Raw genomic sequence first — 509,919 nt, forward strand, 5'->3', positions numbered from 1 at the left:
TATGCCAACGCCCTCTATCATGGCATTCCAGCTTACAGTCTGCGTAGACTTCAGTCGATCCAGAACCAGGCGGCCCGGCTGGTTTACGGCCTCCCACGCTACCACCATTCCACCCCCCCTTCTTAGGGAGCTTCACTGGCTTCCCATAAAAGAACGTTCCCTTTTTAAGATTGGCTGCATGGTCTTTCAGGCCCGTCAGGGCACTGCCCCTGCTTTTATCTCTTCCTTAATAAAACCCTATGTTCCCACAAGAGAGCTCCGGTCTTCCTCTAAGTCCCTTCTTCAGACCCCCCGCTTTACACGTAAAAAGTGGGGTGGGGCAAACTTCTCCACTTTGGCCCCAACATTTTGGAACTCCCTCCCTGACCATCTTCATTCTGCTACCCAGTACCTCTCCTTTCGTAAAGATCTAAAAACATTCCTCTTCAATCAGGCTTTCCCCGCTTAGATCCTCATTCCTATCACTCTTGTCTTCTCCCTCAGCTGCCGATCCTGCTCACTAGCGCCAAGAAACCGCATGGTGTACGTTGCGCTTTATAAATGTTTTAAATTAGAAATTAGAAATAAATCAAGGATAACTTGAATTCTGTCCGTAGTGTAGATGGAAAGCTGAACTGAAGTTGTGAACACTGCTGTCCGCAGTGTAGATCGAAGGCAGTAGTCGACACAAACATCGAATAATGCTTTTTTGTCACAGTTAACAAAACCTGAGGTCACAGTACAATTGTCTCTGCCTTAAATAAATAGAGAATTAATTTAATGTTGTCTGTAGTGCTGATGTTATTCTGGTATGTAGTAGGGAACTCTGTTGATCGCAGTGTACATTTGAAGGCAGTACTCAGTACAGACATTGAAGAATATTTTTTGTTGCATCATTTAACAAAATTCTCTCTGCCTTACATAAATCAAGCGGTACAGAAGGGGGTGGTGATGGATGGAGCATCTGAATCAATCAAACACTCACACCCAGTCAAAAGATCTGGGTTTAATCCATCACCGTTCTTTAGCCCACTCTGCCACCCCAGTTCAGACATGGCTATATGCAAATCAGTCTGACCCTGTGCCTCATGGGAACAGTCCAGCCCCAACTGCCAAGCCATGTCGTCCCTGGACCGGAAACAAGCTTCCGAGGACCGGCTTCTGGCATTACAGCCGTCTTCAGCCCGGCTTGCTTGAATCCAGTGGCAAAGTGAGCAAGGGACTCACGTCTGAGCATACCCAGCCACATTTATGGCAGCCAAAAGCAGTACAAAAGGGGGTGGTGATGGACGGAGCATCTGAATCAATCAAACACTCACACCCAGTCAAAAGATCTGGGTTTAATCCATCACCGTTCTTTAGCCAACTCTGCCACCCCAGTTCAGACATGGCTATATGCAAATCAGTCTGACCCTGTGCGTCATGGGAACAGTCCAGCCCGTACTGCCAAGCCATGTCTTCCCTGGACCGGAAATAAGCTTCTGAGGACCGGTTTCTGGCATTCCAGCCGTCTTCAGCCCAGCTTGCTTGAATCCAGTGGCAAAGTGAGCAAGGGACTCACGTCTGAGCATACCCTGCCACACTTATGGCGGCCAAAAGCGGTACAAAAGGGGGTGGTGATGGACGGAGCATCTGAATCAATCAAACACTCACACCCAGTCAAAAGATCTGGGTTTAATCCATCACCGTTCTTTAGCCCACTCTGCCACCCCAGTTCAGACATGGCTATATGCAAATCAGTCTGACCCTGTGCCTCATAAGAACAGTCCAGCCCGAACTGCCAAGCCATGTTTTCCCTGGACCAGAAACAAGGTTCCGAGGACCGGTTTTTGGCATTCCAGCCGTCTTCAGCCCGGCTTGCTTGAATCCGGTGGCAAAGTGAGCAAGGGACTCACGTCTGAGCATACCCTGCCACACTTATGGCGGCCAAAAGCGGTACAAAAGGGGATGGTGATGTACGGAGCATCTGAATCAATCAAACACTAACACCCAGTCAAAAGATCTGGGTTTAATCCATCACTGTTCTTTAGCCCACTCTGCCACCCCAGTTCAGACATGGCTATATGCAAATAAGTCTGACCCTGTGCCTCATGGGAACAGTCCAGCCCGAACTGCCAAGCCATGTCTTACCTGGACCGGAAACAAGGTTCAGAGGACCAGTTTCTGGCATTCCAGCCGTCTTCAGCCCAGCTTGCTTGAATCCAGTGGCAAAGTGAGCAAGGGAATCATGTCTGAGCATACCCTGCCACACTTATGGCGGCCAAAAGCAGTACAAAAGGGGGTGGTGATGGACGGAGCATCTGAATCAATCAAACACTCACACCCAGTCAAAAGATCTGGGTTTAATCCTTCACCGTTCTTTAGCCCACTCTGCCACCCCAGTTCAGACATGGCTATATGCAAATCAGTCTGACCCTGTGCCTCATGGGAACAGTCCAGCCCGAACTGCCAAGCCATGTCTTCCCTGGACCGGAAACAAGCTTTCAAGGACCGGTTTCTGGCATTCCAGCCGTCTTCAGCCCGGCTTGCTTGAATCCAGTGGCAAAGTGAGCAAGGGACTCACGTCTGAGCATACCCTGCCACACCTACATAAATCAAGGCTAACTTCAATGCCGTCCATAGTGTACATGGAAAGCTGAATTCAAGTTGTGAACCCTGCTGTCCGCAGTGTAGATCGAAGGCAGTAGTCGACACAAACATCGATGAATGCTTTTTTGTCACATACTTTACCAAAATCTGACGACATAGTACAATTGTCCCTGCCTTAAATAAATCAAGACTGAATTCAATGTTATCTGTAGTGCTTATACGCAACTGGTATCAAGTTGTAAACTCTACTGACCGCACTATAGATAGAAGCCAGTAGTCAGGACGGGTATTTACGAAGAATTGTTGTCTCTTATTTAAGGAAGTCTGAAGGCATAGAGTAGAATTGTCTCTGCCTTACATAAATCAAAGACAACTTCAATGCTGTCCGTAGTGTAGATCCAAAGCTGAATTCAAGTTGTGAACCCTGCTGTCCACAGTGTAGATCGAAAGCAGTAGTCGATAGAAACACAAGTCTGCGGTTCTGTGACGCTGAGTTCGCAATGGGCCTGTATCGAGGAGGCACGTGGTCATGGCGGCAGCCATGTGGCAAGGTGAGGACCTTCGCTGTGGTAGAGTCTCTTCTCTTTGCAGAAGTGAACCACGCCCAAGGAGTAGCCTAATTATTTATAGTCTTAGGCTGACGTTGCGTACGTTGGGCCAGCCCACTCCGCTTCTGCTTCAAGGGGGGGGAACATGCTGAACACAAGTCATGGTCTGGCAGCTGCACACAGGGTTACTCTTGAATGCACATTGCGATTTATAGCCTGTTCAAAATCTCTACACAGCTATGATGTATTAGGAGCACATACGTTTTATAAACATCCATTAGCTGGACACAGGATGTACAAAGTTGGGTAGAGAAGTCCTACAGTAATTACCTGCCACCATGTAAACTATAAAACAATTTAACGCAGTCATTGGATGATTTCAACAATAACGTCATCAGTGATGTCATCAATGATGTCATTTTAGATGTCATAAGTGATGTCATAAATAATGTCATAGTACATATCAAGAGTAAAGTAGTATGTGACATCATAATCAGTGAATGGTGGGGGTGCAAGTTATAGGTATCAATGCTAACTGTAACTGGTGAATTTCTGTGATTTTTTTAGTTCAATATGTTATCACTGACATATTCACTTTTCTAAAACATTAGTGTAAACTTGGTTTCTTCAGTAAATTTCTAAGTTGTTTTTTTTACAAAAACAAATCTATTTGATCAGACCTAACTATAAAGTTAGTTTAACCTTTGGTTTCTCAGTAAATTTCTAGGACTTTTTTAACGCAAAGTAATATTTTATTACTATACATAAAACCAACTCCCCACAGCGCATGCCCTTCAGCCACACACAGCAGGGGGTTGGCTACAGCACCTGGCCAGGCCCTTTGGCCAAACAACCCATTGGCAGCACACAATGTTTGTATGTGCGCCTTCCGCCAAGCTCCTTCCTACAGGTGAGGTCCCACTGCAGGTCTATTTTCTTGCACCCTCGCATACAAAAAGGGCCAAGGAATGCATTTTCCACAAAAAGAATAGCACTAAATACAACAGACCCTATACAGCAGTAGCCAGCAGATGCTCACACTTGCTACGTTTGCTGTTCCTGTGCTCCTGCAGTAGGATTTCTGTGCCAATTTGCTCAAATTATGCAATCTAGCATAATCACACTTTATGGTATTTTTACAACAATCCTCAGAGACTGAGCGCAAAGATAATGGAGGGCATACATTGGAGCTGCACTGGTAGGCAGCACCTTAAACTCTGGACATGTGGGGAATCCCATAGAAGGAGGGAGCCTCTGTCAAGGTGACGCCCAAGGTTAAAGTATATGCTAAAGGTATGATATGTTTAAAAATATAAATATGTACATATTATTCGATATTAAAAACATGTGAATTTATTTATTATTAAGTAGAATATTTAGAATTTTTAGTATATTAAAACTTTTTTTCTCAAGAGTAAAATGTAAATCTGTGTATTTAATTTTTTTTCTTAAGTTTGTGTTTTAAAAAATAACATTTATGGTTATTAATAAATATTTCATTTTTTAGAAATGATATCTTAGCAATTTAAATAGTACTTCTATCATTTAGAATATAACTATGAATATAAAGGTTTGTAGTTAATTTAGTGCATTTCACTTAATAATTTACTACATTATATCCTACACAAACATTTTGAGAATATGCTTATTGATTGTATTTGTAATATGTTTATTTCGTAAAAGGTTATATAAAATGTCATAAAGTTAAAATTATTAGTGTCCAACATCTTCCACTTTATGGTTTATATTGGAGTGGGAATAGCAAAGGCCCCCCCATTATGGGGCCAATTACGATCTTGATCATAAAGCCTCCGACTAGCAGTTGGAAGATTTCCGATGGCGATCAGAACCTTTATCGATGAGACGGTCGGTATGCGGTCCGACCGCCAAATTAGGATTTCGGCAGTCAGAGTGACAAATGGCTAGTCATTGCAACACTGTTCCGGCCGGCTCTCTGAGTCTTTTGGCTAGTCTGAACAGCACCGTAATCCCCTATGCATGGTGTTTCCGTCATTGGGATTACGATGTTGGTTTCTCACAACCTCTCCTTGCCAGCCTTTCACATATGGAAACGCTGCCGGAAACCAACTTTGGGGCCACCTAGAATGGCCCCCTTGCCTCCGCTGCCTACGGTTAGTAGCTGAGGGGGTACCTAGGTTACACCCCTGTATATGCATGCACTGTGTGCCAGGCACCATGGGGTGCCTGCCACAGGGTCCAGGGTTTTACACACACACACCCATTTCTTCATGGGAGCCAGTATTATGGCCAGATTATGGCCGTTACACAAGCTCCCATGGAGAAATGTAAGTATCTGACTGAACAGTGTTCATTCACATGGTAATCAGGTGTTTGGAACTGCTGAACGGAGGTTGGTTGGTCCCGAGACCGAGATGCTGAAGCAACTCCGACTGACATCGAATAAGCCCTTTAGTATTTCACATCTTCAAGAAAATGGTTTAGTTTGGAGTGGGAATTGTAAATGTAACCCCTTTAGTGCCCAACACCTCCCCAAAGAGTTTAGATTGAAGAGGGAATAGTCAATGAATCAATCTAAATACTCTGTATTTCAGTTTTTGCAATATCATAAAAGAGATACATTGATTTAAAGGAGAAAAACACAAGAAGTTACAATTTATCAAAAAGTAAAACCAATCAATAGAACAGTCAGGTTAAAATCATTTCATAAAAACATAATTTGATACAATAGTGGCCCTAAACAGTTAGCCATATGTGGCAATCATATTGAAATCTATGGAATACCTTATCTAAAAGTGCTGTCTTTCAGATATTCTTGTGGCTTCATTTTGTACAGAGGTAATGCATGCATCTTAATTAAAAACCATGTAATCACCACAAATCTCAATACAGCTAAAACCAAGGTAGGGGCTGGGTTAGTTTGGAGGATCCTAAACACCTCCTCATGATTTCTAGTACCCAAACCCCTGCAAGTAGAGGCCAGCCATTTCGACCTAGGCCTGTTATATAACCTGGGCATGAAAAAACATGAGTGGAGCAAGTTTCTTTTGCATATCCACGCATATGATTTAGATTGGAATGGCGATAGTAATTGTAACCCCGTAGGTGTCCAACACATCCCCAAATAGGTTTAGATTGGAGTGGTAATAGTTATCAGATTTAAAGCCTGATTACGAGTTTGGCAGTCTGACTGACAGAACGCCATATAGGCCAGTAGACCACAACGCTGGCAGTCTTCAGACCGCCGTATAATGAGTTCACCATGGTGCCGGTGGTGTGGCTACTGAGATCTTGTGGTGGTGGTTAGTTTCCATATGTATTGATGCCTATGTGAACATTTTGACTGCATATGTATTGAATGCACACATAGCAGGCCATGGGTATATTGCACAAAAAGGATTCACCTGTATTTCGCCGCAAACAGGGTCGTAATCCTCATGGTGAAGATGGTGCTCTGAAGGGGGGACCTGAAGAAAGGGATCCATGTCAAACTCTGATGAGAAGAACATGAAAGGGGTGAGTAATCACTGCAAGTCCTGCTTTTCTGCCAACTTGAAGCTTGGGATCCCACCGCCATGGTCAGATGGCTGGAAAGGACCCCGAACACGAAGCACCAGCCCGTGCATTCACAATGCCAGGCCTTCTCATCATGCCATGCCGACCACCACCTACAACACTCTCCTTGCTCCCTGCAACCTCTCCAACATGAACAGGTGTCTTCACCAAAAACTTGAATAGGAAAACCTTTAGCGAGATTAATCAAGAATCAAGGGACTGTATCCAACCCATGCTCCATCCTGGTTGGCTTGAACATTTGACTTTCAACCGGTGTAGTGCGTCTAGATAGCCGCGGTTGACGGATCAGCCTTTTAGGCATTATTTTACAGTTTATTCTTTTTTAAAAAATCATAACTCATGTTTTACTGATTGGAATTTTGCCATTTGTATCTTGTTTTATTTATTATATGTTGCTCTATTTTTCTTCCCTGGTGTGGATCTTTTTGGGTGGTGTTGTCATAGGTTTACAGCTTGGATTGCTGCACAAAATTCCTTACACATTGTCTTTAAGTTACGCTTGACTGTTCTTTGCCAAGCTAATGTTCTCTATTGTTCATCAATTCAACACCCAAAGGTGCATTGGGAATAAAAAGGCTAACTCTCAGGAACTTGCAGACAGGCTGTAGGATTTATTGTATGACAAAATTACTACCAGCTTGCAAATACTAAAACCAGTGCCTTGCCAGTGGCAGGCTTTAACAATCTTATTGATCAGAATGCCACCTCCTCTGCCTTTATCCAAATTCACAACTTCTTTCTAAAGGAATGTGTAGTGCAAGAATCATCATGCACCAAAGACAATACACATAACCTAATTATCTAGGAACAGTAGAATTTTTAACCTACAAGGCAGTTACTTGTAAGTTTAAATATTGAGGTTCTACACACAAATATTTCCCAGGTGGGTGACTCTGAGAGCAGCATAATGGACACTGAAGAAAATTAAAAGGCTTTGGATCATATGTAGGTACATTTGGAATTGGCATTCTGAAAATGCGATTTTCTGCGAATCTCATTATCAGAATCGCAAATTGAGATGTAGGTAAAAAATTGCAAAAAAATAGCGATTATCAACAATTTGCAGAATATAATAGCGATTACTCAAATGGTGATTCCTTAATAGTGTAATCACTATTAAGGAATCGCAATTTTGGGAAACAGCAACTCAGGTGCAGAATGATGACATCACAACCAGGAAGTGTGACTGTCCATGCTGCACCTGATTGCCAGCACCTGTGTCAGAGTCAGAAGCTGCCTGAGAGCCTGTGAGGAGGGAGTGTGGTTTTTGCTCAGCAGTTACAGGAAGGAGAAATGGAGTCTAAGGGGAGTGAGAAGCAGCCAGAAGAAAACCCAAGAAAAAGAAAACAAAAATTTTGTGAGATGGAGCTTGAGGTGCTCACAGAGGAAATAGTAAGGCAACATGACCTCCTATTTGGGAAACATTCACTTTGTGTGCCAGAAGTAAGGAAAATGAGAATCTGGAGTGAGATTCAGGAGAAATTGAACGCAATTGGCATAACACACATCACAGTTGAAGACCTACGCAAGCGGTGGTACGACATGCGCCAAAGGTCAAAGGAGAGGGTGGCCACCAGATTGGCTGAGGCGAAACTGACTGGAGGTGGGACATCAACAGCACCAGAGCCTACGCTCCTGAAAGAGTTGGTGGAGGGCACCCTTATGCCTGAAACTGTGACTGGCGTGGCTGACCTGGACAGCTCCGAAAATACAGACACCAGACAAGGTAAGATGCATGCCAATATCCCCAAAACATAACCAGCTCACTAACAGCTCCAAACACCCAGCCTGAGTACAACTCCAGTACATGTCCACAAGCACACCCAGAATTGCATCATGTGATATGCTGTTCCATGCACTGATATCTGGCCCTGTGAAACATAGCAAGGGGACATAGGGATGAATCATACTTGGAATGTGCAAAACAAGACAAGTAGTAGTAATGTGATTAGATATTTGCAAACTTTAATGCATACTAAAATTTAAACATGACACACAATTAATATGTGCATTTCAACTTACAGCACCACCGACAACACAGGAAACAGTGGCAGAAGGGGTGGAGACGCCAGCAAATGTGGACATGACAGGGCAGGAGAAGCAGGGCGCAGCAACACAGACAGACCCTGTGCCAGGCAAACGGCGCAACATAGTCTCACCACTGCCACTGATGGAGGCAGAGTCCACAGATACAGCTGTGGAGGCACAGCCAGTCCCAAGGCAACAAGCAAGGCAGCACACACCACAGTCCACTGTCCAAACTTTAAATGGTAGTGGGTCAAGACGCAGGGCCTGGCCATCCACCAGCAATTCACCTTCCGAAGAGGACAGGGTGTTCTCTGGCCTTGAGGGCAGCATATTAAAAGCACAGCGCTTGCAAGTTAAAGGCATATGATCAATCCAGGTCCAACTTGCAGCACATAACCATAACATGTCTGAGTTGCGGCTCTGTGTCAATTCCATGACAGGTGCATTGGAAGGACTGTGCAGGGAGATCAGGAGAGACAGGGTAGCCAGGTGCAGGGAGAAACACCGTCTACATACCCGGATGGACCTGTACACTAGAGCTGTGAACCGCCAGTCTACCGCCATATCCCTGCTAGCCAGGAGATGTGTGAATATGCAGCATGAAATGGCACACTGCTGCCAGGATGTGGGCAGGGGCCTGGTGCAGGTCACACATGCAGTGGACCAAATGTGTGCTGTAGCCACAGGTGGCATAGGGACACAGGGCAGCTTGGATACAGATGAACAATCCAGCAGGAGCAGTATCACTCCACCATTTCCTGCAGATAGACGCCGGAGTGGGCACCAGGGGAGAGCAGGGGAAGACTCCAGTGAGGCCAATGTGCAGCCTGAACGAGGGGCAACAGGGCGGGCGTGCACGTAGGAGGTGAAGGGGCAGCATGTACTCATGGCAATGTGTGATGCAACACATACCATATGGACTGAGTGACTCATGGCAATAATAGCACTGTGACCTAAACATGTGCAACTATCAACATTTCAGTCACACTGTGTGACAGATTTACTCCTGCAGTTAAGGAAATAAACATCATACTTGAGCATCATTATTTGCCATTGTGTCCTCATTTCTTAACTAGAAGTAGTTCTGTGTGATGTCACCACGTCTCAGGCACCCGGCAGCCACCTCGACATCGCCTGCACGTCTGCGTTGTGGAGCTGGTTCCTCCTCATCTGATGTGTCTGCATCTGTCAGATCCACTAGGGTGGCCTTCTTGGTAGCGATGTTGTGTAGCTTTGCGCAGGCAACGACGATTTTGCAACACGTTTCTGGGCTGTACTGCAGTGCACCTCCACTCTTATGGAGCCACCGGAAACGGCTTTTAAGGATTCCAAAGGTCCTCTCAATGGTGCAGCATGTGGCTCTGTGGGCACTGTTGTACCTCTGCTCTTCTGCTGTGGCTGGATTGAGGTACGGTGTGAGGATGTAGCCACGTACAGCATACGCACTGTCACCTGCAGGGCAAAAGTAGGTTGATGTTAAGTACTGTCCTGCCGGTTTATACCTTCCCTAGTTGTGTGTGTGTGTGTGCTATGCAAATACCTAGCAGGTAGCCCTCTCCAAACTCGCCATTTGTGAGTTTGCGATGTAATCCACAGTGGCGAAAAATGAATGAGTTGTGTGTGCTTCCTCGGAATTTTGCAACAATATCATGTGATGACATGTTTGCATTGCACACTACCTGGATGTTCAGGGATTGATATGATTTTCTGTTACTAAAAACATACTCGTTCTGTGATGGTGGTGACAGTGCGACATGGGTCCCATCTACGCAGCCAATGGCGTGGGGAAATTGGGCTATTTGGTAGAATTCTTGCTTGGTCACATCCAGTGCCTGCTGTGTGCTTGGGAATTGGATATGATGATGCATCCTCTGAACCATAGCATCAAGGGAAGTGAGGAAAAAGTGCAATAGTGCACTCTGAGAGACACCTCCTGCTGTGGCTATCACCCCCTGAAAACTCCCTGATGCTAGGAGGTGTAGTGAGCACAAAACCTGTATGTGAGTAGGGATGGTGTATGCCCTTTATGCGAGGTGTTCAAGTATGGGTGTCAGCTCCTCTATCAACTCCAGGATGCTGTCTGGGTACAGCCTGTAGTGCACATGGATGTCCTCCTGGGTCCGCTGGAAGAGGGTGATGCATGTTCTGTAGATCATTTCCTGGCATCTCCTTCTCTGTGCAGCATCTCGGATACGTAGCCTCCTGGCTATCACATACAGGTCAGGCATGGTGGGAAGCCCCAGTGGCATTGTTGGCCTGTTTAAGTAGGTTGAACTTGGTTACCACCTGTTCAGAGTTGGTGGTAATTGAGAAGTGCAAAATTGCGAATATTGTACCTGAAAATGACACATAGCATATTTTGGTTCTGGTACGGATCCTATTGGTGGTGAGCGGGATAGGCGGAATTTGATTGTACAGAATTCTGCTAAATTACATTAAAATTCAATAAGATTCTGCAAGGGGCAGAGTGGGCATTCAATGCTATTTTCTTAGAGCAAAATGCACCCTCATGTCCAAAAATCAATGCGAGGATGTATTTGATCTAAGAAATAGCGCTGCCAAATACCAAATGCACTTACAGTGCATACGACTCAGCTCCCTTACATACTCTGCAGTGATTACTTCAGAGTATGTAAGTGCACCGAGGGGTTGGCACTCTAAGTGCATTAGGTATTTGGCACTGCTGTGCATACCCCTCTGTGTCCTTACATACTTTGCAGTCATCAGTGCAGAATATGAAAGGGCTCCAAGGGGTTTACACTGTGCATACCCCACAGTGCCCTTAGATACTCTGCAGGGGTTATAGCAGAGTATATAAGGGCACAGAGTGATATGCAGTGCTGTGCATACCCCTCAGTGTCCTTACATACGAGTTTGTATAAATGATGTACTCTAAGTATGTACCGGTGCAGAGGGGTATGCACTGCAGTGCAGCCAGTGGTTTTTAAACAGGGTTAGAAGAGGGAGCTGTACCTCTATGTTTAAAAATCATTGCATATTAAAGTTTAATCTGCAGTGGTTTTTAAACATAGAGGGACTACTCCCTCTTCAAATCCTGTTTAAAAACCTATCAGTGCTGATTATTTATGGGAGCAGAGTGGTGGAATTTAATAGTAATTCTGTGTTACAAGAGCAACACAGAATTACTAAAATTCCTCTAATTCTGCCAGTGGAATTAAAAAATCTACCCATCCCTAGTTCCTATGCCAAACAACAGTTCCTCAACTACCCTAATGCCCAATACCCCCATTTTGATATTCAATTAGGTGATCAGTAATGTAGAAATATTATTCCTGAATTAGTAAGCAAATTGATCGCATCCACACACCAGAATCCAGGAGATAATAGTTCTTTGCTGCTTAACAGTTCCTTTTAACACTGGAACTCTTTGTGACACACTACACTTTTGAGTTTGTATATTAACAAAAAACACATATAACAAACAACACACTGGTCCCTAACAACAATACTTTTGATGCAAAGAACAAAATGCTGACTATCATTTATTCAGAGTAGATTATGAAAAACAATTTCAAGACACATAGCAGCGGAGTGAAAATCTGGGTCTTGGCCCTATTAAGTCTGTAGCCTGAGACCTGGCCAAATTGCAGTGCTTCAAATTCCACCTCTCTAATAGCGAGAGTAGGGTTAGTTGTTAAAATCGCCACATCGTCCACATAAGCCAAGGTTTTGAACTCCTTACCATTCACTCTCAGTGGGGGGATATTAGGGTTAGCCTCCAGACTGCGCAGCAAGGGGTCCATATAGAGTGCAAACAACAGGGGGGAGGAAGGACAGCCCTGCCTAGTCCCCCTACTAATCCGCACCAAGGCTGAATATCCTCTGTTAACCCTAATCCTGGCTGTTGGTTCTCTGTACAGGGTCTGGATGGCCTTTATATAGCCCTCACCTATGCCATACCACCTCATTACTGTCCACAAGTAGTCCCAAGAAACCCTATTGAACGCCTTTTCTGCGTCTAAAAATAAGGCTGCCATACGGTCTCCCGGGACTCCCACAGCATCGACCAGTGTGACTACTTATTTGACATGTTGAGTAGCGCCTTTACCTGGAATGAAACCATGCTGCAATGGGCTAACAAAACTCTCAACTATTCTGGCTAATCTTTTAGCGAGTATTTTAGTAAAGATTTTAGCATCAGAGTTTATTACGGTAATGGGTCTATAGGACCCTGGTGCCAGCGGGGTTTGCCTTTCTTCAGGATTACTATGATATCCGCACCACCCCACGAGTTAGGAATCGACTCCCCTCATTGTGCCTGAAGCACAGTATTGAAGATATCTACGACCAGTACCTCTTGGAAGACTTTATAAAATTCTATGGGGATCTGGTCCGGGCCCGCCGCCTTTCCTGAGGGATGGCTTCCCAGAGCTGCAACAACTTCCTCCAATTTGATTGGTAATTCTAGGGCCATCTTCTCTTCCTCAGGCAGGATCGGGATGGGATGTTACTAAGATATCCTGATATGTCTACATTCTTGTTTTCCTTGTCTAAGCTGTAGAGATACGCATAGAAGTGCCTAAAAACTTCCCTCACACCAAAGGGTTCAGACACACTGTTGCCCTGCTCATCTGAAATCTCCTTTATTTCGGACGCTGAGAGTTTCTGTCTAGTGCGGATGGCTAGTATATGGCCCACCCGCGCGCTCAACTCGTAAGAATTCTATTTCTTCATTAAGTAATTGACTGCAGCTTTCCTGGCGCTGCATTCTACAGTTTCCGCTTTGATCACAACTATTTTAAGTAGCTGCTATTCTAATGGCATTTGCTGCTGAATAGCTAAATTTAACTCTTCCTCTGCCTTGAGCAGGTTTTTAACAATTTCCTCTGCCCTCAACTTCTTCCCCTTCTGTTTATGAAGCGTAAAGCTCAGCGTCTATCCCCTGATTCCCGCTTTAAGAGCGTCCCACACCATGCCTGGAGCTGCAGTCCCTCTGTTCACTTCCCAAAAATTCCTAATCCAGGTATTCATATGTTTTATATATGTCTCATCTTTGAGCAAAGCTCTCTCAAAAGTCCAAAGAATATCTCGTATGTATGCCTGACCTACTTTAACAGTTAAAATCAATGAGTTGTGATCTGAAATGATCCAAGGGTGTTTTTCTATCTGGGATATCCAGAAATAGTCCAGTCTGGCCAGAACCTTGTGGGGAGCGGAAACAAATGTGCTGCCATCTTTATGTGGGTGTAATTTGGCCCAGAGATCTATTAACGAATTCTGCTGTGCCATAGCAGTCAGTGCTCTATGTGTTTTCCTCTTTCTGCCGTTTTAGCGCCCCCCTGCTTGTGTATACGACCCTGATGGTCCATGGATGTTAAGGTCACTGCAGCAGATAATGGGTTTGGGCCACTGAGCCAGCTCTGCATCTAAAAATTGGAAGACGTGAGGATCATCCTCGGTGGAGCCATATACTGAGACCAGCGTAAACTTCTCTCCCTTGTAGGTTATTTCCAACAACACCCATCTGCCCCATTGATCTTCTTTCTTTCTGTTTACGACCAAATTTCTACTTTTGCCCAATACCGCAACCCCTCTGGTCTTTGAGCCCTGCTTAGTATTTGCCAATAACGAAAACCCCAGCTGCTCCAACAGGTATCCCTTTGCCCCCTCTATATGTGTTTCTTGCAGACAGACAAGATCCAAATGCAGTGTTTTTAACAATGCGGCAACTCACAGTCTTTTGTTAACATCGTTAAGCCCACAGATATTTATCGAGGCAATTCTACATGTTATTAAAATACAACACATGTATGCCCTGCCTTCGCAAACGACTCTTTAAGTAAATCGGCAAGAAGAAGAAAAAAAATGGTGCTATGCTGTATGTGCTGTGCATCCAGTGCGTGCTCAACTTCCCCCTCTCCCTCCCCCCACCTCTCCCCTGCCCCCTTCCCCCCCTGTACCTCCCTCCCCCCCTACGGGCAAATAGGTCATGCATGACCTATGTGTGGTCGCTTAAGAATGTAGCTGTCGCCTCCTCCTCCCTCCCTTAGATATTAAGACTGGAATCCTCCCCTTAATATCTAGAATTAGCGAGCCCTGAATTCCCTGTGGTGGGATACCACTTCCCGGCCCTTAATGTGAAGTTATTCTCATTGCCCACCATCCCTATACCCCAGCACCTCCACCATATATTCTTTTGCCTTGATTTCAGAAAAAAACATTTTCATCTGGCCTTTAGTAATCACTTTCAACTTGGCTGGATATAACAAGTAGGCTTCTGACCCAAGGGCCTGTAAAGGGGCAATTAGCTGCCTCAATCTCCACCTATGCTCCACATTAACGTGGCAGAAATCGGGCCTGGCAAAAAAGTAACATTATTAAAGGATCGCTTAGCCTCCGGCTTTGCTTTCTCTAAAATTAGTCTCAGCAGGAAGTTGCCTACATATAAGAGAATAGCTCTGGGCCTACCCTCTTGAGACGCGTGCAGCCCTCTCTTCATTGTCTCTTCATTGTTAGGGGAAAGCGATGTGCCCTCTGGATTTCATTCTCCCATTGCCATGAAGATAACTCAGGAAAGACCCCTTTTAATAAGTTCACCACAAACAACCTGGCATCTTGCCCTTCCAACCCTTCAGCCACGCCCAGTAGTCTAATGTTATTGCTGCGCTGGCGATTTTTGTAATCCTCCAGCTTCCACTGCACGTCCTCATCCACTTTCTGTTGTTCTTGTTTGAAGGTTTGGAGGCTACTGAAGTCGTCCTCCAGCTTCCCCGTCCATTCCTCTACTTGGGTGACCCGTTCTGTGACCTCGTCGAATAGTTTATTCATCTTTCTTAAGGAGTTCTGTATCTTTTTTGCCCCCTGCCTTGCCCTGCGGCTTTCAACTCTTGCCTCGCTTTCCATAGATTTGAGGGTGCTGAATAGCAAGTCCAATGACACAGGCTCGGGTGACTGATGTGGTGCGGCCTGCGCCCCGGGTAACATCGGGATACCACCAATGTCTTGATAAGTCTGTGATGTGGCTGAGTAATCCCACAATAGATTTTTGGAGGGGTCTGAGGGGCTGCCTGAGGGATTAGTTTTCCTCCAAGACCTGCGTTTCTTTTTGGTGCATTTTTGAGCAGTAGAGCTGCTCCCTGAGTCAGTGGTCTGCTTCCCCCGCTTGCGCTCAATGATTCTGAATCCTCATTGACCGAATAGAAGCGATCTGGCAAGGCAGCCCCACCAACGGCACCACTCTCACAGAATCTGACTGGGTTAGCCTCATTAGCTAATTGTTGAGCTGCCAGAGCCGGATTACTCCCCCAGGTGCTCACCCCACATCCTCCAAGTTGTCCCCCATCTGCCCACGCAGAGCCCGCTGACTCACCCTGGCTTTTGCCTGTGGGGATCTTGTGATGTGCAGTCAGGGTGCCCAAGCTGCCTCCGTCTCGGCCTCCACCCCGTACTCCGTCTCCATCACCAGCTATCTCTTTACTCGCAGTGTCTGCTCCTGGGGCTTCTTCCACAAATGTTCTCAAATGAGGCGCCGGTCGCGACTGCGCGCTCCAGCCCTTGCTCCGACGCCTGTTCCAGCGCCTGCTCCGGTTGCCTGGTTACCGGCGTGCTGGCGTCCACGAGGACGTTCAGTGGGTTGAGCTCCTTCTCCCGGCTCCTCGCGCTGATGACTGCCACATCGACGGACTCCGCAGGTTTGGGCGCAAAGCTATCTGCTACTGTAGGCTGCTGCATTGTAGTTTCCTTGAGTTTCGCTTTATTTTGGGCAGATCGCATGGGCAAAGTGTCACGGGCCACGCCAGGGGTAGGTGCTGCATCATTGCCTCGCCCGACTTTTTCCCCAGGGTTTTTTTTTGTAGTGCTGGTGGTGGTACCTCGCTGCGCTACAGAGCCTGCTGGTGGCTTAGGCTCAATCTTATCTTTGTTCGTGGGATCCTTCTGCGATGCTAAATCTTTAGGGTCATTTAGCTTGGTTGTGCATGGTGGCATGATTGAAGCCCCTTTACAGGTCAGCACGATGAGAGCTGTAAACCTTATCTGCGCTCGATGAAGAACTGCTTTTATTAGCTCGCCGGTACACTGCCACCACAGTAGGATGCTAGTATCACTGCTTCTGCGATCCCGGAGACCCAATCTCATTGCCGTGCATTGAGGCAGTTTAGACCATCATTTACTGTGGAAGGGAGGAGGAGTGAGATGCGACTTCTCACTACAGACCACCAGCGGCCATCTTGCCCCTGCGACTTCTCACTTCAGACCACCAGCGGCCATCTTGCCCCGGCTAAATATTATTTTTTTAATGTAATACTATACCAAGAGAATTTCTAGACACAGCATTTAAGGCTGGATTGGTGTTGTACAATTCTTCTTGGACCTCCCGAGTGGTTCTGCCAGTATATGAGGGGCCACAGGCACACTAGGCAATAAATGACAATCTTGGTCACGTAGTTATAGAAATGTTCAAGACCATGTAAAGCCATTCAAGAAAAAGATGTGGCCCTACTAGTGGTATTACAGACAGTGCAGTTACCACACAAGTAATGGGCAAAATTCGGATTCAAACCGAAACTTTCAGCCAGAGTGGGATTAGGGAAATCAATAGGCCCCTACTAATTTTTACACAAGTTCTGTTGCTGTTTGAAAGCAAACATTGATTCATAAAATTTAAATAGGCAATTGTTCACCAAATGCCAATTTTTAAGACCTGTTCTCAGGACAACCCCGCGCCGCACGGCCACCAGCTGTGTGTGTGCCCCTCGCCTCGCTGCTGCCCGCAGCCTCGCTGTGTCTGCCTCTCTGCTCCCTGCCCCTCCGCCGTATTTTGCGTGTGTGTATTTTGCTTCAACTGTATTTTGCTTCAACTGTATTTAACCTTTATTTTTTCCTTTTCTAATTGTTTATTTCCTTTTTGTATCTCGTCTCTGCTGTCCCCTGCACGCTGTTGTGTAGGCTTCGTTGTTGTTCCCGCCCCGCTCCCCGCTCCCCACTTCCCGGCGCCGCCCAAGCGGCCACGCCCCCTTTTCGTTCTGTGCCCTCCCCGCTCCCGCCTCCCAGCTGCTCCTCCCTCCCTCCCACTTCGCCATAAATGGCGACCGCGGGTACACGCAGCGGTCACGCACAGCGGGTGTGCCGATTGTGTGCCGAAGGTGCGCCAAAGGCAAGCCTGTCTGCGCCCGTCCGTGCCAGACCAGCGCCCAGTGCCAGGACCCCTGGTCCTCAGCGATGCAAGACGACCCGACAGACCTACGACGCCGCTGCCCTACACGCACTCAATGCCGGCCGAAACCCCACCTGCTACCGTGCGCCCCAAGACGCACTCACGGACCCTTCACCTGCGCAACCTGCAAGTTCTCCTGCCTTCGAACCTGCACCACGCCCGCCAAGCCAAACTCCTGCAGCGACCTCAAGTGCATCCTGCTCAACACCCGCTCCGTCCACAGACACGCCGTAGAACTCTGGAACCTCCTCGACACAACATCCCCAGACATCGCCTTCCTCGCTGAAACATGGATGAACGCCTCCTCAGCCCCCGACATCGCCATCGCCATCCCGGATGGATACAAGATCATCAGGAGGGACCGCATCAACCAGACCGGAGGAGGCATCGCCATCGCCCACAAGAACACCATCCGCATCACGACCGACGCCGACGACACCCTCGCCACCGCCGAACACCTCCACTTCCAGATTCACACTGACCCAAAGACGACCCTCGGAGGCACCCTCATCTACCGACCCCCGGGACCACGCACGCAATTCAGCGAAGACATCACGGACTTCATCAGCCCACACGCCCTGCCCTCCGCCGACTACATCCTCCTAGGGGACCTAAACTTCCACCTGGAGAACAACAAGGACCGCAACACCACCACCCTGCTGAACAACCTCGCCAACCTCGGACTCAAGCAACTGGTCAACACCCCCACCCACTACGCCGGCCACACGCTTGATCCCGTCTTCTCATCCAGCAAGCACATCAGCTTCAGCCACTCCACCGAACTCCACTGGACCGACCACAGCTGCGTCCACTTCAGATTCAGAAAAACCACAACCCACCACCACCCGCAACAGGTTCCTCACAGAAGCTAGAGCAAGATCACCGCCGACCAGCTCACCACCTCCCTCAGCCAGAACCCACCCACCAGCACATCAGACGTCAACGAAGTAGCCCGTAACTTTACGCAGTGGCTGACCGCCTGCGCCGATGACCTTGCACCTTTGAAGAACCTTCCCAGCAGACCCAAAACCAAGAAAGCCCCCTGGTTCACCGACGAACTCAAAGACTCCAAGAAGACCTGCCGCACCCTTGAGAAAGCCTGGCTCCACGACCGGACCACTGACAACATGACCGCCCTCAAACACGCCACCCGCAAGCACCACCAGCTCATCCGCACCACCAAGAAGAAATCACTGAAGGAGCGACTGGACAACAACACCCACGACAGCAAGGAACTCTTCAGCATCGTCAAGGAGTTCTCCAACCCCAGCACTGGCAACAACGACATCACCCCTTCACAAGATCTCTGCGACTCCCTCGCCTCGTTCTTCCACCGCAAGATTGCCGACATCCACAACAGTTTCGGCGTACCATCCACGCACCCAACCACCGAACCAACGAACCCCACCGCCACCCTCCGCACCTGGACCACGGTGACCACCGAAGACACAGCCCGCACGATGAACACCATCCACTCCGGCTCTCCAACCGACCCCTGCCCCCACCACGTCTTCAACAAGGCTGACTCCACCATCGCACCCCAACTCCGGGACATCATAAACACCTCCTTCAACACCGCCACCTTCCCGGAGAGCTGGAAGCATGCCGAGCTCAGCGCCCTACTGAAGAAACCGACAGCAGACCCCACCGACCTCAAAAACTTCCGACCCATCTCGCTCCTCCCTTTTCCAGCCAAAGTCATCGAGAAGATCGTCAACAAACAGCTTGCCGCCTTCCTCGAGACGAACGGATCCCTCGACCCCTCACAGTCCGGTTTCAGAGCCAACCACACCACCGAGACCGCTCTCATCGCAGCCACCGATGACATCCGAGCCCTGCTCGACAACGGGGAAACAGCGGCACTCATCCTCCTGGACCTCTCCGCAGCATTCGACACCGTCTGCCACCGCACCCTAGTCCAACGCCTCGACAACACCGGCATCCAAGAGAAAGCACTGAAGTGGATCATCTCATTCCTCGCCGGAAGAACACAGAGAGTCCGCCTCCCCCCGTTTTGATCCGAGGCCACCGAAATCATCTGTGGAGTCCCGCAAGGATTATCACTCAGCCCCACCCTCTTCAACATCTACATGAGACCTCTAACCGCCATCGCACGCCAACACAACCTCAACATCATCTCCTACGCCGACGACACCCAGCTGATCCTCTCCCTCACCAGAGACCCCGACACCGCCAGAACCAGCCTACACAAAGGGATGAAAGACGTCGCCGAGTGGATGAAGAACAGTCGCCTGAAACTGAACTCAGACAAGACGGAAGTCCTCATCCTGGGACCATCACCCTCCGCCTGGAATGACTCCTGGTGGCCACCAGCCCTGGGCACCGCCCCCAAGCCAACAGACCACACACGCAAACTGGGCTTCATCCTGGACTCCTCCCTCTCGATGACCAGACAGGTCAACGCCGTATCCTCATCATGCTTTCACACCCTTCGCATGCTTCGCAAGATCTTCCTGTGGATCCCGACCGAAACCAGGAAGACTGTCACCCAGGCCCTCGTCACCAGCCGACTGGACTACGGAAACACCCTCTACGCCGGAACCACAGCCAAGCTACAGAAAAGACTCCAACGCATCCAGAACGCCTCCGCCCGACTCATTCTGGACATCCCCCGACGCAGCCACATCTCCGGCCACCTGAGGGACCTGCACTGGCTCCCCGTTGACAAGAGGATCACGTTCAGGCTCCTCACCCACGCACACAAGTCTCTCCACGACCTGGGCCCCAAGTACCTCAACGACCGCCTGACCTTCTACACACCCACCCGCCAGCTACGGTCTACCAGCCTCGCCCTCGCAACCGTACCACGCATCCGAAGAGCCACCGCCGGAGGCAGATCCTTCTCCTACCTGGCGGCCAAGACATGGAACTCCCTCCCCATCCACCTCCGGCTGACCCAGGACCACCTCGCCTTCAGGAGACAACTCAAGACCTGGCTGTTCGAGCAGTAGCGGACCCCTTCGCCCAAGCGCCTTGAGACCCTTCCAGGTGAGTAGCGCGCTATACAAATGCTGTGATTGATTGATTGATTGATTATTTTATTGGATTCTGTAGGTGGATATACACACTCATTTACAGTCCTTTTTTGGTGGTCTTGTACCTGAAGTAGAGATTGGGGATCATTATACTAAGCACGATTTAATGATCTTTGAACAAATTTGCTCAGGTAACCACATGCCTTGAGTTTGGCAGCTAATATTCCATCTTCTTTGAAATATTACGATTTTTTTGGTACAGTTGCATGCATCTCAAATCCCCAAACAGAGCAAACAGCAAATTGTCTTTTAATTTCTGAGGAAGGTGACTGTTACATTTCAAAATTGTATTACAAGATGTTGGTTTCATATACAGCGAAGTACATATTGGGCTATCATCTTTGTGAATGAACAAGTCTAAAAAAATAATGGATTGATTATTATCATCTATTGTGGTATATTAATTAGTACTTCTCGAATTGATCCAGTCATGAAACGTTTTAAGTTCAACATCACTGCCTCTCCAATTTAAAAATACATTATCTACATAATGACTACTTTTACGAATGTTATATTTGAATAGGCTGCTTTCATGAGAGATTAACTTTTCTGCTGCAACATAGAAATATGCTATATTGGGAGCACCACAAATTACTCCCAAATAAACATTGTTCGTTTGTGCATAAAAAAAACATTTAAAATAAAAAATATCTCTGTTCCTGAGAGCTATGTAGGGACACTTAATAATAAAGGATGTGGGGCCTCTGCAGGGACAAGCTCTAGTCTTAAGTATAGTTTCAAGAAAGGACAAGACCTCTAACTGGGAAATATTAGTGCAGAGTCTCTCTATATCCATTGTGACCAGTAGGTCTGTGCTGATGTCAAATGAGTATCCTTCAACATAGTCCATTACTATCATGAACAAATGATTTGTTTATAGACACAAAAGTTTGAATAAAATAGAGGGCATACTCTGCTAAGGTTTGAAGAACAGATTCAGAACCAGTCACAATCGGCTGACATGGAGTCTTGGAGGTCTTTTATGAACTTTAGGTAGGGTATTAGATTGCAGGAATATTTAGTCTGGCTTCTTCAGTCAAGCAAATTCTTTTTCACAGCCAGTTATTGTCAAGACCAAATTTAATAGTGTCTAATTGAAGCTGTGGCGTTACAGATTGCTGTGTATAACGTTCTTTGATTTCACTACTGGTATCATCTGTATCTTGAAGCAAATTCCAATTTTAGACGTCAGCTAATGTATTTATGTCTTGCGTTCTAGGAGCTAGATGTTTCATATGTGGATTGTAGAGTTTAACAAGTGCACTGCTGAATTTAAAATACACTTCCCGGAAAGGCAGTGCTTTTGACCGCATAAAATTCCAGGCATGCTCCATCGCCTTCAAAAAGCAAGCGTCCAGTCACACCTTGAGAGTAAATATTCCACCAGTGGTCTACAAGGGTTTGAGATCTAATATCGGCCAGAGCCTAGCTTCAGATTTTAGCACATTAATGAAAGGTGGGTGCCACGCTTGTGCGAGATTGTCCTTCTCGTAAGACCAAAGGCACGAAAGATGTACTATGCTTCGTTTTTAGAAGCTACCAGTAAATGTAAATTAATTGTAGCTCTGCCAAGAACACCTTTACATACACTAGCATAGAATATCCTAAATATATCACTTTTACATCCTAGAAGACACAGCATCACGTACGCATTAGCCTTCACTGGTGTGCCTTTGTTTCCTCCTTCGAGCACAGTTTTAAGTAAAATATCTTAACGTTCATTGTAGACTTTTTATAGCATTGGCCTATCTCACTGCTTAAATGTACTATTTATGTAACTTTTGTCACGTCGCATTTTTTTTTCATCAATAAGTCACGTCGGGCATCGAAGGGAAGAATACAATAATCCATTTACTCAACAAACAAATATTTTGTGCACTATCTTGCTGAAAAAGAAAGTCACGATGTTCGAAAGTGACGATTGCTCCAGATAGGTCCTGGCGTAGTCTTGGCTCCTTGGACGTAGAAGCCGCGTCTTGGCACCACTGTGTGAAGTACACAGTTAAATTGTGGTGCGACCGTGTGAAATTCGAGGGCAGGGTATCACCCCTTCTTAATTACAGAAATGCCGAGGAGCACACAAACACAGGTTGGCCGACCCAGACACGCCAGGCCCAGGAAGGCAGAGCATGGCCATTATAGACTATCGCAAGAAAAGACTTTTTAACTGTAAGACTGTGAGAAAGTCGAGGAAATATCTAAGGAAATCCAGGCCCCGTGAGCCCTCGGGGAGCCAGCCAAGACAAAGGCTTCAGGTTGGCATCTGCGTGCTGCTCGTCGAGCTGTGCGAGCGGTTCACCTTCTTCGGGACCGTCTGCAACATGATTCTGTTTTGCACCGTCAGACTGGGCTACGACAACCACCAGGCCGCGACGGTGAACCTCTGCTTCGTGGGCGCGTCCACCATCACGCCCGTGCTGGTGGGCTGGTTTGCTGAAACGTGCATGGGAAGGACATCCGTGGTGTACATCTGTGCTTTTCTGCACTTTGCAGGTAGGTGACCACGTTATAGTGCACTTTGTGATTCATTTATGAGAATGTTATTAGCTACAATGTAGCTTCATAGCGCGAATCCAACAGGTGATACTAATGGCAGCAACTTAAAGTTAGTCGTTTTGATCAAACCTGGCATATTGGGGAAACCCATCCAGATTCAAACTCTGACTCAGATTAGAAATCTCTGTGGCAGAAGTACCCCTACCCTACCTCCCCCCCGGCCCCATCAACCCAACCCCCAATAAGCTACCTTAAAGACAATTTCATGTGAATACATGTAGAGTGCCAGCAAATTGTTCCAGGGTTCGCTGAAAATCTACGCAAGATTTTTGTTTACCAGATCACTTGCCTGGGTTAATACAGAAACTCACGTTCTGTATTCCTCGTATGCAGCAACACACGTTGTTTTTGATAGAACTGACAACTTTACTTCTCTTAACTTCAGCAGGCGAACACGGCAGGTAAAACGCAAATGGGAATACACAAATGGAAATGCAAAGTATTGTACACTCCTATTTCTTTTGTAACTTAAGGCAGTTCATAGACTGGCCAATGGCAGGTCCATCTCCTAACCTCTTAATTGTCACGTAACTATGGTGATCAGCTCACTCAAGTCATAATGAACAGTCCCAAGCTTCCCGTCAAAAATAATTTTGAAAAAAATGTATTGGGAAATGATTTGGATGTCCACCAATAGTACCTGTACAAACACTAATCTAACAGGACGGTTCCTTGATTTTAAAGCTCGCACTCTCTGTGAAGCTTACTGGGATATTACCCGTAAAAGCTTTCAGTTATAAGTGGTCGGCAAATTGGTATGACAAATGCCATAACTGTAAAAACTTGATTGAGAATGTATCCCATATGCTGTTTGTATGTCCCCACTATATATGCCCTCGTAGCAAGTGGCTAAAACCAATATGTTTCAATATGGGCACCCGGAGTTACATTGAGGCGCTACGGATACTGGAGACTGATTGCTCACCTTGCTTAGCGATTGCTGTTGCCAAATTTTTAAGGTGGGCCTGGATTATACGCACACGCACTTTAAATTCCTTGGACACCAGCCAATGATTACTAAAGACTCTGAGCAAGATGGTTGATTATGTTTTTGTATACATTAGTTTTAATCTATTCTTCTAGAATAACTGTTTTTTAACCTGCAAATGACAGTCATAAGATTTAATAACTTTTTAACATTGTTTTTTTACTTGGTTAGTATTTATAATGATTATGTCTAATGATGTAAGAGGGTGTATACTTTTGCTTTTATGACATGCTGTTGAATAAAGCTTTCTGAAAATTGAAATTGATAATGAACAGTCCTCATTCCTGCACTACAGATCTGTTATATTTAGCCTGTCTCTTTTCTGTCTGTGGGTTTTCATTGTCACTCACATGATGTCACCACTAGAATCTTTGGTGACATCATGGAGTGTTAGGGGCTTGCCCTGGTCTGTACTGGCAGTTGGCACCAGGCAGGCTGAGTGACAAGAAGGTCACTCCTGGTGGGTCTTTTATATTATCATCTTAATTACTTCACCTGAAACCCAACCTGAATAAAGTAACCTAAAATATACCTGGCTTGAGGCCTTCTATTTACAACATTTTTGGCGACGTTTGGGCAGCCTGGAGTGGATTAACAGCGTGCAGAAGAAAGGAGTAAAAAAAGAACCTACAATATTAAGGATTCAGCAAGTTTTAAGGTACCTATGGAAAAGAAGAGTCTGTGTTGAAAGAATCTGAAGATCAATTTTGAAACCAAAGGAACTAAGAAAAAAAAGAAAGCACCCTGGTAAGTCCCACCAGTGTCCTATGATATCAGGACGGCCTGCAAACCCAGGGTGTTGATGTGCTTTGCATTAGTGTGGTGGCAAACTTGGCAGAGATCGTCGTTGTTAAAAATATGTAGCAGTCAAGGAAAGGAGGGGTTTTATTGGAGTGTTACTTCTGTTAAAGAACTGCGTGTCAAAAGTGATTGTGAGACTGCTATACCGTTAATTCGGAATCCATTTTGTTTGGCATTCAACACTGTAAGGACACATTATTATCGAGCGCCTGGGGGAGCGTTCAATTGGAAAAGGCGCCGTTACCTCTATTTTGTGGCTGTGCGAGAGTATGCAGAGAGGCAAACATTCGACTATATTTCGGAAGCTGTTGCCAAACAAGAAATGCTTAATTGTCACCTTGTTTTTGTAAAAAAAACCTTTTCAAATGCGCAGTATGTGGTGCGCAAAAGATGCCAAACGTGAGATGCTTAACTGTCAACATGATTTCGTTTTTTTTTAAAAAGAAGCGCGCGAGGAACGTGAAGAGCCTACCTTCGCATTTCACCTCCTTGTGACGTGCCTCCCTGTGCTGCACTTGCACGTTTGAGAGCAGCGGTGTGCCCAGAGCCACCCGGTGCGACGTTGGATGCGTGCCGCCATCTTGAGTTGTTGTTGCACTACAGAGGAGCCTTTGAGGGAGCATCCCCAGAGAAACGTGAATTCGTGGGACGTACAAAACTTTTGGTGGAGTTGCTGCTGAGGGAAGTGGCAGATGGTGCCTCTTAGCGACATAAAAGCAGTATTTTTTTGGGCCATGTCGCGAAGAGTGGAGGCTGTAGGGGGTTCACTAAAAAGGTACTTTTCAACACTAATGCTGCATGGGATAATGCAGCGATCATTTGGAGAGCAGTTTTACATTCAAAGTAGAAGATAGCCTTGAGTGAGAGACCGCTCACCGGAGCACAAGACTTTCTCTTGCATTACTATGCTGGTCATTGTGATGTTTGTATCGTGGTTCATGTGGGGTTGATGGAGAATCTGTAGCGGTTTTAGCTGCCTACTTTGGGATGGTGTGCTTGTGCACTTTGTTTCAAGGTCATGGTTTTGGGGTGGTGAGTGCCCATGCAGTATTTTTCATGTGTGGTGAATGGCAAGTGTGTGGTGAGTGACAAAATTTTGTGTCTTTGAGGAGGCATAGCTGGTTATAATTCAGAGTGTTACCCTGTTGTTTTTTTACTTTATTTTTAGATGTAGGCTATATGCTCAAATTGTTTGGAGTTCACGGGGTGAGGTGCAGGGGACTATATGTGTCCTAGTTATGGAGTTGTGGTTCTTAGGGTGTTGTGTGCCCTGGTATTTGAAAATTAGTTCAGGGGTGGTGAGTACCCCATCATTTGTTTGGAGACGGAGAGTACCCCATTACATATTTGGGGGCAGAGCAATGGCTACTCCAAGGTGTGGGGAGGGTTGTACCCCGTTACGGTGCACAGTGTGCTGCTCCAATTTTTAGTTTTAAGGGTAGTGAGTACCCCATTAGAAAATTGGGGACGGGGCAATGGCTACTCCAAGGTGTGGTTCACGGGGAGAGTTGTACCCCATTAAGGAGCACAGCGGGCTCCATATTTTGTCACAAAATCAATTTGTGTTTGTGTTTCCCAAGGAAAGGGGATGGGACTTGGGACTAGTTGTGTTTGGGATTTGTTAGTTATTACCTTTGGGACTTGTTACTGATTACCTGAAGATGTAAGGTAGTGCGAATGTTATCTTAATGCTCTATCTTTAGAATGTGTTGTGTACTTTTATATCCTTGTGTACGTTATTTTCAATGGTCTATTTTAAGAATGTACTGTGTACTTTTATGTGGATGTGTACACTGAAGCTAATGTTACTTATTCTAATTTCATCTTTTTGATTTCCCTAAAGAAAGGAGATGTGTTATATTTAGCCTGTCTCTTTTCTGTCTGCGGGTTTTCATTGTCAGTCACATGATGTCACCACTAGAATCTTTGGTGACATCATGGAGTGTTGGGGGCTTGCCCTGGTCTCTACTGGCAGTTGGCACCAGGAAGGCTGAGTGGCAAGGAGGTCACTCCTGGTGGGTCTTTTCTTATTACCATCTTGAAGACTTGACTTGCAACTATCTTTAATAAAGAAACCATAATAATACACCCGGCTCTAGACTTCTATTTACAACAAGATCATTGTTTTCAGGTGTGTTAGTGCAATGAAAGTGAAAAAAGACTGCATCTCCCAGAAAGCATTAGGTGCTCACATTCAACTTGAGTACTGAAAGCAATACCCGTAATGACCTGGTAGAAAGCAGTCACCCTTTAGATAACTATGTATGTCTGTTGATGTTTTATGTCTATGGTTTTATGCACGCCAGTCGCCTGCAGGTCCAAAAAGATGTACCTGACAAAAATAGTAATCATACTAGAGCTAGTCTATTTCTGATAATACAAGTAGGTCATCATCAGTGCCATTCCTTTCCTTAAAAGTATTTTCAATTTTTGTACTTTTCCAAGTCAGGTTTGTTCAACATACAAAGATCCAAGGGGCATATGTATGAACTAATGCATTAAATAGCGATTGTTAGAGAATCGCTATTTGAGAATCGCAAAACGATATGTAATTAATAATTAGCAATTTTTGTGGGAATCAATCACATTCCTTAATTAAGGAATTACTTCAAATTCATTCTTATGGCCAAGAGGGCCATAAGAATGAATGGGAATTGCACGCAAAATATGCGCGTACCCAATAGATACTTGCAAATTGTGCACACAATTTCATGGGTGCAAGGGTTCCAAAAAGACACCCTGTTGCACCCCTGAAATGTGCATGTGTGCACATGAGGTGCACATGCATGCCCTATGGCCATGTATGTGTGCCGCATGGCACTTTAAAAAAAGCAAAAAAGTCTTTTTTTTAAGGAAATCGCAAATTGCCACCAAATGGAAGTTGGTGGTAATTTGGGATTCCTTAAGGCAATATCACAATTTGCGATGCCTACTAGCTTAGCTTAAATGCTTGCACAAAATCAGGAATCTCAATTCATGCAATTCCTAATTTTGTGAGTAGATTTAGAGGTACCTACGTAGCACACAGCTAAATTGCTATCACACATGCAGAAATTCTGCAAATTTCAGCGTTTGGGAACGCACTTTATCTTGATACATATGGCCCATAAACTTCAAGAGCATAGCATTAAGCAGAACCATCCAAAATCAATAAAACATAAGACAGGAACAAATAAAAAAGCAGAGTCTGCAAATCTACAAAAAATAAAATAAAAGAGCGATTACAGTGTTATTTGTGGTTGAAGTTTGAAAAATCCTAGCTAAAATGAATCCAAATCTTAACAAATTTTATCTGGGAAGAGAGACCTCTAGCTTTTGCCAGAGCTAAGAGCTAACTTTGGAGTCATGGATCTGTTGGATGAGGGCACACCATTCTACCGCTTTTGGAGGGGCTGTGGAGACCCATGACCTTCCAATACATAGCCGGGCACAGACTAACATTATCGTGGCTAGGCACTGTAAGTCACCCTTATAATCAAGCTTAACACACAGCACTATCTCCTTTGTAAGACACGATGGCCCAAACTGTATGACATAAACGTGATCACCCCATCCGTGAATTCTGGTAAGATAGGACATACCACAACCATTTGTGCAATATCTGCAGCTGGCAGGGTTACATTTGGGACATCCACTGGGGGAAATAAAAAGGCACAATTGACGTTGTGTGAGGCTCTTCATCCAGGGCCGGACTGGGAACCGCAACCGGCCCTGGCAAAGTGCTCAAATGTCAGCTTTTCTATCAAAGTTTTTAAGCATAGGATTAGCACAGTGCTATCCACGCCGATATAGAAATGGGCATAGTCTTTTGCCATTTGTACAGCAAAGTCTTTAAGCATAGGATTAGCAAAGTGCTATCCACGCGGAGCTGTAAAATGACAAAAGCCATTTGCAAGGGAAGAGTCCTGAAATGCGTATGGCAATTATTTACATGTACTGGGAGGATGAATTTTGCACCCTGCTGTCTGCTGAAATAAAAATGCACAATTAACGTTGCGTGAGGCTCCTTCATCTTCATCCTTCATCTTTCGAGCACTTTTCATTTGGAATATGTATATATATATATATATATTCACTGAAAAAACCATAGGTTTCAGGCCCTATATAGTTAGGAATTAACATATAAAAAAACACTGAAATTGCTCCTATAAAGTTAGTCTAACTAACTATATATTTCGCGCATTCGCAATCCACTGCTGATGATGTCACATATTACATCATTCATGACATGGTCAGTGACATCAATGATGACATCACTGATGACATCTCAAATGACATCACTGATGACATCTAATTTGACATCAATGATCACACCACTGATGATATACTTCATGTGATAATACAATGCTCGTCCTTACACTCTAATATAACCTCTGTTACACCTAGTGTTAAATACAGAGTATCATTTTTGAAACCATTGACACACAAATACCAGTTACTACATACGCACTCACTGATTCCTACGTCTACACACACATTCACTCATTCAGCCATACAATCACTCGTACACAGAGTCACTCATTATTACAACACTATCATATGCACTCATAAACCTATGCAGACACTCACACATTGCCACTCATCCATGGAGTTACTCACACACCTAGTCAGTCCTGTAAAGAATCAATCACACTTTGATTTCTTCATCTATACAGTTAAACACAGAACAGCTTACATTTTCACAGATATACTAACACATACTTACTTACTTATACAATCAAATCCTTCATCCATACTCTTATACATCCACTCATTCTTCAATATGTAAAACATATTTAAACTTTACAAAAACACACAGACACTGGATGATGTCATCAGTGATGTCATTTGAGATGTCATCAGTGATGTCATCAGTGATGTCACTGACCATGTCAAGAATGATGTAATATGTGACATCATCAGCAGTGGATTGCGAATGCGCAAAATATATAGTTAGTTCAACTAACTATATAGGAGCAATTTCAGTGGTTTTTTATATGTTAATTCCTAACTATATAGGGCCTGAAACCTATGGTTTTTTCAGTGAATTTTCAAGGTTTTTTAAATGCTAATTCCTAACTATATAAGGCCTAAAACCTATGGTTTTTTCAGTGAATTTCAATGTTTTTTTATATGTTAATTCCTAACTATATAAGGCCTAAAACCTATGTTTTTTTCAGTGAATTTCAAAGGTTTTTTAAATGCCAATTCCTACCTGAATAAGGCCTGAAACCTGTGGTTTTTTCAGTGAATTTGCAAGGTTTTGAAAATGCAAATTCTATTAGCGGATAACGTTTAAATATGTTAATATCCTTGTGGGACCACCTGAGCAGCCCTAGGGATCCGATTTTTGGACCGGAGCAAGATGCTCTCTGATTTGGCCGTATTTCTTGCCTTCTGCCCCCCTGATTGTGCCGTATTTCTTGGCTTCTGCCCCCCTGATTATGCCGTATTTCCTGCCTCATGCACCCTGATTGTGCCATATTTCTTGCCTTCTGCCCCCCTGATTATGCAGTTTTTCCTGCCTCATGCACCCTGATTGTGCCATATTTCTTGCCTTCTGCACCCTAATTGTGCTGTATTTTTTGCCTTCTGTCCCTGATTGTGCCGTATTTGTTGCCTTCTGCCCACTAATTGTGCCGTTTTTTCTTGCCTTCTGCCCACTGATTGTGCCGTTTGTCGGGCCTTCTGTCCCCTGATTGTGCCGTTTTTTGTGCCCCTGCCCCCCTGATTGTATTATCTTTGCCAGTGTTGGTTCGCTGCTGGTATTGCCTTTGTCCGTGTTTTTTTTTGCTGCCGTTATTGTCTTTGCCTTTTTTTTTTCTGCCGTTATTGTCTTTGCCAGTGTTTGTTTGCTACCGTTATTGTCTTTGCCAGTGCTTGTTCTCTGCTGGTATTATCTTTGCCAGAGCTGTGTGGGCTGTGGGAGCTGTGTGGGCTGTGAGAGCTGTGTGGGCTGTGAGAGCTGTTTGGGCTGTGAGAGCTGTGTGGGCTATGAGAGCTGTTTGGGCTGTGAGAGTGTGGGCTGTGTGGGCTGTGAAGGCTGTGAGAGCTGTGTGGGCTGTGAGAGCTGTGTGGGCTGTGAGGGCTGTGTGGGCTGTGAGGCCTGTGAGTGCTGTGTGGGCTGTGAGACCTGTGGGGCTGTGAGAACTGTGTTGGCTGTGAGAGCTGTGTGTGCTGTGAGGGCTGTGAGGGCTGTGTGGGCTGTGTGGGCTGTGAGGGCTGTGTGGGCTGTGAGAGCTGTGTGGGCTGTGAGAGCTGTGTGGGCTGTGAGAGCTGTGTTGGCTGTGAGCTCTGCTTATTTTGTGCCTCGGTCTACCCAGGCGGGCTGTGAGAGCTGTGTGGGCTGTGAGAGCTGTGTGGGATGTGAGAGCTGTGTGGGCTGTGAGGACTGTGTGGGCTGTGAGGTCTCTGTGGGCTGTGAGGACTGTGTGGGCTGTGAGGTCTCTGTGGGCTGTGAGAGCTGTGAGAGCTGTTTGGGCTGTCAGAGTGTGAGCCATGTGGGCTGTAAGAGCTGTGTGGGCTGTGAGAGCTGTGTTGGGCTGTGAGAACTGTATGGGCTGTGTTGGCTGTGAGAGCTGTGTGGGCTGTGAGGGCTGTGTGGGCTGTGTGGGCTGTGAGGGCTGTGTGGGCTGTGAGAGCTGTGTTGGCTGTGAGAGCTGTGTGGGCTGTGAGAGCTGTGTGGGCTGTGAGAGCTGCGTGGGCTGTGAGCTCTGCTTCTTTTGTGCCTCGGTCTATCTAGCACAAGATGGATGCCAACACTTCCTGGTTTGTAGTGTTGACAGCCAATGAGCATGCAACTTTCTCTGGAAGGCATGCTGATTGGCTGCTACTGTCTATCAACACTCCAAAACAGAAACAGTTGGCAGCCATCTTGTGCCTCAGTAGACTAAGGCACAGGAAAGCAGGAAAACAAATGTGTAGAACTCAAAAAGGGGGCAGGGTAGAAGCACCCTGACCCTCTAGGCCTGCTCAGGGGGTGCTCAGGGGGTGCTCGCACGGTGCGCGCACGGTGCTCGCACCGTGCGCGCTTATAGATATATAATTGATTTCAACTTGAATTTTCTGAGCAACTACTGGAGGGATTTACACCATTTAAGCAAAAGCGTGATCTGCGAATCAGACTCTACCATTTTGCCAAATTTCTTGTAATTCCGTTCAGCCGTTTGGGCTGTAGCCGTGTCTAAAGGTCCTATGGAAAATTGCATGGGGAAAACACGTTTTGGGACCCCACTTTTTTCTTGGCCCCCACTTCACGAATCCCCCCGAAACTTTCAGGGAAGGAGCGGAGCGTAACGCGCCATCTTCTTTGAGAAATTCACATAGATTGATCAACCAGCGCCAAAGTTATTCCCAATAGAATGTTGCGGATTTCCTATGGAAACTAGGTCCTAACTATATATACCTACTGGCGACCACCAGTAGATATATATATATATATATATATATATATATATATATATATATTACCTACTGGCGGTCGCCTGTAGGTAGTTATAGTTAGGATTTTTTTCAATGCAAAATCTCAAAATTCTATTGTGAATAACTTTGGCGTCGGTTGACGGATCTGCCTGAAAATTTCCCCAAATTTGCCTCGCGGAGCTCCGGTCTTTCCCTAAAAGTTTTGGGGGGGATTCGTCAAGCGGGGGCCGAGATAAAAGGGGGGTCCCAAAACGTGTTTTCCCCATGTTAATTTCCATAGGGCGGTCAAACTCACTTTTAGCTTGAACGGCTGAATGGATTTGCACCAAACTTGGCAAAATTGTAGGGACTGGTAGCCCAATGTGCCTTTGCTATGTCTCAAGATATGTGCTCCAGTGGTTTTTGAGTAATTTAGGTTAAAAAAATATATATATATCTATGGCAGCGCCCGGTTAAACGCTCCGGGGAGAGCACCGGGCGCGCCGCGCGACTTGCGCACGGAAAGCTAATTATCTCTCGGGTGTCTGTAAACATTCGAAACAGTCCGTATAATAAGGTCGTTTTGATTGACAGCATTATCATTGGCAATAGTCCCATTAGAGCTTGTGACACAACATGATCTTTAGAGCCAGGGGAAAATCCATACAGGACCTTACTGTGCCAAGTTGATTACATTGTGGTGTTTTAACAATATGAGATGTAAATAATGAATTATTCCCGTTTCACAAATAGGGCTCAATTCCTTTGAAATAGGCACTTGCCTTTGTTGAATTAGGAAACATTGTGTTAACGTTTTGTAAATGGAAAAATGCACATGCACTTTGAAAAGTGAAGATTGTTCTTCTGAGAGATACCGTTATATGTTACCTCTTTTAATGTGGAGCAGTTGCAATTATTCCCTCATGAATGGTTTGGCAAGAGGGGATATGAAATGTTGCATTCATTTTTACATCTATGCCAAAGACATCGTAAATATGTTAAAATGGCTGCTGTATTTGCACTAATAGTGTGTCTTGTTTTGAGTCCCTCTACTGTTTTTACCACCGTGTACATGCATGAAAGGGAGGGCTTGGACAACGCAAAATCATTGTGATCAAGGGAGCCTGACTCCCGAAACGCGTTGATGGAATTGCTTAAATAAATAAGCCTATGAAACTATGCTCGTGAGTGCCTGGATGTTTTCAGCGGAAGGTTAATGGGACTGGAATCTCATCTTTAATAGAGAGCGACATGGTCGATTGTCGCAGAACCAGGCACCGCCGGCGTTTTGGAAGCACGCCAGGTTAAATCGCCAATTTCAGAAAGCAAAACGAAGACAGGCGCGCCCCCCGTAACGACCCAGTGGACCGGTGAACGTTACGTGAGTGGTGGAGCTGAAGAAGGCGGCTTTCTGCAGCCCGGCGATCGGAGGGTCTCCGCGGTTCGGTAAGTCAGTCCGACTCGCTTTCACACACACACGCGTTTCTTAAAGGGTCCGATACTGAGTTAACGGGAGCCGGTCTCTGGTTTTTCATTTCCCCCATTTGGGCTTCAACGGAGGAACCCATTTCCTTTTGGGAAACCGAAGGAGTGATTTATTCAGGGAAAACTACCAGACGAGCATTGTATAGGCAAACAAGATGAGCGAAGAAGAATATGCAGCAAGGGAGCTCGAGGCGGTGAAACTGTTCGAAGACTCTGTGCAACCAAGACCGGATAAAGCAGGTGTGGCTGCACCTGCAGGAAACCCGGATTTAACAAAGAACTTACAAACTCTCGAGAAATTGAAAAAGAGAGAAATATCCCGTTGGTGGGAGGTGGCATTATTAAGACGTTATCTAGAGGTGAATCGGATTCCGCGGGGACTCCGTATAATGATTTCCCCCTCTTCTGAAAACCCAGATATCGGAATGCTTGAGGAGTGGGCCGAAAATAGTGCTGGGAGCTCAAAGAACATGATGCAAATACTTCTGAAATATGCAGAAAAAGAACGATTGGAAGTAATAGATAAATTAAAGGATCTGACCGAAATATTGGATAAACATGAAGATAAAACGAGAATTGAAAAATTCAAAACTGAGCTGAAGCCTAAACTTGAAAAATATGAGAAACGCATCAAAGATAGGAAGGCCACGAAATTTATAAGAGATCGCATAGACTATGAAACTGGGCGAATTTATACATTCGCGAAGAAATATGACATAGTGAGGCGTCAAAAGATTTTCAGTGGTCAAAATATTCAACAAACGCCAATGCAGAGTGATGCAAGCTCTGAAACAGGCTCAGAGCAGGAGTCGGATGATGGCAGCCGAAAAGGACCAAGTGATGTACGGCTGCCAGTAGCGGACGAATTCCATTTTATGATCATGGAGCAACAGTCAGACCATCGTATAGGGAAAGGAAGAGGATGGGGAAGGGGCCGCGGAAAAGAAGACAAACACGAGGGGGCGAAGGGTAAAGGAGGAGTACAAGGCTGTCAAACAAAAAGATCTCTACGTTCGAACAGCAAGAAGTAGTAAATGTTGCCAACAAAGACACTACAATTATCAATCTGAGCTCAGTTCAATTGACAAGTGATGATGAGACAATCCTAAAGTTGGGGCTCTCCTACTGTGACACTAATGAATTTAATTACCCAAACAGCAGGATGGATCTCTACCGGTATATTAGGAAACTTAAACTCAGTAAAATGCATGCAACCAAAAATAGTAATTGTGGATTGAGCCCAGCAATAGAATTAGATACCACACATCCATTCCTCACTGTGTACGAATTACCGGCTTTAACAGACATGATAACATTAATGGATGACACATTTGAGGAAGATAATAATGACAATTCTGACCATGGAAATAGTTTGTTAGTTGAAGATCATACGCCATTCAGGGCTACATCTAAATTTCTCCCACAACCATTAAAAGATAACGTAGATCTGTTTGGAGAAAATGTAACCAGAGATCTCAAGAATCTATATTTTCAAGAGAATCAAATGAAATGTAAGATGAATCTAAAGAAAGCCAACTTTCATAAAACAGTAAGAAAACTACAAATGGAGGATGGCCTCCTGGTGAAACCCTCCGATAAAGGAGGGAATGTGGTTCTCTGGGGAAAAGAACAATATAAGAAAGAAGCTATGGGTCAGCTATCTGACCATAGTTGCTATAAACGAATAAGCCCCAGAGAATATGAGATTGTCATTGAAAAATTTCATGGGAGACTGGATTACTGGAAGGAGACTGGTTTACTAAGCTGGGACGAACACAAATACATTAAACAAGACAACCCAGTGATTCCGGTCTTCTATATGTTACCAAAAATTCATAAAAACTCCACTAGTCCACCAGGGAGGCCCATCATTTCATCATGTGGCAGTCTTTTTGAAAACCCATCAAGATATATAGACTATTTTTTTAATCCAATTGTCAGAACACTTCCATCCTACATAAAAAAACTCTACCGATTTTTTTAAATGTATCTTTGATATCTGTTGGGACCCTACAACTATGGTTCTATTGACATTGGACATTTCTACTCTGTATACGAGTATAAGACACATTGATGGTCTGAAAGCCTGTGAGCACTATTTGAATAGAAGACCAATACGCCTTGCATCCCAAAACAGGATGATTCTTGAAATCATGGAATGGTGCTTATCTAAGAACATTTTTCTTTTTGGCAATGATCTCTATATTCAGGAGCGGGGTACCGCAATAGGCACCTGCTTTGCCCCCAGTTATGCCAACTTACACCTCGGCTACTGGGAGGAGCAGGTGCTCAGAGGGGGCCCGCTTGATCATTGGTCGGAACACATCCTTTTGTGGGTACGTTATATCGATGATGTCTTCGTGCTGTGGCAGGGCACGGAGACATCAATCGGTATGTTTATCGAGGAGATTAATCAGAATTCTTTAAATTTGGAATTCGTAGGGAATTTTAGTAAGGTCTCGATTGACTTCCTCGATATTAGAATTACCCCACTGGATAACAAACTAGAAACAACAGTGTTCCGTAAACAAACTGCGGGGAATTCAATATTGCACGCCGAAAGTGCCCACCCGACTGCATTGATAAGGAGTATTCCGTTTGGGAAGTACTATAGGGCTAGGCGTACATGTAGCAGTGATGAACAATTTGACACCATTGAAAAAGGCATGACTCAGAGATTCCTGGAAAGGGGGTATAGCAAGACAATTCTGAAAGGTGCTTCCAGTAAAGCTAGGAAACTAACTAGACACTCTTTACTCTTTGAGCCCTCTAGATCTCGTAAATCGAATAAAACTCAACTAGATCGAGGTAGCTCAAGATTTATCACTACGTACAACACTAAACATAAGGAAGTAAGATCAATACTCATAAAACACTGGTACCTAATCAAAAATGATCCAGTATTGAGTTCCAAGGTGAAGAAGAATCCTGAAATAACCTATAGAAAATCTAAGTCGCTGAAAGATCTAATTGTTCGTAGTGATTTTGTAGATAAACGAAAGAGTAGTGCTGATTGGTTGAAGCCAAAACCCGGTTTTAAAAAGTGTTTTAAATGTAAAGCGTGCCAACATGGAATGAATCGCACGGATTTTAAAACGACTTTTAATAAAACCGTTAAAGTAAAAAGTACCATCACATGTAAAAGTGAATATGTTGTGTATCTATTACAGTGTCCATGCCCTAAGATTTATATCGGTAGTACGATTTTACCTGTACACCAACGGATACTACAGCACAGAAGGGCAATAGTCAATCAGGATAGGTCCTACCCTGTGGCCCGACACTTTTGAACTCCATCATCAAAGTAACCCCGAAGGCCTGCGGTACTCTTGTATTGCAGAAGTTCCAAAAAAGAAGAGAGGGGGGATAGAAAGAGTGAGTTGAGGAGATTGGAGACTTACTTTATATTAGAATGTTATTGTAAAGAGCCACAGGGTTTGAATGTTGATAAAGACCTATATACCTGTCTGAGCTGATTGACCATGAATATAATGAACTGTTTTCTAACCCTCGATTACTCCTGAACTGCATTTGAAGATTTTTTTGTCGATGATTCTTTGATGAAAAGTTCTTTCTGATTTTAGTGGTCTTATTCTGAGCTCCTTCCTTTTATAATTGCGTGTACAGAGGTGGTTTTGCTTTTTTATGAAATTGTCTCTGGGACAGTTTTTATTGCAATAAATAATGCTGCTTTTGTTCTGTGATATGCACTGACACTTTAGAATAATATTTGCTGAGGTGCAATATGAGTGATATGTTTACATCTATGGAGTACTGTATTTGAAGTTGTAGCACTAGCACTTTTTTGAATATAAGATATTTCCCATTGACTTATAGAAATATATTGTGCGGGGAATGTTTACAGTTATGAGGTACTGTGACAAGCATAGAAGCATTAGCACTTTATTTGAAATGATAAGCACTATGTAAGCACTAGCACTTTTTATTCCTTAAGTGCAATATCCAGTCAAATTGTTTACAGTATAGAAATACTTGTTTACCAAAGCACTTGCACTTGCACAGGGGAAAATCCATACAGGACCTTACTGTGCCAAGTTGATTACATTGTGGTGTTTTAACAATATGAGAATGTAAATAATGAATTATTCCCGTTTCACAAATAGGGCTCAATTCCTTTGAAATAGGCACTTGCCTTTGTTGAATGAAGAAACATTGTGTTAATGTTTTGTAAATGGAAAAATGCACATGCACTTTGAAAAGTGAAGATTGTTCTTCTGAGAGATACCGTTATATGTTACCTCTTTTAATGTGGAACAGTTGCAATTATTCCCTCATGAATGGTTTGGCAAGCGGGGATATGAAATGTTGCATTCATTTTTACATCAATGCCAAAGACATCGTAAATATGTTAAAATGGCCGCTGTATTTTCACTAATAGTGTGTCTTGTTTTGAGTCCCTCTACTGTTTTTACCACCGTGTACATGCATGAAAGGGAGGGCTTTGACAACACAAAAACATCGTGATCAAGGGAGCCTGACTCCCGAAACGCGTTGATGGAATTGCTTAAATAAATAAGCCTATGAAACTATGCTCGTGAGTGCCTGGATGTTTTCAGCGGAAGGTTAATGGGACTGGAATCTCATCTTTAATATATATATATATACTTCTGTTTATTCACCCACTACGGGTTATATCTTTTATACAGGGAGGGCTAAAGATTGATGGTTTAGTCCTTTATCTGTTTTAATGTACCCTTTTGAAAACACTTTTTTGAACATGGTGGCCGTTATGTAGTCCTCCTTTTGTGTCAATGAAAATGAAAATAAATTCCCATGTAACTTTGCGATCACATCATGTGATCAAGACAGTGGATACTGTCGAAACGTGTAATGGCGGGCATGCTGGGCGAGATTGAGCAAAAATAAACGCACTTGTTTGGCACCATTTCTGGGTTCCTCTCTTCGTTTGTCCATGGGTGTGTGAAACTTGGCAGCGTTGGAGGTTGGAGACGAGTTTTTCCTTGATATATATATATATATATATATATTACCTACTGGCGATCGCCTATTGGTAGTTATAGTTAGGATTTTTTTTCAATGCAAAATCTCAAAATTCTATTGTGAATAACTTTGGCCTCGGTTGACAAATCTGCCTGAAAATTTTCCCAAATTTGCCTCGCGGAGCTCCGGTCCTTCCCTGAAAGTTTGGGGGGGATTCGTCAAGCGGGGGCTGAGATAAAAGGGGGGTCCCAAAACATGTTTTCCCATGTTAATTTCCATAGGGCGGTCGAACTCACTTTTAGCCCGAACGGCTGAATGGATTTGCACCAAACTTGGAAAAATTGTAGGGACTGGTAGCCCGATGTGCCTTTGCTATGTCTCAAGATATGTGCTCCAGTGGTTTTTGAGTAATTTAGGTTCAAAAAAATATATATATCTATGGCAGCGCCCCGGTACACGCTCCGGGGAGAGCAGCGGGCGCGTCGCGCGACTTACGCACGGAAAGCTGATTGGCTCTCGGGTGTCTGTAAACATTCGAAAAAGTCCGGAGCGGCCGCCATCTTGTGTCTCTGTAAAATCGAGACACAAGAGGTGGCAAAAACAAAAGGGGCAAATGACCATAAGGGGGCAGAGTAGACCCCCTCTGACCCCCAAGGTTTGATGTGGGGGCCATAAAAGGGCCCCACGGGAAATTTTTTTTTTTTCGATTTGCGCGGGGGGAGCGCCCGGTACACGCACCGGCGAGCGCACTGGGGAGCGTACCATGGGGAAAAAAAATGACAGATTTAAAAAAAAAATTAGCATTTTTTAAGAAATTGGAGGTAGTTCTACAAAGAACTGTTTTTTTATTCTTTTTGTTGTTTTATAATTTTTTTATTGGTTTTTTAACATTTTTATTTTTGGCTTTTCTGAATTTTTTTTGTTTTTTTTGTATTTTTTAAGGGGAGAAACAAAAAACAGGGAATTCTAAAGGACTCAACAGGAGCAAAAAAAAAAGCGGAACAAATTAATGTTTCCTTGGGCACTTGTGGTTATCCCAAGCACGATTAATAAGTGTGATGCACTGCTCTCCATAGCATATTGTTTGTCCACAAAAAATACAAACCATATTTAAAATTGGAAAATTTGGTTTGTATGGTGGAGCATATCTCCCTAACTTCTGGTCACGATGGGGTAGAAACATTAGTTTGGGAGGTGCTGGCAGAAGATTGGACAGGGTTTCTGGCCAGTTCCCTGACCTCTGCCCTAGCATAGTTATTTGGATGCTTTCAAAGCATATGTCTGATCATCATGTGGTTGCCGAAGGAGTATTTTTTGTTGGGATTCCCCCTTGACAGCTCCTGATGACAGATTAAGCAGGTTGCCTTAGGTGCATTTACTTTTTTTTTGTCGTTGGGGATTGAAAAAAATTGCCAGATGATGTGCTCTTTAGGTTTGTAGGTAACATTGTCCTCTCGGACGAATCTACTCTCCTCCTCCTCCTCATCCTCCTCCTGTTCTTGATCTCCACCACTGTGAAGTTGTGGAGGTCCTTGTGGTGGTTGTGGTGGTCCAGAAGATCCAGCAGCTGCAGCTAATGTAGCCATTTTCGACTGATATAACTGCAGGTCTACCTCTCTCAAAGCACAAAGGTAGAATAAGGAAAAAAGAGGGGGCTTTCATCATTTGGAAAAAAAAAGATCCTGAACCAATGAAAAGTGTTATTTTCAGGACACATGACCAGGGGTTTCATCATTATGAAGCCAAACCTGTTATGAATCAATGAAAAGTGTTATTTTCAGGTCACATGACCCGACGCGCTTACGCTACGCTCCCCGGGGCGCGTCCCGGGGCGCGCCCAGGGGCGCGTCTCGTAAGCGCGTCGAATGCTTCCGGGTGCGTTTACGCCGTGCGTATCACACGGACGCGGCTACGCGATACGTCACGATCATGTTTTCGTTCGCGACATTGGCGCTAACGGGATGCTTCCCGGATCGCGCACCGGGGCGCTTCAAAATATTACGCTTTCCAGGGCGCTCACCGGGGCGCGCACCGGGAGCGCTCCAAGCCAAAAAAAAAAAATAATATACAAAAAAAAAATGTGGAAAAATTGTAGGGACTGGTAGCCCGATGTGCCTTTCCTATGTCTCAAGATATATGCTCCAGTGGTTTTTAAGAAAATTAACTTTGAAAAAATATATATTGGGCTACATTGGGCTATATATATGTTAGAGCCCAAATGTAGCCCAATGTAGCCCAAAGATGGCCACCAGAGACAAAAAAATACAAATGTAGCCCAAATATCAGCCAGATGTAGCGCAACTATAGCCCAATGACAGAATGTACCAGAGTGTTCTAAAGAACAACTAGAGCGCTAACAGATCTGGGTTTAATCCATCACCGTTCTTTAGCCCACTCTGCCACCCTAGTTCAGACATGGCTATATGCAAATCAGTCTGACCCTGTGCCACATGGGAACAGTCCAGCCCGAACTGCCAAGCCATGTCTTCCCTGGACCGGAAACAAGCTTTCGAGGACCGGTTTCTGGCATTCCAGCCGTCTTCAGCCCAGCTTGCTTGAATCCAGTGGCAAAGTGATCAAGGGACTCACGTCTGAGCATACCCTGCCACACTTATGGCAGCCAAAAGCAGTACAAAAGGGGGTGGTTATGGACGGAGCATCTGAATCAATCAAACACTCACATCTGGATTTAATCCATCACCGTTCTTTAGCCCACTCTGCCACCCCAGTTCAGACATGGCTATATGCAAATCAGTCTGACCCTGTGCCTCATGGGAACAGTCCAGCCCGAACTGCCAAGCCATGTCTTCCCTGGACCAGAAACAAGCTTCGAGGACCGGTTTCTTGCATTCCAGCCGCCTTCAGCCCAGCTTGCTTGAATCCGGTGGTAAAGTGATCAAGGGACTAACGTCTGAGCATACCCTGCCACACTTATGGAGGCCAAAAGCAGTACAAAAGGGGGTGGTGATGGACGCAGGAAAGCAGCATGCTCATTGACTGTCAACACTTCTAACCAGGAAGTGTTGGCATTCATGTTGTGCTAGGTAGACCGAGAGACAAAAGAAGCAGAGCTCACAGCCCACACAGCTCTCACAGCCCACACAGCTCTCACAGTCCACACAGCTCTCACAGCCCACACAGCTATCACAGCCCTCACAGCCCACACAGTCCTCACAGCCCTCACAGCCCACACAGCTCTCACAGCCTACACAGCTCTCACAGCTCGCACAGCCCTCACAGCCCACACACCTCTCACAGCCCACACAGCTCTCACAGCCCACACAGCTCTCACAGCCCACACACCCAACACTCTCACAGCCCGCACAGCTCTCACAGCCCACACAGCTCTCACAGCCCACACAGCTCTCACAGCCCACACAGCTCTAACAGCCCACACAGCTCTCACAACTCTCACAGCCCACATAGCCATCCCTCTCACAGCCCACACAGCTCTCACAGCCCACACAGCTCTCACAGTCCACACAGCTCTCACAGTCCACACAGCTCTCACAGCCCACACAGCTCTCACAGCCCTCACAGCCCTCACAGCCCACACAGCCCTCACAGCCCTCACAGCCCACACAGCTCTCACAGCCTACACAGCTCTCACAGCCCACACAGCTCTCATAGCCCACATAGCTCTCACAGCCCACACACCCAACACTCTCACAGCCCGCACAGCTCTCACAGCCCACACAACTCTCACAGCCCACACAGCTCTCACAGCCCACACAGCCCTCACAGCCCACACAGCTCTCACAGCCCACACAGCTCTCACAGCCTGCACAGCTCTCACAGCTCACACAGCCCTCACAGCCCACACAGCTCACATCCCACACAGCTCTAACAGCTCTCACAGACCATACAGCTCTCACATCCCACGCAGCTCTCACAGCCCATGCAGCTCTCACAGCCCGCACTGCTCTCACAGCCCACACAGCTCTCACAGCCCTCACAGCTCTCACAGCCCACACAGCTCTCACAGCCCACACAGCTCTCACAGCCCACACAGCTCTCACAGCTCTCACAGCCCACACAGCTCTCACAGCCCACACAGCTCTCACAGCCCACACACCCAACACTCTCACAGCCCGCACAGCTCTCACAGCCCACACAGCTCTCACAGCCCACACAGCTCTCACAGCCCACACAGCTCTAACAGCCCACACAGCTCTCACAACTCTCACAGCCCACATAGCCATCCCTCTCACAGCCCACACAGCTCTCACAGCCCACACAGCTCTCACAGTCCACACAGCTCTCACAGTCCACACAGCTCTCACAGCCCACACAGCTCTCACAGCCCTCACAGCCCTCACAGCCCACACAGCCCTCACAGCCCTCACAGCCCACACAGCTCTCACAGCCTACACAGCTCTCACAGCCCACACAGCTCTCATAGCCCACATAGCTCTCACAGCCCACACACCCAACACTCTCACAGCCCGCACAGCTCTCACAGCCCACACAACTCTCACAGCCCACACAGCTCTCACAGCCCACACAGCCCTCACAGCCCACACAGCTCTCACAGCCCACACAGCTCTCACAGCCTGCACAGCTCTCACAGCTCACACAGCCCTCACAGCCCACACAGCTCACATCCCACACAGCTCTAACAGCTCTCACAGACCATACAGCTCTCACAGCCCACGCAGCTCTCACAGCCCATGCAGCTCTCACAGCCCGCACTGCTCTCACAGCCCACACAGCTCTCACAGCCCTCACAGCTCTCACAGCCCACACAGCTCTCACAGCCCACACAGCTCTCACAGCCCACACAGCTCTCACAGCTCTCACAGCCCACACAGCCAACACTCTCACAGCCCACACAGCTCTCACAGCTCTGGCAAAGATAATACCAGCAGCGAACAACCACTGGCAAAGATAATAACGGCAGCAAAGAAACACTGGCAAACACAATAACGGCAGCAAAGAAACACAGGCAAAGGCAAGACCAACAGTGAACAAACACTGGCAAAATAATACAATCAGGGGGGCAGGGGCACAAAAAAAGGCACAATCAGGGGACAGAAGGCCCGACAAACGGCACAATCAGGGGGCAGAAGGCAAGAAAAAACGGCACAATTAGTGGGCAGAAGGCAACAAATATGGCACAATCAGGGAGCAGAAGCCAAGAAATACGGCACAATCAGGGTGCAGAAGGCAAGAAATATGGCACAATCAGGGTGCCGAAGGCAAGAAATAGGGCACAATCAGGGGGGCAGAAGCCAAGAAATATGGCACAATCAGGGGGGCAGAAGCAAGAAATACGGCACAATCAGGGGGGCAGAAGGCAAGAAATACGACACAATCAGAGAGCATCTTTCTCCGGTCCAAAAATCGGATCCCTAGGGCTGCTCAGGTGGTCCCACAAGGATATTAACATATTTAAACGTTATCCGCTAATAGAATTAGCATTTAAAAAACCTTGCAAATTCACTGAAAAAAACATAGGTTTCAGGCCTTATATAGTTAGGAATTAGCATTTTAAAAACCTTTGAAATTCACTGAAAAAAACATAGGTTTCAGGCCTTATATAGTTAGGTATTAGCATTTAAAAAACCTTGCAAATTCACTGAAAAACCATAGGATTCAGGCCTTATATAGTTAGGAATTAGCATTTAAAAAACCTTTGAAATTCACTGAAAAAAACATAGGTTTCAGTCCTTATATAGTTAGGAATTAGCATTTAAAAAACCTTGCAAATTTACGGAAAAAAACATAGGTTTCAGGCCTTATATAGTTAGGAATTAGCATACAAAAACCATTGAAATTGCTCCTATATAGTTAGTTGTACTAACTATATTTCGCGCACCCGCAATCCACTGCTGATGATGTCACGTATTTCATCATTCATGACATGGTCAGTGACATCACTGATGGCATCACTGATGACATCTCATATGACATCAGTGATGTATATATAAATATATATATATATATATATATATATACATAGCGCCAGCTATGGGACCTAAATAAAATTTAGCTGAAGAAGCCACGGTGGTCTGTGCTCTTTTCCTGCTGAGGTAACCGGGCTATTTTGAGAAGAGTTTTCCTGCACATATATATATATATATATATATATATATATATATATATATATATATATATATATATATATATATATATATATATATATATATATGTAGAAGCTCCACAAACGCCACTTCCAGATCTACACAAGAACGGCGAGGCAGGCAGAGAAGGAGACGGACCACGAAATTCACAGGTTCTTGGCTTTATTGCAGTTGGTACAACAGGAGGGCAATACGCGTTTCGGGCTTCAAGAGCCCTTGTTCACATGCAAAGAACTAGTGCAGCATTTTTGTTTTTAAATGTTTTTAGGTGAGTGACATAAGCTCCGCCCTTCCAACGGTCATATGACTATAGACATAGAAAAAATCTTGTATAAATACTCATTCCTCGTGCAAATACGCAAAGTAAGTTTAAACACAAATTTTACACATGCCAGTTAAATACTTAACCATAGCAAATTGACATTTCATCATTGAAAATCTTTTTATGAAAATGTCACTAAAAGCAGTTATCTTGAAAAATATGACTGGATAAATCCATATAGTGCAAAATTTCTAAGTCTGTAGTAAAAATATTTAAATGTTATTGGAATAGGCTGAAGATAAAGTGCAAATAACAGTGCTGAACTAGAACAGTGTCTAACTGTACATAAAGTGCCAACACACGTGCTACAGGGAATAACCACAATATAAAATATTGTAAAAACATGATAAAAAGAACCTGTGTAAAAAAATGCATTAATGCTTAATTTGACAATTAGGAAAAATCACAATTTTGTCTTTTTTAAAAAAAAGCATAATTTAAAACATTTTATGCAGGTATAAAATACTTTATCATGTTAAAAAGAGATAAACAACACCGATAAAAAGTGCTAAAATTCTAAATAGTGAAGAAAGTGGATTAAAAAGTGGAGGTGAAGAGTAATTAACTGCTGTGTCCGAGGCTAACAAGGAACTTGACTAGCCACGGAATACAGGAGATTTAGGACATAGGAATAGTCTGCACAAAATAAGGAACAGTTAGCAAAAACTCAAGGCTCATGGAGCAATCAACTCTAGGTAACAGGGAACCTGACTACCTGAGGAAAAAACAAAGGTGTATATGAGCAGGGGAAGAGATTTTAGAGAAAGTTTCTCAAGTCTTCAGTATTGTTGAGACCGTTGGGCCATTTGCTGTCATATTCAAGAATGAATCGAGATTCAAGTTGCCTCAGTTTGAGTTCTCGATTACCCCCGCGCCTGAGAGGGGGAACTGAGGCTACTACATAATAAGATAGATTGTTGACATCTTTATTATGTGTGCTTTGAAAATGACGAGCCACCGGATAGGATTGGTCACAGTGTAAGATGGCCCTAATATGCTGCAAAATCCTGACGTGCACCTGCTGCTTGGTACTGCCTATATAATTAAGGCCGCAGGTGCACGTCAGGACATATACAGCATACTCGGTCTTGCAAGTATGGTTGCCAACAATAGGAGTCTCCACTGATGTAAATGGAGTACTGTAGTGGGTTTTATTGGTGCCAAATTGGCAAGCCCTACACGAGGAACACTTACGAAACCCCGGCGTTGGTTGTAACCAAACTGCCTTTTGTTTTAATTCAGGACTACTTTGATCTAGTACTGTCCCCATGCTGTGTGCTCTGCGGAACGTTACCAATGGTTTGCTTGGTAACATATTTCCTAGCACTGTGTCAGTCAGAATAGTAGGCCAATTACGGTTGATTATTTGTCTGATCTTTCTCTCCTGACAGCTAAATGCAGTGATGAATCTCGGGCATTCATTGGAGATTTCCGCATTAGAATTGACAATGTCAGAAACATTTTCAGTAGATTGAGGAAATAATGAGGATCTAGGTCTTTTGTTGGCTCTCGCCAGAGCCCGATCAAACACCCTATCAGAATACCCTCGAGCTTTAAGCCGTATCCTCAAATCTTTAACGCATTTGAGAAAGTTTTCATTGGAGCTACAAATTCTTTTGATTCTGAGAATTTCTCCTAAAGGTATATTGTCAATGGTGTGCATGGGATGGAGACTGGAAGCGTGCAGGGTTGTATTACCTGCAGTTGCTTTTCTATGTAGGGTCGTTTGTAGTCGATTGTCTGTATCTACATAGACACTGACATCCAAGAATTCTATTTGTTTAGCACTGATATGGGACGTGAATTTTAAATTGAGAGTGTTATCATTAATTTCATCAATGAATTGTAGGGCTTCTTTTTCGTCTCCCTGCCAAACTATAAAGATGTCATCGATGTAACGTAAAAATTTAACAATTTTTTCCTTGACCCAAGTCCGGTGTGTGACGTTGAGGACCCGCTCCTCCCACCAGCCCACGTGTAAACACGCGTAGCTGGGGGAGAAGCAAGCCCCCATCGCCACACCTCGGAGTTGTCTCCATACATCCTTTCCAAACGAAAAGTAGTTATTAAGTAAACACCATTCAATTAAACTCAAAATCATTTTGTTATGCTGGTGAAATTCAGATGGCCTTTGTCCCAAAAAATGTGCAGTTGCATTTAAACCACAACTGTGGGCAATACTGGTGTAGAGTTGCTCAACGTCTAAAGTTATGAGTAGCATGTCCTCCTGCCACTCCAGGTCCTCTATTTTATCCAAAAAGTCACTTGTATCGCGAACATAGCTGGGCAGTTCGCTTACCAAATTTTGAAGGAAAAAATCTATAAAGCGTCCAACATTTTCCCCACTGCTGTTAATAGCAGAGATGATTGGCCTGCCGGGTATCGGTAATATTCCTTTATGCACTTTGGGTATTAGATAGAAGACCGGTAAGGCAGGACATTCATTGAGCATGAATTTAAGTTCATCACCGGAGATGAGGCCTTCCCTGCGCCATTTGAGTAATAATTTTTTTAAGATCTCATTGGCATTTTTGTATTCTCTCAAGTTGGTTTTTTCATAGCATACACTATCTTGTAGCTGTCTTTGTGCCTCCTGGATGTAGTCGGCTTTAGGCCAGATAACAAGGTTGCCGCCTTTATCAGCAGTTTTCACCACCACATCAGGGTTATCATTGAGTTTTTTGATCAGTTTATGATAGTTGGCTTTATTTTGATTGAACTTTTGTTTTTTCCGGTTGTTGGTGTTCCTGTATAAGTCTTTCATTTCTGAGATGATGCAATCTTGAAAAACATCTACCTCATCTCTAGTCAAGAGTGGTACAAAGTCAGATTTGCCCTTGAAGGGGGTTAAACCAGCTCCTTTCTGTGCCAGGTTGATTTTTTCCAATCGTCTCTGGGTGTTAAGATCTTGTTCCAAACCCATAGGTTGAGAGTCCGTTGCCTGATTAAGATCGTGGCAAACAAGGAGCGTTGGAATATCTGCTGCAACCAACTGGGGATAGTTGGTTGAACTTTTAGCCTTGGCTGGATTGGCAATATCCGTACTTGATTTCAGATGTTGTAACGCAAAGAATTTTTTGAGTTTTAATTTGCGAATATAGCAATAAACATCTATTCTTGTAGAAGCATATTTGAAATTTTGTGCAGGGCAGAAATTAAGGCCTAAAGCTAGAAGTTGTTGTTCTGCTTTGGAGAGGACTATATTAGAGAGGTTAATAACTGATCTTTCATTGATTAATTCCTCTTCTGCCAGTGTTTTTTTGTCTTCTTCTGTTTTTGCACAGCGTTGTTTTTGCTTGCTTCTTCTTTCGCGTCTCTTTTTGTTTCTGCGGACATTGCCTCGTTTATATATACACCTTTCAATATTTCTAAAAGGCAAAGAACTGAAAAGGATAAGGAAAATCAAGAAACAAGGAAGAAGAAGAAAAGGATAATGAAAAATTAACACCAACACTTACAATGTGAAAACCAGAAATATTTACTGAAAGTGAATTACTGTCACCTAAATAATTACACAGAGGGTAAAAAGAAAGGATTCACCAATTCAAAGGGGATACTGCAATCCCAGATGATTTCACAGATTTAGATGGTATACCACAATCACACCGAACGACCAAAAAAATAAAATAAAGAAAAATGTTTTTAAACCAATCCAATATGAAAGTTTAGAGAAAATTATTTTTAAAACAAGGAATAGCAGATGTATCACTTACTTCACGATACAAGATGCAAAGTTGGTACATACACAAATTGTGTTATTGAATTGCATCACGCCAATAGCTAAAAAAGTTAGAACTGGAATATCAGTAAACCAATCCTATCAATAATGTTTAGAAAGTATTTAGGAAATCCAATATGCGCCACACTTACTTTTCAATAAAAAGTTGTGGTGCACATACCTTATGTTGCAAAAAGCATCTCCCAAGTGGCTGAAAAAATGAAACAGTGAAATAAATCGAGGAAGGCTAAGGTATTTGAAGCCAAACTGAACATGTATCACTAATGACAACATCCGCCTGACTGTTAGGCGATCTATTAAGCAACTAGTACTTCCAACAAAAAACTTTTTTGCAAGGATTGTAAATAAAGCTCTCAAGTTATGACATAAACAAGGATAGAAATTAATCAAATCGCCACAACAGTTTAGGGGCTAATAATCAAACTATAGACATCAAAAAATAAAATTAAATGAGAAAGAAGGTGGGACGCCTAACATACATGGACCAATTGGCCATATTTACCTGCACATATTACTTTGGCAAAATTAGCCATGGGTTCGGAGAGCAAATCGTCTGTGTGCTTTAATCAAACATCTGGGCTACAGAACGATTAAAAAAAAAAAGGAAAATATATATATATTCCCAGAGGCCCCGCATAATATATAAATATTCCAAAATAAGTTTAATGTATATTGATGTCATACAATGCTAGTTGGAAATAAGTATTCACAAACGGAAGCCTACGATTACAAATATCAAAAGTAGGTAACTATAGTGGATTGGTTCACCATTAAGAGTCTTACGAGTTCAGAAGATGGAGGGACACCCGGTAACAAAGTAAACGATCATGTCCCCCTATAGTTTTACAAAAAAAATGTAACCTCGGGATACACAACTTTCCGAAATGTCCCTTACGCGGCGTTAAAGTCTGGAAGCTACATTTGAACCAAAGCTGGCTATAAATAGTGTCTGTTAAATGCAGACACCCGGAACCACTAGCTAAATGCTAGAAACCCCTGGTTCAGGTGTACAGGGCTGCCCCTGTTGTGTTCTAAAGACCTACGTCTAGCAACCGAGGGGCTGGAACATCATATGATGCGTGGGACCGAGGAGGGTAGAGTAATGTTGCTTCAGCCACTCACAAATTCTCATGATCCCCTAGCAGATCTTAATGATTTGGATTGACTTCATGAGGCAAAAGTGACACTCATCAGGTTACCCCACCTTTGGGTCAGCACACAGAGGTAGCCGGTGTTTTAGAGGAAATTAGCGCGATTGAGCTTGTGTCAGACCCCACTCTTTGTGAGAACTCTCCATTTGTGAGGACCCCCCATTTGCTCCCTTTTAGCTTATCCCCATGTGTTAGTACTAATTCCAAGCTAGGAAATGAATTGTCTCATCTCTTGGAATGTGGCTGGCATGTCCTCTAAGTTTACTGATGAAAGCTGGCTATTGTATATCAGATCATTTAATATTATCTGTTTACAAGAGACCTGGGAGTTAAAAAACATTTTTATAGAAGGGTATAAGACAAATTGTTTCCCAGTGGTAGAATTGAATATGGGCAGTGCAAGAGGGGGTCTTGTTGTATTTCTAGATCTTGAGCATTGTAACGCCCTTCAGATTATGAAGTGGGATTCCCACATGTTTCAGGGCATAAAATTGTGCAGAAGTAGAGCTTTTCCTCTGGTAATAACTTTTATAATGCTAATAGGGAAAAGGGCTGGCCCTCTAATTTCAATTCTTTACGCAGTTCTATAGACTCCTTAAAGGGGGGGGGGGGTTAGGGCATGCGAATCTTTGTGACAGCCCCCTTGGGTTGATCATCTGCTGCTTTTAATGTAGAACACAGCCCTTTTAGCGATCATAATCCTAAGATATTCTTTATTATAGGGGTGGGGAATCAGAGAGGCCCTCGAAAGCCGCTGGCCCTTTTAAACCTCACGGTCCAGAGAAGGTGTTTACGCTACTCACAGATAGACGTCAAGGCCTTTAATTACAGCCTTTTTTGCCAGCAGGAGATATGTATGTGTTTGGACCCTTTAAAACCTAGTGAGGTAATTTTAAGCACTTTTCCCTCTATTACGCAAGTGGTTACCGGCCTTTTATCTATACAGGCTGTGGGACACGGCCTGGCATCCCTTTCTTGGTTTGATCCCAAGTGCTAACGGGCCCTAAGACAGCTGATGGAAGCTTTAAAACAAGGGCCCCCGGATAACGCCAGGGTGTTGATTTGCCGACATCTTTATAAAGAGTCCTTGAAAGAACATAGGATCCAACTACAGAAACAGGGCTGGGAGGATTTAATTAAAGCAGGCAAATTGAGGGATACAACATTATTTTGGAAAATCATTAATACCCCCTGTTTTGCGGAGCCAGCTTGACCGACCGTGTGCCTTCATATCACCTCACAACAGTGGGTCTTTCATTTCGAAAGTGTTTATAATGTAGGCCTCCCGGATGAACCCTGTTTAGATTTAATCCCTAGTTTTGCTGCTACACCAGTCTGTTTTTCGCTTTAGGAGGTTTACATGAGTATTGAGTTGTTGTTGCAGAATAAGGCACCGGGCCCGATAGTATACCACCAATTCTTTTTCTGGATAACATTGAGGTGTGAGCCCCAATTTTGACCCAAATGCTAAATGCGACGCCTTTGAAAGGGACTTTGAACCCCTGGTCCATGGCTATCATTGAATCAATTTTTAAGAAGGGTGATGATGATAATCCGAAATCTTATCATTCGATTTCCCTTATTGATGTTATAGGCAAGGTGTGGGGCTGGATCATTTTATCTAGACTCTCTTCTTGGGCCAATGATAACCAGATTGTATTGGATGTCCAATTTGGCTGTCACCCAGGCAGATCAAAAATGGGCCAATGCTTTAACCTCTATCTTTTAATAACCAAATATACAGTAAAACAACCAGGTACTTTGTTTTTAGCATGTATGGACCTCATGTCTGCATTCGATTGAGTCAATCGAATTAAGCTGTGGGATATTTTGATCTCCTTGGATGTGGACCTTCCTATTGTGTCACTTCTTATGTCTCTTCACGCTCACACTACAGCAGCTGTTAGAATTTCCCAAGAGGGGGCTCGCACCAACCATTTCAATTGCACCCGGGGATTGCCTCAAGGCTGTATCAGCCCCTTTTTTATTCTCGATTTAGTTCTACCTTTCGGCGCTACAGTCAGACTCCCCTGATGTGGGCAGGAGATCTTTGCCAGTTTTACTTTACACTAATGATGGTGTACTTATGGCCCGCACAGCCTAGGGCTTGCAGATCTTAATAGCAGGGTTTGTTGTTTTATGGACAGGTTGGACTTGGCGGTGAATTTGACTAAGTCTTGCATCCAAGTTGCGGGTCCCCGGGGTCTCCGGTCGAAAGTTTTTAAAGTGACAGTCATATTGTAGCAAACGACCCGTTTTTTAAATATCTGGGTGTGATATTTGATGATTAACTGCAGTAAAAATCGCTTTTAGAGGGGAAATTGAGAGAACTGAAAAAATCGATGGGTGCAATTTCCAGTTTTTGCCAGCAGATTGAGATTGGGATCATGGTTGCCTGAGGTCATTTTGAAACTGTATAAGTCCAAAGACATTTCCAAGGTTTTATACGGCAGTGAAATATGAGGGTATGTCACTATGCACAGGCTATAGGTGGTTGAGAATATGTTTTTGAGGCAGATTCTGTGAGTCCCTCAAGGCACACCAGCATGGTGAGTGCACTAAGAGTTAGGGGTTGATTTTATGGTGGATCAAGTGGCAATTAATCACTTATTGTGCTGGATAAAGATATGGACAAGCAAAAATAAGGGTTTAAGTCATCTGATCCTCTTAGACTGCCTTACCCTGGAGCATGGTAACCAAATACCTTGGCTTCATTATGTATAGACATCTTTTTATGCTCCTGGGAGGCCAGACATTTTTCTTGGACATGATACCATAAGTCCCGGACAGGTTTACATAGTAAAAGACCTATATCGCAAATACTCTTCTGCTCATCTTGAAGACATTACATTTAGGAAACCCTCCGTGAGGACTTATGCCATGTTAAGTCTGTAATGGGCATGGAACCTTATTTTATTTCTCTTACTAGTACTCTTGATAGATTTTTAATCACTTGTTTTAGAGTCAACAATCTCCATTTTCTTTTAGCTTCCCTGGCAGGTGTTTCCCCGTTAAATCAAAGAGGACCCTGTGCCTGCGATACTAGATCTCCATAGAATACATTAAATTTTGTACTACTGTGCAAAATGTTCTCCTAGCGAAGAAAGCAATTCCTCTGTCCTTTGTTAAAGAGTATGAAGTTTAGGCACAAAAGAGTGGTTCTTTTGTATTTACAACTTTTACCAAATGCTTATACCCTGCGCGCAGTTGCAAGCTTTTTGGGGGCCGCCTACAGATCTAGGCTCTCTAGACCTTATTAACTATGGATTGGCCTGCATTCATGTGCTACCATCTAGAATTAGGACGTAAATTGTCTGCGAATTTATGATGCATTTTTATCCTTTCAATCATTGGCTTTGCAATAGATTCATATAATGTTTTTTTAACTATGATGTATACTTTTCTCTTTTTCGGTCGAGGACCGGAAATGCTGGCTTGCCAGCTTCCGGGAGGAGTCGTATGCTTCTTAGTAGGGATTTGGAACCCTCCTCCCTCGCCCGTCTCGCCTCCATTGGCTGGCTTCCTAATTGGAGGCCAGCCATTGGAGGAGAGAGCTGCCCCTCCGAATAGGCTCCGTCTTTTTCGGATTCGGGGGCGTGATTTTTTGCATTCTTTAGCCCTGTGACGTCGTCTGTCACTCAGGGCGCAAAACCACGCCCCCAAATCCGAAAAATTTCAGAGCTGCCGGACGCCATTTTGCTGCTCGAGCAGCGTCAACCGAGGACATCAGGTAAGCCTCTGCCCCCCTGTTTGTGCCGTTCTTAGTGCACCCGTCAACACATGGGGCCGCTTGGGGGAGAAAGAGGACTGCTCTTGAGCCTCTCGGGGCTCTGTAATGCACTTTGCCCCCTGAGCCCTCCTGGGCTCTACAGAAATGCGGCCATCTCGGTGGAGTCCCCCATTGGGGACTCGGATCTTGCAATTGCCCCCGGGAGCCTCGGGGCTCCAAATCGCCAAATGCCGCCTTGAGATAGGGGAGCGGCCAGCTGTCTGCTGGGGCCGCTCTACCCTCACACTGCGAGGCCCCCACCCGCGTCGCTGCACTCACCGGTACTTGGTGCGGGGCTTCTCTTCCTCGGGGCCTTGCTGGACGTCTCCTCTGGTGCCGCAGGCGGGGCTCCCCTCCTCTGGGGCCTCGCCGGCGGCCGCGCCTCTGCCACTGCTCTCCGGGGCTCTCCTCCTTTGTCACCCGCAGAAAGTTAAATGTACCCATTGCATTCCCAGATGTTTCTCGACACTTTACAGGATCAGCGATTTTGTACAAAATAAACACCCCAGGAAGCGAAGCGCTGAGCTCAGCAGTTCTGTGAAGGAGAATGGCTTCTCCCAGCTCCGGCGGTGCCCTGGTTAGCATTCCAGGGGTGCAGGGCGTGAAAGACAGACAGCAGGGCAGGCGGGCTGTAGACCCGAGTCACTGGGGTCGGACTGCTCGACGGGACCGGGACAGGAGGATTCGAGAGGCGAGCTACTGAGATTAGAAAATATACGGCTACAGAAACTGGAAGGCGAGGAGGCCGCTGATTGGAAGACTTGAAAGGCACTGGGATCTGATGGTTTGATAACTCACGGTTTTATTTCAGGCCATGGGATAGCTCATTTATTGTCCCGTACGTGCATTATTTAGGCTATTGTGCATCACTAAAATGATGGAGTGACTGTTCTTCATGTCGTATTTACAGTCCACGTCCCCAGTTCTGTTGTGCTTGCTTTCTCCGGGAACAGTACTGTTTTTTTAGCCTGGAAAATGCTTGTACTTTTAAGTGAAGTGCAATAATCTGTCTCTCTCTCATCTGTCCCTCCTCAAAGTACGCCACTTCACTTTTGGTGTTTTGTGCAGAACATCTTGCACGGAGTAAAGAATTCCCTCGAGTACAAAGCGCAGAGTACGGATTAGACTCGAATGAAAAAAAAAAAGTGTGTGCGAGAGCAGGACAACTAGCACCCCCCTCCCCACCCGGCGCTCACACTGTTCCACATAAGGAGAAAGTGGGCCGGGGAGGAGGGAGGTCGACACCAGCCGCACCAGGGGGGGCGGGGGGGGGGCTTGATGCCTCGTGATAAACATGCTTGGCCCCCTCCCGGGGATGAAGGCAGACACCGGGCGGCGGCAGAGTGTGGGTACAGCTGCAGCCGGACTCCTGTAGGCGGCTGTACTCTTGGGTAAAGGGGGTTGCTGAGTTAATAATGACAAAGATTACCTGGAAAAGGGTGGGTAAAGTTTAGATAGCTCTCAACCTACCAGGGATTTTTATCAGAGTTACCTGACATTGGAAGTTCTGGTACAGGGTAAACGTTCCACTGAAGTGATGAGAATTTGGGGAATAGGGCAGAGTCTGTTCCGCTTTTGGAAACGAATTGTCTCACGGGTCCTTCAGCAATTGCACCACCTCCAAAACAAGGAATGTGGATATTATAAATAATGTAAACAGATTATTAGTTTGTGGAGACCTAGCTTCTGCTCTTGAAGGGAGGGCCCGCCTCACCTGTTTACACACGTGCAGATGTGCTGTGCTTTCTGACCAGGTCTGCCAAGCTACCTATTTTCAAACTTCATTTATAAATGGAAACACTTATAATTTGCAAGAACGCGTATAATTTGCAATAACTGTCCCCCCATCACACGTTATCCAAAGTGTAGCTGGTGCATTTGAAGTACATGGCAACATAGACTGGGATGAATAATTTGCTCTCCCACCGCCTGGGGTGCAGCACCTGTGTAATTGGGGTCACTTTGAGGTCAGTCATTGATAACAATTACCAGGGTTCAAGCTGACAGTCTGACAGATAACTGCGAGTCTAGGAGTCTGCTAAAAGTTAACATTTTCACTTTTTCCCTCGAGCCCTCTATGCAGTAATCTCGAGGGCGGTGGTGCGCATGCGCGCAGACTGCAGACTCATCCTCTGGTGCACGTGCACACTTGATGGTGCTGCTGACCGTCCTCACATTGTTTACAATTGACTATGCTTTCAGTCCCCCATATACAGATCTTTTATACTATACGCAACAATTGATCTGACAGTAAGATGCTCAAGAGGTCAGGCTTAAATAGGTTGCCATGTTCCCTCACAACAATTGTGCTAAAAGTTACACATCCTCCTAAAATGCTGAGTTCAGAAACACATTCAGCTTTTTGTTGCAAAAACGTAATTTTACTGTATTTCTCCACACACAGGAACATGTCTCCCATTGTACCTGAGAAGGCACCCGTGTCATTCTTTCACGTTCTCACTTCTACAGTGCTGTGCTGGTTTGTCTAGCCCTACCCCTGGACTTTGTACATGACAGACAGCGTGAGGAGCATAGTGGATTCCAAACTAGTCCACGGCGAGCAGGTGTGCTGCAGAACTTGCGTTTCCTTCGGTTCTGGGGCTTGGCTACCAATAGTGCAGCAGGTGCAGTGGCACCGGAAACCTGAGGTATGAGTCTGACAACAAATCATGATTGCTTTTTTTTACCAAACTGTCTGCAGACAGTCACGGTTTCTTTCCTTGCATAATAGGCCAATGACTCCCTTGCTACGTCACTGTTCGTTTTAACATGTTGTTGGGGTGCACTGCTGTTTGTGCAGTTCAGCGAGGATTGAGGAATAAATTGTGGTATTGCTTTCATGTTGGTATTCCCGCCAATTCTACCTTTCGCTGCACAAAGCTCTGTGAATATGGAAACAGGACAACCACAGTTCACCACTGAGAGGAAGTTGCCCTGTGTGCAGCCGGTTGCACAGCACACATTAAAGGAACCCGAACTACACATATACCAGCTGACGCAGGTTGGGTGATGTTTAATATTAATGTGTGTACATATTTTTGCAGATGTTATTTAGAGAGTATATCTCACCCTACATCCGGAATACTTTTTGTTTTCTAAAATACAGGGATGACTTCAAACGAAGGGCAAATTATGCCTTTTGAAAGTTAAATAGACTTCAGCACGGTAACGTTTGTGGAAGGCAATCAACGTCTGTTCTTAAATATGTTATGCTCCATGCATTTGTATAGCCCATTATACCCATCTGTATAGTGCAGCACCTCCTTTGGAATCTGGGCACACTTTACGGTGCTTAGGTGCTCGCTCAGAGGCACACTGTTCTGTGCATTTTGCATTTCCTTGTTCTCTGTTGATTCAATTATGATTCTATTGGATATTGGCCGGCCTGGTTAGAATGGGGTATGCATTGTTTACTGAAAGGACGGTCTTGAATTGGGCCGGCTAGATCCTGTTATGTATTTCTGCAGGATACTGTGTGCATGGTTATGCTTGTAGAAGGAGTTTGCCGATTGTTTTCTTCTTTTGGGGTGCACGCCTGTGAAGTGTTGGTCATCATTGGCATCTGGTGTAAGCTGCAGGTCACGAGTTCGAATCCGACCTACGCCAAATGTCTCATCTTTAACGTGCCGGTAATTTGATCACCATTTTATTGGGAAGAATAAAACTGGCTATTTACAACATTTTGAAACCGAAGTGATTTAAGGAGCATTGTTAAAAACGTATTTTACAACAGATGTTCTATTTCAAATAATTCTTTCCAAAAACCATGTTCTCAAGATATTTCCAGTTATAGTCTGTTTACGTGATCACAGTGCATCGGCCAAGGATCATACTCCCTCATCACTGTCCCCTCACTTTTAAACATCACGTCAAAGTTTTATTTTCTTACCAGTAGATTTTCTGTGAGCAAACATACAAACGCTGCTCAGTTGACATTACCTTTGATACAAGAACGTTTTCAGTTCATTCAGAATTCTTGGTGTATTTACTATGAAAGGAGCACCTAATCTACACTGAATGATTTATTAATAATTTAATTATATTGCATGAGAAATATAGTGCTGGAAAAGGAAAAAAGCAGTGTAGGAGCCAGAACAACGTGGCGGCAGATGGTGGGCGGAGCCCAGCGGGCCAGAGATAGGCACAGTCAGCCTATTCATTATTTTTACAACCTCTCCTCTGCAAAGAAATTGGCTAAAAGGTGAAAAGCTTCAGTAAAAACCGTTCTGGCTTACTTTATAAGTCTCAGTAGAGCAAATTTTCTAACTGTACTGCCTTTTGTCACTTCCCCTAGCAGAATTCAAATTCTGGTGAGAATACACTCCTGTTTCTGGCACGAAAGCATGAGACTTTTCTTTTTTTTTACAAAATGGCCCAAGTAGTACGTTTTTGATCAGCCTCATCTCTGTGTCCATCAACTGTGTTTTTTGGGTCATGTGCTGATGCCAGGATTAGAACCCATTTCTGCAGGTTACAAGGACAAAATTCGTATATTTGAATATGGTAATAAAAACCTGGGTTCTGAAATGAAAAGAAGCCTATGGGTAGGTAACTTACAACTTGTTCCCCCGTCCTACTTTACAACTATATAAATGGGTGCCTTCCAACAATAGGGAGAATGGATTTTTAGGAAGGAAAAATATGTAAAATGCTTACGTAATTGCTATGGGTAGGGTAAAAAGGTAAGGTCGAAAGAATGATCTGAAATGGATGTTAGTAAATGTATCTCCTGCTTACGAATAAAAGAACCATAAAAGAAGGAGGTGTGATGCTAAGCTTGATTTAATGATTTGCCAAATTCTAGAAATTATGCTCCTTTGGAACATCAAATAGTTAATTGCTGTTCTCATTAAAAATACTCATCATGATCGACCAGAGCACAAGTGGCTGCTATACGTCTCTGTTTCTTCCTCCCCGGCCCTCTTCACTGCTTCTCTCCCTCTCCGTGCCTCTCCCTCTCCGAGGCCGCTCCGCCCGAGACACAGAGATCATACCGGCGAGCAGTCACACTGAGGAGAAGAACCCGGAGGAGTGTGCTGGTACGAGCGTGAGTGCAGCAGCATGTGACGGTTGGACAAAGTAATCAGAGCAGAGAAATAGCCTTCTCTGGGGGGGGGGGGGGCAAGAAGTAAATCATGCAGACTGGGCTTTAAGTGGGATGAAAAAAACTGGGGGTCTCTCAAAAGGGCATGGCCAATATAATTAAGGGCGTGGCTTAAAAACATGTAAACTAAAAGTCTGTGCTTAATAGTATAGTGTGTTTCCGGCCTATGTTTTGCTGTTTCTGTCATTACATACAGATATATGATAAAAGTAACATATCTGCAACACGTCAAAACTAATGACTGTGTCAATAGTCGTTAGTTACATAAGATAAATAAGCAGCAACTATGAGTTGCATATAATATTGAATGTTGCTGCTCCTTAGTTTCAAAAAGAGAAAGGAAATCTAGAGAGAAAATGACTCTCTTTAAAGTATTCCCCTTCCCCTACAACTCTCATGCCGTATCTTCTCCACTAGTGAGAAGTGAGCAGTGTGAGCACACACACATCAATGCTCAGCTATTGCCATTGTAAATGACAATGCCATTTATTTATATGTTTTCAAAACCAACACATAAATAAAAAAAATTGTCATTTACAATGCCAATAGCTCTAACTTTTGCAAAGGCGAGACCGTTGCATTGTAAATGTGTGGGGGCCTCTCTGTGTGTGGGGGGGGGCCTCTGTGTGTGTTTGTTGGGGCTCTGTGTGTGTGTGTGTGTGTGCGGGGCTCTCTATGTGTGAGGAGCTCTGTGTGTGTGTGTGTGTGTGTGTGGGGGTCTCTGAGTGTGTGTGCGGCTCTCTCTGTGTGTGGCTCTCTGTTTGTGTGTGTGTGGCTCTGTGTGTGTGTGTGTGTGTGGCTCTCTGTGTGTGTGTGGCTTTCTGTTTGTGTGGCTCTGTGTCCACGAATACTCTCTACTACTCTCTAATGCTCACCTATTGCCATTGTAAATAACAATACCATTTATTTATGTTTAAAAAAGAAAAAATGGAAAAAAATGTCATGAGCAATGCCAATAGCTCTACCTCTAATAATGCCGAGACCATTGCATTGTAAATGCTTGTTAATGTATGTTTGTATCTTTTATGGTCGCATCTGCTTTTGAATAAAGGAATAGATATGAACACTATGTTGAGGAAGGGAAAAGGAAAAGGTTTCCTACCATAGAACCACAAATGGTTCTGGTGTTGGAAACCTTTCATTTGGTGGCCTGTCCGTCACTGGGCCATCAGATCATAATGGCAGTCACTATGTGATCAAACATCGCAAGATTGCTCAACTTCTTGTGCATTGTGGTTGACTTTGGGAATATATGTGTGTCTGAGTGTGGTATTTATGCAGTGCAAACTTCACTAAAAAAGGGAGTGTAGCACTGTTCAAGATCAGTGGCAAGCATACAGTCAGCAAATGGTAGCTGGTTATTGGATTGTTACTGTGTTTGTATTGTATTGCTGTATTTATATAGTGCTTACTACCCCTATGAGTGGTGCTGAAGCTCTTGCATACATGAGTAGCACATTGCACCTTGTAGGTTGTGTGGTTGGAAGTGTGTTGTCTTTATCCTGTGTAGAAAGTGTTTCCATGTATTGCATGAGAACCACTGAGGTAAAGTAGTTCTCACATGTTATGGGATGCACCACTTAGGAGTGTGATGGATGAAGAAGTGTGAGAGACAGATGCACAGTGTATGGCTTACAGAAAAGTAATGTCTTCAACTCTTTCCTAAACTGGCACAGCGTTGGAGCTGTCCTTATGGAAGCAGGGATGTTGTTCCAGATCCTTCCTGCAGAAATGGACAAAAACTGCCTTGTTTTTGTTCTATTTTACATTTCTTAGACTTCACTCTGGTGATGGGCAGGATTCCTGTGTGCTGAAAGACACACGAATTGGTGACCTTGTTTGCAATATAGATTGTGGTGCTGGTCATAATGGCTTTGTAAATGATGTAGTTGTTGGTGTGGGCCTGCAAGGGCAGCCAAAGCAGTTCCATCAGGATAGGGGTGATGTGACCATATTTCTCCCTGCCCTTGGTCAGACATGCTGCAGGGTGTTGTATGTCCAGGTTGTTACCACCATCCAGATGCAAGAGCACAAAGGATTGACATTCAGTGCTAAAGTTTCTTTCTGGAAGAAGCGATTTCCCATTCTTTAGGAGAGAGCTGGTACCAGGCAGTCTTTTTCTTAGAGTGAGGTTGGTGCCTAAGTTGAATCCAAAGTGAACCTAAGTGACCTGGTATTCAATTAAACATTTGGTTGAAAGCCTTCAAGGTTCATGTCATTGAGACCATTTGTACTATTTCTTACGTTGTTCTTGCCAATGAACAGGAAATCTGTTTTGGTTGGGCAGAGCTCCTGGTAGGCTCTGAACATCCAGTTCTGGAATGAGGTTCAGGCAGTGTTTGAGGTATTATTATTCTGGAGCATTGGAGACTCCAAATAGAGTCTTGCTTCGTTGGCTTATGGTGACTCTTGATTCTGGTATTTCTGAGTAAAAGCCAACGCTCCATATCTAAAAGTTGAAGATGACTTGGGATATTATGAAAGCATGGGGTGCTGCGCTGGTGGTAGGGATCTTTTGAGACCTGGCGGTCTCCATGTCGTCAAACTAGTGTTGTTTGGAAAAGCAGAAGTGAAGGACCATGCCAGTGAATCCATTCCAGACTCCAGAGTATGGATGGGTATTGGATGGTCGATTGTGATGAAGGCAGTGTATTCTTTAAAACAACAAAAATGTGCCCACTGGGCTCAACTAAGCTGGTGCCCACTGAGCAAACTGTTAACATTCAAATCAATAGCTGGAGTGGCGGTTGCCCTGCATTCCTACTGACTCAGCAGCACAAGGGTGCAAACCTATTAGCAAGAAAGCAGTAGCTCAGGCTGTCAATAAATGTCCCCGTTCTGTCAGCAGCACCATGGTGCAGCTCTACAAGTCATTACTAGAAGTTGGTGGTAGATGTCCATGTTCAGTAAACAGCATAAAACTGCAGTATCACAGGTTGTTAGATGCTCTGGTACATTTTAAGAAGTTCCCTTGTATATACGGCCCTGTAATGACCATTCCTGTCAAAGACTGCAGGATTGTATTTATTAGTGGGTTATGGAGCCCATTTCCTAAAAGGAAGGACAAACACAAGCAATCAACACTGCATTTTAATAAGTCCTTGTGAAATATTAAAGCTCAGTTCTCGTGCTGATTATTTTAATGAGAGTTATTGCAGAAACAAAAATAATGGTGGGAAGCAAAAATATGATACCTGTAAATATGGGAAGAAATGGCAAGATGTTACATGGTGATTACTTTGTCAAATCATTGATGGAATCAAGCTTTATTGGATTCCCTCTCTTCCTAGCCCACTATCTCTTAACCGCGTTTGCACCAAAAGTGCCAAACAAAGGAATTTCCTAGATGGACAAATACCTTTTGCTCATAGACTTACAATGCTTCTCAACTTGCCAGTAGTGAGAACATTTTCTGTCTTTGTTTATTTTGCTGTGCTTTGTATGAGAAAGTGAGAGATAGCGCCGCCTAGCTCTAGTGGGTGACATTGAAACAGAGCGACTTTATAATTGATGCTCCCTCAGAACTCTTTAAGATCCTCTCTGTTCCTTTGCATCGGACCTATATATCATTTCTCAGCATGTTTATGAGAAAAAGAGGACTTGTGAATTGTGATAAAGGTGGTGAAAAAGAAATGTGATTGTCTTTTGCACGTAGGTGTATTGTGCTTTACATATTATACTATAGAAAATACAGCACATGAGCTATTGATGCTCTATCTCAACCTACATCATGCTATAAAATGAATATAAGCAATGGCATAAGGAGCAAAATCATGCATTTATAATGAATATATAAACGCTACGGGAGGACAGAGAAGCAGACAAAACATAAACCACATGACAGTCCCTATTGAGTCAAAAGCACAAGGTTAAACTTACTTAAGCCTCTAGCAGAAGTGTCAGCAGCAAAAGTGGACAGTAACAGAAGCCATTACTAGATGTCCCAGTTATGGCTGCAATACAAATGAAAGACAAGCACAACTAAAAACATTTTATTTTAAAAGTCAATATATTCAAAGACAGCACAATTAGCGCTGTCAATTCCAGCTTTTAGGGGTATGTTTTATCTGCAGCGCAAAGCCTTTAAGGCTGTTATAGTAGATACATTGGCATTCCCATCAGCTATCTCTCTTTTTTTCAGTATATTGTAAAACAACATAGATGGCTTAGAACAAAACGGTAAAAAAAGAGCTACCTTGCACCTTTAAAATGCATTTTCTCTCTTTGTAAGCCAGCATTCAGAGCATAGTGGGGATATCTCGTGCCATTCGCCTTCCACCCTTTGATCACCCCTCCCCCAGTGAGACGCTGACAATTGACTGGTGTCCACTGCGTAGCTTTATTATTTGACCAAAACACCATTTTATTTATGGGTAAAACCTTCCACATTGACCATTTTATTAAATCCACACATAAATGATGCGCTCCATACATATGCGCCACAGGTTAACATGTATTTCCAATTCTCCATCTCGGGAAGCGTGTTGTACCAGCAGGACACAACATCACCCCCTTTTTCCAAGCACCGGCTACTAGGGTAGGGCCAGAGAGTCCAGGACCACCAGCAGGACGGCCCCCTCTCCCGCCAGCCCAAAGCCGCCCTAACTGCCTCCCTGCTGGAGGGTCATCCATTTACGTTAACATGTATTTCCAATTTCTCCATATCGGGAAGCGTGTTGTACCAGCAGGACACAACACCACCCCCTTTTTCCAAGCACCGGCTACTAAGGAAGGGCCAGAGAGTCCCTGACCACCAGCAGGACGGGCCCATCTCCCGCCAGCCCAAAGCCGCCATACCTGCCTCCCTGCTGGAGGGTCATCCATTTTCCGGCCAAAAAGAGTCCCCCGGCCTTTTCTCTTATCCGGGACCCCGCCACTAAATTATTGAACTTAGGGATGGGTGGGTGGGCAACTGTTATTCCGGCTGCGCCTTCGCCGGCGATCCCCAGAGGCGAGAGACAAAGAGGGCTACTCCCTGGTGTGCCGCATTTTTATCACCTTAGGGGGAGGGATCGCAGACGCCCTTCCCTGGCATCTCACATTACCCACGACCCTCTCCATGACGAAACCTGGGGGAAACGAAACCATCTCTCCAGGCCCGGAATCCCACTAAAGGCCCCCCTCCCCTAGGCGCGGGGGGTGCCTCTCATAGTGGGGATATCTCGTGCCATTCGCCTTCCACCCTTTGATCACCCCTCCCCCAGTGAGACGCTGACAATTGACTGGTGTCCACTGCGTAGCTTTATTATTTGACCAAAACACCATTTTATTTATGGGTAAAACCTTCCACATTGACCATTTTATTAAATCCACACATAAATGATGCGCTCCATACATATGCGCCACAGGTTAACATGTATTTCCAATTCTCCATCTCGGGAAGCGTGTTGTACCAGCAGGACACAACATCACCCCCTTTTTCCAAGCACCGGCTACTAGGGTAGGGCCAGAGAGTCCAGGACCACCAGCAGGACGGCCCCCTCTCCCGCCAGCCCAAAGCCGCCCTAACTGCCTCCCTGCTGGAGGGTCATCCATTTACGTTAACATGTATTTCCAATTTCTCCATATCGGGAAGCGTGTTGTACCAGCAGGACACAACACCACCCCCTTTTTCCAAGCACCGGCTACTAAGGAAGGGCCAGAGAGTCCCTGACCACCAGCAGGACGGGCCCATCTCCCGCCAGCCCAAAGCCGCCATACCTGCCTCCCTGCTGGAGGGTCATCCATTTTCCGGCCAAAAAGAGTCCCCCGGCCTTTTCTCTTATCCGGGACCCCGCCACAGGGCAAGGAGCCCCACCGGCGCTCTTGCCCTCCCCCCTTCCAACCACTGCTTCCTCACTAAGGCCCCGCTCCTCTACCCAGGTGTAAATCAATGGCCCCCAGAATGCTTAGCACAAAACTTCCGACCCTACCCTGGACAGATGCCTCCCCTCTGCCCGGTACTCCTCCTTGTTCACTGCCTGCATCAGGCCATATCTGATAACACGTATCTGTGACCCCTTCAACAATTTTCTACCTCCCTATTCATCTTCCTCACCGAAGTGTTCACTGCGACTGATAGAACGTCACCATCCCAGACTTTCAGAGTGAGCACCTCTGACCAAATTATCATAGTGTCCGGCAATACCCTCCTGATTCATGCAAGTCTTGTCCACCCTGGACTCCTTGAAACACTGCCCTGCTCGGACTATGCCCGGATCTCCACACCAGCATACATGCGTCCTCTGACTTGCCGCCACTGCATGCGATACCAAAAGAGAATAGAGAGAGCAAGAGGTGCATAACTACCAATCTGCTGCAAATACCGACCCTACCTACACCCGCTGCGGTCGCACGTAGCACTCAAAATCGATGAACTTCACCTGCCCACCTTCCTAATTGCGCTCGATGAGAGTAGTTCCGCTGCTGTAGTAGCCACCCCAATACGGAACAAATGTGATGTGAAATGAGCTGTTCCCTCACCCAACAATTCCAGCGCAGACTTAAATAATCGTGTGAACTGTAATCTCGACAAAGGTGTACCATCTGCATGTATCAGCCGCCTATCATCACCACACCCTGGTCTGATCTGCAGGAACGTCTCCATCAACATCACCGGGCAGTAACCCGTCCACTGAACCGCTCTTAATTGCACCCAGACACCTTTCCCCAGCGGGTCTGTTTTCGACCTCTGCACTCTCACCTGCAGTAATTCAGCAGCCCCCACCAAATCCCCCACAGTCATTCCCCCTTGTCTATCCCTCTAGCTGCAGACACCGTTAGTCTGTGAGTTGCGATAAGGGTGCTGGCCGCAGGAGTGACCTCACACTCGCATCCTGAATCCCTTGGAACAGATCCAATTGATAACTCGTACTCATCAGGGTTTACCTACTACCTTTCTTGAGCGCCTCAGCAGCACCCGTCCTCTCCCCCAGAGCCATTTGTCCCACCACTATATCCCTGGTGGTTCCCCTCAGGGCATACCAATGATGTTGACCCCTGCGGAGCGCTGCAAGAAGGAAGCCGGATTCTATTGCTACCCCTTGTATCACTAAGTTAGTACCGCCTTTTCTTTAATAGGCATATTGTGGCCCAGCCTACTTAGTGCTCAATAAAGAGGTGTGGAACCCTCCACCTCCCTGCTCCAACTCAAGGCGCCTCTAACTTCGTACCCAGATGTCCGCAAGATGTAGACTCTAAGACCAGAGCGGGATCCTCATGATGCAACATGCCACTCCCTTACTGTGACCGAGTTCTCACACTGCCTACTGTGAAATGTACGCCAGTACTTGATGCGTAAAGCCAAAACCGGAGCCTGGACACCCTATGCTGTCCTCTGTTTTAGACACCTGATTGCCACGGCAGCTGCCCTGCAGCAACCTCGCTCTGGGGGGAGAGAGGCACCCCGGGCAAGGGGTACTACTTCATTGCACCAACTATTCTTGAGAATTACTGGTTCGACTATGAAAGGGTTAAACACCCCAGTCCCTTCAACGGTGCTTTGGGCCTACCCCGCGATGCTGTATCCCCCATGAAGTCTATTCAATCTCCCGAGCTGCTTAAACTTGTGACTCTGTCATGCACTGGCACTGCTTATGGCCTCGCCTATTACCAGCTGGCCTGGCGCATCTAGCGACACCCGTCCGCCGTAGCACCACCCTGACAGCTAAAAGCTTTACGGGGTCGATCTTAGTGAAGCTGTACCCCTGTCACCTCACTCTTTATTCTTTTGGCACAGCGGCCAAACCTGCCACACCCGTACCTCGCCCCCCATGTCCATTAAGGTTCAGGGGGTTACCATCTCGCTCTCAATGGCACCTTGCTTGGGGCCCGATTAAACCTTTCGCCCTCAAGACTCTCTGGTTTACTTACCACGCACATACCTGCGCACCCCAATTCTTGCACAAACCTAGTAGCAGCTACATGTGCACTGCAATCCCTCTACGCCTTACCGGCGACATCTTAGATATCCGCGGCATCTCCGTGCCTGGCTGCCGGCATTGCTGATGCCAGTCTTAATCCCCACCTTCTTGGCCTCTGCACATGTAGCTGATGGTTGCATATCTGGGACCCGGCCTTCATGCCTATCCACCTCATCACTTGATGCAACTCCGGGAAACATGTGAAAAGAACGAGAATATAAATGATTAGCATATAAAGTTTCAATTTTGCCAATTGGTTCATACTCTGTGTTCGTACTCTCCAAATCATAAAAACATCTTGTCTTTTCGAGTGACCCTTCCTTGACTACTTAAACCTGCCTCTGATATTACAGGGCCACAAGATATATTCCCTCTATCAACCTACAAGCCTTGCTGTATATAAAAACATGCAACATGCTATGTTTACCTTGCACAGTGTTACTAGCTCCTAAGCAGCCCATTCCCCCAGCCCCTCACCTAAACCTTCTCAAAATGGCCAACTCCATGGACTTCAACAGGTAGGGCTGCAGATGTCGTCTATGACGGCCATGTTTACCGACTTGGATAGTGAAGGCACTGACAAGGCCCAGTCCATGCTGTGACTAAAATAAAAAGAGACCTGGCCAAACCCAACCATTGCATATTACTGCCTATCCCCATAGGACATCACTAGTAATACCATTGTAAATTAAATGAGAGTTTGTGCCTATTGCCAGGTCACCCAAATTATTCCTCCTTATTGCGTCTGACCCCTCATCACTGAGTATACCTGTGTTTGGGTCACTTGTCTTATGCGGCCCGCTATCTCACGCCGCCAACTACGATACGACCCAAGGCGTTCCCTTTCCAGACTTCATTTGTTGTTTCAAAACCTAATGCAGCCACGCCGATACCCTCTCGAACTGGCCAGCTCCACGAGGTCACCAGATAGGTCTGCCGATGCTGCCTATGAAGGGCCTGCTCACCCATAAAGAATGTTGAAGGCACTGACAAGGCCCAGGCCAGGCTGCGACTAAAAATTAAAGGTAACTTGTCCAACCAAACAATTGCATACTACCGCCTGTCCCAATAGGCCATCGCTTACAAACCGAATCTTAAAGTAAATGCGAATTAGCGCCTATGGGCAGGTCACCCAAATTATTCCCATTATTGCATTCAGACCCTTCATCACTGATATGCCTGAGTTTCGGTTGATTGTCTTATGCGGCCTGCTATATCACGCCGCCAACTAGATCCGGTCATTTATTGTTTGGGCAAGTACTCATCGGGGAAAAATAACCTGACCATAGCGCAATCCTCCCTCCTGCTAATCACAGGTCATAACGCATCCGCTGCTGTGTCACTTGGAAAGAACACCGCAGCAACTCCTCCAGTTTACATTTATAGCACATGAGACCTCATGCAAGTGTTGTAATGTACTTTCTCCTGCACACATGCTTTGAATGGTTGAACATTTTTTTTTTTTTTTTTTTATATATATCCTAAGAGTGCACCCTTGGCATGCTCTCCTACTTCGATCTATGCCAACATGATTGAAATGGCCCATGGCCGAGCTGAATGTGAACAAAATATAACGTCCACCCGCTTAGACATGTATAAATTGTACTCATTTCTCCGTGCTTAAGTTTTGCCATTGACAGTGTGCTGATTATTGAATGCATGGCATAGACAGTACATATCTTAGTAAATGCATTAGATCGACACCACATAAAGATGCTTAGAAATGAGACACGTTTACTTGTAAATGCATAACATTAGCTGTCATCTCACTACTAAATGTGGAAACCAGTACACACAAGAGCTGAACTGAAGTCCCCCCCCTACTAAGTATGTAGAGGGTTCACACACCCAGGCAGAATTTCCTTTTCATAGTGCCAGTGGCTGAGGAGGCCTTCACCCGACACTGAGCCAGCCCACGTTCTACAACACCTCCCTTTGATTCACATGCATTGCAAACTAAAAAATAATAGTTTTATTTTTTATTTGCTTTCACTATGATGGGCGTTTTTAAAATGTATTAAATGGGTAGTTAAAAAGAATGCCAGACCAACTGAATTTGCCAGCGCTCCGCAAGCGTGCTTTCCCTCCTCTGTAAACTTCCTGCCACTGGCCATCCTACCATACCTGCTCTTGTTTTATTTCCTTGCCACCTCAGATTGTGCTTAAGCGCTCATCTCCAGCTCGTTTTTCTGCCTCTCAGTTTTATGGTCACCAGTCCCTGCGCCTCCAGCACCTCACCTCCTTTCCAGAATGTCTGTTACCCCATTTCTTCCCAAGGTTGGGAATGCGCTGCACTCCTGTTTTATTTATTTATTCATTTAAGTATGTATTTATTCATTGTTTGTGTTAGTTTCTTTTTTGCCTGCTGGCAAGTCTAGCGTTTTCATCTACAAGATCGTTCACTTAATTCTCCGTCATGATTTTTCTAATCATGAGGCCACCTTTGTTTGTTCTACAATTATATAACTCTATATGCAAGGTGTAGGCAGAAATAAATATATAAATGTAATAAGATAAGTGAAAGAATGAGTGCTTTCTACTAGCTTTTCAAATTTCACCGGGATGTATAAAAGAACGGTGCCTGTGTGGCCGAAGACAGCTTGCAGCTGGTCCGACGTCCTGGCATCCAGGGAGAGAACAAAGAGGGAACCGGCCACCATGACCCTCTTCACCTCGCTTGCCTCGCGCTTCTTGACTGACGACATCCTCCAGATCCGTCGGTTAACTTCTCGACTAGCGCTATCGCCGTCTCCGAGGTGGTCCCAACATGCAAAGGAATAAAGCATAAATTATTCTCGGCAATGCTGTTTTTCCCTAACACACAACATAATGATACTAGATATATTAGGCATTGGCTCTCCATCCTTGCCGCTCTCAGCAACTGCGCCAGTGAAAACATCACGCGCCCCCCACCGCCCGTAACCATGCTGCTGCTAGCCATTTTTAAAATTGATTTTACCAGCCCGAGTGACCCGAGGCTGTTACGATCGCTTCACGGGATCCCGTTATACTGCCCCCTTATAAATAAACGTTCTTTGAGTTAGCCCCTCTCTGTATATAGACTTCGAAACCATGCAAAACCAGTATTTCTAAAACGCGAACAATTGACCGAGGGAGTCAAGGCGCTGGGGGCAATAACGAAAATTAAGCGAGCTATCATTGAGCCTGTGCCATGGATCAAACCATGATCGATGCGGAGTCAGACGCCCTTGGCTGCTGCACCACACCTCTTCCACGCTACGCTATAGGGCCTCTCACCTAGCAGATCGCCGTCAGCACCGCCGGGCCTTTCCATCCCCTGCAACTGTTATTCCGGCTGCGCCTTCGCCGGCGATCCCCAGAGGCGAGAGACAAAGAGGGCTACTCCCTGGTGTGCCGCATTTTTATCACCTTAGGGGGAGGGATCGCAGACGCCCTTCCCTGGCATCTCACATTACCCACGACCCTCTCCATGACGAAACCTGGGGGAAACGAAACCATCTCTCCAGGCCCGGAATCCCACTAAAGGCCCCCCTCCCCTAGGCGCGGGGGGTGCCTCTCACACCAGGGAAGTAGAGACTGGAAGAAAACCTCCTCACTCAGATTTAAAATGTGAAGAACTGTTCTTGTCATGCATAGTCCCTCAAACAAACTATTCTCTTATTTATTTATTTTGACAACGCATAAAGCGCGCAAATACCCGTGGGTGTCTCGGCGCTAAGGACTGAAGAGGTGGTAGAGGTAGTTTGCTGCTCATTGGGTGAATAGCCAGGTTTTTAGTAGTTTTCTGAAAGCCAGAAGAGATGGGCAGGACTTAATTTGTGCTGGAAGAGTGTTCCACAGTTTTGCCGTGGCGACAGTGAATCTTGTGTCTCCCCAGGAGACCTTGTATGTGCGAGGGACCATGATGAGATTGGCGGATGCGGAGCATAGTTGTATGCTAGGCACATATGTGCGGAAGGCTTTTGTTAGATAAGTTAGACCTGTGTTGCGGATGGCTTTGTATGCTATGCACAAGGCCTTGAATTTAATGCGGTTGGAGATGGGCAGCCAGTGCAGCTTGCACACCACTGCGGAAATGGGTTTGTGTTTGGGAGTGCCTGTTATAATCCTGGCTGCGGCGTTTTGTATTAGCTGCAGTTTATTGATGACCTTTTTCTGTGCATTCAGGAACAAGCCGTTGCAGTAGTCGACTTTAGACATTATGAGGGTGCTTATTAGAGTTTTTCCTGCACTGGGGGAAGGAATGGAAGGAGTTTTTTGATCATTCTTAGTGTATAGAAGACAGAGGAGGGGATGGCATTGGCTTGTGCTGCGAACGTGAGTTTGTCGTTAAATACGACGCCCAGGTTTCTTACTTTCTGTACTGGGGTGGGTGTGGGGCCCTGAGCGGCGGGCCACCAGGTGGGGGACCAGGTGGGCTGTAACTTGCTGAAAATCATAACCTCCGTTTTATCGGAGTTGAGTTTCAGGCAATATCTAGCCATCCAGGACCTGATGTCAAGCATGCATGTTTGAAAGCTGGTCGCTATTTCCCCTCCATCGTTGTTGATAGCTAACACCAGCTGAGTGTCATTGGCATAGGTGGTTAACTCCATCCCATGGGTTTTGATGATCTTGGCCAGGTCCGACACATAGATATTGAATAGTGTCGGACTTATGGATGATCCATGTGGCACCCCATATGGAAGTGAAGTTGAAGCCTTGTCCAGTCATCTTAAAAAGCATTGTTATGTTATCTACAGTTTAATTTTATTATTGCAACCTAATCAAGTTAATTAAAAAACTTTATTTGTGAATGATAAATTCAGGCAGGCAGCCCGCCACTCAAAAGGTGAGGTTCTGGTTAAGGGATCATAAACATAGAAACATGTAGATTTTCATGTCTACCCTAGTCAAATGACATCATGCAGGGCGAGGCGACTGCCATCTAGTGCTGAATTTGAGTCAGTGGTTAGTGGTGGGGGTCACTGGTGATTATTTTTGGCGACCAGCACTTATTTTTAGATATTCCCTAAGATCAAAAGAAGGAAAAACAATCAAATCAGAAAGACAGAGGAAGACAAAGATGGGCAAATGTCAGAAAGGGACAAAGCAGGAATGGTGCAAAAGTCAGATAAAGATGCAGGGAGCATCTGGTAGTGAATTAAAAAGCTGACATTTAACTGCACCGGCCGCAGACTTCTGGGCTGGAGCTTCGAGCACCGGCACTCTTTTATTTACAAATTAAGCACTGCTGCCATCCAGTGTAGCCACACAGAAGATGTCCTGTGCACACACACAGACTCTACCCACACATTAAGTTAGGCAAGGAACTCCAAATATGGGTTGTTAGGGGTGGCTACAATAATCTTTACATGTCCCAAAAGCAGTAGTGGCCTCTTATCAGGAGGTGAGGGGTGTAGCCCTCGATCCTGTGAAGCACCATATTCCGCCCCTTGCCTCTGCTAAAGAGTTACCTGAGCAACATTCATGACAATAGAATTTTTCTGTTTTCACAAACACTGTTAGTGTGCAGGTCAGTCCTCTTGGCCTCCTCTTCCAAATGCTGATGACAGGTGGAGTGGGTTAATAGGGCTAAAGCATAATCTGGCTACAGAATGCTGTTCGAAATAGAAAACTCTGTAGCAGGATTTAAGGATTGTGCATGTCTGAAGGTCGTAGTTCAACAACGGTCCACTCAAACAGGCACAATCCATTTTATTTTGCAGGTAAACTGCACATACCTCAGGCAGCACTGAAGGACTGGGTTTTTAAGAACCCAGCGGTGCCAGGGCACAACACCTGAAACCTTCGTGGGTAACCTGCTCCGGCGTACGAATCACAGAGACACGGGACACTTCCTTTGGCGTCAAAGATTCAAGGTTTATTTACTGCTGGGAACACAGAAGTCACGACAAGCAACACACGTGCAACTTGGGGAGACTGCTTCAAATTGGTTCTGTGAATCGCTCCTTTTATACACAATTTCCTCATAGAGTTACATTGAACACAAAAATTTACGACCCGGTTCCCACAATCATCCCCCAGAGGGGTCGTTTTGGTCACTTTGAAACACACAAGGCCCGGAACATAAGTGCGGAAACATTTGGCGGTTCCCAACTGAAAAAAACCATCTTCCCAACATTAGTGCATTCCAATCGGTAATAAACAGATCGAAATAGGAACAAGAACAGGTGTAGAGGAAGACGGAGACAGTGGGGAAATCGGAAAGGGTGTAAAAGGGAGGTATCGAAAGACACGAGATACGGGCATCAAAGGGACGTGCCTAATGAGATGCACGACTAAGACAATAAACCGGCACGGCGAGATGAGCCTCGAGCAGGGCCATCTGCCTTACAGTATCATCCCCCTCATCATAAAGACACTTACAAAGGACATGTGTCTTCCGCAAATATCTTGGGAGTCCCAGGGTCGCGAAGCGGACATCGTCCGTTCGCTGGCTACTTGAGGGCAAGAGACAAAATGGATGCCGTATCTAAGATGGAACCCGTGGGTACAGATAGGAATGCCCACGTAACAAACGAACGGTTTAGGTTAGCACAGCGAAACTGCGCACACTTACTAAACTCGTCATTTGCGGTTCATAGATACCAGACTCGACCATATTCGTGCGAGTCGAAAACACCACTTACAATTGTCACGGAACCTCAGACGCTCCTTTTGCCCTCATGTAGGCAAGCACTAGTCGGAATCATATTCAATATTCATCAGACCATCTAGATGTTGTTGTAGCATAGCTCTGTCCAACCGAGTTCCATTGGTAACAGGCGGCTGTCTCATACACGTTGTAGCACAGAGGCCACATAAGGCAGGACCGCACTGCACACAAAGGCAACACGTGAACAGGAACGCCACAACAACTCCGATAATCATCAGAATCTTCCAACCCCAAGTCGACATCAAGCCCCAAAACCACCCAAGTAGCGTCCAATCCCCTACATCCACGTGTATGGATTCGGAGATCTTATGCAACTTCGAGATGGCTTGATAAACGGTCGGAGCGTTATCAGGAATGAAAATGCAGCAGCTCGAATGGATCACCTTACATACCCCACCTCGGTCTGCTAAGATGACATCTAAAACCATACGGTTTTGTAACGTCATAAGTCTATCCGCCTGGAGTTCTGTGGTGATATTACCGAGGGCACTGGCAGTAATATTAGCTGTCGATTCTACCACTCGAGTCAACTGTCTCAGGTTCCTACTATTAACCATAGGTCCCCAAAACGGGAGGAAACCCTTGAAAAAGTCTCCTGCCTCTTGACCGGCAGTATCCTCTTCGCTAATTACGCCTCTCACAACTCTAGTCTTGTGATAATCTGCATCTACGGTAAACGTCGGAGGCAACAAATTTGCAATGAAGCATGAGCCCATGAAGTCAGCGGGCAACCATGCATATGCACGATCATGGCAGATAAAGTATGTACCCTTGGCCGCCAGGAACACAGGGGACGAGACCATCGGCAAAATGTAATTTTCAGTGCAAGCACTCTCTCCAAGTCGGGCTTTCGATCTTCGGCCACGACCCAATAGACAAAAATTGCCAATGTGGGGTACGACCCATATCGGAGGTGAGCTTTTAAGCTGCTTTTCACTAGTGAACACACTATACTCGCCTCTACTCAGGACCCTATAGGCTTGTACCTCTTCTTCAGGAATAAGCGAAGGATCATAGATATCACTATCTAAATCCTCTATTGCTATAGACAAAGGTTTTTGATATGAAGTAGGACCAGAGTAGGGAGAGCGTGGTTCTCGAATGGGGTGGAAACCTAGTGCGCTTCGAAACATTGTTTGAAATGCTCGAGCGGACCCTTGGGAACTGTACGGTAACACCAGATACGGAATTCCCTTATCCGTAGTATGTGGCATCAACCCACACACCCAACAATTAGTAGTGTTAACCACTAACTGATGCTGGTGAAGGAGCTGAATGAAGAAATTATTGCGGAATTCTGCACGTCTAGCCTGCTCGTGTTCGTGTAAGACATGAAAGGAATGAGGAGAAGCAGTGGAGGTGAGTTTAGGATCAGGGGTAGGAGTAGGTACGACAGGAGGTAAGAAGGAAGATATCATGTAATACACTCCACCCGCCAATAATGCAGAAACAGTCAAAAATAATACAAATACTTGAAATATAAAACATTTCGTACGACTAAGTTGTTGCAGCTTGAATCTTCGAGCTTGAGCTTCTTCCAAGTCCATCAGCTTCGAAAATGCCATTCCCTACGACCGTCCGCAACGTTTCTTGACGCACTTCGTTCTGTGTAGCAATAGTCAATCCCTAGGAGTTCCCAGGAACCAACGGTCTTTAACCTAGCGTCGAGACCTACTATCCAGAAGGAAGTACGCGCGCGGCCCTACGGCCTTTAAATGCACAATATATATATATGCAAAAACAATGTCTCTCGGCTGTGGAAGCAAAAAGGTATAAGGAATGAAGCTCAATGTATATACACAGGAATAATCACAATAATATGAATGTTCAAAACTGATCACGGAAAACGGGATAATGCAGTTGTCAATACAGCAAAGCAGGATCGTTTATTAGTCTTTAGTACGAGATCGGAAAAAGTATCGAGTTTTCCCAGGACGTGTCTGCTCGTCAAACAAAGGATCCGTTGAAGATACAGCGTCCTGCTGATCAGCTGAGTGTTCTGGTCTTGAGTCTTTTGATGACAATTGTTCATCAGAGTCTTTCTGCTGCGCTGAGGATTCTCCAACAGGCTGTGCGTCGCTAAAAGGTACAAACGCCGACAATCCTTCGGTTTCAGTTGATGCAATGCCTCTCCTCACCCACGGGTCTGCCGGCAAAGGGATAGGGACCTTCTTGGTATGGGTGGCGTGCACCCAATTCTTACGTCCCTCGAGACGAACAGCAGTCCTCGTGGCAAGGAGAACCTGGTAGGGTCCAGTGAACCTCGGATCCAAATTGTTCTTGCGCGAAAAGTTGCGCGTCACCACCCAATCTCCGGGCTGGAGCTGGTGGCCTGGACCCTCCGTCTGCGTCGGCAGTGCGTCGTGAACCTGTTGGTGAATTAACCTCAGTTTAGCAGTCAAGTCATGAAGGTAATCGATCAGCATTGGATACTCAAGATCACAGAAAATACCTGGCCTAGGAACCCCCCAGACATTCGCAGGACGGCCGAACACTATTTCATAGGGGCTAAGCCCTACTCGGGAGTGTACAGTCGCCCTAGTTGACAGTAATGCTAAAGGTAAAGCGTCAGGCCACGAAAGACCAGTCGTAGCCTGAATCTTTGCTAGTTTCAGTTTAAGGGTGCCGTTATACCCTTCAACCAAACCAGCTGACTGGGGATGATTGGCACTATGGAATTTCTGATTAATTCCAAGGCCCTTGCACACACTCTTCATCACACTTCCCACAAACTCACTTCCGTTATCTGACCACACGACTCTAGGCATTCCGTACCGAGGAAAGTATTCCTTCAGTAGGATTTTCGCAGTAGACAAAGCAGTATTGTCTTTGAGAGGATAGGCCTCGATCCATCGGGAGAATGCGCAAACCACTACTAAAACGTATTTCAGGTTATTGCATCGCTCCATATGGATGAAGTCCAATTGGATCACCTCAAAGGGACATGAAGGGGGAGCAAAACTGCCAGGAGGAGTTGGGGTTCCTTTGCCAGGATTGTACATCATGCACACCATACAATTCTTCACCAGACGTTCAGCACATTTCGTGATACCATCATTCTTCCACACAGGGGACAGCAACTTACAAATACCTTTCGCGCTAATATGTGCCAACCCATGCGCCATTGTCACAACGGCCAGCACATACGCATCGGGCAACAACCACCTTTTCTGATCCGACAAATCAATCCAACAACCATTCACATCCAACCTTCCCGTACTTTCTTTCCACTTCACCTTTTCAGTCTCGGTGGCCTCATTCTGAATTTCTTTCACACTCTCAATAGTGTCTTCACACATGCTCGATTCTGTAGGCCACCTAACCGAACTCGTCACATACATTCGAGTGCTAAGGTTCCGGGCAGTCTCCTTAGCAATCTCATCCGCAAATGCATTACCACGACCAACATCATCCGTCACCTTACGATGCGCACTACATTTAACAATCGCTACTTGTTCAGGTAACGTGAGTGCATCCAAAAGATCATTCACAAGCTGACCATGCTGAATCTTCGTACCGTGCGACGTCAAGAAACCTCTCTCTCTCCACAATCGTCCGAAGCTATGCGCAACACCAAACGCGTATTGGCTATCGGTAAACACATTCACGCGTTTCCCTTTTGCTAATACGCACGCTCTAGTAAGAGCGATCAGCTCTGCAGCTTGGGCAGAATTCTGATTCAACCTTGCAGTCTCAACAACAGTATTCAACGTTACAACAGCATAAGCAGTAGTCACATCGCCATTCGGCAACTTAAAACATGACCCATCCACATACAGTGTACCATCCGGATCTTCCAATGGAGTGTTTTTAAGGTCCACTCGACCTTTTGTTTCTTCTTCTGTCCTCAAGTAACAATCATGTTCTACTACTTCATCTGACTCTGTGCTAATTGGTAACAAAGTTGCCGGGTTTAGAACATTGCAACGTTTTATCTGAATATGACTTGCCAGCAACGTCAGCTCGTACCCAGACAATCTCGCACTCGTTAAGTGCTGGGTTTTCGTACGATTCAAAAGAGTATCGACTGCATGCGGAACCATCACCGTAAGCATATTATCCATGACCAGTCCTGCTGATTGTCGAATGGAGACCGCAGCTGCCGCAGTTGCTCTCAAACAACTCGGCAATGCTCTAGCTACTGGATCCAAGGTCGAGGAAAAATATGCACATGGACGCTGTTTACCGCCAAAAGGTTGCGTTAAGACACTCAAAGCACAACCTTCCCTCTCGTGGACATATAATGTAAACGGCTTGCTATAGTCGGGAGTACCCAACACAGGAGCCGAACACAATGAATCACGCAGTTCAGAAAAACTCTTCTGACATTCTTCCGTCCATGGTAAAGGAGTTGAAACATCCTTGCACGTAAGAGCCACTAATGGTTTCGCTAGCAATGAAAAATTAGGAATCCATTGCCTGCAGTACGACGTGATACCTAGAAAGGCACGCACATCTCTTTGGGTTGTTGGCACAGCCATTCGCGCAATCGCTGCAATTCTCTCTGGGGTCAACCTCCTTCCCTCCTTCGACAATAAGTGACCTAGATAGGTTACTTCTTGACAACAATATTGGAGTTTAGAAGGGGACACCTTATGATTCAACTCACAGAGATGTTGCAGCAACGACACCGTAGCAATTTTGCAAATGTCCTGAGTATCAGCAGCCACCAATAAGTCATCGACATATTGGATTAAGGCCGCACCGACCGGCAACCTAAACGCATCCAGTTGACCCTTCAAGGCTTGACTGTAAATCGATGGACTTTCACAGTAGCCCTGAGGAGCGCGTTTAAACCGGAAGCTGCGTCCACCGAGAGAGAAACCGAAAAGGTCTCTACTCTCCTCGGCAATCGGGATGCTGAAAAACGCATTTTTCAAATCAATCACCGAAAACCACGATGCAGAAGCTGGAATCAGAGTCAGTAGCGCCGTGATGTCAGGCACAACAGGGAATTGAGGAACCACAATTTTATTCACCTCCCGTAAATCAATAACAAAACGATAAACGGGCGGCTTCGAAGGATCAGTACGTTTAAGAATGGGCAGTACAGGGCTGTTGCACACGTTTCCCCGAGTCTCTTCAATAACGTCTTTCTCGATCAGATCATAAATGATCGCTAACAATGCTCGTTCACCATCAAGAGAGATACGATACTGGGAAATACGTGGCAATCGCACATTGGATTTCAACTGAACGACATAAGGGGAGATGTCAAGCAGGCCCACATCATTGGGACCTGTCGCCCACAAAGACACAGGAAGAGAATTCAATTCCGGTGGAAGCTTATCGAGAGACAAATACATGGGAGAGACAACTCTCTCTCCCAACGTAAGCTTTACACCCGCAGGAGAACAATACAAAGTTGCATACAAACGTTTAAGCAAATCCAGGCCCAAAAGATTTTCACCACAACCAGTAGTCAAAATCAACGGAGCTTCTAGCTCACGAGGCCCGATTGTAAGGGGCAAAGGGCACGAAACTGGATTGCTAACGGGGGCGCCAGAGAATCCAACGGAAACATTTGTTAAGCCAGACAAAGGTGCGCCAGGGAGTTTCGAATGCATAATAGAACTTTTCACTGCACCAGTGTCCAACAGAAAAGGCTCAACGACGCCCGATGTAGCAACTGCGACGTAAGGCCCTCTATGATCAACCGGAACTGATACCACTCCCTCTCCTTGTCTTTGGCTGTCCTAGTAATTACTGTCGTCAGTTCCCTGATCGACGTAATAATCATCTACATTGTACTGCGCAGATCGTCCTTGCGATGATCCACGTTGATCGAAACAGTTATTAGAATTAGAAGGGTTATCGGAACGATCATTCTGAGCACCACGACCCCTACCGCGTGATACCTGATGCGAACCACCGCGACCTCCTTTGGACGAATTACCACTATTGCGATCATTCAAAACAGGGCAATTGAATTTAATGTGTCCCTCCTGTCTACAATAAGCACATTGATTGTACCCTAACAATGATCTTTGGGAGGAGGAATCATTACGCGGCTGCGATCGATTCGATTGCGACTGCGATCTATTCTGTTGGGATGCATTCTGATTTGAACGCGGGGGATATGCTTGTTGAAGCAACACTTTAGTCTTAAGCTCTTTCGTCTTTTTATCAGCGCGGTCGTTCTCTTCTTTCTCTCTGTTCTCATAATATTGTGCTGTGGCCAATATCTGAGCTGAAGTAGAAACGGCCCACGCACTCTCTGAATTCTTTAATTTATTGCTCAAATCGGGCAATAAGTTGGAAACAAATTTGTCCACGAACAACCTTTGACCACCCTCAGTGCTCATATCCTGACCACTATGATCAATGAAAGCCTCCTCAAACCTCGTAAAGAAGTCAGAGACACTCTCATCCTTCTTCTGTTTACAAGCTGATAATTTGTCCCAATTTACCCTCATAGCCGGCATAAGAGTCTTCATTAACGTTATTATTCTTTGAGGAAGATCAGCAATCAGCTGCTCGGGTTTAGCACCACCAATTTGTCGGGCATCCGCCGCTACAATGGCAGCCCAAGCACCACCTAATTCATTCGGATGGTTTTCCTGACGAATCTTAGCCCATACCGGTTGCGGTACAACATTGCCAAACAACATATCAATATCGGCAAGATTCATTATCGTAGCATCTACGAGCTGCGATACATCCTTGTAGTACCCTGCAGGATTTTTACGAGGGTCAGGCAAAGATTGCTTCACCTGCAACACCTCGGAGCGTTTCCATGGGAGATGTATCCACACTCTCTGAAAGAATGGCGGAATCGGGGGGTTTGCCCCAGGATTACCAGGCATCCATACTGGTGGAACCTCTCGCATAGGAAACTGACCGGACTCATCCGGTAGTCTTTCAACATCCTCAACAAACAAGGCTTGGGGTATAGGAGTGGGACGGAAAGAAAGCAACCGCTCAACAGCACGTCGAACGTTGGTATCCACTATCAGTCCGTTCGAGAACTGAAGCTGAAGATCAGACAAAGCGGTCAGCACCTCGTCAGGTGCATCGGCCGATATCTGATCGCGTAGGACCTTACACATTTCCTCGAACACAAATCTTTGAGTTGGTATATTGAATTGACAAAATGTGTTGAGCACAACACGTGGTGGATTTCGAAGGGGATGCATCATCCAACCAATCGCCATATTATATAGCGAAGCGCGTTCTCTGTTACCAGGAAGCTGACTACGTCTCTGAGGACCATCGGAACCAGCGGACCCAAAAACAGGTCCGAGCGAATGAAAGAAACTAGCTGCAAGAGGAGAATTACGAGGACGAGTAGAGGGGGAAGTATAGGACACAGGACTAACAAGCGAAGGAGTAGAAACAGTAGCAACAGCAGGAGTTAACAAAACAGGAGCAGTAGCGGGAGCAGGAGTATGTGGAAGCGGAGGAGCAGTAGGGATAGCAGTAGGCAAAGGAGCAGGAACAGTCGGAAGAACAGGGGCAGGTTGAGGAACAGGCACAGGAAAAATAGGCGGAGGAATAGGTACAGCAGGTACCACGGGAGCTGCGGTACCCTGTACATACGGAGGTGGCGACTTCATAAGATAAGACATTAAAGGATCCTCAACTGACTCTTCCTTCTTTTCCGACTCCGTAGGCAAAGCGGGATAACATTTATCTACGGTCATACGCTGTAGTCTATCAAACACTTCCTTATCCTTAACCTCCTTGTCACGCTGAAATTGCTCTGCTTTCTTCACTATAGTAGCAACATTATCTCGCTGATTTCGTTTAGTTTGTCTGATTTCTTTCTGTCGGGCTTCTTTACGCCACAACCGAAAGGCATCAAACATGGCCGGCCTTGACTTCCTTTCGAACAATTTAATCTCTAAATTATCGAAGATCGGGGCCTCGAAGCTACCATGAGGTGGCCAACGAAGGTCACCGTCCCTCTTCGTATATTTGATCCAATAATCATTAAAAGTAATCGGGCCCAGCCCATGTTTACTGTACAGTTCATAAGTCGGAGTTCCAACCGGAGGTATCGGACACGAGTCCTCCAGTCGGGAATACATACCACAAGGTCTGAAACAACTAAACAAAGTACTGCGACCAGGCATCTTGCACACTAGCCGAGTTTCACAAACTTCAAGGGTTACGGGATTTACCAAGTCCCAGCAAAGAACAAAACCCTCGTTTTTTGGCGGCTGCAGTCGTCAAACAACACAACAACAACAAAAATGCTAGAAAAGTGTCATCGACAAAAACACTCTCACAGCGTCAACAACAAAAACACTCGCTAAAGTGTCAACAACCAAGGACTCTGGGAGCGACCCACAAATACTTAACTCAAAGATCAATGGCGTCACCAGGAAGGCCCGTCAATCGTCTCGCTCTACCAAGGTCTACGCCAGGCGTCAAAACAGGTCTACAGTCAGGGCAGCAGTCCGTCACAGCCGTCAGGAGGCGGGAATCTTCGCGGGAAAAGTCTTCGGGCCACTTATTTCGACAACAGGATCGATGAAGCGGGGTGCACCTTCCCTCGGAGATTTCACACGAAGTTCCTCACGATCGTCGGGCTTGGACCGGTACCACTGATGCAGCCCTACGTTGGGCGCCAACTGAAGGACTGGGTTTTTAAGAACCCAGCGGTGCCAGGGCACAACACCTGAAACCTTCGTGGGTAACCTGCTCCGGCGTACGAATCACAGAGACACGGGACACTTCCTTTGGCGTCAAAGATTCAAGGTTTATTTACTGCAGGGAACACAGAAGTCACGACAAGCAACACACGTGCAACTTGGGGAGACTGCTTCAAATTGGTTCTGTGAATCGCTCCTTTTATACACAATTTCCTCATAGAGTTACATTGAACACAAAAATTTACGACCCGGTTCCCACAATCATCCCCCAGAGGGGTCGTTTTGGTCACTTTGAAACACACAAGGCCCGGAACATAAGTGCGGAAACATTTGGCGGTTCCCAACTGAAAAAAACCATCTTCCCAACATTAGTGCATTCCAATCGGTAATAAACAGATCGAAATAGGAAAAAGAACAGGTGTAGAGGAAGACGGAGACAATGGGGAAATCGGAAAGGGTGTAAAAGGGAGGTATCGAAAGACACGAGATACGGGCATCAAAGGGACGTGCCTAATGAGATGCACGACTAAGACAATAAACCGGCACGGCGAGATGAGCCTCGAGCAGGGCCATCTGCCTTACAGTATCATCCCCCTCATCATAAAGACACTTACAAAGGACATGTGTCTTCCGCAAATATCTTGGGAGTCCCAGGGTCGCGAAGCGGACATCGTCCGTTCGCTGGCTACTTGAGGGCAAGAGACAAAATGGATGCCGTATCTAAGATGGAACCCGTGGGTACAGATAGGAATGCCCACGTAACAAACGAACGGTTTAGGTTAGCACAGCGAAACTGCGCACACTTACTAAACTCGTCATTTGCGGTTCATAGATACCAGACTCGACCATATTCGTGCGAGTCGAAAACACCACTTACAATTGTCACGGAACCTCAGCATTATATATCTGGTACAATGTAGCTGCCAGGACGCAAATCAGTGTATCCCTGAGGCCAATGAGGAGCAACACTCTGCAGCAGGGGCATGCAGAATCCCTAGTATTGTTGAGGCTTCTGATAGGACTGTGCTTCCAGTCCTATCAAGAGGCTGGCAGAGGGCCTGGGGAGGGTCTTCCTCTTAAACCTGGCCTTGCTGCTCTGTCTGGCATCTTGCTGGGAACCATGGCTGCCTGGTTATAACGTCCAGCGCCAGATTCCTGCTCTGCTACTGCCATGGAGCCTCAGTGTTACCATCTAAGACAGCAAGGTAAATTTTTAAAAAAGTCTTTCTTCATGCATGTGTGTCTATGTATGAGATATGTGTGAGTGTGTCTGTGAGTGATCGACAGTAACTGCGATTGACCTAGAGTGCGTGTGAGTATGTTTAACCACATGGCTGCTGGGCGTTTTCCCCCCCCTGTGCTGGAAAATGCCATTTTAGTGGCACCATGACGAGCTCAGCTCGTCATCAGCACACAACACCCGTGGGTGATGACGAGCTGAGCTCGTCATCAGCATCGAAAGGGTTAAGAGTGTCAATGAAAGGGAACGTGAGTGGGAATCTGAGTTTGAGGGTGTGTATGAATAATTATAAGTTAGTACGAGGGAGTGCGTGAAGAAGTGTGAGTGCATTATAAGGTGTGAATGATTGGAGATAGTGAGAGGGTGTGCAAGGGTATCAGCTTTGTAGTTATCCATGGTGTAGCATGTGAATTTTCAAAAGAGCCCAGAATCTTTGAGTTTGAAAAGGGTGAGTGTGTCAGTGAGAACTAGCGAGTCTGAGTACTTTTGTGTGCACCCATGGCAAAATGCTTTAGCTGGGATTGTGGAGCTAATCTTGGCAAAAGGGAGGGCACCCAGGGCAAATTGCAGTCTCTTGACATAAAGGGACACGAATGGCAAAATGCCGGTGCTGGCATGCTGGAGAAAATTATTGGCCATGGAGTTGTCAGCCATGCTATGTTGGAGTCAAGTGGGTAGGTTGGGGACGCAAACTGTGATAAAATGCTGTCTCTAAAATGCATCCATGGTATTTAGGCAATACCAGTGGCAAAATGATGGTACTGGAATATTGTATGTAATTTTTGCCATGGGATTACCCATAACAAAATGCTGGCTTTGGTAAAATGAAGGTCATTCTTAATATATGGGTACACTTCAAGCCTAATTTAGAAACATGTGGTGCACTCTTGGCAAGTGTTACGCCACACCACTTTTAAAGATCACTAGCTGCCACTGCCCACATAGAAAAAAAGACCCATGCCCCAGGTCAATTGCCTCATAGCGTATGATGAAGGGGACCCCCAACTTATTTAGATTTGTCTTTTGGTTCACTCCTTGTTAGCTGAGTAAAACTTTGCTAATGAACAAAACTGTGAAAATGTGAACCATCTTGTTAGACCTGGCATCCTTTGGTGTGTTTCCCTGTCTTTTTGATTTCTGACCTCCCTGTTTTGACTCTGTTTTGACTGGTTTAATGTCTCTGCAAACTTTCTCACTGATGTCTATTGGTAAAGTGCAAGTGCTCCTGTTGTAAATTGCATTATGAATTGGTGTTTCCATGATTGGCATATTTGATTTACTAGTAAATCTCTATTAAAGTCCACTGAGGATGCCAGGGCCTGCAAATCAAATGCTGCTAGTGGGCCAGCAGCACTAGTTGTGCCACCCACCCAAGCAGCCATGTAAAGGGTTCTCAGACCTGTCACTGCAGTGTCTCAGCGCAGTTTGTAACTACCATGTCGACCAGGCAAGTGCACCACTTGCCAGGCCCTAATCTTCCCTCTTCTTACATGTAAGTCACCCCTAAGGTAGGCCCAAGGTGGTCCTATGGGCAGGGAGCAGTGTATGGGAAATGTAGGACAGGTACTGGCAGGCCCTGGGTTCCCCTATGGGCAGGGTGCAGTGTATGTGAAAGGTAGGACAGGTACGGGTGTGTGTACCATGTTCTGGAAGTGAATTACAGTGTATTTCGTTTTTCACTATGGAAAGACTATGTTTCCCATAGGATAGCATGGGAGTTTACTTATAAGAGGGGCGTGGCTTGCACGCTGAGGGTGATGGCGGCGTGAGCCCGGAGCTCCGCGCCTATTCCCCGAACTAATCCTGCCTGCTGCTGCGGAGAGCCCGGCGCTGTGCCTGGAACTCATCGGGCCGAGCGTGGGCGTCGCTGGAGCGACAGCGGAGCGATTGAGGGGCCGCTGAGAGGACCGACCTCCGCCGCACTGCAGAGCCGCCGGAGCCAAGCCGAAAGACCGCCCAAAATGGCGACCGCAGCGACGGACCCGAGAAGCCCGGCTGCCTAACCTGTGGGCCGGCACCTGGGGGCACGGCCGGGACCCGCCGCGGACCGAAACCGAGGAGGAGGCGCCCCTTTCCCCCCCCCCCCGGGGGCCCTGAGGAGCTCTCTCCCGAGGAGCAGCGGAGCGGCCGCGAGCGAGCAGCCCGGGAAGGCTGCGGGAAGAGCGCTGCGCGCTGCGGACACCCTGAGGCCTGACGGACGCGGCGGGGGCCCGGCGCACCGGAGGAAACCTGCACGCTCCCCCCCCCCCTCCCCCCCCTGAACTGTGAGGTGAGCCGCAAAGCGGAGCGACACGGAGGGGGGGTTGAGAGAGGAAGCCTAACGCCCAGGGGCGTCCTGTTTGTCCGCGAGGGAGGCAGGCACGCCAGGGAGTGCTTAGAACTGCCTACTGGAGGGCCACGAAAGCTGGTGAACCTTGGGCCCTGAATAGTGGCGGACGGCTGCTGGGAGTGAGCCTACCCTTGGCGGCGCTGCGCAATTGGAGCCGCACCACTCACGGCCTGGTGCCCCACGCACGCACCCCCTAGGGGCTGTCCCCTGCCCGGAGACTCTGGCTGCCAACGCTGAAGGCCTAAACAGGGAGGGTGGCCTGGCTTTGTGAGTCCTAGCGCCACGCTAGCGGAGCAGTGAGACGAGTGGGTGCTGCACCGGGCCCCGAGACCACGCGCGGGCCACTATGGGGAAGACTAAAGGCAAGCAAGAGGAGGCGACGGCTTCGGGAGCGGCGAAGGGGACGTGGGGGAGCCCACGGACCTGAAGAGGCTGCAGGATCGGATCCTGGAGGCCATCACAGCAACGAGAGAGGCGCTGCATGACGACATTGCGCAGGTGGCGTCGGGGCTCGGCCTGCTCCAAGCCGACCACGACAAATTAAAAGACAGAGTGACGGAGACTGAGGGGGCCCTGAAAATCCTAGCTCCGGCCCACAAGACTCTCGAGGGGAAACTCACGGAGGCTCTAGACCGGATTCAGGTATTAGAGCGCCGAGCAGAGGATGCGGAAAACAGAAGCCGTCGCAGCAACGTGCGAATCGTAGGTGTGCCGGAGAGCGAAGGGGGGATGGACCTACTGGCCTACTGCGACAACTGGCTAAGGACTGTGGTGGCACCTGAGGGCTTGTCGCCCTTCTTTACCCTGGAAAGGGCTCATCGGGTCCCGTCCGAACCACCCAAACCAGGCCTCCCACCGAGACCTATCGTGGCTAAACTGCTGCACTACAGGGACAGGGACCTGCTGCTACAAAGGGCCCGAGACGATGGCCCGTTCCAAATCGCGAACAGTAGGGTTACGCTGTTCCCTGACTTCACGTTCGAAACGCAAAAGCAGCGGGCCTCCTTCCTGTCGATCAAGAAAGAGCTGCGCACAGAAGGTATCCAATACTCATTGCTGTTCCCTGCCAGACTCCGAATTGTGGTGGACGACAAAACAATGTTTTTCAACCTGGCCGCAGACGCTTGGGACTGGTGGGAGTCCTACAAAGCGGGTACGGATGGCGCCAAGGTCCGAGAGGAGAAGGAAAGGGAACGGGAAAGAGCACCGGCGGGGCCGCGCCAATCGCAGAGACTGCGCAAGCGACGCCGCGGAGCCGGGAAACCGACCGCTTCACAAACGGAAGCCGAGCGCAAAGCTGCGCTGCAAGCAGTGATTACCATTGGGAATGGGGGTGGTTCTCAATCCACACGAGGCACGGACACAGAGACGATCATATCGGCCTCGGGCTCGGAGTCGGACCTGTCGGGGGTCCATGATGCCAAGGATCCGGTGGTGACGCCGCAAACAGCAGAAGAAATCCTGAACATTTGACTTGGACCTGTTGGGTAAGGGGACTGGGCCTTGTGGGGGGTCCACCCGCTTGGCGGGAAAGTTAGTTCCAGGTACGGGCGCTGGGTGACCGACAATGCGCCGTTCTCCGTAGTGGGGGGATAGCGGCGGGCCTGGGTCATGCAGCCCCCTCTTGGGCGAGGCCTCGCTCCGCACGCCCTTAAGGCGATTGCAGCTCCGGCTGTGAACTAAATACCTGGGGGTTCTGAGTTCAGGGTGTTTGGATGGGGACTGGTATCTTGATATTGGGGCCTGTTCTGGGGGGAGGGGGAGCACCACAGTTGGGGTTTGGTGATGGGGGGATTCTGCAGACGCTGATTTTGATTTTCTTGAGGGTTGACCAGTTGGGGGGTTCTGTTTTGGGACGGGGAGGGACCATCATCCGCGGGAGTGCGAACAGGGAGGGGGAGAAGAACCGTGACTTATGGGACAATGGCTAACTCGAATGTTTTGAAATGCATGACCTGGAATGTGGGGGACTACACACAATGCAGCGCAGGCATAAAGTGCACGCCTACCTACAGAGGAGAGGGATACACATAGCGCTCTTACAGGAGACACACATCACGAAGCAGGAAGGGGTGGCACTACAGAGGAGATGGCGAGGGCAGGTTTTCCACACCTCTTACTCGGCCTACGCAAGGGGCGCTCTGATCTGGGTGAGGGCGGGGACGCCTTTTCAAATGACTAGACAGCTGATAGATCCGGAGGGGAGATTTGTGGTAGTGGAGGGCAAGTTGCGGGGTAAAGCTATAGTCCTATGCAGCGTATATGCCCCGAACATAGACCAATTACCCTTTTATGCGAGCTTGTCGGGGACACTGGCGCACTTCCTGGTGGGTCCGATACTCATGGGAGGGGACTTTAACTCCGTGGCGGATGTGCAACTGGATAGGTCCCACCCTCCCCTGAGAGATTCCCCGGTGTACCGCATAGCTAAGGGTAGACAAGACTGGCAAGAGAGCTGGGGATTAACCGATGCATGGAGGGCGCAGCACCCAACAGACCGAGATTACTCGTTTTACTCCGGGGTACACGAACTCCACGTTAGGCTGGATGCGGTATTGTGCACACGAGACGTGCTGACGCAGGTTGCCTGGTCGGAATACCTGACGAGAACGGTCTCGGACCACAATCCGCTCTTGATCCACTTAGACTGGATGACGGAAAAACCTAGAGTACCAACCTGGAGGCTCCGGCCGGAGACTTTGGAAGACCCGATATTCGGAGCGGCCCTGGAAGAGGGGTTGACACAATACTTCGCCAATAACGAGGGCTCCACGGGCTCTAGAGCAGTGGAATGGGATGCCTTCAAAGTGGTAGTGAGAGGGCAGTGCATCACACAGTTCGTAGGCACGAGGCGGGTGCTACTGACCGACCTAGAGAGGGCAGACGCCAAGCTGAGGGCAGCGGAGAGGGACCGACCAGGCAGGCCGGAGCTGCAGGACACGGTGAGCTCGGCCAGGGAGGCGGTAGCGGCTGAAGTAGAAAGACTACGGGCTTACGATTACCGAGCATACATGCTGAGATCTCATGTAGAAGGCGACCGATCGGGCACTCTGCTGGCATGGCTCTCCAACCCCACGAAACGCTGCTCCCCTATCTTGCAACTTGCCGGGGAGGGGGGTAATTTGTCCTACACCCAGTCGGCCATAGTGGACGGCTTTCAGCGATACTATGAGACGCTGTATAGTAGCACCCCGGGCGACCGGGAAATGGAGGCGGAGGCTTTCCTGGACGACCTTACCCTACCGCGCCTAGAAGACGAGCAGGCGACGGACTTGGGAAAGGACATCGACTTAGGGGAAATCCGAACAGCTATCAAGTCCATGGCCCGTAATAAGACGCCGGGTATAGATGGCCTGCCCATCGAGTTTCATGGCAAATATGTTGACGCCTTAGCGCCGCGGCTTTTGGCTGTGTACAAAGAGGCAAGGACCGCGGGTCGCCTCCCCCCATCGATGCGGGAAGCGATAGTCATCCCACTACTGAAACCTGGCAGAGAAGGTAGTAGTCCGGCCTCCTATAGGCCGCTCTCGATGCTCACGGCCGACTATAAAATCTTGAGCTCTATCCTAGCATCGAGACTCCTACAGCACATGACCGCCCTGGTCCACGAGGACCAGAACGGCTTTATCCCTACCCGGAACACGACACTGAACATTAGACGGCTTATCCGACTCATGGAAGAACTGCGGGAGGGGAATGGAACTCCACTTGCCCTCTCGGTCGACATAGAGAAAGCGTTCGATAGCCTGGAGTGGGATTATCTATATGCAGTTATGGCGCGCTTCGGGCTGGGCGCAGGATATATCCGGTGGACGCAAGTGCTTTACACGGCGGCCGTAGCGAGGGTGCGGGTTGGATCCCTGGTGTCCCACCAATACCCAGTGGAGAGGGGCACCCGGCAGGGTTGCTCTCTGTCCCCGTTGCTGTTCGCTTTAGCGATCGAACCGCTGGCTGTGGAAGCCCGCAGGGGGCGATACTTCGCAGGTGTGCTAACTAACGACGGGCGACAGTTTATCTCGCTGTACGCCGATGATCTCCTGCTGTTCCTGGACAACGACGCGACTGAGCTTGAGGGGGCGGAGGAGCTGCTAGGACGTTTTGGCGACCTCTCGGGCCTCAGAGTTAACTGGGCGAAGACGAGCCTCTTCCCACTGAGGGAGGACGCGGCCCGCCCAGAACACAGACCGCTGCTTCATTGGGAGCCGACCTGTCTCCACTATCTTGGAGTATACGTCTACCACACAGCGACGGCTTTATTCGAGGGCAATGTGGAGAGATGCGTCAGGGGGCTGAAGGGTAGCATGGCGTTCTGGGCCACACTCCCGCTATCCATTGCTGGTAGGATAGCGCTGCTGAAAATGGTGGCCCTCCCGCGGCTGCTATATTTCTTCCGAACGCTTCCGATCTGGATCCCCAGCTCCTTTTTCCGCCGACTTCGCTCCCAGCTCACTTCATTCCTATGGGGGACGGGCAGATGTAGAGTGGCGCTGGCGACACTCACCCGCCCGAAAGATGAGGGCGGCTTGGCGTTCCCAGACTACGAGCTCTATTATCTCGCTGCCCAATTGCAGATCTTCACGCAAGAGGTGGCTCGAGTTTACCGCGGCCCGGAGGATAAACGACAGCGGGGTACGCCACGACACGTACTAGCCTATATTGCGCTAGGACAGAAACTCGCCACCCGGGATCTGTCCCTTGAACAGGATACATTCCGGCGGTGCTGGAACAGGGCACAGAAGCGGGCGGGGATTCAGCACCCCTATGCCCCGGAGATGCCACTGGGCATGCTGACAGCATTGCCCCATGGAGGCGACTGGTCCCGCCTGCAGCAGTGGGAGGAGATAGGCATACAGGTGGTAGGGGACCTCTTCGAAAACGGGGAGCTCCTCCCGTACTCGGCCCTCCGGGAACGCTTTGACCTCCCACGTGGGGGCTTTCTCCTTCATGCTGCTGTGACGCGAGCAATGCAGAAGCACTGGGGACTGGGACTGGCGGAGCCGGAGACGGCCATGGCGTGCCAATACACCATGATGGCGGCGGGAATGGTAAAAGCGGTATCTTGCTTATACAACAGAATGCTCCACGAGCACCTGCCGCCTCTCGATGCACTAAAACTCAAATGGGAAACTGACCTGGGTAAACCCATCCCAGACACGACGTGGGCGCAGCTGGTGAGGAGGGCGCGCAATAGCACGAGGAATGCTCGTTTTCAAGTTATCCATTATTACATACTGCACAGGGCGTACATGACCCCTGGGAGAATCCTGAGATATTTTGGCGCGACTGAAGCGAGGTGCCCCCGCTGCGCGGCAGATGGAGCCGAGCTGGTGCATATGCTCTGGTCATGCCCGGCCCTATCAGACTATTGGCGAGCCGTGGGGGAATCCATGAACGAGGTGACGGACCGGACTGTTGACTTTGATGCAGCGGCGTGCATCCTGCATTGGTTTCCACACACCCCCAAAAACAAGCTCTCGAGCAAGTTCATAGATATGGGTTTGATGGTTGCCAAGCGGGAGATAACCAGAAACTGGAAGGCTAGGGCGAGCCCGACGTATAGGAGGTGGTACAATGAATTCCTGAAGTGGGCGGCCTGTGATAGCACGCATAGGTATCAGATGGCGCGCAGAACAGCCAATGAAAGAGCGCTGGAACAAGCAACGGCCTGGGAGGTAATGGTACAAGGCCTCAGGGATAGTGAGATGGAGGATGACGGGGAGGACCTAGACGTGGCAGGGGTCAGCATAGTACAATAATCTGGTGTTAAAAGGACCGATGGAGGTGAAAGCCTGGAACCCGAGGTTAGAGTTACACAACGGGAGATTCCCGAGCGGATGATGGGAGGGGAGGAGGGAACAGGGGGGGGAGGGATAAGGGGTTTGGGGACTGAGGGGCGAGTTGGGGGGGGAGTTCGGGGTTTCATTAAGGCGAGGACGGAAAAGTAGGCACACACACGAATCCGAGTCCATACTCCTGAGGAAGAACAACCAGGCATGGGGGTGCGAATTTACTGCCGCCGCCCGGCCCCCGGGATGTGGGCCTGCAGGCTGTGTACACGAGAAATGGATGAACCTGACTATAGCACTGTGAATGATGCTGAATATGTGCAACTATTGGCCTGTGTAAAGTGTGTCTACAATAAAAATTACTTTAAAAAAAAAAAAAAAAAATGGGAGTTTACTTATAACATCATATAAGCATACCTTCCCATTGGGACAAGATGGGGAAATGGGGTTTAGGATGCCTGAACTCAGAATATAAAATTGAATCTTTTAGTAAAGATGATTTTTGTGCTCTGGGTTGGAAAATACAACTTTTAGAAAGTCATTATTGTCTTGCTTAGCCATCCTGTGTGCTTCTGCTGGGTTTGTGGATTGACTGTCTGGCTTTGGATTGACAGTGACTGGGAATGTGCATTCTCTTCCGACAGTCACTTCCTGGATTAGTCAGAGCTGGGCTGAATAGACCTACACTGGATTTAAGATTTTCTTACACTTGAATGGGCCTCGTCTGCCTTGGACAAAGCTGTCTCCGCCTGCTGCTAGAAAGCCACACCTGAGAGGACAGAATGGTTTGGACTGGGCACAGACACTCTCTTCCCCAGAAAACAAAAAGAAATGCAGTATAAATATTTGGGCCCAAACCACAGAACTTTAGAACTCGCTGGAATCAAGGAACCTGCCAAGAAGAAGAGTTGGAAGAACTGCTAGGCGGAGTACTGCCCCTTTGCTGTGTGGTTGCTTTGCTAGGTTGGTCTGCAGTTTCTGCTTCTGCCTTGGGCAGTGAAAGGACTGGACTGAACTTACTGAACTTGTGCTGAGTATCTCCAAGTGCTTGAAATAGAGCTTGCCTCCTGTTCTGATTTCTCTGGGACTGAAATACTTCACCGACCTCCGGGTGCCGCCTCTGGAACCGTGGTTTCATTTGCCACAGAGGGGGAAAAGCTGCTGACTACATCACTGAGTCCGTCGCTGGCTCCGTATCCTGAAGGCACTGTAGAGGGCACTGTTCACATCTCGCACCGCAACACTGGTATCACCAATGATGACAACTGACACCATCAAGCCGCTGCTTGCACCGTGACCTGTGGGCACTGCATTTCGCACCACCTCGCTTCACTTTGCCACCCTGATCTCACCAACGCCATTGCTGCACACGACTTCTGTAACCGCATCGTGGCTTGAGGGCACCGCTCGTATGTCTCACGACGCGACGCCCCATCCCTCACCACAGCCTGGACAGACGGATGCCAGCTCCCCACAACGGGCTCTGTCCCCTGCACCATGATCTGTCAGCAACACATTGAGCACCGCCTTCACTCTGCACAGCAACCCTGGTCTCACCAATGCCGCTCGACAACAGTCACCGAGCTGCTGCCTGCACCGTGACTTGAGGGCATCGCACGCCGCACCACTCCGCTTCACACCGCAACCACAACGGTTGCAACCACCGGCCTGCACCATGTCAGCCGCTACACAAAAGGTACAGTTTATTAGTCTGCCGACACCCCCGACCAACATGGTCAGATGGAACTTTTGGATTCTGCTGTTAACAGTACTGCGGTAGCACCCGATGGAGCTACTGACTTCAAGGAACTTCATTTTTAAAGTATACCTGCAAAGTGCATATTTTATCAAGTACTGTATGTTGGATCTGTATCTTTTTGGTCTTGTTTAACTATAAGAAATATTGGATATTTTTCTAAACTGGTGTGGTGTCAGTTTGTAGTGTTTTCACTTTATTACTGTTGGTTACGTGCAAATGCTTCACACACTGCCTCTGAGATAAGCCTTGCTGCTCATGCCAAGCTACCAAGGGTGGAAGCAGAGGGTATTTTAGAAGTATACCTCCCTTACCCTGACAAGTAAGAAGGGTTCCTACTTGGACAAAGGTATCTACATTTGCCAACTAGAGTCCCCTATTACTAACACATCTCCAGTGCACTTTCTGGTTGTCAATGGAGGAAAAACGAAAAACATGGAGAGCAAACATGCACAGATGCACGGCGGCATAACTTTACCAAATCAAGCTGAGGAGTTTTGTACCAGAAGGCAATGTATTATTAAAGAAAGGAGCTAGTTGGAATCTCATTTTCAAGCAAAGTGAATCTTGATGATACATGTAGTGTGTAGGGTAATTTTACACAAGTACAGTGTCCCAATCATCTACTGAATTTAATATTAAAATGTTACCACGAGAAATTTGAGTCAGAAAATTCAGATGGTTACTTCTTAAGCTTGTGATTAAAACCTCTAGTAAAAACACATTTTAGAATCTTTCATTTCATTTGTGTTTGCTGTATCATTTCACCATATGTATAATGATATTTCTGCATAATCATAACTTACTAGGCAGAGTTATTAAAAAAATAAATGTACAATTGCTTTCAATTTCACCAGTGTTCAACCACACATTCATAGGTTGCTCACAACGACACAAACAATGTTAACAGGCACAGCGCATTAATGAAATATGCTGCAAGGCATACTTTTTCAGTTAGTAATCTACTTTAACAGAAGTTTGTGGAAGGACTGAGAGTGAGATTCTACACCTGTAGGTCCACCAGAGACCCCATGTCAACAAAACATCTTGGGACATATTTACAAAAAAAATGTTGGGGCGCCAAGCTGTGGCAAATTTGGCAGCCCCATGCTCCACATTTTGAAAACACAGGGATAAACTGTATTCACATTGATGCTGCACACTTCTGTGTTTCCCCTAGTGCTAGCACAGGAAAAGCTGCCTAGCTCCAGCACAGCCACCCTGCTGCCATGTCGCAAGGATGCCTGCGTTGCAGGTAGGATTGTTTATGTGCAGGAGGGGACACTTTCCTGCACATAAACAGTGAATAATTGCGATGAGCTCTTTCTCTGCTTGCTGCAGAATGCACCACACATGGAAAGAGCAAAAAACGAGGAGAAATTAATCATTTTGTTACTCGTTAGTGACTTTGTGAGCATTGACAAAGCAAAGACGCCATGGGCTATGATGAAAGCAAGGAACGTGGTGACCTTCATGGTTGGGTAGTCAGGTGTAATTGGCTTGTAGTGAGTCCTCTTGCAGCTGAGCCCCTTTGTCCATTAATGCACGAATTGTACTTCTATACCAGCTTGTAAGCCACCAATGATCACCACTTACAATAGTGAAGCACCTGATGAGCTATGAAAAGAGGTTTTGCTGCTACCTTGATACACAAGGCTTCGATTACCTACTGCCAACCCTTCTTCCACTTCTGCCTCATATGGATAAAGCATTAATAAGACCTGTCTATCAAAGTGGCTCACATCATAAGTCTCAGAGTTGGACATGGAAGCGGAACAATGTCTTCAATTCTACTGTTTTTAACTATTAATCAAATGCCCCCTATGTATGCTGCATATCGCAAACCCCTAGATTCGTTCTCAGATGTGTTTTGTGTGTTATTACAACTTTCATGTATTTTGTGCTCTTTTCAATTGCAGGCACTGCCATGTTACCGGTTGTTGCATTCCCTTTTGAAGACTTCTACATTGATACGCAACACATTGCTCACACCATTGCTAAGAGGGAGCAGACACTACTTTTTTACTTCGGATTGCTTGCAGCCTCCCTTGGTTCAGGAGGAATAAGAGCTATTGTGTGTCCACTCAGTGCCTACAGTCTTCAGGATTATGGACAAAGGGAGCTCTTGTCCTTTTTTAACAGGTCTGTAGTCTTGCAATATATGTTGATGTTGACTGCGAGATGCTCCTTGTTGAGGAATGGAGGCTTATCTTGAAAGGTCAAGTGCATACATGGCATTGCAAAGCTTAGCAACCACAGGCCCACACTAAGAGACCACGGTGTCCGAGAGAGAATGCTGTACAAGTCCTCACTCACTTCGTCCCTCACTCACTCACCCACATAAAGCAAAAAGAGATCATTTTCATTGGATATTTTGATAATTTCCCATAGTCAGCACTGGTATCAATGAATGTATAAAATGAGATCTACCCATCAGGATATATTTTAACTGCGCAAATAATGCACTTGTAACTGCATATATTCATGATGTTTAAATGCATTAACATTAGTATCAAAATAAAAAGACTCATTTTATTCATTTCCGAGCATCAAAGCATACTGGGCAGCTCATACCGTTTATGTATAGCGGTTAACCAACTATGGTTTGAGAGCCTTGGAAAGGCTATGAATGAGTTTCTTGGTCTGAAGTCGGAAAAAGTTTGCGGAATTTTATTCCATGGGAAATCTTTTGACATTTCTCTACTTTTACATTAAGTTTGGTTGAGGACTGAGCGGTCCTGGCCCGAATACACGTGGAGTGTTAGCTTAACATTTAGGAATATAGAGAAATTCTAAAAACCCTATAAACCAAGAAGTTATATTATTGGTGGTAGAGTGAGGGTAACAGATGAGGTGAAGTGGAGTCTGCATCATTACAAAAGGCAGATGAATGCACAGATTAGTTAAATAGGGGAAACATCCTTTACAACAAAACTTTTACAACGTAGTGCTTTTACAACGCAGGTTTTACAATGAAAACCATTACAACGCATTGCACTGTGGGGCGCTCTAGGATAGGGAATAGTTTTAATTTACTATCCAACACCTTCCCTACTATCCACGTGGACTGGAGTTGGAATAGTAAATTAAACTATTCACTATCCAGCACCCCAAAGCGCTATGCGTTGTAACAGCATGCGTTGTAAAAACTGTGTTGTAACAGCATGCGTGGTAAAAGCATGCGTTGTAATGTCATACATCCGTTAAATATATTTGATCAAATGTGTCAACATTTAACCACTCATGCCCCTTAAATTATAGACAAATCCTACTTTTGGGATAATGCACGTTGACGACCGACTTTTATCTTCCCAATCTCCTTTCTAATTCGAATAAAGGATGGGAGTTTACTAATTCAATGTGTACCTTGTCAAGCACCAGAGACTTTGGAACCTGGCATACATTTCCATATAATCGTTAGGGACCCATGAGCATGGACCAAGGACAATGGTAATAAGGAACGCGGCACAAAATAATAGTGCTGTGGCTCATACAGTCCATGTTCACTAATCAACAGAGAGCTATAAAATAAGGTCAGTGGCTATATGTAATACTCCTTGGAAATTGAAGTATGGTCCTCTCACTTATGCTTTGAAGTAAGTTGTTTATTGAGCGAGAAAAACAGTGTAACTGGTACAAAGGGAGTATAATCTAGTGTTATTAATAAATCGGCAATTGACATGGAACACCCCTTAGGGAACCCTTGTGTATTCTGATATGGAAAGGGGAAAAGAATACAAGCTTAAATATATTTTTTCTAGTACGGAAACAATGTAATTTAAATCTGAAATCAAGCGATAGGCTGCGATAATGATCATTAGCATGTGAAAACCAGCGATGATTTCACAGCGCTAATGAAAAGCTCGGTAATAGGGGAGAGTGTACTTAACTATACAATCCACCACCCATAGGCAATAATGCTAAGTCAGGTTTCATTCAGGCGTTAGAATCATGCGATAATGGGGGCTTAGTGCGCCTTTTGTCATCGCTTCGCTGTTCAGGGACAGCGTTGGTAACATCGCAATGTTGGTTTTGCAATCATTTCACATGTTGTCCTAGGAGAGAATGCCTACTTTGCATCTCATTAGCGATATCTATCGCTGTCATGAGATGCGTTGCAGATTCGGCTGCTAACATGTGCTAATGCATGTTAGCGACGTCTTGCTAATATTGAGATAATGAAATTGCTGCTTTTTTGGCGCTATGTGCAATATATCTCTTGATAATATGGCCCCTTGTGTTTTGTTAACACTGAAAAAGATAAGAACATACGTTTTTGCCACTGCAAAAGAGTGTCTTTTACCAGTTACCAAAATAGTTGCTATATGCAGCATTGCCCATAATATGTGTTCTTCTTTTTAGTTGCAACGTCAATGGTTTGTAGAGCACCGTTTCAGTTAAAGTTTCTAGCAAGTAGCTTTGACGCAAGTGCAAAAAGCTGAATTGTTATAGAATGAGAAGCAAGAAAATGGTATTGCAATTCTACAGCAAATGCTGCAAGATGATGATCAACATGAGTGACTGATGGGTGGGATTGCGGGGCAGACATCACAAGTTTTTTATCATGCAAATACGTGATAGAATGCCCGGAAATAAAACTGTGACTTTGCTGGTTTTTGAGTTCTACACTGATTCAAATAGATGATAATTTTTTTGACTTGTGGCCTGGAAAAGAATGAGGGAATATCTGATGTTTGCAAGTGTATTCAGACAAGTCAACTAGTAAAAGAGAAAAAAATCTTATAATTTGTAAGTATGGGCTGTAGGCATGAGGGAATTAAACAGCAGTCCTGGAGACTTCTGCATGCTCTCCATGTCATTCACAAGATGTCATTTTTTTCTAAATTTCACTCCCTGTCCCTTTAAACTAAAGCAGCATTTCGCAAATTCAGATGCAGTGATGGAGGTCTGCCTGTTGCAAGTCTCTGTCACTGTATTTGCAGCACTTCCAGTAGTATTTGCAAAGAGAATCGTATCTCATGAATATGAATGTGGTATGATTTTTGCAAATCCCATCTAAAGTCTATTTTGTACGGTAATGCATAAGTGCATCAGTTGTGGTGCAAAAAATATGCCCTGGTGGCAAACCAGTCGCTTTCCAGAATCAGTGACTGCTCTGCTAACCGGAGACCTAGTGCATTTGGTCAAAAATATTGTCTGAGTTAACAATCCGGGCTGCAAGCAATTGTCGTTAATGCTTTTACTCAATTCCCAGATAAACAAGCCAGGTACAATATAGAGCATTGTATATTCTCACTCAAAAAATATGTTTATATATAAACTGGGAAATTCAAAGGACACTCAGTGAGTCGGCCGTCAATCTTAGGGCAAAAAGTAAATACTAGCATTAATTAATTTTGAAGGTTTTTGTGTAGCGCGAACAAGACCCTTCGGTTATCAGAACGCTTTACAACAAATATAGGTAATAGATATATACATAAAAAATACTATAAGTTATATTAGTCCCACAGTGGTAACCATTACTGCATCTAATAGTTCAAGTGAATTTGGCCAGGAGAATCGATTTCACTTCTTTTTTGAAAGATGCCATGTGAGGGTTCTGTCTCGTTCATGGGGGCAAGGCATTCCAAATCCTGGGGGCTTTTCCTGAGAAGGAACGATTATATGTTATCTTCTTGGTAAATTGTTGTGGTTTCAGTAGAAGATTATAGGAACTCCTGGTGGTTCTGTCACCACCAGATAGTACTAATTTCTCGGCAAGGTATCTTGGGTTTGTGATGCAATGCCTTGTGTGTCATAGCATCAAATGGTAGAAAGTTAAGGGCACGCAGATCTGGGGAGATGTGAAAGTTTTTTTTGGAGCCTGTGATTAGTCTAGCGGCTGCGTTGATTGACGCTCCTAGAGAGGCTGTCGTTGATCTGGGTAGGCCTCAGAGAGCGACACTCCCATACTCCACTCTGGGTATTACTAGACATTGAACTGCCTGTTTAAAGTCATTTCCTGATATGAAGGGTTTCAGTCTTCTCAAGGTCTTCATCTGAAGGTTTGCTCCTTCAGTGGCCGCGGTGATGTGATTCTGCTTATTTGCTTATTATCCAGCGTTATTCCTTGCGATTCGGCAGAGTCGATAATGAGCAGTTGACTGTTGTGTGCTGTTAGGTGCTTCATCCACTCACGGATGATGGTTGTTTGGCTGGGGGGAGCTATAAGGAGGAATTCTGGTTTTAGGGTGTTTAGTTTTGAGTGTTTTTTTGCCAGCCAGGTCTCATTTTTGGAGCCTTGAGTTGAGAGACTTGATGTCCTCAAGTGAGTGGACCTTAATGTAGAGTTGTGTGTCGTCTGGGTTCATGTGGTATTGGACATTTGGTGAGTTGCGAAGCTCAGTGAGTGGTTCCATAAAAAGATTGAAGAGTGTCAGGGAGAGGGAAGATCCTTGGGGTATTCCTAAAGTGACTAGAGTGGCCTTGGATAAAGATTGATTGGTCTTGAATCTTTGTGTTCTGTTTTGAAGGAAGGAAGTGAACCAGTTGAGAACCGCTCCAGATAGTCCTATTTTATGTTTCAAGAGGTCTCGTAAGTTATTTATTTTGAAGGTTTTATATAGTGCTAGCTCCACCCGAGGGTATCAGAGCGCTTTACATTTTCATGTAATAAACAGGGAAGAGCAACAGTTGTTATGAGAGAAAAGAATTATACAAGGTGGTCTAAAAGAGTGAAATGAAAAATTTAGAGTATGTAGTGAGAGAGGGATGGAGAGGATAGTCAAAACCGTTTAAAATAACAAATATGTCATTACATAATAACAATTTTACAGTATACAAAGGGAGGGCTCGGAGGACATAGTAGAGCGAGGGCAATTGGTTAGGTGAAGAGGGGTGGCCTGAGAAAAATGGGCTGGTAAGGGAGGGGGGAGGGGTGTGGAGGGGGTCAGGAGGAGGGTGTGTAGGTGCGAGAGGGAGGAGGAGTTGTGTAAGGAAGGAGGAAGAAAGTAGTTAGTACGGAGAGCAAGGGATTAAGTCCCCTAATATTTAGTGAGAAGGTGTATTTTAAGGTCTCTTTTGAAGCTGACATAGGAGGGGTTACATCAAAGGTCTTTGGGAAGGGCGTTCCAGATGTTGGGGGCCTTGCCAGAGAAGGAGCGGGATTTTGAGGTGTTTTTTTTTAGTAGTGGGGGTATGAGTAGAAGAGAGTTGGTGCTTCTCAATGTTCGGGCGCAGCCAGCTTTATTGAGTGTGGTTGAGAGGTAGAGTGGAGTCTTTTGATAGAGGGCTTTGTGCGTATTGCAGGCACTTTTATAGGAGGATCTGACTTCGATGGGGAGACATTTGAGGTCCTTGAGGGCAGGTGAGATATGGTCAAAACATTTACAGTTAGTTGTTAGTCTGGGTGCAAGGTTGAGGACAGATTTGATGCGGGCAAGGTGGATTTTGGGAGTTCCAGAGAGAAGAGCATTTCCATAGTCAATTTTTTATAGGACAAGAAATTGGATGACTAATTTGAAGTCTTCAGCTGGGATAAAAGGTTTGATTTTTTTGAGATTCCGGCGTGTGAAGAGTGCACCTTTTGCCGAGTTGTTTATATGGGAATTCAGCATAAGCTTATTGTTGATGGTGATGCCGAGACATTTGACAGATACGGCGAGGGAGAGAGAACAGTTAAGGGCATTAAGGTCAGCAATCCAAGTTTGAATGGGAAGAGGGTTGTTTTTGGGAGAGAAGAGAATGATCTCAGTTTTGTTACGGTTGAGTTTGAGATGGTTGGTGTGGAACCAGGTTTGGATCTTGGTTAGTGCAGTGTTAAGGTGTAGGATATCAGAATGGGATTTTATTTTATAGTACAGTTGGGTGTCGTCAGCATACAGGTGATAGTTAATTCTGGCTTGTTTAAGTATGAGAAGTGGAGAAGCGTGGCTCAATGGTTAGAGCGGCAGACCCTGATGCAGAGGTCTGACCCGGGTTCAATTCCCGCCTCGGCGGCTCTTGGACTCAATCTCCCCGGACCTGATAATTCTTGCCTCAGTTCCTAGTCTAAACATGGGTCCCACTATGTGCAATAGCTTCCTTAATCTCCACAACGGCCCCAGCTGCGTTTGGATGCCTGGCTTCACCTTGGGGGTGCCCAGGAGTGGACATCTCACAGGAAAGCCAGGAAGGGCTCCACAGCGGTATTAATACAGCGCTACGAGACCTCAGGGTAGAAGTGCGCTATATAAATACAAACACATTTACATTTATGAGGGTAAGGGGTTCCATGAAGAGGTTGAAAAGAGCAGGAGAGAGAATAGATCCTTAGGGGAAACCTAGGGAGAAAGATGTTGGGCTAGAGAGGCAGTTTTGAATGTTGATTTGTTGGGATCTATGTTGGAAGTAGGAGGTGAACCAGTTTAGGACAGTGCCATTAAGGCCGAAGCGATATTTGAGTGCATTGAGTAATATTGGGTGGTTAACTATATCAAAGGCAAAGGTGAGGTCGAGAAGGATGAGTAGGCAGGGCTCGCCCTTGTCCAGGGCAAAGTGGATGTCGTCGACTATGTTGAGCAGTGCAGTTTCAGTGCTGCAACCTTTGCAGAAGCCGGATTGTAGGGAGTCTAGTAGGTTGAATGTGTACCTATCACCTGGACAGACCATGTCTTCATCAAAGTCAGTAATCCCATCCCATCACAGACCAACCTCCACCAGACCTGCCTGCCGAAAACTTCAAAAACATCACAGAAGATGTCCAGATTACTGCTTTCAATGCACAACAGCCAAACCACAAGAGAAGCTTACCCTAATCTATCAACAACTTCAACAAATGAATCACTTTCTGTGACAATACCTTAGCAGCCGTAAACCACAGCAAAGCTGTAAGATTAAGAAGCCAAGCCAACTGTTAAATGGATGAACTCAGGATGATGAAAGACTACTGCAAACTGGAGTGCACATGGAGAATGGGACAAGACATTGTAGAAAACAATACCTTCAAATACGCCCTTAGACACTAACACCAACCAATCAGGAACACCAAGTGCACTGCACTTGCAGACGCAATCAATGCCATCAGTTCTCATTCCTCACATTTAGGCAATAACAAACTATCCATTCTGGATATGAGTGTAAAACATTTCTAATTAACTTTTAAAACTCTGTATAAAAATATAAACAGGCAACTGTGAGAAGTATCTAATGTTAATGACTCTCATTGACCCTTTCAAGAGATTCATAAATTGTAGATAAAATTGGTAAGTAAATTTGACAATCCTGTCAGTTTAATTCTCAGTATCCTAAATAATCATGTTTGGGTTTAATTCTAATTCAATATCTTGTTGAATAAAAATATGGAACCTCCAATGCATTGTCAATGCATTCCTATATGAATCAAAATATAAATATTGGTTACTTCTATGTGAAAGTCCCCTGAAAGACCATCAGTTTTATTCCACTGAGCACTAAAAATGAACATATTATGTTGCTGACTTACCTGTGTATCTGAATGTATTCTTTCCCCGAGTCACAGCTCTCTTATCCACGATCCCTTGCAGTAAATGTGAATACTTTCTTAGCCACAAGAGACATCCTTTTGAGTCCATTGACCTCTCACTTTCTCTCATTCCTAGTATACATTTCCAGTTACAGCTAGGAAATGAATTATGTATGCTAGTGTTACAAAGATGTGAATCCCAATGGTTTATGTGGGTGCTAGTTACCAGACCTGCCACAACTAAATCAGGAGTGCTCAAACTTAGGGAAGGAGTCTCGCTCACTGAATTGCATTTATGGATGCATGGGCCTGTGACACTTCTCAGGTTAAGCCTAAGGGCCTTATTATGAGTTTGGCGGTATGGGAGCGGGACTGCCCGGCTCCCGCACTGCCCAACCCATGTACAAACTGCCCCCAAATCAGTCGTTTTATCTGTCTGGCGGGCTGTTCTTTCATGTTCCCAGAGAAGTACCTATTAAATTGGCACCCCAATAGAAACGTCAAAAGCAGTATCTGCAGAACATGGAATGCTGCAGCCCATGCCGTGGAGGTTCTGGCGTGCATGCACACAGGGTGGGCACATGTTTTGAGCCCCCATGTGCATCCTCATGGCATGAGTCACAAGGGGGCCCTGTAGGACCACCTTTGTTTTCTCACTGCCACACATTGCATGGTGGCCGCCCTGCCATGAAAAGTGTAGTGGTGAGGATACTCATCATTTTGCGGCCTCAATACCGTCCCATGGTGGCCTGACTGCCCTGGTCATACTGGGGCAGTCAGAAGACTACCACCATGAGTCTGGCAGTCGATGGCCCACCAGACTTATACAAAAGCTCTATGATAGGCCTTGCATAGCATTCACAAAAGAAGTGCAACTGCATGGGCCACTTGTAATAAGGCTTCTTTGGGGACACTGAAAAGGAAACAGCTCCTAAAACTAAGCATTTCGTGCTGGGGAACACATCTTTGCTTCACTGTCTCTCTCAATTCTCAGGTTCAGGAAAACTGACCTTCAACTCCTTATTCACATTCCCCTTCACCACAGCACCAGCCTCACCATTCCAATGTTGACATCACTGGGCGCTTCAGCTCTGGCTCCCAGTGGCACTAAATTGGATAAAAACAAACAAGTGTCTGCATGCTGTAAAAATCCTTCAAAATATAATTTAAAAATGTAATCTTTTGGAATTTGGAAAACATTTTACACATGATAGGGATTCACAGCAGTGTATTAAACGATGCCTTCTAATTGAAGGATAATGCCCCAAAAACCTGTTTCTGAGTCCAGACTGTTAGAGCCTCTCCAGTGCCATGCTAAAAGAAGATAACATACAAAACCAAAACCTATTCTTAAAAAGAAGTGTGCAATCCCCTTATGTGATTGTGGGTGATGGCATTTATGTAGGTACTGGGGCATTTGAGGGCCGGGAAAGCTCATAAGTTTCTTTGGTCCCCTCAAATGATGAGGCATATATACAATATAGAGGTGCTGACGTTTAGAAGGTGAATGAGTGATAACAATGCATTTAAATTTTGGTTTCCTCTTGTTACATTTGCTGCATGTTTTAAGACAGTTAAATAAATGTCAGACTGTCTTCTGACAAGTGGATGCTTATCCTTGTATTGTAGAGATGTGGTTTACTTTTCTAACTTTGACTTCAAAGTGAGAGGATTTTGTATAGTGAATTATGTCACCACGCAACTACAGCTGTGGTTTATTCTATTCTTCTGGTGATTGCAATTACCAGAAGGGAGTTTGTTTGTTGCAAGATTTTGTTGGAGGTAAACCGATGACATGTTGGTTTGGTTTTCACTAGCGTTTGACGTTCTGGAGGGACAAGAAGATTTATGTTTTTTCTTTTCATTCTTGGCAGCATTTTGTTCCTAGTGCTGGTGTGGTTCTGGCGATGTGTATTCACACATCCGCCTTCAGGTATTCATTCATATGATTTTGTGGTTGCTCTCGTTTTCTTTGGGCATCAGATGCACCATGCACTTTTGGTGTTTTGTTTGTGGTGGTGGCTTTTTTCTATCGGGTTTACAATGTTTCAGGAATTCCCTATCACTGTCACTTATGGACTGAAGCTGTGCTCCATTATTCCTTACCATTCATCTTTACATCTTTGAGCCTTATGTCAGTTAAAAAGCTACTATGGTGGTCATTGATGATTTATATGTTCATTATTAATTAACTTGTTCCAGATTCCCCTGATTACGAGCCTAATTCAAAAGCCCGAAATTCATTGGGAACTTTCAAAGCTTGTCTTTGCATGCTGAATTTAAGCTGTATCATTCTTTTACCTTTGGATTTAATCTGCGAGGACTTTACAATGAAGCAGATTTCAAATCGCTCCAGATTTTGAAGAATTTGTTTGGAACCTTTGGATTCATTGAACATTGTCTTTGGATTACATTTGATTCAATTGTATTATTTGGAGTATAATGTGTATTAAACATTTGTGATTCAGTATGATGTGTTAAACATTCGTGATTCAGTTTGGACACTAGAATGTGACCTTTCAGTAGTGCACTAGGTCAACTTGGATACACTTCCAGGTACACTCTTTTCACTTTTATAAAGTGGACATTTCTCTGCTCTTGCTGCTCTATGTGCCTTCCATCCTGTCTCGGCCTGGACTTTGGATTTACCCCGGTCTAGCGCAACCTCAAGTAACCTTTTAGTGCTATTTACTTCTAAGCATTATTTTTTACTCGCTATTTTTGGATTATTCATGACTTTTGGATTTTTGTTGCTTTGGTCTTGATTTTCTCATAAACATACTCTCATTTTTTATACCTGTGTGAGGTCTTTTGTGGTCTTTTCATTATGTTATTGTGTGTGTTGCACAAATACTTTACACATTGCCTCTTTATATAAGCCTGACTGCTCTGTGGCAAGCTACAAGAGGGTGAGGACAAGTTATCTTTCAGTGTGTATCAAGCTTACCCTGACTAGAGGTGTGGTTCCTGCTTGGACAAGGTACATACCTCTGCCAAACAGAAACCCCAGTTCTAACACCTGCCCTGTCTTTACTGAATCTTTTAATCACTACCCACAGATGACTGTCTTGATTTGTCTTTCTGCTTCGGATCTTCAGCCGATAGGATGCTGGTGTGGGTCACAGTTTCAGGTAGCTGAGGACAGCATACCAAGATGGGTAGAGCTTCTTTAGCAGCTAGAGTCATGTCCTAACTGCCCAATATTACAGTGATCATTGGTCCCACTCTCAGTCACCTGTGGGCATGTGGTCACCTGCTGGAGTGGATCAGCCAGTGGGAAGGTGATTCAGGTACTATTTAACTTACATAGATTGACTATTTTGTGGTCTCAAGCAGAATGCCTGGGGTTTGGAGGCATAGACTTGAAGTCTTTTTTTATCTCACAGAAATTGCTATTTAAAAAGAATGGAGTTTTGAACTTCCACAAAAATGTATCCAGGTGTAACTTTACTAAATGAAATCCTTCCTAATTACTATTAGGAAGCAAAATCACCAAAGTCGTCAACAACCATTGTACTGTATTGAAGAAATCAGATGTATGAAAATACAGCACAAGAATTTTAAAAAGGCGAGTGTCTTGTTATGCATATGTGAGCATGCTGAGGGACTAGACCCCTAAATATATATTTCATCCCTTCAATGCAGGAACCCTCTTTGAATTCTAAAACTAGAAATGCGTGGCTTCAAAGAGACTGTCTATAAGGCTCTCTGCAGCAGGCTGCAGCACTGCTATAAGGCAGTGTGATCAGTGCCACTGCACTGGGCGCTGACTTCTGGGGCGCTGTGTTGTCACATATATAGTGGATTTAAAAGCATTTGCTGCAGCATTTCTTGCCTCCAGCAAGTTTTAGGCAACAATAAATATGTCACAAAAATGCTACTTTTTTTTTAATTAAAACTCTTTATAATCATTCAGATTTAAATCACAAGAAATTCTGTGAAAAGAACATGGGAACAAATACAAACATACATCTCTAAACCTTCAGGGATGTCTCCAAACCTTTCAGGACTCCCCTCCAAGCCTCCAAAACCTTTAGTTTCCTGTAACAGGCAGAAGAGAGAGTTTGTAGGAGTGTTTTTGGAGAGGGCAACTACACCACGGCATGGTTCTGAAACTGTCTGAGCTAGAGGAGATTCAGAAACTTCCTCTGCCTTGGTTTTTATTTCATGAGCTTCAAGCATAATTTCAGCTCTCTCCGACCTCCTGTTCCTCTGGGCTTTGATGGTCACTATTCTTCATTTCTACCATATGATGATGTGAATCTGTTGGCTGATTTCCAAGGGAAGCAACTCTCTGTTTGTCGATTTCATTCTGTTTGCCCCCCTGCTCTTTATATTCAATGCGTTCACACTTTTGTGATGTAGAATCGCCCTTTACTGGGTCAGAGCGATCTCCTTCATCCAGCCGTTTCTCAGTCTCCTCTCCTTCCCCCATCTTCTCTTGTCTTGAAGTTGTTCTGTGTTTCTTCTTTATTGCCTTCATCTTATTCTGCTTTTCCGCTCTTCTGTAATGCGTCCTAAGACATGAGATTTCATCTGCGTGTCCACCTCTGTGGCATTCTCTGTCACATCCTTGTGGGTTTTATAACGGCAAATCTTTTTTAGTGTGGCCACCAAATCTGTGTTCATGTGGAGAATGTGGGAAGTGACTTGTAGGGTCCCCGACTCTTCCAACGCATATAGGCACTTCTTGATGTCTGGGTTGTCTACTTTTAATGCAAACTTGATTTCACTATGGAGCTTCTGTAGTTTGTCTTCCACAGAGGGCTCTTTTTTCTTTTCTGCTCTCCCCTCTGAAATGGGTTTGGGCTCTTTCTTAGGTTTATCCACTTTGGAAAATCTGCCTCCAGCCTTTTGTCTCTGATCAGGTTTTCCTGGAGACTCAGGCAGACTTTTTTTACTGGTTTCCGTACCTCTCTTTCAGAGTCTGATCCAAAGGAGGACGATCGCTGAGTTTGTGCCTTTTTTGCCCCTTTTGTTGACCTAATCGGTCGCCGTCCATGCATGTCTGTTGCTGAAGGTTTGTTTTTCTTGGCCTTTTATGGTTTTGCTTCTTTCTCCAGGTCAGAGTCTGAGGATAATGCTGGCCAGGCTTTGTTTTTTTTTGCCTTCTTGGGAGAGCCTTCTTCCTTGCACCGCCACTCTGGCTGCTGTCACTGTCACCTCCTTTCTCTGCCTTTTCTTACTTCCTTGCTTTTTCCTCTTCTTCTTCTTGCTCTCGCAACCTTCGCAGCTCCTCCTCCTGCTCCTTCCGTCTGCACTCCTCCAGTTCTTTCCATCGACCCTCATCCGGCTACTTCCAGTTGCTAATGCGGTCCACATCACTGTCGCTGCTGTCGCTGGTGGAGCTGGAAGATGCCCTCGGAGGTGATGGTTCGAAAAAACTCTGGTGATTAATTGACCTAATGGGGATCATCGAGTTTTGTCTACTGGAAGTTTTGACTCATAAAGTAGCACAGAGGGATAATATGCCTGCTGCAAAGCATGTGCACCATGCAGATCACAGAAGTGCAAGTAATGTAAATAGATCAGTGGGATACTAATTTTGTCGGAGAGATCTTTATATTACCTGAAATTTATTAATTAAAATTCTAATATAGAACAGTGAGCTATTAACTGTCATCAATGAGCAGCTTGGAAACTAAGAAGTATTGGTTAAAGCGTTGATTTCTTCTGACAGTCTTTCATTATCCTAATGTTGCAAAAAGGGTTCATTTGGATAGAAATCAATTCTTATTAGTAAAGGTAACGCCCAAGCACGGTGGTACATTTCAAATTCTGAGTTTATTCTTCTCCAGATCAAGCACTTTTAATCTATACCCAGTATGAGTGGCATGTGAGTCCTATGCCTTTAAGTCCTCTTTCTTATGTAACATTTCCTATACACCGATTTACAAACATGCGATTCATTGTCTCAGTGTGAGGTAAAGTGCTAGGACATCCTAAACTGTTATTAATAGCTCTATGAAAACAAAAGAAAATCATGTGAGAGAGGGGCTATGAAGACTTGAGGGAAATTGTTGAAGGTTGGTAAGTGAGGGAATTCGCGGAGAAAGAGGTCATGGGGGGGCAACAAACATACTTGTACTAAGCGCCACGAGCGCAATAGCCGGCCCTGATCTGCAGCATGCTATGCAAGAGTCCGTCCGCGTGATTATCAGGACTTTCGCAATACTTTTCATCAAGAGAACCCACATACATGCTTTATTTGTAAGAGTAAATGGTCTTGCATAACCTTCCATTGCGTCTGGTCACTGCCGTGGCGTGAGACATTTCAGCTCGAACCACCTTCGCCATGAGGACAAATTGTGCAGTTGGCATAAGCAGAAGGAAAACATGAATACGTGAGCTACGTGTAGTCTAATAAACAGAGACTGAACGAGATCATGCTCGCAGAACAATAATTAGGCTCGAGCGTACTAATCATATTCAGGAGCAGGGAACGCTATACGCATGCATTACATCACATGCCATACCGTAAAATCCAGCCAGGAGAAACTCGAGGAGGGTCTGGATACTTCAAATCACTGTATTTACCTTTGACGTGTTTTAGGACAGAACATTGCTTGAGGGAGAGGCCTGCTTTATACCCCAGGCCTACCTGTGACTGGGTGCATTTATTTTCAAAGATGTCTGGTGTCGTTTCTCACTCTGTTCTCAGCAGATAGGGTTACCCTGTAGGCAGATCGCAGGTGTTACGCTGCCAAGCTGTTCGTGTTCTGGTGCCAAGTGGGGTTTGGGTTTATTTACTCTTTTGGGTATGCTGAAATTATACCATGGTGATACCGCGTCCTTCCTTCCCTCCATCTGCTTCCCTGGCCGGCCCACAGGAGCCAGCAATCCTTTTCTTTTTTTTTTTTCAATTCCACTCTGAATCCTAGTCATTAATTAGCAGCGTTACTTTGATTAAATAAGACTCACGAGGATGAAGATTTGAAGAGCAATCATTCGTTCCAAAAGATAGCTCTGGAGAATGTACTTCTCTGCTGCCGGAGCCATTCACGGGTGCATTTAATCAAAATGGTGTTTCATCAAAGTGACATATCCGGTGTTGATTAAAGAGCAGGCGGGAACATGGCGGGTCCGGCACGAGCACAGCTGGTGTGCTTGGTGACGACAAACAATACCTAGCGAGGGTCCTGTCAAGTAGGTAGTTTAGTGTCGGCAGTAGTTGTGTTTGTCAGTGGTATTCGTTGTACCACTAATTCAGATTGAAGCTGGCGGTAATTGAATTAATTAGTGGTAAAAGATGTGAGTGTGGGTTTAATTTGTTGTGCAACATTTTTATTTTTGCAAAATACTCTGGCAACAGCGACAAATTACATTATAAGATGTACTGTAGTCTTAGCTTTAAGCTGTCAATTTACTGCTACAAATTAAAATGCCCTCACCGCTTTAACCAGCTGACAAATTAAAAAAATGGTGACCCGATTCTGTTTATATCATATGATGAATGCCACACAAATTCCAATACAACGTAGATAAAACTACTGGTTAGGGCTCATAGTCCACAGTAAGAATTTATTGGTAAGAGTAGAGGTCTTAGGAGGTTGACAAAGAAGGGTAATGCAGTTCCATACACAATCTCTTTGATAAGTGCCATATTTGTCAGTACGAAAGGCACAGAGAATATGCATAACCATGGAGCTCTTCAAAAGTTTATTCTGGGTCACGGTCCTGCCAAAGTGTTTCTTAGTAAAAAAAACATTTCAATTATGTTAATAACGACCAGGTATACAGTGGACAACACAGAGTGCATAGGGGCTTATTTCTGAACCCTTGCTTCACTTTTGCGCTGCTGCGTCACTTTTGGTAATGCACCAGCGGCGTAAAAAATTAGCCTTGTTACACCATATTTACAACGTGATGCATCTAGGTAGATGCATCACTTTGTAAACCCCTGCGCCACATTAAACCCGTGCCAGGTATAATGTATGCAAGGGGGGCATACCAACGCAAGATAGGGTCGTAGAAGTGACACAGTGAAATCTATATGACTTCACTGTGCCACTTCTAGGACGCAAATGCGTCAATATCTTACGCCTGCCTCATGGCAGGCGTAAGACTCACACAGGCACATTTCAAATGGGACTTGCCCGTGTGTAATGACCCATTGCTGGAGTTGCACCACTTTTGTGACACAGTCCAGTAATGCGTCATTTTTGCGTCTACAGATACTTCAGAAATACTGATGTATCTGTAACTCCTTGCGACATGGTGCGTCATAATGTAGATATGACGCATCATTGGTGGCTCAAGGAGGGCGCAATGAAAAGTGATTTATTGCTGTTTTCTCACAGCGATGCGTCACTTTTCATAAATGAGGTCCATAGTCTCCTCTCATTTGGAAACCATCTGTTAATATTACTCAAATGATCAGGGTTTTTATTTCTGAACGCATGAAGGGCTAAGTGCATTGCTGCGGCCAGGGAATTAGTAAGATTTGACCCAATGTCTTGGGTGAGATCTTGAGATATCCCTGGCTTTTTAACATGCTATACTTTGTAGCTCATAAATTGTATGGTCAGCCAGTCCCAACTTGCAACATGCTGACCTGATACACTAGATGACTAATGAAAGGCAGCAATTCGTTTTATTCTGATTCTCACACTCTAAGGATCTATCTTCACTTGGGTCTGATATTCTAATCCCAGTAAATTACTCAAGAAGCCTGACTGAAATAATTTTTTGCATTTTTTAGCATGAAATTTGATTTCAATAATGTATGGTTCTACATCCATCCCTCGGGATTTTGATGAAAGGGCATATTTACTATGATGTGGATATTTGTGTAGCAAGCCACACTTTGTGAAGTCGGAGCTAGGCGCCGAGCTACAAACACCAAACGGGGGCTTATTCAAGTTGAGCAGTTAAGCAGCTAAAATTGGAAGTTTTCGAAATAAGGAACGTTAAATTTAATACAATTGTTTACGCTTAAGAAGGTAACGGCAAGGTCTTGTATCGCTGGAGAGTCTGTCCTATAGCAGAAGGCTCTGAACAGAAAATCTTGTGACCACAAGAAATGCTGTAGGATGGATGCTTATCAAGAAGGCATTGTCATTGAGTTCAGCTGTAAAGGGAACATTATGCTCAATCTTTTTATCAAGGGTGATCAGGGCATACCCAGTTTAAATCACATTGTTCTGGTTATCCAGCACTTGAAATCAGTAATACCGGGCGTGGGATTACCAGGATAGTCGATCACAGTTCTAGTATGTGGACCGTGCAGACACACAGAGAAGCTTAATTTCTGTTCTCTTATGCAGAGAACGACATTAGAGACAGTGGGCATGATTACCGATAAAAGTAGTAAATCTGCTCTCACATATACATGTCTTTGTGCAAGTACAGCTATACTGATTATCAGAATTTTCAATCATTCCCAGAGGTATGCCTGGAATGCTGTGCTGTAATATAAACAAACAATGGTCCGCGACCCAATATTTTAGAAAATGAAAAATCAAGATTTGAGTCGTTCAAGGTGTATACTGAATTCACAACCTTAACACAATTAATGAAAAGCAAAAGAAATAGGCAACAGCAACAGCCTCAGACTCTTTCATAGCATTTAATCCATTATTAGAAACAAGATTCAATGTACAAATAATTTTACATTTTATATACAGTGCCCCGTATCTAGAGCGTGCAGTAAAGAAAAGGAAGGTGTTGAAAGGGCGTGATCGTGAAAAAGGTGAAAAGGAGAGGTTTCACACAGTGTATACGAACAGTTATTCTATATTTATTCAAGCAAACACCAGTCTAAAAAAGAACTGGGACCGTGGATACCTGGCCACTTAAACAAATCAGTATGTAGTCCTTCTAATTATTCAAGGGACATTAGATGAGTCAATGTCTGCACAAGAGGGGGGGGGAGATAACATTAGTGGTCCAGGTATTATTGGATGTCGACGTTTCGACTCGTCTTGCGGCCTTCCGGTTAGTTATGCCTGGGCCATGCGAGTCTTCCTCAGGACAGGTGCAACGGGGCAAGGGATCTGGTAGATGACCCTATAGGGAATACAAATAACCATGAGGGTTGGGGCTGTTGCCTATTGAAATTTAAAATTGGAAGGGGCAGATATGCTTACCCTTCACAAGATGGAGTGGGCGTAATGTCTTCAAAAAATAACTCGGTCCAAATAATTCAAATGAGGGTTTTGAAAAGATCCTCTGAAAAATTCAAAAGAGGAACCTAAGTAATACAGTCATGTATACTTAGTAGAGTAAATATCATGATAAATACTGTAAACATATTACCTTGTTCTATGCGTTGGGGGGTCCTATCAAATTAATGAGGCCATATGACACTATATGTCACATTCAAGCACAATCCATAGTCAATTATGCGGTATAGAGAATTCTTCTTGTTCCTGATTAAGCCTAAAAAATAATAAGGACCGAGCTGTGATAAGTATCAGCAAAGTAGAGTACCACAGAGGCTTAGTGAATTGGCCAAAAAAGGGGAAGAAACATTTACCTGAATTTGAGCTGATAGTTACAGTTTCATACTGAAGGAAAAATCCCTCGCCGATCAACAAACTTAAACCGGCAGCTAAAAGTAACAAAGGAAACAAGGATGAGTACCCCCTATTCAATAGATCCGAGTGAGTAGACCTGGGGTCGTCCGGTGTTGTACTCACTATTTAGTAAGAATCCGGATCCTTCCAAATAAGCGCGCGTCGGTGCCCCCTGGACCGGGTGAACAGACACCGAAAGTGATGCCTCAATTGTAGCGCGTTTACCGGGTAAACAGCGACAACGGACTATCCGATTCCTACCCACTTCCTGGTAGGAGAGGGCGAAAAAGGACTTTATGTCCAGGACATAATCAAAATAAAACCTCTGGAGGACGTATTAAGAGGAGGGGGACCGTCGAGGTCTGTTCATTGATAAGCGCTGTGATTTATAATGCACCCAAATCTGCAATTTATATCAAACCGACCACCGTTCGGAATCGTAATTAAAGTCCAAAATTTACATGTAGAATACAGATATAGTCGGTCTGGAGGACGTAGACCACTTATCAGTACAGTGGTCCTAGGGAAATAAAAGTTGAAGGAACCATGGCGGCCATTTTGGGTTGGGGATACTGAGATCGAGCCCCAATCGTCATCCTCATACACAGAGTTAAAACACATATTTACACAAGAAACAGGCAATATTTACAATTTACACACTAACAAACCATAGTAAACATATAGAAAATCAGACACATATTTGCACATGAAGAAGACAATATTTACAATTTCACAACCAAAACATAGTAGACATATAGAAAGTCAGTAACACTGAATGTACAAGATATGGATATCATAACTAATGAACACATGAGGGTAAAGCAATGATGTTTAGAGGATTCCCACCTGTCTATTAATCTCCTCCAATTCATTCAGCCCTTTGTGTGCTGTGTCAAGGAGATGTATCCAACGGCATTCCCTCCTACTTAGGATACTCTGCACATCCCCTCCCCGTGGGTTAGCCTGTATTTTTTCCACGACCCACCATTTGATACTCTCCGGGGGATGTGAGAAGCTAGTAAAATGCTGCACCAGTGGAGCCCCTGCTGTTTTGCATCGTATCCGGCTCACATGCTGGAGGATCCTGCACTTGACTCTTTGAATGGTTTGGCCCACATACATAAAACCACAGGGGCAAAGGATGGCATAAATCACCCCTGTGGTATTGCAATTGCTGTGAGCTTTTAGTGAATGTGTTTGGTCATTATGTGTAAAGGTGGTGCATTCCACAGTCATGGGGCAGGCTTTACAGTTCCCACATTTCTTGTGCCCGATTACTGGTGGTATACCCCAAAGTGTGGTTTGAGAAGGTGCAGTTGGTGTTGGGAGGAGGGATTTTACGAGATGGTCTCTGATGCTTTTCCCTTTTCTAAAAGCATGTAAAGGGGTCGACAGTCCCCCTATCTCATCCTGTACCAAATGCCAATGTCGGTTAATTACTTTTTTAATCTGGTTACTTTTTGTGTTATACGTAGTGACACAGACTAGTCTTTCTTCCTTCTTATCCTTCTCTTGTGTAATGAGCAATTGGTCCCTGTGATTGTGCCAGGCTCGTTTGCGTGCCCTCTTGAGTAAACGGATGGGGTAGCCTCTCTCACTGAGTCTAGCAATCAAGAGAGAAGATTCATCGAAGAAATCTTCCTTCTTGGTACAATTCCTACGGAGCCTCAGGAACTGCCCAAAGGGAAGGTTGTCCCTGAGGTTCCGGGGGTGGTGACTTGAGTACCTGAGTAATGTGTTACGTTCACTGCTTTTCCTGAAGAGAGTCGTGTACAGATGTCCTTGTTCAGATTTGATTTGTATGTCCAGAAAATTAATCATATACTTGTCACACTCTAGGGTGAATTGAATGTCTACCAGTTGTAGATTAAGCCAATTATGGAAATCATTCAACGATGATTTACAACCGTTCCATATTAGGAGGACATCGTCGATATACCTAGCCCATAGTTGGATTCGGTCTCGAAAGGGGTTTCTTTGGTTTAAAACAAACATCTGTTCATACTCATTCATAAAAATGATAGCTAGATTGGGGGCAAAGCTTGCCCCCATAGCCACGCCCTTCGTTTGTATATAAAAATTGCCCTGAAATGTGAAGAAATTTTGGGTCATAGCTATATTCAGAAGTTTGAGGATAAACTCCGTCGGAACCCTGTGTGGGGCTGGTCTGCGGTTCAAAACCGCTTCGATGCATTCTAGAGCTGCCTGTTGCGGGATGTTAGTGTAAAGGGCAGTAATGTCCATAGTTGCAAGCAGGCTGACCTCCGGGTCATATTGGAGACCATCCACCAGCTGTATGGTTGCTGTGGTGTCCCTCAGATAAGTGGGGGTAGAGATTGCTATAGGTTTTAAGAATATATCTATGTATTTACACAGTGGCTCCAAAACTGAGCCACACCCTGAAATGATGGGTCTCCCCGGGGGATCTTCCAGGCGTTTATGCACTTTGGGGAGAGTGTAAATAGTAGGCATACGTGGATGTTTATTATTAAGGAATTCAAATTCATGTTTGGTAATAATCCCTCCCTGAAGTGCGAGGCTGGTCACGGTGTTTATTGTTTGACAAATAGTCTTGGTTGGGTCTTTTTTCAGAAGTTTGTAATTGCCCTCAACCTGTAGTTGGGATAGAATTTCAGATTTGTATTTTTCGACACTTTGAATAACAATAGCCCCCCCTTATCGGCGGGCTTCACTACAATGGTTGTATTGTCTTTCAAACCATGGAGGGCTAATTTCTCTTGTTTGCTCATATTATATGGCACATACTGTCTGGTGTTCAGGATATGCTCCACGTCTCGCGTAACTACCTGCTCATATGCCAAGATCTTACTATTGACCATGTGAGATGACGGGTTGAATCTTGAGGGAGGTCTCAATCCGCTAGCTGAAAAGGTAGGGTTGGGGGGGACTTTCTGGAAGTAGTGTCTCAAACGCACTTTCCTAAAAAATTGCTGAAGTTCAATTTTTAAATTGAAGTCGTTGGGCATGGATGTAGGGACAAAGGAAAGCCCTTTTGACAACACATTCTGTTCCTCTTGAGTTAGTAAATGATCGGACAAATTTATGACAGGATTTTCAGGTCTGTGGGCTACCATCTGTAATGCTGGCGTCTCGTCCTGATCTCGCCGTGGGAGTCCGGCTGGAATGGTTTCTTGCCCCTGCCTGTCCCTCTGTTCCAAGTTCCACCCCGTGTTCCCCTGGGTCGTCCCCAGGGACGGCCTCTGCCACGTGGTCCCCACCATTGATCCTCGCCTAAAAAAGGCTGTTGATCTTGGAAGTTCTGAGCCGAAGCCCCTGTACTTGTACTGGGGCGTTCTTGATCGTTGTCTGAGCCACTACTTGCCGATGAGCCTGAAAAGGTATTGTAGCGTCTATATCCTCCACGGCCTCTGCTCGAGAAACCGCCTCTGTGATCCTGTGTATAGTAACCCTCCTCTAGGTAGGGGTATGTCACTTTTTTATCGTAGGCCTTAATATCCTTGGCTACTTTCTCTAGTTTGGTTCCTTGTGTATATATATCGAACTCCCTAATGGTCTTTTCCAGCCTCTCTAGTGCTTCCTTAGCATTAACCAAAGCCTTGTCATCAATGATCTCTTTTCTGAGTGTTGCTATCTCCCTAGTCAGCCTCTCTACCTCAGCTACTGCTGTTTCAATGCCCAAGACCATCCAGTGTCTTGAGCACGTATTAGATATAAAACTGAAGCCTTCCTTGAACTTCGGGTTTTCTAGGAAGATGGCAGGTTCATTCCGGACTTGTAGTCCGATTGGGATGACATTAGATCTAAGATATTTGGCTAGTGTATGCCCATGCAACCTCGTGCGTATTAGCTTCTTCTCCAAACGTTCTAATTTGGTGATCTTCTCATTTAATGTCAAATCATTGGTGGTCGAGGGATCAGTGAGGAAAGTCCCGCTGCCCTCTTCTAATAAGAGTTTATCAATATAGTCCTCACTATAAGATAAAGTCTCTTTTTCAGACATTCTATGAACTATATATTCCTGTACAAATCAATTTCAGTGACTATGAAAAGAACATCATCAACACAATAGTATACAATTAAACACAACATACAACCCTCGCAGACGAACTGCACAAGGTAACCATTATAATAATGGGGTAACCCTAGAGGTACTGGACCTGGGTAATCAGTAATATAAACAAACAATGGTCCGCGACCCAATATTTTAGAAAATGAAAAATCAAGATTTGAGTCGTTCAAGGTGTATACTGAATTCACAACCTTAACACAATTAATGAAAAGCAAAAGAAATAGGCAACAGCCTCAGACTCTTTCATAGCATTTAATCCATTATTAGAAACAAGATTCAATGTACAAATAATTTTACATTTTATATACAGTGCCCCGTATCTAGAGCGTGCAGTAAAGAAAAGGAAGGTGTTGAAAGGGCGTGATCGTGAAAAAGGTGAAAAGGAGAGGTTTCACACAGTGTATACGAACAGTTATTCTATATTTATTCAAGCAAACACCAGTCTAAAAAAGAACTGGGACCGTGGATACCTGGCCACTTAAACAAATCAGTATGTAGTCCTTCTAATTATTCAAGGGACATTAGATGAGTCAATGTCTGCACAAGAGGGGGGGGAGATAACATTAGTGGTCCAGGTATTATTGGATGTCGACGTTTCGACTCGTCTTGCGGCCTTCCGGTTAGTTATGCCTGGGCCATGCGAGTCTTCCTCAGGACAGGTGCAACGGGGCAAGGGATCTGGTAGATGACCCTATAGGGAATACAAATAACCATGAGGGTTGGGGCTGTTGCCTATTGAAATTTAAAATTGGAAGGGGCAGATATGCTTACCCTTCACAAGATGGAGTGGGCGTAATGTCTTCAAAAAATAACTCGGTCCAAATAATTCAAATGAGGGTTTTGAAAAGATCCTCTGAAAAATTCAAAAGAGGAACCTAAGTAATACAGTCATGTATACTTAGTAGAGTAAATATCATGATAAATACTGTAAACATATTACCTTGTTCTATGCGTTGGGGGGTCCTATCAAATTAATGAGGCCATATGACACTATATGTCACATTCAAGCACAATCCATAGTCAATTATGCGGTATAGAGAATTCTTCTTGTTCCTGATTAAGCCTAAAAAATAATAAGGACCGAGCTGTGATAAGTATCAGCAAAGTAGAGTACCACAGAGGCTTAGTGAATTGGCCAAAAAAGGGGAAGAAACATTTACCTGAATTTGAGCTGATAGTTACAGTTTCATACTGAAGGAAAAATCCCTCGCCGATCGACAAACTTAAACCGGCAGCTAAAAGTAACAAAGGAAACAAGGATGAGTACCCCCTATTCAATAGATCCGAGTGAGTAGACCTGGGGTCGTCCGGTGTTGTACTCACTATTTAGTAAGAATCCGGATCCTTCCAAATAAGCGCGCGTCGGTGCCCCCTGGACCGGGTGAACAGACACCGAAAGTGATGCCTCAATTGTAGCGCGTTTACCGGGTAAACAGCGACGACGGACTATCCGATTCCTACCCACTTCCTGGTAGGAGAGGGCGAAAAAGGACTTTATGTCCAGGACATAATCAAAATAAAACCTCTGGAGGACGTATTAAGAGGAGGGGGACCGTCGAGGTCTGTTCATTGATAAGCGCTGTGATTTATAATGCACCCAAATCTGCAATTTATATCAAACCGACCACCGTTCGGAATCGTAATTAAAGTCCAAAATTTACATGTAGAATACAGATATAGTCGGTCTGGAGGACGTAGACCACTTATCAGTACAGTGGTCCTAGGGAAATAAAAGTTGAAGGAACCATGGCGGCCATTTTGGGTTGGGGATACTGAGATCGAGCCCCAATCGTCATCCTCATACACAGAGTTAAAACACATATTTACACAAGAAACAGGCAATATTTACAATTTACACACTAACAAACCATAGTAAACATATAGAAAATCAGACACATATTTGCACATGAAGAAGACAATATTTACAATTTCACAACCAAAACATAGTAGACATATAGAAAGTCAGTAACACTGAATGTACAAGATATGGATATCATAACTAATGAACACATGAGGGTAAAGCAATGATGTTTAGAGGATTCCCACCTGTCTATTAATCTCCTCCAATTCATTCAGCCCTTTGTGTGCTGTGTCAAGGAGATGTATCCAACGGCATTCCCTCCTACTTAGGATACTCTGCACATCCCCTCCCCGTGGGTTAGCCTGTATTTTTTCCACGACCCACCATTTGATACTCTCCGGGGGATGTGAGAAGCTAGTAAAATGCTGCACCAGTGGAGCCCCTGCTGTTTTGCATCGTATCCGGCTCACATGCTGGAGGATCCTGCACTTGACTCTTTGAATGGTTTGGCCCACATACATAAAACCACAGGGGCAAAGGATGGCATAAATCACCCCTGTGGTATTGCAATTGCTGTGAGCTTTTAGTGAATGTGTTTGGTCATTATGTGTAAAGGTGGTGCATTCCACAGTCATGGGGCAGGCTTTACAGTTCCCACATTTCTTGTGCCCGATTACTGGTGGTATACCCCAAAGTGTGGTTTGAGAAGGTGCAGTTGGTGTTGGGAGGAGGGATTTTACGAGATGGTCTCTGATGCTTTTCCCTTTTCTAAAAGCATGTAAAGGGGTCGACAGTCCCCCTATCTCGTCCTGTACCAAATGCCAATGTCGGTTAATTACTTTTTTAATCTGGTTACTTTTTGTGTTATACGTAGTGACACAGACTAGTCTTTCTTCCTTCTTATCCTTCTCTTGTGTAATGAGCAATTGGTCCCTGTGATTGTGCCAGGCTCGTTTGCGTGCCCTCTTGAGTAAACGGATGGGGTAGCCTCTCTCACTGAGTCTAGCAATCAAGAGAGAAGATTCATCGAAGAAATCTTCCTTCTTGGTACAATTCCTACGGAGCCTCAGGAACTGCCCAAAGGGAAGGTTGTCCCTGAGGTTCCGGGGGTGGTGACTTGAGTACCTGAGTAATGTGTTACGTTCACTGCTTTTCCTGAAGAGAGTCGTGTACAGATGTCCTTGTTCAGATTTGATTTGTATGTCCAGAAAATTAATCGTATACTTGTCACACTCTAGGGTGAATTGAATGTCTACCAGTTGTAGATTAAGCCAATTATGGAAATCATTCAACGATGATTTACAACCGTTCCATATTAGGAGGACATCGTCGATATACCTAGCCCATAGTTGGATTCGGTCTCGAAAGGGGTTTCTTTGGTTTAAAACAAACATCTGTTCATACTCATTCATAAAAATGATAGCTAGATTGGGGGCAAAGCTTGCCCCCATAGCCACGCCCTTCGTTTGTATATAAAAATTGCCCTGAAATGTGAAGAAATTTTGGGTCATAGCTATATTCAGAAGTTTGAGGATAAACTCCGTCGGAACCCTGTGTGGGGCTGGTCTGCGGTTCAAAACCGCTTCGATGCATTCTAGAGCTGCCTGTTGCGGGATGTTAGTGTAAAGGGCAGTAATGTCCATAGTTGCAAGCAGGCTGACCTCCGGGTTATATTGGAGACCATCCACCAGCTGTATGGTTGCTGTGGTGTCCCTCAGATAAGTGGGGGTAGAGATTGCTATAGGTTTTAAGAATATATCTATGTATTTACACAGTGGCTCCAAAACTGAGCCACACCCTGAAATGATGGGTCTCCCCGGGGGATCTTCCAGGCGTTTATGCACTTTGGGGAGAGTGTAAATAGTAGGCATACGTGGATGTTTATTATTAAGGAATTCAAATTCATGTTTGGTAATAATCCCTCCCTGAAGTGCGAGGCTGGTCACGGTGTTTATTGTTTGACAAATAGTCTTGGTTGGGTCTTTTTTCAGAAGTTTGTAATTGCCCTCAACCTGTAGTTGGGATAGAATTTCAGATTTGTATTTTTCGACACTTTGAATAACAATAGCCCCCCCCTTATCGGCGGGCTTCACTACAATGGTTGTATTGTCTTTCAAACCATGGAGGGCTAATTTCTCTTGTTTGCTCATATTATATGGCACATACTGTCTGGTGTTCAGGATATGCTCCACGTCTCGCGTAACTACCTGCTCATATGCCAAGATCTTACTATTGACCATGTGAGATGACGGGTTGAATCTTGAGGGAGGTCTCAATCCGCTAGCTGAAAAGGTAGGGTTGGAGGGGACTTTCTGGAAGTAGTGTCTCAAACGCACTTTCCTAAAAAATTGCTGAAGTTCAATTTTTAAATTGAAGTCATTGGGCATGGATGTAGGGACAAAGGAAAGCCCTTTTGACAACACATTCTGTTCCTCTTGAGTTAGTAAATGATCGGACAAATTTATGACAGGATTTTCAGGTCTGTGGGCTACCATCTGTAATGCTGGCGTCTCGTCCTGATCTCGCCGTGGGAGTCCGGCTGGAATGGTTTCTTGCCCCTGCCTGTCCCTCTGTTCCAAGTTCCACCCCGTGTTCCCCTGGGTCGTCCCCAGGGACGGCCTCTGCCACGTGGTCCCCACCATTGATCCTCGCCTAAAAAAGGCTGTTGATCTTGGAAGTTCTGAGCCGAAGCCCCTGTACTTGTACTGGGGCGTTCTTGATCGTTGTCTGAGCCACTACTTGCCGATGAGCCTGAAAAGGTATTGTAGCGTCTATATCCTCCACGGCCTCTGCTCGAGAAACCGCCTCTGTGATCCTGTGTATAGTAACCCTCCTCTAGGTAGGGGTATGTCACTTTTTTATCGTAGGCCTTAATATCCTTGGCTACTTTCTCTAGTTTGGTTCCTTGTGTATATATATCGAACTCCCTAATGGTCTTTTCCAGCCTCTCTAGTGCTTCCTTAGCATTAACCAAAGCCTTGTCATCAATGATCTCTTTTCTGAGTGTTGCTATCTCCCTAGTCAGCCTCTCTACCTCAGCTACTGCTGTTTCAATGCCCAAGACCATCCAGTGTCTTGAGCACGTATTAGATATAAAACTGAAGCCTTCCTTGAACTTCGGGTTTTCTAGGAAGATGGCAGGTTCATTCCGGACTTGTAGTCCGATTGGGATGACATTAGATCTAAGATATTTGGCTAGTGTATGCCCATGCAACCTCGTGCGTATTAGCTTCTTCTCCAAACGTTCTAATTTGGTGATCTTCTCATTTAATGTCAAATCATTGGTGGTCGAGGGATCCTAAGTAGGAGGGAATGCCGTTGGATACATCTCCTTGACACAGCACACAAAGGGCTGAATGAATTGGAGGAGATTAATAGACAGGTGGGAATCCTCTAAACATCATTGCTTTACCCTCATGTGTTCATTAGTTATGATATCCATATCTTGTACATTCAGTGTTACTGACTTTCTATATGTCTACTATGTTTTGGTTGTGAAATTGTAAATATTGTCTTCTTCATGTGCAAATATGTGTCTGATTTTCTATATGTTTACTATGGTTTGTTAGTGTGTAAATTGTAAATATTGCCTGTTTCTTGTGTAAATATGTGTTTTAACTCTGTGTATGAGGATGACGATTGGGGCTCGATCTCAGTATCCCCAACCCAAAATGGCCGCCATGGTTCCTTCAACTTTTATTTCCCTAGGACCACTGTACTGATAAGTGGTCTACGTCCTCCAGACCGACTATATCTGTATTCTACATGTAAATTTTGGACTTTAATTACGATTCCGAACGGTGGTCGGTTTGATATAAATTGCAGATTTGGGTGCATTATAAATCACAGCGCTTATCAATGAACAGACCTCGACGGTCCCCCTCCTCTTAATACGTCCTCCAGAGGTTTTATTTTGATTATGTCCTGGACATAAAGTCCTTTTTCGCCCTCTCCTACCAGGAAGTGGGTAGGAATCGGATAGTCCGTCGTCGCTGTTTACCCGGTAAACGCGCTACAATTGAGGCATCACTTTCGGTGTCTGTTCACCCGGTCCAGGGGGCACCGACGCGCGCTTATTTGGAAGGATCCGGATTCTTACTAAATAGTGAGTACACCACCGGACGACCCCAGGTCTACTCACTCGGATCTATTGAATAGGGGGTACTCATCCTTGTTTCCTTTGTTACTTTTAGCTGCCGGTTTAAGTTTGTTGATCGGCGAGGGATTTTTCCTTCAGTATGAAACTGTAACTATCAGCTCAAATTCAGGTAAATGTTTCTTCCCCTTTTTTGGCCAATTCACTAAGCCTCTGTGGTACTCTACTTTGCTGATACTTATCACAGCTCGGTCCTTATTATTTTTTAGGCTTAATCAGGAACAAGAAGAATTCTCTATACCGCATAATTGACTATGGATTGTGCTTGAATGTGACATATAGTGTCATATGGCCTCATTAATTTGATAGGACCCCCCAACGCATAGAACAAGGTAATATGTTTACAGTATTTATCATGATATTTACTCTACTAAGTATACATGACTGTATTACTTAGGTTCCTCTTTTGAATTTTTCAGAGGATCTTTTCAAAACCCTCATTTGAATTATTTGGACCGAGTTATTTTTTGAAGACATTACGCCCACTCCATCTTGTGAAGGGTAAGCATATCTGCCCCTTCCAATTTTAAATTTCAATAGGCAACAGCCCCAACCCTCATGGTTATTTGTATTCCCTATAGGGTCATCTACCAGATCCCTTGCCCCGTTGCACCTGTCCTGAGGAAGACTCGCATGGCCCAGGCATAACTAACCGGAAGGCCGCAAGACGAGTCGAAACGTCGACATCCAATAATACCTGGACCACTAATGTTATCTCCCCCCCCCCTCTTGTGCAGACATTGACTCATCTAATGTCCCTTGAATAATTAGAAGGACTACATACTGATTTGTTTAAGTGGCCAGGTATCCACGGTCCCAGTTCTTTTTTAGACTGGTGTTTGCTTGAATAAATATAGAATAACTGTTCGTATACACTGTGTGAAACCTCTCCTTTTCACCTTTTTCACGATCACGCCCTTTCAACACCTTCCTTTTCTTTACTGCACGCTCTAGATACGGGGCACTGTATATAAAATGTAAAATTATTTGTACATTGAATCTTGTTTCTAATAATGGATTAAATGCTATGAAAGAGTCTGAGGCTGTTGCTGTTGCCTATTTCTTTTGCTTTTCATTAATTGTGTTAAGGTTGTGAATTCAGTATACACCTTGAACGACTCAAATCTTGATTTTTCATTTTCTAAAATATTGGGTCGCGGACCATTGTTTGTTTATATTACTGATTGTACAGGAATATATAGTTCATAGAATGTCTGAAAAAGAGACTTTATCTTATAGTGAGGACTATATTGATAAACTCTTATTAGAAGAGGGCAGCGGGACTTTCCTCACTGATCCCTCGACCACCAATGATTTGACATTAAATGAGAAGATCACCAAATTAGAACGTTTGGAGAAGAAGCTAATACGCACGAGGTTGCATGGGCATACACTAGCCAAATATCTTAGATCTAATGTCATCCCAATCGGACTACAAGTCCGGAATGAACCTGCCATCTTCCTAGAAAACCCGAAGTTCAAGGAAGGCTTCAGTTTTATATCTAATACGTGCTCAAGACACTGGATGGTCTTGGGCATTGAAACAGCAGTAGCTGAGGTAGAGAGGCTGACTAGGGAGATAGCAACACTCAGAAAAGAGATCATTGATGACAAGGCTTTGGTTAATGCTAAGGAAGCACTAGAGAGGCTGGAAAAGACCATTAGGGAGTTCGATATATATACACAAGGAACCAAACTAGAGAAAGTAGCCAAGGATATTAAGGCCTACGATAAAAAAGTGACATACCCCTACCTAGAGGAGGGTTACTATACACAGGATCACAGAGGCGGTTTCTCGAGCAGAGGCCGTGGAGGATATAGACGCTATAATACCTTTTCAGGCTCATCGGCAAGTAGTGGCTCAGACAACGATCAAGAACGCCCCAGTACAAGTACAGGGGCTTCGGCTCAGAACTTCCAAGATCAACAGCCTTTTTTAGGCGAGGATCAATGGTGGGGACCACGTGGCAGAGGCCGTCCCTGGGGACGACCCAGGGGAACACGGGGTGGAACTTGGAACAGAGGGACAGGCAGGGGCAAGAAACCATTCCAGCCGGACTCCCACGGCGAGATCAGGACGAGACGCCAGCATTACAGATGGTAGCCCACAGACCTGAAAATCCTGTCATAAATTTGTCCGATCATTTACTAACTCAAGAGGAACAGAATGTGTTGTCAAAAGGGCTTTCCTTTGTCCCTACATCCATGCCCAACGACTTCAATTTAAAAATTGAACTTCAGCAATTTTTTAGGAAAGTGCGTTTGAGACACTACTTCCAGAAAGTCCCCCCCAACCCTACCTTTTCAGCTAGCGGATTGAGACCTCCCTCAAGATTCAACCCGTCATCTCACATGGTCAATAGTAAGATCTTGGCATATGAGCAGGTAGTTACGCGAGACGTGGAGCATATCCTGAACACCAGACAGTATGTGCCATATAATATGAGCAAACAAGAGAAATTAGCCCTCCATGGTTTGAAAGACAATACAACCATTGTAGTGAAGCCCGCCGATAAGGGGGGGGCTATTGTTATTCAAAGTGTCGAAAAATACAAATCTGAAATTCTATCCCAACTACAGGTTGAGGGCAATTACAAACTTCTGAAAAAAGACCCAACCAAGACTATTTGTCAAACAATAAACACCGTGACCAGCCTCGCACTTCAGGGAGGGATTATTACCAAACATGAATTTGAATTCCTTAATAATAAACATCCACGTATGCCTACTATTTACACTCTCCCCAAAGTGCATAAACGCCTGGAAGATCCCCCGGGGAGACCCATCATTTCAGGGTGTGGCTCAGTTTTGGAGCCACTGTGTAAATACATAGATATATTCTTAAAACCTATAGCAATCTCTACCCCCACTTATATGAGGGACACCACAGCAACCATACAGCTGGTGGATGGTCTCCAATATGACCCGGAGGTCAGCCTGCTTGCAACTATGGACATTACTGCCCTTTACACTAACATCCCGCAACAGGCAGCTCTAGAATGCATCGAAGCGGTTTTGAACCGCAGACCAGCCCCACACAGGGTTCCGACGGAGTTTATCCTCAAACTTCTGAATATAGCTATGACCCAAAATTTCTTCACATTTCAGGGCAATTTTTATATACAAACGAAGGGCGTGGCTATGGGGGCAAGCTTTGCCCCCAATCTAGCTATCATTTTTATGAATGAGTATGAACAGATGTTTGTTTTAAACCAAAGAAACCCCTTTCGAGACCGAATCCAACTATGGGCTAGGTATATCGACGATGTCCTCCTAATATGGAACGGTTGTAAATCATCGTTGAATGATTTCCATAATTGGCTTAATCTACAACTGGTAGACATTCAATTCACCCTAGAGTGTGACAAGTATACGATTAATTTTCTGGACATACAAATCAAATCTGAACAAGGACATCTGTACACGACTCTCTTCAGGAAAAGCAGTGAACGTAACACATTACTCAGGTACTCAAGTCACCACCCCCGGAACCTCAGGGACAACCTTCCCTTTGGGCAGTTCCTGAGGCTCCGTAGGAATTGTACCAAGAAGGAAGATTTCTTCGATGAATCTTCTCTCTTGATTGCTAGACTCAGTGAGAGAGGCTACCCCATCCGTTTACTCAAGAGGGCACGCAAACGAGCCTGGCACAATCACAGGGACCAATTGCTCATTACACAAGAGAAGGATAAGAAGGAAGAAAGACTAGTCTGTGTCACTACGTATAACACAAAAAGTAACCAGATTAAAAAAGTAATTAACCGACATTGGCATTTGGTACAGGATGAGATAGGGGGACTGTCGACCCCTTTACATGCTTTTAGAAAAGGGAAAAGCATCAGAGACCATCTCGTAAAATCCCTCCTCCCAACACCAACTGCACCTTCTCAAACCACACTTTGGGGTATACCACCAGTAATCGGGCACAAGAAATGTGGGAACTGTAAAGCCTGCCCCATGACTGTGGAATGCACCACCTTTACACATAATGACCAAACACATTCACTAAAAGCTCACAGCAATTGCAATACCACAGGGGTGATTTATGCCATCCTTTGCCCCTGTGGTTTTATGTATGTGGGCCAAACCATTCAAAGAGTCAAGTGCAGGATCCTCCAGCATGTGAGCCGGATACGATGCAAAACAGCAGGGGCTCCACTGGTGCAGCATTTTACTAGCTTCTCACATCCCCCGGAGAGTATCAAATGGTGGGTCGTGGAAAAAATACAGGCTAACCCACGGGGAGGGGATGTGCAGAGTATCCTAAGTAGGAGGGAATGCCGTTGGATACATCTCCTTGACACAGCACACAAAGGGCTGAATGAATTGGAGGAGATTAATAGACAGGTGGGAATCCTCTAAACATCATTGCTTTACCCTCATGTGTTCATTAGTTATGATATCCATATCTTGTACATTCAGTGTTACTGACTTTCTATATGTCTACTATGTTTTGGTTGTGAAATTGTAAATATTGTCTTCTTCATGTGCAAATATGTGTCTGATTTTCTATATGTTTACTATGGTTTGTTAGTGTGTAAATTGTAAATATTGCCTGTTTCTTGTGTAAATATGTGTTTTAACTCTGTGTATGAGGATGACGATTGGGGCTCGATCTCAGTATCCCCAACCCAAAATGGCCGCCATGGTTCCTTCAACTTTTATTTCCCTAGGACCACTGTACTGATAAGTGGTCTACGTCCTCCAGACCGACTATATCTGTATTCTACATGTACATTTTGGACTTTAATTACGATTCCGAACGGTGGTCGGTTTGATATAAATTGCAGATTTGGGTGCATTATAAATCACAGCGCTTATCAATGAACAGACCTCGACGGTCCCCCTCCTCTTAATACGTCCTCCAGAGGTTTTATTTTGATTATGTCCTGGACATAAAGTCCTTTTTCGCCCTCTCCTACCAGGAAGTGGGTAGGAATCGGATAGTCCGTCGTCGCTGTTTACCCGGTAAACGCGCTACAATTGAGGCATCACTTTCGGTGTCTGTTCACCCGGTCCAGGGGGCACCGACGCGCGCTTATTTGGAAGGATCCGGATTCTTACTAAATAGTGAGTACAACACCGGACGACCCCAGGTCTACTCACTCGGATCTATTGAATAGGGGGTACTCATCCTTGTTTCCTTTGTTACTTTTAGCTGCCGGTTTAAGTTTGTTGATCGGCGAGGGATTTTTCCTTCAGTATGAAACTGTAACTATCAGCTCAAATTCAGGTAAATGTTTCTTCCCCTTTTTTGGCCAATTCACTAAGCCTCTGTGGTACTCTACTTTGCTGATACTTATCACAGCTCGGTCCTTATTATTTTTTAGGCTTAATCAGGAACAAGAAGAATTCTCTATACCGCATAATTGACTATGGATTGTGCTTGAATGTGACATATAGTGTCATATGGCCTCATTAATTTGATAGGACCCCCCAACGCATAGAACAAGGTAATATGTTTACAGTATTTATCATGATATTTACTCTACTAAGTATACATGACTGTATTACTTAGGTTCCTCTTTTGAATTTTTCAGAGGATCTTTTCAAAACCCTCATTTGAATTATTTGGACCGAGTTATTTTTTGAAGACATTACGCCCACTCCATCTTGTGAAGGGTAAGCATATCTGCCCCTTCCAATTTTAAATTTCAATAGGCAACAGCCCCAACCCTCATGGTTATTTGTATTCCCTATAGGGTCATCTACCAGATCCCTTGCCCCGTTGCACCTGTCCTGAGGAAGACTCGCATGGCCCAGGCATAACTAACCGGAAGGCCGCAAGACGAGTCGAAACGTCGACATCCAATAATACCTGGACCACTAATGTTATCTCCCCCCCCCTCTTGTGCAGACATTGACTCATCTAATGTCCCTTGAATAATTAGAAGGACTACATACTGATTTGTTTAAGTGGCCAGGTATCCACGGTCCCAGTTCTTTTTTAGACTGGTGTTTGCTTGAATAAATATAGAATAACTGTTCGTATACACTGTGTGAAACCTCTCCTTTTCACCTTTTTCACGATCACGCCCTTTCAACACCTTCCTTTTCTTTACTGCACGCTCTAGATACGGGGCACTGTATATAAAATGTAAAATTATTTGTACATTGAATCTTGTTTCTAATAATGGATTAAATGCTATGAAAGAGTCTGAGGCTGTTGCTGTTGCCTATTTCTTTTGCTTTTCATTAATTGTGTTAAGGTTGTGAATTCAGTATACACCTTGAACGACTCAAATCTTGATTTTTCATTTTCTAAAATATTGGGTCGCGGACCATTGTTTGTTTATATTACTGATTACCCAGGTCCAGTACCTCTAGGGTTACCCCATTATTATAATGGAATGCTGTGCTGGGCAGAGGTTAACAGGCAAATTTCTGGAACTGTCATGTGACTTTCTCAAGCGCTCATATTCCCCCTATACAGATTTCTTCATAGTAGAGAAATCTGCACAAGGGAAATAGAACCCCATTTCCTTTTTTAGGTCTCGCCTAGGCAGCACATGTGTATGAACCAACAAACAATGGGTTTGGCTCTAATCAGTAAGGCTGAGCCCATTAAACAGCAAAACAATTAAATGCCAATACTGATTCTTTTTAGGAAAGGTGGTTTTTAAATTCTGTGTTTGAGAACAGCACTTTTATAAAAGTGGCTGTTCTCTTGTCTGACCTTTCTGTGTGCCTTGACCTGTTTGTAAATTGACTGTCTAGTTTGTGAGTGACAGGGCTGGGGGATTCCAGGAGACAGAATGAGTCCGCCCAGTGGTGAATAGAGAGATCTGCATCCAGATGGGAGGGAGGAGTTGCACCTGGGACCTGAATAGGATTGTGCCTGCCCCCCACAGTGCTGGCTCGACCCCCTGCAGTGCCTCTGATGTCTCTGCCCTACACTGTAAAAGGCGAGAAGGAATCATGTCAACAAAGTGCTCCAGGGGTGTGTTCTCCCTCCCCAATGCTGGTGTTTTCAATGTGTTACTGTGAGTTTTGGGTCAAATACTTAGCACATTGCCTTTGATAAGCCTGACTGCTCATGCCAAGCTACCAAGGGGGTGAGCAGGAGTTATCTACAGAGTGTATCCTCCTTACCCTGATTACAAGCAAGGGTCCCTATTTGGACAGTGGTACCTGCCTCTGCCAACTAGAGACCCCCAGTTCTAAAACATTGACATTGAATAGAATGTTTATTTGGGAATGAACAATGCCAGGTCTACGCGTTTCGAACCCTCTACGTAGTTTGTCTTGAATCCTCTCATTTACTTTAGAGAATTCTTGTGTTTTTGTTCTGAATCATGCTTCATGTCAGGGAAATCAATGGGGTCCAAATCACTATGTGGGTTCATCTTTTGAAAAATCTGAAGTTCTTACTCAACTTTTCCACCTTAAAACAGCCTCGCCCCATTGATTTCCCTGACACGAAGAATGATTCAGGAAAAAAGCACGAGAATTCTCTCAAATAAATGAGAGGATTCAAGACAAACTACCTTATTCATCCACACTTTGGATTTGGAAACATTGCCACCTAGCCCCGCTGACCGTTGTGATTTGAGACACGACCCAGCTGTGTTCTATAAAAAAAAAACCTGCATCAGTTGATTATTGGAGATTAGAAGATCTCGAGTTATAAAGAAATGTATTGTTTGGTCCTGAGGAGAACCCAACATTGAAGAGGGTTTGAAATGCGTAGACCGGGCGATGTGCATTCCCAAACAAACATTCTATTTCTTCAATGTCAATGTTATTGTGCATTTTGTAAAGTTGTGTTGAAATTGAAAGTTTTTCAATTGGGTTAAATGCACAAAGTGTATGTTGTTTGTTGCGTTACTTTGGTCCACGAAGTGACAAATGTGAAAGGAGACCAAAGGTGTTTTGTATGAGTTGCATGTATGTGTGGTATGTCACCAGTGTGGTAGGAAGTCTGTGGGTGAGTGAAGTGGTGCAAATGTGATTGATGAGATAAGTCCAGATTGTCACATTTTTGTTTTTTCGTTTTCATCAAGAAATATGGTTATGTTGTCCTTTTTTGTACATAATTGTGTAAAGATAATTTTTTTTAAAAGACTATTGATAAAGAAAAAGTATTTAAAATAAAGACTATTTAATAGTTCCGTCTGTCAGTGATAAATGATCATACGCTGTGTTAAAACTGCTTGAAAAAAACAATTAGTATTGGCATTTGAATTGTTTTGCTGTCTCTGGATATGGGCTTTAAGGACCACTTATCTTCCTAATTGGCTCTTTTTACTGTTTTTTGTAAATAGCTGCTTTTCTTTGGTTAATATGCTCAGCAGTCTCTCCTTTTCTATTTTTGTAACCTCCCATGTGGGCTGCCCCATGTTAAATGTGCTTGTGCTCATCTTGTTTTTTATTACTTTCTGAGAATGCTTTTTTTTCTTTTTTAACAGCTGCTTTTCACATATGCAATGCTCACTCCCTTTCCTCGCAAAAAACACAGTTGATGGACAGAATGCAGAACAATGTCTTACATTCACCCCAGTACAAAGATCTGGGCCTAAATCCTTTGTTTTTTTGTACTCCACACCACCCTAGGTCAGACAATGGCTATATGCAAATCAGCCTTGACCCTGTGCCTCATGGGAACAGTCCGGCCCGAACTACCAAGCCATGTCTTTCCTAGACCGGAATCAAGCATCCAAGGACCGGTTTCTGGCTATCAGCCTTCTTCAGCCTGGATAGCTTGACTCCAGTGATGTGGAGAGCCTGGGACTCACGTCTGAGCATACCCAGCCCACTCGGGGTGAAAATTGCACTCCCTTTCCTCGGCTGCAGCTGCCTCCTCCGTCGTCCTTCTGCAAAAAAAATCCCAGACCCTGTAATCCTTTTCCTGCCCACAGCCTGATATGTCTGTGCGCTGGAGGAGACTTGCATGCAAGAATATTTGTTTCTCTGTGGAAAACCGTCTGTTACACGGTCATTCTTATGGAGATCCTCCTACTTAAGGCTCATTTCTTCAGTGGTTTGTTGTACGGGGAGTCACAGTTCCTATGGAAAAAGTGTGATAGACGGAGGGGGAGAGACAGTTGTTCTCTTTATATAATGCATGGGGACAGTGTGTCCTTGTCTTGATGTCCTCACTTATCATTGGGCTGTGTTCCTCGTTGGGACGGTGCTACCACGCCCTACGGGTCCCCAGATGGGTCACTTTTTTGTAGATCTTTTGAATAAAAAAGCCGTAAGGGCGTGTGCGAGTCTGAATAGGAGTGGTGTCCTGTGCAGTGTTAAAAGATGGCTGGAGGGGAACGTAGTAGGTTTATTAAGAAATAACCTCTCTATCATCGATAAAAAACCAGAAGGTTGTGCTGCTTCAGGGTGATAATGACCCCCGGTAGCTAGACAAGTGTCATGTCCATTGTGGACATGTTGAAGGTCGACATGTTTTGCACAGATCATGGTCTCACAAGGAGATCCTATGCTCTTCTTCAGGGCCAAGGTAGAAAGTGAGGTGAGTGCTAGTGCAGTGTGGTGGCCTGTCAAATAGTCATAATGCCACTTGGTAGAATTATATAATCTATCCAAACAAGGGTCAATGACCCATGAGGTTCGGCTGAGTTTTTTGCCTTTGTAATAGTTACATAGAATCCAATAGGTTTATTAACCTACCGATCTCTGGCAGCCACCTTTTGTCACTGCGAATCACAAAATGAAAAATATACTCATTTTAATTAGTAAAATCTGAATATGTTTTACTCTTTTCATTATAAACTACATAGTTTGTATTAATTAAAAAATATTCTAAACAATGTATTGCCTTTTTCATCACGGAAACGGCAATTATCTGATGTTTTTCCATTGTGCATTGACCGTCACCACCCATTTAAATATAACTGCCACCTTCCATTTCTTTTCCCACAAGCCTGCAGGAGAAATTGCTTCAGTCATTTTAGAGGAGACAGTCTAATAATCTCTATGGTTAAACTTTAAGTAACTCTTGCAATATCGCAGCATTCTTTTTGTTGTAAGCAGCTGTACACACTCCATATACAACATTTCTAAAGGAACAAGCACTGGCGTTGCCAATAGGTCTCGCAGTAGGAAAGTTGGAGCTATTACAATTGCAAATAACAATGGCTTTTATTTTTGTTTTCACTTTAAATACATAAAGGGCTTTGTCATTTACAAAACCAATAGCTCCAACTTTCCTACTGCGAGACCTATTGGCGGTGGTGGGTGCGGTGGATGTGGATGTGGATGTGGTGGATGTGGTGGTGGATGTCATGGTGGATGTGGAGGTGATGGTGGATGTGGTGGTGGATGTGGTGGTGATGGTGGATGTGGTGGTGGATGCGGTGGTGGTGGTGGATGCGGTGGTGGTGGTGGTTGCAGTGGTGATGGTGGATGGGGTGGTGGTGGTGGATGGGGTGGTGGTGGTGGTGGTGGATGGGGTGATGGATGTAGTGGTGGTGGGTGTGGTCACACACACACACAAACACGCACACACACATATAGATGTGGTGGTGGTGGATCTGGGGGATGTGGTGGTGGATGTGGTGGTGGTGGTGATGGTGGATGTGGTGGTGATGGTGGTGGGTGTGGTGGTGGTGGGTGTGGTGGATGTGGTGGTGGTGGGTGTGGTGGATGTGGTGGTGGATGTGGCTGTGGATGTGGCTGTGGATGTGGCGGTGGATGTGGCAGTGGATGTGGCGGTGGATGTGGCGGTGCATGTGGAGGTGAATTTGGAGGTGGTGGTGGATGTGGTGGTGTTGGTAGATGTGGTGGTGGATGCGGTGGATGTGGTGGTGGTGGATGCGGTGGCTGTGGTGATGGTGGATGTGGTGGTGGTGGTGGATGCAGTGGTGGTGGTGCAGGGGGCGCCTCTGGCCCAGGGCGGCTGATGAGGCAGGCGCTGGCCAAGTGCCTGGGGACCCTCATCCTTGGGGTGAGTGTGCAGGGGGCGCCTCTGGCCCAGGGCGGCTGATGAGGCAGATGCTGGCCGAGTGCCTGGGGACCCTCATCCTCGTAGCGAGGGTGCAGGGGGCACTTCTGATCCAGGGTCGGGACAGGAGCTGAGGCAGCAAAGGTGCCGAGCCCCCGCTGGATCTCCAACAATCAGCACGCACCAAGTCAGTTACTTAGTATAGCTCCTTAGGTTCAGCGCCTGTTGCAAAACGCTAACTGTAACAGCAGGTGGTTCATCTATGGCGAATCGACTCGACCCTGCCTCACTCGCTGCCTTTCAAAAAACTGAATAATCTTAATAGTATCTGCTCTTCAGTATACAGTGCTTCTTCCTGTTGTATTAGTTCTAGCGCATCGAAGTAGTGTTCAAACCGCGATCGGCGCTATGCTGAATGAGATGCGTTATGTGCCAGTGGCGTAACCGAAATGTAACACGCATCACTCTGCTAAACCTAAACAAGGATGGACTCTGAAGCGGCTCTGTTGTCTAACCGCAGTCTAACGCTGTTTAGAAGAACTGGAAATGTTCGGCAACTGCGTAGTCAGGATCTTCACATGACGCTCGCTAAACATGAAAGCAGAGTCACCAACTAGCCGAGCATATAGGCATTGCTGTGGGTGATTGGGGAGGGGGTGGAAACTGCAGGTCATTGGGAGAAGGCAGTGATTAGCATGGCCTCCTGTTAATCAAGTTTGCGGAGGAGGAAAGGTGGGAGGGAACACGGCCTGGGGGTGTTGTTAATTTTGAAAGCGGGCGCCCGTGTTTTTAATCTGAAAGCGGCACCGCTGTTGTTAATCTGAAAGCAGGCACCGTGCTCAAGTGTAAAGCGTGGAGCTCGGGGGTGGGATAGGGATGAGGGGCTGCAACCAACGGGCTCCATTGTTCACATGCTTTGATAGATTTCAGTGAACCAGGCATTACAAAAGAAATGCGCATCCGCCATACTCTATCTTGAAGCATGCCTCAAGTTTTAACAAGAAGTCAGCGGCAGAGAAAGCGTTTGCTTTTACAAAGGGTCACTAGGAAGACAGTGGGTGAGGGGGGCGGCAGGAGCGTTGCAGGGGGCGAGAGGAGTCTGCGTGTGAAAGAAAATGCATAGGGGAGGAGAAGCCGCAGAGCGCACGCTGGGCGAAGCCCTTTGATGTGCTGTGAGCGGCCGGGAAACTGAAAGTACGGCCGGCCTGCGGCCGGCCATGAATAATTAGGGGAGGAGAAGCCCTTGCTGGGAAACTGAAAGTAGGCCGTGAATGCACGTGCTTGTTTGCTCACGTGATTCACGTGAACTTCAAGAAAACCACAGCAGAAAGCCCTTGGTTTGACGAGGATTTTGGCTACTTGAATTCTCGCTCCCTCAATGCGCTTGCGCGCATTGTAGGTCACAAGACCTAAAAATTACTGGGAGGCAGTACAATGACAAACGCTGTACATCGCTTAATGGAGTTGTAACCAATGCGTAATTGGAATGCAGAGTTGCCACTTTTCTTGTGGTAGGGTGTTCTGTGCGTAAGGAACTTAACCCCTTCCCTGCGGGAGTATTTCCCCCGTCGGTGCAGGGGGGGGGGAGGAGAGCGCGACGCTGTGACCAGCTCGTCATGAGCACAGCTCCATTGTGACTCATGACGAGCTGGGCTCGTCATGAACACCGGAGAGGTTAAGAATCGGAAGTCACATAGTGCCTCATGGTTATGTTTCTCTAATGTTTCAAGTATTCTTGATGTTTCCTGGTATGTGTTCAAGGTCTGTTTGTGTTCCTGGTGTGTACATGTGTGGTTTCAGCTGCCCTCTGTGCCACATTCTATCTACTTGTGTTTAAAGTTTCTGTTTGCACAGGCTTATGTAGCGTCATTTCACACCTTTAAGAAAGGTTGATTCAAGGGAGGCGTAGCTTAGGTGTGGTCTCTTGGAACGTAGTATTTATTGTAGTAAGGGCTTCAATTTTGTTAAATACATTTTCTGCTTTGCAAAACCAGTTTACATTTTGTATAATCAGTCTCGATGGTGTAAAAAAAACACAGCTAAAAGAAAAGGTAGTTTTAAAGAAACGTATTAACTAGTCCAGTTTGTTTTACTGCAGTTGCATCAGTTTAACTTTTCCTAGTTTATTTAAACGTTTATTTGAAGTACAGGAATATAAATAAAACATGACAGAAACAGATAATCTCCTCAAAAGAGACTGTGAACTGGATTACCAGCAGTGCTTGCATAGGCGTAAGAGAGACTGATAAAAATACCTGTAAAACAACATCATCTTAAAAAACTCTACCTGCCACCAGTGGTCTGTTTTGAGCATTGATGGGAGATGAATTCCCACCTCCCGCCTCCTTCTCTTCCTCTCCCCATTTTCAAACCTGCCTGTTCTGTTTTTAAGCATTACTCAAACCTGTGTAGGGTGTTGGTCATATATTTCTCAGCAATACTGTACAACATGATGTACTGCTGTAGACAGACAACAAGCATTCAACTCCACATAATTTAACACAATTCAGCACCACGCAATTCCACCCCACACAACAAAATTACACTCTACATATTACCACTCAACACCACATAAGTCAATTCCATCTAATTACACACTACTCAATGTCACATAAATACACCCCATGTACATTCACCCTATGTCACATAGGAATCAACATAAATACATTCCACACTATGTCACATAATTCCACTCAACATAATTTCACTCAACGCCACACTGTTCCATGCCCCACTAATCAACTCCACACAAATCCATTACATGCCACATAATTTCACACCAAACCTCATAATTCCACTCCACAATACAATTCCACTCCACACCACATATATCCAATTCACAACACATAATTCAACATCGTATCACAAAATTCTGAAACACACCACATAATTAACCTCCACTACCTAGCAATCCACAACACAAAATACAATTCCACATAATTACACTCCATAACACACACTCCCACTGCAGATAACTCCGGTTTACTCAAAAACACATAATTACTAGCCACATAATACCACTGCACAAACTGGCACATAAATAAACTGAACAAGTCCACTCCACCCCACACAATTCTACATTCAAACAATACCACAACTAACAATTCCAATCCAACTCACATAATTCCACTACACACCACATACACCCACTCCACTAGATAGCACATAGGTAAGAGAAATTTACCTTTAATACGCCAATAGCTCTGACTCTTTTTTCAAACTCACAGATCTGGAGCTTAACTCTAATGTATTTCTTTTTTTGTCACCATCAAAGACAAAGCTATCCACAAGGGTCCATGCCACACAATTCAACTCCACACATTTCAAATCCTAACACATATTTCAACACCAAACCACATAATGCAACTCAATACAATCACAGAACACACCACATGCATCCAAGCCACACCACACAATTACACATCATGCCACTATATTCAACAGTACACCACATCATTAAACTCACCTACACCTCATGCCACTGCACAACACAAAATACCATTCCACATAACTACACTCCATAACACACAGTCCCACTCCACATTATTCCAGTACACTCAATACCACATAATTACTAGCCACATAATTCCACAGCACACAAAACCACAGAATACCAATCCACAAATCCACTCCACATCACACAATTCCACGCCACACAATTCCACTACTAAATAATCCAATCCAGCCCACATAATTCTATTACACACCACATACAAACACTCCATAACTCATATTTAAAAAACATTGCCATTACAATGCCAATTGCTCTAACTCAAACAAACGCGAGACCAATTGCATTTCTAATGCTTGTTCTTTGTTTGTGAGGATACATTATATCCCATGGAGAAAGGCTTCCTCCATATCCCAACGTTACCTTCCAGTTGTGAAAGGTAAATTACTCACCCCTTTGCTTTAGTAAATCTCCAGCCATTACTGGGGTGGAAAATGGTCAGACCACAGCTTGGAAATGCTCCCAACTGTACATGTTTATGGATTATGAGTGTGAATTAATTTGTATTCATGGAGGATAAATCTTCACTTGTAAGTGCATTAATGCCTGCTGTCCATCACAACATAAATTAGAAAAGTCTGTTGTAAACTTTGGTTTACAATTGATTCTATTTTTATGAATCAGACCCAGTATGTAATTCTCAGTTCTCTCATCCCCTGTTACAACAAGTCATTATCACTAAGTGTTCAGAGGCAGTGATGCATGCCTGGCCTGCTGAACAACCAAAAGCATGAGCCTTTGTGGGTAATCACAAATTCTTGATAGGCACATTTGTACACTGGATATGGTCAGAGATGTTCTCCTGTCAAGGACAGAATAATTTCTATATCAGGATTGGGATTAGGGAGGAACCCCAATCATGTGGGTAGAAAACAAGTTTATTTAGACAATTGTCCATTAAATATTATAAAAACACAATAAAAAATTGATTTGAACCCATCTGGCCAACCTGTCACCCCCCTTCCCACTATAATTAATTGTTAAAACTCTGTTTGACAGAACGTAAAACCATGCAATTCCTACTGCCACATCGTAATAAACATTTCTGGCAGCAACTCTACATCCTTTATCTTTTGAACAATTCTATATTTAAAAAACAAAGGGCCAGAGTCACAAAGGTAAAGTTAGACGAAAGTTTAACTTCACAAATTTCGGTATTCACAAAGGAAAAGAATACTGTTTGATCCCTACATCATGGTGGTTTTCTCCAACAGTTTGGAGGTCATTCGAAGTGTGTTTCCTGTCCCTCACTGCCAAGTTTTTCCTGGCAGTGATAGACTGGAAAAACATACATTACACCACCCACCTTAAATAGGGCAGGTGGTATAATTTATTTTCTCTGACGGCCTTGCGTCTGCTGATCCATCGTGGAAGTATTCTGTTGATCATCCAATGGGAGATCCATTGATAGAATACTTAAGGCCAGGGGCGGCTCCTTCCCAGTAGTGGAGGAGCGTCGCCCCACTGCTTGGCTCAGAGCCAACAGATGAAAAATAAACCGATGTTCTGGCATTATTTTATTTTCAATTTGCTGGCTCTGAGCCAGCTTGTGCAGGGAGGTGGAGAGCACAGGAGGAGGAGTGCTATGTGCACTTCCTAAGTGTGCATATGTGTTTGGCCGGCAATCTCAGGCATTGACAGCTGCAGAAACCCCCACAGACTCCCTGGCCTGAGTGGAGTGTCTCTTCAGCCTCTCAGGCCAATCCCCACGCTGCTACCTAGTAGGAGAGCAGCGCGGAGATTGGATTGGAGCCTGTGATGTGGTGGTCCCAGTGTCTGCTGGGTCAAGGAAGATAAGAGGAAATGTGATAAGTTTAAAAATATATATATTCTAACACCCCTGTGTGTCCACCTGCACTCCCGCTCCTGCGTGCCCTACAAATGCCCGCCGTCCTTTGTTTGTGTCGGCCACCTCTGCTTAAGGTCCTCCAGTCTCTAATGAGGTGGGCTGACAAACAATTTGGCAGGCATGGTACTTAGTCTTGTTCGAGACAGAAGTACCCTCTCCACCAAACACTAAGTGGCATATTTACAATTACTGGTGCATCCCTGCAAATTAGCAGGGATGCGCCATGCCTCCTCCACCCATGATGCGCCGCATTACCGGAAATCATTCGGCGTTTGCCTACATTCGGGAAGGAGAGCGGGTCGGCTGACAGTCGTCTGGAATTGAAATACAGAGGAACACTGTTCCAGCAAATGCAACTGGAAGTGTTTGGAGTCAAAAACGTACAAGCACGGGTAAACCACCCCGCCTGCTTCCATCTCTCTCCACAGGAGCGACCCATACGTTTTTTTCAAAGCTCACACTTTATTTAAAGGCACGAGCCAGTCACGAAAGAAAACATATTCTGTGAAAACAAGCACCGGAGAGGTACGTGGTCCTGAAGAGAATTCCCTTGAAGAAAGGGTTTTCGAAACGCGTAGACCGTTTTTCACAACACTAGGACGTTCTAAAAACATCAAAGTCTTAAAAATAATTGATTTGATTACCTGTGTTGTTTTTGGAATTTAATTGTTGTAAATAGCTTATGTTGTAAATTGATGTCAATTGATTCTATGTCTGTTATGTGTATGCATGGTTGAATGTTTGTATTGAGTGCTAAAAATGTTGGTGTGAATAAATGTGGAGTGAAATAAGCAATGTACATAAACATGTGAATTTTGTATGATATATGTTTTTACTCAAATAATTAAAATTAAAATAATTGATTTATTCTGGACGAAATAGTTGGTCTTAAAATCTACTGTTTAATTGAGTAGGTCGCGTGGTCACTTTCAGGCCCCCATACTAAGTCATTGGCAATATTGGTGCTTGTTTTGGTTGTTGCATTTACAATGCGGCGCACCATGGGGCAAAAAAGGCACAGATGTGTCACGCATCTGTGCCGTAAAGGTGTCGCATTGCAGGAGTTGCGTCGCATGCGCAGCGCAGCTCCAGCAATGCTCTGGGGGGCCCATTCTACTAATGCGTCACTTTGTAACGCATCTGGGAGATGCGTTACAACGTGACGCACCTCCCAGATGCGTCACGTTGTAAATAGCCCGCACCATGGCGCATCTTTTGCGGCGCCGCTGCATCACAAAAGTAACGCTACGGCAGCGCAAAAGAGGCGCAAGGGGCTTGTAAATGTGCCCCCATATTGTGCTTCTAGTCTGAGTGTGAACTTGCTATATGGTTTTGGATGGCGTGTAATTTTTGTGTCTTTTATCTGGAAGTCAGAAGCAGAGGTTCTTAGAGAAGTTGAGGCTGGACACACTGGCCACTTTAACAGGAATTCTGTGTGTTGTGATTAGAGTAAAATACGTGTTTATTTCAACTTTATTAATGTGGTTACTGATGTGATGGCAAGTGATGTGCAAAAATATGTTTAGTTCATCTGCCCTAGTTTAATTTGAAGGACACAGATCAGAGGAGCAGTGAAATAACTTGTTGAATATGGAATAGACTCTACTTGCGGTTTGTCTATTCAGGACACGCCCAGCATACATATGGTAAATGTTGTCTTCAGTGTCTAAGAGATTACCATCTGAAAGTCACTAAGGGTATCTCATTCTCAAAATGTAAAGTAATTTATCGGGCACTGGAACTGCATTACCCACTCGCCGCTTAGTACATGCCTAAAGGGCAGAATAATGGTGCAAAGCCATTCTCTGGCAACACACATATTGTATTTTAGCTGCATAGAAATAGAGCATTTTACCGACGAGCGATGTGAATCTGGCACCTTTCTATAGCAAATTTATTCCCATTTTCTTTTATGAACCTTTCTTGAAAATGGATTACAAGTGCCTTTTCAACTCAAGTGAAAACAATGGTTTCCATTTGTTTGGCATCTAAATAGGTTGCAGAAAATGTTTTCCCCCCACTCCTTCACTAAGTGGTTTGTAATTCCTTTGTTCGGTTACAGTACAATCAGCCATGATACTCGAGCAGAAAATTACAGTTTTCAAAGAAGCATTTAATTGATCGAAGAGTGATGGCAGTTCTTACATTCAGCTTTAAATGGGTATTGTCCTGAATTGCAGCTACAGTTTGGTTTATGTTCCGAGTTGCAGGAACAAAAGGTTCCCTGTTGGATTAAAAACTCGTATGTGAAGAGTAATTGCCAATCCTGTACGAGGTCTGCTTTACATGTGTACCATTCCTTTGTAGTAGTTTATGCTTCACTTGCGTTTCGTTTTTTGCAAAACCCTGGTATCTGCTGTGCCTGAGCCTCTTGGTAATGTTTGTAAGCCTTTATGGGCCCGATTATCTGAGCGTTTGCTTCTGCATCTGACAATAACAATGGAAACTTGTCACAACAATCAAAAGTTGCTCCCGAATGGGTTAACGCCTACAATAGATGAATCATTTACTCATCAGTGAAGCATGTCTTAGTTACAAAAGAACATAGAAGTGTACGAATATGAATAGCTAATTTCGGGGAAGTACCCCATAAAACGATACTTCAAGCACAATACATTTCAGAACAGTTAAACACGTTATATATCCACTAATAAAACCTATATACACAAAGACCAAACACAGGTTTGTTTCATAAGCTGTCATAAAAATGATAGGGCAGATCTACAAGAAACTAACGCAGCCCGGTGCCGCAAGTCAGTTCAGTTCAGTTCATGAAGCTTTTATTCGGTACAAGTGAATGACCATGAAAGCACAAGGTAAAACAGTAAATATATCATAAATAAAAGAGATTAAAATACAGAAGTTTAAAAAATCCATAAATATGGTACATTAAAAAATCATATTTTTCCTGGAATAAATGCACTTATTTAAAAACGTTGCAGTATAAAAACAAATATCTGCTGATTGTAAATTTAAAATCAGGCCCATGGCTTCCTTAACTATGCGTACACCATATTTGTTAAGAATAGGTTTCAAAAACATATTACGCTGGTCCCTGTACAGTTCACAGAACAAAAGAAAGTGCTGAGTGCTTTGGGTAGATGTAGAGTCACACATACATGGTCCTGTCGGATGTTTCTTAATCTGGGGATGAGCCACTAAATAATGTGCCATCCCGAAGCGCATCCTTGTGAGTACAAACTTGTGTGACTGTCTGGTTACCATCAGGAGAAACAACGGAAACACTTCACCTGTAACAAATGAGTTATAAAACAGTACAGTAGATAATGATCCAGAGGCTAATTTACACTTTCTACCTGCAAATCCATGAAAGGTATTTTTCATTTCAGTCTTAGTAATATTGGATACTGCAGATGGGTCATTAACAATATTAACACCATAGATTTCCGAAAAACAGACAACAACATATTTAATCCATGGGATCGCTAAAAATTTGTCCATTAAAAGGCAATCCTCAATGACTGATCTGTTAAAGGCCTTCTCTTCCTTGAGCCAGATGGAGCGCCAGACCATCAAAGGCCTAAGGGATAACAAATCACTTAAAAAGTGAATATTAAGCTCTTGATGGGTTAATTCATTTGAGGCTGAAACAGGTAGGCACAAAAGCTTTTAAAAAAAATAATTTTCTTCAATTTGTAAGCTGTCATGCCGGCTATATCCCCATATGCCTGCGCCATATAGTGCAATAGACACACACCTAGCCTGATAAATTTTGAGCATGTCTGAGGTGCGCCTCTCCCCTACTTTTGAGGCAAATCTATAAACACCATAGGCGTTCTTGGCCATTTTGTTCTGGATATTAGTGAATTCGCTGGACCATTTCCTGTCATTTGCAAAGGTAATTCCCAGATTACAAAATTTGTCCACATGTTGGACTTTTTCCTCATCAATAAAAAAGGCATTTGGGCACTTCCTTTTTTCTCCACAGGTCATTATTACAGTTTTCCCTTTGTTAATCACCAGTTTTCTTGCCTTAATAAAGGCTGAGAAACTATCCATTAGGCGCTGTAATCCTATTGGCGTTCTTGATAGTAAAACAGCGTCATCGGCATATAATAACACTGGGATAGGATCGCCATGGATCTGGGGGGCATCGGCCACAACCTTCTTTAAAACATTATCAAACCCGTTAATAAATAAAATGAAAAGAAGTGGGGCCAAGACACAGCCCTGTCTAATGCCCCGCTTGACGTCAAAGTTCGGGGTACATTCCCCCCCTTTACCAAAACGAACGCAGGTCTGCAGTTTATCGTATAATCTAGCCAAGAAGAATACTATACCCTCTGGGGCACCTAGATTGAGCAGGGTGGTCCACAGGGTGGGATGGTCCACTAGATCGAAAGCGCTGCTCAGATCTGCAAAGCAGAGGTATAGGGAGCCCTGTTTAGCCTCGGTGTACTTCCCGATCAGCAGGTCCAAATTGATACACTGATCGAGAGTACCCCTACCCCTTCTAAACCCATTTTGGCTATAAGCCAGAATACCCTCCTGCTCAGCCCATTCCTCCAATCTTACTAACATGACCCGACTCATAATTTTGACCGACGAATCAAGGAGGGATATAGGCCGATAGTTTTTGGCCTCTGACCTGCTGCCTTTTTTATAAATGGGTACAATAATTGATTGTCCCCAGGTAACAGGTGCATCACTACAGACAGCAGCATTAAAAACAGATGCTAACAGGGGTCCCCACAATTTAGGTTCAGTTTTCCATACATCGATGGGTACCCCATCGGGGTCCTGAGCCTAGCCTCCTTTACTAAGTGTAATACAATGTTCTACTTCCTTGGGAGTGATATCAAGTGGCACCACATCCCACCCCTTGGACTCCACCGCCACTGTTCTATTTGTGTTAAAAATGTTGGAAAAAGGAGTTATCCACCCCTCACTCGACACGGTGGAGGTTAGTTCTGGGGTATCGTCCGCTTTAAGCTATGGGGAATTAATTGTTGCCCAGAACAAGGTGGTATTCGATGTTTCAGCAGCTAAATTTAGTGAATCCCATGCCTGCAATTGGAGTTCCCTCTTCCTCTCTGTAAGGGCGCGTTTATATTCCAGTCTTGATTTAGCAATTAAAACAGGATCCCTAGGTTTAACCGATAATGCCAACTTCAGGGAAGTTAAAGAAACTGTACAGTGATGATTAAACCATCCTGGGTTCTTCCTCGATAGAGTGTTGGCTTTCCCGGTAAATTTCTTACTAATAGCTAGGTTAATACTTTTAAAACACAACAGTACCCTCTCATGATCATTAACATTTGCTAAAATTGAATCGATTTCTGCAAAGCTCCCCTTAATAATACTACTAGATAAATGCCCGGCTTTATCCCCTGCCCACCTGAGTCTGACACCATTAGTCCTATGGGGTTCCAGGTTAGAAACAGTAGGTCCCACAATAACTGACTTATCCGCCCAGAAAGTAGTTTCCATTGTAATACAATTATGATCACTGGTATTACAGACAACTATTCTTGGGGTGGCGCAACTAGAAATTACATTGGAGGATATAATCACATGGTCAATGACCGAGCCTCCTAGACCGTTCTTAAATGTAGGGACAGTTAGACCATGTTCATCTTTGCAGGGTTCTAGGATTTCCAAATCATAACAGCTCATTAGTTTATGCAATTAATCTCTATAGCTGCCATGGCTAAAATGCGGAGCATCCCAGCCATCATTAGTTGTAACCCCGCAAATCCCCAATGTTGAATGTTCACATAACTTGATATTGAAGTCACCAACCCAAATAAAGTCGAATACAACCTTAGAATCTGCGCATAGATTTTCAAGGGCGTCAGCTAAATCGTGTACCACTTTGGACCTAGTATTGTCAAAAATATTTATAATAATTGATCAATATAATGTTTCGAACCCCAGTCTCGACAAGCCAAAGGATCTGCCCATAAACACCCATTTGCGGGTGTTTTCTCACCCCAATAGGGGTTAAAAAAGATATTAAAACCACAAGGCCCCCTTTAGCTTGCCCTGGGCCTGAGCCATAAGCAGGTAGGTTGTAGGACTCAAAGCCCTCATAACTAATCTCCTCCCTGCTCCATGTTTCCTGGAGGCACAGGATATCATAAATGTTAACAAAATCAATCCAGGCTGGATCCCTCTCCATGGACCTAATCCCTGCCACATTCCAACTAGCAAGTGTAATTCCCTTCAAGCTGTGACCACCGTGGTTTATCTCTCTTCTCCTACAATCAGCCAGGCCACAGACTTCAACAGTGTTATTAACACCCCTATTGTCCTGGACTACATTTGTACAATCTACAGCCTCGTACCCTTGGCGGATTACTGACTCTGGGTAAATAGGAACAGAGTTATCGCTTTTTCCTATGTCTTCACCATTATCATATTCACCCGGGACAAGCGACAAATGAGGCACAGGGAGTCAATCATTACAATCTAATGAACTAAATGCATTGAATCGATTATGCATTGGTGTCACAAATGCAGGCCCATGTGCCGGTGTAAACAAACCATTCCTAATACTAGTGCTAGCCTGAAGGGAAGTATTAAGGTGACAATAAAAGAATGCGAGAGAACGTACACCCACATTATGGTCAGATACAGGCAAAAAGGCCGCCCTTAGGAGAACAGTGGCTGCATGTTGAGGGTGCTTAAAATTAATTATGTTACAATCACCTTTACTGCTCTTCCTTGAACTTCCAATCCAATTAACCCTCCTGGTAGTTAGAATTTGGTCAGAATATTCAATAGGAAAACCACACTGCCTGTTTAACCAAGACACTGCTACCTCAGGTACATTGGTTAATACAACCACATAGGGCGTGCACTCTGGTGGTAAGTTAATGAAACGCTTGCGTCTTACCTCAGTCCAACCCTCCTCTCTCTCCTTACCCTTGGTTGCCTCAGCTGCGGTCCCCTGGGTAACGTGGCCTACCGCTTGCTTTGGGTCAGTAGACGGGCCCTCTCCGGATGGTAAACCCCTCCCTGGCCGAGCTACCAAGTTAGAGCCAGCGGCTTGTAAGGTCACAAGGCTGCCGCTGCTACCTTGCGTACTCGTGGGGTGAGAGCCAGCTACCTGGGTTAACGACAATGCTGTGCCTGGGCACGACATCTTGGTTACAAGGTCTCCCAGTCTCTTGACCTCTAAGGCCATTATATTAATTTTGTCTACCAAGGGTTTAATGATCCCATCTATTTTAGTTTCTAAGAAACTTGCTAAAAAGTTGAGCTGGGCAGTGTCTAATAGCACGCTAGCCTCACTGTCCCTATCTTCACCTATTTTAATGTGGTCACTTGAGGGAACGACTGCCTTTTTACGGGATATCCTAGCACCCCCCCGCTTAGGTAGGATTTTTCTGTATGCCCTGACCGCTCTAACAACAGGGGTAGTAGGGGTAACTGGAGTGGTAGGAAGCTGGACACTAATGTCTTGTAAATCAGCAGGGATATCTTGTTGCACCACCAAACCATCCGGAGTTTTATCCAGGTTAATCGGATGATTAAATACCTCCCTATCAGTGGTAACAATGGTTGTACATGGGGATGAGGGTGGCAGGGAATTGTTAAGACCCAGGGACATCCTCCTTTTGCTATTTATTTTACTAACAACTTTCACGAGGTAATTGTCCATAGTTACTGTTGCAGGGGCCGGGAGAGCCATGTTTTTGGACATGCTGATGAATATAATTTATAAAAAATATCTAGAGGGGGAGCAAAATATAAAAATAGAATTATAAACAACCGATATTATCACATGAACTGTCCACATATAAAATAGACTTTTTCCTAAATGCGAGATCTTCTATATCATGGAGTCTCACTATACCGTGATGTAGTCCCGGTAGTCCGTTGAAATAGGAATTAGTTCAGGGGTCGTGGCCCAGCCCTGCCTCCTCCTGCCCCGGACGGCCACGGACGGCCCGGGCTTAGCCCGGCGCTGTCCGCGCGCGTCCCGCGGGGCGGAAGGCGTTCCTCCGCTATGTAGCGCCTCCGGGCGCAGCCAGGCGTGTCAGCGGTGCGCCGGTAGTCCCAGGGGCACCTAGGGTAATGAAGTTTTTAGCCGTTGCCCTCACGGCGCTTGTTGATCAGCAGAGAGCCCCACAGCCGTTTCCCTCATGGCAGGAGCGTTCGTAGTGCAGGTCCGGTGAAAGAAGCACCCCCGCTTGAGCGCTCGGCGCTCCTCCGCTATGTAGCGCCTCCGGGCGCAGCCAGGCATGTCAGCGGTGCGCCGGTAGTCCCAGGGGCACCTGGGTAATGAAGTTTTTAGCCGTTGCCCTCACAGCGCTTGTTGATCAGCAGAGAGCCCCACAGCCGTTTCCCTCACGCCAGGAGCGTTCGTAGTGCAGGTCCGGTGAAAGAAGCACCCCCCGCAAGTCATTTTGCTGCACCGTGCTGCGTTAGTTTCAAAGCACAGGGATGCAACATATTTACAACAATATGTTGCATCTCAGTGCTTCCCACTGCGCTGGCGCTCAAAGGGCTGCCATGCACCGGAGCAAGCACCCTTGCACATTGGTGCAAGAATGCCTGCGTCATGGGGAGATTGTGTTTGTGCTGTAAGGGTCCACTTCCTGCACAAAAACAATACATTCAGGTGATTTCCTCTTCCAGTGTGTGCTGTAGACTGCAGCACACATTGAAAGTGGAAAAATAACAAGGAGAAAATAAAACATTTCTCCTCGTTGCACCTCGCTATGCCATCCCTAGTGTGGCATAGCATCCTGACGCATTTCCAGATGTACAATTTCTCGTAAATCTTGAAATGCATCAGTGGACATGGGTGTTGCGTGGGATCACCACAGCAACATCCATGTCACGCCCCTAAAACGTAAAGTGTTGCAAGAACAGGGGCAATATTTACAAGCACTGGTTAAGTCACGCAGGGTGATTTTACCAGTGCTTGTAAATATCACTCTGCAGGCTGCATCACAGTTGCGTCACGCAACGTGATGCACCGGCTGCGCAAGGGGCTTGTAAATCTGCCCCGATATCTACAATAAAATAGGTGTACAAGAGCCAACAAGAATGACTACCTAAGTATAATAAAATGTAGCAAAAAAAAACAGACAAGACCAGGTACAACGAAATATTAGAAAGTAAATTATATTTTCGAGCAGACTCTCTTAGGACTATTAAGGCTCAAGATACATAGACATGCAGATCTCCCTGTTTCAAAACATTCAAGGAGCTAGTGTCTGCACCGAAGAGTCTGGAGGCCACAAGATGTTGCCCTTAGCCGAAGTTAATGCAGGGCGGTCTAATCCGTACTCATATAGCCCGTTGATATCATGGGCAAAAGATAAGTAGGCGATCAATATCTTCAATGCCTTCTAAGCAATGTGGGCAAAAAGCTTAGACATTCTATTGAAGTGTAATTTATACGCACAGGAGGGAGCTGCCTTTGCAGAATATATTCTAGTAAATTATAATGACTCTTACAAAGTTTGGGTACTTAGTAGTGTACCCAATAAGTACATAAGTTATTATGGCCATTCTCATCTCCAAATCCAATCTCCTGTCTCCCAGTGCAAGAGTACATGCTGCCTGTTTCTCATCATCAGCTAAGACTGCAGTAACCTTCTCCTCCTCAAGATTTAAGCTTCACCTTCTAGTGGGCAACTGGTGTTTTTTTCTCCTAGTTTTATGCCTACTTCCGCTCCTAGGCAGCATCTCTGGGGGTGGGCAGCCTAAGCGGGCAGACTGCAGATACAGCAGACCCCAGAATGTGTGGGACTAGTTGTGCCAGCACAGAGAGAGGGACCCAGCTTTGCTGCTGGCTCCCTCCATGTAAAGTCTGTGCACTCCTCCAGTAAAGGGGTCATATTCCTCTGTCCTGTCTCCTACATATGTGTGCATGTGTGTGTGTTTTCTTTGTCCTCATCTCACCTTTAAGCATTTCGCAGAATGTTGCAGCCATTGTAATGGACCTTGGCTCCCTTCGTCCGACTGCGGATGCTTAGGTCCCCAGACCAACTCCTTATACTGGAGTTTAAGGTGTAATCATAGGACTGGGAGCCTTCGCACTTCAGTATCTACACAGTCTCAGATCTCTGCCCATGATGATAAGGGGTTGCCAGAGGCTATTTGAGATGTTACCAACGCTAACTAAATCAAGGCGAGCCATCGCAAATGCATAATTCAGCCATTCCTCTGTTCTTGGGGGGTTGGGGTCTATCCATTTCTGGCAGATTTCCCTGAGTACTAATAGGATTAGACACAATAAGAGTCCTCTTTACCTTGTTGCCAGGTTTTTTGTTGATAGGCGGTCGTCAGCAAAATAGACTAGAGCCCCATTAACCGTGATGTTTATACCAAAAATCCTGCGCAGGTAGCCTCCAATCCCTTCCCAAAATGTTGCCAATTTTGCACATTCAAAAAAACATGGATGTTGTTTGCTTTAGGGGCCATGCATCTATAACATTTCGGCTCGGGGGTTGGGGCAAACTTTACTATTTTAGCTGGAGTATAATAGATACGATTAGTTACAAAGAAATGTTTTTTCTTTAGGCTGGCGGATTTAGTATGTTTGTATAGAAGATTTAAGGAAGGTTCTGATAATTTCTCTATTATGGGTTCAAAGGGAGATTGTCTCAACACCAAAGCCTGCGATGGAATGTCTTTGTCGTCTGCTTCAACCAATTTCTTGTACCAAATTGATACCTCTCTCTTCATCTGTTGGTCTGACATAAAGAGATTCTCAATTTCCCAATCTCCCATTATACCCCCGCTCTCTGCCTCAAACCATGATTTCAGTTGTAAAAACTTACATTTGGAGAACCCAGGGCCTATCTTAGCTTTCAGTATTTCCCACGAATACACCCCATTGGTATCCCCCAGATCTGACCAGATGGAGACTCCAGCCTCCCTAATAGGGGCAACCAAACCGTCTTTAAGACAAAGAGGAGTCCCCAGGGAATCCCAAATGGGGTCGTAGTCTGAATAATACCCTATCTTGCACCTAGTCCTTACTTTGCACCAGATTTATAGCGCATTTTTCAGGACCTTCAGGCGCACCTTCTTGAAAAAAAATGTTGCTCCAAATTTATAAAGAAACCCTTCTTTTTCTACCTCCTTCAACATTGCTTGTCAGTTCACTGAGAAGACACCCCCAAGATGAGATTAAGGGTTTCGTTAGAAGCATCCTGATGGCTTTAAATTGAAATGCCACCAGGTACCAACTAATATCCGGAAGGGCTAACCCACCTTTAAGCAACCTCCGCCTCAACCTTTTCCAGGATAACTTCACTCCCTTATCTCCCCAGATAAAGCTCCCAATCTTGCCCTGTATTTTAGAGATGTCATGTTAAGAAAACCTCAGGGGGATAGCATTCAAAATATACGTTAACTTGGGGAGGACAGTCATTTTAACTAAATTCACCTTGCCAAAAATAGTCAAAGGGAGGCTTTTCCACCTAACAAATAGACGATCCAATTCATTAGTAACTCTTTTCAAATTCAAGGGGGCAATTCTATCCAGATCGCTGACTATAGCAATACCAAGGTATTTAAACTCTGTGCTGGTCTGCCCCGTCCAGTGCGTTATATTCCAGCACATTACCTCCGTCTTGGAGGAGTTGGCTAGGTATCCAGAAATTGAGCCAAACTCACCCAAGAGGGCCTCCACCCTTGGCATTGTTGCTTATGGATCACTGGTGTATAGGATGATGTTGTCTGCATATGATGCTATTTAGATGTGTACTGTTGAGTTTTAAAGGGCTGAATCTGGTCATCGAGCTTTATTGCCTGAGCCAACGGCTCTGTATATATGTCGAACAACAGGGGAGAGATGGGGCAACCCTGCCTGGTTCCCCTCTGAATCTGAAAGCTAGGAGTAAGTGTCCCATTTACCAAACTTTTTGCAGAGGCTCCTTGGTAACATTGTCTGAGCATATGAATAAACACAGGGCCTATGCCCATAGCCTCCAGAACCTCCCAAAGATAGGACCAACAGACCCTATCGAACACCTTGGCGGCATCTAAAGTGATTACCGCCAAGGTTTCAGATCTTACTGTGGCAAGATCGATATTGCCAATAAGGAGCTGTGTCAGCTCTTGAATAAAATGCCCACCAATAAACCCCTTTTGATCAGAGCTAACTAACCCAGCTGCCAATTTGGCCAATCTCCCTGCCAAAATACCCATAAAGATTTTATAGTCGGAATTAAGCAGGGAGATGGGCCGATAAGAGTCAGCCCTCAATGGATCCTTCCCAGGCTTAGGTATTAATACGATGGTCGGCTCTCGCCATGAACTTCGTATTTGCCCCGATAGGCTGTAAGTTGATTGAAATAGGGAACCCAATGTTGGTGTAATCTCCTCCTCAAGAAGTTTGTAATTCTCGCTCGGGATGGCATCCAGACCTGCTGCTTTTTTATTTTTAGATAGCTTTATTTGCATTTTAATTTCCTCCAACGAGATCGGGGAGTCCAAGAGGTCCCTACCCTCCTGCGTTAGGTATGATAATGATTTAGTACTCAGCCAGGTCTGGATTTGATTTTTTGAGGGTTTCAAATCCTCCTTATAGAGATCTGTAAAAAGAGATAGAAGGCAGTTCTTTATGTCCTCAATATCCGTGGATTTATCTCCGCTATCTCTAATAACTAGCTCATTCATATTGGTTTTTGTGCGGTCCGTTCTGGCCTTCCATGCCAGCAAGGCGCCAGCCTTCTCACCATATTCGAAGTTGTCCATATTTTTATTTAACCAATGAGCGCTACATTTCTCATCTAATTTACCCCTATAGTCCAACCTAGCTGTTTCAAGATCCTCCTGTACTTTACCAACCCTTTCAGGCGGACCATTCCCCAACAGGAGAAAATCCGCTTCTAACTTCCCAATCTTATCTACTCTCAGTTTTAATTCACGGCCTTCAATTTTGTTTTTGGAAGATATAAGACCATGTAGCCTACCTCTAAGATTGGCCTTAAAGGCGTCCCAAACAACTCCTATGGATGTGAGCCGATGTTAATCTAAAAAAACTCCAAAGAGGAGGCTTTGATAGCCGAGATAATTTCAGGGTCAGATAACATTCTCCTGTTTAGAGTCCATCTCATCTGGGCTGCCTTCATTATTCTTTTACAAGAAAATAAAACAGGGGCATGATCGGAATGGTGACTGGGGAGAATAGAGATAGCAGTTGTTTTAGACAAAAGATCTCTGATCATAAGTATGTAATCAATCCTTGAGAAGTGGTGATGTCTTTTACTATAAAACGTAACCCGGCATCATCTCCCCTCAACTCTCTCCAGACATCTACCAACCCAATATCATGCATTAAATTTTTCATTGTACGCCGAATGTGAGGTGTCCCTATATGATGGCACTGATTTGACCTATCTTTATTAGGGTCTAGAAGGACATTAAAGTGCCCCCCAATAATTATAGGGAGATTCTCCAGGATTAACTTTGAATACATTTTGGAAATAAATGTTGGATCATCCACACATTAGGGCCATAAAAAGACGCACAAACCAAATCCCTACCCTCCAGATCCAAATGTGCGATGACCCATCTCCCAGTTTGGTATGTCTAAAAAGATTTTATCGGACATGCTGACCCCCGTTTTATTAAAATTGCAACTCCGCAAGTATTTGTAGTTTGACCGGAGGCGCAGAAGCTTTCGACCCAAAAGGTGTTTGTAAACAGTTTTTTGGCTTCCTCAGCAGTCAGATGTGTCTCTTGCAAAATGCATATCTGTGTCTCAGAGAGTTCTAAATACTTCATTACCAGTCTGTCTCCTGGGGGACCTCATTCCATTAACATTCCAAGAGACAAAGTTTTCTTCCTGCCCTGAGTCGTTACTCCCGCCATATCTTCTGAATTCTTTGAGCTAGAACCAACGGCCCATAAACCCGAATCCTAAAGGGAGTATTTTTCCATTTCCCCCCTTGTCCCCCTAGTGCCCCCAACCCCACCATCCCTTCCACCTGTGCCCCTTCACACCCTTGAGGAATCCCCCTTCCAAATAGGCAGAGCCTATTAAGTCCCGCCCACCTCAACCTAAAAAACGTACTAAAACAGAAAGAGAGATGAATAGACGATCTTAACTGCACTTATAAGCGGCTATTCCTGTTATTATTTTATCTTCATATCCTTCTTGAAAGTACACTCCCTCAATCAATTTCCAGGCTTCCCACCTCTAATTTCTGCTATAAAGTCATCGACCTCTTCTGTGGTACGAAACTGAAGCATCTTATTATTAAACATAGCCCGTAATTGAGCTGGAAACTTTAGTTGGGCCTTAATCCCTAATCCTTTTGACTCTTCTAGTCTGCTCCCAAGCTCCCATTGCCTGGTTGCTGTTGTATGGGATATATCCAATCTTATTTGAAAATTAATTGGTTTTTGCCCAGTAAGAGAAAAGGAGACAGAGCCTTCCTTGAAACCTGCAGATAGAATTTGTTCTTTGACAGCATAAGACAGAAAGTTGACCAAAATCTTCCGGGCTTGAGTTGGACTTGCTTCCTCCTAAATGGATCCCAATGGGCTCTTTGAATTTCTTGGGATAAATTTATATCTGAAGAGCCTTTGAGTACTGTCCCCTGTAACAGTAAGTTGATAAATCCCTTCAGATCGATCCCTTCAATAGTCGCTGGGGCATTCGGAAGTCTCAAATTGTTCTTCCAGGAGTGATTCTCCAATCTTTCCAGATCTTATCTCAACGTCTTAATCTGGGCTGCCAGTTTTGCCATTCTTGATGCGGCAGAGCCTATTGCCTTCTTAATGATTGGGATCTCTGCCTCGATTTTATTTGTTCTTACTACTGCTTCCTCCAGTTTCTGGACCAACACCTCACAGGAGGATTTTATCGCTGCTTGATTGGCTTCAGAGACAGAGAATTTACTTGCGAGTTCAGCTTGATTCATCTCAAGATCTTGAAGCCCGTTATCATTTCCCCTTACATTGCCATTAAGATATCTGAAAGGGAGTGCGTCGCCAGTATATTATCCCCAGAGGCTCCGGATTTTTCCAATTCTACCTCCCCAGGCTCAAAGTCCGGCACAAGCTCAGGCTCAGGCTCAGGCCCAGGCTCAGTAATATTATTCTTATCCGTCATACCCTGGGAGGAAGGAATACATTGATCCTGAACTTCCAGAGCCTTAAATATATTTGACAACAGTACTTCAGGGTGAGGCTGGGATTCAGACAGAGTTGGAGAGGGATCTGTATGGCTCGTTACATTAGGCTGTTTAACCCCCCTCTGTTTACATTTCTGAAACGGGGTCAGCAGAGGTGTTGAATCTTTATCGGCATCTAGTATTTTGGTTTTGACTTTAGTTTTAGTTTTAACAGTCCCACTTTCCTGCTCTCCTTGACTACTTGTTTCAGTCACCTTGCTCAGACTTGTTGCAGAGGACATTATTCATTGAAAGGTTTTCAGCGAGGGTGTTATTCTAGTTTTTAAAGCAACCACCTTCTTACCCCTACTCTTCCCACTATTTTTCGGGACCTCCCTTGACCTTATTTCTCCTTCTTTTGCAGCGTTCTGTCTCTTCTGCTGTCCCTTTATGTTGGTCTCAACAATAGGGGGAGATCTCCTTCGGGTCACTATGGGTTGAGTTATATCTAAATTGGGGGCTAAAAGTGCTGCCTGTGTTCTAAGTGTGTAACGCCCTGTTTTCAAACGGAAAATACCCCCTTTACCCTCCTCAACTGATGTTAGTTCCTTGTGGCACCTTCTCTTCTCCTCCATATACTGCAAGGGGCTGCAAAAAAAGAAACCAACCTCACAATGCCCATACAGCGGGACAATCGTTTCACCAAGCCTCCCCCTACAAAGAAAGCCAAGAGTTACTACTGATCGCCTTGCCCCCTCTGCATTCAGCACATTGCTTGCCCTTTGACTTAGAGAAGCGTCTCCCACCTTGAGTTTCAGCGGTAATGGCGACCTCGTGGGAGCAGACAAAGCGCTTCCAGCTCCGGCGTTCCCTGTACCAAGCAGAAGCAGGCAGCGTCCCGGCGTTTCCGCAGCCATGCTGCCTCCTCCCACCTCCAATCGTTCACCGCGTCTGCACGACCCACTGAGCCCGCTTGACCCGCCGCGTCTACACGTCCTGCCGAGTCCGGTGAACCCGCCACACTCACCAAACAGCATCAAGAAAACCTCCCCGTGGTGACAGAGGGATTACTAAAACATCAGAAAAAATTCCAGATACAATCTGCTACATCGTCATCCAGATCTCCGTACGTTGAGGCATTTGAGGTGAGTGCGACCGCGGCTGTTTAGCTGGCGGCAGCCATGTTCCTCCCTGTGCATGTGTGTGTGTGTGTTTGTTTTTGTTTCACATGTGTGCCTCAATGAGTGGTTGGTGGACTCAACAGGACTCCGCAAGTGTGTTTAGCTTATAATGGTAGTTAGCTTTGTATGAGGCAGTTAGGGTCCATCTCAGCCCTAGAACCTTCACATACACACTCTTCTATCCCTTATCCCCAAACCAATTGTCTCAGTGGATGGATGGAAGTAGCCCACCATCTCCTCTAAAGTACACACAGATCCCCTGTCAGAGTCACACCTACCCCTCCAACATTTTCTGCGGGCTTTACATTCCTACTGGAAGTTGCCTCCTATGTGGAGATTTAGGAAGGTGGTTTAGGATGTGGTGCACACTTCTTTAGGTGAAGCACGTTGCACTAATTCAGACAACCTTTATGGGGATTTTAGTGGTCTTAGACAACCATAGAAAGTTCTCTAAGTGGTAGCTGTGGAGAGCTTAGTCCAGAAATACTGTTAAGCAGCTTGTTTTACTATATCTAATCATGAAGTGTAGGCTAAACGAGAAAGAAGCACATAGTGTAGTTATAAAATATGTCTATTTATCACAGAACACTCACTAACACATTGGTATATCTCCTACCTGCAGATATCAACACAAATACACTCAATACTTCAATTGTAAACAGGTAAGTAAGCACAAAACACAGAGGTCTCCAGGATAAGACCAAACCATATACTAAGAAAGTGAAATGCGAACTGCAATTGTTGCCCGTCTGCGACCAGGATACTCAGAAGAGCTTCGGACACAAGAAACCTCAGGAACCCCATGGAGGCTGTGTGCAGAGTGGAAACACAGCCGCACATTCAATATAAGTCAATGGGAAAGTCGCTGCTGCAGTTTTGATGAAGAAGGGCCGTTCCCAGTGGACCCTGAAGAAACCCAGTGGAAGACAGAAGGTTGGAGAGTCACTCCACCCGTGGATACCTCAGGAACCAGGATACTTACACCAGGGATGCCGGGTGCATAGGTGCGCAGGTTTGTAGCCCACACTGGAGGACTTCAGAAAAGATGCCGCTGGCGAAGACTATGCAAGAGTCTAGTGGAATCCAAGGGTGGATTCATGAAGAGAAGTACCTGCAAGCAGAGGGGAGAAGAGAAGTACCTGCAATCAGAGTCTATGCCACTCGGAGTTTACCAGGAGGCAAGGAAGAGCAATGACGGAAGATGCAGGAGTGATGACGGTGATCTTGTCGCTGTAGCTGTGGGAACCAGGTGACACTGAGGAAGACCAGGAGCTTTCACGAGTTGTCCCACATTGGAAGTCGAGAACCAGGGGGTCGGTGGCACCAACAAGCCTTGGCAGCTGCAACAGACATGGAAAAACGATGAAGGAGTAACGTTGGGACCAACATGGTCCAAGTGACTCACCAGGTGCAGTAGTCAGAGCAGGTCCCAAGCAAGCAGGGGAGCACACTAAAACAAGAGAAGACCCTTGAGAGGACAGGCCAAAGGCCAAGGAGTTGCTAGAGGACCTCAAGCAGCTCACCAAAGATGAAGGCCCACAGTACAGAGGATGCTGTGAGGACAAAGATCTTTGTAGGAAGAGATGCTAGAGGCTTCTAGTAGACCAAAGATCTATGGAGTGCAGAGCCAATAAGCTTTGGTAGCGGCAAGTCGGTGAAGTGCACAAGGGTTTGGTCCCAACGGTTCTGACGAGGGATACTGGTCTACAAATTGCAGAAAGGACAGGGCAGGCCTCGAGGGAGTTGCAAAAGCACCACTTGTGTTGCTGAGCCTTTCAAAGTCTGTGGGATATCAGGATCAGCAGACTGGTCAGCTTTGTTGTGGTGCCAGCAGATGCTAGGGAGTAACTCCTTCACTTCAAGGGAGATTACTTTGGATGTCCTTGATGCCCACAGGCTGGAGAAGAACTTATATGGAGCACAGGCACATACAAAGCAGAAGACTGGCAGGACGGCAAGACCAGGAGCAGCAGGAGTCTTCCAGATGCAGTGTCGGTTCCAGGCCAAGTCCAGCAAAGACCAAGGTGCCCAGACTGTCTAAGTTGAAGTGGTTTCAGTTTGAATCTTGTCCCATGTACTTAAGAGCCACCCTCAGGTAATCCCTTAAGTACCCTAGAGAAAGGGTTTGGTTGATTCAAGTACCCTCCCAGAAAAGGGGCTGGACAGAGAGAAGGATACTCCCATTTCCTTTTCCCTGTTCCACACCAGAGCAGGATCCAGGGACTCCCAGAACTGGTTCTAACTATATAATGCAAGGAGGGCACCAAATGTGCCCTTCAAAGCAGTCTGGTGGTGCTGGCAAGCACCCCCACCCCAGCCCAATACACTAAGTCTTGTCTTCCCTGTGACAGGAAACCTATCGTTCTACCTTCCTCTGCTCAAGCTCAGCTCAGCAGAAAGAGGGCTGAATTATGTCTGAGGTCGGCAACAGCACTAGTTTGCTGGCAGACCGTGGAAGGCTGTTGCCTGGAGTTCAGGGGGCTTCCAGAAGGAGTCCCCTAATTTATGGAATCATACCTCTAACACCGGTAATGTGTTTCAGTGGTCTCTCATAGGTGGGATAATACATGCTGCAGCTCATATGAGACCCCTGATGTACCTATGTCCTCGGTACCTTAGTACCATATAATAGGGACTTACATGGGTACACCAGTTGCCAATTGTGGAGGTACCAAAGTACTTACCATGACAAATTTAGGGAGGAAGCACAATAGCTGGGTTTGTGATTAACAGGATCCCAGCAACACTAGTCAAAGAAACGTACTGACACCAGCAAAAAGTGGGGATAATCATGCTATAAGGATCCTACCTTCCCACAGGAGACATTCCACAAAACTACCTGAGCCAGACTGAACTGGACTCAGGATAGGTGCCGAACTATGGGGCATATTAGTAAGAACCTCTTTAAAATATTCGCTGTTTTAGCGGCAGGAAACTGCAGATAAAACAGCGATAATGGGCTTGCTAATATGTGTTATAGAATTCCAATACAAGCCCAGCTTAGATGTGCAGGACATCTAACCTGGGCTTCTATTGGAATTCTATTACGCATATTAACAAGCCCATTATCACCGTTTTAGCGGCAGTTTCCTGCAGCTAAAACAGCGATAATTTTAACAAGGTTCTTGCTAATATGCCCCTATATGATTTGCGCTTGAGCTAATAATGCTAGGGAATGCCTCTGAGGAACGGAGGGGCCTTTGAAGATTTGAAAGGTGCAACTCATTCACTTAGTCAGTGTTAGACCTGTCAGCCTTAGGATGGCATTTCCCCAAACCTTTTGCCTGCTTGTCTCCACTTTTGATGAATTAATTTTGTTGGCCTCTGGACTCTGAGCACTTTACCACTGCCAACCAGTGCTAAAGTGCATGTGCTTCTCCCTTAAAACATGGTTTGATTGACTTATCCGCAATTGACATATTTAATTTATCAAGTCCCTAGTAGAGTTCACTACAGGACCTGTACATTAAATGCTAGTAGTGGGCCTGCAGCCCTGATTGTGCTGCCCACACAAGTAGCACTTTAAACATGTCTCAGGTCTGCCACTCCAGAGCCTGTATGTGCATTTTGCCATGCCACGTCCACATTTAAAACACCTGGACAAGCTTTAAAATCCTTTTTATTACATATCAGTCACTCCTAAGGTAGGCAGTAGATAACACACAGGGCTGCGTACTGTGTAATGAAAAGTTAATACGTGTACTTTTAAGCTTGGCAGATCCTGGTGTTGAAAAACACTCAAATTCATTATTCACTAACATGAGGCCTACCCCTCTTATAGTTAACATTTGGAATTCATTATTACACTTATAAGCTGTAATTCCTGATTGAGAAGTAGTAGATCTATCGTGTTCCATATCATTGGAATGGTGATGATAAATTCTCTTTACTGGTAAAGGTGACTTTACCATTACCCTTTTAGAAATTCCATTTTTAGAAAGATGCAAAAAGAACAGATGATGGCCGGAATGCTGAACAATGTATGGTGGCCCGTGCTCACGGTGCCAGTGGATTAAAACTAGGCTGGCTGATGGAGGGGGGGTGATACCCTACAACTAGGGAGGACCTGGCTTGGCAATTCAGACTGGAGTGTTCCCATAGTGAGCAGGGTCAGCACTTATTTACATATAGCTAGGTCCAAACTGGGGTGGTGTGGTGAGCAAAAAAACAATGGATTAAACTCAAACCTGTGACTCGGGGTGAACATTTGATTTGTTCAGCATTTCATCCATCATTTGTTCTTTTTATTCCACTTTTAGAAAGATGACACTTTTCTGCTCTTAGCCCTGTGTGCCTGCCACCTGTCTCCAACATACATTTGGAGTGGGTGACAGCTGGATTTTGTGCATTCCCTCTAGACAGCCAAACACAAAGGGAGCTTAGGTGTGACTGAGTGGCCATTTACATCCTGATGGATCATCCTGGGCAAGGTGGGAGGGATAACGTGACACTTAAATATATAGGCAGAGTCCTGTCCCCATACAAAGGGTTGCAGACCCCCACTGGAGTGAGTCTGGAGCTAGAGCTGTACATCAAAGCCTCTCTTTGAAGTCACCCCCACTTCAAAGGCACAACTGGGTATAATTACTGGGTCTCTGACTGCACGAGACAGTACATTAATGGACCTGTGAAGAGCGCTGTCAGGAGGAAGGACTGCTGTGCAGCTACAAGGCCTGCCACTCTGCTGGACTGCTGCTCTGGAAGAATTGTCTTCTGCTGTGATGTGCTGCCCTGCTGCCCAGCTACCCTCTACCCTGCTGAGAAAGGACAGGACACATCTCACTTTAACCCAGAGTGACTCCAAGGGCATTCTGGCTTGACTATAAGAAACAACTAAGGAGTGACTTAATGGTGCTGTGGACAAAGAATTAGAGTCAAACACTCCATAGGGTAAAAAAAATGTTCCACCTCCAGTGAAAAGGCGATATTGGAACTAACAAAGGAAAACGGGTGAATACACATACAAAAGAAAAAAGGCAATAATTTGTATTTATTTAAGAAGAACCCTCACTCTTGACATGCTTCATCTTGGGGTTCCCACTGGAGGAACCGAATGTCCCTCCAGTGTGCTTCAACATTCTGGCTTGACCCCTATTCCAAATCTCAGGGAAATCAAAGACTTTTCATCAACCTGCAACAGCACTTGTACTTTGCTTTCTGCAAGCCTTCCCTTACAATTAGTGCCAGTTCAGTCCTGAGCACTTGGAAGTGGGTATAAAGTACTATAACTGCTAGAATCAATGCATCAATGACGTTTTCCCAATCAGAATCAGTACATCTCCCTCAACGCCAGCGCATCACTGCTCCTGCACGGACCTGGCATCTCCAACTGCGAGATACATCAAATCCAATTTCCAAAGCATTTTCGACTTTTAGCAGCTCAACACTGATGCATCACCTACAATCCAGCGGATTGACGATGACACATCACTTTATTATTATTATTATTATGTAATATGTTAAGCGCACGGCTACCCCCGCCGAGGGTGTCCCGGCGCTGTGAACAGCAGTGGTAGTGACCATAGAGGTTAGTAGCTGGAGAACAGCCATGTTTTCAATTTGGACCTGAATTGAGATTCTGAATCAATCAGTCTGAGGTTTAGCGGGAGGGAATCCCATGGCTTAGACGTGACCACCGCAAAAGCTCTGCCTCCTCTTCCTGAGCGATGGAAACGAGGGGGGAGCAGGAGATGGAGGTGGTTGGATCTGTGTGCACGAGCTGAATGGACTTGCTACAATCTGTTTCTGAGATAGCCTGGTCCCTTCCCATTCAGTGCCCTGAAAGTCAGAACCAGGGCTTTGAACTGAATAAGGTGGGAAAATTGAAGGCAGTGCAGGTTCTTTAAGCAAGGGAATATAGAGTGGCGATAGGGGACGTGGCATATCAATCTTGCAGCCGTGTTCTGGACAATCTGCAATCGGTGGCGTAGATATGCAGTAGCCCCCACATAGAGGCTATTAGAGTAGTCCAGGTGGGAAGTGATGAGGGCATGCACGACAGTCCTCATCGAATCCCTGGACAGGTAGTGGGAGATCTTTTTAATCATTTGTAATTTGCCAAAGCAGGCAGAGGTAACTTTTTGGACTTGGGTTTTGCATGACAGTTCGTTGTCAATTTGAAAACCAAGATTCCGGGCAGATTTGACAGGGCAAGGGGGAGGGTTCAGCTCAGACAGCCACCACATGAAAGACGGCAGTGGGAATTTCTGATTAAAGAATAACACCTCGGTTGTATCGGTGTTTAATTTTAGAGTATTCAACGTCATCCATGAGACAATGTCATTGAGGCACGATTTAAAATTGGCGAGTCCGTTGTCAGAGTGGTCTCTAAAAGAGAATATCAGCTGAGTGTCATCAGCATATGAGACCACTCTGACTCCATAGGCCTCAACAACCCTCGCCAAAGGTGACAGGTAAACATTAAAAAAGAGGGGGCTGAGAGCCGACCCGTGAGGGACTCTGCATCCAAGGGGTTTCTTATCTTTGGACAGGTATGGTCGGCACCACACCTGTTGTGTTTTTTCAGATAGGAATGATTTTATCCAAGCCAGTGGAGTGTCTCGTATCCCCATGTAGTGGAGTCTATCCAATAATATGGAGTGAGAGACGGTGTCGAAGGCCGCAGACAGATCGAGGAGCACTAACATGGCTACCTCGTCTCTGTCCACACTCTCCCTTATAGTCTCAGTTACTTCCAAAAGGGCTTTCTCTGTGCTATATCCGGATCTAAATCCAGACTGTGTGTCATGCAAGAGATTGTTGGATTCCAGGTGTTTGGCTAGCTGTTCTTGTACAACTTTTTCCAAGATTTTGGCTGGTTTGGGAAGGAGCGATATGGGCCGGTAGTTGCTGTATACAGAAGGATCAGCGTCTGCTTTCTTAAGAATAGGGATCAACATGGCCTGTTTCCATCCCAAAGGGAATAAGCCAGAGGAAAGAGATGCATTCCAAATTGAAATTAGAGGGGCGGCGATGACAGGCGCCAGGGTCGAGAAAACTTGAGCGGGAACCAGATCAAGGGGATAGCCTGATTTACATCGTAGAATTTTTTGTAGAGCAGAATCCCGTGGGATAGGTTTAAACGCATCGAAAATTTTTACGCTAGCCGGGAGGGAGGGCTGGGATAAAAAACCCTCACCAGTCCCCCTGGTCAGTGTGAAGGAGGAAAAAAAATCAATGATTTTATAGTGAAAGAAATGCGAGAGGCCATCACAGAGTTCTTGACTGGGTATGAAGGGGCGAATAAGAGCTGTCGGTTTTGTAAAATCCTTCACAATTAGATAGAGAGTTTTGGCCGAGTTGTCTGCAGAGTTGATTTTATTGGCAAAATATTCTTTCATAGTGGCCTGTTTTAATTTATGGAACTTTTTTAATGCAGTTCTATATATATTTTTGGCAAGAGGGTCATAGGTGCGTCGCCAAAGGCGCTCGAGTTTCTTACATTTACTTCTTTCTGTATGTATAATTGGGGAGAACCAAGGGGCTGAGGGTTTCATGCGGGTAGAGGAAACAGGCAGTAGGGGGGCAATAGCATCTATAGCTGTGGAGAGATTAGTATTAAACTTCTTCACGTCTGCGTCTAAATCATCTGAAGGTTGCCAATCCAGGTTGGATAGTGCTGGTACAAGTACGTCACATGTAACTTTGTACCATTTTCTACCCAAATTCGGTACCCCACTATTCATGGTCATTTGGGGGGAATAGTCAGATTGAAATGGATGAGGGAATGGTCGGACCAGGTCAGGGGAAGTGGTGGCAGGGTAGAGAGGGCCGACAAATTCGAAAAAACAAGGTCTAAAGTGTGACCTGCAGTGTGGGTGGGGCCATGAACTCTCTGGTCAAGGTTTATGCCAGCTAGCGTTTCTACCGGGGACCTCCCTTTTTGGCAAGAAGTATCATCCACATGCAGGTTAAAGTCACCAAAGATGGTAAAATGTGGGTGTTTTAGGTACTTTGCTGCTTGTTGCATCTCCGACTTAGTGGGACTCAACTCTGATGAATCGCTTTGCTTCTTTTCGCATCTTGACTCCATGTAGACAAATCTAAGATACTTTGTTGCTGGCCAAAGCTGGTCCCAGCATTCAGCCAGTGCTCCACTGCGGTTGGCCTGAACCTTTGGATTTACCCTAGTGTAGTGTGACCAGAATGTTGTCGCTTCAAGCTTTTAAACACTACGTTTTCATTTAATCTTTACAAATTCATAACATTGGTTCTATTCATTGAATTTTTATCATTTTGGTCTTTTTTTCATAAAAATATAAGTAATTATGTATTATGGAGTCTTTTGTGGTATTTTCACAGTATTATTGTTTGAATCGTTGTACAAATACTTTACACATTGCTTCTTAAGTTAAGCCTGTCTGCTCTTTGCCAAGCTATCAGGGGGTGAGCCCATTTAATTTATGGATTAATATATCATACTTACCCTGACTAATATTGTGGGTGCAACTATTTGACAACCAGAAACCCAATTTCTAACAGTCAGGTCAGCCATCAGGGGGAAATAAGTGCTGACTCTGTTTCTAGTACATTATTCATGTTCCATCTTGACATTCTAGGACAATCTGAATACCAGTGTTGGAGAGAGACACCATTAATCTAGGAATATATCCTCTGCAGGCTACTACTCTCCATTTTAGATAGGTTCGGCAGGGGGGTTTCCCAGCAGCCGACCTTTAAAGAAAAGGTGACCTACTTACCTACATGAGCATCTGAACTGAAATGACCATCTGCATGCAACAGGTAAGCCCAGCTGACTGGAAGGAATTTTGGAAGAGATCCCAATGGCATCAAGACTGTATGGAGCTACAATATTCCCCAGCCACCTGCTCAGTCAAGTGCCAAGCACTGTGTTAGGCACTTCTGGTTTACATTGTTATCCTAGTCTTATATGTGTATCATTGTTCCTATATGTAATTAGAGTGCATATATTTTTAAAGTAAAGAACTGAATGGATATTGATCTTATTAACGTCTGCCACCTGTTGTACTGTATTCTGAGTGTCTAACCCTACACCCAGTGGAAAAGCGCAAAATGAATCGGACCTTCATTCAAAATGTGATGAAGAGCTCCTGAGACTCCCATATCTCACAGATATTCATTGACCTTGAGCTGAATGAGACTCCCTTGAATCAGCGATTCAGGAGCTGAGGGGACTGCATTATATCCCTGCCTCCACCATCTCCTTGACAGAGCCTTGGTGACCCACCTCACTACCATGTGAGAGTTCAGTGAAAAATGACAGAACTTCGCCATCTAGTTGGAGTGCAAAACAATTGACGCCCGGGACACAAGAGTTACAATTGATGGTCAGTAACCTCTGACTGACCTATGACCCAAAGGAAAGAACTCACATTCAGTTAAAAAAATAATGACACAGATACTCCAGATAGAAACCAACGAATATGTTTTATTATCTGGCGACAGATGCATGAGGGTACTGTTGGCGAGTTCCAAATAAAGGCATCACTAAGTTTTGTTTGTCACACTACACTGTCAGCACCAATTGTATTTCTTCACTTGCAACCCCAATGTGTATGCATATATAAATAATGATAAATAATAGTGTAGAATTATAAATGTCCCGATGATTATAGGTGATTTCTCTCCTTACATGTTTTAAAAAAGACATCAGATTGAATGAAGTCACTAAACAACCATGAATATGGTCTGCCATAGGGCAAAATTAAATTCATATAAAGTGAATCTCAAGGAATGCTTTGAGGAGCATTGAAGACTGCTTGAGCAACAGTCACTACCCACTAGTTGTACTAGTGGTAAAGAGTTGTTCAGGTTAAGATGTTTGCAAGTTCTGTGGAAGGTAGTTGCACTCAGCTTCTCTTATATCAGGCACTCAGTTTCAAAGAGAAAGTCTTTGCCTGTCCTGGAAAGACATTCAATTGGGTTCACAATATTAAAAACATTAAGGTAGAACATTTGTTACTGCATCTCAAATTGTACATAAAGTATTATCTTTACCCCCAACTTAATAGTACTCATGTATTATTCCTCTAAATATTGGAACACTGAGTGAACTCATATTCACAGGTGTGTCAAAGTCCACTTACATAGTTCTTGGCATGTTCTAAGCATCTAATCCAGTTTTCATATTCAAAGTTTCATTGTTGGTGGTAAAACCTAGGGCCTTAGTTGAGTATTTACATCATCATGGTGACGGACTAAAGTACTTCATCATCCTGATGGAGTACTCGCCCTCCAAATTGTGGGATATCTGCTGGCCCAGCGTCCTGGTGGTTTCTGTAATTGCCCTGAAATTTTGAGGGAAAGCTCCATCAACATGAAAGAGTCGTGCGGCAAATTTCCAGTCAATGTATTTTTTTTTTTTTAAATCTAAACGGGGAATGTTCTTTTTGAAAAAAATAAAAAAACAATGACCCCCTTCATCCATGGCGTGGGGGTCATTATACAAGTTTCCCTGTCTCTATCTGGTGAAGACAGACAATGAAAGCTGTGTGTTTGTATGCACAATCTAAATAGGGTTGGCGGACAAATGGGCAAATTTCCGGCTGCCCTTACTCAATCAGGCTGCTGCAGGTGTAAGTTGGCGACGGAAACAGAGTAGCCTCTACTGTCGAAATACTGAAGGTCTGCCCGACTCTTAATAAGGCAGGTGGACCTTCAGTTTGGCAGAGAGTGTTATCCGTTGCTTTGGGATGGAGTACTCTTTCCAAAAATGTATAAGTCGGACTTCTTCAAAATGGGAACCCTGAGTTCAGAAACACAAATCTTTATTCTACAACTTACCACTGATTTATTCCGTAGTATGTGCATCACTTCATTTTGCTCATTTACTCATGTATTAATTGGCCTTACCATCCTAATGGAGAGGATAAATTAGAAAAGATAAAATAGGATACATGTGAGAGTTTTAACTAAAACGGAAAGCACCAAAGAAATATTCAGAAAATAAAAGTGGACCTATGGAGAAAGAGTCTGTTTGAGGAGAAGCAGCTTTGGGTCATACGGTGCTTTGTCAAATTCAAGACACGGTGCAGTTATGTAAGAAGAAATAATAGGAATATTCCTCTTCGAATTCCCTATTGGCTTCCCAGAGAAGCCATCTTAACCACCAAAGAGGATGGCATTGGCTTTCCTCGCAGTGAGTGCAGTGATTCATGAGAACGTTGTGTACTTGGGAACCCATATATTTGAGAGATGTATCAGCAAAAAGCATGATCTCTCTGCCCTTGTCAGATTCATTTCAAGATAATTATGTTGTAGCCTTGAAAGCTATAGAACGGCCAATCTGGCATTGGGTGGAACATGGAGAGAGCATGCGTTTGTACACTCCAGCATGCTCTACCTTCGAATTAAATGCAAACAAACCCCGTGAACCCCTGCTCCTGTCTGACAAATTAACTATTACATCTCGAATAAAGGACCTCCTTAAAGAACTTCCTCTTCATAAGCAAAATTGTTTGAAAAGTTTATTTCTTGTGGCATTCATGTTCTCATGCACACTTTATTTGGCACTGGTATGGTGCTCTACATGGCAAAGTATAATAATGACATAGGCAATGATTAATTTAATATGGTGAATGCAGAAGGGGACCACTAGCGTTAATCTATGGGGACAGCAACTTATTTTTCATCAACAGATTTTGACTTAGAGCAAGAGATAGAAAGGCAGAAAACAGGTAAAGAACAAGGTTAAGATTATGGGAATTATGGCAATACAGTGACAAAAGGGTAAGCAGGGGTAAAAAAGACCCTACAAGAATGAGATAACGAGACAAGGAGTGCCTGGTGGTGGATTAAAGATTCAACAGGTGGAATCAAGACTACACAGTCTCTGTATTTGGTACCCGTGTGTTTACTAGTACTTGCTGCAGGCTTCTGGGCTAAACATTGCTTCTGGGCTAAATGTTGGGCCCCTGCATGTATTCTCTTACAAATTAAGCAATGGACATAGGATGGCATCAGAATAAGCGCCCAGCAGGAATCGTCTTCCTGATACAAACCTGATACAAAAATGAACATGTAATAGAAGAAGTAAGAAATATTAATAACAAGTAAAATCATTCCAAACTAAACTAAAAAATTGATACATCTTTGGCAGTCGCATGTAACAAATCACCTTGATACATGAAGCAATCTCCTATACATCATTGATGAAACCTCACTTACAATACACAACCGTTCTAATTAACAAGCATTGACAAAGCCAATAGTTCTGGTGTTTGCTACCATCCTTATTTGGCTTTGTTAATACTTGTTTCATTTTAACAGATGCAGGAAATTGGGGCATTGGTTGGGGTTGAGTGAAACTCCACTCAAGCTGCAACCACAATCCTTGTCAGGGTGAAGTCACGAGCAAACACTAAATTAACCTGTGCTCAACCTTAGGGCAACTTAACACAGAACAGTCAGGCTTAACTTTGAGACAATGTCTAAAGTATTTGTGCCAACACTACCAACAGTAATAAGGTGAAGGAACAACACAAAGTTAATAAAATAGAGTATATTTTAATAAATAAAACAAGATTACAGTAAAAACCGATATAGACAAATCTAAAGTTTCTAGTGTAATCAGTGCCAAAAAGCAGAAAACACCAACTGAGGATTACTGTCTTGCCGGACCTGGACAAAGTCACAAGTCCAGGCTGACTGTGAATGCATGCAGGCCAGCTATAGGGACACAGTTAGGCTCGCTAAACAAGAGATCTTTAATCCTGGTTGCAGTGCATTGAAAGGTACAGCGCCAAGAATGTCTCACACAGCTGAGGCGATGCAAGTTCCGGGTCAAAAATGCATCCCTCAGGATCAAGTCTGGGGAGCTGTGATGCTGTGGTGAGAGGTCCTGCATCATCGTCGAGGAGGTTGTGGAGAAGGAGGCTTGCGGATTCCTGCAGGTGGATGCGTCGCCCACCGTCGCATCGATGACCAGACAAGTCAACGCCGTCTCCTCATTGTGCTTCAACACCCTACGCATGCTCCGCAAGATCTTCCGATGGATCCCGACCGAGACCAGGAAGACGGTCACCCAGGCACTCGTCACCAGCCGACTGGACTACGGAAACGCCCTCTACGCCGGAACCACAGCCAAGATACAGAAAAGACTCCAACGCATCCAGAACGCCTCCGCCCGTCTCATCCTGAAAATCCCCCGATGCAGCCACATCTCCGGCCACCTGAAGGACCTGCACTGGCTCCCCGTCAGCAAGAGGATCACGTTCAGGCTCCTCACCCACGCACACAAATCTCTCCACAACCTGGGACCCAAGTACCTCAACGACCGCCTGACCTTCTACACGCCCACCCGCCAGCTACGTTCGACAAGCCCCGACCTCGCCACCGTACCACGCATGCGAAGAGCCACCGCTGGTGGCAGATCCTTCTCCTACCTGGCGGCCAAGACATGGAACTCCCTCCCCATCCATCTTCGGCTGACCCAGGACCATCTCCCCTTCAGGAGACAACTCAAGACCTGGCTGTTCGAGCAATAGCAGACCCCTTCCCCCAAGCGCCTTGAGACCCTGCCGGGTGAGTAGCGCGCTATACAAGTGTTATGATTGATTGATTGATTGACCGGCTGGTTCCGAAGAGGTTGCGAGCTGCGACGGCAATTTGAAGTTCTTGCGACTGGAAAGTCCAAGCACCAGAGATGATGCATAGGATCTGCTAAGGATTGCGCCACCCAGCACAGAGGGGCATTGTTTCTCCTGGGTCCACAGATGGACTTATATCACAAAAAGAAGAGAGATCGGATCACAAAAAGAAGATGGATCAGAAATGATTCATAAAAAGAAAAGAGACGTTTTTAAGAGTGAGTAAAGGGAAAAGGCACCTTGCTTTTAAAACTGCCCTCATACACAGCAAGTTGTGTCATGCTTCATAATAGGGCTGCTAACACACCTCTGTATTTACCCAACGCTGGAGGTGGAGCAATAGGGAGGGGAAGACAATACAACATACAGTGAAGAGTTAGAGAAACTCAAAGGTGAAAAAATAGTGCAGGATCAATGGTACTAAAAGCTGGTCCCAGTTGATCCTTATTACTATTTTATTATTAGGTACCCTGTCCAGGATTTAAAAAGAAATTGTGGATGCTAGGTAGAGGAACTTATTATGAGACTCCACCTACTCCACACTGCAAGTGTCGACAAGTTTCAGCCGGCATTTGACAGTGCCCCGGCTTTCTTCAGGACTCTCACCTCTATGAACCTGGTTGACCCCCCTTGACCTTCTACCAATTCCGAAGGTGAACCGAGTTTATATTAGTAAAGAACTCGAAATGGCGGGGGAGGCTAACAGGTTCCTATTAGCACTCTTGCTTGCGAGGTAAGCTGTTGGTATACTAAATCGTCTCTCCAGCCCTTTTGAAGCCATTTTGAGTTTTTTACTAATATAAACTTGGTTCCCCTACACAAAGAGAAGGGCTCTTTTGAAAGTTGATATTTCCCGTTTTGCACTTCGGAATTAGTATACTCAGATAATCAAACTTGGAGACTCTGTGAATTGGTGTCAAATTGATTGTGATTAGTCAATTGAACTTCTTTGATGGATTGATAATAATGCATTCACTCTTTGTCTAGTTAATTTGCAACTGTTCTTAAAAGCCGCCGTAGGTAGGAAAGGCATCAGACAAAGATTTTAAACATTGTGGAGAAATATAAATTGAAACACTGCCATCAACAAAAAATGACACCAGAGTGGGAAATCCATTGATCCTATGAAACCTTTTTAGGTCGAGCCTGGGCGGGCCATGGACTGCTCTGCGAGGCATTATGCATTGAAATATGGAATAGAAGCTCCACCCTTTTATTGCCCATCTTTTCAATTGGCTCCTGTTACTGTCCTTTCTAAATCGATGCTTTTGATTGGTAAATAGGCTTAGAAGTCCCTCTCTGGTACAGCCTTGTCTGCATTTGCTACCTCCCATAAGGACTGGACTTTTTACTTGTGTTGTAACATGGTCTGCTTTATCTACTCTGTGAGCCTTATTTTCTTTAATGATTTTAAAGTATTACACCCACGACATGCTTTCCAAAAAAGCAGCATGCTGCCCGATTTTATAATTTTGATAGGAATATCTGGGGGTCCTCTTTAACAATAGCAGCCGCAGTTATTTAATTCCCAGCACTGTCCTCTTTTACTATAGCAGCTACATTTATTTATTTATTTATTTCACTTGCAGTGTGGTCCGCTTTAAGTATAGCGGACGCGATTTTAATGTGTTTAATTTTCCAGCGTTTTACCCTTTATCTTTAGTGGCCACGCTACAGAACCTTTATGTATTTATTTTTTTTTGGGGGGGGGGGGGGAGCGCCCCATACTGTACTTTTACTTTAATGTTGGCTGCACCCCTTTCTTTAGACACTGCTCACTGTAACCTGAATACAGCGAGAAAAGGGAGCAGCCACCATTAAAGTGGTCATGCATTTGCGAGAGTTTGAGCTATTGGCATTATAAACAGAAATGCATTTTATATGTGTGTTGGATTTAAAAACACATAAATAAAAGACATTGTCATTTACAATCCTTTAACTCCCGCAAATGTGAGACCTATTGCATTGTAAATGCTTGTAAAATATTGGCCTCAAATCTCTTTCTCACTACAGTACAGGTCAATAGGTATCATATCTAGACCAGAACCTTCACCTTCTTTTGGAAATGGAATGGGACAAAGACGGATGGGAAACACCTATGAACATGAATGAGCAAAGGGGCAGAAGGTGTGCAGGCAGCCACTTTTTGAGAACAGACAAGCCAGGGGAAGGGCAGCCATACTTTGTATGAATGATCAGAGGCTCTTTTAAACATATCCACAAAATGCTGTCAACTCCTCTTATATTGCTGAATTATATTTTTGTTGTCTTTAGGACTCTGTGCACTTTGCCACTGCTAAACAGTGCTAAAGTGCTTGTGCTTTCTCCTTCAAACATGACAAAATTAGCTTACACCAAATTGGCACATGTTCTTGTAAGTCCGTAGTAAACAGTTTTACATGTACCCAGAATCTGAAAGTTAAATGCTACTAGTAGGCATGCAGCACTCATTGTGCCACACACCAAAGTAGTCTTTTAAAACATGTCTCATGGTTGCCACTGTAGCCTGTAGTGCAATTTAAACTGCCATTTTGACTTGGCAAACTAAACCTTCCTTTTCAATACATACAAGTCAACTTTATAGTGAGCCTTAAGGCCTCATAAGGCAGAGTGCATGTAAAGATGAGGCGGAGGCAGGAATTTGTAGATGGGGATTTATTCAGGAGAAAAGAGCCGTCCAGCTTGAGGGGAAGACACAGCAGCTGCAACTGCCAAAACAGGGAACACTGGGGAGGAATCTTCAGTACATGGGAATCCAATGGGTGACATCACAAGGTGATGAAATGATAGCAATACAGATCAGCACACACCTCCCCCCTTTTTAAAAAAAAAAAACACAATCTTGAGAACATAGTAAAACAACAAGGAAAAGCAAATCAGATATAATCACGATATTTGTTAGGCCTAACAGTTGCCCTCGAACTTTTCCTTAAACCATTACCAATATTAACATTCGAATCTTCCTCTAAGCCATTACCAACATTGACATTCGATGAGGGAGCAGTTGCACGGGAAGGATCTTTAGCAACCCGAGAAGTGCTCCACCAATTGCCATTAGACAGTTTGACAGCATTCTAGCGAACTTCAACAACCTGTTGAGATTCAAGAAATTTCGAAAAACCTTTCTTAACTATGACAGGATTCTTGATTCTGACCCAATCACCAGCATGAATGTTGTGGGAAGACTTTTTTCCTGACTCCACATAGCAAGGCAGAGAACCAGAAGATTTTTTATTGGCACATTCCCACACTTCTTCTAAATCACAGCCCCGATGGAGACTTTTGACCATCCAAAAGGGGAAAGCTTGGGAGCAAGCTTTTCTTCCTCTCATCCGTTCGAAAGGAGAAAGGCCCGTGGCAACATGGGGAGAAATCCGATAAGACCATATAAGATCTTTTACAGCTTGAAAGATGCAGTTATTTGATCTGAAAGCAGCTTGCACACATTCAACAATAACTCTATTAAATCTCTCGGTTTTGCCATTGCTCTGGGGATGGTACAACGGAGTTCTGGTATGTTTAATACAGCAATTATTCAAGAAAACACCAATTTCCTTAGAAATGAATTGTACCCCGTTGTCAGTGAGAATTTCTTCCGGACAACCCTCCCTGAGAAAGATTCTGCTTAAACAATCAATGACACTCTTAGAGTTGGGAATATTGATGGGTTCAACTTCGACCCACCTGGAAAGATGATCAACAAGGACCAGGAAGTATTTGGAGGTGTTGGGAAGAACATGGAACGGACCTAAAAAGTCCAGACCAATTTTTTGCCAAGCCCTAGCGGGAGGAGGAACAACAGAATCACAAACACCTTCCAAAATAAGAACTTTGTCACTGGTGTTGCAACGTGAACAAAGTTTGATGGCTTCAACAATCTGGTTGTCCATTTTTGGCCACCAAAAATTCGATCTGACGTTTCTCTTGGTAATGGTGGCTCCTAGATGTCCAGAATGTGCATCAGCAATAATTTTCTCTCTGTAAACAGAAGGGGGAATGAATTTATCACCCCTAACAATTTTGCCATTTTCCAAAGAAAGTTCTGGGTTAATTTTCCAATAAATTTGAAGTTCAGGAGAGAGGGATTTTTCTTTGGGCCAACCTTTTTGTATGAAAGAGATCACATCTTTGAGAATGGCATCATTTTCAACTGCCTTGATCCAATCACATTCAGGGAAAGAAATGGAGGTCTGAGAAATATTGGCCACAAAACATTCCTCAATGTCAGTTTCACAATCATTTTCATCAGATTTTTTGTAAGGGTAACCTGGACAAACAGTCTGCCCGTTTGTTTTTGCCACCAGGGATATAGATAGCTTTGAAGTTGAATTCCAATAATTTAGTGGAACGTCTAGCCAATCGTGCAGTTGTGCGATTGATGTTTCTGCCTGACAGAATATCAACAAGGGGACGATGGTCGGTTTGAAGAATGAACGGTCTACCCCATAAGTAAGACTTGAATTTCTCAACACTCCAAGCACAAGCAAGCAGTTCCTTCTCTATGACTGAATATTTCCTTTCGACAGGACGGAGAGTCCTGGAGGCAAATCCGACGGTAAATTCTTTACCATAGGCCACTTGAGAAAGAACAGCTCCTAAGCCATATTCGCAAGCATCAACAGTGACAACAGTTTCTCTATTGCCGTTAAAAGGTTGAAGGGCAGGAGCGTTAGTAATGTGCTCTTTAATGAGCTGAAAACCCTTTTCGCACTCATCAGACCAGCTGAAGGTGGCACCCTTTTTTAGTAAAAGCCTACAACATTCAGTGGTCTTGGCATAGTCTCTCATGAATTTTGAATAAAACTCACAAAGACCAAGAAAGGACAAAAGCTGTTCTTTGTTGGAAGGAGCAGGAGCTTCAATGATGCTTTTGACTAGACCTGATCTTGGCTTGATGCCACTTTCAGAAATAGTATGACCAAGGTATTCTACTTCTCTGGTTTTGAAAACACACTTACTCTTCTGTAAAGTCACACCTCTTTGTTCTAGAATGTGAAAGACTTGGTCAATGACTTTGTCATGTTCGCTCTCAGTTTGAGTGAAAATAAGAATATCATCTTGGAAGACGACTACATTGGAGAGTTCCTCCAACATTTCGGACATGATATGCTGGAAAACAGCGGCGGCAGAAGCCAACCCGAAAGGAAGGCGACGAAATTGGATTACACCATCAGGTGTTACAAAGGCAGTGAGGTGTCGCGAGAGAGGATGCAACTCAATCTGGTGGTAAGCCGCCTTTAAATCAAGTTTGGAAAACCAAGTGGATGATCCTACTCTTGCTATTAAATCCTCAATGCGAGGAAGGGGAAAGCCATCAACCCAGATAGCCTGATTGAGACTGCGTAAATCCACACACATCCTAAGGTCACCAGACCTTTTCCTAGCAAGGACAATGGGAGAAAGCCATAATGTTGATTCTACTTTTTCAATAATCTCTTGTTCGCATAATGATTTTAAATGTTTGGACAAATCTTCTCTGATACTGAGTGAGACATTTCTAAGTTTGTGTTTGACTGGGGTAATGCCATCTTTGACTTTGATAAAATGTTGAAAATTAGTGATCTTACCAAGACGATCTTCAAAAACTTTTTTATATTTGTGTTCCCACAATTTATCATTCAAAATATTGCAAACAGGGGCAGAAGATGAAGACATAGAACAGGGAAGATTGCACTCTTCAATAAATACAGGATTGGGTAAACCAGGTTTAATGGTAACACCGAATTCTGCCTGATGAATGAGACCTAGAACATTGATGCCTCGCTTGGCAACATAAACTTTCCCTTTAATAAATTTGCCAAAGATGGAAATTTCAGCCCAGAAATAACCTAAAAGGTTAATTCTACTTCCTTCAAAGGCTACAGAAAGAACATCAGGAGGAAGTAAATATTTGTCTTGCCAGAAGTGAGAATATTTTTACTGGGAAACAATAGTGATGCGAGCACCGGTATCTACAAGTAGTTGGACATGATGTTTTTCAATAATAGCATCAACTTCAGGATCAGGAACAAGAAAGGTACGACTAACAATGTCATTGTCTTTTACAACAACTACATACTCCTGATTGGTTACATCACATTCCGAATATTCAGTTGAATGCTCAAGGGAATTTAAATCAGGGGAAGAATCATTCTCATTCATAACACAACGCACACTACCTCTTCTACCTCTCATACAGACCTTAGAAAAATGACCATTTTTGCCACACTGACTGCATTGTTGGTTGGCGGCAGGACAATTTTTGAAGTTGGAAACATGGTAAGAAGAACCACATCTAAAACAAAAAGTACTTTGACTGAATTGTCTATTGGGCATAAAAGGTCTTCTAGTAATGGTATTTCCCATTCTTCTAAAATAACCACGTGAATCACGAGGAACAAAATTAGAAGTCTTAATAGGAGTAGGCGTTTTAGTGGAAACTGCGCTAGAAATGGAAGTATTAGAGAGAGAAACTTCTAATTGTTTAGAATCCTTCAAGGATGTCTCAATACTTTTGGCTATGTCAATAGCTTTATCAAGAGAAGGATCTTTGCAGGAAAATAGTTTCCCTTGAATTTGTTTACAAGAACAACGAGCAACAAGTTGATCCCTAATAAGTTGAAAGGTGAAGTTGTCAAATTCACATTTAGAAGCAAGTATTTTCAAAGCAGTAACGAACGTGTCAATGCTTTCTTCAGGTTTTTGAGCCCTGGTGAAGAATTTGTAACGATGTACAACCATATTTTTAGTTTTGACAAAGTACTTGTCCAATTTAGCTATAGCTATGTCGAATTCATCAGGAGCCTCACCAGGGGGTGGAACATAAGGAGGTAGATGATCGAAAACGTTCTGGCCTACTACACCAAGATGATAATACATTAAATTCTTTTTTCTTTCTGCACGATATCTAAGACCGTCAATTGCACCTAAGTAGGCCATGAAAGATCTTAACCAAAGCTTCCATTCGAGAGGAGGATCTCCGGGAGTCTGAAGAAATGGAGCTGGAGGAGAGACGCTTTGCATTATGATGTCTTCTATTTTCCCTTAGAATTGAAAAGTTTTAATTCAAAGAAACAACCTAAAACAAGAATGTAAATATGGAAAAAAAAATATTGTAATTAGAACTTCAGAATAAAGCTTGCAATTAACAATAACGTGAGTAAATGTTGTACACAATAGTGTGCAAAAACTGTGCACATCAGTGTGCAAATGCTGTGCACTTCAGCGTGTAGACGAAGACGTTGTGCACATTAGTATGCAAATGCTGTGTGCACCAAGGATGCTGTGCACGTCGGCGTGCAGATGCTGTGCACGTCAGCGTGCAGATGCTGTGCACGTCAGCGTGCAGATGCTGTGCACGTCAGCGTGCAAACGTTGATAAAAAGAGTAAAGGCTGTGCGCGTCAGCGCGAAACTGTAGTTTATTGTAATATGTATGCAAAAGCTGAGCACATCAGCGTGAAGAAAAGTAAATGATTTGAAATGTGCTTAATCCGCTGTGTGCTGTTTAATCTGCTGTGTGCTTGAGCTGTGCACATCAGCGTAATGAGTAAAGCAAAATACAGAAGGCTGCATCAGCGAAGGAAAAGGCTCAATGACTAATCAGCTGTGCACGGCAAGGGGAAGCCTTTGTGACGTATCGAGGTTGAAAAACCCAGCAAAGACAATGGAAGCTGGAATGCAGCAATTGACGACTTTGTGACGTGTAGACGTTGGGCGTCGAAGACAAGTAGTGACTGACAAGCAGGGAGAGTGTCTAAGTTGCCATGGTGACCAGTATGCGTGATGCGTGAAGACGCTCGATTGCTTGACGACGCTTGATTGTGGAAATTCTACTACGTCATCATTCTGAGGCGCAGCCCGAGGGAGGAAGAACAAACGGAGGAAATACATACAGCGTTGAAAAGGCTAAGATAAAGGTAGGAAAGTCTTGGGAACGTGGCAGAAAAGTCTTGCGAGAGTCAGTTGGAGGAAGCGGTGCGGGCTGGCACAGAGAGCAAAGCAGATTACACAAAGCTGGGTGACGCGCAGTTAGGAAGCGCGCAAATAAGTTTAATTGGCAGAAATTGTAGCAGGGCCAATTAAAATGAAAGGAGTTCAGTGGCTGCGACGGCTCTCGATGAGTACAGCAGAAAGAATAATTTGTAAACGTACTCACATGACGATGAAGATCGTAGGAAGAATAAAAAAATGTCCTGAATTTTAAAACGCTTTCCGTGATGGAGTTGTTTTGAAGATTGAAACAGCAGCTGAAGAACCGCTGACCATCCTCTGTCGCCAATGTAAAGATGAGGCGGAGGCAGGAATTTGTGGATTGGGGATTTATTCAGGAGAAAAGAGCCATCCAGCTTGAGGGGAAGACACAGCAGCTGCAACTGCCAAAACAGGGAACACTGGGGAGGAATCTTCAGTACATGGGAATCCAATGGGTGACATCACAAGGTGATGAAATGATAGCAATACAGATCACCACAGTGCATTATGTGTAAAAAGTAGGACATGTGTCCTTTGTTGTACATGTACTGGCAGTGACAAACTCCTAAAGTCTTATCTCTCACATTGACTGAGTTCTCATTTTATATTTAATAAGTAATAACTTTGGATTGGAAGTAAACAGGGATATGCTGCTTATACTAAATTAATTGTAATTTAAAATCCTCTTTAATGTTAAAGGCAAAGGAATCTGACACCTGGCCTGCCCTGTCTTTTGGCATTCCAGACAATTTGGAGTATTGACAGAGGAAGAAGAAGAACTTTCCGTAACCAGATGACAGGGTAGGACAGGAAATCCCCAAGCACAAAGACTGACACCAGGAATAAATACTGGACCTCTGGAGTCAAACTTCAGAACACTCCTGTACCTGTGGACATTACAGAATAAGGACTGCTCCTTGTAGTCTGAGAAGGAAGACTGGAAATGCTTACCTTCATCCCAAGCTAACGATAGTGACTTCAACGGTCAGTTAGATGACTTCCTATGTGTGCTAAAGGAACATAAGCTCCGGAGTCCCCCTGCAACTGCCCAGATAACCTACTGCACAGGACTTGCCTGGAATTGCAGTCGGATCTGCCTAAGCCCTGCTGGCCTCTTCTAAAGTAAATTCCTGTCTCCAAGAGGACCTCCCCCATGGTCCTGGAAACTTGGCTGGAATCAGTCTGAGCTTCTCCAAAGACAAAAAGGTGAAATCCTGAAGTGCCAAGACTCTGCTGCCCTCAACAACTACCAGTGCGAACCTCCATTGAGACTTTCTCATTGTGCTACAGTGACCACCAGGAACAACCGGCAATACAAGATCCGCACTCCACACTACAGCAACGACAGCCTGAAGTGACTGCCAACATGAAGCCCCAGCAGTGACCATCTTTGACACCCAACTGGTTCTTCATGCTACAGTGATGACAGTCACAATGCCCGGTCTGTTCTCCATGCTACAGTGACAACCATCCACAATGCTTTACCTGCTCTTCACGGCCTCCTCCACTGCAAATGGAATTCTTTGTGCCTCACTATGAGAAGGTAACTTTTTCAGTGGGACTAACCTGGTCCCTCTCTCTGACCTGTGCTCCATCGTGGTCAGCCTGAGCTCATGACTTTCCCGCAGTCTAGTAAAACCAGATGACCCAGAGTGGCGCTTTGTTAATTTTGGTGCTATAATCAATTAAAATCTTTCAAATTGCATATCTCTGATTCTACTTATTGGACTTTTGTTGTTTGATGTAATGTTAATCTTTAAAAGGCAATCTATTTTTCCAAATTGGTTTGGGGTTTCTCTTGTGTTGTGTTTTCACAGTTTGTGTACTACATACATACTTTATACGTTTCCTCCAAGTAAAGTCTGACTGTTTTTGTGCAAAGCTACAAGAGGGTTAAGCACAGGTTAATTTAGTGACTTTTGTGGTTCTCCCTGACAAGGAATGTAGGGGCATATTATCAAGCCTGTGCGCTAAAATTATCGCCGCTTTATCGGCCGAAAACGGCCGATAAAGCGGCGATAATGGGCTTGATAATATGCTCTATGGAATTCCAATCGAAGCACATGTTAGATGTGAAGACATCTAAAATGGGCTTCGATTGGAATTCTACAGAGCATATTATCAAGCCCATTATCGCCGCTTTATCGGCCGTTTTCGGCCGATAAAGCGGCGATAATTTTAGCGCACAGGCTTGATAATATGCCCCGTAGTTGTTGCCTGAGTGAGGCTTCCACATCCCTCAACCAATTACCCAATGTCACACATTGGTGTTCAATGGTGGGATCCAGTACTTGTGTATGTGCAGTGCTACTCAGAGATTTTGTGCAAAACTATAAATCCCATATAATTAATCTGACTTTAGATTCAACTTCTTTTTATCTCCTCCTTGACTGTCTATTTGTTCTTCTTCCAAATGGGATCCCATTCTTGCCTGTCTTGTGCACCTGCAATGCAAACCTGTAAGCATGGAGATGGATCTCAACAACCTGGGGAGTTACAGTATGGCTGATCTGAAATTATTTTGCAAGGACAGGGGACTGCCAGTAAACCGGAGCTCAAAAGTCAGGGGCTCCAGAAAGCCCTCATGGTCTAGGAGGAGGCCCACCAGTTGCTAACTACAGCACATGAGCAAGAAGAGGATGAGGATATGGAGGAGCAGGAGGAAGAAATAATAGAGGAGACATATAGAAAGCCTCTGACCGTGGCCTCTGAGGACAACTTGCCCTCAGGAGTGAGGTTCCTTCAAGATGAGTGCCTCCTCCCACAACGTGTCCCCTGAGGAACTGGAGGACAGAAGGGCTGGAAGGAAAGGGAGATCAGGCTACAGTCGGCTCAGCTCAAAGTGGAGGCTACTAAAAAGGAGGCAGCTGTCAAGCGGGCTTGGAGGAGAGGAGGACTGAGGCACCAATTGCCTTAGCTAAGGAGAAGACTGAGACTGAGAGAGCTCTAGCCAAGGAGAAAGCTGAGGCCAAAAGGGCCTTAGCAGACAGGTAACTGTTGGTGGCTCATGAAGCAAGCCTCAAAGATCTGGACAAAAAGGCCAAGCAGCACACGTAGTCTATCAGTAAATGTGGTAGCGACAATCTAGCATCACATGGAGACAGGAGGACCCAAATCTGCAAGGATCTTGTGGCTAACTTTGTTCTGGAGAACAACATTGGCTAGTGGTTTGAGGCATATGAAGTAGCTCTGGAGACTCATAGGGTCCCTGAGGAGGATTGAAGAGCCAGAATCTGGTGGCATATACCTAATGGGGAGAAGGAGGCATATACCTAATGAGGAGATGCATTCTCTGCTAGCCCTAAGGATGGGTGGCAGGATGAAGTACCCTCTCATGTAGGAAGCCCTTGCCAGGAGGTATGGCCTCACCTATGAAGAGTAGAGGTTGAAGTTTAGGGACAACCATTCGCTGCCCCATTAGTCTTGGGTAGATTGTGCAGATTAAGTTTGCAAGGCACTGGATGGTTGGGTGAATAGGAGCTTCATGAGTGAGTACAATGAGCTGTACAATTTGATCGCAAAAGAGCACATGTTTGTTTTTCAGAGCTCCGCTAACACCTAATAAACAGCAAGCTCACACAGGAAGCTTCCCAAGGAGGCAGACCTTTAGCTTGGCATCAGGATTCACAAGAAGGAATCTCAGGGCAGGGGATCACTAAAAGGGTGGACTGTCTCCCGCCACAAGAAAGAGGGAGAGACAAAAATATAAAAAAATACTTTTCCAAAGTTCCCCAAAACAGTTCTGTGGGGAATGTACCCCAGTCCCAACCTGGCCAGAAGAAAGGTAAATATCCTAAGAAGAAATCCTCCTGACGGAGAATTGTGGCTCAATGATTAGAGCGGCAGACCCTGATACAGAGGTCTAGCCCGGGACCAGGGTTCAATTCCCCGCCTTGGCGGGTCTTGGGCTCAAAAATTCCACGGACCTGAAAATTCTCGCCTTGGTGCCTATTCCAATCATGGAGTCCCACTCTGCCACTCTGGGCAATAGCTTGCTTAATCTCGACAATGGCCCCCACAACGCTAAGGATGCCTGGCCTCCACCTTGGGGGTGCCCAGGAGTGGACGCCTCACATGGAAAGCCAGGATGGGTTCCACAGCGGTATTCGTACAAGCGCCTTGAGACCCTTGCAGGTGAGTAGTGCGCTATACAAGTATCAATTTACATTTTACATTTACGATGTTCCCATAAGTGCCTCGAGTGCTACAAGTACAGGAACGTCAAGGGGGATCCGCACTGCCCTAAAAGGCTGTAGCCCCCACTGATGGCAGACAATGGGCATGACTAGTGTAGTGCTTGGGAAGTATAATGCCCCATTTAGTATGGGGGACATACAGAGGTTACCCTAATGTCCCTTGGTGACAGAGAGATGGTGCCAAAGGCACACATGATAAACAATACTACCAAGTAAAAGCAGTGGGGCATTATCAATGTGGAGGTCACGGAGGGAACCCTCTTCGGGCTATATGGGCTCATGGGGAGCAGCGTTGTAGGGCCAGCTCTTCCAGTCCCTATGGTTCCTGTGCTTCGGCATGCACAGTGCTAAGGGGCAGTCCTTATAGTTGCAGTTCTTGTGACCCCTCAGTATCCAGGGAGGCAGTCAAAGAGGAAAGATACTGGTTGAGACACTCTGGCGAGGGAATTTCCCGTCTCCTTGGCAGGGCAGGATCACCAGGCAGTAGGGCAGATCAGTAGGTAGGGGCAGCAGTTCCTTGGAGCAGTCAGCCTCCTTCAGAATGGCAATCCTTCCTGGTGCAGCAGTCCTCACTCCCGCAGAGATTCTTCGTAGTCCAGCAATGTAACAAGAATGTGAGGCCAGCACCCTCCCTTATATATGCTACAGTCCAGTTACTGGAAAGTAGTTGAAGTCTATGGAAGGGTCTGGGGCAGGGGCTTCTGGAAGAGTCCAGGGAGTTCTGGGATGTTCCCTGCCTTCCCTGACCTGGCTGTCACAGTGACGAGAGACATTGCTGTTAAGGCTACAGTGGGCAGCCCATCCAAGGGGAGAAGGTGTGAATCACTACTCCCACCTACCAACCCAGGCAGGCTACCAGTATACAGAGGGGAGGGGGAGTTTATAGTGCCCAGACTATGTGTAGGCAAGAAAAGGTCCACTTTCTAAAAGTGGGATTTCAAAAGTAGTAGGGCCCAAACCCCATATATCATTGGAAAGGGTTCCCCGCCCCAAGTCCAACAAGACCAAACATGATAGACTTATTCGGTCCCAGTCAGAAGTTATCCCATAAGGGGGGTTCCCAATGTTAGCCTATGGAGGGTTAAGCCTTACTGCGGTAGCAGGGGCTTGTGGCAGGTATACCACTGTCACATTGTTTTAGGGGAGAGCACCTGCACCTCAGCACTGTTTGGCAGTGGTGAGGCGCCCAGAGTCCTAAGTTCAACAAAATGTAAAGTAAAATTTGTGGCAAAAGGGCAAACATGTAGGGGAAGACCACCCTAAGGCTGACAGGTCCAACACCAGGCTTTTGGATTGTCTGCTTGGAAATGAGATGGAGCACACTGATAGACCTGGACATTTGTGCAGGTTCATCCCCAAACACTTTCCCTTTTGCCTCTAGTTTCTCATCCTGTTTTGTTGGCTATAGGGCTCTTGGCACTTTACCACTGTTGATCAGTGCTAAAGTGCATATGCTATCTGTGTAAATTGTGATTATGATTGGTTATTCATGACTGGCATATTTAATGACTCACATATGGGATTTAGTATCCATCCTTGATGAAAAAAAAACATCCCTGAGCTCCTTCATAACAGCAAAGAAGTCGCAGTTCCCAGTAGCGACTAGGTTTTCCCTACTGGTAAGGAGGACGCACATGATGAAGCATGTCACCTTCGGGTGAGTGAGGGTTCTAGTCCTTAAGGGATGAATTCCCCTTATTGGTTGTTAAGGTCATTTTGTTTTGTATCTGCGTGATCTCAGTTCAGAGGAATAATAGGCTGGACACTTAGCATAATAGCTGAGAGTGTCTTGACAAGACCCGAGGTGATTGTATGTGGCTAATGTAATTATAAAGGGCAGATTTTACCTCGCTGGTCGTAAAATATTTTCCATTGGACCCTAAATCCACGGTTGTTGTTATGAAACATCAGCAGTACCTGCAGAGTTAGTGTTGGAGCAGGAGAGGTTGGTGTATCAGCTTAAAAACTTCTTCAGGGGTGCCAGGTGTTCTTTAAAGACCTCACTGGAATGGAGGAGCTGCAAAAGGGCCCAGGGGCCTGGTTGATAACCGGAGAGGCTGGTAGGCACACATAGGATGGGAGTGATGCTGGGGAGGAACAAAGTCTGCACCTGGAATGGTTGGAGGAACTAGCATTGCCTGTGCGACTGCGGGCCAGCCAGACAGGTGGAAGAGTTCCCTCCTGAGTTGGCAGCAGTATTCCCACTCCATGCCTGTCTAAAGAGGGGCTGGAGCATAGGTAAAGATCCAGTTAAAACAGGAGGAGTGAGAAATGATTTATGCTCATTAGATGAGAATGAGAGAGTTGGAGCTAAAGCGGATCCCAGCTCAGATGGTGGCAGCAGAAATGTAATGTCTAGTGCTGAGGTAGAAGGACACCCCCTCCCCCCCCCCCCAGAGATTTGGCGCCTGACTTTAAAGAGGGGGTTGACATTCACCAGGGGGTTCAGATTTATGAGCTAGCTCCAGTGGAGCATAGGGTCCCTGAGGTGGATTGGAGAACTGGCTCAGGAGATAATATTCCTAGTGATGGGAGGCCTCAGATTTAGGAGGGCCAGACTATACTATGGGTTGGCCTGCTCCCCCCGCCCCATTGCTATGGCCCTGCTATGCTTAATTTTCTAGCTGTTTTCCATTATTGGTGCTATATATAAATCATTGTCTCAGTAACAAGAACATTCTTATACGCTAAAAGCTGCACTCTGGAAGCCATGTTCCAGAGATAGAGCTAGGACTACATTATAAATGAAGCATGCGGTTTGTGGCACAAATTGTCTTTAGCACTGCAGAACAGACCTTAACATGGAGCACAACATAAGGAAACTACAGCTCTCCTTGCACCATATATAAGGAATTGATGCATTATTTGGAAGTGTAAAGAGAAGGCAGCTGAAGACAGAACTGTACTGGCTGTAATTTAACCCCAGACTCTGTTTTGTATGTCTATCTTCTTCTGGAGTTAAGGGCCTGCTGAACATGCCTCATTCTCATATGTGTTGTAGATAGACATTCAGTATTGCTTTAGTGTATTGCCTATTAAATTGAACTTGCAAGACCACTATTCCATCAGTTTGAGTTATGAATAGAATATTAAAACGTGGAATTTAAGTGAATATTCATTTATAGACTCATTATGTTCAGCAAAAATGGAACACATCTCTTACTTAAGATATTTGATGTATTTTCCATGACCTTGTTTTATTGTTGTCCAAAGTATAATTGATTTTGAAAACACAAGGTGTTTTTAAAAGAACCCTCACTGACCTACCTAGTAGGTGAGTGAAATGCTTGATCATTGGGTTCCCACCCAGGTTGCAGAGTGTTTCCAGGGTGTGCTATGAATCCTGATTTCATTGTAGCTGTGACATAGTGAACTTGTGGCAGTGTGTGTGTCAGCGTGAGGTGAAAATAAAGAGAAAATTTGTGAAATTGTGACGGATAGTTGTGGGACATTAAATTTGCTTCCACTTATCCTTGATGTGGTTTATAGGCTCGCCCTCCTAGCACCTGCATGCTTGCAATGTGAGAATGGTGAATAAGTAACAGTTTCACCCTATTGCATAAAATCATTGCGCGTTTCTAACCCAAACACAACTTGCTTCATACAATCTAAACAGCATTACATCTTTAACAGGCATGTATTAGTCAGGTTTACTGTATATTAAAAGTCTGAATTGTCACGCGTGTAGGAGTTGGTGCTATCATTGGCAGTGCTGGCTATGGCACTGGTTGGTGCAAGCTGCAATGGCCTCCAGGCAAGCAACCTGACATTTTTTTTTTTTTAAATAAGTTGAGCTCTGACAAATACCTTAATTTACAAGTGCACATTTATGGTTGTTATTCTCAAAATGCAAATGTAGACACATATGTATTTACTGACAAACTACGGCCTAAGTTTCTGCTCACAGGAGAATGATGTGGAATGGAATGCTTACCTAAGTAGTTGAATGACCAGAAACATGCAGGTGTTTGGCAGACCCATTGTAGGAATCCAACTTCTTTTTGCATAGTCTTCCCTGGGTATTAATGGCTCTAGATTGCAAGCATTCTTTGACCTCTGTTTGACCTCGATTTGTACCTTGTGGCATGTACATTCAATGGTTCACACGTTTGGACATTTAGTTAATACAATTGCAGTGTAAGAAAGCAGAAGGGTTTGGTTGGGGGCAGGCTGCTGGGAGGTCCTGCTCCAGGTAGGGGAGGAGTGGCTTGCCCACTGTTGTGGGCGCTGACTATTTGGTCGGCCCCAGGGATGAACAAACCAGTCCAGGCACTCTTCCGTTTTCTCTATGTAGGCTGCATGCAGCCTGCATGGAGAAAACGGCCTCCCCATAGACGCCTGTGCGGTCAGCGTCCCTACCAATTACAACGCTGCCATTGCAGCGCTGTGATAGGCTTAGGGGAGGAGAGGGAGGCTGCCTGCTTTCTGTAAGGAGCAAAGAGAGGAGATACGACGCGGGACCGGAGGCAAAGGTAAGTTTAATTGTTTTTTTTGTATTACCCTCCCTCCCCTTGGGACCCCTCACTCCCGAGTCATGCTTGCTGCAACTGACAAAAGACAATGTAAAGAGCAACCCGGGTGAACATTCCTGTTGCACAAATGCAAATGGTATCCATTGGATGCAGTCGTAGGCATCCGGGTGTTTGAACTACAGAGAAAATCCTAGTTAATTGCAGTTGCCTCTTGAAATTGGTTACTGTATTTACTGAACAAAAGTTAATTTCACTTTCGTTCTAAACTCGTGCTTTTATATTTCTGTTTTGGTTACATCAATTCAAAGGACTCAACATAAAAAACATAAAACATAAAAAATTTGAAAATTTAAAAAGCCAACTCCTGGTCATTATACCACGGCATATCTGATCAGGAGTCGACTAATTGTTAGAGTGCAGCTTGCTCCTCCCAAATCACGGCTATACTTGGAGACCATATGCTATCAGTTCATGAATTAAGTATGTATTTTCTGAAGAAGGTGGTGTGAACCGATCTAGGTTCCACAGAACCGCTGCAACGACAGACTTTTCTCTTTCCAAAGAGCAGTGGAATTAAATGATTTATGAATTATGAATATGATTCTTGATTAATATGTTTTTAATATGAGTATGTTTTTTTACAAATACTTTTTAATAAATGTTGTTCCCTGGATAGGATTGTGAGACAGAGACTGTGGTTTTGAATTACAGCTTGCTTTTAACATTTTTAAAGTTCTAATGCTAATACATACTATCCCTAATGTGCACTCCTTTGAATTTGTAATTGATGTACCTAAAAGGAAGTATAAAAACACAAGTATAGCATGAAAAGGAAATTAACTTTTTTTTGTTTGTTTTTAAACTACCCTGACCCTTTTGCCCAATAAGGGTGACTCTCCTTTTGTTTGGACATTTAGATTTAACCACTAGGAGAGTTATGCAGAGCAGAGTCCAAAAGCAAATATGTACCAAACAGATCTATCATAAATCATTTCTAAGTTGTCAACCAGCATTTTCAGTTGAGAATTCAGTACATCAGCTTCACAGAGAAAAGTTAACACTAGAGACATATATGTAACACATTCCCACGGCCTCCATATATCTATTGCTCTTGCCATCATGTAGGAAATTGAATCTGCACCAGAATTTTGAAGATGGAAGTTTAAGTATATTCAAAATTATTTTTAAGGGCATCTATTGAATTCCGTTTTCTGCCTGTTTGTTTGTTTTAGGTTTAACTGGTTGGTGAATCTCAACTCTGCAGTAGTCTTTGTGGGAATTGCCTATATTCAGCAATCAGTGGCAAAAAACCTCGGCTTTCTCATTCCATTCATGTCGGTAGTCATGTCCCTGATTACCATTCACATGGTGCGAAATGACTTGATATATCAACCTAAGAAAGGTAAGACACTGATTATTTGAAAAGTATTGTGGGGTGTATTTGTATCTATCAATTTCCAGAAGATTATCACACAACTGATCCTATGATCTTCTGGAAAATATAACCAAAATCAAAACCAATGATCTTTCAGTTCCTCTTGGGTTGAGATGGGCAACAACTGTCTCATGTACGCAGAGGTTCAGAAAGAAGTCAAGAAAGTTGAGAAAGGCAGAAGTAGGTAATTAAGTTTAACTCCACTCTAGATGTGTCCCCCCACTGTGGACCTTCATCCCTATCTTGGCCATACAATTTGAGTATGTTTGAAAGATTGTACAATTAGTGATTGTGACTAGAGTGACACCTTATGAACCGTCATTTTATATTGCATTTGTATACTTCTCTTTATTTTTGTATTTCTTTTGGAAAACATATAACTAAAATTCAAGTATGTTTATTCATGAAAATCTTAAAAAAGGTTCTACTGTAATGCCATGTCAGATATGTTTTGCACACGGTGCATAATGCGTAACAAATATTAATACCAAACGCCACCGGACCTCCGGACTGTCGGTAACGAGGCTGTGTCAATCCATTCCATACCTTGGTGTCGCCACTAATGACATGCTACCGGCCCCCGGGTTATAGGTGCAAAAGCGGTGTACCGTATGAAAAATGCAATAAACAGTTGAACACCAAAAAAAAAAAAAAAAAAGTTTAACTCCACTCTGCAGTGAGAAAGTTGGAATGCAGCAGTAGTGGGTGGTAGAAAATAATGTGTTAACAGTTTAAATGGTCAAATTAACACTTTGACATGTTGACATGATGTATCACTATGCAGTGTGATTCCTACCGGCTGAAAGTGAACAGCAGGGTTGGTAGTGTGTTATTCACTCTTCCTTATAATCCGCTGTAGCCAGACAACTCTCCATCAGTAGCAGCTGCTACCGGACCTGGGTGGTGTTTTGGGTGAAGGATGGAACGAAGAAAACAAAAAAATTGTTTTTAAAAACACTTCCCTGGTATTCCCGGCCCGGCGCCGGGCTGTCCGCCTGTCCTGCGTCCTTTCTCATCTTCCTGCAAACTCCTGGCCAACAGCAGGAAGCACCTGGCTCCCAGGCTCGTCTGTGCAAATTACAACACTGCAATGCAGTGAGGCTTTGCATGTTCCTCACCAGGCTGTGTGATGCAGCCTAGTGAGGAACATGAAAAGTGCGCATGACTATTTGGCTGGCCCAAGAGAGCCGGCCAAGCAGTCCTCTGCGCTTCATGAGTGAAAACCATTTCTCTCCCTGCTCCACCAGTCCCGCCCCACCCCGCCCGAGAGCCACTGACAGCTATAGGCAAAATACAATAATAATAATAACGATAGTATTTTGATTTTATTTATCCTTTTGTTCAGTCGGGCGCCGCTCCTTCGTCTTAGAAGTGGACCACTGGTCTCCATGAATCTCATGGAGTCTGATCCTGGTAACTCCTTCAAAAATGTCCCAGGATCACAATAGCAAAAAATATATTTATTCTTGGTGTTATTTGTGCTCACTCTACTGGTTGTATTCTGTGTGAGGGATCATAACACCAACAGAATCAGCTGGGAAGTGTGTCACATTACCACCCCATCCCTTCCTCGCCCCAGTCTTTATATCATGTGGTGGGTCCAGACTCCGGACTCGGGCTGCATACATTGAAAAAATAATCAAATTCCTCCCCCATAAGGTTTGCTTTAAATGGCGTTCAATAACCAGAAATCCCATATTTGTCTCCTTTGTGTTTGTAGTCTCTGGATGGACGTTCTGACTTAGTTTGTATGCTGTGTTTTAGCCGTTCCTGCTTGCTGCTTGTTTCAGCTGTGAATTAGGTCAGTGTTTTTTCTGGCTTTCAAGGCCCTTACTGGGTTTGTGGTCTATTCCAGCTGGCTGAATGCATTCCCAGGCATCCAAGCTAGGCTAGTTTAGGGCAGTGTGATGGTGTTACTAGAACTGGGCTTGCCCTTTTTTGGCTCTCTACTGAGCTTGGGGCATGGGCTTCTGGCTTCTCTTATGATGCTGATGTCAAACACCGTTGATTGATGTGATTTCACTGATCCTCCTAGAATAGCAGGCTGGATGTGGGCCATTACCATGTGCTCCTCACTGAGCTTAGGGATGGGGTTTCCTTGTGCACTATGTGAATCTGGGAGTCTCAATAATTGGGAGATTGATAGTGCTTCCCCATCTCCTTTTCCTCATGGAATGCAACTGGACTTGAGCTTCCCAGTATGCTACAAACTGAGCTTTGTGAGTTATTTTGAGGTTTCATTGTATTATTACCTCTTGTTTAATATATGTCCTGACCTCTCTTCCTGACTTTTGTGGGCTTTGTCTTACTTTTATGATGTTTTCATCTCTTCTTCACTCTGGACTTTCAATGGTCTAGTGGTTTGTCCTTTACACTGAGACAGAACATGTTCAGGTCGAGACAGCAAATAGGCTGTTTGTTTAAAAACATATTCCTTTAGATGTTGTAAAATGATAGCACATGGTATAGTTGATAATGTGATCTTTAGTTACAGGTAAGCTTCATTACCTAGTGCTCCTCGTCTCGTCATTACAGTGTGAGGTGGCCCCACAACCCAGACAGCCCCATCACAAAAGGTATCAATTTTTTTTTACTTTTAATATAAATAACCCTCTCTCAATGATGGCTGCTTGGCTGGTATCAAGTGAAAGTATATTGTTGGTGCCACCCAGAAGGAAGGCTGGGATGTGCCTGGGACGAGGAGCATCTGAACTCGGGGTAATAAAGTTTACCGTAAGTAATTATATCATTACCACCCCATATGTTACCCTCATCCCAGTCATTACAACGTGAGGATATACCAAAGCAAACGTGGGCTCCACAATGTTGGCATGCCCGAAGCTTATACACATGTGTATGTGTTTGCATACTTAGTTTATTGCTGAACACCAATAGCAAAATTAGTAGATTCATCATTACATAAATCCAAACAATAATGGAAAATGAAAGTGTTCAAAGTGGACCACTTAGCAACGCTGCAAATTTCTTGAATTGATACCCCAGCTGCTTCAACCCGTGAAGCAGCCATTGCTCAAGCGGAACATCCCTGAATTGTGTCAAGGTATCTGTACCTGCTGAAGCAGGGCCACCTACTTAATGTCTTTACAGTAACCTTTTTACCTCTGTTAACCAAGGCATTGGACACAAACAGGGTACTGTTCTCTCTCAAGCCTTTCATAAGGATAATTTTGTGATGCTCTATTCACATCTAAAGACACTGGGAAAGAATTTGTAAAATGTGTATGTCTGATTGGAAAATTAGTTCTTGAGCTAGATGAAATTTCCCTTGGTCTAAACTTTGGATCAGGTCTTAAGACAAATTGATCTGGAAGGCATTTTAGATAGGGTTAATTGATCACTAAGGAGACCATTTTCCCAATCTGGTAGCTTTTAGAGGGAGTAATTTCACAGGTATCCACACAATGTTGGCTGTTTATAGAGATTCAAAGTGTAATTCTTGCATGCTTTTAAGTAGAATTGATAAATCCCACTCTGCTGCTGGAACAGGTGTCACTAGTTTCTTTAATTGAAAACGTTCTAAAGGTTTGCCACCTGTGACGTAATCTGTGAGAGATCTAGTCAACTTTTCTAAAGGCTTGGATCGCTGTCCAAGGTGCTGCTAAGGCAGATGGAACTTCACCCAATAAAACTCCATCTCTTAAAAACGAAAGAATTTGAAATGGATCACATGACTCTGGATTCACATTTCTAGAAAGGCACAATTCCTCAAAGTGAGCCCAATGCTTTGAGTGTGCCTTCAGAGTTGAATCTGTTCTAGAAGTTTGGATTTCATGTGCAACATCTATAGAACATTCCATTTTTTGTAATCCTGCCCTTTCAATGTCCATGCCATGAGGTGCAAACTTGACAGTTTCTTGCGAGACAGGACTGGAAATCAAAAAGGCGAGGGATCCAATGAGAGCTGGCAAAATTGATGTCCTGCAATGCATTTTAACAGAGGTAGCATGGTCTGCATGGATGCAATTCGGTTCCATTCCACAATCTCTGACTGCACTTTTTGAAGGGCCTTGAGTAATAATGGAATTGGGGGGAATGCATAGATAAGGGGCCTCTACCGGCCAAGCCTTTGTATGGCAACTGTCTGCACCCTTTTCAGACTCCATAATGGCTGTCAGATGCCAGGCTGGGCTCTTGCTTGTTTATAAAAGGAAACCATAGGAACAGCTCTCATCTTGTGAAATGAGAACTGTTTCTAAAAAGAAAACCCCTTAGTACTTGTCTAGATAGCACAACACACAGACTAGGTTCACTCAGCACTAATCAGTACTACCCTCCACCGGGTGACCACACGGCATGAAGATGAACACTGAAACCATTCTATGGCGTCGCCTCATACATACACGCAGATTGCATCAGCCTCACTACACCAGTCCTCTATTTGCTTAGTTTGCTTAGTAGCATAAACAGAACTAGCCATACTTTTTTTTCCATATTATACAATTGTATAACATACTAGCAGCCCGTCCCGACGTTGTCCGTTGTATGAAATAGAATGTGTGCAATGTGTGTAATAGGCGGAGGAAATTTATTTTAAAATCTCGTGGTAGACAACATTTTTAGCATGAAGTGTCACAATAGTTAGGCATGTGTGTGCAGATACCATGTGTACCTCGGAGTAAGAAGTATTAGCAGATGTCTCTAGTGTGTATGTACTCCACTTCCATAGGTAAGTGTGTGTGAAAGTGCATTCAGTTGTAAATTTCGTGTCCCCGCAGGCAGGCTGAATCGCGTCATCCCCCGCTTGAGGCCCGGATCCAGTTTTGTTTGATTTTGTGTTTGTGGTGTAAAGTCGTTGATGCAGAGAGTTGAGTGGGTGACAGGGTGTGCTTGAGACGCTGCGCGTGTGGGAAAGTGCAGTCAGTTCAAAGGTTAGTGTCCCAGCAGGCGCCTTAGTCGCGTCATCCGCTGCCTGAGCCCGGCTGCAGCCCTGGTTGATGTTGTGCGCCTGGTGTCAATTCGTTTATGCAGAGAGTTGAGTGTGTGACAGCGCGCAGGATACTGTGCAGTTATTGTCCCCGCAGGCACGATCAGTCGCGTCTGCCCCCACTTAAGCCCCGGCAAATGCTGTGACCATTGGCCACGCCCCTTGCTCCCGCGCAATTGCCGCACCCATTCGCCTTGGCCACGCCCCCGGTCCAACGCACACGTTTGTTTTCCACACACCCTTAAGGCACGCTTTTTTTGGGATGTGCTGCGCGATTGTTTCCGTTTGTCGCGCCCATTGACCACACCCCTTGGTGCCGCTCAATTGCAATTCCGGCGCCCATTGGCCTTGTTCGCGCCCCAAGCACACGCCCCCAGCTTTTTTTTTGTTGTCGTGCCGCACCCCGCTCACACCCACGCCCACAAGGAACTACTTTGCCGGTAAGGTTCTTTTACGTTTCTAATGTATATGGTGGGCAGCTGTATAGCCTATGTCCATCTGCTGCAACTGTCCTTTCCAATGCTGTATTGGGTGTTGTCATTGGTGCTGTGGTTCCAGAGATTACCCGCCTCAAAGGTTTGGGCTCCCTCTTTATTATATTAGTATAGATAGATAGAAGTACATTTTTGACTTCTGTGAAGAAAAGGTTAGGAAATACTCCAACACTCTGACTTAAAGTCATAAACTGCACAAATATTTATACTTCTTGGAGAAATATACAGTATGAAAAATTAAGAGTACTATTTTCATCATTTGGAAAAATCGCATCGAATGTATTGACTGCAAACATCCCTTAACTTATGACCAAACTTACAATGTGTACTTTTTAGAATTAAATTTGTATCTGTCCCAGACTGTTTCCAGTCTATACATTCTTTATGGTTTTGTGTATGGCTAGGAGGATAACTATGCTTTGATATACTGATTATATTACATCTATTACATATTTTAAGAGTTTTTCTTCTACTTTTTTATAAAATTTATTGCAGATTCACAGTGTACACTGCCTTTTGCCTACAACCCTGGGGCCGGCGGCGTAGTGTCTGAATATCAAAACATAGCTTGATTAGCCAACATCCCGAGGGGCAGGCAGCGAGATATTCATAGCGTGTAGTTCACTTTGTACACATTCTACAAAGCAAAGAAAGAAACAAAAACCCCAACAAAATCGCAAATATCTTACAGGTCCCTCCCCTCCACCCGTCCTTTACATCCGAAAAAGCAATTTTAGTAGGCACTTAGTGTGGTCTCTCTCGTCTCGACCATTGCTACGTCTTGGTACATGAATACCACCTCCCCGTCCGCTAATACTACTCGGTATGTCTCTCTTATACTCTACTCTGTTCCTGACTTCTCACAGTGTCCCCAATGTGTCTTGTGGCTATCTTACAGCTGGTAATTACCTCTGATAGTCAGCCCCTCCAGATCACAGCCAGGCAGCCAATAGTTCCCAAATGTCAGACGGTCTAGATCTGCTCGGCATCAGTTCCCAAAAAACAGATAGTTGGTCTTTGCAATACGTCACTGCCCCACCCATGCAGCCACCGTTGGTGGACTTGGCTTCTTCCAATGAATAGCTATTTTCCTTTTCGCCATCAGCAGCAGCATAGCCGTGAGTTTGCGGTGTTCACCATGTACGTCCTGAACATATCCTAATAATGCCTGTAGATGTGTGAGCTGTAATGTAGTGTTGGTTATGTCCTCTATGTGTCTAAAACCTGCCACCCAATATTGTGCTATGGGTCCACAATCCCAGGCCAAATGAGTAAACGTGGCGTTACGGGATCCACATCTCCAACATCTTGCATCTGGAAGCAAGCCCATGCGTGACAATTGTAACGGTGTGCGATATATCCTATGCAGGAAATTAAAATGTAGCAGCCTGAGCCTATAGTTCGGCAAAAGGTGTTCCAGCTGTGTACAGCAGAACTGCCACTGCTTATCAATGATGGCCATCCCTGTTTCTTCTTCCCATTCTGCTTTGGACGTGTTGCATGTGACTGGTGCTATCCTGTCTATTTCTATCGCCACATGTGGCTGAAATGTTGTAGGGTGATACCAGAAATGTTTAAATTGCGCTTGCGTACTATATGCATATAGTTCAAAGTCCGGGGCTCCCAACCCCCCTTGTGTGAAGGGCAGTTTGAGAACGTTCCATGAAATGTAGGGTTGCTTTCCTGCCCATATTAACTCCAGCAGGCTAGTGCGGAGTCTCCTAAAAAAATGGACATTCACTGGCATATGGATATTTACAAAGAGGTATAGGAATTTAGGCAAGACTACCATCTTAGCAATTGCTATGCGTCCTGTTAAGGACAGCGGCAACTTCTTACACCTCGGCAGCTTGCTTTGATATCAACATGCCTCTTGTCGTAAAGCCAATGCTCTTCTGCATATGGAATTGCCAGAGCTTGGCTGCCTGGGGTTCAATTGCCATGGCAAACAGCAGTGGCGACAGTGGGCACCCCTGCCGTGTTCCCCTAGTGATGTTAAAGTGTTCAGATATCTGCCCATTTACCTTTAGCCTGGCTTTCGGGCCTGCATACAGGATCTTAATCTGCTGTATGAACAATGGACTAAGTCCCAATCTCACCAGCACTGCAAAAAGGAATTTCTATTCAAGGGAATCGAAGGCTTTTGTGGCATCCAACAGCGCAGCTGCAGCCGTCACCTGGGGTCCAGGTAGTAGAGCACCCCAAAAAGTGTCCCGCTATGAAACCAGACTGATCCGGCAGAGCTATCTGCGGCAACATGGGCTGCAGCCTGTTGGCCAGTAGCTTGGCATATATTTTAGCATCTAAGTTAATAAGGGACAGCGGACGATATGAATCCGGCGAGGTCGGATCTTTGTCCGGTTTTAAAATAGTTATGATAGTGGCCTCTCGCATCGTCGGGGGAAGTATTCCGGTCTCCCACGCCTCCTGATACACTTGCATTAACCGAGGGGCCAGGATATCCGCATATTCTTTACAGAATGCAGCTGGGAGGCCATCTGCCCCTGGTACCTTGTCAGCTGGCATGCTGCTTATGACTTGTGTGATGTCCTCTACAGTAATTGGAAGCTCCATATATTTTCGAGCTCCGTCATTGAACCAGGCCAGTCCTATATCATCCAAGTATGCAGCTATATCTGTTGGTGACGGGTTCATTTGGGAACAGTACAGTTTTGAGAAGTACCTAGACATCTCGCTCAGAACTTCAGGTGGCGTGCGAGCCACCTCTCCGGTATCTGTTCGTAGTTCCGTGATCTAGGCTGAGCCTCTAGGTATGCGCAACATGCCAGCTGGTGTTTTTCCCGGTCTGTCGCTTTCCCCATGCCGTCTCTCTTTCAGCCTCCTCTTGGAATTCCGTCAATTTAGACCTAATGGTCGCCACAGTGACTGACGACGGATCCTGCATTTGCGATCGTTCTAACTCCCCTAATTCTCTCTCCAGTCTTTTAAGTGTATTGCGAATGTCTCCCAGTACACCGGAGTGTAGCGCTATGCAGTTTCTCCTTGTAACCACCTTAAAGACCTCCCAGATCACTCCCGGTTAGTCGACTGTGCGTCATTTATTGGAAAATATTCTGTAATTTTGCTGCGCAATTCCTCACGGAAAACCAAGTCCAGCAATGCCTTAGACGGGAATTTCCAGGTAAATGGCTGGGCATATGCAGGGGGTAGGCGCAAACTGATCTGAGCTGGAGCGTGGTCAGAGAATGTGCGGGAATGGTGTGTGGCATCCATTAACCAAGTGTGTAGGTCTTTTGATACTAGCCAATAATCTAAACGTGACCATGCGCTACGGTGGTGTGTGATGCATGTGCCGTCTCTTGTCGCTGGGTGTAGTGCTCTCCAGCAATCTACCAGGTGGAGATCTTCAATGATACCGTGCAGCACATCTACTGCTTTTGTGTGATGCCCTCGAGGGGAACACTACCGATCCATCATTAGTGAAAGGACCACATTAAAGTCTCCCCCCATAGGATCGCCTTGTGTCCTAGTGTCCGCACCTTGTGCCGGAGGTCCTGGAAAAATTCCGGGCTGTCTGTGTTTTGGCCATAAACATTGATTAGTGCTATCCGCGTGTGACATAGTTCTCCTTGCTGTATTAGGTATCGTCCCTCCCGATCTACGATAGTGTCATGAGTTTGCCACTGCAGGCCCCTACGCAAAAGGATTGCTACTCCACCACCTCCCAATGATTATTCCCTAATATCCCAGCTGTAGCATTTGTCAGGTGTGTTTCCTGTAAAAAACATACATCTATTCCCTCCTCTACGCTCTTCCGCCCTCCGGATCCATCCAGCGGCCCCCAGGTGCCCCGTACCTTTCCGCTCAGGGCAGCGCACAGGCTCCACGGCACAATCGGGAGCGCTCCTCACCTCCCGGCAGTAGCTGCCGTCTAGCGTCTTAGGAAGCCCGCTACGCAAGCTCCCGGATGCAGGCAGTCACGCAGGCTGCATCCCCAGGCCAAGTCTTCTTCCGTCAAGGCGCCCACTTGCCGGTCAATGCAGGTGTCAGAGTGGCACCGTTGCAGGCATGGTTAGTCCCGGCCCCCTCCGCAGTAGGTTCTGCTCGAAGTTTGGCGAGTGGGCTACGGATGATTTGCAGATGATTGGGCTCGGCAGGTGGAGCCGCGTTAGTGAGCGGCCATTCCGCTGCTCAGTCAAGCCATGCCCCCCCACAGAACTAGCCGTACTTGAGTAAGAAAGGACTTAAAAATATAATGAAGAAGGGTTGACCTAGAATGCCAAACACCATCTGTAGACAGGAAATCAGCAGGAAGCTCTATTGGCGGAAGGGTTTATACTAGAAGTAAAACTAAAAGTTTTGTGAGTGTCCTATTTATGGTAACGGGCCACTTTACTCTGTGAAGACTAGGACAAAGAGCACATACGAGGGGGTAAAGACTGTTCACCATAGCTTTTCCAAGTATATATGTTACAGAGAAGTCAAACTAAGAGACATAAAAAGCTCATCTGGGCTGTCTGGCGTCACAACTAATTTTAGACATGCAGGGTTCCGTGGTCATATCTATAAAGTACTTCATACCAGTTACACAGCGGGTGGTGGTAGAATTTATTTTTAATGATAGCAAAATTAAGTTCACAGTCTGTAAATTCTTTGAAATAAAAGATGCACCGATGTTCAGCAATGCTAATTTAATAAGAGCACTGATAGAACAATTGGAAGCATCATTCTCGATTGTGAAATGGTATGCATGCACAAATAAGTGGCTGCAATATAGGTCCCTGAACATTTATACAAAAAACATATACAGTACATTACTCACTAGATATACTGTTACTTATTAAACAACAGTACACATTAATACATTCAGGAATTCCTATATATTGCATAATTGTTCATTTACTTCATGCATAAGAATGTATTTCACGCTCAAATTAGCAGGTAATATCAACACTGTATGTTTTTCTAAGTTTCGTGGTGTCCTACTAGTATCTGTGGTGCTGGAACTAGGTCCAACTTAGTTCTCTGCACTTATCTAATCTTCAAGTCCTTTTTATGTTTTTTTGTATAAATGTTAAGTCTATTCAAAAAACGTTGAAGACATCTTGTCTATACTAATATAATAAAGAGGGAGCCCAAACCTTTGAGGCGGGTAATCTCTGGAACCACAGCACCAATGACAACACCCAATACAGAATTGGAAAGGACAGTTGCAGCAGATGGACATAGGCTATACAGCTGCCCACCATATACATTAGAAACATAAAAGAACCTTACCGGCAAAGTAGTCCCTTGTGGGCATGGGTGTGAGCGGGGTGCGGCATGACAACAAAAAAAAGCGTTCCTTAAATGTGTGCATTGTGCTGGGGGCGTGTGCTTGGGGCGCGAACAAGGCCAATGGGCGCCGGAATTGCAATTGAGCGGCACCAAGGGGTGTGGCCAAAGGGCGCGACAAACGGAAACAATCGCGCAGCACATCCCAAAAAAAACGTGCCTTAAGGGCGTGTGGAAAACAAACGTGTGCGTTGGACCGGGGGCGTGGCCAAGGCGGATGGGTGCGGCAATTGCGTGGGAGCAAGGGGCGTGGCCAATGGGCACAGCATTTGCCGGGGCTTAGGCGGGGCAGACGCGACTGATCGTGCCTGCGGGGACAATAACTGCACAGTATCCTGCGCGCTTTCATACACTCAACTCTCTGCATAAACGAATTGACACCAGGCGCACAACATCAACCAGGGCTGCAGCCGGGCTCAGGCGGCGGATGACGCAACTAAGGCGCCTGCTGGGACACTAACCTTTGAACTGACTGCACTTTCCCACACGCGCAGCGTCTCCAGCACACCCTGTCACCCACTCAACTCTCTGCATCAACGACTTTACACCACAAACACAAAATCAAACAAAACTGGATCCGGGCCTCAAGCGGGGGGTGACGCGATTCAGCCTGCCTGCGGGGACACGAAATTTACAACTGAATGCACTTTCACACACACTTACCTATGGAAGTGGAGTACATACACACTAGAGACATCTGCTAATACTTCTTACTCCGAGGTACACATGGTATCTGCACACACATGCCTAACTATTGTGACACTTCATGCTAAAAATGTTGTCTACCACAAGATTTTAAAATAAATTTCCCTTGCCTATTACACACATTGCACACATTCTATTTCATACAACGGACAACGTCGGGACGGGCTGCTAGTTATGTATAAGGTGATGGAATACTTAAATGACAAGAAGTTTTTGAAGAAAGAAAAAATAAGAATATAAGCCCAAAGTCAATAAAAGAGACTTCTGTGACAAAAAACTTTATTGTGATTCATGGTGTCAGAGGTATTATGTTTGTTGAAATACTAAATTTTGTAATCAAGCCCCGGTCTCCCTTAACTAAATCATTCCCCTTAGTTAGATATCCAATTTATTAATCTGGCCATCTGAACTTGAACTTTCAGGAACACACACATGGAAGTGGACTGCTAATAAAGTGTCTTAGATAACTAGATAATTGATGTTGTTTTTCTCAGGCAGCAGCACTGATGGGAGGAGGGCAGTCATTAACCTATGGATTTTTAGGTATGGCTTGACAGTGCAACTGGCACCTGTCCTTTTAGCATCCACAAATGATACTGTACAGTCCTTTACTTCCACACAAATCAATCAATCATAGCATTTGTAAAGCGCACTACTTACTCGTGAGGGTCTCAAGGCGCTGGGGGGAGGGGAATGCTGCTACTGCTCGAAGAGCTAGGTCTTGAGGAGTCTTGCAAAGGTCAGCAGGTCTTGGGTCTGCCGTAGGTGGATGGGGAGGGTGTTCCAGGTCTTGGCAGCGAGGTGGGAGAAAGATCTGCTGCCGGAGGTCCCTCTTCGGATATGGGGGACTGCGGCGAGATCGGCGGAGCAGTGCTGGCGGGCGGGGGTGTAGAAGCTGAGTCGTCTGTTGAGGTACGCTGGTCCGGTGTTGTGGAGTTCCTTGTGTGCGATGGTGAGGAGCTTGAAGGTTATCCTCTTGTTGACGGGGAGCCAGTGCAGGTCTTTTAGGTGGGATGTGATGTGACTGCGGCAAGGGATGTCGAGAAGCAGGTGTTCTGGATGTGTTGAAGCCGTTTCAGGAGTTTGGCCGGGGCTCCTGCGTAGAAGCGTTTCCCTAGTCCAACCTGCTGCTGACAAGGGCCTGGGTGACTGTTCTTCTCGTTTCGCTGGGGATCCACTTGTAGATCTTGTGGAGCATGCAGAGGGTGTTGAAGCAGGAGGAAGAGACGGCGTTGACTTGCTTCGTCATGGAGAGGGTGGGGTTGAGGATGACCCATAGGTTGAGTGCGTGGTCGGTGGGTGATGGAGCTGTTCCCAGTGCGGTCGGCCACCCGGAGTCGTCCCAGGCCTAAGGGGTGGATCCTAGATGGGGACCTCCATCTTGTCCAAGTTCAGCTTCAGTCGGCTGTTCCTCATCCATTCTGCGACAGCCTTCCTTCCTTTGTGGAAGTTGGTTTTGCCGGTGTGGGGGTCCTTGGTGAGGGAGAGGATCAGCTGGGTGTCATCGGCGTTAAAGATGATGTTGAGGTCGTGCAGTCGGGTGACGTGGGCGAGCGGTGCCATGTAGATGTTGAACAGCGTTGGGCTGAGGGATGAGCCCTGGGGTACTCCGCAGATGATCTCGGTGGCTTCGGAGCAGAAGGGGGGGAGGCGGACGCTCTGTGTTCTGCCGGAGAGGAAGCAAGTGGGCCTTCTCTTGTATCCCGGTGTCATGGAGGCGTGTTCATAGTGTGTGGTGGCAGACCATGTTGAAGGCGGCTGATAGGTCCAGGAGGATGAGGGCCGCGGGTTCTCTGTTGTCTAGCAGGGTCCTGATGTTGTCGGTGGCGGCGATGAGGGCCATTTCGTGCTGTGGTTGCTGTGAAACCGGGACTGGGACTGGTCCAGGATGCTAGTCTCCTCGAGGTAGCGGGTCAGTTGTTTGTTGAAGGTCTTCTCGATGACCTTCTCCGGGAACAGGAGCAGGGAGAGGGGTCGGAAGTTCTTGAGGTCCTTGGGGTCTCCCTTGGGTTTCTTGAGTAAGGCATTGATCGCTGGGTGCTTCCAGCTCTCCGGGAAGGTTGCTGTCTCAAAGGAGATGTTGACAGCTTTCCGGAGATGGGGTGCAATGGTGGTGCTGGCTCTGTTGAAGATGTGGTGTGGGCAAGGGTCTGACGGAGATCCAGAGTGGATGGTGTTCATCATCTTGATGGTATCGTTGTCATTGATGTTGGTCCAGGAGAGCAGGCTGCTGGTGTGGATGGTGGTCGTGGGGGCGGAGGTCTCCATGGTTGTCGGGCGGTTGTGGCGTTAAAGCTGTCATGCCTGTCAGCGATCTTGCGATTGAAGAATGTGGCAAGCGAGTCGCACAGGTCTTGCGAAGGTGGGATGTTGTTGGTGCTGGAGCTGGGGTTGGAAAGTTCCTTCACAATGTTGAAGCGCTCTTTGCTGTAGTGTATGTTGTTGTCTAGGTGGTCTTTGTAGGAGACCCTTTTGGCAGATCTGATGAGGTGATGGGGTCTGTGGGTGGCATTCTTGTGGGCTGCGTAGCTGTCCGGTGTTCGTTCACAGAGCCAGTTTTTCTCCAGCTTTCAGCAGATTTGCTTGGAGGCCAGGAGGTCTTCAGTGAACCAGCTGGCTTTCTTGCTGGTGTGACTGTTGGAGGGCTTCTTGAATGGGGCGAGGGTGGTGGCGCAGTTGTCAGTCCACTGTCTGAGGTTGCGGGCGGCGATGTCAGGGTCGGTGGGGTCGGCGGGTCGGCTCTGGGCGAGAGTGATGGTTAGCTGGTCATCTGTGACTTTGCTCCAGTAGCGACGAGGTATCTGTTTGGTGCAGTGGTGCGTACAAAAGCATATCTAGCACCTTGTGATTTACCTGTAATGCTTCACATTACCAATCAACATTCTTTTAAAATCAGACCTATTGACATTGCCAATGTTTGCTATTGTTGTAACCATCAAGGAACTCATTCATGAATTGTCGTAAGATTAGTCCGGTCTTTAGATGCATTTGCTTATCCTTTTTCGGTGCAATAGATGTCAGCGACATTTGAGCATATTGCCTTTTCCTCAGCTGAAAGTCTCAGCTTGTCAAGCATACCTGCCTTGATCTAGTGCTCTGCAATACTGCTTGGAGACCTTCAAAGTATAATGTTCATGTTAAGCACAGAATAGAGACTGCATGCTCCCGTTTTAAAGATAGTGACTAACAAAATAATGAACAGCAATGAAACAAACAAAATGCAGCCTTCAAATCAAACAGTGGAGCACATACATTGGGATGCAGAACCACAATGGAAATAATATTAGTGAACCTATATTTTAGGACTATCAGGACTATTTGGATTTTATTTTAGAATACACTGCACGGTGTTTTTTTATGAAAGAACAACAACACAGAAGAGAAATGTGTAACAAATGGACCTAGTAATAGGAGAGGTGTAAAAATCAACCTGCTATATTGGTTGTCAATCTCATTTGACTTCCATAGGAATCTTCCTAGGCCTTTCAGCAAGAGAAGTAACAGGAACAGGAACATTGGAAGTGCAGGTAACTTGAAGGATGGAGAAACGAAAGCGGGTAGAAGAGGAGTGTAGAAGGAGTAGGTTCAGGGTTAAAGGAGAGGAGAGTACATTGTCATTGGGGAAAGGAGATGGAAGAAACTGGAAGAACAGAAGAAGCAACAGGAACAGTCGTACAAGTCGGTGATGGAAGATGGAAAACAGGAATCAAGCAGGGGTAAGGCTATAGACTTATGTTGTGGGAAGAACCAAAGATAGATGCCCAAATTTACTAAGGTCTTGCGTTGCCTTGCGTAATGCAAGATAACACTAGGGAAAAGTAAGCCCTAAAGTGAGATTTACGATGGCACAAAGAGACACCTTGCATGTCTTTGCACTGCAAAGTATATCTGGAGTAACGCAAGGCAGCACAAGTTGCTTACTTGTGTTACTCTGCCCTGGGAAGGTGTTCCATGGGGGCGCATGGGTGTTCCCATGCATCCACCCATGTTTTTGGCACATTCCCAATTCCCAGGTTAACTAACAATAGTAAACTGGGGAATGCATGAAAATTCTACGCCTTCCTAAAGGAAACGTAACTAGGAGAAATATGTTTATTTCTCCTTATTTTTAACTCTTTCTACATGTGCAACATTCTGAAACACACATCGAAAGAGGAAAGGTGTGCCTTCCTGCACAAAAACAATACTGCCTGATTTGGCATTAGGCAGCCACTAGCGCACCAGTGCACAGGGAGCAGGAATGCATCATTTCTTGGTAATTATGGCGCATTCCTACCCTCTCCATGTGATGCAACAGAGCGCAGCGCGTCAAATGTTAATAAAGCAGCCCCAGAGTGTGGGCTGAAAGTAAATTGTTTTCAAACAAGCAGAAAACCTAGAGTATTAGTCAATGAAGATGGCAAAAGGGGATTGGGTAGGTGAGCAGTATATGGGTCAGATTGGGAAGGTGGTCTGTTTCCCCCCGTACTTTTGTCAATGTTTGATGCTGGCTTGCGCTGCTCCTCAAAACTCAGGAGGCTATAGTAGCACCTCTCCAACCTAGCACAGACTGCTGGCCGGCCTGTTCTCATTCTGCATAAATGTGAATGGGCCAGCCCGAGCAGGCGCAGCATGTGGTGTGCCTACTTCCATCCCTGCCCTAGTGATTCTTTTTGGTGTCTGGGCTACTTTTGGTCCCTATGTAGCAGTGAGCAATAAGAGCGGAGAAATTGTGGGAAGGTAGCCAGTGCGCGATTAAACCCTGTGGAGGTTACAAGGCAGTTCGGGGCCCCATAAGCGAATGTTCTCCTAAATACATTTTTCATTTCACCAACCAACAATTTTAATAAACCAATTTTATTGTACAACACTAAACACTAAATCATTTAAAAAAGCTTGATTGTAATTTTCTCTGAAGATCAAATCAATATTATTTTGATTCGTTGTCACGGGGCCTCTAAAAGGAGTGGGGCCAATAGGCCGGTGCTTACTTTACCTGTTTGGCAACTCGGAACAGAAGGCAGCAGAGTTAGGCAGAAGATACATGGGGTTCATTCAGTTTCCCCTGCCTATTGGGCTTCAAGGGCCTCCTCTGAGTGCATGGGAAAAGGATGTAGCAGTGACTTAAGGCAACGAACGAGATTCAATGAAGAAGTCATATGAGATGCGGACCATAAAACAGGCTCCTCATTTTGAGAAAGAGAAACATCAGGTAACATGTAAGACTCTTATAGCCACATGCATCAAAGTCCGGTTTTGCGATTCCTAATTTGCGATTTTTACAGAATCGCAAATAAGGAATCGCAAAACGGGATGCATGATTGAAAGTGCATAAAATTAGCGATTCGGTAAAAATCGCAATTTTTACCGAATCGCAAATATTATGCGTATTCCAATTTGCGATTTCGCTATTCCCATTGATTCCTATGGGCCAAAAGGCCCATAGGAATCAATGGTAATTACGAATTCGCAAATTAGAATTCACAAAATGTTGATGCATTCCATGGATGCAGGGGGGGGGGGGGTCCAAAGGACCCCCCCCTGCACCCCTGAAATGTATTTTGAAGTGCATGTTTCAAACACACATGTCCTAAGGACATGTGTGTCTGCAACATGACAGTGTTTTGAAATGCAAATTAGAGCATTTTAACACATTTTCGCAAATTTTTTTTTGCACCCCCTATTTGCGATTTTGCAATTTTAAAATTAATCATGCATTGCTTTTAAGGAATTGCAAATTTGAGATTCCTTAAAAGCAATCGCATTTTTGGAATTCGCTAAAAATAGCGATTTCACCAAAAATGCTTGATGCATCCCAGAAACCTATTTAGGAATCGCAAATGGCCGAATTTTGCGATTCGCACCGTTTGCACTTCCTAAATAGGTTGATGCATGTGGGCAATACTGTCTCTGACACCTATTTCATGTGGTACCATATTTCGGAGTAATGAAATCAGCAATGGCAGTTCAGAGGATCTCCTCTAAACACATTACAAATGATCTGATAGTTCTCATTTAAGTGCGAAGTAACAGCCCTGGGAGCACATAGCACACAATCTATTCCATTCGGACCATTGCCTAGATGCATAAAGGGTGTTTGCATTCGCAAACGGTGCGAATCGCAAAATTCGGCCGTTTGAGAATGCAAATCCCGTTTTTGGGATGCATCAAGCATTTCGGTATTTTCTCAATTTTAGAAATCGCAATTTTGTTGCGATTTCTTAAATTGCGATTGCATTTAAAAAAATCGCAATTTTGCGATTTCTTAAATGCAATGCATGATTACTTTAGAATTGCGAATTCGCAATTTGGAAGGGATAAATTAGCATGAAGTTGAACTTCATGCTAATTTATAGAACACTTTCAAACATGCACTAGTTGCATATTTGAAAGTTTTAATTTACACACACACATGTCCTTGGGTCATGTGTGTGTGTAAATTGCACTTACAGTTCAGTTTCAGGGGTGCAGGGAGGGGTTCTTTGAACCCCCCCCTGCACCCTTGAAATTGCATTCACATTTTGCAAATCGCAATTTGAAATTCGCAAAATGTGAATGCCTTCCCATTGATTCCTAAGGGCCTTTTGGACCATAGGAATCAATGGGAAGGGTTTTCCTTAATTGCGATTCGCAAATTGTGAATCGCAATTAAGGAAAATTACAGAATCGCAAAATAATTTGCGATTTTTTGATGCATAGCATTTTGCGATTTCTTAATTGCGATTCCTTAATTTTCGCAATTAAGAAATCGCAAAATGTTACAATGATGCATCTAGGGGCATATGTGTTACATCACTTCGCTTACTCGTAAAAACGTGTGCAACGTTGCAGGGGTTCCAATGTCTGGATCTGTGCCAAGTCATCTTTGACACAAAAAAACATATATTTCATATAAAAGTTGTTCAACTAATCAACAATTTGTTTCGACATTTTTGAAAATAATATTGCGCATCATACTGTCAAACATGGAGTAGATTAGATGCTATTTGAATCTGTTCGAAAACATAGATGACTAATTACAGAATGATTTGTTGAAAAAACACAAGTGTAGACTGTGCTGTGGCATCATAATAATTGCTGGCAATGTGAGCTTCCATCTTAAGCCCGGCTCGTAAATGCCTTGTTAGGAGATGATTAGCTTTTCCCTCACAACAGGATTCCATTAATTAAAGGCGCGTAGCTGCAATTTTATCAAGTGAAAAATATTAGAAGGAAATCCTTAATGGTACAGACAACTGAAAAGGATTACCAATACTTATTATACTTTATTAAGCATGTTACGAGTTTTAATTGCGTAGTTCTTCTAAATGCAAAACAGATACTCCTCAGGCTGCAGTGGATGAATGAGTCTGTCGCACTAGTAAATACAAAAAGCTTTACCCATGCTCATTTCTGACAGCTACGTTCTTATTACTGTCACATTTGAAATAATATTCGAGTAGAGTGTGAGTCACCCCTTTTTAGAATTGAGGGCACTCACTGAGGAAGCTTTAAGAGATTAATGTCCAAGATATGGCGTGGGGGGAATATTGTTTGTTTATTTTTAAACTGGCATAATAACCTGAAACATATATGTAAAAGAATGAACATTTTAGGATTAAAAATATCAAGATATAGATATACAAATACAAGGACTCGAAGAGAAGAGATAAATGTAATTGTATTGTTATCATGCGAAAATACCAATAAAATATATATTTTTTAAATGTCCAATATATGTTTGGCAAACCTGAGGGTAGTAAATTCTGAGGTCAGTAAGATCACCATGGTTTTTAATATTTTTGATCTCAATATAAGGAGTACTTCTTTGCAACATTTGCTTATTATTTTTTAGGGCATCTTTTAATTGCATCCCCCTGACCTTGCCAAAGTTTGTGGGCCAATGTGCGCAAGTGATTTCGGGAGCTTCGGCCTGGTGCAAACCCCAAATGCATCTGCTGTGAAACAACCTTTACCACACTGTTTTTATCACGCAATACCTTAACCTTGCATCCTTTACCATGAAATGCCTTTTCCACCCAAGTCTTTGCCACACACATGCCTTTACCATGCATGCATTTACAACGGAAATGTAAGTGCATATCAGGTAAGTGAGTAGGGGTAAAGGTTGGTAAGGATATTTTTAGGGTTTAGGGTGGGCAGGGATATTGGGTGCTAAGGGTGCCTTTAGGGGTAGATAAGGGTATTGGGTGGTACGAACATTTTTAGCGTTTATGGGCGGGTAATTGTATGGGGTGGTAGTGGTATTTGTAGGGTTTAGGCGTGAGTAAAGGTTTTGGGTGGTAATGGTGTTTTTAGGATTTAAGGGTGGGTAGAGAATATTCGGTGGTAAGGGTGTTTTTAGGGTTCAGGAGTGGGTAAGAGTATTGGGTGGTAAGGATGTTTTTAGTGTTTAGGGATGGGTAGGGATATTGGGTGGTACCTGTGTTTTAGGGTAGGGGTCGATAAGGGAATAAATATATTTGTATATCTATATACACTGGCTTTTTTTCTTCAGTAGTCCAGTTCGGGTTTTGTGGCGGATCTGCTGTGCGCGCGAAGGGAGCAGCAGAGGCAGCAGCAGCGGACCGTGGGATATCGGAACTGCAGCCCGCGAACGGAGAGAAACAGAAAGAAACCTGAGGACTCCTCAAAGGCTCGAACTGCTGCGGGGGTTTACCGGAGCCGCACGGAACGGCGGGTGGGGCTGCGGGAGCCGAGAAGAACAGCTGACTTGAGAGCAGCAGAGCAGCAGAGCAGAGAGTCGCAGCTGCAGAAGCGAAGCAGAAGGCGAAGCGCGCAGAAACAAGCAGAACGCAGCTACCAGTCGCCGTATCCATATCCTTACCTGGCTAAAGCTCCACGTCCCTGGTCCCGGTGTGGGACGGCAAGGCGAACAGGATGGGACTGTAAAGAAAAGTTCTGCTTCCTTCTGAGATACTGCTTCACCGGATGACCTCCCGGCTCCCTGTACCCGCCCCCCCCGCTCCCCGTTCCTGCATTGCTTCTGCCTCGGCCTTGGCCCCGAGGAGGCCGTGCGGAGTGTTTCAGGGAGGAGCTGCGAGGTTCGATCCCCATCCCCATCAAGGCTGCGTGCAGCAGCGGCTGCATATAGAGGACCGGATTGGATCGGTGAGAGCCTGTCTGTGAGCCCGCATAGGTTCCGCGTTGGAGCCGCAGCCCGAGCCTGCTTTCCCAGGATTGGCACGACTGACAGCTGCCTGGTCAGGTGGGTGCCGTGTTTGAGACCCCGGGACTGCCGGACTGCAGGTAGTTCTGGGGTATTGAGGGGGCTACTGGCTGCAGGCGCTGGCAGTAGGGAGTGGCTGCCAGCAGTAGGAGAACTGAGGCTAAAAGGTAAGAGGTTGGAGGCAGGTGTCAAGGATCCAGCCAAGCCCATACTTCTCAAACCGCCAGGACAGCCTCCACCACTGCCCATTGTATGTGGATACCACTTGCCAGGAGGGAGGCATAGCGCTTCACAGCGGAACCAAAGGGGGTAATTAACCGCTGTCCAAGGAGCGCCATATCGCTCGCACCAACAGTAATAAACCATTTAAAGCGACGGTACTAGGAAACCGTCCAAACAGCCCTTAAAGGATGAGATCAGGTAGGGTAAGGAGGACACCAAAGCAAAATAAATGGACACCAAAGGCAAAGAAATCCCTACCAATTGACCAGTGCAAAGCAAACCAGGAAAAAACATCACCAGACAAAACGAATATAAAAAAAGGGCTAACAAGAGTGTTACCCACTCAACTTATCTCTCCAATTGCATCAAAGCTCAGGAAAAACCAGGGCGAGAGAGTGAAACCAGAGGCAAACAAAGCTTTCTTCTTTCTGAAAAATCCAGGAGCCACTCTCCTTACGACCCAACAATCTCTTCCGGGCCTACCTACGCCTTTAACTCCGAGAAGGTTTCCGTCAACAAAGGCCTATCATCAATATTCACGAAACTAACTCCCCAGTTACCTTGGGCGAATTCAACTAGCCCTGCTTGCCAAAAGAGGTACCAGGATGAATTTATAGCAATGGCCCACAAGCAGGATGAACTGGGAGAGGGTTTTGACCAGGAAATCTCCCTGCCGCAAAAACGCAGTACAGGAGATATATTCGTCCTGGATCTGAGTAAAACACAGGCAACTGGAATTACAACAGAGGTCACCATGGAGAACAAGATGACGAAGGAAGTATTGACGTGCACAGAAAAATCAGCATCCAATGCAGAACTTAAAGCACCAACAGCAGCACTAACCTTTTTTTCCGCAAGATCTTCCGATGGATCCCCACTGAAACCAGGAAGACCGTCACCCAGGCACTTGTCACCAGCCGACTGGACTACGGGAACGCCCTCTACGCCGGAACCACAGCCAAACTCCAGAGAAGACTCCAACGCATCCAGAACGCCTCCGCACGACTCATCCTGGACATCCCCCGACACAGCCACATCACCGGACACCTGAGAGAACTGCACTGGCTCCCCGTCAGCAATAGAATCACGTTAAGACTCCTCACCCACGCACACAAGGCTCTCCACGATCTGGGCCCCAAGTACCTCAACGACCGCATGACCTTCTACACGCCCACGCGCCAGCTACGATCAACCAGCTACGCACTCGCCACCGTACCACGCATCCGTAGAGCCACCGCCGGAGGAAGATCCTTCTCCTACCTGGCAGCCAAGACTTGGAACTCCCTCCCCATTCACCTTCGGCGAACCCAAGACCATCTCTCCTTCAGGAAGCAACTCAAGACCTGGCTGTTCGAGCAGTAACATACTCCTCTCCCCCAGCACCTTGAGACCCTCCCGGGTGAGTAGCGCGCTATATAAATGCCGTGAATGATTGATTGATTGATTATTTCGTTATTCACAAAACTGCATTTCAATAGTAAGTTTATATGTGCAGAGACTCTGTAGTCGAGCGGAGAACACCACACATAAAAAGATAGGCCTTTCCTATCTTTTTATGTGAGAAGTTCTCCGCCATGACGGCGGAATCGCCACAGTCATAAAATTACTATTAAAATGCAGTTTTGTGAATGCTGATAAAGCGTAAACCTACACACCTTTTTCAATCAGGCCCAAAGTGTGACAAACCATTGCTAAATTAGAACGTCCTTTTAAGTTAGTTTACGCATGGTTAAAATATTACAAATACAGCAGCGTCCGCTGCCGCTGCAGGTAACAGCGGTAGGGCCGGCTGGGAGGGATTTCGAAAGATGACCACGAGGTAAAATAATTATTTATTTAATTTTCCCTTGTGGTCATCTCTAGAAATCCCCCTCCAGCCAGCCCCATCGCTCTTTCCTGCAGCAGCCGCAGCTTCAGTGTTTTATTGTGGTGGTTCACAAATACTATACTACTTGCAAAAACAATAACAATAGTAGCCATAATCACAGCATTCTATTTACAGAGCATTATGTGTTACCTGCTCTTATAACATCAACATTTGGTCTAGCATGAGACACAGGAATCAGAGAAACAGAGGGGCTTTGTAAAGGGCCTAAAGGAAGAGTGACATATTTGGAAAACCAGCAGATGGCTATCATTCAAGATCAAAAACGTCTTTGATATCTACTGTGGGTGTATAAACATTGAAAAACTACAACTGTCACGCAAAATTTACTATAATGCTCTTCAATGTCGAAGAGATTAGAAATGCTAAAATACTTTTTGTGCGAGGGTTATAAAAGTGATTGTGCTTGCTCTGTAGTGCCTATGCGAAATAAACCGAAGTGTCTTAAATTTTCAGGTGGTTCTCTAAAGACAACCTTTGGGGTCCTTACTAATGCACTGAGGATGTGTTGTATCCAATATCGCCATCTAAGCGGACGCGTCACCAGCTGGTTGGATCGCGCAAAGGAAAATTATGGAGGATGGTATAGCGAAGCCAATGTGGAAAACACCAAATCTCTCGTCCGGCTTTTCCCATTTTTTATCTTTCAAATCTTATATCGAACTTGTACTATGCAGGTTAGTAAAATACGTTGTACAGTGTATATTATATTGCTATAAAAACAGCTTTTCTGTGGAATGTTTAACACAGTTGTATTATTCTATTTACCAAAATGGAAGTGAGGTTCGCCCTATGATAGTGTTATTGCCAACAAACCCACATATTGTATTTCAGAGCCCTGTGTACAGACATTAGTTATTTATTTATTTATTTATTATTTATTTATGTAGTTTGTAGAGCGCACAGCTACCCCCGAGGGGGTGTCCCGGCGCTAGAACCTGAACCTCCGGGTGAGATGAAAAGAGCAGGGAGGGAGTCAGCAGGATAAAAATCAGAGTCCAGAAAAGAGCCAAGTTTTGAGTCTGGCCCGGAAGATGGATTCAGAAGGGCAGAATCTAAGATCGATTGGCAGAGCGTTCCACAATTTTGCCGCTATAACACTGAACCCTCTGCCGCCCATTCTAGTGAGTCTAAAACGGGGAGAGATCAGAAGGCGGAGGTCGTTGGATCTCAGGGATCTGATGGAATGGGATATTGAGACTCGTTTTTTCAAGTAATTGGGTCCGAGGTCATTTATAGCTCGGTAGGCGAGGGTAAGGATCTTGAACTGGATACGGCTGGCCACCGGTAGCCAGTGAAGTTCCTTACGATAGGCGGAGACTGACTGACGGTAGGGGATATTACCAATCAATCTGGCCGCCGCGTTCTGGACAATCTGAAGCCGGTCTATCAGATATTGAGGGGCACCAGCATAAAGGCTGTTGGCATAGTCCAGGTGAGACGTAATGAGGGCATGGGTAACTGTACGACGGGAGTCCAGAGGGAGATAGGGAAGTATCTTTTTGATCATGCGCAACTTCAGGAAGCAGGCAGAAGTCACTTTATTAACCTGAGTTTTGCATGAGAGGGAGTCGTCAAACTGAAATCCCAGGTTACGAGCAGAGTGAACGGGAGAGGGAGCAGGATCAAGTGCCGTGGGCCACCACCAAGTGAAAGGGATGGCATTTTTCTGGTTAAAAAACAGCACCTCTGTCTTGTCTGCATTGAGTCTAAGATGGTTATCAGTCATCCAGACACTGATGTTGTTGAGGCACTGGCGGAAGTTGGTGAACGCGGAGTCCGAGTGGTCTCTGAAGGAAAACATCAGCTGGGTATCGTCAGCATAAGAGACCACCCTGACTCCGTAGGACTCCACAACGTCGGCCAGTGGGGCAAGATAGATGTTAAAAAATAGAGGGCTGAGGGCAGAGCCCTGTGGCACACCACATGACAAGGCTTTTTCCAGGACCTTTGCGGGTTTGGGGAGAAGGGAAATGGGGCGGTAGTTGGCGAAGATAGTGGGATCAGCATCAGCCTTTTTCAGGATGGGAATCACCAAAGCCTCCTTCCAAGTGGTAGGGAAAAAGCCATGGTGGAGGGAGGCTTCCAGATGGAAAGGAAAGAGCTGGCTAACGAAGGAGCCAGCTCTCCCATAAGTTTAGCAGGGACCGGGTCCGAGGGGGCGCCAGATTTGCAGTGGGTGAGTAACCTAATAGCATCGTCCAGGGTAAGTTTATTGAAGGAAAGGAAGGACGGAGAAGCTGGGGGGCTTGTGGAGGGAGGCAGGGAGGCTAGCCCTTTAGGGAAGGAGATACAGAGTTTGTTTATTTTTTCAAGGAAGTAGTCAGAGAGTCCCTCGTATAGGGCCTGACTCGCAGAGTTCTGAGTGGCCCTAGCAGGAGGATTAATGAAGTCTTTGACAATGGTGAAAAGGGTTTTTGATGAGTTTTTGGCATTAGCAATTTGAAGAGAGAAATGGTCTTTCATAGTAATTTTTTTTTGTTTGAGGAATTTTTTCAAAGCAGATTTGTAAGTAAGTTTAGCTTCAGGGTCATAGTTTTGTCTCCACTTACGTTCGAGTGCCTTGCATCTGCTTTTTTCCTCACGGAGGGAGGTGGAGAACCAAGGGGCTGAGGGACGAGATCTAGTGGAGGCAATGATTTTCTGGGGAGCAATGGCATCAATAGCTTTGATTAGGGCGGTATTCAGCCTAGAGACATTTCCGTCAATATCAGTGGAGAGGTATTCCGCCTGGAAGTGGAATACTGGGTCCAAGGTGGCACATGTGACCTTATGCCACTTTCTTCCCAACTCTTTCCTGGGGGCCGAGGGGGCAGGTTTCCGGCCTAGAGCGAGAGAAAAAGGGATAAGATAGTGGTCAGACCAAGTAAGGGGGAGGGGGGGAGGACTGTGATAGTCGAGAAGTTGGCGAAGATAAGGTCCAAGGTGTGACCAGCCACATGAGTGGGACCTGTGACTAATTGTGTGAGATTCAGACTATCCATGGTTTCCAACAGATTGTTAGCTTTCACGCAGAGAGGGTTGTCTACGTGGAGGTTAAAGTCACCTAAGACTAGAAAATATTGGTGTTTAAGGGATAGGTCAGCCAGCTGGTGGGTAAGTGCAGTAAGAGAAGGGGAGGCGGCAGTTGGGGGGTTGTAGACTAAGGTACCAGCCAGTATAGCTGCCGCGGAGTCAGATACAGAGAAGTACATGGCTTCAATTATACCGATGTTGGTAAGTTTGGTGGCGGTCAGCTGAAGATGGGATTTAAGGATGACGGCTAGTCCGCCTCCAGATTTTCCTCCAGCCCGATTGATGCACTTTATATCGTAGCCTGGGGGGATGGCAAGATAGATATCCGGAGAGGAGGAATCAGTGATCCAGGACTCAGTGAGAAATAAAATATCCCACTCGTCAGAGGAAATTGACATCCAGATATCGTTGGCATGACGGGGTAGTGACCGGCAGTTAACCAAGCCTGCTTTCAGCGTCCGGTGGTGAGACGAAGAGAGCTGCGATATAGGATAAGAAGGCAAACGAGGTAGATAGGACGGGAGAGTGAAGTTACATTGAGGGCAATGGAAGGGAACATTTTCCAAGTGGTCAGGGTTGCAGAGGATAGTGGCCGAGCAGGGGGAGGGATTTAAGAGATGTAGTTGGGTATTAGTCCAGCACGTGTGGGTAGAATCAGCGGAACTGGCAGGGGGTCTGGCCCTGGGCACGGTCCAGGCGCGGACGGGCGCAGACGGGCTTGCCTTAGGCGCGCCCGCTGCGCCCGTCCGCTGCGCGTACGGAAATGACACATGATTTATGTAGGAGTGGGGTGGGGCGTGGCCACCAAGGGGGCGTGGTTAAGTCGCACGCCGGCAATGGCGCCGAGTTACCTTCCCTGAAATCGGCTGTCAGCGCTGAGGCGGCGCTGAGCCCACAGAGCGGTGGGGATGGCAGTCACAGCTTCATAACACAGGTAAAAGTGCTCATAAAATCGGCATTTAGCAAATATGTGACACAAAAAGATTAAAACAGAGTAGCAAGCGGCTCCCGGCTTTTCGCCTCAGGAGTATCAAGGGTTCTGGCAGGTAAAGCTAGGAGTTCAGCCTACAACAGCCAAGAAACCTCCATATCGATGCTGTTACACCACTTAAATCCTCATTCAAATCTTAACTTGTGGTGCATTGACTAATGTAGTGTCCTATTCACTAGTCTCAAACCATACAATCTGGATCACTTCTAGTTACATGAGTAATTCATCCAAACTCTGCTACTTTACACTTTTGACCTATTCTCCAATCGTACCACTGTCTAGAAGTTATTCCAATGTGATTTAAGATTGGATTGTGTAGGAATTGTTTGCATTTTCGTGGAGCAATGTAGGAATGGTTATTTAAAACTATGTGATGTTTTAACAGCACACAAATATATATGTGTGTATTAATATATTTTACCACACAGTCAAAAATACACAACAATACACAGCAAACAAAAATATTTGTAATATTGTTTTACAAATATAGTTGGGTTTATTTTTATTGTCTCTAAGTGGGGCATATTTACTAAAATATCACACAACACGGGGCATCAAGCAAAGTTGCAGCACTGCGTTGTATGAAACAGAGAGAGCAGAAATGCATAATATATATCTCTAAGATTTGGTGCACTTCTGCTCCCTCCTGGGGCTGGCACACTTCCGACTGTCTAGGACCAACCGAGGACCCCTTGTGCCTTGCTGCAAGGATGTCTATGTTATGAGCAGGATTAAGGTTGTATAGGAAGATTCACCTTCTGCATCACACATAGAAAAAGGAAGTAACATGGAACAATACAGATATTTATCCTCATTATACCTGGGTCTGGGAGGCACACCATTTTGGTGCAATCCCAGGTTCACTGATCTTAGTAAAGGCTGTATCAGATGCATGGGAACATCCATGCCTTACCCTTGGAACGGCTATCTGATGCAAAGTAATGCATGGCAGCTCTGAGTTGCATTACTTTGTATTTAGCTACATACACTATGCACTGTGTTGCATTAATTTGTATTCACTGAACCATGCAAAGTGACTTTGCATGGCTTACTAAATCCAAGAAAAGGACTTGCATTGCCTTGCAATGACTTGTGTCACACAAAGACAGGACAAGTCTTTAGTAAATCTGGGCCTAAGTTTGTCGAAGTCCCCAGTTAGCAAATGGGAAATTAGAAATAATTAAGTCAGTGTCATGGTGATGTCTGGTGCTTTTATATTTAGGACTAATGTATGTATGGGAGTGAGTGAGCACATTCATAAAGTGAACTTTGTAGCTTGACTTCTCTAGTCCATAACTATCTTTGGGCTTTATCTCTATGAATATATAGTGTTTTATCTTATCAAGGCTATATTGTTTGCCATGTTTGAGCTTTTCGAATATTGATTATACAATAATACAACCAATGGCCATACAGTTTACTGGTTCTGTTTGATGTTGAATAAATCTAGATCTTCAGGAGCCTGTGCAGGATATATTGTTGGAGATTAGATTCCAGATTTTTTCCTGGTTAACATGTGAGAAATGCTTAGACAAATATTAGAGGTACCTGTGTACATACCAGCATCCATTTAACTAGAAAAGTCATGCAGGGGAAACACCTTACCTTTGTCAATCCATAAAAAAGTTAAATCAACACATTTCAACTAAATATTGCCCTCATAGTAAACCTTTCACAACTGGGGCACCAGCTTATATAATTTTCAGCATATTGCCCAAAACCAGCACTGACTGGATTTTACTCGAAGATGTGTTGATGATATCTCTCATATCAACCCACATATTTTAGTTCAAAATGTTTTATGCTTCTTATACTGCATTAGCAGTGTTTCTGGTTCCTCGTCATTGGAATCTTAGCGGAGCCAGTTCAAAATATGCTTGGTGGGCCCCTGTTGTCCTTCACCACTGGAATCCAAGTGAAATTTTTTCTGCCAACTAAATGTCCATTGGAATTACATATGTGGAATTGATAAAATTGTTTTCCCATGTTACCTCTGCTATTTGGTGTTGCACAATGCTTACACCAGTAACACAACTGTTTGAGACCATAAAGATTTAGGATATACAATTCATCTATTTTAAGCCAGGTCTCTTTCAATAATCAGTCTGCCAACTGAGCAAAATTACAATTATATACTTGTGGTGCCTTTGAAGATAACTGGTCTAGTGATTGCAGAGGTTTAAATGCCATGGCACGCTTAATACTGATACACAGCTTAAGGGGTAATTACAATGTCTGGCGGAAAACCTCTACCCTACACCATCTCGGAGTCGGGACCGACCGACTTGCAGTCAGCGGCTCCGACAGCCGGATTACGATGCGACCGAACACTGTTCAGTCGGATTCGCATTGTTTCCTATGGGACTCCATGTTACACTAACTGTAGCACAGGCTCCAATGGGGAAAGGTGTGTGTGTGTAAAACCCTCCACCCTGCTGCAGGCACCCCATGGTGCCTGCTACACAGTTCAGGGTTTTACATGGGGGTACAATAGGTACCCCCTCTTCTACCAACCATAAGCCGTGGGGGCTAGGGGCTCTGCCAGGGGACCCCAAAGCCACTTTCTGACAGCCTCTAAATGTTGGAAAGGCCAGCGCAGAGAGGCTGTTGGAAACCCACATCATAATCCTGATGGCAGAAATGACGACCATAGGGGGTTGCGTTGTGGTTCCGACCAACTGGAATACTCTAGGAGTCGGTCGGAACGAAGTCGGAATGACCTACTTGTTCACATTCCGAACAAGGGACATCGTAATCGAGCGGGGGGATTGTAATAAAACGACCGAGTCGGTCGGAAAGGCTCCGACGTGGGTGGGGAAATTCAGACTGTCTGGTGGAGGCTTTCTGTAAGGAGCCCTTTGGTGTTTCATTATTTTTCAGCCTGGGAAACATTCACAGCAGGAATGTTTTGCGTAATTGATTAGAAGCATAATTTTCCAGTGCTTTTTTTTTTACAGTTTATTTATGTGTACGACTGATGTGCATCTGTGCAATGTTGTGTCGAATGTCCCATTACCACTTAGAGATGAAGAACCCTTGATGTCATCATTGGAATTTTAGTGGTGGAGTTGAGTTGAAGAAAAAGTTTGAGTTGAGCATGAGAGACTGAGGGTCAAGTGTTTAATGAAACTTATGTAACTTTCAGGAGCTACAGTTCTACGCAGATAACCCTGATAGATGTCTTCTTACAGGTAACTCCTTGGTAACTCATAATTTGACAGATAACCAGGTATTGTTATAGGCTTGCCCTGAGTAAGGTTAGCTTCTCTGACACCTTTTGCTTCCTCAGCTATCTTTGCCTCTTATTCCTCTGAGAACTTTGTATCTCCAACGAGGTAGTAGATGGGTACAGGGTTGTTCAGCAACATGCGGTGCTGCATTTGTATGAGGCCTTTGTGAGAAAGTGGTTTATTGGTTGGGGTTGATTGGTGTGCACCTCAAGTAACAAAGTCACTATCTTGTCAGAGGTTTCAGTAATTTAAGCCTGAGATCAACTCCTATTAGCTATGGCACAGAGCACAAAGGCTTAACTCAACGAAAATTTGTAAATCATTTGGAAGCACCAAACCAGTTAGGTTCCCTTGTTTTATGGAGTTTCAGGGGACAAGATAAAGATGTTGTCAACAAGCCTGAGCCAACTGTCCTTCTGTGGAATCTGGACCACGCACACTGTGTTCCAGATTAAACCAAAGAACCAAAGAATACCACAAGAATCCATCCAACGTTCTAAGTCCGGGAAGGCAGTGGGCCCTTATGGCCTTCCTGCAGAAATGTATACAATGTTGGGAGAAAAAATCATCCCCGTCTTAACGCAGTTGTTTAATCATGTGCTGGAGGCCGATCTAGGGCTCCCAGCCTCTTGGATTGAGTCTTTAATAATTTTGATATTAAAACCCGGGAAGCCTCGATCAAGTTGTGGGTCATATAGACCAATCTCGCTTCTAAATGTAGATTATAACATTTTCACTTCTATTTTGGCAGCAAGATTGGGTCTTTTTGTGGGAGATGTCCTTCATTTAGATCAGAAAGGTTTTGGAAGGAACCAGCAGCTTTCTTATCTTCCGTATAATCTTATCGGTGCCATTGATCTCACCTCTATGTATTCCCTCCCATTGGCTGCAATGACATTGGATGCTACCAAGGCCTTCGAAAATTGGATCTACCTGTCGGAGGCCTTGAAGAAGTTTAATATAGGGGAAAGATTTTGCCGTATGGTACGGTGGATCTACCAGAATCCCACAGCTAGGCTGAAGGTCAATGGGAATATCACCGACTCGTTTAAGATCACAAGAGGAATCAGACAGGGCTGCCCACTATCCCCCCTCTTATTCAATCTTTACATCGAGCCATTTACCCAACGGCTCAGGGCAGATCCTAATATAGCGCCATTTAAGTATGAAGAGTGGGAGAGGAAGGTAGCCCTGTATGCCGATGATATCCTGTTTTTTTCGGCAGATTTACAATCGGCTTTCCCAGCAGTCATTAGTTTGGCTTGGGAGTTTGGCTCTGTATCTGGATACGAGATCAATGCTACAAAAACCAAAATCATGACCTGGAATTTGTCAGAATCGTAGCAGGGTTACCAGCCTAGCTCCAAAATGAGATATCTGGGAGTCCAGGTGGTTCAGGACATCACAAAGGTAGCCGCGATTAACTTAGCTATGGTGGCAAGGGAGTGTAGAATGCTTATGAAATCTTGGGCTTTTCTTCCATTATCAATCTTGGGAAGAACTAACTTGGTCAAGATGACAATACTCCCAAAGATCTCTTTTCTTTTTAATTGTATCCCCCTTTATTTTGAAAAATCCACGATTGCGAAGCTTCAGAGTGACATCAATTCCTTCATCTGGGCATCCAAGGCATCTAGGATTGCCTGGAAGAAGCTGAGGCGGAAAAGAGAAAAGGGTGGCCTGGCCTTACAAGATCTCCAGTTATATGCTTGGGCCTTCCAACTCTCACATTCACGTATGGTATTGAGAATGCCCATGGATACGGGGGTGGAGGGATGTTTTTGGCCATGCTATGGGGTGTTAATTTGCCAGACAACTGTTTTTTGTTAAAATTTGAGGACCCGAAGTTAAAAAAAAAATTAGGCTGAAAGTTCTTCAAGGGGTAGTTAAAACCTGGGCCCATGTTAGGGGTGCGTGGGGCTCAACTATTTTTCCAGCTTAGCTCCCCTTTGGGATTCTCCTGGAACCCCAGAATGTTTAAGGGACAGTTTGGCAATACCCTTGAGCGATGCAGGGCTTTCGGTTTGGGGGGACCTTCTGGTTGGAGGCACCCTTATCCCTTGGGAACATCTCCAGGACAGGGTTGGAGGAGGACTCTCTAGGTTTAAGCATTATGAACTTGCAAGCTGGGTCCATTCTCACCCGCGGAAACATGTCTTGGGATGCAGCAGTATTTTAGAACATCAGCTCGTGGCCAAACCCCCAGGAAAGAAAGAAGTCTCCCTTTGGTACCAAACCCTGTTGGCGTACGTAGATGGTGAATTTAAGCTTGCTGAGGAATTGTGGGGGGGCTCTTTGTCCACACAAGATAGCAATAAACTTTGGCATAAATCATGTAAGATTTTCACATGAACCAGTGAACCAGCCCGGCTAAAAAGAAATGACTTGTTCACCATCCACAGGGCCTATCTTACTCCAAAAAATTGTCAAAAATCTCAGATGGGCAACCAGTTAGTTGTAAAAAATGTGGCCTGGTTTCCGCCTCAGATATTCACATGTTTATGGAATGTCCTTCTCTCGCTTCTTTCTGGCAGGAGGTTGGAGATTTTTTGATAAGTGTTTTTGGCTGTGCTAATAATGTAGATTTGCCCTTAATAATATTTGGTCTCACAGAAAACATCACTGGGCTTGCGGAAACTCTGCTTTTTTTCTCTGTCTTGCTAGCTAAGAGGCAAATCTGTATAAAGTGGACTGAATCTAGTCCTCCTACATTTGTGGATTGGCAGTCATCAGTTTTAGCAGTTTCTAAATTGGGCCTGGCCAAACAGGGAAGTAGTTAAAAGAAGGCATTCTGGAATCTTTTGCAACTTAGATGGGATTCTCAGATGATGAGGTGAAATCGTGTTTTTTTCCCTAAGTCCTATGATTATGCTGTGTGCTGCCAGATATTGGAGTGGTTTATCAGCAAAAGTCAGCCAGCATTGAGCTTGGGAGAAGGGTATCTCAGTGGCTCCTTCCTTTGATACCCAGTGCAGGTCTGGTACCAGTAGGCCTACTATCCTCAGGTTATGAGAGTGAGTGCAGACACCCAGGGTGGATATTGAAGGGAGATAGACGGCGAATGACGACCAAAAAAAGAAAAAAATTGTTTTAATCATACCACAAATACCTACAAATATTATATTAAATAAAATATAAAAAAATTCAAATAAATATTTTAGTTACAAATTATTTATAAATAAAAACATTATTACATTAATGTATCTTATTACATTCTATCCTTTAACACCATACAATTCACAACCCACACCTAAATTAAAAATAAAATGTACTTCCATAACATAATTAATTATCAATTAAATAATTATTAATTATACAATCCTCATATTTAATTTTCAAATACTTTGATATTACTAATTAACAACTAATTATTAATAGTTAAACAAATTCAATATTTAATTTTCAATTAATGAATTAATAATAATTAACAATGAATTGTTAATTAATTAAAAATAAATTACTTCCCACCTTTTACCCCTATAAACACCCACAGCTTACACATAAAATTAATTAAACTATTTAAATATTTAATTTTAATGAATTAATTCATTTATCATATTTAAATTACTTCCCACCCTATTCCTCTATAAACCCACAAACCAATACTGAACTAAAAAAGACAAAATGTAATTAAAATAAAATTGATTATTACAAAAATTTTGCACATATATTAAAAAACATAAACAAAACATACCAAAATAATACATCACATATATTTAAAATATGTACTAAAATACATAACACTAATTAAAAAATCGATATTTTAAACAACTATATTTCGGCAAACGATATTATTGACATCTATATTTGTAAACACAATATTTCTTACCTTAAATTCAATAATCTTGACCATGATATTCTTGCTGTCGATATTTTCCACTGATGATATTTAGAACTCGAAATTCCTGTAATTCGATAATTCTAACTCAATATTTTGCCAGCACACCAATAGCTACATAGAGTGTCATAGGACCCCGAAGGGCTTATGAATCTTTGTGCTTCCAACTCTCAGTGATTTGGATCCGGACTTGTTCAAGAAATGACAAGTGGATACAATGGAATGCTCAAACAAGCTCATGTAAATGCTAATCACACATTTGGAAAGGAAATAAGTAAAGGCCATAGAAAGTATTAAAGAACTGGAGAAAGCACTAGAAAGTGCACCAGAAATAGAAGAAGTGAAAAGTGTGTCAAAGAACATGGAGCCAAAACTAGAAAAACATGAACAGGAAGTGGAAGATAGGAAGGCAAAGAAATTCAATGATTCAAAAGAGACTACCCCGCAGGAAGAGTATACATGTTTGCCAGGAGTTTCAATTAGCTTTTTATATGGCAAACTGTAGTCAAAAAAATGGAAAGGGTAACCACCGCCTCCAATGTGGAAAGCTCGGAGATAAATTCCGGGGATGGGGAAGCCACCACTGTATTCCCCAGACTGGTCTTTCGTGGCGAAGTAAGACTATACCAAATGAGCGCAAGAAGCGGCGGGAGGGGACTCTCATGGAAATAGGAATCAAACCCTCCGGGACAAGAAGATTAAAAGGGAGAATAAAAAGGAAGCGGATCAAGAGGAAAGAGAACTTAGAAATTATATCGCAAAATAACGAGATTATTAATTTCTGTCCCAAAACCCGAAATGAAAAACACATTAAACTCTTAAACAAGGGATTAACATTCTGGTCCCAACTCGAAATTGAAACTTGTCTATGCCGAGGTTGACCTCTATAAATTCTCAAGAAAAATGAAAGTAAAATAATATTTTCCACAAAAAAGTGGAGAAAGCAAATAACTCATGTCATTGATTACTGCGAGGGACATGAATCTGTTAAGATCACACTAGCCTTGCTTTTTGGACACGGAGCCGTGCCACTTACTTTCTGTCAGTCAAAGAAGGTAAATGGTTGTAGTCTGTAATATAGTGGAAGTTATAACAAGTGATCCCAATATCTTAAACAAAATACTGAAAACCAATGTTTCGAGGTGGTAAGTGCACAGAGGGAGTGTAGAGTTGCCATTTTACTCCACTTCTGTATACCATGAAGATAGACATCATCAATGTTCATATATGTATAGTTAGTTATAGAAAAATACATAGTTACATTTTGAACTTCCATATTCTGCTCATGCTTTGTGACCAGTTGATATTCCCTCTGTGATATTCTGGACCTATACCGGGGTAAATAGTTTTTCATCGCTGCCAAAGTAAGAGACCCCATGCATGATATTTCACTTCATTATTTAAACATATCAGAGGAAGAACAGATATACACCACAAGCACACATACAGCGGTACAAGACTTGCATGTGGAGAGGAGTTTGAAAGCAAATAGGGGTCAGGGTTTGTTCCTTGTAAGCTTTACAATTTCACTGGTTCCAAGTCCAATTTTAATTTACAGAAGACATCTGTTTATCTGTCATTAACATGCCACTGTTATGTGAAGATTAATACCACAACAGATCATTTTTGAATTTCTATAGGTGTATACCTGTGGTTTGCATCCGAGGGGCAGAGGTTGACCAAACCATTGCAAAGGGCAGACATCTTTGCAAATAGCCATCATGCAATTGAAACTTCTTATGCACTTCCCCACAGAATTGTATTCAATTCCTTTTCCTAAGGGAATAAATAAGTTACAGGAACACACATTTGTGGTCTGATTCATATGAGAGGATGGTATGCATTCATGGTGTAGCGGCTCTCTTGCAAAGCCAGTTCTCAGTCCTACCAAAAGAGGGAAATTTTAAAATGCAATGAGAAATTCAGCAAAGGTCCAACGTGATGCAAAAATTTCCAAACCTTTTTTGATGAAGTCCTCTTGTATTGTGTTGCAAATGTAAATTTACTGTCAGAGTAACTTTGACTAAAGAAACAATCAGCACTACAGTCAATCCTGCTACCTGCTCATGCACATTGCTTCAAATCTCAACATGTAATTCCTAGCAGGGAAGGAGGTAGCTGTTCATATAATTTCTTTAAATAAATAAATAAATACATAAAAAAACAATTTAATAAGTAAGATTATTAACAGGACTACGAGACAAAATCAAGTATCTTCAAATACGGAAATGCATTTAATAAGGGCTTGAAATCCAGAAAAAAATTAAAACATAAACTTGGCTAAATTACTATGGGTTCTTTGTTCTAAGGATTGTTTACAATGCAGTCACTCTTTTCGCAGAGGGCTACTATACGACTCGATTCTTTTTTGCACTGCAATAGAGCAAAACAGCCATTCAGAAGGATTCGCGGACAATCTGCATCATGTATATTAATGAGTCAGGATTACACAAGCAAATCCTTCTGAATAGCTGTGAATTAGTGACGGAGGCCTGGAAGGGAAAGCAGACCTCCAACACTAAATGTGCATGTCCACAATAGCAATATTGCACCCCTTACCACTACAGAATGAAAACCCTGACATGATGATGCATATGGACCTCGAATCCCAAAGCCCTATTCACACTGTGGAAGCAGCTGCCCCAGCAGGCAGCCTACCCTTTGCAAATGGATAACATCCCCTTTCGAGTGTTTGGTTCAATGGTCTGGGTTTGCAGTGTTAGTCACACACTAGAAATACTTATCACTGAATGCCACAAGAAAGGGGGTGGGCTCTTAACTCATACTCATTTTTCCCTAGGTGTCGAAATGTGGACACTGTAACTCGCAAATCCATTTGGAACTTGTATGATTATTTTTCTACGTTGTGAGTTTGGCATCTGCACTTACAAAGCCTCACGTTCTGCACACATGAGACTTTGCAAGTTTAAAAAAACTTTATAGTTCAGACCCAAATCATAAAGCATAATCTGTGATCTAATTCACCGTTCTGTCTTCCCTTCCAAAGGCTTATATGATTTGCAAACCAACAAAACGATTAACATACACTAAGGCAGTATTTCAAACCCCCAGGGTTATTTTTCACTTTTTTGCGCATTCATCTGTATTTCAATGGGTATGTGAGATAATCATTTTCTTTCCCTTGTGACTCACGCATAATATTTGCATTTCACCATGTAGGATTTGTGTATGTATGTTACTCATGCATAATGTTGACGAAAGCCCATTTCCTAACCTAGATTTTTCTACTGATGTTGCGTATCCCTATCAACGGCTGATTGCATGTCAAATAAAAAAAGAAATATATATATATATGCATATATATATATATATAGATAGATAGATAGATAGATAGATAGATAGATAGATAGATAGATAGATAGATAGATAGATAGATAGATAGATAGATAGATAGATATGTCCAAAAATCACACAGATCAGCATGCTCTCAGGAAAGAGGAAACAGCAACTCGAATGGTGTCCATCCATGTTATTTAATCCACAATGCATTTTGCCACACAAAATGGCTTGATCATGTGAATGTTACACACACCAATCGCCACATTTGTACGGCATGGGTCACTAAACATAGAAATCAGACTTGTACTATCGTGTTTGAACAGAAGTAATAACGTAAATATATTGTTCCTCCAAATATTCTCATAATTCAAAGATCATCATATGTACTTGAAAGACTTATTGAGTCAAGTAAAAACAGTTGATATACACAATAAATACATATATAATAACCAATTGTCAAAGCAACACAAATCCTAGAATCCGAACCTGTTGTGATGCTCTGAAAATGTGAATGCAGAAGACAGAAACTAGCAAACACAACAATACTTAAATACAAGATGTAATGAATCCTCCCAGAAGATCACATGATCAACGGGTGTGGAGACCCAACAAACCTGGAGGACACTTCGCATCCAGCATAAGTGTCTATGAGGTCCGGCAATAAAGTTATTTGCAAATAGCATGCGAGACTCATGTAATGCCGGGGTAGGATTCACAACAGACTATGCACAATGTGACACAAGTGAAGCCTAAAAGTTTAACGTGGGATCTAATCCCAAAGGAAGGCGGGGAAACATACACTGGACAGAAGTCCAAGTACGACAGTGTCAGCAAGTGCCTGACATGACCGTGTTAGGCCCGAGATAATATAAGAGTCACAGTGAGTGAGGCATGATGACAGGAATAAGTTCAGGGGAGCAGTATACTGTGATGCATATCAGCACACACAAATGTCCAAAAGCACACGTTGTTACCTATGACGATTAAGTGGTTATGGTGGGTGCAGGAACGTCCTGGTGCTCGTGAAGAAGAAAGGATAGGACGCCCGTGACAAGTGAGTGTTGGTGACTTGGGCCCCTCTCTTTCTTCCTGGAAAAAGAAAAGAAAATAGAAAAACATGAATTAAAAAATATAACCTGTCATGATGAACATTAGTGCAAATAGCATATTCATGAAAAACAAGGGCACATAACTGTAAACAAATTACACAAGGAGTGGAGAATCGTGAGGAACATAAGCACATAACAGACACTATTCTTTGAGGTGGACTAATAATTCCTCCTCTTGATTAAGACCCCAGGTGCCTTGGTTTGGAAGTGTATGATCATCCTGGACTCTCTCTGTCTCAATATAAGGACCCTGTTACCACCCCTAGGATTTTTGGCAACTTATTCAAGGAAGATGTAACTGAGATCCTTGGTGTTGGAGAAATGATTCTCCTTAAAATGGCGTGCCACGGGGTATTTGGGGTCAAACTTGGTAATGGACCGGGTATAATCCAAAATTCGCTTCTTTGCCATGCATGTGGTGCTCCCAATGTACCACTTGTTGCACGTGCATATAATGGCATAGACCACGAATGTGGAGCTACATGTGAGAAACTGGGTGATATTTTTGGTAATTCCATTATGGCAAACCTGTTTACAGCTCATACTTTGTGCACAGGCTTTGCAGTGGCCGCAATGGGTAAAAACTTTTAAGACCCTGCATATGGGCTGCAGGGTATGGCGTAATATCGCTGTGTACAAGCATTTCGCTGATGCTTCTATTGCACTGGTAAGTGATACTGGGTCTCTCAGGGATACTGTTGCCAATCACATTATCAGACCTGAGTACCCCCCAGTGTTTAGCAATTATTTTCTTGATGGCCTGGGCATCATAGGTGAGTACAAGCCTAGTGGTATCGTTGTCGTTTTCAGTGTCAATGGGTTTGTCAGCAATGGTCAGTGACCTCTCTACCTTTTCCGCTCTGTTAAGAGCAGTTTTGAGCACCCAATTCGGGTAGCCCCTTTCCCTGAACCTCTCCAAAATCACCTTACTTTCCAGTGAGTATGATTGGTTGGTGTTACAATTCCTTTTTGCACTCAGCAGTTCCCCGTACGGAATACTCCATTTGAGATTGTCCGGATGACTGCTGAGGGCATGCAGAATGCTGTTACCAGCGGTTGCTTTGCGATGTAGGGCTGTATGGACAGTATTGTCCTTAATCTCTAACTTGAAATCAAGTTACTCAATTTCAGTCTTGCTCATGGTCCCGTTGAGAACAATATTGCTATCATTATTGTTCAGTTTCCTGATGAAGTTGTCAACTTCATCAGTGGACCCTTTCCATACAATGAACAAATCGTAGATGTAGCGAAGCCACATCAACACGTTCTTGAAGTCCTGATGGAAGGTTGGATCAGACCGTATGTTCTACTCCCAGCTTCCCATAAACAGCTTCGCGAAACTGGGAGAAAAGCATGATCCCATGGCTGTCATTGACCTGACGAAACAGTGTGCCGTTAAACAAGAATATGTTGTTATTCAAACAATATTCCACCAGACACATCAGGTTCCATGAACATACACGCATGTTACTTGACATGGTGGAATATTGTTTGAATAACAACATATTCTTGTTTAACGGCACACTGTTTCGTCAGGTAAATGGCTCAGCCATGGGATCATGCTTTTTTCCCAGTTTCGCAAATTTGTTTATGGGAAGCTGGGAAGAGAACAGACGGTCTGATCCAACATTCCATCAGGACTTCAAGGACGTGTCAATGTGACTTTGCTACATCGACGATTTGTTCATTGTATGGAAAGGGTCCACTCATGAAGCTGACAACTTCATCAGGAAACTAAACAATAATGATCGCAATATTGTACTCAGCGGGACCATGAGCAAGACTGAAATTGAGTATCTTGACGTCAAGTTAAATATTAAGGACAATAGTGTCCATACATCCCTATATCGCAGAGCAACCGCTGGTAACAGCATTCTGCATTCCCTCAGCAGTCATCCGGACAACCGCAAATGGAGTATTCCGTACAGGGAACTGCTGAGGGCAAAACGAAATTGTAAACCAACCAATCATACTCACTGGAAAGTAAGGTGATTTTGGAGAGGTTCAGGGAAAGTGGTTATCCGAACTGGCTGCTCAAAGCTGCTCTTAACAGAGAGGAAAAGGTAGACAGGTCACAGACCATTGGTGAAACCCATTGATACTGAAAATGACAACGATACCACTAGGCTTGTACTCATGTACTGGTCTGATGCCCAGGCCATCAAGAAAATCATCCCTAAACACTGGGGGGTTCTTAGGTCGGATAATGTGATTGGGAACAGTATCCCTGAAAGACCCAGTATCTCTTACCGGCGCAATAGAAACATCAGGGATCTGCTTGTACACAGCGATATTACACCATACCCTCCAGCCAATATGCAGGGCCTTAACGGTTTTTACCCTTGCGGCCACTGCAAAGCCTGTGCACAAATTAAGAGCTGTAAACAGGTTTGCCATAATGGAATTACCAAATATCAACCGGTTTTTCACATGTAGCTCCACATTCGTGGGCTATGCGATTATATGCAGGTGCAACAAGTGGTACACTTGGAGCACCACGTGCATGGCAAAGAAGGAAATTTGGAGCATACCCGGGCTATTACCAAATTTGACCCCAAATACCCCGTGGCACGCTATTTTAGGGAGAATCATTTCTCCAACACCAAGGATCTCAGTTACATCATCCTTGAACAAGTTAACAAAAATCCCAGGGGTGGTAACAGGGTCCTTATATTGAGACAGAGAGAGTCCAGGATGATCATAGACTTTCAAACCAAGGCACCGGGGGGGTCTTAATCAAGAGGAGGAATGATCAGTCCACCTCAAAGAATAGTGTCTGTTATGTGCTTATGTTCCTCACGATTCTCCATTCCTTGTATAATTTACAAGTTCTGTGCCCTTGTTTTTCATGAATATGCTATTTGCACTAATGTTCTTCGTGACAGGTTATTTTTAGCCTGTTTTTTAATTAATGTTTTTCTATTTTCTGTTCTTTTTCCAGGAGGAAAGAGAGGGGCCCGAGTCACCAACACTCACTTGTCACGGGCATCCTTCCCTTTCTTCTCTTCTTCTTCACGAGCACCAGGACGTTCCTGCACTCACCATAACCACTTAATCGTCACGTGTAACAACGTGTGTTTTGGACTTTTGTGTGTGTTGATATTCATCACAGAATACTGTTCCCCTGGACTTATTTCTGTCATCATACCTCACTCACTGTGACTGTTTTTACTTGACTCAATAAGTCTTTTAAGTACATATGATAATCTTTGAGTTATGAGAATATTTGGAGGAACAATGTATTTACGTTATTACTTCTGTTCAAACACGATAGTACAAGTCTCATTTCTATGTTTAGTAACCCATGCCGTACAAATGTGGTGATTGGTGTGTGTAACATTCACGTGATCAAGGAATTTTGTGTGGCGAAACGCTTTGTGGATTAAACAACATAGACACCATTCGAGTTGCTGTTTACTCTTTCTTGAGAGCGCGCTGATCTGTGTGATTTTTGGACATTAATTTGCCGGTTCACTCCACCCGCTGACGTGCGCGCCACTCTTCTAGGGTCCAGTATGGTCCAGAAGGAGTTTCTTGAGTGTGGATATATATATATAAAATATATATATATATATATATATATATATATATATATATATATATATATATATATATATATATTCACTGAAAAAACCATAGGTTTTAGCCCATATATAGTTAGGGATTAGCATTTACAAAACCTTAATTTACTCGCACAAAACCATAGAAATTCGCATATATAGTTAGATGCAATAACTATATATCGCGCACCCGCAATCCACTGCTGATCATGTCACATATTACATCATTCATGACGTGGTCAGTGACATCACTGATGACATCTCAAATGACATCACTGATGACATCACTGATGACAACATCCAGTGACTGTATGTTTCTGTAAAGTTAAAATATGTCTTACATATTGAAGAATGAGTGGATGTATAAGTGTCTGGATGAAGGATTTAGTAGGTGCATGACTGATTGTATGAGTGAGTGATTAAATGTGTCTCACTGAGTGCATGGGTTAGTGACTAAACAGTCTTAATTTGTGCACCATTATGTCTGTTGTTCTGTAAACTGCTGCATGTGTTGATCAGTAGCTATATGAGTAACTATATGGGTTATTGATTGGTTGCCCAAGTATTTGTATGGGAGACTGAGTGTGTGTGTGGGTGGCTGGGAGGTGTATGACTCTGTGCATAGATGTGTGAGCAGTTGATTCACTAGATGTATGGGTTCAAAAGTGCATGTGGAAACAGCTGTATGGGCGGTTGACTGTGTGCATGAGTGTATTGGTGAGTGAATGGATATCTCAGTGCTACATGTCAAAGTAAGTACATATGTAAAACACAGTAAATGTGAGAGTTGACATAAATAAATAACTGTGCATAAGAGCCAGTGAATGTGTGAGTGGCTGTATGGATCATTGTGAATTTGTATCAGGGATTGTATAAGAGAGTAAATATGTGTTAGTATATGTTTGAATAAGTAAGGTGTGTATAACTGTATAGTTGAGGAAATGGAGGTGTGATTGATTCTTTGCATGACTGACTAGGTGTGTGAGTAACTCCATGGATGAGTGACAGTCTTTGAGTGTCTGTTTACATTGAGTGTATCTAAGGTTATATTAGAGTCTGAAGAGGTTCATCGTATTATCACATGAACGATGTCATCAGTGATGTGATCAGTAATGTCAAATGAGATGTCATCAGTGATGTCATCAGTGATGTCATCAGTGATGTCATTTGAGATGTCATCAGTGATGTCATCAGTGATGTCACTGACCATGTCATGAATGATGTAATATGTGACATGATCAGCAGTGGATTGCGGGTGCGCGATATATAGTTATTGCATCTGACTATATATGCGAATTTCTATGGTTTTGTGCGAGTAAATTAAGGTTTTGTAAATGCTAATCCCTAACTATATATGGGCTAAAACCTATGGTTTTTTCAGTGAATTTCAATGGTTTTTTAATAGCAAATATCAAAAGCTGTCAAATGTCAAGTACGTGATATGTAAAAACATTTTCGTGTTTATGCACGCTGATGTGCTTTGAACGCTGCCCCCTCCCTCTTTTCTCTTAGAAGTACTCTCTCTTTGCAGATAGTGAAGGGTAGTTAACGCAGGCCTTTGCCCCTGTTGTAATCCGTCGTGCCTGCTTGTCTCTCCATTTGATTGATTGTTATCCAAGCATTTACTATTTTAGAATTGATTCTCTTTGGTTCATTCTCTATTTACTAACAAGCACAAAGTCGCAATACTCTGTTTAGTCTTTGCAGATAGTGAAAAATCGTGTAAAAAAAAAAATAATAATCAAGCAAAATCAGTAGGCCACTAATGGGATCTCTTTTTGACCTCGCTAAAATAGAAACATTAGGAACAACCCTTCATGAGAAATACGAAACTAGTGAGATGAACTGATCTCCACACCATGATGGCTGCAAGACAGCTCGGCTCCGCCACCCACCCCGCCCAAAAATAACGATAAACTCTATGCAAATATTATAAATATATACAACACACCAGCAAAGTAACAGGGTAAAACATTTTATTAAATAACTATTTACATAACTATTTTATACTTTTTGTTGCCTGATCCGGCTAGCTCAATTGATCAAGCATGAAACTCATGCACTCTGATAGCAAGCGTTGCTGCTGATGCTATGCAAACAAAAACTGGTTTTCAGTTTGTACATTCTTCAAGATTTTTCATCCAAGGCTGGTTGAGAGTTTGTAGAACGATGGCTTCAGATTTTCAACATACGGTGTGGTGGCGCGGACTGGGAGGGTGCGCTTGACTCCTGCCCCCTCCCCAAGTCGTGTTGCCCTAGCGTGGCCTGAGATTGCCCCCGACATAGGCGGCCGGCTCCCGGAGTCCGGCGGAACTTTTTGCCTTTTGATGACTCTTCCATTCTGGACCTTATCCCACAATCCGTTTGACCTGAAGGCACGCTGTAATGGGGCGCCCCTTTACCGTTTCAGTTACCATTCCGCCCGCTTTTGCTACACTGTGCCTCTTCCGCCGTTCAGCTGTTTACCGCCCGCTCTTGCGACTACAGCGTCTCGCTCACCATGTAGTTGAGTTGCTCCCGCTCTTGCGATGCAGCTATAGGCGGCTGCCACAGGACTCTCAAAATGGCGGCCGGCTCTTCAGATTTGGGCGTGGTCCACTAAAATGGCCATGGGACACCTTGGAACTCGGACGCTTGTCTGCTAGGGCTTGGGCCCCATTCTCGAAAGCGTCCACTGAGCCTTGAAGATTCTACAAAAGTCTTGGGGGCCCCCGACTCCCGCAGGCTTCTGGTGGGGAGCGGCTGCAATGATTGCTCGTGGAATGGCCACGACTGAGATACGAGATGGTGGTGCTCTCATGCTAACGCCAGCTTCAGTCTGAAACATCCAGAAACACTGTAGACTACCAATTAGATCAGTTCCGGTAGCGCTCCAACGTGACCCGGTAGGGAAGAACTTGCCCTCCCCTCTTTGACTGATGGTTCTTGTTGCCTGTCCCTTCTGTTGTCATTTTACAGAACTTTTTGGACTGCTGAAAGGGGTTGTGTTCCGACCGCTGGTTGGTGGAGACATTTTGACTATATTCTGGACCTACGTTGTCGCGTAATGCGTTATATGACACGCCGCGTTAGCGCACCCGGAAGTGCTCCGGTGCGCGAAGCGCAGCTTCCCGGAAGCGATCCGGGGCGCGGCGCGCAGCGCGTAACGTAAGCATAACAGGTCATGTGACTTGTTAATAAAACTTTTCATTGGTTCATTTTACTTTTGTTATTCTAATGATGAAAGGCTTGGTCATATGACCTAAAAATTACGCTTTTTATTGCTTTCAAACATTATTTTTTCTTAAACATATATGTTATAATGTTCCAGGCTAATGTACTTTCCCGGAAAATTTACAACTGTCCTGCAAGTAAAATATATTCCTTTTTCTAGAAAAAGGGCGTTTCTTCGTCCCATGACAGAGCCGTTGAGCAAAAGATGCTCAGCCTGCTGTCTTAGTCGCCGATACGCCTGAATATCAGATTCTTATTGATCACTTTATGTTGCAGGAGTAAAAAACACAACAGCCCATGACCATTTATCTTTACTGCGTTCCTGCGTATTATACCTTTTATCCGTCATGTAATTGGACTGCTTTATTTCACTTGCCTTTTACTGATTCGAAAACAGTGACTAAAATTAAAAACTTTACCAATGTAAATACTACTACCATGTTTTGTTTTAAAAACCTTTATTGTGAAAATGTCAGTATACAAATACGGGCCTATAACCACGTGGGCCGGCCACGGAGCAAACTGGAATCGTATATGATGAGGAGACATTTACACTGTAGAGGAACGCAACGAGCGGGCCATTAGGTTGCAAGAACTAAGGTGTCTAACAGTTGCGGAATCGGTGGACGTACATTTTGTAATTAAAATACGACAGGGCCACTTACAATAAAATTATCTAGATATACATTTACGGGCAAGTACCATGGGCGACGTTAATTCGAACTTTCAATAGTACAGTAATCAATAACACATCAGAACTTAATATCAATAGGGATGTCGAAATATTCAATCAATTCTCGTCCCCGCCCGCCATGTGCTTCAAAACTGCATACGTATCTCGTGATATCAAGGTTGTGCAACCAATACACAACAAGGAGTTAAATGACAACAGAAGAGATAGACAACAAGAACCAACAGTCAAAAGAGGGGAGGGCAAGATCTGAAGCCATTGTTCTACAAACTCTCAACCAGCCTTGGATGGAAAAATCCTGAAGAATGTACAAACTGAAAGCCAGTTTTTGTCTGTATAGCATCAGCAGCAACACTTGAGTCAGCTTTGTGTGAAGCCGCCATTTTGATTCAATCAATAGCGTCCCCCTGCACACATTCAGGGACCTGGTCGTGTCTTCAGGTCAAACGGATTGTGGGACAAGATGCAGAAAGGAAAAGGAAAAAAGTTCCGCAATAGTGAAGCTGCAGCAGGTGCAAATAAGCTTCAGACAGTGTTACAAGCGCTGCTCAGAACTCTCAACTATGACACCACCTCCGTGCCATCCGAATCTTGGCGCCTTGTGCTGGTTCCGACCTATTCACACATTGGTCCGCTACTGACACCACCTCATAGGCCAACGGGACACCCCACGCCGACTTTCGGCGCAGCATTGTAGGATGGCCACACCAGTGCGGCAACTTGCTAGACACCACCTCGGTGCCATCCAGATCTCGGCGCGTTGTGCTTCCTTCGGCCTACTGTAGCCGCAAGTGCGGACGCAACTCAGCTGGATAGCGAGTGAAACACCAAGGGGCGCCCCACTGCAGCCGAGGAGCCTCCATCTTGGGGGCGACGCACAGCATCACATTGCTTTCCAATGCAGTCAGATCCTCAAACAGCCCCCACTGACTGACGCGACCTCACCGGCCAACGGGGCGCCCCACGCCGACTTTCAGCGCAGCATTGTAGGATGGCCACACCAGTGCGGCAACTTGCTGGACACCACCTCGGTGCCATCCGGATCTTGGCGCGTTGTGCTGCCTTCGGCCTATTCGCACATCGGTCCGCTACTGACGCCGCCTCACGTGCCAACGGATTTTCTACGCTTTTTATAGCAGCGCGTAACGTAAGCATAACAGGTCATGTGACTTCTTTATAAAACTTTTCATTGGTTCATTTTACTTTTGGTTTCCTAATGATGGAAGGCTTGATCATATGACCTAAAAATAACACTTTTCATTGGATTAAAACATTTTTTTTCCCAAACGATGAAAGCCCCACCTTGTTTCTAGATGTTTCAGACTGAAGCTGGCGTCAGCCTGAGAGCACCACCATCTCGTGGCTCCGTCGTGGTCATTCCGCGAGCAATCATGGCAGCCGCTCCCCACCGGAAGCCTGCAGGAGTCGGGGCCCCCAAGACTTTTGTAAAATCTTCAAGGCTCAGGGGACGTCCGAGTTCCAAGGTGTCCCAGGGTCATTTTAGTGGACCAGGCCCAAATCCGAAGAGCCGTCCGCAATTTTAAGAGTCCTGTGGCAGCCGCCTATCGCTGCACCGCAAGAGTGGGCGCAACTCAACTACATGGTGAGCGAGACGCTGTAGCAGTAAGAGCGGGCGATAAACAGCTGAATGGAGGATGAGGCACGGTGTAGCAAAAGCGGGCGGAATGGCAACTGAAACGGTAAAGGGGCGCCCCAGTACAGCAGACGAGCCTCCACCTGGGGAGGCCTGTTCACGCCGCCTCTCCCCCCCGCCCCCCCGGGGCGCCCCACGCCGTTTTTCGGAGCAGCATTGTAGGATGCCAAAACCAGTGCAACAACTTACTGGACATCACCTGGGTGCCATCCACATCTCAGCGCGTTCTGCTGCCTTGGGACTATTCGCACAACAGACCGCTACTGATGAGGCCTCCCCGCGCACCCCCCGGGACGACCCACGCCGTTTTTCTGAGCTGCATTGTAGGATACAAAAAACCAGTGCGGCACCCAGGTAACATCACCTGGGTGCCGTCCAGAACTCAGCACATTGTGCTGCCTTGGGACTATTCGCACAAAACACAGCTACTGACCATTGTTGCTTCTTTTTTCAAAAAAATTGTTTAAATGTATTTACTGTTTTTGTTGCGTACTATATATTTATAAGTTATTAAAGTGTTAAAATCCTACTACTTTGTTGGAGTGCTATTTTTTTTTAATGTGACACATAATTGTACAAAGAGGCATCCCTGGAATCTTCCGCTTCAGGCTCAGTCCCACACACCCTCACAGTGAGAATCCCCTCCCCAAGCACAATACAGGATGGTTATCAGATAGTAGGAACGCGTGTGGTGTGACGGATCTCATCGGGTGGGGGCCTTGATCTACTGTAACTCCTTTGAAGAGGACTGATTCTCTACAGCTGGGGCCATAAACTACATCTGCAGGGCTAGGTGATAGCCTGGGCCCGGCCTGGACAATCGGACACAGAGGAAGAGGAGTGTCAGAGGGTGCGGTAGTGAATAGGGTGAAAGGGTGGTGTCGGGCGGGCACAGGGTGTGATTCTCAGGGAAGAGCAGCGCACATGGGAGGATTTCCATCGAATCAAACGTTAACAGACGTCACGCAGCAAAAAAAAAAAACGCTCACGCACAGCCGCTGGAAGACATGTATCAACATATATGAGCCTCCTCAGCCACCCTCAGAAAACATAAGGGGTCAGAATACGTCTCCCGTACCCCCTTATACCTAGAGGAGTGTCAGAGGGTGCGGTAGTGAAGAGGGTGAAAGGGAGGTGTCGGGCGGGCACAGGGTGTGATTCTCAGAGAAGAACAGCGCACATGGGAGGAGGTTTCTGGCCCATGCATGAGAGAGAGAGCGGGGGTGACCAGTGCGTGGGGGAGATGCTTGCGAGGGTGAGGAGCCATGCTGAGGATCGGCAGCGTGCAGAGAGTGGGTCTGGTCAAGGCATCTAAAATGGCTGCCGTGCTCAACAAAAGTGTGGCATTGCAAAAAAGACAAGATGGCGCAGACAATGTTTATCAATAAGGATTAATTTATAACAATTATTTTTTACAAAATATTTACTCGCAGTGACAAAATGGCGGTCAACAGTTCCTGATTTCCATCGAATCAAACGTTAACAGACGTCACGCAGCAAAAAAAAAAAAAACGCTCACGCACAGCCTTTGGAAGACATGTATCAACATACATGAGCCTCCTCAGCCACCCTCAGAAAACATAAGGGGTCAGAATACGTCTCCCGTACCCCCTTACACCTAGAGGAGTGTCAGAGGGTGCGGTAGTGAAGAGGGTGAAAGGGAGGTGTCGGGCGGGCACAGGGTGTGATTCTCAGAAAAGAACAGCGCACATGGGAGGAGGTTTCTGGCCCATGCATGAGAGAGAGAGCGGGGGTGACCAGTGCGTGGGGGAGATGCTTGCGAGGGTGGGGAGCCATACTGAGGATCGGTGGCGTGCAGAGAGTGGGTCTGGTCAAGGCATCTAAAATGGCTGCCGTGCTCAACAAAAGTGTGGCATTGCAAAAAAGGCAAGATGGCGCAGACAATATTTATCAATAAGGATTAATTTATAACAATTATTTTTAATAAAATATTCACTCGCAGTGACAAAATAGCGGTCAACAGTTCCTGATTTCCATCAAATCGAACGTTAACAGACGTGACGCAGCAAAAAAAAAATAAACGCTCACGCACAGCCGCTGGAAGACATGTATCAACATATGAGCCACCCTCAGAAAACATAAGGGGTCAGGATACGTCTCCCGTACCCCCTTATACCTAGTAATTTAATTAAATCGAAACACAAAATGGCGAATTCACGTTTCGCTACCAGTTTGCGACCCGGTTCGCAAACCGAGAAGCGCTTCTACCGCGAAAAATCAAATTTTTTTTATTTGCCCCACGGGACCCTTTATTAACCCCAACATCATTCCTAGGGGGTCAAGAGGGGTCCACCTAGCCCCCTTTCATTAAATTCCCCCTTTGTTTTTCTCCTCCTCTTGTCTCTCGATCCTACCGAGAGACAAGATGGCGGCCGCACTGGACTGTTTAGAATGTTGACAGACACCGGAGAGCCAATCAGCTTCGCTTTGCAAAGCTCCGTTACACGAAAAGTACGCGATCTGGAGCGCTATCTAGGACGCTGTCACAGATATATCTGTTTTTTAAAACGTTAATTTCTCAAAATCCACTGGAGCACATATATTGAGACCCAGCAAAGGCACATCGGGCTAACAGTCCCTACAATTTTGCCAAGTTTTGTGCAAATCCATTCAGCCGTTCGAGCTAAAAGTGAGGCCAAAGGCCCTATGGAAAAATGAATGGGAAAAACGCGTTTAGGGACCCCCCTTTTTTCTCGACCCCCCCTTGACGGAACCCCCCAAATTTTCAGGGGCTGCTCAGAAACAAAATGTGCCATTTTCCTGAAAATTTCAGCCGATTCCGTCCACAAACACCAAAGTTATTAGACATAGAATTTTCAAAAGTTCCATAGAGAAAAAATCCTAACTATATATACCTACTGGCTATCGCCAGTAGGTAATATATATATATATATATATATATGTATTTGTACACAGGAACACACACATACTGTCAAGGCACTAATATGTGAGCTACAAATAGTAAATCTACACTTACCTAGGGCCACTAGAATTATGCAATTTTGCGGCTGCAGTATTTTCAAGATAATTATGGATTTGCCGCATTTGCCACATAATCTATAATCTGCTGCATAACCTGCCCGTTTCAGCAACAGCAAAAAAATTGAGTCTAGCTCCAACGGATCAAAAGTTGCTCGTCGCATATGTTAACTGGTCATCTTTCTGTTGCTGATTTCTGTAGTAGGGCATCAAACTCGTCTAGTGCGGTGAAACCTTTGCCAAGATAATGTTAACGTTTAAAAATGTCAAAATAATGAGTTACTACTAACATTCAGTGTGCCGCATTATACCGTAAAATTTGCCTTTATTAGCTAAATAAATGTACTCAACTCTGCCAGATATTTTGGTCTTCCTTTGCTGCATAATACCTGTGGCTCTGCCTATAATATTTGCTTTCACAATACAGTGATAGTCGATACGTAGGCTGGTCGATATTAAATATTTGATATTCTGCTAAGGAAAAATATGCAAACACTACTGCTTTTTTAGGGATTGCCAAACCTGCATTGCATTTGGCCAGCCACTTCTCTGAAAACCACTTTGAAAATCTAGTAAAAATTTACCTTTGCCTAGTTATGTAAAATGTACACATATGTAACACTTATGTTGTTTATTACCGATGTATTTCTTGCCAATCAAGCATTATGTACACATGCATACATCATAGCTATTTCCAAATGCATGTACAGTTTAAGCTTAGAAAAAACGTAAACAATACACTATGCGTGATTTGATCAAATGAATGAACGTCTCTTTTCTTAAACGCAGATTCCATCTGGCTATTATCTCCAAACCATGAATTCCAATTTGAATTTGAATGGATTTCTTTTGCCGATAGCGGCAATGAATGTCATCAGTATCATACCCCTTCTAATTGTGGCTCCTTTACTGGAAGTAATAAATATGTGCTTATTTTCAAAAGGAAGAAGTGGATTTTCACCATCAACATACATAAGTAAGTATAATTAAGTGTTTTAACTTACATTTCCAAATGACAAACTTGTGTTTATGCTACAGGTTGCAATTTTCAGTTTACTTATTTATGTGTTTTGAGTTTTTATATAGTCCATACAAGGCTCTAGGCTATCAGAGCACTTTGCATAGTATATTGTACACAGCATGGCAATAACATGAACAGTAGGAGAAATGCAAGGTTCAAATACATAAACAATGCCACCCGTTTCAAAGGAATAGCTCCCTCGACTGTAACAAAGGAGGTGAGATATCTTGATTCTTGATGGTAAGTGACAGGCATTTCCAAAGTGGCGACCACTAAAGCACATTCTTAAGTATGCAACATTTCTGAAATATTCAGAAGGGGTTCTCTATCAACCCAAATGTTTAGGTTAACATCATACTAATCCGCACAGAGGCAAATGGAAGTGTTGCTTTTGCATGCTAGCTTTGGCCTTTATATTGGTTCTATTACATCTAACTTATGCAACTCCCTGTGCTAGTCATCTCTCAAGCCAATCAATCAGGTGTTTGTTAAGCGCGACTACTCATCCGTAAGGGTCTCAAGGCGCTGGGGGATGGGAGGGGGTAGCAGGTTCCAGTCCATCCCTGTCGAAGAGCCAGGCTTTGAGGTTTCTTGTGAAGATCGGGAGCGATGTTATCTGTCTGAGGTGGAGCTGAAGGTCGTTCCAGGCTCTGGCCGCTCGCAGGAGAAGGAGTGGCCTCCCAATCTGGTTTTTCTGGTGCAGGGGACCACGGCGTAGAAGAGCTGGGCTGATCATAGGGTCCTTTGGGGTGCTTTGAATTTGAGTCAGATGTTCAGGTATGCTGGTCCTTGTCGTGGAAGCCCTTGTGAGCATGGGTTAGCATCTTGAAGGTGACTCTAGCGGAGATTGAGGCCAGTTTTTGGCCTTTGTACATGTGAAAAGGCAGTTTTGCATTTCTTTATTTTTATATATATTTATTATTGAGCAAAGCAAAAAAGAGACCATTTTACAAGCAATTATCATCATCAGGATATTAAACTAAACATTAAACATTTACTGAGCCAATTTTAAATGATCTATAAGCCAACAAGGATCAAAATGTCCAAACATATTAAAAATAAACATCAGTGAACATGCTGAATCTTAAACTACTTACAACTATATAAGTTTTGCTATTAAAACACTAAAGTGCTTAGTGCTACAGTTCTCCGGGGGGGTCCACCTACACTATTAGAAAAAGTGCAAAAAAGTGCCAAAGTGCTAAAGTGCTTTTTAAATGTGCTTTTTCGGCAAATAAAAAGTGCATCATGCTAAACCATCAAAGTAATATAGTACAAGATCTAAAAAATTTCCAGTCACGCCATTGTTTCTAAATTCTTAAAATACTTCCAAACAGCCTCAAATGTTCTTGAAGCTCCTACCCTCATAGCATATGCTTCTTCATTGTATGTTTCATTTTATTTATCCATTTCAAGTAGGAGGGGACATCCTCCGACCTCCAAATCTGGATGATTAAGGAGCGGGCTACCAAAGAGCTAATCGCAAGAAAAGTCGCCTCTGATTTTGTCTAGTCTCCCCTTACTCTAGAACTGCCAAAGAGGGCTACCACATCTTCAGGCTCTACCGTCTTTTAGATTGCCTGGGTTATAGCCGAGAAAATCTTCACCCAGAAAAGCTCTAATTTTGTCCATGTAAAAAAAGTATGCAGCCAGTCCCCTCCCCCCTCAAATTGTCAGCGGGTGTAATATGCCAGCCAACGGGGCAGGAAGGGCATCCTTTTAAAGTTGGCAGCTCTTACTACCTAGCTGAGATATTAACTGCCCACATGACTAGACAGCGTACAATTAGCTTCACGTTCTGATCTTCCTAATAATTTCTCGACCACGGGGTACACGTTAAGTTTTGTCAGCTGCGAATTCCCATTACCTACCCACTTTAATTTAGCTCGAAATAGGGCGCGTACCTGGCTTGTATTCTGTAGATATAAAACGGATTCTTAGTATCACCATATCTACTTTGCACCTCTTTTCTTGCCAGGTAATTATTTTATTTTATAAAAATGTCTCAACTCCTCTAATCCACAATCTTTCCAGTTTTTCAGGCAACCAGAGGAGCCAGCTTTTTAAAAGAAAAATTTCAATCTAAAAGCAAAATTCTGAAGCGTATTATATCTAGTTGTTTTCGGCAGTTTAGCTATTGTTAAGAATGTTGGTATCTTTGAGCCTGATTCCTGTACCATTTCATCAATTTTTTTTATCTATAAATACCATTGGTTCCAGTAAGCACCCTCCAAGATCTAAAACCGCTGCTTCGTCGTAAGTTTGCATTCTAGGCAATGCTAGTCCACCCTGTTTAATGTCTAACTGGAGTATTGACTGCTTAACCCTAGAGGCCTTTTTACTCCAGACAGATTCTCTAAACATTAATTCATTAATTAATTAATTGCAGGTTTATATAGCGCTAGGATCGACTCCCGGAGGAGTATCTCCGCGCTTCGACCGCTGCAAAACCCTTCCTGGCTTCCCTGTGAGATGGTCCCTTATTGGGTATCTCCAGGGTGAGACCAGGCATCCCCGGCGGTCTGGTGGGGCCGTTAGTGAAGATGAGGCAAGCTAATGCCCAGAGTTGCCGAGTGTGATCGCTGATCAGAGTGGGCACCGAGGCGAGAGAATTATCGAGTCCGCTGACCCTGGTCCAGAAACCTGCCGCATCGGGAATCGAACCCTGGTCCCGGGCCGTCCTCTGCTCTCGGGTCTGCCGCCTCTAACCAGTGAGCCACACTACTTCACATAGATTCAAGCTCTTTAAAACATGTAGCATTAATTTTCAAGGGTACTTTAATTAAAAGAAATATTAATAACTGAGTATGGATATTTTTATAAGGGCTACACAGCCTATTAATGTTAAAGGTCAAATTGACCATTTATTGAGCAATATTTTTATTTTATTCTGCATTGCTAGGTAGTTTAGCCTAAATAGTTGTTCGTACTGACTAGAGACAAATACTGTGTACAAACAAGGGAAAGAGTAAGGGATTTATTTCACATAGTGAGGGTTTTTCTAACAAAGGGTAATACTCCTTTGGTTCTAAACACATCCCATTCAGAATCTTCCTCAGATTCCTATGGTAATACTCCATTCTTGTTATATTTAGAGACAAATACTCCCAGGTAATGTATTAGTTCGTTCTTAACGTCTGGGATTTAAGGTTGGAGAAACTCCAAGTACGTATTGAAAACCAAAATCTCGGTTTTATTTAGATTTTTTTTTAGCCCCCAATCCTTTCAAATTGACTAAATTCTAATAACACCCCGTCCAGATTTGTTCTCTCAGGACTTAAATATAAAAAAATATCATCAGCGAATAGTTTTCGCTTTGTCATTTCAGGTATTGGGGCAGTAATTTTCACATTGTCACGAATGCTCACCGCTAAGGGCTCAATAAAAAAGGTGAACAGCAAGGCATACATTGGGCACCCTTGTCTGGTCCCACGAGTAATGTTCACTGTCCCTATTTGATTTGCAGTGATGACCACGTGGACCTGGGCACCCTGATAGAAGTTTTTAAACATATCTGTCACCTGGCCGGGTACCCCAAATTTGCCCAGACCAAAAAAAAAAGAGCATCCCAATTGACCAGGTCAAACGCCTTTTCGGCATCTACCCTCATAAGTGAGGGGGTTAAATTATTCTTGAAAAAGTCAAGCGCTTTGAATAAAAAATCCGGTATTCGAGGACATTGACCTTCTGGCAAAAAATCATGACTGATCTTTATGAATCAGTTCTTGCGCAAGTGGAATGAAACGTTGGGCCCAAACCTTCATAAGAATTTTATAATCGATGTTTAGGAGACTAATCGGCCATTAAGAATTTACGTCTTTATGGTTTTTGCCATTCTTAACAAAGCTTACAATCACAGATTCCTTAAAGCTAATGGGGACACAGCCCCCTTTCTTAATGTAATTAAACAGCCTTGTTAAGAAGGGGTTCAGTTCCTTAGAGAAGGTCTAATAAAGTTCTGTGGGGAGCCAGTCGTTACCACACGCTTTTGCGCCGGGAATTGATTTTGAAATAATTAAAATTTCCTCTTCTGATATGTCAAGTTGAATTTGTTTCCTAAGGACCTCTGACAAGCTGGGGATACTTATCTTCTCAAAGTATTCCTGGATTAAGTCCTGTAGGCAGTGCGCTACCGCTGGGTGGGCGGTGAGGATCGCCGGCCCGGCGGTGGCGGATCGCCCGCCATCAACCTGAATATTCCCACCACCACATCAGGATGGAGGTGGGAATGGGAATGGTACTGTGGCGGACGGTAAGACTGTCCGCCGTGGTTCCGCAAGGCGGTCCTTTTCCGCCTGCCTTGCGGGACACGGTACAATGGGGCAATGGCAGCAGTGCCGTGTAGGCACCGCTGTGGGGATTACGATGTCTGTCTTTTTCGGTGGAGATACTGGCACAAAAAGACAGCCGGAGAATGCCTTAGGGGGCTCGTTGTGGGCCCCGGTGGTGGGTGGGGGAGTGGGGTGCTGCACATGGGGGTACCCATGGTACCCCTGAATTTGCATGTACAAGGTGGCAGGTACCGCATGTAGGAGAGTAGGGTCTGCAATCCTATGATCACCCAGATTTTTTGCTTTTGTTTCACTGGTTTACGACTTTCTCTGGCTGTGGGCCTGCCAATCAGACCCACAGCCTGGCTGTTCTCTCTCTAAATTACTCATGTACCCTAGGTGCATTTACCAATTGGTACTGGGCCACCTTATCAGACCCTGTAACTCAGGGCATAGGTGTACCCAGGGCTGCCAGGGGCTGCAGCATGTATTATGCCACCCCTGGCTGGCCTCCTAAATTTGACACAACTGGCTGCATGACAGCTGGGGCAAAGTCGTGTAATCACCCTTTGCTGTAGGTGTAGTATACCTATACCTAACCCTAAAATGGACACACAGATTCCTATCAGTCACTCCTATGGCAGGCCTTGACAATCCTAAAGGCAGAGTGCTTGGAATCGTGTGAGATGGTGCTCTGGCATGAGCTGAGCCTGTCTGCAGCTTGCGGAACCAAGTCCTAATAGCTGTTCCATGATATCGCATACCATATACTCTTAAGTGCATTATAATCCTCGCGGTTAAATGCTATCTTTGGTATTGCTTTATCAAAACATGTCGAGTAAGGTGTCATACGAATTGGAATACTAACCCCTCTCCAATTCTGGCGACGGGGTTAGCATTCCACCCTTCTAGAGGGACACGACATGTATGTAACTGTGAACCCCGGTTAAAGTTAACTGAAGCCTCAGCTCCACAAAATGGATGCTGCCACCACAGACACGAGTCTGACCCCCTGCAGCTGGGAGTCCTTCCAGCGAGGGGAGCCTGGACAAAGGGTTTCCTGTCAGGGGCGGTGCTAGCACCGTCCCAGACATGGTTTTGTGTATCCTGGGTAGGCAGGGCTTTTCAGGAAGGTGACTGCTGAGTGGCACCCCGGTGCTCACTACGCATAGGCCAGTCTGAACCAGTTCCAGGGGCACACCAGCCCCTGGCCTGGGGAAGTCCGGCATGGGAAAGGGGTGTAACCACCCCCCACCTAGTCCCACCCATAGGCAGGACCTAGTCACCGGGTCAGCCCCCTTTTTTAGTATAAAGATGGGAGCGGGCCCCCTGTTCAAATTAGATCATCTTTGGAATCAAGACCCGACTTTCTGCGAAATGCATCAAGATTTCCTTCTTCAAGATTCTCCCTTGTGGCTAAGGAGTAGTCACCCTGCATCAAGCGGGCACCATCCTAAGAGCACTGCGGTCTGCTGCAAGTCCTTCTTCACGAATCCGACGACCCAGCTCGACGAGACCCGGCTTCCCTGGCACCTCTGACCTCTACTCACCTCTACAGCAAAGCTGAGAACTGTGAGTGCGACGAGACCTGGAGGGACCGACGATCGCCAAGACTGCACGACTTCTTTGCAACAAGCCCACCGTGTGCTCCACTGGTGAGTGCTTTGGGGTCCGAGAAGCCCCAACCCTGAGCAGCTCCAGCACCGAAGATCAGCCCTCCAGCATCTCCACGATCTGCGTGGGGCCCTTCTGCTTTTGCGTGCTCACCACGCTGTGTGGCTACTAGCCGGCTGGCTTGTGGCCTTCTACACGACGCCCGACGATATCACTGCTGCTGGTCTGGTTGCTCCAGACTGGCCCTTGCTTCCTTCTTCAAGAGAGGCACCCCGGACCCTCCTGGTCCACTCCAGACGCCATTTTGAGTCCACCGCGTGGGCTTGAATTTGCCAAGGCTTTGTTGCCCAATCCTGGGTCCAGCGACGCCAACAGCTTCAATCTTCGTGGGACAGCTCGCTCCTCCATCCTGGTCGCCGACAACGCCTCCTGGTCCGTGAGATCTGCGAGCACAGCGTCACCCACTCACCTAGTCGAGGTGACTACCATCCGGTGCCCTCCTGGTGCCACCTGACTACTGGCTAGTAGTCTCGAACTTGGTCCCCTCTGCTTTCAGGTGTCATCTTCCTTTCGATCCAGGCTTGGATCCATCGAACTTTCTTCACTGGTCGCCTGCCAGCAACTTCTTTCTTCCAGGCTCCTGGTCCGTCTACGAGGATTCCCGACGTCTTTTGAGACCTATGCAGCTGCAGCCCCTGGGCTAGGTAACTTCGGCATTTCGGTGCCCCAGCATAGCCTCACTATCCAAGGGTCAGAATCCACTTTCGTTTTCCTCCTACCAGGTCGGGTTCGCCCGAGAACACTAACTTTGTCATTACTAGCTACCATAGACTTTGTCCCGCATCACGCGTGAGAGTGCACACTCTGCACCCGAGTCCCCTGGGTCTCCTAGAAGTAATCTGAAGATTCTATAGTCATGATCTAGCGATTCCAAAGCCTATTAGTACTGTACTTACCTGCTAGTAATTTCGCATTCCACTTTCAGAGTATATGGTTTTCCGTGCCCCTCGGGCATTTGTATATACTGTGCTAACTTAAGTATTTTCGTAAGAGTTTTGTGTTGTGCTTAGTACCCTGTCCTCATAAAGAGTACAGGGCTGTTGTGATTTATAATAAATATCTTGTTTATTTTCATAACACTTGTGTGGTGTCCTTTCACTGGGTATTCAAGGGGTATATGTGTGGTAAACAGCTGGCTTAACACGCCCTCTCGAGTCTTTAGCCTTAGACTGCTCGTATCCATGCTACTAGGATAGCTGGTCTATAAGGTTGACTTACAACCAATCATCAATAAGGGTTGCTGGACTGATACATAGTGTTCACTAGAATAGTGAGCACTGCATATCAGGCCACCTTCTCACATTGGTGAGCAGCGGTTGGGATTTGAGCTTGCTGTTGTTTTACCACACGTATCCTAAGAATATCTTGTTGAAAGATCACATAAGTACTGTTAGGTACATATAACTTAGCTTAGAATACTCTGAGTTCTACTGAACCAGCTGTTGCAGCTCCTCAAGGCTTAGCACACCTTGGCTGCAACTCTTAGCAAGGGATCAGTAGGCAAACACATAGTGTAGGTAGGTGCATCACTTACACCACACTAGAAACAGTATGTCAGACAAAGGAGGAAACTCTGAGTCTCCCTTGGTGTCAGTGGACCCTCCACAGGTCATCCCTTCCAGATATACTGTGCTTAGCTTCCATGAGTTACGACAGGTGTGTACCTCTAGGAAGATTAAGCAGGGGTCTAACCCCACAACTTCCTTTCTGATTGGTCTCTTAGAGACTTATGATGCCAGAAAAGCTGAGAGACTTCTTAGCTCTTCTAATCCAGATGGGAACATGCCTCCCCTTGAGGGAACCAGAGGAGACCCTGACCTAATCCACCTCTCAGCTGAGACTGAAGAGGGGGAGGAGGATGAGGATCCCTCTGGGGATGAGGCAGATAAGGGACAGGTAGAAGTCAGCAGACTAACCAGGTCCAACTTAAGCAGACATGAGATTGGGACTGGGGGACCCCTGGGGCCACTCTCAGGTCAGCTTAACATTGGGAATGGACGAGCCAGGTCTCTCTCAAGAGGCTCTGGCAGATCTATTCAAACCAATGGCTCTCAAAGCTCTTCTCACAGAGGGATGACTTCCCCTCAGAGGAGAGTGTATGAAGCTAGAGAAAGGGCAGTCAATCTGAGGATTGCCAGGGAAGAACTTGCCCTGGCCAAAGAGAGACTTGCCTTTGCTAGAGAGCAACAGTTAAGTGGGGAAGTCCCCACTGGTGGCAGCATTGTACCTAGCAATAGGGAAAGGAGTTTTGATACAAAACACCTGGGTAAGATAGTGCCCCCCTTTAAACAAGGGGATGACATCCACAAATTGATTACTGCTTTGGAGAGGGCCTGCACTGTGCAAGGTGTTCCCCAAAGTCAGTGGGCAGCTATCTTGTGGCTCTCCTTTGAAGGTAAAGGTAGAGACAAGCTCCTCACTACTAGAGTGGAGGATGCTAACAATTACCAAATCTTGAAAAACACACTGGTTGATGGGTTTGGCCTAACCACTGAGCAGTACAGGGTGCTGTTCAGAGATACCCAGAAAACTCAGTCTCAAGATTGGTCTGACTTTGTAGATTGTGCCACTAAGGCTTTTGAGGGCTGGTTGCTGGGCAGTAAGGTTACTGATTACAAAGGATTGTACAATTTGATGATGAGAGAACAAATTTTAAACAATTGTCAGAACCAGTTGTTGCATCAGCATCTTGTTGACTCAGATCTGACCTCTCCCCAAGAATTGGGAAAGAAGGCAGACAGATGGGTTAGAACAAGAGTTAAACAGAACCAGGGCCAGAATCAAGGTGGTCAGAAGAAAGCAGACCAGAAGGGTAAAGATTCTAAGGGGGAACAAAATGACCAGAAGTCTTCGACAGGTCCCCAACAACCCAAAGAGGGTGGTGGTCAGGCTCCCCAAAAGAAGAAAGAAGGCCAATCTAAAAGGTGGTGCCAATACTGCAAAAGTAAAACTCACTGGTTTAGTGAGTGCACCAAGAAAGGAGGAGGGCAGACTCCTGCCACTGCAGCCCCTAAGGCACCTGTGCCCCCTAGTACATGCAGCAGTGGTAGTGCACCTCCCAAGGGTTTAGTAGGGTTAACCCTGGGTTCTGAGGGGAGTGACAACTTAGTTGGCACCCTCACTCAGGCTGTCCTTGTTTGTACAGGGGATGTGGATATGTCCCCTGATATAAGTCCCAATACTTTGGGCAAATACAGACAGACGCCTTTCATTAATGGAAAAATGGCTCAGGCCTATAGGGACACTTGTGCCAGTGTCACAATGGTGACACCTAACTTTGTGGACCCTGGACAGATCATGCCAGGTACAGAATTCCTGGTGACCAATGCAAGCAATGTCACTACCAATCACAGTATGGCAATTGTAGCTTTCTCCTGGGGAGGGGTAACTGGCCAAAAGAAGGTTGTAGTTAGTTCAGACCTCCCAGTGGATTGTTTGTTGGGCAATGATTTGGAGTCATCACAATGGTCAGAAGTGGAGCAGAGGACTCACATGGAAATGTTAGGCTTGCCAGCACATGTGTTTGCTGTGACCAGGTCACAGGTCAGGAAATGCCCCACTGAACAGGTGCTGGATCCTGGAACAATGGACCAGACACCTTCCAAGAAAAAGAGCAGTAGGGTTAAGGCTGTGCCTTCCCCCTTGCCCCAGGTTGTGGATCAAGTCTCAGAGGAGGCTGACCTACAGGAATTGAGGGAAACTGAGCCTAGAGAGTTTGAACTTGATCAAGTTGAATTCTTGGGTTCAGGGGGACCCTCAAGGGAAGACCTGGGGAAGGACCAGTTAGACTGCCCTTCTCTTGAACCCCTCAGACAGCAGGCTGCTGCTGAGGCTTCTGGGAACGCCACAGGTACCCACAAGGTATACTGGGAAGATGGACTCCTGTACACTGAGTCAAGAGACCCCAAGCCTGGCATGACCAGGAGGCTGGTTGTACCCTTGTCTCAGAGAGGTTTCCTCCTTACCTTGGCCCATGAGATTCCCTTAGCAGGTCACTTAGGCCAGACAAAGACTTGGGACAGACTTGTCTCACACTTTCACTGGCCTCACATGAATGAGGATACCAAGGAGTTTTGTCGCTCCTGTGTCACTTGCCAAGCCAGTGGTAAGTCAGGTGGCACAACAAAGGCCCCCCTTATACCAATGCCTGTGGTGGGGGTGCCCTTTGAAAGAGTGGGGATTGACATTGTTGGTCCAATGGAACCCCAGACAGCATCAGGGCACAAGTTTATACTGGTGGTAGTGGATCATGCCACCAGGTATCCTGAAGCTATTCCACTTAGGACCACTACAGCACCTGTAGTGGCAAGGGCCCTAGTTGGAGTACTCTCCAGAGTGGGCTTCCCTAAGGAGGTTGTCTCTGACAGAGGTGCAAACTTCATGTCAAGCTACTTAACTGCTATGTGGAAGGAATGTGGTGCCAACTACAAGTTCACTACACCCTATCATCCACAATGCAATGGGCTTGTTGAAAGGTTCAACAGGATCCTAAAAGGGATGATTCATGGACTACCTGAAAAGCTCAGGCGTAGATGGGATGTCCTGATTCCCTGCCTTCTGTTTGCTTACAGAGAGGTCCCACAAAAGGGGGTTGGCTACAGCCCTTTTGAACTTTTGTATGGGTATCCTGTGAGAGGCCCCCTGTGTTTGGTGAAGGAAGGATGGGAGAGACCTCTCAAAAAGCCTGCAACCAACATAGTGGACTATGTACTTGGTCTCCGCTCCAGGATGGCTGAGTATATGGAGAAGGCATCTGAAAACCTTAAGGCCAGTCAAGAACTTCAAAAAGCTTGGCATGACCAAAAGGCTGTCCTGACTGTTTATCAGCCTGGACAGAAGGTGTGGGTGTTGGAGCCAGTGGCCCCAGCAGCACTCAAAGACAAATGGTCTGGGCCCCACACAATTCTTGAGCAAAAGGGAGAGGTCACCTACCTGGTGGACCTTGGAACTCCCAGGAGCCCCCACAGGGTACTCCATGTCAACAGGCTCAAAGCATATGTCGACAGGAAGGACATGAGCTTGCTCATGGCCATAGATGAGGGACAGGAGGAAGAGAGTGACCCTCTCCAAGACCTGCTCACTCAGAATCCTGATGATGGGTCAGTAGATGGTGTTGTCTTTTGTGGCAGCCTCTCTGAGCATCAGCAGAAAGATTGTAAACAGGTTCTTCAGTCTTTCAGACATATGTTCTCTCTGACACCCAGTCAGACCAATTGGTGCACCCATGAGGTTGACACTGGTGACAGCCTGCCAGTCAAGAGTAAAATCTACAGGCAGCCTGATCATGTTAGAGACTGCATAAAAACTGAAGTGCAGAAAATGTTGGAGTTGGGAGTCATTGAACCCTCAGATAGCCCTTGGGCTAGTCCAGTAGTTCTAGTGCCAAAACCTCACATCCAGGATGGTAAGAGAGAGATGAGGTTCTGCGTAGACTACAGGGGTCTCAATGCAGTCACTAAGACTGATGCCCACCCAATACCAAGGGCAGATGAACTTATAGATAGATTGGCTTCCGCCAACTACCTAAGTACATTTGACCTGACAGCTGGGTATTGGCAAATCAGGTTAGCTGAGGATGCCAAGCCCAAGACAGCATTTTCAACCCCTGGTGGGCATTATCAATTTGTGGTAATGCCCTTTGGTCTGAAAAATGCACCTGCCACCTTCCAAAGGTTGGTGAATCAAGTCCTCACTGGGCTGGATGACTTCTGTGCAGCATATCTAGATGATATTGCTGTCTTTAGCTCCACCTGGGAGGATCACCTGGTCCACCTGAGGAAAGTGTTAGAGGCTCTGAAAGCAGCAGGCCTCACTATCAAGGCCACCAAGTGCCAGATAGGGCAGACACAGGTTGTATACCTGGGCCACCTTGTAGGTGGAGGCCAGGTTCAGCCACTGGAGAGTAAAATACAGTCAATCAGGGACTGGGCTCCTCCAACCACCCAGACTCAGGTTCGAGCTTTCTTGGGCCTGACTGGTTACTACAGAAAGTTTGTCAGGAAATATGGATCAATTGTGACTCCATTAAATGAACTGACAAGTAAGAAAATGCCAAAAAAGGTTCAGTGGACAGCAGGCTGTCAAAAAGCATTCGATGACCTAAAGCAGGCCATGTGCACAGCACCTATCCTTAAGAGTCCAGACTACTCCAAACCATTCATTGTCCAAACAGATGCTTCTGAGTTGGGTGTGGGAGCTGTTCTATCTCAACTGAATTTTGATGGTCAAGACCAGCCCATTGCTTTTATAAGCAGAAGGCTGACCCCCAGAGAGAAGAATTGGTCAGCTATTGAGAGGGAGGCCTTTGCTGTGGTCTGGGCCCTGAAGAAGCTGAGGCCATACTTGTTTGGCACTCACTTCAATATTCAGACCGACCATAAGCCCCTCTTGTGGCTAAATCAGATGAAGGGTGAAAACCCCAAACTGCTTAGGTGGTCCATTTCCCTACAGGGGATGGACTTTACAGTGGAACATAGACCTGGTACTGATCATGGCAATGCCGATGGGCTCTCCAGATATTTCCACTTAGAACAAGAAGACTCACCTGGTCAAGGTTAGCTTATTGTCCCAAAGTTTGGGGGGGGGTCATGTAGGAGAGTAGGGTCTGCAATCCTATGATCACCCAGATTTTTTGCTTTTGTTTCACTGGTTTACGACTTTCTCTGGCTGTGGGCCTGCCAATCAGACCCACAGCCTGGCTGTTCTCTCTCTAAATTACTCATGTACCCTAGGTGCATTTACCAATTGGTACTGGGCCACCTTATCAGACCCTGTAACTCAGGGCATAGGTGTACCCAGGGCTGCCAGGGGCTGCAGCATGTATTATGCCACCCCTGGCTGGCCTCCTAAATTTGACACAACTGGCTGCATGACAGCTGGGGCAAAGTCGTGTAATCACCCTTTGCTGTAGGTGTAGTATACCTATACCTAACCCTAAAATGGACACACAGATTCCTATCAGTCACTCCTATGGCAGGCCTTGACAATCCTAAAGGCAGAGTGCTTCGAATCGTGTGAGATGGTGCTCTGGCATGAGCTGAGCCTGTCTGCAGCTTGCGGAACCAAGTCCTAATAGCTGTTCCATGATATCGCATACCATATACTCTTAAGTGCATTATAATACTCGCGGTTAAATGCTATCTTTGGTATTGCTTTATCAAAACATGTCGAGTAAGGTGTCATACGAATTGGAATACTAACCCCTCGCCAATTCTGGCGACGGGGTTAGCATTCCACCCTTCTAGAGGGACACGACATGTATGTAACTGTGAACCCCGGTTAAAGTTAACTGAAGCCTCAGCTCCACAAAATGGATGCTGCCACCACAGACACGAGTCTGACCCCCTGCAGCTGGGAGTCCTTCCAGCGAGGGGAGCCTGGACAAAGGGTTTCCTGTCAGGGGCGGTGCTAGCACCGTCCCAGACATGGTTTTGTGTATCCTGGGTAGGCAGGGCTTTTCAGGAAGGTGACTGCTGAGTGGCACCCCGGTGCTCACTACGCATAGGCCAGTCTGAACCAGTTCCAGGGGCACACCAGCCCCTGGCCTGGGGAAGTCCGGCATGGGAAAGGGGTGTAACCACCCCCCACCTAGACCCACCCATAGGCAGGACCTAGTCACCGGGTCAGCCCGTTTTTTTAGTATAAAGATGGGAGCGGGCCCCCTGTTCAAATTAGATCATCTTTGGAATCAAGACCCGACTTTCTGCGAAAGGCATCAAGATTTCCTTCTTCAAGATTCTCCCTTGTGGCTAAGGAGTAGTCACCCTGCATCAAGCGGGCACCATCCTAAGAACACTGCGGTCTGCTGCAAGTCCTTCTTCACGAATCCGACGACCCAGCTCGACGAGACCTGGCTTCCTTGGCTTCCCTGGCACCTCTGACCTCTACTCACCTCTACAGCAAAGCTGAGAACTGTGAGTGCGACGAGACCTCGAAGGACCGACGATCGCCAAGACTGCACGACTTCTTTGCAACAAGCCCACCGTGTGCTCCACTGGTGAGTGCTTTGGGGTCCAAGAAGCCCCAACCCTGAGCAGCTCCAGCACCGAAGATCAGCCCTCCAGCATCTCCACGATCTGCGTGGGGCCCTTCTGCTTTTGCGTGCTCACCGCGCTGTGTGGCTACTAGCCGGCTGGCTTGTGGCCTTCTACACGACGCCCGACGATATCACTGCTGCTGGTCTGGTTGCTCCAGACTGGCCCTTGCTTCCTTCTTCAAGAGAGGCACCCCGGACCCTCCTGGTCCACTCCAGACGCCATTTTGAGTCCACCGCGTGGGCTTGAATTTGCCAAGGCTTTGTTGCCCAATCCTGGGTCCAGCGACGCCGACAGCTTCAATCTTCGTGGGACAGCTCGCTCCTCCATCCTGGTCGCCGACAAAGCCTCCTGGTCCGTGAGATCTGCGAGCACAGCGTCACCCACTCACCTAGTCGAGGTGACTACCATCCGGTGCCCTCCTGGTGCCACCTGACTACTGGCTAGTAGTCTCGAACTTGGTCCCCTCTGCTTTCAGGTGTCATCTTCCTTCGATCCAGGCTTGGATCCATCGAACTTTCTTCACTGGTCGCCTGCCAGCAACTTCTTTCTTCCAGGCTCCTGGTCCGTCTACGAGGATTCCCGACGTCTTTTGAGACCTATGCAGCTGCAGCCCCTGGGCTAGGTAACTTCGGCATTTCGGTGCCCCAGCATAGCCTCACTATCCAAGGGTCAGAATCCACTTTCGTTTTCCTCCTACCAGGTCGGGTTCGCCTGAGAACACTAACTTTGTCATTACTAGCTACCATAGACTTTGTCCCGCATCACGCGTGAGAGTGCACACTCTGCACCCGAGTCCCCTGGGTCTCCTAGAAGTAATCTGAAGATTCTATAGTCAAGATCTAGCGATTCCAAAGCCTGTTAGTACTGTACTTACCTGCTAGTAATTTCGCATTCCACTTTCAGAGTATATGGTTTTCCGTGCCCCTCGGGCATTTGTATATACTGTGCTAACTTAAGTATTTTCGTAAGAGTTTTGTGTTGTGCTTAGTACCCTGTCCTCATAAAGAGTACAGGGCTGTTGTGATTTATAATAAATATCTTGTTTATTTTCATAACACTTGTGTGGTGTCCTTTCACTGGGTATTCAAGGGGTATATGTGTGGTAAACAGCTGGCTTAACACGCCCTCTCGAGTCTTTAGCCTTAGACTGCTCATATCCATGCTACTAGGATAGCTGGTCTATAAGGTTGACTTACAACCAATCATCAATAAGGGTTGCTGGACTGATACATAGTGTTCACTAGAATAGTGAGCACTGCATATCAGGCCACCTTCTCACACCGCACAGTGCCTGTCACGTTGTACATTCAAATGCACATCATGTATTTTTACATTATGGCGGGTGCTGACGCTCGCTGCAATGTAAAAATACAAATGTACCCGCCAGTGTGGCGGGCACATCCTAATTCGTATAGCGGAGCCACTGCATCTATGGCGAGCCGTCCCTTTTGCAGCTGTGATGGCGGGCGGACTTTGTTCTCCTGCCATAGAAATCGGCCCCTATGATCTCAGAAATAAGGGCTGCTTCCTGTTTGTTTTTAGTGGTACCAGCTAGCAGTTTCCCCACCATCTGACTATCCTCGTACACCCGCTGTTGGTAGGTCCTTGAGCTATTTATCTCTCCTAATAAAATAATTCCCTTATTGCCTGTTTTGCCTTTTCAATCTGACCCCCATCTTCCCTCTCCCCCTGTATAGGAGTATTTCGCAGCCTCAGGGCCCTATCCACTGCCTGCTGAAGTTTTGTAATTTTAGCATGTCGTTTTTTGGACTGGGCAGTGGAAAAAGCAATCATCTGCCCTCGTAAAGTTGCCTTGAACCCCCCACACAGAAAATAGTTCTGTCGTCCCTTCATTAATCCTAAAATTCTCCACAATCCATTCCCTTGTCTCCGCTATCCACTGGGCATCCTGAAGGAGGAGACGTTCCATCTGCCACCTAGATTTGTGCTCCTTCCCTCCTCTATTGCCAACTCAAGTTCTACAAAAGAGTGGTCCGAAAATGCATTCGGCCCTATTCCAGTGCCCATATAATTCAGTGATCGAGAAACAAGAAAAAATTCACTACGAGAGGCCGATTTAAATTGACGAGAGTAACATTTATATTTACTGGCTAACTGATTACTTTTACGCCAGGGGTCTAGCAAATGGAACTCCAGTTTTATAGTCTATAGGGCTTTTTTGGTCTTTGGTTTTAATTGTTTTTTAAACTAAATCTTGAATACAATTAAAGTCCTATCCCATAATAATAAGCCCCGGTGTTCCTCTAGGTAATTCAGTGATTTTCACTAATGATAAGGGATCACCTACTACCGGACCATAGTAATTTACAAAATGTAATGTAGGCCCATTTAATTTTACCTCAACCCAGATCCATCTGCCTAATGGGTCTCTCTGAATTTGACCAAATTCCCAAGGCACACCTCTGCCAAGATATATAGCTACACCTCTTTTTGCCAGTCCAGCAGAGACATAAGAAGCATGGGAAAATGCTCTTGGAAGAAAAAGGTTTGGGGAATTTGTTTTTAAGTGAGTTTCCTGTAGAAAATCCTTATTGCTGAGCCTAAGAAGCCAGCCACCTTATAAACCCTCCATACTTTTGTTTATTTAGAATTCCATTTACATTAACTGAAATGGTGTAGCACTTACTGGACAGATCTAAAATGTTTCATATCAGAAAAAAACCTAAATATCCTGCTTACTTTACTCCATTTGCTATTGCTCATTTACTGCTATACCCATCCCCTCAACCCCAAGACCCTTCCTCGAGATAAGTGGACAACCAAACTAGCCACCTTTCACCCTCCCCTAAACCTCTATTGGGTGTCATGGAATTATACCCACGGTGTCCCCATCCCCCACAATGGGAACATCAACAGTATACATGTAGGTCTCTTCAATTTGAAAGTGAAATCTCCTTCAGGAGATCCTGCGCATCTTCTAAATTAGTAAACATATGGAATTTACCCTTGACCAACACACAAAGTTTTGATTGTTGGGCTGTTGAAGCCTGTGCACCCTGCGCTTTAAAAAGGTACAAATGTTTAACAAATTCTGTGCGCCTGCACGCAGCTACCGCAGACATGCCCAAAAATATATGGCAATTCGAGGTTTCATTTACGGTAAACTGTCTCTGTTGTATTGCTTTAGCCAATATTATTGCTTTAATCCGGTAGTCAGCAAAGTTAACCAGGATAGTACGTGGAATATTAGAGTTCGGAAGGGGATGTGAGGGAACTTTGTGTGCCCTTTTTAATGTCAGATCTTCCGTATATTCGGGCAGAACCTTCTGCTTGATAAAGGATTCCACCCATTATAGTGTGTGAGATCCCTCACTTCCCTCAGGGACCCCTACCAATCGAAGATTTGAACGTCGTGAGTGATTTTCAAGTTCTTTCAGCTTATTCTCTAAATTCCTCCTGTCCTTTGTGATTTCATTATCTTTCACCAGCATTAAACTCATTTGGTTCTCCAACTGAGATATCCTGGACTCTGCCTCTTGGATTCTTTCAGGGAAGCAGGCCACTGCTTCTTCAATCTTCTCGAGGCACTGATGGAGAAAGGCAATCTCCTTTGCTTAAGATCTCTTTGTCTCTCTTATCTCTGCAAGGATCAAATTTAACATTGTTTTAATATTTATTTGTTTAATACAGATCCCGTCCACAGGGTCCGATATTTCCTGTCGTGTCCTCTCTTCACATTCCTGCTCTCTCATGAGCTGACCCGAAAGTCCTGGGTGTCCCGTCTCACCCCCTTCGGAGCGCAACAGCTGGCTCTGGAGCAGTTCCTGAATCCCTGAATGCCTTTCCCAGCATTCTGATACTGGAATCTGTTCATACTGGATCTGCCGCCGAGGTGAGATGGCTGCCTGGGTCAAGGGTATAGCCCTGTCTACTGGTTTTTATGAAGGATCTTGGACAACTGCTTCAACTGCTGAGGGAGCCTGTCCAGTGCTCTTGGGCTGTGATTGAGACAAGCAAGAGGGTGTCTGAGGGGGGCCATTCTGGATGGCTTCAGCCCCTAGCTCCACCAGTAGTGGAAGTTCCGCTGTAGCTATGAGGAATATCACCTGAGGGTTTTTTAGAAATAGTGGGCACCTTGCACTTTATCTTTATTAGCTCCTGCAGAGGGCTCCGCTGCCCGTTTGTTCTCTATATTCTGTGCACCATCTATTTGCTTCTGCATCACCACAACTCCATTTTCCAAAAGAGGCTCTGGAAGTTCCGCTTCGGAGCTTTCAAAGCTTGAGTTGAGGCCTGGTTGATTGATTGACTGCTCTGGCCACAGAAGATTGTGTTTTAGCCTGTGCTCGGTTTGTTTTTGCTTTCAGTCCTGTCGCTGAATTAACTTTAGCCACCAGGTTCGTTTGTTTAAGATGTTTCCCGATTTTCTTTTCTCTACTCTTCCCTCTTTACCACCTCTTTCTTCTTTTACCTCAGTTCCTGCTTCCTCCAGCCTCTTGTTTCAGGTTCAGTACCTCTCTGTACCTCTTTGCACTCCTCGGCCTGCAGCCTGCGCTCCATCCACCACTTTATTTATGCTGCTCACCGACTTTTCGAAACTTTTTTTTTTATTCCTTTTTGCATCACCACAGGACATAACAATGAGATTTCTCCCAATTTATAACCAATCCCGAGTTTCTACCATAGGAAACCAGAACATCACAGAGAGCATTCAATGATTTCCTGGGAGAGGTCAGATACAATAAAATATTGTCCGCATATAATGAAATGCGATCTTCAAACTGCGGAGACCATCGAATACCTTTGATCGAAGGCTCCCAGCGAAGCCAAGCTGCTAGAGGTTCAAGGGCCAAAGCAAACAAAAGAGGGGAAAGAGGGCAACCCTGTCGGGTGCCCCTCCCAAGACAAATTGGCGCTGAAACACGACCATTAACCACTACTTGAGCAAGGGGTGCGGTATAGAGAAGACGCACCCAACTGATGAAGTCCGGGCCGAAACCAAACTTGTTCAATACTGCCCATAGATATGGCCATTCAACGGTATCAAAAGCCATTGTGGTGTCTACCGACGCCAAAACGGCTGGCTTCCGTAACGTACACTCCCTCGCAAGAACCCCCCTAAGATTCAACGCAGTATTCCTGTGCGGGATAAAGCCAGATTGATCTGGATGGATAAGTTCACTAATGACCTTAAACAATCTGGTAGCTAACAATTTAGCCAAAATCTTGGCTTCTGCGTTCAACAACAAGATTGGCGGTATGAAGCACATCTATTCCTAGGCTTCCCTTCCTTATGAATCACCACTATCAACGCCAGTCTCTGATCTCGAGAGAGAAGACCACACTCCCGAGATTCTAAAAACCATGTCTCTCAGATAGGGAGCAATCTTGTCTGGCCTAAGCTTGTAGAGTTCAATCGGGAGACAATTGGAGCCCATTGCCATACCCGAATTCAGGGAGCGCACCGCTAAGGCCACTTCCTCCGCGGTAATACTACCATCAATGAAGTCACGATCCTCGACAGATAGACACGGAAGCGCTATGTCTCGTAACAATAAGCGAGAATCCTCCTCTGGTCTATCAGATACAGAAGCGTAAATATAGTGAAAGTGGTCGGCGAAGCAGTCCACTATCCCCTGCGGATCAGTTATACACCACCCTCCACTCAACCTCAGGAACTACGCGACTAGCTCTGTCATTCTTTTCCAGCCAAGAAATTAATTTGCCAGTCTTGTCACCAACGTCATAAAGACGCCCTTGCTGCTCCCGGCTAAGGGCCTTCGCCCCGTCCGTGACCAACATTCTGTATTCTAGCTGCTTCAACTGCAGGACTTGTAGTCTAGTACGGGTCACCTCTTGCTCAAGCTCCCACTCTAAGCTGACGATATCGGTCTCAATTCTAACCACATTCTCCTCCTTCTGCCTTTTGACACCTGTAATAAGGGACAAAGCCTGGCTTCTAAGCACCGTCCTAAAAGCCTCCCATAGAGAGACCGACGAGGAGACTGAGCCTTCATTATCCTGGAAATAATGCTCCAGCGCTTTTACCAAATCATTCCGAATCTTAGGGTTGCGCAGATACCAAGAGTTAATGGGGGCTACCCTCCTCCCCTGAGCCAGGAGCTAGTTCAAATCTAAGCCAAAGCGGGGAATGATCCAAAACACCCCTAGCCATATGACTGACCTCAGCGACATACAACGCCTGGCCGCAGGTACCAAAACATAGTCGTCCTCGAAAGACTGCCATGGGCGCCCGAGAGGAATGTATATTGCTGCTGATTGGAGTGGAGCAACCTCCAGCAATCTGTCAGGCCCATCATCTCAATAAAGTCAGGCAACCACCTATGGGTCCTTCCGACATCCCCAGGGGGATATCGATCCAACACACCGGGAACCACCGCATTAAAGTCACCACCCAGGATCAAGAAACCACCCGGACGATCCAGTATAATCCGTCCTAAGTCAGCAAATGTCGCAGACTGCAAGCCAGGAGGAACATAAATAGACACCAGAGAAAGCGTAGAGCCCTCCCAGGGCCCCGATACAGCAGCATAGCGCCCCCTATCATCCAAAACAATGGATTCTACCTCTAATGGAAGAGAATTTTTGAGAAGGATGCCAACTCTTCGTGAACCATTCGTAAATCCAGCATGAGCTACTAGGCGATACTCATTACTATTCATCGCTTTGCACGTATTCCCTATCAAGTGGGTTTCTTGAAGCAGTACCACATCAGGAGAATGCCTTTTAAGTAGCTGCAATACTACACTGCGTTTAATCTTTTCGCCCAACCTATTTACATTCCAGGTCATCACCCTCAAACCCCTAACCCCCATCATGAAAGAGGAAGAAGACCCAACCCTCCCTTGAGTCCAGCACAATAATGAAAAATTCTCTAGATATGGTGCCTTGCAGGAACATGAACAAAACAAAACAAAAAAACAATACCCCCCACACCCCCCAAACTTCCCGTTACAATACCCTCCTCCCTGCACCCCTGCTTCCGACTATAAAGCCACCCCAACTCGCAGTGTGCCTGTCGACCCCACATCTAAACTAAACTACGAGAAGTAGATCTGAGGAGGAGAAAGACCCACCGATTGCCTGTTAACCCCCCACCTTACTACATGAAGCAATATAATAAGATCTGAACCATCACAATAATCAGCACCCAAGGTGTCCCGAGATACCAGAAACACAGTGTTCATTCCTGCTCCTGCGATCCCCCCTCCGCACCACCACTCTGTCCCTCTGGCTCTTGCTGAGCCGGCAAGGTGTCCAACCAGTCCGAAGTGGTCTCTGACTTTTCAAAGAAGTAGGCTCGCTCCCTGTGTTCGACCCGCAGCCTAGCAGGGAAAAGCATAGCATATTTGAGTCCCATGTCCCGAAGTCTTCTCTTCACTCCCAGAAAACTGAGTCTCTGCTTTTGAACAGTCTGTGTGAAATCCGGGTAGAAACTGATGGACACATTCTCATACTTCGAGGGTCCACCCGCTCGGGAGGCCTGGAGGATGGTGTCTCTGTCCCGAAAATTAAATATCCGAGCTATAATAGGCCTAGGCATGGCGCCCATTTGCGGCCTCCCGCCAAGGACCCTGTGTGCCCGCTCGACAGTGAAGAACTGGCTCAGGCCTTTGGGTGCAAGATGGTTGACAATGAGATCCTCAACAGAGAGGTCTGCCGCCTGGTCCTCCGCCTTTTCTGGTACTCCAATGATACGTACGTTATTCCTCCGGGCCCTCCCCTCGAAATCCTCCAGGCGACGGACGACGAGGTCATTCGAGGCCCTCAGATTCCGGACCTCAGTCTGCAATTCCGTGACGTCATCTGTGAGACTTGATGTTTTAATGTCCAATGATTTGACCTTTTCACTAGTTTTCATGAGGTCTGTACTAATCAAATTCACCTCAATGGACACCATGTCCACCTTATGAGCAAGAGTCTCCATTGTCTTCCCAAGGGAGGAGTTAATCCCATCAACTGGGGCCATTACATCTTGTAACGTTGGCTCCGTTACCGGACCAGAGGAATTCCTCGCCTCATCACGAGTCCCACCTGGTCCACTAAGCGATACCTTAACCTGGGCATAACGGTCCATAACATTCGATTGGGTGTATCCTACCCGTCTAGTGGTCTTCAATTTCTGCTTATCCCCCTCTGGTTTATTTGCCATTTTGGTACAATCCACAGTTCGTCGTACGGTTCAGGGAGGGGGTAAGACTTCCAAGTGCCCCCGACAAGATCGATCTCTCAGCCTCCGATCCGCGGAACACGCTCACACCGCTTCCACGGAGGTCGGGTACAGGAAGGCCTTAAGGCAGAGCACAGATGATGGTCGGCCAGAAACCCAGCTCTCAAGGCAAGAGTTTGTCCCTCATCGGACTGTGCAGTCAACCAGCTCTTTTAACAGCGGTAGAGTCGTCTGCGCTAGTGTAATGCACCCAAATCCGAAGTCGATGTCGATTGATGCCGCCGATATAGCTGACCTCATTCTAACTAATGAATTGTATCATACCTTCAAATTCCTCATTAATCATCTTTATTCCATATGCAAACATTTTTATAATTGAGCTTTTCGTTTTTTTTGGCCTGAGCTTCTCCCGGTGCAATGGCGGGTGAACTTTGTCCACCCGCCATCGTAATATACCACTTAATTACTTCTCACCCTATTCTCCTATAAATGCACAACCCGCTACACATATATATAATAACACAATTAATTGAATTATCAATTAATAAAAAGTAATTACCAATTCATAACTAAATATTAATACATTAATAATCAATACCAATTAATAAAAATGTAAATGTACCTAATTATAATAGATGACTTCCCACCCTATTCCCCAATAACCCCACAATCCACTACACATAAAAAATAACACAATCATTTAAATTATCAATTAATTAATTAATGCAAATTATTAACAATGAATAATTAATTAACAATACATGAATATACAATATCAATTAACACAAATTAAAATGTACTTAATTATAATAAATTACCTCTCTTCCTTTTCCCCTAAAAAACCCACAACCCGTTACACATACAAAAATAACACATTTAGTTTAATTATCAATTAATAGAAAAGTACCTATTATTAATTATTTAACAATAAACTAACAATAAATTAAAAATAATAATACATTAATTATAACTAATATAATTATAAATCAATCAATTAATAAAAAATATTTACCAATGAATAATTAATTACCATTAGATTAATAATCAATGAAAATAAATAAAAAATATTAATTAATTAATTATAATTACATTGATTTCCACACTATTCCCCTATATACCCACAACATGCTCTGATACTAAAATGCAAAATGTACTTTAAAAAAATTACTAATTTCAAACCATTTAATACATTTATTTAAAAATAATTAAAAAACGTTCCAAAAAATTTAAAGACATATATAAAATACAAACTATAATACATAACACTAATATAAATATTGATATTATTAACAACAATATTTTTGCTAACGATATTACTTACTTCGATATTACTTACTTCAATCTAAAAAAAACAATATTACTTACCCTAAGGTCGATATTCTGGTCACTGATATTCTTGATTTTGATATTCTGTCCCTAGGATATTTAAAGCTCGATATTATTGTAGGTCGTTAATAAAAAAATTATATTATGTCTGCATGCCACCTTCACCATATGTGATGGTCACCACAACATCTTTTTCGCCAGCTTTCAGACTATGGGCCATATGTATGAAGCAGTTTCACGATCGCAAACACTGCGAATCGCAAAAAAAGGTGTTTGCGATCACAAAACAGAGGTACCCTATGTATGAGAGCCATAGCGATTGTGAAATTGCTAATCGCAGAATTAGCGATTAGCAATTTTGCAAGAAAATTATTCTGCAAATAAATCTGTGAAATCGCAATCTCAGCCACGCTATTAGCAAAAATCGCTAAAATGAAATCCCAAATTGGGAATTCGCAAAACGAAATGCATCAAAAGATCGCAATTTTAAATTTTCCAAAATTTGCAATTTTGCTAATCGCAATTACCACCAAGTCAGAGCAGGTGGTAACCAGGTGCAACCTATTTAAAGAGGCCCACAATGCCACAGGTCTTTTCCATAATGGCTGGGATGTATGTGATAGCCAGGAGGCTGTGAATCAGAGCTGCTGCACAGAGAAGGAGACCCCCGGAAAGGATCTTCAGATCACACATCACCCTGTTCCAGCGAACTGTGGAGGAGATCCATGTGAACTACCGGCTGGATGAAGACAGCATCCTGGACTTAATAGCGGAGCTGAACCCCATACTTGAACACCCCACATGCAGGACACACACCATCCCAACCCATGTACAGGTTCTGTGCTCACTGCACCTACTGGCATCAGGGAGTTTTCAGGGGGTGATAGCCACAGCAGGAGGGGTCTCCCAGAGTGTGCTGTCACGCTTTTTCTATGTGTTCCTTGATGCAATGGTACAGAGGCTGCATCACCACATTCCCCAGCACACAACAGGCACTAGACCAAACCAAGCAGGAGTTCTATCAGATTGCACAATTTCCCCATGTCATTGCCTGCATAGATGGGACCCATGTCGCTATATCCCCCCCCTCTCAGAACGAGTATGTGTTCAGGAATCGCAAGTCCTACCATTCCCTGAATGTATAGGTAGTGTGCATTGCCAAGCATATTATCACTGACATTGTAGCAAAATACCCAGGCAGAACCCACAACTCATTCATCTTTCGCCACAGTGGGATTCAATGACGACTCACAAATGGTGAATTTGTTGATGGCTACTTACTACGTAAACACATTGGTAACAAGGACACACGAGTGAAGCGCAGCAGCGGCAGGACAGTGTTTAACCTGATTCTTCTCACCCTACAAGTGACAGTGTGTATGCTGTACGTGACTACATACTGACCCGTATCTGAATCCTGCTACCGCTGGGGAGCGGAGGTACAACAGTGCCCACACAGCCACCCGCTGTACCATTGAGAGGACGTTTTGGATACTCAAGAGCCGTTACCGCTGCCTACACAAGAGTGGAGGGGCACTACAGTCCAGCCCCGAGACCTGTTGCAAGATCGTGGTTGCGTGTGCCATGCTGCACAACATCGCCCCCAGGAAAGGCACCCTAGTGGAGCTCACTGATTCTGAATCATCTGATGAGGAGGGGTCAGCTCCAAGATGCAGGCCAGCTGGTGTCATTGGCGCGGATGCCGGGCACCAGAGGCGAGATGAGATCACAAAAAACTATTTCTAGGTGAGAAATGATGACACAATGCTACCGATTGTTGCAAGACTGTGTTTTAATTTCCTTACGTACAGGGAAGTTCACATCTCACAGCCTGTGTGGCGCACTATATAGTTTTAAATGTCCTGCACATGTTGAACACTCAGTGCAAGATAATCATATTGAACATGGGTCTGTGTGCAATGGGTTAACTCACCGATTGCCATGTGTTAGGGCACCTCAACATCATCTTTACCAGCTTGTAGCCCCTCGCTCAGAGTGCACAGTGCCCTCTCCTGAAGCATTGCCAGCCCTACCCTGACGCACACTTCAGCGCCTGTCCTGTGGGAGGGGTGGAGTGATGCTGCTGCAGCTCAATTGCCCATCCTCCTCCAGTGAGCTGAGGGCTCCTGTGTCAGCAGTGGCTGCTGCCCGCAGCTGGTGCACCGCACATGTGACCTGTACTAGTCCCCACCCCACGTGCTTGCTGCAGTGTGCCAACTCATGTTGCATGCTGATGTAGCGATGTGACAGCACTGAGGTAGCAGAGGACAGCCGGTTAACTGCCCTGGTATATAAGTCCAGGCGTGTGTGGAGGCACTGTCTCTCCCTGCGCCTGGCTGCACTGTCTGTTCGCAGCTCAGCACACAGTTTCTCCAGGGCACCCATTAGGCCCATAAAGCCCACCCTCATTTGCCACTGAATTGATTTTATTGTCTTTGCCTGCCGGCGCTGTATCTTCAGCATGTGGCCCTCAAACCCTCTGAAGACTGTGTCCTCTCCTGCGACAGCTGTGCTTGTGGACGGGGGTGCCCAGCGCTTGGTTGTAATAGCTGGAATGGGACGTGCAGGGGACTGTGCTTTGTGTTGTGGGTCAGACTGGCCCTGGACTTGCTTCCCATCCTCATCTGTGTCTAGTGCTTCTGACTCCAGTGGTGGCAATGGTGCTACTGTGATATGCCGTGGGCATTTCTCTGGGATCACGGGGCTGCCTTCCTCATCCTCTTCTTGCCTTGACACTTCCGCCCTATGGGATTCGTCCCCCCCCGTCCTGCCATTGGTCCCTGTGTTTCAGGGTGTGCTGTGGACATAAATGCACACATTAATTTGGTGTCCTGCCTTGCTTTTGTCATGCAATAAATTACACTGTTTGAAGTTAAATGGGTCCTAACTGTCTGTATTTTGCATACACACATACTGATTGACCCTTGCTGGTTGGCACTCCTCTGCTGTTTGGTGTATGTGACTACATTTCCCATAATGCATTGCTGTGTGTGTTTGTGTGCATGCACTGTACTTGCATTTCTGTTGGGTGCCTGGGTCACTCCTGGGTGTGTGGGTGAAGCAGGGAGGTATCAGGGGTGTGATGGCATGCTTTTTACCTTGTCTGGGATCTGGGGGTTCGGAGCTGTCAAGGTCTGCCACGCCATTTACACTCTCCGGCAGCAAGATCCCCTCGACCAATTCCTCCAGTGGTGTTGAATCAGTGGCAGTGGACGTCCCACCACCTGTCTTTCTTGCCTCTTCCAGCCTGGCAGCAACCTTTTCTTTCGACCGCTGGCGCATGTCGTACCAGCGTTTTCGCAGGTCTTCTATGCTTCGGTGGATGACACCAATGGAGTAGACCTTTTCCTGGATGTCAGCCCAGATTCTGCGTTTCCGGGTTTTTTAGCAGCTCATGGCTCACCCCCATCTTCTGGATGAGCACCTACTTCTCCCTTTCAGAAAACCTCTGTTTTCTCTTCCTGGTTGTTTCCCACTGCTGCTTATCCTGTGTGGCCATTTCTCTTGTCTCTGTAGATGTGTACTGGTGCCTCATTCCTCCTTTCGGACTCCATGCTTCTGAAACTCAGGTGCAGCATGGGTAGGCACACTTCCTGGTTGTGATGTCATCAAGCTGCACCTGAATTTCTGATTTGTGATTCCTTAATTGCGATTTCACAATTAAGGAATCGCAAATTTGTTATTCCCATAAAAATCGGCGTTTTTTGGGGCATTGCTAACCTTTAGCGAAGTTTTAATTACATCAGGTTTTGCGATTCTCAAAATGCGATTCGCAAAAAAACTCATTTTGAGAATCACAAACTCTGAGTTTGCTACATATGGCCCCAAATTCCTTCACCTGGGCTACAATGCATCAGTACAGGAAACAAAACACTCTTTCAAAATAACCTTTGCGTCTACATTTGAAACATGTCTTAAGCAGAGAAGGACACATCTAAAGCATGTGGTAGACTTGACAACTTTTCCTTCCGGTTTGCGTTCCGACTGGCTCCACTGGCATTTTTTTGTGTCTTTGTGACCTTCTTTTCTTGACCTTCTTGTTCAAAAGCAGATCCACAGGGCCAGACAAACTATGAAATATGCATCAGAGTTTTCATTGGCCCGAGATATGGTCATAACAGATTCCAAATCAAAATCTTCTGAGGAAAGCATCTCCTCTTGAATTTTCTTGTTGCGTGTTTTCTCATTTTATTGATCAAACATGATTTCGTCTTTGAATTCATGATAATTACAGGTGGCTTATGGCAGTCACAAAATCATCAATAGATTCTCCCTTGCTCAAAGTTTTAATCACTTATACATATTCATTAACTGTATCAACTGATACAACTTCACCTGATACAGCCTCTTGTTGAAAATGTATTTTGACTACTTCCAATAGCCTGACCTCAGAGTAAGCCGCATAAGGCAGGCTCGAGGACAGTCACTACAAGGGAGGAGGAAAGGAAGTGATAAATATGAAGAAAGATTGTTTTTATGTTCTAAAGGGAGATAATGAGATGTTAATGTGGATAGCAAGAGGACTAGCATTCCAGATTTTAGATGCACTGCTACAGAAAGACTAATTCAGGGTATGTGTTAAAGGCTGGGGTTTCAAGTAACAGTGTGGCAGATCTTCTGAGTTTTGACCATGTAACTGTAAAGTGTAAAGGTTTATGTGCTAGGCTGGAGAGTATGGCACTTCCATAGTGTAGTCTCAAAGGTATCTAAGCTTGGACTGAGTGAGGTCCTGTTCTAGTAAAAGTGGGTTGGTCCCCAATATTAGTCCTAGTTTCTGATCGGAATTTCCTGATGTGTTTGTGAAGATGACGTTGATTATGATGAACAATATCAATAGTAATTTGAAGCTTTAAATAACAGTAGTCTAAGATTGAACTAGACTGGAGAAAGTGTGAGGACAAACAGGTAGGAATTCAGTTTTGTTGGAATTGAAATGGAGAACATGAGCAGTCATACAATTATATGTTGTTGAGAGTCTCAACTAATAAGGAGATATTTGCATGAGAGAAAACCTTTTAGTAGAGCTGAATGTCATTAGAATATTAGTGATAGAATATGTTGGATCCTTTAATGATGTCACTGAGTTGTTCAAGATAAAGATGGAAGAATACAGGACCTAGGACTGATTCCTAAGGAGCTGCTTTTGATACATGAGCTGCCTATCTTGCTCCTTTGTAAACGATTAAGCGGATTTGATTTAGACCAATCCTGTATCTTGCCTTCAAAACGCCTACAATCTTTTAGAGTGTGAATAAGAATAAGATGGGATCAAAAGCTGAATGTATACACTATGTAATGGTTGTAAGTTCAGCAACCACTAACAATGTTTATTTAAAATGTACATATTTTTATTGGAGCATTGTCTTTAAATAGGGTGGACAGATATGCCAGATTTCTGCGAACAGTCCCAGTTTTCAGAGGACTATGCTGGTGTCCTAAAGCTTTTTCTAATGTTAAATACACATCCCGGTTTATGAAACAAATATCAAGCCATACTGAAAAGCAGAAATAAAACTTATGCTTGGTGCCTCTAAAGTCCTAAATTACACACAGACTTTATCTTTTTGCGTCAGGCAGCACAGGTGGAGATCAGGCTCTCACACCAGAGGGAAAACAGAGTGGGAAGGAGGTCAGGGGGCCACTGGATGGAGGTCCTGCTATTGTTATGTAAACACAGCCTTGTAATGTGTGCATTTACAAGACTACCTTTACAGCTGACCTTCTTCTATGCTGTTTGAAGAAAAAAGATAAATTGCATAAGTGTAGAGAGTGGTTTCTTAGGTATGTGTTAATATACCTTTAAAAGAATGTTTCTCTTATTTGATGTGCAGTGTTCTAGAATAATTAAATGTGCATCTTTCATTATACAGCCTGTTAAGTGACTGGATAAGTAGTGGGTTCTTTGTATGGAAATAAACCTCCTTGCTTATCTCTACGACTACGAGTTATTTGGAGTTATTTGGAGAAAGAACTTCCTACAATTGATGGCGACGATTTGATCAACACCCACCAACCTTGGAATTTCTTCAACCGTTGAGAATCATTTTATTCTCTTCAAGAAGCAACCCTTTGCCTGAAGAACCGGGTTTTAGAACCCAGCGGCGACAGGGACACGCCCAATGTCTTCAGGTTCACCTGTCTTAGAATACAGAGACACGTGATACTTCTCGGTGACGTCAAAGATCAAAATTATTGGCTGCAACCAGGAACAGAAGTCTACAAAGCACAGCACAGGTGGTTCACTAGAGACTGCACAACTTTCGTATTGCGAGACATCGTCTTTTATGCCAAAAAGCACATTCCTGACTAGCATCAATTATTTACAAACTGTCCAATCACAGATGACATTGCAAAGGGTATCACATAACGACAACCCCACTTTTCAGTTGTCCAGCCCATCATCAATTACACGGGAAGGCCCAACATTCTCGCTCGGACAGGCCGGACAAACCCATAATAAAAGGACCTCAACTCAAACCATAAATAGGCCATAAAAGAAGGAACAGAAACAGATGAGAAGCAAGATAGAAGGGTGTGTGCGTGTACCTTAAACTCAGCAATGTCCTGCTCTTTGATCTCTATCTTGACCAGCTGCCGAACAAGGAACTGGCTCAGCAAGTTTAGTTTCGGACAATGGTGTCAGTTCGCTCGGGTCACACAAAAGTCAGCTAACGGTGTACGTGTCCCAAAGACTCGCTCGGCCGTAGTCATCGGCCTATGTGAGGGCAACCACAAAATGGCTGCCGTACACAAAATGGAACCCGAAGGTTCGGAACGAAATCCCTGAATACATAGTATATCCATCAATCGAACATGACGAAAACACTCGTACATACCGCACTCGTAATTTGCGGTCCGCTGTTACCAAAATCGTCACGATACGACGACCTTTATAGAACGGGTTCAGAATCACAGAACCTCATGCCTACTGTGAGTCTTTCTAAGCTGGAGTCTCCTATGTTTTTGGCACCTGCGCAATATGCATAATGACTTCACCATTTGTTTGATAACGAGATTCACGCTTTGATTGAATTGAAGCAACATACAAAAAGGTACTGTACTTTTATTTCCACCTTTGTCTCACTATTGCTGCACTCTGACGCTTGCTCTGACGCTTGATATCGTTCAAATTTGTTTCGTGAGCTAGAGCCTTGCTAGAGTGTCGCACTGTCATCCGTTATCAAACTTATTTATTTTTAACACTCACCGGTTCTGTACAAGCTCAACCGGCATCACCTCGAGCCTTGTGTTCGTTTCCTCGATCCGTTCTTCAAGCAACTATGTGATGCACCTACTAAGACGTACTACCGAGCGTCATTGGGTTTTGTCATCACGCCAGGACGCTAATCACGTCTTCACGTCGACGCTACTCACGCTCCGGCGGCCATCTTAATTTCTGCACTTCTCATCGTACCGATCGGAAATAAATAATTTCTTGTGTTCATCGACAACGTGTGCTACAGGAACACTTTATTTCGAGTTGATGATGGAAAACGGACATTCATCTTTGATATAACTCGTGCATACGGTGACATTATTAATATTTTATTTATTTTATTTTTCTATTTTCTTAATACCCTAAGGTAAATTGTGCTTTAATCTCAACAGTCACATCCAGTTACCATTCTAATATAATTTTACAAGCTGTAATTTATTCTTCTCACGTTGCATTATGTCTTCATCACCTTCAAACAATGTTATGCAACCCCCTCCTTTCTTCCCGAATCCAGGTAAACCATTAATGCCTTGGCATAGATGGTTTAGAATTTTCGATAATTATTTAGAAGCCATAGATGCTACTAAATATTCTGCTTCTAGTAAAAAAAGCTCTTCTATTTAATCATTTAGGCAATGCTGGGCAAGATGTATTTGATAATTTGCCTTTGGTTACTGCGCCACCTGGTGATGAAACTTGGAATGTATATTCTGAGGCTTTAGCCAGACTTGGGAAAAATTATGTTGATGAACCATCAGTTGTGGTTGAGAGACATGTTTTTTTCAAAAGAAAACAAACCCAAGATGAGTCTATTGAGGATTACTTAGCTAGTTTGCGAGTCCCAGCTGCTAAATGCCAATTTGGTACTTATTTAGATACAGCTTTGCGAGATCAGTTGGTCTTCAATTGCTTTAATAAAAAAATACAAGAACAAATTTTAACATGCAAGAATCCATCACTTGATGAAGTGATGGACATAGTTAGAAGCATTGAAAGATCTGTGATCTCTTCAAAGATTTTGACTCAAGATTCCGCAGGTAAACAATTAAATTCTGAATCCTCTTCTAATATTAACAGTAATGAACCTTTTGTTAACGCAGTATCTATTAAACCAAAAAATTTGCATTTTCAAGTAGAAAACAAGAACGCTTGTTATAGATGTGGTTCAAAGTATCATATGGGTAACAACCCTAGTTGTCCTGCACTTCACAAGAGATGTAACATTTGTAAAAAAAATGGGTCACTTCAACACAGCATGCAGATCAGTTAAACATAAAAAGAAAGTTAATGTCATTGAAGTCGATGAAGATGAACTCTGTAATGCAATGAGCAACACTCTCTCTACTATTGACATTAACATTATGGAAGGTGACATTAACAAATGTAAAGGTCCTTTATGCAATATGTTGATAGGAGTTATTAATATCAATGTCATGGCTGACTCAGTATCTACGATCACTATTTTGGATGTTAAGACCTTCGAAAAGTTTTGCTCAAATGTTTTATTTAAACCCACGGATGTCAACCCTAAGGCTTTCGGAGGTTTTGACATTACTATGTGTGGCTATTTTGCTGATTCCATAAATTTTAAAGGGCGAGAAATTTACACCAAAATCTATGTGGCAATCAATGGTCGCGATCTCTTGGGTTGGCAAGACCAAGCAAAATTAGGAATAATTTTAAAACCAGGACATTTCGAACCTGTTGTATTGGGTGATTTACCTACATTGTCTATGGTAGATGATTCATTCTACTCGAATTATCCAGTTTTATCGAATTTATTCACAAAATATGCTAATGTTTTCTCAGTCAAAGTAGGTCTAGTTAAATGTTTTCAACACAACATTATATTAGAAAAATGCTGTTCCAGTTGTTCAAAAATGTAGACCCATTCCATTGTCTACCAGAAAGGATTTGAAAAACATGCTTAGTGATTTATGTAGTCAAGACATTATAACACCTGTAGAGTCATCAGAGTGGGTTTTGGCCAGCATTGTTGCGCGAAAGAGTTCAGGCGAGATTCGTCTATGTGGAGATTTGAGGGCCTTGAACCGCAATATTCTTGTAGATTGTCATCCCTTGCCCAGAATTCAGGAAATGTTAGCTAATTTGGGTGGTAGTAAGTATTTTGCAATAGATTTGAAATCTGCCTACCACCAGATTCCACTCTCAAGAGTCCCAACCTTTGACTACTTTTATTACTCCTTTTGGAGTATACATGTATAACAGCTTACCTTTTGGACTAGCGTCAGCTGCCAGCGTGTTTCAACGCCTTATGGATCAGTTATTTGCACAAATAGATGGTATTCAGGCATTCCAAGACGACATTTTAATTCATTCTGCTACTTTGGAATCACACCACATTTTACTTGAACTGTCTTACAAAAGTTGGAGGGTGTAGGCATGACTATTAAAAAAAAGAAATGTAAATTCATCACTCAAGACGTAGATTATTTGAGTCATAATATTTCTGCTAATGTTATTAAACCTAAGTTATCTTTGATTAATGCCATCAAAGATGTCCCTAAACCATTAGAAAAAGATGTTTTAAGAGTGTTTTAGGGCTTAGCGAGTACTATGCTCATTTTGTTCAAAGTTATGCCATATTTGTTCAACCTCTTAGAAATTTACTAAAGAAAAATGCCAAATACATATGGTCTGAAGAGACTCAAAAAGCATTTGAATCAGTCAAGAAATTGATTTTAGAAGCACCTGCTATTAGGGCATTTTCTCATGGTCAACCTACCATTATCACAGTAGATGCTAGTTCTAAAGGCTTAGGGGCTGTGTTGAGTCAATTAATCAATGGCCAAGAATACACAATAGCTTTCGCATCCAGAATACTAACTACTGCCGAATCTAACTATAGTACAATTGAAAGGGAAGCTTTGGCGTGTTGCTGGGCCGTTGAAAAATTCAGGATGTACATCTGGGGTTCTAGGTTTCAACTGTTCACTGATCAAAAGCCTTTAATATATATGCTTGGTGATTGTTGTTCCAACAGAGCTTCGTCAAGATTAGTCAGACTTTTGGCTAGACTGCAGGAATTTAATTTTGAAATTAAATACATACCTGGTAGAAAAAACGTCAGAGCGGATTGTTTGTCACGCATTCCTCTAGATAATTCGGATTTGGATTAGGTTGTGTAGGACAATGATTCTGATATAGTTTTCTCTATCTCTGATTTAACACAGTTTAACAAACTATCTGAGGAAGATTGGATTTCTTCTGATAAAGATAATCTTTGTCTTGGTAGAGTTCCAAAAATTTCTTGTCCAAGGTTGTCCTTGTGATAGGAGTTTATCTTTGCAAGATAAATCTTACTCGCAGATAGCAGCTGAATTGTCCATTGTGAATGAAGTTTTAGTCAGGGAAGATAAGATTGTACCACCTTAAGGTACGAGGTCTAAAATTATTGCACTTGCACATGAAGGACACTTAGGAACATCTAGTACTGTAAGGAAAATTAAAGGCATGTAGTTGTGGCCTGGTATCAATGGTCAGGTCAAAAAGTTTGTTGATAAGTGTCCTGAATGTAAATGTTCAGATAAACATTGGCGTTTATCAACTTCTCCATTGTGTCCTACTGAATGACCAAAAGGACCTTGGCAAAGGTTAGGCTTGGATTTTCCAGGTCCTTTCAATCTATTAGGAGAAGACAATAAGTATTTGATTGTGTTAATTGATTACTTTTCTAAATGGTTATATTTTTCGTTTGTTAAAAAAATGATTCTAAGTCTGTGGTTAACGTTTATTTATGATTGAAGGTCTTCCTGCTGAAGTTGTTACTGACAACGGAACTCATTTTTATATCTAATGAGTTTGAGCAGTTTCTGAGTGATATATCTGTAAAGCATGTTTTGGTTCCCCTGTATGCATGTATAAACCACTTTATTAGAATCCCCATTGCCCATATGCTTCCAATGGTCTTGTGGAAAGAGCTAACAGATTGATGAAAAAAGGAATACAAACTGCTGTGGGTAATAATCTAGATGTGTGTAAGTATCTTTGTGATAAGGTCTGGAGTTACAATACTACACCTCATTCAACCACTGATATTTCGCCTCATGTTTTACTAAGAGGTCGAAAACCAATTTTTACGATCAATCCATCATGGTTAAGAAGTAAATTGGAAGATATTGACTCTAACATTGATTTACATAAGGTCAGAGAACACGTTAAACAAAAACAAACAACTTACAAAAAGATATTTTGATTTGAGGAATCATGTAAAAGTGACTTCCTTATCTCCAGGTGACTGGGTTCTTATAAAGAAACCTATTAAGGTTACCAAAGGAGAATCTAGATTTTCTAAACCTGCAAAAATTGTTAGGGTATCGAAAATGGCAGTGATGCTACAAAATCGTGGATGGTGGAACCGTAATGCTGTTGTTAAGATCACACAAGAACAAGCTAAAATAATTTGCAAAAGATTTAAGACGCAATCTGATGCGAGTTGGTTTGAATTTGGTGATATTGTAAATAAACAACATAGTAATTGTCATTCTCCTTCTCATTTTCATGAGAATATGGGCAATGGGGATTCTAATAAAGTGGTTCCCATAATTCAAACTCCAATGGAAAATGTCAGAGATATTGGATCTGGTGATAGTGCTCCCATCAGGTCTAGTTCTCGCATCAGGAATCCTGTTCGTTCTGATGATTTTGTATATTTTTGAATCTTATTTATTTATTTATTTTTCTCTGTATTATAGGATGGGGGGTGTGTAGAGAGTGGTTTCTTAGGTATGTGTTAAGACACCTTTAAAAGAATGTTTCTCTTATTTGATGTTCTGTGTTCTAGAATTATTCAATGTGCATCTTTTCATTATACCACCTGTTAAGTAACTGGATAAGTCGTGGGTTCTTTGTATGGAAATAAACCTCCTTGTTTATCTCTACTACTACGAGTTATTTTGAGTTATTTGGAGTAAGAACTTAATACATTAAGTTATTAATGAAATTTCTGCTTTGCAAGACAAAAAAGATAGATAGATAGATGGGTGTGGATATGATTGCCAGCATAGGTCAAAAGTAGAGGGCTGGTGGATATGACAAACACAAGCCATACATACACTGGGATATGAGTCTGGTTGTGGACACACATAGGTCACAATGTATGATCAACTACATCCATTGTGGTAAATACTCACACTGATGGTTACTCGACAGTTTCAAGTCCCAATGGTGGGGGCACCACAAGGTTTCCATTGGCAAGGCCTCAATTGACTACAATTGCAATCACCCTTAAGGTCGAGGACATATTCTTCTATAAACTCAGAGTTGTATGAATCCCCATCATCAGTGCCGAAATGAGCATTTCTTGCATATGAGTTGCCTTGGACACCTATATCCTTTGTGTCACCAAGAACACTCATACGATTTGAGGTGCAAATACCTCCATCACTCCAAGAGGTGCTATGACCTCCTTTATCCATTGAGGTGCCAAGACCCCCCATGCCCATGTCATTATGATTATTATTACTTACTAATCGGCCAGCAGCACTGATTATGCCACCCACATAAGTAGCCCATTAACCATGGCTCATACCTGCCACTGCAGAGCCTATGTGTGCAGGTTCATACTACAATGTCGACCTGGCAAGTAAACCCTCTTGCCAGGTTTAAACCATCCCATTTCATGCACATTTCGCCCCTAAGGCAGGCCCGGTATACCCCCAGGGGAGGGTGCAGTGTATTTAAAAGGAAGGACTTATGTTTAAAATTTAAATGTCTTGGTAGTGAAAAACTCCCAATTTCGTTTTTCTCTACGGCAAGGCCTATCTCACCTATGGGATAACATTGGGATTAAACGTATTACATCTATTGAGTGTAATTCCCAATTGTGAAGAGATAGACTTTTCGAGCTTGTTGCCATTGAACTCACAAATTAAAAAGACAACTTATTGTGAAGTTGGGTTTAAATTCCAGTTTATCAAATGCCAATTTAAAAAAGTTGGCATTTACTTATGTTAGGCATTTGGTGCCTTCGACCTGTCTCTGGAATATGCTTCTGGGATTGGTAACATTGGCTTCCTGCATTTCCTCTAGAAACAAAGGAAGGATAGTTATGCCTGAGTGGTCATCTGCATGCAGATGGTTTACCTTCAGTAGGATGGGAGGGAGGAGCTGACACTTACACATGAAAGGGCTGTGTCCTGTCCCTGTAGTGTGTCTGGAACCAGGGCTGGAAAGGAGAACTTTCTTTGTAGTCTCCCCAACTTCCAAGGCACCACTGGGTATAAATTCTTATAGGTAGGGATAGTGCACAAAAAGTAGAAGTCCAAGAGAGTTGTAATATTCTTAAAAAAAATCTTTTATTGTTCCAATTCTTTAAACAGCCTCAGCCAACACATTTCGTTCTCTTAGGAACTTCATCAGGGCAGAAAAAACGAATAAAATACACTGAATACAGAAACTAGTCAAATGGATATCTGACACAATACAATGACAACAAAAAAAATATACATGACTGTGTACATATGTTAACAAAGACTAAAACTGGGCAGGACGGGAGAACATAAATATATATCAGCATAAGCTACATAGAAACATATAAATATGACAACCACTAAAAACTGTAATGCAAAGACAGATATGATAACAAAATCTAACATATAAAGCATGGTATGCTTAAAGTAATCATAACTCTTTATGTTAAACAAAAATAGTCACCCTACTCAAGAAAAAGAGGGGGACTGAAGCAAGAGAGAAAATCCAAGGAAGAAGAAGAGGAGAGAAAGAGAAGTGGAAAGTTTTTGTGCACCATCCCTATCTATAAGAATTTGTATCTGTTTCGACAGTGGAGCTTCTCTGTGGCTAGCTCCGGATGTTCTTTGTGCACAGTGTCATACGGACTTGCCGAGATTCGGGATTTAAGTGCAAAGTCCTGGTCAGCTGCAGTTGTGTTTTTTTGAACCACTGGGTATAAATACTGGACCTCTAACAGTACCCAGTCAGTACACTTCTGCCAGGCAGAAGAGCCTCTGTGCTCCTGAATGGACTGATACTCTGCTGGACTGCTACTTTACTGTTCCCTACCCTTGCTGAGCTGCCCTCCTACCCCCTGTTCTGAGTGGCTGAGAAGAACTGGACCTGCATCACTTGAACCCAGAGTGACTGCAAGGGCTTGTTGGCTTGCCTCCTGTTCACAAGTCTCAGGGATATAAAAGACTCGAACCACCTGCTTCGGCACATGGACTATGCAGGCTGTGAGTCTGCCCTGCCAAGTAGTGCCACCCCAGTTCTGACCCCTATGAAGAGACGCCTAAGCATCTTCTTCATCCAGAACCCATGCATCCTCATCAGAACTGGCATATCTTCACATTTGAATGAGTCGAAACCAGCTCATCCTCATCATTTCAGACCCAGTGTATCACCCTTGGAACCAGAGCTTCCTTATTGCATGGAGTGGGCCAGGTGAATCGCCCTTGAAGCCTGCGCATTGCCTTCAGCATCAATGCATCACTTACTGTGGGAGCAGTAGCCACGCATCGCATCCAGAACCAGCACTCGTACTCAGAACAGATGTATCACTGCAGTTGTGTGGAGACAATCGACCAGGCTTGACTACTGTGTGGCTCGACACCAGCACATCGCCTAGGCTCCAACGTGCATCCTCATCGATGATGACACATTCAGTTTGAAGGTACTTTGGTCAGTATGTTCCGGTATCCAGCCCACTCTCCATCATCGTTGGCCTGAACTGTTTACTATGCCCAGGTCTAGCTTCATATACAACATAGCCAGACTCTGAAATACTCTTCCTGTACATCTTCGGTCACTCTCATCATCTCCCTTTTCAAAAGCTCTTCAAAATTTGGCGGTTCCAAAATGCCTCACTTTAAACCACTTAGCTCCTCTCTGTCTTGCTGCTAGCGCTGGGAGGCCTTCGGGTAGCTATGCGCTCAATATATGCTATTAAATAAAATAAATAGCATGACCAGATAACCCATTTAAGCGCGTATTGCTTTTAAATACTATCTTGACATTTATTCCTTTAAAAAGTCATATCTCGACTTCTACACATCAGATTTTTGTCTTTTTGATCTTGTTGTATTCATAAAATCATAATTTATTTTTCTAAACTGGTGTGAAGTCTTTTTGGGGTGTTGTTCACTGTGTTGTTGTATGAAGTGTTGCACAAATACATATTGTCTCTTAAGTTAAGCCTGACGAATCTGTGCCAAGCTACCAGAGGGTAAGCACAGGATAATATAGGTTGTGTTACCTACCCTGACTAGGATTGTGGTTCCTTCTTGGACAGGTTTCATACCTCTGCCAATCAGGAACCCAATTTCTAACACTTACTTAGTATCTAACTTCATTCTGGGTGGGCAAGAACCTAAAGGGTACTGAATAGCTTAATATGGTAGTCTGTTGGTGTCAATCAGTCCTGAATTGGATATTAGTTGCAGTGAATCCAAACATTTAGCCATTAGGACTACTCGCAATAGTTGTATCCATCTTTCAGTGTTGTATTTAAATACTCCCTAAGATTTGTCATTTAGTGACAATCAGTCCTCCTAGTTCTGTTGTCTACATCAGTGGTTCTTAACCTTTTCTCTTCTATGAAACCTCACTTCATCATTACCTGAACCCAGTGGCCCCCACTGCATCATTATTGGATTCCAGTGAACCCCACAGAGTCCTTACTGGAAGCTGGGGACCGCTGCCTAAGTATTTTCACTTATTTGAGTCACAAGACAGTACACCAAAGATAGACAAACAACTTCTCATCACAAAAATGCACAAATGATGAAATAATGTATTTAATTCACACATATAAACAAATCGAAATTTAGTTTTATTGAGAAGGTCAGAGCATTGTCCATACTATATCCTATTGATGCACTTGCACTGCTTCAACGAATCAATCTGAGGATACTAGCTAAACATTTTAGCCTTCAATTTTAAATTTCTTCACATCCACAGAATCTTTTACATTTTTCAATTTTCAATTTTGCTTCTTCAATTATCTCCACTTCATTATTCTGATAATATTATTTAATTTTCTAAGCAGTCACGGGCCCCCTGAGTAGGCTTTCCTGACCCCAGGGTTATCTGGCCCACAGGTGAAAAAACACTGGTCTACATGGTGCATCCTACCCCTTTGAGGGCTTATTCTTGGGTCTTCATCAGGATGAATAACAAGTTCTCCTGTGGTGCTGAGAGTTTCTGAGAATCACTTGAAGTATTTGGGAAATCGCTTGGAATGGAGCATAGCAAAAGACTTAATGTGTCTACTCATCTCCGGTGAACTAGATACCCCACCATGTCCTATGTTCGGATTGATAAGGAACCTCTAAGCTTCAAAGTCTACACTCCCTCACATTTAGAACACAGAGCAGCATCAGAACAAGATTCCTCCACTTGCGTTGAGCTGTTTAGAAACACACAGCTATATGCATAAAATGATATCAACACAGCCCAATATAGCAACTAATGTTAATAATGTCTATCTTCTAAACATAAAACGAGCATTTAATGTAGTCCCCCCACACAAGAGCATTGTATTTGCCAATAAACATTTAATAGACTTTGCAATCAAGGGGCATTGTTTGAAACTGCTTCTTTCCCCCAGTTATTGTTAAGTAAGGAGTGTTACTTGACTTACCAAGTCAAGGATGCAACCAGGCCACCTGCCTGTGAAAAGCGCCCATAATGTGGGCCCAACTTATTGACAGCATAACAAAAGGGCTGCTAACTTGACACCTACTTCACCCTCACTAGCTGCACCAACTGCGTCAACTGACAGAACAAGCATTGGAATAGCCAAAAGGTCTCACCTTTGGGACCTTATAAGTGTTTAGCTAGAGCTATTGGCTTTGGCAATGTTTTTAAGCTATATTATAGGGCATTGTGACTGCTGTGCACCATGTTGAAAAGTTATAATAAAAAAAGTGTCATAGCATTTTTGTTACCTTGTATATAACCAAGAAGACATTATGTACAACTGTGAGAATTTAAGATTTGGTATACGAAATTTATTACCAAAAAACAGCGTGATTGCTGGTAACAATTAATGAATCAACTTGTGCGAATTGACAAGCCCCAAGAGAAGGAAGGGAGGGTAGTGCTCAGGGAGGTGAAAAAGAATATGGAATGTTGACACAGTGTTAAGAAGGATAACATCCAAATTCAATGATAGTACAAATCAATTACAATGCAAATGCCAAAAAATTAAGGCAAAATTCCAAACATAGTCAATAAAACATATTCGACGGTCACAACTAATTGCTTGATGGATCGGGGTGTGCCGGAATCTCAAGAAGGGAAAAGTCGACGTTTCGACCCCTATTGATAGGCTAATTAAAGTCCTTAGGCGGGGTCTTCATCAGGACGTCATATTGGAGAGGGGGGGTGGCAGATCTGTGTGAAGAATAATTAGACTTTAGTACGTTATAAGGACGACAAATGTTCATCCTATATATTGGGGAAAAGAAAAGTTAAGTGAATTACCATGGAGTACGGCCCAGCCGGGCTCTGTACAGGATAGGGACGCCACACCAGAAAGTCGTGGTCGATCCAACGAGGTAGGAACCTCAGCTACAGAGGAGACAAACATAACTGTAAGGTGATAAAATGGCTATTTCTGTTGAAAAGCTTCTGTCATGGAGGGTTGGATACCACTCATACTCATGAGGGACCCAATTCAGGAATATTATTAAATGTCCCATCAGGACATTGGCAGTGTGGGAAATTACCTCTAAATGATGTAATCCTGCCTGACAAACACGTCTTTGTACGATGCAAGTAATTAACTGATAAATAAGGCGCTGCTTCAGTCTCCAAAAATCAACTGGAAGGAGAGACAGAGTGCTAACTGTGATAAACATGCCTAGTAAATTCCAAAAACCAACGAGCGAATCTCGTGTTTTTACATATTCAAATGACTGATACTTACAAGAAATTGAGGCGTGAAGCCTCAGACATTTAACCGATCTCCGTCATGCAAGGGGAGCAGAGTTGTAAAACACGGACTGAATCAGAGCGGGGTAAAAACCACCGGCGCTCGCGTGTTAGTTCTGAAATGGAGGATACAATTGTATCGTTTTAAAATAAAGCAACCAGCGAGTCGCGGGCTTATCCAACGCTGGGATAGACAAATACTCACACAGAATTGAAGCGGGCAGCGCCGTCTCAAAAAGCAGGATTAGACCTCCGGTGCTGGGCCGTACTCCATGGTAATTCACTTAACTTTTCTTTTCCCCAATATATAGGATGAACATTTGTCGTCCTTACAACGTACTAAAGTCTAATTATTCTTCACACAGATCTGCCCCCCCCCCTCTCCAATATGACGTCCTGATGAAGACCCCGCCTAAGGACTTTAATTAGCCTATCAATAGGGGTCGAAACGTCGACTTTTCCCTTCTTGAGATTCCGGCACACCCCCGATCCATCAAGCAATTAGTTGTGACCGTCGAATATGTTTTATTGACTATGTTTGGAATTTTGCCTTAATTTTTTGGCATTTGCATTGTAATTGATTTGTACTATCATTGAATTTGGATGTTATTCTTCTTAACACTGTGTCAACATTCCATATTCTTTTTCACCTCCCTGGGCACTACCCTCCCTTCCTTCTCTTGGGGCTTGTCAATTCGCACAAGTTGATTCATTAATTGTTACCAGCAATCACGCTGTTTTTTGGTAAAAAATTTCGTATACCAAATCTTAAATTCTCACTTACGTTTGTTTAATTGTTCCTTGGTTATTCCACTTCAGTGTATGTCCCTTACAATACACTATCCTTACGGGGACCCCCTTTATATGTACTACATAGCACCCAGGTCCCCGTGACTACATGGGTTCAACCCCCCTTTTGTGTAACATATTATGTACAACTGAACTACGGGCCGCTCAGTTCTATGTCCTTGTTGTGGTCAAGGGAGAGGTACTTATTTGCACATGGTATGGCAAATAACAGGTGTACTGACTAGAAGTAGTTGGACAGATCCGTGGAGTGACAGGGTTAAATCAGGACTCTACCCTAAAGAAGTGTCCATGCTGGTTTTTGTAGGGTGTCCAAAAAAAATGGAAAATGCAACAAATATTCCTCCAACTGGCACTGGGGAAGCAGCAGATCCATCTCAGATGACTGGGTGCACTGGGGCCCATAGAAGAACGATGGGTAAAATACTCTATTGAGTGGTCACTGGCCGAGGAGACACACATTAGGCTCTCAAGTTGAGATGACAAGGTATCTGAAAACGTAGGGTTCTAGGGAGAGATGCTGGAGACCTTTTGGGAGGTGGGGACACAAGAAGAGGACCAGATGATTGTACCGGGTGCATCTCGAGAGGTTCCCCTCTCACCTCAAGATGCTCCTGAACTGGAGCAATAGGGCCTGAATGAACTCAGGGGGATTACAAGGTATTTCTATTGCACCACAATATGGAATATACAGTCCGCGAGCCCAACCAATCCTCATTAATTGGTTTACCCCTGGCTGGTTGGTAAATCAGGGGGTGCAGCAGGCATGCTGGGATTCGCATCTTGTGCCTCCTCGCACCCACCCATTGCATGGGCCTTTTAACCTTCAAATGCGCTTTTTAATTGTGACCGGCTTATGGGAAGTGCGGGGGATAGGCCAGGCTTTTATAGCGTTTAGCAACATGCTTGCTTATATTAGGCACATGCCAGGGTCACCAACAGGCTGAGATCATGCCCACACAATGAGGCGGGGGTTAGGAGGGGCTTAAGGCGCTTTACCAGACAACCGGCCGAGCTGTTGATCACAGAGAGAAGTATCGCTACTCCCAAGATGACACAGTGCACACATAGAGGGCTGAAATGACTAACATCCTGCCGACCATGGGAGAGAATATCACCTCCCATCTCCAAAATTGGAGATAAGCGCTTCAACGCCACATCAGGCTACTACACGCTGTCAACAATGCAAGGGGAGAGGTTGGACAGCAGTAGGACACGTAAGTCCACTTGAATACACAATAACAGGCAGGTTCATTGTTCCTTAATTTCTCTTCTTAAGGTTCCTTTTTATTCAAACAAGATCTTAGCCAGCCAACACGTGTTTCATCAGACAGTGGGAATTCAAGCCTGCAACTTTTCCAAGGGTAAGTAGAGATACAGAAAAAAGCACCAATGTAATTGTGTCTTGACATGTCATGTCACATACACAATTCCTCACTACCACCACCGTGTCCAATTGAAATGATGTACAGCAAATCTTTAATGATATGATATCAACCTGCAGCTTGTGACACACAGCAAAAAAATCAACATAATTAGCCCAGTGTACAAAACACAAGAAGGTTTTGTGCTCCAAAATTCACAAGATTAGTGGATATAACAACAGAAATGTGCAATGTGCGTGTTTTAATTTCTACATGAATCTATATTACCATTACTCCGTATCCAGCATCTGAACATTGGACCAGCCCATGTCGTGACATGCTCTATCGTGACACACTCCCAAACATAAAGTGCCTTAGTGCTTAGCTACACAATAACAGAACATGCTTCCACCCAAAATAATCACCGACCTTACACATTAATCGGTACTATACAACGAGTAATCACTAACCTCTCTTAACAATTTGTATAACAAGACGGAAAATGTATAGTATATTCAATGTGTAGAAAGGCTACTATCCTGAGTAAGCACATCCGAACTACAGAAGGCCATGAATATATCCCTCATGGCCCACCTACTTCATGTGTGGTGATAATTCTAACCTACACAATCCTCTGACGTGGGCAGACGTACTTAAGTAACTTCCAAACAGTTCATAAAATGACCACTAAATATATGGGGTTGTTCTCTGTAAAAAAGTTGAAGAACTCAAAACCATATGAATGTAAAAGGGTGCTGCACTCGGGTTTTTCAACGTTTCTCAAAATATTATTACGGTACGTGTGCTATGTCAGATCAGTGCCTGCCCACTCAAAATGAATGTATATGGCCTAGTGCATAAAATCACTAGGACTCTGACATGCACTACAAACAAAATGTTTTACCTTTTGACCATTAAAATTTATTTAAATCAATATCTCAACCAAACAATTATATCACATTTCTGAATTATGCATTAATACATTTTTTGAGCAAAAATCATTGCCAAAGTACATAACAAAATGATGCCAACTAGTGTCAAAAACAACAGTGTATCATCGACCCATAAGAATAGAAATGAAAAAAACCCAATGCATTTCGGGGCATGTATTGTCCTTCGTCAGGGGTCTATTAAAAGTAAATGGATGTATGACTTGTGAGCAGATTTACTTAACCAATGTTTTCATATTCTGCCTTAATAGAAAAAATCGCATCTGTGCCTTAAATGAATTTCACGAATATAGCGGAGACCTGCGAGCCTAGTCGTGTATACGTCGGTCTCGCCGAGGTGTCCGTTCTCAATACTTGTGCTGATCAGCGTTCTGCGTATAACGAAGCCATCTCCTTCACCAAACGAGGACCGCGGTAATTCTAACCTACACAATCCTCTGACGTGGGCAGACGTACTTAAGTAACTTCCAAACAGTTCATAAAATGACCACTAAATATATGGGGTTGTTCTCTGTAAAAAAGTTGAAGAACTCAAAACCATGCCAATTTCTGGTCTCAAAATACATCATATAATTTCATGATACCTGTAGTTCCACTCCCGGTCACTCCATTATTGTTGGTAAACTTTTCTTAAACAATCAGATTTCCCAGAGCTTCATTTCCATAACTGATATCCCCTGACCTAACTGACAACCACTAATACCAGCACCACTCGAAGTACAAATAACCATACTAGCTTATCAATCATAGCCATTTAAAATTCATTCTCTGCATCTAAGTCCTAACTTAAACTGTTCTGGCATTCAAATACTTCTGCTATTAGTCACGTGTGAGTTACGACTAAAGACGGACTAGCCGTAAATCCGGAATGATCGGGCGCCATCTTGGACAGTGTTCCATCGTTCCAACACTCAAATGCTTTCACTATTAGTCACGTGTGAATTACAACTAACAACCGACTAACCGAAAATCCAGAATGGGCGGGCGCCATCTCGGAATGGTTTCTAATTGTTCAAATTGCATCATGATGGTGTATAGGACATGCCAACACCAGATAGTAGTCCAATTATACTTCACATGGGAAGTCTGTCTTCAGCTTACATGCATATCATCCATCATTCTAGTTTACAAAACATGGAAGAGATTAATCTGTGATCCTCGCACAACACAACTTTAATCGGTACAGTTGTTATAACCCAGTAATCTTCATCATTATATGCAACGGCGCCCATTCAAATCTTACTTCGATATATGTTCAATTGCTGGTACATGAAATATCTATATAACCATGTAAAGCTCCAAATCTTCAGAGTTCCAAGTTTAGAAAATTATCAAACACATAATCCAACCAAACACACTACTCACCCAACATATTGAATATTGATCAGGCCTCCAGTACGAATACTTAGTAAGGGTGAAGGGATATGTGTAATGTCACAATCAACCTCAATATAGGTCAAATCTCAAAGTCAATGACTATAACTGTATTAATATCTTCTGCTGTTAGATAACATATTACATCGGTATCAATCAGTCTATTCAAAATGTTAATCAGAAGAGGAAGGGTAAAATTACAGACATACTATAATTAAATGCATTAAATAATCACTACATTGCTTGCTGATTAATTCGGATATTATTTACCCAAGAAGTAGTGCAGTTCCTGATCTAAAATCAGGCCCATTTCTGTGGACCATAACTTCAGTATCGAGGAAGCCTCACGTCTGCGTAAAGTAAGTTCTCGATTGCCACCCTTAGGGTTTCTCAGGGTCTGATCAATCCCATAGTATATGAAGGCTTTGTTCTTATTCTGTGAGGTGCACTGCACAAAGTGCACTGCAATGGGGTAGCTTACCTTTACCTTTTTGACAGCTCTCATGTGTTCCCCAAATCACTCTCGTTAAGTACTAATCATGCTCCCCAAATAGATATTGCTACATCGGCATTCAATAACATACACAAAATATCGAGTGCTGCAATTTATATTTGACATGATCTTGTATCTGGACCACTGAAGTGTGTTTTCTTCTTGCTTGCCCACTTGCACGCAATGCAGTGTCCACAACAGTAAAAACCTATTGTGTGCAGCGTCAACTGTCTCACAAATGCTACTTATCTCCATATTACTCAACATTAATCATAAATCACTATCTAGGCCCATAAACTAAGGAGACAATTTTGGAGCGACTGAATCATGTGACCTAATTAAAACTCTCTGTTCAAAAACTATTTACAAAATTATATACAACTGCAGTTTAATGAATGTAACTATTGTTTTGATCACACAACATTAATTAAGTCACATAGGCGAATGGATCTAATAATGATAACTAGACCATGAATAAACAAGACCAGCTTGTCATTTTCAAAATCTATTTTATTAACTTTATTTAATTCAAGGAAAGAGTATTCTTTATTCAGAAATAATTATTTTATTAGCAAATTGAAAGCATTCAAGGATGGGCTTATTAGTCTGACATTTCAAAGTAAATCATTTAGCATGAATTAAGGCAAATAAAGTTTCCATTCCCTAAATTCTATTCCCCTCTCTTCACCTAATAAAATGATAAAGGCTGCTATCCCTACGTGCGCCAGGAGTCCGTCAGCACATCATTCCGGAATCGGGAAGCAAGAGCCCACTCCTGTCTGTAGGGCCAGTTTTTATACCTTTCTTATTAGCTAATCTTCTCAAAAAGTACACTTTTCCTTGCCATCAGAGCTCCCATTGGTTGACAGATGTCAGTCCATATTTCATGTCATACTTTCTGACCAAGTCGGGGGCACATCATAAGCCCCTATTGTTCTTAGATTCCATCCTTCTAGCTTCCTCGGAAAAGAAACTTTTCAACGAACACGAAACCTCTCACTTCCTAATCTTGGCAGGCGATTCAGGCTTTTTGTCCTTGGTGATCTTCTCTAAGAACACGTACAACTCAACCAAAACAGTTCCGTTTATTATTCCATTGTTTGGAAAGAAAACTCTTTTTTCTTCTGCATATGAGTGAAGGCTTCACTCTGGTCAAGTTTTGCCTTTTCCAGCACTGTCAGTCAACCATTTTCTTGGGCCCACACGAGAACTAGTATTTAAAGAAACACAAGACAGTAATTAATTAAAGAATTGAAACCCATACTGTTTCCCTCCCCCTTTGCTAAATATTAACCAAGTTAATTATGCTATCTAGCCAAAGCACAACAAGCAGCATAATAAAAACCTTCTTCTTTTAGGCATCCAGGATTCTCCACAAGCTTTTGCCACAGAAAAGACACGACAAAACATATGCACATGAATATAGCACATACTATTAATAAAACAGCCGCATTTAATACTGACAATAATGATAAACAAGGTTAGTTTATTATTTTTCACAAACTTGCAAGTGCAACATGAAAGCATATTAGTCCTGCGTATAATGTGTGCAATTTTAATCTAGATTGATTAATTTTTTCAACACATGCTATTAATACGGTTACATTATAGAAGTTTAACTTTGCGAGTTTTGAACAACATCTCGCTCCATCAACTCCCTCATCTGGTGATTTCATAATCACCAAATCACACCTAAAAATTTTCAGGAACATTTTTATCTATATTGATCATGTTTGGAACATCCTCCGTGTTCGTTTTTCTAAAGCTTAGATTCAGCAATTTGTCTACTACTCTCATATTGAGCTCTACAAAACTCTTCCAGTTATATTTCCTTCTCCTGTTCCTTTCTGAGCTTATAAATTCTCTTCTTTTCCCTCACAAATTTCTTTCTCTAGTGTAACATGCAACTCATCTTTAACAAAAGTATTACTATAGCTATTACTATTATAGGATATAGTATTTTCCCAATGATTGAGCTACCAATCTCTTGGAACCAATGTTTAATTGTTGCGAATCTTTTAGCCAAGCGCTCTGTAAAACTTTCATCTTCAACAGGTTCAATTTCAGAATGTATTTCTGTTAAATTCTTTATATACATTTCTATATGTCTACTTTTATCTGGGATATATGTACAGCAATGTTGGACATGCAATGTACCACAGACTCCTCCCTCTTTTGCTAGCAAAATGTCTAAAGCAATACGGTTCTGCATTACCATGGATCTCATGGCAACAAGTTCAGTATCAACTAATTGAAATCCACTTACTGTGTCTGTTGACAATCTGCCAACAATTGTAGAAACTTTTGTGATTTTGTTTGCATTCAGGGTAATTCATACCATAGGTATTATTGCACCCAATATATCTCCCATAATTTCTGAAAAACGTTCTCTTTTAAATCTGCTCAGGTGATCACCAATTTCAAATGAGCCCTTTGAATTTCTATCTACATGGAATATTTTCGGGAAAACTAAACCAACAAAACAGGTCCCATACCAAAGGCCAGGAAGTCTGTAATAGGCTTTATTCCCACAAATGAGATATATTCCAGGAAAGATCGGATCTTTGCCCCCTTTAAATCCCCAACCCCCTATAATACGATAAGTATCCTCATATTGACTTACTCCCAGAAAATAATTATCATAAAGTGTGTTATCTCTTCTGATGCAAAGCTTTCCTCTATCAGGTTTATCTATGTTAATTGCAACATTTTCATTTCTTCCATTAAGTTTCTCGTCCTCCTTTTGCCAACATTTAGATTTAGTATGTTTCATCATCATGTTTCTCTTATAGATTGCTCTTCTCTCTTCCACCATATTTAACAAAGTTTTTTCTTCAGTTCTCAACTTACATGTTAGATTATTTGTATACGCATACTCATAATTGAGTTCACCAGTCACTAAGAAAAATTCTCTCATCTGTTTCGCAGGCCTTACTTTGTTTAAGCTATTTACAACTTTTAGATTTGCAAAGATTTCATCAAAGTCAGAATAATAGTATTCTAACCAACCTGTTTCATGAAACAAACTTGTTATTACACTACAAGTTATGCCATAGGTAAGGGGAAGCATATTATAAGTAACCCCATCCAAAACTGAAGCAGGAAATTTCACACAAACGAAGCAATCCTTGACTTTCATCACCTTGACATATTCTGACAAGAGTCTAGAGAAAATATTACTAGAAAAATCACCTACAGATCTATCTTGGTGGATCTCTGGTGTATGCACTATAACTCTATTAGTTTTGCGTGCTACATCGTGAACACCTTGTTTAGTCTCAGCTTTACTAGACATGTTAGCTTTTTATATCTCTTTGTCAATTCCAAAAGGGAAAATTACAGCTAGAATTAACCAGACCAAAATTAATAAAATCACACAAATAGAAGACATTTTGCAACACCTTCTTAGGATTGAACATCTCAAATTATTATTATAATTAGGCATTTTTACTTGAGACAAGAGCCTTTCAGAAAAAAAAAAAAAAAGAAAATCAAAAATTAAAAATTCTTAAAAATCACTAAGAATTAAAAATTACACCCCCCTTTTTAATTTTTTTATTTAAGAATCCGCTAACAGGATGGGAAGAGGGGGCGTGGCTACGCAAGCGGAGATGGCGGTCGCAGCTTGCTAGAGCTCCCGCCGGCCCGCCGATTATCCGACGAGTTATCCTGTCCCCAAACCCACAAACCCACTACCGGACCACGACTGATGTTCCTGAAGGCGCCGGGAATCATCCGGTGGGCTCGGGGGTGATCTCGTGCCCCCGGACAGAACCGAGCAGAGAGGGGCGAGGCGCGGCCTGGTGGTCGCGGAGCAGCCGGGACCTCGATTTTAGCGAAGCGGCAGAGTGCGTTGCTTGGCCCGGGAGCGGCCGCGGTGTTGGCTGTCCCTGAGGCCGTGACACTACTGGCGATCCTTCACCTGGGGCCAGGCTGGGCCGGAGAGAGGCACAGGCGCCACGAGCGGACAGTGGCAGCGGAGGCGGCCTGGTGACCTGGCGCAGCCGGGACCTCGATTTTCGCGGCCTCGTGTCGGGCCGGGGCCGGCGGCCTGGAGGAGTGACTGGCATCCCCTGGAGACCCTGGTCGGAGGCAGACGGACGTAGGGCGACCGGTGGCCCGGCGAGCAGCAACTGTGAGTAGTGGCCCTCCCCGCCCCCCCCCCCCCCACCCCCCGGGCCCGCTATTCAGTGACATTATCGGCGCAGCAGTGCAGGACGCTGGGAGTCCTCGCGCCCCCTAAGAGGCAACGTGGGTCACCGGGGGGCCCTGGTCGGCGGCGGCTGGGGGGGCTGTTCCTGGGGGAAGTGGCTGACGCCTGCCCCCTATTTCTCAACTGCCACTAGTCCGTACCGAAGAGACTTCTTTCGGGCCTCCCCGACTGTGGTCCGGCGACCCTAGTGGCCCTCATCCACCCGGACAATCATGACCAGGGGAGGTGGTGGATCCACCAAGCAGGTGACCATCGACAAATTTACTGGCCCCGGTGGGGGCCCTGGATCATCGGGGGGTGGTCCATCAGGAGGAGGGCCGGACAATGCAGCCCTTATGGCGGCTATAACCCAGTCACGAGACATGCTGGACGCAAAGATAGGGGCAGTTGGCGCAGACGTAACCCTGTTGCGCCAGGATCTTAGGAACGCAGTGGCACGAATCACGGAAGCCGAGTCCAGGGTGTCAGTGGTGGAGGAGGATGTAAGTGCCCTTAAGAAGAGAATGGCGGCGGTGGAGGACGCGCAGCGGACCACAGCGCTCCGGGTGGAGGATGCTGAAGGGCGGGCACGGCGTAACAACCTCCGTTTTCTTGGATTTCCGGAGAGCTGTGCCAAGGGCAACATGGAGCACTTTCTCACACAGTGGCTGGAGTCATGGATGCCCCCGGGGTCGCTATCTGCCTGTTTTGTTATCGAAAGAGCACACCGCGCCCTGACGCAAAGGCCGCCCGAGGGCGAGCGGCCTAGGGCAGTGATCGCTAGGCTGTTAAATTACCACGACAGGGACGCTATACTGAGGGAAGCCAGAACCAAGGAAACCCTCCTGTTTGAAAATCAAAAGATCATGATTTTCCCTGACTATACTAGACTCGTGCAGCAACAGCGCCATTCTTTTGTGGCGGCTAAGGCTAAGCTGAGAGGTCTTAAGCTACAATACTCCCTGTTGTACCCGGCGCGCCTGAGGGTGATATTCCAGTCATGGACACTGTTTTTTGATACCCCGGAAGACCTTTTCAAGTGGACGGATGAAACAGTACGGGTCAGACCGAATCCTCAGCCAGGACTTCATCCAGGCACCCCTGAGGGTTCACCGCGGGCGCAGAGGGACCAAACGACAAAGAGTGGGCGGTCCAAACGCTCTAAATCACGCAGGCGTGCGGCCTCGGTGGATGGCTCACTGGACACTGGTAGAACAGAAGACTCGGAGCAGTCGGGAACAGATCACTGAAGTCTCCGGAGCCTCGACTCCAATTTATTGCTAGTAATGCTGTGACTCCGGGCTGGGTGCGCTGAGTCGCTTGAGACCTGTGAACTACTGACCACTCTGCAGCTCTGAGATAGTACTGTTTTGATCTCCTAATTGGGGGGAGAGTTTTTGGTGGGGTTTGGGACTTGGGGACTACGATATAAGGGCTACCACTCCCCTAGTTGTGAGTGGGACGTCAAGGGGAGGGGGGTGTGTTTACGGTTTTTCTGCTTGGGATGTTGGGATCCATTGGTATGGGTGGGCCCGGGCCCTCGGTTTTGGGCTCGAGACTACCCATGCCGCGACAGGTACTTCATTGTTCATTGAGGTATAGGGTGGGGGGAGGCGGGATACGGGCGGTCGGGGATGCGACTGCTGAGTTGGGGGAGGGAACTGTTGCAGATCATGGGACGAAGAGGTTGATAGTTTTTCTTGGGGTAGTTAGTGTACTGCATGTGTGTACCAAGATGATGCTTTGTGTGGTGTGTGGCGGGTGGTGCGGGCCTAGGGGGCTTTTATGGTGGACTCCGATTGACTATGGCTGAATCGACCGATCGACTCCCTGTGGACTTTATGCGGGTGGTTACGTGGAATGTCAGGGGATTGTTAGACAAGATTAAACGGGGGGCGGTGTTGCGATGGGGGAAAAGGGAAGCGGCAGATGTATTACTGCTTCAAGAAACTCACATGATGGGCACGAAGGCACTGGGCCGACAGAGATTTGGATATCAGCAGGTTTTCCACGCGGGGTTCTCCAGAGGATCCAGGGGTGTGGCCATATTGATACACCGCAGGGTGGCGTATGTGCACGAGAAGCAGTGGGTGGATCCTCAGGGTCGCTACCTGTTTGTTAAGGGCATGGTGGGCACGGAGCCCGTGGTGTTTGGGAGTGTATACGCCCCCCCTCCCCTGCAGTGGGCCCTGGCAGAGCGGCTGTTTGCGGTGTGGGAAGATGTCTCTGGATCACTGGCAGTGATTGGGGGTGATTGGAATGACGTGATGGACGTGAGTGTGGATCGCCGGAGACGTCAAGAGGTGACCGACACCACCCCCCCCTCCCTTCCGCCCACCAGATTGCATGCCATGAGTGAGGGGCTAGGCTGGGTGGATGCTTGGCGACATATGCACCCTGTAACCCGAGACTATACGTATGTCTCAGCAGTACATGGCTCGTTCTCGCGGTTGGATTATATGTTTCTACCTGGAGAATACTTGTGTAGGGTGAAGGGTGCAGACATCTTGCCGAGGGGCCTGTCCGACCACTCCCCAGTTTCAGTTAAAATAGATCTCCTTCAGAAACGGCAGCCGTTTAGATGGAGGATGTCCTCGTGGCATCTCCTGAAACCGGAGTACACTAAGCACTTACGAGAAACCATTGACCATTATTGGCGGGAGAACCTGGTGGAGGGTGCCGATGTAGGTGTGGTGTGGGAGGCTATGAAACCTACCATACGGGGAGTCGATATTGCATGGTGCTCGGCGGCCCGTCGGCGGCGACGAGAACATACTGCGGAGGCAGCTGCCCGAGTAGCGACCCTCGAACAAGAACACAGTACCGGTGGTGATGGGGTGGATCTGCGGCTGCTCCTGCAGGCACAGCAATCGTACGCGTCCCTATTGCTAGATGAAGCCAAACAGGCGTGGCTCGCCACCAGAAGTAGGGTGTATCAATGGGGGGACAAGTCGTGTTCCATGCTCCATAGATTGTGCCAGCACAATTTCCAGCCCCTCGTACTACCGGGTCTCACGAACGACAACGGAGACGTTCTAACCGACCCGGGCGAGTTGGCGGCAAGCTTCGCCACGTACTTTACAGACCAGTATGCCCCACGCGACCAATTGCCTGAGGGCGACTTGGCCCGCTTCTTCGTGGAGTTCCCGCCGGTGCCGGTGTCGGACGAGACCAGGGAGGCCCTGGATGCACCCCTCACGGCGGAGGAACTGGGAGACGCATTGGGGCAACTCAACGCCGGTAAGGCCCCTGGACCAAACGGCTACCCGTGTGAGTTTTTTAAAAAATTCCATGTGCAGTTGGGACCGCACTACCGCCGAGCGCTGGAAGCGGCCCGTACTCGGGGTCTGCTGCCACCAGACTGGCGCCATGCAGAAATAGTGGTCTTTCAGAAGCCTGGCAGGCCCCCAGATAGCCATGATTCGTACAGGCCCATCTCCTTAATTAATACTGAGGCTAAGATACTGGCCAAGGCTCTGGCGAACCGTCTGGCTCCACACATTACTGCTTTAGTCCATTCGGACCAGGCAGGCTTTATGCCCCAAAGGGCGACGCGACACAATATCAGGCGCGCACAGGCGGCGATCGACGCTGTTGGAGCCCTGGGGGACCAGGCGGCGTTGTTGCTGGCCGATATCAACAAGGCCTTCGACTCGGTTGGCTGGTCGTACCTATTTACCTTGTTATCTTGGCTCAACTTAGGCCCGGTCTTCCTATCCTATATAAAGCTCCTCTACACTGATGTTACAGCCTTGGTGCGGGTCGCCGGGGCGGTGTCAGAGACATTCCGCATAGGCCGAGGGACCAGGCAGGGCTGCCCGCTCTCCCCCTATCTTTTTGCACTGGCCATGGAGCCCCTGGCGGCAAGAGTGCGCCAGGATGCACAGATACGGGGCTTTGTATGGAATGCTACCCTGTCAGACAAGATCGCGTTGTACGCGGATTATGTCCTCTTTTTCCTCACTGATTTGCAACGCTCGGGTCCACGTGTCTTGGAGATCATGCACCAGTTTGGAGAGGCCTCGGGCTTGTATCTCAACCTCCACAAGTCCACCCTGTGGGTGCTATCAGGAGACCCGGTGACAGACCCCTGGGCTTCAGGATTACGGATGGCCACGACTGGGCTGAAATACCTTGGGGTGTTTCTCTCAGACTCGGCTGACACTGCCTGGGACCGTAACTTGCAGCCCGTCTGGGAACGAGTTCAGACGGACGTCAAAACTTGGTCTCGAATGCCCCTGACAATCTTTGGCCGTTCTGCCATTTTCAAGATGGTTGCGCTCCCGCGCCTACTCTACCAGTTGCAAAACCATCCGTATCCTATCCCACCTCGGTGGTTTAAACAGGTTAACTCAGTGCTGGGCCGCTTTCTCTGGGCGGGAGGCTCTGCCCGGGTGGCACTGCGCACATGCTTTTTGTCCACCTACTGTGGAGGCCTGGCCACCTCGGATCTGCAGTCGTATTACCAGGCCGCTCACCTCCTTATTCTGAACGAATGGTGGTACTGTGACGGTGGGGACCCGGCCTATGCCCTAGAGCGTGCTTTGATGGGCGATAACTCGCTCCATACCATCCTATACTCACCCCGACTGCGTAACTCGCTGCCAAGGGTTACTAAACTCGTGTTTGCTATATGGCGACAGGCCTTGCGTCGCGTGGGCTGGTGGGGCCGACTAACCGCAGAAACACCTTTATGGCGGAACGGCATGCTACCTGAACTCTCTAAATTGCCAGGCTTCGATGGCTGGGATGCAATAGGTATCTCGCAGTTGGGCCAAGTGATGTCTGGTACGTCGCTCAAATCCTTTCAGACCCTCAGTGCCGAATTTGATATGCCCCAATCTCAATTTTTCCGGTACCTACAGTTCCGACATGCACTGACGCCCAGCATTGCCAACCTTGACTCACTCCCTGACTTTAGCCCGATCGAGGCGAAGGTCTTCATGGGAGATCTTGGGGACAAGAAAGTATCGCGCATTTATCAAACCATGGTCACCCACTGCTCCCCTACTCTTCTCTCACTGAAGACGACTTGGGAAGCTGATCTCGGCCCCTTGGACGAGGACGACTGGCGAGAGGCCTTGCAATCCCCGAGGGGGGCGGCTATCGCAATGCGATTCCGACTCATCCAATTCAAGATTCTCCATAGAGCATACTATACCCGAGAGCGTCTGTGGAGGGCGGGCCTGATTGGGTCCCCGGAATGTCTGCGGTGTGGGGCTGAGGTGGGTACGCTACTTCACACAATGTGGTCGTGCTCTAGGCTGGTTGGCTTCTGGAGGGGTGTTTGGGGCTGTCTGTCTGAGGTGCTGGGCTGGACCCTCCCCCGTACTCACCGTCTGGGTCTGTTGCACGTCCTGGAAGGGGTTGGTGGCAATATTTATAAGCGGCACCTGCTCCTACTGGGGCTGGTGGTGGCTAAAAGGGACCTGGCCCGAGCGTGGAAGAATGTGAGGCCCCCCCCCCTGACTGCATGGAAGGCTGGTATGGACTTCTGTATGGGCCTGGAGAGACCTATATTTGAGGCGCGAGGATGCCCCCGCAAACACTTTAAGATTTGGAAGAGGTGGGCAGACTATAGGGGTCTGACACTGGACCCTCCAGTGGAGCAAGAAGAGGACCTTTAGCCCCGTGCTGGCTGGCAAAGCCCATGTCCACACACATTAACCACGTCACAATCTTACGTCGATACGGTTAGTGCACACATGCATGGGGTTCGGGTGGGTTCCAGGGTGGGATCGGGGAGTTGGGTAGGTAGGTAGTGGAATAAGGTGAAGGTGGGGTAACTGTTTTCTGATATCCTTAATTGCATCATCTTCTTGCTTGGACACTTGGTTAACTGCTGTGATTGTATCATAATGTCTGGTGGTATAGTCCTGATTGTGGGCTGCCACTCTATTTCATATGCTCATCTTCATCAATAAACTGGTTGTGAAAAAAAAAAAAAGAATCCGCTAACAGCTTTTCTTCGACCTTACGTCTAACAATGTGATTTTCCAGCTAACACAATTTCTTCGACCTTGTGTCACCTAACATATTTTCTTCGAACTTATGTCAATCACAATTCTAACCTGAAATTTTTAATTCAATCTATATCACTTGTGTCATCTATTTCTTCCTGACTACTACTACTCACTTCCACTACTGGTGGGATAATAATGTAGGTCCATTCAGGTGACTTATATTTCTGGTTTGGCTTTAATGGTCTTTTTCCCCTACTGCTAATCACTTCTATTTTCTTTCCTGCTTGATTTTTCTTATCCAATTCACTTTTCTGACTTGAAATCTTGTTTATTTGTTCTTTTGACTTGTTCACTAATTTGAATTTCAGGCCTTCATTCTCATTTGGCCAATTATCTCCTTTTCTGAGTAGTTTCTTCTTTGGCTCATATTTATTACATTCAGTTCTCCAAGCTCTTTTTCTGAATTCTCTCACTTTAGATTCTTCATCACTTTCATCAGTTTCATCTTCCGTATCTGAAATTTGAAATTTCGTTTCAGGTGCTTCTTTAATCGGCAGCTTCATTCCGTTAGGAACATAATCCTTATAGCTGGTACTTGGTAATTCGTCTTCTTCTTCTTCTTGAATTACTTCCAATCCACCAATTTCAGAATTTTCACTCCTTCTTCCAGAGCTTCCAGTCTGCTTTTCAATACTTTCCTGATCTTGAGATACTTCTTGATCAGACTCCTTTTCTGCTTCTTTGTCTAGCAGATCTTCATCGTTTTCGGAGTCTAGTATCACGATTTCTAGATCTTTTTCATTCGATGCCTGATTCACATCTGCATTTTCCAGATCTCGACTTTCTTGTCGATCTTCAGTATCTGGATTCTCAGGTTCTCCTTCAGAGTCTGAATCAGTTGTTGTATCACCTTCTTCGTCAGAATTCTCAGGTGGTGGCACTCGAATAGTATGGCTGGCGTGTATCCACCTCTTTAGACCTTTGCACTTAACTGCATTTGTTGTAACAAGTATAACTTGTCTCGGTTTCTGCCACCTGGGTACCAGACAATTTCTCCTTCGATTAACTTTTGTCCTCACCCAATCTCCAAGCAAAAGATCATGAGCCTGCTCCTTTTCTCTTGTGAGCACTTCAGTTCCCACCTGATGGAACACAGAAGTCACCACGTCAGACAGAGTTTTACAGTACTCCATAATTGCACTATCATTAATGCTAAGAACCCTTCCAACTGGAACAAATGCTTGTCTCATTACTCTGCCCATGAGAATGTCATGAGGACTTAGACCAGTTTGTCCATCAGGAGTACTTCTCAAAGACATTAAGACAAGTGGAAGTGCATCAGTCCACTTCATTCCTGTAGCCAAGCACATTTTAGCAAGCCTATTTTTGATAGTACCATTGACTTGCTCAACAACACCTGATGCTGCTGGTCTGTAAGCACAATGCAGTTTTTGTTTTATACCAAGTGCTTCACAAATCATCTGTAACAATCTGTTTTCAAAATGTGTTCCGCGATCAGTTTCAACCGTCACTGGAAATCCATACCTAGGTATGATTTCTCTCAAAAGCAATTTTGCCACAGTAACTGAATCATTGTGACGAGTCGGGAAAGCTTCCACCCATCTTGAAAACAGACAAATTATCACAAGGACATATCTTAATCTGTTGTGAGGAGGCATATCAATGAAATCCATCTGTAACCTGGTAAAAGGACCACCCTCCCGTCCTATGGTTCCCAAGCTTACAACTGTTTTTCTGTTCGGATTGATCTGTTGACAGATCAGGCATCTTTGGCAAAAAGATTCTGCAATAATCCTGAATTTTGGATTGTACCATGTCTGTCTAAACAACCTAATCATTGAATCTCTGCCTAAGTGACCTGGACCATGATACATTCGTGCCATGTCAGCAATCATGCAGTTTGGCATTACTGGTCTGTCATCTTTGTAAACCCAAATTCCATCTTCTTCTCGCTGCCTGCAACCTGCTTTTAGCCATGTGTCTTTCTCCTCATCATCTGCCTCATCTTGTAAATCTTTTACTCCTTGCCATGTCTCAACTACAGATATTAGCATGAGTGAGTTCAAAACATGATCATTGTTTTTATCCCGATTAACTGACATATTTTTTTTCGCGCAAAACTTTGCGACTTCATCCGCATATGCATTACCTTTTGTCATGTAATCATTGCCTTTTTTATGAGCTGTGCATTTTACCACAGCAATTTTCTCTGGTAATTGAATGCCATCAATTAATCTTTTAATCAGTTTTGCATTCCTTATTGGAGTTCCCGCAGAAATTAAATAACCTCTTTGAGACCAAAACTGGCCATAGTCATGGACTACGCCATATCCATACTGACTATCAGTCACTATGGTAATTTTCAATCCTTTTGCTTTTTCACATGCACGAATCAAAGCAACCAATTCCGCTATTTGAGCTGAACGAATTCCTTTGAGACAAGAAGCTTCAACCACATCTGCAACTGTACAGAGTATGCTGCACTCAGAACACCTTGATCCGTCCTCAAACATGACCCATCAACAAAATAAACAAAATCTGACTCAGGCAATGGTACATCTTTAATGTCCTGCCTTGGTTTGGTACAATATTCTAAAACATCCAGGCATTCATGGTCAATGTCATTCTCATTTCTGATTTCTGTCACAACACCATCAGGAAATAATGTGGATGGATTTAGATTCACACATCTTGCAATCGAAACGTTATCTGATCCCAGAATAACTTTTTCATATTTTGTCAATCTGTTACTCGTCAAGTGCTGAGTTTTACTTCTGGTAAGAATCTCAACTGAATGGGGAACATATACTTTTACAGAAAACCCCACAATTATTCCTTCACTTTGTTCCAGGCTCACACTTGTTGCAGCCACTGCTTTTAAGCAACCTGGTAATGCTTTTGCAACATGGTCAAGACCTGCTGAGAAGTAAGCTATTGGCTTTCTCAGTTTTCCATGTCTCTGAATCAAAACTGATAATGCATATCCTTCCCTTTCACTGCAGTACAGCTCAAATTCTTTTTCGTAATCAGGCATACCCAATGCTGGTGCTTCACACAAGCTTCTTTTTAATTGTTCAAAATCCTCTAATTCAGTTTTTGTTAGGACAATCGGGTCTTTTATGTCTGCTTTTGTCAGTCTCTGCAATGGTTTTGCAATTACCGAAAATCCACTAATCCATTGACGACAATAACCTACCATTCCAAGAAACATTCTGACTTGTCCCTGTGTTTTTGGAGGTTGCATTGCTTGGATCATTTTTATTCTTTCAATCGTTACCTGTCTAATTCCTTTTGCAATCCTGTGACCAAGATATTTTACTTCTTGTTTACAAAACTGTAATTTTGCAGGAGACACTCTATGTCCCTCATCTGCCAAATGATTTAACAGAGTAATTGTATCTGTCACACAGTTGTCTCTTGTTTTTGCAGCAACAAGAAGATCATCAATGTACTGGACTAATGTTGATTTTTCAGGAAGATCTAGATTTTCCAGGGATTTCTTTAGCAACTGATTAAAAATAGATGGACTTTCTGTATACCCTTGTGGGATACGACACCATGCTAATATGCGCTCTTGCAATCTGAACGCAAACATTTATTGGCTCTCTGGATGCAATGGACCAGTAAAGGACGTGTTACAAAGGTCTATAACTGTGTACCATTCTGTATCATGCAGAATTTGATAAAGAATTACCGCTGGATTTGGTACGACTGGGCAACATGGAACAACTATTTGATTAACCTTTCTCAGGTCCTGAACTATTCTGTAAGTTCCGTTTGGCTTTTTGATCCCCATAATCAGTGAATTACATGGACTGCTCTCAATTTCTTTTAAAACACCTTGTTTTATAAATGTTCTCAATTAAAGGAATTACTCCTTCAATTGTCTCAGCTTTCATTTTATACTGAGGAATATTCGGATAATCTGCTCCTTGTTTTACTGTAATTTGTACTGGGTCTACATGTTTCATTAAACCCATTTCATCACCAGTCAAATCCCAAACTCTTTGTATATTGACGCTTTCTTTTAATTCTTCAGGTAAATCATTTTTGTCAAAAGCAGGAAATAATTTACTTTCTTCTGCTTCAACCATCAACATTGTTAATTTATAAAGGCCATCTTCTTCATCTGGAGTTTGAAGCTCAATACCATCCGGTGAGCAATATATTTTGCAATTCATCTTGCAAAGGATGTCTCTCCCTAACAAGTTTACAGGACTGCTATCACAGACTACAAATCTATGTTTGTCCTTAAATTTACCAATTTTAACTTTAACTGGATCTATTAAATCTGTTTAAATGTTTGATTAGCTACGCCAACTACTTGGATAGTGTCACCAGAGAGAGGCAGGTTTTCTATTTCCACTGATCTAACAGTAGAAAGGGTAGCACCAGTATCCACAAGAAAAGTGATTTCTACATCATTCACTTTACCATTAATAAATGGACCTGACTGAGCTACCTCAAAAGTGGCTCCAAGCACACACTCTTCCTCCTCTCTCAAGCACCGTCATAAGTAATCATCAGACTTGCTTCCATCATTTTCATTCAACCAATATTGTTGAGAAACATTAGACACATTCACTCTTGGTGATCTGTTTACCTGTTCACCTCCGCAGAATCCTGTTTCAGAATTATACCTTTGTACATTAACGCAATTAGGAAGTGGCGGTTGTGGAATCTGACTCTGCTGATTCACTAACTGTCGCTGTAGCTGTTGCTGCTGATTTAACTCGTTTAACTGTCACTGTAGCTGTTGCTGCTGATTTATCTCATTCTGCATCTGTGGATTTAATGATGTATTTTTTAAATTTCTGGGCGGATGTTTACACTCACGCTTCCAGTGTCCAATTTCGCCACAATTAAAACATGGGAGTTTCTGCTTTAATTCTTCAATATTTCCCATTAATTTTGGCTTGTTATAATTTCCCTTAAATTTTCCTTGATTCTGTTGAACATTTTTGTTTTCTAAAGCTGCAATTTGTTGTTCAGCTACTTTTACCTGTGCCCACATTGCTTTTTCCTTCAACTTTTTCTGCTTAGCGTCTATCTCATCACTGCAGTATTTTGCTTTTCTCAGGATGTCACCAACTGAAAGTGATTGCCAAGCAACTATTCCTGATCTGATCATCTCACCAATTTCAGGTCTCAAGCCATATACAAATCTGTAAATAAAATGGCTCATATCCTTCTCACTCAGCTTCTCATAACCACTGTATTGTTTAAATACCAGGAGTAATCTTTCATAGAAGGCTCTTGATTTGTTCTGTCAATTTTTACCCAATCTACTTCTTTTGGGGGAATCTTGTTTTTCAGCCACACAATTACTTTATCATATAGAGTTATAACATCAGCTGAAGGTGCACCTGTTACTTTATCTCGGGTAGGTTCTTCTTTGGGCCAATCTATAGAAATTTTACATTCTGTCCAAAGATCTGACAGAACAACGATGTCAAAGAATCTATCAAGATCAATCCACAGAACTTTTGAGACCTTAACAAATCTTTCTACCTGACGATACCATTCCACAAGTTTTTCTCTCAATTTTGGAAAATCATTTGTAAACAGTAAAATGTCCTGTCTTGACCAAGGAACATGAACATAACCTCCACCAGCTATTTCTCTCATAGGAAACTCAGTTGCAACTTCCCCTCTTTCTCTTTTTTCTTCCTCTCTTTTCTTTTCCATTTAACTCTCCATTTGCTTAATTCACCTATTCTTTTTAGAAACACTATCAATTCTTTTATATGAGTTATCCTTCCTGTAGTGTTCATGCTTTCAATATCTTTTTCAGAGAAGTCTACTCTATAAAGTTTCTGCAAATTTTTCTGTCTCATCAAATGTATATCTAATTCAGCAGCTATTTCTTCTAACAAATCATGTTTATTTTTCGTTTTCCATTGTATGCTTTTACAAATGAACAACAATTCATCATCCTGATATAACTTTAAACTGTCAGGACCAATTGTGCCAATAATTAATTCTTCCAAATCTGCTTTCAATTTTGCGAAATCAAGTTATTTAGATTCTGAGGACCTATTCATACTTCTTTCTCTTTCTGGAGTTCCAGAATCAGATTCTGCAACGATTGGAGATTGACCATTTGAAAGACTTTGATTAAAAGTTAAGTCTGGCATCTTTTTCTCTTGGTGAATTTCTGATAAATCTGAATAAAAATGTTCTGCCATTTTCTGAATTTCTGCATTTAAAGGAACAGTTAAAGTTGAATGTCTAATTTCTTTTTGATCAAAAACTGGATCAACGGGTCCAATTGTTAAAGGTACTGTTACTGCTTCCATGCCTTTAGTTAACTGCTGTATTAATTCTTCTTTTCAGCGAAGATATTCTGAAATATTTTGAGTGTCCTCAAGTCTTTCTGTTCTTATATCGTTTCTTGGGATCTCATTTCTCTGATATGGAGTTTCAGGATAATTTCTACTTTCTCCAGATGTATTAGAATTAGCTCTTGTTTATACTCTCTCAGGAAATTTTGCATTATTCTGATTTAATCTAAATGGAGTTTCACTACTAATTTCTCTAGGAGGAGCACTTGGAGAAGTTCCTTGAGGAATTCTCGGGGTAGACCATGAACAAACTGGTTGATAAGGTGGCGGTTGTTTTGATTTCGTAATGTAAATCTCTTCTAAAACTGGATCTTCTAATTCACTTTCTTCACCGATATTAATCTTTTTTGCAGAACTCTTTTGACCTGTTTCTTCACTAAATCTTGCTGGATATAAACCATTACACATGTATGCCTGTCTCCAACGACGCATTCTATCTTCATGAGTTTCTCTATTAATATTCATTCTAGTACCTCTTGTTACACCTCTATTCTCCCGTTCTAAATCAAACATCTCATCTTCCCATTCAGCTAAAGCCTCAAATTGTGTAGGTCTGGGTTTCGGTATAAGAGACATCATTTTTTCTCTCAAGTTTTTCATGACTTTCATGTTACATGACCCATCTTCTGGCCATGCCAATACGCCATCATCTTTGGTATATTCCATCCAATTCTCCATCCAAAGAACAGTATGATAACCAAATTCACCTTCCATATAGGCTGCAGGTGTTTTATACTTATGAAGTAATTTTCCACCTTGCGTTTCAATTTCTTGTCACTTTTGAAAATATTTTTTAATTTCTGAAACCATGAAGGTTTCTTTTCATCATACATGTAGTAATAAGTTATGTTTTAAAACAAATCCGCTTAATTCAAAAAGATCGTAAATATTTTCTTGTGGTTCCGCTACTGCAGCCAATTCGTGCGCGAAACTCACCAACAAGCCAATCAGGTTAAGCCACGTCACTACTCTGTTCAGCGAATAGAATTGCCGAATTCAGAATAAACCAATCAGGTACAAGCCTACAAAGTCTCATGAGCCAATCAGTGCGCGAATACTGTGACATATGCTAGCCAATCACCGCGCGAACCTAGTGACGTATGCTGCCGCTGCAGCTTCACGGTCTCCGGTTTACTCCTTAAACTAACCCCTCCTTTACAAAATATTTTACAAATTTTTTAATAGAATTCAGTTAGTAACTTTACATAAACAAACCATTTGTCTGTTTCGCTAAAATAAAGAGATAGCTTTTGCAATCAATCAAGTATCCTTTCGCGTGAAATAGACGACGCTATTTTCACAAAATATTTTTCTAGCATACGCATTCATACGGAAAGAATCACTGACCATACATACATGGAATTTATGGTAGGACTTTAACCCGCCAATAAAAATCCTCACTTGCATGTAAGAAACAATGCTTTCTTACCCTTCACTCAAGCTTGGATAAATTCTACTACTCTTTTCACAGTAAGTTTTAAAACAGGACAGTTGTCCCTATACTCGAAAGCTACGATTTCATAGACAATCCTCACTATGCATTCAACTGCCTATCACACCTAAGGTCCCTAAACATGTGCTGTACGTCCACAACACTAGTGATATATGTCAATACCACTATTTTGAAACAGAACAAATGAACTGTGTAACCTCACTTGTCACACTACTCTTGCCGGCACTGTAGGAATTTTTCACTGCTGGAAAAGACCTTTCGACTACATATAACAACTGGACAAACTTAACATGTTTTAGACATGTATCCTATGTAACTACATGTAGCGTGTCAGTTACCATAGTACCCGTAACTCTACTAGCAGATAATTGATCCAGCGCTCCTAATGAAAAACTGTCTCACAAATGCTACTTATCTCCATATTACTCACCATTAATCATAAATCACTACCTAGGCCCATAAACTAAGGCGACAATTTTTGAGCGACTGAATCATGTGACCTAATTAATACTCTCTGTTCAAAAACTATTTACAAAATTATATACAACTGCAGTTTAATTAATTTAACCATGGTTTTGATCACACAACATTAATTAAGTCACATAGGCGAATGGATCTAATAATGATAACTAGACCATGAATAAACAAGACCAGCTTGTCATTTTCAAAATCTATTTTATTAACTTTATTTAATTCAAGGAAAGAGTATTCTTTATTCAGAAATTTCAAAGTAAATCATTTAGCATGAATTAAAGCAAATAAAGTTTCCATTCCCTAAATTCTATTTCCCTGTCTAAAACTCTCTTCACCTAATAAAATGATAAAGGCTGCTATCCTTATGTGCGCCAAGAGTCCGTCAGCATGCCATTCAGGAAAGGGGAAGCAAGAGCCCCCTCCTGACTGTAGGGCCAGTTTTTATACCTTTCTTACTAGCTAGTCTTCTCAAAAAGTACACTTTTCCTTGCCATCAGAGCTCCCCTTGGTTGACATATGTCAGACCATATTTCATGTCATACTTTCTGACCAAGTCCGGGGCACATCATAAGCCCCTATTGTTCTTAGATTCCATCCTTCTAGCTTCCTCGGAAAAGAAACATTTCACCGAACACTAAACCTCTCACTTCCTAATCTTGGCAGGCGATTCAGGCTTTTTGTCCTTGGTGCTCTTCTCTAAGAACACGTACAACTCAACCAAAACAGTTCCGTTTATTATTCCATTGTTTGGAAAGAAAACTCTTTTTTTCTGCATATGAGTTAAGGCTTCACTCTGGTCAAGTTTTGCATTTTCCGGCACTGTCAGTCAACCATTCTCTTGGGCCCACACGAGAACTAGTATTTAAAGAAACACAAGACAGTAATTAATTAAAGAATTGAACCCCATTCTGTTTCTCTCCCCCTTTGCTAAATATTAACCAAGTTAATTATGTTATCTAGCCAAAGCACAAAAAGCAGCATAATAAACACCTTCTTCTTTTAGGCCTCCAGGATTCTCCACGAGCTTTTGCCACAGAAAAGACACAACAAAACATATGCACATGAATATAGCACATGCTATTAATAAAACAGCCGCATTTAATACTGACAATAACGATAGACAAGGTTAGTTTATTATTTTTCACAAACTTGCAAGTGCAACATGAAAGCATATTAGTCCCGCGTATAATGTGTGCAATTTTAATCTAGATTGATTCATTTTTTCAACACATGCTATTAATACGGTTACATTATGGAAGTTTAACTTTGCGAGTTTTGAACAACATCTCGCTTTATCACAACCAATTGGTAGTAATCCTGGCCCCTGAATAACTCGGACTCAACAAACTTTTCAGGCAGACACCCCTCCTGTATGTAATGTCCAGTCTAGTATTGATAGAGCCCCCCAGAGATCTGTCTTCCTTCAGAATATGCCAGTGCCTATTCAGACTCTGTACAAGTACTCTAGATAAGGTGTTATAGTTTGTCACCATTCGTGTTTTGTCATCCCTCCTATTCACTTTGGTCTGTTCTTTCAAGATGTCCTGTCTCTTGACCGCTGCCATCCTCTGTCTGGTTTTCTCTAGTGTGTGACTATCATATCCCCTTCTCCTAAAAAAGTCATCATACTGCTTGCACATTCTTCAAATTCTGGGTCATAGCTGCAATTATGCCTAGCTCTGATGAATTCTCCATAAGGGATTGCCTTGATGTGGTGTGAGGTGTGCGTGCTAGCCGCATGGAGGACCGAATTGCAAGCTTTCGTCTTGCAAAATAATCTCCTATGGATCTGATTTTCTCTGATGTACAGTTCTGCATCCAAAAACGTAGAGTTCTTTTCACTGTATTCAAATGTGAACTTGATATTACAATCATTTTTATTCAAGTATCCAAAGAAGTTAACATGTTTCTCAGTGCTACCTGTCCATACCATAGGGCATTTATCAATGAATCTTCCCCAAAATAAGATCAAATCACTCCATTCCATGCCCTTGGAGCTCCAGATCCACGTCTCCTCGAACCAACCCAAGAAAAGGTTGAAGTAAGAGGGAGAGAATCTGGAGCCCATGGCAATTCCCTGTTTCTGCTGGTATAACTTATCCTTGAATAGGAAGACATTAATGTCTAGAATCAGCTCTATCATGTCAATCAACATTTCTGTATGATCCCATGCACTGGCAGAACTGACACTCACATACTCCTAATCGCACAGGTCCACAATCTCTCTTTGATACTTGTATACAGTGCCGTCACATCTGGTGTCACCAAAATCATGTTTTCTTCGCAAGGGATGTCTGATAAGGTTCCCAGTATATGCTTAGTGTCATAATGTAGGAGATTCTCAGCATGGGCTTTAGAAAAATATCCACGTACTCTGAGATCCTCTCAGTGGGCCCTTCATTGCCCGAAATATTCGATCTCCCTGGTGTAAATGAGAGGTTCTTGTGGATTTTAGGGAGTGTGCAGATGCACGGGTATCCAGGGCCATCAACTTTAAAATACAATACCTCATCAAGTAGGTGCATACCTTGCTATTGTTATAGATATCTGTTGCTATTGTCAGTCGGTATCCATATGGGATTATGAGGAAGCTGTTCATAACATTCACACTCACTCAGTTGGGAAAGAATTTCATGTTCGTAATCTGTACGTTCCATGATTACTATATTTCCCCCTTTGTCTGCTTCACGAATGGTAATACTATCGTCTCTCATTAGGCTTTTCAGAGCTACTTTCTCTCTCCTTATGTCAAGTTATCGTTCATGGTAAGGAGTAGTCTTTTTTATCAGTGTACCTATCCAGGTCTGATAGAAGTAACCTGTGGAAAATATCTATGCTGTTCCCGGTGTAAATTGTGGATGTCCATTTAGATTTTTCTTTCAGACCACTGGAGATAGAAAAATCACTCACCACATTCAAATCCCTCATGACAATATTCACAGTGTTCACGTCATCCTCACAACATGTTAGTGACAGGAGTAACGTGGTGTCTATTATATCCTGAATTGTATGTTCACTGGATCGCTACGGTCTGAGCTCTTGTAGTTGTGGCAGGCCAGCGGAAGGGGGGGAAGGGTGGTCTTGCAAGGTCCCGGGGGTGAGATGGAGCATGGCGGGACACTCTGGGGGACCTGAGGGTGAGAGATGTGCAACGGCTGCGGAATTACATGACACAGAGTGCTAGGGGGCGGTACACAGCACCCCAACATGGCTACAGGAGAAGATCGGCTCTCGGGTATATAACGCGCTGGCGAAAATAGTGCTCACAAAGTATATAACACATACCATACAAAACTCAAAGTAAAGTGGCCAGTAGCCATGGAAGGATACACATGATGACATGGCTGTCATAAGGAGGGACTAACAGCCTATAAACCCACGGAAGGCAGCATTTAGAAAGGACAGAGACACAAGCCAATGACAAATATGAGCGGAGAGTGGGCAGAGCTTAAACTGAGCTTCCACACCATAGTGAATACTGCATGCCTCACAAGGCGAGCAGCGCATGTGCGCTGCCGCTATAGGCTCCACCTAAAAACCTAGCTGGAGAATACACTGACAGTGGTGATAATTAGACTTAGATCAACTTCTCATGAACCAAGCCCATAGAGTACCTTACAGTGCAGCGAGTGAATGAGAGAACAGAACCCTTGTTGCAAGAATGATTTGGAAGTATTAGTGCAGCTACTCAGCAACAACTTGTAGCAACCATCTGTGGTGCGGAAGTGCGGCTGACATGGGCAGGATTTGCCAAGATAAATATAATAGAAGAAGTTTATAAAGCAGAAAAAATATGTTCCTATGCAGAAAATGTTTTGAAAAATTACAAAATACACTTTGCACTCAACCATCGTTTATTTGCTCTCTATTCTCAGACTATTCATGCACATTCATTCAGAAAGCAATATAAGAATCATGGGGCATATTTACAGGCCCCTATTGCCACAGGAACGTTACTTTTTATGCCTTTAACATGGCTTAACAATGGCTTGTAAATAAGGCAGCCTTTCACGCTATATTTAGTGTAAAAGGGGTGGGCAATGGGTGTTGCTGTGGGCGTTTGGCCACACCAACTGGTTTTGATGCTGCCACATGTTTACAAGGGTGGCGTAAATATGGGACAGCAGCAAAATTAAGACCACGGAAAATCTGGTCTTAACATGGCGAAACTTGAAAAAAAAAATATTTCTCCTTGTTTTTGCTGTTTCTATGTGTGCTGCATTGCGCATCACGCATAGAATTAGCAAAAGGTCATAAAAGATTGTTTATGTGCAGGAAGGTGTCTCTTCCTTCACATGAACAATCATTACAAAAATGACGAATTTTAACGAGTTACAAGTCGCCATTTGTGATTGTTTATGTGCAGGAAGGGACACCTTCCTACACATAAACAATCATTCTCCCAACACAGTCACCCTTGCAGTATTGTGCAAGAACGCCTGCGTTGACGCTAGGCAGCTCAATTTACAGCCAGCGCTAGGAAAACGCAGGGGTGCACTGTATTTTTATAAATACGGTGCCACCCTGCATTTTCAAAATGGCAGAGGGTGGCGTTAGCAAATTTTGCTAAAAACCACACTCCGTCATTCTGTTGTACATATGCCCCGAGTGTGACAATGTTGACAAGATCAATACTACCCATGCACTGGCAAATCGGAGCATCCTGTAAAATTTCACAAACTAAGGTAAATATAAGAGAGTAAACACACACGGGATGACATGAATTTCAACACAGTACATTTCAATACAGGTACATTAAGGGCAACAAAGATAGAGGAACAAATCTCATCTGCATTACTCATCGAAACTCAGAACTGAAGAAAGCATCAGCATCAACTGGACAATGAGACCTTAAAAATGGGACCTGGAACAAATAGCATAAATGACGTTAAAAGGAAGAAATGAAGGCATGAGAGAGGAATAAACATACTAATTTGTAATTTTAATCTGCTTTCTCTTTTGGTTTGTTTAGCATAATGTTCAATGTTGTGATGATGAAGACCAGACATGATGCTCTCATAATAAAGTAAAGTAAAATGATCATAGTTTAGCTAATTTACATTGCTCTTCCAGGTTCTGAAATAGACTTTCACCAAAATGCACAGGGAGCAGAAAAGGGTGAGAGGCATCTTTGCAATTTATGCTGCACATTCAACCTGCATTGTATTTAATGAAAAACAATAAACTGGGAAATCTAAGCAGCGAAACCAAGATTGATCAAGGATAGGTGACGCGAATGAGGCAACGTAAATGTGAATGAGGGAAGGTGAATGAGGGAACAATGGAACACCGATGGAAGCAGTCAGTGCTACAGACTATTTAGGATTCATTTAAAAAAAACATGATTTCCGTTTGAGTTTCACGGAAGCAATGTACTCCGAATAGATGGAAATCAGGACATTTACAAGGCAAAATATATAAAGAAACCAATGGTGACTTTTTTTACTATTTCCGAAAAGAACATTCCCAAAATAAATAAATAAACTGGCAGGGTAACATTTACATTTTTTTTTGTATTCGAATGTGTCTCTGTACACGATTCTTGCTCACTAGTTGCAGCAGGGCATGTGACTAAAATGCCCTTTCTGCCAATCACATACATTTACAATACTATCTAACCACATATGCAATTTGCTCATAGTAGAAAATGATGTGTATGCGAATTACTTGAAATGTGTCATTCACACATTATGATACTGCAAACGTTATGTAAATCAGATTTTCCTGCATCCTATGTATTTGGCCGTAATCTTCTCCCACCGCGAGGAGATCATTTATTCACTTCTGCATAGCTAGACATAGTACACTGATTATGTAAGAAGGAGCACTTCTGCTCTCCAGAAGCAGCTATTTGCTACTTCACGCTTGACTCATAAACTGCTCTTAAGTTTTTCCAGTGCCAGTACTCGTCTTCCTAGCGACCTCACTCATTACCTGCCTTCCAGCCCTTCTATTTAAGGTATGTTATGTTATCTTATGTTAAGTTATTTGTAAGTGTATGGCTGCCCTAGCAACGGGGCGTCCCAGCGCTAGTTTCAGAGAAGATGGCCACAAAGATATACCGGGGGTTGGACAGAGAATAGCCATGTCTTCATGGCCCTTCTAAAGGCCCAGTGATTCTGAATACTCCTATTGGACAGAGGTAGCGCATTCCAAAGGGCTGGGGCTTTGGCAGAAAAGGAGAACCCTCCTTCTCTTGCTCTTCTACCACTAGCAACACAGGCTAGATAGAGCTTAGCTGAGCGCAAGGCCCATGGGGGGACATATGGATGGAGTAGATTAGATAAAATGGGAAGCCCCTGAGAGTTAAGAATTTTGTGAGTAATGCATAAAGCCTTGAAAAGAATTGTCTTATCCATAGGGAGCCAATGCAGCCTGGGCATAAATCTGGAAACTGAACTGAACTTGGGGAGGGTAAATAAAAGACGTGCACAGTATTTTGTGCTATTTGAAGTCTTTTGGACACTTCCTTATTGGATCCCAAATACAACACATTGCAGTACCTAGCCTAGAAAGTATAGTGTAGTAATCTTCTGGTGGGCATCAGAGTAAAAAAATCCTAGGATGGGTTTTAAGCCTCGTAGAAGTCCGAAGCAGAAGCCTACCGCCGATTTTGCTAGAACTTCAAAAGTCAAGGCGCTGTTGACCCAGATTTTTAACTGCCATTTTGGGCTGGGGAGGTGGTCCTAAAGTGGGGGGCCACCGGAGTAATCCCTAATTGTGTATATCTCTCCCTAAGAAAAGAATTTCACAGGTATCATTATTTGCATTTATTTTGATGTAGGCTTGACTGGAATGAATTTATTACAATATAAATTTAATTAATTTGATGTACAATATGTGCAATTGATTTGTAATATAATTAGCAGAAAAAAGGAAGTTCCTATATTTTGTTTGTTCAGTTGAATAGAATAAAAATGGGATTATAGTTACATTTAATATTAATTTATTAATGTTAATATTTTAACAAATTATATTAACACATCATTTACATTAATTTAGCTAGATTAATTTAAGCTTGATGTTGGGTTTGGTGTACAAGAAGGTATCCGCTTATCTAAAAAAATTATAAAGTGTAATTTAAATTGAAAGTCGTGTGTTAGTATTGGTGTACTTTAATTAAAGCTAATGTAGGCTTATTTTAAAGTTTAGCATTAGGTGACGAAGTGAAGGTATGACAAAGTAAAGAGAACAAAGAACATGTCTTTTCAATGTTCTGGACATGTAGGCAAAGTAAAAACAAATCAGCGGGAGAAGTAAAGGTATGGGGAAGTAATGTTAACAGAGGTAAATAAATACAATCATCTACAGTCATTGCTCTACGCTAAGACAAATCACTTATCAAAAAAAGAAACCCAAATTCACCATTGCTAATTTGTTTTATGTATTAACTTATTCAAGCAAGAAATGATACATATAGAGATTAGATTTTGTTTGCACAACTGTGGTTTACCTTTCTTATCATTTATTCATATGGAAGCTGTTCATGCGTTGGAAAATATGACAACAAGTGATTTACTGAAAGTAGGCAATGCTACAAGCTATTTGCAGGATCCAGCAAGGCTAACAAATATTAACAATTACTCCCAATACTCGAAGAGACTTGTTCCTCTTTCAAGGTTTATTATTTTCCTCCAGGAAAAACATACAATAAATAATAAATACATCATTCAAAAAGACAACATGATCAGCATGCTTGTTATTTTTTTCCCACTCCTTTGTACACATATAGTGTATATTCATACATGCCCTATAGTTGCATACAATATTCTCCAAAGATGATAGTGTGTAGTACTGAAGGCGCAGAGAAGAGGTAAATGTATCTAAAAATATTTTTTGCGTAGGCAATCCCCAAGCTGAGTCTAGGAACATTATCGAGCCAGAAAGATTATTCTGTAAAAAAAGCTTTTTAGTATATCTTGTTCTATAATAGTCTGCTGGGTTAAAATGACGTTTCTACCAGAGTGGTTTCATTAGGACAGAGCCGTTTCCTAAGCTATATATTAGAATGAGATCCTCCAGTAATGTCTGTGCCAGAAAATCAATAAAAATGTCCATAAACACAAGGATGCTTCCACTTGTTCGTGATGCGGTGTTCAGTATCGTTCTCGTGTTGCTTCGATGTATGGAATGGCGGACATTCCGTCTGCTGTTGCAGCAGACAAAGCCTTGCTGCCAGGGTATCTTGTGGACCTTGTCTTAGATGCAGACCCTGATCTCCTTCTTTGTAGCAGTGTGCTGGTGAAGCCAAAGCTCTTACTCACCCAGGGAGGTCTGCCCTGGAAGCAGGTGAGTTATGAGCATTTTGGCTTTTTGCTGCTGCAAGGTGGAACTTCATGCCTGCACCCTCTGGCCCTTTGTGGGATACAGCCTGCTTCCAGCAACATCATGGGTGTGTGTTAAGCAGAGTCTGCTTATTGCCCTATGTTTAGTCCCCGATTACAAGTGGCTGGGTTTATATGAAGGGATTTCATGAAACAACATTTCCAGCCAGTATCACCACACATGAAGTCAGCTATTCTGAGCATTTACTCCTGGAATGAGAATAACTCCTAGACCCAGAATGACTGGGTTCATATCTGCTTATATTGTTCCAATTCCAGGGACAACCCCAATTCCATTCATTCCTGCTCTGAGCAGGTTATAAATAGAGTTTTGGGGGCATGGGCAGTACGGAGAGCAATCGACGGATATTCAGCTGGCGTCAGAGAACATTGAAAGTTGCGGGTTGGCAATGGGGAGCGTGTTGTGCTCTCCCTTACCATAAGAGGGTTCAGGAAGAGGCCGAGTCGAGGTTGGCTATGCTTGCAGCCTGAGCCACATGTGATATTATTAGCTGGACCTTCCAGCTGGAAAAATCGGGTCCAGTGTTCCTGCACCCATGAAATCCAGACCCTGGCACACCGGGCTGTTTATAAGTGGGTAGGGTGGCATATATCCAGGGAATATCCCTCTGCCAAACTTATAATCGATCCCTTTGTAGGTGTTGGGTTCTGTAGTACAATTTTGTAGTAGGTCTAATGGCAATGGTGATGGAATGTCGAAGTGTTATAGTTTAAATGAGTAAAATGCTTTAGCTGCCTGTTACCAGCCCTGCCTGTTGTGCGGGAGACATCTGGTATAAATCGTGAAATTTTGCCTGAGCCCTGTGGTCATTCAGGACATTTCAGTGGAAACTACGAGATTTTCGAGTCCAGTGTGGCTTGTCTGTTTAGCGGCAAGACATGTGTTTACCTGCTGGTCCCCTTTCCAGTTGCATGAAGCAGCATCAGCAAGATGTATCTTCTCTGGGAAGGGTGTCCCTGGGAGGTGATTTGAACGCCCTTCGCAGGGACGCCGAATTGTAGCCTGGTGGTTTCTACACAAAATGATGCTCTGCGGACGTGGCAGTATTTCAACGACGCCACCGCTAATATTTGAGGCATTTCAAGTGTGCCGATGTGCTAGTCTAGTGTGTGCGTGACTCCTATTTAGTGAACACATCAGCAAGTGGCAGCATGCACGTGACCCTCCTGCTGGTGCTCGTCATCCCCTGGCAATACTCACGGTTGTTGACACAAAGATAGCAGAGAAGTCGGCCTGAGGGGAAGAGTTGAGGAAGCCTGACTTTTGTTTCGCCATTCTTGTTCAGTGTGCCTACTTTCACGGTAAACACATGATGATGGATGGATTGCTGAAACTTTTCAACCACTCACCCCTAGTAACAGATCTGTATTTAATCCATTGTTCTTTTGCTCACAATGCGACTCATTTGGACCCAGCTATATGAAAATCAGTCTTGACCCGGTTCCTCATGGGAACAATCCTAAACCGAACTGCCAAGCCACATCCTTGCTGGACCAGAAACAAGCATCCTTGGGCTGGTATCTGGGTATTACCCCTCATCCACCAGTTTAGCTTGAATCTAGTGGCACAGTGAGCAAGCTACCCACGTCTGGGCATACCCTTGGACATTTATGGCAAAAAGAGCAAACACACAGGATGCTTGTTTCCGGTCCATGGAGGGTCTGGCCTCCTGGTTGTTCAGGCTGAGAAACAAACAAAAAATGGATTCAGGCCCAGATCGTTGAACTTGGGTGAATGTTTGACATTGTGCAGTGTTCTGTCCATCAATTGTTATTTTAGCATGTGTCACACTGAGTGGGATGGGTATGCCCAGACGAGGATCCCTTGCTCTCAAGCCACTAGAGTCCTGCTAGCCTGGCTGATGATGGGTGATGCCTCAAGCCTGGTCCAAGGATGCTTGTTTCCAGTCCAAGAAGGACCTGGTCTGGAAGTTCGGGCTGGACTGTTCCCATAGGAAGCAGGGTCAAGACTGATCTGCATATGGCTGGGTCTAAACTGGAATGGCATGTGAAGCAAAATAACAATGGACTTAGGCCAATATCTCTTTACTGGGGAGAAGGTATGACATCGTGCAGCATTATGGCAGCATTATGGCCATCAATTGTTTTTTTTACATTTTCAAGGTGAGATGGACACCAGTGAGTTGATAAAATTTTCTGGTGCGTTCACCATTGTTACGCACACACCTTTAGATGTGAGTTGATTCTAGGGTGTGTGTTTTAGTGGTGCTATGCTTACCATATATTATATACTTAATGTACAACAGCATCTATGTAGATAAATAGAATTTAGCAGTGATACACACACCATATATTATATACTTTAATGTACAACAGCATCTATGCAAATACATTGATTTATAGCAGGTTGTCTATGCAATTACAGCGGTGGTACTCACATCATATTTTGCACGTGCTTCACGTCAGCAGCAACTGTGACAGCTCCAGCACATTACTTTAGTGTTATGCACCCATGTAGTCATTGAGACAGAGTACAACACACAATTAACGTCCCACATCAATTTACAAAGATAGGAAATATTGCTATCTTTACGATGACACCAAAATAGCAAACATGCAAAATAGGGAACCTGAGAAATACATTTGTAAAGATTAAACATTGTATAGTGCTTAAAACATATAGTGCCAACTTGGGCCATCTGGTTGTGCTTGACTGGGACACATTCAAAGTGTGAGGCCAACCACAATGGAGCCCTGGTTGGATATACTAATTGGGAGGCACTGGCAAATAGTTTCTGGAGGATTTTCTCTTGTCGTTGTGTGGTCCCCTCCAGCAGGCTGATTTAGATGCAACGTTGTTGGATTGGTACTGCACGAGCCCACGGTCAAATCTTGGAAGTCTGGAACACCAGAACCTTCAGAAGGACGCACCTATAATCCAGGCCGGGTCACAGTTGAATTTAACCGGTTTCACTCTTGACGTCCAGTTGGTTCCCTTATAGAGCGTTTTTCTAAAAGTTGCTCCAAACTTAACCTGTTGCTTTCAAGGAGTCCACTCCTTAATCTTTTTTCAAGCAATGCAAAGTAATCAGGAGTGTAGTTCCAAGTGTGCGGAAGGAGCAGTCCTTCATATTGCAATCGTTTGGGGTGCAAACCCAGGCTCCAGCATGACAATCCATCTTCTCCTTGTAGTTTCAGGCAGCAGATCTTTGTTGTTTACATGTCTATTCAGTGATCTGGAGCGACAAGCAGGGGGCAACCCTGTCCAATGAGGTGCAGAGTGACACCCAAAAGCATGACAGCTTCCTTCAAAGTGTGGCATATTCTTTCCACAAAGCACTGCACTTTAAAATTCAAGATGGAGAATTCCTCTCCCGGAGAGTAAGACCTGGTTAACCCAACCTACTGGTGTAGCTCATTTCCATTAACACTCCCCCTCCTGACCTTTTGCAAATTCCATTGCTGGGCCTACCATCTGGTTGCCATCAAAACAGCTTGACTAAGCCTATTAAGGCTGACCAGTCAGGATGGGCTGCTGGAAGGTTGGCTTTTCGCTCACAGAAAAGAAAAATCTATAACTTTTCTTCTGTACTAGTTATGATAAATGCAGGTTGTTCAAGTTATCATTGCCAATCTTTTATGTCCTTGAATGACATTTTCAGCTCATTCCTAGCAACATATATACTTAAATAAAATATTCCAATATTAACCTATGCAGCTAATAATCTACAATGGGTAAAATGAAATTGATAGTTTTTCCCTCACCAGAGCACGTAAAACATCCTTTATAATGTCCCTGTTTGAAGTTACATGGCACATCATCCCTGGAGTGCCTAGGGCACACCTTTGGTGTGACATATATAAAAATAAAATAGATTACGACTTTGGAAGTACCTTTAATTCATAAGTTGAGTTTGTGTATAATTCACTTTTAAAGACAGTCAGGGCTGCCATTACAAATGACAGCAGGCAACACAGCAGTGCACGCTGCAGTGCAGGAAATCTACTGGGACACTAACCGTCCCTGGCCTATTAAATACTAGGGACCTATAGGTAGTTTGCCTCCCCTTTGACTTATAATATACTAGGGACTTACAAGGGTCTGTCATTGCCATTTAATAATCATACCTAATTACCATATACCTATCTCATCGGAGCGCTGTTTCTGGGCCTGGTTAGCAGAGCCTAGGGCACAGTCAGAGTCAGTTATTACCAGTATCAGTCAAATAATGGGGGTGAACAGGGCAAAAAGGATGACTTTCTCACAAGCCTCGAGTAAGTTATGGTGAAGGACAAGTGTGTATCTGTATGGAGGATTGACCAAGGAGGGTGGGAAACTGCCTTCTCCTAAGTGTTTAGTGAAACACTGGGAAGAGTGAAGGGTTCTTAACACCGCATAACTTTAAAATCTGGAAAGACTCATGTTGCCCATGAACCCAAACGGGTACCCATTGCCATGAGAAAGGAATTGGAATAGGAGTTGAAGTTTTTGTGTCAACAAAATGTCATTGAGCCCCTACAGAGTTTGGAATGTTGTTTGCCAATGGTGTTTGCCAGGAAAAGCAATGTGGCTCTAAGAATGCGCATAAATCTGAGGGATTATAATGAAAGAATATGAGTAGCTAGACATCCATTAACCAACATCACGGAAATGTTGAGTTTTTTGAGGAGGATAACGTTTTTACAACACTAGACATGTTGTCTGCATATCAGAAATCACATTACAGAAAGAGAGATATCATTTAACATCTTTTAGTACACATGGAGGTTTTAAAAGACTGGCTTTCGGGTTGGCGTCAGCATCATTGGTTTTTCAGAGGGTGGTGGAGGCTATGGTTAAAGGGGTTCCCAATGTGAAATGCTTTCTAGACAATATTTTGGTGTTTGGAAAGGATCTGGTGACTCATGACAAGAAATTAGAACTAGTTGTGAGTATTTTGAAATGCAGGGGCATTACTCTGAAAGCAGGTAAAAGCAATTTTGCAGTGGAATCAATGAAATATCTTGGTTACAAATTGTCTGCCCAAGGTGTGGAGCCGAAGGAAAGTCTTGTTGGAGCAATACAGGAGTTTCCTGTGCTAGAAAATAAAGATCAGTTACAATCTTTTATAAATATGCTTGAGTTCTAAGCATGATTTTTTCCAAACTGTAGTGGGAAAACTCATAATATAAGGTCTCTTATGAAGAAAAATCAAATGTTTGTATGAAGTGGAGACATGCGTTTGGAGTTTGATGCCATTAAATGTGAACTGGTGAATGCTATTCCTCTCAAGCCATTTGATACATTGGTAGTGGTGACTTATGCTAGTCAGCAAGGTTCGGCCACTGTTTTGTTGCAAATAAAGGATGGCAGGGAAGAGGTGATAACTTTCACATTGAGGGCACTCTGTGGTGCAGAATCGATGTACTAAGGGAATAAGAGTGAAGCTCTGGCTTGTTGGTGGGTTGCAGATTATTTTATAAAGTACTTATGGGGAAGAGAGTTTATCATATGTATGGACCACAAGCTGTTGGTCAAATAGTTTTCCACCACGGGTGCCAGTAAGGCTATGCCTCACATTGCCAAATAGCACTATATGCTACAAGGATTTCAATTTCATTCAGAATATATACCGTTTGAGAACCATGTTTTAGCTGGTTGCCTGTCCAGGTTGCCACTTGAAAATGATGGGAGGGGAAAGATGTCAATGATGATTTCTGTATTGTGGCAGCATTGCTGGACTGTGAATATGGATGTATATTAGAGGTGGATTAGAAGGATGCAGTGCAGCAAGATAAAGTGCTGCAAGAAGTTGCCTAAATGTTGAGCAAAGGTTGGGTGTCTGAAGGCGCCAGTGAGGATGTGGTTATTTTTCAGCATGTGTTCTTACAGTTGAGTGTTAAGGAGGAAGTAGCAAGGAGAATAGATTTGTTGGTTGTTCCATGTGGATTGCAAAGCAAAGGGCACATGAAGGACATGTGGGAATGATGGCCACAAAAAGGCGGATTATAGAAACATTTTGGTGGCCTGGTGTGGACAGATATGTGGAGCAATATGCGAGAGAGTGTGTGGCATGTGCAGTGAGTGATAAAAGCACAATTACTTTTCCCAGTCCAGTGGAAGCCATACCTGTTTCAGAGAAACCTTGGTACAAGCTGGGTTTAGATACCATAGGACCAATGTATGTATTGGATGAGTGGAATAGATATGCCTTGGGGTTGATGTATTATGAATCATGGTGGCCTGAAGTGGAGTTTGTCAGATCAGCTAATACTGAGAAAATGGTGAGGTTCTTACAGTCTTTGTTTTTGAGAGAGGGTGCCCCTCTTAAGCTGTGTATTGATAACGGAGTGCAGTTTGTGTCAAAGGAATTCCAGAAATGCATGTCTCATTAGGGTATAAAACACATAACTGCCTTTTTGTACCATCCCTGCACCAATGGTTTGGTGGAACTGTGCACCAGAGCCATTAAGGACAACATTTTGCTATTTTTTGCCAATGGTCTGTATTGGAGGAAAGAGCCCTTAGATTTAATGTAGGCAAATTTGCACCACACTTAATGCAACAAATGTGTTCCCATTTGCAGTAAAGGGTTGGTTAGCTGCGACCAAGTTAGTGAGGCCTTGTATGTGTGATTTGGATGTATTACGTTAAAACGCATACTTTTACATCGCATACCATTACAACGCGATTTTTACAATGCAGGATCCTTTACAACGAATGCCTTTACAACGCATGTCATTACATAGCAGATGCTATTACAATGCATGCCATTACAACGTAAGTATAGGTAAGTATATCATTTTTATAAAAATTGTAAGTAATAAATATCTAATTAATTTAATTTGTTTAAAGTAGTTTTTTTTTTAAACTGAACCCTTATAATACCCCTGTACCCCTGTACCCCAAACCTATCCCTAATCCCTAAAGCTACCCCAGTACCCCAAAACCCAAACCTAGCCCTGAATCCTAAAAATACCCCTGTACCCCATAACCCAAACCTAGCCCTGAACCCTAAAAATACCTCTGTACCCCATAACCCAAACCTAGCCCTGAATCCTAAAAATACCCCTGTACCCCAAAACCCAAACCTAGCCCTGAACCCTAAAAATACCCCTGTACCCCATAACCCAAACCTAGCCCTGAACCCTAAAAATACCCCTGTACCCCATAACCCAAACCTAGCCCTGAACCCTACAAATACCCCTGTACCCCATAACCCATACCTAGCCCTGAACCCTAAAAATACCCCTGTACCCCATAACCCAAACCTAGCCCTGAACCCTAAAAATACCCCTGTACCCCATAACCCAAACCTAGCCCTGAACCCTAAAAATACCCCTGTACCCGATAACCCAAACCTAGCCCTGAACCCTAAAAATACCCCTGTACCCCATAACCCAAACCTAGCCCTGAACCCTAAAAATATAAAAATACCCTGTACCCCATAACCCAAACCTAGCCCTGAACCCTAAAAATACCCCTGTACCCCATAACCCAAACTGAGCCCTGAACCCTAAAAATACCCCTGTACCCCATAACCCAAACCTAGCCCTGAAACCTTAAAATACCCCTGTACCCCAAAACCCAAATTAAATAAAAATTTAAAAAAAGATAAACTTACCTATACTTACATTGTAATGGCATGCGTTGTAATAGCATCTGCTATGTAATGTCATGCGTTGTAAAGGCATGCATTGTAAAGGATCCTGCGTTGTAGTAGTTGCGTTGTAAAAGTAGTCCGTTGTAATAGTTGCGTTGTAACTGTTGTTTCCCCGGGATTATTGTTACTTTAACAGCCGATTCAGGTTAACCATATACTATTATTAATAAGAAGAAGTGGGAGGATCTATTTTGTCTAATAATAGGTTGTGACCTAGACAAACCTTACATCCACCCAGTGGGTTATACTGGTAAACCCATTGATCTGATAGGGTTTAGGGGACTTGAATTTGAATTCAAAGGGAGATCTGCTTTTTGTAAACTTTATGTCTCAAGAGTAGGACCCTGTGTCTTGGGCTGGTGGGATCAGGGTGACTTAGGAATACTTCTTGATCCTAATAGTCCAGATCCTGTTTTGTGCATTGAACAAGACAATAGTGATGAACTTTATAAGGAATTTCCAAAGGTGTTTTCTGAGGATGTGGGGGAATTAAAAGGATTCTCGCATAAGATCATCTTAAAACATAACGCAATACCATGCATCCATAAGGTGAGGAACATTCCTTTGGGGGTCAAAAATGATGTACATTGTGAAATCCTGAAACTCATGGATAAGAATATAATTGAGTGCATTGAGTCTTCTGACTGGGTCGCACCCTTGGTGGTCGCACGGAAGGCCAATGGCAAGATTTGTCTCTGTGTTGACCTCAGAGAGTTAAATAGGAACATTTTTATTGATATTTTCCCCCTGCCTAACATTACAGAACTTCTCTCATCTACAAGGGACATGGAATGGTTTTCCACTATAGATTTAACGTCTGCCTACCACCAAGCTCCACTCCATATAGAGAGTAGACATTTGACAGCTTTTGTCACGCCGTTTGGGTTATTCCAATTCAAAAGAGTACCATTCGGGTTGGCGTCGGCAGCTGCTATGTTTCAGCTCATAATGTTTACCATGTGTAAATGTATTATTTTTTCAGGATGACATCCTATCTTGTTGAGAAAGGTTTTACATATTCTAGATACGAAAGGCTTGTCTGCTGAGAGGTCTAAGTGCAAGATTGCAAAAAGATATGTGACATATCTTGGTCACAAAATTAGTGGCAATGGCATTAGCCCTAAAACTGAGTTAGTTGATGCCATGCTCAAGGCTCCTGCTCCGCAAAATAAGGATGATTTTAGATCCTTTTGAGGGCTAGCAGAATACTATTCAAAGTTTATTCATAATTTTGCGGAGAAAATGTATAGTATTAGACAGCTATTAAAAAAAGGGAACAATTTTTTGTGGTCAGATGAGTGTCAGGAAGGAATGGAAAGGATTAAGAAAGACATTTGTACAGCACCTGCACTTAAAGGATTTGACTCTAAGCTTAAGAGTTTCATTATAACCGACGCTAGTGGGAAGGGTCTTGGGGCAGTCCTTTCACAACTGCAGAGGGATAGCTCTGAATGTCTAGTGGCTTTTGCTTCTAGGGCCTTGACTGCAACTGAGGAAAATTACTCAGTTATAGAAAGAGAAGCGCTAGGTTGTTTGTGGGGTCTCAAACATTTCAAACAATTCATTTGGGGAACACGTATTACTCTAAGAACAGACCACAAGCCATTAACTAAAGTTCTTACATCTTCTGGTCTTGATAATGTGTCACCTAGGATATCACGTTTTTCTGCACAGTTGTTGGGTTTTGTTTATGATGTCGTGTATGTGCCTGGTGTGCGCAACCGTATTGCAGATTTCTTAAGCAGAAGCCCTCATCCTGTTGTGATAGGGGTGATAAGGAGTGGAATGAATGGTTTCTGTCTAGTATCTTTAATAGTGAAGTTAAAAGCATAACTCACAAAGAGTGGGTGGATAAAATAGCTACGGACTGTGAGATCCAAGAAATGTGTAAATTTGTCAAGAAGGAATAGCCAGAGAAACATAATTTAGACAAAAGTTTAAGACCGTTTTGGGAAGTGAGACATGAATTATCTTTTGAAAATGGGTTATTGCTCAGAGGGGAAAAATTGATTCCACCCTCAATTTTTAGACTGAAGGTTATAAACCTTTGTCATGAGGGACATTTAGGTATTGTAAAATCCAAGAATAGGATTAAACATAACTATTGGTGGCCTGGTATAGATAGAAACATTGAGATGGTTGTGCGGGAGTGTTGTGAATGCATTAACTCTGATAAAACCTTGACCACGTGTAGTCCAATACCTCATCCTATCATTGTTCCTAATATGCCGTGGGAAAGGGTAGGAGTGGACATTTTTGGGCCTATTAAAAGTTATGAGGGTTTACTTACACACATTATTGTAATCGTTGATCATTTTTCAAAATGGCCAGAATATAAAGTGGTGGAAAAAGCAGACTCTGAGAATGTTTTGTTATTCTTAGGTGATGTTTTTAGCAGGGAAGGTCTTCCTAAAGACTTAGTTTCTGACAATGGTGGACAATTTGTAGGTGAACAGTTCAAGAAATGTATAATGGATTCTGGTGTTACTCACAGAACCACTTCAGTTTACCATCCAGAGGGAAATGGTAGCGTGGAACGCTTTAATAACGTTATAAAAAGTATTTTTGTTCTGCAACACAAACAATAAAGATTGGGAGGATGAATTAAGGAAAACCATTTGCGCCTATAGGGTTACAAAGTGTGATTCTTCAGGATATTCTCCTTTCGAATTCATGAGAGGTCGATCCCCCCGCACTAAAGATAGCATGGGTTGGTTATGTAGTACTAAAAAGGTTGATTGGTCAGGTGAAAAGGTAAGACTTTCCCTCAGAAAAAAAGCAGAATAGTGGAAAGGGGATTTGAGCAGGAATAAGAAAGGTTTTGCTCTTAAGGTAGGGGACATTGTTAAAGTAAAGAAAGGCAGATTTGTTCCTAAAGGGGAGAGTAAGTATTCTACAACTCTCAAGGTGATCAAGGTTCTGTGCAATTCTGCCCTGTTAAGCGATGGTAAGGTGGGGAATGCTAATAGAATTGCATTGTACAAAGGGAACTTCATACTTCACCCCGCAAAAAAAATTATGATTGGATTGATGATGTAATTGATACTTCTGGTGTAGCTGGTGCTTCATGTGGTGAAAATGTATTGGGGGATGATAATGGTGAAATTTCACCTTCACAAGACTGTGTTGTAGAAGGAAAGAATATTCAGGCCATGTTACGCTCTAAACGCATTTGCACCAAACCAAGGAAATTGGATGATTACATCACTTATGCACATGCCTAGTTATTATTGGTTTTATGATATGTTGCATGGACATGCTTTATCATATACCTTATATATTTATTTATTTATTATTATTTTTTTTGTTATTATAAGGGGGGGAGAAGTGTTGTGTTGTATCTCGAGGTGTGTCTCGAGCCAGATCTGTTCCTTCATTTAGATCTGGCTCGAGTACATCTCGCACTTCTGTTCCACAGTTGTTTTTAGTTGAACATGTATTATGCGTCCGTTTGGAATGTGGTGGTTGGGAGGACACAGTTGGTGAGTGGAGCGGTCAGGCGGCTGCCCCCGCTGATTATCCTGACCGGGTTACGCTTTTTAATAAAGAAGACATTATCTTTAAGACTACAGATCTTCTTTCCAACACAATGCAGGAGCCAACTTCCTCTTGAGCATGGGGGTGGGAAGAATACCCAGCCTGATCTTCTATATCCTTGGTCCTCAGGGAGATGGGAGCGCATGGGGATTGGTGAGATGAGAAAATGGTGGCGCTCATACCTTGTTCTTTCTCTTTGTTTCTTTTGAAGCAAAGTCACTGTCATTGTTTGCAGTGATCCATGAGAACAATGAACAGGAAAAGGATCGGGCACCATATGCTCCCCCTTGGCCCTTTGCCAGTCTGGGGCCTTGGGTCATCCCAGGGCGTTTGTCAATATCTAGAAGATGAGTCTTTGAACATTTAGTACCTGCCATTCCCCATGGAGAGTAAATTTCCCCCTTGTTGTTCTAAGCCTCAATTGGGCTTATTCACATGATCTTAGGTTAATTCTACTCCTGATGCCAGGTCCTAGGCACCAGGAGAGTTGTTTTTAATGATTTAAGAGTGTGATCTTTCTCCACTTTAGCTTTATGCTCTGGACCTGTACTGTGTCCAGAGCCTGGTGTTCACCTCAGCCTGCGGTCCCTTCCAGGGACATCCAGCAGTCCCCATGGCAGAATAGACAGAATATCCTCTGCTGCCTGTGCCTTTTTGGTCCCAATGCCTCTGTGACCACTTAAAGGGCAACCATGTGATAACCGAAGTCAGAGGGAAACTTTATATGAGGCTACTCTTCTACAGGTTCAGTGCTCAGCAGTTCCCGTGCAATCCTGGGATGACGCAGTATCGCTCCACGTCTCTCCCAGCCCTCCTGTGCAATGCCACATTTCAAGATGGTGACTTGAAATGGTTTGTGGTAAGATCTTCTCTGGGGGACTAAACCCTACCCTTAGGCCTGTAATTGGCTCCATAGGTCTGGCCTTTCTCCTTTGGTTTTTGTGGTGGAACAGGTACCTGTACATATTTGCTGGGGAGGCCTTCGTGGGGATGTGGGGCAACCATTGAGCTTTCATCTGACCAGCATAGGGATTTACGTTTCCCAACAGGGGAAAAAATGCCTGGAATCTAAATAGGAGGAGACATTGATTCTGCACTTGGGATCTATTTTTACAGTATGATCAGTGTGTCACATTGGTCTCTAGGCCAAACTATGGCAAAACTATACTATGGTTCAGATATTGCCAATAATGTACCACAAAGTAAGCACATACTCATTTCAGTTAGCACTACAAACATACACTATGAATGCCCCCTCACATAATAAGGCCTATACTAGGTCATTAACTATCCCTGAAGGTTCCGTTCTGCAACACGCGACCTATGTGCAGATACGGGGTTTAGCTGGGTGGTAGTCCCACTCCCTCAACCTGCTCACATGTGCACATGTGCGCATGTGCAGCCAACCCAGACTCTCTTACCATAATTAGTGCTGCAGCAAACCTTATTTTAAAAGCTGCAGATGAGTGGCTAACACTCTCAATCCATTTTAAGGGAGTTTACAGTGAGTGAGGCTCATTAGTAAGACTCACTCACAGTAAAAGTCCTGCAGACCGGTGGGTCAAAAGCAAAACATCTAGAGTTAGTACTCATTTTCCTACATGCTCAAAATGATGTGAATAAACACTGTTTTCATCAAGGAAAAATTATAGTAGACTGCAGGAGTAGCTTCTCATACACTTGGTATATTGGGAAGTAACCTTCTCCCTATTTTGGAGGTAAATGCACCGATTGATTCAGAATTGTGCTAATATCCTAAACCAAAGACGGCTGCACTGACTATAGGTTTCTTCCTTTTCTTTATCAATGCTCCTGCAACCTAGAGCAAAAGTCTTGTCAAAGCATATTGAGCAACAAGCCAACAATTATGACACTCAAAAATGTTACCAACCACAATTGTCATTTACTACTAATGAAGAAACAAGTTGATCTTAGAGGACCGGGGCAAATGGAAAGGGGCGACCGAATCGGTCCCCCCGAACTTATGGCCGAGTGCCTCGATCCCCCCGGGAAGCCAATTTGGGCGGGAGGCGCGTCTCAGCTGGTATGCCCGAAGCGGCGTAGCTGGGGCGCGCTCGTTCCCGCCCTAGAGTGGGCTGGCCTAGACACCGACGCAGCCAGCCACGCCCTCAGGGGCAGGCAGGGGCGGGTATACGCCCGCCCTGAAGACGGATAAAAAGGGACGCAAGACCAGAAGACATCCTCTTGTTCTTGTGCTCTGAAGCTGCACCTCCTCGCTGCACGTGAGCTCGGGACAGAACGAAGAGCCAATTTTGAGCGTTTTAATCTCTCTCTTTGTTTTTTAGATACTTCGTCGAAAGGATGCCCAAGAAAGGAGCAAAGGGAATGTCGACTGACCAGTTGGTTCGGGCACTCATGAAGGACATGTCCGAAATTAAGAAGCGGTTGGCGGAGCGAGACGGTGAGGAGGGATCGGGGCGTCCACCGGCCGGAGGGAAGCCAAAGAGGCCGAGAAGGGGGCCGGTCGGGGGAGACGTCCCGGTTCCCTGTTCTCCGCTCGAGGCGCCAGCCCCGGTACCGGCCCCGGTACCGGTTGAGGGGAATCCGATTCCCGTGATAGTCACCCCGACGTCTGCCGAAGATATGCCTCCCGAATTGGCGGCACAGTTAGCAGCATGGTTGGGGGACAGTAATGGGGGCGCCATGGCTACCGAAGCGCAAGCACTCATAAAGCAGTTGCGCGAGAAACGTGATGCAGCCAAGGTGCCCGCGCCGGATGCGGCGATAGACAAGCCACGAGGGACGGAAGCAGCGTCCGGTGCAGGTAAGCGGCCATTGCCGATTGCAAGGGATGAGTCAACACCCTCTCGTAGAGAAAGATTGGGGCAACATGTTCCTTTGCCAATAAAGGAAAAGATTTGGGCGGGGGAATACGTTAACATTTTCTCCCTGCTCGTTGATCACTATGAGGTCGAAACTGTTAAGGGTCAAAAGGATCTGATGCATCCGAGTGTTTGGCGCGCAAAAATGGCCGCCTTTAAAGTGAATGAAAATATTGGTAACTGGGGGAATGCTTGGGGAATTTTTACGGCAATTTTGGGGGAACGTAGGCCTGATTTGCTCCCTGAATTTCCAGTATATCAGTCACGAATTATGGGGTACTCGACATCACATCAAGGTAACCAATGGTTCTGTTATGATAACCTTTTCAGGAAAGCGATGGAGCATAACAAAAGTTTAACCTGGGACTGTTACGATTCTTTAACATGGAATAAGATGAAAGAGTCGGGAATGTTGAAAGTGCCATTGGTGGGGAGTGCTGTTAGTGAGTCCTCCCGCCAAAATGGGGGGACACCCTTTCGGTCGGGTACGGGTACAGACGATTACCCGAGACCCGCCGGCAATACAGGGAAGAGGGGGTTCTGTTTCAATTTCAACAGAAGCAAATGTACTAGGCCCCCGGGATCTTGTAAGTTCAAACACGAATGTAGTGGTTGTGGGGCACCCCATCCTGAGTCCTCGTGCAGAGCCAAATCGGGTGAAAATGGGGGTAGAGGAGGCGCTAAACAGGTCTAATATAGTCCGAGGGGCGCCTTTACCAACCCCGATTGATACCCTGGCGATGATTCCCTGGCTCAGCGAATACCCAGATCGTACTTCTGCTGGGGTGCTACGAAACGGTTTTTCATATGGTTTCCGCATCCCGGTGGGTAACTTTCAGGGTGTCGGGACGTGCAAAAATCAACTTTCCGTCTTGCAGCATACTACTGTAGTACAGGATAAGATCCGGAAAGAGGTTACCCGAGGTCGGGTTGCCGGCCCGTTTCCTGTCCCCCCGGTACCGAACTTTGTTTGTTCTCCTTTAGGGGTGGTCCCCAAGAAGGACCCGGGTGAGTTTCGATTGATTCACAATTTATCAGCCCCTCATGGCCTTTCTGTAAACGATGCAATTAATCCAGAAATGTGTTCGGTGCGGTACGCATCATTCGATGAGGCCGTAGCCATTTTGAATCGCCTGGGGCCCGGGACGCTGATGGCGAAATCAGATATCGAGTCAGCGTTCCGTTTGCTCCCGGTATACCCGGATGACCAACGTTTGTTGGGATTCATGTTTCAAGGTTTGTATTACATGGACAGGTGTATGCCAATGGGGTGCTCGATATCTTGTGCTTATTTCGAGAAATTCAGTAGTTTTCTGCAATGGGTTTACACGAAGAAAACAGGTTTTCGGAATGTGATGCATTACCTCGACGACTTTCTGTTCCTTGGGGCCGCTGGGGATGATGAATGTGCCCGGGCCTTGACTGAATTTTGTGTTTTAATGAATCAATTTGGCGTGCCGTTGGCACCAGGTAAAACTGTGGGTCCCACGACTTGCCTCGAGTTCCTCGGGATCGAGTTGGACTCTAGTGAGGGTTGTTTTCGTTTACCAGCTTCCAAAGTATCGAAATTCAAGACAGCCCTGCAAATGTGTATCACTGCATCTAAAGTTACGCTGCATCAATTGCAGCAATTGGTGGGGAAGTTGAATTTTGCCTTAAGGGTGATCCCGATGGCCCGCCCCTTCTCCCGTTCGATTGCACAGGCGATGGTCGGCCTAAAGGAGGGTCACCATCGCACGAGGTTATCGGCCGAGGTCCGCCAAGACATGCGTATTTGGTTAGCATTTTTGGCGGATTTCAATGGTCGAGTCGTCTGGAACAAACCGGCCTTGTCCTCTGAAGAGCTTGGTCTATGGACGGATTCAGCGGGAAGCATGGGTTTCGGCGCCATCTTCGGCACAAAATGGTCGGCACAGAAGTGGCCAACATGGTGGCACGATGAGGGGCTGACGAGTAATATTGCTTTCCTTGAGCTGTTTCCTATTTTGGTGGCCCTCAGATCCTGGCCCGATGGATTCAAAAATCATTCTGTCATATTTTGGTCTGACAATATGACCGTTGTAGAATGCATTAATAGTCAGGCAGCACGTTGTAAAATGATTTTGAGGCTGCTTAAAGAAATTGTCTTACTGTGTATGCAACTGAACGTGGTATTCAGAGCAAAACATGTCCCGGGGGTGATGAATCAGGCTGCTGATGCACTGTCTCGTTTTCAAATGCAGGCTTTCTCGGGTTTCCTTCCCTCAGCGGACCCCGAGCCAGCACCCTTTCCCGAAGCTCTCTGGTCTCTCGGTGCCCCGAACTTCGCTACCTCGTGGGAGAGAGTCTAGCACCAAGGACGAGGAAGGCATACGAAGGGGCGTTTCGGGCTTATTTGGCCTTTTTGGGGACTGAGAGAGGGGGACTTTGGGGGCATGAGGATTGGGTAGTACATTTTCTGATGTCCTTGCGTAAGGCTGGGAAGTCGGTGGCTACAGCCCAGAGGCATCGTGCTGCCATCTCCTTTGTTGCCAGGGCTCATAATATCCAGGACCCGACAGCGTCTTTTGCGGTACAGAAAGCGCTGCGTGGGTGGCAACGCCTTGAGGGTCGCAGAGTAGACGAGAGGCGCCCGATAGGTCTGGATAGGTTGTCCCAGTTGCTGGCCACACTCCCCGACATATGCTCGTCTCAGTTCGAGGCCTGTTTGTTCCGAGCCGCTTTTACGCTTGCATTTCACGGGGCTATGAGGATAAGTGAGTTGGTGGCAAGGAGCAAGCGGGATGTGGCGGGGGGTTTGTGCCGGGAACACGTTCAGATCAGGGGTGAGACTATGACGGTATCCTTTGTCAAGTCAAAAACCGATCAAAGTGGGGTGGGAGACTGCATAGTCATTCGCAGGATTCCAGGGTCCTCCATGTGTCCGGTGAGGTGTTTAGAGGATTACCTAGCACAAAGGGTGGCATCATGGGGGGGACAATGTTGAGACACGCGGACGCCACCCCACTGACAAAGTTTCAGTTTCAGCGGGTGCTCGCGATGTCAATTACCGCAGCAGGCTTGGACCCGGGTGAGTTTGGGACCCATTCCTTTCGGATAGGGGCTGCCACTGAAGCTGCAGCCAGGGGTCTTAATGTGGAACAAGTAAAACGAGTGGGGCGTTGGTCCTCCAATTGTTATAAGAGGTATGTGCGGTTGCACATGTTGTGAAGCTGTAACAATGTACTCACGCTTCTTGTCTTTTGTTTGGTTTTCAGTTACGCAAGCCTTCGAGGCGGGGCGGACTATGCAGTCGACCCAACACCGGGCCAGCGGTCAGACATCACCGGCTGTGAGAAAGGAGGTGTGGGTCGTGGGCCACTCATACGTGAGGCGTGCCGCAGACGTATTCAAAGCAGGTGACATGATTCACGTAGCTGGGGAATACGGGTACAGGATGTCCTTCTACGGAAGGGGCGGTCTCTGTATTGACCAGTTTCAAGCTTACTTTGAGGGTTTGTTAGGGCGGATGAGGTCACCGCCGTCTATAGTCATAGTACATTTAGGGGGCAATGATTTGGTCACCACCGGTAGACGACTTCTCCTGGAGGCAATGCTTTCCACCGTAAGTTGGTTGGCGAGGAGAGTTCCGGGGTGCATAATTGCGTGGTCTCATATGATCCCACGAAAAGTGTGGCGGGGGGCTATTTCGATCCCTGCTTTGAACCATTCTGTTAGGAAACTTAATAACAAAATGAGTAGGTTGTTCCGTTCCAGGACATTGCATTCTATCTCGCACGGTTGTATTAATGATGGCAGTATGTATATGGGGGATGGTGTGCATTTGTCTCGGGTGGGGAATGAGTTACTCATAGGAGACTTCTTAGCATGGTTAAAAACGTTGGAACATGACCTTTAGCTAGGAGTTTTGGTGGGGGGCCCGGATAGCCGGTCAACTATCCGGGCCTGTGGCGGTAAGGTCATGATCGGTGAGCACTAATTAGTAGATCCCTATGAGTGGGCGTCACCCAACACGGATGGGAGCGCTCGGGAGAGGTGGCCATTGGCCCCTCAATGGGGAGGCGGTCCCTTCTAAGGATGGGTCGCCGGAAGTAAAGGAAAGGCGGTCAAGGCCCCTTCCTTTGTAGGAGGGGTTACAGCCCCCTCCTGGGGAATTTCCCGGGGCCAGTGACATCTGCGACGGCAGATGCGGTAAGTTGTGTGGGGTTGGGATAAGGGCCACGATACCTTCTAGATACCTCACACGAGTATTCGAACGACCTTTAACTGGCGTCGAGTTTTAGGTGCCCCCGTCAAGTCAAGGGAAATTGGTAGTAGTTGCACTTGAGGTACGCCTCCGTGCTGTCGCCCATCCCAAGTGGGAGGGGTAAGTCCGGTTAGGGATCTTGACACCGGTTATGACCTTGCCGTTGGCCCTTAAACGTTAGGTTGTACAATTTCAATATGTCAAGAAATGTTTTGTAGGTTGCTAGTTCGGCTAGGAGAACCTCTGTATTAGAGAATCTGTTAAGGTTAGCCAAACATCGCAATATGGTAATGAAATTGTACATAACATGAAACGTTTAATGTTTTAATTTTGTTTTAATAAATACGGCCGGGATGGTCACTCCATCCCACTTCCAAAAACTTCAAGAACTGTTTCCGGTTTCACTCCTTCTGGGGATTGTGTTGAGAGGGGGTGGCGGGTATCTCGGCTATATGGAAAGGGGCGACCGAATCGGTCCCCCCGAACTTATGGCCGAGTGCCTCGATCCCCCCGGGAAGCCATTTTGGGCGGGAGGCGCGTCTCAGCTGGTATGCCCGAAGCGGCGTAGCTGGGGCGCGCTCGTTCCCGCCCTAGAGTGGGCTGGCCTAGACACCGACGCAGCCAGCCACGCCCTCAGGGGCAGGCAGGGGCGGGTATACGCCCGCCCTGAAGACGGATAAAAAGGGACGCAAGACCAGAAGACATCCTCTTGTTCTTGTGCTCTGAAGCTGCACCTCCTCGCTGCACGTGAGCTCGGGACAGAACGAAGAGCCAATTTTGACCCACCCACCAGCCCCTGAAGACAGCCAGTTGTGTATAATAAAGTTGATTAATGTTGTTTTGTTTTCATTTCCAGGTTGTAGTGCCATGTTGATTTTGAGTTAATAAAGAATGTTCGTTTTGAGTATGTTTGCCATTAAAGATATTCAGTGAGTGTCGAATTTTGATGTATGCTCTTTCAGTCATAGTGGCCAATGTATTCTTAGGTTAATTTGCACTGTCGTATTTATTTTGGTAGGCGGTAAGGTCATGATCGGTGAGCACTAATTAGTAGATCCCTATGAGTGGGCGTCACCCAACACGGATGGGAGCGCTCGGGAGAGGTGGCCATTGGCCCCTCAATGGGGAGGCGGTCCCTTCTAAGGATGGGTCGCCGGAAGTAAAGGAAAGGCGGTCAAGGCCCCTTCCTTTGTAGGAGGGGTTACAGCCCCCTCCTGGGGAATTTCCCGGGGCCAGTGACATCTGCGACGGCAGATGCGGTAAGTTGTGTGGGGTTGGGATAAGGGCCACGATACCTTCTAGATACCTCACACGAGTATTCGAACGACCTTTAACTGGCGTCGAGTTTTAGGTGCCCCCGTCAAGTCAAGGGAAATTGGTAGTAGTTGCACTTGAGGTACGCCTCCGTGCTGTCGCCCATCCCAAGTGGGAGGGGTAAGTCCGGTTAGGGATCTTGACACCGGTTATGACCTTGCCGTTGGCCCTTAAACGTTAGGTTGTACAATTTCAATATGTCAAGAAATGTTTTGTAGGTTGCTAGTTCGGCTAGGAGAACCTCTGTATTAGAGAATCTGTTAAGGTTAGCCAAACATCGCAATATGGTAATGAAATTGTACATAACATGAAACGTTTAATGTTTTAATTTTGTTTTAATAAATACGGCCGGGATGGTCACTCCATCCCACTTCCAAAAACTTCAAGAACTGTTTCCGGTTTCACTCCTTCTGGGGATTGTGTTGAGAGGGGGTGGCGGGTATCTCGGCTATATTGCTTAGAGAAGCAGAATAAAGTATAGCTATTTTAAAATCCATCATAAAGGGCATTTTTTCCCTGAGCAATTATTTAAAATGTGTCTTCAACCAGATACTGAACTGAACATGTCAGTTGTCATCAAACAAAATTAACATAATATTACTTACATTTTAATATTGCTTACATCGTTAGAAAGAATATTGACTAATATTCACTGGTTCTAAATCTGCAAAAGAGCCAATGCTTTGCAATTTTCAAGAGTTCTCCAGTATGACATATTACTATTCATAGGAAACTATGGATTTTCACTTATTTAGCTGCAGAAAACATTTGCATGTTTAGTAAACTGAGGTCTTTGCATGCGCCAAATTATGAAGAATGGAGAAAAGAAATGTTGCGAGGGCTATTTTTCGAAACCTCAGGGACTTATTTTTGAGCCCTTGCATCACTTTTACACTTGGTGTACGTCACTTTCTGTGGCGCACTGGTGGCGTAAAAAATGTGCCATGTTGCACTATATATACAAAGTGACACATCTATGCAGATGCGTTACTTTGTAAACCCCTGCGCCACATTATACCTGTTACAGGTATAATGTATGCAGGCTGGGCGTTCCACCGCAAAAAGCCTCATAAAGTGGTGCATTGAAATCTATAAGATTTCAGTGTGCCACTTCTAGGACGCCATTGCGTCAATTTCTTATGCCTGCCTCACAGCAGGCGTAAGGGTGATGCAGGCCTGCCCCATGTGAAAGGACACATTGCTGGAGTTGCGTGTGTTTTCGGACACACCCCAGTACTGCATCACTTTTGCGCCGACCGATACATACAGTAAATATGACGCATCCATCATGTCCCAAGGAGGCGTACTGAGAGGAGACGCATTAATGTTTAAACGCAGCGATGCGTTACTTCTCATAAATAAGGCCCTCTATTTACAAAGTATGAGATCAAATGTATGTTTATGTGAGTATTTGTGGGCAATGGTATCCCATACACAGGAAATTATGTTTTCATTCAATACATCCTGTAGATTAATGATTAATTAATTATTCCAAAATACATTACTTTTCTTCAATTTGTTAAATTGCTTTCATGTACCTCTTCGGTGTACTGACACTCTGGCTAAAATATGGTTACAGTGTATATTGCATTTCTTTATCATCTTTTTCAAGTGTTTTTAAAAATATTTTTCATGTTATACTTAGGATCATTTAGGACTACTCATTTCTTATCTATTGTCATTTAACATTGGAAAACATATCATATCTGAGTTTTCAGTAATAAACATTATGTTTCTTGGTATATGTTTACAAAGGTCATGAGATTACAAAACCCTTTATAAATGCAAGTCTCTAATTTCTTTATAATCAGCGACCTGGGATGCACCACTTAGCTAACAATAAAGAAAAGGTGCCAGAACTCGACTTATATATCTTATGGTGTGGCAATGCCTGCTGCCAGAGTCAACAACTAATGTGTAAGGCAGGTCAGGTCATGGAGAATAATTAAACAGATGGGTAAAGCAAGGAAACTTCTCTATTTTTGTAGCTTACAATGAAAAGCAGAGAGAACATGTTTATTTTATGCACCCCCTACATAGTTAGAGAAAAGCTTGCATCTTTCTGCATGTTTCTACACATTCTGAGCTATTGCATTTTTTTTGTAAACTGACATTGGACTGTTTTGAATATCTGTTTGCAACAAATATCAAATCTGTTTAATTTTGCACCAGAGGTTTTATTTGTATTTTTCATGTTTGCACACATGCTAAATCTTTTATACGAAAGATGCAAACTCCATATTTTAAGTGGTTTTTAACAAAGGTGATGGTGATGGTGTGACCATGTATTATATGGGATTAACAGCCAGATTCATCAAAGACCCGTTTTGCGAGTCTTTAATAGCGATTCATAAGGAATCGCTATTACAGACTCGCAAAACGGGATTCATGTAGGAATCACAAAATGTAATGCGATTCCTACACATTCCTTATTTGCGATTAGCAAATTGCTAATCGCAAATAAGGAATAACTCCCCAAAGGACATGTGTGTGTGTGTGTAACATGCAAAAGAAAAAAATGCACTAAAGTGCTTTTTACTCTTTTTTCGCAATTTACCACGAAGTCAGACTTCGTGGTAAATTGCGACCAATTGCGAATTCGCAATTTCTAATTGGTTGATGAATTGCATTTAAGGAATCTCTATTAGAGATTCCTTAAATCCAATTCCTCGCAAATTTGCGATTTCGCTAATAGCGATTTTTGCATTTGGGATGATGAATCCCAAATGCAAAAATTGCACTAGCAAAGGGCCAGATTCTCAGAATCTGGCCCTTTGCAAGCGCAATTTCGCTAGATGAATCGGGCTAAAATTACCCACGGGTGTACATATTAGTGATATTGCAAGTCGCCTCAGAATTCCATACATTTATAAAGGAACTCAGTCTTTGGAATAAAATAGCCAAACTGGACTTTTAAAAACATTAATTTGCCAGTGCAATTTAAAAAGGATTATAAAACATGTTCGGGAAGTACTCAAACTCAAAAGTAGCCATGAATCAACATATATAGTCACTTTACAAAAATGCTGAAAAAATAAACACTTACTCACTAACAATAAAAGTAACCATTTTCACATTTTGAGAGGAAAAAATGCTTTGACTAGGCAAGGAACAAAATAAGCTAGGTTGTATGGGGATCCAAGTGTTTGCTACCCGTTACAAGCCTTGGGGTGAGGATTGTGGTACAGTACTGTGCAGACATCTGCCTCATTTTCCCCCAGTGGTTGTTAGCAAACCTGCTCATTCAATACTGCTCCATTGTCTTCAGTATGTTGTATGTCACCATCTACAGGGGTGTACGTATCTATGGTACAGCATGTGCAGCAACACCAGGACTAAGGAATCTAACGGGGCCTGCCACCGCAATCATGATGGCCTTTTACTATTAACTGCAGGAGTGTTCATTTGCCTTGCTTAGATTATGGCTCATGAATCCCTTGCTACGCCACTGTTCAGAGCACCAGATTCCTTAGTGGTCCTCCCCAATCTTTGGTTGCACTCAACTGGTTCCAAATTTCTGTCATATCAACATAAACAATGCGCCCCTCCCCCAATACAAGTAAGCAGTTAATATGCAAAGGAAAGGAAATCTTCAGGTTCGTTTAACTAAAAATAGCATTTGCATATGAATTATGCGTTGGAGGTATCAATATAAAAAATTTGGCATGGTGCACTTCTGCGAATTCCATCAGTTCATTTGAGTGTGGAATGATATCATTCAAAACAACACTTTCTTAAATTGGTACCTTTTTAGCATTTTCTTTTATTTTTTCCAGTTTTAGGTCATCTTTGTGCTGCCCTTTCAATGGTGGTAGCTGGGTTCTTCGAAATCCACAGGAAGACGTTCCCACAAGTTGAGCAGACACTCTCTGGCAAGGTGCTGCTAGTCTCCTCAATGCCTTGCTTCCAGCTGGCTCCTCAGTACATCTTGCTTGGTTTGGCTGAAGCATTGGTTACTCCTGCTTGTAAGTATTCTATTTCCTTGTGAATCATTAGCTAAAGTTAAGTACTTTCTTTCTTTTCCACCTCACAAACTCAGAGAACAGATTAAAATAAAGCGCAAAAGTTATCAAAATTACAGCTTTTCTTTCGCGCTAAAGATTTTCTCTCAATTTCTGAAAGCTACTTGAAGTCCTGAAATGTTCTGTGATCATTTACTAATTTCCCAGTTTATGATGTTGGCAATTATTATATGTCAAATCCTACTGATGCAATACAGTTACATTTTCTTCTTCCAATTCGCGATTTACTCACTAAATTTGAACTCTGATCAAAAGGCAGTATTGCTAGGTTGTGTCAGTCATAACTAAATGTATTTTGCTCAAGGATTTGGTGATCTCTATGAAATATGTTTTTGAGTTGTGCAGGTGGACCAACTGAAATTTTATTAAATCTGTGCACATATAATATTGTCTACTTTCAGAATCATAGGGTGGCATTATCACAGTATTTTAATGCCCAGTTAGCAATGCTCCCGCCATCCCATAGCAAACAATGTGCTCTGCTTTGAACAAGCAAGAGCACTCTTTGCTTTTTAAATACAGGGGGCTTCGTGTTAGCAAAAGTCTGCTCCTAGCCTGCAGGAGCTTCGGCGGGAGCATTTTCAAAGCCCCCAACCGCATGGTAAGTTTGGAAAATGCTCCTACTAGTAAGCCCCTATAGTGAGATTGCTGAGAGGTGGTCGCAGGCCATGCCCCTTTCTCCACCCCTCTGAAAAAGTGCCTCTTGGTTCACTGCAAGTGGTGCTGGTGGGGGGATGAGTTCTCCTTGCCTCCTGAGGGCCTCATGAGTAAAGGGGACGTCATCCCCCAAGCAGCAGTGTGCCAGGAGGCGCATTTGTAGAGTGGTGGAGAAAGGGTGTGTGGTCTCTGACCACCTCTCAGCATTCCAGCTGTGTGGGGCTTGCTGGAGTCAACAGGAGGGGTAGTTGGCCCCCAAGGACACTCAAGACCCAAGGGGACTTCATCCCCCAAATAGGAGTTCACCAGGTGACAAGTTTGCATAGTGGAGGATAAAGAGGGTGGGATCACCAAAAACCTCTCAGCAAACCTACTGTGTGGAACTTGATGAAGGTAACAGGAGGGGCAGTTGGCCCTCAAGGAACCTCAATAGTCAAGGGGACTTCATCCCCCTAGTAGTAGTGAGTCAGGAGGTGTGTTTGCAGAGTGGTGGAGAAAGGGGGTGTGGCCTGTTATCCAATCTCGGCAATCCTGTTGTATGGGACTCACTGGAGGTAATAGGAGGGGTAATGGGCCCCCAAGGACGTCCTTAGGGAAATCAGAGGCCACACCCCCTTTCTCTATCACTCTGCAAACGTGCCACTCGGCACACTATTAGTTGGTGTATAAAGTTTCAAGACCTCTCCCTCAGATGACAGGAGTGCATAGCAGGGTGTGTAGATTGACAGCCTCTTCTTCAGATCTCTCTCTCAGTTGAAATATGTGTGCAGTAGGGTGTATGAGAAGTGACAGACCTCTTAAACACAATAAGCCCAACCAGTGCTAGGGCCGAAGGAATGAGAGAAGTTTTTGGGCGCTCCGTTTGATCTCTCCCCTATAAATACAACAACCACCAAAAACAAAGGTGTCCCTGGTACTCAAGCCCTAATTCTGGACTCCTACACCCTATTGTGTATGAATTTCCTCATCAATGGTGTGCTATGCTTCAACTAACGGGCAACCCAACTTATCCAGTTCTATGGAGGTTACAAAGAATATGTAAGAAATTATTGGGATGGCCTCACGCACCCCAAGTTTATCAGGTTTCATCACTGGCAATCTCACGTTTGCCAAAGCATCCTCTAATGGTGAGCGAGCCCCTCATTCAGGGCTTTATCAGTCATTAGAAGGGAACCAAGGGAAAAAGGAGTGTCCAAAGAAAATAAATCCCTACTTCCTACCATCCAAACCTTGCTAGTCTTTATTCTGTGGTGAAAGAGGGATGATTAAAAATAGAAAAGAGGACAATTAAAGCCTTGTTATAGTGCTAGTGTCCACATATGGTCAGGTTGACATGTTTCAGCCCTTTGTTGACCCCAAACTCGGTCCGGGCCAATAAAGGTTGCTGAGAGGTGGTTGAAGGCCATGCTCCTTTTTACACCACTCAGAAAATGTGCCTCTTGGCACAATGCTGGTGGAGTGATACAGTCCACTTAAAAAGTTGACTTCATCCCCAAAGCAGCACTGCACCAGGAGGTGTGTTTGCAGAGTGGAAGAGAAAGGGGGCGTGGCCTGCGACCACCTTTCAGCAATCCCACTAAGCAAGCAAGCCCCTAAGGACCCCCTGCAACACTGGGGACATCATCATCCAAAATAGAGCGCAAGAGGACGCACGTTTGCAGAGTTGTGGACAAAGGGGGCATAGCCTGCTATCAGACGATCCTGCTGTGTGGGGCTTACTGGAGGGAATAGGAGGGGTAGTTGGCCCCCAAGCCAGCGGTTAGGGACCAACTACCCCTCCTGTTGCCTCCAGTAAGTGAAACACAGTGGGATTGATAAGAGGCCTTCGAGGCCCCCTTTGTCCACTACTCTGCAGACGCACCTCCTGGAGCACTGGAGTCCACATTACTCAGAGGGACCTTGGGGCCAAGAAGCCCTCCTGCTTCCTCCTGTATGTCCTACGCCATAGAATTCCTGACAACTGGTTGGAGGCCCAGACCCCTATCTCTACTACTCTGCAAACGTGATTGCTAGTTAAAAAAAAATTAAAAATTCACAGAAAAAAACACATGTTTCAGGGTAGTTAGAAATTATCATTTAAAAAACCTTGGAAATTCACAGATAAAACACAGGTTTCAAGGGCAATATAGTTAGAAATTAGCATCTGAAAAAAACTTAGATATTCACAGAAAAAAACAAAGGTTACTGGCACAGTATAGTTAGGCTGAAATTTTACTCGTACAAAACCAGTAAATCACTTACTTATACAGTCGGTCATGCACCTACTGAAAAATAGAGACAGGCACTCATACATCCACTGATTCATCAATAAAACTTGGTATATATGTTTAACACTCATAAACATTTTAAAAACATGCACAGTCACTGGATGATGTCGTCAGCAATATAATTTGAGATGTCATCAGTGATGTTACTGACCATGTCATGATTGATGTAAAATGTGACGTCATCTGCAGTGCATTGTGGGGGCGCGAGGTAATGATTGCTCAGCTAACTATAAAGGCTGAATTTCTCTGGTTTTGTACAATTGAAATGTCAGCCTAACAATAATGTCCCTGAAACCATTGTTTTTTCCATGAAGGTCTAAGGTTTTTTAAATGCTAATTTCTAACTATAATGTCCCTGAAACCTGTTTTTTTTCAGTGAATATATATATATTCCCAATAGAAGCCAGAGTCTAGGGGCTCAATGAGAGGCAGTCGTCTAGGAGCTCCAGATGTCCAAAATAACACAGTTCACCCTCCACAAATCAAGGATATCACTGACACTCTTGAATATGCATTGTATATTTATTCACAATGTCTGCCTTCACCAACGTGTTTCGGCCGTAGTCTTGATCACGGTAAGGGAGGAGAAACTGACATTGTCATTACATACAATTGATACGTGACATAAATGAACAACAACATTGGGTGAAAAAGTGTAAACAAACAACGAAGGTACCCGCCATATTAACACATACACTGTCAGATCACAGTTAATGATAGAAAATGACCACATTAGTTTCTCTTCCCATACCGTGATCAAGGCTAAGGCCGAAACACGACGTCATCTGCAGTGCATTGTGGAGGCGCGAGGTAATGTTTGCTCAGCTAACTATAAGGGCTGAATTTCTCTGGTTTTAAACAATTAAAATGTCAGCCTAACAATAATGTCCCTGAAACCATTGTTTTTTCCGTGAATAGCTACGGTTTTTTAAATGCTAATTTCTAACTATAACATCCCTGAAACATGTGTTTTTTTCAGTGAATATATATATATAACCACAATAGAAGCCAGAGGCTAGGGGCTCAAAGAGAGGTAGTCCTTGTTGGGCTCCAGATGTCTAAAATAACACAGTACACCCTCCACACATCAAGGATATCACCGACACTCCTGAATTTGCATCGTAGATTTATTCACAATGTCTGTCTTCAACAAGGTGTTTTGGCCGTAGTCTTGATCACGGTAAGGGAAGAGAGATTTGACACCATCATTACATACAATGGATAAGCAACATAAATGATCAACAACATTGGGTGGAAAAGTGTAAACAAGCAACGAAGGCACCAGCCATATTAACACATACCCTGTCAGGTCACAGTGAATGATAAAAAATGACCACATCAGCTCCCCTTCCCATACCGTGATCAAGGCAATGGCCGAAACACGTTGATATAGTTATAATTGTGTTTCAATAGGGAATGCATTTTTTGTGTTGCTAAACTTATGCCCTGTTTGACAGAATGGCCTGCGTGACTGTAGAGCCCTGCGTGCTCCTTTGATTCATTAACTGGCCTCTGGTGTGCCCTCAATAAGATTGTAAGGTTTGAATTGCACGCTGGTATCTGCAGTGTTTGTGCACAAATTAAAACCCTCCGGTGGGTTCAATTGCTCACATTCTGCAGCCCACACGGAGCACGTAGGGTTCTACAGTAACGCACGCCATTCTTCCAATGCTCACTACAGTCTCTAAAGAAGATGAACTGAATTCATTGAAACGCGTCAGGCCAGAAAGGGAAGCTACCTGCTGTAACCAAATCAAGAATGTTTGCTGAGGCAATTTTGGAACATCTATATTTATATATATATATATATATATATATATATATATATATATATATATATATATAGCGCTCAGAAAATCCCTCTCAAATATGGAAGGAAACAGCACTCTGGCAGGTACAGTATCACAGCGATTTATTGTGACAGCAAACAAACGTTTCGGCGATAGCCTTCGTCAGTGTTGTTACCAAAACCAAAACATTCCGATTTTAAATACACACCAGGTGGATTAAGGTAAACACCAACAAGGGACCAGCCCCACAGACGCCAACATGGGCGCCATCTTTAACCATGTTTCCATTAATAGAGGATAATATAGAATGTCAGCGTAAATCCTGATATTTACAAGATAAAAAGGTGGGTCTTTGAACAATAGCGCCGTGGATCGGCTAATGTCCCTATACAGATGTATACCAAACAATCATTGTCTACAAGTGGTGTGTTATTCGGAACTACAAAAGAGAAGAGGAATGTTCAAGTTATTACATGTCAAGCAAATCGTTGTAAATAGTGGCAGAAACTACCAAGTCTCCTGTAATGGGTGGTGAGGTTCAACCCACCTGAGGGGCAGTTCATGATTACACACATATATATTAAATTTCATAAAGATGTCTTTACTTATTTAGCAAATAGATCCTGAAAAGCAGTAACGTATATTCAATATTCAATCGATCGGAACATCAGAAAAAACAAATTGATACTTGTAAAGAACTTTCGAGAAATTAAAGCTATTTGTCACAGATCTCATATACATATCATAATATGAGGGAAAAAGCATGTATTCAAATTCATAACGGTAGTCAGATAATTGCACATGGCAGATAGTGTTAGGAAGAGGCAGGAAGAGGTAATGCTGTTACTCACTTCTACTATACGGGTTATGACCTCATCCCTGTTAATCACCCCTCTATTTTCCAAGGTGTACTGTCATTTCCTCCCCACCATTCATGCCTTTGTGGTGCTTAGTGGACAGACCAATTATGTATCTTGATTCGAGGCGTCGTAGTCTCCTAAGTCTATCTCCTCCTCGTGGATTTTGCGGAACGTGATCTAATCCAAAGAATCTCAGTTTACTTCTATCTTTGTTGTGGTGTTCCGCAAAATGCCGGGCCACTGGGTACGAGGGATCTACTCTATCAATTACCCTTAAGTTCTCCAGCACTCTCAGCTTCAACTTGTTAATAGTTCTGCCGATGTAGCGTAGACCGCACGGACATATTAGACAGTACACTGCATAAACAGTACTACACGTAAGGAACTTATGAATTTTATTGGTTCTGCCAGCATTCGGGATGTCATAATGTAGCACCCGGCGGCTATTGGCACAAGCCTTGCATTTTTCACAAGGAAAGAACCCGCTCATTTCCCTAAGGGTGTTGGGTTGCATAATAGGAGCTTCTAAGTGGCTGTGTACCAACTTGTCTCCCAGGGACCTAGCCTTTCTAAAGGTCACTAAAGGGTATGGTGGTAGATCTTCTTTTAACACCTCATCTGTGAGAAAAATATGCCAGTTCTTGCGCATTAATGATTTAAGTTTGTTAGCGCCTGAGGAGTAAGGAGTTATCATCCTAAAAGTGTCCTTTGTGGTAGTATTCAACCCTTTCTGTTTCTTTTTGAGCAGATCTTCCCTTGAGATCTTTTTGACTTTATTTAGTGCACTTATTAGGAGTGATTCCTCATACCCTCTCATTCGGAAGCGGTCTAGGCAGTCTGAGGCAGCCGCCTCGAATTCCCGGTCTTGAGTACTATTCCTCCTTATTCTCAAGAGTTCCCCCATAGGGTATGCTCTTGATAAGTTTTGGTGGATGTTCACTATTAGCAAAGAGGATAGAATTACCCGCTGTTTCTTTGCGATACAGTGCGGTATGGACATGACCATTTTCAACGTACACCCGAAGGTCCAAATGGTTGGCTGCCACCCCGCTAATTGTCCCCGATAGGTGCACGTTGTAGATGTTATCATTCAGAGAATCAATGTATTTCTCTGCCATGTCCCTGGTACCCTGCCACACAATGAACAAGTCATCAATGTAGCTGTACCAGTGTACCACCTTACCGCTCTCCTGGCCTTCCTTCCAGCTCCTGGGCACCCGCTCCTCCCACCAGCCTATACATATATATATAAACAGTTTTAGCCCACTGTGACGCTGGCGCTCCTGATCTAGCGCGGTGCCTCTTTTCAAATTGACAGGGCCAGTCGATAAATATTCCATCGGGTCAGACACGTAGTCGGTGAATGAAAAAAGCACTCACTCGGGTATAGATTTAGTTAATCCAGCGGCTTTATTTTGCATATATATATATATATATATATATTTTTTTTTTTTTTAAGATTCAATACTGGCAATACATGGCTAGATTGGTAACAAATATCAAATACAAAACTCTAGTATTTGTTAATATATTAAACAGTAAATGATGGAAGACCTTCTATATGAATTTAAAGATCGCCACCATGGAGACTTATGAGAGATGTGTGAAAAGAGATTCACAATACTCCTCTTTCTGTCAAAATGGTAGAATGACACAGAGGAAGTGATGTGTATAATATTGTAAAAACTTTGTTAACTTTGACATTGACGAAGGCCAGCATGGTCGAAAAGCGTTTGTCTACCGAGGGAGCGGAATAAAGCTATTTTCCAAAAAGCATGGAGTAGTGTGCACCACGTCTTTCTTGTCAGAAAAGTGTGTTTGAAGAAATATATATATATATATATATATATATATATATGTGTATATATATATATATATATATATATATATATATATACATATATATATATATATATATCCAAATGAAAGCTGCTCACAAATTGAAGCGCCCACTCAGCGTTAGATTTCATCTCTCCTTTATTCAATCGGCAGCAATGAGTCCAGCACACAGACACAACCAGAGTCTTTTTGGAGCCTTTTAACAACGCGTTTCTGGAGTCATTTCTCCCTTCCTCATGGCAGGCTGTACGGGCGAGTTTCAGCAGTCGTGTATTTTCATGCTTTTAAAGTCATACATAGTCCCGCCCTCAGGGGCATGTTGCTCAGTGGCATTGTGGTTGATGAAGTGTACTCCGTAGTGGAGCTGGCAGCATTACTCAACTTTCCCCAAATTAAAATCTATCAGGTTGCTTGCACCTTGTCACGCCGAACATGTTGCTCTTCTTGTGGGAAAAATTGACAGACAACGCTGTTCCTGTGTGGTGTTTTATCGTTGTTAAACACCAGGACCTGCACCATCAGCAGGGGGGCAGCTTCGTGGCCAGAGCAGGCCACTAAACATCCAAATGAAAGCTGCTCGCAAATTGAAGCGCCCACTCAGCGTTAGATTTCATCTTTCCTTTATTCAATCGGCAGCAACGAGTCCAGCACACAGACACAACCACAGTCTTTTTGGAGTCTTTTGCCAACACGTTTCTGGAGACGTTTCTCCCTTCCTCATGGCAGGCTGTGCGGGCGAGTTTCAGCTGTCGTGTGTTTTCATGCTTTTAAAGTCATACATAGTCCCGCCCTCAGGGGCGTCGTGCTCAGTGGTGCGGGGAATGAGATTTTGGTATCAATTTATAATCAATTTAATAATTTATCTCATTCGTAATTTTTGGACCGCTAATATCTGTCGTTGAGTAAAAGACAACTCCCACATAGGTTTAGTTAACCCCATTAAATGACGCCACTCTGAAGAACCACTTACAACTGATAACGTTTAAGTATTTTTATATAAAGTCAAATTTGAATGCAAATTACAATCCTCTCAGGATAAATCTCAGTGTATACAAAGCATAAAATCAGTTCCAAATCAGCAATTTAAAGTTCCGATGTGAAGTGGTTCCTTTGCGTCATCTACAGAAAGAGAAAATAATCAAGTTATCTGTCCCTACTCTATACTAGGTGACATCCCTACTTCGCAAGTTTCTTCCCTAAAAAGGTGTCAGCAGTTTGACTTCCAAAGAAGTTCAAACTCTCTTAGCCTCTAAAGGTAACTTAAGTTTAAGAAGCAGTACCCTCTCTGCCTACCCATCCGCTCTTCTAAGGGTCCTCGGCCTACTGCTCCCTTGCGCTCTGATCTTTCTCAGCGCATCTGCTCAAGGCATCTACACTTCTAACTTGCCTCTCGCTGCTCTCTCTCTGAGCTCTTCGCTATCTTATCCCCGGGGTGCTGTCCCTAAAATACACAATCACAGTGTGGGTGGAACGCCCCTTGACGCCCACCACGGACTTTCCCCGATGATGTCAGTTTCTGGCTCTTTCCATTGCTTCATCTCTTTGCGTCGTCCGTTAGGTTGACCCTTCTCCTTAGATGTCATCTTCATCTTCTCGTTGGCGACTTTTAGTTGATACTTTCGTCCAAAGTCAGATAACCTTAAACAAGACCTTAACATTACAACTCTTTCTCTGACCTTACTAGATCCTGTGAATGGTCATTCAAAACAAAGCTCAAATTCCAATCGCCTCCTCTCATGTTTAGGCAATAAACTTCGTTCGACATTTGTCACCTTAAATCTAACAAATGCTAGACTCTTCGGCTCGCACCTTCATGTGAAGACTATTCACGACTCCTGTGAGCCCACTAAATTACATACATTGGACTACACTCTTGCGAACCCTTGGTCATTCAGGTTATAATCACAAATGACCTAAACTCTTCTAGCATTCCTACAAACTTCTTCTCCACAGTATAACCTTTAACATACATTTATATGTGAACGCTTTTAGCAAATACGTTTCTTCTAAACGAATACAATTTTACATAGAATAGAAAGTTCACACAGAATATAATCTCATACATAGAATATAAACCCTATACATGGAACATAACTTTATATTCTCATTGGTTACATCGTTATGTATGCTCTCTGCACGTTTCTCCATGTTACATTTCTCGCCGTTTCTGCATTTAAAGTTACACACGTACATGAATTCTATTCTGCACTTTCTACTGTTCGTAGGCATTTCTACATTAGCCCACTACGTATACGACCTTATAAATCTAATGCATGTTTAACGTGTAAATACATTTACGTTTCCTATACCATAATATCATTTTAATTGACTTTATGCTATAGACATCAACTTCACATTACGATATACATTTCATTCCTACGTTTATAACATATACGTCTAAATATGGCTACGATATACTTTATATTCAAATTGCGCTCTCTCAGTTCCCCCCTTTGATGACTTTTAGGAGTCATCACTAAAAGCAATTTGAATACAACCCTTTATACAGAACTAGTTACATCATTTCCTCTTTTCATCATTTCAAGTGCTCTCAAACTTTTATACTGTTGATCTTGTAAAGCAGCTAATCTCCTTTCTTGTTCTTTCATCGATCTTTGTAACCGGTTCGTCTTATACCATTTATATAGTTTCACAAATCCTAACAATGAGATTATGCAAATTAATACTATTAATACAGGTTTTAATATATACCATATAATACCTTTGCCAAGATTAGCAAACCAACTCCCAACTTTTCCTACTCCATTACCTACTTTTTCCCAAACATTTATTTTTGTCAAATCTTCGATTTCTTGGTGAATCTGTGTAATGTTTCTTATAACCTTCTCAAGTGGTTTTGAATTATCAGGAATATAAGTACAACATTCCTGAACCTTCAAAGCCTTGCAAACTCCGCCTTCTTTTGCTAATATTACATCAAGAGCAAGTCGATTCTGAAGAACCATTGCTCTGATCGATTGCATCTCACCTTCTATTAGCATTAATGATCTTGCAGTACTTGCAGATAATCTATCTACGACTGTAGCTAGTCTCCTGATCTTAACATCGTTAAGTATTAAACCTAACATAGGAAACATCGCTCCAAATACGTCTCCTACTACTTCTGCATCTCCTACTTCCCTTTTCATTCTTGTCGAAGCCTTTCTTTCTATGTCCGCTAAATCCTTTGCATGATATATTTTGGGGAAGACAATTGCCAAGTAACACGAACCATACCAATTGTCAGGCAGTTTTACATAGGCATTTCTCCCACATACAAAATATACATTAGGAATAGCCTGCATCCCTTTCATAAAATCTTTCGTATAATACTCTAACTTAAAAGCATGCTCACAATTCACTTCACCTACGAATTCACTCTCATAATATGTCTTGCTTCGAGTTAAACATAACTTTCCTTTCTGCGTTCTATCCAGTGCTATTGGACCATTGCTACCTTTCCTTTTATGTGCCTTCTCTTCTTCGGTCCAATCTGTTTTCCACTGTCCTGACATTTTTAGAATCTTCTGCCTTCTGTATCGGTCATCTACTTGTCCTATAAACTTCTTTTCTACCTCTGACACTTTGCAAGTCAGATTATTTCTGTGTGCATATGATGTATCTAACGTATCCCAAGGAAGAAAGAATTTGGCTAATCTATCCTCCTTTTTGTAATAGTCCCATTTATTCATTTGCTTATAATTCGGAACTTCAGGCAGTACCGAATCATAATTTGAAAAGTAGTACTCAAATCCTTCTCTACCATAAAATATACTAAGCAGTAAGCTACATGTTATCCCATAAGTCAATGGGAGATGATGATATCGAATGCCCTCGTCTACAGAAGCCGGCAATTGCATACAAACGTAGCAATCTTTGGCCTCCATGGCATCGATATATTCGTACAATAGTTTAGCATATGCGTTTGACCTAAAGTTTCCCTGTGACTCGTCTACGTGTAATCTACGAGTTTCATCTGCTAGTAACGCCTTTTCACGTATAACATTGCTCTCCTCCTTTCCATCAGGAGCAGGTTTCAAAGTCGTTACAAATTTTACATCTGCTATTTCTTTATCGTTTTCATGTCCTACTATGTATGATATTGTCACTAAGGTAATTATGAGAAATATTACTATCGCTATAAGTGTACCTATTATACATCTAGCTTTTCTGTTTGGGTTGCCGTTCTCCATGTTGTCAAAACAGCGTGACTCTTTCTTTTGCAAAAAGTTTATCAGTTCAGTCCTTCGTTTGCTTCGTTTTCTTCTCAGTTTGTAAAGTGCTCTTTTATCAACAAAGTCTCTTTTTCGCCACAATGTCTCTTTATTTTTTTTAACAACAGACAACCCTAACCCTTCTCCGTCCTCTAAATGTAATCCCTAATTTTATTCTTCTTTCCACTCGGCGCTAGGTTATCTTCTTCTCTATAACTTATATACAAAAGTCTCTATACATCAACAATTATTCTCGTACCTGCAGCTCTTGCAACAAGTTCCAATAATTCAAAACGAATGATTTTGTCTTCTTCCTCTGATATTTGATGGCCAAATGTTGGAAATTGTAATCTGTTCAACACCAAATCTTTAATCCGACTCAAGTATGGGGGTATGGGAAGTGTGAAAGTCAGTAACCCCTCAGTCTCGAGTCCAGGCGTCAACATCCATATCTCCACTGCCACAAATGGATCGAGATCGATTACTTTCACACTCTTCACTCTCCCAGATTTCTGTCCCCAAGACATCTGCTAGATAAGTCCACTCTGGGGTGGCGTACCTTCTGCAGGGCACACGTACCCTTCTCGACCTTCGTGGACTCTCAGTTCCTGAGTCAGTCGTTTCTTCCTCCTGATCCGATTCTTCAGCGATCGGGACAAGAGTTCTTTCTTGCTTTTCTTCCGAGCTTGGCCTTTTCTTTCTCTCCGGCCAACTGGCTTCTTCACTCCTTGTTCTTCTGCTCCTTGTTCTTGGACCAGTCTCTTGGTCACTCTCAGTTTGTTCGGTATCCGATTCAGTCTCCCAGTTACTTTCTTCTCCTGAGGCGACTTCGGTCTCGCTAGTGTCTTGACCTTCGTCGACTTGTTCCAACACAGGTTCAGCCTCTTCGATCACCTCCACAGCTTGGCTTTCCCCCTCTATGGCTTCTCCGCTTTCCGCCGGATTCTCATCCGAGAGAGGAGCTGTTTCTTCTAGAGGTGTTGGCACTCTTCGAGTGTGTGAGGCATGTATCCAGTTTGGCAGGCCTCCACACTTCACCGCTGTGTTCGTGACAAGTATGACTTGAAACGGTCCTCTCCAGCGCACGTCTAAGCAGTTCTTCCTGACATGCTTTTTCACCAGGACCCAGTCTCCAGGACTCAGGTCATGGCACAAGTCTTGTGCTGATGGAACCTCTGCAGCCTGGACCTGGAGGGACACAGAATTAATGGCATCAGATAGTCCCTTGCAGTAGTCCAAAATCAAGTCGTCTGTGATGTTCACTAGCGCTGCAGTTGGAACCGATGGCAATCTCATAGCTCTCCCCATTAGCACTTCATGTGGAGAGAGTCCTGTTTTCCTATCAGGTGTGCTACGTATGCTCATAAGAACCACTGGAAGTGCGTCTGGCCAACTCAGGGATGTCGATGAACAAACTTTAGCCAGTCTGGACTTGATTGTACTGTTGATTTGTTCTACAATCCCTGAAGCTTCGGGTCGATAGCTGCAGTGTAACTTCTGATCAATATTCAAAGCTGAGCACAACATCTTCACTATTTCGCTGTTGAAATGAGTTCCTCTGTCTGATTCCAAAGAGGATGGCACCCCAAACCTCGGTATTAACTCTCTAAGTAACAGTTTCGCTACTGTAAGTGTATCGCATCTACGTGTGGGGTAAGCCTCAACCCATCTAGAAAATATACAGACAATCACTAAAACGTATCTGAGTCTGTTACATGGAGGCATTTCTATAAAATCAAGCTGCATTCTATTGAAAGGCCCCCCAGACCTTCCTATGTGACTCAATGTAACTGGTGTTCTCTTTCCCACGTTTAGTTGCTGACAGATCGCGCATCGCTGACATACTGCTTCTGCCGCTACTCTAAACTTAGGATTAAACCACGTTTGTCTGAATACTCTCACCATTGCATCTCTTCCTATGTGTGCTGATCCATGCAATTTCCTTGCCATTGGACTAACAAGCTCATTTGGTAAAACTGCTCTCCCATCGGCAGAAACCCAAAAATTCATCTCGCTTTTCTCACAACCCGCTGTTTCCCAGCCCTTTTTCTCATCATCTGGTGCATTCTCCTGAACACTCCTTAATTCATCCCACGTATCTACAGTGTCTAGCAACATTGTCAATTCGGTTCTTTCTTGAATTCCCCCCACTTTCACATCAGTGTGAGAATATCCTTGTTCTGCACAATAACGTGCTACTTCGTCAGCATAACGATTGCCCTGCGACACAAAGTCTACGTTCTTCGTGTGCGCAGCACATTTGACAACGGCTATGACTGACGGACCTTGCAATGCATCTAACAAAAGTCTCACGAATTCTCCATTCCTAATGGGAGAACCCGAGGAGGTCATGTAACCTCTTTGAGACCATAACTGCCCATAATCGTGAACTACCCCGAAACCATACTGGCTATCGGTGTATATGGTGACTCGAAGTTTGTCGCCTGCTAAGCAAGCACGAGTCAAAGCAACAATTTCAGCTACCTGTGCGGAGTGTACTCCTTCCAGGCAAGCGGCTTCTACCACTCTGGTAATCGTGCAAACTGCATAAGCTGCTCTCAGCTGACCGATATCGTCTCTTACGCATGAACCATCAACAAAGAAAATTTCATCAGGGTCAGTCAATGGCTCATCTACGATATCGGGTCTCGGTTTGGTGCATAGTTCAGTCACATCAAGGCAGTCATGATCTGTACAATTTTCATCTTCCACTTCATTCGGAAGTGGCATCAAGGTAGCAGGATTCAAGACGGAGCATCTTTTTAGGGTCACATTCTCGGCAGCCAGTATGACTTGCTCGTAGCGTGTGAGCCTGCTATTCGTCAGATGCTGAGTCTTAGTCCTGGTCATTAACAATTCCACAGAATGCGGTACATACACCACTAACTGATGTCCCATCACCACGCTTTCCGATCTCTCAATGCTGACACCCGTTGCAGCTACGGATTTGAGACATCCGGGCAACGCTGCGGCTACTGGATCTAATGTAGCCGAAAAGTACGCTACTGGCCTACGCGCATCTCCGTGGATCTGAGCTAAAACTGCTAAAGCGCACCCCTCTCTTTCGCAGCAGTAAAGCAAAAATGGTTTCGTATAGTCAGGCATTCCTAAAGCCGGGGCGCGACATAAGTCCTCCCTCAGCTGCAAAAACGCCATCAAGCAGTCTTTGTCCCATGGTACCGGATCACTCACTCCTTTGTGCGTCAGTTGCAATACGGTTTTGCCTTCAGTGAGAAGTTGGCTATCCACTGCCGACAATAACCGACCATGCCTAGAAACATCCTGACCTCTCTTTGTGTTGTAGGCGCGTTCATTTTCATAATCGCCTCTATTCTGTCTGGAGACACCTTCCGTTTCCCCTTTTCAATCCTGTGGCCCAAGTATTGCACTTCAGTCTTACAATATTGCAATTTACTTGGTGACACCTTGTGTCCATTCTCGGCCAAGTGATTTAACAAGGTGATGGTGTCTTCTCTGCAAGCTTCCTCCGTTTCTGACGCAACTAGGAGGTCGTCTATGTACTGGACTAGAACTGAGTTCTTGGGCAGTACTAGACTTTCAAGATTTCTCTTTAAAAGCTGGTTAAAAATCGATGGGCTTTCTGTATACCCCTGAGGGATACGACACCATGTTAAAACGCGATCTTCCAGCTTAAAAGCGAAAAGATACTGGCTATCTTCATCTAAAGGAATCGAAAAGAAAGCCTGACACAAATCTATCACTGTAAACCATTCAGCTTGGAACGGTATCTGAAATAATATCACTGATGGATTCGGTACCACCGGACAACATGAGACAACAATATTATTAATCTTTCGAAGGTCCTGCACTATTCGGTATTTTCCACTAGGTTTCTGCAAACCCATAATCGGTGAATTACATGGACTACCCACGATCTCCTTCAGTATTCCCTGTTTAATCATGGATTCGATCACAGGCTTTATTCCTGCAATCGTCTCTGGTGTCAACTTGTATTGTGGTGTTCTTGGGTACTCAGCATTGAGTCTTACCAAGATCTTTACTGGTTCTACTCCTTTGATCAATCCTATTTCTTCTCCAGTAAAATCCCACACCTCAGCTGACACTTTCTCCCTCAAGTCCTGTGGAAGCTCCTCCACTGTCAGGGTAGGATATAATTCCACACATTCCTGCGAATTTACAACTTTGAAATCGGCATCTTCATCGTTGGTCTGTACTTCTACTCCTTCTGGTGTGCAATGTATTGTGCAATTCAGTTTACACAACAGGTCTCTTCCTAACAAACACACCGGACTAGAATCACAGATCACAAACTGATGTTCGTCACTGTAATTCCCTATCTTTACTGACACTGGTTCTGTCAGAGGATTCGTCATCCTCTTGTTTGCGACTCCTACCACCTGAATCATTTCTCCTGATATCGGCAGACCTGGGACTACCGCTGATCTCAACGTGGATCGAGTGGCTCCCGTATCCACCAAAAAGGTTGTAGGACATCCAGCTACTTCAGCTTCTACGTATGGTCCTCTCTGATCTACTTCCAGGGCTGCTCCTAAAGTGCAGTCTTCTTCCCTATTCACTCGTTGCCCTGTAAGAGGATCAACGTAGTAGCATTCTTCTCCTCCTACGAACAATGGCATTTGTCTGTAGGTTTTCCCTCCATTCGCAATTCGAGGCGGTTGAGGAAACGGGGCTCGAGGAGTCTGAGTCCCCCCTTTGATAAACTTTCCCTTCGGGACTGTTGCTCCCTTAACCACGTTGTTCTGTACCTCTTCCTCCTCCTGTTCTAATTCCCCTGTCTCAATATTGTAAGGACACTCGCGTCTCCAATGTCCCACCTCGTTACACTGATGACACCTGGTTGTCCTTTTCAGTGTTGCGATATCCATTCTCGGTCTCGGTCTTTCTTCCTCTTCTCTGCTCTGATTATTCTGTTTCTTTGCTTGCGCTCCTGTGCCCTGCTGTCGCTGTCCACCCTTTCCAGCTGCTTGCATCTGTACTAACATTAACTTTTCCTTGAGCTTCTTCGCCTTCGAGTCTATCTCATCGCTACAGTATCTTGCATACCTCAGAATTTCATCTAAAGGTTTGTTCTGCCAACAGATCAAGTGCTGTTGAATCATTAGGCTTATGTCTGGTCTCAGTCCGAGAACAAACTTCGACACAAACTGTCCTATGTCTTTAGGATCCATTACGTCCAACCCACTATACTGTTTGAATGCTTTCAGTAACCTCTCATAGAACTCGTGAACTGTCTCTTTAGGCTCCTGAGTTGTTCGATCTATCTTAACCCAGTCTATGTCTTGCACCGGCACTTTCTCTTTCAGCCATGTTATTACCCTTTCGTATTTTTCCATGACTCTGTCTGATGGACCACCTGTCTGGGTATCTCTCTGAGGCTCACAAGTGGGCCATTCAATACTAAGTTTGCATGCCGTCCACAAGTCTCCGGGTACCACGATATCGAACAATGTGTTCAAATCGATCCAGAGAACCTTAGAGATCTTCACGAATCTCTCTACCTGCTTGTACCACTCGACGGGATTTTCTCTAAGTTTCGGGAAGGAATTAGTGAATGCCGCTAAATCCCCCCTACTCCATGGTACATGCACGTAGTTTCCGTTCGCGATTTCTCGCAAAGGAAAAGCTTCCATTCGCATTAGGTCTGTATCCTGAGACTTCACAAGTGTACTCCGTCTGACAGATCCCTTCTTGGACCATCTTTCCTCCCATCTATCCAGATCTCTCCAAATTCTAATACACATGACCAATTCTCTTATGTGTACTCTCAGCCCAATCGTTCTGCGCTCATCTAAGTCTAGATCCGTGCAATTCAGCCTATGATTGGCCTGCAAAGCCTTAGTTCGTGATATGTCTATCATGTACTTGTCAGCCAGTTCAGATAACTTTTCATGAGCTGCTCTTGCCTTTCGAGTAACATCCTTGGATAAAAACAGTATCTCATCTGGAGCGTACAGCTCTAACCTCTCGATTGCCACTGTGCCGTCAATTATTTCATCTAAGTCTGATTTTAAACTCATTACATCTATGCGTCTTGCTTTTATTTCGGCTTTCAGTACGTCAGTCCTAGGTTGTTCTCTTGCATCCCTCTCTCCTCCACTATGCGCCCTACGCCTGAGCACAGGTGAGTTATGAGGAATCTTTCTTCCATCTCTTTGTTCCCACCTCTCTAAATCCCAAGCCTTTCCATCTTCCCTTGGGGTGTGGTGGAACAATGCTCCATCCTTCAACCCTACATTCCGTCTTTTCGATTCGGTTTCTCCAGATACAAGATAAGATCCTCCGTGCTGTTCTAAACCACTGTAACTCGCTTGCTGTCTGGTATCACTTAACAGACGATAAGGTCCTTCATGGCTCTCCATGCTCCCGCGATCTCTTTCGTGATCACCGGATGTATGGCGAGACGTTTCGCGACTCCCTAAATTCTCATGACTTCGTCCACTATCACCGGATGCATGTCGAGACGCTTCGCGACTCTCCATGTTTCCGTGATTCCAATGTTGCACATTTTCGTCCGGAGTATGGTGTGTGCATCTGAAAGCGTTCCGGTATTCCTGCGTCCTTCGTTCTCCTTCACTAAAGGTGACGCGAGGCACTTCGCCACACCCTGCACTCCTATCATCGCACATTTGCCTATTGCCACTAATGGTAGGGCAATTATCTCTTCTGCTTCCTTGACTCCCTCTCTCCCACTCTGGGCTGCTTTCGCCAGCTCCACAATGAGAGAGGACCTTGTTATCCTGGTCTCTCCATTCAGCTCCTGTTTCTAAACTTTTATTCCTAGCCTCCTCAGCAGTGTCCCATTCTTTCAGATATTCCCTTAATTCCTTATAGGATTTCGGTTTTGGTCCCCTCAAATCCATCGATCCTCTTTGACCCCCTTGTTCTATCCAGGGACCCGTTGCGGAATCTAATGGGGTACTCCGACTTACTGGTGCTAATCTCTGTCTTTGAGGATTCATCGTGTTATTCCTATTCTCCATCTCTGCCCTTTCCCTGTCCCATCGTGCCTGTTCCTCCTGCTGGACCCCCTCTGGGTTGTAGATTGACACAATAGGGCCTATGGTAACAGGTACTTGTAATGCGTCTGGCATTTGGTACGACCTTGCACATTGCGTCTCTGGCACCTTCTGGACCACAAATCTTCCCACTACTCTCTGTTCGGAACCAGTTTGGGGTATTTCCTCACTCTTGTTGGAGTCCCACTCTGTTACTGGGATCGATTTATATTCTCCCCATCTAGCTCCTTCCCCTTGCTGTAATATGGGACTTGCGGATTCACCGCTATACGGAGGTGGTCTCTCTGTTAACAGCCTCTCTAACAGTTCTTCTTCCGTTTCGCTATCCTCGTCTTCCTCTTCTAGGGGTTTCTTTTCTCCCGTAGCTTCTATCATGGTGAACAGTTTGTCTGCTTCTATCTTTTGCACTCTCCACCTCTTAGCTTCCTCATCCCATTTAGCATCCTGTAATGCCTTTACTGATCGTCTCACTCTTTCTTGACGCCTCTTTACGCCTTTTGCGTGTGCTGCTCTAAACCATGCACTAAGAGCTTCGAATTGTGTTGGCCTCGGTAGAGGTCTTGTTGCAAGCATTACCGCTTTCAATTGGTTCAACACGTCTAGCTTAAACGTTCCGAATCTCGGAAACATCAGTTCCTTCTCCCCTTCTGTTAGCCTATTCCACTCGGAAATCCATAATATCGAGTGTAAGCCTACATTTACTGCCATATGATAAGCTGGTGTGCCTTCTGGTGGAGCTTCTTCTCCGGTATATAAGTTTCTTCTATTCTTCCTAAAGATCTTTCTTAAACCCTTAAAGCACTTCATTTTTGATGATCTACGATTTTTCTCTTATTAATTCTCTTCCTTGTTTACGTCCCGATGACAACCACCAATCCCCGTGCGACTCTCGCTAATCAGCCTATCTCAACGCTGTTCTACGCCGACTGACCAATCTCAGCGCGACTCTACGCTGACGTCACTTGTTCCCTCTGCAGCAATTTCCTTCGTTTCTCAACTCGTCTCGCGATCTCACATGCGTTTCATTCATACGCCGAAAAATGACTACTTCCGTCCAAGCGATCACTTTTCTCTGACTGTACGGCCACAGTCTAACTGTAATTGCCACCTCAACTGGCGAGACGTCTTTCCTCGTACGGTCAGACGTTCACCTCAACTGATAGGTTACTTTCACACAGTAAACGTACGACCAGCATGCGTTTACTCATACACTCACTCAAACGCTCCCCCTATCATCGATCTGCGGGCGATCAATGGTACCTCATGACCCCCTTTCAATGGTAGACAAATTACTCTGGGTGTTCGATACACCCGAACCACTTAAGCCCTCTGGACATAAGGTTTTATCCGGTTGCGCGCGCTCACAACCTTCCCTCAATCACACTACAGGCATTCAACTCCGCTTGACATTACAACACAGGAACAACATAAAACACCGCAATCTTACAACGCATGACCCTTATACTCACTCTCGACCGATTCTGCTGCTTTTTTCTCGACGCACCGTCAGCACCTTCTTCGACAGGGATTCTTCTTCTGGTCGTTGGTGACTAGGGACCTTGGGGTAAACTAAACCTGGCCTAGGTTGTCTTCCTCAAGAAGATAACCATCCTCTGCTACCAACTGCGGGGAATGAGATTTTGGTATCAATTTATAATCAATTTAATAATTTATCTCATTCGTAATTTTTGGACCGCTAATATCTGTCGTTGAGTAAAAGACAACTCCCACATAGGTTTAGTTAACCCCATTAAATGACGCCACTCTGAAGAACCACTTACAACTGATAACGTTTAAGTATTTTTATATAAAGTCAAATTTGAATGCAAATTACAATCCTCTCAGGATAAATCTCAGTGTATACAAAGCATAAAATCAGTTCCAAATCAGCAATTTAAAGTTCCGATGTGAAGTGGTTCCTTTGCGTCATCTACAGAAAGAGAAAATAATCAAGTTATCTGTCCCTACTCTATACTAGGTGACATCCCTACTTCGCAAGTTTCTTCCCTAAAAAGGTGTCAGCAGTTTGACTTCCAAAGAAGTTCAAACTCTCTTAGCCTCTAAAGGTAACTTAAGTTTAAGAAGCAGTACCCTCTCTGCCTACCCATCCGCTCTTCTAAGGGTCCTCGGCCTACTGCTCCCTTGCGCTCTGATCTTTCTCAGCGCATCTGCTCAAGGCATCTACACTTCTAACTTGCCTCTCGCTGCTCTCTCTCTGAGCTCTTCGCTATCTTATCCCCGGGGTGCTGTCCCTAAAATACACAATCACAGTGTGGGTGGAACGCCCCTTGACGCCCACCACGGACTTTCCCCGATGATGTCAGTTTCTGGCTCTTTCCATTGCTTCATCTCTTTGCGTCGTCCGTTAGGTTGACCCTTCTCCTTAGATGTCATCTTCATCTTCTCGTTGGCGACTTTTAGTTGATACTTTCGTCCAAAGTCAGATAACCTTAAACAAGACCTTAACATTACAACTCTTTCTCTGACCTTACTAGATCCTGTGAATGGTCATTCAAAACAAAGCTCAAATTCCAATCGCCTCCTCTCATGTTTAGGCAATAAACTTCGTTCGACATTTGTCACCTTAAATCTAACAAATGCTAGACTCTTCGGCTCGCACCTTCATGTGAAGACTATTCACGACTCCTGTGAGCCCACTAAATTACATACATTGGACTACACTCTTGCGAACCCTTGGTCATTCAGGTTATAATCACAAATGACCTAAACTCTTCTAGCATTCCTACAAACTTCTTCTCCACAGTATAACCTTTAACATACATTTATATGTGAACGCTTTTAGCAAATACGTTTCTTCTAAACGAATACAATTTTACATAGAATAGAAAGTTCACACAGAATATAATCTCATACATAGAATATAAACCCTATACATGGAACATAACTTTATATTCTCATTGGTTACATCGTTATGTATGCTCTCTGCACGTTTCTCCATGTTACATTTCTCGCCGTTTCTGCATTTAAAGTTACACACGTACATGAATTCTATTCTGCACGTTCTACTGTTCGTAGGCATTTCTACATTAGCCCACTACGTATACGACCTTCTAAATCTAATGCATGTTTAACGTGTAAATACATTTACGTTTCCTATACCATAATATCATTTTAATTGACTTTATGCTATAGACATCAACTTCACATTACGATATACATTTCATTCCTACGTTTATAACATATACGTCTAAATATGGCTACGATATACTTTATATTCAAATTGCGCTCTCTCAGTTGCATTGTGGTTGATGAAGTGTACTCCGTAGTGGAGCTGGCAGCATTACTCAACTTTCCCCAAATTAAAATCTATCAGGTTGCTTGCACCTTGTCACGCCGAACATGTTGCTCTTCTTGTGGGAAAAATTGACAGACAACGCTGTTCCTGTGTGGTGTTTTATCGTTGTTAAACACCAGGACCTGCACCATCAGCTGGGGGGCAGCTTCGTGGCTAGAGCAGGCCACTAAACATCCAAATGAAAGCTGCTCGCAAATTGAAGCGCCCACTCAGCGTTAGATTTCATCTTGCCTTTATTCAATCGGCAGCAACAAGTCCAGCACACAGACACAACCAGAGTCTTTTGTGAGCCTATTACCGACGCGTTTCTGGAGACATTTCTCCCTTCCTTATGGCAGTCTGTACGGGCGAGTTTCAGCTGTCGTGTGTTTTCATGCTATTAAAGTCATACATAATCCCACCCTCAGGGGCGTGTTGCTCAGTGGCATTGTGGTTGATGAAGTGTACTCAGTAGTGGAGCTGGCAGCATTACTTAACTTTCCCCAAATTAAAATCCATCAGGCTGCTTGCAACTTGTCACGCCGCACGCGTTGCTCTTCTTGTGCCAAATTGACAGATGACGCTGTTCCTGTGTGGTGTTTTATCGTTGTTAAACACCAGGACCTGCACCATCAGCAGGGGGGCAGCTTCGTGGCCAGAGCAGGCCACTAAACACCCAAACGAAAGCTGCTCGCAAATTGAAGTGCCAACTCAGCGTTAGATTTCATCTTTCCTTTATTCAATCGGCAGCAACAAGTCCAGCACACAGACACAACCAGAGTCTTTTTGGAGCCTTTTACCGACGCGTTTCTGGAGACATTTCTTCCTTCCTCATGGCAGGCTGTATTGGCGAGTTTCAGCTGTCGTGTGTTTTCATGCTTTTAAAGTCATACATAGTCCCGCCCTCAGGGGCGTGTTGCTCAGTGGCGTGGTTGATGAAGTGTACTCAGTAGTGGAGCTGGCAGCATTACTTAACTTTCCCCAAATTAAAATCCATTAGGCTGCTTGCACCTTGTCACGCCGAACGCGTTGCTCTTCATGTGCCAAATTGACAGATGACGCTGTTCCTGTGTGGTGTTTTATCGTTGTTAAACACCAGGACCTGCACCATCAGCTGGGGGGCAGCTTCGTGGCCAGAGCAGGCCACTAAACATCCAAATGAAAGCTGCTCGCAAATTGAAGCGCCCACTCAGCGTTAGATTTCATCTCTCCTTTATTCCATCGGCAGCAACGAGTCCAGCACACAGACACAACCAGAGTCTTTTTGGAGCCTTTTACCAATGCGTTTCTGGAGACTTTTCTTCCTTCCTCATGGCAGGCTGTGCGGGCGAGTTTCAGCTGTCATGTGTTTTCATGCTTTTAAAGTTATACATAGTCCCGCCCTCAGGGGCGTGTTGCTCAGTGGCGTGGTTGATGAAGTGTACTCCGTAGTGGAGCTGGCAGCATTACTCAACTTTCCCCAAATTAAAATCCATCAGGCTGCTTGCACCTTGTCACGCCGAACGTGTTGCTCTTCTTGTAACAAATTGCCAGATTACACCTTTGCTGTGTGGTGTTTTATCGTTGTTAAACACCTGGACCTGCACCGTCAGGAGGGGGGCATCTTCGTGGCCAGAGCAGGCCACTAAACATCCAAATGAAAGCTGCTCCAAATTGAAGCGCCACTCAGCGTTAGATTTCATCTTTCCTTTCTTCAATCGGCAGCAACCAGTCCAGCACACAGAGACAACCAGAGTCTTTTTGGAGCGTTTTTCCGATGCATTTCTGGAGACACACATCGGTAAAAGGCTCCATGAATATTACTCACTGGCAACCAGTAGGTAATGAAATACGAGTATTTGTAAAGCGCAAAGTTACCTCCAAAGTGGTGTCCCGGCACTGGGGGCCCTCGGGAAGATTAAGCAAGCTGTTTCCCAGAGTCTCCGGGTGCTGGGCTAACCTGCCACTGGTGGCGGGGATCGAATCATGAACCCCGTAGTCCGGAGTCAGTCACCCTGGCCGCTGTCCCACACCTCTTCCATGTCACCCTGGCTGCTGTGCCACACCTCTTCCATGTCACCCTGGCCGCTGCGCCACACCTCTTCCAGGTAGTTATAGTTAGCACCTGCTTTCTTTCAGAAAAACATTTATTGATTTGCTTATAACTTTGCCATTGTTCGAAGAATCTACACAAATGTTTTTAAAAAAGTGTACCCCTTTTTCAAGTTTTGGGGTGATTCATCAAGCAGCGGTCAAAATAAGGGGGTGGGGTTCAAAAATGTGTGTTTCCAATGTTAATTACTATAGAGATGTCAGACACGACTAGTGCCTGAACTGTTGAACACACCAAATTTGACGGGAAGCTAGATCTTGGTCCAAAAAGCATGTTTTTTTGTGATTTGGTGTAAATCCACTCAGTAGTTTTTGTGATATTAAAGGAAAACAAATTTACATATCTAGAGGCACAAATCTTTCATGAATCCACAAGCCAACGGCAATTATTTGTGATTGGCTGGCCGCAACTTGTGTAGAAATTTACAGCCAGCTTTTTAGATATCAGGGAATGTGTATGAAGAGGTCAGGTTAGAGGTACTCTGACATCATGGGTGCAATATAGGGGTCTGTGAGGGATCCTGATGTGCCAGAGTATACCCTAGAATTTTTTTTGGTTTTACGTGCAAAGATTTATGAATCTACAGTGATGCTCAGCAGGGCCCCTTGTGTACCACCGAGGCAGAATCACAAATTTTGTTGACAAACTTAAAAACACTTACACACTCACTCACAGATTAACTCAGATACTGCCATACCCACTCATAGACCCACTCAGGCACTCTCACACCGACTCACAGACCCACTCAGCCAGTCTCACACACACTCACAGACTCACTCACAGACTCACTGAGACACTCATGCACCCACCTGCAGATCCAGTCTGCCACTTATACACCCACTGGCACACCCACCCAGACACTCTCACACCCACACATAGACCTACTCAGACACTCTTGGACCTACTCACAGGCCCACTCTGACCTACTCACAGACCCATAAACTATCACACCCACCCACAGACCCACTCAGACACTCTCATGCCCACTCACCAGACCCACTCACACAATCACACATTCATAGACTCACTCAGACACTGTCACATCCACTATCACACCCACTCAGACACTTATAAACCCCCTCACAGAGCCACTCAGAGGCTCACACACACACTCAGAGACCCACTCAGACACTCTCACACCCGCTTTCAGACCCATTGAGACACTCACACACCCACTGGTAGACTCACTCAGACTCACTCTCCCACACACAGACCCACTCAGACAGAAAATGTAACAAAAATACAGTCACACTCGCTTATACACCCACTCACAGACCCACTTAGACACTCTCACACCCTCTCACCAACCCACTCAGACACTAACACAGCCACTCACAGACCCGTTCAAACAATATACTCACTCACAGACCCACTCAGACACTTTTCACATATACTCACAGACCCACTCAGGCAATCTCACACCCTTTGATAGACCCACTGAGCCAGTCTCACACCACAGACTTACTCCAATCTCATTGGCGAATTTAAATGCACAGAAGGTCACTGGACCCAAGGATAAAATACCTATAATAACTATAACTAGAAGGATAAAATGCACAATGGATGCATGAATATATGGAAGCATGAACTATTTATTCATGTACTAAATTATACTGATGTAAATAATTAATTTACTCTCTTAATTTCTATGCAGGTAAGTACTTAATCAATAATAACTCAATCGGAATGAAGGAAAACAGAGTCCGTGGTGTAAGAGTTTCTAAGGGTTTTATTCCTCATAAAGGAATCAGGATATCATGTTCTGACCACCACACAGGGTGTCAGAAGGGATAGATGAGCGCGCCCTCGTTTATTGACAATACATAGCTTATATACTTGATTTACATCATAATGTTCAATGTAAGAGGCGTAACAGCTGAGAGAAGACAAGATAACAGTATACACGTGGTGCTAGTACATCATCAAGAGGCGTAAACTAGGCGTGTGTGCTAGAAACGTCACTGATAGGTGACGCAAGTGGGTGGCACCAAGGGGTGGTGCTAACAGAATGTTGCAATGTCAGCAGAAATCGGGAGCTTGGATGCGCGCGCAGCTGCATGACGTGTGATGGACGGGGTGCAGGGGACTTGACATTTACACTGGCGGAAAGAGACAGAAGTCTGGCATGTCAGATCAACTTGTGCTTCTATCATATCTGATATCTGATGTTTAGGAACTAAGCTATCTGGGCAGGAAGGTCTCTAGAGCAGAAGCTATTCTATACTTGCTGTGAGTGCGTGTATAAGCGCCTGAATGTCTGAGGAGAAGCGTGGGGCATGGGGCCTTCCATGGAAGCATGGCAACAGAGGCTATGAATTACTTGCATAAAGACAGGTTGGCCCTTTAGCCCTGTAGCTGAGGAAGGGTGTTTACTGAAGCTAGCAGGCTGGAATGTATCTTCGGGGAGGAAAACAGATAACTCGAAGGTTATAGTCAATCTTGGCAGGCAGCAGGCTGAGCTGAGCACGGAGGGCCGCGCTAGAAGTAAGTCAGAGTTCACGGGTACGGGGGCTGCTTGGGCAGAGGCCCTCGCAGTCAGAAGCCAGAAAAAGAGGCTCGATGGCAGAGATTCAGGGCCTACTTTCAGCCAGGCTGCAAAACGTAGGAGTATACTTCAAAAAGACGTTGGCATAGCATACTTAGGAACGGACCATCAAACCCATTCATGGTGGGTCTGAAAGAGGACAAGTTAACGTTGGACGCAAATGTATTTGCGTCTTCATAGCTGGTACAGGAGGGAAGTTACATGCACTTTTAACTCGTACATGGAGTCGGTGGGGTACTCGCTAGGGAACACAACATGACCATAAAATTTATATTACCTCATTCCCTCCTTGTTCCCTACGGACCCTTCATGATATATCGATCCTCATAAATCGATCTGTTTGTTCTTGTAACATTATATGTTCGTCTTTCTTTCTTTGACTGTTTGAGAGGCAACTGGAATGCTCAATGCAGGATGTGGCACACAGTCCACATATCGCTGGCCCACACTGCAGGCACAGGCAACAACTGAATACTATAACAAGGCCAATGCCTAGGAAGGATAAGATCTTCCATCCCCAAGCTGTTAACGTAGTCCAGAACCAACCGGACCAAGTCCAGGTGCCTGGATTCTGATGTATCTGATTTGCAATTTTATGTAAACGGGTGATAGCTTGATAGACAGATGGTGCGTTTTGTGGAATGAAAACACAGCAACTTGACCCGATGACCTTACAAGCTCCACCTCTATCTGCCAAGATGACGTCAATCACAAGACGATTTTGAAGGACAACAGTCCGTATAGCAGACTGCTCCTCTGTTAAGTTACCTAGAGCGGAGGCAGTTTCGTTCACTACTGCTTCAAGAGTTCTCGTTAATCTGCGTATTAATTTACTGTTTTGGACAGGTCCTAGGAAGAAAAAGAATCCTTTATTGAAATCAGTGTACTGTTCCCATGCCGTTTCTGTGTAGTCGACAAGGGGAATATCTCTTTTGGGTCTATTCGGTGCTAGATTCGTATTTCTATGGTAATCAGGAGGAGCTAGGAAAACAGGTGGCAGAAGGAATGCAATGTAACAGGTACCATCCCAATCTGGGGGCAAACGTATGTATGCGGTATGACCACAAACAAAGTAGGAATGACTGATAGCTTTGAAGGACGATTTACCATGGTCACTGAACTCGACCACAGTAGTGCATTTACTATGACCTACGTGTACTGAACCTTTCTTGCTAACACATAATTCACCTGTGACTGGTAATACTAACATATGGGGCAAAACTGGAGCAGTTTCAGATTCAACAGTGAGGATCATAAGGCTAATTGTGTAATTACCTAATCCATATACTTCATTTTCTAGATCAGTTCCTATTCGAGTGGGAAGTCCTTCTTTATCAGGATAACAGACGTTGAGCAGGACTAAGTTCAAGTTTCCCCAAACCCAGCCCCCATCGAAAACAGCAATATCAGGATCTAAAGAATTAATTATTTTAAACCATGCTCCACAGGAGCCATTGTGAGTGAATGGGTACGGAAAGAGAGGCAGAGCTCCCTTGTAATTCTGGTAGGGAGGGAGTCGACCACATATCCAACAGTCTGTAGCATTACTTGTCTGATGGGAATGGTGTAACATACTAATGAATGTATTGTTGCGCAGCGCAAGTCTGTAAGAGAGTTCATGTGCAGGAAGTTCACTAAAAGAGTGTTCAGCAGAGACATTGTAAGCAGATTGTTCACGCCTGAAAATAGGCCAGTACATAGGAAGCAGAATGCTGGCAATAATAATTAGAATACTCAGAATAAACATGATTATTAGTGTCACTATGCAGTGACTACGAAGTGATTTGCAATATGTTCTTCTCTTTTCCTCTCTCTCTCTAACTCGATCTAGGGGATACATGTCAGAAACTATTTAACCGATTCACCTAAGGGAGGACTTAAACAATTAAACTGTCTGACTTGCTAGATCGAAGCTTCATTCGGTAAAGTTCTTGAGGAGTCTTTTCTCTTTTAGGCACAGTAACGTCTTGTGCTTCAACACAGTCTTTGGTGGGGGTGGACGAGTCAGAGTCCTGTTTCAGTCCGTTTTTTAGTTCATTGCATAGCTTGATGTGACTCGTGTGGACCCACCCCTTTCTCCCCTCGATTTTCACGGCGGTCCTAGTGGTAAGCAGAACGGTCTTTGGAGACTTCCAGCGGGGCTCCAGCGGACTTTTCCGGTCGAAATTCCGGACGACTACCAGGTCACCTGGGCGGACCTCATTCGCCTTCACATCGGTGTTGTCAGGGAAGGCTGCGGCAACCTGTGAACGACATGATTGGAGTGCAGACATCAAGGAGGCAAGGTAATCTGTCAACATGTTACAATCAATATCAGTGATCTTTTTCGGAACGGGCGTCCCCCACATATTCGGCGGTCTGCCAAAGACCACTTCGTACGGGGATAGCCCTGATCTCGAGTGGGCGACCATTCTCATGTAGAATAGTGCCACGGGCAGGGCGACTATCCAGTCGACCCCTTTTTCCTGACAGATCTTGGCAAGACGGATCTTTAGTGTCTGATTATGCCTTTCTACAAGGCCAGCTGCTTCGGGATGTCGGACACAGTGGAACCTCCACTGATATCCTAGCAAGAGGGAAACTTGTCTCATCAACTCGGACGAGAACGGCTGTCCGTTATCTGAGTACACGACACGGGGCAAACCGTACCGTGGGAAGAATTCACGAACCAACTGTCTGGCAGTGGTCGGAGCAGTGTAGTCTGGGACTGGGTATGCTTCGGTCCAGCGGGACAGAGCACAAACAATTACAAGGACATACTTAAATCCTCTACAGCTATTCATCTGGATATAATCCATCTGGAGGACTTCAAAAGGGTGATCGGGAGGATGAAATCCACCTTGCTCAACAGGGACGCTTTTACCTGGATTGAACTGACAACAGATCATGCAAGTACGCACTTTCTGTTTTGCTGCTGCTCGTAAGTGTTTGTTGTACCAGAGATTCTGTAAACTGTCTAACATGGCTTTCTCTCCAAGATGGGCAGGACTATGTGCTGTATTTATCATGACTTGAACCATTGAGTCGGGGAGAAACCATATGGATTTTCCCTTCGTCACCCAACCTTGGTCTGTCTGAATCCCTCCTAGTTCAGTCCATTTCTTTATCTCCTCTGGGGTAGCATGTGTCTGGATATCAATTACATCTAGGGCGGGATCTCTAACTGCCATACACTGGGTCTGAACTATTGTCTTTGTCACATCAGTAGTCTGGGTGTGAGTCAGTGCTGTATGTTTTGCTGTCTGGTCTGCCAGGTCGTTACCCTGGGAAACAGAATCTGTGACTTTAGTATGTGCCTTACACTTCATGACTGATATGCCCGAGGGCAAATGTATTGCTTCTAACAGTGCTTGAATGAGGGGGCCATGTTGTATCTTGGCCCCATGAGAAGTCAGAAAACCTCGTTCTTGCCAGAGGACTCCGAAGTCGTGTACAACTCCGAAGGCATAGCGGGAATCTGTGTATATGTTAACATTTCTGCTCTTGGCTAGAATACAAGCTCGAGTCAGAGCGATGAGCTCTGCTGCTTGAGCAGACAGGGTGTCAATACGATGTGTTTCTTTAATTTCAGTTTCAGTGGTCACGGCGTACGCGGCCACTAGTTCTCCTGTACTTGTTCTCATGCATGAACCATCCACATAAAGTGTCAGGTCTGGATTTGTCAATGGGACATCTGTTAAGTCTCGTCTAGGCTTAGTTACTGCATTAATTATTTCTATACAATCATGCGGAGCTGGATCTGTCATAACTGTAGGTAACAGTGTTGCGGGGTTCAGGATGCTGCAACGTCTGATTTCTATGTGTGGCTGGAATAGTGTTAATTCATAACCTGTCAGTCGTGCTATAGTTAAGTGTTGAGTCTGGGTTCTGTTTAACAAAACCTCTACAGAATGTGGTACTTGAACTGTTAACTGATGACCTAAAACAATTGAATCACTTTGTCTTATTGCTAACGCTGTTGCTGCTACTGACTTTAAGCACGCAGGGAGTGCTTGAGCTACTGAATCCAATGTACTAGAAAAATAAGCACAAGGCTTATGTGAACCTGCTTGGTCTTGAGTGAGGACAGACAACGCTGTACCATCACGTTCTGTAACAAAAAGTGTAAACGGTTTGCTGTAACATGGTGTCGCTAAAACTGGTGCTTGGCATAAAACTTTCTTTAATTCTTCAAAAGCTTGTGTGTGTTCCTGAGTCCAAGGGAGGACAGTCGAAGTCACTGCCTCCTGTGTCGTTAACTGGATGAGTGGTTTAGCTAGAAATGCATACTGGGGAATCCATTGTCTGCAGTACGAGGTGAGGCCTATGAAGGCCCGCACTTCCTTTTGTGTCTTGGGTTGCGGCATGTTCACAATTAACTGAATGCGATCGGGAGTGAGCTGTCTCCCCACTTTGGACAGTAAGTGACCCAAGTACACAACTTGCTGAGCACAGAATTGTAGCTTCGAAGGAGACACCTTGTGTCCCTTGTCAGCCAGGAAATGTAAAACTGTCAGTGATGCTTTTTCACATTCGGGCTCACTTCGTGCGGTGATCAGCAGATCATCGACGTATTGTAGTAAAGCGGTGTTAACTGGCATTTGAATACAATCTAGTTGTCTTTTCAGTGCTTGACTATAGATGCTGGGGCTTTCTGTGAATCCTTGAGGTGCGCGCGAAAATTTGAAACTGCGTCCATTTAAACAGAATCCGAAGAGATATTGGCTCTCGGGATCAATAGGCACGCTGAAGAAGGCGTTCTTGAGATCAATTACAGTAAAGAACGTTGCTTCTGAATCAATAGCAGTCAAGAGAGATGATATATCGGGGACCACAGGATACTGTGGGATAATGCATTTATTCAATTCTCGAAGATCAATCACCAGCCGATATACTGGCGGTGCATTGGGATCAGTACCTTTAAGAATCGGAATGATGGGTGAATTACAGATATTGGAGTTGGTCTCGACGACCACTCCTTGGGCAATGAGCTCTTCAATGATTTTCAGTAAAGCCGCTACAGCATCGGGTGGTAACTTATATTGTCTGATTCTGGGTAATACAACACCTGCCTTGAGGGTAACGCGGTATGGTGTAATGTGCATACATCCTACATCAGTTGGGCCTTTTGCCCACAAGTAATCAGGTACATTTTTCAATCTGACGTCAAACTCACGAAGGACGTAATGGCCCTTGAAATCCCGCAGAAAGAGTCTAACCCCCTCCGGGGAACAGCATATTATAGCTCCTAGAGCTTTCAGTGTTTTAATTCCTAACAGATTTTCCGGACATGATTTTGTTAGTAACAGGTCTGTAACACGTGATAATGGACCCACAGCCAGGGGAACTGGTTCTGATACTTCATTTACAATAGGTTGTCCTGAAAAACCAAGGGAAACATTTTGTGAGCCTGAGAGGGGTGCCCCTGGAACTTCGTCATGACTTATTGTAGTGCGACTTGCCCCTGTGTCAATTAAAAACTTTCTATCTTTCCCCAATACTTGACTGTGTACATAAGGACCTTCTTGATCTACAGGAATCTCGATAAGAGGCAAGCCACCTTCCCTCTCTAGGCTGTTTCATGTATATCGGGAATATTCGGGGTAAGCAGACTGGGCATACTGGTACATCTGTTGTGAGACTTGCTGAGTTGCAGCAATGGGCTGTGGCTGTGGTACTGCTACGGTCTGTGTTGTCTGTGCAGATGCATGCATGGGCTGTGTATTCTGTGTAGACTGATGCTGGTTATGGTCTTGTCTAGGCGGATGCGGTCTCTCTTTAGTTTTACCTGTCGCTATGTTATGTTTCAGAACTGCACATTCGTGTACGTAGTGACCTGGCTGCTTGCAATAATTACATGTCCCTTTAACAGGAGCTGCAGCGTGACTTGTCTGGGTCGTACCTTTCCTGTGATTGTCGGATGGGACCGTCTGGGCTACTAACATTTTCATTTTCGTGTCTTTCATACGCTTCTGTTCCTGATCTTGTTCTTCCCTAATTCTATTCTGGTGATATTGTAACATTTGTAACATCTGGGATGGCGTATTTGCTTGCCATGTACTCTCGACTTTATACACTCTATTTTTAACTAACGGTAGGGAATTCTCGACTAACTTTGATACAAAAAGATGTGGGTACGACTCGCTACTTGGCTGGAGGCCACTATTGATAATAAAACATTTCTCGAATCTTGAATAAAAGTCGCTAGTATCTTCATCATGTTTCTGTTTACAGGACGAGATTGCATCCCAATCCTCCTTTCTAGTTGTCAATAATCTGGGCAGGACCTGTACTATTAAACCTGGTAATGCTTTAGTTTTGTCCCCAAGGCCTAACCCTGGAACCCGTTTCTTTTCTTCATCCTCTATTTCTGCCCAGGCAATCTTTGCGTCTCCCACCTCCCAGTCCTTTTCCTTTAATTTCTCGAATATACCCGTAGGCAATAATACTTTCAACATTTTCATGATATCATCATATGTGTAGTCCCCCATCAGTAACATGTCTTTGAGCTCTCTATGAAAACCTGCAGGGTCTTTATCATGGCACGGTACTAATTTCTTCATTTCTAACAGTTCTAATTTAGTTAGAGGCGTGTGCACATACACGCGTTTCAAAATTTTATCCTCACCCATAACAGGGTGCACTTCTCGCAAGGGGTTCTGACTTTCAATACCACCCCCGCACTGCATATGGTACATTTTCCTTTCTGGAGGTGGGGCGGGAACATATTCAGGACTTACAAAGGTGTCATATCTGCGTCGTTGTTCTAGAATTATTTGAACTAATTTAGTGCTTAGGCCTCTCCATCTATCCATCAGTAGTGCTTCTAGTGTCTCATGTAAGGGACCTGGATCGGAATAATGTTTTCTGTACTTAATGAGAAGGTGCTGAATCATATATACACCTGCTAATTTCTGTTCGTCGGGGGAGAGGTTCAGAAATGTCTGTGCTACGGTGTCATCATTATATATCTCTGCATTTTCGGCCCATGATACCGCTGATCGGGCTAATTCTTGTTCATCCATAGAATTGAGTACATGGTACCCAACTCGATCTCGAAGCCGTTTATCAGTTTCCTGGAACTGATGTTCAGCAGAATTCGGATTCGTTAAGGCAGAGAAGAAAACTCTCTTGCTTTCTGGACGGATACCCTTCCTAAGGTAGTTTCCCCTACCTACATATGCTATAGTGCTTGTAGTTGGTTCTGGTTCTTCAGATTCTTCTTCCTCCTCGGAGGGAGCCTTTTCTTTCTCTTTCTCGTGTACTGCTATCACTGCTTTCTTAATCTTTTTATACATGGCCTCTATGCAATTTTGTCTGTCATGTTTTCCATCGGCTATATTTTGACCCCACTTGTTCAATGCATCTAATTCACTCTGCTCTGTTCCGGGCCTGTCTCGTTCTCTTATTAGACAATTTATGAAAAATCGTAGTATCAGTGCTTGCATGGTAACTTTCTGTTTCTCCAGGGCATCCTTAATACTGTCGGGGTCCTTTCCCGTTTGAACGAACTCATATATTCTATCTAGGTGCTCCTTCATTCCTGCATAACATAACAAACTATCAGTAGCAGATCTTAACCGTAAAGACGCTAATACCATTAAGTCGTCCTGTCCAGGTTCTGGATCATATCTACAAACTGACATATTTTCTTTTAGTGCATCAAGACGGGATGAATTAGAAGAACGGGGGGATCTGTGCGTAAGAGGACTCTGCAGACCTCTGAGATTTAATCTGTGAGTCGGTGGCGGGGTCTGGAGACCCGCGGTCGCACCTCCTGAAGCGGAAACTTGGGCATTATCTCTGTGTGTAGTCAGTATCTGAATTTGTCTTTTAGTAGGATCTGATTGAAGTGGTTTCGGCAGATCAGTTTTAGGTGAGGGAAGTGGCGGAGCTGGCGGAACGGAACTAGTCTTTTTCGGTGTCGGCTGAGAGTGATCTTGGGGGGCAGTACCACCCCCGGCCCTGTCAGTAGGCAGGGCACGAACAGGCAGATTGGTGTAAGCTGGCGCTACATCTTCGAGATATGAATTTAGGAATATGTCTTTAGTAGTCTTATGCATTACTTTAGTTGGAACTAATGGTGACGGCAAATTTTTCGGTATTTCTGAAATGGCGTCAGGGGTACCATCGGCCAAAAGATACATGTTGTTCACTTTGCTATTTAGGATACGGTCTATTTGTTCTACTTTTACTCGAATTCCCTCAGTAACTAATTCATTTTCTTGGGCCTTTTCTGATTCTTTAAGCCTGTCTTCTCTACGGAGTGTTCTATCAGCACGCTTACGTGATTCCTTACGCCAAAATTCTATGGCGTCTTTCTGAGATTGTCTAGCTTTCTTTTTCCGTAATATTTCTTCTACTTTTATGATGCACTCGGCATCCCATGTTCCGTTAACTGGCCATCGGTATCTTTCCTCTAAGTGCTTGGTATAATCGGTCCATAACTCTAGATACAGGATGGCGTCTATGCCATGCTTATTATACATGAAATTACCTGGAGTGTCCCTAGGGGGGATCGGAATCTCTTCCTCTAACATCCCTTTCCTAGTTCCTATCTGCTTTAATTTGTTAAAAAACGGCATTGTGCCTACTTGATACTGGAATGCTTGATCCTTGATACTTAATGTCAAACGTAACTATTTATACAAGAACACAATAATGCACAAAAAACAATCACATTCATACCACGACATTAATTACATGAAACATTTAAAGACATAGCTAACTTCCCCTTACTCTGAATGTACCGCTCAACGATACAGATACACTGCTGTAACAGTGCAGAAATTCGGAATACTTTATATACTGCTAAACAGTACAGATACACTGCCTAAAAACAGTGCAGACCGGACTTGCGTACCCAAACCCGTCTAGATACGACCCAGCAATGGTACTCACCGGGAAGCACGGAAAACAGAAGGCCTCGGAAAACTCGACTGGACTCGACTCGGAACTTCGGAAAACTTCGGAAAACTTCGGAAAACTTCGGAAAACTTCGGAAAACTTCGGAAAACTGGTGGGCCTCTTCACACCTCGGACCTTGCTTCCTTCGGCTGGGCTCTGGTCGGGATCCTCCGCACTCCTCACCGCCTCGTCTGGGCACTGATCGCAGTCTTCGTCACCTCCGTGTGTCAGAGGGGGATGCAGGAAATCCTGCCAGTACACGTGTTGTCCGTCTAACTGATGGCAGGGGACACGGATTGCAACGCACCTTCCGGCGCGTGAGGTGGGGGAGGGGTCCCTGTTCGGGCGCCAAAATGATGTAAATAATTAATTTACTCTCTTAATTTCTATGCAGGTAAGTACTTAATCAATAATAACTCAATCGGAATGAAGGAAAACAGAGTCCGTGGTGTAAGAGTTTCTAAGGGTTTTATTCCTCATAAAGGAATCAGGATATCATGTTCTGACCACCACACAGGGTGTCAGAAGGGATAGATGAGCGCGCCCTCGTTTATTGACAATACATAGCTTATATACTTGATTTACATCATAATGTTCAATGTAAGAGGCGTAACAGCTGAGAGAAGACAAGATAACAGTATACACGTGGTGCTAGTACATCATCAAGAGGCGTAAACTAGGCGTGTGTGCTAGAAACGTCACTGATAGGTGACGCAAGTGGGTGGCACCAAGGGGTGGTGCTAACAGAATGTTGCAATGTCAGCAGAAATCGGGAGCTTGGATGCGCGCGCAGCTGCATGACGTGTGATGGACGGGGTGCAGGGGACTTGACATTTACACTGGCGGAAAGAGACAGAAGTCTGGCATGTCAGATCAACTTGTGCTTCTATCATATCTGATATCTGATGTTTAGGAACTAAGCTATCTGGGCAGGAAGGTCTCTAGAGCAGAAGCTATTCTATACTTGCTGTGAGTGCGTGTATAAGCGCCTGAATGTCTGAGGAGAAGCGTGGGGCATGGGGCCTTCCATGGAAGCATGGCAACAGAGGCTATGAATTACTTGCATAAAGACAGGTTGGCCCTTTAGCCCTGTAGCTGAGGAAGGGTGTTTACTGAAGCTAGCAGGCTGGAATGTATCTTCGGGGAGGAAAACAGATAACTCGAAGGTTATAGTCAATCTTGGCAGGCAGCAGGCTGAGCTGAGCACGGAGGGCCGCGCTAGAAGTAAGTCAGAGTTCACGGGTACGGGGGCTGCTTGGGCAGAGGCCCTCGCAGTCAGAAGCCAGAAAAAGAGGCTCGATGGCAGAGATTCAGGGCCTACTTTCAGCCAGGCTGCAAAACGTAGGAGTATACTTCAAAAAGACGTTGGCATAGCATACTTAGGAACGGACCATCAAACCCATTCATGGTGGGTCTGAAAGAGGACAAGTTAACGTTGGACGCAAATGTATTTGCGTCTTCATAGCTGGTACAGGAGGGAAGTTACATGCACTTTTAACTCGTACATGGAGTCGGTGGGGTACTCGCTAGGGAACACAACATGACCATAAAATTTATATTACCTCAATACAATACCTATCTATAAATTCAATATTACTAAGATTTTAATGACAATATGAGCCTTCTAATCCAATAAAAACATCATACAACAATACAGCTACCCTTCAGATTAGCAGTCATTAAACATACCACCAAATAAGTTGACATAAAATACTGTTCACAGTGTCAGCATTAACTAAACTGAACCCGGCTTCCTACCAAATTGTTACACACGATTATTTCTGAACAATTAATAATTTAAGACAACTCATTCATTTAGAACAGGAAAGCTGTGGCTTGTATGCTTGATTATTTCATCCAGAATTATGTCTATGCACATTTTGTCGGGCAAAACACCTTTGCTAGACCTGGCACCATTGGCGTGGGCCTCCTTTCCATTTTTTCGCTGTTGCCCCATATGTTTTTGCTATGTTTTGCTGGTCTAGATGCTTTGGGCACTTTGCCACTGCTGTTCACTGCCAAAGTGCAAGTGCTCTCTGCTGTAAATTGCTGTAATGGATTAGTGACTCCATGATTGGCTAATTTGATTTACTTGTCAGACCCTAGTACAGTGCTCCATGAGTGCCCAGGGCCTGTAAATCAAATGCTGCTGGTGGGCTTGCAGCACTGATTGTGCCACCCACAGAAGCAGCTTCTAAAATATAGTTCAGGTCTGCCATTGCAGAGCCTGTGTGCAGTCTGGGGCTGCCCTGTCGACTTGGCAAGTGCACCCACTTGCCAGTCCCTAAATCATCCCTTTTCTACATGTTAGTCACCCTACGGTAGGCCCAAGGTACACCTATGGACAGTGTGCATTGTATGTGAAAGGTGGGACAAGCCCTGGTGTGTGTGGCATGTCCTGATAGTGAATTACAGCCAATTTCGTTTTTCACTATCGCAAGGCTAACTAACTGTTCTCATAGGCCAGCATGGGCAGTTTGATTATAACATCTAATAATCCTAACTGAGCCAGGGAAAAAGGTAGAAAAGCGAGTTTAGTATGCCTGAACTCAGAATGTTAAAATACATCTTTTAGTGTGGGTGATTTTTACATTCTGTGTTTGAAAATACCATTTTTAGAAAGTAGTTATTTTCTTGCCTAACCATCCAGTTTGCCTCTGCTAGGTTTGTGTATTACATGTCTGGTTTGTGAGTGACAGTGGGCTGGAGAGGGCTTTGGCTCCAGCAGTCTGATGAGTCAGGGCTGGGCTGAATAGGACCTGGGTTGAATACAGAGTAGGGGGAGGAAATTTCCTTTCACTTGGCTGAGCCTACATTGAACAGAGAGCAGGGGGAGTAGATTTATTTTAAGCTACCTGGGCCAGGTCTGCTTTCAACAATGCTGTCTCCACCTCCTGTCAGGAAGCTGCACCAGGGAGGACAGAACTGGTTTGGGCTGGGTACAGACACTCTCTGCCTTCAGAGAACAAATCAATTGTATGTATAAAAAGAGGGGCCCAGACCCCAGAACTTTAGAACAATTCTGGGAATCAAAACAAAATTTTGCCAAGGAGAGAAACCAAGGAAGCTGAAGGAGGAGACTGCCCCTGCGCTGGTTACTGTTAGGGGTTGGCCTGCAGTGGTTACTTATTTCCAAGGAATGGAGAAAAGGAACGTTGTGTGTACTTTATCATCTTGAGGAAGATCTCCAAGGGCTTGAAGCTGGGCTTGCCTCCTGTTCTGAAGTCTCAGGGAGACAAAGACTTCACCACCAGCTCCCCTGAATTTCCTTGCTGTGAATTCTACCTGCAGAGAGGTCCCTGCTGTTGTTTTAGGACCTCTAGAGACTGCGTGTCGCTGGGAGCTGAAAGCACGACGCAACGAGGAAGAAGCATGTTGCCGCCGCAGCTGTTGCCATTGCATTCCTGAAGAAGCGTGCCGCCTCCCAGCTGTTTGCCGTCGCATCACCGAGGAAGCGTGTCGTATCGTCCGAGAAGTGTGTTGACGCCGCAGAGGTTGCCGTTGCATCACCAGAGAAGTGCATCGCAGAGCCTGTCGCTGCTCAAGAAACCCCTAATTTCGCCGCAAGGCTGTCGGGCGTGCACGCATCATATCCAAGTTATCACATCAAAGACGCCATCTTGTCACATCGCATGGATTGTCGCATTGCACTGAGGCGCCATCTTGTTGCATCGCAACTGGAACATAGTAATTAAAAGAACGTATCCCCTCCTTTTTTCTTTTTACAAATTAACCACTGGTTCTAACTTGATTCCCATTTAATCAGTGGGCTCTTGCATTACAATTAGGTTCTGCGTGAAACCCTCATGATCAAATGCAAACTAGAATAGGTTCTTATTAGGTCCTTAATGTACGTTTTTAAGCTGTTAGAGAAAGAAACTTACCGAGATAAAGTTTGCAGGTCAATATAATTCAGTCAGCCCAAATATATTTAGCAAATTCTTTAAACTCGGAGAAGTATTTGGTGCACTAACTGTATTTACACAAGATTCTATTTACAAATACTTTAATTTTTCATTTTTTTTCAAAGGTGCAATGATCACTTTCCGGCGTGTACCAGGCAGAATACGAGGAATTTCAATGCATTTTCTCACTCTCTTTAATGGGGCCGGATGTTTCGTTGGAGCGTTCATTATTCAAACATCTTATGCAGCATCTAAAGGTAAGAGCTTATTTGAGATTAATTCTGATTACCCAACATGACGACCTTTATATTTCAGTTGTTGATAGTGTAATAATTTACCCTCAGATAGCATTTGAAACGAACGATCAAAATTCGGATTTATTGTCACGTCCAAAGGAGTTCTCTTATCACCAAATTCAGAGTGGTTACACACAGTGAAAAAAGAAAGACTGGACTCAGAGGGGTTCTGTGCTTCAAAAAGAACCATTTGCAAGGTTGCATGTGGCGATATGCGAAACACCATGACTAAAGAGCAATAGATTAAAGAAATAAAAATAAAGGTCCACAAACCTTTTAATAAAAAAGAATGGAATTGAATAACCAAAATGCATACAAAAGGGTATGAATAAAATCAAGGGTTCCCCACATATTATTGCAAAAGGTAGATTGATGAAAAATAAGATACAAAATAAGAAATAGAAAAAATTTAACCACCAAGAAAATAACTCCTTTACTCTAAATGGCCATCACACAGCAGCAGAGCAATGGTTCATTGGAGAGGAAACACAGGGTTTTCAAATGCAATGGTTGTACATATGTGGAGTGGTGTGGCTCACTGGTTAGAGGCGGCAGACCCGGAAGCAGAGAACGGCCCGGGACCAGGGTTCAATTCCTGACGCTGCAGGGTCGTGGACTCAATAATTCTCGCCTCTGTGCCTACTCTAACCAGGGATCACACTCGGCAACTCTGGGCATTAGCTTGCCTCATCTCTACAACGGCCCCCGATATTCGCCGGGGATGCCTGGTTTCACCTTGGAGATAGACAATCTCACAGGGATAGCCAGGACGGGTTCCCCAGCGGTCTACAGCGCCATGATGCCTCAGGGCAGCAGTGTGCTTTACAAGACACATACATACATACATATAATGAATGATACATTACAGAAAAATGTTTCCTCACTCACATCCATCTTCTCAACCAGAACCGCCCCCATTCACCCATACTCTCTACTTCCCTTTGCCAATCATATTCATAATAATTATTGGCCTGATTTGTAGCTACACCATCAGAACAAAAAAGTATTTTACTTTGTCACCCTGATGGTGTGACTGTTCTCCAGAATTTAGAGATGCCAACTGCCCCAGCTGACACCTCTTAGATTGGCAGGAACCGCCGTCATTGTGGTTCCTGTCAATGCATTGTAAGTGTGCTGCACGGCTCCGAAAACATGATTAATTTTCTTTCAATTTCTTTCTTCATTTTCAAACAAAAATTCCAAACTAGGATTTTCTTTTTGAAAATTAAAAAGCAATAACCACCCGCACAATGGGAGTTTTCTCCAATGGCGTGGGGTTGTCATTGAAATGTTTTTATTTTCACTTATCACCACGTTTTGTATGGCGATAAGTGAAAGTAAAAATTTGCCATTGGTTCAACCATTCTATATGGGGCAGGTGAAGAAATGGCAAAACTTCTGACCGTTCTTACTCTATCGGGCTGTTGGATGTGAATGTCAACAGTGGAGCCCAAGTCGTCTTCACTACTGACATACTGAAGTCTCTAAATGAGGCAGGTGAACCTTCAGTATGACTCTTGCTGTTGGACAGCGCTCCTTTCCCCCATACTCTAAAGCAGGCCATATATCATTTGTGATAGGAAATTAATAGGGATACAATTAAGAAATTTCCGTTATTACAAGAACATATTGGTTATTTTACCAGTAGTTGTGAGAAGCACTCAGACATGCCATAGTTATTGTACTATTTGAGTACACACATCCAACTACAGATGTAAGTTACTTTCAATTTTGCAAAAACCTTGATGAAAATGTTACTTTCTAAGAGCGTTTAAGCAAGTTGAACTCAGTGGAGGAGGTGTACATCTCCCACCTTTACGTAGCAGACATCCCACTCCAACTCAATCAACCGCACACCACTCTTCCTCTCCTTATAAACTATAAGCCTTCTTCTAATAACCTTAAATTCTAAGGATCCCTCACTGACTCACTAGCAGACAGTGCTGTCCATGCTGTGAGAAACTGGGATGTTGGTTGACTGGAGTGAGCCTTGGTCAAGCTGCAACCTCAATCCTTGTCAAGGTGAACCACAAGCCAACCCTAATTTAACCTGTGCTCAACCCTCTGATAGCTCAGCACAGAGCAGTAAGGCTTAACTGAGAGGCAATATGTAAAAGTATTTGCGCAAACCTTCAAACAGTAATAAAGTGAAAAACACCATACAAAAAGGATCCCACACCAAGGGGCTCATTATGATCGCTGACGGACTCGAATCCGTCCGCGACCATAGAGGAGGAGGGAACCTCCGCATGGCCTGCGGAGTTCCCTCTTGTCAAATTAGGATGTGACCACCACCCTGGCGGTCACATCCTCTATTTTTACCATTGCTGCGGGTGCGGCTTCAAGCTGCACCCGCCGCAATGGTAAAAATGCATATATTGCATTTGTATGCAGAAAGCGGCAGGCACCGTGCGGTGCCTGCCGATTACTGCATACAAATGGAGGGAGATACCATAGGTACCCCCCATGTGCACCCCCCACCACCTCCCTTCACCCAGGGGGCCCGCAAAGGGCCCCCGCAGTGAAGTTACACATGCTTTTCCACGGCGGAAAAGCCGACGTGGAAAGGCATCTCTTTTGCACCATCCTAATGTGGCTGGCGGTGTCTGATAGACACCGCCAGCCACATTACAGATTTTCCGCCGCGGTTGTAAGTCAACCACGGTGGAAAAGCGGCGGACTGAAACCAGGACCCACCAGCCATCCTAATGTGGCGGTAGGTCTTTGGTGGGTCCGCAGGGGATTTTCCACATCCTCCGGGCCGGCGGTGACTTCCGCCGGCCCGGAGGATGCAGAAAATCCTCCATCATAATCAGCCCCCAAGTTAGGAAAATAGACTTATATTTTGTAAATAAAACAAGACCACAATATCCAACATCCAATCAGTAGATCCTGTGATATTCAATTTTAAAGATTTTAGTTAAAATAGCACCAAAAAGCAGAAAGCGCCCACTGTGGATACAGGTTTGCTCCAGACTGGGACAAATTCACAAGTTCAGGCTGATCACAATGGAGTGCAGGCTGGCTACTAGTTGGGGCAGGTGAACAAAGTACCTTCAATCCTGGTTTGTGGAGCTTTGCAAGGATCCTCAGAGACTGTCTGATGGGACTAAAGTGCTTAGGCAAGATGATGCTAACTTTCTGAAAGTGGCATTTTCAGAACTGTTATTTAAAATCCGACTACACCATAGGTTAAAATGTTATATTGCAATTCCAGACACGCCAAAGATGAAGTGGTTAACGGTTCCCATTTGGAAATGAGACATATAAAATGTAATAAGGAAATTCCAATGTTATCCTATCAGAGGGGTACATGTCCAGCTTTTAAGTAATTGCAGAATTAAATGGCTCAGCACTACAATTACTTTATATGCGAATATCGCAGATTGAAATTCAAACCAGTGTATTTGAACACAATTATTTGTCAAAATGCACAGACTCTACTGTATTATTTCAAAAGAATAAATTTCTTTATTAACATTATTCTTCTTTAGTTTAAAAAAACTATTCTTTCTCTATTCACATGTAGCCAAAGTGTTTTTGTCCCAAAGGACTTCTTCAGTGCTTACACGGAAGTTATTCTGAATGAACCAGCAAGGAAGTATTATAATGTGACCTGTACACTAATTTTCTCAACAATGTCCAGATTTCCCTAGTACCTAGTACCTCTTGTGGGAAGGTGCCCACTTCTAGATGTACCACTTTGTGTAATATTTCCTGAGGTCAGAAGGTCTCCATATGACTCTGTGTTTTATAGCATTGTATTAAAAACTGATAAGGAATTTCTTGTATTTGTAGTCCGACAGCTCACATCAAAATATCTGCAGCATGTCCTAAATACTGTTCCACCCGCCCCTCGGGCTTTCCGTGGCCTACCTTAGGGGTGACTTATATGTATTAAAAAGAAAGCCTTGAGCCTGGTAAAATGCTGCCATGTCAAAATGGCAGATTAAAACTGGACACACATAAGCTGCAGTGGCAGGCCTGAGACATGTTCAGAGTCCTACTTAAGTGGCCCACTAGTAGGATTTAATTTACAGGCCCTGGACACAGGTAGTGCCACTCTACTAGGGACCTAGTGTGGCTCTTGAGCTCTTACATTCAAGCTTTTAGGCTCTTCATGACCGTGTAAGGGGCCCGTTTGTACCGGAGCCATGCTGCTCGCACCAAAAATCAGCAAGAGCCACCACAAGGCTATCGCTTCATCCACCAGCATGAGTGAGGGACCACCACCGTAAAGCTCCAACCCATCCGCCTGTGATCCGCAGCCTGCTCTTCACACCACGCCAGCTCAATCATTCAATGAATCAAGTGGGTTTTGTAATGCGCAGCTAATCACCCGTGAGAGTATCCAGGCACTAAGATCCAACCTGTTTAGGTAGCCTCAGTTGAATAGCAAGGGCTTGAATCCTCTTCTTAACTCCTGAAGAGAAGGTGAAGTCCATAGATTGAGTGGGAAGCTGTTCCAGGATTTCTCAGGATGGTGGAAGGACTGTCGTCTGGACTGTCCTGTACTGTTGCTTCAGTGAATGCAGGATTTGTAGGTGAGAGAGGAAGGCAGATTGCAGGAGCCTGGAGGGTTGGTGGAAGCTCAGGCAGTGGTTGAGGTAAGCTAATCTTTGCCTGTGCAGCACTATGATAAGGGACCCCGTCTTCAACCTATTGAAGCCATTTACTTTGTGAGGCCCCATTAAATGGTAACACCATACAGATATCCTCCTGAAATTTGTATAAAGCTCATGTTCGAGGGTGTCTTGGTGGTGAACTTACAGATGTTTATTGTTACTCAACTGTACTCATCTTTTATACCTCAGAAAAGATTAAGTGGACCCTCTGGGATTCAAACCTGTGCCCAGCAGGTCAAACACAGATTCCTAGAGCTGATGTATAAGTCCACTGTGCCACCAGAGCAGATGATTATTTGTAAATGTGTGCATAGTATTTAGTAGTGTGGGTATCAAAGGGTTTTTTTCATTTTATAAGACAAAGGACAGATCAGACTGAGATTTATTAGGTGCTATTTGTTGCATTGCTGAAAGCGAAGTTTCTAGCCCCGTTACTACAACAGGGGTCATGTAACCCTGTCTGCCCTGGGACTCTTTGACACAGATTCCTGTCAGTTATCAAAAACACCTATTTGATTGTCACTGTGTACTGGTGAAGAGTTATGATTGTTTGGCTACCAGGACCCTTACTTATGAGCGGCAGACCCTGATGTAGAGGTCTGGCCCGGGACCAGGGCCCGGGACCTTGGGCTCAAAATTCCACGGACCTGATAATTCTCGCCTCGGTGCCTATTCCAATCATGGAGTCCCACTCTGCAACTCTGGGCAATAGCTTGCTTAATCTCCACAACGGCCCCACAATGCTAAGGATGCCTGGCCTCCACCTTGGGGTGCCCAGGAGTGGACGCCTCACAGGGAAAGCCAGGATGGGTTCCACAGTGGTATTCGTACAAGCGCCTTGAGACCCTTGCGGGTGAGTAGTGCGCTATACAAGTATCAAGTTACATTTTTTTTACATTTACTCCCTTGATTTCAATTGCTGTCCTGCTTTGTCGAACACAAAAATTCAATTAATACAGCTAAGAATGAGGAAATAAAATAGAGTATCATTCTGCTATTGGGCATTTGTGTATCATCTTTTCTGCAATGTTTGATCTTCAAGGGCAACTATGGAATCGGGTTATATTCTTGGTATAGTGTACTGGACGGGGGACACAACTGGATGTTTGTGGTTTTCGGATCCTGACATTGACACAAGCTGATTGGTTTATTCAGAAGGTCAGTGTGCCATCTGTAAAACTCTTTGCATACTAAATATTCCATTGGTTTTATTTCTGGTAAGGCTGACTCCCCGTTCCATCCTTCCAAAGGCAATAAATGTAAAATAAATGTCAAAATGAATAGGAAATACCAGCCAACCCCATTAGCTATTAATGAAATAATGTATGTGATCACTTAAGAGGCTGGAAATCATCAACAAACAACGCAGGTAAATTTGAATTATGGAGTTTCTTGGACTCGGGCTTTTAACCTGATTGCATTTTTCTCCATTAACAGGGAGCTGGTTTCCAGGATTTCTTGCGGATGGTCACTTGGAGAGATTCTTCTTCTTTTTAGCTTCACTAATGATTTTGAACACTTTGGGATTCTGGAGAATATCACACAGGTTGAAATTATTGCAATAATCTTTGATTAATTATGGTTCAGTTAACAATGATACAAAATATTTATTTGACAATGATTGACAAATGATTTTCGAAAGCAAGGGACTCCACATTGCACTGACAACACTGTTTGTTTCGGTGAACAACACTTACAACGCAACTTTTACATCGCAGAGCCTTTACAGCGCAACCATCACAACGCAAACAATTACAACGCATTGCTCTGGGGGGCGCTCTAGGATAGGGAATAGGTTAAATTACTATCCAATAATCTTCCCTAGTGTCCACGGGGACTGGAGTTGGAATAGTAAATTAAACTATTCACTATCCAGCGCCCCAAAGCACTATGCGTTGTAATGGACTGCGTTGTAATAAATGCGTTGTAAAGGCATGCGATGTAAATGCATGCATTATAACATCATACATCCTTTGTTTCTGTTTGTTAACATTTCAATAGACATTTTACTAAGCACCAACAGTAAGGAAACATTGATTGTGTATTGGCGTTGAGTTACTTTGAAGGAAAGTTTGAAGGAAGAGAGAGTGTCACTATTTAAATAAAGCATTTCAAATAGTCAAAATAGTAAGCATTGATACCATATCCACATCATATAAAATTCACATGCATATTTCCATATAAAATCCATACAATAGAATTCCCAACATACTCAGCACTTTGATGTGTAACCCTCAAATCTCAGAACATCTGAAACCCAAGCTTCCCTGAGGCACTAAGGGCCTCACTCGCGGAAGACCGCCAGCTGCTCCCGGCAACAGTCGTTCTTTGGCAGCGGCGTAGGAGCGCCATAATGTAGCATGCTCAGCAGGACTGGCGCAGTCCCGCTGAGCATATTTCAAGTTCCACCAACAACAGCCATTTCATGGCGGAAGCCCTGCCATGGAAAGTCCGGCGGTGGAGGAGCATTGGGGGTCCCATGCACCCCCGCTATGGGAATACATTCAGGGGGGCACAACATGTGCCACCTTGTCTGTATACCCCAAAAACTTCCACCATGGCATGGACGTCACCGTCCTTGCCGTGCTGGAACTTTTTTGCTGTTCCCATTGCGGTGCTTGTTTTCCAGGCAGCGCCATGCGAAATGGAAAGGACTATCTGTTGTATTGCGAGCTGTCCTTGCGCCGGTTTGGCACTGGCCCGAAATCTCTGGTAATGGTTCACTGCTGCTATATCAATATGGCTGTGTCATATTCTGACCACAATCTTTTAGTATAGCCAAGAGAAAAAATAGGACTTTCAATAGAAAATGGAGGTTTTAAAATATTATATTGATGTGCCTTTTAGGTTTAACTCTTTTTATTGGAAAACTGCACCTGGAAGGCAAGTCATACAGGGTAGAACGTACAACATCAGCAGCAATAATATACATGAGAAAGGTACGGATAGTGCACGGGGAAAGCTTTATGAAAGTCCAGTCCTCATTAGATCTGTTGCTGCGTTGATCTGTAAGGAAAGAGTGCAACGTGCCATCCAGGTGAAGACACCCTTACTCCCTCCCCCCAACTTTCCAAACCCCCCCTCGTCGCCCCCCCGTCCAGTGCTCAAGTCTATCTCCCCCTGTGTCGTCCCATCAGGCCTCAATTCGGAGTCCCGTCTTTTCCCTCCAGCATTAGACCTCGCCCTCCGGTGTCATGAGGCGTAACAAGCGGAGGTACCGTAGGCATGTAAGTTCTCTGAATTCTGTGATCAGTAGAGTGCGGAATGGTTGCCATAGCTCCTCAAATTGATCTGTGTCTCCGGCTAGTGTAAGGGACATCTTCTCCATCCCCAACACCCCCCATAGCCGGTGAAGCCAATCTGTAGTGGAAGGGATGGTCGCAGTGCGCCAGTGTATCAGGATGTTTTGGATTGCTGAGCCGAGGGCGATGGCAATTTGGCGTCCTCTTCGAGAGAGTAGGGGGTATTTTAAGCAATTGGGGAGCCTGAGTATGATGTAGGCAGGAAAGCGGGGCAATTCGGTGTGAAAGTGTGTATCTACGTCATCAATCACTTGTGTCCAATATGGTTGTATCAGGGGGCAGTCCCATAGAATGTGCAGTAATGTGCCCAAGTGTCCGCAACCTCTCCAGCAGTTCTTGTCTTTGCTATTGTCCATTTCACTAATGCGTTCTGGCGTATAGTACCAGTATGTGGTCACCTTGGTTAGTGTCTCAATCAGCCCTGAGTGGTATGCCGAGTGTCGTGCTCGGTAGGATATTTGGCTCCATTCTTTGTGGCTCAGGGTCCTGCCCAGTTCTCTCTCCCAACGCTCCCTTACCATATTGTAAAGATGGGTTGATTGTGGTTGGAGGAATTTGTAAATGTCAGATATGAGTTTGGTGTCCGAGGTGCGAGAAAATAGCCATCTCTTGTACGGCCGGAAGAGTCGATCGACCGTCTCCCTCACCTGTGGCTGTAGGGCCCAATGGCAAACCTGAAGGTAACGCATGCGTTCCGTTTCAGGGAAGTTGTATTCTTGTCGGAAGAGGGGGAAGGGGAGCACCCCCTCCGGACCATAAATGTGGCAGAGGCAGCGGCATCCTGCTGACCGCCAGTGGGCGTAATCTCCCTTCGCCATGCCCGGGGTGAAGTCTGGGTTGTCGATTAGAGGTGTGAGCGATGATGGGAAGGTGGTGAGATCGTGTACCACGTTAGTGGCATCCCACGCTTGCAACGGGACCCGTGTGAAGAATGAAGCGTAGAGATTAGCCGGTCGGGCTGCTTTGTGAAGGAATGGGATTTCCTGAAGTGGACGTCCCGCTATCGCTTGATCCTGGAATAACCAGGGTTTCTCAGACTCCCACCTGCTCCATTTTACCAAATAACGCAATTGCGCCGCTTGGAAATACTTGCGTAGGTCCGGTATTCCTAACCCCCCTTCTTCAGGGGAAAGCATGGACAGGGCCCTTCGCATCCTCGGCTTCCGGCCCTGCCAAATGAAGCGGGTGAGATCTGCCTGCGTTTGCCGGAGCCATCACATGGGTGGCTGAAGCAGCAATGCACGGAAGAGGTACAGAATTTGAGGTAGAATTGTCATCTTGACAGCCGCAATTCTGCCCAGCCACGAGAGGGGAAGGCTTCTTCACCGATCCAGCTCCCCGCGAACCTTCTTCTGGAGTGTAGAGGTCAATTGGATCCCTAGGTAGGGCACTGCCTCCGATGCCCACTGGAGGGGAAAGGCGGTCTGCAGGTATTCCCTGGTGGAGGGTGTCAGGGAAAGGTCAAGGGCCAGTGATTTATCAGCCGCGAATTTCTCTAGTTCCACAAGGCTTGTGGGGAGGGCCGTCCGTGGGTTGTCAAGTGTGAGCAAGACGTCATCTGCGTAAAGGCTAATGGTATGTGTGTAGCCACCGAATTTTATCCCTGTCACAGTGGTGTTTTGGCGGATCCTCTGGGGTAGTGGCTCCATATAAAGGGCAAAGAGCAGGGGCGACAGAGGGCAGCCCTGCCTCGTGCCCCTCTCGATGGGAAAGCTCCGGGAGCTGTAGCCGTTAACTCTGACCACTGCTGTAGGAAATGTATAGCAGTTAAAGATAAAGGTTCTAAATTTCGCACAGATGCCAATTTTCTTCAAGACCATCTCTAGGTACGGCCAGTGGATGCGGTCGAATGCCTTTTCGGCGTCAAGCGCCAGTAGCATACGTTCCCCGGGGATTCGGGAGGTCTTCTCAATAAGGTGAGTGACTCGTTTGGTGTGGTCGACCATCTGGCGGTCCGGTATGAATCCCGCCTGGTCTGGGTCTATGAGGCCTGGCAAGTGGGGGTTCAGGCGGGCCGCCAAAATGGTCGTGTACAGTTTGAGGTTGATGTTCAGTAGCGAGATGGGACGGTACGAGCTGCATTTAGATTTGTCTTTCCCTGGTTTGGGGATGACTGAGAGAGATGCCCGGAGGAGGTCTTGGGGGATAGCCCCTGGTTCTGAGAAGGTGTTAAACAGACTGGTGAGGATCGGGGCTAAAATAGTGCAGAAGGACTTATAGAAAAGACCTGTGAAACCGTCAGGTCCCGGGGCTTTCCCCGGTTTGAGTTTAGCTATGGCTGATATCACTTCCTCTATGCGGATGTCTCTGTCGAGGTATTCCGCCTGCGAGGGCTCCAGGGAGGGGAGCGCTACCGAGTCTAGATACTCGGCTGCCGCCCGGCCGTCGAGACAGTCCCCGGCGTAGAGGGAGGTGTAGAAATCTCGAAACTTGTCCGCTATCTCTACATCTTCCGTGACCCTCGCTCCATCGGAGCGGGAAAGCTCTTTCACCGTCTGTTGGTGTCGCAGGACATGGAGTCTGCTTGCCAGCAGCCTACCGCACCTGTCCCCTCCTGTGTAATAGGCATGTCTCAGCCGTAAGGCTGCGTATTCCGCCCGGTCTGTATCCAGTGCGGACAGGAGGTGTCTGGCCGTTTTAAGCTGTTTCCAAATCCGGGGGGCTCCCATCCGCTGGTGGATGCGTTCCAACTCCCGCACCTGTTGGGTAAGTTCGTCTCGCTTGAGCTGTCTATCTTTATTCTCCGCAGCGGAGATGGCTATAAATTCTCCTTGGAGCACTGCCTTCATGGCTGCCCACTGTGTCGCCTGCGTTGTGTCACCGTTAGCATTGTGTGACTGGTAGTCGTGGATTGCGTCCTGAATGTGTTTTACTACCTCTTTTCTATGTAGTAAAGTGTCTCAGAGGTGCCACACCCTGAGTGGATTTGAGGTAGGTGACAGCGTGAGAGTGGTGGATATCCAGCGCATGGTCCGAAAGTGAAAGCACTCCTATCTCTGTCGAGGTGGCTAGTGTGCAGACCGGGCCAGAGGCTAAGAGGTAGTCCAATCTAGCGTAGGTCTTATGTGCGTTCGAGTAATAAGAGTATTCTCTGTCATTGGGGTGAGTGCGGCGCCAAAGGTCATGGAGATCTAGCTCAGTGAGTCGGTCTGTGCAGTTGGTGGAGAAAGTCCCGGTCTGGGGAGAGCGCTGCGCTGACCTATCTAATACTGTGTTAAACACCATATTGAAGTCCCCCCCCAGTATGATGTGTCTGTCTGGGGTGGCGGTGATGTCTGTCAGGGCAGAGTGGAGGAAGCGTTCTTGGCCCTCGTTGGGACTATAAATGGACCCAATGGTGAACAGTAGGCCTCCCAGAGCAAAACAATACGCCAGTAGCCTTCCTTTCTGTTCTGCGCATTTATGTAAGACTTTACCTTTAAATGCCAGTGCTACTAAAATCGCCACTCCACCGGTCTTATTGGGGCCAGAGGAAAAGAGCTGAGTGGGGAATTTTCGGGACCGTAATCGGTGGCAATCACGCATCATCAAACGCGTTTCTTGCAGAAGGCAGATGTCTGCCCGTGAGCTTTCTAGCAGGGACAAGATGGCACACCTTTTGACAGGATTATTGAGACCCCCCACATTTAGGGTTAGAATTTTAAGAGTGGTAGGTGGCATGGTGTCAATGGGATTCGAACTGGCTGGTTAGCACGCCTGATGAGGTGTGAGACGTCAGGGTCCGGTTACGAGCATTGTGTGTAGAACGGAGCACTGGACAACCCACCCCAACCCTCCCTCACCTGGAGCCCACCCTTTCCCCCTTCCCAACCAACCCCACAAAACTTCCCAAACCCCAACAAAGCCCTCCCCCACACCCCTGTTTGCCACCCCAACCTCCCCGGAACAACCCCTGAGAAGAGAACTACTCATAGTCTCGGGCCTAATTGTGCATAGCGCAGGTCCATAGCAAGTTATTATAGAGGGTACCGTGGCAGCGGCCGAATCGGTGGCTCCCTGACCCATCCCCCCAGGCAGAGCTAGAGTGTAAAGTTATACCCCTGGATAATATTGTCTTACAGTTTGGTCGCTGTGTTATCCGCTACTTCTTGCACAGCCTCCTCCTGTTCTTGAGCGGCTGTGGCAGGATCAGGTTTTGGGATGGACCTCGGGGATCGCCTCCGCCGCACTGTCTGCCATCCCTCCCCTGGTCGCCGAAGGGGGCCATCTTCTGATCTGCTCGGGGATGCATCCCTGGATCCTGTTTCCGTCGGCATGTCAATGTTCAATAAAGCACAAGTGTCGCGGAGTGACTTGAGTTGGTGCAGCGATCCTTTCCACCTAAAGATCAGACGAAACGGGTGTCCTCAGGAATAGGGTATTCCGTTGTCTCTCAGAAAGTTCATCGCAATCCGGAAGGATTTACGTTTCTGCAGGGTGATGGTGGAGAGGTCTTGAAAAAGGGCTATGGGCTCATCCCGGAATTGAATTGGTTGCTTTGCTCGGGCCTCTCTCAATATACGCTCTTTCAAGGGGGAAATCCGGGAGGAAGGCCAGTATGTCTGGGGAGGGGCGGCGCTCTTCGTGCCATGCCGACCCTGTGTGCACGGTCGATCCGTATCTCAAACTCCTCAGACTCCCCCAGTATCTCTCGGAAGAGGTCCTGCAGATATTCGACCATGTTGTTCCCCTCAGACTTCAATGGGACTCCCCGGACCCATATGTTGTTCCGCCGAGAGCGGTTCTCAAGATCTTCTGAGTGTGCCTGCAGGTCCACTTGCTGGTATTGAAGACGGAGAATGTCATGTTGCAGCCGCTCTACCTCCATGCTGCGGGATTGGTCTGCCTCATCCACCGACGCCTCGCGCTCGCCCAGGCCGTCTAGGTCTCGACGCAGCTCCCGCTGTTCTCCTGCCAATTCCTGTTTCAAGGCTTGGAAGTCATCCCTCAGGGTGTTAAAGAGGGAGGCTAGGAAGGCTTTGGTGATGGGAGCGGTCTCATCATCCTGTCCCTGGGGGCTAGCTGGAGTCTTCGGGGATGCCGTTGTCTGGGACTTCTCCCCTTTTGGCGCGCTTTTGTGGAGAAGGTCCACGATATTACGGGTCCCCTTGCGTCCTGTGTTTTCCATGTCGCCGGTGTGTGGAGCCTTAGGAGCCCCGACGTGAGGGCCCAGGAGGGCGCAGGTGGCACTACGGTGACGTTTGGGGGTAGCTCCTTGTAGGGCCGGTAAGCCGGCACGTGGTCCTGCGTGATCGGGGTGCTTGGAGGTCGTCCGGTGGTGAGCCGGGTCTGGGCCGACTAGCAGGGCCTGGCGCAATGTCCAATGGGAGGACCAGTGGGGCACCTTGAGTCGGCGTGATGGTGATGAACGCTTTATGTTCGGGTTGATGTCTCCGCTGGGCCGTAAGGGTCTGCTACCTTTCCGCTTGCTTGTATGGGGTATGGGGGCCCCACCTCTAAGTTCGAGTCCCCGGCAGCCGATCTCCGGTAGCGGATTTAGGTTCTGGGGGAGTCCTGCCTTGATAAGATCCCTGCTTGAGGACCCCCGCACGGTCCGTGGGCGCGGTTGTCAGTGCTTCTAAAGTGGCTGGGGAAGTCTGCTCCACAATCTCCCCGGGCCGATAATGGCGCTCCGAGCCCAGCCGTCAGTGTCCTCCCAACGCAGCCCCAGATCGGTGTTCGCCGGCTCCAGCTCCTTGTCCGGGGGCAGGTGGCTCCACCAGGTTCCGGGGGCGTGCAGGGTTGTCCCGCCTCAGTCCTCCCGGGTGCTGCCGCGGCCTACTTGGGTTGTGGCCCGGTCCGGCACCCTCGTCGCTGCACCCCTTGCTCACCTCTGTGTAGGCTCAAACTGTCAGCGGCGGGGGGGGGGGGGCTACTGCTCTCCTCGCCGGGGGTCTGAGGATTCCTCGGGTGGTTCCCTAGAGCCCGAGGTGCGAGAACAGTCCTCCGGCTCCGGTCTCCTTCCGGACTAGGCCCCAAGCCGGGGGCTCGAGTGGTCTAGCTGTCCGTGCTGTCGTTGGCTGGTGCGTCTGCCTTCCGTATCGGCCAGAGATCCGCTTTGTGGTCGCCGGTTTTACACTGGAGGCATCGGCGGATGCCGCGTCTGTCCCCTCCGACCGCTCTGTCCCGGGTCGCAGGGCTCCGGACTCACTCCTGGTGCCGAGCGTCCGCGGCCGCCATTTTCTTCGATGTTTAGCGGCAGGAACTCCTGGCGGGTGTAGTGACGCTCCGGGAGGCAGCGCAGTCTGGATCTTCAGCGGGAAGGTACCGGTAGCAAGCGTGTCGACCCCGGTTATAGAAACAGCGCTTTTGGGTTGTCTCACGCAATTATAAAAGGGCTTTGGGGTTCAGGGCCGGAGAGCCTCGTGGAGACACGTCCGATCAGGCCGCCATCTTGGCCACGCCCCTCCTGATGTGCCTTTTAAATGTTGAATGTACATCTGTGTTGCAGAAATGGTTTCCCTATGGCCTAATCAACTCAGGCCACCACCGAGTTCCTAGTACCCATATAATTTTCAGATCTCGTTAAGCAATAGAACTTCTAATAAAGTAAACAAATACATATATTCATGAATACCAATAATGAGACAATGACTTATCTCCCTTTTCTGGACTTGCTCGTCAGAATTCCTGAACATAGAATATATATATGTATTCAGTTGTTATGCAGAGGCTTGAGCTTATGAACAAAAAAAAAATATATATATATATATAAACTGCATTTACACTGCTATAATGGATTAATAGTACGCACATGTGATGGGGATACTGTCTGTGACCAACGTATGATCTCTGGATATCGCAGACCATACTTTCCCTATATGGACTCCAACTGTCTGTGCATGTTTCATGTACTTGTCAAAATGGAAGTTTTTTTTTTAAATAAACATAAGTTTAAAAAAATATATATATACATATTTATTCAGTGTTTAAACTGGAATTTGTGCATCCACGTCACAAAACCCAGCATTGCCTATAGCAAAGCACACATACCAAGATACATTTGAAGCCATGGGGACATTTAACGAACATGTAAAACTGTAAAACTATTCCAATTGCGTAGCTATGCTTGCGTATCAGACTGCAACAAGTTGCAAAATCGTTGCAGTTACCCAGGAACTCCCTTGTTTCTGGTAGACCATCATCCCTTATCACCTGTCTAGGGATGGCTGAAATACCCTTTTCCTATCCATGATAAGGTGATTCAAAACTGTGGGTAGTTTTGCCATTTCAGTTTCATTTTCTCTGTTCCCAGTAGAGGAAAAGCTGTTCTGAGATCAGGAAAAGGGGTGATTTACAAAATTCCTTTAGATCGACCTATTTGGGGATGTGGAGATTTGAGCATGACCTTTCAAATTTTGTAACTATTCCATTCCATTCCAAAAATCTTTATTTCGATCACAAGATCATAAAAGATATACATAGTAACACAATTTTAAAAAATACAGAATATTTCATTATATAGTTAAAAATGGATTAAACAGTAGTAGTGATCAAAATAAGTAGTAGTGTGCTGAAAATTCATGTCTGACGGGTGTCGCCAAGTCTCTTAATGCAGCGAATACGGGCATACCACATTGCAGTTAAAAATTTAGATACAGCGAATACCGTAGTTGGGGCTAAGTCTGTCCTTAAAACTCTGTAGGCGGGTAAAAATGTTCTGAATCCCAAATTTTTAAGTAAAGGTACAAGCCAATATTTCCTACTTTTCTCATAGGCGCGGCAGAAAAAGACCACATGTACATCGTTCTCCTCTGTGTGGCCGCATGCGGGACAGATTTCTGCAGGAGGGGGGCGAGACCATGATGCAGTGAAGGATGCTAAAGGGAGAGCCCCATATCTCCATTGTAGGAATAATTTCCTCGTTAGTACCGGACTCATGGCATCTAGGACACTTTCCAGTTGATAGGAGTCCTTGGTTTTTATGAAAAGGTTGGGCAATGATCCATCACGGGTGCCTTCAACAGCTCGGGAAAGCATTAGATCGTAATAGGCTCTTGTTAGCACCTTTCTGGGGGTCCTATTGCTTGCATTTGCTGGATCCGACCATAGTTCGGGAAGACCAATAGCCTCAGAAGTGTTCTTAATATAGTTCAGCCAAGGTGTTCTGGTGGCATTGGGCAACAATAGGAATTCCATTAACTACGCTCTGTAAATTGAAAGGTCTGGGCTGCTCCATAGGCATCGCCAGAATGCAAGTGGTTTGAGCCCCAACTACTCCGTTATGGGTCGGAGGCCCATGTCCAGCCTCAGGGGCAGAATTGGAGTGCTCATCGGAAGAGCGGTAATCTGCCTCAAGAATTTGTTCTCGGTGGTCGCTAATTTTGGCGATGGAATATGACCCCACAACTCGCCCCCATATATGACACCCCCCGAGCTTGCGCCTTGTAGATTTCAATAACAGGGGTGAGGGGACGGTAGGGTGATTTACTCGCTAATCTCATGGTACCACCTGCCAGCTGTGCCAATTTAATATTTGCTTTTAGCTGGTGTGCCGACCACGTTAGGTTTTCATTGAGGGTTATCCCCAGGTAATCAATTGTGTGCACCTCTTCCAAACGGACTGTGCCCAGAAGGGGGGGCGGGCAGTTAAATGGCATGGGGTTGAGGATCATAAATTTGGTTTTCTGGGGGTTGATCTCGAGTCCCCTTTCTGTGCAGAACTCTAGAAAACCATCCAAGACTCATTGTATGCCCATCGGGGATTTGGACAGCAGCAGGGTGTCATCCGCAAACATGATTGCGGGCACCCTGCTGCCGGTCAGTTTAGGGGCATCAGTGTTGGGGATCCTGGTGAGGTGCGCGATTACCCTGTTCCCAAAGAGGCAGAACAGGGTTGGTGCAAGCCCACAACCCTGTCTTACCCCTCTGCGGACGGGGAACCTTTCCGTCAGATTGCCACCTCTGCCGCACCTGACGCGCGCAAAGTTGTTATGGTGTAATCTCACCTGGATTGCCAAGATGTCTTTCGGGACATTCATCTCCTCCATGACCTGCCACAGTCTTGCTCTAGGGACCAAATGGAAGGCGGCACGCAAGTCCACGAAAACCGTGTACAAGGTGCCGCCCTCAATCAGCGCTGTCCTCCAATATAATAGGTTCAGCCTAAAAATGTGGTCGATTGTGGATACCCCTCGCCTGAATCCCGCCTGGTAAGGGGTCAAGATGTCAGTCTCCTCCATCCAATCCTGCAACCGGTCCAGGATCAGTCTACCGAAGAGCTTTTGGGATACGTCAATAAGACTGATCGGGCGGTAGTTGGCTGGGAGCAGAAGGGATCCCTTTTTAAAGATAGGAACCACCTCTGCTCCCAGCCAAGTGTCCGGGACCTCCATCTCCCTAAGGACAGCATTAAATAGCAGCATGAGGTAAGGGGCCCATATCCCTGGTTCCTGCTTATACAAGTCACCTGGTACCCCGTCGAGCCCTGGGGCTTCCCTGTTGACAACCCGGCTATAGCCACCCTCAACTCTTTTTCTGTAAAGAGTTGACCCTCATAATCAGTCACTCCCATGTTATGAGGTTCTTTCTGACCCCGTTCCTCTGTGTCGTACAGTGACTGGAAATGATTTTGCCATGTACTGGGTGCAATATTGGGCTCAATTGCAGAGGATGAGTCCTCTGTTCCATTAGACACTATTCGCGAGAATTTACTTGAATCTCTGGTGGCCAGTGTCCTTGTAAGTTCCTCCCAGTAATGTTGGTCCCACTCAACCTTGGCATTCACCAGGAGCTTCTTATTAGCCCTTCTCATTGATTGGATCTCATCCCTGGGTTTGCGCGCCTTTATTGCTGATAGCAATTTACTTTTGGAGTCCCTGCATGTGGCATTATACCACGTTTTCTTGGTTATTAGACCGGTTTTGCCCCTCCCTTTAGAAAAGAGGCCCGCCTCCAAGGTGTTGATTAGATCTACATGAATCTGGCCTAGCAGGTCTCTGTTTTCCCCTTCGCCTAATTTCTCCCCGATGGAAAATGCCCTCTCTAAAAACGGAGTAATTCTAGCGTACAATTTGGGTAACTTATCACCACTAGTAGCTAGTTTCGCCCATCTTACTCTCCTCCGATTATTCTCCAAGAGTAAACCTGGCTTGTCTCTATTTAGACCCGGTCCTGTGTCCCTAATGCCTGGAAGAATGTATTCGAGCTCCAAGGCGTTGTGGTCACTATCTCATCTGTCTATAACCTTGAAGTCAATGATTTGTGACCACAGTGATAATTTGACAAGAATGTAGTCTAATCGTGATTCGCTACCAGCTTTATTGTATGTGCACTTGCTTGGGATGTCTGATTTACAGCGCCCGTTGCAGGCCCTTAAACCCTGATTTAGGGTAAGGGCAGTTATCTGCAGGGCAAGGGGAGTCCATGCTCTTGGTGGGGGTGCCACCGTGACCGGTACCTGCCACCGTGAATCCTCCTCGCAGGAGGGTCCATCATGGAGGCCTGGTAGCGGCTCATAGTGAGAATTTAAATCTCCACCCCCAAGTACTGGCATTCCCCTGGGATGTCGCTTAGGAAAGCAGAGAGTTCCTCTATGGTGTTTGATTCACTTGCCAAGGATACAGGTCTTGAATACACGTTAACTACCACCAATTTCGGGGAGTTTGGCCACTCGAAGAGGACGGCTAATATGTCGTCTGAGTTGGTTGTTAGGGAGCTGGCCTGGCAGCCCAGATCGGATGCTACCCAGGTTGCCAGACCTCCAGACGGTCTACCCCGTCCCCCCCACTTTGCTGGTTTGGAAAATACTGCAAACCCCTGAAATGCTATTTCTTCTCGTGCCCAGGTCTCTTGGAAGAGGCATACACTTTTCGTATTAATAAATGAACCCCACTCCGGACAATCAATTTTGTTTGCCAACCCAGCAACATTTCATGAAGTCAGAGTCAAGGATTTTAAACTAATAGGAGGTGACCCTGTATCTGGGGAATTATGTTCTATAGTCTCATGGTTGGCCATACGATACGGGGGTAACTGTCCCTGCACCGGCCCAGTATTGGTATTAAACACAGCTAGGTCCACTAGGGGATGCTCCAGATCTCGGTGAGGAGTTTGGTTTCTTAGTACCCATGGAACCTGCACTTGTTCACAAGGTGTATTGACTTCAGTCCGATGGAATGGGAAATGATCCCTCCCTTGGGACTCAGACTGTCAATCGACCATTTCGAGGGTGCTATATCTTTTGTAGGTTGGGAGGTAGGCTGGATAATGCATTCTATAAAGCCCCAGGACTCCTCTCATGCCTCCCCCCCTTCCACCCCTTCTCCTGATGTTAGATTCCCATCCTATCTCCTCGCCATACGGTAAGGAGGTTTCCGGGACTCTACTCCTATAATAATATTGTTCCCTTCTCTCCCTACGGCTGCTCTCCCAGTCTTCCATCATTTTCTGATGTTGGCCCCATCTCTGATCCTCTATAGTATATAAGTTTGAAGGATAGAAGAACGAGAGAGGGAGGGCTTGGATGTCGCTACCTTGGTCATCTGGGGCCCAGGTGCAAACGTAGGAGGCTCTCTAAAGGTAACAAAAACACAGTCTCCTCGACTTGATTTTCTTGTAAAACCCACCCAGGTAACCCGTCTGACCATAGTAATGTCACTGGTGATGCCTCGTGGGAGCGGTCTGTGTATAGACAGCCAGCTGATGACTTTATTTTTAAGGGAAGGGATTGATTCTGTGGCGCTAGGTTTTAGTTCAGGTACCCCTGCCAAGATCACCGTGTAGGGGGATGCCTCTGGGGGTAAGTTGACAGGTTTAATTTTAAGGGCAACGTTTTGTTTTTTGCCTGGCGATGTTAATTCTCTATGTGTTACGATCGGGGTTGTAGTGGAGTCTTTGGGTTGTGGGATAGTATTTGAAAGTGGGGTCGGTACAGTCTGAGTTATTGAAGGGGCAATTTTTGTGTCAGGGTTGGCCGGGGGTTGAGGGATCTTATTTTGATTCGATTTCAATTGGGAGTCTTGGGTAGCAGTGGCATTGCCCTTTTTCGTCTGGATTGTGCTAGACTCGGTTCCCCTTTTGCCTTTTGGTATTTGGATCTATACCCCCTTTGACTCCTTTCAATTTGAGCTTCCTAGAGTCTGCTAGTTGGACTGTAGATTTTTCAATATTTCAATATTGGCCAACCTAGCTTCGATCTTGATCAAACGAGCCTCAAGGGGACTTAATAGGGACCTAAAGAGTGTGCCTATATCTGCCAGTGTGATGTCATCGCTAGAATTCTCCGCTGAAATATTATTTGAACCAGATGGTGTGGTCATAAGAATTATAGCTGGTGATGGAATTGTTGCACTGGTCTTATCCGGGTTGATATTAATGGTACCACCTGTAGCACCATTTTCACTAGTTGGATTTAGTTTCGGGGTTTTGCCTTGCTACCTCCCTTGTTGTGGGCCCCTTTCCTCTTTTTTTGGATAGCACCTTCCCTAGCTCCCCTTGTTAAGTCGGGGCTATTCACATTACCATTAGTTACAGCTGTGTTGGGTTCAAGTGTAGGGAGCGGTATTTCAAATGGAATTTGAGGTGTCTGGCCTATGGGCAGAGCCATTAAACTCATGTCCTCAAGGTCGCTAGGGGGCTCTATGGTGGAATCTGGGTTAGTGGGGGAGTGGCCGGGCGGTTGAGTTGACCCTCGGTCGCCTAGTACACAATTCATGGCTTCCACCCTCCGATCGGGAGTTCTGGCTTGGGCCATTGGCCCCATCGAAGATCTCCTAACCCAGTCTATTTCTTGGGAAATTCGTCTCTCCAGAACTTCGATTTCCTCAATCAGGAGTGAGCCAGCTTTAACAAAGTAATTGTCAATTGTACCTTTAGTGGCTCCAGACGCAGCCAAGGAAGATTTACTCCTGGTTTCTCTGGTGCACATTTCAATAGCTGGTTACTCCGTTCTTCGTATGGGGTAATCGGGCCAGGAGGAGGGGCCCGGTCCGGTCTCTGCCGTCCTCGAACGGCCTCAAACGGCCCGCTCTTTGCCCGGTCTTCGCCCGAGCTGCGTCCCGCGCGCGTCCCACGGTCCGCTCGAAAGTGCGGGGTTAAGTAGAGAGTGTTGGGGGCGGGAAGAGACACCAGCTGCTCTGTCGTCGTCCAGGCGCTTGGAATGCTGGGTCTCGCAGTCCCGTCCCGGTCCCCGCAGGCAGAGTCTGTTCTCCGATGTTCCTGTGGAGCCCAGCTCCTCCGATACGCAGGCAAGGCAAGTAGTGCAGGGAAGCAGTGGCAGCAAACGGCTATGCAGGCGGCACCCGTGGAGCGGGGGCCGCAGCCGCTTTTAGCCTGCGGGAGTGCTGGGGGCCGGAAGAGACACCAGCTGCTCTGTCGTCGTCCAGGCGCTTGGAATGCTGGGTCTCGCAGTCCCGTCCCGGTCCCCGCAGGCAGAGTCTGTTCTCCGATGTTCCTGTGAATCCCAGCTCCTCCGATACGCAGGCAAGGCAAGTAGTGCAGTGAAGCAGTGGCAGCAAACGGCTATGCAGGCGACACCCGTGGAGCGGGGGCCGCAGCCGATTTAGCCTGCGGGAGTGCTGGGGGCGGGAAGAGACACCAGCTGCGCTGTCGTCGTCCAGGCGCTTGGAATGCTGGGTCTCGCAGTCCCGTCCCGGTCCCCGCAGGCAGAGTCTGTTCTCCGATGTTTCTGTGGAGCCCAGCTCCTCCGATACGCAGGCAAGGCAAGTAGTGCAGGGAAGCAGTGGCAGCAAACGGCTATGCAGGCGGCACCCGTGGAGCGGGGGCCGCAGCCACTTTTAGCCTGTGGGAGTGCTGGGGGGGGGAAGAGACACCAGCTGCGCTGTCGTCGTCCAGGCGCTTGGAATGCTGGGTATTGCTTCTGGGATGCTATACAGTCAAGTGAAGCAGGAGGTCCTGTAAATGTGGGATGTATGATGGTAGGAATACTGCATGGAGTAGACTTACAAAGCTGCCGAATCACTTACTAGTTCACTGGATTAAAATGGCATCTCACCACCAGCTCATGAGAACATTCCTTGGCTTTGATAGAAACATCACAGGATGGAAGAATCAAGCATGACCATCCTGTGAAAAAGCCTGGAGTGTCTCCTGCTCTCTACTTGAAACCAGAGACTAAATGTGCTCTATCATGGTCAGTGGGCTGTACTACTGCACTGCCAGGAAACTAAAGGTGAAAGAAGGTCTCCATCCTGTGTGTGAGAACTGACCGCAATACGGGGCAAATGCACTGGATCGAATGGCATCCCTGAGTCAAGAGAGACATGGCTCTGAATAGCCTTCCTTGGAATCTTAGGATCAGTAGGAGAGACCTAGTATTCATTTATCCACTGCAACTTTGGCATTTTTTTTAGTTTAGACTCTGGAAATTAGGACAATGCTAAAATCTCCCCAAGAAAGGAGTGACCTAACATGCTAGTACTACTATTTTTGCCTGCACAGAGCTTTTTTTCCAGTGAAGATTGAGCCTATCATGGAAGAGCTGAAAATATATTTTTTTGTCTTTTGGAGTTAAGAGCTAGAGTCTTCTGCGTTGACCCATTAGAGAAATCTGGGAACAGAAAAACAATTAAGAATGAATGCAGAACTTGTTACTGACGTGAGGTGATACATTCAGGTTAGTAGTAAAGAGACCTTTCCGGGTAAAAAATCCAGCTTTGTCGGGATTCAAACATTTGGAGCAAAAACTGAAAGCTTCAGCGGGAGCTCAAGAAACGGGTTTTCACAGCTTCTGCTGGAGGAGCATGACTTCCTGTAAAAAATCTATGTGCCTTATTTAGAGTTTAGTGGATGTGGAACACTCATCTGAGCAGATGTCTTCTCTGCTGCATTAGAAGTGCTCTTATACTGAATATCTAATATAGGTATATAAAATGGTTCCACAATATCTAAAAATATAGTTTGCCAAACTATTAAAAAACATCTGTGCAGAACTTGCATTGCCAAACAGTAAAGATATTTTAACTAGCAGCAAAGCAAAGGAAACAACTGTAGCAAGAGACTAAATGTATGGTTTAACCCTTTAAAACCCACTCAACGTTCTTTTATACTTTTATCTTCAACCTTTCTGGACAGACTTAAACCAAATCGTAAAATGGCCTACTCAGAGTTCTAGCTTTATGAAAGGTTTGGCTGTAGTGATGAGCAAACTTCCCTGTGGTGTGTATGTAAATGTATGTAAATGTATGTAAATGTATAGGCATTTATATAGCGCACTACTTACCCGGAGGGTCCCAAGGCGCTTCGACCGCTGCGAAACCCTTCCTGGCTTCCAAGAGAGATGGTCCCTTAATGGGTATCTCCAGGGTGAGACCAGGCATCCCCGGCGGTCTGGTGGGGCCGTTAGTGAAGATGAGGCAAGCTAATGCCTATAGTTGCCGAGTGTGATCGCTGATCAGAGTGGGCACCGAGGCGAGAGAATTATCGAGTCCGCTGATCCTGGTCCAGAAACCTGCCGCGCCGGGAATCGAACCCTGGTCCCGGGCCGTCCTCTGCTCTCTGGTCTGCCGCCTCTAACCAGTGAGCCACACTACTTCTGGGTTGAAATGAAAGAGCAATTGTAGTTCCCACTCCTATAACTTCTACTACACCAACAGATATGCATAAATGTCACCTTACCATGTTTAGTCAGACATGTTAAAAGCCTAATTTCATGCAGATTGACTTTGTGATGGGCAAAGGGCCTGATTTAGAGTTTGGTAGATGGCCTACTCCATCACAAATGTGATGGATGTCCCAGCCGCCATATTACAAGTAGCGTTGTATATAATGTCTGCCAAACTATAAATTAGGCCCAAACTTAAAAACCAACCAAAATGCCTTTTCAATAGAAATTGAGACTTAACTATAACTGCACAGTCAATATCACCAACTGTATAATAGGCAACAATTCACCTGTTTTGTCAGCAGAATATTTACATAAATACCTAATAATTTTAAATATAAAAATATTATGGTTAAATGAAATTAGTTAAGATAAATGACACACATTTTAATTAATATAAATATGATAATGCAAGTTCCATACTCCTATACACACTTCCCAAAAAGGCATTTTACAAGAAGGTGATTGCAAAAAAGAGAGTCCACAATCTTACAAGTCATTCACAAAAACTTGGGGAGAACCATTTTTGAACCCTTGAATCAGCCAGACAAACATGTTGCCATAGACATCTTTATACATTTACATGCATGCTTTAAATTAAAATAAATAAGTAAATTCTGAAGGCTTACTACTCTCACAGGAATACTAATGGTGTCACATTGAGATTAGTGGTAATGGGGCTGTGAGGCAGTCCCTCCTTTTACTTGGTCCCCCCATTTTGTGCAAACTGGTATTGCTATTTTAGACTCTGCACACTGGGGAACTGCTGACCAGCCCAATGTGTGGCATATTTAGCTGTCCAATAGGTCTATGACATATGGTGTAGAAAATACACCAGTGGCGTGGGCGGTTCAATGTCATCTGTGGACTGAATATTTAACAACAAGGGGTGGTGATGGACAGAGTCTCTGAATTAAGCAGAATACTCTCACCCAGTCAAGAGATCAGGGCTAGATCCAACACCGTTTTTTAGCTCACTGCACCATCCCAGCTCAGAACCTGGCTATATGCAAATTAGTCTGTTCCTGTCCCAGTGCATGTTGGGAACAGGGCAAACCAAACTACCAAGCCCATTCTTACACTGGGAAGGAAACAAGCTTCTGGGGTCCGGTTTCTGGCATTTCAGCCGTCGTTGGCCCGGCTTGCTTGAATCCTGATGGTGCAATGAGCAAGGGACTCACATCTGAGTATACATGTCCTAGGCCTGCCATTGTAGCTTGTGTGTACATATTTAAACTGCCATTTTGAGCTGGGAGAATAAACATGTTGCCAGGCCTAAACCTTACTTTTTAATAGCTGTAATCCACCCCTATGGCCCTAAACAGCCCATAGGGCAGGGTTCATTATATTTAAAAAGTTGGACATGTACTTTTAAGTTTGACATGTCCTTGTAATGAAAATACCTCTATTCATTTTTCATTACTGCAAGGCCTACCTCTCCCATAGGATAACATTGGGTTACCTTAACATATTTAATAAGTGAAAACATTTGTGTGGGAGCAGGTTGGAATGTATTTTTTTGTCTTTGAGGAATTTTAATATAAAGCCCTTTTTAATGGTAAAGTCAGCATTTGTAGATCTCAGGTCTGCTTTTGACCTTGTACCGAGGGCTGGTTTATGGAAGTGCCTTTTAGATATGGGCATGCCAGCCCCTATTGTCAATTTGTTAATTAGCTTACATAGGAATACCTATGCCCAGGTGCGTTGGGGCAAACCTGGGGAGGTGACTGAAAGGTTTTCCGTGGCTAAAGGTGTTAGGCAAGGCTGTGTTTTAGCCCCTACCCTTTTTTCCTTATACATTAATAGGGTTGTCAACTACTTTGCTGATCACCCCACAGATGCCCCTTCATTAGCAGGAATGAAAATACCTCTACTCATGTTCGCTGACGATACCCTTTAAATATCTAAAACCAGACAGGGTCTCCAGCAGGCCCTCTCTAGGTTTGAGCTATTCTGTCACGAACATGAGTTGGAGGTAAACGTTTCTAAGACTAAATTTATGGTCTTAAGATGCCATAATCAGATTTCCGCAAGGGTCACAATGGGGGCTTGCCCTTAGAACAATTGAAGTTGTATACATATTTAGGAGTTACATTTAGCGACTCCCTAAGCTGGACCCCCCAGATTGAGCTTATGGCCTTGAAACATCTGCAGATTGGAGGTGCGCTGATTAAAGAGCACAAACGCTCTTTTACTAGGCCTATCTCGCCCCTTATTAAGATCTATGGATCCAAGGTTCTTCCCTCTGTTCTTTATGGGGCAGAACTTTGGGGGTTTAGCAACTTGGACCCGCTGAGATTAGCCCAAAACAAATTTCTCAGGGTGGCCTCAGGTCTGCCGCAATCAACCCCAAGGATCCCACTTATGTATGATCTAGGGTGTCTTCCGGTTGAGGAGCAGGCTAGATTTCGCCCATTGGCGTTCTGGAGGCGCCTATGGACGACGCCGGAACTTAACCTGTATGCCAGGGCTTGTCTAGATGTTAGAAATACCTCTGGTTCATCGAACATAAGTTGGTTTAGAGATCTTAAATCGTCACTTTATGCCTTGGGGTTAAATAATCTTTGGGTGGCCCCTGATTCGGCAGTCTTCCCCACAAAGAAAATATTAAAAGCACTGTATTGGGACTGGGTGACTTCAAACCGTCATCAGAGATTGCCTGCCAATAACCTTTCTAGTAAGTTCATTGATCTCAAAGATGCCCCCAAGCTTGAAAAATATTGGGACCTAATCACCAAACCAATGGATCGCAAATTGTTCCATCAGCTTAGATGTGGTACGTTGCCTTTAAGGGTATTTACCAACAAATGGTGTTCAAGTGGGTCTGAATGTTGTCCTCATTGTCAAGTTTTGAGCGAAAGTGTTGATCACTTTTTGTTTGTTTGCCCACTGTATGCTGCTCCAAGGTCCAAATGGCTTGGCCCAGTTTGCAGATCCCTGGGTACTCGCTCAGCTATTGAGGCTAGCAGACTCTTAAGAACCGACCTAACCCCTCTTATTGTTACTGGTGTGGCTAAATTCCTTGGATGGGCGTGGGTGATTAGAACTAGGTATTTAAAAAACAGTCAGTGCAAGGCTTGTCTTTGAACATTTTAATGTGACTTTTAATTGTAGACCTAGGTCTTCCAGGTGTTTATATTGTATTACTAATCATTGCTATGTACCCATTATAAGAATGTCTGTTATAATTGATTTAATACTTTTTTAACGCCACAATGAATTAATGTTTTGTACCCATTATAAGAATGTCGGTTACAACTGATTTTATGTGAATTTGTTATTTTATCATGTATATTTTGTATGTACGTCTTTTAAGATGAAATAATCGAATAAAGACTTCTTAAATGGTAATGGTAATGGTAAAGTCAGATTTTAAGTCACAATTCTGAAAATGCTACTTTTAGAAAGTTAGAGAAGAAAGTAGTGGAATGCACTCTAATTAATACTTAATTTGAACAGTCTTAGGGGTTTAGTCAGACGTCGTATGCTGACGACACCCCGATAGTGGTGGCTGCCTACAAAAACCAGGCTCCCTGATTCAACAATTTCAGAACTGTGTGAGTACCATAAACAGGTGGATGAGTACACACTGTCTCAAACTCAACTCTGAAAAAACAGAGGTCCTGATTTTTGGCAATATGCAGCCAAATTGGGGTAATCTGTGGTGGCCGGCAGAGATGGGAGAACCACTAAAACCAGCGATGAAGGCTAAGAACCTTGGAGTTTGGTTTGATAACAAATTATCGCTCTCTCAGCAGATAAATGCAACTGTATCCACCTCCCACTTTCTTATCAAGAAAATACGGAAGATCTTTACTTATATTCCCGTAGACATCCGGAAAACTGGTAACCTCGCTAATCCAGTCTAAATTGGATTACTGCAACAGGCTTTACCTGCATATACAGAAACAGTGTTTAAAAAAGTTCAGATGGTTCAAAACTCAGCTGCACATTTGCTGGTAAACATCCCTAGGGGAGAATCTGTATCTAACGAGATTCATAACCTGCACTGGCTTCCGGTGTCACAATGCATCAAATTTAAGGCTCTTTGTTTGGCGTATAAAGCGCTGACCCACACAGGTCCTTCCTTTCTGCAAAACCTGTTTGTCTGGTATGAACTAGCAGTACACTTCCGTTCCACAGGGGCCAGACTCTTGACAGTGCCCAGAATTCGAACATTGTGCTGGGGCGGCCGCAGCTTTCACTACGGCACCTCCAAACTCTGGGACACTCTTCCGAGAAAGCTCAGAAGTGCGAGCTCCCTTTCCACCTTCAGGAAAGAACAAAAAACCTGTCTGTTCATGAATTAGCGCAGGCGTACTGTGTCCTCAGCCCCAGGACACCTCCGGGTATTCATGCGCATTATAAATCCCATTAACATTAACATTAACAATGTAAACGCTATCTTCAATGATGCATTTTTTTGCGTGCAAGCCAGAAGTGCACTATGTCCCAATAGCACATCAATATGTCTCAACTATCTGGTGCGTCGTCACTTACCAGCTTCATGTTGCACTGCTATTTCATTCCAGTCTCCACAAGAACAAGAAAGTTGAGTCCAATATTCATCCAGGAAATCTTTTTATTCAAAGGTTTTTCCATGATTATTTTTATGGACCCGAAATGCATTGGGTTTTTATGACATCATGGTTGCCCAGGATATAAAGTGATTTCTGTCATGCCATGGGATAAAGACCTGGATGGACATTTCTAAGGCATTTGAAGCTCAGTATCACAAAGCCTCTGTTTTGTAAATGGATACAAATAATTGTGGACATTTTTTGAATAAATAGATTACCTGGATGAATATTGGACTCAACTTTCTTGTTCTTGTGAAGACAGGAATGAAATAGCAGCGCAACATGAAGCTGGTGCATGACGAGGCACCAGATAATTGAGACTTTTAGAAAGTTTACACTTCCTTGCCCTAACCATGTGGTGCTTGCAGCCAGTTCCTAGGTCACATGACTAGATGTACTTGGCAGTTGATCTTTGTATATTCCTCCTAGACAGCATCACAATAGAGGGTCTGGCTATTGGCATCCTGGCTTAATGGATGGGCGGAGCAGTCACCTACCACATGTGCACCTCAAAGATACTGGCTCAGCCCACACACAAAGGACTTCACACTAGCCTATTGTGCCCTCATACAGACTGGGGCCAGGTTAGGGGGACAGGAAATTCCAGACATTATGAAAGGGTTAAACCCTAGAAGCTTCTCCCACTTCAAGGTGGGCATTAGGTATAAAAAGGGGACCCACTCTTCAGTATACTTCTGGACCTTTGGTTACAACAGAAGAAGGAAATCCTGCTGCCCGGTCACTTGAGGCCTTCCCTGCTACCTGACAAGGAAAACCTGAACTGCACACTTCACCCCATGCTGAAGTGCCGTCAAAGGTCAGCTGACTAATATGTTCTGAGCTACAGCCACATAACAAGATCCTGAGGTCTCCCTGTATATGTTTAGCTAACTTGATGCCTGGACCTGCAACTGGTACTGCCTGAGCCCTGCTGAACTCTGCAAAAGTGAGTCCTGGATCTTCAAGAGGTGCTTACCTGAGTCCTGGACCCTTGGCTGGCATCAGAGTGCACTCCTGTGACTGGAAAAGAAGAAAAATTGAAGGTCTGGGCTCTTAGCAACCGGGAACAAGACAGTTTTGGCCAAGATATTCCCACTCGCGCCATACGTCAGTGCAGAGCTCTAGTGAACGTAACTCTTCAAACTACTGCAAGCGTCAGCGACAACGGCAGATCTGCACTTCACGCTAAAACACCGACAGACTTCGTGACCGCCAACTTGAATCTCCAGCAATGACCGTCTGTGATGCCCCACAGGTTCTTCGTGCTACAGTGACGACTATCCGTGATGCCCAGCCTGCTCTTCGCGCTACAGCGATGACCATATGCACACTCTCCCTGCTCCTCGCTTCCTTCTCCAGCATGTATGGAACTCTTTGTGTTGGATTTTGAGAAGGTAACCTTTTCAGCTGGACTAACCTGGTCCCTGCTGCATCCAGCCCACGCTCCATCACGGTGAGTCTGAACTTGGAACTTTCAACCGGTCTTCCACGACTAGATAATCGTAAGTGGCGCTTTTTTTACTTTTAGGCGCTATACTTACTTTAAGGTCCAGATTTGCAAAAGTATCACATAATGCAGTGCTGCAGACAGCAATGCTGCGCTGTATTGTGTTACATGAAGAGAGCAGGAGAGCGCCATATCCAGGGAGATATGGCTCTCTTCTCTCCTTCCCATAGCACCAGTGCAAAGTTTTGCTGCCGAGCCCCACAGACGTACCTTTGCACCATAGTGCAAGGGAGTGTGCCTGAGTCTAGCATAGATTTTATATGGGAAGTGTTACCTTCCAATACAAAATACCATGCATACACAAGTCCCAAGCAAAAGGAACAAATAATTGATGGAATGTTGAACAATACAAACATTCCCCCCAGTCACAAAGATTTGAGTTTAATCCATCGTTCTTTGGCTCACCACACCACCCCAGTTTGGACCCAGCCATATTCAAATCAGTATTGGCCCTGTTCCTCGTGGGAACAGTCCAGCCCAAACTGCCAAGCTAGGCCCTTCCTAAACTGGAAACAAACATCTTAAGACCGAATTCAGGACATCACCCCTCATCAGCCAGGCTAGCTTGAATTCAGTGGCACAGTGAACATGGGACCCGAGTCTAGGCATACCATTTCCACTTAGGGGGACAAAAGCAAAAGGTAAAATCGAAGTACAGAATGCTGAACAATGCTAACATTCACCCCAGTCACAAAGATCTGGGTTTAATCTATTGTTCTTTTGCTCACCACGCAATATCAATTTGGACCCAGCCATATGCAAATCAGTCTGACCCTGTTCCTCAAGGCAACAGTCCAGCCTTGCTTGTTTCAGACCAATGAGGACCTAGCATGGCAGTTCGGGCTGGACTGTTCCAATGTGGAGCAGGGTCAGGACTGATTTGCATATGGCTGTTTTTAAACTGAAATGGCATGGGGAGCAAAACAACGATGGATTTAGGCCCAGATCTTTGTATTGGGGTGAAGGTTAGACAATGTTCAATATTCTGTCCATCAATTGTTCTTTTTGCATTTATCACCCCGAGTGATACTGTGTACCCAGATGTGGGTTCCATGCGCTCCATGCCACTGGAGTCAAGCTACCCTGACTGATGAGGGATGATATCCCGAAACCGGTCCCTGGATGCTTGTGTCCTGTTCAGGGAAGACCTGGCCTGACAGTTCGGACTGGACTGTTCCTATGTGTAGCAGGGTCATAAATGATTTGCATATGCCTTGGTTTAAAGTGAAATTACATGGGGAGTAAAAAAACAATGGATTTAGACCCAGATGGTTGTGCTTGGGTGAATGTTAGACATTGTTCAAAATTCTGTCCATCAATTGTTCTTTTTGCATTTGCCACCCTGCCCAGATATGGGTTCCATGCACTTCATGCCATTGGAGTCAAACTAGCCAGTTGGATGAGGGGTGATAGCTCGAAACCGGTCCCTGGATGCTTGTTTCTGGTCCAGAGAAGACCTGGTCTGGCAGTTCGGGCTGTACTGTTCCCATGTGGAGCAGGGTCAAGACTGATTTGCATATTGCTGAGATTTATCCTGGAACTAGCAGCCCGTCCCGACGTTGTCCGAGTATGAATTGCTGCAGGCCAGTAGTATATTGTTTTGTAGGATTTGGTTTTGATAGCATTTCTTATCTGTGACAGGCCTGTGAAACGCTCCGATTCACAGTGCACTGCTGATGCACTTAAGAGTGCGCGTTCAGTAGTGTGTGAACTCGAGTTTCCCTACTTTATTTTTCCTTGCAATATTATAAAGCGCGAACTCGACAACATGGCATGAGCAAAATTTACATTACAGAAGAACACATTCATTTGTGGTAGGCACGGGGAGACAAAGCAAATTGTCTGGAATCACAGGATGTTGAGCTGATGCCGAGATTCGAAGGTAGCTCCCCAGCTCTAAAGTTCGCAATTCTAGAACTTGTGGTGGGAGGTGTGTCTAAAAGTGTATGTCGTGCTGGCCATCAATGAGAGAGACCTGTGCATTTTTTAAATGGGTGGTGAAAAAAATATGATTATGTTGCTGGAGATGTGGGCCGCCGTGCCACCAATGTACTGGGGAGGGTAAACACCCATTATTCCGCAACTTTCTTTCCGCATACCATCACTCCGCATATTTTCATTAGGAAAGTACCATGACTCCGCAATGCCATTATAACGCATGGCATTACATTTTATATGCTTTTACCACGCATACATTTACAACGAAATTCGTTGTAAATGCATGAATGGTAAAAGCGTGTTTTTTTAAATGTTTGGATAAGGTAAGTATGGGTATAGGGGTATATGTTTTGGGATACTGAGTTATATGTTTTGGGGTGTTTGGGTATTTTAAGGGTTCAGATATAGTTTTGGGTTATGGAGTACAGGGGTAGTTTTCGGGTTTAGGGATAGGTATGGGTTTTGGGGTACAGGGGTATTTTTAGGGTTCAGGGCTAGGTTTGGGTTTTGGGGTATAGGGGTATTTTTAGGGTTTAGGGCTAGGTTTGGGTTTTGGGATACAGGGGTATTTTAAGGGTTCAGGGCTAGGTTTGGGTTTTGGGGCACAGAGGTATTTTTAGAGTTCAGGGCTAGGTTTGGCTGTTGGGGTACAGGGGTTACAGCAAAAGGTAAAATCGAAGTACAGAATGCTGAACAATGCTAACATTCACCCCAGTCACAAAGATCTGGGTTTAATCTATTGTTCTTTTGCTCACCACGCAATATCAATTTGGACCCAGCCATATGCAAATCAGTCTGACCCTGTTCCTCATGGCAACAGTCCAGCCTTGCTTGTTTCAGACCAATGAGGACCTAGCATGGCAGTTCGGGCTGGACTGTTCCAATGTGGAGCAGGGTCAGGACTGATTTGCATATGGCTGTTTTTAAACTGAAATGGCATGGGGAGCAAAACAACGATGGATTTAGGCCCAGATCTTTGTATTGGGGTGAAGGTTAGACAATGTTCAATATTCTGTCCATCAATTGTTCTTTTTGCATTTATCACCCCGAGTGATACTGTGTACCCAGATGTGGGTACCATGCGCTCCATGCCACTGGAGTCAAGCTACCCTGACTGATGAGGGATGATATCCCGAAACCGGTCCCTGGATGCTTGTGTCCTGTTCAGGGAAGACCTGGCCTGACAGTTCGGACTGGACTGTTCCTATGTGTAGCAGGGTCATAAATGATTTGCATATGCCTTGGTTTAAAGTGAAATTGCATGGGGAGTAAAAAAACAATGGATTTAGACCCAGATGGTTGTGCTTGGGTGAATGTTAGACATTGTTCAAAATTCTGTCCATCAATTGTTCTTTTTGCATTTGCCACCCTGCCCAGATATGGGTTCCATGCACTCCATGCCATTGGAGTCAAACTAGCCAGTTGGATGAGGGGTGATAGCTCGAAACCGGTCCCTGGATGCTTGTTTCTGGTCCAGGGAAGACCTGGTCTGGTAGTTCGGGCTGTACTGTTCCCATGTGGAGCAGGGTCAAGACTGATTTGCATATTGCTGAGATTTATCCTGGAACTAGCAGCCCGTCCCGACGTTGTCCGAGTATGAATTGCTGCAGGCCAGTAGTATATTGTTTTGTAGGATTTGGTTTTGATATCATTTCTTATCTGTGACAGGCCTGTGAAACGCTCCGATTCACAGTGCACTGCTGATGCACTTAAGAGTGCGCGTTCAGTAGTGTGTGAACTCGAGTTTCCCTACTTTATTTTTCCTTGCAATATTATAAAGTGCGAACTCGACAACATGGCATGAGCAAAATTTACATTACAGAAGAACACATTCATTTGTGGTAGGCACGGGGAGACAAAGCAAATTGTCTGGAATCACAGGATGTTGAGCTGATGCCGAGATTCGAAGGTAGCTCCCCAGCTCTAAAGTTCGCAATTCTAGAACTTGTGGTGGGAGGTGTGTCTAAAAGTGTATGTCGTGCTGGCCATCAATGAGAGAGACCTGTGCATTTTTTAAATGGGTGGGGAAAAAAATATGATTATGTTGCTGGAGATGTGGGCCGCGGTGCCACCAATGTACTGGGGAGGGTAAACACCCATTATTCCGCAACTTTCTTTCCGCATACCATCACTCCGCATACTTTCATTAGGAAAGTACCATTACTCCGCAATGCCATTATAACGCCATTATAACGCATTATATGCTTTTACCACGCATACATTTACAACGAAATTCGTTGTAAATGCATGAATGGTAAAAGCATGTTTTTTTAAATGTTTGGATAAGGTAAGTATGGGTATAGGGGTATATGTTTTGGGATACTGAGTTATATGTTTTGGGGTGTTTGGGTATTTTAAGGGTTCAGATATAGTGTTGGGTTATGGAGTACAGGGGTAGTTTTCGGGTTTAGGGATAGGTATGGGTTTTGGGGTACAGGGGTATTTTTAGGGTTCAGGGCTAGGTTTGGGTTTTGGGGTACAGGGGTATTTTAAGGGTTCAGGGCTAGGTTTGGGTTTTGGGGCACAGAGGTATTTTTAGAGTTCAGGGCTAGGTTTGGCTTTTGGGGTACAGGGGTATTTTGGGGTTCAGGGGTAGGTTTGAGTTTTGGGGTAAGGGTTATTTTTAGGGTTCAGGGCTAGGTTTGGTTTTGGGGTACAGGGGTATTTTTAGGGTTCAGGGGTAGGTTTGGGTTTTGGGGTACAGGGGCATTTTAAGGGTTCAGGGCTAGGTTTGGGTTTTAGGGTGCAGGGGTTTTTCTAGGGTTCAGGGGTAGGTTTGGGTTTTGGGGTACAGTTGTATTTTTAGGGTTCAGGGCTAGGTTTGGGTTTTGGGGTACAGGGTTATTTTTAGGGTTCAGGGATAGGTTTGGGTTTTGGGGTACAGTTGTATTTTTAGGGTTCAGGGCTAGGTTTGGGTTTTGGGGTACAGGGGTATTTTTAGGGTTCAGGGGTAGGTTTTGGGTTTGGGGTTCAGGGGTATTTTAAGGGTTCAGGGCTAGGTTTGGGTTTTGGGGTACAGAGGTATTTTTAGGGTTCAGGGCTAGGTTTGGCTTTTGGGGTACAGGGGTATTTTAGGGTTCAGGGGTAGGTTTGAGTTTTGGGGTAAGGGTTATTTTTAGGGTTCAGGGCTAGGTTTGGTTTTGGGGTACAGGGGTATTTTTAGGGTTCAGGGCTAGGTTTGGGTTTTGGGGTACAGGGTTATTTTCAGGGTTCAGGGGTAGGTTTGGGTTTTGAGGTACAGGGGTATTTATAGTGTTCAGGGCTAGGTTTGGGTTTTGGGGTAGAGGGGTATTTTTAGGGTTTATGGATAGGTTTGGGTTTTGGGGTACAGGGTATATTTATAGGGTTAAGATGGGTTAGTGTTTAAGGGTGTTGGGGTATTTTAAGGAGTAAGGGTGGGTTATGATTATGGGGTGCAGGGGTAAATAAAGGGAGCTGGGTGGGATTAGCACACAATATGAGACATAGCATGAAGGGCGGAACATACTACACGCCCCCAGCTTTTGTCACGCCCCCAGCACGTGCCCACAGCACAACCCAGACACGCCCACAAGGCACTACTTTGCTGGCACGCTTCTTTTACCTTTTAAATGTATATGGTGGGCGTCTGCATAGCCTATGTCCTTCTGCTGCAACTGCCCTTTCCAACGATGTATTGGGTGTTGTGATTGGTGCTGTGGTTCCTTAGATTACCCGCCTCAAAGGTTTGGGCTCTCTCTTTATTATATTAGTATGGATGACATGAGGAGTAGAAACTATGGATTTAGGCTCAGATGTGTGTACGGGGGTGAATATTTGACATTATTCAACATTCTGTCCATCAATTATTCTTTTTGCATATTACAGGTATTAAAAGATTTCCTTTTTTGAATGTGTGCTGTACAGTGCAGCGCACATGCAAAGTCGGAAAAGAAAGGATAAAATCAAGACATTTCTCCTTTTAATGCCTGCTTTGAAGTGCAATTAATTTTTTCTATAAAACTGTGTCTACTATTGATAGGAGGTAAGGTTTTGCATAAAAAAACATGGATGGTAGCACAGGAATGCACATGTACCACCCAGGGAACGCCCAATTGACAAAAAGTAACTCAAAGCAGCCCTTTGCATTGGTTTGTAAATGGCAATGCCCAAAAATATTTTGCGTCGGGTCTGCATTAAAAAAATGACACACACACACAAAACCCAACCTTTATAAATCTAGCCCTTAATCTTTGAAATTCCATATTTCCGGGCTACTGATTTTATTAAATTTGACACTGAATTGATGTGGGAATTTTCTGGTGTTGTTTTCACTTTATGACTGTTCAAGTACTGCATAAATGCACATGTGGCCTCTAAATTCAGCCTGACTGCCTTTGTGCTAAGCTATCAGAGGTTTAAGCATGGGTTAATTTAGTGACTGTTGTGGTTCACCCTGACAGGTATTAAGAAGGAATAACTTCCCCCTTAATCAACAACCCAATTACTCACAGGTACAATATGATTCTGGGAAATAACATGCAGGAATCTGACTTACTGTGTCAATTTCTACGTTGTTCCGGGTAATGAGAGCAGAGACTTCACCTGATTTTATGAGGTGTCCCTGCATAACTTATATATATATCAGATGGGGCAGGCAACTATTGTTCAATTTACACTATAGCATCCAAATTACACTTGACCGCTGATTACGATTTGCATAGTACTAGACACAAGGAGGCTGGAATTAACAGACCAGAATTATAGATTTTGGATGTTACTTACTTGCCTGTACCATACACATAAGCTAAATTGTTAATAGCTAAGCAGTGGGCAAAAGGGAAGCCACCAGTCAAAGTAATATGATTGCGTAATATATGGAATTATTTGGTAATGAAAAATATTACTATAATAACTGAGAGCCTCATTTATGAGAAGTGGCGCATCGCTGCGTGAAAGCAGTGATGCAACACTTCTCACTGTGCCCTCCTTCCGACACCAGTGATGCTTCATATTTACAGTATGATGCATCATGTCACAAGTATTGACAGAAACGTCAGTGTTACTGACGTATCTGTCAGCGCAAAAGGGGCGTATTGATGAAGTTGCCGCCGGCCACAGACTCCACCCTGTCTTCTCCAGCACCCACGTCGCCTTCAACCACACCACCGAACTCCACTGGACTGACAACCGATGCATTTACTTCACCTTCAAGAAACCAACCGCGCACCACTGCACCCAACAGCTGCCTTGCTGCTTCTGGAGCAAAGTCACGGAAGACCAACTGACCGCCACCCTCACCCAGAACCCACCTGACGGCCTCACTGACACAGACGCCGACGCCCGAAACTTCAGACAGTGGATCGGCGACTGCGCCAACACCCTCGCCCGAACAAGAAACCCTCCACCAACCATCCCAGCAAAAGCAGCCTGGTTCACCGAAGAACTCCAGACCTCCAAACGAACATGCCGGAAGCTGGAGAAGAAATGGCTCAAAGACCGCGCACCAGACAGCCACGCAGCCCACAAGGACGCCATCCGTAGACATCCCCACCTCATCAGAATAGCCAAGAGATCGTTCTTCAAACCCCGACTGGATAACAATGCACACAACAGCAAAGAACGCTTCAACATAGTGTAGGAACTCTCCAACCCCAGCGCCAACACCAACGACATCCCGCCCTCACAAGATCTGTGCGACTCACTGGCCACCTTCTTCCATCGCAAGATCGCCGACATCCACGACAGCTTCAACTCCTCATCCACCCCGACCACAACAGACCACACCCCGAACACCACCTGCACCAACCAGCTGACCTCCTGGTCCCATGTCAACGACGAAGAAACACGCAAGGTTATGAACTCCATCCACTCAGGATCTCCGTCAGACCCCTGCCCACACCACGTTTTCAACAAAGCTGATGCATCCATCGCACCCCAACTGCGAAAGATCATCAACATCTCCTTCAACACAGACATTTTGTGAAAGCTAGAAGTACGTCAAAATCAACGCCCTCCTCAAGAAGCCCAAGGCGTACCCCACAGACCTCAAGAACTACCGGCCCATCTCCCTGCTCCCCTTCCCGGCAAAGGTCATCGAGAAAATCTCCAACATGCAGCTGACCCGCCACCTCGAGGACAACAGCATCCTAGACCCATCCCAGTCCAGATTCAGACGCAACCACAGCACCGAGCATGCCCTTATCGCCGCCAAAGATGACATCAGGCGCCAGCTAGACAACGGCGGAACCTCAGCCCTCATCCTCCTGGACCTATCAGCCGTGTTCGACAAGGTCTGCCACCGCACACTAAGAACACGCCTCCAAGAAACCGGTATCCAGAAGAAAGCCCTTGAATGGACCACGTCCTTTCTCTCCGGCAGAACCCAGAGAGTCCGCCTCCCGCCCTTCCGATCTGAAGCCACAGACATCATCTGCGGCATACCCCAGGGCTCATCCCTCAGCCCGACCCTGTTCAATGTCTACATGGCCCCCCTTGCCAAGTGGCCTGCCAGCACAACCTGAGCATCATCTCCTACGCCGACGACACCCAGCTCATCCTCTCGCTCACCAAGGATCCGCACGCCGCCAAAACCAACCTCCACGAGGGCATGAAGGCTGTCGCCGAATGGATGAGGAGCAGCCGTCTTAAACTGAACTCGGACAAAGCGGAGGTCCTCATCCTCGGGCCCACCCCCTCTGCCTGGGACGACTCCTCGTAGCCAACCGCACTGGGAGCAGCTCCAACCCCCACGGACCATGTACGCAACCTGGGATTCATCCTCGACTCCTCCCTCTCCATGTCGAAGCAGGTCAACGCCATCTCCTCCTCCTGCTACAACACCATCCGCATGCTTAGCAGGCTCTACAAGTGGATCTCGACCGAAACAAGAAGAACAGTGACCCAAGCCCTCGTCAGCAGCAGGCTAGACTACGGCAACGCACTCTATGCAGGTATCCCGGCCAAACACCTGCAACGACTACAATGCATCCAGAACGCCTCCGCCCGACTAATCCTCAACGTCCCCCACCACAGCCACATCTCCTCTCACATAAGAGACCTGCACAGGCTACCCGTCAACAAGAGGATCACCTTCAAACTCCACTCCCACGGACACAAAGCACTCCACAACACCAGACCAGCCTACCTGAACACAATCCCAACTTCTACACCCCGCGCGCCAGCTCCGCTCTGCCAGCCGTGCCCTTGCCGCCGTCCCGCGTATCCAAAGAACGACCTCCGGTGGCAGGTCCTTCTCCTTCCTCGCCGCCAAAACCTGGAACACCCTCCCCACCCATCTACGGCAGACCCAAGACCTGCTCACCTTCAGGAGGCTCCTCAAGACCTGGCTTTTCAAACAGTAGCAGCTCCCCCCCTAACCCCCCCCCAGCGCCTTGCGACCCTCACGGGTAAGTAGCGTGCTTTACAAATTCTCTGATTGATTGATTGAGTGTCAGAAGCATGACTCAACTCCAGCAATGTTCCCTTCACATGGGTCAAGACCCATGTGAAAGGGCTTGCGTCACCCTTACGCCTGCCATGAGGCAGGCGTAAGTTTTTGACACATTGGCGTCCTAGAAGTGGTGCAACGAAATCTCATAGATTTCACCGCGCCACTCCTATGACCCTTTCATGCGGGGGAACGCCCACCCTGCATACATTATACCTGACGCAGGTTTAATGTAGCACAGGGGTTTACAAAGTGATGCATCTGCCTAGATGCGTCACTTCATAAATATGTCGTAACATGGCGTATTATTTATGCCGCCGCTGCGTCACAAAAAGTGATGCAACTGCTGCGCAAAAGTGACGCAGGGGCTCATAAATAAGGCCCTCAGGGCTTACACAGCAAATGAAATCCATACGCGAAATTATGGCAAGCCAAAATAAACTATCTGAAGTGTTCCCAGGAAGCTGAACACGCCTCTACAGTTTGCTCTCAAACCAAGTGCTATTCTGTGTGGGTTTAAGAAGATGGTACAAAATAAGACAATGTTTCTGTAATGGAGAGGCGAGCTTTGGTTCGACATTTGTGTTATTCCCATTCATGACTCGGCCATGAGTTCTAATCCTAAATTGTATCAGTAGTCACAATACCGAATAGGGGAAGCGATGGAATCAGGTAGAGGATGGCGTAACCTGCCGAGTTTATAACCGGAGAATCAGGTTCGAGTCTCGGCGTCTGCTCAACATCATGTGATTCTGGGCAAACCACTTAGGGGCAGATTTATGAGGCCCTTGCGCCACGTTTACGCCGCTGTTGCGTCACGCAAGGCGGCGTAAACGTGGCGCATCCCTACGAACGATTTACAACGTGACGCATCTAGGCAGATGCGTCACGTTGTAAAGCCCTGCGCCATTTGTGGGCGTTCCGGCGCAGGGTGGGCGTTCCGGGGCAGGTGCGCCACGCAAAAGTGGCTGAGTGAAATCTATGAGATTTCACTCAGTCACTTTTAAGCCAATGCTGCGTCAAAAGCCTGCGCCTGCTTGAAGCAGGCGTAGGTCTTGGCGCAGCATTGTTAAAATTGGGCACCCCCGAACCTTGCTGGAGCTGCGTCGCCACTCCAGCAATGCGCCACATTTCCGGCACAGATGCGTCACGCATCTGTGCCGTTTTTGCACCATGGTGCGCCGCATTATAAATGCGGCGCACCATGGCTGGCGGAGCTGTGGCGCACTGTGGCGCATGTTAACTGGCGCATCCCTGGGGATGCGCCAGTTAACATAAATCTGCCCCTTAATCTCCCCAGTGTGTACAAAAATATAATGTGTACTTGGGTAACGTAACTGGTGCTCATGGATGGCACAAAGGGAAAAGGTAAGGAGAGAAAAAGAAAACAATACATCATGCCATGATGCTTGACACCTTTATTCGTTATCTAATTTCGATAAAGGGTTGTATAAAACATATTTAGCTCTTCCATAGGCATTAAACAACTGCATAAAATAAGAGAAAATTGTTTTTTGTTGAAATGGTAGTTAATGCACGACATACATTGACAGCAGATGTAGTGATGTCAAAATGCACAAACAAATAAAAAAAGAGTTCAGATCAAGACAAGGTGGACAGTAAAGGTGAAGGTGAGCGCTTGAAACAATGGATTGCTTGTGAGTTAAGAGTAAGCACAGGAGAGAAAAGCGTGGGCCTAATCTGCTATCAGACCATATTTTTCAGTCATGACCCATGTTTTGAACATAGATTTGTATGAACATTTAAAATTAAACTTAGTTGTCATCATACATGTTTTCTTGAGATGTGTTTTCTTATGTCGTTTCAATAGGTACAATGACTTGGACCAAGAATTCCCCCCAGAAGCAGTGGGAGGCCTTCTCGAAGAGAAACTACTACAACATGAAAAATCCCTCATGTTTTATGAGAGCATTCTGGAATGTTCTCCATCTTTTTCTTCATTTCATACAATCTTGTAATTCCCTTGTTCCCCCTCTCCTCATTCCCAGCCCTTCCCCAGAAAGGTAGTGCTGGCATTACCTTATTTGTTTGAGTTGTATGCATGTGATAGATGGTGTTTGCTTGAGCATTGATTTGAGTATCGGGTTGAACTATTTGTTTTTGCCAGGCTTTAGGGCGGGAAACAAAAATAGATGACAAATATGTTACCTTGAGTTTACAATTTGTATGTATTTAGCAATTTTGATGAACGTATATCATTGATTAAGACAAGTATGCATGTATTTAGTTAACTCTTTAGTCTGAGTGTGTATTTTGAATTGCAATGCTATTTGTGAGTTTTATAGTTGTAGGTTATGGGAGTGAAGGAGAATGCAAACTGAGGAAATTTGGAGCAATATTGATTTATGTAGCAGAATCTCAGGAGCTAGATCTAGTGAGAGAGACTTTAAAAACCTTGGAAAGTGTCTCAAATGTTCTTCACTCTCCGTAGCATAACATATAATGTTATTATATAGCAGAGGAGAACTAAATACGTTGTTTTGTTTAAAAAAAACGACATAGTTGGCATATCTAGCATTCACACTAGATATTGAGATTGCATGAAACGTAAATGAAATGTGTTAAAAATAATATATGTGTTGCACAATTAACAGTATACCACACTCTATTTATTTTATGTATTTAAAATAAGATAATGATATAAGGTTATGAATTAAGTATTTATTATGTGTCGTGAACTGTTTTTTATGAATTAAATAGCCGTGGTTAAGGCTGGTAGCTAATAAATAAATTGAAAAATTAATGTGAATATAAATCAAATTGTGTCAGATTTTAATTAAGATGGTAACTCAAATTATTTGCATTACATTGGATATATATTTATATATTTTGTTTCCGGATAAATGCACAGGTGATCATTGATAACAAATACCAAAGTAAATGCTGCATAATCACTTTTAAGAATTAAAGATATCATTCCTTTGTGATAGACACAGATTGATTTATAAGTTTAAAAAAAACAAAGAACTCAAACCTCATAAATAAAAAAATATCAGTTTGATCTCTGGTGCTCCCAAAGACCTTTTGTTTTCAAAAAATAAGCTGAGTGGACTTTGGGTCAATCCCTTGCAGTTAACCACTTCTCAGCTCCCTTTGGTCATTGCTTCGGGGTAGTGTCAACAACATCACAGATCTGTCTGAAGGAGTATTTCCATGTTACCTTCATAGTCTTGGACACACAATGGCACAGTTACGAGTCTTTCGTGCAACGCAGGACAGCAAGCAAAGTTGCTGTGCTGCATTGCCTGAACGGGAGAGAGCAGAAAGCTCCATATTTACAAAGATATTGAGCATTTCAGCTCCCTTCTTGCACTGGTGCACTGTGTGCTGCCCAGCCCCAACACAGGCACCCTTACACCATACATAGTGCAAGGGGGTCGGACTTACGAGCAGTCTTGTTTTTGGGCAGGACGTTTATTCATCATGCACAAAAAACAATCCTTGGAGGCATTTTCCTCTTTCTATATGTGTTGCAGAATGGAACGAGGAAATAATGAAGAGAAATAAAATATATTTCTCTTTGTTACATCTTTCTGGGCAAGGCTTAGCATTTTGAAGCATTCCCAGCTTACTGGCTTTAGTAAATCTGGGAATGCCCATGCTCCAACCATGGAACGTGTACCAAATTGAAATGTAATGTAACGCAGCATAAGCAGCTACAGTATGTAACAATTCTTTACAAAGCCACACAAATCAGACCTTGCATGTTGCGGAGTCATTTCTTAATGTCAAGTCAAGTCAAGTCAAAGGATTTATATAGCGCACTACATACCCGTAGGGTTTCAAGGCGCTTAGGAAGGGGAGGAGAATTACTTGTCAAAAATCCACGTTTTAAGTAGCTTTCTGAATGCTAGGTGGTTCTGGGTAAGGCGAAGGTAAGCGGGGAGAGAGTTCCATGTTTTAGCAGCCAGGTATGAAAAGGATCTGCCTCCCATGGTGGTCTTGTTGATGCGAGGTACAGTGGCGAGGGCTTGGCTGGAAGAACATAGTTGGCGGGAGGGGGTGTAGAAGGACAGTCGTGAGTTGAGGCATTCTGGACCGATGTCGTAGAGTGATTTGTGTGCGTGGGTAAGCACTCGGAAAGTGATCCTCTTATTGACGGGTAGCCAGTGGAGGTCTTTAAGGTGACCAGAGATGTGATCGTTGCGTGGGATGTCTAATATGAGTCTGGCTGAGGCGTTTTGGATTCGTTGGAGTTTCTTCTGGAGTTTTGCGGTAGTACCTGCGTAGAGGGTGTTTCCGTAGTCCAGTCGGCTCGTGACCAGAGCGTGGGTGACTATTTTCCTTGTTTCGGAGGGGATCCAGCAAAATGTTTTTCTGAGCATGCGAAGAATGTTGAAGCAGGAAGAGGATACGGCGCTGACTTGTCTGTTCATTGAGAGTGAAGAATCCAGGATGACGCCTAGGTTCCGTGCGTGGTCTGTCTGGATGGGTGCTTTTCCGAGGGCTTCCGGCCACCAGGAGTCGTCCCATGCAGAGGGGGATGTACCTAAGATGAGGACTTCTGTTTTGTCCGAGTTCAGTTTCAGACGGCTTTGTTTCATCCATTCGGCAACTTCTTTCATTCCTTCGTGTAGGTTGGTTTTGGCGGTGCTGGGGTCATTGGTGAGGGAAAGGATCAGTTGAGTGTCGTCCGCGTACGAGATGATGTTGAGGTTGTGATGGCGTGCGATGGCCGCGAGGGGGCTCATGCATACGTTGAAGAGGGTGGGACTGAGTGAGGATCCTTGTGGTACGCCGCAGATGACTTCAGAGGCCTTGGATTTGAATGGTGGAAGGCGGACTCTCTGGGTTCTTCCGGTGAGGAACGAGGTGATCCATTCAAGTGCTTTTCCTTGGATTCCGATGTTTCTGAGGCGCTGTAGAAGGGTGCTGTGGCAGACTGTGTCGAAGGTTGCGGAGAGGTCGAGGAGGATGAAGGCGACTGTGTCTCCATTGTCCAGTAGAGTTCGAATGTCGTCTGTTGCTGCGATGAGGGCGGTCTCAGTGCTGTGTTTTGCTCGGAAGCCAGATTGTGAGGGGTCGAGGGATTTGTTGGCTTCGAGGAAGGCGGCGAGCTGGTTGTTGACAGCTTTCTCGATGACTTTGGCCGGGAATGGGAGAAGTGAGATGGGGCGGTAATTTTTGAGTTCGGTGGGGTCCGCTGTGGGTTTTTTCAGAAGGGCGGTGAGTTCAGCGTGTTTCCAGTCTTCCGGGAAGGTGGTGGAGTTGAAGGAGCAGTTGATGACGTCTCGAAGGTGCGGTGCTATGACGGAGTCTGCTTTGTTGAAGATGTGGTGAGGACATGGGTCTGTGGGGGATCCTGAGTGGATGGAATTCATCAGGCGGATGGTGTCCTCAGTGGAGATTGGGTTCCAGTCGTTAAGGGTGTTCACGGGGGGAAGATGATCAGCAAATGGTAGGGTTTAAGCGTTTCTGTTGCCCTACCACTCAAAGACTCAGTAAATCTAGGCTCCATTGTACTGATCCAACTGCTAGAGAGTGTTTCCATAGAAATGCATGTGGTACATTAGTTTCAACATTTGCCAGGTACTTTTGAGTGGATGCAGAAGTCATCTTAAACACAAATGTGTTCACACTAAAATCAATATATTCTCCACCATGAATAAATGCTTACTTGAGATACAAAGTAAATAAGTTTGTAAATGCACTACAATATGTTCCAATGAAATCATATTTATGTATGAAAAAATCCTACATAAAAAATACAAATACCTTTGTTCAAATGTATAGCCTGATAATTGATTTAGCAGTTTTACGTACTAATGACACAAGGTTTTTAAGTGGGGATTCCTTTATATATCTCACAGGGGTGATAACTAGTCCAGAATGTCCATGAAGTGAATTTTATTGGGACTGCTCTGAATATTTTTACATAACCAGCTGCCTCTGTCTCAGAATGATTGTGAGTTTGGTAGTCCAATATGATCATTGGCTGTGGTGTCCCGATGCTTGCACCCAGCACACTTTGAAGAATCTCTGACCCCAAAGAGAAGAGGCTGGGTTCACATTTGTATTGCCTCACCACACTGCAGCAGTTTTGAAAATAAATTGTAATGTAAGTTGAATGAATTGGACATGAAAATATTGCGGTCACCTTTAACATTGAAAAGGAGTCGATCTCCAGCATTACATATATAGGATGCAAATTAAAACAAGCATTTGCAATGCTATCTGTCTCGCCTTTGGGACCTTTTATGTATTTAGCTATGCAGCACATTATCCTGGGTGCTGAAACATATATTGTACTTTAACATGGAGGGAAAGTAAGCACCAAACTGCGTGACACACCAGGTATGAGAAGACATGGACAGAAATATTGCTTTTCAGTGGGAAATGGTATAGTACAAAGCTCTGTTTTTAGTGTAAAATCGGTCATATCACTGAAAATACAAGATTTGAAAAAAATATCATTGTCTACGGGTGCTTGTGGAAGACAATTTCTATGGGCTGGAATCTAGAGAATGCTAAAGTGATTCTGGTATTTTACTGACCTCTGCTGGTCGTTTTAAATCAAGACAGATAAATAGAGGCAGTTGCACAGAAAAAAAGTCCCTAAGTGGAAGCAGACAAGTTCTGGAGCTGATCTCCAGAGCCCACAAATTACACACACATATATGTATATAATAAGTATATACTAAAGTATATACAAGAGGTCTCGAATGCTCGACCTGAATAGGCAGCAATTAAACAGAAAAGTATTTAATACTCCATTCTCAAAACGTTTGAAGCAAAGCTACACTCCTGTGCGTTATTCCTTGTCCTATAAATACTTCATGTAAAGTGAAATAATAATTGAAAGGACGTGTTGACGCTGTATGATACGCACCCAGGACGTCACTGAATGCAAATGAACAATTGCATGGCTTCCTTCCGGAACATGTGCCTTGTGGACTACTCTTAGAAATGAACCAAAGATCTCAGAGATCATGCCAGCGGGAAAATTCAACACAAGCAAAGCTCTCAGAAGCAGTTGGTTGCATTTTAAATATTCCTACTACACTTTATGACCTTCAGTTTTCTTTCATGTTTTTGTCCCTCCTGCTCCTAGGTATACTGTATTGAACCTTCCCACCAAACTGCGACCTCTATATTGTATATCTCATTGTGTTTAGCAATTGTTTATTACTTTTTCATCTAGTTTAATCTTTATCATATGTTGACTGCTCATTTATGAATCAACTTTCTGTACTTATAAACACTGTACCTGTATTTAAACACCTTTCTGTTACAATTGTAGAGCGCTCTGATACCTCTGGGTCCAGCCAGCACTATATAAAACCTCTAAAATAAAAATAAATAAAAGTGTGCTTTTGGTTGTAATATTGACACGATACACATTGCTTCCGAATTGTTACAATGCAGAATCGGGTCACCCTGCATACTCTTATATGAGCAGCACCCACAGCTTAAGGATTCTGCTCCAAATACAGCTGTGACCAAGATAAAACATTCTTTCACGCTCAAAATCCTTTCTCTGTACAATAATTGTGGGTTTTTGTTTATGTTAAAACCTGCACACATGCTGCTGACTCTAGAGGGGCCTCTAGTAATAGCACGAGGACTGATGTCCTTGGTGACCTGTGTATTTATCAAAAGGAGGGAGGGTGATCAATTGATCAGTCGGGCACTGTTTACCACTAAGGGAAGTGGAAGGTCCAGTATCAGCTGGTGCCCTCAACAAGTATAGATCAACAATGTAGGGTGCTGGACTATTCCTTAGAGAAAGGAGTGTGTGTATCTGGCGTGGCCGGAGGTGAAGATGTGGCACCTTTGGGCATACATTTTGTTGGATGTATTTGCCTCACACACCCATATGGGTGTCATGCTTCATCATTGGCGTTGCTCCTTGTCGGGGAGGCGGTGCAATCCCCGACGGGCTCACCTCTGAGAGGGGCTCTTTGGCGGAGATCTTTTAATCCAACTGCCTTATGGTGAAGTGCGGGTGATGCAGTGTGTAGCCTGGGAAGTGATTTAAAATGTAGTAGAGGGTACCGGAAACTACTTTATTCTGGGGGTCCCCTACTGCAATTAAAAACGTGAATATAACTTCCTAGGTGCCAACAGGTTAGGTGTAGTGGCTCTAGATTAGATTAGAGAAGGAATTGGTCAACATGTTTCTCGCCTGGGCAATTGCCCGCGATTCATCAGGACCTATGATGGATAAAGACAAGGTCTACAACCAATCAACAACATGCTAGTATCATGTGTCTAATACCAAAAGTATAGATATTTGTTACCTCTGTGGCTTTTTCCTATGCCTGAATAGGGAATAAGAGTACAGGGTTAATAGCATCAAGTAATCGCCAGAAATTATACATGGTCCGGGACCAAACTTACACACAGTGTCATGCTAGTGATAGTGAATTTCTACTAGCTCCAAGTTAACGTGATCGTGTTGTGGCAACGTGCAGTGTTACCGTCACACCAACACTTTGTAAGTGAAAGGATGGTTTTTAAAAACAACAGCATAAAAATAGCAGCAGTCTTTCTGGAGAACCACTCTCCTTTTCATTTGGTGAAAACGGTGGTGTAATTGTTATCACTAAATGTGCATAGTGACGCTAAGGACGCAAACCCGACTCACCTACTGGTCAGGGATTAAATGCCACAACAAGGCTCGGCGGGTTGGTACATCAGGGTGGAACCATAAGGTGTGACTGAGGGAGGAGATGTATATAAGGTCAGATTGTGGCTTTTGTTAGGATTACTAAAGCCCTCTGCAGGAACGAGTACGGATCCTCCGGTACTGCCTACGGAGAATTGCTTCTAATCAAAAATCCTAATGTGTCAATCGGGAGTTGTCCTCACCTCTCACTGCCCGTGTCCTCACTGCTTCACCTACCCATCGCCGCCAAGCTCGGATAGATGCCGGAGCTTGGCGGCGGTTGCCATTTCTAAGCGTAAGCGTCAGGACTCGGCGCTAAGCATGGGCGAATTTTGCGAATCTCGCGTTCGTGAATTTTGCGGATTTAAGAACTCGCAATCCGCAAAATCCGCGAATTCTTGCGAATTTGCGGATTTTTTTTTTTTTGTGTTCGCAAGGATTTCTGCCAGTTCGCGAGGGTTTCGTACCAGTTCGCAATTGCGAACTTACATTTCGTCGCGCAACGGTCGCGAATTATGTTGTTTCTACGTCTGGTTCATCATCACAGGTTCCCAGCACCCTCTGTTTCACCACTGCAACCCTCTGTTACATCAATGCCACCCTCTGGTTCATCATTACTGTAGATTATGGGGGGGAAAAGCAAGCACACCAGCCCTGCTTCAACTGAGATGAATTAATTTGGGGTTAGTTTATTAATGTGTCACTGTTTTAAAATTCCAGTCTGGCACCTGCTTCCTTATCTGTAATTTTGCTTTCTGTTGCAGTGCATTTTTTTTCCCCAGGACCTTCTTTGTGGCCTACTTGTAGCTATTGTATGAGCCTGCTGTGAGGGTCAGAGCAGGGTCATACAATTGTTGCAACTAGCAACTGAATTCTGGAGGGGCCCCAGTCAGGAAGCACTACCGGGAATTGTTACTAATGATGAGTTTGAACTCTTGCCCCTGCCGAGTGCTTTCAGTTTTGAAAAACTCGTTTTTCTGCAATTTCGCGGGGTTCGCGGGGTGCGAACACGCGCGAGATCGGATTCGGAAGCCGCAAATTCGTGCGAATATGCAATTTGTTTTTTTTGCGGCGTGTTAGTTGGCAAGGTTTTGTGCGTTTTTGCGAGCCGCTCGTAGCGCAAGACGCGAAGTTACCCTCGCGGTCGTTCAAGGGCGCAGCCATCTTGTTTGCCTGACGTATTTCCGTTTCCGGGCGCGAAGTGTAATCTCGCAAAGTCCGCGGCTTGCCAGTACAGTCTCGCGCGTGTTCGCAAGGAAAATCTCGCGCGAACTTACCCGCGCGGTCGTGAACGGGCGCGGCCATCTTGTTTCTCATTCATTGCTATGGTTCTGGGCATGGTCTTTGTATCCTCTGTCAATCTCTGCCATCCTTTGCTTGTTTGAAGTTTTTTTTTATCTATTTTACTTACTATCTATCCCTCTATTTTTCTAGCCCTATATTTTTGTGTTTACTGCTACTTTTGGTTAATTTTAAACTACTTTTGTAAACTCTTTTCTTTTCTTCTCTTCCCTATTCTATTTTCTTTATTCCTTTCCGCCCAGACCATGGTGAAGGGAGCCGGGAAGCATCCCGAGAAGGGGAAGGGTCCCGCACCCCGTGTCCGGCTCCCGTGCGGGCGTTTGAGGGGGGAGCTAGTGATGCCACGGGAGATCTTTACCCCGGAGGAGGTGGCCCAACTCATTTTTTATGTTCAGCGCCGCCTCCCCAGGACCATCATGGGAGGCGGCAAGATCAGTGCCGGGTACGGGGCCCGGGAGCGCCGGAAGCGGTGGGAGAAGGTGTGCCAGGCCATTTACCACCACTCTCGGGTCTGGCGCACCTACAACCAGGCCACCCACCGCTGGACGGATGTCCTGACCCGTGAGCGAGATCTGCTCGACCTCCTTGGCCTTGAGATCCCCGGGCTTGGTGAGTAGTAGTAGCTATGTCTTTACTACTATGTTTTCTCCTGCTGTGTTATTATATTGCAAATTTTTGTTTTTTACCAAGAGCAATAATGCTGCTCATTACATTGTAGGTAAATTTTATTTCAAAATCTTCTGTGCATTTCAGGTACACTGCTCTCCTTCTTCTCAGTAGTGTTGCTACTATGCTTATTTGTTTTAGATTTTGTGTTCATTTCATTGGCCTGTGAAATTATGTTTGAGTGTAGTTGAAAGAACTGCGTAATGCTACACACTAAGGTTCAGATTTTTAATTACCGGCGCATCCCTGCAAAGTTGCAGGGATGCGCCAGTAATTGTGCGTCACGCCACCATCACCCATGGTGCGCCGTATTTACAATGCGGCGCGCCATGGGCCCAAAACGTCACCAAAGCGTTACGCATCTGTGCCGTAAAGGCGGCGCATTGCTGGAGTTGCGTCGCAACGATGGTGCAGCTCCATCAATTCTCTGGGGTGCCCTATCTCCCCAATGCTGCGTCAAGCCGTACGTCTGCTTCAAGCAGGCGCAGGGTTTGAGTCACGCATCATTGTCCTCAAAGTGACTGATTGAAATCTTGTAGATTTCCCTCAGCCACTTTTAGGATGCGTTCCTGCGCAGGAACGCCCTCCCTTGCGCCGGAACACCCCTATTGGCGCAGGGCTTTACAACGTGATGCATCTCCCAGATGCGTCACGTTGTTAATATACGCCGCACCATTGCGCCTCTTTTGTGCTGTCGCTGCGTCACAAAAGTCACGCAACAATGGAGCAAAAGAGCCGCAAGGGCCTTCTAAATCAGCCCCTACAGACTCAAGTCCAGTCCTTCCTTTGTACACATGGCGATAAGAAGAAATAGTGGTGGTGGATTAATAGTTTGAGTATTTTAATGACTGGTGAATGTAGTAGGAAACTTTAGTGTTGTCGCTGATCTTCAATCACAATGGACTTTGGCTGTCACTTTGCGTGCTGCGGACTGCTGCCTGCCAATCCTAGGCAAACCTTTTTAGTACTTTGTTTAGTGAGTTACATAGGGTAGTTTCCAATTCGACGGTCCGCAAATCAAGCAATACTAAAGTAATGACGTAGTCGACCACATGAGATTGGTCAATAATATATCCCGTGGAGTCGTTCCCTATTTGCTATTTCGCAAAAATATTTTGTTACTTTGTTAGTTCTTTTTTAAATGTTTGATTTGGTTGAGAAATATCATCCATGTTTTCTGTTTTTCTTTCTTTCATGTTGTACATCAGTTTCCCCCAGGGGCAAGAGGAGGACACAGGAGGAGGAGGAGTAGGGTGCTGTTGTCGATGCAGGCCAGGACCGGGCAGTCGAGGGCTCCTTTGCTGGCCCCAGTAAGTTTTAATTTTAATATAGAGTACTTATTTTTTCCTAGCGTTCCTCATTCGATTTTTTCTAAATCGTCTTTGATCTTCTTGTAGACAGGATCTAAATTCTTATCCTGCCTCGACTATGACTCCGTGTGGTATTACTAGATTATTCTTATTAGTCTGTCTGTGTAGCTAACTAAGATTGCACATTTGGCATTTCCATTGGACTCCCATTCTAGTCAGCAATAGCTCTATGCACTGAGTGTAGTCCTCTGGGATTGTCCATAATGTCTTTTCAAGTATTCTAAATGTTTATGCTTTGACCATTGCCAACAATAAAAAGGTGAATGACCACCACCAAGAAATAATAAGATACTACTTTACTTTTGGTTTGGATAGGAGGACAATCCATTCTACTACTGTTGCAGGGACAAATCTGCACAAACAGAACTATGGACACTAAATAATGCATCGCTTAGCTTATCAATTATAATAGGTGCTGTAACTGTTAGACTTTCCACATACCTCAGTGATAACAGACTTTGTAGTTGAACCCCCAATCTCCTTACTGACTAGATAGTGTGGCAGAGTCATTTAGCTCCCAAAGTCACCGATGGCAGAGGCACGGACTCATGCTTGCAAAAATTCGAAAACCTTTAGCTCATCCACTCTAGTCTGGAGGACCAAAAACCACAGAGTCTATTTAAGTTTAAAAGCTTTATTAAAAGTAAACACATTTATTAAATTCAAGTTTGTCATAAAAGTGAACGTGTAACTGAAAATGGAAAAGTGCTTAGTGCTGACGATTAATTGGACACATTTCTTGTGGTCGAGCCGAGCTCTCACCTGGTTTGAACTTGATCCTGCTCGTGTTCTTAGAAGTCAAGGTTCTGTCTGTTAGGAGAAAAAGTGGTGCGTGTTAAAAAGTAAAAAGCAAACATTCATCAGTTGTGCCAAAAAGTGCAGCAAGACAACAGCCTTCCCTGGAAAAAGGGACATTTTTACTCTAGAGTACACAGTCAAAAATTATTAAATTGTACACTTTTTTTCACATTTCTTTCTTCCTCCTAGACCAAATATTATATAGTAGTGAGTAGTGTATTCTAACATTATTAAATGTACTTTGTAGGTGGAACATCTGGAGACGGGGCCAGCGCGGAGGTGGTGGTGGCATTGGACGAGGAGGACAACTCTGGGGAGGAGGCGGTGCAAGTGCCGGAAAAGGACATGCCTGTGAGGGTTCACACAGTGGTGGCGGGCAGAGGTAAGCTATACATTCCTTAGTCATTGAGATTGAAGACTGCAGAGTGTGCTTTCTGCACGGGTGTATTATAAAAAAAGCAGGTAGTAGCCTCCTCTAAATGTACTTCGACTTAGCTGTGAAGTTTTTGGCGAGAAGAATCCCAATCAGATCTGAGGTGAACTTGATGGATGGGATGAACGAAAAGCGAAAGAAGGGTGTAAGTAAGTGTGGAAGCACGAGAAATGTAATGATGACTGGCAAAGAAGAATGATATGTGTTTGCTTGGTCCCCGAGGTGGCTGGGAAGGTAAGAAAATGGTATGGAGCATGGCTGGGTGAATGATGAAGCAAGGATGGGTGGAAGGAGAACAGCCTGGGTGGGTGAGACAGAAACTGTATGTGCGCAATATACTTTGAATGGATGGATGCCTGGATCATTCATGGTACTATCTGACTCTTAGATAGCATATGTGTATCTAGAGAGAGTAGACGGTCACTGGATGAACTAAGTGTTACTTTAAAGAGCATGTAACACCGCACCCGCACGTCCGTTCCAGTGTAGGAAAGGCAAGGAAAAGAAGTTGTAACGTTGTCCAAAGACTACCATGAATAGTAGCAGTAGTTTGTATTGCAACTGCAAGCACAGCATATATCCAGTTATTACGGTGGACACTCCCTACCTCCCTTAATAACTTTAGTTTAGTAGTAGTACGTCATTCATGTGTGGGGGTATCACTGTTCACTCAATAATAAGCAAAGCACCTAAAGTCATCCCATATGTCATCAAATACATCCCATGTGAAGTGATAGATAATCAGATAATTTAGCTTCTTCATTTTCCTTTTCTAATACTCATTTGCACTGTAGGGTGAAAGCTAAATTAATTAAGCAGTAGCCCTTTTAACAGAGTATTCTCAGTGCCACCCGTAATAGAAAAGTAAGAGCTTCACCACCTGCATGTACTGGACCGGTACAGTAACGCAAGTCTGTCTCACTCACCATGGTGTGCGTCTGTTTTTCTCGGGTGCAAGTTCACTGCGCTGGCATTATGCCGGCTTGCATAAGATAACGTACCAATTTTCCTAAACAAGAGAGAAGAAGAAGAATAAGAGTGGTGTACTGTCATAGTCGACTGTAATAGAAGTCCATAGTGCTCGTAGAATTTGTTCCTTAAACTCCCACTAATGTTAGAACAAGGATGAAGAAGTCGGAGGTTACATAGATACTGTCCTCAATAGTTATGCACTGTGCTTTCAATTTGCTACTTGTACTGTGACAACTTTCTGCTCAATCATTTTGTGTTAATCTTAAGGAGCATTGGTTACAGACTATGTCTTTCTTTTTTCATATAGTTGCTCCTTCCAAATCCAAGACACCATCAAGGAGGAAGGAGCTGGCTCGAATGGCCCGGCAACGGAGGCTGGATGCCACTGTTGCTGAATATCGGCGGCTGGTGGCCCTGGAGGAGGAGACGCAGTCTGGTACAACAACAACGTCCACTGGGACAGCTGCATCCTCCTCCGTGCGGGCTGCCAGCCAGCGCAGTGCTCCAGCGGTACGGAGCCGGGCTACCAAAGCCAAACTCCACCGCCCAGCAGCAAAGAAAGCAGCTGCCCCTCACAGGATTTGCAAGGCACACCGGCGCCGCTTATCCCTCAGACTGTCCTACCTGGAGCAGGAGGTCCATAATTATAAGAACGTGGTGGAGGGCCTCCGCTTCGAACTTGCCACCCTCCGCAAGGAGCATGATGCCCTGGCTGCTAATTCCAACAGCACCCTGCCATAGTGTCCCTTGCCCCTTTTTTAGAGACTTTTGGGGGGTGGGAATTGGGAGTTTTGATTTTTGGGGACTTTTGAAGGACAATCGTTGGGGTTAGGGAGGGTCTTGCGGGAGATTCTTTTGTTAGGGCTATAAAAATATACTTTTTGAAACTTTATCTGACCATACCTGTTTTTTACTGCTTTTGAGTCTGGTGGGTGGGGGTTTAACATAACAGTAAGTTTGTTTTCCTGAATAGTCCTAGGACTTTAGTAGTACTACCGTCAATCAAATCTCTCGTCTCTCCTAATACTCCATTATACTACCTCCAACCAAATGCCTATCTTACCTGTAATTTCTGTTTGCAAGTAGGGCTAGGCCCAGGGCTGGCTCCACGGGAAACAGCAAATAAGGTTTGCAATCCTGGGCGGATAAAATTTCCTCATAGCGGTGGTACTAGTGGTGTGACACAGTGGCAGTTGCTTGCCTATGAAAAAAAAGAAAATGAAATCTGGTTTGTCCTCCTGAGCAATACAAAGGTACAATACAGAATATAGCAGGTGACAGAAGTACACTAGAACAGTGCCACGTTGTAGCCTAACAAATGTTAAAGTATAACTAATTCGGTTGAAGTTCTTTGACATTAGCCATGGGTCTTTGTCAAGCAGAGTAAGAATATATCCTCAGATTTCTTCACCAGCCTGTTGCTATCACCTTATCCTCCCCAGCAAGTGTGTGGATTTATTGCTGTAATTTAGTCACACATCAATCAAAACCACACAGCCCGGGGGAAGAGGGTTAGGGTTTGAAAAATGGATGGGTACGGGGGTTTTGGGGAAAGGTTTTGGGAGACAAGAAAAAGTAGCACAGCATGGACGAACAATTGTGAACATAAACAAATCTTTGGGTACAAACCTATCCATCAATCTTTGAAAGTGCATACACTACTGCATGCATGTCAGTTAAAAGTAAGTAGTACTTTCGACAACTGTGGAAGAAAGAATGCAATAGTACAGGGCGTGGGTGGAAATATTGATAACTATATTCAACATAAGGTCTCTGTAGCCAGATACCTGAGAGCCTTGCTGGTCACTATAAATCCATTCACAACAACACTCAATGGGGTTGGTCTGGAAGGTATAGTAGATAGAAAAGGAGAAATTGCTTTTTTTCTAGGTGTCCCCTCACTCACCAGGGTTGCCCCTTGGTGACATGCTTCATCATTGGGGCCATCCCAGTCCTCTACGGCCTGGGGCGTGCTGCGACTTGCGAATTACGTAGGAACACTTACAAATGACTATGTGTGGTGCAGATGTGATAGTGGAGTGGACTAAGTGATGTGTTAAGGGATCAATTTAGAAGCAGAGAGAGATCCAAGAAATGCAGTCACAGTCAGAGAAAAAGGCAAGGGATACTGTATCTATGTGGTTGTAGTGGTCCTGTTGGAAGTGGTAAGTAAGTTGCCTGCAGAAAAAAAATCCTCCTTTTAGCGGCACTCCTCCATTGCAGCCGACGCTTCGTCCATCTATGTTGGTCACCAGAAGACACCCTGTAAAAAAAAGCACAGCATAGACAAACAATGGAACATAAACAATTCTTTGGGTACAAACCTATCCATCAATCTTTGAAAGTGCATGCACTACTGCATGCATGTCAGTGAAAAGTAAGTAGTACATTCGACAACTGTGGAAGAAAGAATGCGACAGTACAGGGCCTGTGTGGAATTATTGATAACGATATTCAACATAAGGTCTCTGTACTTAGCCAGATACCCGAGAGCCTTGCTGGTCACTATAAATCCATTCACAACAACACTCAGTGGGGTTGGTCTGGAAGGTATAGTAGATAGAAAAGGAGAAATTGCTTGTTTTCTAGGTGTCCCCTCACTCACCAGGGTTGCCCCTTGGTGACATGCTTCATCATTGGGGCCATCCCAGTCCTCTACGGCCTGGGGCGTGCTGCGACTTGCGAATTACATAGGAGCACTTACAAATGACTATGTGTGGTGCAGATGTGATAGTGGAGTGGACTAAGTGATGTGTTAAGGGATCAATTTAGAAGCAGAGAGAGATCCAAGAAATGCAGTCACAGTCAGAGAAAAAGGCAAGGGATACTGTATCTATGTGGTTGTAGTGGTCCTGTTGGAAGTGGTAAGTAAGTTGCCTGCAGAAAAAAAATCCTCCTTTTAGCGGCACTCCTCCATTGCAGCCGACGCTTCGTCCATCGATGTTGGTCACCAGAAGACACCCTGTAAAAAAAAGCACAGCATAGACAAACAATGGAACATAAACAATTCTTTGGGTACAAACCTATCCATCAATCTTTGAAAGTGCATACACTACTGCATGCATGTCAGTGAAAAGTAAGTAGTACATTCGACAACTGTGGAAGAAAGAATGCGACAGTACAGGGCCTGTGTGGAATTATTGATAACGATATTCAACATAAGGTCTCTGTACTTAGCCAGATACCCGAGAGCCTTGCTGGTCACTATAAATCCATTCACAACAACACTCAGTGGGGTTGGTCTGGAAGGTATAGTAGATAGAAAAGGAGAAATTGCTTGTTTTCTAGGTGTCCCCTCACTCACCAGGGTTGCCCCTTGGTGACATGCTTCATCATTGGGGCCATCCCAGTCCTCTACGGCCTGGGGCGTGCTGCGACTTGCGAATTACGTAGGAGCACTTACAAATGACTATGTGTGGTGCAGATGTGATAGTGGAGTGGACTAAGTGATGTGTTAAGGGATCAATTTAGAAGCAGAGAGAGATCCAAGAAATGCAGTCACAGTCAGAGAAAAAGGCAAGGGATACTGTATCTATGTGGTTGTAGTTGTCCTGTTGGAAGTGGTAAGTAAGTTGCCTGCAGAAAAAAAATCCTCTTATTAGCGGCACTCCTCCATTGCAGCCGACGCTTCGTCCATCGATGTTGGTCACCAGAAGACACCCTGTCCACTGCCTGCCTGATGCTGAATTGTGGCTCGCTACTGTGAAGCCTGACTCCATCCTTTTTTCCCCATTACAGAGACTGAAACCCGGCCTGTAATTATTCAACGAAAAACAGGAAGTGATATAATATTACAACACCACTGATAAATAAATATAAGGTATGTAGGCTGTGGAGTGCAAAAAGTCACAATTTGATTTTCCTAGTAGACAGTACAATATTTCTGAAAGTGCGTACTCTGAGTCACCTTTTGAAGGATAAATAAGTATGGGCAAATTAATGTAGCGGATCTTGCCCCTCAAGCTAGGTGTACTGTAAACTGTGTTTTAGAACAAAATTAGATCTTCCTAGCAGTGCTCCCACCCAGACCCTTACTAAAGCCAGTCGCAAAAATATAGAAGACCCCCAATCAAATCTCAAAAAACGAGGCCTAGCAGAAAACTGGTGACAAAACTTACTTTGAAAGTAAAAGTAGGCCGAAGTACCCCCTTCCTAATTACCCATTACCCACCGTGGATTGCATTGAAACCCCTTGCAAGCAACCAAGCAAAAGTAGCCATAGCCAGCATCGCTCCAAGACTCGAAATCCCCCCCACTCAAACACATGCAATAGAAATACTGCTAACCCTAACGAACCCTAAGTTAAGAATAGTGGCAAAGGCTTTCTTTAACTATGCCAAATCCCCCCTTTCCCACCTTGGATTTTCTTCAAATGACTTGCAACCAAAATTACACATTCTCACGAGTGCTCTAAGACCCCAGAACTCAGTTGGAATAATCTAGAACACCCCGAAACACATGCAATCCTGCTGCTAGGGCTAACCCTAACGAACCCTAAGTTACAAAAAGTGCCAAAAGGCTTTTCCGCGAGGATTTTGTCCCAACCACTTCTACCCGGTATTAGACCTTCCCAGGAATGCCCCAAGACCCGCCAACCCACCCGCCAAGAAGCATAACACCCCCAAACAGGCCAAAAGCAAAATCTCATACTTGCAATATTTCTGGGCCTTCGGTCCAAACGCGCTGCGTAGCTAGGCCATAAGTCGGGGTTGGCACAACGGATTTCCTGAAAAGCAAATGCAATCAAGATTAGAGTGTCCCAGCAATGCTCCCAGACCACGAAACTCACCCACAAACAGACGGAACCCCCCCTAAGAGCACCTCAAAGGCAAGCAAGTCATCAAAAACACAAAAAAAATTCCGCCTGGCATTTGGTCCAAAACACTTTTATCCGGTATTAGAGCTTCCCAGCAATGGCCCCAGAGCCGTCAACCCAGGAGAAAACGAGTAGAAGACCCCCAAACAGCCAAAGAGCAAAAGTACAAAAATGGGGACTTAGTCAATTTTTCACAAATTTCCCAAATCACTCCGCGCGCGCTCTGCAGCTAGGCCCTAACTCCCCTCTGCCACCATGGATTTGCTTCAAACCTCTTGCAAAGTAAAGTATATATAGCCAGCAGTGCTCCCAGACCACGAAACTCACCCACAAACACCAGGAAGCCCCCCAAACAGGCCCCCGAAAACGCTACATAGAGCAAAATGTCAGAAATAGCCAAAAAAACAATCGGCCTGGATTTTGTCCCAACCACTTCTACCCGGTATTAGACCTTCCCAGGAATGCCCCAAGACCCGCCAACCCACCCGCCAAGAAGCATAACACCCCCAAACAGGCCAAAAGCAAAATCTCATACTTGCAATATTTCTGGGCCTTCGGTCCAAACGCGCTGCGTAGCTAGGCCATAAGTCGGGGTTGGCACAACGGATTTCCTGAAAAGCAAATGCAATCAAGATTAGAGTGTCCCAGCAATGCTCCCAGACCACGAAACTCACCCACAAACAGACGTAACCCCCCCTAAGAGCACCTCAAAGGCAAGCAAGTCATCAAAAACACAAAAAAATTTCCGCCTGGGATTTGGTCCAAAACACTTTTATCCGGTATTAGAGCTTCCCAGCATTGGCCCCAGAGCCGTCAACCCAGGAGAAAACGAGTAGAAGACCCCCAAACAGCCAAAGAGCAAAAGTACAAAAATGGGGACTTAGTCAATTTTTCACAAATTTCCCAAATCACTCCGCGCGCGCTCTGCAGCTAGGCCCTAACTCCCCTCTGCCACCATGGATTTGCTTCAAACCTCTTGCAAAGTAAAGTATATATAGCCAGCAGTGCTCCCAGACCACGAAACTCACCCACAAACACCAGGAAGCCCCCCAAACAGGCACCCGAAAACGCTACATAGAGCAAAATGTCAGAAATAGCCAAAAAAAAAATCGGCCTGGATTTTGTCCCAACCACTTCTACCCGGTATTAGACCTTCCCAGGAATGCCCCAAGACCCGCCAACCCACCCGCCAAGAAGCATAACACCCCCACACAGGCCAAAAGCAAAATCTCATACTTGCAATATTTCTGGGCCTTCGGTCCAAACGCACTGCGTAGCTAGGCCATAAGTCGGGGTTGCCACGACGGATTTCCTGAAAAGCAAATGCAATCAAGATTAGAGTGTCCCAGCAGTGCTCCCAGACCACGAAACTCACCCACAAACACCAGGAAGCCCCCCAAACAGGCCCCCGAAAACGCTACATAGAGCAAAATGTCAGAAATAGCCAAAAAAAAAATCGGCCTGGATTTTGTCCCAACCACTTCTACCCGGTATTAGACCTTCCCAGGAATGCCCCAAGACCCGCCAACCCACCCGCCAAGAAGCATAACACCCCCAAACAGGCCAAAAGCAAAATCTCATACTTGCAATATTTCTGGGCCTTCGGTCCAAACGCACTGCGTAGCTAGGCCATAAGTCGGGGTTGCCACGACGGATTTCCTGAAAAGCAAATGCAATCAAGATTAGAGTGTCCCAGCAGTGCTCCCAGACCACGAAACTCACCCACAAACACCAGGAAGCCCCCCAAACAGGCCCCCGAAAACGCTACATAGAGCAAAATGTCAGAAATAGCCAAAAAAAAATCGGCCTGGATTTTGTCCCAACCACTTCTACCCGGTATTAGACCTTCCCAGGAATGCCCCAAGACCCGCCAACCCACCCGCCAAGAAGCATAACACCCCCACACAGGCCAAAAGCAAAATCTCATACTTGCAATATTTCTGGGCCTTCGGTCCAAACGCGCTGCGTAGCTAGGCCATAAGTCGGGGTTGGCACAACGGATTTCCTGAAAAGCAAATGCAATCAAGATTAGAGTGTCCCAGCAATGCTCCCAGACCACGAAACTCACCCACAAACAGACAGAACCCCCCCTAAGAGCACCTCAAAGGCAAGCAAGTCATCAAAAACACACAAAAAATTCCGCCTCGGATTTGGTCCAAACCACTTTTAGTGCTTCCCAGAAATGGCCCCAGAGACCCGTCAACTCACCTGCAAAGAGGTAGAACAACACCCCCACAAGTGCTGAGTCTTTCTTCATTGGGCGTAAACCAGCCCTCTGCTTTGATGGAAATAGGAGTCTGGAGGAGGAGGATAGAGGAGCATGTACTTCGGAACTTCTGAACCTGAGGAATGCAGACTGCGGCACCTTCAAATCAATTCGCAAACAAGTGAAGACAGTTCTGCTGATGGGCTTGTTTTTGTGATTATCTGATTAAAGTTTGAATTATATTAACTGTGCACAACAAAGAAAGACAGACACACAGGAATAAAAGTGAATAAGGATGAAAAAGAAAGTTATTGATTCGTTGTCTCATTTTCAGGGCTCGGTATCACGGTCCAGGAATAAGAATAAGGCTTCGTCATCATACTCTGCGAATTCAGGCAGGGTGAGCTCAGTGTCACCTGACAGAGTAGAAATTCCCTCATCTATGTTGCTGGCCACCTCCTCTTCATCCGGCACGCTCTCTCGTACTCTGAAATCTGGTGGTATGAGGTGCTGATTCATCTTGATCATTGTTAACCTCTCCACATTTTTGGGCGAGAGGCGGCTCCGTTTGGGAGTTACAATCCCACCAGCCGAACTGAAAACCCGTTCAGAAGACACGCTTGCGAGTGGGCAAGACAAGTAGTTTAAAGCCAGGTTGGTGAGCTGTGGCCACAATTCTTTTTTCCCATGCCAATACGCCAATGGGTCAGAATTAACATAGACCTCTGTTGAGTCATTCAGATAGTCCTTCACCATCGACTCAAGGTCCTCATCCAAGGTTCCTCCACTTTGCTTAGCTCTTGCTGTGCCTCTGACCTTTTGAGAACTAAACCCACGCAGAGCTAGCCAATCCTCTTCAGCCTCCAATGTTTCTGTTGTCTTTCGTGCAGATGATCCGGTTGCCGGTGTCTTTAACGGCTGAGAGGTCACTTGTGCCACAGCCACAGGTGCAGAAGTGGATTGTTTTGACTGGGGATGGCCTGCTGATGTACTGCCATTTCCTTCAATTTCCAGCCGTTCTGTTTCAAACTTCTTGGCTGACAAGGCTAGCCAACGTTTGTACTTTGGAACATGTTCATCATCAAAAGGAAAGAATGCTTGGCCTGCCAGCGCCTTTTTGTAGCGTGGATCCAGAATAGTAGCACAAATGTAATGCTGTTCTGAGTGGATCTTTTTAAGACGTTCATCACCTTGTAGGAGCTCTAATAATTGCTCAGCCAGAAGCAAAGAGTCTTGGTTTTTATCTTTTCCAAACACAGAACACACCTCCTTCAGTTGGTCCTCCAGCATGTACAACAATGGGATAGCTTTTCCCAAATTAGAGTCCTCCTTGCTGACTGCACGCGTGAAGAACTCAAAAGGACGAAGCATGCGTGTCAGGCTTTCAACTATGTTCCATTGCGGCCCACCCATCCTCAGCTCCTCTGTACCCTCTTTAAGGAAATATTGATCGAGTTCCGTATACTGCTCATACAGACGCTCAAGCATGTAGAAGGTTGAGTTCCAACGTGTTACCACCTCCTGGATGAGTGCTTTCACTGGCATTTGACGTTGATATAGCAGGCTCCTCAGCTGCTTCCGGGCCTTAAAAGAATGGCTGAAATGCTTGCACATTTTTCGGCAGGTGTCCAATACACTGTACGCTGCACTGCCTTTATTACCCAAGAATTTTTGGACAACCAGGTTTATACAGTGCGCCAAACACGGCACTCTGAAATAGTAACCGTCCCTCATGGCCTTAACTATATTGGCGCCATTGTCCGTGGAAACATAACCAACCTTGCGTTTTAGTGGGGACAGCCAGTTAAGGACCTTTGTGTTAAAGACATCCAAAATGTTTTCTGCTGTGTGACGTTTCTCCAAACCAAACATGGCTAGTATTGCATGTTTCCGAGCACCTTTAAAAACAATGTTCGTGTCAACACCTGCGTTTAGCTTTGATTTAGCCCCTGAAAAAGAGGCCCAGTGTGCAGTGATGCACATGTAATCAGCGCCTGCGCCACTGGTCCACATGTCTGTTGTCAGATGTATAGTGTGAACAGCACTCTTCTGCAAAGCTGCCCCAATCACCTTCAGAACATCTTCATGTAGTGCTGGAACCGCAACTCGGGCAAAATAGAACCGGCTAGGAACCTTCCATTTAGGGCAGAGCGCTGTCACTAATTCTAGAAAACCAACCCCTTCTACAAAAGAAAAAGGGAGAAGGTTCAGAGCTAGCATTTTAGCCAGCTTAGTGTTATACAGACGGGTCATTGGGTGGTTGCGTTCATATTGCACTTCTGTAAACAACATCTTTTTAATGTTGCCCTGGACCAAGGATTTACGGGATGATGATGATCTCTTCGACCCAGTTACGCTCGCTGATGAACTTTTCCGCATTGATGTCTCACTCTCTCCCACACTCTTAGTGTGGCTCCCATGGGGTGTGCTGCTGACAGGGGAACTGGGTGTAAGTGAAGTGTTTGAATCGTCTTCTTCCCCCTCGTCATCATCAGATGAAAAAACAACGTTTTCATTGCGTGCAATTCCGGCTTCCTTGATCGCGTGTAGGTGCGCAAACCATTGGACATCGTGCGTTCTCCTAAGATGACCTCTCTGGCCTCCGGTACCATAGTTGGAACCCAACTTACCACGACTAACTCGAAGCTTACAAATGCTACAAATGGCTACGTTTTCATTTTTTGGGCAAACACTAAAGAAGTCCCAAACTGGAGACTTGAAATGTCTTCGGGGGCCGGAGGAGACGGCGATACTGGTGGTGGTGGTGGTCCTGCTGCTAATGTCAGATGAAGTGGAGGATGTGGATTGCCGAACTTCAGTACGTTTTGCACTTTCACCACCACGAATTGAGGTCGAGGACGAGGTGGGTACCTTCTTGCGAGGAAGAAATATGGAAGCGGTAGGTTTTGGTGTACTACTTAACTCCAAATCTAATGATTCCATTTCCATTGCCTCCTCGCCGACATCATCATCACGCTCAGCAGCTTCTCGGGATAGGGTCAAAATGTCTCTTTGCTGCATGCCCGGTGGGGCTGCAGTGACCTTTGTGATGACTGGCTCGTCGTCATCGTGAGAGGCTTCATCACCAGCAGTATCTGTCACTTCTTGTTGAGCCTCATCACACTCCATAGGTTTGAGTTTTTGGACGACCTTCCTTTTACGCTTAGGTACCGGTGTCAGATCATGGTGTGCCTCACTGTCAGACCGCAGTTGTGGTTCCCAAGACAGATCACTTGCATCAGAACGAGGTGGGCTTGAAGAAGATGTAGACACCCCCCTTGATCTTTTCCTTGCTAGGGATGTGGAAGACAATGAATGATCATCAGGAGGAGTGGCTTCCAATGATACCTCGGGTTCATTGTCGATTTCCTGATGTGCCCCTACTTCGGGAGGAACAACTATTGTGGGCACTTGTGAACCTCCATGCACCTTTGCTTGCGCATCTCCTTTTGCTGCCTCTCCTTCCACATGTACTTGGGCGTGTACTTGCACATGGTGTTGTTGTTGCGGCTGTGGTTGTTCAACACTTGTCAGATGAGTTACAACAACCTGTGTTGATTCAGGGACATTGCTGCTACTTTCTTGCGATGAGCCAACATCACTGGTTGATGGTGATTGGAGAAGTACACTGACTGCCTCTGAAGCACTCAAGGGCTTTGACTTAAGTTGGCGTGGTGGTGGAGGCACTGAACCCAATGGAGCAGGGGTGCTGCTCCCAGCTTGGTCCCCAGCAGATCCTGCTGCTGCAGGCGTACTTTTTTGTTTTCTCCCAAAAAACGTGGCGGGTGGCACACCAGCCTCCTTGGTAACTTGCTTCTTCTGCTCCTTACTAGCAACTTTCTTGCTAGAGGAGCTACGGAGAACTTTCTTTGGGGCCATCTTCTTCAGAGCAGGTCAGACAGCAGGCCGCAGTTGCACGAATTGTAGAGTTGTCTGAGGCCAGACGTGACGTCGCGTGACGTTATGCTGCACACACACACCGCTGCAGGACTTCTTCCTGGCACTGGTGGTTCTCTTGAGTCTTGTGCACCTAAAAAAAATGGAAGACAGAGGAACATCAGTTCAGTTATAGAGCACAAAAAAATCGAAAAACACTGCAAAATCAGCACAATCCCATTCCATCCATGGCCTCCATGATGTTTAAATTCAAGACAACCCACAGAAAGACTAGGCCCATGCAAGACTCACTACCCCTGGGCATAAATAAAGGTTGAAAAGTAGGCAAAATGGTTGGAGGCCTAACAACAAAGCCTGCATTCAAAATGGCCACTTGCCTCCTAGCACATGGCCAGGGCCTGCCTGTACCAGCACTCAAAATGGCCCCCACCCACATGGCCTGTCCCCATGAACACCCCCAAAAATCGAAAAACACTGCAAAATCAGCACAATCCCATTCCATCCATGCCCTCCATGATGTTTAAATTCAAGACACCCCACAGAAAGACTAGGCCCATGCACCACTCACTACCCCTGGTCAAGGCCCCAACAACAGGTCAAAAATCGAAAAACACAGAAAAATCAGCACAATCCCATTCCATCCATGCCCTCCATGATGTTTAAGTTCAAGACAGCCCACAGAAAGACTAGGCCCATGCCAGACTCAAATACCCCTGGTGAAAAGGCCACAAGTACAGGCCCAAAAAACGAAAATCACTGAAAAATCTGCACAATCCCATTCCATCCATGGCCTCCATGATGTTTAAATTCAAGACAACCCACAGAAAGACTAGGCCCATGCAAGACTCACTACCCCTGGGCATAAATAAAGGTTGAAAAGTAGGCAAAATGGTTGGAGGCCTTACAACAAAGCCTGCATTCAAAATGGCCACTTGCCTGCCAGCACATGGCCAGTGCCTGTAGCTGCACTCAAAATGGCCACCAGCCACATGGCATGTCCCTCCCCATGAACACCCCCAAAAATCGAAAAACACTGCAAAATCAGCACAATCCCATTCCATCCATGGCCTCCATGATGTTTAAATTCAAGACAACCCACAGAAAGACTAGGCCCATGCAAGACTCACTACCCCTGGCCATAAATAAAGGTTGAAAAGTAGGCAAAATGGTTGGAGGCCTAACAACAAAGCCTGCATTCAAAATGGCCACTTGCCTGCCAGCACATGGCCAGTGCCTGTAGCTGCACTCAAAATGGCCACCAGCCACATGGCATGTCCCTCCCCATGAACACCCCCAAAAATCGAAAAACACTGCAAAATCAGCACAATCCCATTCCATCCATGGCCTCCATGATGTTTAAATTCAAGACAACCCACAGAAAGACTAGGCCCATGCAAGACTCACTACCCCTGGCCATAAATAAAGGTTGAAAAGTAGGCAAAATGGTTGGAGGCCTAACAACAAAGCCTGCATTCAAAATGGCCACTTGCCTCCTAGCACATGGCCAGGGCCTGCCTGTACCAGCACTCAAAATGGCCCCCACCCACATGGCCTGTCCCCATGAACACCCCCAAAAATCGAAAAACACTGCAAAATCAGCACAATCCCATTCCATCCATGCCCTCCATGATGTTTAAATTCAAGACACCCCACAGAAAGACTAGGCCCATGCACCACTCACTACCCCTGGTCAAGGCCCCAACAACAGGTCAAAAATCGAAAAACACAGAAAAATCAGCACAATCCCATTCCATCCATGCCCTCCATGATGTTTAAGTTCAAGACAGCCCACAGAAAGACTAGGCCCATGCACCACTCACTACCCCTGGTCAAGGCCCCAACAACAGGTCAAAAATCGAAAAACACAGAAAAATCAGCACAATCCCAATTCATCCATGGCCTCCATGATGTTTAAGTTCAAGACAACCCACAGAAAGACACAGTCCACCCACCACTGAGTACCCCTGGGCAAAAGGCCCCAAAACAGCCCAAAAATCGAAAATTCCAAAATTTTAATTGCAGCAACTGTAATGCCCCAAACAAACTTACTTGTAAAATTTCTAATCCAACAGTGATCCAAAGAAAGTCAAAAAGGCCTCAAATCCAAATATCCAGCAGCATCCACAAAAAGTAATCCTTCCAGCTCCAGACCCAAATGAAAAGTGACCAGGAGATGGACAAAGCACTGGGAGGAGCCTGCTGAACAGGAACAGGAAGTTGAAGACTGTGGGGCACTTCCTTCCTCCCACCCCCCTGCCCCCCTCCCCAAAATGGACTCCTCGCTAAAAAAGTGCAGGCAAATGTCAAACTAAGGAGTTATTCAGATAAAAATCATCATTTCTAGAAGGTTTATGCTGCTTGCTGGTGGATTTCTTGTGCAGAATTGCAAATTTATATTTTCGCTCGCCGCACCTCAAATCTCGCAATTGCGAAGTACCGCGAGACGTGATCTCGCCGTACTCGCGTTGACAAACTATCGCTGGCAAGCCGCGATGACGTAATCGCGCTCGCCAATTCCCGTGGGATCACACAGCAAGATCCAAAATGGCGCAGCACTCGCAAACTATCGAAAAAAACAACTCGGCAAACGATGATAAACGCCGCGCGCCGCAAAAATTGTATCACCAACGCCGCGCGCCGCCAAAAAAATCCGCTGCGTGCGAATTTGCGGATTTTGCGGGAAATTCGCAAATCTCGCGGATTGCGAATTTCCCAAAAATCCGCAAAATCCGCGAGCGTAACGGATTTTCCGCCCATGCTTACTCGGCGCCTATCTCCGCCCCCTACGTAAGGTCAGGTGGTTTTCCTGGTTACTGTGGCGGCCATTATGGGATGGGGTTTTGGAGACTTGCTTAACCAGGGATCAGGCCAAGCTTGGTAGGGAAAGCTGGGATGGAATGTGTGTAACCTACTCGTATTAGCCTAAAGGGGTAATATAACGTATGGTATGTAAAGTATCATAATAAACCCCTTTGTGAAAATGGCATATTTAATGCAATGTGGTGATCGCGAGTATAGGTATAAGTTGATAAGTGAGCGGACCGGGAATGGTTTTATACACAGAGTGTAGGTCTCAGCTACTTGTATTCAGTTCAGTATCGGTGCATGTGTATGGGGAAATATAGTACTCAATTTGTAACAATTTTATAATGAGTGCCACGGAATGTCCTCGTTCAGGCCCCGACTATCTGAGGATAATCGGTGGACCCGCCTTTGTTCTTTACGAAACAAGGCTTGTTTTGGTCAATTGGGGCTAGATTCTAGTACAAGCCATTTAAGTGAGTCTGCGGTGTGATTAGACTCAACATACTGTTTGCACATCTTGGTGTGTGTCTTTCTACAGCAAAAGTTACTGCAGTGTTCAGTAATGCGGGTTTTAATCGGACGTGTCGTCATTCCAATGTATTGTAATCTGCATGGGCAGGTCAGCATGTAGATACAGTGTGAGGTATTACAATTAGTGTGTCCCCTGAGTTCCCAGTTGAAGGTGTCAGTAAGTTGTATTGTCTTGTGCATGGATGTGTAAGCACATGCCACACAGGAACCGCATGGATAATGACCCTTCACAGGAGGTAAATGCCAGAGTGTCTGCTGAACCACCTTCTTGGTTACTTTGGGTCTCGTTGGATTAAAAGATCTCCGCCAAAGAGCCCCTCTCAGAGGTGAGCCCGTCGGGGATTGCACCGCCTCCCCGACGAGGAAGCAACGCCAATGATGAAGCATGACACCCATATGGGTGTGTGAGGCAAATACATCCAACAAAATGGATGTCCAAAGGTGTCACATCTTCACCTCCGGCCACGCCAGATACACACACTCCTTTCTCTAAGGAACAGTCCAGCACCCTACATTGTTGATCTATACTTGTTGAGGGCACCAGCTGATACTGGACCTTCCACTTCCCTTAATGGTAAACAGTGCCCGACTGATCAATTGATCACCCTCCCTCCTTTTGATAACTACTTTTGCACGGTTCACACCGTGGGAGTATCTTCTGGCGGGTAAGATCTGTTCTATCCCCCTCCTGTGACTTCTTCATCATACTAGTTAGTCACAACTCGCTTCCCATACTGGGCAGTGTCACTTTTACTACCCCCTCTGTCCTCCTTGTGAGGACTTCCTTCTCTAGGAACACGACCACACTGACCTCCACAAGATGGATGGCCAGGGGTTGAGCTTCGGGGAAGAAGATGCAGCAGCCATTCTGAGAACACCATCACTTCTCGGTATAGATATAGAACCAGCTACAGGGAGCAATACAGCGGAATGGCAATCTTTGTCAGATAGCAAACGAGAGTGGATTAGAATTACCATACATGGGGCAATGATGGCTGAATATTTCAAAGCCAAAATTGCACCAAACGGCCTGATTGTAAAGAACTTCCCTAGAGTTTTCTGGGAGGATGGACAATTTAAGGTTGAATGGTCGCAGATCTCATGGAAGTGCACCCATGATCTCCTCATCCTTATTGTTAATACTGCTAAACGTTTAGCAGATGAACTACTGACCCGCATTCAAGCAGCTGAAAGTGCACTTAAATCAGCGGTTCCTAACCCAGGTTTTAAAACAAAACTGGTGGAACTTAACAAGGAACTTGCCGAGCACAAATTATATCTTATGAACCAGAAAGTGACTAAATTGCAAAAGGATATCAAAAGGTTTTCCAAAGAAAAGGTATACCCCTACTTAAAGGAAGACTATGTCCCCCCGGGAACAAACTACAACGCTGACTCTAGTGCTAGTTCCTCCAGAAGGGGATCCAGTAGTGGATCTGAGAGTAGCGGGGAGTATGGACCGCCACAGATGCAGCAAAAGGGTAGAAGAGGCAGGGGACGAGGACAACAAGTTTACCAGAACTTCCCTCCTCATGGGCCTCCCCATGGACCCCCCACATGGCACTATCCACAATTTCCTCAGTTCCAACCACCTTTTGCCCTGCAATATCCACCTTACTATGGCCCTCAGGGTTCCATACGACCCCCTTTTTTAGACAGAGGCTGGGGCAGAGGGCGAGGGCGAAAGTGAGGCAACGCTCCAGAGAAAAAAGTACAGTGGGAGGACGCACGCCCCCAGGGAATGGACACGAGGAACACAAACAGGTCGGGACAAAGATGAGTCTGGTGGTAAACTTATCAGACCGGTCCTTGTCAGAGAGAGAGGAGCAAGTTCTACAAAAGGGATTGGGCTTTGTACCAACTCCAAAAACTGACCTCTTCCAACAAACTCGGGAAATACAATCATTCTTCCGAAAAATCAGGTTGAAAGCCTTTTTTGAGGGGAGACCAAGTGATCGAACGGAAGATTCTGGCCTCCAAAATCGTTCCACCTTCACTCCCCACAATGGGATGATTCCGAATGAAATCCTCACCTATGAGCAGGCTGTGCTCAAAGACATTAAAACATTAGATCAGCGGGGAAACCATTACAACATCTCCAAAAATGAGATGTGTACACTTAAGTCTCTCGCTGAAGATCCCCTGATTACCATCATACGGCGGATAAGGGTGGCGCTACAGTCCTCATGAACACTGTTGACTATGACCTGGAATGCACAAGGCAACTAAGCGACACACGCTATTACACACCAATCCCTTGTGACCCTACAGCACGCCTAGAGACCATAATAACAGGCCTGGTAGACAGTGCAGAATGTGAACAGTGGATCAGTAAGAAAGAGGCAGACTTCCTGATGAAAAAAGATCCCAGGGTCCCCTACTTTTACATTCTTCCCAAGATCCATAAAGAGGCAAGACCGGTACCTGGGCGACCCATCGTCTCGGGGATTGATTCCGTCCTGAAACCACTTTCACAATTTTGTGATCATTTCCTGCAACCTCTAGTAAGGCGCATTCCCTTGTTCATCCAAGATACCTCTGATGTCCTGCGCATACTGGATACTGTCCAGGATACCGGGCAGATCAATCTCTTAATTACTCTCAACGTGGAGGCCCTCTATACAAATATTCCTCAGAGGGCAACACTAGGAGTAATAGAGGAAAGACTTGGGCTTGAAACCTGGAGCTCAACCACCCCACCTGCATTCATCATGGAGTGTGCCACTCTAGCTCTAACGGAGAATTACTTCGAGTTCAAGGGGAATTACTACCACCAAACCCAAGGTACATCGATGGGCAGTACTTTTGCCCTGTCAGTGGCATGCCTATACATGGCTGAATTTGAAGACAGACACATACAACATCAGTCCAATCCCTTCCTCAATAACATCAAGATGTGGAGGCGATTTATAGATGACATCCTGATCCTGTGGACTGGACCACCGACCTCGCATGAGGCCTTTTTTGAGTGGGTCAACACTCTTAACCCCTACCTACGCTTTACGATGTCTGTATCACCCACGGAAATTGCCTTCCTTGATCTGACAATAAAACTGAAAGAGGGATCACTCAGTACCACGATGTACAGAAAGCCCACCGACCGCAATAGCCTGCTCCATTACACTAGCCATCACCCTAAAGCTTTACGTACCAATCTCCCCTTTGGACAATTTCTCCGCATCCGGCGAAATTGCAGTGATTTAACTGACTACAAAAAAGAATCAGCAATCCTATCCAGGTATTTATTGGACAGAGGATATCCTTCTCCGGTGATACAATGACATGCAGCTACGACGGCGACACGCTTCTCCGACCGATGATGCAACAGCAGCGGATGCGACACGCTTCTTCTTGTTGAGTCACAATTCCAGCTCCCAACAACATGCAGGCTTTTGCAGACAGAATTCCCAGCAAGGAAATTAATGGGGGAACTGGTGGTGAAGTCTTGTATCCCTGAGACTTCAGCAGAAAGCAAACAGAGTTCAAGCCCGTGGAGATTCTTCTTCAAGATGATGAACGTTGCAAATAAAAGTCTTTCTCCTTTCCTTGGCAATAAAGAAACCACTGCAGGCCAACCCCAGAAAGCAACACACTGGCACTGGGGAAGTAAAAAACTCCTGCAGATTCTGTGGTTCTTCTCCTTGGCAAAAGGTCCGTCTTTGATGTCTAGAAGTGATCTAAAGTTCTGGGGTCTGGGTCCCCCTTTTATACACACAAATCCTTTGTCTCTGTAGGCAGAGAGTGTCTGTACCTAGTGCAAACCAGTTCTGGATGCATATTGCCAGTGCACAACTTCTTCCTTTGTCAGTGTGGGCCAGGGTCATCAGACGCACTACAGAAGGTTGGGCCAGCATTGTGGAAGGCAGGCACGGCCCTATTCAGGCCCAGGTACTACTCCTCCCACCACTCCCAATGCAAATAGGTCTATTCAGCCTAGTGCCGACTCACCCTGCCTCCTGGAGCCCCCTCAGCCCCTGTCACTCACAAAACAGACATGCAATACACAGCAGAGGCAGTCTGGGTGGTTTAGGAAAGAAAATGCCTACTTTCTAAAACTGGTATTTTCAAACACAGAATGTTAAATCCAACTTCACTAAAAGATGTATTTTATCATTCTGAGTTCAGGCATTCTAAATTTGTTTTTCTACCACGTTCCGTGGGTCAGTTAGGATTATAAGATGTATAATCAAACTGCCCATTTTGGCCTATGGAGACAGGTAGCCTTGCAGTAGTGAAAAACGAAATTGGCTGTAATTCACTATCAGGACATGCTACACGCATCAGGGCATGTCCTACCTTTCACATACAATGCACCCTGCCCTAAGGCCTACTTTAGGGGTGGCTAACATGTAGAAATGGGAAGGTTTAGGGACTGGTAATTGAGTGCACTTACCAAGTCACATGGCAGTACTAGACTGCACACAGGATCTGCAATAGCAGGCCTGACACATACTTTACAGGCTGCTTCTATGGGTGGCACAATCAGTGCTGCAAGCCCACTAGCAGCATTTGATCTACAGGCCCTCGGCAACCATAATGTACTCTACTAGGGTCTGACAAGTATATCAAATAAGCCACTCATGGAGTCACTAATCCATTACTGTAATTTACAATAGGGAGCACTTGGAATGTGGCACTGAATAGCAGTGGCACAGTGCCCAAAGCAGCTAACCAGCAAAAACATATAAAAAACAGAGGAGACAATAGCAAAAAAATGGAAGGGAGACTCACACCAATGGTACCAGGTCTAACATGTGTAAATTATAGTTGTTAGTAATGCAACGCACGATAAAATTCTTTATAAAGAGTTAATATTTTAATACCGCTAAGATGATGAAAGTTGCAAATAAAAGTCTTTCTCCTTTCCTTGGCAATAAAGAAACCACTGCAGGCCAACCCCAGAAAGCAACGCACTGGCACTGGGGAAGTCAAAAACTCTGGCAGATTCTGTGGTTCTTTTCCTTGGCAAAAGGTCCGTCTTTGATGTCCAGAAGTTATCTAAAATTCTGGGGTCTGGGTCCTTTTTTATACACACAAATCCTTTCTTTGTCTCTGAAGGCAGAGAGTGTCTGTACCTAGTCCAAACCAGTTCTTGGTGCAGTCTGTCAGTGCACAACTTCTTCCTTTGTCAGTGTGGGCCAGGGTCATCAGACGCACTACAGGAGGAGGGGCCGGCATTGTGGAAGGCAGGCACAGCCATATTCAGGCCCAGGTACTACTACTCTCACCACTCCCAATGCAAATAGGTCTATTCAGCCTAGTGCTGACTCGCCCTGCCTTCCTGAGCCCCCTCAGCCCCTGTCACTCACAAAACAGACATGCAATACACAACCTAGCAGAGGCAGTCTGGGTGGTTTAGGCAAGAAAATACCTACTTTCTAAAAGTGGTATTTTCAATCACAGAATGATAAAACCAACTTCACTAAAAGATGTATTTTATCATTCTGAGTTCAGGCATACTAAATTTGTTTTTTCACCACGTTCCCTGGGTCAGTTTGGATTATAAGATGTTATAATCAAACTAGCCATTCTGGCCTATGGGGACAGGTAGCCTTGCAATAGTGAAAAAACGAAATTGGTTGTAATTTACTATCAGGACATGCTACACGCATCAGGGCATGTCCTACCTTTCACATACAATGCACTCTGCCCTAGGGCCTACTTTAGGGGTGGCTAACATGTAGAAAAGGGAAGGCTTAGGGACTGGTAAGTGGGTGCACTTACCAAGTCACATGGCAGTACTAGACTGCACACAGGCTCTGCAATGGCAGGCCTGAGACACACTTTACAGGCTGCTTCTATGGGTGGCACAATCAGTGCTGCAAGCCCACTAGCAGCATTTGATCAACAGGCCCTGGGCAACCATAGTGTACTGTACTAGGGTCTGACAAGTAAATCAAATAAGCCACTCATGGAGTCACTAATCCATTACAGTAATTTACAATACGGAGCACTTGCACTGTGGTACTGAATAGCAGTGGCACAGTGCCCAAAGCAGCTAACCAGCAAAAATATATCCAAAAACAGAGGAGACAACAGCAAAGAATGGAAGGGAGACTCTGCCTATGGTACCAGGTCTAACATGTGTAAATTATAGTTGTTAGTAATACATCACACCATAACATTCTTTATAAAGAGTTAATATTTTAATACCACTAATTACTAAAATGAATATTAGAATAGAATTACAAGGAAGCTTACTATTAATGAAATACAGAATCAGCGTGAAAAGCACATATTTCTGTCATTACCGTACCTTCGTCCCTGTGTATCCCTCCAGCAGCTTGTCATGTCCACCAAGAATTAATAACAGTAATCCAGCACTAAACCACATGTGTGTGATCAAGGCATTTCACAAAAGAGGACTCAGATGAAATAAAAGGGATCTTTAGTTCATCTGTTCGTGTCATCCATTTGCATTTTATGTTATCAAGTAACAAGCAATGTGAGCCTCCTTTTCTCTGAGTTTCCCCTTTCACAATTTAGAGAGCATAACACACGGTCCAAAACCCGATTCTCAATTCGTACAGAAAGATTTTCGCTCTTAAGCCCTGTGGATCATCAGATATCCCCCCTTCTCATGGTGTGATCCCATGGTCAGGCTAGTGAAGAAAAGGTGCAATGTTGATATTCTGGTCTATGGCATTCTCTTCTTAAATCCCCACATAAACACCACAGCAAGAGCGTCCCTATCTAATTACAATATATGTTTAGAATCCTCTTGTTCCGCAAATCCCCACACAGAGTCTCCATGGCTTGTCATAGTTGCCACTCATATGGACTTGTAAACTCTTTACAGCAGAATGCTAAACAGGGTTCTTTGCGAGATCAAGCAAGCGTAGCATCACCACCCACCTCATCTTCGGTGTGAGGCAAAAAGTCAACATTATATCCTCTTAAAAAAAACAGCACTGGATGTGGATCTAAGACAGAACATTGTCCATATTGAATTACACCACTATACTCCTGGAAACCTTTCCAAGGCTTTCTAACCCCATAATTAATATTGGCTTGCCATTCGTCTTTACTTATTCAAATGCTTTGATTGGAGATCACGGCGCCACCATGGTCCTTCTCGCTAATAGCCTACTCCTGCACATCTGAGACTTGTGAGTAACTAAAGACCTTCTTCGTGACTAAGCTTGGGCCCACCATTCTCCTCCTGACTATGTGAACCCTCTCCAGTCATATTCTTGAGAGGAAGGTCAAACATCATTATTCAGCGGCCGCTGGTGGATTTACAGTGGACCCTTCTCTACTACAGACCATCTACTCAGCAGACCAGGTATCATTTTTTTTTAGTTATCTTTAAGTCACGTTCACATATTTGAAGCCTTTCTCCTAAGCACCCTAAAGTGGCACAATCAATGTTGCGTCGGTCTCTGCAAATAAATAAATGAATAATGAGGGGAATAACAGTAACATTTCTGTATTAAGGATTTGAAACATAAGATAAACATGTATGCCCAGTCGCAGCTCAGTGTAGGTTCTGAGGAAAGGAGAACATTGTCCGGTGGCAAAAGTGGAGGTAGCGAAGAAGGACTAAACAAGAAAGATAGAGTTAATCAGAACAGCGCATGGGAATAAAGTATATCATGTACAAGGGCTTTGCCTAACCAAGTGGCATTATACAAATAACGAAAGAGCTACTGGTTGTCCTACAACTGCAGATAGGTATTAACATATAAACGTCCGTTGAAAGAGATCTTGATTCATCTCAGTTATCTCACCGTTTTGCAGAATTGATGCAAACAAAACTGCATTTATTAAAACAGCTAAAAATGTAAACACTCGTGTTTGCCTTCTCACAACAGCACTGACGACCTCAAAAGGAACGGGTGACAAAGTAGCAAAGTTGCCCATTATCTAATCATTTATACACCATGCTGTACAATATGCTGCTAGTTAGCTAATTATTACCAGCTAGGCAGATTATGTAATCTGGACCCATATGTGAGATTACATAATGTGCGGGGAATGAGATTTTGATATCAATTTATGAGTATGATAAATTTAATAAAGAATCCCATTCGTCTGTTTTGGACCGCTCGTATCTGTCATTGAGGAAAGGACCACCCCCGCCTTGGTTTAGACAAACCCCATTAACTGACGCCACTCGGAAGAACCACTTACAACTGATAGAGTTTTAAGAGTTTATATAAAGATTAATTTGGATGCGATACAATCCACTCAGGATAAAATCTCAAAGTATACAAAATACAAAATCAGTTTCAATATCAGCCTCTTAAGCTTCGGAGTGAAGTGGTTCCTTCTGCGTCATCTGCAGTAAGATAAAAACAATCATCAAGTTAATCTGTCCCTACTCTATGCTATGTGTCAACCCTACTTCGCAAGTTTCTTCCCTAAAAAGGTGTCAGCAGTTTGACTTCCAAAGAAGTTCAAACTCTCTTTAGCCTCTAAAGGAAATCTTCAGTTTCAGAAGCAGTACCCTATCTGCCTACCCATCCGTTCTCACTAAGGGTCCTCGGCCTACTGCTCCCTTGCGCTCTGATGTCTTAGCGCATCTGCTCAAGGCATCTACCCTTCGCCCTTGTTATGAGCAATTCGTCTCGCTGTTCCTAATCTCCCAATTGCTACCTCCTTACATTGCTCTTCCTTGATTGCTCTCTCCTCCCCGGGGTGCTGTCCCTAAAATACACAATCACCGTGTGGGTGGAACGCCCCTTGACGCCCACCACGGACTTCCCCCGATGATGTCAACTTCCTGCTTCTTCCATTGGTCCATTCCTTGCGTCGTTCGTTAAGTTGACCCTTCTCCTTTGGATGTCATCTTCATCATCTCATCGTCGACTTTTATTGACTCTTTCAGATCGCATATCATAGAAACTTAGACAAGGTCTTAACTTATCTGTACACTTCTTAACCTTCTAGATCATGTGAATGGTCTTGTCAAAACATAGTCCACCTCAACAAATGCCTCTCCTCACGTTCGAGCAACAAGTTCCGTCCGGCATTGTCACCTTAAATCTAACAAGTGCTAGACTTCTCGGCTCTCACGTCCACATCAAACTATTTACGACTTTTACAAACCCTCTAAATTACATTCTTGTGACTATGCTCCTTCGAACTCTTGGTCAGTCAGGTTACAAACACAAATGACCTAAACTCTTCCAACATTCCTACAGAAACCCTCTATACAGTATAACCTTTGGCATACATTTCTATATTCGTACATTTAGGAAAAGCCCTAGTTATACCTAAATACATTCTACATCAAATATGTAATACATAGAATACGACTACATAGAATATAACTTATGCATTCTCCTTGGTTACATTATCATGTACGTTCCCTACATTTCTCCACGTTACATTTCTCTACGTTTATGCTTTTCCACATTACATTTCTCGCCGCTTCTCCATTTAAAGTTACACACGTACACAAATTCTACTGTGCACGTTCTATATTTCATAAGCATCTCTACATTACCCATCATGTATACAGGCCTTCTAAGTCTAATGCATTTTAACATGTGAATACATTTACATTTCCTATAACATGTTATCACATTCGTTGGCTTTTATGTCATAATTGTCAACTTTATATTACGATATACGCTTCATTCCTACGTTTATAACATATACGTCTAAATATGGTTACGATGTATTTTGCATTCAAATTGCGCTCTCTCAGTTCCCCCCTTTGATGACTTTTAGGAGTCATCACTAAAAGCAATTTGAATACATCATTTATACCGAACTAGTTACATCAGTTCCTCTTTTTATCGATTCAAGTGTTCTCAAACTTTTATACTGTTGATCTTGTAGGACAGCTAGTCTTCTTTCTTGGTCTCTCATCGATCTTTGTAACTGATTCGACCTATACCACTTATACAGTTTTACTAATCCTAATAATGTAATTATGCAAATTAATACTATTAATACAGGCTTTAAAATATACCAAACTATACCTTTGCCTAGATTAGCAAACCAACTTCCAACCTTTCCCACTCCATTTCCTACTTTTTCCCAAACATTTATTTTTGTTAAATCTTCAACTTCTTGATGAATCTGTGTAATGTTCTGTATGACTTTCTCAAGTGGTTTTGAATTATCAGGAATATAAGTACAACATTCCTGAACTTTCAAAGCTTTACAAACTCCGCCTTCTTTTGCTAATATCACATCTAAAGCAAGTCTGTTCTGTAAAACCATTGCTCTAATCGACTGCATCTCACCCTCTACTAACATTAATGATCTCGCAGTACTAGCAGACAATCTATCCACGACTGTCGCTAACCTTCTAATCTTAACATCGTTAAGAATCAAACCTAACAATGGAAACATCGCTCCAAATACATCTCCTACTACTTCTGCATCTCCTACTTCCCTCTTCGTCCTCCTCGAAGCCTTTCCTTCTATAATCTCTAAATCCTTTGCATGATATATTTTGGGGAAGACAATTGCCAAGTAACACGAACCATACCAATTGTCAGGTAGTTTTACATAGGCATTTCTCCCACATACAAAATACACATTCGGAATAGCTTGCATTCCCTTCATAAAATCTTTCGTATAGTACTCTAATTTAAAAGAGTGCTCGCAACTAACCTCACCTACAAATTCACTCTCGTAATACGTTTTGCTTTGAGCTAAACATAACTTTCCTTTCTGCGTTCTATCCAATGCTATTGGACCATTGCTACCTTTCTTTTTATGTGCCTTCTCTTCTTCTGTCCAGTCTATTTTCCATTGTCCTGACATTTTTAGAATCTTCTGTCGTCTGCATCGATCATCTACTTGTGCTATAAATCTTTTCTCCACTTCTGATACTTTACAAGTCAGATTATTTCTACGTGCATATGATGTATCTAATGTGTCCCAAGGAAGAAAGAATTTGGCTAATCTATCCTCCTTTTTGTAGTAGTCCCACTTATTCATTTGTTTATAATTCGGAACTTCAGGCAGTACCGAATCATAATTTGAAAAGTAGTACTCAAATCCTTCTCTACCATAAAATATACTAAGCAGTAAACTACATGTTATCCCATAAGTCAATGGGAGATGGTGATATCTAATGCCTTCGTCTACAGAAGCCGGCAATTGCATACAAACGTAGCAATCTTTGGCCTCCATGGCATCGATATACTCGTACAATAATTTGGCATATGCATTTGACCTAAAATTTCCCTGTGACTCGTCTATATGTAATCTACGAGCTTCATCTGCAAGTAACGCCTTCTCACGTATAACATTGCTCTCCTCCTTCTTTCCCACAAGAGCAGGTTTCAAAGTCGTTATCGCTTTTACATTCGCTATTTCCTTATCATGCTCATGTCCTGTCAGGTAAGATATCGTTACTACTAAAATTATAAGGAATATCACTATTGCTATAAGTGTACCTACTATACATCTAGCTTTTCTGTTTGGGTTGCCGTTCTCCATGTTATCAAAAACAGCGTACCTCGTTCTCTAGCGAAAGGTTTCCTGTTGCAGTCTTTAGTTGCTTATGTACTTTCTCAGTCTTTAAAGTGCTTTTTATCAACAGGTATCTTTTCACAACAATGTCTTTTCTCTTCTTAGCAGCAGACAACCCTAGCCCTTCTCCGTCCTCTAAATGTAATCCCTAATTTTATTCTTCTTTCCACTCGGTGCTAGGTTATCTTCTTCTTTATATCATACGTATAAAAAGTCTTTATGCATCAACAATTATTTTCGGACCTGCAGCTTTCACAACAATTATTAATAGTTCAAAGCGAATAACTTTTTCTTCTTCTTCTGTCATTTGTTGACCAGCTGTTGGAAACTGTAATCTTTTTAGCACTAGATCTTGAATTTTACTCAAACGTGGGGGTATGGGAAGTGTGAAAGTCAGTAACCCCTCAGTCTCGAGTCCAGGTGCCAACATCCATATCTCCACTGCCACAAATGGATCGAGATCGATTACTTTCACGCTCTTCACTCTCCCAGATTTCTGTCCCCAATACATCTGCTAGATAAGTCCACTCTGGGGTGGCGTACCTTCTGCAGGGCACACGTACCCTTCTTGATCTTCGTGGACTCTCAGTTCCTGAATCTGTTGTCTCTTCCTCCTGATCCGATTCTTCAGCGATAGGAGCAAGAGTTCTTTCGTTCTTTCCTTCCGAACTTGGCCTTTTCCTTCTCTCTGGCCAAATGGCTTCGTTGCTTTCTGTCTTTCCGCTCCTTGTTCCAGGACCCGTCTCTTGGTCACCCTCAGTTTGCTCGATATCTGTGTCTGACTCCCAATTACTTTCTTCTCCTGAGGCGACTTCAGTCCCACTCGTGTCCTGACCTTCGTCGTCCTGTTCCAACACAGTTTCAGCTTCTTCTATCACCTCCACAGCTTGGCTTTTCCCCTCTATGGCTTCTCCGCTTCCCGCCGGATTCCCATCCGAGAGAGGAGCTGTGTCTTCTGGAGGTGTTGGCACTCTTCGGGTGTGTGAGGCATGTATCCAGTTCGGCAGACCTCCACACTTCACTGCGGTATTCGTTACAAGTATGACTTGAAACGGTCCTCGCCAACGCACGTCTAAGCAGTTCTTCCTGACATGCTTCTTCACCAGGACCCAGTCTCCTGGACTCAGGTCATGGCACAAGTCTTGTACTGACGGAACCTCTGCAGCCTGGACCTGGAGGGACACAGAATTAACGGCATCAGATAGTCCCTTGCAGTAGTCCAAGATCAAATCGTCTGTGATGTTCACTAGCGCTGCAGTCGGAACCGATGGCAATCTCATGGCTCTCCCCATTAGCACTTCATGTGGAGAGAGGCCTGTTCTTCTATCAGGTGTGCTACGTATGCTCATAAGAACTACTGGAAGTGCGTCTGGCCAACTCAGGGACGTCGATGAACAAACTTTAGCCAGTCTGGACTTGATAGTACTGTTAATTTGCTCTACGATCCCTGAAGCTTCTGGTCGATAGCTGCAGTGTAACTTCTGATCAATATTCAAAGCTGAACACAGCATCTTCACCACTTCGCTATTGAAATGAGTTCCTCTGTCCGATTCCAAAGAGGATGGCACCCCAAACCTCGGTATCAACTCTCTAAGCAACAATTTTGCTACTGTAAGTGTATCGCACCTACGTGTAGGGTAAGCCTCAACCCATCTAGAAAATATGCAGACAATCACTAAAACGTATCTGAGTCTGTTGCATGGAGGCATTTCTATGAAGTCAATCTGCATCCTATTGAAAGGCCCCCCAGACCTTCCTATATGACTCAAGGTAACTGGTGTTCTCTTCCCCACATTTAGTTGCTGACAGATCGTACATCGCTGACACACTGCCTCTGCCGCTATTCTAAACGTCGGATTGAACCACGTTTGTCTGAATACTCTCACCATAGCATCTCTTCCTATGTGTGCTGATCCATGCAATTTTCTTGCCATTGGACTAATGAGTTCATTTGGTAAAACTGCTCTCCCATCGGTAGAAACCCAAAAATTCATCTCGCTTTTCTCACAACCCGCTGTTTCCCAGCCCTTTTTCTCATCATCTGGTGCATTCTCTTGGACACTCCTTAACTCATCCCATGTATCTACAGTGTCTAATAACATCGTCAATTCAGTTCTTTCTTGAATTCCCCCCACTTTCACGTCAGTGTGAGAATATCCCTGCTCTGCGCAGTAACGCGCTACTTCATCTGCGTATCTGTTTCCTAATGATACAAAATCAACATTTTTGGTGTGAGCTACACATTTGACCACAGCTATGGCCATAGGTTTTTGCAAAGCTTCTAACAGAAGTTTCACGAATTCTCCATTCCTAATCGGAGAACCCGAGGAGGTCATGTAACCTCTTTGAGACCATAACTGCCCGTAATCATGAACTACGCCGAAACCATACTGGCTATCGGTGTATATAGTGACTCGAAGTCTGTCGCCTGCTAGGCAAGCACGAGTCAAAGCCACAATTTCAGCTACCTGTGCGGAGTGGACTCCTTCCAGGCAAGCGGCTTCTACAACTCTGGTAATCGTGCATACTGCATAAGCTGCTCTCAGCTGACCGACATCGTTTCTTACGCATGAACCATCAACGAAGAAAATTTCGTCTGGGTCTGTCAATGGCTCATCTACGATATCAGGTCTCGGTTTGGTACATAGTTCAGTCACATCGAGGCAGTCATGTTCTGTACAATTTTCATCGTCCACTTCGTTCGGAAGTGGCATCAAAGTTGCAGGATTCAAGACAGAGCATCTTTTTAGGGTCACATTCTCGGCAGCCAGTATGACCTGCTCGTAGCGTGTGAGCCTGCTATTCGTCAGATGCTGAGTCTTAGTCCTGGTCATTAACAGTTCTACAGAATGTGGTACATACACCTCTAACTGGTGACCCATAACTACGCTTTCAGATCGTTCAATGCTGACACCCGTTGCAGCTACGGATTTGAGACATCCGGGCAACGCTGCGGCTACTGGATCTAATGTAGCCGAAAAGTACGCTACTGGCCTGCGCGCATCTCCGTGGACCTGTGCTAATACCGCTAAAGCGCATCCCTCTCTCTCGCAGCAGTAAAGCAAAAATGGTTTTGTGTAATCAGGCATTCCTAAAGCCGGGGCACGACATAAGTCCTCCCTCAGCTGCAAAAATGCCATCAAACAATCTTTGTCCCATGGTACCGGATCACTTACTCCTTTGTGCGTCAGTTGCAATAACGGTTTGGCCTTCAGTGAAAAGTTTGCTATCCACTGTCGACAATAACCGACCATGCCTAGAAACATCCTGACTTCTCTTTGTGTTGTAGGCGCGTTCATTTTCATAATCGCCTCTATTCTGTCTGGAGACACCTTCCGCTTTCCCTTTTCAATCCTATGGCCCAAGTATTGCACCTCAGTCTTACAATATTGCAATTTACCTGGAGACACTTTGTGTCCGTTCTCGGCCAAGTGATTTAACAAGGTGATGGTGTCTTCTCTGCAAGCTTCCTCAGTCTCTGACGCAACCAGGAGGTCGTCTATGTACTGGACCAGAACTGAATTCTTGGGCAGTACTAGACTCTCAAGATTTCGTTTCAATAACTGGTTAAAGATCGACGGGCTTTCTGTATACCCCTGAGGGATACGACACCATGTTAAGACGCGATCTTCCAGCTTGAAAGCGAAAAGATATTGGCTCTCTTCATCCAACGGTATCGAAAAGAAAGCCTGGCACAAATCTATCACTGTAAACCATTCAGCTTGGAACGGTATCTGAAATAATATCACTGATGGATTCGGTACCACTGGACAACATGAGACAACAATATTATTAATTTTCCGAAGATCCTGTACTATTCTGTATTTTCCACTAGGTTTCTGCAAACCCATGATCGGGGAGTTACATGGACTACCCACGATCTCCTTCAGTATTCCCTGTTTAATCATGGATTCGATCACAGGCTTTATTCCTGCAATCGTCTCTGGTGTCAACTTGTATTGTGGTGTTCTTGGATACTCAGCATTGAGTCTTACCAAGATTTTTACCGGTTCTACTCCTTTAATCAAGCCTATTTCTTCTCCGGTAAAATCCCACACCTCAACTGACACTTTCTCCCTCAAGTCCTGTGGAAGTTCCTCCACTGTTAAGGTAGGATATAGTTCCACGCATTCCTGCGACTTCATGACTTTAAAATCGGCATCCTCATCATTGGTCTGTACTTCTACCCCTTCTGGTGTGCAATGTATCGTGCAATTCAGTTTGCACAGCAAATCTCTCCCTAATAAGCACACAGGACTAGAATCGCAGATCACGAACTGATGTTCGTCACTGTAATTCCCTATTCTTACTGACACTGGTTCGGTCAAGGGATTTGTCATCCTTTTGTTCGCGACTCCTACCACCTGTACCGTTTCTCCTGATATTGGCAGACCCGGGACTACCGCAGATCTTAACGTGGATCGGGTGGCCCCTGTATCCACCAAAAAGGTTGTAGGACATCCCGCTATTTCCGCCTCTACGTATGGTCCTCTCTGATCTACTTCCAAGGCGGCTCCTAGAGTACAGTCTTCTTCCCTACTCGCCCGCTGCCCTGTAAGAGGATCAACGTAGTAGCATTCCTCTCCTCCTACAAACAATGGCATCTGTCTGTAGGTTTTCCCTCCGTTTGAGAAGCGAGGTGGTTGAGGAAACGGGGCTCGAGGAGTCTGAGTCCCCCCTTTGACAAACTTGCCCTTCGGGACTGTGGCTCCCTTAACCACGTTGTGCTGAACCTCCTCCTCCTCCTGTTCTAATTCCCCTGACTCAACATTGTAAGGACACTCGCGTCGCCAGTGTCCCACCTCATTACACTGATGGCATCTCGTCGTCTTTTTCAGTGTCGCGATATCCATTCTCGGTCTTGGTCTTTCTTCCTCATCTCTGCTCTGATTATTCTGTTTCTTTGCCGGCGTTCCTGTTCCCTGCTGCCGCTGTTTATCCTTCCCAGCAGCTTGCATTTGCACTAACATTAACTTTTCCTTAAGCTTCTTTGCCTTAGAGTCTATCTCGTCACTACAATACCTTGCGTATCTCAAAATCTCGTCTAAAGGTTTGTTTTGCCAACAGATCAGATGCTGCTGGATCATTAGGCATATTTCTGGTCTCAATCCGAGGACAAACTTTGAAACAAACTGTCCAATGTCCTTTGGATCCATCACATCTAACCCGCTGTACTGCTTGAATGCTTTCAGCAATCGCTCGTAAAACCCATGAACTGTCTCCTTCGGCTCCTGAGTAGTTCGATCTATCTTTACCCAGTCTATGTCTTGCACCGGCACTTTCTCTTTTAGCCATGTTATTACCCTTTCGTATTTCTCCATGACCCTCAGTGATGGACCATTCGTCCGAGCGTCTCTCGTTGGCTCACAAGTAGGCCATTCAACGCTAAGCTTGCATGCCGTCCACAAATCTCCGGGTACTACGATATCGAACAGTGTGTTCAAATCAATCCACAGTACCTTCGAGATCTTCACGAATCTTTCTACCTGCTTGTACCACTCAACAGGGTTATCCCTAAGCTTTGGGAAGGAATTGGTAAATGCCGCCAAATCCCCCCTACTCCAGGGCACATGAACGTAGCTTCCATTCGCGATTTCTCGCAACGGGAAGGCTTCCATTCTCATCAAGTCTGCGTCCTGGGACTTCTCAAGCACACTCCGTCTAACGGAGCCCTTCTTGGACCATCTTTCCTCCCATCTATCCAGATCTTTCCATATCCTGATACTTATGATCAATTCCCTTATGTGTACCTTCAGCGCGATCGTTCTACGGTCATCCAAATCCTGGTCCGTGCATGTTAGCCTATGGTTGCTCTGTAAAGCCTTAGTTCGTGACAGGTCTACCATGTACCTGTTTGCCAAATTAGATAAGTTCTCATGAGCTGACCTCGCTCTTCGAGTAATATCTTTGGATAGGAACAGTATCTCATCTGGTGTATACGAGGCTAATCTCTCTAATGACACTGTACCATCAATCAATTCATCCAAATCTGCCTTCAAACTCATTACGTCAAGTCGTTTTGCTTTTATTTCCGCTTTCAGCATCTCAGTTCTGTGTTCTTCTCTCATATCTCTCTCACCTCCACTATGCGCCCTACGCCTGAGCACAGGTGAGTTATGAGGAGCTCTGCTTCCTTCTCTTCGTTCCCACCCCTCGAGATCCCAAGCCTTTCCGTCTTTACGTGGGGTATGGTGGAATAATGCTCCATCCTCCAACCCTACATTCCGTCTTCTAGGCTCGGTTTCTCCAGCTATGAGATAGGATTCACCGTTCTGCTCTAACCCATTATAACTTGGTTGTTGCCTGGTGTCGCTTAATAATATGAAAGGCCCTCGCCGGTCTTCCGTGTTCCCGTGATCTCTTCCGTGATCACCGGATGGATGGCGAGACGTTTCGTGACTCCCTATGTTTTCATGACTCCGACCGCTATCACCAGATGCATGTCGAGACGCTTCGCGACTCTCCATGTTTCCGTGACTCCAATGTCTTTCTTCCTCACCCGGGGCATGGTGTGTGCACCTAAAGGTATTCCGGTACTCCTGTGTCCTACGTTCCCCTTCACTGAAGGTGACGCGAGGCACTTCGCCACACCCTGTACTTCTATCTTCGCATATTAGCCTATTGCTGTTATCAGTAGGACAGATGTCTCTTCTGCTTTCTTGGCTTCTTCTCTCCCACTCGGGGCTGCTTTCGCCAGCTCCACAATGAGAGAGAATCTTGTTATCCTGCTCTCTCCACTCGGATCCCGTTTCTAAACTTCTATTCCTAGCTTCTTCGGCAGCGTCCCATTCTCTCAGGTATTCCCTTAATTCCTTATGGGTTTTCGGTTTAGGACCCCTCAAATCCATTGACCCTCTTCGACCTCGCTGTTCTACTCTGGGACCCGTTGCAGAATCTAATGGGGTACTCCGACTTATTGGCGCTCGTATTTGCCTGTGGGTATTCATTGTGGCATTCCTATTCTCTGCTCCTTCACTGTCCCATCTTGCCTGTTCATCCTGCTGGACCCCTTCCGGGTTATAGATTGACACAATAGGGCCTATGGTGACCGGGACCTGCAAAGCGTCCGGCATTTGGTAAGACCTAGCGCATTGCGTCTCTGGAGCCTTCTGGACCACAAATCTTCCCACTACTCTCTGTTCCGAACTAATTTGGGGTATCTCCTCAGCCTTGGCAGCGTCCCACTCTGTTACTGGGATCGACTTATATTCCCCCCACCTAGTTCCGTCTGTCTGCGGTAATATGGGGCTCGCAAGTTCCCCACTGTATGGAGGTGGTCTGTCTGTCAATAGCCTCTCTATCAGATCCTCCTCCGACTCGCTTTCCTCATCTTCCTGTTCTAGAGGTTTCCTTTCTCCCGTCACTTCCAACATCGGGTACAGTTTATCTGCTTCTATCTTCTGCACCCTCCATTTCTTAGCTTCATCGTCCCATTTAGCTTCCTGCACCGCCTTTACCGATCTTCTCACTCTTTCTTGGCGCCTCTTTACGCCCCTTTCGTGTGCTGTTCTAAGCCACACACCAAGAGCTTCAAATTGTGTTGGCCTCGGTAGAGGTCTCGTTGAAAGCATTGTCGCCTTCAGTTGATTCAACACTTCTAATTTAAACGTTCCAAATCTTGGGAACGCCAGTTCTTTTTGCCCTTCAGTTAACCTGTGCCACTCGGAAATCCATAATATCGAGTGTAAGCCTACATTTACTGCCATATGATATGCTGGTGTGCCTTCTGGTGGAGCTTCTTCTCCGGCATATAAATTTCTCCTTTTCTTTTTAAAGATTTTTCCTAAACCCTTAAAACACTTCATTTTGATAATTTACAATATTTCTTACTTATTTGGGTCTTGATAACAACCACCAATCCCTGTACGACTCTCGCTAATCCCTATCTCAGCACAGTTCTATGTTATCCGACCAATCTCAGCGCAGCTTTACGCTGACGTCACTTGTCCCTTCAGCAGCTTCCCTCGTCTCTCAACTCGTTTCACGATCTCACATGCGTTTTCATTCATACATCGAAAAATGACTACTTCCGTCCAAGCGATCACTTTTCTCTGACTGTACGGCCACAGTCTAACTGTAATTGCTACCTCAACTGGCACAGCGTCTTTCCTCTTACGGTCGGACACTTGCCTCAACTGATAGGTTACTTACACACAGTAAACGTACGACCAGCGTGCGTTACTCATTCACTCACACATACGCTCCCCCTATCATCGGTCTGTCGGGAAATCAATGGTACCTCATGACCCCCTTTCAACGGTAGACAAATTACTCTGGGTGTTCGATACACCCGAACCACTTAAGTCCTCTGGACATAAGATTTTATCCGGTTGCGCGCGCTCACAACCTTCCCCCACTCACACTACAGGCATTCAACTCCGCTTGACATTACAACACAGGAACAACATAAAACACCGCAATCTTACAACGCATGACCCTTATACTCACTCTCGACCGATTCTGCTGCTTTTCTCTCGACGCACCGTCAGCACCTTCTTCGGCTGCGATTCTTCTTCTGGTCGACGATGACTAGGGACCTTGGGGTAAACTAACCTGGCCTAGGTCGTCTTCCTCAAGAAGATAACCATCATACTCTGCTACCAACTGCGGGGAATGAGATTTTGATATCAATTTATGAGTATGATAAATTTAATAAAGAATCCCATTCGTCTGTTTTGGACCGCTCGTATCTGTCATTGAGGAAAGGACCACCCCCGCCTTGGTTTAGACAAACCCCATTAACTGACGCCACTCGGAAGAACCACTTACAACTGATAGAGTTTTAAGAGTTTATATAAAGATTAATTTGGATGCGATACAATCCACTCAGGATAAAATCTCAAAGTATACAAAATACAAAATCAGTTTCAATATCAGCCTCTTAAGCTTCGGAGTGAAGTGGTTCCTTCTGCGTCATCTGCAGTAAGATAAAAACAATCATCAAGTTAATCTGTCCCTACTCTATGCTATGTGTCAACCCTACTTCGCAAGTTTCTTCCCTAAAAAGGTGTCAGCAGTTTGACTTCCAAAGAAGTTCAAACTCTCTTTAGCCTCTAAAGGAAATCTTCAGTTTCAGAAGCAGTACCCTATCTGCCTACCCATCCGTTCTCACTAAGGGTCCTCGGCCTACTGCTCCCTTGCGCTCTGATGTCTTAGCGCATCTGCTCAAGGCATCTACCCTTCGCCCTTGTTATGAGCAATTCGTCTCGCTGTTCCTAATCTCCCAATTGCTACCTCCTTACATTGCTCTTCCTTGATTGCTCTCTCCTCCCCGGGGTGCTGTCCCTAAAATACACAATCACCGTGTGGGTGGAACGCCCCTTGACGCCCACCACGGACTTCCCCCGATGATGTCAACTTCCTGCTTCTTCCATTGGTCCATTCCTTGCGTCGTTCGTTAAGTTGACCCTTCTCCTTTGGATGTCATCTTCATCATCTCATCGTCGACTTTTATTGACTCTTTCAGATCGCATATCATAGAAACTTAGACAAGGTCTTAACTTATCTGTACACTTCTTAACCTTCTAGATCATGTGAATGGTCTTGTCAAAACATAGTCCACCTCAACAAATGCCTCTCCTCACGTTCGAGCAACAAGTTCCGTCCGGCATTGTCACCTTAAATCTAACAAGTGCTAGACTTCTCGGCTCTCACGTCCACATCAAACTATTTACGACTTTTACAAACCCTCTAAATTACATTCTTGTGACTATGCTCCTTCGAACTCTTGGTCAGTCAGGTTACAAACACAAATGACCTAAACTCTTCCAACATTCCTACAGAAACCCTCTATACAGTATAACCTTTGGCATACATTTCTATATTCGTACATTTAGGAAAAGCCCTAGTTATACCTAAATACATTCTACATCAAATATGTAATACATAGAATACGACTACATAGAATATAACTTATGCATTCTCCTTGGTTACATTATCATGTACGTTCCCTACATTTCTCCACGTTACATTTCTCTACGTTTATGCTTTTCCACATTACATTTCTCGCCGCTTCTCCATTTAAAGTTACACACGTACACGAATTCTACTGTGCACGTTCTATATTTCATAAGCATCTCTACATTACCCATCATGTATACAGGCCTTCTAAGTCTAATGCATTTTAACATGTGAATACATTTACATTTCCTATAACATGTTATCACATTCGTTGGCTTTTATGTCATAATTGTCAACTTTATATTACGATATACGCTTCATTCCTACGTTTATAACATATACGTCTAAATATGGTTACGATGTATTTTGCATTCAAATTGCGCTCTCTCAATGTTAGTGCCATTAATCATGGATGTGTTGGGTCAATGCGGCTAATTACACATTCACTGTCCATATTTGATTTTCAGTATTGTGTGTCCGTGACTCCTCTCCAAATATCATATCTGCATACCAGGTCACAGTAGAAATGACCTTTTATGCATTTCATCCAATAACAAACAGTGTATATATGCACTGTTTTACCTGAATCACACCCTTTTCTGAGAACTCAAATTACCTTCTTCTTCGGAGTTTATGCTAATCTTCCTCTCAATAGGGCTAGGGCTGGCCTTTTTATTATTGTTTGGTGAGATTGTGTGTGTGATTTTGTGGATGGTAGAGTAAGTTAATACAAGAGTGGCCGAAGGGGATAAGAGCAGATGCTTGAGAAGATAAATATTCCCATCGATGGACTCACTTATCCAACCATCCACCCACTTCATCCCTCATCTTTGCGCTCAAGTACCCCTTCATCAACCGATTCTCTTCTTACTGTAGGGCAACCCGTTCACTCCAGGTCATTATATACTGTCTTCAGTTCAAAACTTTTTAGCTACGAATTACTGATTTCAGGTATGTTTGTTTCCTTATTTTAAGGAATACAATACAAGGCTCTAATACTTGGAATTGATTTGGCTATCACATAAAAGTGCAGTCTGGAAACAATGTATGTATCCTACATCCAATGATATATACAATCTGCATAACCCATGATTGCAAAAAGAAGTCTTTTAAAATGGCCCTCCATTGTGACAAAGTGGGCTGAATATACTTAAAACTTCCCAAGTAAGGTGAAGGGTGACGTGATAGCTTGCAATGAATATGTTAGACCATCTTCTAACCATACAATATGCTACCTCAGTCCTACACAAACGCATTATCGATAAATTAAGTAATTTTAGTGAACGTTTGCAAGTAATGGATGCCAGAGGTGTTGTAAAGTGAAATGTCAGAGAATGGAGTATCATAGAGTGGCATAGATTCGAATCGCATAGAGTCAAGTGGAGTTGAGTGAGGTCGAGTGGAGTTGAGTGACAGAGTAGAGTACAGTGGAGTGTCATAGAGTGACATACAGTATGTGGGTGTAGAGAGTCAGTGACTGGAGTAGCATAGAGTAGAGTGGTATAGAGTAGAGTGTTGTAGAGTAGAGTGTTGTAAAATGGAGTGACATAGTGGAGGGTTGTGGAGTGGCAAAGAGTGTCATAGAGTGGAGTGGCACAGAGTGGAGTAGAGAGGTGTGTAGTGGAGTTGAGTGTAAAATGTTGTAGAGTGGAGTAAAGTGGAGCGGAGTGTCCTAGAGTGGATTGTTGTAGAGCAGACTGTCATAAAGTAGATAGTCATAGAGTTGAGTGTTGTAGAGTGGAGTGTGGTGGAATGATCTGCTGTAGAGTGGAGTGGTGTAGAGTGGAGTGGCATGGAGTAGCTTAGAGTGGAGTAAAGTGATGTAGTGTAGAGCGGAGTGGCGTAGAATGGAGTGAACTGCAGGGGAGTAAAGTGGCATGAAGTGGTTTGGCCTCGAGTGGACTGCCATAGAGTGGAGTGTCATAGAGTGTTGTAGAGAGGGGTGGCGTAGAGTTTAGTTGAGTGGCATAGAGTGGCATAGAGTTGAGTGGTGTACAGTGGAGTAGAGTCTCGTAGAATGGGGGACGTAGAGTGGATCAGAGTAGATTTGCATTGAGTAAAGTAGAACAGAGTGGCATAAAGTGGAATAGAGTGTCATAGAGTTGAGTGGAGTACATTGGAGTTGATTGACGTAAAGTGAAGTGGCGTAGAATAGAGTAGTGTTATAGAATGGAGTAGAGTGTCTTAGAGTGAAGTAAATTGGCATGGAGTTAGGTGGAGTGTCTAAGAGTGGAGTGTCATAGACTGGTGTAGAATGGCATAGGGTAGAGTTGCGTAGAGTGGAGTAAAGTGTCATGGAGTGGAGTGGAGTGCCATAGACTGGAGTGGCACAGAGTGGAGTGGCACAGAGTGAAGTGGAGTAGGGCAGAGTGGGGTGAAGTGAAGTGAAGTGAAGTAAAGTAGAGTGAAGTGGAGCGAAGTAGAGTGGAGTAAAGTAGAGTGGAGTTGTGTAAAGTGGAGTACACCACACAAAGGGAGCAATTAACAGTGCTTCACTCAGCTCCTGAGGAGGAAAAGGCTGGTGCGGGAAGTTCTGCATCAATCAACCAGCTGTCACACTGTGCCAAGGATCGGCCTGCCCAAGCCCACCAGGCAAAGGATGGAACCCAGACATCTGGGGCCAGCAAAGGAGGGGGTTTCCTTTGAAGATTTGCTGTAAAGACCCTGGCAGTAATGTTAGCGAGTGGCAAAGCTGGGGCCCCCAGAGCAGAGTTGGCAAGTGACTCTTGGGTGACGCCATTTTGAAATGTCTGAGCAGGCTGTGCAGAAAGGTTGGGACAGGGGTAGAGAAGTGATGTGGCACCCAGGATAGGCCAGAGGTGCCTCATTGCTGGACCATCACGCCCCCACTCAAAAGGTATTGCGCAGGGGGAGAGCTTTCTCTTGGTTGTGATTTTTTGCTGGACACTGGGACTGGAGACAGCCTTCATGGACAATTGGAAGGAAAAACACAGTGACGACTATCTAGACTAAGGACTCTCACTTCACTTGACCCCAGGAATAGTGAGGCTTTCCCTAGGACCAGGGAAGCTGGTTCCCTTACACCCGCTGAGGACTATTTGGAGGAAGAGAGAGAGGCCCGGAGGAAACCAAGGACAAAGACTGGTGCAGGTAGCCATTGAAACCAGCTCCCTGCAATGCTCATCGCCTTTGATGCCAGTAGGCCTAAAGAAAGTGATCCAGATGGCTAAGGCTCACCACCAGGAGCACAACGAGACTAAGATAAAGCAAAACAGCCCAATGGAGCAGAGATATCAGCATAATAAGGATTTTGACCACTGACCTAGGGCGATTCTGGAGCACATGGAGCTCTGCTGCCCAGCGGATCTACACCCCCTGGAGTAGGCCGGGGCCCAGGGTCACTTCAAGGAGAATACCTGCATTTATACCAGGAGGAGGTATGTGTTAGGCCCCCTCGCCAGCGTACCATCGGCCTGGAGACCCCTTCCCCGAGGCCAACTTCAATCAATCAATCAATCAATGCATTTGTAAAGCGCGCTACATATCCGTGAGGATCTCAAGGCGCTGGGGGAGGGGGGCCGCTACTGATCGAAGAGCCAGGTCTTGAGGAGTTTTCTGAAGGCCAGCAGGTCCTGAGTCTGTCGTAGGCTGGTGGGGAGAGCGTTCCAGGTCTTGGCGGCGAGGTAGGAGAACGATCCACCGCCGCCGGTGGTTTTCCGGATACGAGGAACTGAGGCGAGGGCGAGGTTGGCTGAGCAGAGGCTTTGGGTGGGGGTGTGGAAGCTGAGCCGGCTGTTGAGGTATGTAGGTCTAGTGTTGTGTAGGGCTTTGTGTGCGTGGATGAGGAGTTTGATGGTGATCCTCTTGTTGACGGGGACCCAGTGCAGGCCTCTCAGGTGGGGTGTTATGTGGCTGCGTCGGGGGACGTTGAGGATCAGTTATGCCGAGGCATTCTGGATTTGTTGTAGTCATTTCAGGAGCTTGGTTGTTGTTCCTGAGTAGAGGGCGTTCCCGTAGTCGAGTCTGCTGGTGATGAGGGCCTGGGTGACGGTTTTCCTCGTGTCGGGAGAGATCCATTTGAAGATCCTGCGGAGCATGCGGAGGGTGTTGAAGCAGGACGCGGAGACGGCGTTGACTTGTCTGGTCATGGAGAGGGTGGAGTCGAGGATGACCCCCAGGCTGCGTGCGTGGTCTGTGGGTTCCGGGGCTGTGCCTAGCGATGTGGGCCACCAAGAGTCGTCCCAGGCTAATGGGGTGGGTCCGAGAATGAGGACCTCCGTTTTGTCTGAGTTCAACTTCAGTCTGCTGTCCTTCATTCAGTCGGCTATGGCCTTCATTCCTCTGTGGAGGTTGGCTTTGGCGGTGTCGGGGTCTTCTGTGAGGGATATGATCAGCTGGGTGTCGTCAGCATAGGAGATGATGTTGAGGTTGTGTTGTGGTGCGACGTGGGCGAGCGATGCAATGTAGATATTGAACAGCGTCAGGCTGAGGGAGGATCCCTGTGGGACGCCGCAGATGACCTCGGTGGATTTCAAGCGGAAGGGTGGGAGGCGGACGCTCTGGGTTCTGCCGGAGAGGAAGGATGTGGTCCAGGCCAAGGCCTTCCCTTGAATTCCGGCATCCTGGAGGCGTGCTGATAGGCAGACTGTGTTGAAGGCTTCTGATAGGTCCAGGAGGATGAGGGCGGCCATTTCTCCTTTGTCCATCAGGATCCTGATGTCGTCAGTGGCGGCGATGAGGGCGCTCTCGGTGCTGTGGTTGCTGCGATTACCGGATTGGGAAGGGTCCAGGATGTTGTTGTCTTCGAGGTAGTGGGTTAGCTGTTTGTTGACAATCTTCTCTGTCACTTCTGCCAGGAACGGGAGCAGGGAGATGGGCCGGAAGTTCTTGATGTCCTTGGGGTCCGCCTTGGGCTTCTTCAGAAGGGCGTTGATTTTTCAGTGCTTCCAGCTTTCCAGGAAGGTTGCTGTCTCGAAGGAACTGTTGATTGTTTTTCGGAGGTGGGGAGCGATGGTTGTGCTGGCTTTGTTGAAGACGTGGTGAGGGCAGGGGTCCGATGTGGATCCGGAGTGGATGGAGTTCATGGTTTTGATGGTGTCTTCGTCGCTGATGTTGGACCAGGCGGTCAGGTGGCTGGTGCGGGTGGTGGTCGCAGGGGTGGTGGACTCGGTGGTGGGTGCGGGGTGTCGGAGTTGAAGCTGTCGTGGATGCCGGTGATCTTGGGGTGAAAGAAGGTGGCCAGGGAGTCGCACAGGTCTTGTGATGGTGCGATGTCGTTGGTGTTGGAGCTGGGGTTGGAGAGTTCTTTCACAATGCTGAAGAGCTCTTTGGTGTTGTGTGCGTTGTTGTCTAAGCAGTCCTTGAAGGCGGTCTTCTTGGTGGTCCTGATGAGTTGGTGGTGTCTGTGAGTGGTGCTCTTGTGGGCTGTGTGGCTGTCAGTTGTTCAGTCGTTGAGACATTTCTTCTCCAGCTTCCGACAAGTGTGCTTGGAGGTCCAGAGGTCTTCGGTGAACCAGGCGGCTTTCTTGTTGGTGTGGTTGGTTGTGGAGGTCTTAAGAGGGGTGAGGGTGTTGGCGCAGTCGTTGATCCACTGTTTGAGGTTGGTCACGGCGGTGTCTGGGTCGGTGGGGTCGGCGGGTGGCCTCAGGGCGAGGGTGGTAGTCAGTTGGTCCATGGTGACCTTGCCCCAGCAGCGGCGTGGCAGCTGTTGGGTGCGGTGGTGTGTGGTGGGTTTCTTGAAGGTGAAGTGGACGCATCTGTGGTCGGTCCAGTGGGGTTCTGTAGTGTGGTTGAAGGAGACGTGGGGGCTCGTGGGGAAGATGGGGTCCAGCGGGTGTCCAGTGGCGTGGGTGGGTGTTGTCACGAGCTGTTTGAGTCCGAGGTTGGCGAGGTTGTCGATCAGGGCGGTGGAGTTGGCGTTGTTGTTCTCGAGGTGAAAGTTCAGGTCCCCGAGGAGGATGTAGTCCGTGGAGGCGAGGGCGTGGGTGCTGACGAGGTCGGCGATAGGGTCGCTGAACTGTGGTCGTGGTCCGGGAGGTCTGTAGACGAGTGTTCCTCTGAGGGTGGTGTTGGGGTCGGTGTGGATCTGGAAGTGCATGTGCTCGGCGGTGGAGAGGGTGTCGTCGGTGTTGGTCGAGATTCTGAAGGTGTCTTTGTGGATGATGGCGATTCCCCCTCCCACTCCGTTGGTGCGCTCTCAGCGGGAGATCTTGTAGCCCTGTGGGATGGCTATGGCGATGTCTGGTGCTGAGGTGGTGTTCAGCCAGGTCTCCGTCAGGAAGGCGACGTCAGGCGGTGGAGTCAAGGAGGTCCCAGAGTTCGATGGCGTGTTTGCTAGCAGAGCGAGTGTTGAGGAGGATGCAGCGGAGGTGGTTGGGTTCTCTGGTTGGTGGTTTGGTGGGCTGGATGCTGGTGAATCTGCAGTTCCGGCAGGTGAAGGGGCCTTGGGTGCGCTTCGGGGTTGCCCGGTAGCAAGGGTGGTCTCGTCCGGTGTTGAGTGCGTGGAGGGTGCTGGTGTCGTAGTGCAGTCTGGCATTGCAGGAGGCGCGGGGTCCAGGGGTTCTGGCGCTGGGCGTGGTACAAGCACGGACGGGCGCAGACGGGCACAGATGGGTTTGCCTTTGGCACGCCCGCTGAGCGCGGCCTCCATAAGAGGCGAAGTGGGAGGGAGGGGCAGCTGGGAGGCGGGAGCGGGGCGGCCAATGGGCGAGGGCAGGGGAACAGAAGGAAAAAGGGGGCTGGCCGTGGAGGAGCGCCTGAAAATACTATACAAAAAACAAGATACAAAATACAGATATAGTCCACAGCAAGTTGAGCACAGCAAGTAGAGCACAGTTACCGGTTACCAGGGGCGAACCCTCGGCAGCGGCAGAGCAGAGGGGCAGAGACTCGGGCAGCCAGGAGGAGCCGTGCGGCGTGGAGGGTGACCTGGGGTCAGGTCACACTCACCTTTGCTGCGCGGCCTCCATAAGAGGCCAAGTGGGAGGGAGGGGCAACTGGGAGGTGGGAGCGGGGCGGCCAATGGGCGAGGGCAGGGGAACAGAAGGAAAAAGGGGGCGGGCCCCGGGGAGCAGCGGCGGGAAGCCTGGAGAGGGGGGCACAGAGGGCAGGGGCGCAGAGGAGCGCCTGAAAATACTATACAAAAAACAAGATACAAAATACAGATACAGTCCACAGTAAGTAGAGCACAGCAAGTAGAGCACAGTTACCGGTTACCAGGGGCAGACCCTCGGCAGCGGCAGAGCAGAGGGGCAGAGACTTGGGCAGCCAGGAGGAGCCGTGCGGCGTGGGGGTGACCTTTGTCATAGGGGCCCAGGACCCCCAATTGCAGTGAAGGCAGGGAAGCACTGTTGTCCTTCCTCTGCCAGATGAGAGAGAAAGGAGGGGCCCGGGACCCCATCCCTGGGCCCCAAGATGAGAAGGATGTAGGGCAAGTGCCACTGTGTTCCCACCCAGATGTGGCTGGCCCGCCTACTTCCCATGACCATGTCCGGGAGAGGAGGAGATCACCACAAGCCACAGCGCCTTGCCCGAGCAGGCAGAGCAAAAGACACCTGCCGGCCGCTGTGGCAGCACAAAGGAGTGCTGCATGGGCAGGGAGCTGGTGGGGGCAGCCAGTGGTGAGCTCCCTGGGCTGCCCCCCTACAAAAGCAGAGCACGGGGTACCTCGGTGGGAACAGGCACCCCTAAACAAGGAAAAGGGTCGCATAGCACGAGGCAGCATAGCAGAAAACAGAAGGCAGTGGCTAACCCCAAAGCAGCGGGAGAGCTGCTCACCAATTAATCACTGCTCCCAGAGGAGTGCCCCATAATGCCCTGCAGGGTCCTTAAATGACCAAGCCATTTCTGTTGCTTGTGGTGCCCCCAGAATGGCTGGGCCTCCACCAAGAACATAAAAGAAGATAATGGGAAAGCTGCAGAGTTTGAAGGGTCACAGAAAGGATAACTACCTCAGGATTTCTTTCAAATTCAACCATTTCTAAGGCTGGACCATGTGTGCTAAAGCTAAGGGTGCAGTGCCTTCTATGGGCTAAGGTTGGGACTGCAGTTACTGCGGCCTGAAGATGGTTAAAGAAAGAGTACTTGTCGTACAGCACTCTCTAGGGGCGGAGTTTATGGTTACATGCGGTCTGTGGTCAGAATGTGATGCTCTTTCTGGACTAATTTTACACTTGTGTTTTCAACGCTGTCAGTATTTAACAAGAACAGAGACCCATGAGAAATGCTAATTTAATTTCTGCCAATGCTTTATTGAAATAATGAGGCTAATAGCCATTTGTAATCCAAGTACAGATGCTTTATTATAGTTGGTTGTTTGGTTCCCAGTGGACGACAAATGTGGCCCTATTACTTGTTAGGCCACACAACTAATAGCATATTTTTATGGTATTCAGCGGTGGGAAATATAGTATCCCATTCCAGTACGCATTGATAGCATTTTTTAAGTCCAGTTTTGCCACATATTACCTATGCATAAATAAGCAAATTAGATTGTGAGGCTCTGAGAGGGGTTCAAAGGTTTGGTTATGTGAACTAAAGTTATGGTAAAGGAAAGCCCAGGCACACATATATGTCATGTGAAGATATTGAGGTTTAATGTCTACACTGTGTTGTTATGACTGGTTTGCATTTACAAATGATGTGATGGCGGTGTGGGGATTTCAAAGAATATTTCCATTAGATTGTTCAAAACCATATTGTCTCTTTAAACCCCAACACTACAAACACTAGGCTTATAGGAGGAGGGCTATTCTCTAGAGGTTTAGGGAAAGCAACTGATACCCACACCAAAGATTTGGGGTGTAGTGGTGGGCCTTGCTTCTTGGGTTTTGGGAGGTGATTAGGGGGCTCTGGGAAATTCCAGCGTTTGGCAAGGGCAGGTTATTTAGAGAGTGAGCCCAAAGCTAGTCATTTTCATCAAAGAGATTTTCCTGTCATTTCCACAAGCTAAACCCACTGTAAGGGTGGGGTGGAAGGATTTCCCAGAAGGAGTGACACCCCTAGGGGTTCCCACTAGGAGGGTGGAGTAGATCCAGAGAAATCTTCTCACAGAGGGAGTCTGAGAAACGTGTGGTTACTATGGTCTCCATAGGTTATCTGATGGGAGGGTGAGCTAACCAAGGGTGGCTCATAGTGGTAGGTGGCCCTAGAGAAAGGTAGTTCCTGAGATAGGAGGTTTAATGGTAGCCCTTAGGTTCCCTACGTGGGCCCAGTGACTGACTCTGTGGAAATCTATATGGGGTCGTGGGATCCCTAGATTCCAGTATGAGGGTTGGTAGTGGACCCTTAGATGTCGGGGTAGGGTAGGTAACTGTTCAAGGAGAGTAAAGAATGACATCCTAGAGTGTTGTTATTTTGAACCTGAGGTGGGTGCTATGGCAGTGACTAGCCAAGTGACCACTCAGGCAGGTCTTTTGGGTTCAGATCCCAGGACAAAGCAGGGGCAGGAAGCCACATTGGTAAGGGATTACACTTTGAGCAGTCATAGTGGGATAGACTGCAGAGGCTTTGCCTTTGCGTACTCCTGCCTGGTACACACTAGGCGTATCAGCCTTGGGGTGAATCCCTGGGGCCCCTTGCTTTTCAGCACAAAACAAATACAGAGTCACATTGACAATAAAATCACTGAAATCTCAGTTTCAAACAAGCTATGATTGAACCTCTCAGTATGAATTGGGACCACACTAAAGATAGCAGTGTAGGACTCTTTTTCATTTTTTTCTCTCAAAAGAAAAAGGAATTCATTGTAATTCCTTTTGGACTTAGCCCTTTTTTCAGGGTCATCCCAGAACTTGTTGCCTTCCCCCTGTATTATTTCTGACCTGTTTCTGGTGGTTTCTTGATTCTGGGCACTTTATCACTACTGATCAGTGCTAAAGTGCATGTACTCTCTAAGGTAAACTTGGTACTATTGGTCTACATCTGTTTGGCATATTTAATTTTCCTGTAAGTCCCTTATACAGTGGTATCTCATATACTCAGGGCCTGTAAATTAAATGCTACTAGGTGGGCTTGCTGCGCTGCTTGCACCACCCACCAAACTAGCCTTCAAACCTGTCTCAGGCCTCTGCCACTGCCGGGTCTGCGTGCACAGTGTACTGCTGCTGTGATGTGGCACATAAAGTGGTTGCCACGTCTGCAACTCCCCTTTTACTACATATAAGTCACTCCTAAGGTAGGCCCTAGCTAGCCTCATGGGCAGGGTGCGATGTAGGTAAAAGCAAGGACATGTGCCTTAACTGTGTGGCATGTCCTGGTAGTGACAAAGAGCCTATTTGGTTTCTCACTGCTGTGTGGCTGCCCTCTCATGGGCAGCCACACAGCAATGTGATCAAAGTTGGTAAGTTTGGAATAGCAGTGATAAATCTTGCTTATTGGTGAAAGCAGATTTATTATTACTATATTAGAAATGCCACTTTTAGAAGAGGGCATTTCTGTGTGCTATGTGTCTTTGTGCTAGCCTGCTATGTATTGACCGTCTGTTTCTGACTGACAGGAGAGAGGGGAGGTGCATTCACTCCAGCCAGTCCCTGGGGGGGTTGAGGTGTGTCCTGTCCTGACTGGGTGACTCAGTGCTAGGCTGAATAGGCTTTAGAGTAGCAGGAGGGGTTTCCTCTGGTACCTCAATATGCCTGGCCTGCATTTGGAGTGGTGGGAGGAGTAGCACCTGCACCTGATTAGGGCTGTGCCTGCTTTCCACAATGATGGTTACACCCCCCTGTGGTGTGTCTGGAGCCAGGGCTTACACTTTTAATTGGGGAGTATAGTGCACTGTTAATTACATTTTGTGAGTGCCCCCGGAACTGAATTAAAATGGGTTCAGGGCCCTGTGCTAGTGCAGAACAAAGCCTGTTAGTACTATCAGTACTGGCTGTGACCCCATGTCTGGGGAATTTCTTGATCTTCTTGAACTGGGAGAACAGAGGAGAGCACACTGCATGGACTGCAGTGTGCCAGGAGGAACCACCACTGGGGACCGACCTGCTGCCCGCTGGGCAGCTGAAGGGACTGCTGCTCTGCTGAAGAGACCCGGTGTGCTGGCCTGCCTGAGCCCAGTATTCGGGGATTTACCAGGGCTGTGTGGCTGGCATTGGAAAAAATTGAAGCAGCGCTGTGCTTTTACCCCCCTGTGAGGAGGTGTTCGTCAGCCCAGTGCATGGAGCGCTTCCTCTATACTGAGCTGTAAAAGTGCGGTGTCCACACACCAGAAGCACGTGGTGGGCGCTTCCAACTTTATCTTCCTGAGCCCGAGGAGTGGGCTAACTCCTCCACCTATGGTGGGCACAGAGGGTGTTTGCGTGGTGAGGAGAACCGAGGATTGAAGAACCGATGGAGAAGTCGCTCCGTATTCTGTGGCCGCGAGAAACCGCCGGAAGTTAGGCAGAGGAAGCTTGGTTGTGGCCAGGGACGCATTCCAAAGAGTAGCCGGAAACAGCGGTGCCCTATTTTTGTCTTCAACCGGAAGCCAGGCTGAGGCTGGGCCTAGTGGTGGGTGGGGCTCACACAGGGGAGAGCCCCATGTGTTGCCAGAGCCGGGAGAGGCAGTAAACCATTGCCTGGGGAGGCCAGACAGTGTAGTGTAGTCCCGCCCGGACTCGCTCCTGACCGGTTGCTCCCTTGCTCCTCTCCCAGCTCTGCTGCTGTCCTGCTGGTGATCTTCACACCGCTAATTTTGCCACGGTATCGCCTGCATTGTGCTGGTCACTGGTGTCGCCTGCATATAACCAATTTGCGCTGTGTTTTAGATATTGTCATTGCTCAGAGCGCTTGTGTGTTTGTAGCGCCGCCCGCCCTGCACTGCATGTAACTTTATTTGGCCACCTGGCAGCATTGTATATTTTAGTTTTAATTTTAGCTGTCCCAGGCGACCTACTGCCCCTGCCTCGCCTCCCCTCACCTCCATCTTGTGTGCTGTTGTTGTTTTCCCTGCCCCTCCTCCCCGCTACCGCCTCCCAGCTGCTGACCCTCCCACGCTCCGCCCCCTCCACCATCCATTAATGTCAGATGGTCCCACGCGCAGCGTCCACGCGCTTCGGACACGCCGAAGGTGCGCCAAAGGTAAGCCCGTCTACGCCCGTCCGCGCCTGGACCGCGCCCAGCGCCAGACCCCCTGCCCCTCGCGCACCCCAGCCCCCCCGCATTACCTACGATGCCGCCACCCTCCTAGCCCTTAACCCCGGTCGCGCCCCCAACTGCGTACAAGCCGCTCCTGGACGCACCCATGGACCTTTCTCTTGCTACTCCTGCAAATTCAGCGACACCATCAACAGCTCCGCCACAACCACATCACAAACCCCCGACCCCAACCACCTACAATGCATCCTTCTCAACACCCGCTCGGTCCACAGACACGCCATTGACCTATGGAATCTACTAGACACCATCTCTCCGGACATCGCCTTCCTTACGGAAACATGGATGAACGCTTCCTCTGCACCAGACATCACCATTGCCATCCCTGAAGACTATAAGATCACTCGCAAAGACCGTACCAGCCACACAGGAGGAGGGATCGCTATCGTCCATAAGAAATCCATCCGCATCTCAACCAGATCTGACACCAACCTCGCCAACTCCGAACACCTTCACTTCCAAATACACATCGACCCCAAGACCACACTCAGAGGCACCCTCCTCTACAGACCACCAGGGCCCCGAGCTAAATTCAGTGAAGACATCACGGACTTCATCACTCCACACGCGCTCCCCTCCAAAGACTACATCCTTCTGGGAGACCTCAACTTTCACCTTGAAAAGATCAACGACCGCAACACCACCACCCTCCTGGACAACCTCGCCAACCTCGGACTTAAACAACTAGTCACTTCACCCACCCACATCGCAGGTCACACACTCGACCCCATCTTCACATCCAGCAACCATGTCTCCTTCAGCCACACCACAGACCTCCTCTGGACCGACCACAGCTGCGTTCACTTCACCTACAACAAACCAAAACCCAACATCCACCTCCAACCTACCCTGCAAAGAAACTGGAACAAAATCACCACGGACCAAATCTCCGCATCGCTCCTTCGAAACTCCCCAGCCCTCTCTTCTAACACCAACGAAGCCGCCGCCAACCTCACCCTATGGTTATCCAACACCGCTGACACCTTAGCACCACTGAAAAATCGTCAAAGCAAACCTGGCAGCAAGAAGGCCTCATGGTTCAACGATGATCTCAAGAAGTCCAAGAAACTCTGCCGCTCCCTTGAAAAGGCCTGGAAAAAAGACCCAACCACCAGCACCAAGGACGCCTTCAAATGCGCCACCCGCACTCACCACCAATTGATCCGAAAAGCCAAGAAAACAGCATTCAAGGATCGACTTGACAACAACGCCCATAACAGCAAGGAACTTTTCAACATAGTTAAGGAATTCTCCAATCCCTCGGCCAACTCCAACGACATCACCCCCTCTCAAATCCTCTGCGACTCCCTAGCCTCATTTTTCCACAACAAGATTGCAGACATCCACAACAGCTTTGACAACCAACCCGGAAACCAACCCACCCCGCCATCTGCTGATCATCTCCCCCCCGTGAACACCCTTAACGACTGGAACCCAATCTCCACTGAGGACACCATCCGCCTGATGAATTCCATCCACTCTGGATCCCCCACAGACCCATGTCCTCACCACATCTTCAACAAAGCAGACTCCGTCATAGCTCCGCACCTCCGAGACGTCATCAACTGCTCCTTCAACTCCGCTACCTTCCCAGAAGACTGGAAACATGCTGAACTCACCGCCCTTCTGAAAAAACCAACAGCAGACCCCACCGAACTCAAAAATTACCGCCCCATCTCGCTTCTCCCATTCCCGGCCAAAGTCATCGAGAAAGCCGTCAACAACCAGCTCGCCGCCTTCCTCGAAGCCAACAAATCCCTCGACTCCTCTCAATCTGGCTTCCGAGCAAAACACAGCACTGAGACCGCCCTCATCGCAGCAACAGACGACATTCGAACTCTACTGGACAATGGAGACACAGTCGCCCTCATTCTCCTTGACCTCTCTGCAGCTTTCGACACAGTCTGCCACAGCACCCTTTTACAACGCCTCAATAACATCGGAATACAAGGAAAAGCACTTGAATGGATCACCTCGTTCCTCACTGGAAGAACCCAGAGAGTCCGCCTTCCTCCATTCAAGTCCGAGGCCTCTGAAGTAATCTGCGGCGTACCACAAGGATCCTCGCTCAGTCCCACCCTCTTCAACGTATACATGAGCCCCCTCGCGGCCATCGCACGCCAACACAACCTCAACATCATCTCTTACGCGGACGACACTCAACTGATCCTTTCCCTCACCAATGACCCCAGCACCGCCAAAACCAACCTACACGAAGGAATGAAAGAAGTTGCCGAATGGATGAAACAAAGCCGTCTGAAACTGAACTCGGACAAAACAGAAGTCCTCATCTTAGGTACATCCCCCTCTGCATGGGACGACTCCTGGTGGCCAGAAGCCCTCGGAAAAGCACCCATCCCGACAGACCATGCACGGAACCTAGGTGTCATCCTGGACTCTTCACTCTCAATGAACAGACAAGTCAACGCCGTATCCTCTTCCTGCTTCAACATTCTTCGCATGCTCAGAAAAACATTTCGCTGGATCCCCTCCGAAACAAGGAAAACAGTCACCCACGCTCTGGTCACGAGCCGACTGGACTACGGAAACACCCTCTACGCAGGCACCACCGCAAAACTCCAGAAGAAACTCCAACGAATCCAAAACGCCTCAGCCAGGCTCATATTAGACATCCCACGCAACGAACACATCTCTGGCCACCTTAAAGACCTCCACTGGCTACCCGTCGATAAGAGGATCACTTTCCGTCTGCTTACCCACGCACACAAATCACTCTACGACATCGGGCCAGATTGCCTCAACTCACGACTGTCCTTCTACACCCCCCCCCGCCAACTACGTTCGTCCAGCCAAGCCCTCGCCACTGTACCTCGCATCAACAAGACCACCATGGGAGGCAGATCCTTTTCATACCTGGCTGCTAAAACATGGAACTCACTCCCCGCTCACCTCCGCCTTACCCAGAACCACCTAGCATTCAGAAAGCAACTTAAAACATGGATATTTGACAAGTAATCCTCCTCCCCTTCCTAAGCGCCTTGAAACCCTATGGGTATGTAGTGCGCTATACAAATTCCTTGACTTGACTTGACTTGACTAGTTTCCCACTAGGCCCTGCGCATTGGAATAACATAAACAGTAGTATCGACGTGGAACTGGCTATATTCCAGGCCTCCACTGACTATGCTAAACTTAATTGGGTTGTGTTACCAACTAGCTCAGAGGTCACTGGAAACTTTCTTCTCTGCATAGGAAGTGATCAGCTTCCCTGGCACAGACAAGAAGGGATTCAGTTTTCCAACAACCGTGCAACATGACAACTTTGCTCCTCAGATCAAGAGTCGATCTCTAGGGTCGTGTGAAACAATAGACATAGATTTCACTCAGTCAGTCTAGTGCAGTTTACTTTCACAGTATGTAGAGAATAGAGAGACGGGCGTGTATCAATAAAGGGTAACATTTATTGAACAGTCTTTCTTCTCGTACAAGAGAAAATGTATTGCCACAATTGCAATAACTGTTATTATAAAAAGTACGTACAGTAAGATAAGAATTGCGAAATAGAACTGTAAAAGCATTGATATGGTTTCTTAGCCATACAATGGTTTAAAAGTAATAAAACATTTATACAGTCATATATACATTAGGCTAACATACTCAACTGGTGCTTCTAACTAAGCCTACCCCGGTGTGCCTGACCTAGGCCTAACACGTGAGAAGGGGGAGTAAGTAAGTAGCTTAAGTTAAGTTGGTTTTGCCAAGGTTTGTTTCAAGAATTCTCGTCTAAGGGTTTAGTCAACACCATACCTCTGAATAGAATGATGGAGGATTGGTATCTCCTTCAGGGGTCTCTCTCGATATCCCAGTCACCTGCGAGGGTAAACCGGAAGCGCCGGGACTGGATTTCTCTGCACGAGAAAGGCAGCGGCTTCTCTCAGCGCGTCGGGAGGAAGGAGGGGTGACAGCGTCCGCGGGCAATCTGGGCTGGATGTCTTCGCAGAGGACGGCTGCACGGCTCCTCAAGCGTACTGAACCACAGTTCGCGCTGTAGCGGCGATAATGGTAATCAGTAGCTTCACCACCACAGGATAGCAGGCTGCAGCGACAGAGTGCTAGTTTTTACCAACACGGGGTCATGCAGGCAGCTGGCATCAGCAACAGGCAACACACATTGCTTAAGGCAACGTTGGTAATATTTATACCTGACAGGTGCCGGGTTTGACGCAAGTTTGCTGGACATAAGACGTCAATTAAAGATGTCACTAGGAAGTGATAGTTATCAGTTGCTCATTAGAGTTCCATTACTAATCAAAACATAGCAAGCGGGGATTTCCAGGTTTGCTAAGTTTTTATCTTGTTGAAGAACTCGGAGTGTTATCTAGGAATATCAGATAGTGACTGCTGCTCTGTCATTGCACTAATTGGTCGCAAAGGAAGTAGCAGAGAGTCATGCTGGAATGTGGCTCTGTGGCTCTGCTCGTGTGAGGCCAGAGATGACTTTTCAGAAAATCGCACTTGAACGGTTATGCCAATATAGGGAATAAAGGGCTTTATAGCCGAATAGGGGCATAAGGTCACAGTATCGATCAGGAACCTAGATAAGCACATGACACCCACTCCACGAATTCATGTCCATCAAAATTACTAAAACTAAGCAATTAGATGCATGTGTAACATTGTGTAACATAGCCCACCCCAAAATACATAAATGCATTCGAAATAGGTGTACTTGTAATACATGGAATTTAGGTACTGTACGTAGTTTTAAAGCATAGTAATCATTCAAAAGGTATTGCATATAAAATCAATGAACGATTATGCAAAAAGAATTACACATGAAGTATCTCTGACAGAATAAATGCGAGATAAATCATCACATAAAAATGCATTGTAATAACATGTGTGCTAGAGGCTGGTGTAATGTTGTTATGTCTCTAGATGTGTTTAGAAATAGAAGTGTGAAGCTTCTGTTCTCTAAGAATAGTTTTTACGTTAAGCAAAGAATTGTTCGTGCCAAAAAGAAGAAAAAGGTCAATATTTTAAAAATTGTCCAATTCAAAGAAAATAGATTTCCAAAGCTCCTGGCAGTTTTTTGTTGATCAAAACTGAAGGCCGAATTCAGAGTTCATGGGAACGCTGTGTGTCGGAAAGCTTTTCAAAAAGTTATTGTTTCTCTGTGGGTGAGAACATCGTATCAGACAGGCTCGCAAAGAATTGGTCTACAAAATCAGGTGATAGTTCAACCAAATTAGATAGCGCTGTAACTTGGCAGGTGTGAGAATGATTGCTGTCATCGAAGACAGGACCAGCCCTGCTCACAGAACGTTGTACCTGGATGATGTTGCTTTTGTCACTCGCTCCACTGTTACCACTTGGCTGTAGTACAGGAGTCTCCACGAATGCCGTCATCAGGATTGGTAGCCGCTGGGGACAACACAATGCGTGAGCCGTTATTGGACTTAGCAAAGTATCGACGTCCATTGGTACTGCTGATGGAAGTGAAAGACAGATGTCCAACACGCATTCATCGCCGCAAAGCATACACCGTAGCACAGGTAAAATGCAATTTTGCCATATCGGTCTGAATGAAAGGAACCAGGTCATGTTTAGATCTCTCAGCCTGGCCAATCCGAGGACGTTAGTTATCCTGTCCCTGTAGCGCATTGCTAAGATTGTCTCTTCCATTCCCATGGGAGCTATGTCTGAGCCGAGGCTTGCCATATCGAAGCAGGAGGGTCAAAAATAGAATCCCTGCGATGAGTCCCAAAAATAGTGGAATACCACCAAAGATGGAGTGCACAAAATTTGGAAATATTCCCAAAATTGCCTGGAAGGGTGTTAGCAGTCCCGTAAAGACTGTCTTAAATATGCCTGGGATGCTTGTAGCACTAGACATGTTAAGGAGTTGGTCGAGCATTTGTACGAAATGCACGGGGCAATTTGTTGATAAAAGGTCATGAACCTCAGTAGCCGTCCTTGCGACTAGAAGATCATACGTCTCTTTAGATGACGTTATAGGCACTGTTGTCTGTAAAAGCACAGATTTCATTTTGCTTAATGTATCAATTCGTATAGAATAGAGATTCAGACGAGGCCAGATGGGAGTCACTATGTCTGGAGGCCCGCTCGGGAACAATGCTTGCATACAGCATTTGACCATGGACGTTACTTCTACTAGATAACTTAGTCCGGGCGCAAGGCCACAGCACCTGTGATCCGTTCTTAGAATGTAACTCCCGTTTGCGAGTTGCATAAAGAAGGGCTCTATCTGAGTTGCAGGTGTGACTAGCTGGTGGCATGAAAGGTTGTTTGAATTTCCATCACATGCTCCGTGTAAATTAATACCCTGACACAAAAGTATACCGCTTAGTGAGTGTTTACAGTTCTCACCACTAAGAAATACATTTTTGTCGCTGTCACTATAGCAAGAATGAGTGTATGGTAATTTCCATTCGGATTTTAAGTATCCTTTACCCAATTGTTCATATTGGCCAGCAGGTATGTACTCAAGGCACTTATGAAATCGGAAAGTTGTTATCGGAATTGTTATTATTCCGTGTATTATCCATTCAATGACAGGACTCTCTGACATTGTCAATGGTAATCGCTCGAGTTTCTCGATGCTCAAGATTGTATAGTCTGCTCCTTTCTGTGCCAAACTGATCTGTTTATCAGTAAGGTTAAAAATGGAAAACAATGACGTTGTGTTGATTAAACGCCAAGGCACATAGCCTGAACGAAGATTTTGCAGCGTCCAGCCTAATTCTATAATAGAGCGTAATTGAGACTGGCCATGTTGTAACATAAGCAAATCTCTGTCTATCACATCAAAGGCAGATGATACAATATTGTCCAACGAATATATTCTGGAAGACAGAGTCATTAACCCATTGTCTACTACAGAAAGTGATTTCTCCAAATTAATACGATCAATTTCTCGTATCTTTTCAGCAGTTTCAATTTGCTTTACTTTCCAAGCCTCGTTGTATGAAGCATAGATGCTGGTCGCTATGAAACGCTTTTGACGCTGTTTGCGTGGTCCAAGAATGAAATCGCGCAAATCAGCACCATCTTTTAATAAAGACAAGTGTTGCTTAATTTCAGCCAGTGTGGATGTAGTTAGCCATTCTAGGCAGAGTTTCCCTACACTGTATGTTGTTATTATTCCTGGATGTTGTCTCTGGGAATATCTTGAGTCTAATCTGGTCATTATTAATCCCTGTGTTTTATTCAGGAACCTATCTTGACAGCTATTTGTGTCTGTAGGCCAGATTAACCATTTTTTCCAATCAGGATGTGTTCTGTTGAAATGTAAAATGTGTGACACGTCTAACTCATTATCTGCAGTTGCATTCTCAGCTATTGGCTTTGGTATAGACGGTGTTTTCATTTCTTTGATCTTAGCTAGGCCAAGACAAGAAGTTTGGTGTACAGTTTCATTTAAAAATAACATTTGCTCAGGTATCATGCAGGTTCTAAACAGTGCTTCTAAGCCTTGCACCTGCCAATCTTTTGTACCCCAAATTGTTTTCGTTTCAATATTATTTTTCCAATAATCAAAACCAAATGTCATCATTTTGTCATAAAATGCTTCTGAATATATCAATTTAGAATTTGTCAGCATTGTTTTCATTCCTGTTTTATCTAACAGTTTATAATAAAACGTTTCTGCATCACTGGTGTTAAAACCTGAAAAGTATTTGAATTTCTCAAAAAATGCTTTAGAACTGCTTTTAGGTGGTGTAGAACAATGTTCCCATTGATTATACATAAAAACATTTCTAGGCTGTGCAGATTTATGCAAGTAATGATCCCCATAGTGGGTGTAACAGAATAACTGCTCATAACTAGATGAACCTTGTAAATAATCATGATCTGTGAATCTAGCTGACATAACTAAATCAGACATCATGTCATTAATACTGTTAAAGTCCCAATCATCAGAGAATGTACTAGGTGTAACAAAGTCACTTAAGGAAACCTTTAGTTGATGAGGATACTTCAGGATTTCGACCGGACCATAGATCTCATAGTCTGTTTTCTCCCATACTACCCCAACAGGTATTGGAATTGCTGTGACATTTACTGTTGACAGTTCTCTTTTCTTCACGTGGGATGATCTGTGTGGTTTCAGGACTAGGTTGATGTTCTGACTTGCTGTGTCCATTCAATTGTAATGAACTTTCCTAAAATTAAAACTAAAATTAGGCAGAGTAGGAGTATGAATACCCCTGAAATAATCCAATGCTCAATCAACGGTGAATCCAGATATAGTTCTTTGATTTGTTGAAGGAGTCCTGTTGTATTTTCTTTAGAATACTTTTTTGTTTCTGGCATCACTTCGGGGTCGTTAAAATCTTCAGAGAAGTTGTCGAAGTTGATGAAATAACCAGAGGCAGTTCTGTCAATTCTTTCAATCTGTCTTTCGGTAGCACTTTCTGATGCCACATCATTGTAGACTGGTGTTGTTTCTTGACGAACTGTTTCAATTTGTGTTTCAAGAGGCACGAGTTCCATGGCTGTATTGCATAGTCCTTCATTGTGCACTGCAGGCTGATCGAATGTGATTAGTCTTTCAGTTTGAACCTCTTGGATTGTTGCAAGTTTGGGTATTCTGTTGTTTCTTGGGAGTCCACTGGGCCTACTGTTGATTATAGGCCACATGCTTGTGGTTTTACCAGATCGATGGACACGATTCTGTTCTCCTTTTTACCAGCAAGGGGCGGTAGCACAACTGATCTTGTTCCGGTGACTGCCAAGACAGGTACTGCTTTTCTGTAAGAAGGCCCAAATTCCTTCTTAACCGCGATCTTTTCTCTGACTAGATCCCCAATCTTTGGAATCCAGACAGGCCTTGCTGGGGCTGTTGCGGGTGGTGCCTCGTCAGTGGTACTTGGCTGTTGCTTTAACTTTATGTTGCTTAATGATTTTCTTGTTTCATTCAGTTCCTGTAAAACAGCCAAACGGTCTTTTACATCAAAGTGCTTTGTTTCTTCTTGTACCACTGACATCTGACTATCGAGGTCCCGAACGTTCATTCTTATCCCGAACAATAGTTCGTATGGGCTGAAACCTTTTAGAGAATTTCTTGGCATGTTGTTAAGACTAGTCTGGACACTTATTAAATGTTTGACCCACCCAGCGCCTGAACCTAATACCTTCGCTGTTATAGATTGCTTTGTGCCCCGGTTTTTTCTTTCTATCACACTTTTGTATGACTGACAAGAATACCACAACCCAATTCCCATGCTAGCCATGGCCTCCCCATAAGCTCGAGAGCTAAAAGCAGGACCCTGGTCAGAATGGAACGTGGTAATTGCGTATATGCCGATATGGACTCGCTAATCTTTTATAACAGTTCTAGGCGTCAGCCGAGTGCTGGTGGCCTCATTTTTTAAGTGTATTTCGTCTTAACTATTAATAGGACTCAGGATGGGGTGTAGGCAGCGTTACGCTCTTTTTGATTGGTAGCCGGTAGCAAGGTTCGCTACTGCGATCCCTATTGCAGTTTTCACAGTTGTTTGCATATAATTGGTGTTCTACACTCATTCCCGGCCACCAGAATACTGATTGTAATTCAGTCAGTGATTCCTTGATCTCTCTGTGCCGTAGACCCAAACCCATGTGTGCGTCTGCTATTAAAAATATTCTCCTGTTCGTGTTTGGAATTACTCTATCCCCCACTCCAGGGATTCGAGCAAAAGGAACGGAGTTTGCATCGATTATGTATGCATAATTGAGTGGATAGTTTACGGGTAGTGCTGCACAGTCGCCTTTTACGGTCGTTCTTACTGCCAGCATGGTTTCCCCGTCTATATACTTATCTGTACGCTTTTTTGTGGCTACGGAAGCCGGGTTAGTTGCTTCCGCGGTGGCTGTATTAGCCAATGAATTCCCTGCAACGTGAACGCCATCACGCTGAAGACTCTGTGCGTGAATCACGTGAGTCTTTTGTAGTTCTTTGTGTAAAAGAGCTACCTCGTTCCAGAGCTTTTTATGCTTTATTGTGGCACCTGTGTCATCTTTGTAGTCGTTTTCGATCCAACTCTGCAGTTTGTTATTGTAAGAATTGACGCAAAAATGAGAATCGCACACGATAAGTGTGGGGAATTCGCGTTCTACATTTTCGAGCGCCATCTTTAAAGATCTGATTTCAGTTCTTTGAACCGAACAGTTTCTTACAGATTCAGTTTTTGTTACTTTCGGTCTGAATTTACCGCACAGCCAACGACCTTTAATGATCGCACATGCTGCATCGTAGGATTTTCTCTCTACGTTGAAATGCTGTACAAAGCTATCTGTATAGATTATACAGGCGTATTGTGGGAGGGGCAGGATTTCGATTGGCAGAGGATATTCTTCTTCATATTCTAAATCATTCAGTTCTTCGTATTGCGGGGCGAAATAGTATTTCACGTCTTCCGCTCCAAGAGAATCTATACACTGTATCCATTTTGGATCCAGTGACACTGTAGGCAGGTTTACTGGGCTGAATAGCGCCTCGAAGGCGGATTCCGCTGTGAGGATATTAATCCGTTTGCCGTGTGCTAGTTCTCGTTCATTTGCTAGTGCGATTTGCACTGCGTTCACAGTTCTTTCTGTGCGACTGAATGTTTTTTCTGCTTGTGTGTACAAGTGAGACTTAATTGAAATTGGTACCTTTTCTCCCTCATTAGAGGTTAGGTACGTGAATCCGCATCTTCCTGGGATGACTCGGATTACAAGATCGATCGAGTTGTCACGTGTATCTAATTTTGTTTTTGCTAACATGTCTGTTTGCAGTGATCTCAAAATTTCTGTGTGTTTTTGAGTCCAATTGATTTGTTTTAAATCAGGTTTAATTAGTTCGTAGAGAGGTTTAACCCTCTCTGCGTAATTTAGGATGTAAGTTCTTCCGAAATTCAGAAAACCTAGAATCGATTGTAAATTCTTCAGCGTTTTTGGAGCTTGGAGTACAGCGCACTTCTCTAAGAAGTTGTCCGCTAGGCTTTTCCCTTCACTTGATAATTCGTACCCTAAAAACAGTACTGTCAGATGGGCAATTCGGGACTTTTTAAAGTTGAATTTGTAACCCTCTGCTGCGAACCCAAGTATAATGGTGTTCACTCTTTTCAAGTGAGTATCCAAGTCGTCATCTGTGAGATAAATATCATCTACGTAAGATAATGCTTCATCATCATAGATTTGTAGTAACTCTGTTACCCTAGCTGAGAATAGTCCTGGGCTGTTCTTGAACCCCTGTGGGAGTCGACAGAATTTTTTCTGCGACCCAAATGCGGAGAAAGCGGTCAAGTATCTGCTTTCTGGTGCAATGTTTTGACAAAAGAAACCATTAGAAATGTCTAATGTCGTTTTGTATTTTTTCCTAACTATGTTATTCATTAGGGCTGCACTATGCGAGTTTTGTACTGCAAAAGTTTTGCAACATGTATTAAGGTGTCTGTAGTCCAAAACTAGACGATATGAATTGTCTGGCTTGGAGACAGGAAACAAAGGATTGTTCATTTGAGAGGTGCATGTTTCAATCACCCCCTGGTATTCAAGTTGATCTAAGATCTCCCTGACCTGTTTTTTAGCTTCTTGCTTTATGGGATACTGCCGTTGGGCAGTTGGTTCACTTTTTAGTTGGATTTTGTGAGGAGGAGAGTCCTCATCCCATCCTACATGATTTTTATATAATGCAGGTGCCTGGGCTACTGCCCATTTCCGTGCATATGTATATTTTTTATGAATCGGTATGTGATTCGAGAAGGCAGGCATAATTACTTCTTCGCCACGAGGGCACTCCCTGACAAACTCTGGCGGCCAATCTTTTTCAGCTAACAGAATATCATAGCCTTTTGAGAGCTTATCCCAAAATAGACCCTTAATTTTCCTAGTCTTATCACCCTCCATACGCAATGTTATTTCGTATATTTTATGGGGCTCGCTAAGTCTGGCGTCGGCAGTTTCAACCTGAATGTATTCATTCGTGTCCACTGTCTCCAGATGACTCATCAAGATCTTGCGCGCTATACTGATTTCTGCTGCACTGTCCAACATTGTCAATGCCCACTCCCCGTTTTTCAACTGTGTCCTCAGTATTCTCGGCATGGTTGATTACTCTAATACTGGCTACCTTCTTTTTCTGAAATTGAGATTTCTTATTTTGAGCAGGTTCCTTGTCTTTGGACTTGGTGTGCTCTCCTGGGTCTGACCGTCCTCTTCTTTCCGAATTCTGTGGAAGAGATCGAGAGGGACGTGTATCAATACTTTGATATCTATCAGGTCTTTTTATATTATCCCTATTTCTAAGGTTATATCTTTTCTCAGAGGGCTCCCGTTGGGGAGACTGGCGTTCTCGAGTCGGAGTTCTCTCCCTCCGTCGAGGAGACCTTCCTCTGGACTGGAAAACTTTTTCCTTGGGAGTGGATTGTTTATTTCCATCCCAGCTCTTTTTAGGAGTGTTTAAATTATTTTTAATAAATAATTTTTCAGGATTTTCGAGCAGTTGGGGCTTAACTGGTTTCCCACCCAAGCTGTCTCTACCTAATTCTTCATAGCATTTTTCTATGATTTTTGCTAGCTCAACAGGATCTTTTATATCTGTTTCCTTCAACTTCTGGCGGATCGCCACAGATGCTGCTTCTCCCTTTACGTTGGCTAATAATATAGCCGTGACCTGCTTGAAATCTTTCAGTAATTTCATACCTAGATTTAAAGCGGGCTCTGGACCGAATTCATTTTGAATCTGTTTTAGCACGTCTGGTATTACCGCCATAGACGGAACACCGTGTGTTTTTGTGTAAATGGAAGCAAAGACTGTACCCCAAGTGTCGCAGTCCTCCACGTGTGGTGCGATTCCCATAGGAAGGCAGATGGTCAAGATTCTGTGTTTCTCAATAGGGGTAGTATCAGGAAATACTGCCTCTATTTGAGTGATTTTCTGGGCTAACCAGAAAGGAATTTGTTCCCGTTTTACGGGTGTTTTACCAAGACATGACTGTATGTTCTGTGGTGTAATTTTATTTGTGTTCCCCTGATGCGGGGTCAGCTGTGGTGTATTAACAGCTGGCTGGACTGTTGCAGTCCGTATTACATATTGGACTAATTGCCTATGTATTTTTATTAATGTGTTTAGCTGTGCTAACAGCTCTTCCTTAGACATTTTTGCAATGTCAGGATGTGGTGTGTAGCTGGCTAGAACCGGCCACGTGGCTCCTGGTCTACCTAGTGGACCGAGCCTGGTAATGTGATCATTGTGTTTTAGGGCGCCATTAAACCAGAGCAGGTGCTCTTGAAATTTAAGTGGAATTTCAACCTCCTCGAAAGGGGCGTACTCATCCGGAGGTTCCTCTATTTTGTAATAGTGAAACTCTTGTGTTATAGCGTTTACCGCTGGAAAGTTTATCCATGAATAGAATACCTCTGTCTGCCGATACTCGTGAGCCTCTATCACGAAAATTACTGTACCACCTTGAGGTGTCAGTCCGTTTTCTATAAGTTTTAAAGTTATAGATCTTCTTAACTGGACCGGGATGATAATAGCATCCGGGTCTGCCTGTAGGAGACTCGTGTCTTCCTCCATTAGCTGGGATGCCAGTCTAACTGCTTCCCTTTCTTCTTCACTGTCTGTCATTTAAAAAATGCAGGTTTTGCAGAGTAGGTCTCCAAGGAGACAAAGATTAGATGCACAATATTTTGGAACACTGTATCCTTCAACGTTGAATAAACCGGAGCTTTACATAGGAATCTCTTCCTACTAAGGTCGGGCGGATTTTAACCTTTCACCCACTCCAGACGTCTATTGGAGTATTTACGGGAGAAAGGGGTGTGAAATATGCACGACTGAGTTACTCTATAAGTCTTGCGTTAGTTTATCGCCTTACCAAACGTTGGGCGCCATGTAGTGTAGTTCCTAGTTTCCCACTAGGCCCTGCGCATTGGAATAACATAAACAGTAGTATCGACGTGGAACTGGCTATATTCCAGGCCTCCACTGACTATGCTAAACTTAATTGGGTTGTGTTACCAACTAGCTCAGAGGTCACTGGAAACTTTCTTCTCTGCATAGGAAGTGATCAGCTTCCCTGGCACAGACAAGAAGGGATTCAGTTTTCCAACAACCGTGCAACATGACAACTTTGCTCCTCAGATCAAGAGTCGATCTCTAGGGTCGTGTGAAACAATAGACATAGATTTCACTCAGTCAGTCTAGTGCAGTTTACTTTCACAGTATGTAGAGAATAGAGAGACGGGCGTGTATCAATAAAGGGTAACATTTATTGAACAGTCTTTCTTCTCGTACAAGAGAAAATGTATTGCCACAATTGCAATAACTGTTATTATAAAAAGTACGTACAGTAAGATAAGAATTGCGAAATAGAACTGTAAAAGCATTGATATGGTTTCTTAGCCATACAATGGTTTAAAAGTAATAAAACATTTATACAGTCATATATACATTAGGCTAACATACTCAACTGGTGCTTCTAACTAAGCCTACCCCGGTGTGCCTGACCTAGGCCTAACACGTGAGAAGGGGGAGTAAGTAAGTAGCTTAAGTTAAGTTGGTTTTGCCAAGGTTTGTTTCAAGAATTCTCGTCTAAGGGTTTAGTCAACACCATACCTCTGAATAGAATGATGGAGGATTGGTATCTCCTTCAGGGGTCTCTCTCGATATCCCAGTCACCTGCGAGGGTAAACCGGAAGCGCCGGGACTGGATTTCTCTGCACGAGAAAGGCAGCGGCTTCTCTCAGCGCATCGGGAGGAAGGAGGGGTGACAGCGTCCGCGGGCAGCTGGGCTGGATGTCTTCGCAGAGGACGGCTGCACGGCTCCTCAAGCGTACTGAACCACAGTTCGCGCTGTAGCGGCGATAATGGTAATCAGTAGCTTCACCACCACAGGATAGCAGGCTGCAGCGACAGAGTGCTAATTTTTACCAACACGGGGTCATGCAGGCAGCTGGCATCAGCAACAGGCAACGCACATTGCTTAAGGCAACGTTGGTAATATTTATACCTGACAGGTGCCGGGTTTGACGCAAGTTTGCTGGACATAAGACGTCAATTAAAGATGTCACTAGGAAGTGATAGTTATCAGTTGCTCATTAGAGTTCCATTACTAATCAAAACATAGCAAGCGGGGATTTCCAGGTTTGCTAAGTTTTTATCTTGTTGAAGAACTCGGAGTGTTATCTAGGAATATCAGATAGTGACTGCTGCTCTGTCATTGCACTAATTGGTCGCAAAGGAAGTAGCAGAGAGTCATGCTGGAATGTGGCTCTGTGGCTCTGCTCGTGTGAGGCCAGAGATGACTTTTCAGAAAATCGCACTTGAACGGTTATGCCAATATAGGGAATAAAGGGCTTTATAGCCGAATAGGGGCATAAGGTCACAGTATCGATCAGGAACCTAGATAAGCACATGACAACAGGAGTCTTCCCATGCAGGGGGTAGGTGAAAAGCAACGATGTGCTTTCGCAGCACCAAAACGATCTCCGCATTCCCGACATTGATACAGCTGTGCCACATGCAGCTACACTTTTATTGGATGATGGGGGCATTTCCTATTTAGTGGCATCACCGGGCGAGCCCAGTAGGGGCCCCAGATTCGGAAATTTCCACGACGTTTCATCATTTTCCTAAGGGGCGAGCGGAAACTCCTGTACTCCACGCTGAGTGGCGACTTACTGCCTCACCAGATAATGTGGACACTGGTAATGATGGTTATGCCTAATGCCTGATGCATTTACTAGGAGGGCACTCCGCCACTGTTATGTGCAATATTGGTGATCTGCATATGTCTAAGGTGGGCATGAGGTGCTCATGATATATGTACTGTAACAAGTGTTTACTATGGTGCGCTGCTGCTGATGTTTAGGCATGATGTGCTATGCTGAGTGTGATCCCACCAGTAGGTTCTAGTCATCCTAACTGTAATGTTTATGACAATATCCCGATTGGCAAAGTGGTTTATATAATACCTGTAAAGTCATGACGAGTTCCTGGTGGCACAGTGGAATGTTTATGACTATGTTCTAATGTGTTTTTATGGACAATATAAAGGCTATTTTGATATAAACTTTTGTGGAGTTTCTTTTATGGTGCGCCTAGTGTGTCGCTGCTGTTTGAGTGTGTTGCGCAAACACTTTACACATTGTCTCTGGGATAAGCCTACCGCTCTTCCAAGTTACCAAGGGGGGAAGCAGGGGTTATCTTCAGCATGTCACTCCCTTCCCCTGACTAGAGTGGTGGGTTCTGCCAACCAGAAACCCCATTACTAACAATTCCACGTTGCTTTTTGCTCAATTTGAAAAACCAATGGTTTTGCAGAGCTGTTTCACCCAAAATAACTGTAGAAATAAAGCATCTATTGTGAGAGCATGTCTCTTTTTGCATTATCACCGTCATTTTATGCTGAATTTTATTGCTGGTTTTTAGACTCTGCACACTAAGGTACTACTGTCCAGTGCCCAGTGTATGTGTTCTGACCCTTAAAACATGCAAAATTGGCAATTTCCTTACTAGCATATCTATGGGGCCTTAGTATATGGTGCAGAAACTACATTCTAACTAGTGTGACAAGTGAAACAATAGCTTCAGATCTACCATGTGCAACTGACAGTGGCAGCTTTAACCCTCCTGCACAGACCTGTCAAAATCACACTTTTGACAGTTGCACAAGCCTGATTGTAAAATATTAAAAAAATCACCCCGAGCACACATAGCGGACCCAAAGATAGGGTGCATAATATTTAAGAAATGGCATGTTCCCCCATATGACTAGGCCCAAAACGACATTGTCACTTGTCAGGTTATAACATGAACATAGGAAAAGTCAATGTATAGATTAAACACTTTAATCACTAACGTTTGACCTGTTCCAGCTCCATACTCGATTCAAAGGCTTATATTTGTATATTAAATAAAAATCTAATATAATGGTGAAATAAATAATTTGTAATTAAATATATGGGAAATGTAACTTTTATGGTTTAAATCTCTTTATTACATTTTACATATATTAAGCAAATAGTGGCATAAGGCCCAGTAGCTGTGGCATTCTTCAAACTTAACAAACATGGAACCCCCCCTACACCCTCGCCCTCCCACTCCAGGAACCATGTATGTGTATAGAGTGAGTGTCTGTTTGCATAGGACAAGTGAACAATATTTTACCTCCCTCAAGTAGAACCCCTGGAGTCTCTGTAAGATATAAGTGACAAAGGTATTTAGGGCAAGTGAGTTCACGAAACTTCAAAGTCAAGAGCGAAAGGAATAGGCGCCAGAGATCTGGGAAGGAAGACCCCTGATTCAATAAGGAGAGGGAGATGTGCTCCATACCAAAAACATACAGCATTCTATGCAGCCATCCCCGATGAGTGGGGAATGCTCGGTGCCCCATTGAGATAAAATGGTTGCAGAGCAGCGCCCAGTGCGAGAATAATCTGCCTGCCTCTGAGAGACATGAGTGGAAAGGTGAGAGAATTGGCTAGTCCTATAACAATGTCAATGGGGAAGCGGGTTAGTTCTGTGTTGAAGTGAGTGTCTACATGAGTATCTGCGACCAGTAGGAGGGCTGCAGATAGGTTTATTACATATCTATCTTTTCCGAACTAGACATCAGTGATACTAGGGTTGTTGTGGACTCTATAGGCCATAGGCTCGATGTACAGAGCGAGCAAAAGGGGGGAGGAGACACTCCTGTCTCATACCCCTGCAGATCGAGAATGGGGCAGAAAATGCCCAATATCATGGACCGCAGCCTCCGGGCATGCACATCTGCTGATAATCCATCCGCGAATACAGTCTCCAAAACCAAAATGCTGCAGTGTGACTTCTAGATATGGCCAGTGGACCCTATCAAACTTTTTCTCAGCATCTATCACCAACATCAGCCGATCCGTTTCAAAGTATTGTTCTTTGTCAATTAGATGGAGCAGCCCCTTCGTATTGTCACTGCATTGACGACTCAGAACGAAGCCTGAGGAGGGAATCATGGAGGCATCATCAAAACTGTTAAACAAATGAGTAAGGATGGGAGCGATGAAGGGGCAGAATGTTTATTAAAATATTGCCGGGAACTCATCCAGGCTGGGGGATTTCAGCAATTTCAGGCGGGCAATCGCGGATATAACCTCTTCAATGCAAATTGGGTGATCCATGCAGTAGCCAGCTCTGAGGTATGCTTGGTAGTGGACTCTTCTTGGATATAGCCGGACGTGCCTCGACAGATAGCTGTTGAGCCATGTCAAGATTTTGTTAAAAGGTGCAGAATGCTCCAACTATATGGGAGTCATCTCTGCACTCTTCCCCAGCCGAGCTTAGAACTACCTGGACACCCACCGCCTGTTGTTTTGCACGCAACCTATTGGCTAGGAGGTGCCCACACCTGTCGCTCCTGACCTAATAAGTCTGGCGTAATCGAAGGGCCGCCTATTCTGACCTGTCTAAGTCGATGTTCGCCAATTGCAAACATGCTGCTTCGAGTTGTCCCCACACCCGGTTAGCCATGGTGCGCTTATGCACGCGCGTTACTGCATTGGCAGCTTTTAAATACTTTTAATCCTTTTGCACTGTCCATGCTTGCGCTGTAACACGCGCACTCGCGTTTCATTTATTTTAGTGGTTTATAAGTTGTGAGGACTTACCCGCACTATAATTGTGACCGCACCCGCACTTTGTGGGATCTAGATTGCAGGGCTGCTCGTGATACTCGCATTGCGGCGTTAGCCGCCATATTGGGTGAGTGTCAGTGCGAACGGGCCGATGACTAGGCGCCATTTTGGTTGGCGGTCTAGAGGCTCGCATCGGTGGACTCCCGTGCTTACGGTGATAAATAGTAATGGCGGACCCTACGCGCAGCATTGGCGCGCAGCGGGCGCGTCGTAGGCGCGCCGGAGGTGCGCCAGAGGTAAGCCCGTTCGCGCACAGGGCGCGCTGGCGGCTGGAAATGCTGCCCCTGTGGCCTCCCCCCCCTTTAATCTATACTAAAGAGCAGCTTCTTAGCTGGAAATCTCTTGATATAGTTGCTACTCATTGAACAGCATGAGTTTGACGCTCTCTTCATGACGGAAACTTGGACCAGGACAGATAGTGTAGTGGAGCTGGGTCAAGCCTGTCCCCCAGGCTATAAGATCATACATTCTCCTCGGGTGGGGGCTAGAGGAGGAGGTCTAGGACTGATCTATAGGGAATCGTTGGATTTTTCCCACCTGGAAATCAAGGAGATCCCTGACTGTGAGCTGATGGGTTTTTCTTAGAAGGAGCGGAGTGGGGTCCTCTACACCGGCTTACTGTGTTATCGCCCTCCAGCCTGTGCCCTATCTGCCGTGACCGAGCTCACGGTCATAATCTATGACCTTTCAAATTCCCACGCTAGACTGGTGGTGTTAGGGGATTTTAATCTGTGGCTCGATGGGCCAACAGATTCAGCCTTTAAATATCTGATTCAGGCCTGCTGTAACATTCAACTGGAGCAGTTAGTTCTTTCCCAAACCCACCAAAAGGGTCATGCTTTGGACCTGATTTTCGCTAACCCTAGTCAGGTGTCTGTTGGAGATATTTTACCACAATGTTGGACAGACCTTGCTTTGGTCCTCTTCTCTTTAGCTCTCCCAGAGGGCTGCTCAAAGATCAGTAGCTCTGGAGTGGCTAGGCTGGGCAGACAGTGGTCGAGGCTTCTGAAACATACTAGTTTGCCTAAGCTACTCCCAGGAATCTTCATGCTGGGCGATAATGTGGATGAAAGTTATAACTCTCTTACCTGGCAATTAACCGCCTCATTGGACAAACTAGCTCCGCTAAGGAAAACGCAAAATAAAACTAAAACCGCTATGCCCTGGTTCTCGAGGGAGCTTTTTCAGCAAAAACTCCAGTGCAAGCGCGCTGAGCGGGCATGGAGAAAACAGTACCGTGAGTCTGACAAATTCCTTTTTAAACAGGAACTGGCGACTTATAAGTCGCAGATTAAGTGCGCAAAGGCCAGATTCTTAGAGGAAACTTTATTGTCAGCCTCAAACAAAGCCCAGGCCTTGTTTAAAATCGTTAAAAACCTATCTCACCCGTCTTGCGTCACAACAGCTATTCCAGCTTCTCAATTGCTTTGTGACTCACTGGCTAAGGCTTTTGAGGATAAGATCATGGCCATTCTAAGCAATTTGAGTCCGCTGGCATCGGCGGTTGCTTCTCCTCCCGTTTCCGAGTTGGAAACCGGGAAAGCCAGGCTGGATAATTTTCCTCCCCCTTCCTTTATGGAGTTCTGTTCTTTAGCGGATGGGGTAGCCTCTGGCTATCCCCTGGACGTGCTTCCATACAAATTCTGGAAGCTGTTCAGGGATGAGCTTTTTCCCCCTCTTTATGCTATTTGTTGCCAGTCTTTTGGTACTGCCCGAGTCCCGGCTAACTAGAAGCTTGCGGTAGTCTCGCCACTACTGAAAAAGGAATCATTGGACCCTTCGTGTCCCGCAAATTACAGACCCATTTCATTGCTCCCCTTTCCGATTAAAATCATGGAAAAAATGGTCACAAAACACCTGTCCAGTTTCTTGGAGACCAATGACTATCTGGACTCGGCGTAGTTCGGGTTTACACCAGCCCACGGAACTGAATCAGCCTTGGTGACTGTTCTGAATGAGCTTCGTTCGCGTGCCGACCAAGGTCGAGCAGCATTTCTTGTGCTGCTCGACATGTTGGCAGCGTTCGATATGGTCAGTCAGTCCCATCCTTTTTAATCTCTACCTCTGACCCCTGATCAAGCTTATCAAATCTTTTGGCATGACAGTCACCAACTACGCCGATGACACACAACTTATCTTCTCTTTTGAGGGTAAGAATGCAGTGTCACAGGAGTCCTTCCATCACTGTATGGTCAGCACGGCGGAATGGCTGGGCAATAACTCCTTACAGTTTACCAGCTCTAAAACTGAGGTGCTCCATTGCTCAGCAGACCGTATTCCTCGCCCTCTTCCGCAACATTTCTGGCCCTTATCTTTTCAAGGCACGGTATCAGCGGCTAAATCTGTTCGCAATTTGGGAGTGATGATGGAAGCCAACATTCAACTAGACGGTTTTGTAAATAAAACTGTGTCCACCTGTATGGTGCTGTTGCGCACCGTACGGAAGATCCTCCCATTGCTCCTGACCCACGCCAGACCAGAAGTAGTGCGGAGTATCATCCTAAGCAGACTAGATTACTGCAATGCACTGCTTCTGGGGGCTCCTGCCATCTTGGTGGGCAAATTGCAGCTGGTTCAGAATTTTGCCGCAAAATCGGCACTCTCTCGCAGAAGCCATGATTCCTCTTCAGCTGCACTTAAAGATCTTCATTGGCTGCCCATCCCCCAGCGCGTTGAATTTAAGGCCTTGTGCCTGGTCTTTCGGGCTCTTCATGATCTAAGTCCGACTTCTTTGCGGGAGATGTTCTCTTGGTACACTCCCACCAGATCCCTTCGTTCTGCCTCAGCCTATCTAGTGGCAGTCCCTAAAATCCGGAGGATACGGATGGGTGGGCGCTCATTTGGCTACGCAGCATCCAGGCTGTGGAATACGCTTCCACTGTCTCTCCGGAGTATGGGGGACCTTTCTGCCTTCAAAAAGGGACTAAAAACTCACTTTTTCCCAAGGACAATATAGATGGCTGCTAATGTAATGTCTCTTGTGTTCGGGCCTTGAAAGATGACAGCGCCAGGATACCCGCCGGGTGATAGTTGCGCTTTATAAGTGTGTCTTACATACATACATACATACATGTATATGCTACAGTTCAAGGACCTAGCAAGGTAGTTGTTCCCTTTTGTCTTTGTAGATCTTAACATCCACCGAAGACATTGCGATAAATTCTACCCTAAGAACGACCTTCAGGGCCTCCCATAGAGTGGCAACAGTGACAACCGCGGTGTCATTAAGGGCTAAAAATTCGTCCAGCGTTTAAATAATCTGTTGCACAACATCAGGGCGATGCAAGAGGGTTTCACATGAAAGTTTTGGGGATGGGCAAGTTGTAGGGATGTCGAACGTGACCGCCACCGCAGCAGAATCCGAGTGCGAGCAAGGTTCTATTACAGCTGCCGTGATGAGAGAAAGAACCTCCTGCGAGCCCAAAAAGTAATCAATTCTGGCGTATGTTTTGTGGACATGTGAATAAAAGGTGAAGTCTCTAGTGTGGGGGTGAAGTGTCTGCCAGATATCAACCATGCTCATCACTCGTAGCCAGCTGGCCCCATCTCGGGAGAGAGCCCCTGATTGTCCCTGACATTGGGCCAATTGGTCCAAGTCGGTGTCGAAAGCCCAATTAAGGTCTCTCCCCAACAAAAGGCTACAATCCACCGACCCTGATAGCTCCTTCACAGCCAGGCGAATGAAATCTTCCTGCACATCATTAGGAGCATAGATCGTACCAAGGGTCAAGCTGTGGGAACCCACCACAACAGAGTATGCCAATAATCTTACCCTAATCTCAGCCTGCTTAGGACCGACCTTGCCCTTAAAGGTATTGGAGACAAGAATGGCTACCCCGGCTGTTTTGTAAGGGAAAGAAGAAAGAAATTGAGGAGGAAATGCCCAAGAACGAAATCTGTGAGTATCACTATTAAGGAGATGTATTTCTTGTAAGAGACAAATGTGTGCCCATGAGTGTTTCCATCAGGAAAGTATGGCATGCCATTTAGTGGGGTATTCAGGCCCTTCATGTTAAGGGTAAGGATCTTAAGTTCTATTGTCATTGAAGTGGGAGTAAGGCTGAGTAATCTGTCTGCCTGCTTGGGCCCCCTGGAGGTGGGAGACTTATCTTCTGGCAGGAGTACAGCAGTGTAGGCCCCAGTAGGGCAAAGGGCACATGGGTAAGACTGAGAGTGGGACAGTCCCAAGGTGAAGGAGAAATCGAACAACCCCTTGTGAACAAATTAACAAAAACAGAACATTTCAAACAGTATCAATGTCCAGGGCGGGATGCCCCATGGGTACAGAGAGATAAGTGGGTTAAAGAGACCAGCGCTCCCCCGCTCTAGCCCGGGCCACCCCATCGTACTCAAGAGTGAGAAGAGAGAAAGAGGAGCAGAGGTAGAGTAGCAATAATGAGTGGTGTTGGCTTCATTTCAACAGTAAGTCTGCAGAGTCCTCTGTGAGAAAAGCCAGGACTGCTCTCTGGCCACCGTCTCTGGGTCTGGACACAGCCCTGCAACCGATCTCTTGACAGTTCTGCACCTGTAAGTGCCCCCTCATCCACCGTCTCCTCGAGCAGACCGAAAGCGATCCGGAGAGTTTGTCTTGATGTGCAGGAGCCTGCATACCTCCCACTGACCTGAATTGGTGAACTTTCCCCAGGAACCGGAAGATCAGCTGAAGTGGGTGTCCCCATGAATAAGACATGCCAATAAATTGAAGGTGAGCAGTGACTGTGCGGAAGGATTTTCATTTCAGTAAGGAGGATGCAGCCCGATCCTGGTAAAGCGTAGGCATGTGGCCTTGGAACTGAAGTAGTTGATTGCCCTGGGCAATTTCCAGGATGTATTCCTGCAGTGGGTATTTGTGGATGCATGGCAGGATGTCCCGGGGGCCACACAGTGGGTGTGATCTAGCTTGATCCTAAATTCTGACAACTCATCAAGTGTCATGCTAAAGAGGTCAGCTACAAATGTGGGGATGTCGGACACTTTTGCGCCAGGTGGAAAACCAATGATACGGATGTTATTGTGTCAGGACCTCTTCTCCAAGTCCTCCTCATGGGCCTACAGGTCAAGGTGCTGGTCATGGAGTCAGAGAACCTCTTGCTGGAGGCACTCCATCTCCTCCTCATGGTTCACCCCAGTCCTCCTATGTAGAAACCCTGTCCCCAAGAGCATCCATGTCACAGCAGAGCTCTTTGAGATCATTTGAAAGGCCCTTTTTCATGACTTGGAGGTCCTCATGTAGGGACTTGAACAGGGCCTCGAAGAAGGGGTGGTTCAGAGGAGGCTCCGGTCCATCGGGCTCCGCAGTGTCCACCATGCTCAAGGTTGTCGCAGGGCTCTCCGCCTGTGAGCCAGGGGTATTTTATAGCATGCCCTTCACTAACCGATCCCTTTTTCTTCTCCCTGTGGTCATGGTGCTAGAGATGGCAACGTAGGGCCTGCACATGTAATGCGGAAGTGCTTGCATTCCTAGGGATAGTGCTCAAGGTCGCCAAATGGGAATCACTGTCCCACTGATGTGGAGCTCCAAGAACCCCTGGTTTGGGAGACTTTGGGCGCAGGAAGAAGAGCGGTTAGGATGAGGGCAGGGCTGCCCCCTTAGGTACTGATCGCGAGGGAGGAAGTGCATAGGCTCGTAGCACCTGTACCCCCCTGCAGCACCGATAAGTGGAGCCCAGAGATAGATGTCACCACAACAGAGTTGGGTACCTTCATGGTCTCGGCGCAGATGTTCATACATCCCAAGCACCAGTCACCAGCACCGGGCCCCAGTCCAAGCCCACATTCAGTAAGGCACTTCATGCGGTGGAAGGAAGCCCTGAGGAGCACCAAAATAGTGGCGCAGAAGGCACTCATCTGGTGTATGCTTGTCTGGGCAACTGGTGGGCTGTGTCAGGTCGTTCATGTTGGATAGGGCAGGCTGTGGCCTTAAGGATCAACGTCCATCGGGACCAACTCTGCACTATATGCCACCCAGTGGGTTGATGCAGTCCTGGCAATGGCTGATTGCACTTCAGTGCTCCAGCCCTCGAGGTCAAGAGCCAGCAATGCCGTTCTAGATGTTTTAGAGGACCGGGAGTGCCCCAGCAAGGGCAGCGGCCCAATCCCAGCTGCCTCTGGTTGCTTCATTATGCCCATGTCCCGGTGTAAGGACGATTGGGCCCGCAATCTGCAGTTCTCTCCTGAGTCTGCTGGTGATGAAGCAGGTGGCACAGGCATGTGCCCCGCCAACACTCTCCGGGCATGGTCTCTCCCACTCCGCAGGTCAGGTCTGCCAAGACAGAAAGCCAGTCCCACAGGGCAGCTGCTATGCAGCTGTACCAGGCCCAATCTTGTGGCCGTGCTGCTGGTGAACCCCTTGGCAGGAAGGGTACTCAGGGCAAACCCCTGCTGTACCCAGTGAGAATCTGGAACTGCCGCTGCTCAAATCAGATCCCCACCTCGTCTCCCAAAGGCTTCACTGGGACCCGGCCCAGGGCCTCCAGTTGAGAGACAGAAAAACACATCTCAGCCATCCACCATCTTGGCCACACACCCAAAATGTTACTTTTAGAAAGTTAGCATTACCTGCTGGAGGCTAATTTGCAGCTCCCCAGCCACTGCCTTGCATGGACTTGGCCTGAATGAGGTGTGAAAGAGGTGTGAAAATGACTCCTAGAGCTGGGGCAATGCCCTGGGAGTGAGGATGTTTTCCCTCCCCTAGCTGGAAGACCAGTTTGGGTGGGCTCAGGAACCTAATTAACTTCAAAGGGGCCTGCCCTTTCACAATTAAATGTTTGGTGACAACCTAGTCAGGCTAGCACCAAACTTGTTGGTAGGAAAGCTACCCTTGAGTGACCTATAGATGACCAGGAGGGATTGCTGATTGCCCTGGACACACCACTGTGCGTGTGCACAGGCTCTGCACAAGAGGAGAAGGGTTGCCTCATATTTGGGGAATAAGCTGCATGTGGGATCGTTTGCAATAGAGCAACTGCTGCCAAAGTGCATAGGGTAGCCCAATGTAACTTCCCCCCACTGGTTGGGGAAGAGACAGGAGTCACCCGCACCTACTAACTAGTGCCAACCATAATGGTGGCACCCCAAAGTACCCTCCTTAGAACATCCTCTGTACCTTTGAAAGAATGGAAGAGATACTGCACCTGCTATTTGATACTTATAAGGAAACCTGAAGGACTGAGTCCACTCCAATTTGTACCCAGGACAAAGAAAAGGACTCCCAGGGTCAGTTGGCTGTCTTTCTATATGGCTACAGGGATACAACAAGCGTCAAGAGACCGTTTTCCTGAAGTGCCCAGCTGACTAGTAGCAACTGGACCTGGAATGGACCCTACTGTTAGCCTCTGCCTGACACCCTGAGAGTCTCTAATTGCCTCCTCTGGAGTCCTTAGGGCCTTGGAAGTATACTCCTGAGGATGTTTGGGCACCAGAAGAAAGTGTGACAACTTTTTAAACCTCTTCCTGCCTGCAGAGAATCAATGAGACCCAACAGAAAAAGTGTCCAACCACCAGTTCTACGGAGTCGAATTGGATTTCAACTTTGTCCCATTCAAAGGCCCCCCACCTCCGAAAAAAGACTTAATTCCATTCTGCAATGATACTTAGAAAAATGTTCTCAAGAAATCTTCAAAGCTCTCGAGTGCCTTCGGGGCCAACCTGCTTCAGTTATCTGGCCTTCGGTTCCACTGTGGCATCTACAATTTCAGTGGCGACCTGCATAGGGAGGATTGTTCTGCTCAAAAACCCCCTTTCAATGTTGGGACTTAGAAGAGATTTAAATGTTATTTTCCAGAAAGTGGAAAAGTTTCTTTCTTAAGTGGGTCTTAGAAACTTGTTTGGCTTTTTGACATCCAGACTTTTATTGGGAACAATACACTTGGTGAGTCTGACCTGAAACTGCACTTTGGTCCCAGTCTACCATGACCATTGACTTACATTTGGTGCTTTATTTTTCTTAGTGATTTTTCCACTTAAATCTTTGGAAATTCATATCTCCAATTCCCCTTATCAGACTATTGCAACTTTAGTGACATTTAGCTTGCTATTTTTTTTTCTACTTTTATAAATTGGAGTGGAATTTTTATTGTGATGTGTCTTCACTTTTTAATTGTTTCGGTCGTTGCAAATGCTTTACACATTTTCCCTAAGATAAGTCTGTCTCCTCTGCCTTGGTGACAAGTGGTTGAGCTCAGGTTTAAATGACTGAAACCTTTGACTGGACCTTTTAGTCAGGACTTTACTTTGTTCCTGTTTCTCTCATCTAGTGTACGCTTCAAGGTCACAGGGCTTATTTACATCATTTTGTAGGACACCTTGATCAGCCCCGGAACTTGGCACATATGATATCATCCTCCACTGCAGCAAGGCAATGTGACGTTGTGTACTCCATGTAAGGGACAGGCCAGGAATCCATATGGGAATGGGTCCCTGTTGCAAAGTCATCCTGTGCCTGGGCATCTCCATTTTTTTGGTGGTAACTGATTCTGACGGTCCCTGGGCTCTGCCTAACCATGCCTCGGGCCATTGCTATGCTGAAACCACATTTAGAATACAGTGAAAACACTGGGGTACACTATGGGTTAGGGTATCCCTATAATTGACATGACCTCCCCTATAAGGCCCTTGTGCATAAGAGGGCAAGGGGGTTAAAATTACCTTTAAGTCCCTAGTATATTATAGGCCGGGGAAGTTTATAGGCCACCAGCCCCTTCTGAAGTTGTATGTTTGCACTGCTAAGAGCCTGAGGTCAGTTTAAAAGCATCCCAGGACTGTTTTTAAAAAGTAAATTGTGCCCAAGCTCGACTTTGGTGTTTAAGGCACTTAAAAGTTGATAAAGTACATCATTGTGGCATATTAGGAACCCTCCAGGGTCTCTCATAGGTATCCCAGGGGTGGGGGTCAGGTACCTATCAGGAGGACCCTTATAAAAAGAGATTTGATTTGCCCTGGGGATAGGGAAATTGCACATTTTCACTTCCCTCATTGTGGTAAAGTGATTCCCAAAATCGACTTTTGTGCTAGGAGCACTGTGTATTGCAGATCTACATTATTTTTGTATATTCAGGACATATAAAGTCTCCTCTAGGTTTCCCGGGGTGGGTGACATCATGTAACTATAAGGAGGGTTGTCCTAATGCATTTTTATAGGCTCTGGTGCTGGAGAAATTGGACATTTCATTGTCCTCATTGTAGATCTCCAGCCACATTGCATTAGTAATGAATTAATATCTATGGTAAGGAACAACAAAAAAATATAATTCAAGGACTTAGGAGAATCGTATTGCTAAATCAAACAATATGATGTTGTTGGATTTATCCTAAAATGTACAAAAAGGAAGATATAAGACTTTCTTGTCCGTAAGCTAAAATTCAGCCTTCCAGTGGTCTGCCCTGATTGGTCAGAGTTCAGTGGATTATCCAGGATGCTTTGCTGAAGTGATAAGTGGTATCCAGGGAGGAAAGGCTATCTCTTGTAAGAGGACCCTGCACCACAGGAATGCCAGAGCATGGGGTAAGGGTTGTAAAGCTTCAGCTTCAAAGGTAGAAGGGGACAGGCAGAGACTGCCAGGTCCATCTACCCCCTTTCCACTCTGAACCCAGCTAGATGGTAGGCTTAAGGATGGAATGTGCAGATGTAGGAGGAAGGGGTGTTATTGTAATGAGCCATCCTTGACGCTGGTTTAGCTAGCTCTTGCTTCTCTGCTGTGACTTCAGCCATACAGAATTTTGGAGAAATAGTGCTTTCTGGGAGATCATTGAGCCACACTTTGGAGGAAATGGGCATGTTCAGGGGTGTTGCCCTGAACCTCATTCAACAGAAGTGCCCTCCTGATTGATCCCAGAGAACACTGAATAAGTATCAAAGAGGGGCGGAGCGTTTCAGATCCGCTGTTTGTAACAACAGAAGAAGCAAGGTCCATGCTGGAAGTTTGATTCGCGCCACTCGAGCCCTGCCCTTTGACTGACAGCCCCTGCTGCACAATCTGGACCTATAGCCCTTTGGACCTAACTAGCTTTAAGAAGGAATAACAAGTGGACTCCCTTCAAGCTACACATTAGCCGAGCTCCCCTGGACCATCACCTCCAAGAATCCCTAGCCTGAAGTGGTTCCAGTGGATTTGTATGTGTTTTGTCCAAGTGGATTACGGGAACTGAAGTCTCAAACTTTCAAAGACCATCATGGAGATTCCAGACCCTTGCAGTAAGTTTTGGACACTTTGGGACCCTCAGAGGAACTTCAGGAAGCAGTTCCAGAAAGGTGGAGCAACTTTAAAAACAGCTTTATAAGTGAACCTACTTAACCTGGCCAGCCAAGCCGGCGACCCTCAACCGAGAGCTGGCCTGCCCCCCTGGTTTGCCCCGCTGGAAAGCTCCGGAGGTCTGATTTCCATAGTTTGACCAGGAGCTTGTCAAAAGGCCAGCCAGTGAACCCTCATCAACCACAAACTAGTGGAGACCTTTGAGGGACCAAGCCACAAAAAGTTCCAGGAAAGTTTCTAAGTCAGAAAGTAAAAACTTTGACCGAGGCCTACCGCGAGGGGTAGCCACGCCGAGCTCTATTGCGGTCGGCCTGAAACTCTGAATTTGTCCTGGTCTAGCGCGACCAGATGTTCCAATGCGTTGCGTTTCTATATGCTATGTTGTGCTAAATCTTCAAAAATTCATATCTCCAATGTTTCTACATTGGATTTCAATTGTTTTGTTGTCATTTTAAAGATAAAAATATTTCCCATTTTTATAAATTGGTCTTGAATTTTTATTGTGTGTTGTGTCTTAATTATTTACTGAACTGGTGTTTTTAAATGCTTTACGTACCTGACGCTGAAATTAAGCCTACCTGCTCGCAGCCAAGCTACCAGGGGAATAATCCTATGAGATCTATTATGAGCCCCTAGACTGTGTTAGTGGCCTTATTGCCATTGGTAGATGAATATTTACCAGTACTAATAATTCACTTTCCAACAGTCCCCAAGACCAGCCAAGGCACTACAAACCACAAAAGGCAAGTACATACATAAGGCAGGTAACACCTGAATTGCCACTGTACATGACAACATATACTTGTATCCACTCACATTAAAGTGTCACTCAATATGTCACCTATACTTAGGTATCGTTGTTAACCCTGGGCGAAGCACTACGGTTTACGCTACTTCGCACTACACGAATTGCATGTAGCACAGTGCAAACTCTGCAGCGTAGCTAAGCTGTCATTTTTTGCTTGCTCGCGGTCCTCAACGTCAAGTTGGCGACCGCGAGCAAGCAAAATGACATCCCGGCGAGACCTTTCCAAGTTGCCGATCGGGACCGTGGAATATAAACCTCCCGGCAAGATTCTCAACCCGGGGGGGTCAGGTTTCTCATTGCGAGTGGTCGCGTATATTCGCGATGAGAAACTACCAGTCCGCTTGGAGAAAGCTGCCGCTCGAGTGGAATTCTACTTGAGTGGCAGAAAACGACCGCTTGCACTGTGCAAGTTGCAGTTTGCACTGATTGCACAGTGCGGACAAGCATCCAGCACTGTGCAATAAGTGTGAACAGCATTTTGCACAGTGCACAACGCAATTTGCGTAGCTACGTAGAGCTGGTGTAGTACAAAGTGCACTTCGCGTAGCTACGCGTAGCACTACTTCGCGAACTACGCCCAGGGTTAAATTCGTTGTACACATAAGTAGTCTATAACCGCTGTAATGAGACACTTAGCCATTCTTAACACATGTATGGTTTACATCCAGGACCAGTGCAAGAGAGTCCAAGGTGAGTTTTTCATCATTTCACACTCTATTACATTGGTCCACACACATTATGCTACTTGCGTCAGTCAGTACAGACACATTGTCTCTGTTCTCTTAGACATTGCTGTAGTTGTGTCTATCATAAGGCAAACTTCAGCAATGTCGCACTTTTGGGGCTGATGCGTTGTGACATCCTTCCTACAGATGCGTCAGAATTTCTGACCCATCTTTGAGACCCTCTGCGATGGTGCCCCGTATTGTAAATACGATGCATCAATGGCATTGTAAACTGTCTTACCACAGCACAAGCTATTTCGACACATCCCTGCCTTAGTGCAGTGATGCATCATTCCATGTAAATGAGGCCCCATGTTTTTGAGACAATCCCACTGAAAGTTATAAAGCTAGATTGCTTTTCAGAAAATATCATGTATTGCACCGTAAATTATTTTATATAATGCTTACTACCCTTGATGAGGTGTTGAGCACTTTTCAGTGAGGAGCATGCTACTCTTTAACCCAAGGTTACTGGTTAATCCAGTGGTTTTTGCTTATTGTTGGTTTATGGGATTAGTCATGTGGTCTCAAGGAAACCATTCCACACGATTACTCCAGTTAGTTTCTTTGTGGTAGATAAAAGTATTAGGAGTTAGGTGCGATCATTAGTGGTGGCTATGTGAGTTCTTGTAAATGTTTTTTGGGATAAATCCATATACTAGAGTAGATTAGCTTAGAGTAGGCTACATTCAGAGAGAGGATGCATGCAGAGGGTGGAAGTAAGGAAAGGAAAGGATCATTCAAAAGAAAGAAAAGAGAGGGAACAATAAAGTGTTATGTCAAGGTTACATTTTTATGCACAGTTTTAGGAATATAGTGAGAGGAGGTTTTTGAGATAGCATGCAATATGAGAAATAAATGCTGGCACAAATGTCGTGGCTCAATGTACAGCTTGTTTTGATTCTCCTTTCTCAGCGGCATATGTCGTTTTCAGTCCATCTTTAGTGAATATTGTACTCGGTGCTTAATTTGTGCCGGTGCTTTCCGGTGCTCAGCAACTGCACTTATTTTACAGGGCCGGGTCTATAAGATTGTTTTTCTCCTAGGAGGCAGGCCCGGTAATTATTAACAAAAGTTTACCTGTTCTCCCTGGCCTCTGCCTGAAATGTCTTCGCACGCTGTCCCAGGCATGGTGAACGTGAATCATCATCACCTTCGTGAGGTCAGCAGTGCATGCCTGCCCTTCACGTGCCCTTTCTATTGGATAATCGTGGCTGAGTGAGGGCTCATGGCTTAGGTGTGCTGAGGCAGGTTGGGAAAGTTCAGAACAAACTTCCCATAATGTCGCTGAGCAGATGGGAAGTGTGTAGGAGGCTTCCTTTAATGACCTTCCACTGAACTGAAGTCCTGCATTTGACACTGTCGTGTCATGGTCGGGGCCACTACCAACTTCAGTAATTGTCAGATGCAGGTTTGGACGTGTTCCTCTGTACACTTTTAAAACTGCCAGTCTTGAGCGTGGTAGCATTACTGGGAGCAGCTGGCACTGCAGGGCATTCTGAGGTGCAAACTCCCGCCTGGCCTGCACAAGCTAATTGGAGCACCCATCCAGTGGCCCACTGTGATCAGCAATCATCCTCATGGATCAGGTAAGTGGAGTAAATCTTTGTTGGCGCTGGGAGGAAGGGGAGTGGGTGGATGTGTGTGTCATATGTATGCATGTGTTTTTGCCTTGGCCTTGAAAAAGAGGACTGTGCATTTTTGTAGGGTTTTCGTTCTTTGCGCCTTTTACCAGTTCACGCTGTCTGCAGACCTTATGTGGGGAAACAGGATTGCAAGGGTACAAGATCACATTTATTAGGAATAGCAGATATCTGTGAGGGAAGGCAGTTTCTAATGTTCCAGTTGCTTTTAACTTTATTGAAGTGAAGATATGGGCTGATGGGGGTGATGAGAACCAGAAAAGAAAGAGCTTTTAAAAATGACACCCACCAACCAGAAAGAAATGGAAACACTTTTTTATTTGAATGGGCTGAAGGAGGTTAGCTGATAGCAGTCCAGTATTTTTGAATATGAATTCCACATAGTTGCTGCATTGTCTCTGCAGAATCAATTTTTGTTCAAAATATAAAATATATTTGAACCACAACAGATGGATTTTCGAATAAATTCAACTTTCACAAACGTTTGTTATGGCAGAGGGGTCTGTGTACTTTTTCTGCTTAAATTCTGCAAGGGTTTTTATTTTTATTTATTCAAAGCTCGAGTCACATGCCCACACAAAAAAAAGTGAGTTTTCAGGAATTGTAATTGTAATTTATATTTAGATAGCGCATTATCGCCAACGGTCTCTAAGCGCTTGCTTTGGGAACCCGTCCTGGTTTTTCCCTGTGAGATAAGCCGTACTGGGCACCCCCAAGGTGAAAGCCAGGCATCCCGCCGCGGGGGGCCATAGTGGAGATTAAGCAAGCTATTGCCCGGAGTTGCAGAGTGTGAACCCGTGATTTGAGCAGGCACCGAAGTGAGAATTATTGAGTCCATGGACATTTTGGGCTCAAGACCGTGCCGCGTCAGGAATTGAACCCTGGTCCCGGGTCTGACCACTGCTTCATGGTCTGCCTCTTCTAACAATTGAGCCACAATGTGGCCTAAAGACTGCAGCTGCCCACCACGAATAACAGGGAACCAAGGTAGGAATCCCTTGGCTCAACACATTGTGAATCTGATTAATCTCTCTTTACATGAAAACAAGTATAAGGCACTCTCAATTGTTGAGCAGTGCTTTTCTGCCCTCATTCTGGGATCTCATCACACCATGTAAAGTTGCCAGACATAAAATATGGCTTATGCTTGTCACCTCTGCTCTAATCTTATCCAATATGAACTAAGGAAAAAGCATTAAGACTTGATGTCAGAAAGAGATACTAATCTAATCATTCTGACTCAATGGCACAGTGTGAAACCTGAGAGTCACCTGAGGTCAAACAAAGCTACCTTGCTTGCCCAAATCACGTGATCATAGATAAGCTTTATTTCACCACACAACCTTTTAGCCGAATTTGTGCTATAAATGCACTTTTTGCTTTAATTTTCCCCCAAAGTTTAATCATGGTAAGCAGTCTCAGCAAACCCGCTGTGAGAGTCCACTGCGCCAAGGGAGTCACTCACAGCTGAGGTATGGTATGGCACCCCTGGCCAAAGCACTCCCTCTCCCCTTTTTGGGGAAGGATCCAGTTTGTAGGCCTTGTAGTCTCAGAGACCCCTCTGACAGAGTCCACTGCGTAAAGGGAGCCTCCCGCAACTGAGATAGAGAAGTGATACCACGTCCCCTGGGTTCACAGTTTAC

At 45.0% G+C, this 509,919-nt stretch overlaps 1 protein-coding gene and 1 pseudogene across 1 annotated transcript; one reads left to right on the top strand and one right to left on the bottom strand.

Annotated features, from left to right (window-relative positions):
• Nucleotides 1-23,059: 23,059 nt before the first annotated feature.
• Nucleotides 23,060-417,394, top strand: SLC15A5 (solute carrier family 15 member 5). The gene is made up of 9 exons (XM_086938942.1): nucleotides 23,060-23,423; nucleotides 95,439-95,661; nucleotides 187,377-187,546; nucleotides 210,730-210,950; nucleotides 238,664-238,850; nucleotides 335,561-335,749; nucleotides 375,301-375,432; nucleotides 381,534-381,642; nucleotides 416,204-417,394. Exons 1-9 carry the CDS (start codon nucleotides 23,060-23,062, stop codon nucleotides 416,349-416,351), a joined length of 1,743 nt encoding a protein of 580 aa, XP_086795068.1. The 3' UTR covers nucleotides 416,352-417,394.
• LOC147751623 (hepatoma-derived growth factor-related protein 2-like) lies at nucleotides 107,127-108,356 on the bottom strand (annotated as a pseudogene).
• Nucleotides 417,395-509,919: the final 92,525 nt, after the last annotated feature.

This window comes from Lissotriton vulgaris, chromosome 1_1, assembly GCF_964263255.1.
Source record: "Lissotriton vulgaris chromosome 1_1, aLisVul1.2, whole genome shotgun sequence".
Lineage (NCBI taxonomy): Eukaryota > Metazoa > Chordata > Amphibia > Caudata > Salamandridae > Lissotriton > Lissotriton vulgaris.

Excerpts from the sequence above, each read along its gene's own strand:
- SLC15A5 (XM_086938942.1), top strand. The coding sequence starts at position 23,060 with ATGGCCATTATAGACTATCGCAAGAAAAGACTTTTTAACTGTAAGACT. Across the intron at positions 23,424-95,438 it reads TGCTTTTCTGCACTTTGCAG|GCACTGCCATGTTACCGGTT; the intron begins GTAGGTGACCAC and ends TTTCAATTGCAG. Across the intron at positions 187,547-210,729 it reads GATATATCAACCTAAGAAAG|GTGGTTCTCTAAAGACAACC; the intron begins GTAAGACACTGA and ends TTAAATTTTCAG.